This window comes from Ahaetulla prasina, chromosome 1 (assembly GCF_028640845.1).
Source record: "Ahaetulla prasina isolate Xishuangbanna chromosome 1, ASM2864084v1, whole genome shotgun sequence".
NCBI classification, from domain to species: Eukaryota; Metazoa; Chordata; class Lepidosauria; order Squamata; family Colubridae; genus Ahaetulla; species Ahaetulla prasina.
The window spans coordinates 190,006,872-190,583,587 of record NC_080539.1 but is presented as its reverse complement, the minus strand read 5'-3'; the positions used below and the strand labels follow the sequence as shown (position 1 = coordinate 190,583,587).

General features: G+C 42.0%; 2 protein-coding genes across 21 annotated transcripts; one reads left to right on the top strand and one right to left on the bottom strand.

The window, feature by feature from the left end:
- Positions 1-4,144: 4,144 nt before the first annotated feature.
- On the top strand, positions 4,145-199,396 carry UBE2F (ubiquitin conjugating enzyme E2 F (putative)). Of its 7 annotated transcripts, none has more exons than XM_058185880.1 (11): positions 4,145-4,383; positions 8,363-8,496; positions 29,002-29,031; positions 32,329-32,394; positions 39,444-39,511; positions 61,390-61,460; positions 112,577-112,634; positions 171,000-171,032; positions 186,940-187,002; positions 189,915-189,995; positions 197,413-199,396. In XM_058185880.1, the coding sequence occupies exons 2-11, from the start codon at positions 8,379-8,381 to the stop codon at positions 197,461-197,463; spliced, it is 639 nt and encodes a 212-aa protein (XP_058041863.1). In that variant the 5' UTR covers positions 4,145-4,383; positions 8,363-8,378; the 3' UTR covers positions 197,464-199,396. The 7 variants fall into 7 exon arrangements, with proteins under 7 accessions (XP_058041863.1, XP_058041845.1, XP_058041882.1 ...); XM_058185862.1 differs by having other exon boundaries at positions 4,147-4,383; positions 8,349-8,496; XM_058185890.1 differs by lacking the exon at positions 4,145-4,383 and adding an exon at positions 4,390-4,545.
- An 84,889-nt stretch (positions 199,397-284,285) lies between these two features.
- Positions 284,286-567,913, bottom strand: LRRFIP1 (LRR binding FLII interacting protein 1). Of its 14 annotated transcripts, XM_058185786.1 has the most exons (16): positions 567,754-567,913; positions 495,471-495,557; positions 442,381-442,458; positions 423,671-423,703; positions 380,553-380,678; positions 377,335-377,406; positions 373,876-374,046; positions 373,237-373,329; positions 370,613-370,705; positions 316,844-316,936; positions 316,178-316,319; positions 308,903-308,952; positions 306,836-306,950; positions 305,044-305,123; positions 296,213-296,317; positions 284,286-284,742 (listed from the first exon to the last, which is right to left on the bottom strand). In XM_058185786.1, exons 1-16 carry the CDS (start codon positions 567,859-567,861, stop codon positions 284,632-284,634), a joined length of 1,557 nt encoding a protein of 518 aa, XP_058041769.1. In that variant the 5' UTR covers positions 567,862-567,913; the 3' UTR covers positions 284,286-284,631. The 14 variants fall into 14 exon arrangements, with proteins under 14 accessions (XP_058041769.1, XP_058041778.1, XP_058041669.1 ...); XM_058185795.1 differs by lacking the exon at positions 296,213-296,317; XM_058185686.1 differs by lacking the exons at positions 284,286-284,742; positions 296,213-296,317; positions 305,044-305,123; positions 306,836-306,950; positions 308,903-308,952 and adding an exon at positions 312,481-315,048 and having other exon boundaries at positions 567,754-567,911.
- Positions 567,914-576,716: the final 8,803 nt, after the last annotated feature.

Sequence of the window (576,716 nt, the reverse complement as noted above, 5' to 3'; positions counted from 1 at the left end):
GGTTTTCCACACCGGGAGGCTGGAGAGAAGCGACCGGGACAAGTGCGTGAGCTGCGGAGGCCAACACCAACGACAGAATTGCAGGTTCAAAGACGCAATTTGTCAGCGGTGTGAAAAGAAAGGACACATAGCTCAGGCCTGCCGAGCCCCTCAACTTTCCCGCCAAAAATTCAAACCGGCCAATCAGCAGGGCGCCGGATCAGTGAGACGGCCAGGGATTGGTCCGTTCAAAAAAGGCGCGAAATTGAATCAGACCACTGTAAGAGTGGGCCACGCATCGACACGGCTGGAAAAGAAAATATTCACCAAGACATACATTGAAGGAGTGCCGTGTAAGATGGAGGTGGATACCGGCTCATCAATCACGATTATGTCTTGGGACACCATCGCGAGGGACCTGCCAAACGTCGCGAAACGCCAGCTGCAAACCCAAAAGCTGAGAGTGCAAGACTACCAGGGAAACCGAATCCTTGTTCGAGGAGTCACGTCCGTCAGAGTGAAATATGGACATTTCAAGAAAACCCTGCCGATCACCATCGTAGATGGAAGCCTACCCAGTTTGCTAGGTCTGGACTGGTTCAGAGCCTTGGGCATGGAAGTAACCGGGGTTTACAGAAACGGAGTCGACCTGAAGGATGAATTGCTGAACGAATTCAAGGACGTCTTCCAAGACTGCCTGGGCAAGTACGTGGGGACCCCCATCTCTTTCAATTTGGACCCCCAGGTGGCCCCTATTAGATTAAAAGCTAGGAGGGTCCCGTTTGCCCTAAAGCCAAAGATTGACAGGGAACTAGACAGACTAGTAAGCCAGGGAATACTAGTCCCCGTCGACCATGCAAAATGCGAGACACCAATAGTGACCCCAGTCAAACCGGACGGATCAGTCCGGATTTGCGCTGACTATAAGGCAACGCTTAACAAAGCATTGCAAAAGAGTGCATACCCCGTTCCCGTAGTGCAACATTTGTTGCACTCGTTAGGACAAGGACAGGTTTTCGCCAAACTCGATCTGGCTCAAGCCTACCAACAATTACCAGTATTCAACGACACAGCCGAAGCGCAGACGATTGTCACTCATCGAGGCGCTTTTAAATGCACTCGACTTCAGTTCAGAGTTAGCGTAGCCCCCAGGTTATTTCAAAACCTAATGGAACGACTCCTACAGGGTCTACCGGGAGTAGTTCCATATTTCGACGATGTATTGGTATCAGCCGAGACCTTAGAAGAGTTAGGGGTCAAACTATGGAAGGTCTTGAGCATTTTCAGGTCTGCGGGACTTAGGGTTAAACTCAACAAATGCCAGATAGGAGTTGAATCTATAGAATTCTTGGGTTACCGGATAGACAGAGAAGGCATCCATCCAACTGAGTGCAAAGTGCGAGCCATTAGAAAAGCTCCTGCTCCAAAAAACAAGACAGAATTACAAGCATTTTTGGGGCTTGTAAACTTCTATGCAGTATTTTTAAAAAATAAGGCAACAGTAGCCAAACCGCTACTTAAACTGCTAGCGAAAAAAGCTGTCTGGACTTGGGGCAGGGTTGAGGCTAGGGCATTTGAGGGCGTTAAGAATCTTTTGTCCAGCGATAGCCTCCTAATCCAGTACAATGGGATGCTGCCACCAGTGCTAGTTTGTGATGCATCACCCTACGGGGTAGGGGCTGTTCTCAGCCATAGGTTACCGAACGGCTCAGAAGCCCCTATAGCATATTTTTCCTGCACGATGTCCGCAGCGGAAAGGAACTACAGCCAACTAGACAGGGAGGCCCTGGCCATAGTTTCTGGGGTTAAAAAATTCCACGAGTACCTATTTGGGCGGCAATTCAAAATAGTCACAGACCACAGACCATTGTTGGGACTCTTGGTGGGAGACCGTCCGACACTGGTTGCACTATCACCCAGGCTGACCCGTTGGACTATTTTCCTGGCAGCATACTCGTACAAACTGTTTCACTGCCCGGGAAAGGAATTGGGGCATGCGGACGCTCTAAGTAGATGCCCCTTACAAGAGACTGTCAAAGACCCGCCTCCAGGGATGCCCATCTTATTAATTGACTCTTTGGACTCTGGCCCAGTCACATCTAAGGAAGTGACTAGGGCATCTTACAAAGACGTTGTCATAAGAACTGTGATCGGTTGGGTGCAGCGGGGATGGCCCACTGCACCGGGGGAGCGGTTCAAAGACTTTGCAAAAAAACGTTCGGAACTGTCGGTACAAGGGGGTTGTCTGTTATGGGGGGATAGAGTGGTTATTCCGGAAAAATTAAGAGGGTATGTGTTGGAACTGTTGCATGTGGGCCACCCGGGGATTGTAAGAATGAAAAGCCTACCGAGAAGTTATGTGTGGTGGCCACTAATGGATAAAGACATTAGCGACCAGGTGGGGAAATGCCAAGCATGCCAGGAGTCAAGGCCACTACCCCCAACAGCTCCCATAAGGGATTGGGAGAAACCCCAGGGTCCTTGGTCCAGGATCCATATAGATTTTGCCGGGCCGTTCCATGGGCAAACCTTTTTAATTGTGCCTACTCGAAGTGGTTAGAAATTTTGCTCATGAAAACCACAACAGCGGAAGCTGTAATCACAGTATTGAGGCATCTATTTGTAACACACGGGTTGCCCAACACTCTAGTGTCCGACAACGGCCCACAATTCACGGCCACCCAGTTTGAGGGGTACTTAGCTGAAGAGGGCATCCGACATGTCCTCTCAGCGCCTTTCCACCCGGCGACGAACGGACTTGCAGAACGTTTCGTTCGCAGTGCCAAGGAAGCGCTATCTAGGATAAGCCCAGGAGATTGGCAATCTAAAATTGATACCTTCTTGGCAGTACAACATAGAACGCCTTGTGTGACCAGCCGCAGCCCATCAGAGTTATTGATGGGTAGAAGACTCAGGAGCCCCCTAGATCGGTTAAACCCAAGGTACAAAGGAAAAAACCAGAGAAATGACAACAGGTGACCCAGTGTGGGCACATAACTATAGTGTAGGCCCAGCATGGCTAAAGGGAACAATTATAGGAGTAACAGGCCCAAAATCCTATGTAGTGGACATGGGGGATGGCCGAGTGTGGAGACGCCACATAGATCAGTTACGAAAGAGAGTACACAATAACCCAGAAACCAAACAGCCAGACCCTGACTACCAAACATTTGAACCAACAGCTAACTCAAACCTGAGGCGATCGGAAGACTTAGCTGAGTATGAAGAAGTCCAGCGACGCCAGCCGGCTCCTCCAGAAGACAGCAGGAACGACTCTGCCAATAATCCAGGGCCGGATGGCCCGGAGGAGGAGCTGGGAGGAACAAACAGTCCCTCCGACCAGCTCGACTCACTCCCAGAGAATGAATTGCGCAGGTCCGAAAGGATTAGGAGACACCCTGTCTACCTGCGTGACTACATGGAGAAATAACATGCAAATTCTATGTAAATAGTGGCTCAATGCGTTCTGGGAGGGGAAAAGTGTAATGTATTTGAACTTTAGGAGGGAAATTTGGGCGGGAACATGCACGTTGCTGATTGGCTGATGCCTCAGCCAAAATACTATTTAAAGAGGGGTTTTGCCTGTTGGGTTTTGCTGGGATCACAATAAACCAAAGAGCTGTTGTCACTTGTATCGTCTCCTGCCTCTTCATTGCCCGAACTTAACATACAGGTAGTCCTTGACTTACAATCATTTGTTTAGTGACCGTTTGAAGTTACAAAGGCACTGAGAAACGTGATTTATGACCATTTTTCACACTTATGACGATTTCAGCATTTCCATGGTCGCATGATCAAACTTTTTCCGCTTGGCAACATGACAGTTGCAGTGTCCTTACCATGTGATTACCTTTCGCAACTTCTGATAAGTCAATGGGAAGCCAGATTCACTTATTAAACGTGTTACTAATTTTACAACCGCTGTGATTCACTTCATAACTGTGGCAAGGCCGTAAGTGAGTTCTTCCGAAATGCCACTTTTCAGGCCCGAAATAACTCCATATACCAGCGAGCTATGCGGTGAGTCAACGCGAGCCGAGAACAAACTCTCGTTCCTTTTAAACATGGTCCCGGAGAGCAAGTGAGCGAAAATATAGGAAATAGATGATAAACTCGCTTTTCTCGCGGGATAGCTTACTCTCGCGGGATCCTTCCTAGCTCTTCTGTCAACAAGTCTCTCTGAGGGAACGCATGCGCAAGTCCGTTTTCCTCCTTGACCCTCTCCGGATCTCAATAAAGTTTGCGTTCTCGTGGTTTATTTTGTTTCTTCTCGTTTTTGTTTCCAAGAGCTCCGCCTGTTCCTTACACTTCCGGTTCAGTCGGTGTGTGGGGCCGTCTGGGATGGTCTTGGCGGCGGCAGCGGCTGTCCTTGGCGTGGGAGCGGCGACTTGATGGTCTTTCCAGGTGAGCGGTATTGGCAGTGGTCGGTCCCTCCCTGCGGTGCCCAAACGCCAGCTTATCCTTCTGCAGAACTGGTCGTCGTCCCCATCCCTGGCGCTCACCGGCCTTTGTCTAAAGGGCTCCGATTTTGACCGTCGGTGTCCGAGCTCCTACTGTGGGAGGCAGGTTGGTATTTATTAGGAGGCCCAATGGGAGGGATTGGGTGCTGAGCTAAGAGGGTTTGACCTTATCTGCAGGAATTCACTTGTCTAGCCTTTATTTTCTTCTTCCAAGAATCTTATTGGATCTGTTCAAGCAATTAGCTAACATGGTTTCAGTCTTTAAAACGCATAAGAATAACCCTGCTGGATCATGTCAACCCCATCTTAGAGTCCATTTTGTTTGTCACAGGCATCCAGATGCAGGGAGGAATAATAAAATACAAAAGTTAAGTTCGTTCATTTTGTTCATTTGGATTTCTGAGCAAAAGTTGATATTTTAAAATCACTGCAGCTTCTCTTCCCTTCCTATTCTTTTCATTTTGAACCAATTGTTTCCTTCAGTGGGATTTACTTCTAAATAGATTTACATAGGATTACACTTATATTCTGGTTTCTCCTCTCTCATTTTAAGTTATTAATTCCTCAGAAGCTAAACTACCTGTGAGGCTGTATGTCTAATATTCCATGTTAGATGGGGGGGGGGGGCTGACCCCAGAATGAGCTTATTGGTGGTATACAGGGATTATTTTGTGTGTTTATGAAGATTATTGAGTTCTGAAAACAGTTCTAAACGGCTTGCTATTTTGCACAATTCACCTTTTCAAAAACACAAAACAGCTATAGAATGCATGATTCTGGATGAAAAATGGAATGTTCTGAATTTGGATCTCACAGAGAAAAAAAATTATCCATCAGTAATATATATATATATATATATTTGTTTTCTGAGGTTTTCACGGGTGTTTGTATATAGGTCTTTGGTTGTTCGGGTTTTCTCCCGTGTAAAATTGGAAGTGTCTTGGCGACGTTTCGACGAAGTCTCATTCGTTATCTTCAGGCTTCAGCTTCGTGCTTCTGGGAGCAATGTGTGATCGCAGCTGTTTCTTCCTTTTAACTGCTAGTGGGGGTTTGAACTGATTGGGTGGGAGCTTGGCTGTGCTCTGATTGGATGGGTTTTTTTCTGTGCTCTGATTGGATGGGGGGGTGTCCTGTGTTGGTGGGGGCTTGGTTGTGCTCAGTCTAGTCTGTGCTGCAGGGGGATTTGAGCTGGCCTCCCCAAGATACACAAAGAAGGAACCCCACTCAGACCCATAGTCAGCTCCATAGGCTCACCTCTACAAAACCTAGCCAAATTTCTCGCCAAACAACTACAGCCCTATGCAGAATCCATCACCTCACACATAAAAAACTCATTCCAGTTCATAGAGATCATAAAGAAACAAAACTTACAGCCCAGCAAGCTACTCGTGAGCTTTGATGTCATATCCCTCTTCACCCAAGTGCCAATCAAAGAAGCCTTGACAGCTATCCAAAACAAATATAACCCCCCCAAGCACATCCTAGATCTGACCAACCACTGCCTATCCAACACATACTTCATCTATAATGGACAAAAATACAAACAAGTAGAAGGAGCACCCATGGGATCACCCCTCTCACCTGTCATTGCCAATCTCTACATGGAACACTTTGAAACCCAAGCTCTAGAAAAATCTGATCACAAACCCAAACTCTGGCTCAGACATGTAGATGACACCTTCATAATCTGGCCACACGGGAAAGAAAAACTTGACAACTTCCTCACACACCTCAATAGCCTACACCCCAAAATACAGTTCACCATGGAAACAGAAGTTAATAACCAACTTCCCTTCCTGGATGTCTTAGTCTACAGAAAACCCAATGGCTCGCTAGGACACACCATCTACCAGAAGAAAACACACACAAACCGCTATCTGCACGCACTCTCACACCACCACCCAGCACATCAACTCCGTAGCCAAGACACTCATCTCCAGAACAAAATGCTTAGCTGATGAACAACACCTAAAATGCTTAGCTGATGAACAACACCTAAAACCCGAACTAGACACTCTCACTAACGTACTAACATCCAATGGATTCCAAACAAATAAGATTACCAAGCTAATCCAAAAAGAACCCCCCACTAAAATCCAAGACAGAGAACAAGAAAACGGCACAGCCCTCCTCCCATATATAAAAGGCACCACAGACAGAATCAGCAAGATCCTCCACAAACACAACATCAAGACAGCATTCTGCACAAACAGAAAAATATCCACCATCCTAAGAAACCCCAAAGACAAAATTGAGTTAGAAAATCAAGGAGTATATGAAATCCCATGCACCGCCTGCCCCACCACATACATTGGACAAACCAACAGAAGAATAAGTGCACGCATTGAAGAACACAAGAACTCATTCAAAAAAGAGGAACCAACTTATTCCCTGGTCCAACACCTTAAAGTCACAGGACATGATATTGACTTTAAAAAGACCAGAACTATCGCCAAAACTGAACACTTTAACAACAGAATAATCAGAGAAGCCATTGAGATAGAAAAACGCCCACACAGCATGAACAAACGAGATGACACCTCCCGCCTACCAGCCATTTGGAAACTCGCCCTTATTGACAAACGAGTCCCTAACACAAGGAATGACACCAGACCCACACTCACAAGGTCCACACAGGATGTCACCACTGCACATCCACCCAGAAAGCAGACCCAAACCCACACTGATCATGAAGCACGACCAAGGACCAGAAGCCAGACCGCAGCTGCAACATTAGCCATTTCAAACCCCTCCAATCCATTCATGCAGCAGACTGACACCCACTATGAAGATGTAGCAAGACCACAAAGCCAAACAACAACTAAGCAGCTCACCAGCTCAAATCCCCCTGCAGCACAGACTAGACTGAGCACAACCAAGCCCCCACCAACACAGGACACACCCCCATCCAATCAGAGCACAGAAAAACCCCCATCCAATCAGAGCACAGCCAAGCTCCCACCCAATCAGTTCAAACCCCCACTAGCAGTTAAAAGGAAGAAACAGCTGCGATCACACATTGCTCCCAGAAGCACGAAGCTGAAGCCTGAAGATAATGAATGAGACTTCGTCGAAACATCATCGAAACACCGCCAAGACACTTCCAATTTTACACGGGAGAAAACCCGAATAACCAAAGACCTACATATATACATATATATATATATATATTTTTATATATATATATATATTTTTATTTATATATATATATATATATATATATTTATATTTATATTTATATTTATATTTATATTTATATTTATATTTATATTTATATTTATATTTATATTTATATATTTATTTATATTCTGATACTTAAATAAGATAAGATAATTAAATCTTGACCAATTCTTCTGTAAATTGCCCATGTAAATGTTGAAATACAGGACAGTGGTGAACTGGAAAATCTTACTTTTAATTTCAAAAGCTGTATTTTATACTTCTCGTTAAAATTAAGATTACTTTGCTTGCAGTGGTCATAGATTAATGCTGATTGTAGAAATTATGGAGCCTCGTTGGTAAGTAAAGCATTACTGGACTGAAAAAAACCTCAGGACTATAAATCCCTTCCATCTGATAATTCTAGCTTAATTATATATTGTTGGTCTAAATTATTGGTGTGCAAACTTTTGGTTTGCCTGGGCCGCATTATATATATAGTTAATGTATGTTAATCACATAATGTTAAAGGTTTGCAGTCTTGTGGGGCCACATGCAGTCCATGGGCCATGGGTTGGAGAAGCCTGGTCTAAATAGACCATTGGTTTGCCTTAATATAAAAGTGTGTATGTTTTAAAACATGAAAAAAATAATTCCCATGGACTGACCTGTTTCTGAATATGTTTATATAATAGAATATTGCCTTTGAAAAAAAAGTAAAATCTTTTAAAATAACTATTTTTATTTTAGTATTTGTATTTTAGATTGAAGCTAGCACTAATGCTAACATTGGCAAGCAAACTGAAACGGGATGATGGTGTCAAGGGCTCCCGTACTTCCAACTCCACTTCTGATTCTACTCGAAGAGTGTCAATTAGAGATAAATTGCTTGTTAAAGGTAATGCACTTTCCTATTTATGTTTTGTTCATTTTTTTTTGTTAATTCAACTTAATGTCACACAATTATCTAAGGGGTCCTTGATGCTCTCTGAGCTTGCTTGTTTTCTTGCAGATATTTTTTTATCCAAACTAGGTATCATCATCAGTAACGAGTGCAGTGTGCTGTCAATTGATATTCTAGCGAACTTATGGCATGCATTACCCTCTCTGATGGCACGTGAGCCATCACCCCAGTTTAGCTGCACATGCACGCGCGGCTCCTGCCATCCAGCTGGTCTTCGGGTCTGTTTTGTTATGATGTTTTTGATATTAGGTGTCTATTTTAAGTCTTGAGATATTATAGAACCTAGAAACTTGAAGGTCTCTACTGTTGATACTGTGTTGTCTAGTATTGTAAGAGATGGTAATATAGGAGGGTTTCTCCTAAAAATTACCATCATTTCTACAGTTCAGAGAGTGTTCAGTTCAAGATCGTTCCAGTCGCACCACAAGGCTAGTTCAACTTCCCATCTGTATGTAGATTCATCGTCATCTCGAATGACACCAAATCACTATTGTATCATCTGCAAACTTCAGTACTTTAACAGAGGGATCTTTTGAGATGCACTCATTAATTTGTAGAGAGAAGTGGAGACAGCATACAGCCCTTGCGGGCCACTGTGCTAATTGTACAGGTATCTGGTGTGATTTTGCCTAGCTTCTCCTGCTGCTTCCTGTCTGTTAGAAAGCTTATGATCCACATACAGTTGTGGTCAGGCACAGCTAACTGATTTAGTTTAGTAAGAAGAATATCTGGAATGATGGTATTGAAAGCTGAACTGAAGTCTACAAATAAAACCCTTGCATAAGTCTTTGAAGATTCAAGATGTTGTAGGATGTAGTGCAGAGCCATATTAACAGCATCATCTGCCAGTCTATTTGCTTGGTAGGCAAATTGCAAGGGGTCTAACAGCAGATCCATGATGGTTTTCAGGTAGGCTAGCATGATCCTTTCAAGGTTTTCATAACTATAGAGGTCAGAGCAACCAGTCTGAAGTCATTCAGTTGCTTGATGGAGGGTTTCTTAAACACTGGGATGATAGTAAAGCATTTGAAGCAAGAAGGAACATAGCACATCTCTAGTGATTTATTAAAGATGCGGGTGAAAATGGCCTCGCCCACCCGCCAGCCCCCATCCACCGGTTGATCCTGCAACCCCAAGCTGCAATCCCTCAACAGGTGCCAGTGAAATTAACCAGACTATTGGTCAATTTTGTTTACAAAAGTTAGATGAATGGTTGGAGGAAAAAGTATATGAGTGAAAACAAGATTCAAAGCCCTACACTCCTTCACAGAAAGTCCACCAACTCCCCAGTATAGGTATGTGGACGGTACTTGGGTCAAGATTAAAACACAGGAATTGGAAGCCTTCACCAAACACATCAACTCTTTGGACAGATATATTAAATACACTTAGGAAGACGTTAAGAAAAATAGTCTGGCCTTCCTGGACTGTGCAGTACATATTAAGGAAGATGGAAGTCTTAACACTGAAGTTTACAGAAATTCCACCCCCCCACACACACACATACAGATCAATATCTACATTTTGATTCTCATCACCACTGAAGCACAAAATGGGAGTGATCACGATCCTACACCACCTGACTGAAAGTTTGCCTAGCAACAAAGCTAGAAAAAAAAAAGAACTAAAACACATCAAGGAACTTGTGGCTATCCCAACTGGGCCTTCATCAAATCCCCCCAAAAAGACCCAGCAGGAGCTTTTCAGTAACAAAGAAGAGAACAATAAGCGAAGCAACATTCTGGACAAAGAGGACTGCTGGTTTGAAACAGGGGTCAAAGAGGCTATCTACATTAAGATTGAACAGCCTTTTCTTCACCCAGGGGGAGGGATACTACACTACATATCTCCTGTTTACAACAGTCCTTTCAGTCTCTCAGAAATGACCAGATAACTTGAAGAAATATAAATTCTTCCATCCTCCACAATTCAGTCAGAACTGAAGAGGCTTCTTAGATGAGAAGTGAAATATCTTCAAAGAAAAATAAAGTCCAGTTGTCTTTTGAAAAAAATGACTGAGAATCTCCATAGATTCTTAGCGAAACAGTTTATACTCCTCAGCTTCCTACTGTGACTAGTGTTAAAAATCAAACGATTGGTATTCTTTGGAAGAGAAAAAAGAAAAAATGCATAGACAGAAATGGAGATAATATGTATTATATATCTGATGTGAACATATAAACAAGTAATAAAAGTATCTTTCTATTCCTTATTCCTTTACTTCTTCCATTTTGCCTGCCTCATTGAATTCTCCTACCAATCTCAGCTTTAGGCTGCATCTCCCACTGTCCTTTGCCATTCCTTTTCTGTCTTCACATCATTTGTTTCCCCTTTCAATTTTTATTTCTTTCCTGAGCTTTTAAATTTTATTTTTTCTGTATTCTTCCTCATTCTCCATTCTGAACATATCCTGCTCACCAGTTTGCAGCCAGTTACTCTCTTGCCAGTTGCTCAGGTGGCCTCTTGCTCTCTCATATATATCTGCACATATAAACCATGGCTTAGATTTTGAACTAGTGATGGCACCTTAGTTTGGGATATTCAGGCACATTAGCAGAGATTGGAAGTGACTGGGACAACATCTTTCAAGTCATCTAGGGATAAGCTTGATCCTGTGGACTCTGAGAAAGTTATAAGAATCCCAGCAATGTGAACTTGGCCATCAGCAGATTGATCATGCCCGATTTAGTTCCTCCAAGTTCCAGGAATGGTTGGATTCAAGATGTGTTTGTTCTCCTAAATAACTTCTTTCTGGTCTCTAGTTTCCCTCTTAGGGAAAATTGTAATTAAGGTGATTAGATTTTAGTTTCATAGAACTTAGAATCATAAAGCTGGAAGGGAATTTGGAAATTTTCTAGTCTAGCTCCTTGCTCAAGGCGGGAATCCTTATACCATCCCAATCAAAGCTGTAGTGATGGACCACCCACAGCTCTGGGAAGCAAGCTGTTCCATTGATTAATTGCTCTCAGAAATTGTCTCCTTATTTCTAGGTTGTATCTCTAACAAACTTCCAACCGTTATTTCTTGCCCTCTCAGGTGCTTTGGAGAGTAAGTCAACCTCCTCTTTTCTGTGACAGTCCCTCAAGTATTGGAAGACAGTTAACATATCCCCCATTCTTTCTCTTCGATAGCCTAGACATACCTAGCTCTCTCAACCATTCATTATATGGTTTAGCCTCCAGACCCTTTATTATTTTTGTACATTTTCTAGGGTCTTAGAATATTTTTTGTATCATGGTGACCAGAAACTGGACATAATATTTCAGTACAGTCTTACCAGTTTGATATAAAGTAATATCATACTTTCTTGTAATCTTGATAGTATCCCTCCCTCTTTTTTTGTTGTTTTATTTACTTTATTTGAATAACATGTAAAAATTCCATTTCAATCAAACTGTCTTGTCTGGGTACAGTTGTTTTTAGGCCATTGTAATCAAAATATTTACAATAACATTCATCACAATAACATTGATACCAAAATAATATTTAGCTTGTCTATTTTATCAAATTTTCATTTTAACATTTATCCTTTTTACATCCCTGCATTTCTAACTTCTATTTTTATTGTCTAACCATTGGTAAAATAAGTCCCATGTCAAAAAGTATTCAGTTTCTTCTTTGCCCTTAATTAGTCTATTCATTTCTGCACATTCTAATATTTTCTTAATTACACTCTCATCTGTCGGGATCTCGTCACACTTACATTGTTGAGCATAAAAAATTCTAGCTGCAGTTAATACATGTAAAATCAAGTAGAATAGAATAGAATTTTTTATTGGCCAAGTGTGATTGGACACACAAGGAATATGCTCTCAGTGTAAATAAAAGAAATGTTCATCAAGAATCATAAGGTAGAACACTTAATGATTGTCATATATCATACAAATAAGCAATCGGGAAACAATATCAATATAAATCGTAAGGATAGAAGCAACAAAGCTACAGTCATAAGTGGAAGGAGATGGGTGATGGGAACGATGAGAGGATGAGAAGATTAATAGTAGTGCAGACTTAGTAAATAGTTTGACAGTGTTGAAGGAATTATTTGTTTAGCAGAGTGATGGCGTTCAGGAAAAAACTGTTCTTGTGTCTAGTTGTTCTGATGTGCAGTGCTCTATAGAGTCATTTTGAGAGTAGGAGTTGAAACAGTTTATGTCCAAGATGTGAGGGGTCTGTAAATATTTTCACGGCTCTCTTCCTGATTCATGCAGTATACAGGTCCTCAATGGAAGGCAGGTTGGTAGCAATTGTTTTTTCTGCAGTTCTAATTATCCTCTGAAGTCTGTGTCTGTCTGGTTGGGTTGCAAAACCAAACCAAACAGTTATAGAGGTGCAGATGACAGACTCAATAATTCCTCTGTAGAACTGGATCAGTAGCTCCTTGGGCAGTTTGAGCTTTCTGAGTTGGCGCAGAAAGAACATTCTTTGTTGTGCTTTTTTGATGACGTTTTTGATGTTAGCTGTCCATTTTAGATCTTGCGATATGGTAGAACCTAGAAATTTGAAGGTTTCTACTGTTGATACTGTGTTGCTAGTATTGTGAGAGGTGGAAGTATGGAAGGGTTTCTCCTAAAGTCTACCACCATTTCTACGGTTTTGAGTGGGTTCAGTTCCAGATTGTTCTCGTCGCACCGCAAGGCTTAGTTGTTCAACCTCCCGTCTGTATATATACGGGAGTATATAGTCCCTTTGTCATATTTTTCCGGCAGAATGCCCAATAAAAATATTTCTGGTTTCATGACTATATGCTGTTTTACTATTTTTTCCAACGAAGTATGCATTTCCGTCCAGTATTTTTTGGCTTTTGGATATGTCCACCACATATGAAACAGGTATTTGATTGCATTTCTAACATTTAGCAGATCTATCCTTATACATTTTTTGCCAGTCTTGTTGGTGCAAAATGCCAGTTGTGGAACATAGTATACAAATTTTCTTTATATGCAGTTGACATAGTCAATTTAACATTTCTATCCCACAATTTCTGCCATTTGTCTAGTTCTATTGCTTATCCAATTTTTTTAGCCCAAACAATCATTGTCTCCTTTACCTACTCACTTTCAAGTTTAATACCTAATAAGTAACAATATATTTTCTTTATCAGTTTTTCATCCATTCCAGTTAATATCTGGTCCAATTCTGTTAACTCTTTATTGGAACCATACATTTTAGCATCTTTCTCATATCGAAATAATATCTGCATTTATGGCCACCATGCAGTGTCCATCCCTTGACTGTTAAGTTCCTGCTTGGTTTTTAATTCCCCTTTTTCATTCAAAATATCTTTATATCTTACAATTTTTTCCATATTAATAACATTAGGAAGTATCAATGCTTCCATTGTGGAAAGCCAGACTGGTATTTTCAAGTAGTGTTGTTCTTTAATTTTAAGCCATACTGATAACAGTGCATTTCTAACATAATGTCTTTGAAAGTAACTATGTATCTTATTCTTCCCATACCATAAAAAAGCATGCCAACCTAGTTGAAAGTTGTGTCCTTCTAAAGTTAATAGACTTTTATGCCTCAAATTGATCCATTCTTTCACCCATGTAAGTATTTTTTTTTTGTTTACATTTATATCCCGCCCTTCTCCGAAGACTCAGGGCGGCTTACAGTGTATAAGGCAATAGTCTCATTCTATTTGTATATTTTTTTACAAAGTCAACTTATTGCCCCCCCAACAATCTGGGTCCTCATTTTACCTACCTTATAAAGGATGGAAGGCTGAGTCAACCTTGGGCCGGGCTTGAACCTGCAGTAATTGCAGGCTACTGTGTTCTAATAACAGGCTTCTTAACAGCCTGAGCTATTCCGGCCCAAGCCTATTGAGGCTTGGTAGTACAATTCCCAATCTGATGACGCAAAAACCCCTCTTTTTTTGGAGTCTTGCAACATTTTCAAACCTATTCTTGCTTTTTTCCCTAGCCAAATGTATCTTGTTAGTATTTTATTTAGTTCTTCAAAATATTTTCCCCCAATTTTATTGGAATTGTTTAGAATAAATATAATAGTCTTGGTAAAATATTCATTTTTATAGTAACTATTCTTCCCGTTAATGACAATTGCAGATTTTTCCATTTCTACAAATCTAGTTTAATTTGTTGCATCAGTTTCATATAATTGTCCTCTTTAATTGTTGCACATTTTGCTGTTAATTGTATTCCTAGGTACTTCACAACTAGACACAAGGACAGTTTTTTCCCAAATGCCATTACTCTGCTTAACAACTAATTCCCACAACACTGTCAAATAATTTACTAAGACTGTATTACTATTTTTTTCTCTTCCTTACTAGTATCTATCTCTTCCCACTTATTACTACAACCATGTTGCTTGTATCTTTCAATTATATTGTTTTTATTTGTTTCTTAGTACGATTTGATAGCTTATCTTGACTATCATTAAGTGTTATATACACCTAAGACAAATTCCTTGTGTATCCAATCACACTTGGCCAATAAAGAATTCTATTCTATTTACTTTTTTAACTATCTGTATATCAGTTCTTTCCATCAATATTCTTTTTTGTGTATCTGAAATTTTTAACTAAAATCTTTGTCTTGTCTTTATTTTCAGCCCTGCAACGTTCCCATATTCTTCTATCTTTCTGATTAACTTCAGTACTGTTTCTAATGGGTCTTCTAATATAAAAACCAAGTCATCTGCAAACGCCTGTAGCTTATATTTTTCTTTTTTTATTTCCATACTTTTTATTTCTTCATCTTGTTGAATATTTTTGGCTAAGACTACCAGAGTCAGTATCAGTAGTGAGTTCCACTTACCTTTGCTACTGGTTCAGAACCGGGAGCACACACGGGGTGCTTCTGTGCATGAGCAGAGCGTCCGTGATGATGTCTGAGTGGGTGAGCGGAGCCTCCCGCTGCCGCCACTACCGGTTCACCTGAACCAGAGCAAACCAGTGGAAACCCACAACTGGTCAGTATAAATAGCAAAGGGGAAAGTGGACATCTCTGTCTGGTGCCTTTTTTAATATCAAAGTTCTCCGTCATGTCCTCATTTACCATCAGATTGTTTGTAGTATATTGCTTTAATCATATTAATAAATCCCTCCCCAAAGTCCATATATTTTAATTGCAATAGCATAAATTGCCAATTAATGTTGTCAAATGCTTTCTGTGCATCTAGAAAAATCAAAACCATTTGTTTTCCAGGGTGTGTTTCATAGTACTCCAATGTATTTAAAATCATTCTCATGTTATTTTTAATCTATCTCTTTGGCAAGAATCCATTTTGATCTAAATGTATAATGTAGGCCTCCGGCTGATGTTGTGCAACGCACGGTCCGTGGTGAACAAGGCCCCACTAGTTCGTGATCTTATTCAGGGGGGTTCTGCGGACCTTATGGGCGTTACGGAAACCTGGTTGGGCACAGAAGGGGGCATGCCCCTTGTTGAAATGTGCCCACCGGGTTTCCGAGCATTCCATCAATCAAGGGCCCAAGGTAGGGGTGGGGGGGTGGCGGTTGTTATTAAGGAGAGTCTAGAGCCGAGGGAGACCACTGTACCTCAGATTGCCGGCTGTGAATCCCTCTTTGTGAGGTGGGGTCATAGGTGTCAGATGGGCTTGCTGGTCACGTACCTGGCTCCTTGCTGCGTGACAGCAGCCCTGCCCGAGCTCCTGGAGGTGCTTGCTGGAGTGGTGGTTGAGACCCCCAGACTTATGGTTATGGGGGACTTTAACCTGCCATCGACCGGCATGTCATCGACAGCAGCTTGGGAGTTTATGGCTTCCATGACGGCCTTGGACCTGACCCAAGTAGTCGATGGCCCCACTCACATTGGGGGTGGCATGCTGGACTTGATTTTTATCTCTGGACAGTGGTTGAAGGATCTGGATTTGAGAGATTTAGTCATTGAACCTTTGTCATGGTCAGATCACTCTCTCCTTCGCCTAGACTTTCTGACCGCCACTCAACACCGCAGGGAGACGGGACCAATACGTTGGTTCCGTCCCAGGCCTGATGGACCCGGAGAGGTTCCGGACGGAGCTTGGGCCGTTTCCTGAGGGTCTGGCCCACGGCACGGCTGGAGAACTAGTCGCGGCTTGGGAACTGGCCGCGGCTGGGGCTCTAGACCGTGTCGTGCCTTTGCGGCCTCTGACCCGGCGAAGGTCTCAATCAGATCCTTGGTTTTCCGAGGGGCTGAGGGAGATGAAACGCCGGAGAAGACACCTAGAGAGTTCCTGGAGATCCAGTCGTTCGGAGGCTGATCGGACACTTGTTAGGTCATATACCAGGACCTACCTAGTGGCATTGAAGGAAGCGAGACGTGGCTACGTCTCCTCCCTCATTGCGTCGGCAGATAACCGCCCGGCCGCCCTGTTTTGGGTGACTCGCGCTCTCCTTCAACAGGGAGAGCGGGATGACCCGTTGCAGGGACGTGCCGAGGAGTTTAGTTGTTATCTATACGATAAAATCGTTCAGCTTCGGGATGGTCTGGATCAAAATTGGGTGGATCCAGATGAGAGGTTAGAGAGCTGTCTTGTTGAGACTGTTTGGGATGAGTTTGACCCTGTGGCTCCCGAGGACGTGGACAGGTTATTGGGGAGGTTGAATGCCACCACATGTTTATTGGACCCGTGCCCCTCCTGGTTGGTACTGGCCACACAGGAGGTGACACGAGGCTGGCTCCAGGGGATTACTAATGCTTCTTTGTTGGAGGGGGTCTTCACTGCCGCCTTGAAAGAGGCAGTGGTGAGACCTCTCCTCAAGAAGCCTTCCCTGAACCCAGCTGTTTTAGGTAATTATCGTCCGGTCTCCAACCTTCGCTTTGTGGCTAAGGTTGTAGAGAGTGTGGTGGCACGTCAATTACCCCAGTACCTGGATGAAACTGTCTATCTAGACCTGTTCCAGTCCGGCTTTCGGCCCGGATACAGCACGGAGACGGCTTTGGTCGCGTTGGTTGATGATCTCTGGAGGGCCAGGGACAGGGGTTATTCCTCTGCCTTGGTCCTATTAGACCTCTCAGCGGCTTTTGATACCATCGACCATGGTATCCTGCTGCACCGGTTGGAGGGATTGGGAGTTCGAGGCACCGTTTATCGGTGGTTCTCCTCCTATCTCTCTGACCGGTCGCAGACGGTGTTGACGGAAGGGCAGAGGTTGACCTCGAGACACCTCACTTGTGGGGTGCCGCAGGGGTCGATTCTCTCGCCCCTCCTGTTCAACATCAATATGAAGCCACTGGGTGAGATCATCAGTGGCTTCGGTGTGAGGTATCAACTGTACGCTGATGATACTCAGCTGTACTTTTCCACACCGGGCCACCCCAACGAAGCTGTCGAAGTGCTGTCTGGAAGCCGTACGGGTCTGGATGGGGAGAAACAGGCTCAAGCTGAATCCCTCCAAGACGGAGTGGCTGTGGATGCCGGCACCCCGGTACAGTCAGCTGCAGCCACGGCTGACTGTTGGGGGCGAGTCACTGGCCCCGATGGAAAGGGTGCGTAACTTGGGTGTTCTCCTGGATGGATGGCTGTCTTTTGAAGACCATTTGATGACCGTCTCCAGGAGAGCTTTTTACCAGGTTCGCCTGGTTCGCCAGTTGCGCCCCTTCCTAGACCGGGATGCCCTATGCACAGTCACTCATGCTCTCGTGACATCTCGCCTGGATTACTGCAATGCTCTCTACATGGGGCTTCCCTTGAGGAGCACCCGGAGGCTCCAGTTAGTCCAGAATGCGGCTGCGCGGGTGATAGATGTGACACCACTCCTGCGCAGACTGCACTGGCTACCTGTGGCTTTCTGGGTGCACTTCAAGGTTTTGGTAACCATCTTCAAAGCGCTCCATGGCTTAGGGCCGGGCTACTTACGGGACCGTCTGCTGCCACCGACTGCCTCCCACCGACCCGTGCGCTCTCACAGGGAGGGACTCCTTGGGGTTCCGTCCGCCAGGCAGTGCCGACTGGCGACACCCAGGGGAAGGGCCTTCTCTGTGGGGGCCCCCACCCTCTGGAATGAACTTCCCCTGGGACTCTGTCAACTTCCCGACCTTCGAACCTTTCGCCGCAAGCTTAAGACACATCTATTTATTTGTGCAGGACTGGGCTAGGATTTTAATTTAATGTAGTTTTAATGGGGTTTTATTATTTTAATTATAAATTTTAATTCGGCCTTATTTAATAAGTTTTTTAATTAGTGTTTTATTTTGTATTTATATTTGTGTATTTGTGTTTTTAATAGGCTGTAAACCGCCCTGAGTCCCTTGGGAGATAGGGCGGTATAAAAATGTGATTAAATAAATAAATAAATAAATTCATTCAAAACCCTTTTTAATTTCTCTGCTATTATCAAAGCATATATTTTGTATATATATCATTCAGTAGAGATATTGGTCTGTAATTCTTTATCTGTGTTAAGTCTGAGTTGTCTTTCGGTATAGAAGTAATATTTGCTTCCATCCATGAATTTGGTATTTTCGCTTCTAGCAAAACTTCATTTTAATCTTTCAACATCACTGGGCCTAATATATCTTGTAATTGTTTATAAAATTCTGCCAGTAGTCCATCAGGCCCTGGTGTTTTATTATTCTTTTCTCTCTTAATTGCTTCTGTAATTCCATCATGGTTATTCGTTCATTCAGCATAGCTTTAACTCATTCAGGTACTTTAAAGAGTTCAAATTGTTCCAAATATATTTGTATTTTATTTTCTAAAATTTTCTCCTGATCATACAGTTTCCCATAATACTCTTTTATTATTATTTATTTTATTTTTTTATTCTGATAATAAAGAATCCATTTCTTGTCTATTAATCAATATATTGTTTTTCTTTTCCTCCTCAGTTTGTATGCCAGCCATCTTGATTTATTTGCATTTTCAAAAAAGTTTTATTTTGCAATCTTGATTTTTTTGTGCCAGTTCATCTTTTTCAAATAGATTCATTTTGTGTTTTAAGTCTATTTGATTTTTTAATTTCTTTTTTTATGGTTCTTTCTAAATTTCTGGTTCTAATCTTATTGTCAAGGTTCCAGAAAAACCTCTTCTGCATAAAAAAACTCAGAAGCCATTGTCTTTCAGAGTTCTTTACTAGCATAAGGAAACTGGCACACAATGAGTGAAATTCCAAAACTGAGCTTCCGGATTCTTTTCCCAGTTATACAAACCCCAAGAGTCCCACCCCCCTAACCCCTTTGCTGGTCACATGGTCCCACGTTCTCCCAGTTCATTCGAATATCTTCCCGCCACTCCTCCTGCAGATGTGAACACCATCTGACCTTGACCGCTTGAAGAATGTTACCATACCCCTCAACCCCCCTTCTTCCCCTCAGGGGAAAAATGTGGCAGCGTCTGGAACCCTAAGGCCTAGTATGGTTTCCAGGCCTGACACTTATGTTTTCTTCTAGCATTTTCTTATTTTGTTTCCATTTCTTTTTCCATATTTTGTATAAATTTTTTATCCTGCAATATCGCTTTATTCAATGTCCATCTCAATTTTCTTTTTTGTCCTTTCCATACAACTTTTATCGAATTGTGATCTGTCCAAACATTGGGTTCTATTTCTATCTCTTATACATATGTTTTCAGTTCTGATGACATCCATACCATATCTATTCTAGACCAGGATTTATGCCTATTTGAATAAAATGAATACTGATTTTTCTTGGGGTATGTTTCTCTCCATGAGAGAAACTTGAGTTCCTATTTCTTCCATCATTTAAAAAAATTTTAGGGAATGTTTTCCTGACTTTTTTACCTGTTTTACTCCTCTTGTAGTCAAGTTCTGTATCTACAATTGCATTAAAGTCTCCTATCACACATATATTCCAATTCTATAATTTTCTTACGAAGTTTTCCATAAAACTCATCTTGTTTATTATTAGGTGCATATATCACTATCAACATCTATTTTTGATTCGTTGTTACCTCCACCATCAGTATTCTCCCATCTTCATCTGCAAAGATTTGTCTAGCCTTTATTGTTTCTTTAATATGTCGAACCACTCCCCTTTTCTTTTGCTGTGCTAGTGAAAAATATAGTTTCCCAATTTTGGGGTAATCTAATAGTTTACTGTATTGTTTTTTTGTTTTTTTTTTTGCAAAATTTTTTTATTTTTCCATAATAATTCCCACAATTTGACCAGTGTACAATACAATCACTTATCCAACAATCAGTCCTATACTCAAATTATACTCAGTCAGGGCTGCTCGACTGCCACTCCCCCCTTTAATCCTTTCTTCCCTTCTCATCCTTCTTAAACTTCCCCCACCACCTTCTCCTCGCTTTCCTACTTCCCCTCCTCTTTCCCACTTCTCACTACCATCCTTTCTAACCCTCTATCTCCTTCTTCTCCTCCTCCTATCCTTTCTTCTCCCTTCCTTCTTTCCTCCCTACCCACCTACCTACCTACTTTCTTCCTTCTTTACTCCTCTTTCCTTACCCTTTCCTTCGGGAGTGTTTGCCGAGCAGTCCCGACATTACACCATTCCAACTTGTTTAATTCTACCATTATTCCTGTACAATGGCAACCAATCAATTTATAGTCTTCCCTTCCCGCCTCCTTCCCCGAGACTTCCCAGAACAGAATACAGGGTATTGTAACTAACAAACATAATCTAAAATATAACATAAAACATATTCCATTTCACACCATCACACTATCAATTCCTTCTTTCTTAAACTAATACATAATAATTCCTAACTTCACTCAAAAACTAATTGATATTTTAATCTGATACTTATTTTGAATATAATCAATCCACTTCCTCCATTCCAATATATATTTTTCTTGTGTACAGTCTTTCAAGTAGGCAGAAATTTTTGCCATTTCTGCTAAATTTGATACTTTACTAATCCATTCTCCAATTGTAGGTAAGTCTTCTTTCTTCCAATATTGTGCAATCAATAATCTTGCAGCAGTTATTAAATTCAGAATCAGTTTTGTCTCTATAACAGTGCAATCTGAGATTATTCCTAATAAAAGAACTGTGGAACAAACTTGATCTTCTTTTTCAAAATGTTCTGCATAATCCACCATATTTTAATCCAAAAGGCTTTAACTTTTTTGCAAGTCCACCATATATGATAATAGGTAGCATCCTCACAATCACATCTCCAACATTTTGCTTTCACATTTGGATACATACATGACAGTTTTTTAGGATCTAAATGCCATCTATAAAACATTTTATAAAATTTTCTCTTAAATTTTGTGCTTATGAATTTAACATTCCTCACCCAAATTTTTTCCCATGTTTCTAACATTATAGGTTGTTGAAAATTTTGTGCCCATTTTACCATACAATCTTTAACCAACTCCATTTCTGAATCAATTTCAACCAATACATTATATAATCTCTTTATATGCTGTTGACCTTGATCTTTTATTTGTTTTACCAGATTATCATCACTTTGCCTTATACCAATTTTCTGATCTATTTTCCATCTAGATTGCAATTGTCCATACTGGAACCATGTATAATTTCTTCCTTCATCCTCAATTTCTCCCTAGATTTCGACTGTAATTCCCCTTGTTCCATAGTCAAAAGCTCTTTGTAAGTGATAACTTCCATTTTTTGTAATATATTTATATTCTCTATCATATGTCTGGGGATGGTCCATATTGGTATCTTTCCATCTAACTTATATTGATATTTTTTCCAAATCCTCAACAACGCACTTCTGACCATATTATTCTTAAACATCTTATCAATTTTCTTGTCATATATTACATATGCGCCATCCATATAACAAACCATAACCTTCTATATTCAAAATCCTTTCCTCTGTTAAATTAATCCAATCAGAAATTAAAGTTAAAACAACTGCATCATAGTACAATTTCAAATTAGGCATTTTAAACCCCTCTTTCCCTAACGTCTTGCATTATTTTTAACTTTATCCTCGGTTTTTACCCTTCCATACAAATTTATTAATCCTTTTGCCATTCTTGTAAATTTGCATCTTTCTTCAAAATTGGAATCATTTGAAACAAAAATAAAAATCTAGGCAAAACATTCATTTTATAGCTGCCACTCTTCCCAACAATGATAATTGTAACTTCTTCCATTTCTCCATTTCTTTAATTACTTTTCCCCACAATACCTCATAATTGTTTTATATAATTTTACATTCGATGCTGTAATGTATACTCCTAAGTATTTAACCTTTTAACTACTTCATATCCAGTTATTCTTTCTAATTCTTCCTCTGATGTGTATTCATATTTTTAATTATCATTTTGTCTTCTGTTGATTCACTTTAAACCCAGATACCTTACTATACTGATCAATTGTCTCCATCAAATATACAGCTGAATGTATTGGTTGAGATAAAGAAACAACCAAATCATCTGCAAACGCTCTTAATTTATAATCTTGATTTTTAATTCTAATTCCTTTTATTCGATCTAAACCACGTATCTTACTCAATAATATTTCCAAAGTTAGAATGAATAATAATGGTGACAAGGGACATCCTTGTCTAGTCCCTTTCTCAATCTTGAAAGATTCTGTTAATCCACCATTTACTATTATTTGAGCTGTTTGCTTTTGATATATAGCCTTAATTGCTTGAATAAAATAATCCCCAAATTGCATTTTTTCTATTACTTTAAACAAAAACTGCCAATCCAATCTATCAAAAGCTTTTTCGGCATCCAAAAAGAGGAATGCTGCTGAAACCTGGCTGTTTCCTTCCAAATATTCAAGTAAATTTACAATTTGTCTCATATTATATCTCATCTGTCTCCCCTTAATAAATCCTGATTGGTCATTATGAATTAATTGATTCATCAGTGGCATCAATCTATTCGCTAGTATCTTAGCAAATATCTTATAATCAGTATTTAAAAGCGATATTGGCCTATAATTCTCTGGTTTAACACCATCTCGATCTTCTTTAGGTATTAATGAAATAAAAGCTGTCCTCCATGAAGGAGGAGCTTCTCCTCCCCTTTGTATTCTGTTAAATAACTCCTTAAGTGGTACAATCATCTCATTTTGTAAATTTTTATAATAAGTAGTTGTCAAGCCATCTGTACCTGGTGCTTTATTCGCTTTAAGCTGCTTAATTGCAAACACTATTTCCTCTGAAGAAATTAATTGATTCAACTCTTCCCTTTGATCTACTGTAATTTCTAAAATACCGTGGTCCTGTAAATATCTATCTATATCTTTATCACTAATCACATCTCTAGAATATAACTTAGTATAATATTCTAAAAAAGCTTTTTTAATCAAATTTTGCTGATATACTTCCTTACCTCTATATTCTATTTTATCAATTATACGTCGTTTCTGTTTCTTTCTTAATAAATATACTAACCACCTTCCAGGTTTATTAGAATTATTAAACAAATTATGTCTTACATATTGTAAATTAGTTGCCACCTGATCTGCCATTAACATATTAAATTGACCTCTTAATATATTTATTGACTCTTTTGTTTTACTATCTCCTGGATTGCCTACCAATAACTGCTCCTTCCTTTTAATTTCCTCTTCTAGTTCTTTTCGCCTTTTGTGCAGTCTATTTCTATATTTATTATTCATCTCTAATAAAATTCCCCTCATATAAGCTTTACTGGTGTCCCAAACTATCTCTATAGGTGTCCCTTTATCCATGTTCAAAGAAAAAAATTCCTTCATTAGAGTTTTACATTCATTTACATTTTGTTCATATTTAAACAAATTCTCATTCATCCTCCACGACCTCCTGGCCTCTTTTTCCCGATCTAACTCAATCCATACCGGGCTATGATCAGACAAGGTTCTAGAACAAATTTTGTCTTCTTCACTCTGAAAAACAAATCATTAGTAATTAAAATGAAATCAATCCTAGAAAAAGATTGATGTCTGTCAGAAAAAAATGTAAAATCTCTCTCTTTTTCATTGCGTTCTCGCCATACATCTCTCAATTCTAAATCTTCCATCAAATCAAAGAATGCCTTTGGCAGTTTTACACGATTGGAAATATTTCTAAGACTTCTTTTATCTTTCTGGGTATCCATCACTCCATTCCAATCACCCATTAATATATAAGTTTTATAATCCCAAGATGTTATTCTTTTATGTAAAAACTTATAAAATTTTTCTTGTTGTTGATTTGGTGCATAAACTCCTATTAAAAGTATTTTTAATAGGAGAAAAATACTGTATTGTTTTTTAATGTGAATCTCTTGGAGACAGATTAAATCTAGTTTTAATTTTTCTAGTTTATTAAAAATTATTTTTCTTTTCATAGATGAATTCAGTCCATTAATGTTGTAACAGTTTTGTTTCTTCTTCCATACTTTATTTATAAATAGGTTTTGTTGTTCTAGTTGATTTATTTGTCTCCCTTCTTTCTGTCTTGCTCCTTCTTGTTCCCTTCTCTCTTTTTGCTCTGTTTTGGTTTCTTCATGTTGTATGCTTCCCTCTGCTATCGCTTCCTCTTGTTTTTTGCCATCTATTTCCTCCCTTTTCTCTTCTTCCTCATATGCTGCAAAGTGCTGATAATAGAATTGTTCTGCTTTGTCTATTGTATCTATGTCTTTTTTCCATCCAGGTCACCAATATTCCCTCAGGTATTAGCCATCTAAAGTTTACATTATATTTTATTCGTTGTCTTGTCAGAAATTGCTACTGTTTCCTTGTATCTCTTACTCTTCTGGGTATTTGTTTCAAGACTCCTGTTTCTCTCCCTTTGTATTTCAATGATGCATCTCTTGCTCTTTGAAGTATTTCCTTTCTTATTGCCTTCTTTAAAAATTTCACATGTACTTCTCTGGGAAGTTTGTTCCTTCCACATAGCTTGTGTATATTCTAAATATTTCATCAATCCCAGAGAGGACTTACTGTTTGCCCTTTTCCAACGCATCTGCCAACAATTCTGCCATTTTTTTCAGCAAGATCTTCCCCTTTTTCCTCCTCAATATTCTAAAATCTCAGGAAGTATTCAGTTCTATCCATCTCCAGCATAATTATGGATTGCTCAAGCTCATTATCTACCTTAGTCAGTCTGTAATTCATCTCTTCTACTTTTTTTATCTGTTTGCTCTGTCTTCTCTTCCATTTTCTGAATCCATTGTTCATTTTTAGTGATTATTTGCTGGATGTTACCTGTTTTATTTTCCGTCTTTTGTTCCATCTTTTGCATCCTATCTGCCAAATCATCATGATTCTTGGCCATGGCTTCTTGCAGTAGTTGAAACATAGTTTTCATTTCTGATTGAAAAGTATTTAATCTTTTGTTCTGCAACATGGTGTCTATGAATAAATAAATAAATAAATAAATAGGCGTTGACTTGCTCGGCATTTCTCTTCTGCTCCTCTCCTTTAACTTCCTTTAACATACACCAAATCTTTTTCCTTTAGGAGTTTCCGAGTTTTATATTCCCCCCAAAAAAGTTTTAGTTCAATGAAATCCACTTAATCCAATTAATATTATCCTTAGAATAACCAGTCTGGATTTCCTCTTTTAACACTTATTTCTCTCTAAAACAGTTCAAACAATTCTTCTCCAGATCTGTTTCAGCTTTGTGTTTATTCATCGCTATTCTCAGGGGGTGGAAGATAAACAAATCCACCCCCTTCTTTTACAGTCCAACTGTCACTCAAACTAGTTTTAAAAGGGGCAAATTCCTCAACAGAAGTTGGAAAATTCTCAGCCAGTCGCCACTGGCTCACCCAGTCACCACTCAGTCTTCACTCATTCTTCTCCGGTCAGGCTGTCTCAGCCTGGGTAAGGCATGCAATGGCTGACTTTTTCTTCTTGCCAGTTTGAGAGCTTTCCTCTGGATCAAACAAGAAGTTCACAATCTCCTTGTGATCTACGGAGTGTCCTCTTTTCTTCACTAACCCTCCATAGTTGCTTAGGTCCCCCAAGACTCTCTGGCAGAAGGAATTTCGGTAAACTTCCATAGAGCCCTATGGAAAGTACACTGTATCGCCGTGACGTCAGCCCTGCCCTCGATCTCTATCCCTCCCTCTGTTGATGCAGCTTAGGACTGCTTTGACTTTTTTGGTAGCCACAGCGCACTGCTGGCTCATACTTAAGTAGTTGTCCACTAAGACACCTAGATACTTCTCATAGTCACTGCTGTTGAGCAAGGTACCACATTTCTATGCCTGTGAATTTGTTTTTTCTTGTCTAAGTGTGCAGTCTTGCTTTTCTCACCACTGAATGGCATTCATTTTGTTCAATATCCTGGAGCACCAAGGAACTACCAGAGGACTGGAAAAGAGCTGATGTGGTTCCCTTCTTCAAAAAAGGGGGAAAAACAGACCCAGGAAACTGCAGACCAATCAGCCTAACATCAATCCTGGGAAGATACTGGAAAAGATAATAAAAACACAGATCTGCCAACATCTGGAAATGAGTAAAGTAATAACTAGAAGTCAGCATGACTTCATTAAAAACAAATCATGCCAAACCAATATTATTTCATTCTTCAAAATAGTGACTAGATTAGTAGACCAACGAAAACATAATAGATTTCAGCAAGGCATTTTACAAAGTAGACCACAACCTACATCTTGGTAAGCTAAAAGAAAAGTGGGATAGATAGCATCACCATTAGATGGATTTGTAACTGGCTGAAAAACCGTACTCAATGAGTAGTCCTTAATGTATTATATCTACATATAGTGGAGTACCACAAGGTTCTATCTTAGGCCCAATACTCTTCAATATCTTCATAAACAACTTAGATGAGGGAATAGAAGGGGAACTTACCAAATTTGTGGATGATACTAAGCTGGTAGGAGTAGCTAACACCCTAGATCAGGGGTATCAAACACAAGGCCTGCAGGCTGCATGGGGCCATCCTAGGAAATGTAAGGGGCCGGCCTGTGTCTCTTTGGTCCTGTCTATCCAATGTAAAGATGAAACATTGGGCCAGTGTGACTTCAACCCAGTCTACCCAGTGCGAAGAGGTAACATCCTGGCAATTTGGGGAGTGGCGTCAAGCTGGACATGCCCATCCACCCAGTTGACCATGCCCACCCGCCCAGCCCCTTGAGGTCAACCACAGTCCTGATGCAGCCCTCAATGGAATTGAGTTTGACACACCTGCCCTAGATGATAGGCTTAAGATTCAGATGGATTTTAACAGACTTGAACACTGGGCCCTATCTAACAAAATGAAATTCAATGTAGAGAAAAGTAGTCTTAGGCAAGAAAAACCAAAAATACACATATAGACTGGGTGAAAGCAGGTTTAATAGCAGTAACTGAGAGGGATTTTGGAATCTTAATGGACAACCAATTAAATATGAGCTAACAGTTTGCAGCAGCAGCCAAAAAAGCCAATGCATTTGCATTAACAGAGGGATACAATCAAGATTAAGTGAGGTATTAATATCAGTGTATAAAGCCTTAGTAAGACCACACCTAGAATATTGCATCCAGTTTTGGTCACCACACTATAAAAAAGATGTTGAGACTCTAGAAAAAGTCCAGAAAAGAGCAACCAATATGATTAGGGGACTGGAGGCTAAAACATATGATGAACGGTTGCAGGAACTGGGCATGGGTAGTCTAATGAAGAGAAGGACCAGGGGAGACATGATAGCAGTGTTCCAATATTTGAGAGGATGTCACAGAGAGGAGGGGATCAAGCTATTTTCCAAAGCACCTATAGGCCAGACATGGAAGAATGGATGGAAACTGAACAAGGAGAGATTCAACCTGGAAATAAGGAGAAATTTTCTGACAGAGCAATCAATCAATGGAATAGCTTGCCTTCAGAAGTTGTGGGAGCTTCATCACTGGAAGCTTTTAAGAAGAAACTGGACTGTCATCTGTCAGAAATGATGTAGGGTCTCCTGCTTGAGCGGGTGTGTGGTTGGACTAGATAACCAACAAGGTTCCTTCCAACTCTGTTAATCTGTTAAAGTTGGATCTGTTAAATAGGGCACATATCCAAATTTGTTAAGATCATTCTGTACCTTGAGTCTTTATTAAAATGTTCTCCCAGTTTGATATTGTCTGCAAATTCCAATTGTACCCCCCTTATCTAAATAATTATGAATTTATGAATGAATTGATTTCTACTACTGTTTTTAGGCTGTGATAATTGAGAATTTTGATTTTTACTCTGTTCTGAAATTTTCTTTGGACTCTGATAATAGAAGCCATATATGCATATAATGTAGTAAATAAACTTTATATAGAAAATATATTCCATTCTCTCTCAAAATAAACAGTGGCAATTATATTTTACCTTGTATGATTTGCTGCTTTAATTATTTGAGTTAGTGTTTATTTTGTATAATGCAGTATGACTTACTATACTGATTTGCTGTTTGTTTAAAATTATTTTATTTCTTTTTAAATTAAATCTTTAATGGATTGTTTTATATTGTTTAGCAGTGCTATAGAAAAGGTTTCATTGGTTTTTGTTAATAGTTTACTACTTATTTTAATACAGCTGAAATATCTATCAAAATGGTAAATAAAATTGACATTGACTAATATTATTTTTATTTCATTTTTAATAGAAGTTGCAGAACTTGAAGTAAATTTACCTTGTAAGTATGGTTTTTAGCATATTTTAATCAGATCCTAATTTTTCATCCTTATGTCACACATAAGATAACTGAGGGGTATTTACATAAGCCCTTCTGGAATTGTCATTTGGTAATTAAGGGATGTTACCAGGTAGATATTACAATTCTTTTATTCTTAACTCTTTGGGGAAATTGTTGTGTTTAGCTTTTTGTATCTTCTTCCTTTTTTAAGGTATCTTGAAACAAAACAAAATAGACAGGATAGAAGCAATCTACCATACAGGGAAGTAAAACAACTTTAAGGCTTGTCAGTGTATTTAGTGTGAAACAGTTGTAGGAATTTAGGGGCCCAGACATCCTGAGCGTTCACCCACCCAGACTGTGAGGGAGGGAAATGATTCGAAGCCACCAAATATTGTACTTTCCCCCTAGGCTCAGTTTTCAACAAGCTAAAATGAAACACAGGGTGGATCTGTCTAAGGTTTTTGGGTAGTTCTAGCTATACCGTGACTGGATTTATGATCCTAACAATAGGGAAAGGGCCTACATATTTGGGTCCTAATTTCTTTGATTTCTGGATGGTCTGTAAGTAATTAGTACATAGGAAGACCCTGTCTCCTACTTGAAACCCTTTCAGTATAGCTTTTTTCTTGTCAGCCTATCTTTTATGGGGTTGATGTGCCTTGTCCAGCGCATTTCGGGTGACAGGCCAAATACATTGAAGTTGTTCAATCCATTCCACTAAAGAAGGGATCTGGCGTTTCTCCTGAGGCAGTTCTGGAATTGATACGAAATCCTGACCAGAAGCAACTTTAAACAGGGTCAAACTGGTGCTACTGCAGATCGAATTATTGTAAGAAACCTCTGCAAAAGGCAGCAAGTCAGCACAAATGTCCTACTGGTAGTTTATATAGCACCTGAGGTACTGTTCCAGAACTGAGTTCGTATGTTCACAGGCCCTGTTAGTTTGAGGGTGGTGGGTGGAGCTTAGACCCCGGGCGGAGCCTAACAACTTTAGGAACTCCCTCCACTCACATTCCTGAACCAGTAGTGAAGGTAAATGCATTTCACCGCTGGTTTATGATCTTCATCCTGGTCCTAGCCTTGCGTTCGGCTAGGAGGTCCTCGAACCGCACATGGCCCTCATAAACTGGTCGTAATCCCTCAGCTGGGGGGCATCATCGTTGTGAAGGGTAATCATCCAATCTGCTGCAGTCCCTTCCAGGGCTATGGTGACACATATCACTTTGGCTGCCTCTGAAGCAAAATCCTCCCCATATTCCTGCATGTGATTCCAGACTTGAGCTAAGAATCATCCCAGGGCTTTGGGATCCCCTCCATATTTTACTCCCAACTGAGGAACCTTTGGAATTTGGCACCTCAGGGGGATGCCCCACCGCTGGGGGCTCTGGGCTGCAGCAGCTTCTGGGATGCCTGCAGCTGGAGGTGACCTTTGCTGAGCTGCAGTAATCAATCACAGCTAGGGTTGTAGAGACACCGGCTCCCCCTGCTGCCTCTTCAGCTTCTTCGCACGCAGGCAGGGCATACTTCTCTGCAAGGGCTCCCTGAGCTCTCCGACTCTTGAGAGCTTCGTGCAGAAGTTGCAGGGCATGTGTCAGCAGGAGGTCCTCTTTGTTGGCTTCCTGCAAAGCATCTCCCCACCGGCTTCTGGTAACAGTTAACCCTGGCGGGTGCTCCTCTAGAATTTCCATACGTTCTACCCCCAACGACCATTTGGCTCGGTCAGGTTTCTCCTGGAGCTGCAGCTCCTCTAGCTACTCTGTCTTCTCTTGACAGTGATGTGGCTAGGGGGAGGTTGACCCGACGGCTCCCCAGTCTTCCTGGTTGTTTCCGTGGGTTGACATTTTGTGCTCAGCCCCCACGGTAGACTAGGTCTCCGGGTTGGCCGATAAAGAAGATCTTGCTTAATGTCAGGCCTGCCTCCATTCAAATCCCAAGAAAGAAATCCCCCGACTCCATTGAAATACAGAATAGATTCTTTTACTGAGTTTGAAATGATAGCAGCGAAAGAAAAGCAAGATCTGAGCCAAAAGGTGTGAAAGTTACATAGTAAAAGTTTCCCCAAATCCCTCCCCCCAGGGACCCAGGCTGAATGTCCAATCCCCGTCCCACATAGTGTCATGTGGAGCACATCCTCAGGTGTTTTCATCCATCTGGAGTTCCAGGACGGTTGGCCTTGACTGAAGGTAAACAACTCCATTCAGCAGCACAGTAATTCATGAGAGCAAACCCCTTGGGCCATCATCACACCAGCTCTCTTCCCAAACCCCAATGCCATGCCCCCCCTTCCCATTACTATGGCAGCCGATAGCAAGCAAGCATCAAAGGGAAAACCCATGCTGGAGATTAAATATTATTGAAATGAGTTATTGGCTTTAATAATGTCTAATGATTCAGGATGTGAAGCTTGCAACAATGTGTTGCATATTTTACTCTTTGAAATATCTGTGTATGTTCATACCTAAATAATATATGAAAGCAGTTCATGCCATTTATAAATAAATAAATAAAAGAGTAGTCAGGTTCCTAAAGGTGTCTTAAGGGGATTGTTTACATTTTAGCAGACTGAAAACTAATGCTATGATTACAGGTAGTAATTTTATGACCACAACTAGGACCAGAATTTCTGTTACTAAGCAAGGTTGTTAAGTGACTTATGCCTGATTTTACAACCTTTTTGTCATGGTTTTTAAGCAAATTGCTACAATTGTTAAACTGTCAGCTTCCCCCCATTGACTTTGCTTGTCTGAAGCTGGCTGGCAAGGTCACAAATGGCAATCATAACTCAAGGATTCTGCAACTGTCATGCCGGTTCCAAAATGCCCAAATTTTGATCATGTGGCCATGGAAATGCTGTGATGGTCATAAGTCACTTTTTTCAATGCTTTGCACTTTTGCTAAATGAATGTTTGTAAGTCAAGGTTCACCTCTACTGCAAAATTCTGGTAATAATTTTAAAAGCATAAATAATTTTATAAGCATAAAGCATTCAAGTTTTTCTGAGTCCCATAATGTACTCAAATGAATGCAGTATATAGAAACCTAAGTAATGATCTCTTTCTGGTTGAGCATTCCATTTTGCAGGACTCGCTACAGAAAAATGTAGAATTATTTGAGAATTATTGTAAGAGATGAACATTTTTTATTTGCATAGGCTTTTAAAATGTTACATTTAATGGTTATTAGTCCGTATTATTGCTTACAATCTTCACATTTTGTTTTGTTTCTATATTTTCTCATCCTGGTCATAAACATTAGAAATTGTCAATTATTTCAGATTTTTATATTTATTTTCAGGTACATGTGAAGTGAACTTTCCTGACCCAAATAAACTCCATTTCTTTCTCCTAATCATAAACCCAGGTAATTAAAATATATATATGTAGGTGTAATATATATTTTATATGTGTGTGTGCGTGTGTATGTATTAAAACTGTGATATTAATTTTAATTGGCCCTAAGCACAGAATATATTCAAATATTCACCTGCTAAATTGTTTGGCCAATTTTAGGACTTCATTCTGTGTGGCATGAGCAAACTCCACCTAAGAGTTGCGGTGGAGCAGTGGTTAGAATGCAGTACTGCAGGCTACTTCTGCTGACTGCCTACTGCGTGCAATTTGGCAGTTCAAATCTCACCAAGCTCAAGGTTGACTCAGCCTTACTGAGGTCAGTAAAATGAGGACCCAGGTTGTTGGGGGCAATATGCTAACTCTGTAAACCGCTTAGAGAGTGCTGTAAAGCACTGTGAAGTGGTATATAAGTGCTATTGCTATTCTACTGTGGAACTTACTTCCTACTGTCTTCCCCACCATGTATCAAATCTCTTTTAGAGGTTAGTTTCTCCTCTGAGCATATTTGATGGGTAAGCAGGGTGGGCTGGAACGGGAGAAAAATCTGTTCCACTAATGATATTCATCATTTATAAAGATAACAGTGGTGACACTGGTTGTAACTTCTAAGATAAAGGTATAACGCTGAAATAGTAAAATACATTTATGAGCTAGAATATATTCACAGTACACCCCATTGAAATATTTCATATTTTTAAAATATTTTAACATAAAGGTATTTGATCTATTCATTCAGTAAAGATATAATAAATATCATACAATTTACATTTTACAGTTTATTGTGTAGTTGAAATAAACATAAATGCAAATTTTTCATGTGGAAAAAGTACCGTATATATTCACATTGATTACTATCTCAAATATTAAAAATTACAATCATATATACCAGATTAGAACATTAGAGAGCTTCTGAGAAGAAATTGTCTTATTAAAACCTCAGACATTTAGTTTGCTTTTAATTGGAAGTGTATGCCTAGATCAAAAGACCTCTCTGAGGTCTTCAGAAAGAAGGATATAGATATCTAATTAATTAATTAATTTGCTGTCCAGCTCACCATAGGGCTACACTAGGCAGCTTACAACAATAAAATGGAGGAAAATGATAAAAAATGTAAATGTAACAATATCAAAGGAATAAGACAGTGGAAATAAACAATGGAAGTACAGTAATCAATTTATTCTCCATAGCACATGAAGGCAAGGCAAGCAATGGATGGAAGCTCATCAGAAATAAGAAATTTCTTAATAATAACAATAAATCAATTGAACAACTTGTCTCCCTGAATTGTGGGTGCTCCATTGCTGGAGGTTTTTGAGAAAATATTGGAAAACCTTTTGACTGGGATAGTATAAGGACACCTGCTTTGGGCAAGGGGCAGGACTAGAAGACCTCCAAGTTCCTTCCAGCCCTAGAATTCTATGATTCTAGTTTTGTTCTGGTCCTGAGTGTGCACTAGGCCGAAGGCTTAGTATGGCTTCCAAAGCTGACACAGTTATTATATTAGGGAATAACAATGGAGCTTTCTAGATGTTGTAGAAATGGTAGACCAAATAGTTACTAATCAAAAGTAATTTGAAAATACCTGAACTGTGATCTATGAAATTTGGCAAGCTGCATCCCCTTACAATATTATGCAGCCACCCAGCAAATGCTATCTTGTCTTGGTTAAAGAAAAAAATCCAAAAGTTATTGGTTACCAAAAAGGCCATAGGATGGTAGAATACCAATTTATCTTAAAAGTGAGTGAATTGAAAAGTGAAAAGATTTTAGTACTTTAAAATGGAAATGATAAAAGAGCACATTTTACTAGTAGTCCTTGACTTACAATCATTTGTTTAGCAATTGTTTGAAGTTACAACTGCACTGAAAAAAGTAACTTAAAGCAATTGCACTTGCATTTAGACTTATACACCATTTTATAGTGCTTTACAGCTCTCTCTAAGCAGTTTACAGCATATTGCCCCCAACAATCTGGGTCCACATTTTACTAACCTTGAAAGGATTGAAGGCTGAATCAACCTTGAGCCAGTGAGGATCGAACTGCTGGTAGTCAGCAGAATTAGCCTATAATATTGTATTCTAATCACTGTGCCACCATGGATCTTCCAACCATTTTTCACACAACTATTTCAGCATCCCCATGATCACATGTTCAAAATCTAGATGCTTGTCAAGTAGCTCATATTTATGACAGTTTCAGTATCATGGAGTCATGTGATCACCTTTTGCGACCTTTTGTCAAGCAAAGTCAGTGTGGAAACCAGATTATTCACTTAACTGTGTTACAAATTTAACTGCTGTGATTCACTTAACAACTGTGGCAAGAAAGATTGTAAAATGTGGGAAAGTTCACTTAACTGTCTTGGTTGGCAAAAATGTTGGGTTAATAGTGGTCATAAGTCGAGAACTACTTGTATTACGTTGGAATCAGGTGTGCAGGTAGCCTTGCAGGGAACAATCAGATATACAGTACTACCTCAGAACTTGACTACTTCAAAACTCTTCAAATTTGGTATTCAATGCATTTTGATGCCAGACCCACCTCCGTTTTAGTGAAGGGGGGAAAAGTCACGATATGTCACGTGATGACGTGATGAAATGAGTTTGATAGCCCTGTTCTAAAGCATTAGTATTGCCCTCCTACTTATTATCATCTGCAAATTTGAGGAGTTTACCTTCTATCCCCATATCTAAATCATTGTGAAGATGTTGAAGAATATTGAGTTTAAGATAGGACCTTGAGGTACCCCACTGCATTTGAATCTTAAGTACCGCAATTATTGTTGAATATCTTCCTATTGGATTTTACTCAGAATTCAAGTCTATTGAGTTAATATTGAATTGTACAATCCCTGTAAGATCATGTGCAAATTTGATAAGGATCTCTTCTCTTTCATTTAGGTCATTTATAATTGTTTTGGGCTAATGATTTTTCTTTTGGAGCTCTCCAAAAGAAAGAGACCACATAAAAAGAGTCATTGCTTATATAGTTCTCTCTGAACCCGCTTTTGTCCAAAAGGATACTCAGAAGCATATATAAGCATCAGATAGAAATTCAGAGCAGAATAAAAAGAATTTTAATGGCTATAAGCAGTGTCCAGAGTGGACAGTAGTGACTTTTCCATTTTCTATTTTTTAATTATACATCTCCCATTACTTTGCAATCTCTCCTTCCATCAACATGACTGGATCTTAACAAAGAATTTTCCTTTATGTATCTTCTCTTAGAATTCAAGTGAAAGTTAAGAATGCTCAATAAGTAGATGATCACTGAAGTGATAAATAGACAAGACACGGCTATGACCCTTTAGCCATCACATAACCTAGGCATCCAATGCGATTCCCCTTCCCCCCAAAATAACGCAGAGCCATTTACATCTACTGTTTTAGCTCAATCACTTGTAAATCAGTCAGATTACAATATCGTCCATATTACCCAGCTTGTCACAGCCCATTACCCAGCCCACATTACCCAGCTTGTCCATAAGCATCTTATGACATTGCCAAATGTTTTAAAGAGATAAACGAACTTGATCTATTAAGCTAGTCACTCTGTCATAAAGTAATAAGGCTTCAAACTGTAACTTTCTTTGATAACACAACCCTTGAAGCTTCAAAAATACAGTGTTTTTTTAAATAATTGACTGCTTAGAGCTTTCTATATACAGTGTTTTGTTACTGTACTTCCATCTTATTCCTACATTCCAAATTGAAAGAAATACTCTAACAATATGCTCAATAGTTGCAGAAGCTAACAAAATAAGCAGCTGCTTCTCATCTGACAAAGAATACATTTTAAATTTGGTGATTTTAAACTATTTATTGACTATTGTTATAATAACAGTAATAATTAGAGTAGTAATAGGAATTCACTATTCACATGCCTGTTATCTTTTAATAATGTCCAGTGTCTAATTATAGCAACATTAATGATAGTGTTTATAATAACTACATCTATGTAACTGTGTCTACATTTAAAAAGCAACTCTATATACTTCAAATAGATAAATAATAAACTAGCAGGGATAGTCAACACCCCAGAAGACAAACTCACGATACAAAAAGATCTCGACAAACTTGAAAATGAGCCCTATCTAACAATGAATTTCAGTGTGGAGAAAAGCAAAGTTTTAAATTTAGGCAGGAAAAATCAAAGGTATAAGTACACATTAGGTGAAACCTGGCTCAAAAACAGTAACTGTGAGAGGGACCTTGGAGTCAAAGTGGATGAACATTGAACATGAACCAGCAGCGTGCAGCAGCCGCCAAAAAAAGATAATACAATACTAGGTTGTATAAACAGAAGCATAGAATCAAGATCACATGAAGTATTAGTGCTGCTTTACAAAACCCTACCTAGTAAGACCACACCTGGAATACTGCAACTAATTTTAGTCACCATACTACAAAAAGATGTTGAGACTTTGGAAAAAGTTCAGAGAAGAGCAACTAAGAAGATCAAAGGTCTGAAGACTAAAACATATGAAGAATGGCTGCAGGATTTGAGTTTGGCTAGTCTAAAGAAAAGAAGAATTTGGGGGGATACGATAGCAGTATTCCAGTATTTGAGGGGCTGCCACAAAGAAGAGGGGGTCAAATTATTTTCCAAAGCACCAGCGGACAAGAAACAATGGTTGGAAACTAATCAAAGAGAGAAGCAACCTGGAATTAAGGAGAAGCTTCCTATTAACCAGTGGAACAGCTTGCCTCCAGAAATTGTGGGCACTCCATCACTGGAGGTTTTTAAGAAGAGACTGCATCATCACTTGTCTGACATAATATAGGTTCTCCTGCTTAAGTAGGGGGCTGGACTAGAAGACCTCCAAGGTCCCTTCCAGCTCATTCTATTCTATTCTAAATATAAAACAAGTTATAGTGACTAGTTATTGAAATATCCTGTTTCCCGGAAAATAAGACTTCCCTTGATAATAAGCCCAATTGGGCTCTTGAGTGGATGCATTAAAATAAGCCTCCCCACAAAAATAAGCCCTCCCCGAAAATATTTAAACGCAGAACTGGAAATCAGGTAAGACAGCAAAGGGAGCCCCATCTAGCATCACGTGCCCCAAAATAAGACCTCTCAAAAAATAAGGCCAAACACTTATTTCAGGGTTCAAAAAAATATAAGACAGGGTCTTATTTTCAGGGAAACACGGTAGTAGCTCATAAATTATGAGCTCATTTATCATTGTGTTTTAGTACTGGTGTTGCATAATAAAGCATTATGGTAGTATAGCTCCAAGTGCTTGATGACCTCAGCTTCTTTTCTTTCTGAACCAGTCTGCTTTTAATTATGCAGTTCCCAAAATGATTCACAAGGGATTTGATCTGAAAATGATTGGCCATCACTGCATTGTCATTATTTATGCTCTCCCTAGCATCCCTGGTCCTCCTCTCATTTGGTTTCATAAGGGTTCACCCTGACCATGAGCAGGGTTCTGTTTTCAGCCTTGAACCAATTCCCCACCACTTTCTTGCTAGTTTTAGCAACAAGACACTAGGGATCGCCAAGGAAGACTGCTCAAAATATCTTTAAAAAGAAGGGATTTAAACATGTGACAAAGTATTTACTGAGGCTGATTTGTTTGGCCATGATATTAAAAAGATAATAAAAGTTATGAGTATGTTTAAAGTTAGGAATAAACCTTTAACCTCTTTGTACTTAAGGATATTTCTTCCATAGTTTTTAAAGCATATTCCAATATATTTCTGCCTTATGTAAGATGAAAACATGGAATCCAATATTTCAATATGAATCCAATATTTCACACTGTCAGATCTGCCATCATTCCACTTCAGCTTCACTTTACATTGATGACATCCTGCAATAAAAAGGGGGAGGGAGAAATGGGGAGGAAACACTGAGAAGGGGATGACAACAACAGTGATCCAAGGACATAAGCGTGAGAATGGAATGCAAACACCTACTGAAGAGTCCGGCCGTTGCGACCAACCATTGCGACTTTCCAAAACATCTAATATGAATACTATTGGACACTGACCACATGATCAAGCGGGAGGGGGGATTTAGGAGAGGGGAAAGTCTCAGAGATCTGGCTTTGTAACCACTTGACTATAGTAAAAGCATACCCTTTCTCTACAAATTGAGTCAAGGGTTTTTCTTTCCTAAATGCCTAAACTGGGGCAGGCCTGACTCACACCTAGATTTTCCATTATTTTTTGTGATTTGTAGTGTCCAGCACTATAGGACCATGATATTGTAGTAATACTTATGTACGTTTGCACATAACAAAACTACTATGTTTTGTACCTGGGTCAAATTTTAAACTGGTAAATTATACAGATATGCTGGTAATACATAAGTAAAGTTTTTAAGGCAGAAATAATGTTTTAATTTGTTATTCTTAACATCTTTATTTTATTAAATATTTTGTCCCTCAAAGTTCATCTATTCAAAGTATTTACAACCTCTTTATTAATTTCCCTTTTAATTCCTTGCAATTTCCTGGAAACTGAAATGTACTATAGAAAATCTTACATTCACTATTTTGTACCTTTTATGACCCCAAAATAATTGATTTTTAATATGTCTCTCATATTAGACATGTTTTTTTTTTGTTTTTTTTTTTGTTTACATTTATACCCCGCCCTTCTCCGAAGACTCAGGGCGGCTTACAGTGTATAAGGCAATGTGAGACATGTCTAACATTTTCTAAACTCAGACAAGCTATCCTAGTTGCATAATCAAATTGAAGCTATATTGTATACAATAACTGCAGTTATTTTAGCTAGGCACTTCCAATTTTAATGTTATTGTATTGTTTCCTGTATTTCTTCCATAGGCCTAACAATAATATACATTTTTATATAGATATAGATATAGATAGATATAGATATAGATTTAGATATTATTCTGTGAGCTTCCCTAACCTTCATAGTCCATTATGATGTTCTACTTTGATAAAACAAAGCAGGTGTTTTCAATTTTTGTTGGCTAAACTTAACCCATGCTAGTTATCAAAATTAGAATTATTTCTGTTTATGAAATGCAAACTTATATTTCTATAGAATCTCATATAGTTTGTTTCTCTTAACAGATGAAGGCTATTATCGAAATGGAACATTTCAGTTTGAAATAGAGGTTCCTGATGCCTATAATATGGTTGTAAGTAATTAAGATTGTTTAATTTCTGCATGATTATTGATTTCAAAAAGGTAGTACTTCATTACTACATCTCAAATATATGCTCCATCACTGAAGGTTTTCAAGAAAAGATTGGATAGTTTTGTGTGGTGCTAGGTCTCCTGCCTTGGGCAAGGAGTTGAACTAGGAGATCTCCAAGGTTCCTTCTAGCCCTATAATTCTATGTTTCTATGTGACTCAGAGAGTTCATAGGAATGAGAAAGGTACTTAATATTAACATAAAGGAAGTTTTTCTGATGTATGTTCCAATCATTTTAAATGTCCTCAGTTTGTTTAATTGCTTTCTGCCATAGAAAATAAAATTTATAAAAGAAAAATCATGTTCTTAGACAAATTTCAGTGCATAGAGTGCTTTTTTAAATCAAATCTTGTAAGATTTCAATATAATTTTCTAACTATCAAGATAAAACTGCTTGGTGTTAAATGTGCATGTATTCTTTAAAGAGAATTCTATTACAAAATGTTCATAATAACATTTTATGTATCTGTATTATACGGAAATAGAATTCCCACTACATTATGATGAACTTGTCAATCAAAAGGTCGGCAGTTCAGTGGTTCAAATCCCTTGTACCGCGTAATGGGGTGAGCTCCCATTACTTGTCCCAGCTTCTGCCAACCTAGCAGTTCGAAAACACGTAAAAAATGCAAGTAGAAAAATAGGAACCACCTTTGGTGGGAAGGTAACAGAGTTTGTGCACTTTTGGCTTTTAGTCATGCCGGCCACATGACCATGGAGACGTCTACAGACAGCGCTGGCTCTTCAGCTTTGAAACAGAGATGAGCACTGCCCCCTAGAGTTGGGAATGACTAGCACATATGTGCGAGTTGAACCTTTACCTTTACTGTAGCATCACTATTTTTTAAACAGAAAAACAGTATTTCCATTTTTTTCACCAGTTTTTAATTATAAAGTCAGAGAACAGAAAATTAATATGTAAAAATACCTTAAAATAGAATGTGATTATAACAGCTAAGACGGATTTTGAGAGACTTGGATCCTTACACTAATTTTAGGGGAGGAAAGATAGTGCTGTTTCAGTGAGTTTGTCGCATATTTTAATTTTGCTTTTCTATGTTGTCATTTGTTTAATGCAAATTCTTTAAATGAGTTTATGTGAAACATGCAAAGACTAATTGGGTAAATATGCTTGAAATTGCAAACCTCTATTGAAATGTCACAATAAACATATTGTAACCAAATTTACACATCAGTCTTTTCTCATGTAAACTAGATTGAAAACTAGAAGGTGTAATAATTGATACCATAGAAGAAGATGGCTTACAAGATGGCTAAAAAACAAGAACATTCATGTAGTGAAACATTAACTAGGATTATTCATAGCTCAAGCCAACAATGAGAAATAAGTCACTGAAATGTAAGTGTGACTCATTTGAAGCCATATATGTTCTAGGATCTTTTAAAAAACGGTCCTTTTATCCAGGGGTCTCCAATCTTTTGGACCTCAGGGACCACCAAACTCATAATTTTAAATCCTGTGGACTATTGGGGTGGGTGGAGGCTCAGCCTCCTTTAGGGCCTACCTGTCTGCTTCTGTGAGGCCTTCAGGTGGGAGGCCTGAGAGAAAGTGCCTGGTCCAGGCACACAGCCTGGAAACCTCTTTTATACTCCTTCTCTCAAGAAGCTTGGTGAATTTGAGTGAAGGAAAACGAAGACAGGCAGACTGATGGTGGCTTGCTGACATTGGTGGAAAAGTCGGTCCCATATTCCAGAGCTGTGGTAGTCACAGGACTGGCCCTTCGGTCATCCCAGAGCAGCTCCTCCACCTGGGTACATTGGGCTGCCAGGGAGCAGGTAGCTTCCCTGCAGGCCGGTGCACCCAGGTGGAGGAGCTGCTCTGGGATGACCGAAGTGCCAGTCCTGTGACTCTGGAATATGGGACTGGCCATGGTGGACCTGGAAATCTCTGCTATGGGGGTGGCACGTGCAATGTGCAACTTTGCAGATGGTGCAACATGTAAAAAGGAGCGCAGCCCTTGTTGGTTGGAACAAGATAATGGTGCTGTTACAGAAGGGGGACGGTCCAATTAGGCCGAAGTGGCAGTGGTGATGGCTGGAAGGTGTGGGAGCAAAGTGCTACTTGCATTTGCATGGCATCAGCATTCTGCCTTCATATATATGCACCAGCTGGTGGCACCAAGTCAGCCCTTGTCTCCTGCCACTTGGGGCTCAGAGTGGTAAACCGCATCCAGGAAGCACTACAGCTTTTTTCCATTTTATCATTTCTTCCCTACATTACAGTACACTGTTCATAATTTCCTATTTTAAATTTAATCAGCATCAACCTAGAATCTTAACTGGTGTACCATTATTATTTTTTGCACAATATAATCAAGGCAGTGCAGCAAAGAAAGCAAAGTTAACAAATCTTAGTTTCCCCGCTTTATGCTAAATTTCTTTTAAGAATTTCTACTCATTCCTATTTTAAATGTATAGGCATATTCATGTCTGGGATTTATCCACCAATCCAATACAAAGAGAAGTCTTTAAAGCCCAGTGTTTCTAAATCTTTGTTTTTAAATCACACTGGCAAAAAAAGCAAATGGAGGATTTGGGAAAGTAATGGTTGAGGGGGGAAAAAATGAGAAAAATGGAGATGTACGGAAAGGGACGGCTGGTGTAAATAATAATAATTATGGGGCTTTGTGGGGTCTTCCTGATGGGGGATGGCTTGAAGTAGATGAAGGGCTTGGCTTGGCATACGAGAGCTGGCACTGGGCTTGACCTGCTGGCTGGAGGGGAACTGCTGCAGGGGACTGATGAGGAGGCGCTTGGGGCTTGGAGCCCTTGGGGCTTGAAGCAGTAAACCATGTTCAGGAAGCACTACAGCAGAGAGAAGCAGTTGGAGTCAGCACTGGCTTTGCTGTCCATTGCAGATGCTAGATCAGTCCCCTGCAAACTCTTGTCTCTCGAGAAGCCCCGCCAAAATTTCCTGTGTTGCTTCAACGAGCGCTCCTTGAGAGACGAGAGGTTGCATGGGGCCGACCTAGTGTCTGCAATGGACAGCAAAGCCAGGGATGACTCTGGCTGCTTCTCTCTGCTAACAGGCGGCGAAGCTAACTGCCTGAAGGACCCCAACCTGTCTCTGGGAGTCAAAGCGCTGAAGCGCAAGTGGCGCAGAAAACCATGGCTGGGCTTGAGAGAAATGCAACGATTTCTCTGCGGACCACCAGAATTTTCTTGCAGACCACCAGTGATCCGTGGATCACCGGTTGGTGACCACTGCTTTTATCCATAACTCTTGAAATACATTTTCCACCTTGGAATACGACATCCTAGAACAAGTAGACAAGCCGAATCTTGAATTATTTCACTATATTGTTCCCAGATTAACTTAATGAGCAGAGTGATTGGGTCTCAATGGAGCTTCTGAACGCCTAAACTTTGACCAATATGTCTTTTAAAAATTATAACAATATTCTTTTCTGTACCTCTGTACTGTTCTGCTTTTGTTGGCTTCATTCTTTCACAATTTTTCACAAATGCCCCCTAACTTAATAGGCTGTTAGTCTTGGAGCAGAATACTATCAACTTCAAATATAGCAAGACTTTCTTTTGATCTCCAACTGATCAGTTTAGCAACAGCTACTGAAGGGTCCCAAAGATCACACAGGAAGCTTGTTGGCAGGTCTTTATATCCTGGCTTCAATCCACAGGTAATCTGGTTGATGCTGTACCAGTAAACAAAGGGAATGTTGTTCCTGACCATCTACACAAAGCTTAACCAGGTCAGAAGACAAATGTGATCCAAAAGGCTGTATTTTAATCCTTCCTTACATAGGCTGGGAGCTATATGCTTCAGGATGCAAACAGAGGTAATAGACAGGAACACCAAGGAGATATCCCCATCACTTCCAGACAACAAAAGAACAAGTTGCCCAGCCAAAAATAGCTTCTACATTCCCAAATTACGATTTCCAATGAAGAGGACTCATTTCAAGCAGGAATTCTTGAGTCAAGTTTTTCTAAGTGTTCCTCAGAAACACAATCTTCTTCAAAAAAGAGAAGATTAAGGTAAAGATTTCCAGAAAGAAACTTAAAATAGAGCGCCACTTGATTCTTAATGGTTCAGAAACTTACAGTATATTCTGAGAGTTTGCAAGGAAGAGAAACAGAAGCTTCTGATGACAAGAAATTCCATTTCCAGCTCAGGGAGGTAGCAAGACATTTCTGTTGGCTGATTCACAGCAGCCAAGCAAAATTCTGTACCACTTTCATCTGGGTTAAAGCAGTCTTTCAAAAAATATTGTCTAAATCCTTGCTCTCCCAATTCTGGATACCTGTGCACAATCCTCAAAGAGGCAAGTCCAGTCAGATGCAAAGAGCAGATAAACTAACAATTTCTAATCTCTTCCAGTAATATAGTGGAAGAAAAATGCCTGGGCTGTCTTCGAACCTGAGCTGCCAGCTTCTAGTGTTGCTCTTGCCTTCTTAAGAACTTCAGGTGTTAAATTTAGTTTGGGCAGAATTGGATTGATAGCAACCGTGTTTCCCCAAAAATGTGACCTATCCCGAAAACAAGCCCTAGCCTGATTTTCATGCCTGTGCCTAATAAAAGCTCTACTCCAAAATAAGACCCAATTAGACCCTGCCCACTGTCTGGCTGTACAAGGTGGGGGGAGGCACAGGTGTAAAAATCAAGCTAGGGCGGGAGTGGTGGGTGAAGGTGCCCCATGCACCCCACACCCAATTACCTTGTCATGCTGGTGAGGCCACTTGCATCAGAATGCCACAAGGCTTGTCTTGCTAGTGGAGCCGCTTTCAACAGAACACTGTGAGGTTGATTGCACCAATGGAGGTACTCATGGCAGAACGCTGCAAAGCCTGTCTCGCTGCTGGAGCCTCTTGCACGCGTAACAGCACAACACACCACACCACACAGCATCCAACTATGAGCAGCTCCACTGGTGAAACGAGCTTCACAGCGTTCTGCCATGAGTGGCTCTACCAGCATGACAAGCCTCGCAGCTCCTTCCAACTTCGTCAGATCTTTTTTTTCTTTCATGAGATATTGGAAGGTTTGAACTTTTTATTTACCGTAGTCTCACAGACTACTTTTGTTGCCCTGCATGCAGCAGAGAACGGATATGGAAAGCAGAAGGGATATGGCTGCCTTGGGGTGGGGTGAGGGTTTGGCATGGGTGGCCTGGCTGAAGGGCCCTCAGATAATCTAGTGCAGGGTGCATGGGGCAGCTCTGCATCCCCTGCCTTTTGTCCTCCACCCTCTCACCTCCGCCTTGCATTGTTCTTCACAGCGTGCAGCCTCTCACAGTAATGAGAATTGCAATTCTGGGAGATTGTGGGAAGCCCGTGTTTACGGTAGAAGCAATGCACAACCTGTCTCTTTCAAGCGATCAAATCTGTGTGTGTGTGTGAGAGAGAGAGAGAGAGAGACAGACAGAGAAAGAGAGAGAGAGAGAAATGGCAGAGGGGAACTGGGTAAGAGACCGAGCCTCCTACACCCAGAAGCAATTTGCAGCCTCTCACAGTAACGAGGATTGCAATTCTGGAAGATTGTGGGAAGTGCGTGGTTATGGTAGAAGCAATGCGCAGCCTGTCCCTTTCTTTTTTTTTTTTTATTAATTTTTTTATTACTTTTTTATAACGTTACAAACAAAAAAGAAAATACATTTATTCCACCCTTGTGCTATACATAAAAAAAAAAAAAGGAAGATTTAGGTCTTCGGATATGTCCTCATAATTGTCAAAATCCACGTTTTCAAGGTACAGGTACCGAGGCGTCCAATTTTCCAAGCGCGTAGTCCACAAATGGTTTCCAAATTTTCCAGAAGATATCTTCTTTATACACACCGCTTTTAATTTTAATACCACATGTCGTTTTATCATTTAGAGCTAATTTCCACATTTCAGAATTCTACTCTTCTATTCTAAAAATCACATCTAATTTCCAATATCTAACTATTATAATTCTAATCAATTCTTTTTCATATTTTGTTAATTCTATTTCCTTAATTACCAACAATAATATAGTTTCCACTCTCAATGTTATTACTTTCCCCATCATTTCAAATATCATTTTCTTCATATCTCCAATAATTTCTTTTTTTCTCAAAATTAAAATCTAAATCCACCATAACTTCTACATAATCAGAATCTTTAAAGATTTCCACATCTACCTTATCCACATTATTCAGCAAATCTTTAGAGAGAAAAATATAATCAATTCTGAAATACCGTATATACTCGAGTATAAGCCGAGTTTTTCAGCACGTTTTTTGTGCTGAAAAACGTCCCCTCGGCTTATACTCGAGTATATACGGCTTATACTCAAGTGTTTTTTTTTCTTCTTTTTTTCACATTATACCGGATGGCGCAAACTTGGCGGGCTTTTGCATTAGCGCGGGGAAGCCCTGCCGGTGCAGTGAGAGGGCGGGGCGGGGGAGCCGCCAGCCTTCTCGGCTGAGGGAGGGAGGCTTTCCCTGACCGGTAGCTGCCTCATTTCCCTCCCTCGGCTTATACTCGAGTCCCCAGTTTACCCCAGTTTTTTGGGGTAAAATTGGGGACCTCGGCTTATACTCGGATCGGCTTATATTCGAGTATATACGGTATGTATTATATATCTTAGAGAAAAAAGTGTATACTCTTTCAATTCTTTTAACCTCTCTCCACACATCCACTACACCGTTTCGAAGCATCCACTTATTTAAAATCCCCATTTTATTTGCTCCTCCACAGCGAGTGGGGTTAATACTATCTATTTTATCTCTGATTAAGTTAAAATCCCCAGCCACAATTACTTTCCCTACACTTTCATTCTCCAAAATTTTTGTTATTTTTTCAAAAAATTCTCTTTGTTTCTCATTCGGTAAATATAAATTAACAAGTGTCACTTTTTCCTCATTAAGATTTCCCACAATTATTACATATCTTCCATCCTCATCCAAAATTACCTAATGTTTTTCGAAATACACCCTATCTGATATCAATGTTACAACTCCTCTGGCTTTTAAAGTTCCAAATGCTTTTTCATATATTTGCATACCTTTTATATACATTCTGTTTGAGTCTTCAGATTTCTGATGGGTTCCCTGTACCCTTCACATTCCATAACATTATTTTTATGACTCTTTAAACTGTAAATTTTTCAATCCTATCCCCACCTCTTCCTTTCTATACCCAAATCCCAACATTGAACTCCTAACAGACATTTAACATAAAAAAAACAATTAAAAAAAACAAAAAAAAAGACAAAAAGACAAAAAGACAAAACAAACAATAAAAAACAAACAATCTTCTTCCCCCACATCCTCATCGGATCCGCCTCTATAAAGAGAATGGGGGAGAGGGGACGTGCCAATGTCCGGGTCACTTCTTTCGGGCTGTCTATTTAAATTCATCACTCAAGAAAAAAGAAAGTGGTAACTCTCTCCCGCATTCAGCTTCGTATTTTCCAAGACTCCTATCTGCTTCTTCTCCTGCTGTATCCTCACGACTTTTCTTCTGTTCGACCAACACAGGTGAGATTTCTTTCCTCTTTAACCCTTTAGAGTCTTGCCCAATAGCCCCTTTTTCTTCTTCTGGAGTTGATGTTTCCACATGTATTCCACCCATCTTAAGCATTTAATCTTTTATCTCCATTAAATCCTCCTCCTTGATCAGTCCAAGCTCCTGTAAATATAATATTGCATCTATGTCTGGGGTAATTGTGCGCATCTTTCCTTTATAAAAAAATTTCAATTGTTGTGGTGGCCTCCAATTATATTTAATTCCATTATTTCTCAAAACCTTTGTAATTGGTTTAAAAAAAAAATCTCCATGCCCTTTCTTCTCTTGATATATCCGGGAAGACTTGAATAGTCTTCCCTTCAAACTTCAAAGCATCTCCCATCTCTCTCACCTTGGCCATAACTTTCAGCTTATCACTAAGATTTGCAAACCTGACAAGCACATTCCTGTTGGAACCATTTTGCCTTCTATATCCAATTCTAAAAACACTTGCCAGATCTGTTATTGTAAGTGTAATTTGCGTGTCAAGCCTGTCCCTTTCAAGTGATCAACTATCTATGTGTGTGTGCGTGTGTGTGCGTGAGAGAGAGGGAGAGAAAGAAAGAAAGAAAGAAAAACTGCAGAGGGGAGTAACGAGAATTGCAGGTTTCAAATGCTGTTTGAAAGGGTTTCCCATCTGCCATTTCTCTCCCTCTCTCTCTCCCTCCCTCTTTCTCTTTCACGTACACACACATACACGCACATTTGATCACTTGAACTGCCACACACCTTTTGCCCAGAGGGAGAGGAAGTGGGCGAAAGGTGTTTGGTCACCCAATAGATGCCAGCCTGCATTGTCAAGTATTTGGGCTGCTTTGCACCAGCCTACTCAGTGCTGCAGGTGGGGAAAACCGGAAGTGTTGCGGCGATACTGGTTGGGAAATAGCGAAGCTTTGATGAGCTTTGCGAAAACCAAACCAGACAAACCGCTGTTGGGGGGGTCTTCGAACCGGAACTGTCTTGGAGGGATGAGGGAGAAAGAAAGGCGCCTTGGAAGACCAAGAGGAACAGGCAAGTTCTTTGATAGGTTGGAGGCAATTCTTTGACCTGGTGGCGGGGGCAGCGGCTATTGAAATGACCACTACAAGCTGGGGCAACCGGGCTAAGATTTGAGTAGGAGCAGTGATTGAACAGATATTGTTACCAGGTGAGTGATTGGCCAACTCACAGGTAAGAAGGAAACATTTTTAAAGCTTGAAAGAAGTCCCAACCTGAAATTAGTGGCTAATTGGCACGCAGGAATTCAAAGTGAAGGAAAACAAAAAACAAAGAGGAACTTTAAGATTAAAGCCCTAAAACTTTCCATCTGGATTTAAAATTGGACTTGGAAGAAACTAAAAATAATAAAAGAAAAAGAAAACTGAGGAAAAGCATTCTTTAACAACGAAAGGATTTAATTGAAGAAGAGGAAGTAATTATCTTTAACGGATTAACAAATTTACATTTTGTTGCCGGGGGATTTGTGAATTGGAGAGAGACATCTGCTGGTGGAAAGGAAGCATTGCATAAGTCAGACCACTGTGGGAAACTACTGGAGGAGTATTTGTTTAAACAGCTGGAGCACAATTTCAAAAAGGAGTGGAAAGAATAAAGACAAACTGGAACGGTTTAAATGAACATTTGAATTGGACATTATTTGGAAAGAAAAAAGAGACATTATATGGACTTGAATTTGAATTATACATAAGCTAAAATAATAAATTCAAAAATCCTTTCTCTTTAAATTGATAGCATGGAGAGGTGGGAGCATGAGTACGAGGAACTAAGGGAGATGTTTCAAAAGGTGTGAGAAGCATTTAAGGGAAATAAAGAAGCGGAGGACTGGTTAGAATGCAAACAAAAAAAGGAAAAAAAATATGAGTGAGAAGCAAGAATACAATGTTGAAAAGGAAATAACTGAAGATTGACAGTGACAAAATAAAAATGGATAGGGGGAAGTATCTCTCAAAAAAGAAGAGAAGAGAAGGAAATGGGAAAAGATTGAGGGGAAAAATTAAAAGAGTAAAAATTAGAGAAAGGAGGCAGAAAGGAAGATACAAGAAAAAGAAGAAGATAAGAGAATGGGAGAAAGGGAGGAAAAATGTTGCAAACGGCCCGAAGGCTGAAGATGATTGATCAGACTTAAATAGCAAACAATGTCCAGAATCAACAGCACTTTATTGAACATCACATAAAGTTTATATAGTTTCTCAGTTTTTCATTTCTCACTTAACATACGTGTTACTTCATTATTGGTGAAGATTCATTATTGGTTAATGAATCTCCAAGGCACAATAATTGGTTAGTAATTACATCATTGGCTTTTTGTGTGAATATGTGTTTATGCTAGAAAGTAAATGCAACAATGTTTCAGGGTTACAGCTTCGTTTCATCCTGCATTTTGTATATGCTGAGAACGCTGCTTAACTGAGGTTTGCCATCCAAGATAAGAGCGCTACCCACATTCCAAAATGTATACATGATGAACAACAAAACGTTAACCCTTCCTAAACCCTTCATTTCCTCGCTTTTTGTTTTTAATGAAGAAAAGAGAGATTTTTCAATAGCACACAATTGAATTGGATGCAAAGTAATTTGGAGAAGGCTTACGAAAAAGAGCACAAAATGAAGGAATGCATTGCATAAAACAACCACAACTTATAAGAAAAACAAATATAATCACACCATAGAAAAACAATTGTTTTAACCAAGAAAAATCAGGTAACCAATTAGTTAACCAATCAAAAGGAGAAAAATTTTCATGAACATTATCTTTTATGGAAGCCTGTAAATTAGCCAGTTCATCCTTAATAGTCTTATTAAACGAATGAAAATGCACAGCGCAAGCATGCTGACCAACCAAGGGACAAAATCCACCTTGACGAGCTAACAAATAGTCTATAGCAAAACGTTGTTGAAGCATATCTTGATTTAATTCTTCAATTTCATTCTGCAAGTCTCGAATGATTGCAGCAGTAGCATTGATAGATTTTTCTAAGCGACATGTAAGTCCTAAAATAGATTGTCTTTTTTCTTGAACAATTATTTCTGGATATGATCCCAAGGTAATGACTCCAGTTATTGCTCCAGCAATTGCATGTCCATAGGTAGACAATGCAGAAAGTTGAGTGTCTATGATGATTTCATCAGAACATGACAGTCCCAAGGCTGCACGCTTTCTGTGAGATGATAATTGGCCAGGAACACCTATCTGTACTGGTAATGACAAATATCCAATTGCTGCACATTGATAGTTCTGAGGGTGTATATTTGTTGCATATTTGTCAAAGAAAAATCACATCGTAGGATCTTTTAACTGCCATCCAGCACAAATAGATCCAACATTAAAAGAATCTTTGGCTTCAAAAAGAGGAAAATTATCAGGATACATGTCAGGTACAATATAATGACCCTGTGATGTTTTATTAATAGTACCCCATAACCAATATTTTTGAGTACAATGACTATAATTTTCCAATTTATCTAAAATACGTTTTGCTTTTGGGTAATCAGACCAATTATTAAGCCAAGTTTGTCTAGCATAACAACAAAAACATAAAGGAGGAAAACAAAGAAAACAACATAAAAGAATAGTAACAGAATTAGCAGTTATAACAGCGAAAACTGCAGCTACAAGATTTTCTGGAGTTTGAGGTAAAGAAGCTTTCTTTAGTTGTTGTTAAGCTTCATAGGTAGTAGCTTTAACTTGACCCCAAGTCTGTTTGGAACCCTCACCACATCTCTGACATCAATACAATTGAACGTGTCCAGGAATATTTTACAAGAAGAGTTCTCCATTCCTCTGAAAACAACAAAATACCTTATCCCACCAGACTTGAAATCCTAGGCTTAGAAAACTTGGAACTCCGTCGCCTACGACAAGACCTAAGTTTAACTCACAGAATCATCTATTGTAATGTCCTTCCTGTTAAAGACTACTTTAGCTTCAATTGTAATAATACTAGAGCAACCAATAGATTTAAACTTAATGTCAACCGCTTTAATCTAGATTGCAGAAAATATGACTTCTGTAACAGAATCATCAGTGCTTGGAATACTTTACCTGACTCTGTGGTCTCTTCCCATAATCCTAAAATCTTCAACCAAAAACTTTCTACTATTGACCTCACCCCATTCCTAAGGGGACCATAAGGGGCGTGCATAAGCGCACAAAGCGTGCCTACCGTTCCTGTCCTATTGTTTTTCTTTCTTCTTCCTATATACATATATGCTTATACCTCCTTATATTTACCCATATATGTGTTTATATATTATATAATCTTTTTGTATGATACCTACATATATTGTTATGACAAAATAAATAAATAAAAATAAATAAGTCATGGCTGGAGGATGTGGCGATCTGGGAAGACGAGTCTCCGTTTTGAGATTCGGATTGAAGTTTGGAATGGGATTGTAATCAGAATCAATAACCCCTGGAACCACAAAACAGCCCAATTTATGAGCAGAAGAATGTGGTAAAGTAAGACCAACTAGTCCAGAGGGAATAGGACCAGAATACTGTGAAGGAACAAGTTTAACTTCTAATGGAAATTTAAAATCCAAATCTTCTTGAGTAATTAAATTGATCCCAGCGCTACCGGCTGGGGCTGGGGCGGCACAAGAGAGGGAGGAGGTAGGGTTATTGGAAAGGCACGCTTTGTTTTCTGGGTGGCTGCCACACACATTGGCAAGTTTCCCGAACGGAAACGGCACTGGTTTGCCCAGTGAAAACTCTTTTTGCATAAAGGACATTTCTTTGTAGGATGGTTAACACCAGTAGATGGCGCTGAACGACAATCTTTTTGAAAATGGCCAGATTTCCCACATCTAAAACAATTCCCTAAAGGCTTCTGCCCTTTTTGAATAGCAGCAGCTAATAAATGCATCTTGTGTGACTGAGATCCTATATCTTAACAAACACGTAACGTGTCTGCCAAGGTATAATGATCTGTAGCTTTTAAAGGTTGCAGAGCATGTTTACAATCTGCATTAGCATTTTCAATAGCCAATTGATGTAACAACTCTCCAGCTGCTTCCTGATGATCGAATTGTTGACGTATAGCTTTTGAAAGTCGTTCCACAAAATTAGCATAAGGCTCAGTTGCTCCCTGACATATGTTAGAAAAATTAGTTCTTGGCTCACCAATTTGTGGAACTTTCAAAAAAGCTCTAAAAGCACATTCAGAGACTACAGCTAAAGTAGCAAGAGGGAGAACAATCTCTGTAGGGATAGTTGCAAATTGACTAGATCCAAATAATTGTTCCACTGTGTAAGCACCCCCCGCCCTAAAGCAGCTGCCTGAGCATGACGAAGATATTCACTTTCCCAGACAACATATTGCATAGATGATAATATCATGAGAAAAATTTGTTTCCAATCTTCAGGTACCATAGTATATCCATTTTTAATTCCTTCTAGTAATCCCCTTGTAAAATTTCCACTAATTCCATAATCAATAATAGCTTTTTTCAACTTCCCATTCTTCTATCTGTTGTCCAGCTTGCGGTCCTGGATGATATTGCACTGGACATACTGATAACAATTCAGCTAACTCTTCCCCAGAAATAGCAGCATCCTTCTTACAAGTTTCCACCATCTTTTGAAAAGAAGTTTGTGGAGCAATGTCAGGAGGAGGTTTTTGTCCAGTATCAGGAGGTGCAGAAGGCAACAAAATTTTAGTTTCAGATACCGGAGGAAGCACTACAGTAGTAGAATGCTGAGGCAAAGGAGGTGATAAAAGAGAAACTTCCTCATGACCAAATGTTTCCACAGCATGTCTACACAAATGCCAAACATGCAAAATTTCTATCTCTGCTCTCGGCTCAGAATGCAAAACTTTACCAATTTTTTCCCAATCTGACAATTTTAAAGAACCCTTTTCAGGATACCATAAACATTTTAAAGCAATTTCTCGTACCAGTTGAAAAAGAGCTTTCTGTGAAACAGCTAAATCAGATTTTTTTAAGAAGATAACCCAATTCCTCTGCATGCTTTCTCTGTCCTTGTGAAAGTGAAGACCCCATTACTTACAGAAACCTTGAAAGGTTGAGAAGCCTGAAGGCTGACGATGCATCTGTCCTTGCCGGATGAAGTAAAGAGGGTCCCTGTTTCGGGGTGCCAAATGTTGCAAACGGCCCGAAGGCTGAAGATGATTGATCAGACTTAAACAGCAAACGATGTCCAGAATCAACAGCACTTTATTGAACATCACATAAAGTTTATATAAGTTCTCAGTTTCTCATTTCTCACCTAACATACGTGTTACTTCATTATTGGTTAATGAATCTGCAAGGCACAATAATTGGTTAGTAATTACATCATTGGCTTTTCGTGTGAATATGTATTTATGCTAGAAAGTAAATGCAACAATGTTTCAGGGTTACAACTTTTTTTCATCCTGTATTCTTGTATATGTTGAGAACGCTGCTTAACTGAGGTTTGCCATCCAAGATAAGAGCGCTACCCACACTCCAAAATGTATACATGATGAACAACAAAATGTTAATCCTTCATAAACCCTTCAGAAAACATTAAGAAATGGAATTTTGGAGAGACTGAAAGAAAATGGTTAAAAGGGGAAGGAAAATGGATAGCAGAAAGGAAATTAAAACATCAATAGGTTGATTTAAGGGAAGGATATTAGTAGTAGAAACTGTAAGAAGTAAATTAGAAGAAATATATAGATTATTGTAAAAGAGAAGCAAGGATGAAATGAAGTGTATGTAAGAAGCAAAAAAGAAGAAATATACTGTATAATGTAAAATGGAGAAGTAGATGAAATGTGAAAGATAAAATGAGTTATATGTTTTGTTGCCTAAGGATGTATGGATTGGAGAGAACAATAGTGGATGGTAAAGAAATATGTTTTAAATATTGAAAAGAACAAAGAAATTAATTGAAATTAAGATATAAAACTGAAAAGTTAGCAAATGATATAAGTAAGGATGAAATGAAATATATGCAAGAAGTAAAAAAGAAGAAGTATACTGTTTAAGAAAAATAGACCAGCAGATGACTTGTGAAAGATAGAGTGGTTTATAGGTGAAAATAATTGAAAGTGAGATATAAAATTGAACAAAATCAAAATGTTAGTAAATGATGTATGCTAATGAAAGGTAAAAACAATTATTGAACTGGGAATAAGAATTTAAAGAAATAATAGGTGGAAGGTTGAACTAACTAAAAGGTTATAAGGTAAAAATGGAATAAGTTGAAATACATTGTTAATAATTAAAAAGGGGAATTCTGAGAAATACATTCAATGGAGGAAATGGACACCATAGTGAAAAATACTGAACTGAAAATGAATACAGTAATAGAGAGAGATAAGGAGGAGTAGAGAGATGGGAAAAAAGGGAGAAGGAGAGAGAGAAAGAGAAGAAAGGGAAAAGGGGATAAAGAAAGGGAGGGGAAATAAGAGTAGCAGAGAAGGTTAGATAAGGAGGAAGAAAGGAGGAGGGGGAGAAAGGAAGGGGAAGTAGAAAAGGAGTAGAAGAGGAGGGAAGAAAGTAGGAAGGACGGGAGAGGAAAGAGAAAGAGAAGAAAGATTGCTGTAAAACAAAAAAGATGAAATGGAAGAAAGGCAACCCCGAACATGTTTGAACATATCAGGATAAAAACTGAATAATCTACAAAATAATAAAAGAGAATATATATCAGTAAAAATTGAGAAATTAGAACCTGAGGACAAAAGAAAATGTGGTTTATATAAACAAGCATAGAAATATTAAGATATGATTAAAAATATGGAAAAATAACATTTTGGCAGAAATTGTAACTAAGTAAAATGTATTTGGATATGATAAGTTGTATAAGATATGATATGGCCAATACTCTGTTGATAAAATATGTGGGTGTGGGTGTGAAGAAAAAAACAACAATAAAAATTGATTCAAAAAGGTGCTGCAGGTGCCGGGCTACAGCTACGCTGAGCTGGGGTACTTCAGGCCTTGGCCTGGCAGCCACTGCAGCTCTCATCAGGCTATGCGAGGCAAGTGTGGGGCGGCCCCTGGTCGCTTGCAGCAGCTCTACAGCCACCTCACCTCACCTTGCTACCCAGCAGCCTCCACTACCTCCCGCTGGAGCTACCCTACACACAGCTGGCATGAGAGCTGCAGCACCCACCAGGGCTAGCCCGGCACCTGCAGCACTGAGTAGGTGTGCAGGCCAGCGCTCAGCAGCCCAAAGGAGACTCCTGTCAGCCTGAGTTCCGTGTCCAGCCGGAGAGCGGTTCCCAGGACTGCCTGATTCTCAACCAGCCAGCTGCATGATGGGAGGGGGCTTCCCTCCCACATGAAAGAGAGGCTGGGTTGCATAAAGGGCCTTCCCCCCCACCCCGAGACCCTCGCAAGTGCTGGGCTCTACCCTAGGGAGCCTCAATCGGGACCAAGCTCTCAGAAAACCCTGGCCTCTACACATCCTGCTAGGAGGGTGAAGAGCCCCCACGAGGCCAGCAGCAGCATAGTGGCCCCTTTGTGGCTGTGGGCAAGCAGACAGTGGAATGGAGAGGGCGGGGCCAGCAGTAGCTGCACTCCCAATCCTGTCGGCTCCCATGCGCAATGCCTCCTGCATGTCAGAAATAACGACCTGCCTGAAAATAAGCCTGAGTACTTATTTTGGGGCCCAAAAGAAAATAAGAGCGGGTCTTATTTTTAGGGAAACATGGTAATACTAAATGCATAGTTAAAAGGGATCAGCCTGGTGCAGTCCTTCCAGAGATCATTTTTAGAATTTTAGCTCTTCAGCCAGGCTTGAATTGAAGATTGGCATTGGCAGTGGCATGATGTAGGTGCATCTGTTACTTTTCCTCCCATGGCAGCTGCTAATGAACTTTTCTTCCCAACACAGTTGCAAGGGAAGCAGGAGGAGGCAAAGAAGGAGAAAAAGAAAGATTGATGAATGATGGCAGCTATGGAGTCACCTGCTACTTTTGCTCCTATAGCAGCTGCTAACAAACTTTCAGCTGTTTAACTTTTCCTCCTGAGGCAGCTGCTAAAGTAGGAGAAAGAAGGAAGAAAAAGAAGGACTGAAGAATGGCAGCAGTGGCATAGTGTGGTGCAGGGGTGCCTGTTACTTTTACTTCCATGGCAAATGCTAATGAACTATTCCTCCTGCGGCAGCTGCTAAGATAGGAGAAGGAAGAGGAGGAGGAGAAAGAGAAGGAGGAGGAGGAAAAGAAAGAAGAGAGTGCTCATTGCTTCTTGACAAGGTTTCTAAATCAGATGCCCAGGTGGCCAAAAAGATTTGCATAACAATTTCTAGTCGTCTTATTCTCTTACTCAGAAACATAATGAGGAGGGTAATTCTAATAGAACCATTTGTGTCTCACTAAAGTGGGGTTTTCAATCTGCTAGAAAGGAAAACCTCCTTGTCAGTCCAATTGACAGCTTGGAAACGGAATAGTTGTGATTAAAGATCAAGTTCTTAAAACATTGCTTTATCTAGAATACTTCTTTCACAAGGTCAATTGGAAAATCTTTCTCATATGGTTTTAGGACTTCCTTTAAGAAAATCAGTGAAATTTTGGGATTTCTCCAGGAAATAGTCTGGAAGCTTCTGAGAACTCATAGGGACTGCTTTCAGTAGTATTTTGTCCTAGAAAGACAAAAAGTATTACATTGGTGCCTCGTGTTGAGAGATATTTTTGAAAGGGGTGGCTCTGATATTTCCAACCAATAATATGAACTAGTTATGATGACAGTCATGGGTATAACACTTGAACCATTTTTTAAGAAGAAGTTGAGGTTTAAGGCTTTTCATTTGGTAGTCAGGCTGGAATCTGGCTTTTTCAGTCATCAAGTTTTGAATTTTTCATTAGGACAATTAAATGCTCTGGCCTGGTTGCTCTTTTAATATCAATTATATAGCCAGCACAAGAGATACTTCTATTTTCTTTTTGCTCTAATTTTTCTCAACAGCATGTGCTTTGGCACTGAATATTCTGTCCAGTGCAGGAATCCTCTTACCAATGCAGAAAAATGGCTGTCCAGTCTTTTCTAGAAAACTTCCAATAATGGTATGGACATTTTGCATGACTTCAGTATGCAGGCTCCACTGATTGATTCTCATATTCAGAACGTTCTTTTTATCTAAAATTTGTATCTCTCACTGTTTCCATCCCATTGATTCTTGTCTTACACTTGGATGCTGTGGAAAATTAATCCATGTGCTCTTTCCTATGATAACCCTTTATGTATTGGAACAGTGCTATCATGTCTCTCCTAGGCCTTCTCTTCTTTAGGCTAAACATACTTATTTTCTTTAACTGTTCTTCATAGGAATCCAAGCCTTTTATTATCATTTCTGCTCTTCTATACGCTTCTTCCAGAATTGGTCACAATGTGATCTCATCACTGCAGCATAGAATAGTATATTACTTCTTCTGATCTTGACATAGTATCTCCCTTGTTGTAGTCCCAAACTACATTGACTGTTTTTGTACCTGCAGCATACTGCTGGCTCATGCTTAAATCTTTTTAGATCCTTCTTGCAAAGATTACTGTTGAACTAGTTATCACTGTCTTGTATCTGTGCATATAGCTTCTCCTATCTGCATGCAGAATCTTAGATCTCTTGCCATTAAACAATTTGTTGGATAGGACCCAATGTCCAAGTTTTGATCTTCAGATTCTACAAGAGTTCTTGTCTTCTTTCAAGTGAAATCTAAAAGAGAAGAGCTGTGTAAAAATCCTTTTAAAGCATACAGTAAAATCTCTGGTCACGAATGCTTCTGACCATGACCAAATTGGGTTCTGACCAAAAAATCCACATTTTTTTTCTGTAGCCGATTTTCCCTTCTGCGCCATTTTTTTTGTAAGCGTCAAATTTCCAAAATTAGGTTCGCGTCATGACCAAGTCATGATCAAAGTTATGGAACGAATTATGGTCATGACCAGAGGTTTTACTGTATTTTCTCTCTTTTTAATATAATTTTAATGAAAATGTTTACTTAAATAAAAAAAAGAAATATATAAAAGACAGAAAGAAGAGTAAAAGAATAAAAAAACTTAAGCAAAAGTAAAAAGGAACCAATCTGTTAAAGAAAAAAGTCTCTGACTTCTAACTTTCATTACAGCAATTACAATCAAAGTTATTATTTTCCCTCCCTTGTAAACATAACCATAATCCCTTTGTCATCTTCTTCAACACTTTTTCAATCATGTAGTCTAAAATTATTATTTCAGCTCTTTCCATTTTCATTAAATCATTAAATGTTCAGTATTCCACAAACGTACTTGTTATTTCATCTTCTGTGATGGGTGCTGTATATTTCTTCATTTTATACACATAAAATAATCTTGCTGGCTAATGAAATAGTATCCACTTTTGTAAATTCATCTGTCATAACCAAATAACTTTCCTTCCTCCTATAACTTTTGCTCCCTTTGTAGTAATAACTTTTTCTTTATTTCAAATTTGTAATAATAAACCGAGGAAAAAAATAAAAGGTTTTTTTTTAAATGTCCATAATATTTTAGTCCCTTTCAATTATTCCAATACTCCATATTTCTGTAACCACATGAAGTTCCTAGAACTTCTTGTTCCTATTTATTTATTTATTTATTTATTTATTTATTTATTTATTTATTTATTTATTTACCACAGTCAGCCAATTAGCTTCCTTGACAGGTTTAAACGTTCTTTCTCATGCAGAGATACATTATCCAGTGGTGGGATTCACCAGTTCTAACAACTGGTTCGCTGTGCATGCGCACCAAACTTGCATTTCCACGCATGCTCATTACGATCGAATGTTACCTTCTATTGAATCCAGAGTGAATAAAACAGCTGAGGCGCTCCTATTAGCTGGGCTTAAAACAAAAGAAATATAGGTAGGTTATAGCATACGGGCGGGCCCATCTGATCATCAGAGAGAACCGGTTCACTCTCAGCTGATTGTTGGAGCTACCGGTACGCCTGAACCGGTGAGAACCAGCTGAATCCCACCCCTTACATTATCTATTTATTTAATTAAAAAAAATACTTTAAATAAGACAGTATTCCAAATTTAACTGTCCCTTTAGTCCATCTTTTTAACTTTCTTATTCATGGTAATCATGGTAAGCATTTTGCTTTTAATTCTTTATCTTTTTATAAATTTCATTAAAAGTTTTACAAAGAATATAAAATTAACCTAAACTAATGAAAAATGCAGAAAAGAGAAAAAAAAGTTCAGAAAGAAGAAAAGAGACTTCCAATTTTCTTTGCAATAAATATACCATAAATACAATTATAAAATTATCCCTTACTCTAATTAGAAAACTTATTTTTTTATATTAGCAGATTTTTTTTCTAATCATTAAAACCACAAATGAAAGCACATTTTTTCCATGAAAAAAGTCTATAAGGAATTTGAATGCATTTTAACTTCAGGAGGAATTTTCCTATTTTCCCAGCACAGGTGGAAGTTAAACATGTTTGGGCGTTATTAGGCAAAACATTTAAAATCAAACCCTGGAGGCTAAACTATACGATGAATGATTGTGGGAACTAGATATGTCCAGTCTAACAAAGAGAAAGATTAGGGATGATATGATAGCAGTCTTCCAATGTCTTGAGGGTTTGTCACAGAGAAGGGATTGACCTATTCTTCAAAGGACCTGAGGACAGGGGAAAGAGTAACAGAAGTTTACTAAAGAGATCCAATCTAGAATTATGGAGAAATTTCCTGACAGTGAGAACAATTAATCCGTGGAATGGTTTGCCACCAGAAAGCCAAGGAAAAAGTTCCATTCAGATGTCTGTGATCATCTGAAAAGATACTCATTTTCTAAACCATTCTAAACCATTTCTAAACCATTTCTAAACCATGAAGGGCTTTAAACCAGCACATTGAATTGCACTTAGGAGTTAAAAAAGAGCCAGTGCAGTTTTCAAATTATAAAAGTGTTATATGGGTGTACTGAAGCATGCCTATAGCTAATTGGGTTGCTGCATTCTGAATCAGTAATAGCTTCCACATGTTATTCCGAGACACTTAAATGTAGAGTAAAAAGCAAGAGGTGACTAAGCCATGACTGACCGTGTTTAGTGCTCCCCATTCCAGGAAGGATTATAATTTTTGTACAAGATACTCTTAACCATAGTTGCCATTTGCTCATCAAGCAAGTGTTGTAGCTTGGGAGGATCCCCAAGTTACACAACAATTCTACATGAGGGAGTATTTCTTTGTTTAGAACTGAAGATGAGATCTGTTCTAAGTTGGATGGTTTATGAACTCTGAACCTTTGTGCCTTATTAGTATTAAGCCTCAACATGTACCTTTGTTATATCAACCTTAAGGTATCTTGGAGCACTTGGACACCATCACTTCATTCACTCAAAGTCAGAGTATAAAGTTGGATGTCAAGAGTGGACAGGTGATACCTGTCCCTGTGTTGATGGATGACTTCACCTGGTGACTTCATGTAGATGTTGAATATAAATAAAATAAATTTTGATCACTGGTATCCTATAACTGAGAGTTTAAAGTATTGCATTCTATAATGCAATACATTCATAGGCTTTCCTATACAAATCTGTTCAGCTTTATAAAAAAAAACCCATATCATGCTATGTTGGGTTACCTTTAAACTTTTTGTTAAAAAACAGAACTTCAGGGTAAAACTAAAATAAAGGTACAGTTTAAAAAGTAATAAAACAAGGCCAAAGGAAAAGTAAGTGAGAAAAGGAGAAAAATAATCACAGTGGTGGAGGAATGGATAGTGAAGAAGTCAAAATTTACAGAAATGGCAAAAAAACAATTTACAGAAATGGCAAAAAAACAATTTTCCCCCCTGAATGTCTGGAAACCTTGCTAAAAGAAAAATCAAATGATCTTCAAAAATATGAATTTCACAGAAAAGTAAGACCTCCAAGATTCCTTCTAACCCAATGTCCAATTCTATATTCTGTGATTTATGGATCTGAAGATTAAGAAAGATGTGGATTAAATGAGAGGTCGAAGAGACTTGTATTGCATCTCAGGGGGAATAGGGAAAATAAAATTATAATTATCTGATTATAATTGATTTGTATCCATCAAATATCATTTAGTTTCCTAATAATATGAGTTGGCTTAAGTGAAAGACATTAAAATGTTTCTAATTTGATATATGTAAACCTTTGTCATTCTTTTATTAATAATACATGGTTTGCCCAATACTTGATTTTTATAGCTAAGTAGAAAATTTTAAAAAAATGTTAGAAGGGACGGGAATAGGAATTGTCTGTCTGTTATGTATCTTCATGGAGCTGAGATACACACTGCATAGAAGGTAGGGAGATGAAGAATGAGCAATTTGCCTTTCATATATAACACCTTGTAATCTCTGTTTTATTCTTTGACAGCCTCCAAAGGTAAAATGTTTGACAAGAATCTGGCATCCAAATATAACTGAGACAGGGGAAATCTGTTTGAGGTAATTCATTATTTAAATAGTTCAGTTTTCTTTTATTACTGTTTTATCAAATATATACATAAAAGGGGTGGGTGGGTGAAGAGCATATATAAGTTTAAAAAGAAAATGGAATGCCTAATACTTCTAGATGATTTTTTTGGCTTGTCTGTTTGATCAATAGTTGAGCAGTTAATTAGTAGCTAATTCAGTGGACAAAAATTATGCAAAAGATATATTAAATATAGAGGTAACCATCTATCTGCTTCTACACTCTAGTAATTGTAATTTTTCTAAACTAAAGCATTGGCTTTATCTGATCTTCTTAAGACTATTAATTATTAAATATGCCCTTCTGAAATGGTAAATTACTTTCATCATTTTAGGGAAAGAACAACATTATTTGTGTACATTATAAAGAAAACAGGACAGAATTTATGAAAATTAGAAAGTGGTTGAAGAGAGCTGAATGACAGAAAGAAAGTTAAAGGGAAGAAAAGGAAAGGAGTAACTATATAGCTTTTAAAAGAGAAAGAACAGATATAAATTTAACATGGAAGGAAGGAAAGAGAGAGTGAAAGTGTAACACAGTATACTGTTATGTCTTCCTCTATGACTAGGAGAAGAATGTTTTAACTATCTTGTGCTTTCAAAAACAGAAATAAATGTGATAGTTTATAAAACAGACAACCAATATTTTCCATGAATGAAGGTGAATATACATGTCCCAGGATAATGTTGCAGGTTCTAATCTGGGTTGGCCACCAGGGCCAGAGGCTTAGTCTTCTGAGCTTTCAGACTTGTTTCTGGAGCCCATCTTTAGGGAACCTCTTTCTAGCAGAGTGTATATTTTGGGCTATTGTGTTTGGTGCCTGTTGTATGTGGCTTTTTAGATGTTGATTGGGCTGTTGATTATTGGTTATTAAATTATTCGCTGTTGCTTCCTTCTGCCTCTAAGGTGGTGATAAATCAACACTCTTGTTGACTAACGAGGTGCCCATTTCCCTGGCTTCAATCACTTCCCTGGCTGTTTTTGTGCCTGCTCATCCAACAATCTTAATAGCTGCAAAATTGAATGTATGTCGTTCACTGCAGTGTGAGGCTACTACTAATGAGTTTGGGTCTCCTCGATTGACTGCTCACTAGTGTTCTTGCAGTCTGGTTGTTAACTTCCTCCCCATCTGTCCTGCATGGAGACTTGCAATCCATGCAAGAGATCCAGTAGATTACATTGGAAGTATCATACCTCCAAGCGATCTTTACAATGCATAATTTGTCCTCGTATGGTAGCCTCTGGGTGGTGTGCAATGTCCACTTGCAGATCTCGAAGATTGTGTTCTACAGCTTCTGAAATGTTTTTGATGTATGACATGGTGTGCCATGTGGTTGGTCTTGTACCTTGTTTCTTCCTTTCTCTCCCCATCACATACATCTTGTAACAAATGATTGTGGGTACCCATTTTTCATGAATTGTTTGTGTAAGTACCTCCAGCTGTTCAGCTTGCTGTGTACTACAGTGGGTTCTCACCAGTGGTGGGTTTCTACTGGTTCGCACTGGTTTGCGTGAACCAGTAGCAGTAATTTGGCCTGGGTCGCCAAAACCAAAAACCAAAAAACCGTCGCCATTGTCTGCCCCAGTCCTGTTTGTGAAAAAGAAGACCGGAGACTTGTGACTTTGTTGCGATTACCGCAAGTTAAATGCCATCGTGGTGTGCAACCGGTATTTTCTGCCCCTTACTTCCAAACTCTTGGAATGGCTTCGGGAGGCTACCATGTTCACTTGCGAGGGGCCTATAATCTTTTTTGGCTCCATCCCAGGGATGAATGGAAGACAGCGTTCGGCACCCGTTATGGACATTTTGAGTATACGGTCATGCTGTTTGGGCTGACCAATGCTCCTGCCGTCTTCCAACATTTCCTGAATGATATTTTTAGGGACCTCTTAGACAAGTTTGTCGTCATTTATCTCGATGACATTCTGATCTACTCCCTCTCCCAGGAGAGCCATCAACAGCACCTCTGCCAGGTCCTGCAATGTCTTCGGGAACATCATCTGTACGCAAAACTGGAGAAATGCCAGTTTTTCCAGTCCACCATCGAGTTCCTGGGGTGTTGCATCTCTTCCAAGGGCATTGCTATGGAGCCGAGCAAGGTGGAGTGTCAGCATTCCAGAAAATCCCTCCTGTAGAAAAGACTCCGAAGCCAACATCTTTCAAAGTTCTTTTACTAGCATGGGTAAACTGGCACAGTTGGATGAAAACCAAAACTGGGGATTCGGGTTCCTCCCTCAGTAATACAAACTCCAAAATCTCCACCCTCATGACCCCTCTGCCGGTCACATGTTCCAATCCTCATGTCAAAGCATCACTCCGGCCACTCCTCCTCCAGATGTGAGCCCAGCCTGATCTTGACTGGCAGGAAAAATGTTGTCATGTCTAATAGCCGCTTGTACCCTCCCTCTCCTACTTTCCCACACCGGAGAAAGTGGCAGCGTGTGGAAGCCTTCGGCCTAGTATGGCTTCCAAAGCTGACATGGAGTCTGCATAGTTGGCAGCCTCCTCAAGCAAAGGATGCCCAGCGCCTTCTCGGGTTCACCAACTACTATCAGATCTTTATCCCCGGCTTTGGTGCCTTGACTGCGCCCCTCACTCGGCTTCTGCCAAAAAAGGTCCCATTCCGAGCAGCAGGCATTCCAGACCTTGAAACAGGCCTTCCTGAAGGAGCCTATCTTGAAGCATCCTGACCCCCATTGTCCATTTGTGGTGGAAGCAGATGCACCGGATGTTGCTGTTGGTGCGGTGTTGCTCCAGGCTCGCACATCTGGCGGTGCCCTTTCCCTCGCACATATTATTCCCGGAAGTTCAACCCTTCTGAGCGCAATTACACCATCTGGGAGAAGGAGTTACTGGCCATTAAGATGGTGTTTGAGGCCTGGAGACATCTTCTGGAGGGGGCCCGGCATCAAATTGAAGTCCGGACGGACCATAAAAACCTGGAGTTCCTACAGACCACCTGGAAACTAAATCAACAGCAGATTCGGTGGTCCCTCTTCTTTGCCCGGTTTCATTTCCACGTGACGTACATCCCCAGTGGTCGCAACCAAAGAGCAGATATGCTGTCGAGAAAACCGGAGTATTCCCACATCGAAGACCCGCTTCCGCTCCGGATAGTGTTGCCTTTAGAATCTTTCTCTGTGGTTTAGGAACCAGGGATTTACAGGCTCAAATACGGGAAGCACAGCAGCACAATGCTTACGTGGAGCAATGGAAGGAAGAGGTAGGGCCCGACTCTCCATGGACATTTCACAATGAACTTTTGCGATACCGAGACAGGCTCTATGTGCCGGTAGAGCCACTTCAGGGACTTATCTTGTCGCAGTACCATGATAATCCTGCGTCGGGGCACTTCAGCCTCTTTAAGACACTGAATCTAGTTTCTTGTACTTTTTGGTGGCCTCACTTGCAACACGAAGTCCAGGCTTACGTCACGTCCTGTGTTCGTTGCCGACTTGGTCTGTCCCTCCACGGCTACTCCAGCCATTGCTGACACCAGAGAGACCCTGGGGTGCCATTTCATGGACTTCTTGACGAATTTGCCTCCATCTTCTGGATTCACGACTGTGTTTGTGGTGGTGGACATGTTGACAAAGATGGCGCATTTCATTCCATGTCGTGGGTTACCGACGGCTCGCGCCACCGCCTGCATGTTTATCCAACACGTCTTCCGGCTCCAGGGCCTACCAGATAGAGTTGTATCTGACTGAGGGCCTCAATTTACTGCCCAATTTTGGAAAGGGCTGATGACGGCCTTGGATGTAAAGGTCTGTCTGTCGTCGGCACATCATCCAGACACTGACGGCAGGACTGAGAAAGTTATCGGCATTCTGGAGCAATACCTGCACTCCTTCGTGAATCAGCAACAAGACAATTGGTTGGAGTATTTGGCAGTAGCAGAGTTTGCGTTCAACAACTCGCAACACACCTCCACACAAACAACCCCTTTCCTGGCTAATGTCGGATATCACCCTTGGTTCTTTCCTCTCACACAACTCGACTCCCCGGTACTGGCGGCTAATGATTTTCTGTCCAAGTTGCAGGCCATCCATCAGTTGGGGCAATGGTATCTAGAGAAAGCCAAGGAGGACTATAGAAGAGTCACGGACAATCTTGACAGACGCCGCCGCCATTGGCTGTGGGGGATCGGGTCTGGTTGTCCACCAAGCATCTTCTGTCCAACCGGCCAGTCAGAAAGCTAGACCCCCGGTACCTTGGTCTGTTTCCTGTTGAGGCAGTTATTAACACGGTTGCCTACCACCTGATCTTGCCACACTCGATGCATGTCCACCCAGTGTTCCATAGATTCCTCCTTGTCCCAGAACGGCCCGCCTGTCCACTCCGCCAAACTGACTGTCCTCAACCGGCACCACATGAGGGAGACTTTGTTTTTGTGGCTTCTGGATGTTTGCCAGGAAGGGCCTTTGGCAGTTTTCCTAATTGGATTAAGGTTTGTGAGATAACTGAAGAATTTGTGTTTGGGAGGCAGTTGTTTTACTTTGAGTTGAACGATGAATAAAGTCCGAATAAAGTTTATTTTTCCACGGACTAAGTTTATTACTACCTACTTGGGTCTGAGTCACAACACTAGCTTGCCGTGGGCCCCTCACCGTCCCCACCAGGCTTGTGACCTTACCTTCCTCCCATGGCTGGTGGCAGAGGGGAAGGCATACCAGCGCCCATGAGGAATGTTGTTGTTAAGGAGGATTTTTTTTACTTTTAAAAGCATTTTTTTGGCCAAAGAAAAAATGCTTTTAAAAGTATAAAAATATATTTTTAAAAAATTCTGATGATCGCGTGGCTCAGCTGAGGGGGACAGGGATTTTTGCTACCGGTTCTCCAAACCACCCACTGCCATCACTACAGGATCGGGTGATCTGGTCCAAACTGGGACTATTTCACCCCTGGTTCTCACCCTGCCATATAGTGTTCTGAGGTAACTCTTTTTGCATGGCAATAAATGGTTGTTGTTGAAATTCAGAATGTGTGGAGTATTGGTGACCTGGTGATAAACTGTGTCTTCTAGACTTCCATCTTCTTGTCTGCTGACAAGCCCCTGAAAACTTGATTTTTTAAATCTTCTCTGTTTTAACTTGTTTTGGTGAGCTTGATAATCTAACTCACTGTATAATAACTCCTTCTCTCCGTTTTATTTTTATTTTATTTTCTCTAATTGTCATAGAATTTTGTAATATTAAACTAGCCCATTATCAAAAAGAAATATAAATTAAGGCAAGATTGAATTGGCAAGGAGAAGCTTGGGGACTGATGGATGGAATTGCCATCCCTGAGAAAGAGCAAGTTCACTCTTTGGGGATGCTCCTTGACCCAAAACTGCAGTTGGAATTGTAGATTGCAACTGTTCAAGGAGTAAGTTTGAATAACTATAGCTTTTATACCTGTTGTAACCCTTCTTGATTCAGGGAGCCTTGGAATAGTTATCCACACATTAATTAATTATTTAATTTTATTTATTTATTTGTCAAACATCTACAAGATAGCAGGTATAGGTATAAACATAAACAAAGGGAGTAAGTACAGATAAATGGGGAGAGTAGGACAGGGACAGTAGGCACGCTGGTACGCTTATGCATGCCCCCTTTATGGACCTCTTAGGAATGGGGTGAGGTCCATGGTAGACAGTTTGAAGTTGAAGCTATGAGGTTTTGAGGCTGTAACAGGGTAGAGCATTCCAGGCGTTGACCACTCTGTTGCTGAAGTCGTATTTTCTGCAATCGAATTTAGAGCGATTTACCTTGAGTTTGTATCGATTGCTTGCTCGTGTATTATTGTGGTTGAACATGAAGAAGTCATTGACAGGTAAGATGTAGCAGATAATTTTGTGTACTATGCTTAGATCGTACCACAGGCGGCGCTGTTCCAGATTGTCCAAGCCCAGAATTTCAAGTCTGGTGGCATAAGGGATTCTATTGTGAGTAGAGGAGTGGAGTACTCTTCTCGTGAAATACCTCTGGACCCGCTCAATTGTGTTAATGCCTGATATGCCGTGTGAATTTCAGGGAGATGAGCTGTATTCAAAAATTAGTCTGACAAAGGTTTTGTATGCCCTAGTTAGCAGCACAATGTTGTCTGGAGCCAAGGGAGACCACTGTACCACAGATAGCCGGATGTGAATCCCTCTTTGTGAAGTGGGGCCTGGGGAGGCAGGTGGGCTTGCTGATCACGTACCTGGCTCCTTGCTAAATGACAGCAGCCCTGCCCGAGCTGCTGGATGTAATCACCGGGATGGCGGTTGAGACCCCCAGACTTATGGTCATGGGGGATTTCAACCTGCCATCAGTGGGCGAGGAGTCCATGGCAGCTCGGGAGTTCATGGCTTCCATGACGGCCCTGGACCTGACCCAGTTAGTGACGGGTCCCACTCACATCGGGGGAAACATTCTGGACTTGGTTTTCGTCTCTGGACAGTGGTTGAATGATCTGGAACTAGGGCATATAGTTATTAAACCCTTGTCATGGTCGGATCATTCTCTCCTTAAACTCGACTTTCGAACTGCCGAACCTCACCGCAGGGAGACGGGACCGGTTCGCTGGTTCCGTCCCAGGCGCCTGATGGACCCAGAGAGGTTCCAGATGGAGCTTGGGCCGTTACCTGAGGACTTGGCCCGCGGCTCGACTGGGGACCTTATCGCTGCCTGGGAAGAGGCGGTGGCGGGAGCTCTGGATCGGGTCGTGCCTTTGCGGCCTCTGACTTGGCGCTGCTCTCGATTAGCTCCTTGGTATTCCGAGGAGCTGAGAGAGATGAAGTGCCGGAGAAGACGCCTGGAGAGTAATTGGAGGGCTACCCGCTCCGAATCTGACCGGACACTAGTGCAGTCTCAAATTCAGACCTATCTGGTGGCGATGAAGGCGGCAAAACGGGAGTATTTTTCCACCCTCATTGCATCTGCAGATAACCGCCCAGCTGCCCTGTTTCGGGTGACTCGCTCCCTTATTCATCAGGGAGCGTTGGAAGATTCCCTGCAGGGGCGAGCTGAGGAGTTTGTACAGTATCTGCAAGATAAAATCGCTCAGATTCGGGAAGGGTTGGACGCGGATTGGGTAGGGTCGGGCGAGATGGCGGAGGCTGGTCTTGATGTTTCCATCTGGGATAAGTTTGATTCTGTGACTCCTGAGGACATGGACAGGATACTGGAGGGGCTGAATGTGACTACATGTTTATTGGACCCGTGTCCCGCCTGGTGGGTGCTGGCCACCCGGGAGGTTACACATGGCTGGCTTCAGGGAATTGTTAATGCTTCTTTGATGGAGGGTGTTTTCCCTTCCGCCTTGAAAGAGGCGGTGGTGAGGCCCCTCCTCAAGAAGCCTTCCCTGGATCCAGCCATTTTATCTAATTATCGTCCTGTCTCCAACCTTCACTTCACGGCGAAGGTTGTTGAGAGTGTGGTTGCACGACAGTTCCCTCAGTACCTGGATGAAACTGTCTATCTAGACCCGTTCCAATCCAGCTTCCGGCCCGGTTACAGCACAGAGACGGCCTTGGTCGCTGATCTCTGGAGGGCTCGGGACAGGGGTTGTTCCTCTGTCCTAGTCCTCTTAGATCTCTCGGCGGCTTTCGATACCATCGACCATGGTATCCTGCTGCGACGGCTCGTGGGGATGGGAGTGGGTGGCACCGTTTATCGGTGGTTCTCCTCCTATCTCTCCGACCGGTCGCAGACGGTGTTGGCAGGAGGGCAGAGGTCAACGCCGAGGCGGCTCCTATGTGGGGTGCCACAGGGGTCGGTCCTCTCGCCTCTTCTGTTCAACTTCTGTTCAACATGAAGCCACCGGGTGAGATCATCCGTGGCTTTGGGGTGCGATGTCATCTGTACACTGACGACACCCAGCTGTACATATCTACCCCAGGCCACCCCAACGAGGCCGTTGACGTCATGTCCCGGTGTCTGGAAGCCGTACGGGTCTGGATGGGGAGGAACAGACTTCAACTCAATCCCTCAAAGACCGAGTGGCTGTGGATGCCGGCTTCCCAGTACAACCAGCTTACTCCATTGCTGACTGTTGGGGGTGAGTCGTTGGCCCCCACAGAGAGGGTACGCAACTTAGGCGTCCTCCTGGATGCACGGCTGTCTCTTGAAGATCATTTGACGGCCGTCGCCAGGGGGGCTTTTTATCAGGTTCGCCTGATCCGCCAGTTTCTGGACCGGGTTTCTCTGCGCACAGTCACCCATGCCCTCGTTACATCTCGCCTGGACTACTGCAATGCTCTCTACATGGGGCTCCCCCTGAAGAGCACCCGGAAGCTCCAACTGGTCCAGAATGCAGCCGCGCGGGTGATAGAGGGAGCACCTCATGGCTCCCATATAACACCTCTCCTGTGCGGGCTGCACTGGCTTCCGGTGGTCTTTCGGGTGCAATTCAAGGTGTTGGTTACCACCTTTAAAGCGCCCCATGGCTTAGGACCGGGCTATTTATGGGACCGCCTTCTGCCACAAACAGCCTCCCACCGACCTGTGCGCTCCCACAGGGAGGGCCTCCTTGGGGTGCCGTCGGCGAAACAATGTCAACTGGCAACCCCCAGGGGTAGGGCCTTCTCTGTGGGGGTTCCTGCCCTCTGGAACGAGCTACCTCCGGGGCTTCGCCAACTCCCCGACCTTTGGACTTTCCGCCGTGAGCTGAAGACTCTTTTATTCCATCGAGCTGGGCTAGCCTAATTAAGTAATTTTAAATGGGGTTTTAGTTTTTTGTATTAGTTAGTTTTTTAATATTTTTGGCCACTATTTATATAAATTTTTAGTCTGTTTTTAATGTGCATTTATTGTATCTTTTAAATTGGCTGTTAACCGCCCTGAGTCCTTCGGGAGAAGGGCGGTATACAAATGCAATAAATAAATAAATAAATAAATAAATAATCGGAGAAGAAGCCTTGCAAGATTAGGTTAACAATTCTTAATGCCTTTTTGGCAATGCTGTTACAGTGAGCTCTGGGACTTAAATTGTTTGAGATGAGTATTCCTAGGTCCTTGACAAAGTGAGGGTCATCTACGAGATAGTTTCCACCCAACTTGTATTTGGTGTTCTAATTTTTTTTGCCAATGTGCAGGATAGAGCATTTATTAGCTGAGATTTGGAGTTGCCAAATCCATGACTATTCTGACACATAATCAATGTCGCTTTGTAGGGCAGCAGCATTGTCAGTGGTGTTAAATAATTTTTTTTATTAAAAAAGTTTTACAAAAATTTTTACCACTTAATTCCCCCCTCCCCCCCACCCTCCTCCCTCTCCCTTTCCCCCTCCCCCCACCCTTCCCTCCACCACCACCCCGGACTTTCCAGAGCAGAATACAGGTTATTGCATCTATCAATCATAAACTAAATTACACCAATAAACCATAATCCATAATCTCTCCTCTCCCTTTAAAACCTTAACTCCCCTTTCCCTTATAAACAAGTACATTAATACGATACAATTCTTACAATCACTCTTAAAACTATTTAACACTTCAATCCAAAATTTGGCTTAAATGTAGTCGATCCAATTTTTCATTCCAGTATATATCTTCCTTGTAGATTCTTTGAGTACATTAAAGTTTCTGTTTTCTTTGTTAAGTCCATTAAAATCCAATCTTCAAATCCATTAAGTCCATTAAAATTAGTCCAATCTTCAAATATAAACAGTGCACCATCTTCCAATATATCAGAACAAAAGTCCAACTACCAATATTGGATTTAAAGTCAATTTAGTCCTTATTATTCTTCAAAATTATGTCTTATATGAACCACCAAATTTATAATTCTGTCACACTTGTTAACAAATAATATTTTTCAATCCTTAATACTCCATCTCTTATTCTATTTTTCTCATTACCTTATTTAATCAAGTTTTATCCTAAATAATTTTTATAAATTCAAACAATACCATTTAACTTTAATCCAAATTCTTCCCCATACTTCCATCACTTTATGTCAAACCTTAAAATTATTAATTCAAACAATACCATTTACATTTAATCCTAATTATTCCCCCTAATTCCATCACTATAAATTACCAGGTATTTTATAACCATTTTTCATACATTCCCTAATGAAATATTTCTTTCTATTTTTATCAAGACTCCCAAATCAAATAATACAATTATTAACAATGCAACCATATAAAACCAATAACCTCACATTACAAGTTCAAACAAATACATATAAATTTTTAACAATTATCCAATAATTATCCTTACAAAAACCATATATAACTTAACCTTTCTTCTTATATTATATTCAATTTCAGTTATAATTTACCATTTCCCATAAGAAAAAACTCTTTTGACATAGCGCCTTTTTTAATTTCCTCTTTGTACCTTTTTAGTAGTTACCCACCCCATTTGTTCCTCTACTTCGCCTATTTTTCCTACTATATCTTCTTCAGCAATTACAGGCCACTCTTTACCTTGTATTTCTTCTACTTCCTTCTCCCACCCTTTTGCCTTTTCGTCTCCTATTCTCATCTTAGCTTTTAACAATAAAGGATTTCCAGCCTCTAGTACATTAGTGTAAAAGTCTCTTGCTTTGAGAACTGTACTAAGACAAAACTTTCTTCCCTTATAATTTATTGTTAATCCAGCTGGAACAAATTAAGTTGATTATTCTGGGTTTCCTCTATTTTCGTTTCTGAATTCAAATTAGCTTGAGTAATTTCTTCTATTCTTTCTTCCAATTGAATCATATTTTCTCCAATACATCACACTGCTGCCAGCATACTTTCACTCATATTATTCCAAGGTTCCACCTTATTTTTAAGTTCCAAGATTGCTTTTTCAGTTTTCTCCTTTCTATTTCCTAGATTCAAATTAATTTGATTATTCTGAACCTCATCTATTTTCTTTTCCATATTCAAATTGACTTGATCAGTTTCTTCCATTCTTTCCTCCAAACAGATCATACTTTTAGAAAGACATTGAGCTACTACCCCCACTCTTTCAGTCATATCCTTATTCTGAACGTCCAATGTATTTTAAGTTCCAATATTTCCTTTTCAATTTTACTAAATTTTTGATCTATTAAACCCTTTAGATATTCTTTCATTTCTTCTTTTAGTTTATATATTTGAACTGGCAAAACTTCAACATCCTTAAAAGCACTTAACTTAGTTTGTTTAAAAGCCATTTTTGTTAAATTTTAAACTCTTCAAAAGGAGGAAAAAATCTTCAAATCTTCTCTTGATCACTGTAATTATATTAATCAAATCATTTAAAATCATTCCTTTGGCTTAGCCTCTTCACGTAACTCCGGCACTGACAGCTTTAACGAGCACTTCCTTAACTTTCGTTTTCATGCCTTGTTACACTGGAGACGCCATTTCCTTCCTTCTTAGATCATTCCAACCAAAGAAAAAAAATATAGTAAAATAACTGAGGAGTTAAAAATTGATACTTGCAACTGCCAGTACTCCTTATTTTGCTCTGTCTGCTTATTAATCCATTCCAGGTTAAAAATTGGTAGCAGATGTGGACATAGCGTTTTGCTCTGCCTTCTGCAGAGGCGTCCCGGATCCGGAGCTTTCCCGAGCTTGGGCGGGAGCCCTCACCCTCAAGCCTCCAGTATCATTCCTGGGGCTTTCCGGGAGGCTCTACCTCAGCTTGGTTGCTCACCTCTCCCTCTTTGCCCGGGGAAAAGGTTTCCGAGCCACCACACAGCTGATTTACGCTGTCTGAGCTGCTCTACAGATCGCAGGGCTGGCGGTCTAAAAAAGACCGCCATCAATGATGTGACGCCACAGGAAGTCCAGTGGTGTTAAATAATTTTACATCATCAGCAAAGAGGACACAGCTGCTTTTAATACGATCACATAGGTTATTGATGTAAAGCAGAAAGAGTATGGATCCTAAAACGCTGCCTTGGGGGATACTGCTGTTAATAGGTGCCAGATATGATTGGGCCCTCCCTATTTTGACTATTTGTTCCCTGTTGGACAGGAACATGTCTATCCACTTGTGCAGGGATCCAGAGATGCCCCTTTCCCTCCCCCTGAACTAAATGTGGTTTTGTTCATAAAAAAGATGTCAAATATTGGTTACGCTTTCGATCAAATAATTTAGGTACTTCAATTCTTTATTCCAAAATATCTCCTTTTTTCAATAATTAAAGTGCATTTACTTTCAGAAGTCTTTTCCAACACTCACATTGTTTCTAGAATTGCAGGGGCAAGGGCATTGAAGCCAAACAATGTACATATCAAGTATTTTTAATACCATTCAGCATTCTTCATAAATTATAAAATCTCAAAAGCTTTAAATATGTTATTATTTGATCATTAAGATTAATGATCCCAGTATGTCCCTTACAGAAAATGTATTGGTGGCCATTTTTAAATAAGTATTGCTCCAGTGTGTCAACTTCTCATGAGAGAGAAAAAATCAAACTTAGTTTCAACAGTAATTTGTCGTGCACCACTGAATCAAAGGCTTTACAGAAGTCTATGTAAATTGCATCTATTGCTTCACCCTGTTCAAGATGTGTGGTCCAAATTTTTCTACAGTGTAGGAATTGCAGATTACAGGACGAATGTTTTCTAAAACCAAACTGCTTGTTAGATAGCAGGTTGTTTGTCTCTAAGTGGAGGGTGATGGATTGGTTTATATTTGATTCCATAACTTTACAGGTGACACAACACAGCGAGATTGGTCTGTAATTATCTACTATACTAGGCTCCCCCTTTTTAAAGATTGGTATAACCGTGGCTAATGACCATAGGTCAGGCAATGAGCTGGTTCTGAAGGATATCTCATAGATTGTACATAGAGGTTCAGCTAAAGCAGTGGCAAGCTTTTTCAAAAAGTAGGCACATAATCCATCAGGGCCAGTAGATAGAGATGGCTTTAGGTTATGTAGTGCCGTTTCAACGTTATCTACTATAAAATTAATATGTAGTAAATTGTTACAATTTGTTATGGTACGACTAGGAAATGAGGGGCAGCAGTCATTGCTGTCAACAAAGACTGAACTGAATAATGTATTGAAGAGGTTGGCCTTAGCAGCTTTATCATTACAGTCTCCCCCATTAGGCCCTTTTAGGGGTGGGATAGTTTTCGAGTCTTTAAGTTTGGCATTTATGAAATTATAGGAGGCTCGGGAGGAGTTTGAGTTTAGCAGCTCTTTCTCCTGTTTACAATGGTGATTGGTACATTCAGCCTTTATCTGGCGGCATAAGACTTTCTAGTGGTTTTTAAAGTTGGCTACATAGCCAGTTTTTTTTTCTCGTCAAAGAGATTTTTTCTTGGATTGTAACTTTCTTATTGTTATGAGTAATTTGTTTTTTGTTTGTTTGTTTGTTTGTTTTGGCTTTGGGGCTTATTTTAGGTACGTATAGATTAATGACTCGATTGACTTCAAGCAAAAAGGTGTTACAATGGTCTTCTGCAATTATGCAACCTATGAACAGAAGGTACTAATCAAGAGATGTGAGGTTGGCAGTTATGAAATCAGTTGGCTTTTTTAAAGTTATAATTTGGAGTCCCATCATTATGACTCTCTTTGCAAGGACACAAATTGAGACAAAAATCAATCATCCTGTGATCATTGTTGGAAAAAGGAAACATCAATGATTTTATTGGGAGTGATGATTGATGCCTAGAAGTTGTTAATGATGTCGCGAACCTTTGTGATGTTGTTGGATTCGTTGGTGTCATCCAGTCCAAATAAGATAGCATTGGGACGCATCTGTTCATGTTCAATCGCGTCTTTGACAAGGATGGAGATGTTACTAGCAGGATTAGTGATTTCCTATGGCTTGGGTTATTGAGCTGTGTCATGATTCCAGGATACTGATGCTTTACTTTTCCGCATTTTGTCCTTTTCTTCAAGGGATGCTAGACGCACTTCCAAAGTGTCCACCCATTCAAGCAAAACAATTAATTTGTCAATTCTGGGCTTGCAGGATGGGCAGAATAGTTGAAATGCAAAGTGGGAAGTTTTTAGTAATGTCGATTGAAGAAACTGGGCTATACCTTTGGTTAACCCCAAACACTTGTAGTGGCCATATGAGTCACACAGGGAGCATTTCGTGGTATTCTCGTCCTCAAATGCTTTATCACAGACAAAGCATGTGCAGGAGTCATAAGACTCATTGGTAGTCCCCTTCATTTGGGGGCTTAGCAGTGGAGTGTTTGTCAGTCATGATTGTCTGTGGAGGCGTTGGTGGGTTAAAGTTGTGGGCTTTTAAAAAATTATTATTATTTTAATTTTATTTAGTTATTTTTATGTCACTGGGTTCTTCAGAGCAGCCAGTGGGAGCGTCACCCTCCATGTGGCTCGCCTCGTCAGCTCTTGGGAAGTTAGCCTCCCTTTGTAGGGGTAGCCCGGCTCACTTCCTGGCTCTCCCTGATTTCCCAGCTGTTTATTAACATTAGTTAGTATTATTGCTTACTTTTCGCTGGAGGGACTCCTCGGATCGCCTCGGCTTCCCTTCCTGTTAGCCTCTAGTAGGGAATTGTCTTGCCGTTTGTTTGGCATCAGGGGCCTCTAATCTTGGCACCTGCAACATGCTTTACTTGGAGTTATCCATGATAAATGTCTAGATCTGAATACAGATAATCCTCAACTTACAATCATTCTCTCACGATCACTCTAAGTTACAATGGCACTGAAATTCATAGAATCATAGACTAACAGATTTGGAAGGGACTTTGAAGCTCTTTAGTCCAACCGCCTATCGGAGCAAGAAACCCTATACTTTTCCAGACAAATGGTTATCCACTCTTTTCTTGAAAACCTTCAGGCACGAAACACCCTCAACATCTGGACACAAGTCACTCCACTAATTAATTAAAATGACTTATAACTAGTCCTTGCACATGCGACTGTTGAAGCATCCCCACAGTCACATGATCAAAATCTGATCACTTGACCACTGGCATGTATTTACAATGGAGATTTACCATTTGCAACTAGATGGCTTCCAATAAACAAAGTCGGGGTGGGTGGGCATCAGATGCATTTAATTACTTTGTGAATCACTTAACAACTGTAGCAAAACCCACTTAACTGCCTTGCTTAGTAACAGAAATTCTGATCCCAATTGTGTACATCAGGGACTATCTGATTGCTGAGGTTGAACTTTAAAGTCATAAATGACTTTATGACTGATTATTTGTGCGACTGCCTCCCCACAGAGGGCCAAATGTTTTGAGTAAGCCGTTTGTTGATCAAATTGATTGATAATTGAAATAATTGGTCCTAGAAATCCCTCATCAATAATGAGGAGCATTATTACTTTTCATACTGGATCACTTTATTTATGAAATAAGGGATGAATGACTGGAAAAACTGATGGAACTAGCAGATACGGCTAAATTAATTGCTCTAATCAAAGAAAATAATACATTCAAAAAAAATTTTCTACTTGGAAACCGCTTCTGGATTTTGTGCTTCAGATGGAAAAAAAATGAAACTTTGATTTTGGTTTTTGCTAATTTTAGATACGTTTATTGTTATAGAAATGGCTAGTACATATTAGGTATGCAAAAGTAAAAATCTGAGGCTGTAATGTTATTCTACTAAAAAGAATTAAATGCTTTTCTTTTTCTTTTTTCTTTTACCCTACACTTTTTTCTTTCCCTTCCCTCCCCCATTTTCCCATTACTTTCATTTTCATTTTCATTTGTATTTATATTTTAATATTATTAATAAAATTAGAATTAAAAAATGAAATGTCAAATGTTGATTTTATTTCTTTATTCAGATGCCACTTTCACATCAGTAGCACCCACATGAAACATAATTAAGATTTAGAGGCAAAAATAAGGAAAAATTCATAACATCTGTGAAGGGTTAAATACTACTGCACAAACTATAGGGTTATTCCATGACAAATAGCTCAAGCAAATGAACTATTAAGAGATGTTACTCCCCCAATTAAATCTGGACATCATGTAAATAGTTCCATAGTTTATGCACTCTTGTCAAATATTATACAGTATCCAATTCTGAGCATCACAGTTGCGAAATATTCAGATACATTGAAATGAGGTGGATAACAAAAAAAATCAGTTAGAAATTTGAATTGGAATGAACAGAAATAGAAATATAATTCTTTATTGGCCAAGTGGACACATAAAGAACGTCTCCAATGCACAAGTTCTCAATCAAACAAAGTAATAGTTCATAGATCATAAATCATATAATCATTAATCATAAGATACAAACAAGTGATAAAGTATGATACAAATAGAATATATTAGGAAAGATGAGAAAGAATGAGAAATGAGAATGTTGCTGTTGGTCTGCAACACTTATTTGTTGTCCTAGGTTCCCTGTTAATGTTGTCCTGGGTTCCCACAGGAACGGGTCTCAGCCCTCGCTGAGACAATTTAGTGGGTCCTCGCAAGGACGAAAGAAGCCAAATAAAAGACACCACACCAGGAGTTCTTCAAAATGAGAGAGCACGAAGAAAGGGGTTGTAAAAGGAATGTTGTAAAAAGATCCCCCTTAGATCGCAACAGTCTCTTTTATTATGCAGTTTTAGCAGGGAGGGGTAACTACAGCAAGGAGGGAATTAGCATATAGAAACTTAACATCACCAATCAGCAAGCGTTTAGAGTATACGTATTAGCAAAATACCACGTGTTTTTCAGGAAATCATGCATTTTACCTGAATAGAAACCCAACTCAGGAATGTAAAACTAACTCAGGGAAAGTTAGGGGCCCAATTCAGGGAGAGCAAAACTATGCATCTAACTCAGGGAAGGTTAGGCGGAATAGAAACCTAATTCAGGGAAATCAGAAATATGGGTACTATTAATCATGTCTGTCATGTAGCACTGAAAAAAGTCATGTCAAGTTCTCCCGGCTGTGAGGCCTAAGAAAACCTGAACCAATGATATATCCATATGTCCTCTGTTTTTATTTTTTAAGATGGGTAAATGATATATCCATATGTCCTCTGTTTTTATTTTTTATGATGGGTAATATTCTTCTAAAGCTATGACATCCCCAGTGGATCCCCCCTCCGGGAGACCCATGAGGAGTCAGTACACTTTTCCAAAGGAATGGTTCCCGATTCAGAGTCTTCATCAGCCTCAGAGGCTAATTCTAAAAGAGGTTGTTTATATTCATTTTCAACAGTGTTCCTTAGCAAGAGGACATCATCTCCAATACTGTTTAGTCGTTGTTTCAAGAATGCTAGAACTCTCCCCATGACACATGGGCCAATTGTACATGCAAGGAGCAACAAAATCAGAGGACCGGCTAGGGCAGAGAGGAGGGTGGTCAACCAGGGAGAGAGTCCACCCTCCAGTGTCAAGTCCTAGCCTTTCTTTGGACAAGTATATTGTGCAGGAAGTATAGGCATTGATACAATAGTGAGAAAAGTTAGAGGGTACATACCCAAGGCAACAACCTTGACCTTCAATTGAGGATACCGTTATAGAAGAGTTAGACCACCTGCAACCGGTATCTGAGGTGCTATTGGTAAAAGGTAGGGCGGAACCTATGGCCTCATAAAAAGGGGGTTGAGAAGACAGACACAGCCAACATCTACTATCATTGTTAGGAAAAGTACGGGCTGCCACAAGGGCATCATGCGCAGAGGAGACCAAGGACACCAATGGATTGTTGCTTTTAATCAAGGGCTGTAAAAAGGGCGAATTGACTTGTTTGTTTGGGCCCACAGGTGGGGATGTTTCTAAGGACATGGTAAGACGAATTATGAATATATTTCCTGGATGTCTGTATTCGGAATTATCGTTCGACCTTCCCCCCCATCTTTTCCCTTTAAGCCATTCAGTAATCGGAAGACTCCTTCCATGAGATGTAAAAGTAACAGTCATAGGATTGAGGCGAACGCCGCAGCAGGCCCAATTGGAGCAGGAATTCCAAGGCAAATTGTTATCAGGGCCTAGTATAGCTTTGATATAGTCAGTAGTATAGGGAGCAGTCCACCAAATCTTTCCGGTTGACACACATTGCCAGGACTTACAGTACCAATCAGAGATGGTCCCACATTCATCTAGGTGGGAGAGATCAGTAAGATGTCCTGGGCAGATATACAGGCCTGGACCAATTGCCCAGACGTCCCGAGGGGAAGGATCACATTTTGTTTTATGTTTAAATCCATGGGCGCCGACCAGCATTTCAGCAAAGTCAAAGTAGAGTGCAGGAAACCAAGGCCACAAAGTTCGATTAGAGATGGAATGAAGGACGCTTCCTTGGAAGTCCAAAATAGTCCAAGTATAATTCGCGGGACGATGCAGGTTCTGCTGTGCTCCGGATAAGGAGCGCTGCGAACGGAGAGCTGCAGGGGTAGAAACGTGGGAAGAGGGCAAGGAGCGAGATACACCAGAGGAGAAATGGGTAGCAGAGAGAAGGGAAATTTTCATGTACATTTAGGAAGAGAGGAAGAGGCATTAGAGACAGAAGAGGCAAGAGAGATCAGTGATAGGATCAGAAGGATCTTCATCTTTCTTTTTTGGTTGATTGAGATGACAGGGGCGGACACAGCGAGCCGGAACCCACAGGACTCGATCAGGCAATTGAACTGCAGCGTAGCCTTTTCCCCAGGTAATCAATTGAGCTGGACCTTTCCAAGCTGGATCCGGAAGATGCCTATAATATACCAGAGGACGAGAAGAGGGGAGGGGAGGAGCGGAAAAATGTCTCGAGGCAGCAGTGGAGGCAGGAGATCCAGTTAGATTAAGAAAATTCAATGAATACAAGCAAACATTTAATACATTTTGCAACGCCGGGAGTGTCGGGGGGCTGATGCCTTTTGACCCCAAGTGTCTGTCCAAGGCCTGTTTAAGAGTCAAATTCGCTCTCTCTATAATGGCCTGGCCCTGGCTATTGAAAGGAATGCCGAATTTGTGGATTATTGACCAGCGATGGCAAAATTGTGCAAAGGCAGAGCTCGTATAGGCTGGTCCATTGTCAGTTTTTAGAGTTTTTGGACATCCCAACGTTACGAAAGTCCGAATACAATGATTAATTACTTGTTTTGTGGTTTCACCCCTTTGCAAGGTTGCCATGATGAAACCTGAATATGTATCAATGCAAACATGAATGTATTTCCAAGGGTTAAAGGATGGGTATTGAGTTACATCCATTTGCCATGTCTCACAAGCACTAGTACCCCTGGGGTTGACCCCTTGTGGGACTGCAAATGACTGTAGACTACATGTTGGACATTGCTGAATTATGGCAGTGGCTTCTTGATGGGTAATACCAAACTGCTTGACAAGAGCTTTTTTATTCTGATGAAAATAGTCATGGCTTTCTCCTGCTGTTAAGGTATACAGACAGGAGGACGGGTTGGTTTTACATGCCTCATCTGCCATATGATTTCCTTCTGATAAAAATCCAGGAAGATGTTGATGACTTCTAATATGTGCTACAAACAGCGGATAAGCACGGAGATGTAACAATTCCTGGAGCTGTAAAAAAAATCTCATTAAAGGGACAGGGGTTGAGGGAGAAATGTAAGCATCGTATATATAGGAGATCAAATGTGAAACATACAAACTATCTGTGATAATATTAAGGGGCTGATTGGGAAACATTGAAAGAGCAAGATTGAAGGCAGACAATTCTGCTTGTTGGGCAGAAGACTGAGCTGAAGTAGTACGAGTCTGCCAATTGTCCTGTCCTCTTTCCTGCCATACACAGGCACCTATGGATTTTGAGCCATCTGTGAACACCGTGAGGGCATCTTTGATGGGAGAGGAACTTACAGGAGTTGAAAAAAGAATGGGAACAGTTTTTAATATTTGTAATCGAGGATCTGGAGGAAGATGGCATGAGAGAATACCATTCCAATCCTCCAAGGCATTTTGCAATGCATCTGATGTTTGAAACAAAGATTCCCATTGACTTAATTTAAAAGGTACATACAGAGTACTAAATTCTATACCCATGAGAGCCCGTGTACGTCTCCTCCCCTTGTCCAAGAGAAGAGCCATTTGTAAGGCTTTGGTGGTAATTGAGGCCTTAGGAGTGTGTGCCAAATGTATCCACTCCAAAATGTGCATTTTCTTTCCATCAGTCAATTGGAAAATGAGAGCAGTTAAGAGAGAAGGAGTAGGTAGGATAGCAAACAAAAGAGGCTCATTAGGCAAAGCTCTGTCGACCCATCTCCGGGTGAGAGCTATATTAACTAAAGACAAAGCAGTCTTTTGATCTTGTGTGAGAACAACAGCGTCTGATGGATGTTTAAGGCCAATCAGAGCAGAAAAAAGAGGAGATAGAACATGAGTTGAAATTGAAAGATAAGGTCTGGCCCAATTAAGAGTTCCCAGATACTGTTGGAGTTGAACAAGTGTGGTTTTTTCTGGGAGATGTAGTGTAGGGAGAACAGGCATGGCAGCAGATGCCATGAGCTTATGACCCAAATACTGCATAGGATACTGCGTTTGAATCTTGTCAGGAGCAACATGAAGACCAGATTGAGCCAAAATAGTATACAGAAAAGTAAGAGTTTGAGAAACAGTGCCTTTTGGACCATCTGCTGCAATTAATATATCATCCATGTAATGATAAACCAAAAAGGTAGGATGTGCATCACGATAAGGCTGTAGGGCCTTATCAACATAATTTTGGCAAATCGTGGGACTGTTGATCATTCCTTGTGGTAGGGTCTTCCATTGATATCTAGTAGTAGGCCTTGAATTGTTAAATTGAGGAATGGTGAATGCAAAAAGAATTCTGTCAGCAGGAGCCAAAGGAATAGAAAAGAAACAATCCTTTAAATCTATTACTACCAAGTCATAATTGTGAGGAATCAAGTTTGGGTTGGGAAGGCCACATTGTAGAGGTCCCATAGGCTGAATTATGGCGTTAATTTTTCTCAAATCCTGCAGGAGGCGGTGTTTCCCACTTTTCTTTTTGATTACAAAGACAGGAGTATTATAAGGGCTAGTTGAGAATTCGAGATGTCCTTCCTGTAGTTGCTGAGCCACTAAGTCCTGCAGGACTGTAACCTTTTCCTGTGACATAGGCCATTGATTCACCCACACAGGGATAGGAGATTTCAAAACAAGAGATAAAGGAAGAGAAGACATCATATGAAATTAAGGGATATTTAAAGTAGCATGCAGTTGAGACAAGAGATCCCGTCCCCACAGATTAGTATGTAGGGGCAGAATGAAAGGTCGAAGGAAAGCAGTGATAGAGGAGTGAGGGGTAGATGCAGTCAACCAAGATGTGCTAACCTTAGCAGCCTGAGCGCCTCCCACACCTTGAACAGTAGAAGCGTCAGAAAGAGGCCAGGAAGAGGGCCATTCAGCTGTGCGAATCACCGAAACATCCGCTCCAGTGTCAATAAGACCTGAGAAGGTGCGGCCGTTGAGGAGAATGGAAATTATTGGCTTGGCGTTTTGCACAGGCTGCTGGAGAGCAAAGAGAGAAGGATGATCAGGTGGAGGCAAGAGAATGAGAGTAGCAACAACAGTTTCAGCCTTCAGAGAAAAGCAGCGATCACCGATCGCAGCCAGAGAAATGTTTTTTAAGGAGTCTGAATTATGCAGAAAAGGTGCAGCTATGACTCCTTCAAGAGTAAGAGAGGAATTAGGAAATAAGAGAAGAGGTACATCAGGGGGAATGGGATTCTGAAGAAGAACTTTCAAGGGCATGGTGAACACAGAGCCAGGATCATCATATACAAAATCTACTGCTAGACGAACAGGAAAAGCAAGAGATGGATTAGAAGAAATAGCTTGCAAGTCAGCCTTTGAAGTGGGGCTGGCTGAACGCCCCAGAATTAGTTTCCCTGCGCAGCTTGAGAAGGATTCTGAGGACAATTGCGAGCCCAATGAAAGCCTTTACGGCAGCGCGGGCAAACAGTTTTTGGCTTGTCATTAGTAGGTTGGGGGGGAGGACCCCTAGCGCTCCCGCGCGGAGCTCCTCCACCTCCGGGGAAACGACATTGACTCTTAAAATGACCAGGCTTCCCACAATTAAAACAATTGCCATGCTGAACAACAGGAAAAGCTTGAGTATTAGAGGAAGGGATAGAAGGAGTTATAGCGGCTGCAAGAGCAGACATTTTATGAGAAGTGGTTCCCACCACACGGCAAGCCTGTAAAAACTCAGCAAGAGTAACACCTGGTTTTCCTGTCAAGGGCTGAAGTACTTTTTTGCAATCTTCATTAGCATTTTCAAAAGCCAATTTTATCAAAAGTTCGTCTCGGGCAGTGTGATTTTGAATTTGCCTCTCAAGAGCCGTTTGAAGGCGGTTTATAAACGTGGCATAAGGCTCAGAGGGTTCCTGAATAATTTTTAGGAAAGTTTGAGAAGCCTTGCCATCCGCATCATCTACCTGTTTCAAGGCACCCATAGCACAAAGGCGAATGATAGCAAAGGCACGGCGCGGGCAATTTTGCTGCTGGACCAAGGTTGTGAAAGGTCCAGTTCCTTTTATATGATCAGCCAAAACTGCTTGAGGCAAGCCTCGCATGATCTCAGCATCTACCAATTTATTATACTCAGAAGACCAGATAACAAATTGAGCAGGTGTTAATAACATGGAAAATAAGGACTTCCAATCATACAGTAACATTACAATATTGGTATCTATTAAGGAATCAAGCAATCCCATTACATACGGAGAGTGAATGCCGTAGGAAGTAACAGCTTCTTTTAAATTTTTAAGCACCCGTACATTGATGTTCTCATGTATCGGCTGTCCCCCTCCTGCTGGATTGAGGTTTAAAGGGTAAGCCGATATCGGGGGTTCAGTTCTTAGAGAAAGAGAAGAAAGAGCAACCAAGGCAGAAAGAGTGCCTGCAGCGATGTCTGTATCCTCCGGCGGGGGGGGGAGACGCTGCAGAAGGAGAAAGAGCTGTGTCTGCAGGGGGAGCAGAGGCAGCTACAGAGACAGAAGAAGATTCATACGGAGGTGGAGAGACCTTTTCATCTGTAGTAGAAGAGAGCGGAGCAGGCGAATCAGTAGAAGGAGAATTAGGATAGAGGGTGCCAAGAGCAGCCGTAATAGCCCGCCAAGTCACTAGAATATCAGGCGGAGCTCGAGGGTGGTCATGGAGGAATTTTCCCAAGCGCGTCCAGGTAGCCTTCTTAAGAGTACCTTCCTCCGGGTAGGCAGGGCACTTTTCATGAACATAGGATAGAAAAGAGGTAAGAGATTTCTTAGAAAGAGGATAGACAGTGGTGCCATTAACTTTTTGCAAACAATTAGCCTTCTTCACCAGAGAGTAAAGCTCATTCCTATGCAATGATGAGACTTTCGAGTTCGAGGAGCCCATTACTTACGTGTGCACGTGTCGCATCCCGGACGGGTAAGCAATGAGGGTGAAGGTGACGCACCGCTAGACAACGATCGCGCCTCTGGACAACACAACAGGTCCGGACGAGCCCCCAGATGTTGCTGTTGGTCTGCAACACTTATTTGTTGTCCTAGGTTCCCTGTTGATGTTGTCCTGGGTTCCCACAGGAACGGGTCTCAGCCCTCGCTGAGACAATTTAGTGGGTCCTCGCAAGGACGAAAGAAGCCAAATAAAAGACACCACACCAGGAGTTCTTCAAAATGAGAGAGCACGAAGAAAGGGGTTGTAAAAGGAATGTTGTAAAAAGATCCCCCTTAGATCGCAACAGTCTCTTTTATTATGCAGTTTTAGCAGGGAGGGGTAACTACAGCAAGGAGGGAATTAGCATATAGAAACTTAACATCACCAATCAGCAAGCGTTTAGAGTATACGTATTAGCAAAATACCACGTGTTTTTCAGGAAATCATGCATTTTACCTGAATAGAAACCCAACTCAGGAATGTAAAACTAACTCAGGGAAAGTTAGGGGCCCAATTCAGGGAGAGCAAAACTATGCATCTAACTCAGGGAAGGTTAGGCGGAATAGAAACCTAATTCAGGGAAATCAGAACTATGGGTACTATTAATCATGTCTGTCATGTAGCACTGAAAAAAGTCATGTCAAGTTCTCCCGGCTGTGAGGCCTAAGAAAACCTGAACCAATGATATATCCATATGTCCTCTGTTTTTATTTTTTAAGATGGGTAAATGATATATCCATATGAGAAGGATAATAGCAATACAGCCTACTACATGGGTAAATATCTTTAGGCCTAAGACAATGCTGTGAGAATTAGGTGTTCAGCAGAGATGTAAGGACCAACCTCTCCCCACCCTCAAGAAAGTATAGACACTTGAAAACTTTATTTCAAAAGGAACCTTTTATTGAAAAGGGATGAAAGCAAGTCAAAATTCAAAGCAGGCTCTGAGGTGCCTCAGGGCACACAATCCAGGATAAAGATGGGATCTAATGTGGATTCCCACCAATCCGCAGGTGTGAAGATGTTATTGTACCAGCCTCTCTGAGAAACAGATAAGGAGAGTTTATCAGGCCCATCTTCCAGGCATTGCAATCCACATGCCCCCCCCCCCCATTCCCCAAGAGATGAGAATTCTCCAGGCATTTTAGGTGCCAGGCAATTGTTATAAATCAGGTTAAAGGTTATATGAAAAAGACCAGGCAAGAAATACTTTTTTTAAAAATTTGAATTTATATCCCGCCCTTCTCCGAAGACTCAGGGCGGCTTACATTGTGTAAGGCAATAGTCTCATCCTATTTGTATATTTATATACAAAGTCAACTTGTATTGCCCCACCAACAATCTGGGTCCTCATTTTACCTACCTTATAAAGGATGGAAGTCTGAGTCAACCTTGGGCCTGGTGGGACTCAAGCCTGCAGTAATTGTAATTGCAGGCAGCTGTGTGTTAATAACAGACTGCATTAGCCTGTTGAGCCACTTCCCAGCCCATACTTAGGATACATAGGAAAGAGAATTAAATGTGACAAATCCAAGTCTCCCCCCCACCCTTCTTCCACCGAAGATGAGAGATGGTGTGGGGGGAAAACTGTCTTTGTGTCTAGTTTTGGCATGCAGTGTCCTGTAGGGATGTCCTGAGGGGAGAAGTTGAAACAGTTTATCCCCAGGATGTGAGGGAGTCTGTAGGTATTTTCTTATCTGACCTTTTTCTGGTTCATGCAGTATACAGATCCTCAATGGAAGGCAGGCTAGTTGCAATTGTTTTTCTGCAGATGTCAACTGTCCCATGCATTCACCCAGCAAAGAAAGACTTCTGGACCATTAAGAGTTGAGATCACTGGAGTTTAAATGGTTACAGAAGTTTAGCAAAGCTGGTTCTGGTGTTTCTGCATGCAGACAATGCAATTAACATTCCCTTTCCCCTGGCCACCCCCTCCCCTCTTTTCAGCAAATATCCAATTAAGTGCTGGTATTTTGACAGTAACGTGCCTTCGGTTTTGTGGGCTTTTCTTTTTTGCACTCTGTTGGGTGACCTTGGCTAGCAGATGCTTGTTTCTCATTTCTCAGCCGGCATGCTTAGGTTTCCCTTCTCCCTTCCTCCCCATCTCCTCTCTGCATTCTAACCATCTTCCCTCTCCTATTACTAATGTCAGGCTATTGGCTTTCCAAAGCTTAATGTCAACTCGCAAAGCATCCCTGACCTGCTCTCAAGTTGTCATAGGCAAAGGGGTTGGGAAAACAAACTTTGCAGCTGCACCAAGGAGCTGGTATCTCAGTCAAAACAAGGCACATTTCAACCGATACTCTGAGGTCATCTCCACGGAAACCCAGAGTGGCCAGAGGGGAGTGACTTTTACAAACCACGAAATTGCTTGGTTGGGGAATGTGACTGATGACACACCTTGGGGGGAGGGGGAAACAGGGTCAGAGGCAAAGCCCGAATTAACTAAGGTCAGAGTTGGCTCTACCTGGTCCATGCCGGAATGAAGCTCCTAATAAATAACTGGATTTCTTTTGAAGCTTGGCGTGAGGCTCATGATTTAATGAGGGCACCTGTTGGAAACCTGACAGCGAGTCAGCTCACCCAAAACTAATAAAAATGACCGGGATTCCTGAGCCCCGGACCTTCCATCCGCTCCCCAACACCTGGGGTGCGTGGAGAGAAACTCGGGCTACCATGGCAGAGGGCAGGCTATCCAAAGAGAGCCTGAGCAGGGTAGAACTTGCCCCCACCCAGGGAACTCCAGGAACCAGCAGCCTAACCGGAGCCAAACTGCAGCCTTTCCTGGACATCAAAGTCAAGAGGCTCATCGCAGCAACTGAAACAAGAAAAGATGAATATTGGTGGAAAAAATTCCTAAAACAGCTGAGGTTGAACTCCTCCACCCCAGAGCCCAGGGCCGGGGGGAAACCCTGAGCGAGCTAGGAAGAGTGGAATGGATGATGGACTGGGAATGTACCAACTTTCAGAAACTCTGATGGAACCCTTGGGGGGATCTGTAGAACAACTGAGGGAGAAATTTGAACTTCAAGATGAGGGGTTGCGTGCCACCCAAAAGAGAGGGGGTTTACAACTAAGCCCTTTGAAGCAAGGAGAAGCAGACAAGAATGCAGCTCCCCTTCTCTACTACCCAGTGGAAGAATGAGCCCAAGGCTGCTGCCGATGGCCCCTCCACTTAAGTAGCAGGCAAGCCTCCCAAGGGGGTAGGCCCCTCCCCTCCTTGCGAACCAGAGCCAAAAGAGACCACCAAACACACCAAATGCAGCATCATGGGGGCCAACTTGGCGAGGGAAGAACAGGGCTGAATGAACCACCACGATTCAGGGGGAAATTCGATGGGGACTCAGATCAGCTGGATCTATTTCTTGACTCTGCTAGAGTCCACCTACAGTGCTACCCATCACACAGAGCCATGGTGGATACCATCACCGGGGGGGGGGGGGTAGAGGGAGAAGCAAAGAAATGGCTAGCAGCCCTACATAAGAGGAGAGCCCCCCAACTGCAAGACATCGACAATTTCCTTCAAGAGCTAGAAGCCAGATTTGAGGAAGTGGAGGATGATCCATACGCAGAGGTCCAAAACCTAAAGCAGAGGGGGTGAGCCATTAAGGAACACATCCGTGAATTCAGAAGAATCGTAGGGAAGCTACCCCCTTTGCGGGAACAACTATTAGTTCACTTTTTCAGAACGAGCCTGGACAAGCAAATTGTCCAGGTAACTGCCTACTGGGACATTCCAAACCGACTCTCGAGTGGTTCCAAGTGGCCATAAAAGTTGACTGCAGATTGCACACAAACGACATGCGGAAGCAACTGGACACCAAGAGAGATCATAGCAGCACAGCCGGCCCTAAAATCAACCTTCCCATGAAGCCAGTTGAAATGCTACAGATGCGGAAGGATGGGCAAAATCACCTCAACATGTGCAATCCCAGCCCCAAAAACCAAACCAGAGCCACCATCCAGGGTGCAACCATAGCGAGGCCCCAGGCATGCTGCCGACACGATCTGAAAAGCCCTCTTAACCCAGTCGAAGAAAGGGGGACTCCAGCCAACAATGACCAATCGCCGGATCCCTATGACAGTGAGGACGATGGCGAAGATAATCAAATGGTGAGTGAATCGATCCACCCCTTCGTCCTCCCTATACACCTCACAGTCGCAAAGACAGGAACCCAGGGCCCTAATAGGCTGCACTAAGATGCCTGATTAACCTAGCCATGGTCCTGAAACTGGGGATTAGAGCAAAGAGACTGACCTACCCAATCAGATTCAAACAGGTCTATGTGTCACTATTGTGGGGATCCTAGGCCACCCATCTAACTGAGCCAGTGAAACTCAAGCTGGCGGATCACTGGGAAGCAATTCAGTTCATAATAGCCCCTAAAATGACAGACACAGTCATATTGGGCTCTCTTGGTTAGACAAGTGGTGCCTGATGATCTGGTGGGAAGTGGGTACCTGGAGGCTAAGAATAGCTAGAAGACCCAAACCCCTCCCACACCAGCAAATAGAAGCATTGCCCACACAATGGAGGACCACATACCCCTGGTCTGCCAGGTACTGGAAAAATGTCTGGTGGCAAACCTGTACATCAAGCTGTCAAAATGTGAATTTCACCACGAATGGCTAGACTACCTGGGCTACTGAGTGTCAAATGAGGGCATAGAGATGGACCCAGCCAAAGTACAAGCCGTCCTAGGCTGGCAGCTCCCTCACACCCACAGACAACTACAAGGTTTCCTAAGATTCACAAACTTTTACAAGCAATTCATCCCGTCCTTTGTGAGAATTGCCAAACACATGACAGACCTCCTCAACACAGGAAGCCCAGGAGCGAAGCCCCGCCCGAGACAACCACTACAGTGGGATCTAAACTGCCAAAAGGCATTCAAAACTCTAAAGGGACTTTTTGCAAAGAAAACCAGTGCTGAAGCATCTGGACCCTGAACAATCCTTTATCATCCAAGCAGACGCCAGCAACTACTCCGAAGTGCTACTCCAAAGAAATAGCCAAGGAAAATTACAGCCCTGCGCCTACACCTCCTGCAAACTCAGAGAGATGGGCTGCATGGGAAAAAGAAGCTTTTGCAGTAAGATGGGCACTCCTAACCTGGTGCCACCTACTGGAAGGGGGGGGGAGAAACAGTTTGAAGTCTGGACTGACTATAAAAATCTGGAGGCCCTTAGAACCCCATGGAAATTATTGCCCAAACAAGTCCACTGGGCCCAATATTTCAGCCGATACAACTTTGTGCTGAAACACATCCCCGGGGGAAGGAATTTCCTAGCTAACGCCCTCCTACATGCCCCAGTACAAATGCGAACAGGAGGAGGTCGTAGATGCCATCATCCCCCCATACCCAAACAACAGCCCAAGTGACCACCACACAACAACGCTGCGACTGGCAAGACCGACCCGCAAGCAACCTAACCATGAAACTCAAAACTGAACTGTTAGCAGACCCTTGGTTCTGTGACAACCAACACATCTTGACAAAAAGAGATGACCTAGCAGGAAGGGGGACGAAACTCTTAAGTTCCAGAGTTCCTACACACCTTAATCCTCCAACTAAGCCATGATGTCAAATTGGCGGGCCACTTTGGGTACAGGGATATCTTCAATGAAAACCTGATACACAGCACTCAGGACCTCAGACTAGGCTGAACGTTCATTTTCCAACATGACAACAATGATGAGTACACAGCCAAGATAACACAGGCTTAGGGACAACTCTGTGAATTCCTAGAGTGACCCAGCCAGAGCTCTGACTTGAATCCTACTGAACATTGTTGGAGGGATCTGAAAATGGCTGTCCAACCACAGTCGCCATCCAACCTGACTGAGTTTGAGAGGATTTGCAAGGAATTATGGCAGAAAATTCCCCAATCCAAGTGTGCAAAGCTTGTTGCATCATATGCAAAAAGACTCAAGGCTATAATTGCTGCCAAAGGTGCTTCAACAAATTACTGAGTGAAAGGCCTGAATACTTATGCCAATGAGATATTTCAGCTTTTTCTTTTTAATAAATTTAAAGATATTTCTAAATTGTTGTTTGTTATTATGGAGTACTGAGTGTAGATTAATGAGAAAAAAATGCATTTCAACAACTGTAGAATCAGGCTGCAGCAAAATTTGTCAATTTTGCAAAATTGACAAAAGTGAAGGGAGTCTGAATACTTTCTGAATGCACTTTAGGGGTTCAAGATGTTAAGATGTAGTGCAGTGCCTTATTGACATCATCATTTGCCATCAGTAGGCAAATTGCAAGGTGTCTAGCAGTGGATCTGTAGTGGCTTTCAGGTGGGCCAGCACTAACCTTTTGAAGGTTGTAACTATGGATATCAGAGCAACTGGTCTGTAATCATTCAACTCCTTGATGGAAGGTTTCTTGGGCACCAGAATGATAGTAGAGCGTTTGAAGCAAGAAGGGACATGACACATCTCCAGTGATTTATTAAAGATGCCGGTGAAGCTTGGGGCCAACTGATCAGCACAATAAGGAAGAAGGAGTTACCCTATGTGGGCCTGGTTCTTTTCCAGCCTGATTCTACAGCTGCCTATGAAACAGATCTCACACATCTTTTTTTGTGATCAACAGAAGTGGTGGGTCCAGAGGGATGGAGTTGGATGTAGAAGATTTGGCTGTTGTTGGTGTATCTGAGATGGAGAAGATAGTGACCATTGACAGAAGTCTCCTCTCAAATCTGCAACAGAAAACATTCAGGTCATTTGCCAGTTGCCAATTGTAAGCATCTTTTAAGGTAGAGTAGCAGTGGTTCTAAAATATTCTTGCCTCTTGTGAGACAGTTGACATGCTGAATGTATCTTGGCAGCTCTTGGCTTAGGTTAGCTCTGTTAAAATATCCTAATACAATGAGTAGGGAGTCTGGATATCTCTGTTCAGCGCATAGGATATGGTCAGTTAATGTTTGCATAAACAAACTTGGAGTGGTATGTAGATCTCAACTAGTGTCAGGCTGCCTCTGATTATAACTAGGAAAGAATACACCTTGACTTCATTTGGTAATAAAGAAAAGTACTTTTACTAATTACATCTGGATAGCAGCTGTGCTAAAGTTGAATCTGAGACAAAATATGGCTAACAATCTGTATCACCCTATTCCTCCCTCCTCTTTCACAAAAGGTCATCAGGTCTGGTCCAATGCCAGCTCCTTCCCGGGGTCCCGTGGTAATCTTCTTCCGCAGGTCTCTGGTTGTCAATCATATCAGGAATGCAATGTCCGTTAGAGTTTGCGGCCAAACATTCCTGTTGAATTCAAAACATTAATCTCCCCTCCCACCTTAATTATGTCAGACCGACACTCTTAAAGGCCCCTCTCTACTTAACTTGAATCCAATAGCTATTTACATTAGAAATACAATCCCATGCTATCTAACAACTGAATATAAGGAGTACAAAGAGATACGAAGTTTGGAGTGAAGGCCCTCCTGCAACAAGGACGTCAGTCCTAGAAAGAAAAGAGAAAGGTTAGGGTTTGTCAGGATATTTTTTATAGAATTGAGCTATCTTTTCTGAAGCACGAACATCTTCCTTGTTCACCCATTCGGCTTGGGACAAAGGGAAGTGCTTCCAAGCAATGAGATATTGAATTTTATTTCTATGTTTTCTTGAATCCAAGATTTCTTTTATTTCAAAATGTTGTTCGCCCTCTATGAGAATTGGTATAGGAGGGGGTGTATGGTCAGCACGGAAAGTAGATGTGTGTTCTGGTTTCAGCAAGCTGACATGGAAAACGGGATGAATTCTTCTAAGTGTTTTTGGTAATTCTAGCTGTACAGTTACAGGGTTGATGATTTTCACTATGGGGAAAGGTCCCACATACTTAGGTCCCAGTTTTTTAGACTTTTGAGTGGTTTGTAAATATTTGGTGGAGAGATAAACCCTGTCACCAACTTGGTATTTGTTCTCAGGGGATCTTTTTTTATCTGCTTGTTTTTTATGTGCATGGTGAGCGTCGATCGCTTTGCGAGTCATTTTCCATGTGCTTTGTATTTGATCTATCCATTCTGACAAGGAGGAAACCATGGTTTGCTCCTTTGGAAGTTCTGAAATGGGAACAAAATCTTGGCCCGAAGCTATTTTAAAGGGAGTAAATCCTGTGCTACTATGAATTGAGTTATTGTAGGCGACTTCAGCAAAAGGTAGTAGATCTGCCCAATTGTCTTGTTGATAGTTAATGTAACAACGTAAATATTGTTCTAGTACCGAGTTTGAGCGTTCACAACTTCCATTAGTCTGGAGATGATGGGAGGAGCTTAATCCTTGGGTGGAGCCAATCAGTCGCAAAAATTCTTTCCAAAATTGAGAAGTGAATTGAACTCCGCGATCTGAGATGATGCGTTCAGGAACTCCGTGTAGTCTATAAATGTGTTGTACAAATAACTTCGCCAGAGTCTTTGAGGAGGGTATTTTTGAACATGGAATAAAATGGACTTGTTTGGAGAAAAGGTCTGTGACTACCCAGATTACAGTATTGCCTGCACTTTCGGGTAGCTCCACTATGAAATCCATGGATATTTCTTTCCATGGAGCTCCTGGTCGGGCTACTGTTTGAAGTAGTCCAGGAGGTTTACCTGGAGGCTTTTTAGATGATGCGCAAACAGGGCAACTTGAGATATATGATTGAATGTCTTTTTTAAGACTTGGCCACCAAAATTGTCTTTTAAGAAGATGCAAGGTTTTTACAAATCCAAAATGTCCTGCCATTTTGGCATCATGGCATCGTTGTAGGATGGTTTCTCTGAGTGATAAAGGAACATATAGTTTCGCTCCAATCCAAGCTAGTCCATCACGGAGCGTGCATTCATGTGAATGCGCCAAGAACCAGTCATCAGAGTTCAAAGCTTCCTTAAACAACTTAGTTAGTTCATCTGGTAGTGATGATTCGGTTTTGGTATGGCTTCGAGTTATAGCTGGAGCTGCTAACTGTTGAATGGGAAGTATCGGGCAAACCACTTCGGAGCGTGTACCGTTGTATTGGGGCAAACGTGAAAGAGCATCTGCTAAAAAGTTTTTCCCTCCAGGAATGTAATGTAAGGAGAAATTAAAGCGGTTAAAATATTGAGCCCAACGGGCTTGTTTAGGCGAAAGTTTTCTAGGCGTTTTTAGCGCTTCTAAATTTTTGTGATCAGTCCAAACTTCAAAAGGATGATTAGAACCTTCTAAGAATTGTCTCCATGTGCGAAGAGCCCAGTGGACTGCAAATGCTTCTTTTTCCCAAATAGCCCAACGTCTTTCAGTTTCAGTTAATTTTCGAGAAGTGAAAGCACAGGGCTGTCGTTTACCATCGGAATTGTTTTAGAGTAAAACGGCTCCGACTGCTACATCACTAGCATCAGCTTGTATCACAAAAGGAACATCCATGTCAGGGTGTTTCAAAATAAGTTCAGCGGCAAACAGTCGTTTTAATTTCTCAAACGCTGCTTGACATTCCATTGTCCATTCAAGAGGTAATGATGGTTTGGGTTTTGTATCTCCTTTAGTTTTTAAGAGGTTGGTGATTGGCAAAGCAATTTGAGCAAAGGAGGGGATGAATTGACGATAAAAGTTCGCAAATCCCAAGAAACTTTGCAACTGTTTGCGGGTGCGCGGGGGGCCCCATTCCAAGACAGCTTTCACTTTCTCTGGGTCCATTTCTAGTCCATCCGCCGATATGCGGTAGCCTAAGTAGTCTATTTTAGTTTGATGGAAATCACATTTGGATAGCTTGCAGTAAAGTTCTGCAGATAATAATTTTTTAAGAACTGCTCTTACTAGTTTAATATGTTCTTCCATTGTTTCTGTATAGATAAGTATATCGTCAAGGTAGACAAGAACTCCTTTAAACAGATGTTGGTGGAGTATTTCATTTATTAGTTGCATGAAAACTGCGGGCGCCCCCTGCAGTCCAAACGGCAAAACTCGAAACTGGAAACACCCTAGAGGGCAATTGAAAGCGGTTTTCCATTCATCCCCCTCCTTTATACGAACTCTGTAGTAAGCCTCTCGTAGGTCTAATTTGGTGAAAAACTTCCCTTTCGCTAGGTGCGCTAACATATCTTTCATGAGCGGCATGGGGTATACGTTCTCGGCGCACACTGCGTTAAGGTTTCTATAGTCGACTATAAGACGAAAAGAGCCATCTTTCTTTTCTCGGAACATCACTGGTGCAGCCACACGAGGCCTAGCCGGTTGGATAAACCCCCGCTCTAAGTTTTTGTCTATGAATTTACGTAACTCCCCCAATTCCTTTTGGGTCATGGGATAAGCTTTTGGTTTTGGAAGCTTTACCCCTGGAAGGATGTCTATTGCACAGTCAGTAGGCCTATGAGGAGGTAGAACATCTGATGCTTTCTCACTAAAGACTTCTCGCAAGTCCCAGTATTCTTTAGGTATCCTCTCCTCCCCTTCTATCGGCTCGATCATAGCCCCCATCACGTCGTGGAATATAGCCACGGTAGATCCCTCCTTGGTTTCTCTTTTCTCCCCCTTAATTGTCCTAGAGCGAAAACATAAGACTCCTGTCTTCCAGTTAATATGGGGGTTCCACTTCCGTAGCCATGACAACCCTAACAACAGGGGTTGGTCCATCGCTGGGGCTACTATGAAGTTTAGGACCTCTTGATGGTCTCCCATTATCATTTCTATGGGTTCTGTTACAAAATGGGCGGGTCCTCCCCCTGCCACAGAGCCATCCAACTGGGCAAAGGCTATGGGCCTACGTAGGGTTCTCAGTTTTAGTTCCATTTTCTTTACTAGTTCGGGACTGATCATGCACCTAGTACATCCAGAGTCTAGTAGAGCTAGCATTTCTCCCTTATTACCCGAAGAGGGTACATGCAGTTTGACTGGAATGTCCAAGCGACCCCGTGTCCAACTCACCAGAAGATCTTCATTGGACTCTGACGTGGTTTTGCTGTCATCGGTTTCGGTCGACACTTCGCGCTCCTCCCTGTTTGGAGTGGCCTTCTTTGCGACGCCTTCTCCCACTTTTGCCGGCTTTCGCGCCTTAGCAGCTGGTTTCACTGGTTCCTTTTCACCACCAGGGGTCGTCTTTGGCACCAGCTTCACCCGACAGTCGGCTGCTTGGTGGCCTTCTTTTCCACATCTGTAGCACGCAGTTGAGTGTTGCCTCCCACCCTCCGATGTATGAGCGTCCCTAGAAGGGCCTCCAGGAGAATGGGTAGGGTACGGCCTTCCAGTGCGCTGTCTTCTGCCACGATCTTTCACTAGCTCGATTTCCATCTCCGCTGCCAGGGTGTACCAGCCGTACAATGTGGTTGGAGAGGCCCGTGCCCGGCACAGTTCATAGAGATCTCCATTCAGACCATCTTTGTAAATGTCCACAAGGGTCACCTCTGACCATCCTCTCATCAAGGGAACTAAATCACTGAACTCCTGGCTGTAATCAGTCACCGGTCTCCTCCCTTGCCTGATGGTTTTCATCCGGCCTTTGGCCTTCTGCTCTGCCAGGGGGTCCTCGAACCTCCTCCTCAGTGCAGTCATAAAATGCTCGTAGTTTTGCAGTAAGGGGGAGTGGTTGGTATATAGTGACACAAACCATGCAGCTGCTCTCCTTGTTAGGTTGTGGGTCACAGCTTTAACTTGTGCCGCCTGTGGCCAATAATCTTCCCCCCAGTCTATCATGTGGTCATTCACTATCACCAGGAACAGGCCTAGCTCCTTGGCATTTCCATCGAATTTCTCTGATATTGGGAGGATTTTTGGCTTTTTTTTTTTTTATTGAAAGACTTTTAAAAAACAAAAACATTTCCCCCCCTTTTTTCCCCCCTCCCTCCCAAAAAACCCCTTCCCCCCTCCCTCCCCCCCCCGGCTTCCCGGGTCAATCACAAGGTATTGTTATACATAAACCAAACATAGAATAAAATTTTCCTTCCAATCCAAATAACCACATCCAAAGCTTTTCATCTCCCAACCCCTCCCATTACATAAAATAACTTTCTAATTATTCAAAGGCAATCTGATATTTCTTAATCTGATATCTGTTTTGTAGATAATCAATCCATTTTTTCCATTCAATTAAATATCTTTCCTGCGTATTGTCTTTTAAAAACGCTGAGATTTTAGCCATCTCAGCCAGATTAATAACTTTCAGTATCCATTCTTCTATTGTAGGTATCTCTTCTTTCTTCCAGTATTGTCCAATCAACAGTCTTGCTGCTGTTATTAAATTCAGAATCAATTTAGTCTCAATCCCTGTACAATCTGTTATAATTCCCAAAAGGAAAAATTGTGGCAGGAACTTTATCTTCTTCTTCAGTACATTTTGAATAATCCACCAAATTCTTATCCAAAAGACCTTAATTTTCTTGCAAGTCCACCAAATATGAAAATATGTAGCGTCATCACAATCACACCTCCAACATTTCGCTTGGATATTAGGATACATACATGATAATTTTTTGGGATCTAAGTGGCTTTTTCCTTTCCCTGCGCAGCCTCACTTGGTCAGCAGGTGGCATGCGCCCTCCATCGAATTCAGCTGCCTCTGGGAAGGGGTTTTCTGGTTCTGGGCCTTCCGAAATCCCTCCGCCCTGGGAAACTCCTCCAGCGGGCCCCTTTGTAATTTCTTCCTCCTCTTCTCCCTCCCACCTGGAGGCCTGAATAGGGGATTCATACCTTTGGAGAGCAGCTTGCCTTACTTTCACTTCACGAAAAAGACGCAATGCCTCTTCCAACTGGAGCTTGTCTGTTATCTCCTGTTCTTCTTTCCAGTCTGAAAGTCTTTCTTTCCCCTTTTTTTTCCTTTTAGTTACTCCAGACGGAAACACTTCAGGGTCTGGTTTCCACCCTTTCTCTTCCAGCTGTAATTGCTCTATCCACCGAGCTCTGCAATCTTCCAGTTCAGGGTTAAAACTGTCTGCAGAAAATCCTCCGGACGCCTCCCCCAGCTCAGCAGCTGGCTGGCTTTCCATCAAATTTTTTCTGTCAACCCCCTCGGGAGTATTTTGGTTAAAATCCTGGTTGGTCGACATGCTGTGAGATTCAACTTACTGTCAGGCTGCCTCTGATTATAACTAGGAAAGACTACACCTTGACTTCATTTGGTAATAAAGAAAAGTACTTTTACTAATTACATCTGGATAGCAGCAGTGCTAAAGTTGAATCTGAGACAAAATATGGCTAACAATCTGTATCACCCTATTCCTCCCTCCTCTTTCACAAAAGGTCATCAGGTCTGGTCCAATGCCAGCTCCTTCCCGGGGTCCCGTGGTAATCTTCTTCCGCAGGTCTCTGGTTGTCAATCATATCAGGAATGCAATGTCCGTTAGAGTTTGCGGCCAAACATTCCTGTTGAATTCAAAACATTAATCTCCCCTCCCACCTTAATTATGTCAGACCGACACTCTTAAAGGCCCCTCTCTACTTAACTTGAATCCAATAGCTATTTACATTAGAAATACAATCCCATGCTATCTAACAACTGAATATAAGGAGTACAAAGAGATACAAAGTTTGGAGTGGAGGCTGACAACTAGGATGAATGAAGAAAACTCTTGGGGAACGTATTAGGGTATGCAAATAATGAATCCACACCACAAAATTTCTTTAGTACAGTGACATTTTATACCATCGGTTGTTAATATAAAAGCAGATACTTCCTCCCTTCTTTTTACCAGATGTTTCTGCAATTTTATTTATTTATTTAATTTATTTATTTATTTATTTGATTTTTATACCGCCCTTCTCCCGAAGGACTCAGGGCGGTGTACAGGCAAGATAAAACAATACAATATACAGATTAAAATACCATTTAAAAAACTTATTTAAATTAGCCTAAAAATTAAAAAATTTCCATACTAAAAACCCCGTTTAAAAATTGATAAAAGATAAAATTCAATTTAAGACAGCCCCGCGCAAATAAAAAGATGCGTCTTCAGTTCGCGACGGAATGTCCGAAGGTCAGGTATTTAGCGTAAACCCGGGGGAAGTTCGTTCCAGAGTGTGGGAGCCCCCACAGAGAAGGACCTTCCCCTGGGGGCCGCCAGCCGACATTGCTTGGCGGACGGCACCCTGAGAAGTCCCTCTCTGTGAGAGCGTACGGGTCGGTGGGAGGCATGTGGTAACAGCAGGCGGTCCCGTAAGTACCCAGGCCCTAAGCCATGGAGCGCTTTAAAGGCCGTAACCAGCACCTTAAAGCGCACTCGAAAGGCCACAGGCAGCCAGTGCAGTCTGCGCAGGAGCGGTGTTATATGGGAGCTACGCGGAGCTCCCTCTATCACTCTTGGCTGCATTCTGGACTAACTGAAGCCTCGAGTGCACTTCAAGGAGCCCCATGTAGAGAGCATTACAATAATCCAGGCAAGAGGTAGCAGCGCATGAGTGACCGTGCACAAGGCATCCCGATCAAGGAAGGCGCAACTGCGAACCAGGCGAACCTGGTGGAAGGCCCCTGAGACGGCCGTCAAATGATCTTCAAGCGACAGCCGTTCATCCAGGAGGACACCTAAGTTGCGCACCCTATCCTTTGGGGCCAATAACTGCGCCTCCAACAGTCAGCGCAGCTGCAGCTGACTGAATCGAGTGCCGGCATCCACAGCCACTCCGTCTTGGAGGATTAAGCTTGAGCCTGTTTCTCCCCATCCAGACCCGTCGGCTTCCACGCACCGGGACAGCACTTCAACAGCTTCATTGGAGTGGCCTGGGGTGGAGAAGTACAGCTGGGTGTCATCAGCGTACAGCTGGTATCTCACCCCAAAGCCACTGATGATCTCACCCAACGGCTTCATATAGATGTTGAACAGAAGGGGCGAGAGAATCGACCCCTGCGGCACCCCACAAGTGAGGTCCCTCGCGGTCGACCTCTGCCCTCCTGTCAACACCGTCTGCGGCCGGTCAGAGAGATAGGAGGAGAACCACCGATATACGGTGCCTCCCACTCCCAATCCCCCCAACCGGCGCAGCAGGATACCATGGTCGATGGTATCAAAAGCCGCTGAGAGGTCTAATAGGACCAGGGCAGAGGAATAACCCCTGTCTCTGGCCCTCCAGAGATCATCCACCAATGCGACCAAAGCTGTCTCCGTGCTGTACCCGGGTCGGAAGCCGGACTGGAACGGGTCTAGATAGACGGCTTCATCTACGGGACCGCCTACTGCCGGCTTCTATCTCCCATCGTCCGGTACGCTCCCACAGAGAGGGACTCCTCAGGGTGCCGTCAGCCAAACAGTGTCGACTGGCCCCCCAAGGGCCTTCTCTGTGAGCTCACCCTGTGGAACGAGAACTTCCCTCGGACTTTGACAATTACCTGACCTTAGGACCTTCGCATGAACTTAAAACCTATTTATTTCATATGGCTGGACTAGCCTGATTTTATTTTATTGGATGGGTTTTTAAATTTGTGTTATTTTACAGGGGAGTATGTTTTTTAACGTTTTGGGCATTTAAATTAGTTTTTTAAGGGTTGTTTTTAAATTATTGTGTGTATTTATATTTTATCTGCCTGTTCACCGCCCTGAGTCCTTCGGGAGAAGGGCGGTATACAAATTAAAATATTATTATTATTATTATTATCCAGGTATTGGGGTAGCTGTCGCGCCACAGCACTCTCTACAACCTTCGCAACAAAGCGAAGGTTGGAGACGGGACGATAATTACCCAAAATAGCTGGGTCCAGGGAGGGCTTCTTGAGGAGGGGTCTCACCACCGCCTCTTTCAAGGCGGCAGGGAAAACCCCTTCCAACAAAGAAGCGTTGATAATCTCCTGGAGCCAGCCTCGTGTCACCTCCTGAGTGGCCAGTACCAGCCAGGAAGGACACGGGTCCAGTAAACATGTCGTGGCGTGAAGCCTCCCCAACAGCCTGTCCACGTCCTCGGGAGCCACAGGGTCAAACTCATCCCAAATGGACTCAACAAGACGTGTCTCCTCTCCCTCGCCTGGATCATCCCAATTTCGGTCCAGACCGTCCCGGAGCTGAGCGATTTTATCGTATAGATAACCACTAAACTCCTCAGCACGTCCCTGCAATGGGTCATCCCGCACCTCCTGATGAAGGAGGGAGCGGGTCACTGGCTGGGGCGGCGGGCGGTTATCTGCCGGCGCAATGAGGGTGGAGGTATATGAGCGCCTCGCCTCCTCATTGCCACTAGGTAGGTCCTAGAATAGGACCTAACTAGTGTCCGATCAGCTTCGAACGGCTGGACCTCCAGGTGCTCTCTAGACGCCTTCTCCGGCGTTTCATCTCCCTCAGCCTCGGAGAACCAAGGGGCCAAACGAGATCTGCGCCGGGTCAGAGGTCGCAAAGGCACGACACGGTCCAAGGCCGCAACTAGTTCCTCAGTCGTGCCGTGGGCCAGATCCTCAAGGAATGGCCCAAGCTCCGTCAGGAACCTCTCGGGGTCCATCAGGCGCCTGGGACGGAACCACCGTATAGGTTCCGTCTCCCTGCGATGGTGGATGGCGGTTCGGAAGTCTAGTCGAAGGAGGAAATGATCGGACCATGACATCGGTTCGGTTACTAAGTCATCTAATTCCAAATCATTTAACCACTGTCCAGAGATATAAATCAGGTCCAGTATGCCTCCCCCCATGTGCGTGGGCCATCATTTACCCGAATCAGGTCCAAGGCCGTCATGGAAGCCTGGAACTCCCGAGCTGCAGTCGATAACAAGCCAGCCGATGGCAAGTTGAAATCCCCCATGACTATAAGTCTGGGGGTCTCAACCGCCACGGAGGCAAGCACCTCCAACAGCTCGGGCAGGGCTGTGGTCACGCAGCAAGGAGCCAGGTACGCGATCAACAAGCCCAACTGATTCCTATAGCCCCACCTCACATAGAGGGATTCACAACCGGCAATCTGAGGAACAGTGGCCTCCCTCGGCTCTAGATCTTCCTTAATGACAACCGCCACCCCGCCACCCCTACCTTGGGCCCTCGGCTGATGAAATGCTCGAAAACCTGGAGGGCACAGCTCAACGAGGGGAACCCCCCCCTCCGGACCCAACCAGGTCTCCGTAATGCCCATAAGGTCCGCGGACTCCCCCTGAATAAGATCACAAATCAGGGGGGCTTTATTAGCCACGGACCGGGCATTACATAACATCAACCGAAGATCCAGGCTCTGAGGATCATGGCCGCCTGAGGAACGGGTAGGGACTGAGGGGCCGGAGCACGTGATCGCCGTCAAACATCGAGCACGTGCTCCCAACACTCGATACGGCCCCCCCCTCCGCCATATCTGCCTCTCCCACTTACCATACAGATTGAACAACCCTTTAGTCCTGGAACAGAACCCTCCCCTGCCTTCAGACCAGATGTAATAGTGTCGCGAACAAGCACAGGGCTGGATCCCTCCCGACGGGTTCTCTCCCTACCCGTTGAATCCCTCCCCCTCCCAACCCTTAAAATCCCATTAAAACTCCCTTAAAAATCTCTTAAAACAGCTAATTAAAAGCCCCTAAGCCTCCTATTTTTAGCATGCCACCTCTCGGGCTCCAAAGCCTGCCTCAAGGTGGGCCCTCGATAGTATGGAGGGCCAAACCCGCGAGAGAGGCATCTCGAGGGCAAGAAGGTCAGCCGCAGAAACGTCGCATCACAAAGAAAGTCCGCAGGAGGCCCATCCTGGGCCGGTCAAGATGGTAACAGATGATACAGTGACCACAACCAGTCTGTCAGTCAGTCCTGATGGGAAACAGTCAATAGTGATCCTTGTGGGGTAGAGGACAAAACCGCTCACTCAGTCAGTTCACCACCCCCTATAAATAGTCAGGGGTGGACTAAGGAAGAAGGGGACTGATGGTAAAGATGTTAAACAGGCCGTCCGCGCCTTGAAACACCGAGGCAGGCCGCCGCCACCGCCACCTCCGCCCGGCCATCGCCCGCGGCGTCCATCGCCCGCGCATGGGGCCACCGACATCCCACCATCTAGGAAGGGCGCCAGTCGCCAAATCCTGCCAGCAATCCGGGGCTCCACCGGCGCCAGCGCCAAATGAAGAAAAGCCAGGCCGCCACCGCCAGAAAGCCAACAAGGCCGGCGGGGCCCGGTAGGCCCTCAGATCTCCACTGGGGCAACTCCTCCGGGCTCCTCCCTCGCCCCAGTCGCCGTCACCCATCTTCCTGAACGACTGAAGCCTCCTCCATCAGGGCGGGGATCTAAGGGGGCCTAAGGTGTCAGAGGCCGCCGCCGCCGCCGCCAGAACACCAAAAAAGGCCGGCGGCAGCTCGGCAAGCCGCAGGCCGCCCAGCAAGCCGCCCAGCAAGCTGCCAGGGCCGCCACTGCTTCCTCCCACAGGCGGGGTCCAAGGTGGGCCCTGAATATCAGAGACCCCCTGTCGCCGTCGCTGCCGCCGCCGCCGCTGCCAGAACGCCGAAAAGGCCGGCGGCAACTCGGCAAGTCGCGGCCGCCCGGCAAGCTGCCAGGATCACCGCTGCAGCAAGGACACTCCGGGGCTCCTCCCAACGCCCCCCGAAGTCGTCCTGCACCAAGTCACCCCTCCTCCGGGTGACTGGATGTTCTTCCATCAGGGCTGGGGCCTAAGATGTCACCAAGGCCCCCCCCAGAACCGGACAAGGCCCGAAAAGGCCCACCGCCGCTCCCCTGATCAGCAGGGCGGCGCCATCTTGGACATGCTCAGAAGGCTAAGAGGCTATTTGCTCAGAAGGCTATTTGCTCTTTGAATCTGAAATTCTGAGATTTGCAAGCAGCTATCATTAATTGAATCATTCAGCTGCATTTGATTGAAGCAGAAGGCTGCTGAATTGGAAAAGTCTGAGTTGTTCCTATTTAAAAGGAGCATTTCATCAGTCTTATTTACGAGTGAGCAAAGATTAGTTAAATACAGCAAGGGGGTGAGAGATTTTCTTGCCCCATGAGTCTGTATAAAATGCCTTCTTGCTTGCCCCTCCTTCTCTTGTTTCTCTTCTGCTTCTTTCTAACTGCAGTGCTGAAAGAGATAACAGTCATTCCCTCAGTCAGAATTTCCTCTGCATTGAAAGCTGCATGTTATTTGAAGTCCACTGTCTGATATTCAACATCTCATCTCTTGAGTATGAATTTCGCAGAGCCACAGAAAATAATAGAAAATATGGAACTACTTGAGAACAGTTCATTGAGGCTGTCATCAGGCTGCCATTTAAAGGAAGATAGATTAAATCTTATTAAAATAGATTAAGAAAAGTAGTTCTGTTCAGTTTTAAGAAGACTAGTGGTAGCTAGTGTTCAAATAACTGAAGCTGACATTAAAAAAGAGATTCTTTATCATGCCAGTGATAATAGATTAACAGTCTTGTTTAACAGAATAATAGTCAAGCAAGAAAGTAGATTATGAGGAATATGAAGAAAAAAAGCCCTAGCAATATTAATAATTTCAATAGTCCTTATTATCTGAAAAAATAACATCTTCAGAAATCAGGTATAATTCCATATCTTTTTAAAAATAAAGACATAATTATATATCTGTTCATACACGTTATTCTTGACTTATGACCACAATTCAGCCCAAAATTTCTGTTGCTAAGCAAGACAGTTAAGTGAGTTTTGCCCCATTTTATGACCTTTTTTGCCACAATTGTTCACATTGAATCATTACAGTTGTTAGTAACAGTTGTTAAAGGAATCCTGCTTCCTCATTAACTTTGCTTGTCAGAAGGTTGCAAAAAATGATCACATGAACCTAGGACCCTCTAAGTATCATAAAAATGAACTAGTTGTCAAGTATCTGAATTTTGATCACGTGACCATGGGGATGCTACAACAGACACACCTGTATTTTTCGGACTATAAGATGCTCCTGACTACAAGACTCACCTAGCTTTTGGGGAGGAAAACAAGAAAAAAAAATCTGCCTTTGCCTCCCAGCAATTTGCCTCCTTGCAGCAAACAGCCTGATCAACTTCACCACAGCCTGATTTAGCACATGCAGCTAATTGGCAGTTGGATCTACTTCCTGGAATACTGCCTATCAGCTGTTCCAGGCTGCAGAGATCGCCACCGCCCATCGATGCCATTGATGCCCATCAACGCTGCCGCCTATTGTGGCCCCTGAGTGCCCCATTTTCGGCCTCTGCATGCCCCATTTTTGGCCTGTTCCAGGCGGCAGGGATTGCTGCTGCCTATCCCCACCGCCTGGTACAGGCAGAAAATGGGGCGCGTGGAGGCTGAAAATGGGGTCCACAGAAACAGCGATAGGCGGCAGCGGTGATAGGCGGCAGCAGCAATGGATGGCTGCGGTGGTCGCCCGCAGCCTGGAACAGCTGATAAATATATTCAGGAGAAAGATCAACTGCTCATGCTAAATCAGGCTGTGAACCACTGTTTGCTGAAATTGCTGGTAAAATAAGCATATTACCATTGGGTGCACATTCACTCTATAAGATGCACAGACCTTTCCACCCACTTTTGGGAGGGGAGTGCATTTTATAGACTGAAAAATACTTTTGCCTCCAAAAAAATAAGTGCCGCTGAAGTATTCTTCTTTTCCAAATATTCCAATATATTAATAATCTGTCTAACATTATTCCTCATCTGCCTCCCTTTTATAAAACCAGATTGATCAGTATGAATTCTTTGTTGTAAAACTAACATTAATCTATTTGCTATTATTTTTACAAAAATCTTATAATCATTATTTAAAAGTGAAATCGGCCTGTAGTTACCAGGTTTAGAGCAGTCTTGCTCCTCTTTCGGTATCAGTGAAATAAAAGATGTTTTCCATGAAGTATTCACTCCTAATTGCATCTGATTAAATAATTCTTTAAGTGGGCCTAATATTTCATCCTGTGTTTTTATAATAAGTTGCTGTAAGACCATCTGTACCAGGGTTTTCCCATTTTAATTGTTTAATTGCCTCCACTATTTCTCCAGTAGCTATGATTCAGCTCCTCCTCTGTTCTAATGTTAGAATATTAACCTTATAATCTTTCAAATAATCATAAATGTCTCTATCCAATATTTTGTCTTTTGCATATAGTGCAGTATAAAATTCTGAGAATGCCTTTTAATTTTATCCTGTTGGTATATCTCTTTACCTTTATATTCTATTTTTGTATGACACGTGCTTTCTGTTTCTTCCTTAAATTATATGCCAACCATCTCCCAGGTTTATTTGCATTACAAAAGGTATTATGTATTGTATATTCGTTCAGTCTGCCATTAACATATTAAATTGACTCTGTATTTTTATAGCCTCTTTAAGTTTTGATCTTGGGTTTTGAATTAATAACTGTTGCTTCCTTTGAATTTCTTCTTCCAAATATCTCGCTGCCTTTGTTTATTATTCCTTTGCCTGTTGTCCAAATAAAATCAATATCCCTCTAATAAACGCTTTGCTCTTCCACACAGTTCCTATAGGTGTCCCTTTGTACATATTAAAATCAAAAATTCTTTTAACTGTTTCTTACAATAAGTTACATTATCCTCATATCTAAACAGATTTTCATTCAACCTCCATGTTCTACCACCTTTTTCCCTTGTAATAATTCCATCCATACTGGGCTATGGTCAGTTAAACACCTCGAAATATCTTCGTTTTCTTCACCCTAGAAAGCAAGTCATTAGAAATTAAAATAAAATCAATGCGTGAAAAGATTGATGCCTATCAGAAAAAAAGTAAAATCTCTCATCTGGATTCCGTAACCTCCATATATCTCTAAACTCAAAGTCTTCCATCATTTCAAAAAGATTTTGGTAATTTTGCATGTATAGGTATCTTCTTGGAGGTTCTCTTATCCTTCTTGTATCAATTACTCCATTCCAGTCTCCTAATAAAATAAACGAACTATAATCCCAGAGGTCAACCTCTCATGTAACATTTGTAAAACTTTTCTTGTTGCTGATTAGGTGCATAAATACCTATCAACAAAGTCTTTTGCATCTATCACCAGTTCAATAGCAATAAATCTTCCTTGAATATCTGCCTCAATTAGCTTAGCTGGTATATCCTTCCTGATATATACAACAATTCCATGCTTCTTTTCCAAAGCTGATGCAACAAAATGGTTACCCAATTTTGAATTAATTAAATATTTTTGGTCTGATAATTTTATATGTGTCTCTTGCAAACAAATCACATCATTTTAAATTGTTTCAAGTAGTGAAATATTTTCCTTCTTTTCTGAGCTGAATTCAAGCCATTAACATTCCATGACAAGATTCTATTTGCCATTACTGGCCTCCTGAAGCTTTGAAGCAGACAACGAAGCTCCTCCGGTATCTTCCGTCTAGCTCCTCCCACAGCTTCCATAATGGGATCCTGACTTTTACTTTGAGACTGTTGCTCTTCTTTACGCTTAAGGGCTCCTCTTGTCACCCTTTGCTCTTGTGGTTCCTCTAATACTGGCAGCAATAAAGGCTCTTGGATCACCATTCTTGAGTCTCTTGAAGTTTTCTATCACTTCTATTTCGACTTTCAAAACTGTAGAAAGAAAATCCTTTGCCTTTAAAACAGTGTCAATTCTATATCTCCTTCCTTGATAGAATAGTGTCAGTCCAACTGGCACCTCCCATCTGAATTGAATCTGATGTTTTTTAAGTTCTTGTGTAAAAAAAGCAAATTCCTTCCTGTCTCTTAACATCTTTGAAGGAATCTCTTTCAACACCTTCAACTCCTGTTCTCCAATTTTTAAAGTTGTCTGATATGAAACTTGCAGAATTTGATTTCTCATAGTCCTTTTCACAAAATAAACCACAATGTCCGAGGAAGCTTTCTCTGTCTTGCAATCCAGAATTAACTCTATATATTTTATCAATTTGGTAAGCTACCTCTTGGGGTCCTTCAATAAATTCAGCCAATGCTTCTGATATAATTTTCTTAAGTCTTCTCCTCTTCGCATACCACAATTCTAAGAGCTCCTTCCATAAATTTATATTGTAATATCACAACCTGATCTTCATTTTGATCCACTTTTTCTGAACACCTTTCATTTGTCTTCTAAATGCTTATTTGACTGAGAGATCTGTTGCATTTCACTTCCAATCCTTCAATTTTTTACTCAGTCCTTGAACTGCCATAAGAATATCTTCTCTTATTTTTGCATTAAAATTCTCCATCATCTCTTTTGCCTATCTTCAGAAAGTTTTAATTGTTCTTTCAATATTTTCCTCAAGACTTGGTTCAGATCCCTTCTTCCAGAAGGCTTTAAAGGTTTAGCTGCCATTCTGTCTTCAAAAGAATCAGAATTCAAACTTAATAACTCTCCTTCCCTCCTTTCAGTATAAAAAACTCCGTTTGTAACAATCCACAAATGCTGCTTCATTGCTAAAAATTTTACTTTCACTTTTAGGCGCCATTTTAAAGTCAATTAATCAAAGACAAAGAAAGGTTTCAATTTCAAAAAGGAGTCGGTCCGTGCTGATTCTACATCAAAGATCGAGCGCTTGTGAAATTCCGTCTGCTTGGAATATCAATCAATTTAATAAGTCCTCTAGAGCAGAAGCGACATTCTCTCCTTTTCCTGATAAAAACAGGAGCGTGCTGAAGTTGGAGGAGTGGGTGGGGTCATAAATCCAGGAAAATTCTCTTGAGCAAACCCCTGTCAGACCTGCCTCTTCCACAACTGATAACCTCTTTCACCCAGAGATTATGCTAAGCTCAGTGAACAGTGATTTATTTTCTGTTTCACTGACTTTTACAATCTTCTAACACGAGTGCTCTGTTGAGCACCCAGCAGGAGTGGCGTTTTGGATGAAAGCCTTTGATCGATTGCATTGGGATTTTTTTAAATTAATAGAAAATGCAATTTGGAGTTGTTTTATTAGAATAATTAAAGCGATTTATGGAGAAACAGCACAGATTATAGTAAATGGTAGTTTGACAGAAGTTATTAAGATTCGAAAGGAACAAGACAGGATGTCCTTATCACCATTATTGTTTGTTTTGACTCTGGAACCATTATTAGATAAAATAGAATTGAAAATAGAGGAATTAAGATTAGACAATATGAGTACAAAGTTAGAGCTTTTGCAGATGATGTAGTGGTTATGTAACAATCCTATAAATTCAAGTAGATTTTGTTGGAAGTAATTGATAAATATGGAAAGGTATCAGGATTTAAAATAAATCAGAATAAAACAAAAGTGATAATTAAAAATATGTCTATACAACAGAAACAAAAACTAGAGGAAATGACAGGATTTGAGGTAGTAAAAGGTTAAATATTTAGGGTCTATATTAGCTCATCGAACAAGAAACTTTATAAGAATAATTATGACTTGCTATGGCAAAAGTTCAGAATGATATGAGTGGCTGGAAGAAATTGCAGTTATCCCTATTGGGAAGGATTGCTATTAAAATGAATGTGTTACCTAGATTTTTGTTTCTGTTCCAGATGATACCTATAATTAAAAGGATAAAATTTGGAAGATTGGCAGAGTGGGATTAATAAATTTATATGGCAGGGTAAAAGGCGAGGGTTAAAATGAAAATAATACAGGACTCACGGAAAGAGGTGGTTTAAGAATGCCTAACTTTAAACTATATTATGAAGCAGTAACCCTTTCAGTAATAAGTGACTGGTTTAACTTAACAGAGGAAAGAATTTTGAATATAGAAGGTTATGACTTGTTATATGGATGGCATGTACTTATTTTATGGAAAAAGTGGATAGGGCTTTTAAGAATCATGTGTTGAGAAGTGCTCTTTTGGTCTGGAAAAAATATTCCTATAAATTAGATTACAAGATTCCTATATGGGCGAGCCCTAGACATGCAATAGAGAATATAAATATAGAACAGAAACAGGAAATGATTACATATAAAGAACTTTTGTATGCTGAAGGAGGTAGATTGCAATTAAAATCATTACAGGTATTAAAATGAAGAAGGAGGAATTATACTTGGTTTCAATATGGGCAAATAAGTGCTAGATGGAAAGAAGATCAAAAATTGGTATAATGCAAGGGAGGAAAATTTAATAATGCAAATTAGAAATCAGACCCAGGAGCATATAAAGAGATTGTATAATGTGTTACTTGAAATAGATTCGAAAAGGATTTGGTAAAGGATTGTATGATAAAATGGGCACAGAATATTCAGGAACCAATAATGTTGGAAACATGGGAGAAAATTTGTTAGAAATGTTAAGTTTACACAAGCACAGAATTTAAGGAAAATTTTTATAAGATGTTTTATAGATGGCATTTAGATCCCAAAAATTATCATGTATGTATCCTAATATCCAAGCGAAATGTTGAGGTGTGATTGTGATGATGCTACATATTTTCATATTTGGTGGACTTGCAAGAAAATTAACGTCTTTTGGATAAGAATTTGTTGGATTATTCAAAATGTACTGAAGAAGAAGATAAAGTTCCTGCCACAATTTTTCCTTTTGGGAATTATAATGGATTGTACAGGGATTGAGACTAAATTGATTTTGAACTTAATAACAGCAGCAAGACTGTTGATTGGACAATACTGGAAGAAGAAGAGATACCTACAATAGAAGAATGGATATTGAAAGTTATTAATTTGGCTGAGATGGCTAAAATCTCAGCGCTTTTAAAAGACAATACGAGGAAAGATATTTAATTGAATGGAAAAATGGATTGATTATCTACAAAACAGATATCAGATTAAGAAATATCAGATTGCCTTTGAATAATTAGAAAGTTATTTTATGTAATGGGGAGGGTTGGGAGAAAAGCTTTGGATGTGGTTATTTGGATTGGAAGGGAAAATTTTATTCTATGTTTGGTTTATGTATAACTTTACCTTGTGATTGACCCGGGAAGCCGGGGGGTGGGGGAGGGAGTGGGGTGTTTTGTTTTGTTTTTGGGAGGGAGGGGGAAAAAAGGGGGAAAAATGTTTTTGTTTTTTTAAAACTCTTTCAATAAAAAAAAAAAAATACTTTTGCCGAGCCATCGCTGCCCCTGCCACCGCCGCTGCCACCACCACTCCTGCTGCCGCTGCCCCCTCCAGGCATCTTCAAACTTGCCTCCTTTAAGACTTGTGGACCAATGAACTCCCAGACCAACCGTCCAACCTGAACACACATGGCCCTGAGCAACGCTGATGGCTACCAATCCAGACCCGGCAAAAGGAGAGTGTTGGGTGGGTGGGGAAAACGGAGCTTTCCAAACATGTCAAACGCGACTTTCCGAATCAGCCGAGCAGCCCCCTGGCCGAGATTGACGGCCTTGCTCGGCTAATCGCGTGAATCTGTGAGGTGGGTCAGCCTATCCAGAGGAGGCGGGGCGTGGCCTCCCCCGACCTTGCCGAAGAGACCTGGCACCTCCCTTGCTCTTTCTCTGCCTCACTCACTTGCTGTTCAGCCAGAGGTCACTTGCTGTGCCGGAGCCGCCAAGCTGTTGCTCTCCCACAAGCTCACCCTCGAGCCGTGGGTGAGTGTCATCATGAGGTGACAGTCGAGCAGTGACTGCCCTTCCGAAATGTCAGGGGGTTTCCAGGGAGGGGGGCCTGCGGGGACTGCACTGATCCAGGAGGTGCCCACAGTGCTGCTTATCGGCGCCAGCTTGAGGTGGGAACCTGAATGGCCTCCTGGCAAAGAGGCTCTTCACCCAGTCACGGGTGGAAAGAACTCCAAGGCAGGGGTCTCCAACCTCGGCCACATTGTGGACTTCAACTCCCAGAATTCCTCTGGGAGCAAAGCTGGCTGAGGAATTCTGGGAGTTAAAGTCCACAAGTCTTAAAGGAGCCAAGTTTGCAGACCCCTGTCCTAGACTTTGAAGGAGGGAGGGAGGGAGAGGGAGAGAGAGAGAGAGAGAGAGAGAGAGAGAGAAGGAAAAAAGAAAGAGAAAAAGAGAAAGAAAGAGAGAGACAAGAAAGAAAGAAAGAAAGAAAGAAAGAAAGAAAGAAAGAAAGAAAGAAAGAAAGAGAAAAAGATTGATTGATTCATGGATGGTTGATGGCACAAAATAATCCAGTTTGATTTGTGGCACAAAATAATGCAAAAGAGAAAGAAAGGAAGAGACAAGAAAGAAAGAGAGAAAGAAGGAAAGGGAGAGAGAGAGAGAAAAGAAAGAAAGAAAAAGAAAGGGAGAGAAGAAAGAAAGAGAGAAAGAAAGTAAAGGATAAAGAAAGGGAGAGACAAGAAAGAGATAAAGAAAGAAGAAAGAGAAAGGAAGAGGGAGAGAGAGAAAGAGAAAGGAAGAGGGAGAGAGAGAAAGAAGAGGAAGGAAGACCACAAACCCTGGCACTAGACGTGGCTTCAGAAGATGCTTTGAAACAGGACACCAATCTAGGGCTGGAAGGGACTTTAGAGGTTATCTAATGGCTCTAACAGTCATGTGCAAGTTAGGGAAGAACATCTGAAGTGTGTGTAATGTTCTAAATGTACAGAAGTTATAGGTAAATGTGTGGCAGAAAGTGGACTCTAGATGAGTTTTTCCAAATGTAGTGAGGGTGAATGTGTATAGTTTTAGAAGAGGTGTGTGTGTCTCTGTGTGTGTGTGTGTGTGTATGTACATACAGTATATATATAGTAGATAATGTTTTGTGTGCCTATACACGCTATGCTATGTAATATGTATGTACAGATATGGCATATATACATAGGATTTAATAGTATATTTTGGATGTTCAGTAGTAGTAAATAAATAGACAGGGAAATTGATGTCAGTGACATCAACCTTTGACATCAGTGACATCAAGTTGGCCACACCCACCCAGTCACATGATTATCCAGCTACTACGCCCACCCAGTCACATGACCACCAAACCATGCCTACCCAGTCACATGACCAAACCACGCCCACTGTCATATAACCATCAAGCCACACCCAGAAAACAAGCCACGCCCACAGAACCGGTAGTAAAAATTTTAGAACCCACCCCTGGAACGGGTATATTTTGATTGCATTTCTAAAACCTAGCATATTTAAAAATGTGAATTGTACTTGTAAGATAATATATTGTTATCTCTTTCAGTTTGTTAAGAGAACATTCTATTGATGGCACTGGCTGGGCTCCAACTAGAACCTTAAAGGTGAGTTATATATAAATATTTCTTTGCTTTTACTTTGGATATTAGAAACATTTCAGAAAACAAATGCATAAGGTACAACCAACCCAAGTAATACTGATTTCAGTGGGAGTTTAAGCTCTTGTCCTCTAAAATAGATGAGGCTTAATTTTTTTATTTAGAAATTTACATGGCTGCCTGTTTTGTAAAAGACAACTTTGGGCAGTTCACAATAAATATGAAAGATTTTCAGAGTACCCAATGAACTATGGGAAATCTGACTTTCAGTTCTACTTCAATCAGAATAGAGCTGGAAGGGACCTTGGAGATCTTCTAGTCCAACCCTCTGCTCAAGCAGGAGATCCTATACCATTTCAGACAGTTGGCTGTCCATTTTTTTCTTAAAAACCTTCAGTGATGAAGCACCTACAACTTCTGAAAGCAAACTGTTCCACTATTGTCCTCACTGTTAGGAAGTTACTCCTTAATTCCAGGTTGCTTCTCTCCTTGATTAGTTTTCATCCATTGTTGCCTTGCCTTCTGGTGTTTGGGAAAATAAGTTGACCTCCTCTTCTTTGTCGCATCCCCTCAAATACTGCAATACTGCTATCATGTCACCCCTAGTCCTTCTTTTCTATGGAGTGGCCGTACCCAATTCCTGCAATTGTTCTTTATATGTTTTTGTCTCCAGGCCTTCAATAATCTCAGTTGCTGTTCTTTACACTTTTTCCCAAAGTCTCAACACCTTTTTGTGATGTGATGACCAAAACTAGATGCAGTATTCCAGGTGTGGTCTTACTAAGGATTTTAAAGCGGTACAAATACTTCATGTGATTTATTTATTTATTTATTTATTTATTTATTATTTAAATTTGTATACCGCCCTTCTCCCGGAGGACTCAGGGCGGTTCACAGCCAAGTAAAAATACAATACTATAAATACAAATTAAAATACAATTAAAAAACTTATTAAAATTGGCCAGAATTAAAATTTAGAGCTAAAACCCATTAAAACCCATTAAAACACTAACCCAGTCCAGCGCAGATGAATAAGTAAGTTTTAAGCTCGCGGCGAAAGGTTCGGAGGTCCGGAAGTTGACGAAGTCCTGGGGGGAGTTCGTTCCAGAGGGCGGGAGCCCCCACAGAGAAGGCCCTTCCCCTGGGTGTCACCAGACGACACTGTCGCGCCGATGGCACCCTGAGGAGCCCCTCTCTGTGAGAGCGCACGGGTCGGTGAGAGGTATTCGGTAGCAGCAGGAATTTTGATTCTATGTCTCTATTTATACAACCAAAGATTGTATTAGCTTATTTGGCTGTTGCCATACATTGCTGGCTCGTGTTTAAGTGATCATCCACTAGAACTCCCTCTCACAGTTACTGTTTTTGAGGCAGGTTTCGCCTAATCTCTACATGTGTCTTTGGTTTTTCCTGCCAAGGTATAAAGTCTAACTTTTCTCTACATTAAATTTCATGTTGTTGGATAGGGCCCATTGTTCAAGTCTGTCAAGATCTTTTTTGATCCTGAGTTGTCTTGTGGTTGGCTATTCCTGCCAGCTTAGTGTCCTGCAAATTTGATGAGTTCCCCTTCTATTCCCTCATCTAAGTCATTTATGAAGATACTGAAGAGTACTGGGCCTAAGACAGAATCTTATGGTACCCTGCTGCTTACTTCCCTCCATGTAGATGTAGGGCTGCTTGTTGTGTACTCATTGAGTACAGTTTATCAGTCAGTTATGAATCCATCTAGTAGTGATGCTATCTATCCCACATTTTTCTAGTTTACCAAGAAGTAGGCTGTGATCTATTTTGTCAAATGCCTTGCTGAAGTCTAAGTATACTATGTCCACAGCATTTTGCTGGTCTTCCAGTTTAGTCATTTTGTCAAAGAATGAAATAAATTTGGTTTGGCATCATCTGTTTTTAACAAACCTATGCTGGCTTCATGCTGGAAATCTGGACTGACTGAGGAAGGATCACAAGCCACGGCAGAGGCTTCCCTTCAGGCAACTCTCCTCCTCTCTCTCTCTTTTCACGATCCCCTTGCCGGCTGTGGTAGGGCCAGGAGGGTGTGCATGAGCGGGGAGACCCTCAAGCAAGCGGCCACCCACCCCGTGTGAGCCTTTGCTGTGCTTTGGCTCGTTCCTCAGCCAGCCTGGATTTCCAAAAAGTTGCCAGGAAGAAAGAAAAGGAACAACGAATAACCCCAAGGAAAGCTCACCAGGTTGACCCAGTCTTGGCTTTCTAAGAGAAAGAGGAAAGAGGGAGAGAGAGAGAGATACAGAGATACACACACACACACACACACACACACACACACACACACAGATACACGGAGAGGGGGAGAGAGAGACATAGATACAGAGAGAGATACAAAGGGAGAGAGAGACATAGAGAGACACAGGGGAGATAGGGAGAGGGGAGAGAGACACACAAAGAGAGGGGAGATAGAAGGGGAGAGAGACATAGAGGGAGAGAAACAGAGAGAAGAGATAGGAGAGAAGGGGGAGAGAGAGGCAAAGAGAGACAGAGAGAGAGATGCAGAGAGAGGGGGGAAAGAGACAGAGAGATACAGAGAGGGGGGAGCCACGGAGATACAGAGAGGGGGGAGAAAGGGGAAGATAGGGGGAGGGGGAGAGAGACACACAAAGGGGGGAGATAGAGAGACAGAGAGGGAAGATAGAGGGGGAGAGAGATAAGAGGGGGAGAGAGGCACTGCTCTCTCTGATCCTATACCTGTAGAGACGATCTTGCTTCCCACAAGAGAGAGGAGTGTTGTGTCTGGCACTGCATTCCATCCTCCTTCCCTCCTTCCATACTGTGTGGCAACTGAGAACCAACAAAATGCTTCTGCCAGGGGACTTGCAGCGAGACAGCCGAGGAGAAGTGGGGCTCCACAAAACCCTGCTGAGTCTTCTCCGTTTGGAGGCCCTAAGGGGCCAACATCATCCTGGAGGGGTGATGAAGAAAGGAGGAACCCTGTCAGCTTTGAAAACCATACTAGGCCGAAGGATTCCACATGCTGCCACTTTCTCCTGTGTGGGAAAGTAGGGGAGGGGGGTGACAGACCCCTTGTCAATTGCGGGGATGTGGCAGTCTTCCCGCTTGATCCGAGGGCCCCCTCCCAACTAATGGAGGAAGAGAGGCCATTTCAGTCTGACAGAAGCTGTGACAACCAAAAGGGAATCACGAACTAGCAATTTGTGAGCAAACTTTAAGAACCTTAGGGTAGCAGGGTAGAACCTTAGGGTAGCAGGAAAAGGGGGCTGGCCCCACGAAACCTGGGGGTCAAGAAAGCCAAGGTTATGTCAAGCTGGCAAACTCTCCTTGGAGCTCTTTGCTACTGCTTTTCTTTCTTCTTTTTGGAAATCCGGGCTGGCTGAGGAACGAGCATGAAGCGCAGTGGAAGCTTTCCTTCGGGCGACCCTCCTTCTCTCACGACCCCTTGGCCAGATGTGGCAGGGCCAGGAGTGTGCGCACAAGCAAGGAGACCCTCCTCAAGGAGCCAGCGGGCTTGACCAAAGCACAGCAAAGGCGCACGCAGGTTGGGCAGCCCCTCGCATGAGGAATGTCTCCCCACTCATATACAGGGGGATCGTGAGAGGAGAAGGAGAGGAGGGTTGCCCAAAGGGAAGCCTCCACTCAGCTTTGTGCTTGTTCCTCAACCAGTCTGCATTTTCAAAAAGAAGAAAGAAAAGCAGTAGCGAAGAGCCCCAAGGAGAGCTTGCCAGCTTGGCATAACCTCAGCTTTCTTGACCCCCAGGATGGGCGTGCGAGGTTCGATGGGACCAGTCCCCTTTTCCCGCTGCCCTGAGCTTCTTAAAGCCGTGGATGGGCACTGCGGGCCCATCCCCCTTTCCATTGTCCCATCCTCCCAGATTCCATTCCCACCCTGCCAGCCCTCAATGTTAGCGAGACCGGCGTCAGTTGCAGTTGGGTTGGGCCAGTATCTCGGAATGGAGAGTAGGTTGAGCATCTCCCCAAGCAACCGAGGAAAGCCCAGCACCTACAAGGGCCGGAAGAAGCTCCAGCAAGAGTAAGGTGCCAGAGAATCAGCCCCAGCTGCTTTTCTACCCCCTGCTGTCACCCTTACCTTCTCAGGCCAGGCAAGGAGTGACTGGGAGGGGAGAGTGAGAGGCAGGACCAGCCAGTGATGGGACAGGGAGCCACAGCAGAGGGCCCAAAGAGCAACAAGCAGCTCCAGAGCTATGGGTTGCCAACACCCGGGCTAGGAAATAGAGCTGGGATGACACCTAGTGGTGGAAAAAAAGGCAATACACAGATGGAAGTGAACTTGGGAAATAAAAAAGAAGAAAAAATAGAATTGAAATAGATAAGAAGACAGGAGATAAGAAAATAGCTGCAAGGCTGTTTACTTGTTTGGTGACAGGCAGTGTGATCTTTGAAGCTCACTGAACTCTGGATTATAAACATTGCTGACTTTGTGAAATTGCTTTGAGACCGAGTGAATTGGTTTTTTGGTTCTTTGGCTTTTTTGGATTGCTGGGATATTGGGGAGTTTGGAGGGCCATTTTGTATTACAAACATTGTTTGACAAAACACTCTGAGGGGTGAAAGAAGAAAAGTGAAACAATATACACATATTTGAACAAGATACTGGGAGGAAAAGTTGGATTATAAAACTGATTTTAAAGTGTTTTTTCTTTTTCTATAGATTTAATATTCTAATACTGGAATTTATATAAAGTTGAAATTTAGAAATAGACTGTAATAGGATATTGATGGAGTAACTGTAGACAGTAAGGCATTATATGTTATTAACTGATCATTATGCAGATTTGTAAGATTAGATTTACAAAACTATAAGACTATAAAATAGATTGTAGATTGATTATAGAAGATAAAAAAAAATATGAGTGCTCCAAATTTAACAAAAATTGGAAAGAAACATTTTTCACACTGGCATCTGCAGCATCCCGCCCATCAAACCAAAGATCAATAGACACAATGTTACAATAAGAAAAAACAAATACATTCCAAAAAGAAATACAATCCATTGAAGAAGCAATTACTTCACAGAAAGAGGAAGCAAGGAAAATCATAATGAGGTGAAAGGTGATTTGGGAGAGATGAAGGAATAGATTCAGAAAATGGATGTGAGACTAGGAAACTTTCAGCAAATGATAAAAAATGAACAAAGGATCCAGAAAATAGAGGACAAATCGAGAAAAATACGGAGGAAATAAATCAAAAGTTGACATAAGCAAACAAGAATCTGGAAGAGATAGTCCTAATTTTAGAGTTGGAGAAAGCAGCTCGTTTCCTATGATTTCAGAACATAGAGGATGATAAAGAAGACCTCCAAGAAGTTTTGACAGAGTTATTGTAAGTGCCCTAGAGATAGGAAAAAGATAGACAAAATATTTAGAATAAACACAAGCTATGCAAGGAGACATAAGGTCCCAAGAAAGGTACATGTGAGATTTGTTAAATCAACAAGAGATGAAATACTAAAAAGGGCGATGATCCATCGCAGTACAGAGGGAAATAAATTGTGGTTCTGAAACAGATTACTAGGAGGGTAAGAGATTTACAGAAGCAGTATCAATTCTTTTTTTTTTTAGAAAATTTTTATTGGTTTTAAAAACAAACAAAAACAATAGACATTGCTCTACGTCTCTGGTTTCTAACATTTATGTCAAGTTCAAGTTACTAAATCATATATTCCTCAGTCTATATACAAATTTACATATCTCCTAATTCCTTATATATTACTACTATCCCTACAACTATATACATATTTAATAAAATTATTATACACTCACAATATACATTGATATATACATTTCCAGACATTCGTTATCTCTTGTTTTTGACATTCTGCCTCCTATCAAGCCTCATAATACCTTGATTCACTTTTGTCTTTGAGTTCTAAAGTCTGTCCATCTCTGCAGTTATAAATTTTGCCTATTATGTCTTCTTCTGAGGGTATTTCTTTATACTTCCATTTTTGAGCAAATGCTGATCTTGCCGCGGTTAATAAATGCAATGTTAAGTAGGTTATATTTTTATTGTATTTGCCATCCATCATGCCCAATAAGAAAAATTCTGGTTTGACCTCTATTTTGACCATTAGCATCTCTTCTAACCAGCTTATTTGCTGCCAATTTTTTTTAGCTTTTTGGCACTCCCACCACATGTGATAGTATGATCCTAACTCAATTTCACATTTCCAACAAATTGGAGAATATTTTTGACTAATTTTTGCCAATCTTATGGGTGGGAAGTGCCACTTGTAAAACATTTTGTACAGGTTTTCTTGTACAAAAGGATGCCAATGTGATTTTAATATTCTCCCCCCCCCCGCAAATTTTGCCAATTATCTAAATCAATACTGTACCCCAAACATCTACTCCAAATTATCATAGTCTCCTTGTTCTTCAAATATGTCTTGTTCTAATAAGTACCTATATAGTTTTCTTATGGCTTTTCCCTCTGTATTTAATAAAATTTTATCCAACTCTGATGATTCTAATTTTATGCCCTTTTCTTTTTTATCCTTCATAAATTTAGACTGTATTTGTAGATATATCCACCATTCTAATTCAACTCCTTCTTCCTTTTCCTTGATTTCAGTTCCCCTTTCACATTCAATAATTCTTTATATGTAACAGCCCCTCCTGTTTTGAGAAGATTAGGATGTGTGAACATTTCTACTGCCGATATCCAATTAGGAATCTCCTAATTGCTCCTTTTGGTTTTAAGCCAAATATCTAAAAGTGCCCTCCTGATCTAGTGCCTTTGTAAGTACTGGGCTTTAAAAAACAGGAAACAAGGAAACTGGGCTGGGAAGTGGCTCAACAGGCTAATGCAGCCTGTTATTAACACACAGCTGCCTGCAATTACAATTACTGCAGGCTCGAGTCCCACCAGGCCCAAGGTTGATTCAGCCTTCCATCCTTTATAAGGTAGGTAAAATGAGGACCCAGATTGTTGGGGGGGGGGCAATAAGTTGACTTTGTATATAAATATACAAATAGGATGAGACTATTGCCTTACACAATGTAAGCCGCCCTGAGTCTTCGGAGAAGGGCGGGATATAAATTCAAATAAATAAATAAATAAATAAAAAAGTTGGAATTCTTGTCTCACTTAAAACATCATTGTAGACGTCTAACAAGATGGGACTCAGTATTCCCTGGTGGTTCTTGTATATCTCTGGTGGCAGCCCATCAGGACCTGGTGCTTTATTTATCTTTTGCTTCTTGATTGTCTCCATTAATTCTAATAATGTTACCTCTTCGTTTAATATCTCCTTGTAGTCAGTCGGGACTTTGGGCAGTCCTGTTTTCCAAAAATATTGCCAAATTTTATCTTCCCCAATCTTTTCCTTATCTTTGTATAGTTTTTTTTTATATATATTTATTTTTATAAATTTTTAACATTACAAACAAAAAAAGAAAATACATTTTCCACCCTTGTGCTATACATAAAAAAAAGAGGAAGATTTGGGTCTTCGGATATATCCTCATGATTGCCAAAATCCACGTTCTCGAGGTACAGGTACCGAAGCGTCCAATGTTCCAAGTGCATAGTCCACAAATGGTTTCCAAGTCTTCCAGAAAATATCTTCTTTATACACACCACTTCTAATTTTAATATCACATGTCATTTTATCATTTAAAGCTAATTTCCACATTTCAGAATTCCACTCTTCTATTCTAAAAATCACATCTAGTTTCCAATATCTAGCTATTATAATTCTACCTATTATAATCATAATTCTAATCAATTTTTTCATATTTTGTTAATTCTATTTCCTTAATTACCAACAATAATATAGTTTCCACTCTCAATGTTATTACTTTCCCCATCATTTCAAATATCATTTTCTCCAATTGTTGCCAAAACTTTTAACCTTGTCACATTTATACCACATATGTTCATAAGTCCCCAATTCCATCTCACATCTCCAACATTTTTTACTAATTTTTTTATCCATTTGTGACAATCTTACTGGAGTCAAATACCATTTCCAAACAACTTTATAATTATGCTCTTTAATCCTTATAGATAAAGTTCTCATAATTCTACTATTCCAATTCACATTCCAATCTGACTCTGGTATTTCAATATTAAGATCTTTTTCCCAATTTGTCCTCATCACTCTTTGTAATTTTTCATCAGAATTTATAATCTTATAAACCCTACTAACGAGTCCCTTTAGCCCAATTTCATCTTTCATAATCCGAGATACTAAATATTCAAATTCAGTTTCACATCTATTTATCGAATAGTTTTCCCTTAATTTTTTGTCCATTTTCTATCTGTATTTTTCAAACCAACTTAACCCTAATTTTTCAATAATTTCTTTATTCCTCCTTTCATTTTCCATAACTTTTATCCAATCTCTAATAATTTCTATATTTTCATCTTTAATCACTTCATTCGTCTTATATTATTTTTAATCGGCCAATTTCCAATTGTCTTCCCCAAAAAGATTATATCCGGAATTAAAATTTTAACAAATTTATTCCACATTTTACTTAATCCCTTTAACCAATAACTTCTAATTACACATTTTAAATTTGCTTTATCTAAAAACCACCTTGATCCAAATTTCTATATCCCTTAACTCTAAGTCTCTCCAATAGTTATCTTCACCTTTAAGTATTTTTACCACTATCCGGATACCATATGCACAGTAATAATTAAATAATTTGGGGATTCCTAATCCACCTTCCTTTTGATTTTGATACCACATTTTCTTCACTAATCTAGGTCTTTTGCCACCATTGCAAAATTTATCTAATTTTTTCTGATATCCTTCAATATCTTTCTCTGTCAAATTTAACGGTAGCATCTCGAATAAAAAGTTAAACTTGGGCAGCAACATCATCTTACACATTGCAATTCTACCAAACCAAGACAACTTTAACATTTTATATTTATCTATCTTCTTCTCAATTTCGTTCATCACCACATCATAATTAAGTTTTTTCAATTCTTTAACCTTGAGCACTATACCCAAATATTTCAATGTATTTTTAATCCTTATCCCAAATTGCTCTTGCATATTCTCGCGCTCATTACCATTATTATCCATCAATAATTCTGATTTTGACCAGTTTACTTTCAGACCTGTCATTTCCTCAAATTCTTTCAAATGCTTATATATCTTTTTCAGGTCTTTCTCTATATTTTTCAAAATAATTAAAGTATCATCCGCATACAAATTTATCTTATATCCCTTATATCCTTCTAATTCTTCATCTTTTTCTATCATTCTTGTCAGGATTTCCATAGCCAATAAAAATAATGTTGGGGACAAGGGACATCCTTGTCTCATACCTGCTTCTAATTTTATCTCTTCCGTTAATATTCCATTCACCTTCACTCTTGCACTACTTTTTTGATACAATTTTAAAATAACATGTATAAACTTGTTACCAAAACCTAAAGCCTCCACAATTACTTTAATAGCTTCACATTGTATGGAATCAAAAGCTTTAAAAATGTCCAATGATACTATACCAATTTTATCACCATTATGTTCAGCTACATCTATAATATTTAATACTCTTCTAACAATATCACTCATATATCTGCCCTTCACGAAACCTACTTGGTTGTAACTTATATATCTATCTATAAATCTACTTAATCTATTACTTATAATAGCGGTAAATATCTTTGCATCCTGATTAATTAAAGAAATGGGCCGATAGGACTCAATCCTTTCTAAATCTTTATCTGGCTTAGGAATTAGGGATATCACCGTTCTATTCCATGACGAAGGTACTTCTCCACCATGTAATATTCCATTAAATAATTTTTGCAATCTTGGTATTATTAATTCTTTAAAATTCTTTATAAAACTCAGCAGGTAATCCATCCTCACCTGGAGCTTTCCCTAACTTTATTTTTTGTATAACTCCATTAATCTCATCTTGTGTTATATCTTCTTCCATCAATTCTTTATGTGTTTGATCAATTTTCATCACATATTTTCCTAAATAACTTTGCAATTTTCCCCGATTAACTGGTTTCTTTGAATATAAATTCTGAAAAAAATTTCTAACCACTTCACATTTCTCTAATTTTTTGTAACATCTTATACCTTTATCATCTATCAAAGCTCCAATTTCTCTCTTCTCTCTTTTATTTTTCGCCATCTTTGCCAATAACTTAGAGTTTCTGTTACTAAATTCAAAAAAATTCCTATTTAAATATCTCAAATTTCTTTTTACCAACTCTGTATCCTCTTCTATCATTTTATTTCTTAACATATTAAGCTCCTCAAGGATTTTTTTCTCTTTAGTAAGCAAAAATTGATTTTCCAATTCTTTAATCTGATTTTTATCCCTTTCCATTTTAATTTTATAATTTTTATATTTCCTACTTGATAATTTAATACTCTCCCCTCTAAACACAGCTTTCATCGCATCCCAAACAATTTCAAATTTAACCTCCCCATTATCATTTAGTCTCCAACTTTCCTCCAATTTTTTAAGTATCCATTTTTTATCCTTTTCATTTTTATACAGTTTCTCCTCATATCTCCAATAACTTCTTTTTTTCTCAAAACTAAAATCTAAATCCACCATAACTTCTGCATGATCAGAATCTTTAAAAATTCCCACATCTACCTTATCCACGTTATTCAGCAAATCTTTAGAAAGAAAAATATAATTAATTCTGGAATATGTATTATATATCTTAGAGAAAAAAGTATATACTCTTTCAATTCCTTTGACCTCTCTCCACACATCCACTACGCCGTTTCGGAGCATCCATGTATTTAAAATCCCCATTTTATTTGCTCCTCCAAAACGAGTGGGGTTAGTACTATCTATTTTATCTCTGATTAAATTAAAATTCCCAGCCACAATTACTTTCCCTACACTTTCATTCTCCAAAATTTTTGTTATTTTTTCAAGAAATTCTCTTTGTTTCTCATTCGGTAAATATAAATTAACAAGTGTCACTTTTTCCTCATTAAGATTTCCCACAATTATTACATATCTTCCATCCTCATCCAAAATTACCTGATGTTTTTCAAAATACACCCTATCTGATATCAATGTTGCAACTCCTCTGGCTTTTGAAGTTCCAAATGCTTTTTCATATATTTGCATACCTTTTATATACATTCTATTTGAATCTTCAGATTTCTGATGGTTTTTTTGTAAAAATAAAATATCTGGTAAATCTCTTTTAATCTTAAATTCCAATCTTCTTCTTTTAATCTGATTCCCTGTACCCTTCACATTCCATGACATTATTTTTATGACTCCCATTTAAACTGTAAATTTTTCAATCCTATCCCCGCCTCTTCCTTTCTGTGCCCAAAACCCAACATTAAACTCCCATATAACCAACATTTAGCATAAAGAAAACAATAAAAAAAACAGAAAAAGACAGAAAACAAAACAAACAATAGAAAACAAACAATCTTCTTCCCCCACATCCTCGTCGGTTTCGCCTCCATAAAGAGAATGGGGGAGAGGGGACGTGCCAATGTCCGGGTCACTTTTTTCGGGCTATCTATTTAAATTCGTCACTCAAGAAAAAAGAAAGTGATGGCTCTCTCCCGCATTCGGCTTTGCATTTTCCAAGACTCTTATCTGCTTCTTCTCCTGCTGTATCCTCACGACTTTTCTTCTGTTCAACCAACACAGGTGATATTTCTTTCCTCTTTAACCCTTTAGGGTCTTGCCCCCCAATAGCCCCTTTTTCTTCTTCTGGGGTTGATGTTTCCACGTGTATTTCACCCATCTTAAGCATTTGATCTTTTATCTCCTTCTTGATCAGTCCAAGCTCCCGTAAATATAATATTGCATCTATGTCTGGGGTAATTGTACGCATCCTTCCTTTATAAAAAAATTTCAATTGTTGTGGTGGCCTCCAGTTATATCTAATTCCATTATCTCTCAAAACCTTTGTAATTGGTTTTAAAAAAAATCTCCATGCCCTTTCTTCTCTTGATATATCCGGGAAGACTTGAATAGTCTTCCCTTCAAACTTCAAAGCATCTCCCATCTCTCTCACCTTGGCCATAACTTCCAGCTTATCACCAAGATTTGCAAACCTGACAAGCACATTCCTGTTGGAGCCATTTTGCCTCCTATAGCCAATTCTAAAAACACTTGCCAGATCTGCTATTGTAAACGTAATTTGCGTGTCGAGATCATTAATCCATTTTAAAACCCGCTGTTTCAAATTATCTACCTTTTCTTCTGGAATCCCTTGGATAACCAAATTATATTTCCTCATGTCTTCTTCCAGGAGACAAATTCTCTTGTCTTGCTGCTCATTTTTGTAAAATATTTCACCAATTTGCCGATCCACTTTTGCCTCATGTACATGAATCTGCTCAAGTTCATCTTTAATAATTGTCATTTCCACTGTTTGCTTTGCAAAATTTTCATTCATTTCTTGTTTCATTTTTTTTATTTCCAATGTCATTTCCAATGTCATATTATCCATACGCTCAGATAATCCTGCTATTTTTCCCCCAATTTTGTTTAAAGCTGCAGCAACTTGCTGCATTTCTGAAGGTTGTTGAGTCATTTTAAAAAGTTTTTAAAAAGTTTTCAAACTAGTATTTCAAACCACTTTTGCAGAGGGTCTTAATGAAGATCAAGGGACAGCAATTTTTAATTGGAGCCGAAGCGGCTTATTTTGCACTCGAAAGCTTATCTCTCAACAGCTTGTGACTCATAGTCACTCCACAGAAAGCACAGATAACTTCACAGCTTTTAAACAATAATCAGCACCATTTTTTCTCCATGTCAGCAAAGAAAAAAGAAAGAAAAATTTACTGCTTCATTCCAACTTAAACTTCGGAGAAAAATCCTCTCCTTTATTGTCTGTGATCATAAAAGCACATAAACAAGCTGTTACTTTCCTCTCAAAAAAAATTATCCATCAGAAGACAACGCCCAGTAAAATCCTGCTGCTCCGGTCAAGTTTCCCACACAAAAAATCAATTTAATCTTCAATTAAATTCTTCTTGACAAATTCAGTCTTTAATATTCACACCTTGACCTCAGCAGTAAAGCACAGAACACGATATTTATAATAACAAAAGCGAAATACAGCACTTTATTCCAGACTTAATCGTGTCTGCCAGCCGGCTGGTCAGCCCCACGCTGTAAAAACTCCATAATTCAAGCAGTTTCAGATGACCTACCGGTTTTAAATTCAGTCTGCTGGGCTGTTAACACTTTCACTTCACGATTTATTAACTTTCATCCGTATCGGTGCATTCCAAACACATAAATCCTCATAAATCTTCATTAATAAGCCCTGTGAAGTGAAGGAAAGGTCCTTACCCCACCACGGTCATGGCCACGCCCCTCCATCTTTGTATAGTTTTTTAAAGAACTCATATGCTACAGTTTTCTTCTCTTCATTTTGATAACTTAATTTGCCCTCATCATTATATAGTTTGTTAATCCATCTAGTATCCCTCTGTTTTTGCAATCTGTACACTAGCCACCGCCCTGGCTTGTTCATGTTTTAAAAAAAAAATTGTTTAATATAGGGGTGAAATGCTCCCGGTTTGCACCGGCTCGCCCAATTAGGTAGCGATGGCAGCTGCTGGTTCGGAGGACCGGTAGCAAAAATCCCTGGCCCCGCCCCCCCGCCTCTGCTGAGCCGCACCATCAGCAGAGGTTTTTTTTTTTAAGTTTTTCTTCAGCCGAAACATGCCTTTAAAAGTAAAAAAAAACACCATCTGATGATCGTGGGGCTGAGCAGAGATCATCAAAACCCTTTAAAAGTTTTTTTTAAAAAAACCCTCTTCAGCCAAAGGGGGAAAAAAAAGAAAAAACCCTGAGGTTTTAAAAGCCTCCTCTAGCAATCCCAGAGGAGTTTCCTGATCCTCACAGGCTTTTAAACTCACTTTTTAACAGCCCCACTTACAAGAGCCTCCACCCATGCCCAGCCAATTCTCCCTCCTCACTTACCTATAATGACTGCTCTTTTGGGCTGGCAACGCCATGCTTTCTTCAGCTACTGAAGAAGAAAAAAAAGCTTGCTTTGACTTCCTGGTTTGCTGGCTGAGGAACTCTGGGACTTGAAGTCCAAAATAAAATAAATAAATAAATAAATAATAAAATAAAATAAATGTAATGTAATGTAATGTAATGTAATAAAAAAATAAAAAATAAAATAAAATATTTGTGCAGCTTTCTGAGATTTGGTGTGTTTCTGTAGTGTTTCACTCTAACTACACAAACACACAAAATCTCAGAAAGCTGTATGTGGCATTGTGTGTGTATGTGTGTGTGTGTGTGAGTGAGTGAGTGAGTTGTGTTGTGTGTGTGTAAAGTGTGAAACTGTGAGGTTCCTGCTTGTTGCAGGGGCCATTTTGGGTGAAGTATTTTGGGTATTTTAATCTGTATATTGTATTGTTTTATCTTGCCTGTACACCGCCCTGAGTCCTTCGGGAGAAGGGCAGTATAAAAATCAAATAAATAAATAAATAAATAAATAAATAAATAAGTGCAACTGCTTTTACATTGTATGTGAGTCAGTTGTGTTGTGTTTTTGTAAAGTGTGAAAGTTGGTTTTTGGTACCTCTTACTGTTTTGTATACCTTATTTATTATTTTTATTATTTATTGTTATTGGCCACGCCCACCCAGTCATCTGACCACCAAGCCATGCCCACCAATTAAGCCACGCCCACAGAACCGGTAGGGAAAATTTTTAGATTTCACCCCTGGTTTAATATTTTATTTGCTGAGCTAGCTCCTCTTCTACTCTATTCTATTCTATATTGTATGACAGTATGCATAATAGTATTTTCCTAATTTCTGATTTCTATCTCTATTTTCTAGTCATTGATAAAAAAATCCTAGATTAAAAAGTATTATGTATCTATCCATCATCTCTTGCCCTTTTTTTTTAATTTGTTCTTTTTGGGGGGGGCAATTTTTTTTAATTTTCCATAATAATTCCCACAATTTGACCAGTGTACAGTACAATCACTTATCCAACAATCGATCCTATACTCAGATTATGCTCAATCAGGCCTGCTCGGCTGCCACTCCCTTCCTTAATCCTACCCTTCTCATTCTTCTTCTACTTTCCCCACCATTCTTCTCCTCGCTTTCCTACTTCCCCTCCTCTTTCCCACTTCTCACTTCCATCCTTTCTAACCCTCTATCTTCCCCTCCTTCTTCTCCTCCTATCCTTTCTTCTCCCTCCCTTCTTTCCTACCTACCTACCTGCCTACCTACTTTCTTCCTTCTTTACTCCTCTTTCCTTACCCTTTCCCTTCCGGAGTAGTTACCGAGCAGCCCCGACTTTACACCATTCCAACTTGTTTAATTCTACCATTATTCCTGTACAATGGCAATCAATCAATTTATAATCTTCCCCTTCCACCCCCATTTCCCCCCTCCCCCCTGAGACTTCCCAGAACAGAATACAGGGTATAGTAACTAACAAACACAATCTAAAATATAACATAAAACATATTCCATTTCACACCATCACACTATCAATTCCCTTCTTTCTTAAAGTCTAATACATAACAATTCCTAACTTCACTCAAAAACTAATTGGTATTTTATAATCTGATACTTATTTTGAATATAATCAGCCCACTTTCTCCATTCCAAAATATATTTTTCTTGTGTATAGTCTTTCAAGTAGGCAGAAATTTTTGCCATTTCTGCTAAATATGATACTTTACTAATCCATTCTCCAATTGTAGGTAAGTCTTCTTTCTTCCAATATTGTGCAATCAATAGTCTTGCAGCAGTTATTAAATTCAAAATCAGTTTTGTCTCTATAACAGTGCAATCTGGAATTATTCCTAATAAAAAGAACTGTGGAACAAACTTGATCTTCTTTTTCAAAATGTTCTGCATAATCCACCATATTTTAATCCAAAAAGCTTTAACTTTTTTGCAGGTCCACCATATATGATAATAAGTAGCATCCTCACAATCACATCTCCAACATTTTGCTTGCACATTTGGATACATACATGACAGTTTTTTCGGATCTAAATGCCATCTATAAAACATTTTATAAAAATTTTCTCTTAAATTTTGTGCTTGCGTAAATTTAACATTCCTCACCCAAATTTTTCCCCATGTTTCTAACATTATAGGTTGTTGAAAATTTTGTGCCCATCTTACCATACAATCTTTGACCAACTCCGTTTCTGAATCAATTTCTACCAATACATTATATAATCTCTTCATATGCTGTTGACCTTGATCTTTTATTTGTTTTACCAAGTTATCATCACTTTGCCTAATACCAATTTTCTGATCTATTTTCCATCTAGATTGCAATTGTCCATACTGGAACCACGTATAATTTCTCCCTTCATCCCTCAATTTCTCCCTAGATTTTAACTGTAATTCCCCTTTTTCCATAATCAAAAGCTCTTTGTAAGTGATAACCTCCATTTTTTGTAATATATTTATATTCTCTATCATATGTCTGGGGATAGTCCATATTGGTATCTTTCCATCTAACTTATATTGATATTTTTTCCAAACCCTCAACAAAGCACTTCTGACCATATTATTCTTAAATATCTTATCAATTTTCTTGTCATATAATACATATGCATGCCAACCATGTAACAAACCATAACCTTCTATATTCAAAACCCTTTCCTCTGTTAAATTAATCCAATCAGAAATGAAAGCTAAAGCAACTGCATCATAATACAATTTCAAATTAGGCATTTTTAAACCCCCTCTTTCCCTAACGTCTTGCATTATTTTTAACTTTATTCTCGGTTTTTTACCCTTCCATACAAAATTACTAATCCCTTTTTGCCATTCCTGTAAATTTGCATCTTTCTTCAATATTGGAATCATTTGAAACAAAAATAAAAATCTAGGCAAAACATTCATTTTTATAGCTGCCACTCTTCCCAACAATGATAATTGTAACTTCTTCCAATTCTCCATTTCTTTAATTACTTTTCCCCACAATACCTCATAATTATTTTTATATAATTTTACATTCGATGCTGTAATATATACTCCTAGGTATTTAACCTTTTTAACTACTTCATATCCAGTTATTCTTTCTAGTTCTTCCCTCTGATGTGTATTCATATTTTTAATTATCATTTTTGTCTTCTGTTGATTCACTTTAAACCCAGATACCTTACTATACTGATCTATTGTCTCCTTTAGATATACAGCTGAATGTATTTGTTGTGTCTTGCCCGCTCTCACCGCAGCCGGGGTCTGCTTATCTGCTTCCGAACGCTGAAGAATGTCCTCCCAGCCCCAGCCCTGGCTCCATGCCCAGACAGGCTAAGGAGGGGGCATCTCCCGGCCCCAGCCCTGGCTCCATGCCCATGCAGGCTGCAGAAGAGGGAGCACCCCCAGCCCCAGCCCTGGCTCCATGCCTAGGCAAACGGAGCAACTAGACCCCTCCCCCTCCTCTACAGCATGTGAGCCTGAGGAAAGTTTATTTCCAACAACTGCTGATTGGAGTGACCCTCGCATCAGAAGACTGGATAGGCGGAGGCAACAGAAGGAAGGGAGGGGCAGGCCTTAATGAGTGCTGAGTCATGGAGCCACACCCCATGGCCTATATAAAGGATCTGCTTTTTGGCAGTCTCTGAGTCAGGCAAAGTCGAACTTATCTTGCTGAAGTCACTTTCTGGTCTCCTGCCTGCTCTGAGGACTTTGCTAGGACTTTGGGCAGAGCTGCAGAGGCAAGCCTGATTCGGATTTCCCTGACCCGGCCGTCAGCGGAGGAGTGGGACACGACAGTATTGGTTGAGATAAAGAAACAACCAGATCATCTGCAAACGCTTTTAATTTATAATCTTGATTTTTAATTCTAATTCCTTTTATTCGATCTAAACCACGTATATTAATAATATTTCCAAAGTTAGAATGAATAATAATGGTGACAAGGGACATCCTTGTCTAGTCCCTTTCTCAATCTTAAAAGATTCTGTTAATCCACCATTTACTATTATTTGAGCTGTTTGCTTTTGATATATAGCCTTAATTGCTTGAATAAAATAATCCCCAAATTGCATTTTTTCGATTACTTTAAACAAAAACTGCCAATCCAATCTATCAAAAGCTTTTTCCGCATCCAAAAAGAGGAATGCTGCTGAGACCTGGCTGTTTCTTTCCAAATATTCAAGTAAATTTACAATTTGTCTCATATTATATCTCATCTGTCTCCCCTTAATAAATCCTGTTTGATCATTATGAATTAATTGAGTCATCAGTGGCATCAATCTATTCGCTAATATCTTAGCAAATATCTTATAATCAGTATTTAAAAGCGATATTGGCCTATAATTCTCTGGTTTAACACCATCTCGATCTTCTTTAGGTATTAATGAAATAAAAGCTGTCCTCCATGAGGGAGGAACTTCTCCTCCCCTTTGTATTCTGTTAAATAACTCCTTAAGTGGTACAATCATCTCATTTTGTAATTTTTTATAATAAGTAGTTGTCAAACCATCTGTACCTGGTGCTTTATTCGCTTTAAGCTGCTTAATTGCAAACACTATTTCCTCTGAAGAAGTTAATTGATTCAACTCTTCCCTTTGATCTACTGTAATTTCATATTTAAACAAATTCTCATTCATCCTCCACGACCTCCTGGCCTCCTTTTCCCGATCTAGCTCAATCCAAACCGGGCTATGATCAGACAAAGTTCTAGAACAAATTTTTGTCGTCTTCACTCTGAAAAACAAATCATTAGTAATTAAAATAAAATCGATCCTAGAAAATGATTGATGTCTATCAGAAAAAAATGTAAAATCTCTCTCTTTTTCATTGCGTTCTCGTCATACATCTCTCAGTTCTAAATCTTCCATCAAATCAAAGGCGGCCTTTGGCAGTTTTACACGATTGGAAATATTTCTAAGACTTCTTTTATCTTTCTGGATATTATTATTATTTTATTATTATTATTATTATTATTTATATTTGTATACCGCCCATCTCCCGAAGGACTCAGGGCGGTTCACAGTCAAAAACAACAGAAAAACATGTAATACATAAAAAGCTAAAAGAATAGACAGTTAAATTCAGTTGATGCTCAAACTTTTAAATACAAATTTAAAACCTCATTTAAACCATTTTTTTAAAATCCCAAATTTAAAACTACATTCAAGCTAGTCCTGCTCTTCGAAACAGCAGCGTCTTCAGCTCGCGGCGGAAGGACTTGAGATATCCATCACTCCATTCCAATCACCCATTAATATATGAGTTTTATAATCCCAAGATGTTATTCTTTAATGTAAAAACTTATAAAAATTTTCTTGTTGTTGATTTGGTGCATAAACTATTAAAAGTATCTTTCTCCCCTCCAATAAAAGTTCAATGGCAATATATCTTCCTTGATTATCCGCCTCAATTAATGTTGCAGATAAATTACTCTTTATATAAACAACTAGTCCATTCTTCTTTTCTGTAGCAGATGCAACAAAATGTATTCCCAATTTTGAATTTATCAAATATTTCTGGTCTAATGTTCTAATCTGTTTCTTGTAAACATACAATGTCATTTTTAAATTGCTTCAAATAATGAAATATCTTTCTTCTCTTTTGTGGTGAGTTTAATCCATTAACATTCCAAGATAAAAGTCTAATTGCCATTATCAGTGATCAGAATCTTTTGAAGCACCAGCCGCAAATCATATCATCTCTTGCCCTTTTTAGTATTTCAACTCTTGTTGACTTTTTGTTGATTTATCTCCTCTATTCTTACCTCTGCTCCTTCTGATTTCTATTCTATTCTCTGGGTTCTTTGTTCATTTTCTGTTATCATTTGCTGAGAGTTTCCTAATTGCACAACCATATTGTGTGTGTTTCTTTATCTCCCCCAAGTCCTTTTTCATCTTGTTGTAATTCTTTATCATAGCTTCCTGGATAGTTTGAAGCATCCATTTTATTTCTTTTTGAAATAAAAGAAATATTTGTTTTTCCCTGTTGTGACATTGTGTCTCTTAATCTTTGCTTTAATGGCCTGGAGGTTGCTAGTGTTGGTGTAAATCCAAATGGCCCATCAATTTAATCCAAAATCTAAATCAAGAGGCCATTTGCCATAGTCTCTAAACAGTTCCAAGTTATTCCACTGATCCATTCTTGTAAAAGAATTTTTTTAAAAAGACCCATTCTCTCAGACTCCAAGCCATTTCGCAATGCCAACAGTATCCATAATCTACCAGGTGCAGCAAGTTTCAAAAAGAAAACATTGCATATTCCCAGAGTAAGAAAACAATCTTCCAGGTGTTTCTTACTTTTCATTTTGGCTTGTTTTCAAGGTCTTTCCTAGCAATGTAATAGAATAATGTCTTTTTTCACCAGAGAGTGTCACCCCAGTTCTAACTTCCAACCTTGAAGCAAAAGATATAGGAGCTGATTGTCAAATAATAAAAATGTTCATTTTTCTTTATAAGGCTCTTCCAGTAGTCAAAAGATATTATTATATAGGTTTAGGTCACTTTCCACAGTATTATCAGTTCCACTCTGGTCTTTCTGTATTTTAAAGCTTAATAACCTCCCATTAAGGTTTCCTCTTTTCGGTCTGTAGTCGATCTCCGTGTATTAATTTACTGCTTTCTCTACGCTTTGGAGACTTTCTTTCAGAAGAAAAAAAACTTATTTAGTGATAGATCTCTAATGTAGAAGTTGAAAACAGTCTCACCCAGTTCCAATGCTCTGTTCACAAATAGCTCATTAGTGTTTCTTTGGTTCCTCCAGCTTCGATCCAGCCATAATGGCTGTCTTTTTTCTTCGTTAGTCAGAAGGGTGCCTTGGCTCCAGCAGGAGAGCTTTCGCTCTCCTTCGATCAACAAAGGATCCCTCCTTTCTTCATCACCCCTCCAGGGTGACTTTGGCTCCTTAGGGTCTCCTAAGTGAAGAAGAATTGGCCAGGATTTGCGGAGCCCTGCTATCACCGACCATCTCGCTGCAACATCAAACTGGAAGTCCGGCATTGATTTTCTTAGAAGCACAGAAAGCCTTTGACAATGTAAATTGGCAATTTACGGCACAACAGTTAGACTGTATGGATTTTGGCAAGAAGTTTATAAACATGATTAAGACAATATATCATAAATGGGAAAAGTAATAGTTAATGGGGACTTTATGGAGAATTTCAATATAAAAAAAGGCACAAGACAAGGATGTCCACTGTTCCCATTACTATTTATATTAACATTGGAAGTCTTAAACAGAAATATTAGACAAGATTCAGAATTAAAAGGCAAGGAAATAAAAAGGGAAAAATACAAACTACAAGGATTTGCAGATGATCTAGTATTTATTCTAGAAGAACCACTGGAAACTGGCTCTAAGTTAATCGAAAAAAATAGAAGAATATGAAAAAGTTGCAGCATTGAAAATAAAGGTAAAACTAAAATAATAGCTAAAAACCAGACAGACAGAAAGGTGAATTGACAAAAAAAAGATAGATCTTCAAATAGTTAAGAAAGTAAGATACTTGGGAATATATTTAACAGCAAGTTGTGTAATAATTAAAGAAGATAACTGTAAGACTACTACAACAAATTAAACTGGAAATGGAAAAATTGGCAACTATCAATGGTAGGGAGAATTGCAACCATAAAAATGAATATTTTACCAAAACTACTTTTTTATTCCAAATGATCCCTATAAAAGTAGAGAAAAAATACTTTGATGAGTTATACACAATTTTAAAATTTATTTGGCAAGGGAAAAAAGCAAGAATAAGACTGAAAATGTTGCAAAAATCTAAATATAATGGGGGCTTTGGGCTATTAGATTAGCCCTTTACTGTCAAACATGGGTGGAAGAATGGATAACTCTCAGACTTAGAAAATGATTGTTTTTGGAAGGTCATGATCTCCAATTAGGATGGCATGCCTTTCTATGGTATGATAAGAATAAAACTCAGAGATATTTTCAAAGACATTACCATGTTTCCCCAAAAATAAGATAGGGTCGTATTTTCTTTTGACCCCCCAAATCAAGGCTTGGTCTTATTTTTGGGGATATTATTTTTGAGGTGCAGGAGGCAGCAAGCCCATTGGTTCCATCCTCTCCATCCCAGCCTGCGGCCACAATGACCCACATTCTCTGCACGCCCTGGCCTCCGCCTTCCCTGCTTGCTGGCCTTGCTGCTGGATGGCCGCCAAACAGCTGACTGTGCTGTTCTGGCTTCGTGGGGGCTCTTTGCCCTCCTGGCAGCACTGTTTTTGGCCATCCTGCTGAGCTACTCCTGCCTGGTGTAGGGTGAGTTGTCCCAGAACTATGACCTCCGGAGCGCCCCTGCTGCCAGCCCACAACGCCTCACAGAGTCAGCAGGAGAGCTAGTGCCCACCGGGGCCTGAAGAGCATCGGGCTCAGCTCATAGCCTGGAGCCTGCAGCACCAAGTAGACCTGCAGGAAGGCACTTAGCAGCCCAAAAGCAGCAGGTGAAGCAGCTTGGCTCCAGTGGTGGCCGTTGGCAAAGGGTCCTGACAGGCCAGCAGCGGGGAGGGAGGGCACTCTGGAGGTTATAGATCTCGTCCGACTTATCGGCAGGAGCAGCCCAGCACGGTGGCCGAGAGCAGCACTGTCAAGAGGGTGAAGAGCTCCTGCAAACCTCTCTGTGTTTGTGTGTGTGTGAGACAGAGAGCACACCGGTGCCAGCCCTGGTATACGGTAACTCTGTGAGGTTAGATCAGATCTCTCTCTCTCTCACACACACACACAAATGCACAGATAGGTCCCTCACACAACCCCATCCCCTCCAAGGAAGCTACATCCCTTCACTAACCTGCTTTCCAGCTCTGTTCTCCGCTGCACGTGCAGGACAAGAAAAGTAGTCTGTGCGACTATGGTAAAAAAAATACCAGAAATTCAGACCTTTCAACTTCTCGCCAAAAAAAAAAAAAATGATCTCACGAAGTTGGAAGTAGTCCCATTTTCATAGAGAAAGGTACTTTTACTGAGTATGAACTGAATGCAACCAAAGAAAAGCAAGGTCTGAAGCAATAGGCACGAAAATCACATATAGGAAGCATCCCCAAAACCCTCCCCCTCAAGGGTCCAGTCAGGATTATCCAATCCACATTCCCCCAGGGGGTCATGTGGAGTGCAGCTTCAGATGGTCCCATCCTTCTGGTATGCCCGGACGGTTGACCTTGAGTGGTTATCAGCACGCCTCCCAACTGCAGAGAAAACGCTGAGGAAAAGATCCTCCAATTCACTCCCTGTTACAAGAAGTCTCCACCAGCTCATTTCCTCCTTCCCAACAACCAAGACAGCTCCCCCTCCCCCCATTTCAATGGCAGCCGTAGCAAGCAAGCAATATAGAAGTGGAGGCTAACAATCTGGCTCTCAACAGTGGAAGCATTTATACATCCAAATGTAGTAAATCTGGAAAAAACCTTAACATATAAAGCTATTTTGAATGCAGAAGGGGAACTTGAAACTAAACAAAAATTGCAGAAAGGTATTGACTTATCATGGTGGCCACACATGCAAATACAATCAAAATATGAGAAAGATATCAAGACATATGGCTTTTATAAAGAGCAAACAACATTTCTGTCAGATTTCCAAGAGATGAAACACATTCAAAAAAGAAATATGCAAAATCCATCTTCCAAAACAAATTTGTTTTATTTAGGTAGACATTAAATTGACAAAGTCTGTTGTAATTCCGGATCTGACACAAACCGGAATGACACCACATAATATTGTAAATGAGAAACACCCCATATTCTCCAATAAAAGCAAAAGCAACATTGCCTGGTATCTTCAAACTCCACATCCAGCTCTCAGCAAGGACAGCCTCTGTTCCCACAGGAAAGACTGTCACCTAGCCAAAACAATCCTCACTATCTATTCCCTCCTCCCAATCTTAAGAATGTGGTGAGCCTGAAAAAAACCCTTACATATGCACAGAGAGAGAGAGAGAAGGAATAAATGAGTATAATATAGAGCTAACTAAAATGGCTATACATGTCAATTTTCTATTTCAACAGGCTGCCCCCCGTCAGCTGAAAAGAAACTCCTGCAACAACACAAATACATAAAATGCAAATAGGTTACATATAAAACTAACTTCCTCTGCCACCTGCAAGATCCCCTTTGGGTTTGTGTGGATACTTTTCATGGAATTTCTGAACCAGTCGATCTTTCCAATTTTTTACCCATGTGGCTTCTGAAATAGGGTATCCCTTCCAATGAATTAAATATTGTAATTGTCCCCTGTAAATTCTAGAATCCGATATTTTTTTAACTTCATAATGCTCATGCTCAGTGATGATTAAAGGCTTTGGAGCTGTGCGGTCTTCTGGCTGCAGTGAGGAAGTAACAAATGGCTTTAATAAGCTACTGTGGAAAACTGGATGTACTTTCCCTAACAAGCGAGGAAGTCTAAGTTGCAATGTTACTGGATTTATTACTTTGATTATTTGAAAAGGTCCTAAGAATTTTGGACTCCATTTTCTAGAAGGCATAAGTATTTAGTTGACAGATAAACTTTATATCCTACTTTGAACTGAGGTTGCTGCGAACAATGTTTATCAGCTTGCTTCTTGTGAATTACTGTGGCTGTGCCCAAAGCCTTCTTAGTGTTTTCCCATGACTCCTTTAAGGAATCCATTCATTTACTGACATGGACAGAAGGGGGTCACTTGGCAACTTGAGCATTGGGACAAATTCCATTCCAGTATTAATCTGGAAAGAGGAACCCTGTGCTGCTGTGTACTGCATTATTATAAGCAACCTCAGCAAAAGGTAATAAATCAGCTCAGTTGGACTGTTGGTAATTTACATAACATCTTAAATATTGATCAGTCATTGTGTTCAAACATTCTGTCAATCCATTAGTGCTTGGATGAAAGCTGAGCTCAACCCTTGAGATGACCCAATAGCTTTAATAATTTCCCTCCAGAACTTTGTAGTGAACTGAACCCTTCTATTTGAAATTATCCTGCGAGGTACTCCATGTAATTGATAGATATTTTTAATAAACATCTTGGATAAATTCCTGGCTGATGGCAGTCCTAAATACTCGACAAAATGACTTGTTTGGAGAATAAATCCACTATGGTCCAAATGACTATATTTCCCCCAGTCTCCAGTAGGTCTACTATAAAATCCATTCCTATTTTCTCCCAGGGTCGGGAAGGGTCTGCCACACGTTGCAAAAGTCCTGGAGGTTTCCTGGTCTGGTCTTCATGGTAGCACAAGTGGCACAACTTTTTACCTAGTCCTCAATGTCGCAGTTTCATTTTTGGCCACCAAAACTGCCTTCTGGCCATGTCTAGGGTTTTTAAGTAACCAAAATGTACTCCCTGTTTTGAATCATGGCTTTTCAGAAGTACATGGAGGTGTAAGGTTTTGAGGACATATAGCTTGGACCCTTTCCATGCTATGCCATCCCTAACTGTTAACAGGGTTTTATTTTCCTTATACCAAGAGTCTATGGTCAACTCCTTTTGTAATTTTTGGGTGATTTCTGATTTGCCTTTGATCTCTGGTTGGTGAGCTTGTGCCCAAGTGATCACCTGAGCTACTTCCTGGGGGGAAGGTGGAATTATTAGGTGAATAACTTCTCGTTTGCTATTAAATTGGGGTTACCTTGACAGCGCATCTGCTAATAGATTTCCACCCCCTGGAAGGTACTTCAATTGGAAATTGAATCTTTTGAAGTATTGTACCCATCTAACTTGTTTTGGAGAGAGTTTCCTTGGAGTTTTTAAGGCTTCTAAATGTTTTTGGTCTGTCCAAACTTCAAAAGGGTTATTGCTGCCCCCTAAAAACATTCTCCAAGTTAGTGGAGCCCAACGGACTGCATATGGCTTCTTATCCCATACTGCCCACCTCCTTTCAGTCTCTGTAAGTTTTTTGGACATCCATGTGCAGGACTGCAAGCTTCCCTTCTCATTTTTCTGGAAGAGCACAGTTGCCACTACTACATCACTAGAATCGGCTTGCACTACGAAAGGCAGTTCTGGATCTGGGTGTTTTAGTATGGGTTCCTCTATGAAATGTCTTTTTAACGTTTCAAAGGCTTTTTGGCATTCTAGGGTCCATTTCAGGGTTTGGCCAGGTTTTGGCTTAGTTGGTCTCCATCCCACCCTGTTTTTAGTAATTCAGTTATTGGCAGTGCGATTTCAGCAAATTTTGCAAATCTTTGCAGCTGTTTGCAAGTCCGTGGGGGTAGCCAGTCTAGTGCTGCTTTCACTTTTGTCAGATCTATTTCTATCCCCTGGTTTGAAATGTGGGGGCCAAGATAATCTAATGTATCTTTATGGAAGTCACATTTAAACAATTTCAAATACAGCTTTGCGGCCAACAGTTTCTTTAATACTTTTTGCACTAATTTTATGTGTTCTTCTAGGGCCGTGATGGCGAACCTATGGCACACATGCAACAGGTGGCACATGTAGCCATATCAGTGGGCAGGCAAGAACAGCTCCGACGCACATGCGCGCACTGGCCAGCTGATTTTCGGGCCTTCTGGCCCCACTAAAAGTAGGGAAACAGGCTGTTTCCTGCCTCCGGAGGGCCTGTGGGGGTTGGAAAGGCCCATTTTTCTCTCTCACCTGGCTCCAGAGCCTCTCTACGAGTTTGGGGAGGATGAAAACAGCCTTTCCCACCCACCAGAGGCCCTCCGGAGGGGGTGGGAAAGCCCATTTACACCCTCCCCAGACTCATAGGGAGGCTCTGGAGCCAGGTGAGAGAGAAAAATGGGCCTACCAGCTATCGCGTGCCAGGGGGAGGGGGGGTCTCGCACAGATGCGTGGGTGAAGGACTCATAGAATTATGGGTGTGAGTACGCATGCATGCAACACCCCCCCCCGCCCCCAGACACGCGATGGCAAAAAGGCTAGCCATCACTGTTCTAGGGTTTCATTGTAAATAAGAATTTCAACCCCCGTTATACAGATGCTCATGCAGGTCCTCGTTTATCAGTTGCATGAAAACCCCTGGGCTCCTTGTAGTCTAAATGGCATTACTCTGAATTGAAAACTGTCTAAGGAACAGTTGAAAGGAGTTTTCCATTCATCTCCCTCTTTGATGCAGACTTGATAGTACGCTTCACAGAGATAAGAGAAATAAAACTCCTCTGCCTTCAATTTTCCTAACCAATGTACGGTCACTTGCTAACAAGATGGATGAAATACTCCTCTTAAACAAATAGAATTCTGATTTTCACAATTCAGCAGTCCTATGCTTCTCTGAAACCTGGTTAAATGAATCAATTAAAGATAGCAGCCTGCATGTCCCAGGTTTCAGATTGAACGATCAAACAGAATTGCAGAAACATCTGGTAAAAAGAAGGGAGGAGGCTTATGCCTATATATTAACAGCAGCTGGTATCAGGATTTAACTGTAATTTACAAATTCTCTGACGAAAATTTAGACTTTACTTATCAACTGCAAACTATACTATTTATTCGCCTTTTGAATTTTCCTCGTTTCTTCTAATTATTGTTTATGTCCCACCACAAGCCTGTGTAAACAAGGCATTACGAACTCTAGCTGACCAAATCATGAAGGCTGAAGCCAAATACCCCGATTCACTGGCCACTATTTTGGAAGATCTAAACAAGGCAAACTTAAGGAAAGAGCTACCAAAATACTTTCAGCATGTCAATTATCCCACTAGAGGCAAGAATACTTTAGACCATTGCTACACAACACTAAAAGATGCTTATCAGCAGAGGTGAAATCTAAAAATTCTCCCTACCAGTTCTGTGGGCGTGGCTTAATTGGTGGGCATGGCTTGGTGGTCAGATGACTGGGTGGGCGTGGCCAATAACAATAAATAATAAAAATAATAAACGAAGTATAAAAAACAATAAGAGGTACCAAAAAGCAACTTTCACACTTTACACGCACACGCAACACAACTCACACACACACACAAATACCACAAACAGCTTTCTGAGATTTTGTGTGTTTGTGTAGTTAGAGTGAAACACTACAGAAACACACCAAATCTCAGAAAGCTGCACAAATATTTTATTATTTTATTTTATTTTATTTTATTTTATTTTATTTTATTTTATTTTATTTTATTTATATTTTTTAGTAACTTTAAGGTTTGTGGACTTCAATTTCCAGAGTACCTCAGCCAGAAAAGCCAGCCAGCATTAGTTGCTCAATGATGAAATAGATTAGCTAAGCAACTGATTCTATCTGGTGCTGAAAGTGAAACTGGGGCTTTCGGGCTGGGAAAAAAGCCATGCGTTAGATCAGTAATCAGGTAAGTGCCTTAGAATCTCTTAAAAGGAGGTTTTATACATGTATTCTACAGAAAACATGTTTTTTAAGGTTCTGCTGATGAGGAACTCAGGTGAGATCCCCAGAGGAGCCTTTAAAAAAATTTTTTTTTAAAGTTTAAAGGCTCTGCCGATCTCAGCTGAGGCTTTTTTTTACTTTTAAAGGCATGTTTTGGCTGAAGAAAAACCTGCTTTTAAAAGTAAAAAAAAACCCTCTGCTGATGGTGGGGCTCAGCAGAGGCAGGGGGCGGGGCCAGGGATTTTTGCTACCGGTCCGTGGAACCAGCAGCCACCATCGCTACCAGATCGCGCAAGCTGGTCCGAACCTGGAGCATTTCACCCCTGCTTATCGGTCTTTACCACGAGCAGCTGTAGGACACTCTGACCATTACATGATTCACCTTGTACCTGCTTACAGCAAAGACTTAAAACCACAAAACCAATAATTAAATCAATGAAGACCTGGACGGAGGAGGCAAAATTAAAGCTACAGGCTTGCTTTGACTGCACTGATTGGAATATTTTTGAAGATACCTCTGCAGACCTGGATGAACTCACAGATACTGTAACATCATATGTCAGCTTCTGTGAAGACCTACGTGTACTGACAGGAACTTGCAAATATACAGTAACAACAAACCTTGGTTCATAGCTAAATTTAAGCAGCTACGTCGTTCCAAAGAGGAAGCCTATAGAAAAGGTGATAAAATGCTGTACAATCAGGCCAGAAATCTATTAACAAGGGAGATCAGAGCAGCAAAAAGAAGCTACTCTGAAAAGCTAAAGAATCTGTTCTCAACAAATGAACCAGCAAACATGTGGAAAACTCTTAAAAATATCACCGGCTACAGCAAACCTCCTTCCCAGGCTGAAGGAAATCAACAACTGGCAACAACCTGAACGTGTTTTACTGCAGGTTTGACAGGAAAGTACAACCACCTATCTCCACAAACCCGATTTCAGACACACCAACAACAGCTGCGCCTCCTACAACTGACCCCATCCCATTGGGTTCACAACCCCTAGTGACCACAGAAAAGGAAGTGCAAGACTTATTTCACAGAAAAAAGCCAGGAAAAGCTCCAGGCCAAGACAAGATAACTCCTTCTTGCTTAAAAGTTTGTGCTGACCAATTGGCCCCATCTTCACCCATATCTTCAATAAATCACTAGTGCAGATTTAGTAAATAGATTGACAGTGCTGAGGGAATTATTTGTTTAGCAAATAATTGTGATGGCGTTTGGGAAAAAACTGTTCTTGTGTCTAGTTGTTCTGGTGTGCAGTGCTCTATAGCGTCGTTTTGAGGGTAGGAGTTGAAACAGTTTATGTCCTGGATGTGAAGAATCTGTCAATATTTTCACGGCCCTCTTCTTGATTCGTGCAGTATACAGGTCCTCAAAGGAAGGCAGGTTGGTAGCAATTGTTTTTTCTGCAGTTCTAATTATTCTCTGAAGTCTGTGTCTGTCTTGTTGGGTTGCAGAAAGAAACCAGACAGTTATAGAGGTGTAAATGACAGACTCAATAATTCCTCTGTAGATCTGTATCAGCAGCTCCTTGAGCTGTTTGAGCTTTCTGAGTTGTCCTTGTTGGCCTCAACTGAAGCACTTTATGGAAGTCGGTACGGCAGCTGTTGGGAGTTCTTCGCTCTGGTATGGTGCAGAGTGATGTCTGAGTTGTCTTTTGGGTTGTCTTTTAATGTTGCTTTTGTGGTGCTGTCTAAGCTCATTGTCCATTGCAGTGCCCACTTGATACCAATCAAGAATTCTGTCATTGGACACTCCACGGCAAAGGCAGATTTTTAACAGCTCTTCATCCAGGCTTTTTTTGAAATAGTGCGCTAACATTCTCTCTGACCAGTGTCTTAGTTTAGTGGCCTGGTGTCTGAACTCAAGCACTAGTTCCTTGGTTCATCTCCCCTTCTGCCTGATGCTTTTGATTTCTGCTTCTGCCTCTTGTGCTCGGGAAGAATCCTCAAAACAGGCCCAGAGCTCTCTCTGGAAGTCATCCACATTGTCCAGTTCAGGTGTGGCTTCATCATGGAGCTGAGTGAACCATTCAGAGGCCTCGTCCTCCAGATTATCCCCCAGGATTTGGATGAGCTGTGTATTATCATGGAATTCATCCCCATGCCGATCACTGTAGGACCATGCTCGATTCAGGAAAAGTGTGAGTTTTCCTGCCGTACCATCGAACATGGCTTTGAAAGGTGTTGGGGCATTTGCATGTGGAGCTGGCTGCGGTGGTGGTGGTGGTGGGGCTGGAGCTGAGGATGGTATCAGTTGAGCATGGTCTTGAATCCATCCCCTACCTGGATAGAACGCCCATCCAGGAGGGATGTGGTCCACTGGAGCAAGATGTGGAGGTGGGGTAGGGCTGGTTCCTCGTTGGGTTCTTTGTGGGCTCCCCTTTCTTCTCGCTCCTCTATGATCCCCTCTTGGTGGTGAACGGTACAATGGTGGTAGATCTCCAGCAGTGATAGATTGCCCTCTTCTTGTGGGAGATAATTCTCCCAACAACTGGGTGAGACCAAAAGTTTACAGGCTGGAAGTGCATGTTACTCAGTCTTTCCTATTTACATCCCATGCAGACCTCTGGCTTCAAGTCTGATGATGAGTTGCTCTAACTGGTTAGTCAGTTCCTTGAAGGTCTGGCTACACATCACCATTTGGTACTGCCATTCAGCTGGCTCGTTGAGGTCTACGATGGTCTCTATGGGTTCAGCAGCTGCTGTCCACTCCAAAATCGTGGCTCAGGATTCCTAGGCCACAGTTAAGGGGAGATCGATGAGTGGGTCTGGAAGGGTTGCTTGACAAAGCAGGTCCCTCTCCATCCACTGGATCCCTGCCCTTGCGGACCATTTGACCGGGGCTTTTGGTCAGGCTCCCCTCTGGAGCGTAATATCCTCCACAATTGCGGTCACTCAGTTCATCTCCTGGGAGATCTGCTGGGGAGCCGGCTGCTGGACCAGCAAGTTCTAACAGGGGCACAAGTGGGATTCAGCCGGTTCTCACTGATTCACCCAAACCATTAGTTAATTGCTTAAGCAGTTCAGAGAATTGGTTAAAAATAAAATGGAAGAGGGTTTTTTTCCTTCTCCCTTCAGTTAATAGCGCCACTTAACAGTTGCAAAAGGGACGCGGTGGCTCAGGGGCTAGGAAGTTGAGCTTGTCGATTGAAAGGTCAGCAGCTCAGCAGTTCGAATCCCTAGTGCTGACATGTAACGGGGTGAGCTCCCATTACTTGTCCCAGCTTCTGCCAACCTAGCAGTTTCGAAAGCACGTAAAAATGCAAGTAGAAAAAATAGGGACCACCTTTGGTGGGAAGGTAACAGCGTTCCATGCACCTTTGGCATTGAGTCATGCCGGCCACATGACCACGGAGACGTCTTCGGACAGCGCTGGCTCTTCGGCTTTGAAACGGAGATGAGCACCGCCCCCTAGAATTGGCAACGACTAGCACGTATGTGCGAGGGGAACCTTTACCTTTACTAACAGTTGCAGCTGGAATGCAGCCAATACATGCTGAATCAAGTCATAACAGAAACCGACAGGATTAGGGCAGAGAAACCGATCAATCACTCATCTAGGGATGGGATTAACCTCTTCCCTTCAGGAAGAAGGACAAGATTACAAACATTTTCATTACAAAAAGGGTATTAAGTAACACTTCTGTAATCAGCTGATACTCCCTGGAGTTTCCCAAGACTTTTTATAGCTGCTGCAGTGTTGGCTACTTCTTTTCCTGGGGGAAAAGATACAGGAAGGGACAATGATGCAGCTTGATCATACAGGCTGTGAATTTAATGCATGTGTGGTCCAGCCAGCTGAATTGCTTCTGCTTTGAAGCACCCAATTTAGAACATAGAGAACATAGAATAATAGAGTTGGAAGGGTTAATGGCTTTTGGCAGCATGCCCAGGCTTTCAGTTAGCCTGAGGAGCTGCTCTTAGTTTTCCTCTCAGCTGCTGTGTTTGCTTTGTGGTTGACTTTTTTTTAAAAAAGGAATGGCTGTTTTAAGTTTTTTGCATTGTTTTTGTGGTTCCTGGCACTGTCCTTTTGGGGTGTATGTCCCTCTTTTTGAAAGCCTCTAGTGATGGAGCACCCTCAACTTCTGAAGGGAAGCTATTCCATTGGTTGATTGGTCTCACCCTTAGGAAATTTCTCCTTAGTCCTAGGTTGCTTCTCTCTTTGGTTAATTTTCATCCATTATTTCTTGTTGTGCCTTTTGGTGCTTTGGAAAATAGATTTGACTCCTTCATTTTTGTAGGAGCCCCTCAAACTTCCTGACAGAACAATTAATTAGTGGAACAACTTGCCTCCAGAAATTGTAAATGCTCCTACATTGGAGGCTTTCAAGAAGAGATTGGATTTGCTGAAGTGGTGTAGGGTTTCCTGCCAAAGCAGGGGGTTGGACTAGAAGACCTCCAAAATCCTTTCCAACTCTGTTATTCTATTCTATTCTAAATATTAGAACAGTGCTATTTTATTGTGAGTTGGACTAAGGAGAAATTTCCCAAGGGTGAGACCAATCAAGTTGCCCACACCCACCCAGTCACATGACCCATTTCCCACAGAAAATACTGGGAGCAACAAAACCTGGGTAAGTGTGGCTGGGTGCGTCATGTGACTGGGTGGGAGTGACATTGGACGCCCACCTACTCACAAGACCACCCAGCCATGCCCAGCCACTCACATGACCAAGCCATGCCCACCAAGCCACACCCACAGAACTGGTAGTAAAAAAATTTGAATCCCACCACTGGACAGGGGCCTCCGTAGAGTTTACACTCGCATTCCGGCACCCCTGGTTGTTGTCCTTCTGCCATCTTCCCTGAGTCTTTGCTGCTGCCCGGTTGGAATGCTCTGGGTAAGCAGCCAGGGCTCAGGACCCTGAATAGAGATGAAACCCATTCAAAAAAGAAATATACAAAGTCCATCTTCCAAAACAAATTTGTTTTATTTAGGTGGACATCAAATTGGCAAAGTCTGTTGTAATTCCAGATCTAACACAAACCGGAATGACACCATGTAATATTGTAAATTAGAAACACCCCACAAAAGTCACATTCTCCAATAAAAGCAACATTGCCCGGTGTCTTCAAACTCCACGTCCAGCTCTCAGCAAGGACAGCCTCTGTTCCCACGGGAAAGACTGTCACCTAGCCAATACCTATTCCCTCTTCCCAAGTTTAAGAATGTTGCGAGCCTGAAAAAAAACCTTACATACGCAGAGAGAGAGAGAGAGAAAAGGAATAAATGAGTATAATATAGAGCTAACTAAAATGGCTACACATATGTCAATTTTCGACAATTTGATTAAATAATATTAGCAATAGATGAAAACTTAATAAAGAAAATATACAACTTATTAAGCGTAAAAATGGAAGATGAACCAGTAAAAGAGACAATGATAGTATGGGCAAAAAATATTGGATGCACTATAGAATTGGACAAATGGCAAAAACTTTGGGAAAGAAACTATAAGTTGACAATGGCAACTTCTTATAAGGAAAGCCTGTATAAAATGTTCTGTAAGTGGCACTTACCACCAGCGAGATTAACAAACATGTTAAAAAACATGTCCACCAAATGTTGGAAATGTAAACAGATACTGGGCACGTATTATCACGTGGTGAACATGTGCAAAAGCAAAAATATTTTTGACAAAAATAAATGCATGGTTAGAAAAAATGTTAAAGCAGCATATAAATTATAAGGCAGAAATATTTTTGTTAGGTATAGTACCAGAAAAGTATGATAAAGGGAATATATATTTAATATTACATGTTTTGACAGCAGCAAAAATTGTATTTGCATAGCACTGGAAAAATGAAGAAACACCTACCGAAGAAGTTATAATTAGAAAAATACTAGACTGTGCAGAAATCGAGAGATTGACATTAAAGATAAAAGAAAAAGAAAATACAGAATATTTTCAAAGGTGGGATTTGTTTTCTCAGTGGTTGAATAATAGAGGTAGAAATTAGGAACTGAAAAAGTACTATTATGTAAGCAAATTGATCCAGACAATACGCTTCTTCACAAAGCACTTATGTATATAAAGAATGGGCCGTGGTGGGGCGCCGCCCCTCCCCATACTTCCCCACCCCCATGCATGCACGTGCAATCCCACACATGTACACACGTCTCCCACATGCGCCCTGCCCCCCGCATGCGCATCAGATACCATAAGTTTGCCATCACGGGAGTAGACTTACAAAGTCCCTTCCAACTCTGTCAATTTGTTTATCTATCAAAACAATTCCTGATATCGGCGGCCACACCCATCTTAACTAGGGTTTATTTTAGGGGAAGGCTTATTACTATGAGTATCCTGAAAAATCATGGGCCACAGGGAGGTCGCTGCACACACACAAATCCCATGGCCCATTTTGCACCTAGCAGGCCTCCCTGCAGCCTCCTGAGACCAAAAATGGACTGTGGGGGGATCGCCGCACACAACCCCCCCAACAGCCCGGTTTTGGTCTCAGGAGGCTGCAAGGAGGCCTACTAGGCCCAAAATGGGGCAGGGGGGTCATGCGCGCATGCACGGGGGGGAAGGGGGGGAGTCGTGTGTGAGGGGGCTGGGGGAGTGGGGGGGAGTGTACACATTAGTGGGGTACAGGGGCACACATACATTGCATCATGGGTGCAGTGCAGGCACGCGTGTGCACTATTGCACCCACGCACTTTCAGCACACAACAACATAAAGGTTAGTCATCACTGCTCTACACCATTTCTGACCGAAAGGCAAGCTGTTCCATTGGTTGATTGCTCTCACTGTCAGAAAATTTATCCTTATTTCCAGGTTGAATCTCTCCTTGTTCAGTTTCCATCCATTATTCCTTGTCTGGCCTTCAAGTGCTTTGGGAAATAGCTTGACCCCTCCTCTCTGTGGCAGCCCCTCAAATATTGGAACACTGCTATCATGTCTCCCTGGTCCTTCCCTTCATTAGACTAGCTATGTCCAGTTCCTGTAACATTCATCGTAAGGCTAATGCTTCATAGAGTTCTGTTAGTACCTCACACACACACCTTCAAAATCCATACTGAACAGTACATTGTCTGGGTCAATTTACTTTATACAAAATCTTGATAACAATGATGATATTATTTAAATATACATACTAATACTCTTTGAGCTTACATTGTAATGTATTCTATTTTGTGGCAGAATATAAGTGTTTTTCCAATTTCTACTTTCTATGTCTTATTACTGGCATCTGATACAACAATTCCCATATTAAGAGGTGTTATGCATATATCCATCATCCCTTATTTTTTATTTTTTAAGCCTCCATAATAGTAATCTTGACTTCTAACATTTATTTATACACATTAACTATAATAGCTTCTATCGTATAACAGTATGCATAATAACATTTTTAATTTTTAGCTCTATTTTTTAGTCTTTACTAAAACAAATCCCATATTAAGATGTATTCTATATCTGTTGTGCAGAGCTGGCGGCAGACTCAGACAATGAGGTGGTTGGGGAAGAACTTGGGCCAGTTCTGGAGCCTGGAGAAGGCTCTGATGGGTGCTCAGCGTCGGACACAGGGATAGAGCCAGAGCCATCCAGCATTTCCCAGCCAGAGAGGCAACTGCCTTTCGAGTTAGAATGAGTGAAGAGGAGGATCAGCTGGTGCCTGTTTCAGATGTGCGCAGAGCAGATAGGAGAGGTGAATAATGAAGGACAATGAGCTGGCTTGGGAAGCAAAACAAATGTGGACGCTGACTGGCCCCTCCCTGCTGGGGAATAAATAGGAGGAAAAGGGAGTGGTTTGGTTGTTGGAGACAACCGTTTGCATTTCTGAAAAGTTTGCTTCGTGTGTGTTTCGTGCGACAAAGACTGCCTTGCCAGAACTGAAGTTTGTGTTGTGACCCAGGCCCAAGTAGGTAGTAATAAACTCAGTCCATGAAAAAACAAACAAACTATTCGAATAGCTGGGAATTACTTCATTCCCAGCATCGTTCAACTCAAGTAAAACAAATGCCTCCCAACACAAATTCCTCAGTTATCTCGCAAACCTTGGTCCAATTAGGCAAACTGCCAAAGGCCCTTCCTGGCAAACATCCAGAAGCCATAAAAACAAAGATGTATGCGAAGCAGTGATGAAGCAGAAGACGCAGCTACAACGTTGTTTTCCGGCAAAGGCCAAACGCTGGTGCTGGTCTGTTTTAAGCCTTATGGGAGGGGACAATCATCTCTTGGCCCTACTCCCGAGTTGTCCTCTCTGCTTGAGCTGCTCTTACCTTCTGGCAGTTCTTCTCAAGCGTGCATTAGGAACAGGCTTCTCTTGTTCCTCTGCCTGACTACTATCAGAGTCTGGAGGCTCTGGAGTCTGCACCTCACTTCCCAATGGCCCTGGCCCAGGGGTGAAATCTAAAAATTTTCCCTACTGGTTCTATGGGCGTGGCTTAATTGGTGGGCGTGGCTTGATGGTCAGATGGCTTGGTGGGCGTGGCCAATAACAATAAATAATAAAAATAATAAACAAAGTATAAAAAAACAATAAGAGGTACCAAAAACCAACTTTCACACTTTACACACACACAACTAACACACACACACACACACAATATGCCACATACAGCTTTCTGAGATTTTGTGTGTTTGTGTAGTTAGAGTGAAACACTACAGAAATACACCAAATCTCAGAAAGCTGCACAAATATTTTATTTTATTATTTTATTTTATTTTATTTTATTGTGGACTTCAAATCCCAGAGTTCCTCAGCCAGCAAAACCAGCCAGTTGATCACCAAGGAAATAGATTAGCTGAGCGATTGATTCTTTCTGGATGAAACTGAAACTGCTTTCGGGCTGTGGCCATGCATTCATCAGTAATCAGGTAAGTGCCTTAGAATCTCTACTCTTGTAGAAAACATGTTTTCTACAAGAGTACAAGTAAGGTTCTGCTGATGAGGAACTCAGGTGAGATCTCCAGAGGAGACTTTAAAAAAATTTTTTTTTAAGTTTAAAGTCTCTGCCAATCTCAGCTGAGGGGCGGGATCCTCAAAGGCTTTTTTTTTTTACTTTTAAAGGCCTGTTTCGGCTGAAGCAAAACCAGCTTTTAAAAGTAAAAAAAAAAAAACCTCTGCAGATGGTGGGGCTCAGCAGAGACGGGGGGGTGGGGCCAGGGATTTTTGCTACCGGTCTTCCGAACCAGCAGCCACCATCGCTACCAGATCGTGCGATCCGGTCCGATCCGGGAGCATTTCACCCCTGCCCTGGCCTCACCTCAGCCTCATCGCTGTCCGACTCAATTGCCAGCTATGTAGGCTGCTGACGGACCACAACACTTTTGTCTATTTCTCTATTTGAACTGACTTAATTTGCAGCCTCCCGGCTGGAAGCTCACATCTTTGCATTTATCATAACGAACTGATAAGGACTATTGTTTCAGTTAATTTCAGTTAACAGGCAGGACTCTTGCCTGGACTTTCTGTTGGTGAATGCAGTTAATTCCCAATGTGTAAGTAAAGAGAGGGTTTTCTTTGTGGGGAGTCTGTTTCTTGCTTCTGCGAAAGCCAGTTCAGAACAATATCTATCCATCATCTCTTGCCCTTTTTAGTATTTTAACTTTTATTGACTTTTTGATCAGTCTCTCTTGCGCTTCCCTTGGGATCTTTTTTTTAATAAATATTTTTTATTATTTTTTCTTTAAAAACAAAAAGAAAAGAAAAATTTCCATTTTACAACAGTTCCATATCGGTGTATATCCACAGTTTATGTCCCCCCCACCTACATATTCACATGTTTATTTTTGTGGTTCCCTTATTACTCATATATTATATACATTACTCCTTACTTATTATACATACTATTATATCCATATGTTACTTTACATATATTATATATTTAATATTTTGTTGATGCTTCCTGGTTTCTAAATCATCTCTGTTATGTGTTTTCTTGTTTGTTATTCCTGTCCTCTAACCATTTGTACCATTTTTCCCATATTAAGTGATATTCTGTTTCATCTTTTCCTTTTATTTCTTTCGTCAATTTATCTATCTCCTCACAGTCCAAAATTTTTCTTATCACCTCTTCATCTTTTGGTATGACATTATTTTTCCAATTTTGTCCATATGTTATCCTAGCTGCAGTTATAATATGTAGAATGAGATATTGTATTTCTTTATTATAATTTCTTGTGGATATGCCCAATAAAAATAGTTTCGGTTTCCAGTCTATATGTTGTTCAGTTATCTCTTCAAACCACTTTTTAATTTTAGTCCAATACTTTTTTGCTGTCACACAAGTCCACCATAGATGATATGTCCCGTATGATTTCTTACATTTCCAGCAAATAGGGATGAGTTTGGTAACATCTTAGCAAGCCTTGCTGGTGGGAGGTACCATCTATAGAACATCTTGTACTGGTTTTCCTTGTAAGCCGCTGACATTGTCAATTTCAAATTTATTTCCAAGTTTTTCCCATTTCTCCAAATCTATGCTATATCCAAAATTTTTTGCCCAGCTTATCATTGTTTCTTTAAACATTTCTTCTTCCATTTTATATCTCAATAAATATTTATATATTTTCCTATTCAACTTTTTTTCCGTTCCTTGTAAAATCCTGTCTAGTTTCAGGCGTGCCTCCATTCAAAACCCAAGAAAGAAAAACCCCAACTCCATGTCTATAGAGAAAGGTATTTTTACTGAGTATAAACTGAATGCAACAAAAGAAAAGCAAGCTCTGAAGCAATATGTGTGAGAATTAAATATTGAAAGCAATCCCAAATCTCCCCCCCCCCAAGGAATCAGGTTCAGTGTCCAATCCACATCTCCCCAAGGTGTCATGTGGAGCTTTTCTTCAGACGGGCCCCATCTCTCTGGTATGCCGGAATGGTTGACCTTGACAGCTATCAGTTCCTTTCACAGCTGCTTGAAGCCTGTGAGACGTTTCCTCCCCTTTCTCGAGACGTCTCCACCACCTCGCTTCCCCCACATATACCAGCAAAACCTTCCCCCTCTCGTTACAATGGCAGGTGATAGCAAGAAAGCATCATAGGCAGAGGCTAACATCTAGTTCCTGCTGTTCTTTTTGGAATTTGTATAATTTTATATTTTTTCTATATCTGATCTGGATTTTCATATACGTATGTCCACCAATCTATATCTATACCGTGATCTTTTAATTCTTGTCTGGTTTTCAAATTCCCTTGTTAATTTATCATATCCTTATATCTTATTAATTTATCTATGTCTGTTAGGTTTAAGCATTTCAGCATTTCCATTGTGGATAACCAGTTTGGTGTTTTGGTATAGCGGTCTTTTTTTATTTTTTGCCAGACCTGTAATAAGGCATTCCTAATTAGGTGTCTTTGAAAATAACTGGGATTTATTTTTACCATCCCATATAAATGCATGCCATCCTAATTGTAGGTCATGCCCTTCTAGTGTTAGGATCCTCTTATTTTTTATTTCAATCCAATCTTTAACCCATGTTAAAGCAGTTGCCTGATAATACAGTTCCCAATCTGGGAGTGCAAAGCCTCCTTTCTCTTTGCTATCCTGAAATAATTTTAATTTAATCCTTTATTTTTTCCCTTGCCAAATGTATTTTGTGGTTAATTTATTTAAATCCTCAAAAAAAGATTTCCTTGGTTTTATTGGTGTAACTTGGAATAGAAACAGTACTCTCAGTAATATGTTCATTTTAATAGAGGCTATCCTTCCAGTGAGTGACAGTTGAAGATTTTTCCAATTTTCTAAGTCCTTTTTTTATTTGCAGTATTAATTTATCGTAATTATCTTCCTTGATTGAGGAGCATTTAGCCAACAGCCAAATTCCTAAATATTTTACTTTCGTAGCTATTTGCTATTTGTTTTTTCTTCCAATTCCCTATCTTGTTTTTTTGTAAGATTTTTTGTTATTATTTTTGTTTTACTTTTATTAATTTTGAGCCCTGCTGCCTCGCCAAATTCTTTTCGAATTAATTTAGGTCCTGATTCTAATGGTTCTTCTAAAATAAACACTAAATCATCCACGAATACTTGGACTTTGTACTCTTTTTTAATTTTTAAATCTTTTATATTCTGATCCTTTCTAATTTTTATTAAAAGTGTTTCTAAAGTTAGGATAACTAGAAGAGGAGAAAGCGAACATCCTTGTCCTTTTGTTGTGTCAAATTTTTCTGTGGTGTCAACCGTACATTATCACTTTTGCCATTTGAATTGAATAATTTTTTTCCACCATCTTTACGAATTTCCCCCCAAATTTCATATTTTTTAATTGTGTAATAATAAATTTCCAATTTAAATTATCAAATGCTTTCTGGACATCAAGGAAAACCAGTGCAGCTTGTTTTTCCGGATGTACCTCATAATACTCTAATGTATTTATATCGTTCTCATTTTATTTTTTATCCGTCATCTTGGTAAGAAACCATTTTGATCTGAATGGATACTTTCATTTAAGACTCTTTTGACTCTTTCTGATACAATCGAGGCAAATATTTTGTAATCCGTGTTTAATAATGAGATGGGTCTGTAATTTTTGATTTGCTGACGATCTGTATCTTCCTTTGGAATAAGGGTTCTTCTGTCCATGTTATTGGTAATTTGGCCTCTTCAAGTGCTTCATTAAATATTTCTAATATTAACCATTCTAACATTTCTTGTATATTTTTGTACAACTCAACAGGAATTCCATCTGGCCCTGGTGATTTGTGATTTTTTTGCTTTTTCAATGCTGCCCCTAGTTTCGTTTTGGTTATTGCTCCATTTAACATCTCTCTTTGCTCTTCTGTAATTTGGTTTATGCTCAATGTGTCTAAATATTGTTTGACCTTTTCCTCTGCAATATTATCTTGGGAATATAATTTTATAAAAAATTCTTCTATTATATTCTTTTTTTCTTCCCTTCTATGTTGAATCACTCCTTTCTCATCCTGTAGTTGGTATATTATTCTTTTCTCTTTTTCTTTTTTTATTTATATGCAACCATTCTCCTGGTTTATTTGCACGCTCGAAAATTTTTTGTTTTGCCATCTTAATTTTCTGTGCCATTTCTTCTTGCATGATCAAATTAAGTTTGTGTTTTATGTAATCTCTTTTTTCTTTTCTCTTATTATTATGGGGCTCTTTCTGTAGCTCGAGTTCCACTTTTCTTCCTGTAACATCTCTTGTTGATATTTTCTTATTTTTTCTTACAGTATACGCTATTGTTAGTCCACATATGTAAGCTTTTGTGGTCTCCCACAGGTTTTGTAGTAATGTGTCTTCTTTTTTGTTTACTGTAAAAAATAATCTCAGCTCTTTTTCTAACATTTGTCTGTAATCTTTGTCGTTTAATAAATGTTGGTTCATTGTCCATCTTTTTTTCTTTTTCTGTACTTTACATATTAATTTTATTGGATTATAATCCTCCCAGTTATTGGTCTCTATTTCTATTTCTTCTATCTCTTTTCGCAGTCCCAGTGTCACCAATGCCATGTCAATCCTTGACCAAGACTGGTGTGGATTTGAATAAAATGTATATTGACTATTTGTCCCGTGAAATTTACATTCTGTAAATTTAGTTCTGATGTCATTTCAAAGAACAATGTTGGTAGTATGTTTTTCTTCTTGTTTTTCTTATTACTTTTGTAATCTTTTTTAATGTCCACTATTGCATTATAATCTCCAATTATGCATATATTTTCATATTCCATTTCCATTAATTTGTTATGTTATTTGTTAACAGGAAAAACAGCTTTCCAGATGGTGTTTGCCTTTTATGTTTCTTCTTAGTTCGTCCTTTTTTCTTTCTATAATTTCTCCCAACAGTCAGACACTATTTCCATCAAATTTAAGTCATTTTCACAACATATCAAATTAAGATTTTCATTCAAGGAATCTTTCCCAAGTTCTCTCTGAGTTTCTTAAAAATCAGCTCTTCTAATATCTAGGACTCTGGTATCATTATGTTATATTGCTGTATTTGCATTATGTTGAATTCTAGTATGACATGATCACTCTCACCCAAAGTTCCTGTAAGGATCTGCCTCTCCTCCTTTCCCAAGAAAGTATAGACTCTTGAAATGTGGTATTTCAAAAGGAACTTTTTATTTTTATTTTTATTGAAAAAGTCTTTACAAAAATTTTCACACACACCCCTTTTCCCCCCCTTTTATTGAGAAGAAGTGATAGCAGAACAGGCAAAGCAGACTCTAAATTTCCTCCCAAACTGCAAAGAAATAGGGCTCTAGAATCCATCCCTCCAGTTCGAATTTCAGCAAATTCACAGTTGTGAAGATGTTTATTGTGATGGCTGTCCTGAGAGCCAGATAAGAATCCATTTACATGGTCTTCTTTCGCTTTCAACCAACTGACAAAATCCATATGGCTCTCCCTCCTTATTTCATTTCCAAAAACTGAGAATATTGCAGGGTGCTTAGGTGCCAGTAAAAAAGTTAAAAAATACAGCTTATCCCCCCTCCCTCCATAAGAATGGTAGTATCACATTAGGGATCTGACAGTTCCTGTGGTTTCAACTCCCTCTATCACTTTTTCTCTGTTTGCAAGAATTAAGTCCAACTGTCCCTCTAGTTCTCTCCTCTATCTTTTGGAGAACAAAGTTTTCAGCTAGATTGGTCAGGAACCTATTTGATTCGAACCAATTTATATCCAGGTAGTCCTCGTACAACCCTAATGGAGCCTGGAATTTCTGTTGTAAGTCATGACAATTGTAAATTGAGGCACCCATGTGACTGACCCAGTAGTGAAATCCAAAAATTTTCCCTACCGGTTCTGTGGGTGTGGCTTGGTGGTAATGTGACAAGGTGGGCATGGCCAACTTGACATCACTCACTCACATTAGAGCCAGGAGCTGCACATTCTGAAGCACATTCTGCCCTTCTGAAGCCCCCAATGCTTTTAGTTTCCCTCCGCTATCTGGCTTGCCTGCACAAGTGAACCTTGGAGCTTTCTCTTGCCCCGCTCTCCATCCCAGTGGGCCACGCATCCCCCCGGCCAATTCTCCATACAAACCGCCTGCCCCATTTCTACAAAGGCAGAGCCCCCCTGCAGGGCAAACCAAAGAGGGGAGGCGGATGCTGCAGAAAAGGGCACCTTCCACCCAGATCCATGTGCCTCCTGTGCCAGCTCCGCGGTGATTGGGGCTCCAAAGCAGCCCACTGCTTCCCACCCGGCCACTTGCCTGCTCTCTTTGCAGATTGGCCCGGCCGACAAGCAGTGCCACTCCAGGAACTTGGCCCACAGAGTCTGGCACTCCAGGGGAAAGAAGCTCAGCCGCAGCACCACTTCCCACCGGCAAAGAAGCGGAGTGAGAGGTGCAGAAGCTGCTGGTGGGCAGGCGGGTGGCAGCCCCCCATGCCAGAAGAGGGCCAGGCCTGGCCATGCCACCATGGAGCCCGCGGCGCTTTCCTTTTGGCCTGGGCAGTGGCGCTTACCCAGGCTGACCAGTGCAGGTAGCCCTTCATTTTGGTGAAGACCAGGTTGCTGCCCTTGTTGCTGCCCTTGTAGCTGCATGGCTGGTCAGAGTGGGACATGGTGCAGGCTGAGAGGCCAATGTAGTCCCACCAGGGCCGCCCTGGCCGAGGGATCACTGCGCCTTCCCAGCAACAGGCATGCCTGTGGGGAAGGGAGTAGGCTGCTAGCGCCCTTCCCCGCACCCTGCGGCCACAACATGCTTGCCTGCTTTCCACCTGGCCTTCCGCTTGCCTGCCTTTGTTTTTATCCAAAAAAGTTTTTATTTTCCATAATAATTCCAACAATTTGACCAGTGTACAATACAATCACTTATCCAACAATCGATCGTATACTCAAATTAAGCTCAATCAGGCCTGCTCAGTCGCCACTCCCTTCCTTAATCCTTTCTACCCTTCTCATCCTTCTTCTACTTTCCCCACCTTCCTCCTCCTCGCTTACCTACTTCCCCTCCTCCTTCCCACTTCTCACTTCCCTTTAACCCTCTATCTTCCCCTCCTTCTGCTCCTCCTATCCTTTCTTCCCCCTCCCTTCTCTCCTACCTACCTACCTACCTACCTACCTACTTTCTTCCTTCTTTACTCCTCTCTCCTTACCCTTTCCCTTCTGGAGTGGTTGCTGAGCAGCCCTGATTTTACACCATTCCAACTTATTTAATTCTACAATTATTCCTGTACAATGGCAATCAATCAATTTATAATCTTCCCCCTTCCCTCCCCCATTTCCCCGCCCCCGAGACTTCCCAGAACAGAATACAGGGTATAGTATCTAACAAACATAATCTAAAATATAACATAAAACATAATCCTCAGTCATTTCACACCATCACCCTATCAATTCCCTTCTTTCTTAAACTCTAATACATAGCAAATCCTAACTTCACTCAAAAACTAATTGTATTTTTTGATCTGGTACTTATTTTGAATATAATCAATCCACTTTCTCCATTCCAAAATAAATTTTTCTTGTGTATAGTCTTTCAAGTAGGCAGAAATTTTTGCCATTTCTGCTAAATATGATACTTTACTAATCCATTCTCCAATTGTAGGTAAGTCTTCTTTCTTCCAATATTGTGCAATCAAAATCTCGCAGCAGTTATTAAGTTCAAAATCAACTTTGTCTCTATAACAGTGCAATCTGGAATTATTCCTAATAAAAAGAACTGTGGAGCAAACTTGATTTTCTTCAAAATGTTCTGCATAATCCACCATATTTTAATCCAAAAAGCTTTAATTTTTTTGCAAGTCCACCATATATGATAATAAGTAGCATCCTCACAATCACATCTCCAACATTTTGCTTTCACATTTTTTTTTTAATTTTTTTTTTGCATTTATATCCCGCCCTTCTCCGAAGACTCAGGGCGGCTTACACTATGTCAAGCAATAGTCTTCATCCATTTGTATATTATATACAAAGTCAACTTATTGCCCCCCAACAATCTGGGTCCTCATTTTACCTACCTTATAAAGGATGGAAGGCTGAGTCAACCTTGGGCCTGGTGGGACTTGAACCTGCAATATTGCAAGCAGTTGCTGTTAATAATAGGCTGCATTAGCCTGTTACGCCACCAGAGGCCCTGCAAGCAGTTGCTGTTAATAATAGGCTGCATTAGCCTGTTACGCCACCAGAGGCCCTTGGATACATGCACAACAGTTTTTTCGGATCTAAATGCCATCTATAAAACATTTTATAAAAATTTTCTCTTAAATTTTGTGCTTGCGTAAATTTAACATTCCTCACCCAAATTTTTCCCCATGTTTCTAACATTATAGGTTGTTGAAAATTTTGTGCCCATCTTACCATACAATCTTTGACCAACTCCATTTCTGAATCAATTTCTACCAATACGTTACATAATCTCTTCATATGCTGTTGACCTTGATCTTTTATTTGTTTTACCAAGTTATCATCACTTTGCCTAATACCAATTTTCTGATCTATTTTCCATCTAGATTGCAATTGTCCATACTGGAACCACGTATAATTTCTCCCTTCATCCCTCAGTTTCTCCCTAGATTTTAATTGTAATTCCCCTTTTCCATAATCAAAAGCTCTTTGAAAGTAATAACCTCCATTTTTTGTAATATATTTATATTCTCTATCATATGTCTGGGGATAACCCATATTGGTATCTTTCCATCTAACTTATATTGATATTTTTTCCAAACCCTCAACAAAGCATTTCTAACCATATTATTCTTAAATATCTTATCAGTTTTCTTATCATATAATACATATGCATGCCAACCATGTAACAAACCATAACCTTCTATATTCAAAACCCTTTCCTCTGTTAAATTAATCCAATCAGAAATGAAAGCTAAAGCAACTGCATCATAATACAATTTCAAATTAGGCATTTTTAAACCCCCTCTTTCCCTAACGTCTTGCATTATTTTTAACTTTATTCTCGGTTTTTTACCCTTCCATACAAAATTACTAATCCCTTTTTGCCATTCCTGTAAAAGATGCCATTTGCATCTTTCTTCAATATTGGAATCATTTGAAACAAAAATAAAAATCTTGGCAAAACATTCATAGCTGCCACTCTTCCCAACAATGATAATTGTAACTTCTTCCAATTCTCCATTTCTTTAGTTACTTTTCCCCACAATACCTCGTAGTTATTTTTATATAATTTTACATTCGATGCTGTAATATATACACCTAGGTATTTGACCTTTTTAACTACTTCATATCCAATTATTCTTTCTAGTTCTTCCTTCTGATGTATATTCATGTTTTTAATTATCATTTTTGTCTTCTGTTGATTCACTTTAAACCCAGATACCTTACTATACTGATCTATTGTCTCCTTTAGATATTGGTTGAGATAAAGTAACAACCAGGTCATCTGCAAACGTTCTTAATTTATAATCTTGGTTTTTAATTCTAATTCCTTTTATTCGATCTAAACCACGTATATTGTTCAATAATATTTCCAAAGTTAAAATAAATAATAACGGTGACAAGGGACATCCTTGTCTAGTCCCTTTCTCAATCTTGAAAGATTCTGTTAATCCACCGTTTACTATTATTTGAGCTGTTTGCTTTCGATATATAGCCTTAATTGCTTGAGTAAAATAATCCCCAAATTGCATTTTTTTCTATTACTTTAAACAAAAACTGCCAATCCAATCTATCAAAAGCTTTTTCCGCATCCCCCCAAAAAAAGTGCTGCTGAGGCCTGGCTATTTCTTTCCAAATATTCAAGTAAATTTACAATTTGTCTCATATTATATCTCATCTGCCTCCCCTTAATAAATCCTGTTTGATCATTGTGTATTATTTGAGTCATCAGTGGCATCAATATATTCGCTAATATCTTAGCAAATATCTTATAATCAGTATTTAAAAGCGATATTGGCCTATAATTCTCTGGTTTAACACCATCTCGATCTTCTTTAGGTATTAATGAGATAAAAGCTGTCTTCCATGAGGGAGGACCTTCTCCTCCCCTTTGTATTCTATTAAATAACACCTTAAGTTGTTCCATCATCTCATTTTGTAAATTTTTATAATAAGTAGTTGTCAAACCATCTGTACCTGGTGCTTTATTCGCTTTAAGCTGCTTAATTGCAAACACTATTTCCTCTGAAGTAATTAGTTTGTTCAACTTTTACCTTTGATCTGCTGTAATTTCTAAGATACCATACTCTTGTAAATATCTATATCTTCATCATTAATCACATCTCTAGCATATAACTTAGTATAATATTTTAGAAAAGCTTTTTTAATCAAGTTTTGCTGGTATACTTCCTTACCTCTATTCTATTCTATCAATTATACGTTGTTTCTGTTTCTTTCTTAATAAATATGCTAACCACCTTCCAGGTTTATTATCATTATTAAACAAGTTATGCTTTGCATATTGTAAATTAGTTGCCACCTGATCTGCCATTAACATATTAAATTGACCTCTTAATATATTTATTGACTCTTTTATTTTACTGTCTCCTGGATTACATACCAATAACTGTTACTTCCTTTTAATTTCCTCTTCTAATTCCTTTCGCTTTTTCTGCAATCTGTTTCTATATTTATTACTCATATCCAATAAAATTCCCCTCATATAAGCCTTGCTAGCATCCCAAACTATCTCTATAGGTGTCCCCTTATCCATATTCAAAGAAAAAAAATTCCTTCATTTGAGTTTTACATTCATTTACATTTTGTTCATATTTAAACTAATTCTCATTCATCCTCCACGAACTCCTGCCCTCCTTTTCCCAATCAAGCTCAATCCAAACCGGACTGTGATCAGACAAAATTCTGAAACAAATTTTAGTTTTTTGCACTCTAAAAAACAAATTATTAGTAATTAAAATAAAATCAATTCTAGAAAATGATTGATGTCTATCAGGAAAAAAAGTAAAATCTCTCTCTTCTACATTACGTTCTCGCAATTCTAAATCTTCCATCAAATCAAAGAAGGCCTTTGGCAATTTAACATGACTGGAAATATTTCTTTTTTTTTTATTATTATTATTAAAAAAGTTTTACAACAATTAAATTTTTCCCCCTCCCCCCTCCCTCCTAAACCCCCCTCCCCCCCCCAGACTTCCCGGAGCAAACACAAGGTATAGTTCCTTAAACAAAACAGTCATACATTAAATTTTTAAAATCTAACACAATTATAATCTTTCTCTCTCACATAACCTGACTTCTTCCATTAAAATCAAAAATAACATCCTTCATTCAAAAGCAATCCGAAATTTCTTAATCTGATATCTATTTTGAATATAATCAATCCAGTTCTTCCATTCATTTAAATATTTTTCTTGAGTATTGTCTTTCAAGAAGGCTGAGATTTTAGCCATCTCAGCCAAATTGGAAACTTTCAATATCCATTCTTCTATTGTGGGTAATTCTTTTTTCTTCCAATATTGTCCAATCAACAGTCGTGCTGCTGTTATTAAGTTCAAAATCAACTTAGTCTCAATCACTGTACAGTCCGTTGTTATTCCCAAAAGGAAAAATTGCGGTAGGAACTTTATCTTCTTCTTCAGAACATTCTGCATAATCCACCAGATTCTTATCCAGAAAGACTTAATTTTCTTACAAGTCCACCATACATGAAAATATCATCATCACAATTACATCTCCAACATTTCGCTTGCATATCTGGATACATACATGATAATTTCTTAGGATCTAAATGCCATCTATAAAACATCTTATAAAAATTTTCCCTTAAATTCTGCGCTATGAATTTAACATTTCTAACCAAATTTTTCCCATGTTTCCAACATTATTGGTTCTTGAATATTCTGTGCCCATTTTATCATACAATCCTTTATTAAATCTCTTTCAGAATCTATTTCTATCAACACAGTATACAATCTCTTTATATGCCCCTGAGTTTGATTTCTAATTTGTTTAACCAGATTTTCTTCATTTTGAATGATACCAATTTTCTGATCTTCTTTCCATCTAGCCTTTAACTGTCCATATTGAAACCAAGTATAATTCCTCCCTTCTTCTTTTAATGTCTCCAAAGATTTTAGTTGTAAATTTCCTCTCATTGTATAAAAGATCTTTATAAGTAATCATTTCTTGTTCCTGTTCTATATTTATATTCTCTACTGCGTGCGAGGACATACCCATATAGGAATTTTGTAATTTAACTTATAATAATATTTTTTCCAGACACGCAGAAGAGAAATTCTCAACACATGATTCTTAAAAGCTTTATCTACTTTCTTATCATACAATAAATATGCATGCCAACCATATAATAAATCATAACCTTCTATATTCAAAATCCTTTCCTCCGTCAAATTAAACCAATCACTTATTACCGAAAGAACAACTGCTTCATAATACAGTTTTAAATTAGGCATTTTAATCCTCCTCTTTCCCGTGTATCTTGCATTATTTTCATTTTGACTCTCGCTTTTTCCTTCCCATATAAATTTATTAATTCCAATCTGCCATTCATCCAAATTTTATCTTTCTTAATTATTGGTATCATCTGAAACAAGAACAAGAATTTAGGCAAAACATTCATTTTTATAGCTGCTATTCTCCCTAACAAAGATAATTGTAATTTTTTCCAAGTATTCATTTCCTTCTGAATTTTTTTCCATAACACATCATAATTATTCTTATACAATTTTCCATTTGATGAAGTAAGAAAGACTCCTAAATATTTAACCTTTTTTACAATTTCAAATCCTGTTATTTCCTCTAGTTTTTCTTTCTGGTTCTTAATCATATTTTTGGTTAACACTTTTGTTTTATTTTGATTCACTTTAAACCCTGAGACCCTTCCATATTGATTAATTACTTCCAACAAATATACACTCAAATTTATAGGCTGAGTCAACATAACAACCAAATCATCTGCAAATGCTCTAACTTTATATTCATATCTTCTAATTCTAATACCTCTATCTCCTTAACTCTCTTATCTTATCCAATAAAGGTTCCAAAGATAAAATAAACAATAAAGGTGATAAAGGACACCCTGCCTTGTTCCTTTCGCAATTTTAAAACTATCTGTCAAACTACCATTAATTATTATCTGAGCTGTTTGCTCTCCATAAATTGCCCTAAGTATTCGTGTAAAACCATTTCCAAATTGCATTTTGTCTGTTAATTTAAATAAAATTCCCAATGCAAACGATCAAAAGCTTTCTGCATCCAAGAATATAAACGCTGCGGAATCTGATTTTCTTTTCCAAATATTCCAATAAATTCACTATCTGCCTAACATTATTCCTCATTTGTCTCCCTTTTATGAAACCAGACTGGTCAGTGTGAATCCTTTGTTGTACAATTTCCATTAACCTATTTGCCATTATTTTTGCAAAAATCTTATAATCATTATTCAAGAGTGAAATCGGTCTATAATTCCCAGGCTTAGTACAATCCTGATCCTCTTTTGGTATCAATGAAATAAAAGTAGTCCTCCATGATGATGGTACTCTTCCTCCCATCAATATCTGATTAAATAACTCCATAAGTGGACCAACTATCTCATCCTGTAACTTTTTATAATATATTGCTGTAAGTCCATCTGTGCCTGGGGATTTCCCTATTTTTAATTGCTTTATTACCAAAATAATTTCCTCAGAAGTTATAGGCCGATTCAACTCTTCCCTTTGTTCATTAGTTAAACCTTTAACCTTATATTCTTTCAAATATTTATCAATATCCATATTCAATATTGTATCTCTGGCATATAAATTTGTATAATATTCCAAGAAAGCTTTTTTAATTTTATCCTGTTGAAATCGCACTTTACCCTTGTATTCAATTCCTTCAATAGTACGTGCTTTCTGTCTTTTCCTTAACATATAAGCCAACCACCTCCCTGATTTATTGGCATTACAAAAAGTATTATGTTTAGCATATTGTATATTGGTTGCCACCTGATCTGCCATTAACATATTAAATTGACTCTGTAATATCTTTATCGCTTCAGTAGTTTTTAAATCATGTGGATTATATACCAATAATTGTTGTTTCCTCTGAATTTCCTCTTCTAAATCCCTACACTGTTTTTGTAGTTTTCTCTTCTGTCTACTATTAATATATATCAAATTTCCTCTCATAAAGGCCTTGCTCGCGTCCCACACCATTTCTATCGAAGTTCCCTTTCCCAAATTATAATCAAAAAATTCTTTCATTTGTTTTTTACATTGATTTACATTATCCTCATATCTAAACAAATTTTCATTTATTCTCCATGATCTTCTTCCACCTTCATATTGCAACTCCATCCATACCGGACTATGATCAGTTAAACACCTTGGAAATATCTTTGTTTTCCTAACCCTAGAAAGCAAGTCATTGGTAATTAATATAAAATCAATACGTGAAAAAGATTGATGCCTGTCCGAAAAATAAGTATAATCTCTATCATCAAAATTCTGCCTTCTCCATATATCTTTCAACTCAAAATCTTCCATCAAATCAAAAAAAGATTTAGGCAATTTTGCATGCATAGGAATTTTCTTAGAAAGAGTTCTTTTATCTCTTCTAGTGTCCATTACACCATTCCAATCCCCTAATATAATAAATGTTTTATAGTCCCAAAAAGTCAATTTTTCATGTAACAGTTTATAAAATTTTTCTTGTTGTTGATTAGGTGCATATATGCCAATCACAAGTGTCTTTTTTCCTTCTAAAATCAATTCAATAGCAATATATCTTCCTTGAATGTCCGTTTCAATTAATTTACTTGATATATTTTTCTTCAAATATATAACTATACCATTTTTCTTATTCGGAGCAGAAGAAACAAAATGTTTACCTAATTTCAAATTAATCAAATATTTCTGATCTGATAATTTTATATGTGTCTCTTACAAACTTATCACATCGTTTTTAAATTGTTTCAAATAATGAAATATTTTTCTTCTTTTCTGTGCTGAATTTAAACCATTAACATTCCATGTCAAAAATTTATTTGCCATCTCTGGCCTCTTGAAGCTTCTGAGCAATTAGCTGAAGACCCTCACTCTTCGGCTTGGCTCCTCCCACAGCTTCAGTAGTAGAATCCTGTTCCTGTCTTTGAAGTCGTTCCTCCATCTCCTTACGCCTAATAGCTCCCCTTGTCACTCTTTGTTCTTGAGATTGTTCTTGAGGTCCTTGATATCACAGGTGCAGTTTCAGCTTCCCCACTCTGTTTCTCTTGAAGACTTTTATCCACTGTTTCTACATCCACTTTCAATACATTAAAAAGAAAATCTTTTGCTTTCAATTCAGTATCAATTCGATATCTCCTGCCTTGAAAAAATACTGTTAAACCAATTGGAACCTCCCATCTATATTGAATCTGATGCTTCTTAAGCTCTTGTGTAAAAAACCTAAAATCCCTTCTATCCTTTAACATTTTAGCAGGGATCTCTTTCAAAACCAACACCTCCTGTTCTGCTATTTGCAATTTCTTTTGGTATGTAGCTTGCAAAATCTGATTTCTTATTGTAGAAGTTAAAAAATAAATTACAATATCTCTTGGGAGCTTTTTCTGCCTCGCTACCCAAGAATTAACCCTATATGCCTTATCAATTTGAAAATCAACTTCTCGAGGGTCCATGCCTAACATTTCAGCTAAGGCTTCTGATATAACTTTTTTAAGATCTTCTTCCTTCCGGTCTTGAAGACCCCTAATTCTCAAAGCCTTCTCCAACGCTCTATATTGCAATACCACCACATGATCCTCATTTTTATCCACTTTATTTTGAAGCTCTCCAACTTTATTATCCAAATACTGATTTGCTTGACTAATTACCTCCGGTGGTTTCGTTTTCCCCGAGAGGACGCCTGGAATGGCGTCCCGAACTGAGATTCTGTAAAAGCTGGTGAAACAGCGGGAGAACGGCTGTTAGCCAGCTTCAAAGCTTTTCTCTGGGTGAAAGATTAGCCAGAGCGGCTGGATAGCAGAAGATTGCCCCAGGGGCTCTGCTTTCTTATGCAGAGTCTCGGAGGGCTGCCTGCATAACCCAGCCTCACTCCAGACTCGGCTCGATCCTGTTAATTAAGCAGGACAAGAGGAAAACGCCCACCTCTGCTCAATTGATTCCGTTTTGAATAACTTAAAGCAGACGGGACAAATACAAGTGATCGATTACTGGGGAAGCAAGAAGAGAGCTGACTTTTACTCCTTTTTAAAAGGGGAAAACTTTTTCTCACTTGAACTTAGTGAAGGAAGAAATGGCGTCTGAGAGGAAGTGGATTGGAGGCTGCTTGTGAGAGAAAGTGAAGTTCGTCTTTGTGGATTTTAGCTGAATAGAAGCTTTCCAGAGGAGGCAAGGTGAAAGTTTTTATTTTACAACTTTAATTGGAGACTTTTTGAGACTTTGAGATTTTATAATTCTAATTAGAGACTTTACTTAAATTAAAATGGCTTCTAAGCCACCAAAAGTTCCCATGACGAGAAGGGGGTCTGAAACTAATTTAGAAGATATATTAAAGGAACAGAATAGAGTTTCTGAAGAGCGATTTAAAGAAATTATGAATAATATTCATGGTGTGAAGGATCAACTTAGGGAAGAAATTAAAGAGACTAATAAAAAAATTAGAGAAGATTTATTGATGGTTTTTCAAGGTTTGGCAAAAAATTTGGAAGTAATGGAGGATGACTGGAAATATTTCTAAGACTTCTTTTATCTTTCTGAATATCCATCACTCCATTCCAGTCACCCATTAATATATGAGTTTTATAGTCCCAAGATGTTATTCTTTTATGTAAAAACTTATAAAAATTTTCTTGTTGTTGATTTGGCGCATAAACTCCTATTAAAAGTATCTTTCTCCCCTCCAATAAAAGTTAAATGGCGATATATCTTCCTTGATTATCCCCCTCAATTAATGTTGCAGTTAAATTACTCTTAATATAAACAACTATTCCGTTCTTCTTTTCTGTAGCAGAGGCAACAAAATGTTTTCCTAACCGTGTGTTTATCAAATATTTCTGATCTAGTATTCTAGATAGTAAACAATTTTTAAATTGTTTCAAATAATGAAATATCTTTCTTCTCTTTTGTGGTGAGTTTAGACCATTAACATTCCATGATAAAAGTCTAATTGCCATTATCAGCAACCGGAAACTTTTGAAGCACCAGCCGCAAATCATATTTTTCTTTAGATCTTGCTCCTCCCACTATTTCCGTCTTAGTAATTGCAAGTTGAGCCTGTTGGGCCTTTTCTTCTTGTTCTTTACGTTTAATGGCCGCTCTTGTCAATCTCTGCTCTCTTGGAATCTCTGGTACAGTCTTAGAGGCATCCAACACTTGTAAAAGATATTCCATCACTATCACTTCTTTTTCCTTAATTTCACCTTCCTTTCTCCTACCATCCAAAGATGGTGGACTTCCAGCCTTAAGCACATAAGCATAAAATTCTCGTGCTTTGCCAACTGTATTAAGACGATGTGCTTTCCCTTCATAGTATACTATTATACCAGTTGGAATATCCCATCTGTACTCAATCTGACATTTTTTAAGTTCATTCACCAAAAAAGCAAATTCCTTCCTGCCTCTCAGCATTTTTGGAGGAATTTCCTTTAATATTAAAATTTCTTGACCAGCCGCTTGAACCTTCTCTCCTTTAAATGAAGCTTGCAAAATCTCATTTCTCACTGTTCTAGTAGTGAAGTAAATAACAATGTCTCTCGGAAGATTCCTGTGTCTTGCTATCCTCGAATTCACATGATAAATTTTATCAATGTAAAAAGCCACCTCTGCTGGGCGAACTGCCAAAATCTCCGCAAAGGCCTCAGAAAAAATTTCTTTTAAGTTTTCTTCTTTATTCTCTTTTAGACCACGGATTCTTAATGCAAATTCCATAGCTCTATATTGTACCAAAACAATTTCATCATCTACTTTGTCCATTTTACTTTGAGCTTCCTCCATCTTATTTTCCAAATTTGAATTAAATTTCTTTATTTCTTCTACTTCCTCCTCCAATAAAATCACATTTGATGCCAAACCCTGTACAGCTGACACCAAACCTTCCTTAACTTCTTTATTTCCAATTTGAATTTCTAACATCTGGTTTTTCATTTCTGTCATTTCATCTGTAATTAATTTAAGCTTTTCTTCTATCAAAGAGGTTTGCAAATTCATAGCATCATTAAGGGATTCTCTCATAAACTCTTTCAAATTATCGTGAAGTGCTTCCAAATTTAGTGATTTTGTATCTGCTGCATGTCCTGGAGAAACTCCCAGTGTAGATGTTCCTGGGATTTTTGTTACAGTTGTCTTTAATTGTTTTGCAGCCATCTTTAAAAAGTTACTCTTTACCTAAATGTTACTAATAAATCTTCTAGGTCTTTCAAAAAAACAGTCTCAGTATCTCTTTCCCCTTCTTGTTACAACGTTTTAAAAAGTCTCCAGCAATTCTTCAGCTATACATAGCACAAAGTGAAAGTTCTAACACTTTCATTTTCAGCTTGTTAGCTCGTTAAGAGCCCATCGCCATTTTCACTTTGAAATCAGCTTCCAACACTTAAAGTAAAATAACAGGGAATTGATTTTGGTTACTTGCTTTTATATTTAGAGTTCTCCCATATCTGTTCAGTCCAGTATTTTCTTCTATGAGCTAAAGTCGGTCCCGGCGTTGGTCGCGGCAATTAGATCTGCCTAAGCAGAAAAAAAACCTCGGAACTGGAGCGCTTCGGAGTTCTGAAGGGGCTTAACCCTTTGAACCCACTGATGTCTTCCAGGGGTTCTAGGGAAGCTCTACCTCTGCTCCTGCCACTCACCTCCTCTTCTTCACCCGAAGAGGGGGAATTACGAACCACTGGGCAGCTGATTGACGCTGTCCTAGCAGTTCAACACAATCCAGAGGTTGGCGATCAGAAAGATCACCTCCATTGCCAACGGAGTCAACCGGAAGTCCCCACTTGCCTGCCTTTGCAAGCTGACCACAGGGATGCTGGGAAGGCCGTGTGGAAGGCAGGGAAGCATGGGAGGGCTGCGAGCCATGGGGAAGGGAGTAGGGGAGGTAGATTGAGACAGGGGGGCAGGGGCGGCTAACTAGGCCGCGACTCACAGACTTACCTGGCAGGCAGGTCAGGGTCACTCAGTTGGGGCGCAGCAATTCAGGCAGGCAAGCTGCAGAGCAGAAACTGGGCAGGGCGAGTGAGTGGAGACTGGGGGACCGGTTCGGGGATGTGACCAGCCAGCGGTCACTACTGGTTCGGCAACCCAGTCCAAATGTCCGCTACCGGTTCACCCGAACCAGTCGGATTTCACCCTTGGACTGACTCGATTTTATGATATTTTTTGCAGCAGTTGTAAAACAAATGCCACAGTTGTTAAGTGAACTGATTGTCCATAATGGGTGTTTTTTGCCAGAAATTAAAAGTAATAGCCAATACAGGTAGTCCTCGTCTTATGACCATAAATGAGCTCAAAATTTAGATTGTTAAATCAGACATTTGCTAAGTGAAGAATACTTGCAGTCATTTTATAAGCTATCCAAAGTCACTGCAAAGGCAATAGGCAGCATATAAATTTAAATAAATTAAAACAAAGCAGGTAAAACTGCTCAAATTTGAGCAAAGCTTGATAGTACGTGGACAATGACAATGCAGATGACGAGCTAAATCTTGTGAAATAATCTGGGATCAGTGTGAATCTGTGAGACTTGAGGAAGTATATGCAACACATTTTAATGTTATCTTCCCTACTTCTAGGGATATCTTTTCTACTTGTAATAAATAATATTATCTGATAGGAACTAAGAAACAGCCATTTTCAATCACTAGACTAGATTTTAAAATGATTTTTTTAAAACTTATTTTTATGCGTTTTTAATGTACCTTACATTTATGACTAGAAGACCTCCAAGGTCCCTTCCAATTCTGTTATTCTGTTATTCCTAGTGGTTTTTTTCTTTTTCTTTAGAAAAATTGAATCTTATTAAGTGATAATGAATTTTATTTTTTTAATTTACAGTTTTATATACAGAAATGCCAGAGAATCATTATCAATCAATTTCATGGTTACATAGTCCATGTAACAATCTATATTACATCCTATATTACAACAAAATTACTTTTTGTGAGAAAATTTAGTATTTCTATTTTTAACCAGGAATGTCATGTCCAAAAAACCAACCAAAAAACCTTAAACTTGGAATTCTGACTCCCATATAATCCTGATCAATTCAGTCTGTTGAAGTATTTCTACTGTCAAGAGCAAAGAATAGTTCATTTAATGTGCTGATAAAGTATCCACTGATACTTTTTTCATTTTCAGAGAAAGACATATTTAGAATGGATTTTTGTATGTAGTGATATAATTATTAAAGCTAATGAAGTCAAATAATATTTTAAATGTGAGTGATACAGTATGTTTATATTTGCTATTTATTTCCATTGTTTGCTACTTTATGGAAACAAAACCAAGAGGCTACAAATAGCAAAAAATAAATTATATTTTTTGGCTAATTGACACTGGTTAAATCCACTTGGTGTAATTTCATTAACAGAATACTCTTTGATCCTTGGAAGATTTCTATCAGTGAGGCAGGAAGAAATTGTTAGCAGTTCCCAGCAGTGCTTATAAACAGTACCACACTGTTTCAAAAGAGTCCCTTCAACTCACTAGAATAAATTGAGAAATAGTAATAAAGGGAGTAGAATAGGCAAGAGGAAATTGCCAAAATCATTTCTTTAAACCGTTGTTAATCACTAAAGGCATATAATTAGTCAAACAGCCAGCTAACCAGCATATTTTATTCTCATAGCTTGGGTATCATTTAGCTTGGAAAGTCTGAGAATATGTCAGAATGTAATAGAGCAGGCATGTCCAACCTTTTGGTTGCCTGCACTACATTGAGTGAAGAGGAATTTTCTTGGGCTGCATATAAACTATATAATATAGTTAATGTATATAAATGCACACAATAATGTTAAAACCTTATGGTCTTGTGGGTCGAGAGCCGTGTGCACTCCACTGGACATGTCTGCTGTAGAGCTTTAAGATAAACATACCTGATAACAGGGATATAAAAATCAGGAACTAGGGAATTTAAATTTAAATGGTTGCATAGTTTCAAAGATTTGCATTTGTTTGCAAATTTGCAAATCAGGTTCTTGAAAAATTATGAAATTCATAAGGATGTTTCCAGTAGTTTCATGATCTTTCTGATTGTCTGCCTATCTATCTATCTATCTATCTATCTATCTATCTATCTATCTATCTATCTATCTATCTATCTATCTATCTGTTTTTATATATAATGCATTTGAGATATTTAATTTTGGTTGAATCCTTTTTTTCCCCTTTTCAGGATGTTGTTTGGGGATTAAACTCTTTATTTACTGTAAGTAACCTCACTGAATGAGTGTGTATTTTGATTAATCTGCTGATATAATAAACCAGCCTTAATAGAACAGATTAGTCCTTACAATTTCCAAAACCTATTGATTCAAAATCTACACGCTTCTTGTAACTTTTGAAAACTAACACATTTATTATGGTGTAAATATCTTTTGACTAGAGTCCTTTGTTAGATATATCTGATAAAGTGGGCTCTAGTAAAAAAAAACATGCTTCATTAGCCCCATGTTTGCTCCTTCCTAAGTGATGAAAATTGGTAAACTAACAAAAATGAAGGGATAATTTACCCTGTTTTCAATCACCCCCCACCCCCCAAGTAAATATAGACTTATTATCTTGGCACAAATACAAAGCAAAACACATCCCCCATATCTAATTGAAACCTGAGCTCTGGCCACTTATGCAATGTGCAGCAATATCAACAAGAGCCTCAGAGCTTTATCAGAAGACATTGACTTTGGCATTCCTCCTAGGTAGCTTACTTTCCACCATAGACTCATGATGATGGTTTTGCTCCAAGTTTCATCCTTCATGGAGTATTCCAAATCTTTGGGTTTGGCAAGAGCTCTGCCTGACCTCTTCTTATAGCATACCATGTAAAGGCAACTCCTACATTTCTCCCATATTGTTTTTAAATCACAGATCTGTGTAATTTCAATAATCTTAAAATTTCCTTTAAATTTTAAGTTGTTCCTTTTCTTTCCAGTCTTTCAGTTCGTGTTTTGGGTTCACTTGGGTTTATTTGATTTTTGCTGCTCTGCTTCTTTGCTGTTAAGCACTTTGATTTTAGTAACCTGTAAGGATCTCTTCTGCAAGTATGCTCAGTAAATCACATACAAGGTAAACTGATTACCCCTCACACCTACTCTAGGAATAAGCACAAGAATTCCAGAAGCCAACTTTTGCTTCATATTGCTAAAGGCATAAATGTGGTCAAGCTGCTCAGCAGGTCACTTTGAGCAGAAGACAGTTCATATCCATGCAAATAGGTCTATTTCTTACTGTTACTGCTGGCTAGGAGAATATAAAAAATGTTTTGTTCCTTATCATTCTTCTTCTTATACTTGTAAGTAGTAAGTGGCAGTGCAGGAATGATTGTGGTTCCAGTATAGTATGTACTTTTAGATCTTGATTGAATAATTAAATAATAATTGGATTGAATAATCCATCGTTGGTGATGTTATGGAGATTGACCTTTGTGATCTTTATCTAACCCACCTAACATAGTTTTTTTAAAGGCTTCTGAGTTAAATTATCTATTATGCCATTTCTAAGCATACTGAAAATACCGAGTTAATAAAAGGGACTATACAGGTAATCCTCAATTTGTGACCACAATACAGTCCAAAATATCTGTTGCTAAGCGAGACAATTGATAAGTGAGTTTTGCCAATCTGTTGCCAGTGAACCAGTTGCCAAGCATCCAAATTTTGATCACATGACCATAGGGATGTTAATAAAGGTAAGTGTGAAAAATGTTCATAGGTCACTTTTTTTGGTGCCATTATAACTTTAAACTGTCACTAAATGAATGGTTGTAAGCCAAGGGCCTTGACAAGTCCTACACCTTTTTTTAAACACTCCCTCTCTAACTCTACCATAATAGCCTTGTAATCACAAGAGTATTTGAAGCAACAATACTTAGAGGGAAAGAAAGGAGGTGTCAGGCCTGCCTCCATTCAGAAAGAAAGAAAACCTCCAACTCCATTGAGATAGAGACGGAGTACTTTTACTGAATTTGAAATGATAGCAAAAGCAAGACAAGATCTGATTCAAAGCATGCAAAAGTTACAGACTGAAACTTTCCCCAAATCCCTCCCCCCACAGGGTCCCTTGCTGAGTGTCCAATCAATGTCCAGTATGATGTTGTATGAAGCTCATATTCCGGTATTTTGCCCATCTGGAGCCCTAGGACAGTTGGCCTTGACAGGATGTAAACAAGTCCACTCCGTGGCGCAGTAATTCTAGAGAGCAAACCTCCCTTTTAGTTCACATGGAACTTTACCTCACCAGCTCACTTCCCTAACCCAAATGCCATGTGCCATGTCCCCATTACTATGGCAACCAATAGCAAACCAACTCAGAACGTTGAGCAGATGTCTGAATTGAAGTGTATTTAGAAAACCATTGATGACCATCTGTCCAAATCACTACACCTCGAGTAGGTGATCCATCTGTAAATACTGTCAAGGCTTCAGGAAGAGGAGAGCGAACAAAAACAGAAGAAAAAGAGAGATTTAATGTACTTGTAATAACTATTCAAGGATCTTTAGGCAAAGAATAGCTAATATCACCAAGATACTGAGAAAAAATAATTTGATATGAGTCAGAGACAGTCATTAAATGTTCATGTTCAAGTTCAAGTTTAGTACGAGTGAAAGCAATACCATCCAAGTCTCGACCTGTTAATTGTAGAGCTCGTCTCCATGCCTTAATAATTAGTTCCTCTAAAGCTGACTGATAAGGAAAAATATTTCGCGGAGGAGAAGCAGATAAATTTAACCATTCATGAATGTTTATTGCCTTTTCAGTAAAGAGAGAATAAAGACATCCAGTAGGTAATGGTGAAGTAGGAAGAATTGCTAACCATAGTCCCATAGCTGTGGAAGCTATTCTATCAACATATCACAGTCTAACTTAAGTTAGAATATCATGTGGACAATTCTTCTGCAAGGTGATGAGAGACACCAAGTCTCCAGGATGCTTGGAACCTTTTAACAAAGAGAAAAGAGGTAACATTTCTCCTGTAGAGATTTGAAAATATGGACGAGCCCAATTAATTATGCCTAACAATTTCTGCCATTGAACTAAAGTATATGAAGTTTGCACTTTCAGCCCAGGTAATATAGGAATAGAAGAAGATTGTAAAACTTTATGCCCCAAATATGTGTAAGGTGCAGTGCGTTGTATTTTTTTAGGAGCTATATAGAGCCCCCTTCTGGCCACAATGGCAGTCAGTTTTTGTAACACTTGTTCTTCATCAAAATCTTGGCCAGCAATTAAAATATCATCCATATAATGATAGACTAAATAAGAAGGAAATTGATCACGAAAAGGTTGCAAAGTTTGATCCACAACATGTTGGTATAAAGTAGGAGAATTTAACATACCCTGAGGTAAAACACACCAATGATAGCGTTTTGTAGGTTGACTATTATTTAACACAGGCATAGTAAAAGCAAATTTTTCTTTGTCCTGTGGCTGTAAAGGAATAGTAAAGAAGCAATCTTTCAAATCCACAAACAGTAATTTATGAGACTGTAGGATTAAATTAGGATTTGGAAGATCACATTGTAAAGGTCCCATAGGTTGAATACACTTATTTATCTGGCAAAGATCATGCAAAACTCTCCGTTTTCCACTTTTCTTTTTGATAACAAAAACAGGAGTATTCCACGGACTAGTGGAAGGCTCAATATGACCAGCAGCCAGTTGCTCCTGTACTAGAGAATGAAGAGCAATCAATTTTTCAGATGATAAAGGCCATTGCTCAATCCAAACAGGTTCGGAATAAATCCATTTAAGAGGAAGCGCCATCATCTAAAACCAGATGAGCATTGAGAAGAGAAAGAAGATCCCTGCCCCATATATTAGTATGAATATCTAAAATATAAGGTTGTAAAGAGACAGACTTACCTGCAGAAATTGTGATGATTATAGGACGAGTGCTTTGCCAGGCAGCTGTGGACCCACCAATGCCCCATAAGGAATTAACAGCACGTTTGGGCCATTGCACGAGCCACTGTAAAAGAGAGATGACAGTAACATCGGCACCTGTATCCAGCAATCCCTGAAAAGGTTGCTTATTAAGATACAATGTAAGAAGTGGCTGAAGAGAGGTGACTGGATGAAGAAGCCCTACAGAAAGAGAGGTAGAGCCAAATCCAGCTTCACCATGGTGCCCTGTGCCAGAAGCAGGAACCTCATTTGGAAGGAAAAGCAGTTGTGCCACAGAAGAGCCTTTAGAGAGAAGTTGTGGAATATTAACCCATATTTGCATAAGAATAACCCCAGTATAATCAGAATCAATAATCCCTGGAACCACAAAACAGCCCAATTTATGAGCAGAAGAATGTGGTAAAAGAAGACCAACTAGTCCAGAAGGAATAGAACCAGTGTACTGAGAAGGCACAAGTTTAACTTCTAAAGGAAACTTAAAATCCAAATCTTCTTGAGTAATTAAATCGACCCCAGTGCTACCGGCTGGGGCGGCACGGGAGAGGGAGGTAGTGTGACGGAAAAGGCATGCTTTGTTTTCTGGGTGGGTACCACACCCATTGGCAAGTTTCCCGAGCGAAAGCGACACTGATTAGCCCAATGAAACCCCTTTTTGCAAATAGGACATTTCTTGGAAGGACGGTTAACACCAGTAGATGGCGTAGAATGATAATCTTTTTGAAAATGACCAGATTTCCCACATCTGAAACAATTCCCTATGGGCTTCTGTCTTTTCTGAATAGCAGCAGCTAATAAATGCATCTTGTATGTCTAAGACCCTATATCCTGACAGACACATAACATATCTGCTAGAGTGTAGTGATCTGTGGCTTTCAAAGGTTGCAGAGCACATTTACAATCTGTTAGTATTTTCAATAGCTAACTGACGTAACAATTCTCCTGCAGCTTCCTGATGATCAAATTACTGACGAATAGCCTTTGAAAGTCGTTCTATAAAATCAGTGTAAGGCTCCGTTGCTCCCTGATGTATATTAGAAAAATTAGCTCGTGGCTCACCAGCTTGTGGAACTTTCAAAAAAGCCCTAAAAGCACACTCAGAAACTATAGCTAAGATAGCGGGAGGAAGAACAACTTGTGCAAGAATGGTTGCAAATTGACCTGACCCAAATAATTGTTCTACTGTGTAAGCACCACCCCCCTCCTAAAGCAGCAGCCTGGGCATGACGCATATATTCACTTTCCCAAACAACATATTGCATGGAAGACAGAATCATGTGAAATACCTGCTTCCAGTCTTCAGGAACCATAGTATAACCATTCTTAATTCCTTCTAGCAGACCCCTTGTAAAATTTCCACTAATTTTACAAGAGGCCTTATAATCACTAACCATAATCTGTGATAGCTTTCTTCAACTCCCGTAAGATTTGATATGGCAAGCCCTCCCATTCTGCTATCTGCTGATCAGCCTGAGGTCCTGGATGATATTGAATAGGACATACAGACAACAATTCAGCTAATTCTTCCCCAGAAATAGCAGCATCCTTCTTACAAGTGTCCACTCTCTTTTGAAAAGAAGATTGCGGAACGATGTCAGGAGGAGGCTTTTGTCCAGTATCATGAGGAGCAGGAGGCAACAAAAACTTATTTTCAGATACCGGAGGACACACCACAGCAGTAGATACTGAGGCGAAGGAGGTGTTAAAAGATAAACTTCCTTATGACCAAATGTTTCTATAGCATGGCAACATAAATGCCAAACATGCAAAATCTCTATCTCTGCCCTTAGCTCGGAATGCAAAATTGTTCCAATTTTCTCCCAGTCTGACAATTTTAAAGAGCCCTTTACGGGATACCATAAACATTGTGAAGCAATCTCACGGACCAGCCGAAAGAGAGCACGCTGCAACACTACTTTATCATTTTTCTTAAAAAGATAACCTAACTCATCTGCATTCTTTCTTTGTTCCTGAGAAAGCAAAGACCCCATACTTACAGAAACCAAAAAATGGTTGTAGAAACCCGAAGGCTGTCGGTGCACCTATCCTTGGCAGACGAAGTAAGAGGTCCCGGTTCCAGGCGCCAATTGTTGAAACGACCTGAGGGTTGATGATAATGAATCAGACTTTTTCCAGAATCAGCAGTAACCAGAATCAGCAGAATAATCCAATTTTTATTGAACATTACACAAAGTTTATATAGCTTTTCATAGCTCAGCTAACATATGTGTTACTTCATTATTGGATAATGAATTTCCAAGGCACAATAATTGGATAGTAATTACATCATTGGCTTTCAGGCGAATATGCGTGTATGCAAGGAAGATAAAGCAACAAATGTTTCAGGTTATACTTTGTTTCATCCTGTATCGTTGTATATGCTGGGAACACTGCTTAAATGAGGTGTGCCATCTGAGATAAGAGTGCTACCCGCATTCCAAAACATACATAAAATATTAACCCTTCATTATCAAAGTAGAATTCCATGCTGGAGATCCAGCTGACATTCGGCCCTCCTGCAGTAGAGGCGTTAGCACTAAAGGAAAAAAACAATAAAGGACATAGAATACAGAGAGTAGCCTACATACAGGAGCATAAAGGAACATTATGGTTTATCAGGGTATTTTTGGTGAAACAACTGAAGGAGTTTGGGAGCCCAAACCCATCCACCCATTCAGATTGTGAGTCAGGGGAATGTTTCCAGACCACCAAATAAACTATCAAATAAATAAATAAACCAAATAAACTTTCCCTCTATGTTTCCTGGAGTCCAGGGTTTCCTTGACTTCAAAGTGCTGTTCCCCTTCTATGAGTAGGGAAATTTGAGGGGGGCAGGCTGAAGACAAGACACAAGTTCAGGCTTGAGCAAGCTAACATGAAATCCTGGGTGGATCTGCCTAAGGGTTTGGGCAGTTCTAACTGTACTTTGACCGGGTTGATGATTCTGACTATGGGGAAGAGCTTACATAAATGGGCCCCAGTTACTTTGATTTTTGGGTGGTTTGTAAGTACTTTGTAGGGTGGTTTGTAAGTACTTTGTAGATAGGAAAACCTTGTCCCCCACTTGGAATTCTTTTGGTTTAACTCTTTTCTTGTCAGCCTGTTTCTTATAGGCCTGATGTGCCTCATCCCATGCCTTACGGGTGACTGGCCAAATGCATTGTAGCTGTTCAATCCACTCTATTAAGGAGGGGATCCTCAGGCAGTTCTGGTATAGGGATGTAATCCTGACTAGAATAAACTTTTAACGGGGTGAAGCCAGTGCTACTATCGATTGAGTTATTGTAAGCAACCTCTGTGAATGGCAGGAGGTTGGCCTAGTTTTCCTGCTGGTAATTTATGTAGCATCTAAGGTACTGTTCTAGAACCAAGTTAGTGCGTTCACAGTCCCCTTTAGTTTGGGGTGGGGTGGGTGGAGCTTAGACTCTCGGAAGAGTCTAACAACTTCAGGAATTCCCACAAGAAGTGGGAGGTAAATTGTACGCCCCTATCCAAAATAATATGATCAGGAACACCATGTAACCTATACACATGTTGAATAAATATTTTAGCGAGTGTTTTAACAGAGGATATTTTGGAGTTTGGAAAGTAAATCCGTAATCACCCAAATGACCGTATTCCCCCCACTCTCAGGTAATTCAGCAATAAAATCCATAGATACTTCCTTCCATGGGCACTAGGACTGGTGACACTGGAGGAGTCCAGCAGGATTTTCTGGGGGTCTCTTAGCAGCAGCACACATAGGACAGCTGGCCACATATGACTCTATGTCCTTTTTCAATGAAGGCCACCAAAACTGCCGTTTTACCAGGTGTAAAGTCTTCACAAAACCAAAGTGCCCAGCAGCTTTTGAATCATGGGCCAGTTGCAACACAGTCTCCCTAAGACTGGCAGGTACATAGTTTAGCACCAATGCACGCTAGGCCACCTCACATTGTGCACTCTTGTGTGGGACAGAAACCAACCATCATTTTTCAGCTCCCCTTTCAACTCTTCGCATAAGTCATTGGAGAGAGTGAAGTCCAACTTTTTCTGGACTCTGGTAACCCCCAGGGCAGCTAGTCGCTTAGAAGAGATGACTGGATGGATCACTTCTGGCCTAGCACTATTATTGTACTGGGGCCATCTAGATAAAGCATCTGCCATAAAGTTCTTTCCCAGAGGAATGTAGTGCAAGGAAAAGTTAAAATGGTTAAAGTATTGCACCCAACAAATTTTTTTGGGTGACAGTTTTCTGGGAGTTTTTAGGGCTTTCAGGTTTTTATGTCCACACCTCAAATGGGTGCTTTGCTCATTCAAGGAAATGTCTTCAAGTTAATAGGGCCCGTCGGACCACAAATGCTTCTTCCTTCTTCCAAATTGCCCATCTCCTCTCAGTTTCCGTTAATTTCCTGGAGGTGTAAGCATAGAGTTGTAAGGCCCCTTTGACGTTAGCCTGCAAGAGCACGCCCCCCACAGCTACATCGCTGGCGTCTGCCTGGACCACAATGGGGTCATCCGTGTCACAATGTTTAAGTACGGGTTCAACCACAAATAGCTGCTTGAGTTTCTCAAATGCTGCTTGGCATTCCATCATCCACTCAAAGTGGCGGCTAGGCTTGAGCTTGGCCTCTGTCTTCAGGAGGTTGGTAATGGGTAATGCAATATTAGCAAATGAGGTGATGAATTGAGGGGTGCCTACTCAAAGACCACCCACACTTTCTCAGAATCTATCTCTATTGCCTCATGATATACAGTAACCCAAACACTCAATTTTATCCTGTGAAACTCGCACTTCGACAATTTGGCATACAGTTCAGTGGCCCTGAGTTTTTTCAGGACTGCATGCACTAACTTCACATGTTCCTCCATAGTTTCAGCACCCTATTTATTTATTTATTTATTATTTAAATTTCTATACCGCCCTTCTCCCGAAGGACTCAGGGCGGTTCACAGCCAGATAAAAATACACAATAATATTACAATATAAATACAATTAAAATACAATTAAAAAACTTATTCAATTGGCCGAGATTAAAAATTTAGAATAAATAATAAAAAACCCATTAAAAACCCATAAATTTAAAAAACTAACCCAGTCCTGCACAGATGAATAAGTGAATAAGCACTCATAGCTTCACAGGGATGGTCATCGGAGCCACATGTTGACATACCAGGAGTTTGGCGTCGATCTTACTCTCCGGTGAGGTCGGAGTTCCCAGGTCCTGGGCAGGAGGGGCGAACTCAGTGACATCTGACACCTTCAGCACTGTTTCATGGTGCTTTGCTTATGACCATTTTTCACACTTAACAACTGTTGCAGCATCCTTGTGGTTACATGATCAAAATTCGTACACCTGGTAACTGGTGTGTGTTTATGACAGTGTTCTGACCCAGGCTTCCTTAGAAATTAAACAGCACAAACTTAGTCCCGGCAAACCTCTTTAATTCATATGGCTGTAAATTACCTTCATTTACAGTCTACAAGGCTTGATAAACAGTCAACACCCACCTATCTCACGTGGAATGCTGCCAAAGAGCTAATTTTCAGATGCAGGGCAAGGCCAAACTTGGCAGTCACAAACCGAAGTTTCAAATCTTGAATCGGCCATATGAATTAATTGCTTCCTGCAAAAGCTCACATCCCGTTCACTTCTCTTTTATGTCTTATGGAAGGGGCCAATCATCTCCAAGCCTTACTCCCAAGTCGACCCTATTTCCTTAATTGTTCCTGTCTCCTGACAGCTCTGCACATGCGCACCCTGGGAACAGGCTCATGTTGTTCTTCTGCCTCGCTGATGTCAGACTTCGGAGGCAGCAAAGAACTACCAGATGGCCTTGGTCCCCTCTCTGCCTCTGACTCAGAGCCATTGTCCAAACCTTCCCCAGACTCCAGAACTGGCCCATGTTCCTCCCCAACTTCTTCACTGTCGGAATCTGCTGCCAGCTCTACTGGCTGCTGGCGGACCACAGGAGACAGTTGCAGTGTCTTGGACCATGTGATCACCTTTTGTGACTTTCTGACAAGTAAAATCCATGGGGAAACAAGTTTTGTTTAACAACCATGATACTAACTTAACTGCACTGATTCATTTAACAATTGTGGCAAGAAAGATTGTAAACTGGGGCAAAACTTACTTAACTAGACTCTCTCAGGATGTTTCTATTAGGTTAGAATAGGGGTCCCCAAACTGGACCATGGCCCACTACCAGGTCATGGCCGAATCACCACCAGGGAACAAGCATTTGTACCTGCGCACGGCCCCAAATCCACGAGCATTGCAGGTGGTTACGGCCCCACTTGCGCGAGCCTCATTGCAGGCACTTGCAGTCCCATGCATGTAAGCCTCATGGGTCCTTGCAGTCCCACTCGTGTGAGTGTCGCAAAAAGTTGTGGCCCCACTTGCATGAGCCTCATTGCGGGTGCTTGCAATCCTACTCACACGAGCCTCATTGTGGGCAGTCGTGGCCCTACTTGCGCGAGCATCATTGTAGTGCTTGTGGTCCCACTCACATGAGCCTCGTTGCATGCAGTTTCAGCATCACTTGTGCAAGCATCGCCACAAATGTGGTCGCTTGTGCACGCGCATGCACCTGCCCCTCCCACAAAATCATCCCCTCTTTCCCTCCTCCCCCAGATCTGGGCAGCCAACCCAGAAAGGTTTGGGAACTTTGGGTTAGAATATTATAGCTTTAGTTTAGCAAGATTCTGTCCATCAGGTGTAAACAAATAAAGAATTGTACTTGATTGGGTCTTGCTGTCTCATTTCTGGGCTTGATTAATATCTTGATTAACGAAAGTTATAACTTTTTTACCTTCTAGATATATCCTGAGGGGTTCTAGGTTATTGCTAAAAGTATCTCACTGCTCCTGCAGGTGCTCATTCCATTATACCTGAGCACTACCTGTAGTTTCTTCACTAAGTAACAATTGCTTTACTATCATTTATCTGTTTTTCCAGGCAAATGTATCATTCCTTTATTTTGAGTACCATCTGGCATATTAAAACACCTAAAAGTCAAATTATGTAGTCAAGGTGTGTATTTCACCTTCAGATCAAATACATTGTCCTTCTGCATCTGAAATAAATAATATTGTACAGTAAAAATGCAGAAGAATCCTGTATGATAATTAAAGTCACAATCTACTGAGATCTGTAACATCCTGCACAGTTTGCTAACTTACATCACTTTATTCTATTTGTGTATCTGTGCTTTCTGCCATATAACAGCCCAAGAATATAAGACATGGAATATTGCCTTTGGGTCCCACGATGTTCTTACACGGAACATCCCATTCCTTCATCAGGATATACTGCTACCAGGAAAGCAGCTAAGGAAAAAAGAAATCACATAATTAGAAATTTCTGAGTTTGGTGGAATAAATAAAATAAATAAATATAGAAATATTATTCATGACAGAATATTAACATTCTGTAGCATTTCCAGACCGAACTAGTGCAAATATCTGAGAAACTCATCTAAACCTTGGACAGATAATATGTTTCTACCAAAGCTATATTTTCACCTTAGTGACATGAAAATCAACTATTTTTATCCTTCATAATTGCTTCTTTGCTCCGAGAATGTTAAGGATTTTTGACATTTTGGCATCTCTTTAGCTAAAATTAGTTTCAATTTAGTATGTTTCAAGTAAGCAAATGACCACACTGCTATGCTCTAGTTTAAACTGCCTACTTTCAAGAAGGATCGGGGTGGAATGCTACTGGTTTGCTCCAGTTCAGGCGAACCGGTAGTGATATAAATTCAGGTGAACCAGTAGTAAAAAAATGCTTTAAAAAGTAGAAAAAAATGCTCTGAAGATCACAGCTGTGCTGCACGATCGTTGGAACCTTTTTTTTACTTTTTTAAAGCATTTTTTTACTACCGGTTTGGGCGAATAGGTAGTAAAAAATGCTTAAAAAGTAAAAAAAAAGTTGGCCATGCGCACCCAGTCACATGACATCCCCCCCACCAAGCCATACCCACAGAACCGATAGCAAAAAGATTTGCATTTCACCACTGTGTTGGATGTGTTCAGTGTAATCAATTGGAGAGTTTAGCGGGTACTAAAGCCCGTCTCCATCTACAAATGTCCAAGGTTGATTGCTATGTTAGGCCCTGTGAGGCCTGTCTGGTAATACACACAAGCATGCGTAAATGAATACATGGTTTTCAAATGTAAGTATCCCAGGTAGGTGAAATACATGTATACGACCTCTTAATGTGTTCACAAACACATCCTCATACACAAATATACATCATCATGTCTGCCCAGTCACACATGCACACAACCTCCATAAACTTACATATACCATATAGTTGGATGAGTAATTTTGCAGCAGCACAGCTATTTTGAACATTTTCTTTGTGACTCTGGGCAGCATATAATAAAAATAAATAATAAAAAACTAAAAATGCAGCAATTTAAACCCAAAATTGCTAAGAATGGAATTACAGGTAATCCTTAAGTTACAAATGTATTGGAACCTGCCAATTACATTCATAACCCGAGGATTCATTGGCGTGAACCATATAAAGTGAACGTGAAAACTCCCTGCTTTCACACACGCATTCGCTAATCGAATGTGCAGGTCATTATGTGCACAAGGTATCTTGGGGTGAGGAAAGCCATAGGGGACGTAGTGATGAAACAGGCTACCCAAGAACTCTCCTGATGAAGTGAGATACCTCATGTTCCCCACAGTTGCTTCTCCCCACATCCTGCCACGCTGGCTCTCACTTACTTATGGAGATCCTATCTGCCACATTTTTAGCACCGAGGCTTTTTGCAAAGACGACCAGAGCCTAGAGGGAGATTGTGTTCCTCTAGGCCAGTGCTTCTCAAATAGTGGGGCGTGCCCCCCAGGGGGGGCGCGAGGCTCCGTAAAGGGGGGCGCGTTTGACACGAGCCTGTCGGAGCCATCTTTTAATAATGATACTATTTACAGTCGCACGGGGGGCGCGAAAAATGTTTTCTTCTTCCTAGGGGGGCATGACAGAAAATAATTGAGAAGCTCTAGGCTCTGATCATCTTTACAAAAACCTCTTCTGCTGAAAATGGAGTCCGGGAAGGACGCTTTTTGCAAAGACAACTGGATCCTCGAGGGACATAATCTCCCTCTAGGCTCCGATCATCTTTGTAAAATCATTTGCACTAAAAAAAGCCCTTGCTGCCACGTACCTCCCGAGCTCCATTTTCAGCATGAGTGCTTTTTGCAGAAATGACTGGAGCCTAGAGGGATGCAATTTCCTTCTAGGCTTTAGCAAGCCTTTGCAAAAAACCTTTGCTGGCAAAAACGCAGCCCTGGAGGGACATGCTGGCCCCTCCCGGGCTCCATTCTTGCCAGCAAAGGCTTTTTGCTAAGACAATTGGAGCTTACAGGGACACAATCTCTCGCTCCTGCAGGCTTCAGCAAGAAAATGGCAAATGGAGGAAAGGCCTGAAGCACCAAAGCCTTCCCTCCATTTTAAAGCCTTTGGCCGCGGATCTCGTCCAGGCTTCAATTCACAGAAAACAGAGGCCTAAAGTGTGAGATCTTGGATTACTGATCTTGTGTGATCTCGTGGTACTTTAGGCCTCTGTTCTCTGTGAATGCACCAAAAGCCTGAAGTAACAAAGGAGGCAAAGAAACCATGGCAGAGAGGCTTGCTAAATCTTTGCACGGTAAGTGAGTCTTCATAGGCCCAGTGCTAGGAGTGAAATTAAAAAATTCCCCCTACCAGTTCTGTGGGTGTGGCTTGTTGGGGGGAAGTTATGTGACTGGGTGGACACGGCCAACTCCACATCACTCACATCGAGGGGCTCCTCACCGGCCCCTCCCCTCCCAGCCACTCATTGTCACTAATGGAAGGAAAATGGAGAGGGGAATATTCCTGCCTACCATCCTTCCCTCAGTCTGTGCTGAGATTGAGGAATGGATGACAGGCAGGAAAATCCCCTTCCCCATTTTCCTGCCTTTCACAAAAACGGTTCCATTCCAGCTGCTCCCCTCCCCCGTCCCCCTCCCTCCTGGGGACTACTTTAAAAGGGACAGGCTGCAGCAGCTCCATTGTGAATGGAGGGAGAAAAGTTAGCATTCTCTCTGCTGCATTTAACATTGAATTCTGTGGCAGAGCGAATGCTAAGTTTTCTCCCTCCATTCACAACAGAGCTGCTGCTCCCCTCCTGGCCCCCTCCCTCCTGGGGACTACCTTAAAGAGACGAGCTGCAGCAGCTCCATTCTGAATGGAGAGAGAATTCTCTCTGCTGCATTTAACTTTGAATTCTGTAGAATATCAAGTGGCCAGAAGAGGTGATTGCCCGAGCATGGATGGGGTAATTACTACCGGTTCGGCAAACTGATGCCCATAATCCCTAGCGGTTCACCCGAACCAGTCTGAATCGGTAGGATTTCACCCCTGTCCAGTGCCCATGGAGACCGAGACTGGTGGGGGAGGGAATAGGCAGTGTGAATGTTGTAGTGCCTCTGATCATTCCTATGGGTGAACAACTGCCATGGTGCTACAATGTTCGTAACTTCAGGACTATGTCGTAAGTACTTTGGGGGAAGGGGGTGTTAATGTCATAACTGAATGGTCATTAAGTGAACTGTTGTAACTTGAGGACTAACTGTATTTCCATTATTGGAAGGGATAGAATAGCCATGAGATTTCCTGTGATGGGAGAGTCAGGGCCTGTCAGGTTACAAGGGAAGGTATGTCAGGAGGTTAGCAAACATATATTCCACAGGTACTACATTTGCAAACTCCCAATCTTAAATCACTTTTAGATCTCAATCATTTTAATTGTTAGATTTCTCCATTATTTTTCTGCTTATCCACTTACTGTAGAGCTTGTGAAGTTGAAATTGATTCAGTTTCCCTGCTTCCATTCACTCATCTTTATTAGCTAATAAAGAACTCTAGAGGTACATGTTTTGTTCTTTTTCTTTATACTAGCATCTTACTAGACAAATGAAGATGAATAATTATTACACTTTGTCCTTAACTTAATAGCCATTCATTTAATCACAGTTTATATTTACAATGGCTGTGAAAAAAGTGATTTAGAACCAGTTGTCACATTTACAACCATTGCAGTATCCCTACAGTCATATACTGTATTTTTGGGACTATAAGACGCACCGGACTATAAGACGCACCTAAATTTACAGGAGGAAAACAAGAAAAAAATAGTTTTCGCCCTCCCAGGCCCCCAGAAGTACTCTGCAGTGTGCCACACTGCCCATTTTTGCCAGAAATGGTCCCTTTTGGGGCTCCTGAACTCTCCATGCATCGCGTTTTTGCCCTCCCAGGCCCCCAGAAGCACTCTGCAGTGCTCTGTTTTTGGCCTGCAGAGGGCTTCTGGGGCCGGGGAGGGCTAAAATGCGACATGTGGAGGGCCTTGGAGCCCAAAAATGGGCCCGTTCTTGGTGAAAATGAGCCCATTTTTGGCAAAAATTGGTTATGTGAAGCACTGCAGAGTGCTTCTGGGGGCTGGGGCAGGCGAAAATGTGACGTGCTAAGTGTTCGGGAGGCCAAAAACATCCATATTCGGTCTATAAGACACATCTAAATTTTCACCCACTTTTAGGGGGGAGGAAGGTGCATCTTATACTCCGAAAAATACGGTAATCAAACTTCCGATGCTCAGCAACTGGCATGTATTTACGATGGTTGTAGCATCCCATAGTCCTTGACTGTAGTAATTCACTTAACAACCATGGCAAAAAGATTATAAAAATGGGGCATGATTCACGTAATAACTGTCTTGCTTAGCAATGGAAATTTTGGGCTCAATTGTGATACAAGGACTACCTATATTGAGTTCAAATAGCACACTAGAGGTCCTGGAGAAATAAAAACTGCGGTCTGATAACTTGATTGCAGAATGTGATACTGTTAAACTAAGCCTTATTTATCCATTCATTCATCCCATCTTTCCCAGGGGAGCTAAAAGGCAGCATACATTGTGCTCCATCTTCCCATTTTTCCACACTGGCAATTTATGAAGCAGCCCTATATTACTGTTAGTATTACTAAATACTAATTTATGAAGCAACCCTAAATTACTATTCTATAGCCCTTGAATGTATTTAGAGATTAAATATGAATTTAGTGTCATTTTATATATACATACATATTCATGTATTTTATCCATACATGGAATATTTAAACCCATCAAGAAATAGAGACCCAATAATCATAATTTACAGCAAGCCTCTAAAAAAAATCCCTTATTTTGTATTTTTTAGGATCTCTTGAATTTTGATGATCCTTTAAATATTGAAGCTGCAGAACATCATTTACGTGACAAGGTGAGTAGCAGTGTATTGAAAATTACAATTCTACTGCTCATTTCTTAAAGTTTAATTTGGTCATTTTCAAAAGGGAATATGTAAATTAATATTTCCAAAGTATCATGGATTTGAAATGGATCTGAGTTCTAAAGGACATATAGCAACCTGACAGGTTATTGTACACCAGAATATCAAGCCAACAGACAGCCATGATGTTACATGCTTATGCTTTTAAAGAAAATTATTGCTTAAAGGAATTTAAAAATTGTCTAATGGGAATTTCTATTTCTTGAGTTGGCTTGAGTAGCTATGTTGAAGGAGGTATGGCTATAAGACTTTGCAATTTTAGACTAATTTTCTGCAGAATTGTCAGAATGACAATTAAGTAGCAATGTGCAACAAAAACGCCAATATTTTTGGAGAACTAGAGCAAACTGTTTATCTGAAATGAGAATTAAAGCATTGTCTGAACTTAGGAGGGCCATGACAGTATTTTTTTACTTGTGTGAATCTAGATTGGAAACCCCAAAGTCAAATTCAAAGTTGCCAATTGGAACAAGAATATTTCTTGTTTATTTATTTATTATTTGTTTCTTTATTTATGAAAATGTATGTTGCTGCACACTCACACATGGCAACTCAACGCAGCTTACATGGATATAAAAACACCATATAAAAGAAAAAAAAACAATAAAAAGAAAAATAATAAAATAATAACAGCCCCCCACCCAGCAACAACACAGATTCATACAAGCCATTTAATGGGCTCCACTCTGGGTTCCCCAGCCCCCCTGGCAGAATCACATCTTCAGCGCCTTCCAAAAGAGTGCTAGAGTGGGGGCCAGTCTAATATCTGGGGTAATGATGCTCCAGAGGGGTGGAGCCACCACAGAGAAGGCCCTTCTTCTGTGTCCAGTCAGATGTATCCCCCTAGGGGATGGGACCCACAACATTCCTTGCCTCCCTGCTCTAATGGGTTGAGTAGATGTGATCAGCAAGAGATGGTCCCTCAGATAACCTGGTCCCAAGCCATGAAGGGCTTTAAAGGTGACAACCAGCACCTTGAATTGCATCCAGAAGCAAATCAGCAACCAATGCAGTTCCCACAGAAAAGGTGATACATGTGCACACCAAGGTCTACACAAAACCATGTGGGCCACTGCATTTTGCACCAACTTGAGCTTCAGGATGCTGTTCAGGGGCAGTCACATGTAGAGCATGTTGCAATAGTCAAGACAGGAGGTGACTAGGGATAAGTGACCATGAGAAGGGATTGTTGGTCCAGGAAAGGGTGTAACTGGCGCGCAACCCGCAGTTGTGCAAAGGTCCTCTTGGCCTTTTCAGGGTTTAGTTTCAACCCGTTACTCCCCATCTAGCCCCTAACAGCCTCCAGGCACTGCGAGAAGGAGTTCACAGCATTGCTTAACTCACTGCAGGCTGAGACATACAGCTATCATCAGCATATTGATGATATCTCAGTCCATGGTGATGAATGATTTCACCCAACGGCTTCATGTAGATGTTGAATAAGAACAGAGAGAGTACTGAGCTGTTATGACCCACAACAAGCAATACATGTTAGGCAAAAGCTTATCAGCCTTTATTCAACCACCATCCCCCAAAATCCCTACAATCCAGCAATTCCCAATCCATTCCCCAAAGTCTCTGCCCACAGGGTACACCTATAGTCCAAGAACAAGGCTCAAATCCATGAGCCTGCACACGAAAAGTGCGAACTACAACACTTGTTCCCAACAAAAGCCCCTCCCCACAGCATCTCCTTAAATGCTATTCTCCAGTTGATCCTCGTGAAAAGGGGCAGGGCATCCTCCTCCCTAGTAGTCGAGTCACCGGCGCTGACTCTGCCTCCTCTCCATTATCTGCACTCAGGGATCAGGTAGGGAAGCATTTGCTTGTCTCTGGAGCTCCACTGTTCCTCTGCTCCATTGCTTATCCTTTCCATCTACTCTCTCCTTCCTTGATCTGCCTGCACCCTTTCTTTCTTCCTGCCTGCTTGCTCTTCTGAAGCCTGAGGGGTCCAGGACCGCCTCGTCCTTGTCCCCAAGTCGTACCTCATAGTCCATATGAGGTACTCCCTCTGTTGGCTCCCACTCCCTCTGTTGGCTCCAGGTCCAGCTCCTCCTCCTCCTTGGACCCAGGGTCCAACAGGGCCATGACATGAGCCCTGCGGGACCCCTCAAAGGAGTCAGCAAGGATTGGATCTCTCACCTTCTACTAACACTGACTGAGGCCACAGAGGAAGGAAGTGAACCAGGGTAGTACAGGGTCCCCCATTCCCAACCCCCAAAGCCCCTCCAGAAGGATACCGTGGTCAATGATATCAAAAGTCGCTGAGAGGTCCAGTAGAGCAAGAATGGATGTATTACTCTCATCCCTCTCCCACCAGAGATCATCAAAAAATGTGACCAATGCCATTTCTGTCCAATATCCAGGCCTGAATCCTGGCTGGTACAGGGTTAGATAATCCATTTCATCCAGCAACCTATGGAGCTGCCACACAACCATCATCTCAACCACCTTCCCCAAAAAGGGAAGATTGGAGACAGGTTGGAAATTATCCAACAGGGTAGAATCCAATTATGGCTCTTTGAGAAGAGGGTAGACCACAGCCTCCTTAAAGTGCTGGGGCACTACCCACTCCTGTAGGGAAGCGTTAATCACTGCCAGAGTTCACCTGCCTTTCACCTCCCAGGAAGCTTTCACAAGCCAGGAGAGACATGGATCTAAAACACAAGTGCTTGCCCATGATCCTAGGGGTATACTCCCCTATGATCTTGTCCACTTCCCCAGGAGCAACAGGGTCAAACCGTTCCTAGATAATGGCAAGAACCTGCCCCAGGGCTGCCACTAGACTAGCAACCATGCCAGCCTCTTAACTCGGAACCAAGTTGTGTGATTTTGTCTTCCAGAAAATCTGCAAATTCCTCAGTGTGCCTCTTCAGATGGACCTCAGTCTCTTCCTTCCCCAAGAGGAGACAGCTCACTTTAAAGTGGGTCGCTGGTCGCAGACGCAATTAGTGTGGAGAATATGTATTTTTAAAAGCAAAAAATCCTCGGTATAAGCTTATTAAAGATATTGAAGAATACACAGGACTGATATTTGTGGCATGCTACTTGGTATCTGTCTCCAGTTTGTTGGGAAGCCATAAGTGGGCATTCAGAATATGATTGAGAAACAGCTACACTATATAGAGTGCATTCAGAAAATATTCAGACCCCCTTCACTTTTGTCAATTTTGTTATGCTACAGCCTGATTCTACAGTTGATGAAATTAGTTTTTTCTCATTAATCTACACTCAGTACCCCATAATGTGTTGAATATCAAGCTAAAGTTTATAAAAAGGACCCTTTCATATAGTGCATTCAGAAAGTATTCAACCTTCTGGTTGTGCTTCTGGTGGCATTGGAGGCAAGGACTGTGAGTTCTGCAGCCCTGCTCCAAGCTCTCCCTGTTGGAGGGCTCCTAAAGGAGCCATTGCCACCCTGTAGAGGTGATGAAGTAAAGGGGGGCGGCTTGCAGGTCGAGGAGTGCCGCATCTTTCCTACCTGACTTGAAAAATCCCCCTCAGCCGAAGACAAGGAGCAGCAACAGTCAACATGACTGCCATGAAGCTGGAGACAGCCAGAACAACTAAGAAAGTGCAGGAACGAAGAGAACAGTAAACAGAGATTGTTTCTGGGTGAGATGAATTTTCGTTTAAAAATTACCCCAAGGGAAGAAAAAAAAATCCTAGAGAAGAAATTTAAAAAATATAACTGACCAGTGAAAGAAAATATTTTTGATTAAGAGATCTATGCTGAAAAGTAAGTTGAGCGTGCCATCTACTGACGAAGGGGAAAGTGACTTCTAGACTCCTGGAAATTTACAAAAAGAGAATTCTGGGAAGCTAGAATAGAAGACCAAAATCACAGAGCAGACTTTAAAAACTTGGAAGATACCTGGGATTATCAAAATATTAAATGCTGGAACTGGCCCATTTAAATATTTGACTTTGTTTTGAAAGAAATGGATTTTGAGTGAAATAAATACCTGCTGGAAAAAAGGCAGCATGGAAATTTGAGAGGAGAGCCCCAATTTGGACTCTTTCTGAACTAGATTGTGGCTTTATTGTTTATTTCACCTTTATTGCTATTATGGAGTTGGAACAGCTGTGGAAATGAGAGGACTTTTTAATGAGATGACTTTGTTGTTCCAAAATATTATGTATTCAATTGATGGTATAGATGAGAAAATGGGAAACATTTTGCAAAGAACAATGAACGAAGATTTTGCACATGAACTGATGGAAGCAACAGAAAGTCTAGATGAAATGGATTACTCAAGCAAATTGAATACGAACAGGAGAAAAATATGGATCAAAAAAACAGCAAATGAAGCAACAGCTCAACGAAGAGGAAGACCGGCTAAATGGAAAGCAAAAGGAGTGGAGAGAACAGATGAATTGGCCACATCAACAAATAAATCAAGGACTGGAGCAAAAAATAGGACTGACATACCAGCTGATAAAAGGAGAAAGACCGAAGAAAATAAAACAGACAAATCAACAACTGGAGAGACAGGAAGATACCTTTGATAAGGAGATTAGGACATGGCCAGATATCTGGGAGAATTGGCAGTATAAGATTGCACTGGGAGAAAGGTTTAAATTGAACAAGAAAAATATAGAGAGAAGATAGAGAGATGAGTGTGGGAGGCGAATTAAAAAATGGATAAGAATTGAAACACTAAAGAGGAGAAGAGATGATGGATAGAAAGAATTGCCCTTTAAATATTTCTACCACTATTTTAATTTTTTTTCTACTATTCATTTTTCTCCTCCTTTTAACCATTTTCTTTCAGTCTCTCCCAAATCCCGTCTCTTAATATTTTTCTCCCTTTCTCCCATTCTTTTATCTTCTTCTTTCTCTTTTTCTTATATCCTCTTTTCCACCTCCTTTCTCTAACTTTTACTCTTTTAATTTTTCCCCTCAATTTTTCTCTATTTCCTCCTCTTCTCTGTTCTGTCACTGCTAATCCCAGTATAATCATCTATTTTTTTTCACTCTTTTAATTTTATTTTCTTTTTTCCCTTTTTTAAAAAAATATCTTTCCCCCTCTCCATTTTTATTCTTTCACTATCAATCCCAATATGATCATTTGTATTATCCTCATTCATTTCTTTTTCAACATTATATTTTTGTTCTTGTTTCTTCATAATTTCTTTTTTTATTTTTAAGCCACAGCTCTGCTTGTTTGTTCCCATTAAAGGATTCTCGCATCATTTGAAGCATCTCCCATAGTTCCTCATATTCATCCTCCCAACTCTCCATATTTTCAATATAAGGAGAAAGACTTTTTAAATTTATTTATCTTAACTTATGTATAGTCCAAATTCAAGTCCAAAATATCTTTTTTTCTTCCCTTTTTTTCTATTTCCAAATGCGAGCCAATTCAAATGTTTTTCCCCCTAGGTTGTCCTAATTCCAATCTTGATCTTTCCAGTTCTTTGAAGCTATGCCACAGCAGTTCAAACATGTACTCCTTCAATGTTCCTTTGTCTCTTAGTAACCCAAACAATGCAATATTATTTTTTTCCTTCTCCAGCGATGATTCTTTCCAATCCACAACTCCTAGCAACAAAATGTCACTCGTTAATCCACAAAAGCAGTTTCTTTTTCTTCCTCTATTAAATCCTTTTGTTAGCAAAAGATGCTTTCTCTCAGTCTTCTTCTCTTTTTAATATTTATATTTTCTTTATATTAAAACCAATTTTAAATCCAGATGGGGCATTGTTTCTTTTAGGGCTTTTGTTTTATAGATTCTCTTTACTGTTTGCTTCCTCTCACATTAAGTTTCCGCATGTCAATTAGCTGCTAACTTCAAGCTGGAAAATTTTTGAGCTTTAAAAGTTTTTTTTCTTCTTACCTGCGAGTTGGCCAATCGCTCGCCTGGTGACAATACTCTGTTCTGATCTCGCCTCCTGATCAATCTTCTTGTGTGGCCATCTCAAAGGCTTCTAATGGCTGCCTTTCCTGTCTTTGGGTCAAAGGCTGGATGCTGGTGCTGCAGGGAATTTGCAATTTCCCAATTTGCGTCAGCCAGTGTCTTCTTTCTTCACTGCCCCTCCAGGACAGCTATAGTCCATTGAGGACCCCCAAAACGGCAGGAATTTCGGCGCTCTCCCCCGGAGTTCCTGGGGTTTGCGTCGTCCCGTCGCAACGCTGGCCATGCCTCTTGAATTGCCTTGTAAATATTAAAGTAGTCTGATTATAAGCTGAAAGAGGTAAAAATAAAATTAGATAGGGGAAATATTAGAATATAAATTCTTATAGAATGAATAAAAATAATACATAGAAAGATTAGAAGTTTACAGATGTTTGGCATTTTTTAATGTATGTTTAAATAATATAATGAGGATTACTTAAATTTGATAAATGTGATAGGGATTGCTAACATTGTTAGCGTGAATTGGATTAATATGAATGATACCAGAACTAGATATAAGAGAGAAATGTTTAGTTTGAAGAAGAAAGATATAGACGAATATAGAGATAAAGATGAGGAGTTTGGCATTTTTTGTCAATGTATGTTTAAACAATATAATGAGATTAAATTTGATAAATGTGATAAAGAATACTAATATTGTTATTGTGAATTGGATTAATATGAATGATACCCAGAACCACCTCTGTCCACACACAATATGGATGTATATTTAAAAATAAAAAATATAATAATCATAGTATAAAAAAGTATTCAAACTTTTGTCAATTTTGTTATGCTGCATCCTGGTGGTTGTTGTGTTGAAATTCATTTTTTCCTTAAATTGAAAACAGAATTTTATAAATGTCTGTAAATTTGTTAAAAAGGAAACACTGAAATATCATTTGGCGTAAGTATTCAGACCCTTTGCAGCAACATGTGAAATTTAGCTCTGGTGCCTCTCATTTCTCTTGATCTCTGACATGTTTCTACACCTTGATTGGAGTCGACCTGTGGTAAATTAATTAATTGGATATGATTTGGAAAAGCACACACGTCTCTATAGAAGGTGTCACAGCTGACAATGCATATTGTAGCAGAGCAAATGCCACAAAGTCAAAGGAATTGCCTGCAGAGCTTAGAGACAGGATTATTGCAAGGCACAGATTTGGGGAAGGCTACAATAAAATTTCTGCTGCACTGAAGGTTCCCAAGACCATAGTGGCCTCCATAATTCTCAAATGGAAGATGTTTGCCACAACCAGGATTCTTCCAAGAACTGGTTGTCTGGTCAAACTGAGCAATCAGGGAGAAGGACCTTAATAAGAGAGGTGACCAAGAACCTGATTGACTGAGCTCCAGAGATTGTGTGTGGAACGAGAGGTCGAACAACTAGCCTTGTGGTGCAACCAAAACAATCTGGAACTGAACACACTCAAAACCGTAGAAATGGTGGTAGACTTTAGGAGAAACCCTTCCATACTTCCACCTCTCACAATACTAGACAACACAGTATCAACAGTAGAAACCTTTAAATTTCTAGGTTCTATCATATCGCAAGATCTAAAATGGACAGCTAACATCAAAAACATCATCAAAAAAGGACAACAAAGAATGTTCTTTCTGCGCCAACTCAGTAAGCTGCCCAAGGAGCTGCTGATTCAGTTCTACAGAGGAATTCTTGAGTCTGTCATTTGCACCTCTATAACTGTCTGGTTTGGTTCTGCAACCCAACAAGAAAGACACAGACTTCAGAGGATAATTAGAACTGCAGAAAAAATAATTGCTACCAACCTGCCTTCCATTGAGGACCTGTATACTGCACGAATCAAGAAAAGGGCCGTGAAAATATTTATAGATCCCTCACATCCAGGACATAAACTGTTTCAACTCCTACCCTCAAAACGACGCTATAGAGCACTGCACACCAGAACAACTAGACACAAGAACAGTTTTTTCCCGATGGCCATCACTCTGCTAAACAAGTAATTCCCTCAACACTGTCAAACTATTTACTAAATCTGCACTACTATTAATCTTGTCATAGTTCCCATCACCAATCTCTTTCCGCTTATGACTGTATGACTGTAACTTTGTTGCTGGCAATCCTTATGATTTATATTGATATATTGACCATCAATTGTGTTGTAAATGTTGTACCTTGATGAACATATCTTTTCTTTTATGTACACTGAGCATATGCACCAAGACAAATTCCTTGTGTGTCCAATCACACTTGGCCAATAAAAAATTCTATTCTATTCTATTCTAAATGGGACAGAGTTCCAGAAAGACAATCATCACTGCAGCCCTTCACTGATCTGGGCTTTATGGCAGATAGAAGCCTCTCCTCAGTGCAAAAAAAAACACCTGAAGGACTCTCAGAAGATGAGAAACAAAATTCTCTGGTCTGATGAAACCAAGATTGAACTGTTTGGCCTCAATTCTAAACATCATATCTGGAGGAAACCAGGCACTGCTCATTGCCTGCCCAATACTATCCCAACAGTGAAGTATGATGGTGGCAGCATCATGCTGTAGGGTTTTTTTTCAGTAGCAGGGACTTCGAGTCTGGTCAGAGTTGAAGAAAGCTGAATGGAGCAAAGTACAAAGATATCCTCAACGAAAACCTGTTCCACATTGCTCAGGATCTCAGACTGGGCTGAAGGTTCACTTTCCAACATGACAATGATCATATTGGGACATAGCCAAGACAACACAGAAGTGGCCTAGGGACAATTCTGTGAATGTCCTGGAGTGGCCAAACCAGAGATTTGACTTGAACCCTATTGAACATCTCTGGAGGGATCTGAAAATGGCTGTCAACCTGACTGAGCTTGAGAAGATTTGCAAGGATGAATGACAGAAAATCCCCCAATCCAGATGTGCAAAGCTTGTCGGGTCATACAGGTGCTTCAACAAAGTATTGAGTGAAGGATCTGAATTACTTATGCCAACGTGATATTTCAATTTTTTCTTTTCAATAAATTTACAGATATTTCTAAAATTTTGTTTGTCGTTCTGGGGTACTGAGTGTAGATTGATGAGGGAAAAAGAATTTCAACAATTGTGGAATCAGACTGCAGCATAACAAAATTGACAAAAGTGAAGAGGGATTTTCACATTACCTTATCAAGTTGTTTATCAGCAGACACTTCACGAAATATTTATTGAATTTCCTGAAATGCAAATTAACCACTATGCCCTTTCTGCAAACTGTTAAGGAAGCTATCCAAGCAAAAATGGGGTAATGTTAGTCTGAAAAGATTTCCGCATAACCAATTCACGATAAACTCTATTTTATTATTTTACAGTTTTCAAAGTTTTAACTAAATGTCAATCCCTCTAGAGTCTAGAGTATCAGAATCAGACTGACTGGTTTCTGCTTTGCACATTTCACAGAGATTGGTCTATATGGAACCTTTTGTTTAGATTTATTATATTAGTGAGTCACAACTATCTTGGCTATCTTTTTACATCTCCTCTCTTCTTTTGAATGCACATTCCAAGTTCCAGAGCCTGAAAATTGTTTCTGAGTTTCAGCAGTAAAAAAAAGGTGCTGGCCTTGAGAAGAGGGAATATTAGGCCTTTTTTTGCTTCCTTGAGTTACTTATAAAGGCAGGTTATTGTGGGACCGCCTCTCCCGAAGGACATCTATTCATCCTACCAGATCAGATAGGGCTGGGATTCTCCTAATCCCTTTCCTTAAACAATTCCACTCTATGGGAACTAGGAAGTGTGCCTTTCCTAAAGCATGTTTAGTCCTTTAGACATGGAGAATTATGTTCAATAGCAGATTCAAGCAGTTGGTATTAACTGGGCAGATTCTTCTCCAGCATCATCACTGAGGCCTCATAAATTCTATGGCACAATTTGTGTAAGGAGAAGAGAGAAAGGATTTAATAGCAAAAAAACTTTGAACTATCTCCGTAGAGGCTGGGGTCGAGACAGAGGTGCTATCATTAAACCCTTAAGATATCTTCCTGTGATGAATGTAAAATGAATCTTAGCCGAAAATAAAACGGTTACATTCTCTTGGCAAACATCTAGTACAAGTAGCAGCTAATTTCAAAGGCACTCCTTTTTGTGGTAGCAAGATCCATAGCTATTTCTATCTCATACAGCAGGCCTGTCAAACTGACAGCCTGTGGGCTGGATATGGCCCGTGTAGGCTACATCCAGTCTGGCTCCGCAAAGGAAAAAAAAACATCCCAATAAGTCACGATACAGCCCTTCATGCGACCGGGTTTGACACCCCTGCCCTACAGGTTCCTTTTCTTTCAACAGCTTTTCTCTTTAGGAAATATAAGGTCTCTCAGGGAGAAAATCATCATGCAGTTAGATTTACTCTGTCTAGAATGAAAGCTATGTATTGGAATTTTAATGGAGACACATAGGGCTATTATTGTTTCTGTAAACATATTTATTTTCCAACTGCATACAGGAGGACTTCCGAACTAAAGTTGAAGATTACATTAAGCGCTATGCAAGATGATGATGGGAGATGGATAGCAAGGCCATGAACACACCTTGATGTTTTCCTAAAACCACCACCACCAAAAAAGAGGGTTTTTTTGTCTTGTGTTCATGTTTTGATTAAGAAAACAATCCTCTTTGTTAAATGAAAAGATCATCCATACAGCAAGAAAATGATGCATGTTGGATACAAAAACTTGTGTTTAACTTTCAACAATCTCTTTTTGAAATTATATATTCAGAAGCGAGATCTTCTTGATACTAAAAAGAAAGCCCTATTAAGATCAATTATTCATTTTAAAATTTTCTTAATAGATAGTACGGAATATTTAAATATGGCAATAAATAAATGTGGGCCGAAATTGAACATGCATTATATTGAGTGCATATGTTAGCTCTGTCTACTGTTGCTGTTAAATTTGAAATTGCTGATACTGTTTAATTTTTTATCTACTGATTTAAATTTGCATTTACTGTGCAAAGCTCTTACTGAAATGAAGGCTGAGTCTGAACACATATAAATACAGTGTATTTCTTTTAAAACATAACTATTTTACATGCAAATGTAATGAAAGGTATGACAATTTTTAAATACCTTTAATTTTTGGTGTGGAGAATTGATATTTCAGATTATTATAAAACAAAGTAATTTTAATTTTCTGGTACCAAAGCTTTAGTAAAAAGCTAATCCTTGAGATCAAATTAAGGCTGACTGTAAGAAGCTAAATTTAACACTGTAAGAAGCCAAATTTTTCAGGATAAACATGGTATAAAGAACTTTAAATATAACTACAGTAGCTCTATCTCATGTAGTTCTGGTGAACTACAAAATTTGGGTTGAGTATACACTATGTAGGTATATTTAAAAACAGATGCTACATGCAATATGTACTTCATATTTTATCTTAACTCTTTTTTGACACAATAATCATTCAAAATAGTGAGAATCATACCCCTCAAATAATTTAAAATTAATTAAATTATTGCCAAACTAGAGACAAAAATGTTTGTTTAGTTTCATACACATTGTGTGCATAATATTTTTGCCTCAACCTTTTTCATATAGAAGAATCTAATTTATTAGGTCCTTCTGTAATTTCCCAATATAGTAAACCTTCAATTTAATGGTCTCATTGGGAGAAAGAGGTATAAATAAACCTCTTTAAAAGGAATAAAAGCAGGATGTCTGCTGATTCTGAATAGAATTTTATCTATGCATATTTTATGCATTTTTTAAAAAACATAAAATTGGAATGAGATTTTATGCATGTTTTGAATGGTGAATGGGATTTTATGCATGTACAGATTTTCATCATTGCATCTGAAGTCTGAAAATCTATTAAATCAAATGTTTACTACATCATACTTTAAACTTTGATAGTCAATTTATTATAATTACACCTCAGTAAATATTATCAGTCATGAATGAAGGAGTATACATGTCCTAGGATAATGTTGTAGGATCCAATCTGGGTTGGTCACTGGGACCAGAGATTTTGTCTTCTGAGCTTGTGCTGGAGCCCATCTTCAGGGAACTTCTTTCTAACAGAGTACTGTTGTTCTGTGTGTGGCATTTATATAGTGCCTGTTTTATGTGGCTTTTAAATGTTGATTGGGAAGTGTTGATGGCTGACTATCAACCATCAAGTCAGCGATCAACAGACCCCAATCAACATCTAAAAAGCCACATACAATACCACACACAGCACACATTCTGATAATAGGCACCAGCATGTGTTCGAAAACTCAGAAGACAAAACCTCTGCTCCTGATGATCAACCCAGTTTGGATCTATCATCAGTGTAACGATATTCAAAACAAGGCACTTTGAGGTTCATTTGGAATGAGAATAAATTAAATACATGGATTAAATGTTCATTGCAATTAATGGTCCTTAGAAAATGCTTAATTTGTTGAAATAGAAGTTTCAAAATAAAAATTATTTCTTTAAACTTTGAGTTACTCAGAGGTTCTGAGAAAAAAATTATATGTTGTCTATCTTTGGGAAATTATTTACAAATGTTCTGAATCAATAGTATAGTGGGCAGATAGAAAGAGCTTGTTTCCAGGAGGACAATTTTCACAAAAATATTGTTCGCATTAGGAAGAAGTATAACCAAAATTACAAACTGAGTATTGTAAGTTGGCACACAATTAAACAGTTTTTCTCCATGAACAGTGCAAAATTCTTAATACTCACATATAGTCAACTTTTCATTTTCTAATAAATGATTGAGCAATAAACTACTGTATACAGAAAACTGTATACAGAAAGAATAGCTGGGTAATGACAAGAATATTGAAAACAATTGGGATCGCTAACACAACTGAGAATTAGAAGTCATGGGTTTTCTGCTCACAATACTAAAGGTAGTAGAGATCCTTGGAAGACTGGAACTTCTGGGAGATGTTGGTTTCATGCAACATCTGCATGCAGCTGGGAGGGTTGACTGGAGCACAGGTGGCCTTTGGGAAACTGGTGGCCAATACAGCTCAGAGTTACTAATGGACACTGGAAGCGGGGTGAAATCTAAAAATTTTCCCTACCGGTTCTGTGGGTGTGGCTTGGTGGTCAGATGACTGAGTGGGCGTGGCTAATAACAATAAATAATAAACAAATAAAGTATACAAAACAATAAGTGGTACCAAAAACCATCTTTCACACTTTACACACACACAACACAACACAACTGACACACACACAATGTAAAAGCAGCTGCACTTCACACAAAATGGCCCTTGCAACAAGCAGGAACCTCACACAGCCACAAAAAGCTCAAAAACCAACTTTCACACTTTACACACACACAACACAACACAACTGACACACACACACAAAATGCCACATACAGCTTTGTGAGATTTTGTGTGTTTGTGTAGTTAGAATGAAACACTACAGAAACACACCAAATATCAGAAAGCTGCACAAATATTTTATTATTTTATTTTATTTTATTTTATTTTATTTATATTTTTTAGATCAGGGGTCTTCAACCTTAGTAACTTTAAGGTTTGTGGACTTAAATTCCCAGAGTTCCTCGCCAGCAAAGCCAGCCAGCATTAGTTGCTTGCTGAGGAAATAGATTAGCTAGCAACTGATCCTGTCCGGTGCTGAAAGTGAAACTGCTTCTTTCAGGCTGGGAAAGCCATGCATTAGATCAGTAATCAGGTAAGTGCCTTAGAATCTCTTAAAAGGAAGTTTTCTACTTGCAGAAAACATGTTTTTTAAGGTTCTGCTGATGAGGAACTCTGGTGAGATCGCCAGAGGAGCCTTTAAAAAACATTTTTTTTATAAAGTTTAAAGGCTCTGCCGATCTCAGCTGAGGGGCGGGATCCTCAAAGGCTTTTTTTTTACTTTTAAAGGCATGTTTTCAGCTGAAGAAAAACTGTTTTTAAAAGTAAAAAAAAACCTCTGCTGATGGTATAGCTCAGCAGAGGCAGGGGGGCCGGGCGAGGGATTTTTGCCACCGGTTCTCCGAACCAGCAGCTGTCATCGCTACCGGATCGGGCGAGCCGGTCCAAACCAGTAGCATTTCACCCCTGATTGGAAGGTACTAAAAGGGCATTGGAGACCTATAAAACTCAGAATCCGTGAAATAATAGAATATGCCAGTTTTCCAAACTTCTCAAAGTTCTGTGAAAGAATTGTTTGAATGTGGTTCTGTGTGGTTTTGCAAGCCCCTTTAAACATTAATTTTGCGTTCTTAATGAACTTTGTGATTCCAGCTCTGGACCAGCATTTGAATGCAGCCACTTTCATTAGAGCTATTGGGATCTCCCACTTGAGTGGCTATGACTATAGTTCCTGTTTCTGAATGGACTGTGGATTGTGCAGTAAGATTATCCTCTCTCCATCATACATATGGACCATTGTTTTGAAGCCAGAAGGGCAACTAAGCCATACTGAGGAAAACAGGAGAACTTGACAGGTTCAAAGTGACTAAAGACAAACTGGGTGGTCTTTCTCTGCACTAGTACCAAAAGATTGAGTAAACAAGATTGTAAGGTGAATGTTGAGTGATGCAATTGGGTGATGTGAATATGGTCTTAAGCAAACTGGGATCACTTCAGAGTTCTGAGCGATGCACCCCGATGAATTAGCACACTTATTGAGTGCAGAGCATCAGTACGTAGTAAAATGAAGCTGGCTGTACCAGACCAGCAGCATAAGAAGGCTTGTCCCTGTCCCCTCCAGGTGTTCTTGGGTATGTAGGGCTTCTCCATTGCTTCTCCCTTCATCTGTTCTCAGCAGCTGCTGGGTCCAGTCACTGTTACATCCAGCTATGTAGGGCATCACTCACCCATTTCGAACTACCTCCACCATCCCCCTTCATACTGGGGCCTTCCCCAACCATGTGGCAACTATGAAACAGCACAGGAACACCTGGCTTTGGACAACACCATTTTGGAAATTGACACATTCTTTCCTCCCTCCCAACATTCCAAATGTACATCAAATCAGAGAAAAGGAACAAACAAAAATCCCATGCAAGTGTAACCCAAATACCCCCTACTCCCAACAGAATGGCAAGGTCCCGATAGATATCTATGGGACCTAACATGCTCCCTCCCTAAGAAAAGGAGACATCTACCTGAAGACAAAATAATAAAGGATAATAATAAGAACAATTAGCTAGGTTTATCAGGGTAGAGTTGGTGGAAGTGCTTGATTAATCTACGGGCTCTAATGTGTTTTGTGAATCCACTCATTTTGTAATGTGGGTAGATCTTTCCAGGCCACTAAATACTGGGTGGACCCAGGTGTCATCTTGAATCAAGGATCTATTTAATCTTGAAGTGTTGTTCCCCTTCTACCATAATGGGCTGTGGGGGGGGGCATGGGTTGTAAGACAGAGGTCACTTCTGGTTTTAATAGGCTGCAATGAAAGATTGGGTTCACTTGCTGCAATGACTTGGTTAATTGCAGCTCCACTGTGACCAGGTTAATAATGCAGGTGATGGGGAATGGTCCTAAGAATTTTGATCCAAGTTTTTTAGAGGGTTGTGGGGCTGAAAGAACTGAGTGGAAAGGTAGATTCGATCTCCAACTTTAAATGGTTTAGGCTCCACTCTTTGTCTGCCTGAGCCTTGTAGGCTGCTTTTGCTTCGTCTAGGGCCATGATGGCGAACCTATGGCACGCATGCCAAAGGTGGCACACAGCACCCTCTCTGTAGGCATGCGAGCCATCACCCCAGTTCAGTTATGTCACTCATGCACGCAAGCCTCCCACTGGTCAGCTGATCTTTGGGTCTCACGGCATGTGCGTTGGCAGGGCACATACATGGGCTGTGTGCACATGCGAGGGGCAGCGGGGCACACATGGGGGCCCGCGTGTGTATGAATGGTGGCGGAGCATGCACACAAGGGGCGGTTGCATGCACGGGGGCTATGTGCATATTGCATTTTGGGAGTTTAAGCATGTGCGTTTTGGGCACTCAATCCGGAAAAGGTTAGCCATCACTGGTCCAGGACTTTGCGAACCACAGGCCAGGTGGTCTTTAGCTGATTGATCCACTCCTTTAGGAAGGGGATTGTTGGTTCAGTAGTGGGTAGTTCGGTCATTGGGTTAAATTCTTGGGCTGTGGCTACTTGGAATGTAAAAACCCATGCTGGTGTGCACTGAATTGTTGTATACTACCTTCTCAAATGGCAATAGGTTAGTCCAGTCATTCTGTTGGTAGTTAATAAGCATCAAAAGTATTGTTCCAGAACCAAGTTAATGTGTTCCATCACCCCATTTGTTTCAGGATGGTGAGTAGAACTGAGGCCTGGTTGGTTCCCCAAGGGTCCAAAAAGCTTTCCAGAATTTGGAGGTGAACTGGGCCCCCTGATCTGATACAGATGGAGCGTCATATAAGGGATATATGTGAAGTAAGAACAGTTTTGCTAGAGTTTTGGCTGCTGGGATTTTATGGCATGGAACAAAGTGGACCTGTTTTGAAAAAAGGTCCATCACCACGCAAATTACTGTGTTTCCGGAGCTCTCTGGGAGTTCTACGATAAAATCCGTAGAAATTACCAGTGTGGTGAAGGATCAGGTACTGGCTGTAAAAAGCCGGGGATTTTTTCCTGCCAAGCTTTGCTACCATGCAGGACGGGCAGCTGGCAATGTAACTTTCAATGTCCTTTTTAAGGGATGGCCACCAAAATTGTCATTTCAGGAGGTGCAGAGTTTTTACAAACACAAAATGCCCTGCCAATTTGGAGTCATGGCAGGCCTGCATGGTTTTTAGTCTTTTGCTAGCTGGGACACAAGAGCTTTCCTCCCACCCATGGTAGTCCATCTTGCATGGAGCAAGTGTTTTTGTGCTCAAGAAACCACTTGTCTTGCTCTAGGGCCTGCTTAAAGGCTACAGTGAGGGTGTTGTCCACAGGGTGGTCCTCCTTCGCTTGCAATCTTGTGACCCGTGCTGCTACCATGCTTCCCTGAAAATATTATCTACCCTGAAAATAAGTGCTAGCCTGATTTTTTGGGGTGGGCCTAATATAAGTCCTACCCCAAAAATAAGCCCTAGTCAAGGTGTGGGCATGGCCAGCACAGGAGGCAGCCCTTCCCTTCCCCTGTCACGTGTGGGATGGTATCCTCATGGGCCCGAATATTGGCCGATCCCCCCCCACCAGCTGACTTTCGGCCATGGCTTGCCTTTGCCGCAATCTCCAGCAGCGGCATCTTTTTCTGGTTGCGTTTTCCATCAGCGACATATAGGCGGCCTGGCCTTGAATTGTCAACAGCGGCACGCTGGTGCCTTGGGCCCAGCGGTATAAATGGCGGCTTTAGTGGTGGCGGCATGGACGGCACCGGTGGTATTAGCGTCGTTCCAACTGACCACCGTGCTGCATGAGCCCCTGTCCCGTGACGGTGCTATGCTGGGAATCCAAGGGAGACCTTTCCATCTTGGCAGCCGACCTTTCCATCTTGGCAGCCGAGGGAATAACCGAGGGAATATTACCATTCCAGCTTCCGAGAGGGAGGTCACTGGACTTGGCCGGACCTCTGGACCCCTTGGTTGTTGTGGACCCTCTGGACTTTGGGCTGGTCTTTTTGGTCCCACGGATTTCAACGGATTATGGGTTGGTACCCCGGCCTGCCTTTTCCAACTATGATGAGGACAGGGGTGAAGCAGACAATATGGATGGTCTATGATTTCAAGACCCGATGCTGTGCGGCACTGACCCGGGGACTATTATGAGATCTGTTGTCCTACGGGAGCTTGAACTTGCCCAAATGGATTACCATCTTATGTCGGGTCTTGGTGAACTATTGGAACGATTGCAACATCTACGCCGGTTAGGGACGGACACTCTTCTGCCGTTTTATCTGTTACTCTTCCATGAGATATTCGTCTGCCGAGCTATTACGACTGCGAGGTTCCCCCGCCTCACAGGAATGGCCCTCCAAGCTATCGAGGGCCTACCTTAACGAAGGGTCTTGGGACCCAGAGAGGTCCAAGAAGAACTTTTGGGGATTTTTAAATAGATTTTTAAATAAGGGTTTGTTTGTTTTTGTTTGTTTTTTAAGTTTTATTTTTACAATCATATCAAATAATTCATCCAATGTACAGTTATATACAATTAGTCGGGCTTGCCCAGTCACCACCCCCCTTTTTAACACTCTTCCCTCTTCTACCTTCTTTTACTTTCCAAACCTTCCTCTCCTTCTCTTATCTACATCCTCTCCTCCCTCCACCCTACACTCCTTCTCCCTCTTCTACCCCTCTTCCTTCCTCTTCTCCTCTTTCCTATCTCCTACTCTCTCTTCTCTCCCTCCCCACCGTTCTAAAATGGTAACTGGACAGACCCGACCCTACATTAATTATATTTATACATCTTCAATAATCCCTGTACATTAACCATCACTCCATCTCTACCCTCAAACCCCCAATTCCCTCTCCTTACCCCCCACCCCGACTTCCCAGAACAAAATGCAGGGTATCAAAACTAACAATCATAATCCAAAATAATTCCTAAATTATAATCTCTAGTCACTCCACACTTAATCACACTCTCAATTCCCCTCGCCTTCAGAAATATATCTAATACAAAATATTTCCTAAATTTACTCATATGCTATTCGATATTTTTTTATCTGATACTTATTTTGAATATAATCAATCCACATATCTCACCCCAAAGCCACTGATGATCTCACCCAGCGGCTTCATATAGATGTTGAACAGAAGGGGCGAGAGGATCGACCCCTGCGGCACCCCACAAGTGAGGCGCCTCGGAGCCGACCTCTGCCCCCCTGTCAACACCGTCTGCGACCGATCGGAGAGATAGGAGGAGAACCACCGATATACGGTGCCTCCCACTCCCAATCCCCCCAACCGGCGCAGCAGGATACCATGGTCGATGGTATCAAAAGCCGCTGAGAGGTCTAATAGGACCAGGGCAGAGGAACAACCCCTATCCCTGGCCCTCCAGAGATCATCCACCAATGCGACCAAAGCCGTCTCAGTGCTGTAACCGGGCCGGAAACCGGACTGGAACGGGTCTAGATAGACAGTTTCCTCCAGGTGTAAGGGAAACTGATATGCCACCATACTCTCTACAACCTTCGCCGCGAAGCGAAGGTTGGAGACCGGACGATAATTACCTAAAGCAGCCGGGTCCAGGGAAGGATCTAAATATATATCAAAAGATGGAGGTAGTTACCTATAAAGAACTTCTTTGTATGGAAAAGGGGGAATTACAATTAAAATCCAGAGAAAAGATGGGGGAAGAAGGGAAAAATTATAAACTGACCTCTTAATATATTTATTGATTCTTTTATTTTACTATTTCCTGGGCTATTTATCAGTAACTGTTCTTTCTTTTTAATTTCCTCTTCCAATTCCTTTTTCTTTTTCTGCAATTTATTTTTATATTTAATATTCATTTGTATAAGATTTCCTCTCATATAAGCCTTGCTAGCATCCCAAATCATCTCTATAGATGTTTCTTTTTTCATATTCATAATAAAAAATTCTTTCATTTGCTTTTTACATTCATTTACATTTTGTTCATATTTAAACAAATTCTCATTCAACCTCCATGATCTCCTAGCCTCCTTTTCCCGATCAAATTCAATCCAAACTGGACTATGATCAGATAGAGTTCTTGAACAAATCTTAGTCTTTTTCACTCTAGAGTACAAATCATTAGAAATCAAAATAAAATCAATCCTCGAAAATGATTGATGCCTGTCAGAAAAGAAGGTAAAATCCCTCTCTTCTGTATTATGTTCTCTCCAAATATCTCTTAATTCCAAGTCCTCCATCATTTCAAAAAAAGCCTTTGGTAATTTCGCCCGGCTTGACATTTTCCTTAAACTTTTTTTGTCTTTTTGAGTATCCAACACACCATTCCAATCACCCATTAATATATATGATTTATAATCCCAAAATACTATTCTTTTATGTAAAAACTTGAAAAAATTTTCTTGTTGTTGATTCGGAGCATAAACTCCTATTAATAATGTCTTCTTTCCCTCCAACAAAAGTTCAATAGCAATGTATCTTCCTTGCTTATCCACCTCAATTAATTTTGCTGATATATCCTTCTTTATATATATAACTAAACCGTTGTTTTTTTCCAAAGAGGAGGCAACAAAATGTACTCCCAGTTTTGAGTTTATCAAATATTTCTGGTCTAAAGATCTAATATGTGTTTCTTGTAAACAGGTAATGTCATTTTTAAATTGTTTCAAATAATGAAATACTTTCCTTCTCTTCTGCGGTGAATTCAAACCATTAACATTCCAAGATAATAGTTTAATTGCCATTATCGGCCAAAGGAAACTTTTGGAACACTAGCCGCAGATCACATTTTGCTTTAGGCCTTGCTCCTCCCACTGTTTCCGTTGTAGTAGTTGCCAGTTGTTGTTGTGCCTTCATCTCTTGTTCCTTGCGTTTAGCAGCAGCTCTTGTCAGCCTTTGTTCTTTTGAATCTGAACCCGTCGTAGGTATTTCCAACACTTGTAATAAATCTTCTTCCATCACAATCTGTTCTTGTACCTGCTTCACTTCTCTTTCCTTCACTTCAGCCTCCCTTCTTCTAGCTTCCAATGGGGGAAGACTTCCAACTTTTAATGCCTCAACATAAAATTCTCTTGCTTTTCCAACTGTATTGAGACGATGTACTTTCCCTGCATAATATACTATTATACCAGTTGGGATATCCCATCTATATTCAATCTGACGTTTTTTAAGTTCATTCACCAGGAAGGCAAATTCCTTCCTAGCCCTTAACATTTTTGGTGGAATTTCCTTTAATATTAAAATATCTTGACCAGCAACCTGAATCTTCTCCCCTTTATATGAGGCTTTCAAAATCTGATTTCTCACTGTTCTATTTGTAAAATAAATAACAACATCCCTTGGCAACTTTTTTTGCCTTGCTATCCAAGAATTCACACGATATATTTTATCAATTTGATAAGCCACATCTGCTGGACGAGCTGCTAATATCTCAGCAAATACTTCAGAAAAAAATTCCCTTAAATTTTCTTCTTTATTTTCATTCAAGCCCCGGATTCTTAGAGCAAATTCCATATTTCTATATTGTATCAAAATTATTTCATCATCTGTTTTTTCCATTTTACTTTGAAATTCATCCATTTTATTTTCTAATTTTGAATTATGTTGTTTAATTTCTTCAACTTCCTCTTCTAATAAAATCACATTTGTTGCCAAACTTTGTACTGCAATTACAAATCCTTCCTTAACTTCTTTATTTCCCACTTGCATTTCTAATATCTGCTCTTTTATTTCAGACATCTCATCAGTTATTACTTTAAATTTTTCTTGCATAAAGTCTTTTAAGTTCTCTTGTACCGCCTCTAAATTCAATGTTCTAGTCTCTGCTGTATGAGCTGGAGAGGGACCAGCTGATGAAATTCCAGAGCCCTTTGTTACAGTAGACTTTAATTGTTTGGCTGCCATCTTCTATAAAATTATTTATTTATTTCCAACTTAATATTCACTTTAAATCTTCTTAACCTCTGAGAAACACAGTCTTTTAAAGCAATATTTAAAAATCTCCCCTAGATTCTATCAGCAGGCAGCAAAGAGTTAAAGAGTTAAAGTAGCAAATAACATGCAATTTACCAGCAGCAGACGGCAAACGCTAAAAGTATCACTTTAGCTTTCCACTCGTTAGCTTGTTAACAATTCGCCTCCATTTTCTTGCTGTTTTCAAGCTTGTTACAAAGTAACGGGGAATTGGCTTGGCTACTTGCATAAAGTTCTCCCACTTTCGTTCTGTCCGGTATAATCCTTTATTGTCCAAAATAAATCTCGCCGTTTGGTCGTGGTGATTAGTTCCGCCAAAGCAGAAAAATCCTCGGATCTGGAGCACTTCGGGTTGCTGGAGGGAACTTAACCCTTCAAACCCCTTTTTTCTCAGGGGCTTTAGGGAAATTCTACCTCTGCCCTCAGCTCACCATCTCTTCTTCTCCCGAAGAGAGGGTTTTTCGAACCGCTGGGCAGCAGATTTAAGCTGTCCTAGCGATTCCACATAATCCAGAGGTTGGTGATCGTAAAGATCACCGCCATCACCTACGGTGCCAAACAGGAAGTCTAATAAGGGTTTTTTAAGGGGGGGGAGGGATATGACGGGTGGGGGGGGAAAAACGTTGGGGAGGGATCCAGTCCCTGTGCTAGTTCGCGGCACTATGGCATCTGGTCTGAAGGCAGAGGGGGAGGGGTTTGTTCCAGGATTAGAGGGTCGTTCAATCTGTACGGTAAGTGGGAGAGGCAGATATGGCAGAGGGGGGGGCGCATCGAGTGTTGGGAGAACATGCTCGCTGTTTGAAAGCGATCACGTGCTCCGGCCCCTCAGTCCCTACCCGTTCCTCGGGCGGCCATGATCCTCAGAGCTTGGGTCTTCGGTTGATGTTATGTAATGCTCGGTCCATGGTTAATAAAGCTCCCCTGATTTGTGATCTTATTCAGGGGGAGTCCGCGGACCTCATGGGCATTACAGAGACCTGGTTGGGCCCAGAGGGGGGGGTCCCCCTTGTTGAGCTATGTCCTCCGGGTTTCCGAGCATTTCATCAACCGAGGGCCCAAGGTAGGGGTGGGGGGGTGGCAGTTGTTATTAGGGAAGATCTAGAGCCGAGGGAGGCCACTGTTCCTCAGATTGCCGGTTGTGAATCCCTCTTTGTGAGGTGGGGCCATAGCAATCAGTTGGGTTTGTTGATCACGTACCTGGCTCCTTGCTGCATGACCACAGCTCTACCCGAGTTGTTGGAGGTACTTGCCGGGGTTGCGGTTGAGACCCCCAGACTTATAGTCATGGGGGATTTCAACTTGCCATCGACCGGCTTGTCATCGACTGCAGCTCAGGAGTTCCAGGCTTCCATGACAGCCTTGGACCTGATTCGAGTAAATGATGGCCCTATGCACATGGGAGGAGGCACGCTGGATCTAATTTATATCTCTGGACAGTGGCTAAATGATCTGGAATTAGATGATTTAGCAACAGAACCGGTGTCATGGTCAGATCATTTTCTCCTTCGCCTGGACTTTCGAACTGCCACCCACCATCACAGGGAGACAGAACCAATACGTTGGTTCCGTCCCAGGCACCTGATGGACCCTGAGAGGTTCCTGACAGAGCTTGGGCCATTTCCTGAGGATCTGGCCCACGGCACGGCTGAAGAACTAGTTGTGGCCTGGGAACAGGCCGCGGCTGGAGCTTTGGACCGTGTCGTGCCTTTGCGGCCTCTGACCCAGCGCAGATCTCAGCCGGCCCCTTGGTTCTCCGAGGGGCTGAGGGAGATGAAACGCCGGAGAAGACGCCTAGAGAGTACCTGGAGGTCCAGTCGTTCCGAAGCTGATCGGACACTAGTTAGGTCTTATTCTAAGACCTACCTAGTGGCAATGAGGGAGGCGAAGCGTTCTCATGCCTCCACCCTCATTGCATCAGCAGATAACCACCCGGCCGCCCTGTTTCGGGTGACCCGCTCTCTCCTTCATCAGGAGGTGTGGGATGACCCTTTGCAGGGACGTGCTGAGGAGTTTAGTGGTTATCTATACGATAAAATCGCTCAGCTCCGGGATGGTCTGGATCGAAATTGGGATGATCCAAGTGAGAGGGCGGAGTCACGTCTTGTCGAGATTGTTTGGGATGAGTTTGATCTTGTGACTCCCGAGGACATGGACAGGTTGTTGGGGAGGCTCCACGCCACTACATGTTTACTGGACCCGTGCCCTTCCTGGTTGGTGCTGGCCAAACAGGAGGTGACACGAGGCTGGCTCCAGGGGATTATCAACGCTTCTTTGTTGGAAGGGGTTTTCCCTGCCGCCTTGAAAGAGGCGGTGGTGAGACCCCTCCTCAAGAAGCCTTCCCTGGACCCAGCTGTTTTGGGTAATTATCGTCCGGTCTCCAACCTTCGCTTTGTTGCGAAGGTTGTAGAGAGTGCTGTGGTGCGGCAGCTACCCCAATACCTGGATGAAGCTGTCTATCTAGACCCGTTCCAGTCCGGCTTCCGACCCGGATACAGCACGGAGACAGCTTTGATCGCGTTGGTGGATGATCTCTGGAGGGCCAGGGACAGGGGTTATTCCTCTGCCCTGGTCCTGTTAGATCTCTCAGCGGCTTTTGATACCATCGACCATGGTATCTTGCTGCGCCGGTTGGGGGGATTGGGAGTGGGAGGCACCGTTTATCGGTGGTTCTCCTCCTATCTCTCTGACCGGTCGCAGACAGTGTTGACAGGGGGGCAGAGGTCGGCTGCGAGGCGCCTCACTTGTGGGGTGCCTCAGGGGTCGATTCTCTCGCCCCTCCTGTTCAACATCTATATGAAGCCGCTGGGTGAGATCATCAGTGGCTTTGGGGTGAGATACCAGCTGTATGCTGATGACACTCAGCTGTACTTCTCCACCCCGGGCCACCCCAACGAAGCTGTTGAAGTGCTGTCCCAGTGTTTGGAAGCCGTACGGGTCTGGATGGGGAGGAACAGGCTCAAGCTCAATCCCTCCAAGACGGAGTGGCTGTGGATGCCGGCACCCCGATTCAGTCAGCTGCAGCCACAGCTGACTGTTGGAGGCAAGTTATTGGCCCCAAAGGAAAGGGTGCGCAACTTGGGTGTTCTCCTGGATGAACGGCTGTCGTTTGAAGATCACTTGACGGCCGTCTCCAGGAGGGCTTTTCACCAGGTTCGTCTGATTTGCCAGTTGCGCCCCTTCCTTGATCGGGATGCCTTGTGCACAGTCACTCATGCTCTTGTCACCTCTCGCTTGGATTATTGCAATGCTCTCTACATGGGGCTCCCCTTGAAGTGCACCCGGAGGCTTCAGTTAGTCCAGAATGCAGCTGCACAGGTGATAGAGGGAGCTCCATGTAGCTCCCATGTAACACCACTCCTGCGCAGACTGCACTGGCTGCCTGTGGTCTTTCAGGTGCACTTTAAGGTTCTGGTTACTACCTTTAAAGCGCTCCATGGCTTAGGGCCTGGGTACTTACGGGACCGCCTACTTTTACCTCATGCCTCCCACCGACCCGTACGCTCACACAGAGAGGGGCTTCTCAGGGTGCCGTCCGCCAAACAATGTCGGCTGGCGGCCCCCAGGGGAAGATCCTTTTCATTGGGGGCTCCTACCCTCTGGAACGAACTTCCCCCTGGTTTACGCCAAATATCTGACCTTTGGACCTTTCGCCGCGAATTGAAAACGCATTTATTTACTTGCGCGGGCCTGGCTTAAATTTTGTTGTATTTTTAAATTTATATTCCATATTTCTAAATTTTATATGAATTTTAATGGGTTTTTAGAATTTTAAATGTTTTAAAGTTTTCGGCCAATTGTGTAATAAGTTTTTTAATTTTGTTTTAATTGGATATTGTATTGTTTGTTTTTACTCTGGCTGTACACCGCCCTGAGTCCTTCGGGAGAAGGGCGGTATAGAAATCTAATAAATAATAATAATAATAATAATGAGGTCTGGAACCTGCCTCTCATTCTGTCTGTCTCTAGGCACCTAAAGATGTTTCCTGTGCACTTTTGTCAGCCCCAGCTGCACCCATGGCACCAGGCAATCTCGCAGCCAAGATCTCCTGTCTTCTGCAGCTCACTTTACAGCTCTGGAGCAGACAATGACTTGGTTTGCACTCTGCCAGGCCTGGAGCTTGGGTCTTGCTCAGGATGCTGCTACAATGAGGCAGAAGGCTGTGTGGAGTGTAAGAATCAGGTCCCTCCACCTCTGCCCAGCTGCTGGGCCTGCTACACCTGCTATACCTGGTGCTGCTGGCCTGATGGGGCCTCACCGCATTCCTGGCTGCACTGCTCCAGACAGGAGCAGCCAACAGCTGGGCTGCTCCTGCCTGGTGTGTGCAATTTGGCCAAGATCTCGAGAGCATCTCCATCACTGGCCTGCCAGGGCCCCCTTTACCAACGGTCATGCTGCCCTGTGAGAGCTTTGTGGTGGCCTGCAGAAGGATGGAAGAGGGAGGGGGAAATCACCCCCCAAAACCCCATCTTCCTTGGCTGAGCCCCCAGCTTGCACCCCTCTCGCTGGAGCAAGAGGAACACAATGTTACCCACACTCTGCTGCAGCTTCAGAACAAACCTCCGCCTTCCCTGTGCAGGATTGCAAGTCTGAAGGCTTCAGATGGAACATTTTTGGATGTGTGTCTGTGCTAGTCTCAAGGAAAGAGCGATCGGCAGGAAAATCCCCCTCCCATTTTCGTGCCAATCTTCCTTTCCTTGAGCTCAGCATAGATGCACATCCTAAAAATGCTCCATCCAAAGCCTTCAACCTTGCAATCCTGGGATGTGCATCTGTGCAAGTGTCAGCCTCCACTCCAATCCTCACATATTTTTGTACAATTTATAATCAGTAGTTAGAATGTAATGGATTCTTTCTGTAATGTAAAATAGTTTAAGGATGTAAGATGTATCAATGCCCTGTTATACAGGGTAAGGGAAGAGGGCCCTTTAAGAGTAACTAAGGCAACCTGAGAAGTCCCTCTCTGTGAGAGCGTACGGGTCGGTGGGAGGCATGTGGTAACAGCAGGCGGTCCCGTAAGTACCCAGGTCCTAAGCCATGGAGCGCTTTAAAGGTCGTAACCAACACCTTAAAGTGCACTCGGAAGGCCACAGGTAGCCAGTGCAGTCTGCGCAGGAGCAGTGTTACGTGGGAGCTACGCGTAGCTCCCTCTATCACCCACGCTGCTGCATTCTGGACTAACTGAAGCCTCCGAGTGCACTTCAAGGGGAGCCCCATGTAGAGAGCATTACAATAATCCAAGCGAGAGGTAACGAGCGCATGAGTGACTGTGCATAAGGCATCCCGATCAAGGAAGGGGCGCAACTGCCGAACCAGGCGAACCTGGTGGAAGGCCCTCCTGGAGACGGCCGTCAAATGATCTTCAAACGACAGCCGATCATCCAGGAGGACACCTAAGTTGCGCACCCTATCCTTTGGGGCCAATAACTCGCCTCCAACAGCCAGCCGCGGCTGCAGCTGACTGAATCGGGATGAGGCACCTCGCAGTCGACCTCTGCCCCCCTGTCAACACTGTCTGCGACCGGTCGGAGAGATAGGAGGAGAACCACCGATATACGGTGCCTCCCACTCCCAATCCCCCCAACCGGCGCAGCAAGATACCATGGTCGATGGTATCGAGCGCTGAGAGGTCTAATAGGACCAGGGCAGAGGAATAACCCCTGTCCCTGGCCCTCCAGAGATCATCCACCAATGCGACCAAAGCTGTCTCCGTGCTGTATCCGGGTCGGAAGCCGGACTGGAACGGGTCTAGATAGACATCTTCATCCAGGTATTGGGGTAGCTGTCGTGCCACAGCACTCTCTACAACCTTCGCAACAAAGCAAAGGTTGGAGACTGGACGATAATTACCCAAAATAGCTGGGTCCAAAGAGGGCTTCTTAAGGAGGGGTCTCACCACCACCTCTTTCAAGGCGGCAGGGAAAACCCCTTCCAACAAAGAAGCGTTGATAATCCTCTGGAGCCAGCCTCGTGTCACCTCCTGAGTGGCCAGTACCAGCCAGGAAGGGCACGGGTCCAGTAAACATGTCGTGGCGTGAAGCCTCCCCAACAACCTGTCCACGTCCTCGGGAGCCACAGGGTCAAACTCATCCCAAATGGACTCAACAAGACGTGCCTCCTCTCCCTTGCTTGGATCATCCCAAATTCGATCCAGACTGTCCCTCAGCTGAGTGATTTTATCGTATAGATAACCACTAAACTCCTCGGCTTATCCCTGCAAAGGGTCATCCCGCACCTCCTGATGTAGGAGAGAGCGGGTCACCCGAAACAGGGCGGCCGGGCGGTTATCTGCCGACGCAATGAGGGTGGAGGCGTAAGAACGCCTCGCTTCCCTCATTGCCACTAGGTAGGTCCTAGAATAGGACCTAACTAGTGTCCGATCAGCTTCGGAGCGACTGGACCTCCAGGTGCTCTCTAGGCGTCTTTTCCGGCGTTTCATCTCCCTCAGCCCCTCGGAGAACCAAGGGGCCGGACGAGATCTGCGCCGGGTCAGAGGCTGCAAAGGCGCGACACGGTCCAAGGCCCCGGCCGCGGCCTGTTCCCAGGCCACAACCAGTTTCTCAGTCGTGCCGTGGGCCAGATCCTCAGGGAATGGCCCAAGCTCCGTCAGGAACCTCTCAGGGTCCATCAGGCGCCTGGGACGGAACCAACGTATAGGTTCCGTCTCCCTGCGATGGTGAATGGCGGTTCGGAAGTCTAGGCGAAGGAGAAAATGATCCAACCATGACAATGGTTCTGTTACTAAATCATCTAACACCAGATCATTTAACCACTGTCCAGAGATATAAATCAGATCCAGCGTGCCTCCCCCCATGTGCGTAGGGCCATCATTTACTCGAATCAGGTCCAAGGCCGTCATGGAAGCCTGGAACTCCCGAGCTGCCGTCGATGACAAGCCAACTGATGGCAGGTTGAAATCCCCCATGACTATAAGTCTGGGGGTCTCAACTGCCACAGCAGCAAGTACCTCCAACAGCTCAGGCAGAGCTGTGGTCACGCAGCAAGGAGCCAGATACGCGATCACCAAGCCCAGCTGATTCCTATGGCCCCACCGCACATAGAGGGATTCACAGCCAGCAATCTGAGGAACAGTGGTCTCCCTCGGCTCTAGATCTAAAAGGACATGGATGTTCCTTTTGTGGTACAAGCAGATGCTAGTGATGTAGTGGTCAGAGCAGTTTTGCTCCAAAACAATGCCGATGGTAAACTACAACCTTGTGCTTTCACTTCTCGAAAATTGACTGAAACTGAAAAAAGATGGGCTATTTGGGAGAAAGAAGCATTTGCAGTTCATTGGGCTCTTTGCACTTGGAGACAATTCTTAGAAGGTTCCAATCATCCTTTTGAAGTTTGGACTGATCACAAAAATCTGGAAGCACTAAAAACTCCTAGAAAACTTTCGCCTAAACAAGCCCGCTGGGCTCAATATTTTAACCGTTTTAATTTCACTTTACATTACATTCCCGGAGGAAATAACTTTTTGGCAGATGCTCTTTCATGTCTGCCCCAATACAATGGTACACGCTCCGAGGTGATTCGCCCAATACTCCCCATTCAGCAATTAGCAGCTCCGGCTATAACCCGAAGCCATACCAAAACCGAGACATCACTGCCAGATGAATTAACTAAGTTGTTTAAAGAAGCTTTGAACTCCGATGACTGGTTCTTGGCTCATTCGCATGAATGCATGCTCCGTGATGGACTAGCTTGGATTGGAGTAAAACTATATGTTCCTCTATCACTAAGAGAAACTATCCTACAACGATGCCATGATGCTAAAATGGCAGGACATTTTGGGTTTGTGAAAACCTTGCACCTTCTTAAAAGACAATTTTGGTGGCCAAGCCTTAAAAAGGACATTCAATCGTATATAGCAAGTTGCCCTGTTTGCGCATCATCTAAAAGGCCTCCAGGAAAACCTCCTGGATTACTTCAAACAGTAGCCTGGCCAGGAGCCCCATGGAAAGAAATATCCATGGATTTCATAGTGGAGCTACCCGAAAGTGCAGGCAATACTGTAATCTGGGTAGTCACAGACCTTTTCTCCAAACAAGTCCATTTTATTCCATGTTCCAAAATACCCTCTTCAAAAACTCTGGCAAAGTTGTTTGTGCAACACATTTATAGACTCCATGGAGTTCCTGAATGCATCATCTCAGATCGAGGAGTTCAATTCACTTCTCAATTTTGGAAAGAATTTTTGTGACTGATTGGCTCCGCTCAAGGATTAAGCTCCTCCCATCATCCCCAGACTAATGGAAGTTGTGAACGCTCGAACTCGGTACTAGAACAATATTTACGTTGTTACATTAACTATCAACAAGACAATTGGGCGGACCTACTACCTTTTGCAGAAGTAGCCTACAACAACTCAATTCATAGTAGCACGGGATTTACTCCTTTTAAAGTAGCTTCAGGCCAAGACTTTGTTCCTATCTTGGAACTGGAATGATAGATCAAACTGGAATGGATAGATCAAATACAAAGCACATGGAAAATGACTCGCAAGGCGATTGATGACACCCACCGTGCACATAAAAAACAAGCAGATAAAAAAAGATCCCCTGAGAACAAATACCAAGTTGGAGATAGAGTTTATCTCTCCACCAAATATTTGCAAACCACTCAAAAATCTAAAAAACTGGGACCTAAGTATGTGGGACCTTTCCCCATAGTGAAAATCATCAACCCCGTGACTGTACAGCTAGAATTACCAAAAACACTTAGAAGAATTCACCCCATTTTCCATGTGAGCTTACTGAAACCAGAACACATGTCTACTTTCCATGCGAACTATACACCCCCTCCTATACCAATTCTCATAGAGGGCGAACAACATTTTGAAGTAAAAGAAATCTTAGATTCAAGAAAACATAGAAATAAAATTCAATATCTTATTGCTTGGAAATACTTCCCTTTGTCCCAAGCTGAATGGGTGAACAAAGAAGATGTTCGTGCTTCTGAAAAGATAACACAATTCTATAAAAAATATCCTGACAAACCCTAACTTTTCTCTTTTCTTTTCTAGGATTAATGTCCTTGTTGCAGGAGGGCCGAATGTCAGCCTCTGTTGTGCCTCGTCCGCTTTCCCTGCAGCCGGGGCCTTCTTATCTGCTTCCGAATGCTGAGGAATGGCCTAGCATGCCTCCCGGCCCCAGCCCTGGCCCCATGCCCAGACAGGCTGAGGAAGAAGAAGCGCCTCCAGCCCCCAGCCCTGGCTCCATGCCCAGGCTAACGGAGCAACTAGACCCCTCCCCCTCCCCCACAGCATGTGAGCCTGAGGAAGGTCAATTACCAACAGCTGCAGACTGGAGGGACCCTCGCTTCAGGAGAATTGATAAGCGGCATCAACAGAAGGAAGGGAGGGGCAGGCCTGGATAAGTGCTGAGTCATGGAGCCACACCCCATGGCCTATATAAAGGATCTGCTTTCTGGCATTCTCTGAGTCAGGCAAAGTCTACCTTATCTTGCTGAAATAACTTTCTGGTCTCCTGCCTGCCTTGAGAACTTTGCTAGGACTTTGGCAGAGCTGCAGAGGCACGCCTGATTCGGATTTCCCTGACCCGGTCGTCAGCGGAGGAGTGGGACACGACAGCCTCCACTCCAATCCTCACATATTTTTGTACAATTTATAATCAGTAGTTAGAATGTAATGGATTCTTTCTGTAATGTAAAATAGTTTAAGGATGTAAGATCTTTCACTGCCCTATACAGGGTAAGGGAAGAGGGCCCTTTAAGAGTGTCATCTGACATAACAGAAGGGGAAGGGTGATTAACGGTTGAATGTTAGAGCACGGGCTTTTTCAACAGAGACTGCATTCCTGAGATGATTAACAGCTAGAGACCGGCGGAAGAAGATTACCACGGGGGCCAAGAAGGAGCTGGCATTGGACCAGACCAGTCTGACCTCCTGAGGAGAGGAGGGACTAATGGGGAGATATGGAATGTTAGCCATATTTTGTCTCAGATCCAACTTTATACTGCTGCAGTCCAGATGTATCTAGTAAAAGTACTTTTCTTTATTTGCAAATGAAGTCAAGGTGTATTCTTTCCTAGATATAATCAGAGGCAGCCTGACAGCAAGGCTCAAGGCTGCGCTTCTTGGAGCTGGCGGCAGCGCACCTGCAGATCAGCTGTTTCACAGAGGTGCGAGGTGCGTAGGGCCTCCTGCTGCTTTTGCAGCCTCAATTGGCTGCCAAAGCAGCCATGCTTCTTGTGCACCCGCAGATCAGCTGTTCGACAGACCAAGCTGCTGGTAAAACCGTTAGGCAAGGAGGCGCGAGGGGCAGTTCACCCCGCCCCCATATATGAGGGGAAAATAAGGCCTCCCCAAAAATAAGACGTGGTGCTATTTTGGGGCCTCAAATTGTGATGTGGGGAGCATGGGTTTAACTACTTGTCTTTGCACTATTATACTGGGGCAATCTGGACAAAGCATCTGCCAGGAAATTTTTCTTCCCCGGTAAATAGCGGAGGATAAAGTTAAATTGATGAAAGTATGGGCCCAATGGGCTTGCTTAGGGGACATTTTCCTTGTGGTCTTTAGAGCTTCCAGATTCTTGTGGTCGGTCCATACCTGGAAAGGGATTTTATTCCCTTCCAGGAAGTGCCACCAAGTGAGGAGAGCCCCATCTAATTGCAAATGCTTGCAAATTCTCCCATATTGCTCAATGCTGCTCGGTTTCGATTAGTTTTTTCAATGTGTATGCACAGGGCTATAGTTGACCCTCCTCTTTTTCCTGAAGCAGCACAGCCTCCACTGTCACATTGGTGGCATTTGCCTGAATCACAAAGGATTTTTCCAGGTCTGAGTGATTCAACACTGGCTTGGCTGAGGAGCTTTTTTAGCTTGAATGCTGCTTGGCATTCCATGTTCCACTTTAGTGGTTGGCTGGGTTTAAGCTTATCTACCCCCATGGTTCTCAACAAGTTAGTGATAGGGAGGGCGATTTGGGCAAATGATAGGATGAAATTTGTGAACCCTAGGAAGCTTTATAGCTTCGGGTCATCGGGTGCCTGTGGCTTCCCATTCTAACACTACTTACATTTTTTCCAGGTCCATTTCAAACCCCTGTTGTGAGATCCAGTACCTCAGGTAGTTATTTTGTCTTTGTGGAACTCGTATTTTGAGAGCTTAGCATAGTTTGGTAGCTCAAAGGTTTTTCAGGACTGCCCAGACCAGCTTTATGTGCTCAGCTTTTGTTTTGGTATATATCAGAATGGCATCAAGGTATACCAAAATATCCTTGTATAAGTTTTCATGCAGCACCTCATTTATCAGCTGCATGAACCCTGCAGGGGCCCTTTGGAGCCCAAACGGGAGCATGTTAAACTGGGCAGTGGGCAGTTAAAAGCCATCTTCCTCTCATCCCCCTTCCGAATCCTGACTTGGTAATAGGCTTCCCTCAAGTCCAGCTTTAAAAAAGTCTTGCCTTGACTTCCGGTGGCTCCGCGCGCGTTGGAGATGGCCCTTTCGGACCGCCGCCCCCGTGATTCTGTTAAAGCCGCTCAGACAGCGTAAATCAGCTGTCTGACGGCTTGAAAACCCTTCCCTCAGGAGAAGAGGGAAAGGTGAGCAGCCGGGTGGGGGTAGAGCTCTCCAAGAGCTCCAGGAATAACTCCTGGGGCTCGAAAGGTGAGAGCTCCCTCTTTAAACCTGGCAAATGCTCCAGATCTGGGAAGCTTCTGCATTTTTGCAGAACAAAGTGCTCGCGACCATCTCTGCTATCAAGATGAAGATATTCTAATTACTTTAAGCAGACAGAACAGAGGCAAGAGGCAGGGTGGATGTTTGTTTTAGACTTCATCTCGATCTTTGAATGGTATTTGAGAAGAAGGAAAATAGCGGATTTGGTTAATGCGTGAAAACGAAACTTAAGGAAGTCTTTGTTAACATCATCAGCGCCTTATTAACTTTGCTTAAATTTGATGGATTTTATATCTAAGTGAAGAAATCTTAAAGAGAAAAGCCGAAGGTCTATAGAACTGATTTACCCATTTCAAATAAGTGGTTTGAAAAGATTTGACTTTGTTGCAATTTATAAAGTTAAAGTAAGATGGCTTTTAAACAAATACAGCCTGCTGATTCTAAGGGAGCTACCTTGCTAGTTCAAATACACAAACTACAAGAGCAGTTGAAAGAATTTCTACAGGCTCAAATTTCTGCTTGAGTCAAAAAACTTAAGGAAATTGAGGAGAAATTATTCGAAATTAAAAATTCTGCTACAGCTGAGAATGAAGATTTACAAGAAGAAGTGAAGTCAGCCTTTATGACTATGATTGAATTTATAAAAAAAACTGGATGGAAAAGTGCATGAGATTGATCAATTAATTTGAATTTAAAAAGTCAAATAGAGGAGCTTCGAAACAAGGTGGCAAAAACAGATGAAGAATGGGTTTTATTACAATATAAAACAATGGAATCTGCATTGAGGGTGAGAGGTTTAAAAGAAAATAAACGAGAATCTAAAAAAGATATTTGCAGAAGCCTTTTCACAGGTGATTGGATTGAAAGTGGATCTTGAAAATCAAATTGAGAAAATTTACCGTGTCAACTCATGGGTGGCAAGGCAGAGACAGCTGCCAAGGTGTGATATAGTGATTTATTTTACATCTAGGAAGATTAGGAATGAAATCTCGCAAGCCTCCTATAAAAGTAAAATTCAAATATTGGGTCAAGAGATTTTGGTGTTGAAAGAAATTCCTTCCAAAATATTGAGGGACCGAAAAGAATATGCTTTTTTGGTAAAGGAGCTTAGAAACCGCCAGGTATGGTATAGATCAGTGGTTCTCAATCTTTATAGTGCTGCGACCCCTTTAATACAATTCCCCACGATGTGGCGACCCCCAACCATAAAATTATTTTCGTTTTGAATTTATCGCGCCTGAAGCCATATTGGCTAGCGATCTGAATTGCTTGCGATTGCCTTGAGGACAGAGGCATTAAAGCGGAGACTCCTCCCCTATTAAGTTTATCGCGCCTGAAGCCAGATTAGGCTAGCGATTGGGAGTGATTGCAGCTGGTTTGAGAGGGAGACATCAGAGCAAAGATTTCTCTCTTTTTTAATTCATTGCGCCGGAAGCCGAATTCGGATAGCGATTTGAAGAGCCTGCAGCTGGCTTGTGGAGTCAGCCATTGGTGTGCGATTCTTCAACTCGCAAATATACTTCCTATATTTCCGATGGTCTTAGGCAACCCCTGGCAAATCGTCATTCGACCCCCAGCAGGGTCCCGACCCACAGGTTGAGAACCGCTTGTATAGATGGAATGTGCTAGCCGGACTAACAGTAAAATATATGGGAGGGAAGTATTGTCTTAATGTAGTTACCAAAGCAAGAGTTTTTTATGCTGAGGTATTGAAGGCTGGAAGTTTACCAGATTTAGAAGTTAAGGTGGGAGGAGAAGTGGAAATGGTTAAAAAAAGGGAGAAGGAAGTAAAGTAAACACAATTTGAAATTGGGGCTGTAACTTTGGGAGAAGAAATACCGAAAATAGCAAGGGAGGAGCAAAGGATGGTAATTTTTAAAAAAGAACAAGGAGTAAAGAAGCAACATTGTGCTTCCTTTTATGGGAAAGGGTAAATTGTAAGTAAAAGTTTTTGAATATAAAAGAAATAGAAAGGATAATGTGCATTTGTTTGAATCTGTAAGTCAAATGTGGGTGTATTACATTTATGTTGTTATTTTTATATATGGTGGATTTATCTATTTTGGATAAAAATTGAAAGTAAGGAAGGATAATTTAAATTCTTTTTTTATATAAAATGTTTTATAGATGGTATTTGGAAATTAAGTTGGGTTGTATTTGTTTTAATTTGCAAGTAAAATGAGGGAGATATATTTTATTGAGGTTATTTTATTAATGTTGGACTTAGTTACTTTGGATAAAAACTGATATTGGGTCTAAAGTGTTGGAAAGGGAATTAAAATAAAAATTAAACAGAAAGGGAGTTGCTTAAGGTTAAAATGTTAAAATTATTATAAAATATTTGTAACTTATTGTGATGATGCTAGTGTAACATTGGAAGATGGATTATATGCTTGTTATCAAAGACCAGAGGTTGAAAATATTGAATTTGTTGGAAACTTCAATGTATCAGACTGAAAATCCACAAGAAAATATACCGGAATGAGGAAGATGGACTGACTATATTTAGAATAATTATTGGATGAAAAAACATCAAATATTTTATGAATGAACATTTCCTTCTTTTTTTGTTTTTCTTTATGGAGAAGGGGAGTTGAGGTTCTAGGGGAGGGATGGGAATTTATGGATAATTAGGGTATTCTAGCTTATGATTGTCAGATCGTATACCTTGTATACCTCTGGGAAGTCGGGGGGGAGGGGGGACGGGGTTGATGGTGGGTGGGGGAGGGGGTGGGATGTAATGGGGAAAATTTTTATTGTAAAACGTTTTCAATTAAAAAAAAAATCTTGCCTTTTAAAATGTGGGTCAGGAGGAGAGGCGGAGATGACATCATGGCAAAATGACAACTTTTCTGTTGGGCTTTATGGAAGTTCACTCCATTCCCCTTGCTAGAGGGTCCTAATGGAACTAAGCCACCTCGGAGGGGTGGTGAAGAAAAGAGGAGACCCCCGTAGATCTCAAAGAGATCGCTAACTCCTTGTCTGATACAGGGGAAGCTCTCAATCCGGCAAGGAGGAAAAGACAGCAGTTGCATGCTGTCCAAGCCTGTGACAGCCCGAACGGAGAAGAATGAGGAAAGATTGAAGAACGGTGTGGTGGATGGATGAAAATTTTCTAACTTCTGTCAAAATTGCCCCTTTTAAAACTGACTGAGTGATAGTGGGGCTGAAAAAGAAGTGGATGGTTTTATCAATCTCCTACCCCTGGAAATAATGGCGAATAAGCACAAAGCTGAACGAGATCTGAATAAGAACTTTGAACTGTTTGGATAATTGGAAGTTATAAATTCTAAAAGAGGAAAATTGGATTGGTTAACCTAAGGATTTTACTGAACTAAAACTTTATTTGGGACCCTAAAACCTGGTCTCCAGAACTTTAAAGGGAAAAAATGGCATATGCAAAACAAAGTTAAAGGAGAGGAGTATAAGAGAAATAGAGCAATAGCATCAGAAAAAACCCATAGGGAAAGTGAGAGAAAGTGAAGAAAAGAAAATGTGAATAATAACTTGACCTTGGGCAGCTAATGGAAAAACATTGTTACAAAACTGTCACAAGACTTAGATAAGCTGCCTGCACCTGGGAATTGTTTATAGAGAGAACTACAGAGAGAGAGAGTGGAAACAGTGTAAGCTGTAAACACTAGCTTCTTGACTGGATATAAATTCTAGAAACTGAACAACTGGAACTGGGAAATAATAGAGGTTGTTATAAACAACCAAGACCCCAGAATTTTATCCAACAAATTGTAAATCCCCAAGGAGAAGAGTTGAAGGTAAATCCCCAAGGAGAAGATAAATGAAAATTTTTTAAATTTCAGCCTTCAACTCTTCTCCTTGGGAATTTACAATTTGTTGGATATAATTCTGGGGTCTTGGTGAGCCTTTGTGGATTACAATTTGGTGAGTCCTCAAGGATTATAATTTATAACTTTGTGGAGTATAATATATATACTCTACTAAATATATAAACTACTAAAAAGAAAAAAGAAGAAAGAAAGCAACCCTTGATGAAGGGAACTTGGATTATGGGACATTTTGGACTTGTGAAATATAGCATCTAAAAGCAGGAAGTGATTTGAGGCTTGAAAATAAGAACTGGGAATAAGAAAGGAAATTATTCGACTAACATATACCAGGTATATGTTATAAGTTGGATATAGTGAAGTACAATTCTGTTTGACTTACAGTATTATTTATTTTATTTATTTATTTTATTTGATTTTTATACCGCCCTTCTCCCGAAGGACTCAGGGCGGTGTACAGGCATAATAAAACCGACAATACAATATACAAGTTTAAAATACGATTTAAAAAACTTATTTAAATTAGCCCAGTGATTAAAATTTACCATACTAAAACCCCGTTTAAAATTAATAAATTTAACATTAAAATCCCAATTTAAGCCAGCCCATGGATAAAAGATGAGTCTTGAGTTCATGACGAAATGTCCGAAGGTCAGGTATTTGGCGTAAACCCGGGGAAGCTCGTTCCAGAGTGTGGAGCCCCACAGAGAAGGCCCTTCCTGGGGCCGCCAGCCGAAATTGTTTGGCGGACGGCACCCTGAGAAGTCCCTCTCTGTGGGAGCGTACGGGTCGGTGGGAGGCGTGTGGTAACAGCAGGTGGTCCCGTAAGTACCCAGGTCCTAAGCCATGGAGCGCTTTAAAGGTCATAACCAACACCTTAAAGTGCACCCGGAAGGCCACAGGCAGCCAGTGCAGTCTGCGCAGGAGCGGTGTTACATGGGAACTACGCGTAGCTCCCTCTATAACCCGCGCAGCTGCATTCTGGACTAACTGAAGCCTCCGAGCGCACTTCAAGGGGAGCCCCATGTAGAGAGCATTACAGTAATCCAAGCTAGAGGTAACGAGCGCATGAGTGACTGTGCATAAGGCATCCCGATCAAGGAAGGGGCGCAACTGCCGAACCAGGCGAACCTGGTGGAAGGCCCTCCTGGAGACGGCCGTCAAATGGTCTTCAAACGACAGCCGATCATCCAGGAGGACACCCAAGTTGCGCACCCTATCCTTTGGGGCCAGTAACTCGCCTCCAACAGCCAGCCGCGGCTGCAGCTGACTGAATCGGGGTGCCGGCATCCACAGCCACTCCGTCTTGGAGGGATTAAGCTTGAGCCTGTTTCTCCCCATCCAGACCCGTACAGCTTCCAAACACCGGGACAGCACTTCAACAACTTCATTGGGGTGGTCCGGGGTAGAAAAGTACAGCTGGGTGTCGTCAGCGTACTGCTGGTATCTCACCCCGAAACCACTGATGATCTCACTCAACGGCTTCATGTAGATGTTGAACAGCAGGGGCGAGAGAATCGACCCCTGTGGGACCCCACAAGTGAGGCCCCTCGCGGTCGACCTCTGCCCCCCTGTCTCTCTCTCTCTTTGAGCCACTCTTTCCATCAGCGACGGAGAGGTGGTTGGCCTGGACAATTTTAACAGCAGCAGAGCGGCATGTGGGGCCATATTGGGCCCAGAGGTATAATCTGCCGACTTAGGGGTGGAGGCATGGACGGCGTAAGGGCACTGCAGCGTCGGTTCAACTATCACACCGCACGGGTCTTTCTCCCGTGATGGTGCGTTGCCGGGAACTTGAGGGAGATCTTTTTATTCTTGTGATCCCACGGACTCCTACGGACCACGACCCACATGGCTGATTATCTAATGTTGGGTCCTGGCGATCGATGGATACGACGGTAACATCTTGGCGGCTAAGGATGGACATTTTTCCGCGACTTTAGGGACTATCTCTCCATGAGATATTCATTTGCCGAACTACTACGACTGCGAGGTTCCCCCGCCTACTTGCAGAATGGCCTCAAGCTATCGAGGGCTTACCTTGAAGGGTCTCGGGACCCAGAGAGGTGGCATGCGGCCAAGAAGAATTTGTGGGGGTTTTTAAATAGTTTTTTAAATAAGGGTTTTTTAAGGGGGGGAGGGATTTGACAGGTGGGGGGGAGGACCCGTCAGGGAGGGATCCAGCCCCTGTGCTAGTTCGCGACATTACGCCATCTTGTCTGAAGGCAGGGGGGGAGGACGTTCCAGGTTTAGAGGGCTGTTCGATCTGTACGGTAAGTGGGAGAGGCAGATATGGCGGGGAAGGGGCCGTATCGAGTTGTGGGGGCACGTGTTCGATGTCTGAGAGCGATCACGTGCTCCGGCCCTCAGTCCCTACCCGTTCCTCGGGTGGCCATGATCCTCAGAGCTTGGATCTTCGGCTGATGTTATGTAATGCCCGGTCCGTGGTTAATAAGGCTCCCCTGATTTGTGATCTTATTCAGGGGGGGTCCGCGGACCTCATGGGCATTACGGAGACCTGGTTGGGCCCTGAGGGGAGGGTCCCCCTTGTTGAGATGTGCCCTCCAGGCTTCCGAGCATTTCATCAGCCGAGGGTCCAAGGTAGGGGTGGGGGGGTGGCAGTTGTTATTAAGAAGATCTAGAGCCGAGGGAGACCACTGTTCCTCAGATTGCCGGCTGCGAATCCCTCTGTGTGCGTTGGGGCTATAGGAATCAGTTGGGCTTGGTGATCGCATACCTGGCTCCTTGCTGCGTGACCACAGCCCTGCCCGAGCTGTTGGAGGTACTGGCTGCTATGGCGGTTGAGACCCCCAAACTTATAGTCATGGGGGATTTCAACTTGCCATCAGTTGGCTTGTCATCGACGGCAGCTCGGGAGTTCCAGGCTTCCATGACGGCCTTGAACCTGATTCGAGTAAATGATGGCCCTACGCACATGGGGGGAGGCATGCTGGATCTGATTTATATCTCTGGACAGTGGTTAAATGATCTGGTATTAGATGATTTAGTAACAGAACCAATGTCATGGTCGGATCATTTTCTCCTTCGCCTAGACTTCCGAACCGCCATTCACCACCGCAGGGAGACGGAACCTATACGGTGGTTCCGTCCCAGGCGCCTGATGGACCCTGAGAGGTTCCAGACGAAGCTTGGGCCATTCCCTGAGGATCTGGCCCACGGCACGACTGAGGAACTGGTCGTGGCCTGGGAGCAGGCCGCGGCCGGGGCCCTGGACCGTGTCGCGCTTTGCGGCCTCTGATCCGGCGAGATCTCGTCCGCCCTTGGTTCTCCGAGGGGCTGAGGAGATGAACGCCGGAAGAAGACGCCTAGAGAGCACCTGGAGGTCCAGTCGCTCTGAAGCTGATCGGACACTAGTTAGGACCTATTCTAGGACCTACCTAGTGGCAATGAGGAAGCGAGGCGCCCACGCCCACCCTCATTGCGTCGGCAGATAACCGCCCGGCCGCCCTGTTTCGGGTGACCCGCTCTCTCCTACATCAGGAGGTGCGGGATGACCCTTTGCAGGTACGAGCCGAGGAGTTTAGTGGTTATCTATACGATAAAATCGCTCAGCTGAGGGACGGTCTGGACCGAATTTGGGATGATCCAAGCGAGGGAGAGGAGGCACGTCTTGTTGAGCACATTTGGGATGAGTTTGACCCTGTGGCTCCCGAGGACGTGGACAGGTTGTTGGGGAGGCTTCACGCCACGACATGTTTACTGGACCCGTGCCCTTCCTGGCTGGTACTGGCCACTCAGGCAGTGACACGAGGCTGGCTCCAGAGGATTATCAACGCTTCTTTGTTGGACGGGGTTTTCCCTGCCGCCTTGAAAGAGGCGGTGGTGAGACCCCTCCTTAAGAAGCCCTCTTTGGACCCAGCTATTTTGGGTAATTATCGTCCAGTCTCCAACCTTCGCTTTGCTGCTAAGGTTGTAGAGAGTGCCGTGGCGCGACAGCTGCCCCAACACCTGGATGAAGATGTCTATCTAGACCCGTTCCAGTCCGGCTTCCGACCCAGATACAGCACGGAGACAGCTTTGGTCGCATTGGTGGATGATCTCTGGAGGGCCAGGGACAGGGGATATTCCTCTGCCCTGGTCCTATTAGACCTCTCAGCGGCGTTCGATACCATCGATCATGGTATCCTGCTGCGCCGGTTGGGGGGATTGGGAGTGGGAGGCACCGTATATCGGTGGTTCTCCTCCTATCTCTCCGACCGGTCGCATTGATTGTTGGGTTACTGGTTGGTTGTTTTGTTAAATAATAACTAAAATATTTACTATTCCAAACTATCAAAATAACAAGTAGCATCATCTGCACCATCATTAGCAGCATTATTGAGGCCGGCAAGTCAGTGCTCTATAGGCACCATGTTACACCAAGTTACAGAATGAAAAATTAAACACTTTTCAGTCAGAGATGAAAAATCATTCAATCGTTACAGGAATCACTACAAAGAGCCATGGCTAAGAACCATGAGGATATGGCAAATAGGATGCAAAAGATGGAACAAAAAATGGAAGATAAAATAGACAATATTCAGCAAATAATTACTAAAAATGAACAACTGATCTAGAAAGTGGAAGAAAAGACAGAGCAAACAGATAACAAAGTAGGAGAAAAGATTAACTGTCAGCCTCCGCTTTAATTAAGTGTATTTCTCTTACTAGACTGTTTTACTGTTTTATTACTTTGTTAAAGGTTTGCTTCTTATTGAATGTTTTACATGATTTATGGGAGAGGTGGGGAGGTTTCTACCCTAGCTAGCGTTTGGCTGACTTTGCATGTGTGGGGGAGGAAGATAGTCTTTCAAGCAGTTTTTCAATCAGACTTTTGAATTGATTTGGCGCGTGAATGTAACGGGAGTTGCCTGCTTCACATTCCATCCAGAAGATTGACAGAGGGAGAATATCAGAAGTGAAACTACACGTGGCCAAGGAGGAAGATGCCATTGGATTATAACTGTTTGAACTCTAGTGGGGGGGAGGGCTCAGCAGGGGATATGTCATCTGTGGTTTTAGTATACTTCCAGTTCTGGCTTTGCTTACATTGCTTTCAGACTTGTTTAGTAAAAATTACCAATTTCTTCAAAATGATAGAGTTGGGTATTTATTTTCTTAAACATTGATCTGAGGCATGCTAACATTAAGCCAGAACTAAAAAAAAATAAAAATCAGTCATCCAGGATCACAACCGAGGGGACTGAAAATTTTTTCTTAATGATGTCGGAGCATGAATGCGAAGCTGATGATGAGCAGCTGGCAGACATCTCATCCCAGGACTATCCCAGAGGAGCTGATAAGGAATCTTTTATGGGGAGAAATCCAACCCCAGAAGATGAGCTGGAGGAGAGGGGAGCAGTCTTGGCAGCCACATCAGGCCCTCCCGAATACTCAGAAATTTCTGCAGAGTGGCTGGAGAAACTACAAATAGAGGAGAGACGGTAGAAGGCCAAACTGGATTTTGGAAAGCTTCCAGACCCGAGGGAACTACAATCCGGAGTCACTAGACGTAAGCAGCAAAAGAAACTCTCTGCTTGGCAACATGAACAGCTAATTAAGGATGAATTACAAATCGCAGAAGCTGTCAGACTTTATCGTGAGGTGATAGAGCAACAGAGAGATCGTGAAAGGTATGAGGTCCCCATTCAAAAGCTCTGGAGGGAGGGGGAAGAAGTGGAAACAGAAATTTTGAAGGCCACCGGGGGAGCAGCATACAGCAGAGATATTCTGGAGGAACGAGAGCCTGAGCTGCATTCTCCAGGGGCTGCAGATTTTGATAGAGACCAGGGGACCCCTGCTGCACAAATGTTGCCTCGCAGAAGAAAAAAAACCTAAAATTCCCCCAATTCCCGGGAAGTTTGATGGAGACCCTAAAGAATTAGGGTTATTCCAGGCTATGGCAGACAGCCACATGCAGGAATGGGTGAAGATTATTTGTCAGAAGCCTCTAAAGTGAGAAGCGTGACCCAAGTCTTGACTGGAAGGGCGGCTTCCTGGTACGTGTCCTTGTACCAAGAGAATTCCCCTCTCTTGAGGAACTACCACCACTTTATGGCAGCCCTGAGAATGAGGTTTGAGGACCCCTTGGCAGAGCAGAAGGCCAAGATTCGCATGAGGTCCATCAGAAAAGGGAGGAGACCAGTGGCTGACTACAACCAAGAGTTCAGCGATCTGGTACCTCTCATGAGAGGGTGGTCAGAAGTGGCTCTTTTGGACATATACAAAGACGGCCTAAACGGGGATTTATATAAGTTGTGCAGAGCCCGAGCGTCCCCGACTACCCTGCGTGGCTGGTACACCCTGGCAGCAGAAATGGAGATCAACCTAGCCAAGGACCGCCTGCGAAATGATCGCATTTGGAGGCAAACCCCAACTCAGTTCCAGAGAGAACCAGCCAAAGATTCTGTTGCAGCGGAGGGTGGGAAGAAGAAACCCACGGGCTGTTTCAGATGTGGAAAGGAAGGCCACAGAGCGGCTGATTGTCGTGCAAAGCTGACGCCAAAGATGACCCCTAGTGGCAAAAAAGCAACGGCACGGACGGAACCAAAAATGCTAGAGGTCGCAAAGAGGGGAGCGGATGTTGCCAAGAACACTCCTCCCATTAAGGAGGAACTTGGGACTCCTTCCAGGTCAGATGACAGTGAGCCATCTTTGGAATCAGACGAGGATTTTCTTGTGAATTGGAAAGAGGGGCCCCTTACCATTCCAGTAAAACTGTCCCATTCTCGGGAATGCAAAGGAAATGCTAGCCCTCTTAGACTCTGGGTGTACCCGATGTATCATCAGCCCCGAGGTGGTAGAGAAAATGAAACTAAAGCTAAAAATGTTGAGCAGGCCCATAGACTTTTGCCAGCTAGATGGGTCGGTGGCGGGGGGAGGCCCAGCCCACTTTGTGACAGAACCCTTAGAGATGACCATAGAAGACCACCGAGAAATCATAAACTTCATAGTGGCCCCAGGGATGGACCAGCCTCTTTTACTCCGAAAATAGAACCCGAAAATAAACTGGAGAACAGGGGTGTTGCAACTCCGCACAAAGATGAAAAAGATTGAAAAGATAACTTTAAAAACCCCTGACCCCAATCCCCCTGAGATACTGGGGTCGATGTTTGAACGGCTGGAGGGGGAGGAAAAAATTTCTAAAGAATACTGGGACCTACGAGAGGTTTTAGTGAAAAGGCCTCGGACGTACTACCTCCCCATAGGCCCACAGACTGTGCAATTGACATTCTACCAGGGGTGAAACTCCCAAAACCAAAATCTTACCTCATGACCCAGAAGGAATTGGGAGAATTACGAAACTTTATAGATAAAAATTTGGAGCGAGGATTCATTAAACCTTACACCTCCTGAAAAGACAATTTTGGTGGCCAGGACTTTAAAAAGACATTGAATCCTATATAGCGAGTTGCCCTGTTTGTGCATCAACTAAAAGGCCACCAGGGAAGCCTCGTGGTTTGCTTCAAACAGTAGCCCGGCCAAAAGCCCCATGGAAAGAAATATCCATGGATTTCATAGTGGAGTTACCCGAAAGTGGAGGCAATACAGTGATCTGGGTAGTTACGGACCTATTCGCCAAACGAGTGCATTTCATCCCATGTTCCAAAATACCTTCTTCAAAAACTTTGGCGAAGCTGTTTGTGCAACACATCTACAGACTCCATGGAGTTCCAGAACGGATAATCTCAGACCCGGGGGTGCAATTTACTTATCAATTTTGGAAAGAATTTTTGCAGCTGATAGGCTCCGACCAAGGATTAAGCTCCTCCCATCATCCTCAAACTAATGGGGGTTGTGAATGCTCGAACTTGGTACTGGAACAATATCTACGATGTTACATTAATTATCAACAAGATAATTGGGCGGACCTATTACCTTTTGTGGAAGTGGCTTACAATAATTCCGTTCATAGCAGTACTGGTTTCACCCCATTCAAAGTAGCTTCAGGTCAGGAATTTGTCCCCATTCCTGAACTCCCTAAACAAAAACCATCAATTCCATCATTGGCTGAATGGATAAAGCAATTGCAAAGTACATGGGAAATTACATGCAAAGCAATTGACGATGCTCATCATGCACACAAGAAACAAGCAGATAAAAAGAGAGCTCTTGAGAAAAAATTCCAAGTAGGAGATAAAGTTTTCTTGTCCACTAAATATTTACACACTACACAGAAATCTAAAAAACCTGGACCCAAATATGTTGGGCGATAGAAGTTAGCAAAACCCAGGAAGCTTTTTAACTGTTTGCGGGTGTGAGGGGGTGCCCACTCCAATACTGCCTGGACTTTGGCAGGGTCCATCTCCAAACCGTCAGGGGAAATATGGTATCCCAGATAATAGATTTTCGTTTGATGGAATTCACATTTAGACAATTTTGCATAAAGCTCAGCGGCCAGTAATTTTTTGAGTACTGCCCTTACTAGCTTCACATGCTCGTCCATGGTCTCTGTGTAGATAAGTATGTCATCAAGATAAACAAGAACCCCTTTAAACAAATGTTCATGGAGAACTTCATTTATTAGCTGCATGAAGACTGCTGGAGCCCCTTGCAACCCAAATGGTAGGACTCGGAATTGGAAGCAACCAAGGGGGCAATTGAACGCCGTTTTCCATTCATCCCCTTCTTTTATGCGCCTCCCCTAAGTCCAGTTTGGTGAAAAACTTTCCTTTGGCCAAGTGGACGAGCATGTCTTTCATAAGAGGCATGGGGTATACATTTTCCACGCACACGCAGTTCAGGTTCCTATAATCAACTATTAAGCGATAAGTCCCAGCTTTCTTTTCCCGGAACATGACTGGGGCTGCAACCCGGGGCCTAGCTGGTTTTAGTTATTAACATTGTCTTCATCTTATTCCATTTGTATCTTACAATCAATTAATACAACCTTCCACCTCTTATTTTCTTAGAGTTTTTGTTCACAATTTCAATAATTATTATTCTCTTCCAATATTATACATCACTTACTAACATTTCAATTTCATTTCATTTTACATCTTAATAACAATCATTTTCACTTATAAACCATACTATCTTTCTCATTCCATCTGCTGGACTATTTATTATTATTGTTAAGACAATATATTTATTCTTTTTAACCTTCTTTACAATTTTATATCTTAACTTCAATTATTTTTTCCAATCTTTTATATATTCAAAGTTTATTTCCTTACCATCAAGTATAGTTTACTCTCTCATTCCATGCATTCTCAGACACAAAAAGAAAAAGAAAACATGTATCCCATTATATCTTCCACATTTCATTTACTTCTCCATTTTACATTAAACAATATATTCCTTCTTTTTTAATCCCTTCATTCACTTCATTTCACCCTTTTCACTACTCTTTTACAATAATCTATATATTTCTACATATTTCATCTAATTTCCATCATTCCAAAGAATTTCTACCACTATTTTAATTTCTTTTCTACTATTCATTTTTTTCTCCTTTTAACCAATATATTTCCATCTCTCCAAAATCCCATCTCTTAATATTTTTCTCCCTTTCTCCCATTCTTTTATCTTCTTTTTTCTCTCTTTCTTATATCGTCTTTTCCACCTCCTTTTTCTAACTTTTACTCTTTTAATTTTCCCCCTCAATTTTTCTCCATTTTCTCCTCTCCTCTTTATTCTGCAACTGCTAATCCCAGTGTAATCATCTATTTTTTTTCACTCTTTTAGTTTTTTCCTTCAATCTTTTGTATTTTTATCCTCATTCATTTCTTTTTCAACATTTATTTCCCCATAATTTCTTCATAATTTCTTTTTTTATTTTTGAGCCACAGCTCTGCTTGTTTATTCCCTTTAAAGGATTCTCGCACTATTGGAAGCATCTCCCATAATTCCTCCCAATTTTCCATGTTTTCAATATAAGGAGAACAACTTTTTAAATTTATTTATTTTAATTTATGTATAGTCCACATTGAAGTCCAAAATGTTGACTCTTCCCCCCCCCCTTTTCCTGTTTCCAAAAGCAAGCCAGTTCGTTTTGTATTTTTTCCTTTTTTTTTTCTGGGTCGTCCTAGTTCCAATCTAGATCTCTCCAGTCTTTTGAAGCTATGTCACAACTGTTTAAACAAGTACTCCTTCAGTGTTCCTTTTTCTCTTAATAGTCTAAAGAATGCAATGTTGTTTTTTCCCTCTCCAGGAATGTTTCTCTCCAATCCACAACTCCCAGCAACAAAATGTCACTTGTTAATCCACAAAACCAATTCCTTTGTCTTCCTATATTTATTTATTATTTTATTTATTATTTACATTTGTATACCGCCCTTCTCTCGAAGGACTCAGGGCGGTTCACAGCCAAATAAAAATACAATACTATAAATACAGATTAAAAATACAATTAAAAAAACTTATTAAAATTGGCCAGAATTAAAATTTGGAACTAAAAACCCATTAAAACACATTAAAACACATTAAAACACTACCCCAGTCCAGCGCAGATGAATAAATAGGTTTTAAGCTCGCGGCGAAAGGTTCGGAGGTCCGGAAGTTGACGAAGTCCTGGGGGGAGTTCGTTCCAGAGGGCGGGAGCCCCCACAGAGAAGGCCCTTCCCCTGGGTGTCGCCAGACGACACTGTCGCGCCGATGGCACCCTGAGGAGCCCCTCTCTGTGAGAGCGCACGGGTCGGTGAGAAGTATTCGGTAGCAGCAGGCGGTCCCGTAGGTATCCCGGCCCTATGCCATGGAGCGCTTTAAAGACATTCACCAACACCTTGAAGCGCACCCGGAAGGCCACAGGTAGCCAGTGCAGCCGGCGCAGGATAGGTGTCACTGGGAGCCACGAGGCTCCCTCAATCACCAGCCGCTGCATTCTGGACTAACTGTAGCCTCCAGATGCCCCTCAAGGGAGCCCCATGTAGAGAGCATTGCAGTAGTCCAGGCGAGGCGTCACAAGGCGTGAGTGACTGTGCACAAGGCATCCCGGTCTAGAAAGGGGCGCAATTGGCGCACCAGGCGAACCTGGTGGAAAGCTCTCCTGGAGACGGCCGTCAAGTGGTCTTCAAAAGACAGCCGTTCATCCAGGAGAACGCCCAAATTGCGCACCCTCTCCATCGGGGCCAATGACTTGCTCCCGACAGTCAGCCGCGGACTCAGCTGGCTGTACCGGGATGCCGGCATCCACAGCCACTCCGTCTTGGAGGGATTGAGCTTGAGCCTGTTCCTCCCCATCCAGACCCGTACGGCCTCCAGACACCGGGACAGCACTTCGACGGCTTCATTGGGGTGGCCCGGTGTGGAAAAGTCCAGCTGGGTGTCATCAGCGTACAGCTGGTACCTCACACCGAAGCCACTGATGATCTCACCCAGCGGCTTCATATAGATGTTGAACAGAAGGGGCGAGAGAATCGACCCCTGCGGCACCCCACAAGTGAGGCGCCGCGTGGTCGACCTCTGCCCGTCAACACCGTCTGCGGCCGGTCGGAGAGATAGGAGGAGAACCACCGATAAACGGTGCCTCCCACTCCCAATCCCCCCAACCGGCGCAGCAGGATACCATGGTCGATGGTATCAAAAGCCGCTGAGAGGTCTAATAGGACCAGGGCAGAGGAGTAACCCTTATCCCTGGCCCTCCAGAGATCATCCACCAACGCGACCAAAGCCGTCTCAGTGCTGTAACCGGGCCGGAAGCCGGACTGGAACGGGTCCAGATAGACAGTTTCCTCCAGGTGAAGGGGGAACTGATATGCCACCATACTCTCTACAACCTTCGCCGCGAAGCGAAGGTTGGAGACTGGACGATAATTACCTAAAACAGCTGGGTCCAGGGAAGGCTTCTTGAGGAGGGGCCTCACCACCGCCTCTTTCAAGGCGGCCGGAAAGACTCCCTCCAACAAGGAAGCACTCGTAATCCCCTGGAGCCAGCCTCGTGTCACCTCCTGAGTGGCCAGCACCAGCCAGGAGGGGCACGGGTCCAGTAAACACGTGGTGGCATTCAATCTACCCAGCAACCTGTCCATGTCCTCGGGAGTCACAGGGTCAAACTCATCCCATACAACATCACCAAGACCGCCCTCAGACGTCTCGTCCGAACCGCTGCAATCTTGGTCCAGACCGTCCTTCAGCTGAACGATTTTATCGTATAGATAACCGTTAAACTCCTCAGCACGTCCCTGTAACGGGTCATCCCGCTCCCCCTGGTGAAGGAGGGAGCGGGTCACTCGGAACAGGGCAGCTGGGCGGTTATCTGCCGACGCAATGAGGGAGGAGGCGAGCAACGCCGCATCCCTCAGTGCCACTAGGTAGGTCCTAGTATAGGATCTAACTAGTGTCCGATCAGCCTCTGAACGGCTGGACCTCCAGGAACTCTCTAGGCGTCTTCTCCGGCGTTTCATCCCCCTCAGCTCCTCGGAGAACCAAGGAGCCGGTTGGGACCTACGCCGGGTCAGAGGCCGCAAAGGCACGACACGGTCTAAAGCCCCGGCCGCGGCCCCCTCCCCGGCTGGAGCCCGGTCCTCTGCCCTGCCGTGTGCCAGATCCTCAGGAAATGCCCCAAGCTCCGTCCGGAACCTCTCTGGGTCCATCAGGCGCCTGGGACGGTACCAACGTAATGGTTCCGTCTCCCTGCGGTGTTGGGTAGCGGTCAGAAAGTCCAGGCGAAGGAGAGAGTGATCTGACCATGACAAAGGTTCAATGACTATTTCCTTTAAGTCCAGATCTCTCGACCACTGACCAGAGACAAAAATCAGGTCCAGTGTGCCACCCCCGATGTGAGTGGGGCCATCCACTACTTGAGTCAGGTCCAAGGCCGTCATGGAGGCCAAGAACTCCCGAGCTACCGTCGATGACGAGCCGGCAGATGGCAGGTTAAAGTCCCCCATGACTAAAAGTCTGGGGGTCTCCACCGCCACCCCGGCAAGCACCTCTAGGAGCTCGGGCAGGGCCGCTGTCACGCAGCAAGGGGCCAGGTACGCGACCAGCAAGCCCATCTGACATCTATGACCCCACCTCACAAAGAGGGATTCACACCCGGATATCTGAGGTACAGTGGTCTCCCTCGGCTCTAAACTCTCTTTAATCACAACCGCCACCCCTCCACCCCTACCCTGGGCCTCGGCTGATGGAATGCAGAAACCCGGTGGGCACATCTCAACCAGGGTACACCCTTCATTGCCCAACCAGGTCTCCGAACGCCTATAATATCCGCTGCACCCCTGAATTAGATCATGTATTAGGGGCCTTATTGGCCACGGACCGTGCGTTGCATAACATCAGACGGAGGCCCAGGTCCTGAGGGTCCTGACCATCCGGGAACGGGTAAAGTTAGATCGGGCACGCGATCGCCTGCATACATCGAACGCGTGACCCCTATATCGATCGATCCTTCCGCCATATCTGCCCCTCCCACTTACCGTGCCAATAGACTCACCCTCACACAAAGGAACACCTCCCCCATAACCTCCGAACCCATTTGATAATCGCCACGAGCATGCGCTGGAACTGGTTTCCTCCCGACGGGCTACCCCATCACCTGCCCTACCCTCCACCCCTTAAAATGCCCTGTCTAAAACCCCAAAGGCTCTTTCTTCTCGCATGCCACCTCTGTGGGTCCCAAGACCACATTGAGGCCGCCCTTGGTAGCGATACGGGCCATTCCTGCGAGGCGGGGGCACCTCGCAGGCGCAAGAGTTCACGTGCAGTGTAGCGCATAGGAAAGTGCGAATCGGCGAGGGATGCTAAGGTGGTAAAATCCCAAAGTAATAGAAATGGTGAGTCTTTAATCCTTTTGTTAGCAAAAGATGCTTTCTCTCAATTTTCTTCTCCTTTTAATATTTATTTTTTCTTCCAAAACCAATTTTAAGTCCAGATGGAACATTAGTTCTTTTAGGGCTTTTGTCTTACAAATCCTCTTTGCTGTTTGTTTCCTCTCACTTTAAATTTCCACCAATTAGCCGCTAAATTCAAACCGAAAAATCTCTTGAGCTTTTAAAAAAAAAATTTTTCTTCTTACCTGTGAGTTGGCCAATTGCTCGCCCAGTAACAATACTCTGCTCTGATCTTCCCTCCTGCTCAATCTTCTTGTGTGCCCATCCTGACTTTGGCAGCTCCTAATGGCTGCCTTTCCTTGTCATTGGGTCGAAGGCTGGGTGCCGGTGCTGCAGGGAATTCGCAACTTCCCTGTTTATGCTGGCCAGTGCCTCCTTTCTTCGCTGTCCCTCTTGGACAGCTATGGTCCATAAAGGACCCCAAAATTGACTGGAATTTCGGTGTTCACCTCAGAACATCGGGGCACACTGTCCCATCGTGACGCTGGCCACACCTCTCTCCAAGGATATGTTGAACGAACTACCAAATTGGGAATTGTACTACCAGGCCTCGGTACTCACATGGGTGAAAGAATGGATCAGTTTGAGACACATAAGATTATTAACATTAGAAGGGCATGACCTCCAACTAGGCTGGCATGCTTTCTCATGGTATGGAAAAGAATAAGGTACACAGTTATTTTCAGAGACATTAAGAATGCACTGCTAACAGTCTGGTTTAAAATAAAAATCCAACACTATTTGAAAATACCAATCTGGTTTTCCACTATGGAGGCATTGGTACATCCTAATGTTTTGTTTTTTTTAATTGAAAAAGTTTTTAAAAAACAAAAACATTCCCCCCCCCTTTTTTCTCCCCTCCCTCCCAGAAAACCCCTTCCCCTCCTCCCCCGGCTTCCCGGTCAATCACAAGGTATTGTTATACATAAACCAAACATACAATAAAGTTTTCCCTTCCAATCCAATTAACCTCATCCAAAGCTTTTCATCTCCCAACCCTCTCCCCATTACATAAAATAACTTCCTAATTATTCAAAGGCAATCTGATATTTCTTAATCTGATATCTGTTTTGTAGATAATCAATCCATTTTTTCCATTCAATTAAATATCTTTCCTGCGTATTGTCTTTTAAAACCTGAGATTTTAGCCATCTCAGCCAAATTAATGACTTTCAGTATCCATTCTTCTATTGTAGGTACCTCTTCTTTCTTCCAGTATTGTCCAATCAACAGTCTTGCTGCTGTTATTAAATTCAGAATCAGTTTAGTCTCAATCCCTGTACAATCCGTTATAATTCCCAAAAGGAAAAATTGTGGCAGGAACTTTATCTTCTTCTTCAGTACATTTTGAATAATCCACCAAATTCTTATCCAAAAGGCCTTAATTTTCTTGCAAGTCCACCAAATATGAAAATATGTAGCGTCATCACAATCACACCTCCAACATTTTGCTTGGATATTAGGATACATACGTAATAATTTTTTGGGATCTAAGTGCCATCTATAAAACATCTTATAAAAATTTTCCCTTAAGTTCTGTGCTTGTGTAAACTTAACATTTCTAACCCAGATTTTCTCCCATGTTTCCAACATTATTGGTTCCTGAATATTCTGTGCCCATTTTATCATACAGTCCTTTACCAAATCCTTTTCCGAATCTATTTCAAGCAACACATTATACAATCTCTTTATATGCTCCTGGGTCTGATTTCTAATTTGCTTCATTAAATTTTCCTCCCTTTGCATTATACCAATTTTTTGATCTTCCTTCCATCTAGCACTTATTTGCCCATATTGAAACCAAGTATAATTCCTCCCTTCTTCATTTAATACCTGTAATGGTTTTAATTGCAATCTACCTCCTTCAGCATACAAAAGTTCTTTATAAGTAATCATCTGTTTCTGTTTTATATTTATATTCTCTATTGCATGTCTGGGGCTCGCCCATATAGGAATCTTGTAGTCTAATTTATAAGAATATTTTTTCCAGACCCGCAAAAGAGCACTTCTCAACACATGATTCTTAAAAGCCCTATCCACTTTTTTTTCATAAAATAAATACGCATGCCATCCATATAACAAGTCATAACCTTCTATATTCAAAATTCTTTCCTCCGTTAAATTAAACCAGTCACTTATTACTGAAAGGGCTACTGCTTCATAATATAGTTTAAAGTTAGGCATTTTTAAGCCACCTCTTTCCCGTGAGTCCTGTATTATTTTCATTTTAACCCTCGCCTTTTTACCCTGCCATATAAATTTATTAATCCCAATCTGCCAATCCTCCAAATTTTTATCTTTTTTAATTATTGGTATCATCTGGAACAGAAACAAAAATCTAGGTAACACATTCATTTTAATAGCCGCAATCCTTCCCAATAGCGACAACTGCAATTTTTTCCAGACACTCATATCATTCTGAACTTTTTGCCATAGCAAGTCATAATTATTCTTATAAAGTTTCTTGTTCGATGAGCTAATATAAACCCCTAAGTATTTAACCTTTTTTACCACCTCAAATCCTGTCATTTCCTCTAGTTTTTGTTTCTGTTGTATAGACATATTTTTGATTATCACTTTTGTTTTATTCTGATTTATTTTAAATCCTGATACCTTTCCATATTTATCAATTACTTCCAACAAAAATCTACTTGAATTTATAGGATTTGTTAAAGTAACCACTACATCATCTGCAAAAGCTCTAACTTTGTACTTATATTGTCTAATCTTAATTCCCTCTATTTTCGTTAATTCTCGTATTTTATCTAATAATGGTTCCAGAGTCAAAACAAACAATAGTGGTGATAAGGGACATCCCTGTCTCGTTCCTTTCACAATCTTAATAACTTCTGTCAAACTACCATTTATTATAATCTGAGCTGTTTGCTCTCCATAAATTCTTTAAGTGGGCCTAATATTTCATCCTGTAATTTTTTATAATAACTTGCTGTAAGACCATCTGTACCAGGGGTTTTCCCCATTTTTAATTGTTTAATTGCCTCCACTATTTCTCCAGTAGCTATCGGCCGATTCAGCTCCTCCCTCTGTTCTAATGTTAAAGTATTAACCTTATAATCTTTCAAATAATCATAAATGTTATTAATATGGAAAAAAATTTACAATATAAAGATATGTTGAATGACAAAGGAGAACTAAAAACTAAACAGGAACTTAGTAACCAAGGAATAGACATTGCATGGTGGCCACATATGCAGATACAATCCCGTTACAAGAAAGATGCTAAAATGTATGGTTTTAATACAGAGTTAACAACTAGACCAGATATTAACTGGAACAGATGATAAACTGAAAAAGAAATTATATTGTTACTTATTAAGTATTAAACTTGAAAGTGAGCAGGTAAAGAAGACAATAATCGCCTGGGCTAAAAATTTTGGATATGCAATAGAATTGGATAAATGGCACAAATTATGGGATAGAAATATTAAACTGACTATGTCAACTGCATATAAAGAAAATCTGTATAAAATGTTTTATAGATGGCATTTTGCACTGGCAAGAACGGCAAAAATGTACATTTAGATCTACTAAATGTTGGAAGTGTGATCAATCATCTGGTTCATACTACCACATGTGGTAGACATGCCCAAAAGCTAAAAAATACTGGACGAAAATACATACTTGGCTGGAAAAAATGACAAAGCAACATATAAACTTGGAATATTTTTGTTGGGCATTCTACCGGAAAAATATGATTAAAAGGTTATGTATTTGGTCTTGCATATATTAACCGCAACTAGAATTGTATTTGCACTGCAATGGAAAAATGATGAGATTCCATCTGAGGGGAATGTAATTAAGAAAATATTAGAATGTGCAGAAATGGATAGAATAACGCTCACTATTAAGGATAAAGAAGAAACTGAATATTTTTTGATATGGGAAATATTCTATCAATGGCTAGACAATAGAAACAGAAGTTAGAAAGGAAGAGATATAAAAAGAGGAAATGTTAATGTGGAGAGTTGTTAAAGAAGATGATGTTAAGTACTATTGTTACTATATTATTATATTATTAATATTATGGTGATGAATACTAAAACAAATATGTGGATTATTTTTTTAAAAATAACTGTACCCAGATCACACACTGTGTGATGGAAATTGAATGTTATATAAATAAAAGAAAGAAAAAGAAAGAAAGAAAGAAAAAAATAAAAAAAGAAAGGTGGGCCAGAATGTCCTTCATGAGGGGCACATTGTCCATGCACGCTGCATTTAGACCCCCTATAATTGACACATAAATGAAGCGAGCCATCTTTCTTTTCCCGGAACAGTACTGGAACATCTACTTTAGGTCTGGCAGGCTGGATGAAGCCATGTTCCAAGTTTTTGTCTATGCAATTTCACAGCTAATCTAGCTCCCCGGCCATTATTGAGTAGAGTTTCAGCTTTGGTAGTTTAGCTCCCAGGATGATCTCGATGGCACAGTCAGTAGGCCGGTGAGGAGGAAGTTCGTTTGATCCCATCTTGCTAAATACCTCTGCTAGGTTGTGATATTCCCAGGAAATACCTTGCAGCGGCTCACTTTGGGTGGCAGCCACCACTTTGTTTCTGCAGCTGGGGTTTTCCTTGCGATGCCTTTCTCCTGGGGTTCCTCCCCCCATTTGAGAATGTCAGGGTCCCCTTCATCCAGTCTATCTGCGGGTTCCACTTTAAAAAAAAAAAGTTTTATTTTAACATTCATATCCAATAACATATTTAGTGTACCATCATATACAATTAATCGGACCTGCCCAGTCACCACCCCCTTCCTTTAGCTCTCTTCCCTTCTCTACCTTTTTCTACTTTCCACGACCATCCTCCCCTTCTCTTATCTACATCCTCTCCTCCTTCCTCCCTACTCCTTTCTTCTACCTCTTCTATCCCTCTTCCTTCCTTTCCTCTTCCTCCACTTCTCTTTCCTACCTCCTTCTCTCTTCTACTTCCTTCCTTACCATCATTCTGAAATGGTAGCCAGGCAGCTCCGATCTTTCATTACTTATACATCTTCAATCATCTCTGTACATTAACCATCAATCCAATTTCTACCTTCATCCCCCACCCCCCCTCCCTTCCCCCACCCCCCGGGACTTCCCAGAACCGAATACAGGGTATAAAACTAACAGTCAAAAATTGAAATATAACACAAATCATAATCCATAGTCACTCCTTAAAACCTCAACTCCCCTTCCAGAAACAAAGAAAATACATTTCTTCCAATCCATTATATATCAGACCATTCCACTCCTAGAGTTCTCAGAAATTTCCGATTGAATTGGTGTTTGTTCTTCAATAAAGTACATAGTTTTTAATATCCAACCTTCATCAATCAATACCAAAACAACGTTCCATCTTCCAATATTCACGAAGGATTCTTCTGAAATGTCTTTCTTCCTTAAGCAGTCTCTCAAGAATAGTTCATATTTCCAATTTAATTTCTTAAATTTTACTGTCCAACCTCCAAAGGTAAACAATAATCCATCTTTTCATATCTTTGATCTCATTTACATACATCAAATAATATTACAAATATTATTATTAATCCTATATTATCTCCACAATATATCAATTATAATAATTAAAATCTTCACTTTACCTTGCTTATATCAAATAACATTATTAAAATTACACCTATAACTTATCCAAAATATATCAGTTATAACAAATTAAATTCTAGTTAACCATATAACAACATTACATCCATCTCTCAAATATAATATTTAATCCAAATTCCTAAATTTTACTATCTATCCTCCAAAATTAAACAATATTCCATCTTCCTATTCCTATATACCTCAAATATATCAAATAGTACCCCTAAAATTACACATTTATATCCAAAATAAATCATTTACAAAAATTAACCATAATCATATATAATAGAATTAAAGATTCTCCCTCCCCTTATCTTCTGTCTTACACATTTTCCACCATCTATTCACCATTCAACTTAACATCTATCGATAAAGGATTCCCAATCTTTAATACATTAGTGTAGAAATCTCGTGCTTTAAAAACTGTATTGAGAAAGTATTCTTTGGGTCTTTCCAAAGTGGGTTCGCTGGGGTAGTGATGGGTTCATCAGTGTTCTTCATGTCACCTACTGAAGTCCCAGGGGCCGAGGAATTCACCGGTGGCCCCTCTCATCTCCAGTAGCGCAGGCCCCAGCATCTTGAACTCTCATGCCTTGGAGGCCTTCCCTCTTAATGTGCATCTGTCAGGCTACCTCCAACTATAGGAAAGAATTCACCTTGACTTCATTTGGAATAAAGACAAGTACTTTTACTTTTTACAGTCATGATAGCAGCCAAGCTAAGTTGGATCTGAGACAAAATATGGCTAACATATCATATCCCCCCAATTGTCCCTCCTCCTCCAGGAGGTCAGGCTGGTCTGGTCCAATGCCAGCTCCTTCTCGGCCCCTCGTGGTAATCTTCTTCCACAGGTCTCTAGATGTCAGTCATCTTAGGAATGCAGTGTCTGTTAGAAAAACCCGCGCTGATAACACTCAGTCGTTAATCATCCCTCCCCCACTGTTATGTCAGCCGACACTCTTAATAGGCTCCTTTCCCTTACCCTGTACGGTGGTATGATACATCTCATTTCCTTAATAGTTTTATAATACAGAAATAAACATTTCACATTCTATCTACTGATATAATCATTCAAAAGTATATGAAGATTGGAGTGGAGGCTGACATTCGGCCCTCCTGCAACAAGGACGTCAGTCCTAGAAAGAAAAAAGAGAAGTTAGGGTTTGTCAGGATATTTTTTATAGAATTGTGCTATCTTTTCCGATGCACGAACATCTTCTTTGTTCACCCATTCAGCTTGGGATAACGGGAAGTGTTTCCAAGCAATAAGATATTGAATTTTATTTCTATGTTTCCTTGAATCTAAAATTTCTTTTATTTCAAAGTGTTGTTCGCCCTCTATGAGAATTGGTATAGGAGGGGGTGTACGGTTAGGACGGAAAATAGACGTGTGTTCAGGTTTCAGCAAGCTCACATGGAAAACGGGGTGAATTCTCCTAAGTGTTTTTGGTAAATCTATTTGTACCGTCATGGGGTTGATGATTTTTACTATGGGGAAAGGTCCCACATATTTGGGTCCAAGTTTCTTAGATTTCTGAGTGGTTTGAAGATATTTGGTGGAAAGATAAACCTTATCGCCCACTTGATATTTGTTCTCAGGAGACCTTTTTTTATCTGCTTGTTTTTTATGCGCCCGGTGAGCGTCGTCGATTGCCTTGCGAGTCATTTTCCATGTGCTTTGTATTTGATCTATCCATTCCGACAAAGAGGAAACAGTAGTTTCTTCCTTTGGGAGTTCCGAGATAGGAACAAAATCTTGACCTGAAGCTATTTTAAAGGGAGTAAATCCCGTGCTACTATGAATTGAGTTGTTGTAGGCAACTTCAGCAAAAGGTAAGAGATCTGCCCAATTGTCTTGCTGGTAGTTAACATAACATCGCAGATATTGTTCTAGTACAGAGTTCGAACGTTCACAGCTTCCATTAGTTTGGGGATGATGGGAGGAGCTTAATCCTTGGGCGGAGCCAATGAGTCGTAAAAATTCTCTCCAAAATTGAGAAGTGAATTGAACTCCTCGATCTGAAATGATGCGATCAGGAACTCCGTGGAGTCTATAAATGTGTTGTACAAACAACCTTGCTAGAGTCTTTGAGGAGGGTATTTTTGAACATGGAATAAAATGGACTTGTTTGGAGAAAAGGTCAGTTACAACCCATATAACAGTATTGCCTGAACTTTCAGGTAATTCCACTATGAAATCCATGGATATTTCTTTCCATGGGGTTCCTGGTCTGGCTACCGTTTGAAGTAGTCCAGGAGGTTTTCCCGGAGGCCTTTTGGATGATGCGCAAATAGGACAACTTGCTACATATGCTTGAATGTCTTTTTTAAGACTTGGCCACCAAAATTGTCTCTTAAGAAGATGCAAAGTTTTCACAAATCCAAAATGTCCTGCCATTTTAGCATCATGGCATCGTTGTAGGATGGTTTCTCTGAGTGATAGAGGAACATATAGTTTTGTTCCAATCCAAGCTAGTCCATCACGGAGTGTGCATTCATGGGAATGCGCTAAGTACCAGTCATCGGTGTTTAAAGATTCTTTAAACGACTTGGTCAGTTCATCTGGGAGTGAGGGGTCAGCTTTGGAGTGGCTTCTAGTTATTGCTGGGGCTGCCAACTGTTGCACGGGAAGTATTGGTCGAACCACCGGAGCGAGTGCAATTGTATTGGGGCAACGTGAGAGAGCATCCAAGAAGTTTTTCCCCCCAGGAATGTAATGTAAAGTGAAATTAAAGCGGTTAAAATATTGAGCCCAGCGGGCTTGTTTAGGTGAAAGTTTTCTAGGAGTCTTTAGAGCTTCTAGATTTTTGTGATCAGTCCAAACTTCAAAAGGATGATTTGAACCCTCTAAGAATTGTCTCCATGTCCGTAGAGCCCAATGAACTGCAAATGCTTCCTTTTCCCAAATAGCCCATCGTCTTTCAGTTTCAGTCAATTTTCGAGAAGTGAAAGCACAAGGTTGTAGTTTACCATCAGCATTGTTTTGGAGCAAAACGGCTGCGACTGCTACATCACTTGCATCAGCTTGTATTACAAAAGGAACATCCATGTCAGGGTGCTTTAAAATAGGTTCGGCGGCAAAGAGTCGTTTCAATTTTTCAAATGCTGCCTGACATTCCATTGTCCATTCGAGAGGTAATGATGGTTTGGGTTTCGTGTCTCCTTTAGTTTTCAAGAGGTTGGTGATTGGTAAAGCAATTTGAGCAAAGGAGGGGATGAATTGACGATAGAAATTTGCGAATCCTAAAAAACTTTGGAGTTGCTTGCGTGTGCGTGGGGGGGCCCATTCCAAGACAGCTTTCACTTTTTCTGGATCCATTTCTAACCCATCAGCTGAAATGCGATACCCTAAGTAGTCTATTTTGGTTTGATGGAAATCACATTTGGATAGCTTGCAATATAGTTCTGCAGATAATAACTTTTTGAGAACAGCTCTTACTAGTTTAATATGTTCTTCCATTGTTTCTGTATAGATAAGTATGTCGTCAAGGTAGACAAGAACTCCTTTGAACAAATGCTGATGGAGTATTTCATTTATTAGTTGCATAAAAACTGGGCGCCCCTGCAGTCCAAAGGCAGTACTAAACTGGAAACATCCTAGTGGACAGTTGAAAGCGGTTTTCCATTCATCCCCTCTTTATACGAACTCTGTAGTAGGCTTCTCGCAGGTCCAGTTTGGTGAAGAATTTTCCCTTCGCTAAATGTGCTAACATATCTTTCATGAGTGGCATGGGGTATATGTTTTCGGCGCACACGGCGTTTAGGTTCCTATAGTCAACTATAAGATGAAACGAGCCATCTTTCTTTTCTCGGAACATCACTGGCGCAGCCACGCGAGGTCTAGCCGGTTGGATAAACCCCCGCTCTAGGTTTTTGTCTATGAATTTGCGTAGCTCCCCCAATTCCTTTTGGGTCATGGGATAAGCTTTTGGTTTTGGAAGCTTTACCCCCGGAAGGATGTCTATGGCACAGTCAATAGGCCTATGGGGAGGAAGTACGTCTGATGCTTTCTCACTAAAGACTTCTCGCAAGTCCCAGTATTCCTTGGGTATTCTCTCCTCCCCGTCTATCCGTTCGATCATTGCCCCCAACGTATCCTGGTGCATGGCCACAGTAGATCCCTTCTTGGGTTCCCCCTTTTCCCCTTTTAATGTTTTGGAACGGAAACGTAGGACTCCCGTTCTCCAGTTAATATGGGGGTTCCATTTCCGCAACCATGACAGGCCTAGCAACAGGGGTTGGTCCATTCCTGGGGCTACTATGAAGTTCAGAATTTCGCGCTGGTCTCCTATTATCATTTCTATGGGTTCTGTTACAAAATGGGCGGGTCCTCCCCCTGCCACAGAGCCATCCAACTGGGCAAACGCTATGGGCCTACTTAGGGTTCTCAATCTTAGTTCCATTTTTTCTACTAGTTCGGGACTGACCATACATCTAGTGCACCCAGAATCGAGTAGTGCTAGCAGTTCCCCCTCATTACCCAAAGAGGGTACATGTAAATTGACTGGAATGTCCAAGGGGCCCCGTGCCCAACTCACCAGAAGGTCTTCATCAGACTCTGATGTGGTTTTGCTGTCGTCAGTATCGGTCGACGCTTCGCCATCCTCCTTGATGGGCGTGCCCTTCTTGGCAACGCCCTCCCCCACTTTTGCCGGTTTACGCGCCTTAGCCACTGGTTTCACTGGTTCCTTTTCACCACCAGAGGTCGCGCTTGGTATCAACTTAACTCTACAGTCGGCTGCTCGGTGGCCTTCTTTTCCACATCTGTAGCACGCAAACGAACGTGGTCTTCCTCCCTCCAATCTAGGGACGTCCCTATAGGTGCCTTCTGGAGAACGGCCAAGGGATGGCCCTCCAGTGCGCTGTCTTCTGCCACGGTCCTTCACTAGCTCGATTTCCATCTCTGCTGCCAGGGTGTACCAGCCATACAGCGTAGTTGGAGAGGCTCATGCTCGACACAGTTCGTAGAGATCTCCATTCAGACCATCTTTGAAAATGTCCACAAGGGTCACCTCCGACCACCCTCTCATCAAGGGAACTAAATCACTGAACTCCTGGTTATAATCAGCCACCGGTCTCCTCCCTTGCCTGATGGTTTTCATTCGACCTTTGGCCTTTTGCTCTGCCAGGGGGTCCTCAAACCTCCTCCTCAGTGCAGTCATAAAATGCTCGTAGTTTTGCAGTAAGGGGGAGTGGTTGGTATATAACGACACATACCACGCAGCTGCTCTTCCGGTCAAATTGTGGGTCACAGCTCTCACTTGTGCTGCCTGTGACCAATAATCTTCCCCCCAGTCTATCATGTGGTCATTCACTTTCGCCAGGAACAGTCCCAACTCCTTCGCATTTCCATCAAATTTCTCTGATATGGGGAATTTTGGCTTTTTCCTTCCTCGCAGCCTTGCTTGATCAGCAGGTGGCGCACACCCCATCCAATTCAGCTTCCTCTGGGAGAGGGTTCCCGGCTCTGGCTTTTCAGAAATCTCACCGCCTGGGAATCACCTCTAGCTGGCCCCTTTGTAATTTCTTCTTCCTCCCCCCTGGAGGACTGAACAGGGGATTCATACCTTTGGCGAGCAGCTTGTCTTACTTTCACTTCACGAAATAGCCGTAGTGCCTCTTCCAACTGGAGGCTGTCTCTGACTTTCTGCTCTTCAGACCACTCGGAAAAAGTGCGTAGTTTCTCCTTTCTCCTTGTAGTTACTCCAGAGGGAGGTTCCTTGAAGTCGGGTAGCCTCCTCTCTTCTTCCAACTGCATTATCTCCAGCTCAGGGTTAAAACCGACAGAAGAAATACCTCCGGACGCCTCCCCCAGCTCAGCCGGCAGCTGGCCTTCCATCACATTTTTTCTCTCTCCCACCTCGGTATTGCGATTGCAATCCTGGTTGGTAGACATGATGTGGAGATCCAACTTAATGTATTGAGAAAGTATTCTTTGGGTCTTTCCAAAGTGGGTTCGCTGGGGTAGTGATGGGTTCATCAGTGTTCTTCATGTCACCTACTGAAGTCCCAGGGGCCGAGGAATTCACCGGTGGCCCCTCTCATCTCCAGTAGCGCAGGCCCCAGCATCTTGAACTCTCATGCCTTGGAGGCCTTCCCTCTTAATGTGCATCTGTCAGGCTACCTCCGACTATAATTAGGAAAGAATTCACCTTGACTTCATTTGGAATAAAGACAAGTACTTTTACTTTTTACAGTCATGATAGCAGCCAAGCTAAGTTGGATCTGAGACAAAATATGGCTAACATATCATATCCCCCCAATTGTCCCTCCTCCTCCAGGAGGTCAGGCTGGTCTGGTCCAATGCCAGCTCCTTCTCGGCCCCTCGTGGTAATCTTCTTCCACAGGTCTCTAGATGTCAGTCATCTTAGGAATGCAGTGTCTGTTAGAAAAACCCGCGCTGATAACACTCAGTCGTTAATCATCCCTCCCCCACTGTTATGTCAGCCGACACTCTTAATAGGCTCCTTTCCCTTACCCTGTACGGTGGTATGATACATCTCATTTCCTTAATAGTTTTATAATACAGAAATAAACATTTCACATTCTATCTACTGATATAATCATTCAAAAGTATATGAAGATTGGAGTGGAGGCTGACAGCATCACTTGCTTCAAGAATTGGTTGGATTGGCCCAATGCTTCCTCCATCTCTAGTTGTCATACAGGGTTTCCAGCTCGTGTTTCCACCCCGCTATCAGTTACCCTGGGTAAAGGTGACTCCTTGGGAATTCCCATCTCAGTCCTCCTTCCCTATGCCGATGAACCACCTCACTTTGGAGAATCAGTCAATCTCCACTCTAGGATCATGGCCAGTGGTGGGATTCAGCCAGTTCGCACCACTTCGGGAGAACCGATTGTTAACTTTCTGAGCAGTTTGGCAAACTGGTTGTTGGAAGAAATCATTCGGGCAGAGAACCGGTTGTTAAATTACTTGAATCCTATCACTGATCATGGCTCATGACTCCCAGAAAGCAATTAAGTAGTGATCGATCAGTGGGTTGGGAAGCCCCACTCCCTCTCCAGCAGGTGGATTCCTCCTCCAGCAGCCCAGTCGGCTTAGGACTTGGGACCAGTGTCCACCTGGTGCATGATGTCCTCTATCACAGCTGTCATTTGCAGGGTCTCTGTAGGGATTGGCAGCTTCTGGCAGGGCCCTCCACAGAGCTTGCATTCACAGTGGGTTCCTTGGTCTTCTGTTTCTTCTCCATTCTATTCTCCATTCTATTCTCCATTCTATTCCATTCTCCATTTCTTCTCCATTCTCTTCTCTTCTCTTCTCTTCTCTTCTATTTCCCTGAGTGCCTGCTGCTCGAGTAAGCAAGCCGGGTAAGCAGCCAGGGCTCAGCATAGTGATCTTCATTAGGGGCTCATGATTTGGTTTCTTTTAAGGGAAGAGCCGGAATAACGTCAAGCTTTCAAGTAATAAATCCCTGGAATGAATAATCCAAGGCAGTCATATTCAATCGAAGTTTGTTTATTAGGAAGATATCAAATTGGCAAGGTCTTGATGTAATTCCGGCTCTGACCAAACCCTGGAATTACACCCAGTAAGAAGAAAAATTTTAAACTTTCCCCCAGAGTCACATTCTCCAATCAGCTCACAGTCCAACTATTCGATGACTCCAAACTCCACCTTCAGCCATCTGCAGGCATTTCAGTTCCCACGGGAAAGAATGCTACCTAGCCATAACATCCCCCCTTATCTCTACAACCCCCCCTTCCTATTGCTAGAATGTGATGAGCCTGAAGCTTCATTAGATCACCTTACAGAATACCTAGAAAAAGCTTAGGAAAAAAATAGAAAATGATCACCCAGAAAAGCAAATTGCATTGATGTTTCTTGATGCACAGAAGGCCTTTGACCATGTGAATTCGCAATTTATGACAAAACAACTACAGACTATGGACTTTGGGGGAAGATTTATAAATATGATTGAGACAATTTATAGCAAACAATCGGCAAATAAATGGAGATATGATGGAGAAAGTTAATATTATTATGGAAGGAACAAGACAGAGATGTCCTCTATCCTCATTTCTATTTGTGTTGACATTGGAGGTGTTAAATAGAAATATAAGACAAAATGAAGAGATAAAAGGGATAAGAATTAAAAAAGAAGAGTATAAACTGCAAGCATTTGCAGATGATCTAGTGCTTATTTTAGAGGAGCCATTAGAAGTAGGACCCAAACTGATAGAACAAACAGAGGAATATGGAGAGGGGGCAGGATTAAAAATTAACAAAGATAAAACAAAGATATTGGTGAAGAATATCATAGAGAAACAGAAAAGAGACTTAATGGAGAAACTAGATATTCAGATTACCAAAAAAGTAATATATTTAGGAATACAATTAAACAGCAACGATCAAAGATGATAATTATTACAAATTGAAAGGACAAATTGAAACGGACCTGGAAAGATGGGGAAAATGCAATTATCATTAATGCGAAGAATAGCAGTAATTAAGCTGAACATATTACATATACTATTGTTTTTATTTCAAACAATACCAATAAAACTGGAAAAGAAATATTTTGAAAACTTGAATAGAATGATATTGAAATTTATATGGCAGGGAAAAAAGGTGTGAATATGAAAAGTTACAAGAAGCAAGACTAAGAGGAGGATTTGGCCTACCAAACTGGGAACTATACTACCAAGCAACACACTATCTTGGATAAAAGAATGGATTGTATTAAGAAATACAAGATTACTAACTTTGGAGGGGCATGATTTACAATTGGGTTGGCACGCTTTTCTATGGTATGGCAAAAATAAGATGCATAGTTATTTTGAAAGGCATTATGTAAGAAATGTGTTATTAGTATGAGAGAATTAGAGAAAAACATTATTTGAAAATACCAACATGGCTTTCAACAATGGAAGCATTAGTACATCCAAATATTATTAATATGGGAAACATTATAAGATATAAAGATATTTTATCAGCAACAGGGGAACTGAAAACGAAACAAGAACTAGATGAACAAGGGATTGAATGGAGTGATATACTCAGCTGCAAATAAAATTGAGATTTGAAAAAGACACAGAGTTATATGGTTTTTACCTGGAAATGACAGTATTGGATGAAATACTCACAGGAACAGATGAGAAAACGATTAGGAAATTGTATAGTTATTTATTTGGAGTAAAGTTGGAAGAAGAACAAGTTAAAGAAACAATGATAGTATGGGCAAAAAACTTACACAACTGAGTTAGATAAATGGCAGCAATTATGGGAAAGAAATTATAAATTAACAATGGCCACGGCATATAAAGAGAACTTGTATAAAATGTTTTATAGATGGCATATGCCACCAGAAAGATTGGCAAAAATGTTTAAAGATAAATCAGCTAAATGTTGGAAATGCCATCAGATACCGGGATCATATTATCATATGTAGTGGACAAGTCCAAAAGCGAGAAATTATTAGGTAAAAATTAGAATATGGTTAGAAAAAAATGATACAGCAACTTATCGATCTAAAACCAGAACTGTTTCTGTTGGGTATCCTATCAGAGAAGTATAGTAAAGAAAATATATATTTGATAATACATGTAATGTATTACATGTAATGTAATGTAATGTAATACATGTAATGGTGGCAAGAACAGTATTTGCACAAATTTGGAAAACAGAAAAAATTCCTACAAAGGGAAAGGTAATTAAGAAAATATTGGAATGTGCAGAAAGTGCATAGATAAAATGCATAGATTGACATTGGCAATTAAAGGGAAAGAAGAGTCGGAGTTTTAAAACATATGGGAGACATTTTATCAATGGATAGAAAGTGAATATAGATAATAAATAAGAATTTTGGGAAGAAAATGTTGTAGTAAGTTAAAATTAAATGAAAGAGGAAAGATAAATGTATGTATTAAGAAAATGATAAATGTTGAAGATGATGGCACAAAAATGTTGAACCCAGATGCTACACGGATTGATTAATAATGTACAGGAATGATAGAAGAGATGTAATTATAAAGCAAAAAATTCGAAATGACGATGTATGTAAATAGAAAATCGAGGCTGCTCGAATACCATCTTAGATTGAATTGAAAATGGAAACAACAAGGGAGTAGAAAAGGAGATAGGAGTAGAGAGAGGGAAGGAGGGGAGTAGGGAGGTAAGGAGAGAGAAGGAAAGAAGAGAGGGAAAAGGAGAGAAAGAAGGAAGTGGAAAGAGGAGTAGGAGAGAGGGTTAGAAAGGGAGGAAGAAGAGAGGAGTGAAGAAAGAGGAGAAAAAGTAGAAAAGGGAAGGAGAGGAGGAATGAGGAAAGTAGAAAGTCATAGAAGAATGAAGGGAAGGAAAGAGGAAGAGGAAAGGTTGTGGTAAAATAAAGGAGAGGAATTGGTAAAAGAGCAGGCCTGAACAATTAACAAATGAAAGTAAAAAGATAAGATGACTGAATAGTGATTAATGATGGATAAGAGACTGTACATTTAAATATTTTGATGAAAAATAAAACTTATATATATATATATATATATATATATATAAAGACAATGACTACAATAAAACATGGCTACACATATGTCAGCTTCAGGGTCGACAGGCAGCCCCCCCTTCAAGTGAAAAGAATCTCCTGCAAAAGAGATAAACCACAAACAGGTTAATCAGGGTCTTAACCCCCTCTGCCACCCCCAGGAACTCCCTTGGGTTTATGAGGGTATTTCTCATGAAATCTCTTTATCAACCTGTCAGCATTTATCTTCCAACTTTTTACCCAACTTTACTCCGAAATAGAGTATCCTTTCTAGTACTATAATTGGCCCCTATATATTCTAAAATCTAGAATTTGTTAAACCTCATAGTGCTCGTGGCCATCAGAGGTTGGGGTGCTGCCCAATCTACTGGTCTAAGGAAAAAACTGACAGCTAGCTTTAAGAAGCTGCTGTGAAAAACTGGATGCATTTTCCCTAGCAGGCGAGGGAGTCTAAGCTGCACTATGACTGGGCTAATTACCTTGACAATCTCAAAAGGGCCTAAGAACTTTAGACCCAACTTTCTCAAAGGCAACTTTAGGTATTTTGTGGACAGGTGTACTTTATCTCCCACTTTAAATTGCGGTTGCTGGGAGTGGTGTTTGTCTGCCTGCACTTTATAGGTTTTTGCAGCTTTCGCTAAAGTGTGCTTGGTGTTTTCCAATGATTCCTTCAAGGAATCCATCCATTCATTTACTGACATGGATGAACGAGGTTCTCTTGGTAATTCAGGCATGGGGACAAATTTGGAACGGAGTCAAACCCATGCTGCTATGTACCACATAGTTGCAAGCTACCTCAGCAAATGGCAACAATTCAACCCAATTTGACTGGATAATTTACATAACATCTTGAATATTGACCAATCATTGCGTTAGCTCTCTCCGCCGCCCCATTGCTACTTGGATGGAAAGCCAAACCTAACCCCTGTGATGACCCAATAGCTTTGAATTCAGGAATTCAGGAATGAATTCCTTCCAGACCCTTGCAGTGAATTGGACCCCTTATAGATATTATCCTGCTGGGAACCCCAGGGAGCCTATATATGTGTGTGACAAATAGTTTGGCCAGTCTCTTGGCTGAAGGAAGTCCTGAGCAAGCTATGAAATCAACCATGGTCCAAATGACTGTGTTCCCTCCACTCTCCAGAAGCTCCACTATAAAATCCATCCCTATCTCCTCCCAAGGGTGGGAGGGTTCTGCCACCAGCTGGAGGAGTCTTCAGGGCTTCCCAGGTCTTGTCTTCATTGTGACACAGGTAGCACAGCTCGTGACATAATCTTCAATGTCTTTTTTCATTCTTGGCCACCAGAACTGTATCCTGGTTAAATGCAATGTCTTTAGATAGCCAAAATGTCCTCCCTGCTTAGTCGTGGCTTTTCTGCAGCACTTGGATTTGCAGGGTTCTGGGGATGTATAGCGTAGACCCTTTCCAAGCCACTTTGTCTTTCAGGGTAGAGTGTCTTTGTGGTTCTGGTGCCAAGGATCAGCTTCTAACTTGGCTTTCAGTTTTCTGGCCATCCCTTCTGTCTCTGGGGCTCTGCTGCTTAGACTGTGCATGGGTGATGGCTTGTGACATGAGTTGGGAAGGAGGAATTATTGCATGAATTACCTCTTCCCATTTGCTGTTAAATTGGGTTTTCTTGACATGGCATCAGCGAGCAGGTTTTTCCCTCCTGGGAAGCTCAAAATGGAAGCTTAAGCTCAAAATTGAATTGCTTAAAGTACTGTGCCCAGCATACTTGTTTCAGAGAGAGTTTCCTGGAGGATTTTTCGGACCTCTAAATTTTTGTGATCAGTCCAGACTTCAAAAGGCAGCTCCAAAAACTGCCTCCAGGCAAGCAATGCCCAGCGCACAGCGTAAGCCTTTTTCTCGCACACTGCCCACCTCCTCTTGGTGTCGGTGAGTTTTTTAGAGGTGTATACGCATGACTGCAGGTCATTGGGGTTCCTTTGGAGGAGAACAGCAGCCACAACCACATCACTTGTATCTGCCTGCACTACAAAAGATTGCTCTGGATCTGGATGCCTTAGCACTGGTTTCTCAGCGAAGCATCTCTTAAGTGTTTCAAATGCATGTTGGCACTCCGAAGTCCAGTTTAGGGGTTTGCTGGCCGAGGTTTTGCTGGTCCTCCCCATCTTAAACAACTCCGTGATGGGCACAGCAATCCCTGCAAATGAAGAAAAGAACTGGCGATAGAAGTTGGAAAACCCTAGGAAGCTCTGTAGTTGCTTGCGACTGAGTGGGAGTTGCCAGTCTAAAACTGCTTTCACTTTCCCTGGGTCCATCCCTATTCCTTGGTTTGATATGCAGTAGCTGAGGTAATCAAACATGCTTTTGTGAAACTTGCATTTTGACAGTTTTACATATAGCTTGGTTGCAAGTAATTTCTTTAACACTTGTCACACCAGCTTTACATGTTCCTCTAGAGTTGTGATGGCAAATCTATGACATGTGTGCTGGAAATGACATGCAGAGCCATCTCTCCGGGCTGGTCGCATGCTTGGGAGCGCAGGAAACCAAAAGAGCAGCTCTTTCACTGAACACTACGGCCAGGTCCCTATACTCTCTGGGGATCACAGGAGTTCCAGGTTCTGATAGTGCTGCTGTTGCCTCGTTTTGGTCAGCGGTGGCTTGCTGTGGGCCAGCTGGTTCATCTGATAAATTTGGAGGGGGTTTGGACCTAGCACTAGTTTGAGTTTATAGTAGCCACCCTCCCAGGTAATGGAGGGACTCCATTTGTTCAGCCAGGTGAGGCCCAAGATGACTGACTCTATCATTTTTGGCAGTACTATAAAGCATATCAGCTCCCAATGTCTACCCATCTCCAGCTTTAACTCTTTGGTGACAAGTGTGGCAGGGCATCCCTCTATCATTGACCCATCAACTTCCTTGACCTGGATAGGACCTTTCAGGGATTTTGTTTTAATGCCCAGTGGCTGGGCATTTAATCCACAGTGGCTGGGCTGATGAGGCAGCATCTACAACCAGCATCTATAATGGTTTCTATCAGTGGCGGGTTTCAAAACCTGTCGCTTATGGGTGCGTGGGTGCTCTTGCACACATGCAATGCTTCTGTGCATGTACATCTGGGCGGGTGGGTGGACTCACTGACCCTAGTTAATAGGGTGTGTCAAAATTTTCAACTTTCAATTTCCAAACATTAGGGAGTGCTCAAAAGTTGTGACATGCCTTGGGGATTGTAAAGGTATTTTGGTTACTTTAATATAATTTAGATATGCTTGGTAAATAACTACATAAATATCATCACTTTTCAGACCAGCAATTTCCCAGCAAACAATTCAGACCAACAATTCCCCAGTACCATCAAAGAAGAACATTATTCTATGTGCAGTGAAACGGGTGGAAGATATCTTTATCATTTCAATTCAGAGAAAGGCTCAAAAACAAGAAAACCTGCTCAAGTGATTGTAAATAATCTGGTGTATTTCATGAAGAAGAAAGGCATTGACAAAAGCTTGAAGGCCATTGGAGGAGATTCTACAAATATTAATACTGGCTGTGAAGGTGGGTACCAAGGTAAGTAAAGATCAAGGCAGAGCATCCACTCTGCTGGAGCTGATTGACTGGTCTGAAGGTGTATATGAACCACCTTTGTCATGCAAACCGACTATAGCGGAACTAAAGAAGTTAATTGACAAACCAATGCAAGTACCACAGTGGCCCTGTCATGCCCAATCAAGAGAGATGTGTGAAACAGGTCACAGAGGCAACAAGCAGAGGGTATACATCAGGGATGGAATTCAACCGGTTTGTACCAGATCGTGGGTACCCGTAGCGGTGATTTGAAGTGGTTCGCCAAACCGGTAAAAACCACCCCTGGTTCGCCTCGCCCACCCCTGCCCGCTCGTTGTTCACCCCTTCCGCTCTGTGTGTATGCCCGAGAAGAAGGAAAAGACCTGGGCAAACTTTTCTTCCCCCCTTCACAGCAAAGGGAAGGGAACCTGCTTGGAAAGGAACTGCGGCAGCCCGCCTGTCCCTTTAAGGTACTTCAACCCCTGGGAAGGAGGGGGCCGGGGGGGACCCAGCAGAGAAAGTTTTGTGGTGAAGAACACAGCGCACACAAAGCAGGATTTGCGGCGGCATCTTCCCAGCTGGGGGAAATCTGTGCACCTGAGTGCATTGATCCCCCCACACACAAACACATTGCAGTTGTGGGCTAATTTGTTTTTTTCTTTTTCTGAGGGGCTGATAAAGTTTCAAGGGAGGGAGTGCCAAACCGAGACCTAGAATCAGCTTCACAATAACTCTACAACATTCCCTTAGATTGGCGGGGGGAGGGCAGCAAATGTAGGAGGAGAAATGTTCTCCCTATTTTCCCTGGGAAAAAATCGGGGTTCCCTTTAACTTCTCGCTGTCTCCCAAAAAAAGTGGAGGCCAAGCAAGCCTCTTCCAAGGGCAAACACCATAAAGGGAGCAGCTCCACTGTGAAGGGAAGGAGACAAGTTCAGCTTCTCTGTGCCACAGCATTCTACATGACTGCTTCTCTCCTTCTTCTCAGGCTCATAAACACAGAACAAACATGAGAAGGAGACAAGAAGCAGCCAGGTTGAATGCTAGAAGACTTAGCCAAACTTTTCTGTGGGTTCTGTGGGCGTGGCTTGATGGGTGTGGCTTGGTGGGGTGGTCCTGCCCCACCTTGCTTTGAGTGATGTCAAGTTGGCCTCGCCCACTCAGTCACATGACCACCAAGCCACAGAAACTGTAGGGAAAAAATTTGAATGTCACCCCTGGTATACACATGAGAAATGTGAGGGTATATCAGAGGCTAAGAAGCAGGTTGGTGGCTGATGTCAAAGAACAAATCAAAACTGGACTTGATAAAACTTGCTTAAACATTTTTGTAACTCAGATAGTTGCTTTCTCATGTTTATTTTATTTATTTATTTATTTGATTTTTATTCTCCCGAAGGACTCAGGGCAGTGTACAGGCAAGATAAAACAATACAATATACAGATTAAAATACCATTAAAAAAACTTATTTAAATTAGCCTAAAATTAAAAATTTCCATACTAAAAACCCCGTTTAAAAATTGATAAAAGATAAAATTCAATTTAAGACAGCCCCGCGCAAATAAAAAGATGCGTCTTCAGTTCGCGACGGAATGTCCGAAGGTCAGGTATTTGGCGTAAACCCGGGGAAAGTTCGTTCCAGAGTGTGAGCCCCACAGAGAAGGACCTTCCTGGGGCCGCCAGCCGACATTGCTTGGCGGACGGCACCCTGAGAAGTCCCTCTCTGTGAGAGCGTACGGGTCGGTGGGAGGCATGTGGTAACAGCAGGCGGTCCCGTAAGTACCCAGGCCCTAAGCCATGGAGCGCTTTAAAGGTCATAACCAGCACCTTAAAGCGCACTCGAAAGGCCACAGGCAGCCAGTGCAGTCTGCACAGGAGCGGTGTTATATGGGAGCTACGCGGAGCTCCCTCTATCACCCGCGCAGCTGCATTCTGGAATAACTGAAGCCTCCGAGTGCACTTCAAGGGGAGCCCCATGTAGAGAGCATTACAATAATCCAGGCGAGAGGTAACGAGCGCATGAGTGACCGAGCACAAGGTGTCATGTCCCACTCCTCCGCTGACGGCTGGGTCAGGGAAATCCGAATCAGGCTTGCCTCTGCAGCTCTGCCCAAAGTCCTAGCAAAGTCCTCAGAGCAGGCAGGAGACCATTAAGTGACTTCAGCAAGATAAGTTCGACTTTTGCCTGACTCAGAGACTGCCAGAAAGCAGATCCTTTATATAGGCCATGGGGTGTGGCTCCATGACTCAGCACTCATTAAGGCCTGCCCCTCCCTTCCTTCTGTTGCCTCCGCCTATCCAATCTTCTGATGCGAGGATTACTCCAATCAGCTGTTGTTGGGAGTAAACCCTCCTCAGGCTCACCTGCTGTGGAGGAGGGGGAGGGGTCTAGCTGCTCCGTTTGCCTGGGCATGGAGTCAGGGCTGGGGCAGGGAGATGCTCCTTCTTCTGCAGTTTGTGTGGGCATGGAGCCAGGACTTGGGCCGGGAGGTATACATTCCTCAGTGTTCGGGAGCAGGTAAGAAGGCTCCGGTTGCTCTGAGGGCGGGCAAGACACAACACTATCCCTCACTGCAGGGCCCTTCCCCCGGGGCTGACGATCGGGATGCGGTCGGGCCGGGTTCTGCTCGTGGAAGGCCCGCACCAGGTCCGGGGCGTGGACGTCGGAGGCGTTGACCCAGGTGAACTCGGTCCCGTACCCTTGCCACGCAACCAGGTATTGGAAGCGCCCCTTCAGCCAGTGGGAGTCGCGTATGCTGTGCACCTCGTACTCCTCCACCCCATCCTCGTCGACAGCGACGGGTGGCGCCAGGTGCCAGAGGGGAGATGGCGGGGCCTCAGGGACCAGCAAGGACCGATGGAAGACGGGATGGATCCGCATGGAACGCGGCAGGGTCAGTCGGTAGGCCACCGGATTGATGACCGCCTCGACGGGGAACGGACCGATGAACCGGTGGTCCAGTTTCTTCGCCGGCCGGTCGGACGGGAGATGCTTTGTGGAGAGCCACACGCGGTCTCCGACCACCAGCGGGGGTGTTGCCCGTCGGGAACGATCGGCGACCCGCTTGTAGTCCTCCTTCGCCCGATTCAGCTGCCGACGCACCATCTGCTGGACCGCGTGCAACTCGGAGAGAAAGGACTGTGTCTCGGGAACCGGGGAGTCCGGGGGCGCCAGAGGGAAGAGCCGCGGATGGTACCCCAAGTTGGCCAGGAACGTTGGTGGTCTGGGTGGAGGTGTGTTGGGAGTTGTTGAATGCGAACTCCGCCAGGGACAGGTAATCGGCCCAGTTGTCCTGCTGTTGGTTCACGAAGCACCGGAGGTACTGTTCCAAGACGCCGATGACCTTTTCCGTCCCGCCGTCGGTCTCCGGATGGTGCGCCGACGACAGGCACACTTGCACCTCCAATGCGGCCATCAGGCTCTTCCAAAAGCGGGCCGTGAACTGCACCCCATGGTCCGACACCACCCTGTCCGGCAGGCCGTGGAGGCGGAAGACGTGCTGCAAGAAGAGACGGGCTGTCTTGGTGGCGGTGGGCAGCCCGCGGCACGGGATGAAGTGTGCCATCTTGGTGAGCATGTCCACCACCACCAGCACCGTGGTGAACCCCGAGGACGGCGGCAGGTCCGTCAGGAAGTCCATGGAAATTGCCCCCCAAGGTCTGTCAGGAGTCGGCAAGGGCTGGAGGAGACCGGGAGGGGCCCCCGTGGCGGCCTTGGCTTGCCGGCACGGCACACAGGACGTCACATAGGCATGGACATCATGCCGCACCCGGGGCCACCAGAAGGTCCGCGTCACTAGGTTGAGAGTCTTGAAAACCCCGAAATGGCCCGCGGCAGGGTTGTCGTGGCACTGGGCTAGGACAAGGGACCGGAGCGGCCCCGTGGGCACATACAACCGCCCCCGGAACTTGAGTACGTCGTCTTCCAATGTCCACAGAGACGTGGGGCCCGCCTCTGCTCGCCGCTGCTGAGACCAGGCGTCTTGGCGCTGCGCCTCTCGCACCCGGGCCCGTAAGTCCACCGGTTCCCGGGTGGCGGCCAAGGCTTCCGCCGGCAGTACGGTCCGTGGAGGAAGAGGGTCTTGGGCGCTCAGGTACTCTGGCTTACGGGACAGGGCGTCCGCCCTCCGGTTGTGGCCGCTGGGGATATAGGTGACGCGGAAGTTGAACCGGGCGAAGAACAGCGACCACCGGATCTGCCGCTGGTTCAACTTCCGAGCCGTGGTGAGATGTTCGAGGTTCCGATGGTCCGCTCGACCTCCACCTGATGCCGGGCCCTCCAGGTGGTGCCGCCATGCCTCGAACGCGCCTTGATAGCCAGCAACCTTTTCCCAGATGGTATAGTTGCGCTCAGAAGGGTTGAGCTTCCGCGAGTAGTACGCGCAGGGAAAAGAGTGCCGCCATCCGCCGGGGCCTGTAGCAGCACCGCTCCGAGGCGACGTTGAGGCGTCCGTCTCCACCACGAAAGGCCGGTGCGGGTCGGGATGTCGCAGGATGGGCTCCGTGACGAAAGCCTTCCTGAGAGCCGTGAAGGCTTCCTCCTGCGGGGGACCCCACCGGAACGGGACTTTCTTCTGGAGGAGCTGGGTGAGCGGAGCCGTCAGCGTGGCGAAGCCCGGGATGAAGGTCCGATAGTAATTGGCGAAGCCCAGCAGCCGCTGGACATCCTTCACCCGACGCGGGGCTTCCCAGCTGCTCAGGGCCTCCACCTTGCGCGGGTCCATGGCGATCCCCTCGGGTGAGAGGATGTGCCTGAGGAACTCGATGGACGACCGGAGGAAAAAGCACTTCTCCAGCTTGGCGTAGAGCTGGTGCTCCCGCAGGCGCTGCAGGACCAAGCAGAGGTGCTGGAGGTGACTTTTCCTGGACTGGGAGTAGACCAGGTAGATCACCACGAACCAATCCAACATGTCCCGGAACACATCGTTCATAAAATGTTGGAAGACGGCGGGGGCGTTGGTCAGCCCGAACGGCATGACCGTGTACTCGTAGTGTCCGTACCGGGTGCCGAACGCTGTCTTCCACTTGTCCCCTTCATGCATCCGCACCAGGTTGTAGGCCCCCCCGGAGGTCGAGCTTGGTAAAGATGGAGGCCTCCCGCAGCCGGTCCATCAGCTCCGGGATGAGCGGCAGGGGGTAGCGATTCCGCACCGTGATGGCGTTCAGCCGGCGGTAGTCGCAACACAGGCGCAAATCCCCCGTCTTCTTCTTCACGAAGAGGACCGGGGCCGACAGAGGGGACTTGGAAGGCCGGATGAACCCTCGGGCCAGATTTTTGTCCAGAAAGTCCCTGAGGGCGGCCAACTCGGGCTCGGACATGGAATACAGGCGTCCCGTTGGCAGCGGGGCGCCGGGTTGCAGGTCCACGGGGCAGTCGTAGGGCCGGTGCGGGGGTAAGCGGTACGCCTCCTTTTCGCTGAAGACGTCAGCGAAGTCCTGCAGCTCAGGGGGCACGGCGACGGCCGGGGTGAAGACGTCTTGGCCGGCGCAGGTGTGGCGGATGTGGTCGACACACTGCAGGCCTGGAAACGAGATGGCGTTCCGCGACCAGGCCACCTGAGGGTCGTGAGTCCGCAGCCAGGCCAGTCCGAGGATCACTGGAAAGTGGAGGTCCGCCGTCACGTAGAAGCGAATCGCCTCCTCGTGGTCCCCGATAGCGAGGCGCAAGGGCTGCGTGGCGAAGTTAATGGGTCCAGCCACCAGCTCCCTCCCGTCGATGGTCTCGACGCTCATCGGAGGGTCTACCGGAACCAAGGGGACACCAAAATGGTCCACGAAGGCCCGGTCCATAAAGTTCGTGGTGGCCCCCGAATCCACCAGCGCGTGCGCCGGGATCCCTTTTGGCCGGTCACCCACCCACACCCGGGTGTCCAAAATCAGGTGCCGAGGGGGCCCGGGGTCCACGTCAGCCATGTCTGGCGGGGGCTTGGTCCGCGGTCCCTAGGGTTTCTGGCCGGGCCTGCCCTGCTTCCCGACTGGCCAGGCCGGGTTCTGGGACGGGCATCGTGTTCGCCGCGCTCCTGGGGCATGCGGCGGCAAATGGCCGGGCTCCCCACAGTACAAGCACAGCCCCTGGCGCCCGCCGCCGCCTCCTGGGCCGCCAGGCGAGGCCTGGCTGCCTTAACTCCATGGGCTCGGCGGCGGCCACGGCGCGGGTGGCCCGGGACGGGGTCGGCACGGGTTGAGGGAGGGCGACGGTCTTTGACGGTTGCTGGCAGCGACAGGACGGGCGTTGCTGGAGACGGGTGTCGAGGCGCAGGCAGAGGGGCACCAGGTCAACGAGGGTCAGCGGCGCCTCCACCCGAGCCAGCTCGTCCTGGAGCTCTTCCGAAAGGCCCCTCTTGAACGCGTCCGCTAGTGCCGTGTCGTTCCAGTCCGAATCATGGCACAGCAACCGGAATTCCGCGATGTACTCCCGGAGGGGGCGGGGCCCTTGTTGGATCTCTCCGAGGCGCCAGGCAGCCGTCTGGGCCCGCACAGGGTCTTCATACATCAGGCGTAGTTGCCCCCAGAACCCCTGGTAGTCCGCCAGCAAGGGGCTGTCCCTGAGCACCAAGGGCGTGGCCCACTGCGCAGCCTGGCCAGACAACAGGTTCATCACTAAGGCCACCCTGGCCCGGTCATCTGGAAAGTCCCCCGGCCGCATTGCCATGTAGGTCTGGCACTGGGCCATGAAGGCCGGGAACATCTCCATCCGTCCTGAAAACTTCTCTGGCACCGGTACTGGGCTGTGGCGCTGAGGAGGAAGAGGAGGAGGAGGTTGGACTGCTGGGGCATTCCCAGCAGCCAGTTGAGCAGTCAGCTGGGCGACTTGCTGTTGCAGTTGCTGGTTATCTGTTTGTAGCTGCTGCACAATCAGCGCCAGCTGTTGCTGATCCATCTTGTAGATGTGTGAGGAGTCAGGCAAGATGTCGTGTCCCACTCCTCCGCTGACGGCTGGGTCAGGGAAATCCGAATCAGGCTTGCCTCTGCAGCTCTGCCCAAAGTCCTAGCAAAGTCCTCAGAGCAGGCAGGAGACCAGTAAGTGACTTCAGCAAGATAAGTTCGACTTTTGCCTGACTCAGAGACTGCCAGAAAGTAGATCCTTTATATAGGCCATGGGGTGTGGCTCCATGACTCAGCACTCATTAAGGCCTGCCCCTCCCTTCCTTCTGTTGCCTCCGCCTATCCAATCTTCTGATGCGAGGGTCACTCCAATCAGCTGTTGGAAGTAAACCCTCCTCAGGCTCACCTGCTGTGGAGGAGGGGGAGGGGTCTAGCTGCTCCGTTTGCCTGGGCATGGAGTCAGGGCTGGGGCAGGGAGATGCTCCTTCTTCTGCAGTTTGTGTGGGCATGGAACCAGGACTTGGGCCGGGAGGAAAAGATTCCTCAGTGTTCGGGAGCAGGTAAGAAGGCCCCGGCTGCTCTGAGGGCGGGCAAGACACAACACAAGGCATCCCGATCAAGGAAGGGGCGCAACTGCCGAACCAGGCGAACCTGGTGGAAGGCCCCCCTGGAGACGGCCGTCAAATGATCTTCAAACGACAGCCGTTCATCCAGGAGGACACCTAAGTTGCGCACCCTATCCTTTGGGGCCAATAACTCGCCTCCAACAGTCAGCCGCGGCTGCAGCTGACTGAATCGGGGTGCCGGCATCCACAGCCACTCCGTCTTGGAGGGATTAAGCTTGAGCCTGTTTCTCCCCATCCAGACCCGTACGGCTTCCACGCACCGGGACAGCACTTCAACAGCTTCATTGGGGTGGCCTGGGGTGGAGAAGTACAGCTGGGTGTCATCAGCGTACAGCTGGTATCTCACCCCAAAGCCACTGATGATCTCTCCCAGCGGCTTCATATAGATGTTGAACAGAAGGGGCGAGAGAATCGACCCCTGCGGCACCCACAAGTGAGGTCCCTCGCGGTGCGACCTCTGCCCCCTGTCAACACCGTCTGCGACCGGTCAGAGAGATAGGAGGAGAACCACCGATGCGGTGCCTCCCACTCCCAATCCCCCAACGAGCAGCAGGATACCATAGTCGATGGTATCAAAAGCCGCTGAGAGGTCTAATAGGACCAGGGCAGAGGAATAACCCCTGTCCCTGGCCCTCCAGAGATCATCCACCAATGCGACCAAAGCTGTCTCCGTGCTGTACCCGGGTCGGAAGCCGGACTGGAACGGGTCTAGATAGACGGCTTCATCCAGGTATTGGGGTAGCTGTCGCGCCACAGCACTCTCTACAACCTTCGCAACAAAGCGAAGGTTGGAGACTGGACGATAATTACCCAAAATAGCTGGGTCCAGGGAGGGCTTCTTGAGGAGGGGTCTCACCACCGCCTCTTTCAAGGCGGCAGGAAAACCCCTTCCAACAAAGAAGCGTTGATAATCTCCTGGAGCCAGCCTCGTGTCACCACCTGAGTGGCCAGTACCAGCCAGGAAGGACACGGGTCCAGTAAACATGTCGTGGCGTGAAGCCTCCCCAACAGCCTGTCCACGTCCTTGGGAGCCACAGGGTCAAACTCATCCCAAATGGACTCAACAAGACGTGTCTCCTCTCCCTCGCCTGGATCATCCCAATTTCGGTCCAGACCGTCCCGGAGCTGAGCGATTTTATCGTATAGATAACTACTAAACTCCTCAGCACGTCCCTGCAACGGGTCATCCGTATATGAGCGCCTCGCCTCCCTCATTGCCACTAGGTAGGTCCTAGAATAGGACCTAACTAGTGTCCGATCAGCTTCGGAATGGCTGGACCTCCAGGTGCTCTCTAGACGTCTTCTCCGGCGTTTCATCTCCCTCAGCCCCTCGGAGAACCAAGGGGCCAAACGAGATCTGCGCCGGGTCAGAGGTCGCAAAAGCACGACACGGTCCAAGGCCCCAGCCACGGCCCGCTCCCAGGCCGCAACTAGTTCCTCAGTCATGCCGTGGGCCAGATCCTCAGGGAATGGCCCAAGCTCCGTCAGGAACCTCTCGGGGTCCATCAGGCGCCTGGGACGGAACCACCATATAGGTTCCGTCTCCCTGCGATGGTGGATGGCGGTTCGGAAGTCTAGTCGAAGGAGGAAATGATCGGACCATGACATCGGTTCGGTTACTAAGTCATCTAATTCCAAATCATTTAACCACTGTCCAGAGATATAAATCAGGTCCAGTATGCCTCCCCCCATGTGCGTGGGGCCATCATTTACCCGAATCAGGTCCAAGGCCGTCATGGAAGTTTGGAACTCCGAGCTGCAGTCGATAACAAGCCAGCCGATGGCAAGTTGAAATCCCCCATGACTATAAGTCTGGGGGTCTCAACCGCCACGGAGGCAAGCACCTCCAACAGCTCGGGAAGGGCTGGGGTCACGCAGCAAGGAGCCAGGTACGCGATCAACAAGCCCAACTGATTCCTATAGCCCCACCTCACATATAGGGATTCACAACCGGCAATCTGAGGAACAGTGGCCTCCCTCGGCTCTAGATCTTCCTTAATGACAACCGCCACCCCCACCCCTACCTTGGGCCTCGGCTGATGAAATGCTCGAAAACCTGGAGGGCACAGCTCAACGAGGGGAACCCCCCCTCCGGACCCAACCAGGTCTCCGTAATGCCCATAAGGTCCGCGGACTCCCCCTGAATAAGATCACAAATCAGGGGGGCTTTATTAGCCACGGACCGGGCATTACATAACATCAACCAAGATCCAGGCTCTGAGGATCATGGCCGCCTGAGGAACGGGTAGGGACTGAGGGGCGGAGCACGTGATCGCCGTCAAACATCGAGCACGTGCTCCCAACACTCGATCGCCCCCTCCGCCATATCTGCCTCTCCCACTTACCGTACAGATTGAACAACCCTTTAGTCCTGGAACAGAACCTCCCCTGCCTTCGGACCAGATGTAATAGTGTCGCGAACAAGCACAGGGGCTGGATCCTCCCGACGGGTTCTCTCCCCTACCCGTCAATCCTCCCTCCCAACCCTTAAAATCCCCATTAAAACTCCCTTAAAAATCTCTTAAAACAGCTAATTAAAAGCCCTAAGCCTCCTATTTTTAGCATGCCACCTCTCGGGCTCCAAAGCCGTCCTCAAGGTGGGCCTCGATAGTATGGAGGGCCAAACCCGCGAGAGGGGCATCTCGCAGGGCAAGAAGGTCAGCCGCCGTAAACGTTCGCATCACAAAGAAAGTCCGGCAGGAGGCCCATCCTGGGCCGGTCAAGATGGTAACAGATGATACAGTGACCACAACCAGTCTGTCAGTCAGTCCTGATGGGAAACAGTCAATAGTGATCCTTGTGGGGTAGAGGACAAAACCGCTCACTCAGTCAGTTCACCACCCCCTATAAATAGTCAGGGGTGGACTAAGGAAGAAGGGGGGGGACCGATGGTAAAGATGTTAAACAGGCCGTCCGCCGCCTTGAAACACCGAGGCAGGCCGCCGCCACCGGCCACCTCCGCCCGGCCATCGCCGCCGAAAGCGTCCCATCGCCGCCGCATGGGGCCACCGACATCCCCACCATCTAGGAAGGGACGCCAGTCGCCAAATCCTGCCAGCTATCCCGGGGCTCCACCGACGCCAGCGCCAAATGAAGAAAAGCCAGGCCGCCACCGCCGCCAGAAAGCCAACAAGGCCGACGGGGGCCCGGTAGGCCCTCCAGATCTCCACTGGGCGCAACTCCTCCGGGGCTCCTCCCCTCGCCCCCGAAGTCGCCCGTCACCCATCTTCCTGAACGACTGAAGCCTCCTCCATCAGGGCGGGGATCTAAGGGGGCCCAAGGTGTCAGAGGCCCCCACCGCCGCCGCCGCCGCCAGAATGCCAAAAAGGCTGGCGGCAGCTCGGCAAGCCGCAGGCCGCCCAGCAAGCCGCCCGGCAAGCTGCCAGGGCCGCCACTGCTTCCTCCCACAGGCGGGGTCCAAGGGGGGCCCTGAATATCAGAGACCCCCTGTCGCCGTTGCTGCCGCCGCCACCGCCACCAGAACGCCAAAAAGGCCGGCAGCAACTCGGCAAGCCGCGGCCGCCCGGCAAGCCGCCAGGATCACCGCTGCAGCAAGGACGCTCCGGGGCTCCTCCCAACGCCCCCCGAAGTCGTCCTGCACCAAGTCACCCCTCCTCCGGGTGACTGGATGTTCTTCCATCAGGGCGGGGGCCTAAGATGTCACCAAGCCCCCCCCAGAACCGGACAAGGCCCGAAAAGGCCCACCGCCGCTCCCCCGATCAGCAGGGCGGCGCCATCTTGGACATGCTCAGAAGCTTATGTTAATTTATGATTACATGGATTATATTTTGCTTAGCTAGATAAGATTCATGCAGAAAAAAAACTTTAATTTTTGTAGTTCAAGGTGTAATTTTGAGAAGATAAAGTTAACAGTATGTCATGCATAGAAGCCATATTACCTTTGTGCCTTCAAGATTCAGGCCTGCCACAGTCCTACCATGGGAAGTTGGGAGGGGGGATTGCATGAATGAAGTAGAATTAGCCATAACAAAACTTTATAGAGAAGTTCAAGGCCATGGTGTCTGACAGCTGTGCAGAAAAGAAAGTGGAGGTTGTCTTCTGTACGTGAAGGAACTGATTGGAGCAGTGGTGGGCATGTGGGAGAAGTGGGCAAGGTCTTGAACTTTCTTTTGGGTGAGGAAAACCCTGAAGCTCTCAGATTCGGGTTCTCCCAGATGTGCCAATATGACATCTCTAATAAAAGTTAGCTTAGAGGAATTACAAGCCTCCGAGTTTGATTTTGTTGAGGGTGTTACTTGGAACCCTGACATTAATCCAAATCTCTCTTCAATTTAAAACAGCTTCCTCGAAATTTGAGGAGCTGTCCAGGGTCCTGAGCCCAAGTGCCGACCCGATCCCGGGCGATGTGAAGACTCAGGGAAGATGCAGGAGAAGAAGAAACCTGTTGAGGGAGCAACAGGCATGGGCTCAGCAGCTGTTACTGAGACCCACTTCTCTCTCTCCCATGGGATGGAAGAAGCGATGAAGGCTGCAGAGGATGCCCGCCAGATGGGCGCCCGACCTAAGGAGCAGCTGCCAAAGTGGAGCTTGTGGCACTTTCTTTCTTTTTTTATTGAAAAAGTTTTACAAAAACAATTAACTTTTTCCCCTCCCCTCCCCCCTCCCCCCTCCCTCTCCCCTCCCTCCAAAACCCCCCTCCCCCCGACTTCCCGGAACAAACACAAGGTATAGTTCGACAAACAAACAGTCATACATTAAATTTTTAAAATCTAACACAATTATAATCCTTCTCTTTCACATAACCTGACTTCTTCCATTAAGATCAAAAACAACATCCTTCATTCAAAGGCAATCTGAAATTTCTTAATCTGATATCTATTTTGAATATAATCAATCCAATTCTTCCATTCATTTAGATATTTTTCTTGAGTACTGTCTTTCAAGAAGGCTGAGATTTTAGCCATCTCAGCCAAATTAGAAACTTTCAATATCCATTCTTCAATTGTGGGTACTTCTTTTGGACAATTAACAGTCTTGCTGCTGTTATTAAGTTCAAAATCAATTTCGTCTCAGTCACTGTACAGTCTGTTATTATTCCCAAAAGGAAAAATTGCGGCAGGAACTTTATCTTCTTCTTCAAAACATTTTGCATAATCCACCAGATTCTTATCCAGAAAGACTTAATTTTCTTACAAGTCCACCATACATGAAAATATGTAGCATCATCGTAATTACATCTCCAACATTTTGCTTGCATATCTGGATATATACATGATAATTTCTTAGGATCTAAATGCCATCTATAAAACATCTTATAAAAATTTTCCCTTAAATTCTGCACTTGCGTAAATTTAACATTTCTAACCCGAATTTTCTCCCATGTGTCCAACATTATTGGTTCCTGAATATTCTGTGCCCATTTTATCATACAATCCTTTATTAAATCTCTTTCAGAGTCTATTTCTATCAACACATTATACAATATCTTTATATGCCCCTGGGTTTGATTTCTAATTTGTTTAACCAAGTTTTCTTCATTTTGAATAATACCAATTTTCTGATCTTCTTTCCATCTAGCCTTTAACTGTCCATATTGAAACCAAGTATAATTCCTCCCTTCTTCTTTTAATGTATCCAAAGATTCTAATTGTAGATTTCCCCTCTCATTGTATAAAAGATCTTTATAACTAATCAATTCTTGTCCCTGTTCTATATTTATATTCTCTATTGCGTGTCGAGGACTTGTCCATATAGGAATTTTATAGTTTTATTTATTTATTTATTTATTTATTTATTTATTTATTTATTTATTTATTTATTTATTTATTATTTATTTATTATTTACATTTGTATACCGCCCTTCTCCCGAAGGACTCAGGGCGGTTCACAGCCAAATAAAAATACAATACTATAAAAACAGATTAAAAATACAATTAAAAAACTTATTAAAATTGGCCAGAATTAAAATTTGGAACTAAAAACCCATTAAAACCCATTAAAACACTAACCCAGTCCAGCGCAGATAAATAAATAGGTTTTAAGCTCGCGGCGAAAGGTTCGGAGGTCCGGAAGTTGACGAAGTCCTGGGGGGAGTTCGTTCCAGAGGGCGGGAGCCCCCACAGAGAAGGCCCTTCCCCTGGGTGTCGCCAGACGACACTGTCGCGCCGATGGCACCCTGAGGAGCCCCTCTCTGTGAGAGCGCACGGGTCGGTGAGAGGTATTCGGTAGCAGCAGGCGGTCCCGTAAGTATCCTGGCCTTTTCCAGACACGCAATAGATAAATTCTCAACACATGATTCTTAAAAGCTTTATCTATTTTCTTATCATACAATAAATATGCATGCCAAGAGCTTGTGGCACTTTCGATGGGACACAGGGGAAGATGGCATATTTCCCAAACTGCATCTGGGCCCACATAGATCAATATGGGAACCAGTACCCCGGGAGTTGATCTCAGCCATCGCAGAGGGCATGAACGAGGGGGAGGCATCAGAGTGAATAGCTGAACTCCACAATGAAGAGCTAGACGATGTGGATGAGTTCGTCCAGCTGATGAGAGTGGGGTTCAGCAACATTGCCCAGTAAGAGGAAGCAGAGTCCCAGATCACCACACTAAAGCAGGTTGGAAGGCCTGCCAAGGAGCTTTGTTGTTGTTGTTGTTAGTTGCAAAGTCGTGTCCGACCCATCGCGACCCCATGGACAACATTCCTCCAGGCCTTCCTGTCCTCTACCATCCTCTGGAGTCTATTTAAACTCATGCCTACTGCTTCAGTGACTTCATCCAGCCACCTCGTTCTCTGTTGTGCCCTTCTTCTTTTGCCCTCAATCTTTCCCAGCATTAGGCTCTTCTCCAGTGAGTCCTTCTTTCTCATTAGGTGGCCAAAGTATTTCAGTTTCATCTTCAGGATCTGGCCTTCTAAAGAGCAGTCAGGGTTGATCTCCTCTAGAACTAATTTGTTCGCCTTGCAGTCCAAGGGACTCGCAGGAGTCTTCTCCAGCACCAGAGTTCAAACGCCTCGATTCTTTGGCGCTCAGCCTTTCTTATGGTCCAACCTTCACAGCCATACATTGCAACTGGGAAAACCATAGCCTTGACTATACGCACTTTTGTTGGCAGGGTGATGTCTCTGCTTTTTAGTATGCTGTTTGCCATAGCTATTTGCCATAGCTTTCCTCCCCAGGAGCAAGCGTTTTTAATTTCTTGGCTGCAGTCCCCATCTGCGGTGATCTTGGAGCCCAGGAAAATAAAATCTGTCACTACCTCCATTTCTTCACCATCTATCTGCCAGGAATTGAAAGGGACGGATGCCATGATTTTAGTTTTCTTAATGTTGAGTTTCAAGCCAACATTTGCACTCTCCTCCTTCACCCGCATCGAGACTCTTTAGTTCCTCTTCGCTTTCTGCCATTAGAGTGGTATCATCTGCATATCTGAGGTTGTTGATATTTCTTCCGGCAATCTTAATTCCAATTTTTGATTCATTTAGCCCCATCTTTCTCATGATGTGTTCTGCATATAAGTTAAATAGGCAGGGTGATAGTATACAGCTTTGCCGGACTCCTTTCCCAATTTTGAACCAATCAGTGGTTCCGTGTCCAGTTCTCACTGTGGCTTCTTGACCCGCATACAGGTTTCTCAAGAGACAAATAAGATGGTCTGGTACTCCCATCTCTTTAAGAACTTGCCACAACTTGTTGTGATCCACACAATCAAAGGCTTTAGCATAGTCAATGAAGCAGAAGTAGATGTTTTTCTGGAACTCCCTAGCTTTCTCCATGATCCAGCGTATGTTGGCAATTTGATCTCTAGTTCCTCTGCCTCTTTGAAATCCTGCCTGTACTTCTGGTAGTTCTCGATCCACATACTGCTGGAGCCTAGCTTGTAGGATTTTAAGCATAACCTTACTAGCATGTGAAATGAGTGCAATGGTGCAATAGTTTGAACATTCTTTGGCATTGCCTTTCTTTGGAATTGGAATGTAAACTGACCTTTTCCAATCCTGTGGCCATTGTTGAGTTTTCCAAATTTGCTGGCAAATTGGATGTAGCACTTTTACTGCATCGTCTTTTAAGATTTTGAATAGCTCAGCTGGAATACTGTCTCCTCTACTAGCTTTGTTGTTGCTCAGATTTCCTATGGCCCATTTGACTTCACATTCTAGGATGTCTGGCTCAAGGTTAGTGACCACCCCATTGTGGTTATCAGGGATGTTAAGCTCATTCTTGTATAGTTCTTCTGTGTAATTTTGCCACCTTTTCTTAATCTCTTCTGCCTCTGTTAGGTCCCTGCCATTTTGGTCCTTTATCACGCCCATCTTTGCATGAAACGTTTTCGTCATATCTCCAATTTTCTTAAATAGATCTCTGGTCCTCCCTATTCTATTGTTTTCTTCTATTTCTTTGCACTGTTCATTTAAGAATGCATTCTTATCTCTTCTAGCTGTTCTCTGGAATTCTGCATTCAACTGGGTGTATCTCTCTTTCTCCCTTGCCTTTTGCTTCCCTTCTTTCCTCAGCTATTTGCAGAGCTTCCTCAGACAGCCATTTTGCTTTCTTGCATTTGTTTTTCTTTGGAATGGTTTTAGTTGCTACCTCTTGTACAATGTTGCGAACCTCCGTCCATAGTTCATCAGGCACTCTGTCTATCAGATCTAATTCTTTAAATCTATTTGTCACCTCTACTGTATATTCATCAGGGATATGATTTAGTTCATACCTGAGTGGCCTGGTGCTTTTCTTTAGTTTAAGCCTAAATTTTGCAAGAAGCTGCTCATGATCTGAGCCACAGTCAGCTCCTGGTCTTGTTTTTACTGACTGTATAGAGCTTCTCCATCTTTGGCTGCAAAGCACATAGTCAATCTGATTTCTGTGTTGACCATCTGGTGATGTCCATGTGTAGAATCGTCTCTTAGGTTGTTGGAAAAGAGTATTTGCTCTGACCATCGTATTGTCTTGACAGAATTCTATCAGCCTGTGCCCTGCTTTATTTTGTACTCCAAGGCCATACTTGCCTGTTATTCCGGTTATCTTTTGGCTTCCTACTTTAGCATTCCAATATCCCATGATGATAAGGACATCATTTTTTGGTGTTAATTCTTTCAGGTGCTGTAGGGCTTCGTAGAACTGGTCAATTTCATCTTCTTCAGCACCAGTGGTTGGGGCATAGACTTGAACTACTGTGATATTGAATGGTTTTCCTTGGATTCAGACTGAGATCATTCTGTCATTTTGGGGATTGTATCCCCAGTATTGCTTTTCCTACTTTTTTATTGATTATGAAGGCCACTCCATTTCTTCTGAGGGATTCTTGCCCACAGTAGTATACCTGATAGTCATCTGAATTAAATTCACCCATTCCTGTCCACTTTAGTTCGCTGATTCCTAAGATGTCGATGTTCAGTCTTGTTATCTCATGTTTGACCACATCCAGCTTGCCTTGATTCATGGATCTTACATTCCAGGTTCCTATGGAGAAAAAATATTTACAGCATCGGACTTTCCTTTCACCACCAGATACATCCACAGCTGAGCGTCTTTTCGGCTTTGGCCCAGTCGCTTCATTCTTTCTGGTGCTACTGGTATTAGCCCTCCGCTCTTCCCCAGTAGCATATTGGACACCTTTCGACCTGAGGGGCTCATCTTCCGGCATCATATCTTTTTTCCTTTTTGTACTGTCCATGGGTTTTCATGGCAAAGATACTGGAATGGGTTGCCATTTCCTTCTCCAGTGTTTTGTCAGAACATTTCCTTCTCCAATGTTTTGTCAGAATGCTCTGCTATGACCTGTCCGTCTTGGGTGTCCCTGCACGGCATAGCTCATAGCTTCATTGAGCTACGCAAGCCCATTCGCCATGACTAGGCAGTAATCCATGAAAGGGGCCAAGGAGCTTTCCTTGTGGGAATTTCGGAGACTGGCTGGGAAACTAAGAGACTGGCCAGAGAAACTGGTGGTCCACGCTTTCAAAAACGTGTTGGATCCAGACCTATGACAGGCCTGCAACATAAGAGGGACCAAACCGAATACAGGCATGATACGAGAACGCAGTAGCGCTGGATTTGGACCTCCAACCCCCAAAAAAGCCAATTGCAGAGAGACTGGCCAAATGGCCCCTCAGCTGCCACGTGCTGCCAAAGAAGCCTGAGGAGCTATCACCCGCGAAACCTGGGACTATCAAGTGCTATTGGTGCGGTCAACACACTTCAGCCATTGGGCATCCGAATGCTTGGTGCCAGTGTCTGTGCCCCAAGCAAAGTCCACACGAGCTGGACTAAAGAGAAGCCTGCAGAAGCCTCTGGACAGGGGACAGAGTGCTAAGCCAATGACAGAGAGCTCTGTCTAGCCTGCAGAATCAGAAAAGAGCCCAGCCGAAGAATCTTCCTCCCCTCCGAGAGGAAGCAGCAGCAAAGGTGATCACACTGCATCCCCTACACCAGCCTATCAGCTTCGAACAAGTGGATGGTTGGCTAATTGGCGGGGCCCAGGCCACCCGACTCATGGAGTTCATAGATTAGAACTGGGGCACCACAAAGAACTCCTCCGGTTCATAGTCGCCCCAAAAATGACAGACTTCATAATCCTGGGCCTCTCCTGGCTCGATAAATTTATTATTTTTATTTATTTATTATTTACATTTGTATACCGCCCTTCTCCCGAAGGACTCAGGGCGGTTCACAGCCAAATAAAAATACAATACTATAAATACAGATTAAAAATACAATTAAAAAACTTATTAAAATTGGCCAGAATTAAAATTTGGAACTAAAAACCCATTAAAACCCATTAAAACACTAACCCAGTCCAGCGCAGATGAATAAATAGGTTTTAAGCTCGCGGCGAAAGGTTCGGAGGTCCGGAAGTTGACGAAGTCCTGGGGGGAGTTCGTTCCAGAGGGCGGGAGCCCCCACAGAGAAGGCCCTTCCCCTGGGTGTCGCCAGACGACACTGTCGCGCCGATGGCACCCTGAGGAGCCCCTCTCTGTGAGAGCGCACGGGTCGGTGAGAGGTATTCGGTAGCAGCAGGCGGTCCCGTAAGTATCCCGGCCCTATGCCATGGAGCGCTTTAAAGACATTCACCAACACCTTGAAGCGCACCCGGAAGGCCACAGGTAGCCAGTGCAGCCGGCGCAGGATAGGTGTCACTCGGGAGCCACGAGGGGCTCCCTCAATCACCCGCGCCGCTGCATTCTGGACTAACTGTAGCCTCCGGATGCCCCTCAAGGGGAGCCCCATGTAGAGAGCATTGCAGTAGTCCAGACGAGACTATGATTTCCTGGGATGGCACCCACAGAAAGATAGTCATCGGACTGGGTCTATCACCACCAGTGAGGCATGGATACCCCACCCTGGAGATTGTGACCCCAAAAGGACAGAACCCTCTGGAGCCAGCTGCCCCAACCCGGGATGTCCCACCGGGCAGCCAGCAGGTGCTAAAGGATTTGGGGGTGGTGTTCAGTGAGGAGGACTGCAACTTCCTCCCCCCCCATTGCCCAACTGACTGTGTGATAGAATTTGAGCTGGGGGTGAACCTACCCAAGCCAAAAATGTACTCAATGACACCAGCCGAGATGAGGGACTTGAGAAAGTACATAGATGCAAATCTGCCGCAGGGGTTCATAGAGCCTGTCAAGTCCAAAGGGCAGCCCCAGTGCTTTTTAAAGAAAAAAAGGACAGTGAGATGAAACTCTGCGTGAATTTTTGTGGAATCAATACCGTATACATGGAGAACATCTACCCCCTCCCCCTTATGAAGGACATGCTCAACCACCTGTCAAAGAACAAGGTGTTCACCAAGCTGGACTTACAGGAAGCCTACTACTGCATAAGGATTGGGGAGGGGGATGAGTGGAAGACTGCATTCAACTGCCCACTTGGCAGCTTCCAGTTCAAGGTGATCCATCTGGACTGCAAGGGCCCCCCGCCATCTTCATGCAATTCATTAACGAGATTCTGCATGATCACCTATACAAGGGGGTTCTGGTCTACGTGGACGACATTCTTATATTCAGCGAAACGCTGGAGGAACACATAAAACTCATCCAACAAGTGCTGAAAAAACTGCTCGCCGCCAAGCTCTACGCAAAACTGTCAAAGTGCAAGTTTCACAAAACTTCGCTGGACTACTTAGGCTACTGAATTTCTAGTGAAGGCATAGAAACGGCAAAGTTAGCATGCACCCGAAGACAGCTTCAAAGCTTCCTGGGCTTTGCCAACTTCTATAGACAGTTCATCCCAGTGTTGGCTGAGGTGGCTCTACCCCTAACTGAACTGTTGAAAACAAGGTCCCCAAAAGTGAAGCTGAAGCCATTGCAGCCTATTGCCTGGACTATAGAGTGCCAAAGGGCGTTTGAGAACCTAAAGCGACTTTTCGCATAAGAGTTGATCTTGCAGCATCCAGACCTGGAGTGGCAGTTCATCATCCAAGCTGATGTCAGTGATGTGGACGTCACCGCCAGGCTCCTACAGAGGGACTCCAAGGGGCAATTGCCACCATGTGTTTACGTTTCCAAAAAACTCAATGACATGGAGAAGCGATGGGTCAGCTGGGAAAAAGAGGCATATGCTGTTCGATGAGCATTGCTGTCCTGGAGACACTTCCTGGAGGGTGGGAAAGTACCTTTTGAAGTCTCGATTTACCACAGAAACCTAGAGGCCCTAAAGGCCCCCAGGAAATTGTCCTCCAAACAAGTCCACTGGGCTCAATACTTCAGGTGCTTCAAATTTGAGCTGAAATATACACCGGCAGGAAAAAACGTGCTGGCGGACGCACTCTCCAGAAAACCTCAATTTGACAGCTGCCAGGAGGAAGTGGTCCATGCCATAATCCCCCCCCCAGTCGGCCACCCAAGTCACCACCAGGAGCCGGACCAGGTGACCACCTGACTCCAGCCATGAGGGATGGGCAGCAAAATTAAAGGCAGAGCTGCCCGCAGACCCTTGGCTCAATGACAACCAAGGTGTCCTCACCAGGAGGAAGGGACTGACGTAGAAAGGATCCAAACTGTATGTCTCAGCCAGCCTAAGACTCGAGATGCTCCAATGTAGTCACGAATCCAAACAAGCTGGTCACTTTGTATTCCCAAAACTTTACACCTCGCCAGAAGACAATTCTGGTGGCCAAAAATGAAAGTGGAGGTAGAGGACTATGTTAAGAGTTGTGCCACCTGCGCAGTGATGAAGAACAGACCCAGCAAGCCACCGGGATTTCTGCAACAGGTGGTAAATCCTAGCAGGCCCTGGGAGAAAATTGCAATGGACTTCATAGTAGAACTCCCAGAGAGTGGAGGAAGCAGAGTGATATGGATTGTCATCGATCTGTTTTCCAAACAAGCCCATTTCTCTGCTTGCTCCGGACTACCCTCTGCAAAGAAGCTAGCCAAACTCTTCATCAAGCACATCTATTGAATACATGGGGCTACCCGCCGCATAATCTCAGATAGAGGAGTCCAATTCACTGCCAAGTTCTGGAGAGAGTTCCTGAGGTCCTTCGGGTCCACCCAAGGACCTCTGCTCCATCTGAGCATGAACGGGGCCACTGAACATACGAATGCCATGGTGGAACAATATTTCAGATGCTATGTGGATTACCAACAGGAGAACTGGGCAGAATTATTGCCGTTTATAGAAGTGGCATACAACAATGCTGTACATTCCAGCACAGGACTCAGCCCTTTCCAAGTCACCAGTAGAATGGAATTTGTCCCCATGCCTGAACTGCCAAGAGAATCCCCCACATCCATGTCACTGGCAGAATGAAGTCATTAAAAAAGGGTTGGGAAAATATGAAAAAAGCCCTCTCCGAAGCAGCGGCGGAATATAAAAAACAGGGAAACACCACTCACTGCAGCCACCCTTTTGACTGGGGGATAAAGTTTTCCTTTCCACCATATACATAAAATTGAGGCTGCCAAGCAGAAAGTTAGGACCAAAGTTCCTAGGTCCTTTCCCTATCATAAAGATAATTAACCCTGTGACGGTGCAGCTAAGCCTCCCCCGCCTATTGGTGTTGATACGACCCAAAGGCTGAAGATGATGAATCAGACTTTTTCCAGAATCAGCAACAAAGTTTATTGAAGAATCAACAGCATAAAGAATCCATAGAATCAATAGCATAGAATCAACAGTAAACAGAGTCTAAAATCAACAGCATCTTATTGAATATTACACAAAGTTTATATAGCTTTTCATAACTAGCTCAGCTTAGCCAACATATGTGTTACTTCATTATTGGCTAATGAATCTCCAAGGCACAATAATTGGTTAGTAATTACATCATTGGCTTTTGTGTGAATATGCGTGTATGCGCATGTGTGCAAAAAAGGTAAAAGCAACAAAATGTTTCAGGGTTACAATTTGTTTCATCCTGTATCCTTGTATATGCTGGGAACGTTGCTTAAATGAGGTTTGAGATAAGAGCGTTGCCCTCATTCCAAAATATGTACATGATGATGAACAAAATGTTAACCCTTCATATTGGTGAAAATACACCCTGTATTTCATTGCAGTTTGCTCAAACAGGTGGTTGGGTCAAGCTTAAGACCCGAGATCCAACCACCTCCACTTCCCATTGTAGTACAAGAGGAAGCTCATTATGAAGAAAATATTGGACTCCAGATTACATAGAGGACAATGGCAATACCTTATACACTGGAAAGGGTACCCTTTGTCTAAAGCCACCTGGGTCAAGAGTTGGGATGTCAAGGCAGATAGGCTGATTAAGCAGTTCCATGATAAGTACCCAGACAAGCAAAGGGTCCTCCCGGGGGGGGGGAGGAGTGGTTAACTGTGGATTAACTCCCCTTACTATTACTCTCTTCGCAGGACACGCTACTTATCTGAGGGGCGGGGTTCCTGTCATGCCTGGAAGCTGTATTACCTTTGTGCCTTCAGGATCCAGGCCTGCCACAATCCTACCGTGGGAAGTTGGGGGGCGGTTTGCATGAGTGAAGTAGCCATAACAAAATTTTACAGAGGCCATGGTGTCCAACAGCTGTGCAGAAAAGAAAGTGGAGGTTGTCTTCTGAACGTGAAGGAACTTATTGGAGCAGTGGTGGACATGTGGGAGAAGTGGGCAAGGTTTTGAACTTTCTTTTGGGTGAGGAAAACCCTGAAGGTCTCAGATTCAGGTTTTCCCAGATGTGCCAATAAGACATCTCTAATAAAAGTTAGCTTTGAGGAATTGCAAGCCTCAGAGTTTGATTTCGTTGGGGGTGTTACTTGGAACCCTGACACAGTATTTGTGGGATATATGATCAGATGTAGATTTACAATACCAAGCTCAATGTTGTACAATTGCAAAAATAACAGTATGTTTGAATTCTTGGTGTAAAAACACATATTTTTAGAACCCCTCACTGAAAAAAATTACAAAAATTAATTTTCACCCCATTAGATGACACACTCTAATAGTTAAGATATTAAAAGATATAGTGGAAAATACTGTATAGCCAATTCTTCATTATGGATCATATTCTGTTAGTAGAATCACTACCCTAATTAATTTTTTAAAAGGTACTTCATGTTTTCATAAAAGATAAAGGAAATGTCTAAAGCAGGGGTTCCCAACCCCCAAGTCGCACACCACTACTGGGCCGTGCAAGTGGAAGGCGAGCATTTACAGATTAACAGAGTTGGCAGGTACCTTGTAGATCATCTAGTCCAACCCCCCACCCAAGCAGGAGACCCTCTGCTTGGACAATGGCAATACCTTATACACTGGAAAGGGTACCCTTTGTCTAAAGCCACCTGGGTCAAGAGTTGGGATGTCAAGGCAGATAGGCTGATTAAGCAGTTCCATGATAAGTACCCAGACAAGCAAAGGGTCCTCCCGGGGGGGGGGAGGAGTGGTTAACTGTGGATTAACTCCCCTTACTATTACTCTCTTCGCAGGACACGCTACTTATCTGAGGGGCGGGGTTCCTGTCATGCCTGGAAGCTGTATTACCTTTGTGCCTTCAGGATCCAGGCCTGCCACAATCCTACCGTGGGAAGTTGGGGGGCGGTTTGCATGAGTGAAGTAGCCATAACAAAATTTTACAGAGGCCATGGTGTCCAACAGCTGTGCAGAAAAGAAAGTGGAGGTTGTCTTCTGAACGTGAAGGAACTTATTGGAGCAGTGGTGGACATGTGGGAGAAGTGGGCAAGGTTTTGAACTTTCTTTTGGGTGAGGAAAACCCTGAAGGTCTCAGATTCAGGTTTTCCCAGATGTGCCAATAAGACATCTCTAATAAAAGTTAGCTTTGAGGAATTGCAAGCCTCAGAGTTTGATTTCGTTGGGGGTGTTACTTGGAACCCTGACACAGTATTTGTGGGATATATGATCAGATGTAGATTTACAATACCAAGCTCAATGTTGTACAATTGCAAAAATAACAGTATGTTTGAATTCTTGGTGTAAAAACACATATTTTTAGAACCCCTCACTGAAAAAAATTACAAAAATTAATTTTCACCCCATTAGATGACACACTCTAATAGTTAAGATATTAAAAGATATAGTGGAAAATACTGTATAGCCAATTCTTCATTATGGATCATATTCTGTTAGTAGAATCACTACCCTAATTAATTTTTTAAAAGGTACTTCATGTTTTCATAAAAGATAAAGGAAATGTCTAAAGCAGGGGTTCCCAACCCCCAAGTCGCACACCACTACTGGGCCGTGCAAGTGGAAGGCGAGCATTTACAGATTAACAGAGTTGGCAGGTACCTTGTAGATCATCTAGTCCAACCCCCCACCCAAGCAGGAGACCCTCTGCTTGGACAAATGGCAGTCCAATCTCTTCTTGAAAGTCTCAAGTAATGAAGCTCCCACAACTTCCAAAGGCAAGCTGTTCCATTGATTGATTGTCCTATCAGAAAATTTCTTATTTCTGGGTTGAATTTCTCCTTGTTCAGTTTCCATCCATTATTCCTTGTCTGGCCTTCAGGTGCTTTGGAAAATAGCTTGACCCCTTCCTCTCTGTGGCAGTCACTCAAATATTGGAACTGCTATCATGCCTCCCCGGTAAAGTCTAAAGTCTAGAGTCTCAACATCTTTTTTATAGTTTGGTGACCAAAACTGGATGCAGTACTCTAGGTTTGGTATCACTAAGGCTTTATGGAGTGGTATTAGAACCTCCCTTGATCTTGATTGTATCCCTCTCTTAATGCGATTTAGGATTGCATTGCCTTTTTTGGCTGCACCTGCACACTGCTGGCTCATATTTAGCTGGTTCTCCACTAAGACTCCAAGATCCCGCTCATAGTCACTGCTATTAAGCCTGGTTTCAACCAGTTTATATGTGTACTTTTGGTTTTTCTTGCCTAAATGTAAGAGTTTACTTTTCTCTACATTGAATTTCATTTTGTTAGATAGGGCCAATGTTCAAGTCTGTCAAGATCCATCTGGATCTTCAGCCTACCTTTAAGGGTGCTAGCTATTCCTGCCAGTTTAGTATCATCTGCAAATTTAGTAAATTCCCCTTCTATTCCCTCATTTAAGTCATTTATAAATATATTGAAGAGTACTGGGCCTAAGACGGAACCTTGTGGTATCCCACTGCTTACTTCCCTCCATGTAGACTTAGACCTATTAAGGACTACTCATTGAGTATGGTTTGTCAGCCAGTTGTGAATCCATCTGGTGGTGATGCTATCTATCCCACTGTTTTCTAGCTCACCAAGAAGTAGGTTGTGGTCTACTCTGTCAGATGCCTTGCCGAAGTCTAAGTATATTCTGTCCACAGTATTTCGCTGGTCTACTAATTTAGTCACTATGTTGAAGAATGAAATAAGATTCGTTTGGCATGATCTGTTTTTAACAAACCTGTGCCAACTGCTAGTTATTATTTTACTTGTTTCTAGATATTGGCAGATCCGTTTTATTATCTTTTCCAGTATTTTCCTGGGTATTGCTGTTAGGCTGATTAGTCTGTAGTTTCCTGGGTCTGGTTTTTTTCCTTTTTTGAAGATGGGAACCACATCAGCTATTTTTCAGTCCTCTGGTAGTTCCCTGGTGCTCCAGGATTTTTGAAAGATATGGTGCAGTGGTTACGAGATGAAATCTGCAGCTCCTTTAGAACTCTGGGATGTAATCTGTGAGGTCCCGGTGATTTGTATTCATCAAGATCTTACTATTTTTTTGCTTATTTTCACTTTTATTTCTAGTCTGTCATTACAGTTATGTTTTTGGTAGGTTGGGCTATAGTTTCTTTTTTTTAATGTTTTCTTTTTTTTATTTATAATACTTTTCATCTCCATTGAACATAGTTACTTATTTAGCATCAAATTAGAAAGTGAGCAGGTAAAGGAGACAATGATTGCTTGGGCTAAAAAATTCGGACATGCAATAGAATTAGTTAAATGGCAGAAACTATGGGATAGGAATGTAAAAATGACAATGTCAACTGCTTATAAGGAAAATCGGTATAAAATGTTTTACAGATGGCACTTTGCACTGGCAAGGTTGGCTAAAATGTATAAAGAACAGATCAGCAAAATGTTGGAAATGTAGCCAAACACCAGGGTCATACTACGATATGTGATGGACATGTCCCAAAACTAAAAAATACTGGTCGAAAATACATACCTGGTTGGAAAAAATGACAAAGAAGCATATTAAACTGAGACCAGAGGCATTTTTGTTGGGAATCCTACCGGAAAAACATGACAAAAAGAATACCTATTTGATTTTACATGTACTGACAGCGGCTAGGAATGTATTTGCGCAAAAATTGTAAGATACAATGACGTTTTGAATGATGAAAGGAAATTAAAAACTAAACAGGAACTCAGTAGGCAGGGAATAGAAATTGCATGGTGGCCACAAATGCAAATACAATTGCGTTATGAGAAAGATGCAAAAATGTACAGCTTTAATAAAGAACCAACAGAATTAGACCAGATATTAATTGGAACAGATGAGAAATTGATGCAAAGAATGAGTTAAGCAGCTCTGCTTTCTCTCTGTTGCCTATTACTTCCTTGCCATCTTCTAAGTAAAACTTCATTTGCGTATGCGCGGGAGTTAGCTTGTGCACACAAACCCCTTTCCTCCCTACCACTGCCACCACTGCTGCTGTCAGTCCTTGGAGCCAGAAAGGTTGGGGACCGCTGGCCTAAGAATTCTGCATGATAATCAGACTGTATTTAGTAATGACAAACATGTATAATCATTAAAATATGAAATAGTATACAATTTTTAAAACATTGGCTTGCCTTTATTTGCAGCCTCATATTCTTTATAAGAAGTCATCTAATTCCAAATACAGAGATTAAATAATAAGAAAACCTTTTCTTTTTTTAAAAGTGAAGCTATTGCCTACTGACCCTGAAATGAAGTAGTCATAAATGAATAGGAGAAAAATTGCTCATAAAGTTTTATTTGATGAAGTCCATTTATAAGGTCACTTTTGCTTCCAAGACCATTTTCATCTATGATTTCAAAATTGAACATTTGCTCTGCAATGGCTTGTGTTCTGTTTTTTGTTTTTTTTACATAAGAACTTGATAAGGATATACTATGGTTGCTATTCTTTCAGATACAGCCATTATAGGAAATCTGAAAATTAGTCTAAAAAAAAAAACTAATTTCCAGAAAGAAAGAAAATTCAAATTTCCAGTTTAATATTTTATTTTTTAAAAATTCTTTTCAGTATTGTTTTCAAAATGCCACATCAAATTGAGGACTTAAGAGAACATATAATGTGTTTCTTGAATTGCTTACAGCTACAGTATTAAATCTGAGACAGACAGACATTTGGAGCAGCTGTTCATAATCACAGCTATATCAGTTCAGAATCTGCATAACCAAAACTTCAAGATATTGGCATATGGTCAAATGGATTCATGCATGTGAACTGTGTTGTCTTCAGAAATATGAAAGCATCCCAAACAGGTACAGCCATAAGCCTGGGTGAATGGTTGCCAATCAGTCCAATAGCCCCAGCAAGAGCTGCCATCTATTGCTGAGAGAATAAAGCACTTCTATTGGCTTTCATCTTCTCTAGACGTTTAACTAGATGGCCATTACTTACTTCAAGTTCTTCCGTTTTGTCTAATGCTGAACGAAGCTGAAAAAAACATTTAAAAGAGACATTGTATTCAAATTAAGGTATAGAAAATAGCATGCCCCCTGACCTTCATCAACAACTGTAATATGCCAGATGGAAAAGAACACTTGCTTGAAATCTTTTTCAGCTTAAGAGGTAGTTATCTTCTGGGGTATCATTCAAATAGGATCTATGCCCACAAACATCTGGAAAACTTTTACAAATTCTTTTTAAGCTCTAAAAGTTTAAGATGTCTTTTTGTTTATATATTGTACAGGTCTACAGACTTAGTCTTTCAGCTTAGATCAAAAGGACACCAAGATTCCAGTTCATTTCTTCTATAGGAATAGTGACACAAATATTGTTAGTTTGTTTTTTATTACTAACTAAAGAATATCTCTCTGACAAGGTCTGAACAAAGAGTTCAATTGGAACTGATGTCAGAATAGTCAAGATTTTGTTTGATTATCTGTGGGAAAGTATGCATCAGCAATCAAGCATTGCTGATTTGAAGCTTACATATTTTTTTTCAGTATTATAACTACTATAGGACAGATTCTAAAAAATTAGGGGTAAATAAAAATTAGGTTTATTTTATGATACATTTTTTCATTGGCAAAGGGTATGGGAGCAAGAGACCTATTTCTGAAAATGTATAATAAACATGAATTTTAATGTACAGGTAATTTTCGATTTACAACCAGAATAGAGCCTGCCCATCATAGTGGCAACTTATGATGGTCGTTAAGCGAGGTGATCTGTGACCACTTAACAATCCCTACCCGTTTTCCCTCATGTGATCATTTACTAGTGCTCAGGGTACCTCAGGGGAGGTCCTGCGGAGCCTAGGGCAGACACAATTTTGGCTACCCCGGCTCTCCCAAGGCCTCCTCCAACTTGAGGCACCCCATGCTCTGTTCCCAGTATCGGAGTGCTCACAGGCCTTGGGCCTGCTTCCTAACCTGCTGGATCCCACACCGGCAACTCCTATTACTGATTTCTGATTTACCTTCCATAGATCTCCAAATGGTAAATGGCCTACACCAGTAATGGTGAAACTTTTTGGCACTGAGTGCCCAAACCAGAACATGTATGCATATGTGTGCATTCACGCGCCGGCCAACTGGTCTTCAGATTTTCAGCACGAAACCAGAGGAGCAACTGGCAATGGTGCGCATGCTCACAGAGGGCTCTGCATGCCACCTCTGGCATGCATGCCATAGGTTTGCCATCACGGGCCTACACCCACACTCTCCTGTCCACCTGTGACTGCTCACTTATGTGGAAGTGGGCACAAGTATGGCTGCTCTGAAAATGGCACTCCCGTCGCAGATGAAGCCATGCAATTTAGGGGTGTGTGTCAAGGAATGGAGTGGCCTGCTCCCCTTCCCCAATATATGTGCCTGACATCTATAGAAGACAAATGGCCTATACCCACACCCTCCTACCCATTCCCCAATTGCTCACATTTTGTAGATTTCTGGAGTTTATGTTTGGGAAGGAGGGCAGGCCACTCTGCCCTTTAATGTCTGTGTAGGTCACATGGCCCTATCCCAGAAATGGGCACCATTTTTTGGAACAGCCACAATTCATTGGGGATCCTGAGGAGTGGCCTGTTGTTCTTCGCTATGTAAGCTCTAGAACACTGACAATCTTCCAAAGGTAAGTATGTATAGGTGATGGGAAATGCGAAAGACTGTGGAATACAGTAGGGAAATAATCAGATCCAAAGCCTGGTAAGAAGGGGTGAGAGAAAGATTGGCTGTAGTATCCCTTTGATCAGGCATAAGGGCAAATCTGCCCAAATTTTATGCACATGACTCTGGGGGTAAGTTGTAAGTTGTAACACCTTTGACAACATCAAACAACATCTGCCTGCCTGGATACTTGGGAAGGGCTTGATAGAAGAATAAAAATGCCAAATCCAGTCTAAACACCTGGCTGACTGCAACCAAAAATAAAATTATTGGTTGGTTGCACAGCCAGAATGCTTAGATGCAAACAAACTAGAACAGATGAAAGAAAATAAGCCAAGGAAGAAGATGACTAAGGATTACTAGATTAAGAAATCATCTGGAGGCAAAGAAAATCAAGGAAGCACTGAAAATACTAAAGCAGCAAATAACTATCATAGCCAAGAAAAATTGCAGATACAAAGCTCAGGAAAATATGAACTGCATGGGTTTTGGTGAAGAGAAGGACCGGAAAGACATGATAGCAGTGTTCTAATATTTGAAGGGCTGTCACTGAGAGGAGTGGGTCAACTTATTTTCCAAAGCACCTGAACGCCAGTTAAGGAATAATGGATGGAAACTGATCAAGGAGAGATTCAATCTAGAAATAAGGAGAACTTTTCTGACAATGAGAACAATCAACCAATGGAATAGCTTGCCTTCAGAAGTTGTGGGAGCTTCACCACTGGAAGCTTTCTAGAAGATCCTGGACTGCCATTTGTCAGAAATGGTGCAGGGTCTCCTGGTTGGGCGAGTGTGTGTGTGTTGAACTAGATGATCTACAACAGGGGTCTCCAACCTTGGTCCCTTTAAGGCTTGTGGAATTCAACTCCCAGATTTCCTCAGCCAATTTTGGTGGCTGAGGGACTCTGGGAGTTGAAGTCCACAAGCCTTAAAGGGACCAAGGTTGGAGACCACTGATCTACAAGGTTCTTTCTAATTGTTATTCTGGTCTACACCCACTCATTGCCAAGCAATTTAAGAACATACTGCAAGGAAATGAAATTGAAGATTGGTTAATATATGGCAAAATCTACATGATAATAAAAGATTCAACAAAAGGGTTGTTGAACCAGGTAACTACAGGTCAATTACCTGCTTAACAACAACTTTCAAATTCTAATTAGTGTGGTAGCTGATGCAATTGAAAACAAGCTCTTTCCATCTGAGCAGAAAGGAAGGAGTCCAACAGCAAGGGATAAAAGTTCCTAACTAACAAAATGATTTTAAAGTCCAAAGTCAGTGGCAGAAATACCAAAAAGGGGATTAATATTTTGGTAATTCCAGTCATTAAATATCAGTTGGGATAGTGGACTGGACTCAAGATGAACTAGAAGCTATGGTCCTACATACTCACAATGATGTTGATAGACTCTATTTACCAAGGACCATAGGTGGGTTCGGACAGTTGCAAGTATACCAGACAGTCAATGAAGAAAAAAGGACATTAAAAAAATATCTGAAGGATAGTGAAGAAAATACACTGAAGCCAGTAAACCACAAAAACTTACTGAATATCAAAGTGATCTATAAGAAAGACCAAATGAAAAATAGAAGAGCTATGACAAGGCAAAAGATTACATGGCCGGTACATTAAAAAAATTATCAGGCACATAACAAGACCTGGCAATGGCTAAGAGCATGGAAGTTGAAGAGCAGAGGGGCTAATTATGTCTGCACAAGACCAAGCCTTAAGAACAAATACATATAAAGCCAGAATTGAGAAGGCAGCAACAGACAGCAAATGCCATCTCTGCAAAGAACTGAAGACATAGTGGACCACCTGGTTATATGCTGCAAGAAATTGGTACAGATTGATTATATGACAACAATAATGGTGTCTGCAGGACTTCCTGGTTGGCTCCGTTGGCAATGGAGGTGATCTTTCTGGTCACCAACCTCTGGATCATGTTGGACTGCTAAGACAGCGACAATCAGCTGTTCAGCAGTTCGGAAACCCCCCTCTTCGGGAGAAGAAGCGGTGGTGAGCAAAAGGAAGCAGAGGTAGAGCTTCCCTAGAGCTCCTGGAAGATACCAGGGGGCTCGAAGGGTTAAGCCCCCTCAGAACTTCAAAGTGCTCCAGATCTGAGGCTTTTTTCCTGCTCCGGCAGACCTAATTGCCGCGACCAACTTCCGGGACCAATTTTAACTTAAAGAAGATAATACCGGACTTAACAGAAGCAGGAGAGCTCTAATTATAAAAGCAAGTAATCAATCAATTCCCTGTTATTATTTTTTTTTTAAGTTTTGGATTTGACTTCAAAGTGAAAATGGCGATCGTTCTTTAATGAGCTACGCAGTTGAAAACGAAAGTGTTACAATTCTCTGTCTACTGTTTATTGCTGAAGGCCAGCTGGAAATTTTTTTAAAAACATTGTAATGAGAAGGGAGAAGAAATCGAGATATTGAGACTGATTTAAAAAAAAAAAAAGACTTAAAAGGTTTATACGTAATATTAGCCGGGACAAATTTTAACTTAAAGAAGATAATACCGGACTGAACAGAAACAGGAGAGCTCTAATTATAAAAGCAAGTAATCAATCAATTCCCTGTTATTTTTTTTTTTTAAGTTTTGGATCTGATTTCAAAGTGAAAATGCCGATCGTTCTTTAATGAGCTACACAGTTGAAAACGAAAGTGTTACAAGTCTCACTGTCTGTTGTTTATAGCTGAGGCCAGCTGGAAATTTTTTTTTTTTTTTAAACATTGTAATGAGAAGGGAGAAGAGATACTGAGACTGGGAAAAAAAAAAAAGACTTAAAAGGTTTATACGTAATATTAAGTTAAAGAGAAATTTTAAGAGATGGCAGCAAAACAATTAAAGTCAACTGTTACAAAAACCCCAGGAACATTAACACCGGGAGTCTCTCCAGCACATACAGCAGATACAAAATCATTAAATTTGGAAGCACTTCAGGATAACCTGAAAGAATTTATGAAAGAATCTCTTAAAGATGCTATGAATTGGCAAACTTCCCAGATAGAGGATAAGTTTAAATTAATTACAGAAGAAATGTCAGTTCAACAACCTATAATGTTAGAAACATGGGAAAAAATTTGGGTGAGGAATGTTAAATTCACGCAAGCACAAAATTTAAGAGAAAATTTTTATAAAATGTTTTATAGATGGCATTTAGATCCTAAAAAACTGTCATGTATGTATCCAAAGGTGAAAGCAAAATGTTGGAGATGTGATTGTGAGGATGCTACCTATTATCATATATGGTGGACTTGCAAAAAAGTTAAAGCCTTTTGGATTAAAATATGGTGGATTATGCAGAACATTTTGAAAAAGAAGATCAAGTTTGTTCCACAGTTCTTTTTATTAGGAATAATCTCAGATTGCACTGTTATAGAGACAAAACTGATTCTGAATTTAATAACTGCTGCAAGATTATTGATTGCACAATATTGGAAGAAAGAAGACTTACCCACAATTGGAGAATGGATTAGTAAAGTATCAAATTTAGCAGAAATGGCAAAAATTTCTGCCTACTTGAAAGACTGTACACAAGAAAAATATATATTGGAATGGAGGAAGTGGATTGATTATATTCAAAATAAGTATCAGATTAAAAAATATCAATTAGTTTTTGAGTGAAGTTAGGAATTATTATGTATTAGTTTAAGAAAGAAGGGAATTGATAGTGTGATGGTGTGAAATGGAATATGTTTTATGTTATATTTTAGATTATGTTTGTTAGTTACAATACCCTGTATTCTGTTCTGGGAAGTCTCGGGGAAGGAGGCGGGAAGGGAAGACTATAAATTGATTGGTTGCCATTGTACAGGAATAATGGTAGAATTAAACAAGTTGGAATGGTGTAATGTCGGGACTGCTCGGCAAACACTCCCGAAGGAAAGGGTAAGGAAAGAGGAGTAAAGAAGGAAGAAAGTAGGTAGGTAGGTGGGTAGGGAGGAAAGAAGGAGGAGAAGAAAGGATAGGAGGAGGAGAAGAAGGAGATAGAGGGTTAGAAAGGATGGTAGTGAGAAGTGGGAAAGAGGAGGGGAAGTAGGAAAGCGAGGAGAAGGTGGTGGGGGAAGTTTAAGAAGGATGAGAAGGGAAGAAAGGATTAAAGGGGGGAGTGGCAGTCGAGCAGCCCTGACTGAGTATAATTTGAGTATAGGACTGATTGTTGGATAAGTGATTGTATTGTACACTGGTCAAATTGTGGGAATTATTATGGAAAAATAAAATTTTTTTGCAAAAAATAAAATAAAATAATGGTGTCTGCAAAAAATGCTACCATGTTTCCCAGAAAATAAGACCCAGTCTTATGTTTTTGGGGTCTCCAAAATAAGCACTAGGGCTTATTTTCAGGGAAACACGATTTCAGGGCGATTAGCCTGGCTGGGAGACCCATCCCCTGGCGCATGCACAAGAGGCAGCCAGCAAGTGGGAACCGATGGTATCCGGAAGCAGCTGCAGCCTACCAGTCGCTTGGTCGATGCACTCTGAGGCTGCGGAGGCCGGACAGCACAGACGAGTTGATTCCCTGTCCAACCAGCAAATGGAGGCAAAGGCAGGGCGATGGGCAGGTGATCCGGATGTGCTGCACAGGCCACAGGAAACCTGAGAGTCTGTGGCCAGAATGGGCAGGTAGCCGTGGGAGGCTCATCTTTGTGCAGCAGCACTGGCAGCAGATGGAGACAGAGGTATGAGGCAGAAGGCAGGTGATCCTGCTGCACCACACAGGCCACAGGCAAGATGAGAGACACAAAAAGGAGCCTCTTGCAGCCATCTGCCCACTCCGGCCCACCGACTGAACTTTCCCGCGGCCAGTGTGGCATGTCCAGATCACCTGCCTCCCCTCCTCATGCCTCTGCCTCCATCTACTGCTTGGACAGGAAATTAACTCACCTGCGCTGCATGGGCTACGGTTGATGCCAGACACTGTTAGTCTCTGCGCACTTGCTGCCTCCTATACTGGCCATGCCCACCCCCCTTCCACTAGGCTTTATTTTTTGGGGTAGGATGCACTCTTAAAATCAGTCTAGGGCTTATTTTCGGGGAAATATGGTACCTGCTTTCAAACAAGAACTGGTGGGACCACAAAATAGGCAATAAAGAAAAATAAAGAAGCTAAATTGCTCTGGGACTTCGGTATTAAAACAGTGGAGCTGGCAGCAGACTTGGACGATGAGGAGGTTGGGGAGGAACTTGGGCCAGTTCTGGAGTCTGGGGAAGGCTCTGATGGATGCTTTGTGTCAGACACAGAGATAGAGCCAGGGCCATCCAACATTTCCCAGCCACTGGAGAGGCAGCTGCCTTTGGAGGCTGATATGAGTGAGGAGGAAAAACAGCTGGGACCTGTTCCAGATGCACATATGCGCAGAACAGTTAGGAGAGGTGAACAACCGAGGACAAGGAGTTGACTAAGGAAGTAAAGCACATGTGGATGCTGAATGGCCCCTCCCTAGCTGGGGAATAAATAGAAGGAAAGGGGAGGTGTTTTTTTAAAAAAATTTGCATTTATATCCCGCCCTTCTCCGAAGACTCAGGGCGGCTTACACTATGTTAGCAATAGTCTTCATTTTATTTGTATATTTATATACAAAGTCAACTTATTGCCCCCAACAATTTGGGTCCTCATTTTACCTACCTTATGGAAGGCTGAGTCAACCTTGGGCCTGGTGGGACTAGAACCTGCAGTAATTGCAGGCAGCTGCTGTTAATAACAGACTGCATTAGCAGTCTGAGCCACAGAGGCCCATAGTGGTTGTCATAGGAGGCCCAGAGTGGTTGTCATAGGAGACAAAGTTCATATTTCTGAAGATTTTGTTCATTGTGTTTCGTGCATCAAAGACTTCTTGCCAGAACTTAATTTGCAGCCTTTCGGCTGGGAGCTCATGGCCTTGCAATTATCGCAAGGAACTGATAAGTTCTGCTGCTGCATTTAACTCCTTGTAAGACTCTTGCTCAGACTTTTCTGTGGGTGAATGCCATTAATTCACAAGAGGTAAATAAAGAGGGTTTTTCTGTGACAAGGAGTCTGTTTCTTGCTTCTGCTAAGGCTGGATCAGAACAAAAACATACAAGCACTTGTAACATGCACCCTAGATTTAACAATTGCTGGTAAGAAAGTCAAACAGCTTTGGGTAGTGCACCTGGAGACACCAGAATAGAAGAAAAAGAACTTGAGAAAACCACAAAAAGAACTCCAAATAGAAGTAGAATGGCTGTAACATAAGAGGCAAGATAGTACCAATAGTAATAGGCACCTTCAGTGCAATTTCAAAACATTCAAAACATTTGGAGCATTACTTGAATCACCAATGGCAGAATCATCACCAATCAATTGCAAAAGGCAACTTTACTTTGAGCAGCTTACATCTGTGACAATACCTTTAACACCCTCCAACATTTTCTATCCCATGTCATGGGAAGGGCTCAACAGTGGACAAAAATGCCAAATCCAATCTAAAGATCTGACTGATTGTATGACTAATAATTTTATTCATATCTTTGAGTCAGTGCTGATTCCTACAATTACCTGGAGAAGCCCTGCAGTTTTTTGGCAAGGGTTTCCTTGCTTACTTCCTAGGGCTGAAATTCAGTGACTGACTCAAGGTCATCCAATTGGCTTCATGTCTAAGGCAGGACTAGTACAGGTAATCCTTGAGTTATGACCACAATTGAGCCCAAAATTTATTTTCTTAAGTGAGACATTTGTTAAGTGACCTTTGCCCCATTTTATGACTTTCTCGCCACAGTTGTTAAGTGAATCACTGCAGTTGTTAAATTAGTTGCACAGTTGATAAGTGAATCTGGTTTCCCCATTGACTTTGTCAGAAGGTTGCAAAAGGTGAGCATATAACCTCTAGACACAGCAACCATCATAAATATGAACCAGTTGCCAATCATCCGAATTTTGATCATTAACCATGGGGTTAATGCAATGCAATGGTCATAAGTGTGAAAAATGGTTATAAGTCACTTTTTTCAGTACTGTTATAACTTTGAATAATCACTAAATGAACTATTGTAAGTCAAGGACTACCTGTACTCACTGTCTCCCAGTTTCTAGCCTAGTGTCTTAATCACTACAGCAAACTGACTTTCTTCTCAAATTAGACAGCAAGAAACACTAATTTTCACTTTTAAAATTCATAAACATAAATAATTTCATATGCAGGATATTTTATGCCCAACTATTTTATGAATGTGTGAACTTTCAATACAAATATATATCACATCCAGTGGCTGGACCACTGGACGTAAAATGTGCAAAATATACTTAAAGAACTAATTATTTCCTGTGCTTTAAGAAGAAAAAATAGTCTCGCAAGAAGAAATCTTAAACTGGAATGTAATTTTATAATTTCTGAATAAATTACTTCCCACTAAGAAGTACTTAGGGACGCAGTGGCTCAGGAGCTAAGACACTGAGTTTGTCGATTGAAAGGTTGGCAGTTCAGCGGTTCGACTCCCTAGTGCTGCTGTGTAACGGGGTGAGCTCCCATTACTTGTCCCAGCTTCTGCCAACCTAGCAGTTTACATGAAAGCATGTAAAAAATGCAAGTAGAAAAAATAGGGACCACCTTTGGTGGCAAGGTAATAGCGTTCCGTGCGCCTTTGGCGTTGAGTCATGCCGGCCACATGACCACGGAGACGTCTTCGGACAGCACTGGCTCTTCGGCTTTGAAACGGAGATGAGCACTGCCCCCTAGAGTTGGGAACGACTAGTAAGTATGTGCGAGGGGAATCTTTACCTTTAAGAAGTACTTATTAGCATATAACATCAGCAGTTTCATATATCTGGAGAAGAATTGAGCAAAGTTGGAACATATTGATTAAACAAAACAACTGTTTTGGTTCAGCATGAACATAACTTACAAGGTGGTAAATTTAAACTTTCAATAATATTATTAAAAACTTTATTACAATATATATATAAAAACAAGACCTTTTTTCCTTTGTTAAAATCTATGTGCTGGTATAGTCACAAAAATATTTTTTGCACTATAAGACGCACTTCCCTCCCCAAAAGTGGGTGGAAATGTCTGTGTGTCTTATAGAGCAAATATTGTGGCTGGGGGAGCGGGGTTGGTGCGGTGGCACAACCTGTTGCCGCTCCCACCATTCCCCGCTGCCAGGAACACTGAAGCCTTCTCTGACAAGCAGCTGATTCAGCTGTTCTAGGTGGCAGGGACTGCCGACGCCAATTGCCACCTAATGGCAGAGGTAGCAATAGGCGGCGACGAACAACGGCAATAGGCATCAGTGATGGCGGTGAATGGTGGTGTTGGCAATCCCCACTGCCTAGAACAGTTGATTGGCAGTATTCCAGGAGGCTGATCCAACCGCCAATCATCTGCTCGGCAGTGAAGACTCCAGTGTTGCTGGCTGCAGCAGCAACTCAACTGGCCATTGGTGGGTGCAATGGAGTGGAGCCCTGACAAGCCACTGGGGCTGCGATAACATGCTGAAGCTGACCAGGCTGTTTGCTGTGTGCTGCAAGGAAACAGATGAATACCGGATGGATGCTGGGAGGCAGAGGTAGATTTTTTTTTCTTGTTTTCCTCTTCTAAAGCTAATGTGCATCTCATGGTCTGGTGTGTCTTATAGTGCGAAAAATACAGTACTTTCTGAACAAATTAAGATGGAGAAATTAGAAATATTACTTATAGGAAAGGCAAAATGTCAAGCTTAGATAAATCCTTTAAGGTGCACACAGATACATTGATTCCTAAACTTTAAGATTTTTTTCAGTTTTTGTTTGAACCTAGAGCTGGTTTTCTTTATGAATCATATTTCTTTAATTCTTAAATGAGCCAAAATTATACATATTAGACAAATTACAAAACTGTTTGATTAATGAATAAAACAAGGTAGATGAGTCCCTGTAGATTTTACTCCACTAGTTGTTGCCAACTATAAGGGGCAGTGCTCATCTCCGTTTCAAGGCCATTGAGCCAGTGCTATCCATAGACATTTCCATCATATGACCATTACGGAGTGCTGTTACCTTTCCACCAAAGTGGTGCCTATTTATCTACTCATATTTGCATGCTTTCAAATTGCTATGTTGGCAGGAGTTAAAGTGAGGACAGGAGCTCACCCTGTTGCATGGTGTATCTTGAATTTGGGCTGCCAGCTTTCCAGCCGACAAGCCCAGCGTCTTAACCGCTGAGCCACTGCACCATCCTGATTAATGAATGAAGGTGTTAATGATTAATGAATGCAGATGTTAAAATGGTTTTGTCTGTTATTTTAATTTATCATCTTGAAAATCAAGTTGTTAAAAGCTAATAGCTTTTCCTGAATAACCATCCTACACAGAAAAGGAACTAATTATCTAAGATTATTAGTAAATTGTGTAGCTGTGAATTCAACTGTAATTACAATATTTCATTCATTTTTTGGGTGCATATAAAACTTTGGGCAATACCCATTTATTTTTCATTCTCTGTTTTTTTTCTTCAATTTTGTTTTGTTTTCCAGAACCACAAGTGAGAACTAATGGATTCCACTCCCTTTTTTAGTAAGCAAGCTATAGCAATTTGGCTTATCTTCTTTATTTAGTTAGTGTCTGAAAAAGGCTTTCTTTTAGTGTTTTGGCACAAGCAGGACGGAAATATAAAATACTCCAATCTGCAGAAGGTAATTTTAGGGACGTTATTCATGGCTAGAGGCTGTAAAAGTTTTCATTTAACATAGAAATGATTAGCCTAGAGTCCTATTACTCATGTTAAATTTTTACTTTTTAAAAATCCAACCCTTTTTCTGAATTCAAAAGTACAGTAATAGAGATTACCTCTCTTTGGAGCTTACGTTTCTCTGCTTTCAATTCATCCTCTATTCTTTCAGCATTTTCTGCAGCTGTTTTATAGCGAACAACTTGACCTTCTAATCGTAACACCTAGCATGATATGATAGAATATTATTTATTTTAATAAAAATGTATGCTCCATCTTCATTTCAAAGGATTGTCTACGCAAAATAAACAAAAACTGAAATTTAATAAAACTCTAAATAAAATCATAGCTTCAAAATAAACAAACATTAACACATAATTGTAAAATTTTAAATATGCTACTTTTAAGATGCCTATGAAGTAACTGGCTTCCTAAAAATGACCATGTTGATATAAACATGGAATGATATAGGTTGTAAAACATGTTTTACTTCAAGCTTTGAAAAAAAAAATTGAAAGTATAAACTTAAGAACTTGAAATAAATTCCTTGCTCCATTTTTTATATCTCCAGGATATAAAAAAGGATATAAGATGGAACCCATGTCGGTCTGCTGCCAACGTTTCAGTTAATTTGAAAAAATAGTGCAAACAGGGATACATACATAATTTAAAAAACAAGACAAAAACTTGCCCAAAACATTTATTTATTTATTTATTTATTTATTTATTTATTTGATTTTTATACCGCCCTTCTCCCGAAGGACTCAGGGCGGTGTACAGGCAAGATAAAACAATCCAATATACAGATTAAAATACCGTTTAAAAAACTTATTTAAATTAGCCTGAAATTAAGAATTTCCATACTAAAAAACCCCGTTTAAAAAATTGATAAAATTTCACATTAAAACTAATTCAAGCCAGCCCTGCGCGAATAAAGAGATGTGTCTTCAGTTCGCGATGGAATGTCCGAAGGTCAGGTATTTGACGTAAACCCGGGGGAAGCTCGTTCCAGAGTGTGGGCGCCCCCACAGAGAAGGCCCTTCCCCTGGGGGCCGCCAGCCGGCATTGTTTGGCGGACGGCACCCTGAGAAGTCCCTCTCTATGGGAGCGTACGGGTCGGTGGGAGGCGTGTGGTAGCAGAAGGCGGTCCCGTAAGTACCCAGGTCCTAAGCCATGGAGCGCTTTAAAGGTCATAACCAACACCTTAAAGTGCACTCGGAAGGCCACAGGCAGCCAGTGCAGCCTGCGCAGGATCGGTGTTACATGGGAGCTACGTAGCTCCTCTATCACCCGCAGCCGCATCCTGGACTAACTGAAGCCCCCGAGTGCACTTCAAGGGGAGCCCCATGTAGAGAGCATTACAGTAATCCAAGCGAGAGGTAACGAGCGTATGAGTGACTGTGCATAAGGCATCCCGATCAAGGAAGGGGCGCAACTGCCGAACCAGGCGAACCTGGTGGAAGGCCCTCCTGGAGGCGGCGCGCAAATGATCTTCAAACGACAGCCGTTCATCCAGGAGGACACCTAAGTTGCGCACCCTATCCTTTGGGGCCAATAACTCGCCTCCAACAGTCAGCTGCGGCTGCAGCTGACTGAATTGGGGTGCCGGCATCCACAGCCACTCCGTCTTGGAGGGATTAAGCTTGAGCCTGTTTCTCCCCATCCAGACCCGTACGGCTTCTAAACACCGGGACAGCACTTCAACAACTTCATTGGGGTGGTCCGGGGTGGAAAAGTACAGCTGGGTGTCATCAGCGTACTGCTGGTATCTCACCCCGAAACCACTGATGATCTCACCCAACAGCTCCATGTAGATGTTGAACAGCAAGGGCGAGAGAATCGACCCCTGAGGGACCCCACAAGTGAGGCCCCTCGCGGTCGACCTCTGCCCCCCTGTCAACACCGTCTGCGACCGGTCGGAGAGATAGGAGGAGAACCACCGATATACGGTGCCTCCCACTCCCAATCCCCCCAACCGGCGCAGCAAGATACCATGGTCGATGGTATCGAACGCCGCTGAGAGGTCTAATAGGACCAGGGCAGAGGAATAACCCCTGTCCCTGTCCCTCCAGAGATCATCCACCAATGCGACCAAAGCTGTCTGTTGTCCGGGTCGGAAGCCGGACTGGAACGGGTCTAGATAGACATCTTCATCCAGGTATTGGGGTAGCTGTCGCGCCACGGCACTCTCTACAACCTTCGCAACAAAGCGAAGGTTGGAGACTGGACGATAATTACCCAAAATAGCTGGGTCCAGGGAGGGCTTCTTAAGGAGGGGTCTCACCACCGCCTCTTTCAAGGCGGCAGGGAAAACCCCTTCCAACAAAGAAGCGTTGATAATCCTCTGGAGCCAATCTCGTGTCACCGCCTGAGTGGCCAGTACCAGCCAGGAAGGGCACGGGTCCAGTAAACATGTCGTGCCGTGAAGCCTCCCCAACAACCTGTCCACGTCCTCGGGAGCCACAGGGTCAAACTCATCCCAAATGGGCTCAACAAGACGTGCCTCCTCTCCCTCGCTTGGATCATCCCAAATTCGGTCCAGACCGTCCCTCAGCTGGGTTGGTGGCAGAAAGAATATAATTTCGCAGGTGAATTGTGCAGTGCTTTGGATTTGGTCCACAAAAGTTGCTTTAGAACAGTGCCGGTGAACCTATGGCACGAAATCATCCCACGAAGAATGCGTGGCCTTGCTGGCCGCTATTCCATGTTCCTGTGATCACATGCACGCTGGTCAGCTGGTCGTGCGCACAGGAGTGGCAAAACCCAGAAGAGTGGCATTCCATTGCGCATGCGCAGGCTGGCACCCGAACTTCCAGGTTGACGTCGCACGCATGCGCGATGGCCAACTGTTCGTTGGGCGCACATCCATGCCGGTATCTGGGTGTTGGGTGCCAGCTCACACGTATGCAATGGACCATTGATCTTCCGGGTATCGGTGTTCCTGTGCGTGCAAAGGCTAGCGGGGCCGTGCATACGTTGCGGGATGGTTTCGCATGCCACTTCCAGCACTCAGGCCGGTACGCGGTGACATCAAAGGTTCGCCATCACTGCTTTACAGTCTAGATCTACAGACATGGCATCAAACTCCTTAAAGTAACTATGACTTTTCCCAAAATAAGTTGAGCCCCTGAGTTTTCTGAAATGCCTTTTGGAATTGCAACTGGGATAATACAGAGGCTCTAATTAACAGAATCTAATCAGACTACTGAACTGTTGAAACAAATGTAAATGCAAAGGATAATTTAAAAAAATCCTGTTAGGTGATGAGCTAACAATGCAACTAAAGCGATAGACAACTTTCAACCTGGATTTAGCAGTTGCTAATAAAATTCAACAAGGTAAAACTACAGCCAACATCATAAAGAAACCAAATTTACTGAAAATATTCCCATTCCTATTGGATTCATAAGTTTTTCAAGAAACATTTAAAAATATTTTTAAGTCAAGCATTGTCTGCTGTGTAATTTTGATTCTTGCATGAATAAATAAAACATCATTAACAGCATCAGTTCTGATCCAATCATCATATGCATAGAAAGATATACACATAAGCAAATGAGAATAGTCTGGAATCTGAATATGAGCAGCCAGCTATACTAAGCATCCTGCTCCTACCTCAAATTTGGCTGAGATGTTTAGAGAAGTCATTGTGTGACCCTTATTCACTCTGTCATTATGGATCCCCAGACAGACTGTGGCACTCTGAAATACTCAAGAGTTGAGATAATGACTAGAGATATTTTCTGTTGTTCAATTGTCCCAAATGGGTTTGTAATGAACTCAGCATGTAACCCTCAGCACATTTAGGCTAGGATTCCTTTATTAAAAATCTCTACAGCTTTTCCAGGGATGATGCAATGCCTCTCAGAATACTTTCTGCAAACCTGGACTTTTAGGAAAGAAGCTAGGGTTCATCCACTCAGGAGAAAAGAAACAAGATTTAACAAGATTTAAATAGGCATGTTTTTGCATGCAGGGATAACACTCTCAAAAGGGAGCATTTTAACGGTCTAGTAACGTGATGATTCATTCTGCCATCTAGTCTCCAAAGGATGACTATATCATCCATCTATGAAGCTGATAAATATCTTCTTCCCGCAGAAGAGGGCAATCTGGACTCAGTAGTTGACTGAAATTTAATACAACTAAGTATGGTAAGAGGTAATGCAGATGCTGATCACACCCCAATATCTTATCAATTTCAAGAACACTGCATCCTTCTGAAAGGCTTTTTAGAATTTTGGACTTTCCAGAGTCACTTTTTTGGCCAATTCTGAGGAAAAGAAGCTGCCTAATAATTATGCACACCTTGATATAGGGTGTTGATCTCCTTAGGCCACACCCTCCCTCATTACACAAATGCACATCACCTGATATAATTATATCCACTAAGTATTCAAGTTTATACAGCTTGGAGGTGGGAAATATGTATAAAAATGATGATATGGTCAAAATACTCATGGCTAATAACTGGGCATACAGATGAAAATTGGACAATGGTTTGAAATTCCAAAGGAAAAACAAATCAAAAAGTAATGGGTAATCCTAAAACATGAGAGTCTGAAAGAATTCCAAATTATTTTCCCAAGAAATAAAAAAATGAGAAAACCTTTTTAAGAATGGGTTAATGAATGGATGAATAACAAGCCCCTCAATCAGCTAAGATTTACTTCTTTGCCCTTATTTCTTCCAGGATTATTGTTGTACTTCCTAATTCTGGAAAAAATAAGGGCAAAGAAGTATTTCTGTATTGCTTTACACAGCTATAACTGAGTTTGACTTAAGTAAAAGATGAGGCCACATGCCACATAAATCTTCTGAATACTGTAACATAATCTCAAGGTCCTGGATATGGTTTGCAACTGAGGGGTTTGTTAGACAAGCTTCATGAGTTCTGCTCTACACCTCCTCTGTGAATTCTATAGGAAAATAATGTCCCTGATCAGCTATTGATCACCATATATACATTAATCCTTTTCAGTCATAGGGGCCCACATATAGCTACAAGGTTTATGGAGCTACAGCTCATGAAAATCCAACCAATTTCCCTATATGTTTCTAGGAAGCTCACTTTTGCTTTTACTTCAGACTACACATCCCCAGCCTCATTAGTTACCAAAGGAACAATTGTCTCCTATCACTGGGCCACTATGTCCAATCAAATTCAAACAAGATTGTTTTTAAAATGGTTACTTCAACCATAGGTTTGGAATGGAGCTGGATCCCCCCTTCCATCCATCCCCATCCTTGAATTCATGGCAGCTGATACTGAATAGTTGTGAAGCGCAAGCTTGAGGTGGCAACTGACATATATTTAGGTCAAAAAGTAATTGGACCATTGAAAATGCTCAGAGAAAAAAAGATTGTATATATCCATCATGGCGAACCTATGGCATGCGTGACGGAAGTAGCATGCAGAGCCATGTTGTCTGGCATGCGTGGCATCACCCATTTCTCTTCCGGGTTTCTGGCACATGCATGTGCACCGGCCAGCTAGTCTTCTGGTTACTGGTGTGCATGTGCGTGCAACAATCAGCTGGCCTTCACATATGTGGCAGTGTCAGAAACCAGAAGATCAGCCGGGAAGCTGATCGTCCATTTCCCGGCCCGTACATACCCACTGGGCAGCTCCTTTTAGCGTGCATGCACACCAGCCATGCCCTAAGACATGCACCCCCTTGCCAGCCAGGAGTGCTGCTGCGAGTTGCTTCCCTGCTCCCACCCACCTGCCTGGTCACCGCCACCAACGCTGCGAAGAAAGGCCCCAAAGCTGTGCTGCCCAAGATCCACGTGGGCTGCTGCAGGGGAAGGCCAGGCATGGCTGGCTGGACGCTACCCAGAGTGCAAGGCTGGTGGGAGGAGCCACTGCTGCCCCTTAGCTGGCATGAACGGTCTGTCGCTGCAGCCTGCCGCCGCCCTCTCTGCCCTGGTGCCTGTTCCTGCCACTGTCAGGGAAGTGGCAGTGAGACAACTGCCACTGCCAGAAGCGAGGCAGTTTAAAATAATCAACATGTGTCTGTATGTGGTTTCCTTAAATGCATAATTACATTCTCTTATCAATTCTATATCTGTGCAAGCTACATTCCAATCGGCCATGTTTGAGTTTTTAGAGTCAGGATCTTTATAAATCCTGATCAATTGTTCATGCCTGTCCTGTTTTCTCCCCTCACAATCTAGATCTTTGTTGATGTGTCTTTTAAAGTTTTTTTCTTACTGTCAAAGAATAGCATGTAGAAGAAGGAAAAAAAGGCCAGTTTGAAGCAGCTGTGTTTTATCTCCATCTTTGCTATTTATACAAATGTCCAGACAAAACAAGACACTGCATAGATCCAGACTGGTGAGAAACAAATACTTAAGATGGAAACTATAGAATAATTCTTAGGGTTTAAGGACTTGGGTAGTAGGTTAAGGCATGACCCCACCTGACCCAAAAACTGGGAATGCAGAACAGGTGCCTGCTCAAACCTTGCTAATACTCTCCTGATTCATTATGCATTTCAAAACCCACTTTTAAGTGTCCAGGCTTTTAGAATGCATAATTGAGGGTTATTAGGTGTCGTCCCCCCCCCCCGGCAACATTAGAAATACATCTAGAAAGTTCTCTTGGTTCATTACCATATCTAAGTTTTAATAGTAACCAGGGTGCCAATCCAAGAAGGAATCATGTCATTCTAATTGGTGACATTCGGTACTCATATTCCACCACTGCACACAAGGCTTCTGGGTGTAATTCAAGGTGCTGGCTATCACTTACAAACCTTTCCATGGCATAGGACTGAATTATTTGTGGGACTGACAGGAAAGAAATGCTGTGGTTCCTATAGATTAAAAAATGTTATCTTGTGAAAATGAAAAAGTGGATTTTTTACTATGTATAACATCCCCCTATTGATACTGATAAATTATACCTGTTCCATAGAAATGGATGTAAAGGTTTACTTCAAATTAAACAAACTGTTGGAAGATTAAAAGCTTGCATTGGCTAACTATACAAGCATTGAAGCAACTTAAAAAGTGGAATTTATTGAATGAACAGGAACAAAACAGGAACATTGAAATAATGTAAATACTGCCAAGGAAAAAGTATTATATGGTCAATTTATACAAAAGTTTGAGGGAAAGTGAAGGATAAAACCCTGATGATGGCTTACAACTGGAACATTAAAAAAAGAAACTGAAAGCTTGATTTTGGCTGCTCAAGAGCAAGTTATTCAAACTAATGCAATCAAAGCCAGAACTGAAAAATCATCTAACGATTCTAAGTACAGATTGTGGAAAAAAGCAGAAAAAACAGTAGATTATATACTTGGCTCATGCAAGAAGATTGTACATACTCATTATAAGCAATGACATCAGTTACCAAAATAATTCAATAATAATTCAAAATAATGTAAAAATTATCATATGCCAATAATGAAAAATTGGTGGGAACACCAACTGTGTTGGTGTTGGGAAAAAATGAGTTGGAAAAATAGTAAAAAATGATAGGTTAAAATACTGTGGGATTTCTGATTACACACTGATAAAGTCTTGCCTTGTAACACACTAGATTTAATTCTGGTTGAAAAGAGGAAAGTGCGGATAAATGATGTGGTAATACCAGAAGATAGCTGAATAGAAGACAAATTGGAGAAGATAAAAAACTATCAAAATCTGAAAAATGAAGTTGAAAGATTATGGCATAAACCAGCTGCAATGGTCCCAGTGCTTATCGGCATACTGGATGCCATATCAAAAATATCTTGGACAGCTTAGAAAATCATTGCATTGCATTGATTCACATGCTGGACTCCAGGCAGCCTGGATGTATCTCCCCACCCCACTCTACAAACTCCCCAGAGACCCCCACTCCTGGTCCTGCTGTCTGATCCCAGGCAACGGAAGTTGAGCCCCCAAGGAACCCTCACCCTCCACTCCCAAGGGGGACCTCCACCACTCCTTCCTCCTACACCCACACCCCATTCACGCACATTGCTTGTGCAATTTCACACAGCCTGCACCCTCCAAGGAGCAGAGGTGAAAGAAAAGCATGGGGGGGGGAACTTTGCAAATCTTTTTGAATTTTTAATATTTGTACGCAAACCTGGGCCTAAAATGTGATCTGTCTCCAAACAACTCCTAAAACTAGATAAAGAGACTCAGATCCAACAAAATTATACATTTATTCATTGAGCAAAATGATCCAGGATCTTCGAAGATTTCCAGATTGTTCCTAACAGCTAACAACGGTTCTTTGAGTAACTGTTTGAAGTTACAATGGCACTGAAAAAACAAAATTTCCATCTGTTAATTGCAAAAGGCTAGATGGCTTCAATTCGCACATATAGTATGCTGATATATTACAATATTTTAGGTTCTTGGAAGAACTTAATATGAATGAAGGCCAATATCAAATAAATATGCCAGAGTTTTATCCCATCTCCTGAGGGTTACAGAACTCCACAATAGCTGCCCAAAACTACTTCAAGAAAGGGGTAATAGTGGGGTTCAGCTTTTAGGAAGTTTCCCTGAACACTCCAGTCCTCAGTAAATTTTGTTAAGGTTACCTACCAAAAACACTGGATGGCTATCTATAAGGGATATAGTAGATTTCTGTACCTGGCCAGGGTTTGGTCTAGACAGGTTTCTTCCAAACTTTCATTCTATGAACAAGCATTTGTATCCAGAAACCAGAATATGGCAACTCATCATAAATTACTTCATAATATTAATAAAATACTACAAAATCAAACAAATCAAATTATCATATATTAGCATTTAGTTAATATATTTAGAATTAAAAATTAAACAATTAAAATTAAATAATATGGACTAAATTCATGGAAAATGGTTTTGAAGTAAATGAGCTGAGATAATCTAATTTCTCCTCTAACACTTTTAGATAAAAAATACAAATGACTGCATCAAACCAGGCAATTCAAGAATACTACGAAGACTATTGTAAACTTACATTCTGTTCCAGTGCTGTAATCTCTTGCTCAGATTTTGCAAGCTTAAATTTCAGGTCACTGATTTGTCTATTTGCATCTCCTAAATAAATAACAATATAAAGTCATGTCTGATATCAAAATAATTTTCAAATACTGTAACTCCTTAAGCATCCATTAGCATTAATCACACAGCTAAGGATGTTACCCACCAGCAGATGGTTCTCCCTCCCTCTTCAGATTTCAGTAATACAGGTAGTCCTCGAGTTATGAATTTATTTATTTATTTATTATTTATTTATTATTTAGATTTTTATACCGCCCTTCTCCCGAAGGACAGCCAGATTAAAACAGTGCAATATACGAATTAAAACAACAGTTAAAATAACATATTATATAATTGGCCGAAAATTAAAACTGTCAAATTTGACCCCAAAAATAAAATACCCCAATTAAAATTATTAAAATTCAAAAAATTTAAAAAGTTAAAAAGTTAAGCCAGTCCCGCTTGAATAAACAAGTACGTTTTCAATTCACGGCGAAAGGTCCTGCCCATTCCATTCATAACCCGACAATTTGCGGGAGTGAATCTCGTACCTTGAAGGGGATCACTCCTTCCTTTCGCCCACACATTACTAATCGAATGCAAAGCTTGTTAAGTGCACATGAGGTATTTCAGGGTGGGGAAGGCCATGGGGGCTGGGCAAGACCTCTGGATGTCGGAACAGGGCTTCTGAGAGGTGGATCTGCCTCTCAGAAGCTCCATTTCGGCCACCAACGTGCCAGGCGAGACCTCTAGATGCCCGAACAGGGCTTCTGAGGGGCAGATCTATCCCACAGAAGCTCCATTTTGTGTGCAGGACAAATGTTGCAGAGTGAACAACTGCCATGGTGCTGCAAGATTCATAGTTGTGTACCTTGTTTGCAAATACTAGGGCGTGCTTATTGCGTAATTTCGAACGTTCGTGAAGGGAACACTCCTAACCCAGGGATTACCTTTGCCATATTTCTTCAGTGCTTTCAAGCAGATTTTCATGTGAGGGAGAAAATGAGGAATTAAAGTGAACAGAAATGAACCAAGATCACCTCTTTCTCCAGTTCCCCAGAAAAAAATATCAGCTAGATAGAGGCTCTTTTGGAATAGAAAGAACACTTTTTGATGTTTGGGACACACTGGTGGCCATAGCTGAAATTCTGAGATTGTGTATTAAGTTGATTCTTGATCAAATAATTACCACTATCAGTGTGGACAGTCAGAAAGTACTAAATTACTCGAAGTAAAATAAGAATGATTGCCACCATTCACTTTAATTGCCCAACTGTTATTAGCCTTAATCCCTATGTTGCTGCCAAATCCTGCCCCTATAGCATCTGAATTATTAGGATGCAACCATATATCATATTTATTTTCTGAAAGGCCAAATATGATGAACTTGGTACTGGGCATCATTGCAACTTTTCTAATAGCTTATGTAACTCTTCCCATCAAAATCACAATTGCTCTTCCCTATTACAAATGCCAACTGTGGGTATACAGGTGATTAGTCTTCCGAAAAAGCTTTTTAAAATTACTTTGTTTAACAATGTAAAAGAAAAATGCCACTGATTTGAAATCATGTTACAATAGGTATTCCCAGTAAGTTTGACTTAGTATACAGCTAACTCCAGCAGTTCAGAATGACAGCTCAGAAAAAAGCTATTGTATCTCTGCATGAATAACTGAGAGGCCTATTTCATCTGATATATTTATTCATTCTGTAAGTAGAAAAAAATAACTACTAAATTTAAAAATTTTAAATTGGGGATTAACCTTACTTTGAGGATCAATGACATGCATGTCTGGGCCATTTTCTAGGACTCCATCTTCCAAATGTAACTTCTCAATTTTACTATTTTGTTTTTCTTCCAGTTGTCCCTTTAATATTTTAATCTGAAAGCCATAAAAAAAATCAATCCAAGGAGAAATGATCCAAGTTACACATGAATAGAATCATTAGAACTTTCAGAAGATTGCCTGGTGCCTCTGTTTTGATTTATGAAGGAGTACTTATAAAAGAGGAAAATGTGGCAAATGGCAAGAGAATTTTCAGCTTATGCTGAAATACATACATTTGTAACATAACATTTGAGAAATAACGATGGTTACCAATCCTGCCCTTTCAAAAAATACAGAAAAGATTTTGGAGAGGCCAAAGTCAGTTATCAAGATAGTAGTAATACATTGCACATCTTTTTAAATGAAAAACTGTTATAGCCAGTTTAGTCTAGTGGTTAAGGATGTTGTGAGTTCTAGTTCCACCTTAAGCGTGAACGCCAACTGGGTGCCTTTGGGCCAGTCATCCACTCTCAGCCCAACCCTACTCATTAATCGTTGTTGTGAAGAAAAAAGGAAGGTGCTATTAGGTATGTTTGCTGTGTTGGGTTATTTATAAAAATAAAGATTGGATAAATAAAAGAATTATCCTGATCCAATAGATAGTTTCATATTCTGCCATTTGTCCCCTACAGATGAATTAATAGTATGTTATACTATAAAGAACAATATCTGGAAATTAATTTTTAAAAAATCTAGAACTAATATCTATATTATGTCAACCAAAGTTTTCAGTAATTCCAAAATCTCCTAACTTCTTAAAAGTGTTACTTGGGAAGAATACCTAAAAGCCATGAAGCAAAAGATGGAAAGGGTAAGAATCATGGCTGATGCTACAAGCCATTTCTATATCTATTTAATTCTTAAATGGATAGACAGAGAGCTTCCAGCAAGACAATTCGAACGTTGTTTGGTGGAGAGTGGCACAAAGTAATGATAAAAGCTGATGGGGAGGAGCTAGAACAAAGACACAAAAGCTTCTGATTTTTTTAAAGAACCTTTTTTTAGCATTCAAATTCCAGTTGTTATTCAGTCCAAATTAGAGAATTTTAATTGCCTTGTATTACCTTTTTCACTTTTCATTACATTGTAAGCCACCCAGAATTGCTATATCGGTGAGATGGGTGGCATAAAAATTTAATAATAAATAATTATAACTAAAATATATATTTAATTTATAAATGTATTTTAATCGATATATTTAATTTATAGTTAATTATATTTAACTTATAAAATAAATAAAATACTTGATGCATGCTAAGATACAGGTAATCCTTGATTTACAACCACAATTGAGCCCAAAATTTCTGTTGCTGAGATATTTGTTAAGTGAGTTTTGCCCTATTTTACCACTTTTCTTATCACAGTTAAGTAAATCACTGCCGTTGATGTTAGTAACCTTAGTTATGTGAATTTGACTTTCCCCATTGATTTTGCTGGTCAGAAGGTTGCAAAAGGTGATCATATGACCTTGGGACACAGCAACATTCATAAATATAAACTACTTGCCAAGCATCCAAATTTTGATCACATAATCTAAGGAGGCTGCAAAGATCATAACTGTAAAAAACGGTCATGTCACTTTTTTTAATGCCATTGTAACTTTGAATGGTCACTAAATGAACTGTTGTAAATTGAGGACTACCTGTACTAAAGCTCAGCAGGATACAGAAATATATTTACTGAAATTTCCCATAGCTTAAAAAATTCAGCAGAGCTGTTTCATGCAACTCTTTTCACTCCATAATAGAATAGAATAGAATAGAATAGAATTTTATTGGCCAAGTGTGATTGGACACACAAGGAATTTGTCTTGGTGCATATGCTCTCAGTGTACATAAAAGAAAAGATACGTTCATCAAGATACAACATTTACAACACAATTGATGATCAATATATCAATATAAATCATAAGGAAAAAATATAGCATCTAAATCAGCAGTAGTTTTATGAGCCAACAATCAGTATATTCAAATAGACTAAATACAAAGTATGCAGCTCTTACTTACCTGTTGAAATAAAAATTGTCGCTCATCCAGAAGTCTTTTTAATCTAATGTCTATAAGAGAATAAAAAAGATACAAAACACTTGATATTTTAAACATTTTTAAAGAAAGGTAATGATGGTTAGTGGGGCAAATGATGAATGAAATTATGCACGTACCACAGTAAATGATGTCACAGACAGGACTGGGAAGGGATTTTCAACGAAGGGAGGTTATGCCAATCTCACAAAGCATGCTTGTCACTTCAGTAGAAGCACCCAGCAGCATGCAAAGCGCTATCTTCTACTGTTAGCATGCAGGTATTCTATGGTCAAACACTGGAATACAAAAATCTCACAAATCTTTTATTGTTCAAGTATATATAATTGTACAACATAAATTTTAAAACGTAATAATCAAACTGAATAGTTGAAATGTTATGAAAGGGACCTCAGTATGTGGGAATATGAATCTAGCACCTATCTACAATAGCTTTTTTGTGAAATTGTTCAGTATTGCAGAGGCCACAACATAATCTAGGAAAGGGTATATTTGTTTTAAGATGCCGCAGACAAGTGCATTCATTCATTCTCCTGCATACTTAGAGGCACTTTCTGGCACCAGAATTCAAAGCATTGCACAGCCCTACATACTGATACATTCAGACACAACTCTTCATGTTTTTCATAAACTTGAATCTAACACTTGCATATGATGGTTTTAGATTTTTCCACATTAAAAAATTTGTCAAATATAAAGAGTCCCAAAAATTTGCTACTGCTTTCAATTGCACAAAAATAAATCTAGATTTCAAAACATCCATTTTACTTCAAAATGTGAAATGTTACCCATTTTATACAAAATAATTACAAAGTGTTCCAAACACCTAAATTAAAGAGTCTCTCACAAGCCACATATAGAAATCGCTTCTATATGTGGTCTCTCATAAGCCACATATAGAAACCGCTTCTTTAAAATCTCTTTTAAGGTAAGGGCAATACCACAGTCATGACGCTCTCTGCTGCCTAACTTAATTTTTCTTTTAGATTATTTGTATAAATGGGAAATTAGCAGCCACAAAGTACCCGTGTACACTATTATTTACATTTACCGCACAACAATGCCTTTAGATCCATATATGCCAAACATTCTTAAAAGATAAAAATGATAGCTGGCTGAAGGTCAGGTTTGGAATTATATCCTTTTTTAAATTAAAATGTTTAAAAACTAAGTATCATATTACCGGTTGGAAATGTCTTCTCTTCACCTAACCTTTTCTCCTTTTCAAATAATTTATACTGGGTGGTTCCCTAACAATTTGGAACAATTTGTTTTATCATCAGATAAACACAATGGGATATAAGTGAACAATTCTATTCTGACAGTGATTAAGCAACCAAATGATTCACTTCATGGAGTTGAATACAGAACATCCAACCTTTTTATATTATAAGCTTGGAAGGCCAAGTGATTTTCACATTTATTTTGGAGATCATTAACTGGCTTTCCCCTAATTTAATATTTTTGTGGCAAATAGTAAATTGTTCAATATTTTAGAGGGCTCTAACTAATAACATAATACAATTATGAAAAAATACAATTTGTTTGCAAAAAAAGGACACTTCTGTAATAATTCCACATAAATTAATCCAGCAGCATGGAGCATACTCAAAAACTAAAAATGAACTATTAAAATGAAGTTAATAAATTTAGTAAAGAATTTACATATTTACTGAAAGCAAAAATATTTGAATTTAGTGGAAATCATGTAAGAATGCATGCAATGTGACTTCTTAGTCACAATGTAATGATACACTGAGCACTGAGTGAGAATTCTTTAATATAAAGAAAATTATTTTCTAATGAATGGCTACTACATTAAGAGTAAACTGAAAATAAAATTTTAAGATTAAGATACAAAAGAAAATTATATATCATGAAACTAAGGAATAAATAAGAATTCCTTATAAATGATGTTGCCAGGTATAAAACTTTTACACAAGACTAGAATTATTCAATCTCACCTTTATTATTTTTATAAAGAATTCAAGTGAATATACCTAATACACCTTCATCCTATTTCCATACAATTACAAGAATTGCTACCTAATGCATATTAATACTTTGTGCAGTATACACATATCCAGTGAAACAACTGAGCAGTATAACTGTATCAGATAAAATAGTAATCCTTGTCAATGAGTTTCTTCTTTCCTCTTGTCTTGTCTCATCATCCTTCATCTTTTTTCCCTCCCAAAAGGTAGAATGTTTATTTTACAGATACATTTCTCAGCATAGGGAATGAGCAATAATTATCAATTTCTTTAAAACTATTAATATGTCTGTCAGCCTCCGCATGCTATCTTGATTGTTTTATTTACTTAGCTAAGTGTCTAATTGTTTTATTACCTGTTTATTGCTTAGTTAAATGTTTTATTGCTACTTTAGTGCTAAGTATTAGAAATGGGATAATGTTCCTTTAAGACTGCTTCGGCTGCCATACAGAGAGGGGGAGGAGGCTCATCTCGAAACCCAGGAATTCAAACTCCAAGACACGGGCTGACACTAATAAACTCTGCATACCAGACAAACAGAAGTCATTGGAAGAAGAACGCCAGGTGAAGCCTAAGAAGAAATGAATTGGACTAGATTGTTTGACCTTTGGATGGAGGAGGGATTTATGAGGGATATGTATGTGTAAGTCACTCCTACTATTCAGATCTTGCTTTTCTTTTGTTGCATTCAGTCATACTCAGTAAAACTACCTTTCTCTATAAACAATGGAGTTGGGGTTTTCCTTTCTTGGGTATTGAACGGAGGCACGCCTGACAATGTCTTTTAAAATATGTGTATGTTTTGCTGAAATGGCAGTTGCACAAAATATTAGAGCTATTAGTTAAATCTATTTTACAAACAAATGAGAAGAGACATTTTAAAATATAAACCTTTATTTCCATTATATACATTTTTAATGTTTTTCTATTTTTATGTAATACACTGTTACACTGCTACATAGCTATACAAATTTTAGAGTTTGCACTGTCTTAATTTTAGTATGGTAAAGCAAATGTTAAAATTACTTTATTCATTAAAAGTGTTCCAAGTTTTTATATGCTCATAAATGTTTTATTTTTAAAAAGTTTTATATGCTCATAAATGAAAAACTTTCAGATTTATTTTAGCCATTATTAACTCTCTTTTAGAAAAAGAAGACAGAGTGTTAAATAGTTTTATCATAAAACTGCAGTAGCTATTATTTTTCATTCTGTGATTTAAATAGAGACAATTATTACAGAGACAATCAAGACTTATATTCCAGCAAAAATTAAAGGGATAGATTTCCCAATAAAAGAAAATATTGGTTTCCATTCAACATTCAATATCTATTTCTTGCAAGGCAATGCAGAGAACAAATGATAGTTTCTTTTAAGTAAATAATTACAATTTGCAGTAAATATTATTTAATACAAAGGCTAAATATAAAGCAAACTGAAAGTTTTTATCATACATGAACCTACATAGATTACAATGAAAGAGACAGAGGAAGAGAGACAAAACTATAAATACTAAATTGGATCAAGAGCATGTCATTTATGTATGAATTGCAGAGATATTAAGTTTAATCCACTGATTTAAACCAACAAGAGCTTGGTTAGAAATGATTGAATTGGATGTGACTGAACTCTATATGATTCTTAGTAAATGATTTTTACTGTAAGTAGTAGTGCTTTATGTATAGATCTTTGCAATCGAAATGGTATTAATTTGAAATGAGTGAAACATACACAGCGAAAACTTGCTACTTCTCTAAAATTTGTCATAATTTCATTGTTATTCATTCAGCGTGACCTTGTCTTTTTGTTCAGAAAGTGTAACAGTCTTGAAGCTAAAATTCTATATAATAATTTGAAATTAAATATAAATGTATCGGACTAGTGGCATTTTATCAAAAAGCTAGCATGCATCCTAATCATTCCCAAGAATTTTCCAATCCTATCATTCATTAAAATTCTTAGAGAACAAATACTATATTTGATGGAATATTAAAAAGCAGCTAATTGGGAATTAGTATAATAGCTTTGATTAGACTGTAATTAAACTTGACAAGAAACTTGACAAAAAAGGTAGCCTTCACATTCATACATTATTAACTACTTTGCATTATTTAGAGTATGACATTAATTCAATGGTAGAACTTCTTTCAAATTTTGACTTTTTAAAAAGATGTATTTTGTTCTTTATCAGATGCCAGGTGAATGATGTGGAACAATGATCCAGTTCCTGAGTTTATGATATAATGCAGTCTTCCCGAGATTTACCTTTACCTTTCTTATATCTTTGTGTTTCCTCTTGACTTTCATCCATAGCACTCTCCAGGTTTTCTAGCTGTTCTGGTGTATAATCATCAATTTGTACTGAGCTGATTTCATCCAACAATTTACATTCCTGTTCCAGCTGTCCACATTGTGACTTTGTTGTTTCAGAAACAGATAAATCAATCTGCACAAATTTGACTTCTTCAAATTTATGTTCTTTCAGCTGCTGAATACTGTCACTTTCTTCTACAAAAGCTTCAGATTCAACTTCATCTGATGAGATTAAGCTGGCTTTGACCTTTTCATTATCTTTATTAGTCTGATCATCTCTCTTTTCAGACGTTTTCAATTCTCCAAAAGAAGCCGCATAAATATCTAACGCTTCATGATATTCTTCTACAATTATTTCTTCACTCTCAGGCTTGTTTTGTTCAATGAATTCAGTCTTCTGTGTTTCAAGATAAACAACCTCCTCAATATTTGGCACAATACTGTGAATTTCTTCATGCAGCTCTCTGCAATTTTTACCTTCTTTATTCCTAGTGCATGCTTCTTCAGTACCCTCTTTCATTGTAGTTGTAGTTACAGCAGACTCAATAGTATTGTCTTCTTTATCTACACTCAGTTTTCCTGCAGATAAAACTTCTTTATGACTGCCAGCAACTTCTTTATTTATCATATCAATATCTGCCAGAGCTCTATCTAGGCAAGCTGATTTGATATTATAGTTGGAATCATTCTCCATGTTTGCATTTGTTTCTTCATGGGTCTGGCATTTGCTTTGATTTATATAATCTACAACAGCTTGTTCTGCATGCACATCTTTCACAGTATATTCATTGTTCTTTTCCTCAAAAACTAAATAAGCATTTAATGCCTTCATATCTTCAACATTTTCTTTATTTGCTCCTAACTCTTGCTCATTTTGTTTCTCAACAACTGCATCATGTTTTGAAGTTGGTGACTGGATTTCTTCAATTTTAACTAGTTCTTGTTCCTCTCCAAACTCATTCAAAGTAACTTTTGTAATACACAATGTACTTTTTTGTTCTTCTGCAGAATCTACTATTTGGTCCTCCTGCTGCAGTATCATACTTTGTGACTCATTCTCTTCATTTGTTTCACACATTTCTATTTTTGGCCCTTTTGTTACGGCATTTATGGTAGGATTTTGTTCATCTTTAAGAAATTCTCTGTTTAAATCTCCCTCAACAATCCCATTTTTTGATTGTTCACTATTCAGATCAATACTAGAGGCTTTCATAAGGATAACGTCTACCAATTCTGGTGAAGTAGAAATTGCCATGTGGCCATTATTTATAAAATCTAAAGCTTCCCAAAATACTTCACTATTCCCTTCTGACTCATCAACTACAATATCTATTTGTTTTTCTTTATTTTGCTGTTGTGGAACTATTTCTAAATTGGCATGTATTTCCTGATTGATCTCAATACTTGGATCTACCATATTATTTTGATTATGAGTTACATTTATATTTCTATCAGACACTTTCTTTTCTAAAATATGATCTGGTGAAGCCCCTTCAAGTTTTAATTCACCTGAATATATTTTATCAACAGAATAAACAATTTCTGGGATACATTCTGAGTAACTTTTTAAAGGATCCTCAAGTCCACTATTTAATTTCAGTGTTGATGTAATTTTGGCTTCAGTGACTTTCTTAGTCTCTACATTTTCATCATCAGGTAATGTCTTTATTTCCAAACATTGGAGAATGATTTCCTGATCCTTAGTGTCCTCTGTGTTTTCCTCATGCTCAGTATTCTGCAAGATTTCTCTTTTCCCCATATTCTCCAAAATCTCATTTTCCATCTCCACTTCATTTGCTCTACCTAAAAGATCATTATAAGAAAGTTCAAGGGATCACAATATAGATACATCATTTAAGTATGCTATTACTTACCTTTCCACTTAAAACCCCAAAAGAGAATTAGTAACATGTTAAAAAGTATCCACTTTTGCAAATTATATGAAGGCAAAGGAAGAATGTAACTTAAAATATCTGAACAGAAAAGTGTATCACTGTCAACTATATTGAATTTGTATTACTTCAGTCAATTGTACAAATTAAAATTCCTTGTTTTTAACTTTTTTAATATAATAGACCCAATAATTTAAATAGACAAAGTTTTGTTAACTATGTTAATGGAATATATGGCTGGGATAAATCTCACTATAGTTAATAACTATTATGAACAGCAATGTAATTAATTTTACAGGCAGGCCTCAACTTATGACCATTTGTTTAGCAACTATTAAAAGGTTATGATGGTGCTGAAAAAAAGGACTTATGACTGGTCCTCAGATGACTATCAGAGTGTGTCTGTGGGTCATGAATCCAATTCAGGTAATTAGCAACCAGCATTTAAAATGGTTGCCAACATTCCAAGATCATGTGATTACCATTTGCAAACTTCCCTGATGGCTCATGATATTTATGACAAGCAAAATCAATGGGGTAAACCGGATTTGCTTAACCATGGCAAAAAAGGTTGTAAAATCAGGGATAGTTTTGGGATGACTCATTTAATGACCACATTGTTTAGTGAGGAAGGTTTTGGTCCCAATTGTGGTCATAAGTTAAGCACTATCTGTAATTAATACCCAAAACAACATTTTCAAGTGCTTTTCATATACGCTGCTGGGAACCAAAGCAAAGTTAATGTCTACAAATAATACATATACAATATATTATGCTTAATATATTGAAATGAAATTTACAATAGGTATACAGGTAAGCTAGCTTTTAATTATGGTTTTCCTGAAATTGGGAATTAAACAACACCCAATTAAACTCTTCTCACCAAAAAACCTCACACTTTAAAAAAAAATTAATGGCCTTAAGTGATTGTTGTATTAAGGAAAAGTTAACACAAACCATGCAGAATTTTATTAAGATTATAAACATTTTCAAGCAAAAAGTGATCATATATAGTATCTTAATACAATACAATTGCTTACCTTCTATACAATCCTCAGATACTTTAAAGGCATGACTTGTCTCTGAAACAACCTTGGAAGAATTTGATAGTCCATCCTTAGCAACACAATCAGAGATTTCTCCATTGGTAGCCACTCCTAAATTGGTGATGATTCCATATTGCTGTGAATGCAAAACAAAATATATTTATAACATTCAGTTCCATGTAAAGTATGTTTGAAAAAACTGAAATCCTGCATAATAAAATCACATGAATGCAGAGTATCACACTAGTATGAATATAATAACTAGATAACAGTACTAAAACTTTTGCAGCAGGAGTGATCTTCACAGATTATACTACTATCCTAAGTGAAAACAATTCATGATACAGCTTCGGGCTACAGAAGTGGCATGATCAACAGTCCCACTCCAGTAGCTTGACATTTTTACATATATGCTATTATCTAATACTAATTCTTCCTAATTTCCAAAAATAGCTAAATGCACTTCAAGAGCAGCATAATTAGAGAATATAATTAGTTAAGAAAATAATGATGTGCCACTGCTAGTTTAAGCTTATCAAATAATGGAATACTCAAAGAAGGTTCTTTCTGGTATTCTGAAATAAAATGCTATTATTTAATACCACTGCCTTTTATACTTTATATTTTTTTGCTTGTGTTTGTTTGTTTGCTTTATCATACCTTTAATTGTTCCTTCAGCAAAATCACCTCCTCTCTAAGATCATCTAGCTCACCTCTTAGGGAATCAAAGAAAACTTTCTGCCTTTCTAATGCCTAAGTATTTAACGAAGAAGCAGAAGATAAAGAGAGTCAAATCAAAAAAGGGGATATAAAGATTAAGAAATTTAGCAATAAGAATCAGCAATTTTAGATCCACAAGATAAAAGATTTGCATAAAAGAAGAAGGAATGCTTGTTTAACTAACATTAAGGGAGCCCTGATGCACAGCCATTAGAATGCAATATTGGAGGCTAACTCTACCCACAACTTGGAATTCAATCCTGAACAGCTCAAGGTAGATTCAGCCTTCCATCCTTCCAAGGTCGATAAAATGTGGACCCAGATTTGGTGGGGGAGTGGGGGAGGTGGCAATATGCTGACATTTGTAAAATGCTCAAAGAGTGCTGCAAAGCAGAGCAGTATATAACTCTAAGCGCTATTGTTAATAGCTGGCTTCATGTTTCAATTTCCATTGAAAATGGTTTCCCTAAACACTGTCACTAACTTATCAAGGCAAGCCTAGTTCTATTTGAATTTCTTCACAATCTCTTTTTATGGCTATGGCTTTATATACAACTCAGAATTGCAAGAAGCTCCTCCTTCCATTCTGATAACCAATGAATTCTACTATCGCTACAGTTGGCATACTCATTACTGTAATGAAAGAGAAATAATATGTGTAATGCAAATGTAATGTGTTGCATATTGATGAAAAATAATATTTAGTTCTGCTCTAAAGACTTTATGAGCAAAGGTTTTTAAATTTGCAGTTCTGCTGTTTGTGCTAAGAAATATTCTAAATCTAGAATTCACTTTTAAGGACAAGTATTAACCATATTATAATAAAAGGAAACCATTCAACCCTCTTTCTTCTGAAGGCTAAATAACAGAGAATGATCCAATGAGAGATGATGTTGAAGTGTTAGTTGCTAAGAATAAATGTTCTAAAGAATGATAAAAACAAATTTGAGGAAGACCAGTCTGCAACTTAATGGTCCTAACTTGCTTGTCTATCCTTTTGTTAATAAAACACTAATAGAAGGGGTTATTTTTATCACATTGTTGGAGTTAAATATTAAAATCATTTTTAAAAAAAACCCTGCCCCCCATTTTTTAAACAAAAAGTGCTTGGGAATGTAATAGCCAACCAATTTCAGACACTTTTAAAAGATACTTTGCTACAATTCATTTTATTTAATTATTTTCAAGATTTTTATTTTTTTATTTTATACATCTCATTGTGTGAATGGTGTGATATCTGGGTATCATACATTTCAATATGAATAAACATAACATTATTATTCCTAATAATTACATTTCACTTTCATTTTCCATTCTGTTGACACATACCGTATATACTCGAATATAAGCCGATCCGAGTATAAGCCGAGGTCCCCAATTTTACCCCAAAAAACTGGGGTAAACTGGGGACTCGAGTATAAGCCGAGGGTGGGAAATGAGGCAGCTACCGGTCGGGGAAACCCTCCCTCCCTCAGCCAAGAAGGCTGGCGGCTCCCCCGCCCCGCCCTCTCACTGCACCGGCAGGGCTTCCCCGCGCTAATGCAAAAGCCCGCCAAGTTTGCGCCATCCGGTATAATGTGAAAAAAAGAAGAAAAAAAAAAACTCGAGTATAAGCCGTATATACTCGAGTATAAGCCGAGGGGACGTTTTTCAGCACAAAAAACGTGCTGAAAAACTCGGCTTATACTCGAGTATATACGGTAATCTTTACTATTGTCCTTCAGTTCTAAACCTTCTCATAGTTCTTCCATACATTGTAACATTTTCCTGTTCATTTTTTCTATTATTCCCCTTATTTCTACCTCTATTTTAACTTTTTCCCCCCTCCAACGCTCTAATATTCAAAGACGTGATCCTTCCTTTTTTCATTATTCAGTATTTCAGTATACACTTCTAGTTCGTCACAATCATTCAAGCATTTAATGTACATCTATTAATATTCTTTCCAATTCTTTAATCCTTATAACTCTACTATCTATACATATGTTTTCATTAAAATATATTCTTTCATTGTTTGATTTCAAATTATTTAATTTTAGCTTTTCACTGCTAATCACATTTTTATACATATTTAATAATACCCACATACAAATTCTAGTTATCTAATTTACTAATTTTCCCACATATATAATTCTAATAGTGTACATTATTAATAGATATTCAACAATAATTTTTAACTCTTTTTACCTCCTTATCCATCCTCTCTTGGCTGCTTCCAAATTTTTAGTCTTTTTTTTTTTTCTAACTTGTTTCCGGTGTTCTTCTTTTAAGCCTTCCCCCCCCCCCATTTAAAAATCTATGTTCTGACGATATAATCTAGGTTTTTTCCTCCCTCTACCTTTTCCCTCTGTCTAAATTTAAAACTACCTATTTCGTACCTCTTCTCTTTTCCACAGTTCTCTTCCTGTTTCTCCCATTCCCTCTTTAAAAAACTTTTTCGTTATTTCCCTCCTGTTTTAATTTCTTAATCATTATTCATTTTAGTGGTATCTCTTTCTTGTTATCTTTATCTTGTTTGCTTCTCACTTCTGCTTTCTCTCCCATTTCTTCTGATAACTCAATTTTTCCCTTATTGTCCAAATTTTTGCTCATTTTCTCTTGCATTATATTTTCCAATATTTGAGCTATGCAATCAAACATTTGGTCCATGTGATCAAGTATTTCCTTAGTCCTTTAAGATGACTCCATTCTGTTTAGCTTACAAAATTTCAAAATCACAGTTTCCTCAATACAGTCTGTTCAATTTTGGTGCACCAGGGAGTTTTCCGCCCTCTTCAAGTCACTTTTATATGTTCAGTAATATTCAGGAGTCTTTTATTTAAATCTCCAGAGATCTTAAGATAGAAGCCTATCCAGCAAATATTTTCAGTCTTTTTAAGTATTTATTTCCAAAGTTGCTTAGTTCATCTCTTATCAGCAGATGGCGCTCTCATTTCAGTCTGCTCCAACCTCTCTGCTATATTGTTAAAAGATCCAATTTCAGCTGCTAGGATGGCCTTCCCTCAATGTTGGAAACAGCCATGTGTGCCCACAGAGAGACTTATTGTACAAAAGATTATGAATTGCGCAGAAATGGACAAACTAACTTTGAGTCTGAAGGATAAAGAGATATCAGTATTTTATGGTATATGGGAACGGTGGTATGGATGGATGGAAAGGAGATAGGAATATTTAGTTACTAAGCATAATCAATAGATAAAATAAGAACACAAATATGTATAATTTAATGTTTGTCATTATTGCACGGATTACTGTTAGATGAAAAACACCACAAATAAGCTGTTAAATGATATAAGCTTTCCCCCCCTTTTTTTAATGCTTTTAATGTAAAAAAGTTCAATAAAGTATATATATACAAAAAAGATCCAATTTCAATTATTTTTAGTTGTAAATCCAATAAATGATCAATAATAATGAAACGAAAGTTTGGGGTTGTAATTCCAGAATTTACCACATCCTTCTCCAGCCTTCTCCACATCACGTCTTTTATCTTTGAAAATCCAAATTTCTATCTGTATTGAAATATATATCTATACAGGTCTTTGGTTATTTGGGTTTTCTCCCGCGTAAAATTGGAAGTGTCTTGGCGATGTTTCGACGAAGTCTCATTCGTCATCTTCAGGCTTCAGCTTCGAGCTTCTGGGAGAAATGTGTGATCGCAGCTGTTTCTTCCTTTTAACTGCTAGTGGGGGTTTGAACTGATTGGGTGGGAGCTTGGCTGTGCTCTGATTGGATGGGGATGCAGGGGGATTTGAGCTGGTGAGCTGCATTGCTGTTGTTTGGCTTCGTGTTCGTGGTTGTGCTATATCTTCATAGTAGGTGTCAGTCTGCTGCATGTATGGATTGGAGGGGTTTGAAATGGCTAATGTTGCAGCTGCAGTCTGGCTTCTGGTCCTTGGTCGTGCTTCATCATCAGTGTGGGTTTGGGTCTGCTTTCTGGATGGATGTGTGGTGGTGACATCCTGTGTGAACCTCGTGAGTGTGGGTTTGGTGTCATTCCTCGTGTTAGGGACTCGTTTGACCAGAAGAAAACACACACAAACCGCTATCTGCACGCACTCTCACACCACCACCCAGCACAGATCAACTCCGTAGCCAAGACACTCATCTCCAGAACAAAACGCTTAGTTGATGAACAACACCTAAAAACCGAACTACACACTCTCACTAATATACTAACATCCAATGGATTCCAAAGAAATAAGATTACCACTCTAATCCAAAAAGAAACCCCCACTAAAATCCAAGACAGAGAACAAGAAAACGGCACAGCCCTCCTCCCCTATATAAAAGGCACCACAGACAGAATCAGCAAGATCCTCCACAAACACATCAAGACAGCATTCTGCACAAACCGAAAAATATCCACCATCCTAAGAAACCCCAAAGACAAAATTGAGTTAGAAAATCAAGGAGTATATGAAATCCCATGCCCCACCTGCCCCACCACATACATCGGACAAACCAACAGAAGAATAAGTGCATGCATTGAAGAACATAAGAACTCAGTCAAAAAAGAGGAACCAACTTCTTCCCTGGTCCAACACCTTAAAGGCACAGGACATGATATTGACTTTAAAAAGACCAGAACTATCGCCAAAACTGAACACTTTAACAACAGAATAATCAGAGAAGCCATCGAGATAGAAAAACACCCACACAGCATGAACAAACGAGATACCTCCCGCCTACCAGCCATTTGGAAACCCGCCCTTATCGAGGAATGACACCAGACCCACACTCACGAGGTCCACAAGGATGTCACCACCACACATCCACCCAGAAAGCAGACCCAAACCCACACTGATGATGAAGCACGACCAAGGACCAGAAGCCAGACCGCAGCTGCAACATTAGCCATTTCAAACCTCTCCAATCCATACATGCAGCAGACTGACACCTACTATGAAGATGTAGCACGACCACGAACACGAAGCCAAACAACAGCAATGCAGCTCACCAGCTCAAATCCCCCTGCAACTCAGACTAATCTGAGCACAACCAAGCCCCCACCCAAACAGGACACACCCCTATCCAATCAGAGCACAAAAAAACCCCATCCAATCAGAGCACAGCCAAGCTCCCACCCAATCAGTTCAAACCCCAACTAGCAGTTAAAAGGAAGAAACAGCTGCGATCACACATTGCTCCCAGAAGCTCGAAGCTGAAGCCTAAAGATGACGAATGAGACTTCGTCGAAACGTCGCCAAGACACTTCCAATTTTACGCAGGAGAAAACCCGAATAACCAAAGACCTACATACAAACACCCGTGAAAACCTCAGAAAACATATATATATATGTATGTATGTATGTATGTATTTATATGTGTGTGTGTGTGTGTGTGTGTGTGTGTGTGTGTGTATCTTTATCTATATATCTTCAGTGTGTGGGTATTTTTCTAGATGCCTGGTAGCTGCTTTAACAAATATCTATAAATATATATTCCCCTTGGTTTTTTTGAGGTCAGATTGCAATTAAAAATATTTTCTCACCCAGTTCACTCACCATTAACTTTCTCCACTCCAACACAGTCTTAGGTATTCTGACTGTCCCCAGCTTTGTGGCTGCTGCTCTTCGTCTTCGGATAGGGGGCTTTCCTGATCAGGGAGGAGAGATGTGGCTTTCCTCAACCTGCCAGGCAGTCCCCCTTTACTTCACCACTCCTCCAGAGTGGCTAAGGCTCAGATTTGAGCCCTTTGACGGAGAGAGCTTGGAATGGGATTGCGGGGCTCACGGTTCCTGCTTCCGAAGGCCCCGGAAGTACAGTCAGAAGTTCGCTACAATTCATTTTAGTATGCTTTGCTTATTGATAATATGCATTAAACGAATTTCTGAACTCTAGTTTTCAGATGGTCTTGAGAAGCAAGGTTAAGATTCTTGGCTAAAGGATAGATTTCTAAACATGCTGTTAGGAAATGGAAAGTCATGGATTGGAAAGGCTTCCTTTGATATTATTCAGTTTACTGTGGAATGAAGAAGAAGGCAAAGGCAACCAAATTTGGTCCTTCTGTGAAGAAAGTAACACAACCTTTCAGTCAGAGAAATTGATTTCAAATATAACAAAATTAACTAAATGCATGATACAATAAATGCATGAAAGAAACAGAGGAAGTCAATTAATACATCTCCTAACTGTCCAAAGGATTATGAAAACATGAAATACACACTACCACCTCTGAGAACAGAGAAGCTTCAAAGCAGCATTTGTATCCTCAGGTGGACAGTAAAAACTCTCACAATACACATTGTACCAGTTGATGCATGGTCATTTAAATTACAGCAGTGGATTCAGATGATTCATTCAACTTTTCAAATAAGGCAGTGACACGTACTGCTAATAATATTGCTATCATTCACATTGAGTAAGAGAAGATACAGGAAGCTCCACATCACCTCTTGACTTATAGGCCAAGACAACATACCTACCACCCAGAGAAATTTACATCCAGATGTCACCTTGGTTCCAGATGATATTTTAAACCTTGAGAGGTACCTCCCAAGAAGGAACACCCACAAGTTCACAAACCAAAGATATACACTGTGTGCACAATTATTAGGCGAGTATTTTGACCATATCATTTTTATGCATATTTTCAACCTCCAAGCTGTATAAATTTCAATACTTGGTATCAGGGTTCCAAGTAACATGAATAATGAATAATGAATAATGAATAATTTAATTTCTATACCGCCCTTCTCCCGAAGGACTCAGGGCGGTTTACAGCCAAGTAAAACACAATGAAAATGTACAATATACAATTAAAAACCAATTTAAAAAACCTATTCAATTTGGCCCATTGATTAAAATACATATTAAAACCATAAATAACCCCATTAAAATTACTTGTAAATTTCAATTTTATGCCAGTCCTGCACGGAAGAATAAGTACGTCTTCAGCTCGCGGCGGAAGGTCCGAAGATCAGGAAGCTGTCAAAGTCCTGGGGGAAGCTCATTCCAGAGGGTAGGTGCCCCCACAGAGAAGGATCTCTCCCTGGGGGTCACCAGCCGACATTGTTTGGCTGACGGCACCCTGAGGAGGCCCTCCCTATGGGAGCGCACAGGTCGATAGGAGGCAAATGGTGGCAGTAGGTGGTCCCGTAAATACCCCGGTCGTAAGCCATGGAGTGCTTTAAAGGTGATGACCAACACCTTGAATTGCACCCGAAAGACCACAGGCAGCCGGTGCAGCTTGCGCAGGAGAGGTGTTATATGGGAGCCACAAGTAGCTCCCTCTATCACCCGCGCAGCCACATTCTGGACCAACTGGAGCCTCTGGGTGCTCTTCAAGTGGAGCCCCATGTAGAGAGCGTTACAGTAGTCCAGGCGAGAAGTGACGAGGGCGTGAGTGACTGTGCATAAGGAATCCCGGTCTAGAAAGGGGCGCAACTGGCAGATCAGGCATACCTGATAAAAAGCTCTCCTGGAGATGGTCGTCAGATGTTCTTCAAAAGACAACCGTCCATCCAGGAGAACGCCTAAGTTGTGGACTCTCTCCATTGGGGCCAATGACTCGCCCCCAACAGTCAGCAGCGGCTGCAGCTGACTGTACCCGGAGGCCGGCATCCACAGCCACTCGGTCTTGGAGGCGTTGAGTTTAAGCCTGTTCCTCCCCATCCAGACCCGCACGGCCTCTAGACACCGGGCCAACACTTTGACAGCTTCGTTGGGGTGGTTAGGGGTGGAAATGTACAGCTGGGTATCATCAGCGTACAGCTGGTACCTCACCCCAAAACCACGGATGATCTCACCCAGCGGCTTCATATAGATGTTGAACAGGAGAGGCGAGAGAACCGACCCCTGCGGCACCCCACAAGTGAGTTGCCTCGCGGTCGATCTCTGCCCCCCTGCCAACACCGTCTGCGACCGGTCTGAGAGATAGGAGGAGAACCACCAAAAAACGGCGCCCCCACTCCTAAACTCCCCAACGGTTGCAGCAAGATACCATGGTCGATGGTATCAAAAGCTGCTGAGAGATCTAAAAGGACCAGGGCAGAGGAATAACCCCTGTCCTGGGCCCTCCAGAGATCATCAACCAACGCGACCAAAGCCGTTTCCGTGCTGTACCCAGGCCGGAAGCTGGACTGGAACGGGTCTAGACAGACAGTTTCATCCAGGTACTAGGGTAACTGTCGTGCCACCACACTCTCAACAACCTTCGCCACCAATCGAAGGTTGGAGACAGGACGGTAGTTTCCCAAAACAGCTGGGTCCAGGGAGGGCTTCTTGAGGAGGGGCCTCACCACCGCCTCTTTTAGGGCAGTAGGAACAACACCCTCCATCAAAGAAGTGTTGACAATTCCCTGGAGCCAGCCTCGTGTAACCTCCTCTATGGCCAGCACCAACCACGAGGGACATGGGTCCAGTAAACATGTGGTGGCATTCAGCTTTCCCAGCATCCTGTCCATGTCCCCAACGAAAGAAGACTTCGAGGCTTGAAGTTCCTCAAAGTTCCATTTTATCAAAGATGTCATATTGGCACATCTGGGAAAATCCAAATCTGAAAGCTTCCAGGTTTTCCCCATCCAAAGGAAAGTCCAAGTCCCTGCATAGCACCCATAAGTCCATCACATGGTCCAAACAAAGCACTGTCCCAACTGGAGAGGCCTCCCAGCTCCAACCCTCCAGGTGCAGGGTAAGATGTCCTTGACTCTCTGAGAAAATAATATTATCATGACTATATATCACCCAAGTTCCATACAATTCCCCCTTCTCAGTTTAACACAGTAGGAATGTGGCAGGCCTGAAGGCCCAATGCAGGAGATGGCTTTCAGGCCTGACAGGCTGCCCTCCCACATCAGAAGACCATGTCCTGCAACGAGAGTAATACAGGGGGTTAATTCAAAAGACTAACCACCTCTTCCTGCCCCCCCCCCAAGGGGGAACCTTTGGCTTATCAGGATATTTATCATGGAATTGTTTTACTAGTCAGTTTGCTTTCCCATCCCAGCTTTTAACCCAAGTAGCTTCAGACAAAGGGTACCCCTTCCAAATGTACTGGATGTTGCAAGCAACCGCTATATAATCTGGAGTCTAAAATCTTTTTTACTTCGTAATGGGTTTCCCCTTGCACCACCATAGGCTTGTGGGATGGTTGACCCTCCAGTCTTAATCTGGACCCTATGGCTGGCTTCAGCAGACTTCAGTGAAAAACGGGATGCACTTTCCCTAGAATGCGGGGGAGGTTAAATTGAACTGTTACTGGGTTAATTACTTTCACTATTGGGAATGGACCTAAAAATTTAGGTCCCAGCTTCTTACTAGGCAGCTTCAGTCTTATGTATTTGATTGATAGATAAACCCGATCTCCCACACGGAAGGGAGGTTGAAGAGATCAGTGTTTATCTATCTGTTTTTTATGTCTCAGCAGCTTCCGTTAGCACTTTTTTAGTGTTCTCCCAGCCCTTCCTCAGCGACTTCATCCACTCAGTCAGTGCCATGGAGGAGGGGAGGGGTTCTCTTGGCAGTTCGGGCATGGTTACAAAGTCCATGCTGCTGGTGACTTGGAAAGGGGTTAATCTGGTGGTGCTGTGCATGGCACTGGTTTTTTGTTTTTTTTAAAAAACAAGTTTTATTACAATTTTTCTTTCATCATACATATTTTATGAACGAGTGTTGACCGGGTCTCATCTTATACATCTTATAATTTTAATATATTCTACTAATCTTCCTATTTTTTCCAATATTCATCTCTTTTATATAATCCTTTATTCCAAATTAATTATTTTTCGCCATATCTTATTGTTTCAGCTTCTGCCATATTATTCTCTTTCCATAATTATTTATCATTTTCAGTTTTTACACATAAATAACATCACTTTATGCCCTATATTTTTCCTTTCTTACAATTACACCAGTTATTTACCATATTTCTTCATTTCCGGAAGCATCTCTCAAATTCCCCCTTCCCAATCATTAGCATTTTGAATTTTCATCCTAATTTGCATTGTTATCAAAATTACCATGAGCAGCTGTCGGACATTCTGATCATTGCATGATTCACCTTATACCTGCTTATATGCTGTACTATCAGGCCAGAAATGTACTAACAAGGGAGATCAGAGCAGCAAAAAGAAGCTACTCTGAAAAGCTAAAGAATCAATTCTCAACAAATGAACCAGCAAACACGTGGAAAACTCTTAAAAATATCACCGGTTATGGCAAACGTCTTTCCCAGGCTGAAGGAAATTAACAACTAGCAGATGATGTGAACGTGTTTACTACAGGTTTGAAAGGAAACTACAGCCACCTACCTCCACAATCCCAATCTCAGACACACCAACAACAGCCAAACCTGCTACAACTGACCCCATTTCAGACACACCAACAGCCAAACCTGCTACAACTGACCCCATCCCATTGGGTTCACAATCTCTAGTGATCACAGAAAAGGAAGTGGAGGAACTATTTCACAGACAAAAGCCAGGAAAAGCTCCAGGCCAGACAAGATAACTTCTTGCTTAATAGTCTGTGCTGACCAATTGGCCCCCATCCTCACCCGTATTGTCAATAAATCCTAGAGATGTGTTATGTTCTTTCTTGCTTCAAACGCTTTACTATCATCCCAGTGCTGAAGAAGCCCACCATCAAGGAACTGAACGACTACAGATCAGTTGCTGTAACATCTGTAGTCATGAAAACCTTTGAAAGGCTAGTGCTGTCCCACTTGAAAACCATCACGGATCCGCTGTTAGATCCCTTGCAATTTGCATACCAAACAAATAGATCAACAGATCCTACAACACATCCTACAACATCTTGAATCTCCAAAGACCTATGCAAGGGTCCTCTCTGTAGACTTTAGTGCAGCATTCAACACCATCATTCCAGACATTCTTCTAACTAAGCTAAACAATGCTAGCAGTACGTGAACACACTTGTAAATGGATCATAAGCTTCCTAACAAACAGGAAGCAGCAGGTGAAGCTAAGCAGAATCACATCAGATACCTATACAATTATCACAGGCTGTGTGCTCTGTTAAACTATTGAAGTTCGCAGATGACACAACAGTGATCGGGCTCATTCGAGACAATGATGAATCCGTGTACAGATGGGAGGTTGAACAACTAGCTTCGTGGTGTGACCAGAACAATCTGGTAACACAGTGTAAGTCTTCGGAGAAGGGCGGGATATAAATTCAAAAATAAAAATAAAAATCTGGAACTGAACATACTCAAAACTGTAGAAATGGTGGTGGACTTTAGGAGAAACCCTCCCATACGATCACCTCTTACAATACTAAACAACACAGTATCAACAGTAGAGACCTTCAAATTTCTAGGCTCTATCATATCTCACGACCTAAAATGGACACCCAACATCAAAAACTTCATCAAAAAAGCACAACAAAGAATGTTCTTTCTGTGCCAACTCAGAAAGCTCAAACTGCCCAAGGAGCTGCTGATCCAGTTCTACAGAGAAATTACTGAATCTGTCATCTGCACCTCTATAACTGTCTGGTTTGGTTCTGCAACCCAACAAGACAGACACAGACTTCAGAGGATAATTAGAACTGCAGAAAAAAACAATTGCTACCAACCTGCCTTCCACTGAGGACCTGTATACTGCACAAGTCAAAAAGAGGGCTGTGAAAATATTTACAGACCCCTCACATCCTGGACATAAACTGTTTCAACTCTTACCGTCAAAACGACACTATAGAACACTGCATACCAGAACAACTAGACACAAGAACAGGTTTTTCCTCAACGCCATCACTCTGCTAAACAAATAATTCCCTCAACACTGTCAAACTAGTTACTAAGTCTACATTACTATTAATCTTCTCATCGTTCCTATCACCCATCTCCTCCAACTTATGACAGCAAAACATGTTGCTGGTATCCTTAAGATTTATATTGACTGTTCCCTATGACTATCATTAAGTATTGTACCTTATGATTCTTGACGAATGTATCTTTTATGTACACTGAGAATGTATGCACCAAGACAAATTCTTTGTGTGTCCAATCATACTTGGCCAATAAAGAATTCTATTTTATTCTATTAGTAATGTTATTAAATTACTTGTTTTCACATTCCCATCTACTGTTGTATCTTAAACAAGTTTAATTTATTCATCTTTGCAAAATAATCACTTTCATGACTTTGTTATTCCAGTTTCAACATTATTATTCTCTTTACATATTTATCACTTGATGTTCAATTCTTTCACATAAACAACATCACAGTGCACCCTATAATCTTCTCTTCTACAAGTACAATAACATTTTAAATTCAACTCTAATTTAAAAGACTATCAAAATTACTAATATTATTATATTATCTACTTTCCCATTCTTATCATTTCTCTCTTCTTAGCATTATTCACCTTTATCCATCATCTCTCAATCTTTTTAGAATCCTGTTTTTAATGATTTTTTTGCTCAGCCTTCTATCTTGCTCTAACTTTTCAATCTCTTTTTTATTTTTATATGTGTTACATTTTATCTTCTGAGTTCCTTTTATCTCTTTTTGTTGTACTTTGATCATCCCTCATCAAGACTTTGTCTTGTCTCTTCCAAATATTTCCTTTTTTTCCATTTTTAGGGGGGATTTTTCCCCTTTCCTCTCTACTCTTTCTACATTACAAAAAAATCTGTAATATTGTCTACCTGATTCTTATTTTTTAATACTTTCTCTTCTATGTTCTTAACTTATTACATCTCATTTAAATTTCCCTCTTCCAAATCCTCTTCACTTTCCTTTTCTATATATTTCAACAAATTTTGTTTCTTTGTTGCCTATTAAAGATTCACACATATTTGTCAACATCAGAAGTAACTCTTCATACATCTGCAACTCCACTTTGTAACAATTAAAAAATTATTAAAACCTCCCCAATTATATCTCTTTACAATTAGCCAAAGTTTAGTCTATTTAATTTTCTTGTTTGTCCTCTTTTTTTCCTTTCTTCTTCAATTATTCCTCTTGTCTTCAGAAGCAAAATGTTCTCCTAAATTATTAATAATCCAACTCCAGAAATAATCAAATCCAATTAAAAGGCTGTCTTCCAAGAGAGAACAAGAAAAAAACCAAAAACCAAATGCCAAACACAATCACTATTTAATTGTTCTCACAGTGTCCAAATTATCTTCTTTTATATGGCCAAGATCGGGGCTTCGAGCTGCTACTTCTTCTGTTTTGTCTATTTGAGTAAATTACAGTACTTTTTCTTTCCTCCAGTAGATGGCACTCTCCATTTCTATTCCATACAAAATAGTCTATTAAAACCAGCTAATTGTTGAAGTAAACCACGTTTACTGGACCCATGTCCCTCCTGGCTGGTACTGGCCACTCAGGAGGTTACACGAGGCTGGCTCCAGGGAATTACCAGTGCTTCTTTGATGGAGGGAGTCTTCCCAGCCGCCTTGAAAGAGGCGGTGGTGAGGCCCCTCCTTAAGAAGCTTTCCCTGGACCCAGCTATTTTGGCTAATTATCGTCCCATCTCCAACCTCCGCTTTTTAGCGAAGGTTGTTGAGAGTGTGGTGGCATGGCAGCTTCCCCGGTACCTGGATGAAACTGTTTATCTAGACCCGTGCCAGTCCGGCTTCAGGCCTGGGTACAGCACGGAGACGGCTTTGGTCGCATTGGTTGATGATCTCTGGAGGGCCCAGGACAGAGGCTGTTCCTCTGTTCTTGTCCTGTTGGATTTGTCAACGGCATTTGATACCATCAACCATGGTATCTTGCTGCGATGGTTGGGGGGTTTGGGGGTGGGAGGCACCATTTTGCGGTGGTTCTCCTGCTACCTCTCTGACCGTTCGCAGATGGTGTTGACAGGGGGGCAGAGATCAACCGCTAGGCAACTCACTTGTGGGGTGCCGCAGGGGTCGATTCTCTCGCCTCTCCTGTTCAACATCTATATGAAGCTGCTGGGGGAGATCATTTGTGGTTTCGGGGTGAGTTGTCAGCTGTACTCTGACGATACTCAGCTGTACATTTCCACCCCTAACCACCCCAACGAAGCCGTTGATGTGATGGCTCGGTGTCTTGAGGCCGTTCGGATCTGGATGGGGATGAACAGACTCCGACTCAACCCATCCAAGACGGAGTGGCTGTGGATACCAGCGTCCCGGCACAGTCAGCTGTGACTGTGGGGGGCGAATCATTAGCCCCCAGGGAATCGCATGCGCAAGATGGCGGCGCTCTGAGGATCGGCGTCGGCGGTGTTCCTGGCCTTGACGAGATGGCAGCGCCCCTGGCCGTCTGCTTAGCCGCCCATGCCCCTGATCGGAAGAACTGAAGTCTCCGGCAGCCGTGGGAGAGGTTTTCGGACCTTTTAAGCCCCACGGTTGCCAGGAACGGACTCGGGAAGGTGAGCGGCTGATGGCGGCGGCCATGTTTGTGGCGCCGGTAGGGTGGTGAGCCGGCCTGCTTTTTAACTCGGTCGTGTGTCGTTGGGCCCTTTTCCCTCGGCTGTGAATACGAACTGCAGCGGAGGGGGAAGTGGTGAACTGGAACAGCAGCGGTTTTCTGGCGTTTGAACAGCTTTTGCCATTTTCATCTTCCGCTTTTTGGCGTTTCCACTGTGTGGCTTTGGCCATGAAGGCTCTCGGACTTATTCTCTTGCGGCCTTTCTTCATTCTGGCGGCCTTTTGCGGCCTATTGCGGCCTCGATGGCCTGTTGCGCCTCTATTTCCAGCTGGGCGGCCTGTTTCCTCCGTCCTTGGCCCCTCGGGAGGCCTTGCCTTTCATGAGGCCTCTTGGAGGTTTCTGGAGAGACCTGGAGACCTGGTCTCTGGAGCAGGCGGACCCGGACATTCCAGGGGTGTTGGTGGCGAGATGGAGTGACCCCTGGTGAATGTGGGCTGGACGAATCTGGAGCCGGTTATTGGAGGACTGCCTGAGGCCGGCAGAGAGTAAGACAATGGAGGTACCTTGGGTGGACACGAAACACCAACCCCACCCTTTTTTTCTCATGTTCAGGACTTGGCTTTGGACTATTTATCCTGGACTTAAGACCTCATATTTATTGGACCAAACTAAGATCTGGGTCTGGATATTGAACAGGAGATACCATCATGATAGTCCATTGACCGGATTATTATACGTCCGTCCTAACTGAGGACTAACCTTATATTATCATCTCAGCCAATTTCGAGATGGAGCCAATTTTTTCGCCGATTTTATTATGCGATATTCCTCAATTGAACTCTTGCGCCTGCGAGGTGCACCCGTCTCGCAGGAATGGCCCCCTACATTACCAAGGGCCGGCCTCAATGACGGGTCTTGGGATCCACAGAGGTGGCATGCGTAGAAAGAACCTGTGGGGATTTTTAGATAGGGAATTTTTAAGGGGGGGGAGGGTAAGGGCGGGTATTGGGGGTAGCTCGCCGAGGGAGGGGCCAGTCACTGCGCGTGTTTGCGGCGGGGTTTTAAAAGGTCCGAAGGTTTTGGGGGAGAGTGACGTTCCTGAAGATGAGTGTGGCTCCATCTGTGTGGTTAGTGGGAGAGGCAGATATGGCGGAGGGGGGGGGGCGTACCGAGAGCTGGGAGCACGTGTTCGATGCCTGAAAGCGATCACGTGCTCCGGCCCCTCAGTTCCTACCCGTTCCTCGGGAGGCCATGATCCTCAGAGCTTGGATCTTCGGCTGATGTTATGTAATGCGGTCCGTGGCTAACAAAGCTCCCCTGATTTGCGATCTTATTCAGGGGAGTCCGGACCTTATGGGCATTACGGAAACCTGGTTGGGTCCAGAGGGGGGGGTTCCCCTTGTTGAGCTGTGCCCTCCAGGTTTCCGAGCATTTCATCAGCCGAGGGCCCAAGGTAGGGGTGGAGGGGTGGCGGTTGTCATTAAGGAAGATCTAGAGCCGAGGGAGGCCACTGTTCCTCAGATTGCCGGCTGTGAATCCCTCTATGTGAGGTGGGGCCATAGGAATCAGTTGGGCTTGTTGATCGCGTACCTGGCTCCTTGCTGCGTGACCACAGCCCTGCCCGAGCTGTTGGAGGTACTCGCCGCTGTGGCGGTTGAGACCCCCAGACTTATAGTCATGGGGGATTTCAACCTGCCATCAGCTGGCCTGTTATCGACTGCAGCTCGGGAGTTCCAGGCTCCATGACGTCCTTGGACCTGATTCGAGTAAATGATGGCCCTTCGCACATGGGGGGAGGCACGCTGGATTTGATTTATATCTCTGGACAGTGGTTAAATGATCTGGTATTAGATGATATAGTAACAGAACCAATGTCATGGACCGATCATTTCCTCCTTCGTCTAGACTTCGAACCGCCACCCACCATCGCAGGGAGACGGAACCTATTCGTTGGTTCCGTCCCAGGCGCCTGATGGACCCGAGAGGTTCCTGACGGAGCTTGGGCCATTTCCTGAGGATCTGGCCCACGGCACGACTGAGGAACTAGTTGTGGCCTGGGAACAGGCGCGGCTGGGGCCTTGGACCGTGTCGTGCCTTTGCGACCTCTGACCCGGCGCAGATCTCGTCCGGCCCCTTGGTTCTCCGAGGCTGAGGGAGATGAAACGCCGGAGAAGACGCCTAGAGAGCACCTGGAGGTCCAGCCGTTCGAAGCTGATCGGACACTAGTTAGGACCTATTCTAGGACCTACCTAGTGGCAATGAGGAGGCGGCGTTCTTCGCCTCCACCCTCATTGCGTCGGCAGATAACCGCCCGGCCGCCCTGTTTCGGGTGACCCGCTCCCTCCTTCATCAGGAGGTGCGGGATGACCCGTTGCAGGGACGTGCCGAGGAGTTTAGTGGTTATCTATACGATAAAATCGCTCAGCTCCGGGATGGTCTGGACCGAAATTGGGATGATCCAAGCGAGGGAGAGGAGGCACGTCTTGTTGAGTCTGTTTGGGATGAGTTTGACCCTGTGGCTCCCGAGGACGTGGACAGGTTGTTGGGGAGGCTTCACGCCACTACATGTTTACTGGACCCGTGTCCTTCCTGGCTGGTACTGGCCACTCAGGAGGTGACACGAGGCTGGCTCCAGAGGATTATCAATGCTTCCTTGATGGAAGGGGTCTTCATTGCCGCCTTGAAAGAGGCGGTGGTGAGACCCCTCCTCAAGAAGCCCTCTTTGGACCCAGCTATTTTGGGTAATTATCGTCCAGTCTCCAACCTTCGCTTTGTTGCGAAGGTTGTAGAGAGTGCTGTGGCGCGACAGCTACCCCAATACCTGGATGAATCCGTCTATCTAGACCCGTTCCAGTCCGGCTTCCGACCCGGATACAGCACGGAGACAGCTTTGGTCGCATTGGTGGATGATCTCTGGAGGGCCAGGGACAGGGGTTATTCCTCTGCCCTGGTCCTATTAGACCTCTCAGCGGCTTTTGATACCATCGACCATGGTATCTTGCTGCGCCGGTTGGGGGGATTGGGAGTGGGAGGCACCGTGTATCGGTGGTTCTCCTCCTATCTCTCTGACCGGTCGCAGACGGTGTTGACAGGGGGGCAGAGGTCGACCGCGAGGTGCCTCACTTGTGGGGTGCCGCAGGGGTCGATTCTCTCGCCCCTTCTGTTCAACATCTATATGAAGCCGTTGGGTGAGATCATCAGTGGCTTCGGGGTGAGATACCAGCAGTACGCTGACGACACCCAGCTGTACTTTTCCACCCCGGGCCACCCCAATGAAGTTGTTGAAGTGCTGTCCCGGTGTTTGGAGGCCGTGCGGGTCTGGATGGGGAGAAACAGGCTCAAGCTTAATCCTCCAAGACGGAGTGGCTGTGGATGCCGGCATCCCGATTCAGTCAGCTGCAGCCGCAGCTGACTGTTGGCGGCAGTTATTGGCCCCAAAGGATAGGGTGCGCAACTTAGGTGTCCCCCTGGATGAACGGCTGTCATTTGAAGATCATTTGACGGCCGTCTCCAGGAGGGCCTTCCACCAGGTTCGCCTGGTTCGGCAGTTGCGCCCCTTCCTTGATCGGGATGCCTTGTGCACAGTCACTCACGCGCTCGTTACCTCTCGCTTGGATTATTGTAATGCTCTCTACATGGGGCTCCCCTTGAGGTGCACTCGGAGGCTTCAGTTAGTCAGAATGCAGCTGCGCTGGTGATAGAGGAGCTACTGTAGCTCCCACGTAACACCGCCCCTGCGCAGACTGCACTGGCTGCCTGTGGCCTTTCGAGTGCACTTTAAGGTGTTGGTTACGACCTTTAAAGCGCTCCATGGCTTAGGGCCTGGGTACTTACGGGACCGCCTGCTGTTACCTCATGCCTCCCACCGACCCGTACGCTCTCACAGAGAGGGACTTCTCAGGGTGCCGTCCGCCAAGCAATGCCGGCTGGCGGCCCCCAGGGGAAGGTCCTTCTCTGTGGGGGCTCCCACACTCTGGAACGAGCTTCCCCCGGGTTTACGCCAAATACCTGACCTTCGGACCTTCCGCCGCGAACTGAAGACACATCTTTTCATTCGCGCGGGGCTGGCTTGAATTTTATTGAATTTTTATTGGTTTTTTAAATTTTTAAAATTTTTAATATTAATCTTAAATGGGACTTTAGTTTTTTATATATTTTAAAGTTTCGGGCTAATTATAATAAGTTTTTTAATTCACATTTTAAACTGTACATTGTATTGTCTTTTTTACTTCTGCCTGTACACCGCCCTGAGTCCTTCGGGAGAAGGGCGGTATAAAAATCAAATAAAATAAAAATAAATAAATAAATAAATAATTTAGGCGTTCTCCTGGATGCACGGCTGTCTTTAGAAGACCATCTGACGGCCATCGCCAGGGGAGCTTTTCATCAGGTTCGCCTGATTCGCCAATTGCGCCTGTCAGCCTCCACTCTAATCATCTAATCCTCACATCCTTTTGTACTCTTTATATTCAGTAGTTAGATTGCATGGGGTTTTTATGTGTAATGTAAATAGCTCATGAATTCAGTTTAAGTAGAGAGGACCCTTTAAGAGTGTCGTCTGACATAGTTTGAATTCAACAGGAATGTTAAGAGCACGCGCTTTCAATGGACATTGCATTCCTGAGATGATTTACAGCCAGAGACCTGCGGAAGAAGATTACCACGGGGGGCCGAGAAGGAGCTGGCATTGGACCAAACCTGCTGACCTCTTGGGGAGAGGAGGGACTAATAATGGGATATGGAATGTTAGCCATATTTTGTCTCAGATTCAACTTTATACTGCTGCAGTCCAGATGTATCTAGTAAAAGTACTTTTCTTTATTTACAAATGAAGTCAAGGTGTATTCTTTCCTAGATATAATCAGAGGCAGCCTGACAGCGCCCTTTCCTGGATCGGGACTCGTTATGCAATCACTCATGCCCTCGTTACTTCCCAGCTGGATTACTGCAATGCTCTCTACATGGGGCTCTCCTTGAAGAGCACCCGGAGGCTCCAACTGGTACAGAATGCGGCCGCGCGGGGGATTGAGGGAACACCTCGTAGCTCCCATGTAACACCTCTCCTGGGCAGGCTGCACTGGTTGCCGGTGGTCTTCCGGGTGCGCTTCAAGGTGCTGGTTATCACCTTTAAAGCGCTCCATGGCATGGGACCGGGATACTTACGGGACCGCCTGCTGCTGCCAGTTACCTCCCATCGTCCAGTGCGTCCAGTCCGCTCTCACAGGGAGGGCCTCCTTAGGGTGCCGTCGGCCAACCAATGTCGGCTGGCGGCCCCCAGGGGAAGAGCGTTCTCTGTGGGGGCTCCGGCCTTGTGGAACGATCTGCCAGTGGGACTCCGTCTTCTCCCTGATCTTCGGACCTTTAAGCACGAGCTCAAGACCTTCTTTTTTCACCAAGCGGGGCTGGCCTGATTGATTTTAATACTGTGGGTTTTTAGTGGGCTTTAACAGGGGTTTTATTCTATTTTGTAATTTTCTTACTTAATATTTTTAACATACAGCGATCGAATTAGATTTTTAAACTGGATATTGTATTTTAAAACTTTTTGGATTATTAGTGTTTTATTTGCTGTACACCGCCCTGAGTCTTCGGAGAAGGGCGTATAAAAATTTGAAAAATAAATAAATAAATAAATAAGTATCCAGGGATTTTAAGGTGCTATTTTCCCCCAAAAATCACTTTTTTCCCCTTTTAAAATGTTTTGCTTTCCCCAATTTTCCAAGTATAGGACTTCTTCTTGGGCTTGTTGTATTACAGTCCCCGCTTCCCCCCCCTCCCTGTGTGTTTTTTTCTCCAAGTGCCAGGTAGCCACTAATCCAAGCTCAGGAATTGCTTTTAAAACTCCGATTTCAATTTTTTCCATTAAGTATAGATTGGCAACTATCTCACCCAATTCCAGCACTTTGTCCAAACACCGCTCCAGCTTACTTCTTGGGTCTGATTGTCCCAGCTTCAAGGTGGCCACAAGAAGATGGCTGCCGCCCCCATTGCCAATTGGAAGAGCTGTTTCTGTTCCAGCGAGGAAACTGCCAATTCCTCGCAGTCCATGAAATACATCTCTTTTCTTCACCATCCCTACAAGACGAATATGGCCCGAAAGCCTCCCGGGAGCAGTTTGTCTGGCTGGATTTTGCTGGGCTCATCAGAGACCACTATTTTCCAGTCTGTTCCCTCCACAACGTCAAACCAGAAGTCCTGTGCACGGCATTGTTATAAGCCGCTTCTGCAAATGGCAGCAGGTCCGCCCAGTTCTCTTGTTGGTAATCCACATAGCATCTTATATATTATTCCACCATTGCGTTTGCTCATTCCACAGCTCTGTTTGTACTCGGATGGAAAGCTGAGCTAAGTCCTTGTTGGATCCGACTGCTCTCCGGAACCCTTTACAAAACTTAGCCACGAATTGGAGTCCTCAGTCTGAGATGACCCGTGCAGCCAGTAAATCTGTTTGATGAACATCTTGGCCAGTTTTTTCGCTGATGGCAATCCAGAACAGGCTAAGTGGGCTTGCTTTGAAAATAAGTCAATTACTGTCCAAATGACTGTATTTCCCCTATTCTCTGGGAGTTTCACTATAACATCCATTGCAATCTCCTCCCAGAGTTGGCTAGGGCTGGCTACTTGCTGGAGGAGCCCAGCAGGTTTCCGTGGTTTCATTTTCATGGCAGGACAAGTGGCACAGCTTTTCACATAGTCCTCTACATCAGCTTTTAATTTTGGCCACCAAAACTGCCTCCTGGCCAAATGCATAGTTTTTAAGAATCCAAAATGGCCGGCCAGTCTGGAATCACGGCTGCACTGTAGTACTTCCAGTCTCAAACTGGTGGGGACATATAGTTTCAAACCCTTCCAAGCCAGTCCATCTCTCATGGTCAAAATATCCCTATTACCTATGAACTATGGATTGGCTGGGAGCACTGCTTTCAGTGCCGCCATCAGCTTCTCCCGGCTGGGATTGGGTTGTCATCGGGTTTGACTCCTAGTGGTCACTTGTGCGGCTGATTGCAAGGGGAGGGATGATGGTGTGGACATCTTCCCTACAGCTATCGAATTGGGGTTTTCTCGATAGGGCATCAGCTAGTAAATTCTTTCCCGCTGGGATGTAGTTTGAATGTAAACAGCCTGAAGTACTGTGCCCAGCAGATTTGTTTGGGAGATAATTTCCTGTTTTTTTTTTAGAGCTTCAAGGTTTTTATGATCAGTCTGTCTAGACTTCGAAAGGCACTTTACCCACTTCTAGAAAATTCCTCCAGGAGAGGATAGCCTAGCAGACTGCATAGGCTTCTTTCTCCCAAATGGCCCACTTCCTTTCGGTCTCGGTGAGCTTCTTGGACACGTAGGCCCAAGGTAGGAGCTGTCCTTGTGGGTCCTTCTGTAGAAGCATGGCTGCCATGGCTATGTTGCTGGCATCCACTTGGATGATGAACTGTCATTCTGGGTCTGGGTGTTGGAGGACTGGCTCCTTGGCAAACAGCCATTTTAATTTTTCAAAGACTCTTTGATAGTCTATTGACTAGGCAAGAGGATTGTTCGGCTGTGGTGTTGTGGGAGGAGGCCCTGTTTTTAACAGTTCTGTTAGGGGCAGGGCGATTTATGCAAAGGCTTGGATGAATTCTCTGTAGAAATTTATGAACCCCAGGAAGCTTTGAAGCTATTTGCAGCTGTATGGGGGCTGCCAGTCTAGCACGGCTTTCACTTTTTCTTGGTCCATTTCCACCCCTCTGCTGAATATTCGGTAGCCTAGGTAATCTAGGGAGGTTTGATGGAATTCACATTTTGACAGCTTTGTGTAGAGTTTTGCAGTGAGTTTTTTCAGCACTTGCCGCACTAGCTTTACATGCTCCTCGAGAGTTTTGCTGAATATGAGAATGTCAACCAGGTAAACTAGGACCCCTTTGTACAAGTGCTCATTAATTAACTTCTTTAATTGCATGAAGACTGCTCGGCTCCCTGCAGGGCAAACGGCATGACTTTGAATTGGAAGCTGCCAAGTGGCCAGTTAAAGGCTGTCTTCCACTCATCTCCTCTGATTCTTATGTGATAGAAGGCTTCTCTCCAGTTTGGTGAACACCCTGCCCTTGGCTAAGTGGCTTACTATGTCAATAATAATAATAATAATAATAATAATAATAATAATAATAATAATAATAATAATAATAATAATAATAATAATTATTATTATTATTATTATTATTATTATTATTTAATTTTTATACTGCCCTTCTCCCGAAGGACTCAGGGCAGTGAACAGTGAAATAAAATACAGTACAATACAATACAATAAAAATCACTATTTAAAAAACTTATTCGATATGGCCTATAAATTAAATTATAAAAATAGATAATATAATATAAAACCCCATTTAAAATCCAATTTAAAAGCCCCTTTTATGCCAGTCCTGCTCGGAAGAATAAATACGTCTTCAGCTCGCAGCGAAAGGTCCGGAGGTCAGGAAGTCGTCGAAGTCCTGGGGGAAGCTCATTCCAGAGGGTAGGTGCCCCCACAGAGAAGGCTCTCTCCCTGGGGGTCGCCAGCCGACACTGTTTGGCTGACGGCACCCTGAGGAGACCCTCTCTATGGGAGCGTACCGGTCGGTGGGAGGCATGTGGTAACAGAACGCGATCCCGAAGATATCCCGGTCCTAAGCCATGGAGCGCTTTAAAGGTGGTAATCAGCACCTTGAAGTGCACCCGGAAGACCACAGGCAGCCAGTGCAGCCTGCATATAATAGGTGTTATATGAGAGCCACGAGTGGCTCCCTCTATCACCCGCGCAGCTGTATTCTGGACCAATTGGAGCCTCCGGGTGCTCCTCAAGGGGAGCCCCATGTAGAGAGCATTGCAGTAGTCCAGGCGAGAAGTGACGAGGGCATGAGTGACCGTGCATAGGAAATCCCGGTCTAGAAAAGGGCGCAACTGGCGAACCAGGCGCACCTGGTGGATGAAGCCTGAGGGGGAGGGAATAGATGTTCTCCAGGCACATGGCATTAATTCCATGAAAATCAATGCAAAGCCTCATCCCCCCATCTTTTTTTCCCTTAAATAGTACTGGGGATGTGACTCTAGATTTTGTGGGTTGGATGAAGCCCCACGCTAGGTCTCTTTGGGAGTCATGGAGTACATCTTTGGCTTGGGCAGCTTGGTTCCTGCCATGAATTCGACTGTGCAATCTGTCACATAGTGAGGGGGGAGGAAGTTGCAATCTTCCTCACTAAAGACTCCAGATAGGTCTCGGTACTCTTTTGGCACCTACGGCTGCCGGGCAATCCATCTGTGGTGGGGGCTATGGCTTCAGGTTTGCTGGTGTCATTGGGGTTTATGGCATTTTGGCACTGATCTGGTTTTATGGGCAGTAATGGCCCAATGTCTATGTTTAGCTTTCTATAGCCGTCCTCCCATGTGATGGTCGGTCCCCATTTGTCTAGCCGCGTGAGCCCTAATATGATTGATTCAGTCATTTTTGGAGCTATGATAATTCGGCTAAGTTCTTGATGATGGCCCATTTCTAGTCTGACAAGTTCTGTGACTAGTGTGGCTGGGGATCCACCAATTACTGTCCCATCAACTTACTCAAAAAGGATGGGGCCCGCTAGGAATTTTCTGCATATGCCTAGCTGTTAAACTATAGGGAGGCTGATTAGGCATCTGGTACAGCCAGTGTCTATGATGGCTTCCACTACCACTTGGGCCCCCATTTCTGGCTCTACTATCCTGGTTTTGATAGTGAAGGGGTGGATGGCTTCACTTACCATCAGGTCATCATCGCTGCTTTTCTCTTCGGCAGAGTTTGGAAGGGCTTCCCTGGCTGGAGTTCCCTCAACTTCATTGGGAAGGAGTGGAACCTCCACAGCCTGCTTGGTGATTCTCGTCTTATTGGGCGGTTTCCGCAGGGTCCTCCTTGACTGGAGTGTGGCTGGAGTCCAGGCTTGGGGGACCGGGGCTGGAACCAAGCATCTGGAAGCCCACACTGGTAGTATTTGATAGTCCCGGATGGGGTGGGCTGTGGTGCTTCGGGCAGCTTAGCCTGATCTACGGGTCTTCTTGTTGGTTTCTATGGGGGTGGATTTCCAGATCCATGGCCATGGCTGTGCTGTACCATGCCTGTATGTGTTCTGGCACCCCTCTGATGCCACAACCTTGCCTAAGGGCTGGGTCGAGGGCCTCCTTGAAGTGATGGACAAAGAGGCGCTCTGGCGAGTCACTCAGTTTCCCAGGCAGTCTTTGAAACTCCCAAATTAGCTCCTTGGGAGGCTGGCTGGCTTGCTTCAGCGCTTTACTTTGGGCCTCAACTTCTACTGTGGGCCATGTCCTTTTGGTATTGGTCTAATTTTATAGGAGTCCACAGGTTTCAGCAAGCCACTGTGAAATATGGGATGTATGCAACCCAGAAAGGATATAAGTTTCAATTCTACAGTTACTGGGTTAATTACCCGGATGATCAAGAACAGCCCCAAGTATTTTGGTCCCAGCTTTTTGCAGGGCACCCTTAATTTTATATATTTTGTTGATAGGTATACCAGATCTCTGACTTTAAAGGGCTTTGGCATTGCCCGTTTCTTGTCAGCTTGTTTTTTGTACTTCTCAGCTTTTCTGTAATGCTTTTTTGACTGAGGTCTAGACATCCAGTATTGTATCTGCCCACTCCTTTTGGAGTTTTGGGTTCTTGGGGGTCGTGGTTGCACTCTGGTATAGCTATGAACTCAATCCTATTAACCACCCTAAAGGGGTTGAATCCGGTGCTCCCATGTATTGGATTATATGCCACCTCTGTAAAGGGGAGAAAGCTAGCCCAGGTTTTCTGCTGGTAGTCAATGTAGCATCTCGGATACCGTTCAATCATGGCATCAGCCCATCCGGTGGCTCCATTGGTGCTTGGATGAAATGCGGAGCTTAGTCCCTGGATTTCATCCAATTAACTGGATGAAATCACGCCAAAATTTGGCAGTGAATTGAACCCCCCTATCTGAGATGATATGTTGAGGTACCCCATGGAGGCAGTATATATATGTTCGATGAATAACTTAGCTAATCTCTGTGCTGACGGGATTCCCCCACCCGGTATAAAATGGCCTGCTTCGAGAATAGATCTATTAAAGTTCATATGACTGTGTGTCCGTTACTCTCAGGCAGTTCTATCACAAAATCCATGGTGATCTCCTCCCATGGATGGACAGAATCAGCCATGGTCTGCAATAGGCCAAGTGGTTTTTTCGGGCCTTACTTTCATCATCGCACAAATTGGGACAGCTCTAGACATATTCCTCAATCTCTGCATGCATATGAGGCCACCAGAACTTCTGTTTGGTGAGATGTAAGGTCTTAAAAAAACCGAAGTGTCCAGCCGGTTTGATATCGTGGCACCACTGCAGGACCATAACCCGAAGGGCAGCTGGGATATATAGTTTGTCCCCCTTCCATGCCACTGCGTTTCGCATGGTGCACAGTGCCTGATTCCTCTTTACCCATTGGTCACAAGGCCATTTTTAGCTCCTTAGTGAGGGATTCCCCTATGTCAGTCCCAGTCACCTGGGCCACCTGTTGGTATGGTGGGATGATGGCCTGTACCACATTCTCCTGCGGCTATGGTACTGTGGCATACATGAGAGCGCGTCAGTTATGAAGTTCCTCCCAGATGGGACTTATTTGAGGGTGAAATGGAACCGTTGAAAATAGTGTGCCCACCGGACATGTTTTGATGATAGATGTCTTGGTGTTTGTAAAGCCTCAAGATTTTTATGATCCATCCACACCTCAAATGTTTTTTTGGTCCCTTTCAGCAAATGCCACCATGTTAGGAGTGTCCACCATAACGCAAAGGCTTCTTTTTCCCAAATGGCCCAACCCCTTTCCGTTGGGGTCAGCTTCCGGGACGTATAGGTGCAGGGCTGTAAATGGCAATCGGTGTTCAATTGTAACAGTACCGTGCTTACTGCAATGTCACTGGTGTTGGCCTGAACAATGAATGGCTGTTCGAGATCAGGGAGTTTTAGTATCGGCTCCCGTGCAAAGGGGGTCTTCAATGCCTCAAACGCCCATTGATAATACAACGTCCAGGAAAGGGGTTGGTCTGGCCAGGGTTTGGTATTGGAGTGTTTTGTTTGTAACAAGTCAATTAATGGCAACATTACATGTGCAAAAGATGGGACAAATTGCTGATAAAAATTGGCAAAACCCAGAAAAGTCTGTAATTGCTTCCTCATCCGAGGAGCTTGCCATTCTAGAATGGTCTGAACCTTATGCGGATCCATCTCTACCCCTTGGCTAGAAATACGGTAGCCTAGATAATCCAATGGAACTCACATTTGGAAATTTAGCCTAGATAATCCAATGGAACTTTAATGGAACTCACATTTGGAAAGCTTAGCTGCTAGGAGCATTTGTAGTACCTGCCTCATGAGAATAGTGTATTCCTCCATGGTGGTGATCTAGATCAATATGTCAAGGTCAAGGACCCTCTGGTGGTCTAGATCAATATGTCAAGGTCAAGGACCCTCTGGTACAGGTGTTTGTGCAGCTCCTCGTTGATTAGCTGCATGAACACAGCTGGGGGCCCCCTGTAAACCAGGGCCCCCCCAGCATTACCTGAAACTGGTAGCTCCCCAACAGACATTAAACATGGTTTTCCACTCATCACCCGGTCGGATTCTGACCTGATAATACGTCTCCCGTAAGTCTAACTTGGCAAAAAATCGACCCTTCGCTAGGGTCACTAACATGTCTTTCATCAGTGGTAAGGGGTAGAGATGCTCCACACAGACGCCGTTGAGACCCCGGAAGTCAACACAAAGACGTAACCTTCCATCTTTTTTCTCCCGGAATAGCTCAGGTGCAGCTAAATGGGACCTACTGGGCTTAATGAAACCCCTCACCAGGTTGTTATCTATATACCTTCTTAACTCGGCCATCTCTTATGGCGTCATTGAATACATCCAGGGTTTGGGCAGTCTTGCCCCTAGTATCAACTTGATACGCAGTCTGTGGGATTATGAGGGGGCAAGATCTTGCACTCTGCCTCACTGAATACGTCCGCCAGGTCAGCACAGACCTGAGGGAACATAGGGTTCTGGCTAAACTAACACTACTGCTTGTCTTTGGTCGCAACCCCTCTGCCAAATTCCATTTGTGTGGTGGCGGATTTGGGCCAGTAACTATCCATAGCTTCTGAAATCTCCCCTCCCACCATATTGTGGGTCCCGTTTGTCAAACCATGCTACACCTAATATTAGTGATTCATTCATTGTGGTTACTACAATGAATTTGATGAGTTCCCAATGTTCCCCCATCTCTAGTCAAACCGGCTCTATAATATGGGTAGCTGGCGCCCCCCCCAAACTGAACCGTCTAGCTGCTTGAATCTAATGGGCTTAGCCAATCTGCGTACACCTATACCCAACTCATTTACTACTTTGTGATTGATGAGATAACAAGTACATCGGAGTCAATTAACGCCTTGTATTGGGCCCCTTTTTCTATGTGTAGCTCCCTTATCATAACCGGGATGGTAAAGGGCTGAATGGGTTCAGTTACCATTGGGTCCTTGGCTCCATTATCATCACTGTCATACGCCACCAGTGGTATCTTCATGGCCACGGGAGAACTATCCTCCTGAGCCATCGGGGTGGTGTTTATCGGCATCATGTGGACTACTCCTCTGGTTCATTTGGGAGTTTGCCGGATGCGACCCAAAGTTTTCCCAGGTGTACTGACTGGCGAAGGAGGTTTTATTGACTGCTGTGGACCTGGCATTGTACATTCCGCCGCCCTGTGACCCAAGAGGTTGCAATGGAAGCAGCGGAGTGACTGCTGGCTGGGTTGTGCCGTAAAGGCCGAGGGGCCAGAACTTGGATGGGCTGTGCTCAGTGCCAGCCAGGCAGCAGGCTTCCGGGGTCCGGGACCCGACTCCACTCGGGGCCTAAACTCCTACAACCCGGTGTCCAAGACCACGGCCACCTGAAACCAGTCTTGTAGTCAATGCAGAAGGCCCCGGTAGACACAAGCCTGGCGAATCTCACGGTCCAGGCCACATCGAAATTGGTGCACAAGCTGGCGCTCTGGCCAAGTCTACAGTCTACCTGTGAGTTGATGAAATTCACAAACATATTCCCTCACCAGGCGGCCTCGTTACCTCTCTGCCATTAGCTCCCCCTCTACTTGTTGAATACGGGACCCATCCTCGAAAAGGGCCCTCAGTGCCTCCAAGAATAGGCCCGCATCTGCTAACACTCTGGCATGTTCCGAGAGGAGGTTGGCTACCCACTCCGCAGCCTCGCCCTCCAGCACGGCTGTCACTGCAATCACCATCGCCTATAGCCTGGCATACAGGTCTAGATGGCTAATGGCCTGGCTGATGAACAATGCCACCCGGTACGGGTCACCATCGCAAGAGGCCTGCAGAGGTGGGGGCCCCCATGCCTGTGGAGAGGCCCAACTGGGACCCTAAGCAGGCCCAGGAGCTGCAGGTCTCTGACCGATGCCTGCAGTAGGGGAATCTGGTTGTTGGAATCCCAGGCAAGGCCCCTGTCCCTGTGACCTGGTAGTCCCAGCTGTGGTAGCTACATGTTCAGGGGCACCCATAAGGCCACCAAGGAGGACCCCAGTGCTCACAGTCCTGACTAAGCTGGCCTGTGGGAGCATCTCGCAGCGTGGTCCAGCCACAGCTTTGGGCTCGCCAAATAGAAGAGTGTCTCAAAATGTGCTCCCGGCTTCTGGGTTGGCCATGATTGTACCTGCTCTTGTCCAGCCTCCCAGGGTTGCCATGATGAGACATCTCTGAAGCTGGCCTCCCTGAACCGCTCAGGCAACACATCCATGGTAGTGCTGCCTGGGGCAGTGGAATAATTCCACTCGTCATCTTCATCCCCTGTGAAGTCCATTCCTGCAAGGGGCCCCTTGGACATGGGAGTGTCGGAGGTCTCATCCCAGACACCTTGGTAACTGCCGAACTGTGCCACCATCCCCCCTGTCCAGACCCAGCCCCTGCCTGGGCCTCCACTGGCTGCACTCCAGCATGTTCTTCCCTTACTTTTGGCTGCAACACAGACTGCACACGCTCCCCTGGTATCTCAGATGTTGGTTTCACAGCCTCTTCCTCCGGTACATACAGCACAGGTCCCTCCACCATTACAGACTCCAACTGCCCCTCCAAAAAAGGGAAAAAGAGCAACAAGCAGTGAACAGAGGGAACTGATGGAAAGAAAAGCAGCACTAACTTCCTCTCAGTCTGTCAGGACCAGCCTGGCTGGAACAATAATAAAGCTGACACAAAATGACCACAAAGCAAAAGTGTCTTTATTTTCTTCTGTAAACAGGCAAGCCACAGAACGCAGTGAAATGCAATAAGCCATGTGAAGTCAGCACTGGGAGCATCCACCTTGGTGTCTCTGCCACTGTGACTGCCGGTACCCTCACCGTATTGTCCCCCCAGCTATGGCGATCCCAGGAGCTGGGCTCGACACCCTCATTCATACCATCTGCGATAGCTGAAATCAATTCCTGATCCGACGGATTTTGATTTCCATATTGGTCGATGTAAGCTGAGATTTGATTGAGGAAGTAGGATAGCCTTCCTGGGGTCCTGTCAAACGTCGCCCTGAACCACAGAGAGGGAGCAGCTGGCGGAACTGGTTGCTCAGCCTGCATGGGCTTGCACTGGGCCAGAATCTTCTGTGGGGCCACAACTGGTTGTTGGAGCTGCAGTGGTGGCTGGGCTGGTACCGGCTGTGGGCCCATGACTGGTGGCTGGAAGTGCACTGGTTGATGGATGGGCACTGGCTGCAGGACCAGGGCAGGCATCCACTGATAAAATGTAAAATGCCCACCCGGGAGGGATCTGGTCTGCTGGAGGCAGCCTGAAGACTGGTTGCTGGGGTGGAGTACTTGATCCCAAAAGCCCCAGTTGCGGCCCGGGCTGGTTCAGTGAGCTTTGTTGTTGCGCCATTCCCATTCCTGCTGTGGCTGTCATCCCGGTAGAATGGGCCCAATTCGTGAGACTATGGAACAAACCATTCTGTGCTGAGTGAAAGAAGGTTGGCACCCCGCTCAATGGTGCTGTGGCTTCCTGGCCCGAGAAGATGAATGTAGGTTGAGCCAGAGCCCATGTGGGCTGCTCGGTCCCAAGGGGTTGAATGGCGCTGTCAATGCTGAGTTGGCCAAACTGCTCCGGGAGGCTGGCTAGCGACTGGCTGCGTGATGGCAGCGGGAATCCCCATTCCTGGGAATGCTTGCAGCGCACTTGCCCCAGTATTCTCCACTCAAGGGTTGGGATCTGTTTCGCTCTGCTTCCACCCATCTGCGGTTCTGACAACATCGCTCCGGTATTATCTCCTGAAGTGGCGCAGCTCCCGCAGCTTCGCCCCACAGGGTTAGATCCGGTTGCTCAGCTTGCTCAGGTGCCAGCTCTTTGGGCCGGACAACCAACTGGCATTCTCTTTCTGCGATCTCCTCCACTTCCACCATGGCTTGGGAAGGGGAGTAGATGGTCTCAACATAACTTGCTGAACCATCCCCTGTGGCTCCCTCCGTGGCCTTGTTTTCCTTCATCTTCCCTGAGTCTTCACAACGCCTGGTTCCAGGTTGATCTTTGGGACTCAGAACTCTGGACAGGACTCCAGAGTTCAGGAAGCTGGTTAAATTTTTAAAGGAGATTTGGGTCAATGTCAGGGTTCCATTTTATTGGAGATGTCCCGAAACTGAAAGCTCCCAGGTTTTCCCCACCCAAAGGAAAATCCAAGTCCCTGCATAGCACCCATAAGTCCATCACATGGCCCAATCAAAACACCATCCCAACTGGAGAGGCCTCCCAGCTCCAACCCTCCAGGTGCAGGGTAAGATGTCCTTGACTCTGAGAAAAGAATATTATGCCTATTATATATCACCCATGCTCCACACAATCCCCCCTCCCAGTTTCCCACAGTAGGAAATGTGGCAGGCCTGAGGTCCATTGCAAAAGATGGCTTCCAGGCCTGACACTTGGTGGATATAAGCATATCAGGTGATGTGTATTTGTGTAATGAGGGAAGGCGGCCTACTAGACTCTGGGTGCATCAGATGCCTTGTTAGCCGTTGTGTGGTAGAAAAGTTGGGGATGCAGTTGAGGGAACTGAAAAACCCCTTAGGTTTCTCTCAGCGGGACGGAACAGTGTGATGGGGGCACTCCAGCCACATTTCTAACTGAACTAGTGGAGCTGAACATAGGAACTCATGTAGAGACTATCCAATTCCATTGTGGTTCAGGGAATGACTGAAACCTGGGGCTTAAATGGGTGAAGAAGTGGAATCCCTCCACAGACTGGAAGCAAAACCAGTTGAAAGTGTGGAGGAAAGTTTCCGGCCAGTAAGTGGTAATAAAAGTGATAAGGAGCTGTCACAAGCCGTTGATTAGAAAAGTGAAAGAAGGTGGCACGGGGCAGGGGGAGGAGCTGGATCCATCATTCCCCAAGGAATAGTGGGACCTAGCTGAAGTGTTAAGAGAAAAATAGTCTAAAGTGCTTTCCCCACATCACCCCACAGACAGTGCTATTGATATCATCCCTAGGGCCAAGGTGCCAAAATCCAAACTATACTTGATGATGCCCTGTGTTCTGTCCCCCTCCTCAGTCCGGGAGACATGAGTGATGACTTAATTAGCCGGCAACTATCAGCTCTGACAGCAAACTAGCGAGCGTCTGCCAAGTCTCTCTGTTATCTCTCTTGATGCCGATAAGTCAACCAGGAAACCAGGAACAAACAGTACTTCAGCTCTAGTTCTCTCCCTCTAAGCAGCTGATTTGCTCGCCACGAAGTGGTATAGTAGCCCTTGCTGCTTTTATATCCTGTGAGGTGTGGCTCCATGACTCAGCACTTCCTAGGCCTGCCCCACCCCTGCTTCTGTTGTTCCCGCCTCTCCTACCTAAGAAACCTAGGGTCCAGCCACGTCTGATTGCCATCAGCCGGGTCTGGAAGCGTGGCCTGGGGGGGGAAAGAGTCAGGGGACACCTGGCCTGCCTCTGGCTCCTGGAGCTGAGCCAGGGAAGCCGGTGCTCCAGAGAAGTCCTGATGGCCCTTTCCCCTCACTTTCCAAGTCACTTTCCGGCAGGGGGCCCGGCTCGGGGGGCACAGACACAACACCCTGGGAACTGGAAGAATCCACTCTTTCATTGACAAGAATTTGGCCAGGGGTTTCATTCAGCCAGCAAAGTCATGCATGGGCACACCCATGCTCTTCCAAGAAAACAAAAAGGGTCCGCTTAGATTATGTGTAGATTACCATGGGTTTAATGCTATTGGTGTGCAGAATCAAGGACATGCAAGGTCACCTGGCCAAGCAAAACTTTTTCAACAAACTGGACTTAAGGGAGGCTTTTAATGGTGCAGATTAAGAAGCAAGATGAGGAGAAAACAGCATTTAACTTCCTTTGGGCTACTTCCAATACAAAACTCCCTTTGGGCTACAGGGAGCCCCCACAGAGTTTGTGGAGTTGATCAATGAGGTGCTACTTGATCATTTATACAAAGGGATGTTGGTGTACTTGAACATTATTTTAAATTTACATTGAGACAATGAAAGAGCATGTCCAAGTATGAACTTCACAAGACTAAACGGGACTATTTGGGCTACCAGATTTTCCAGGAAAAATGGAGCTGGTAAAGGTGAGTGTCATCCTACAGTGGGAAGCCCCTCATACAAGGAAGTAGTTGCAGAGCTTCCTTGGCTTCACTTTTACTAATAGTTTATCCCAGCCTTTGCCAAAGAGAATTGCCAATGACAAATATCTTAAAAACCAAAGGAACCACTAAACCAACCACTAAAATGGACAATGGAATGCCAAGCTGCTTTCGAGAAACTAAAATGCCTTTTTGCAGCTGAGCCAGTGTTGAAATACCCTGATTTGGACAAACCGTTTGTCATTCAGGCAGATGTCAGCAATGTGGCAGGAGGGGAATGGTCCTCCAAAAGAACTGATAACGGGGGCTACAACCCTGTGCCTACACCTTGTGCAAACTCTTCAAAGCAGAAAGACACTGGGCAGTCTGGGAGAAGGAAGTTTACGAAATTCTCTGGGCTCTCCTTGCCTGGAGGCAATTCCTAGAGAGCAACAATGTCCTTTTTGAAGTTTGGACTGACCACAAGAACTTAGAAGTGCTAAAAAAACCCCAGAAAGCTATCTCCCAAATAAAGTCAGATGGGTTCAATACTTCAACTGGTTCAACTTCACCCTTTGCTACCTCCCCAGAGGGAAGAATTTCTTGTCGAATGCCCTATTCAGGATGTTCCAGTACAACGGTGCCAAAGAGAGGGTTGTCAATTCCATCATCCCTTCCAAACAAATAGCTGCAGCAGCCCTTAAAAGACAATATAAAGCCTCAACAGAGCAGATAGCTGGCAACATAGCTCAGGTGCCAAAAGGAGCTCTAGTGAAGGGCAAGTGGTTCCAACTACGTAAGAAAGAACTTTCAAGGGATGACCTGGTGTGGATGGGGAGTAAATTGTATGTGCCTACGAGCCAGCGAACCCTGATTTTGCAATGCAGCCATGACACTAAGACCGTGGGGCATTTGGATTTTTTAAAACTCTCCACTTTGTGAAATGCAGGTTCTGGTGGCATGCATGAAAAAGGACATTGAGAATTATGTGGCCAGCTGCCCAATTGATGCCTCAGCCAAAAGACTCACTGGTAGGACCCCAGGATTGCTACAACTCGTTACCAACCCTATAGCTCATGAAAGAAAATATCAATGGACCTTACTGTGGAATTATCAGAAAGCACAGGAAACACAGTGATTTTGGTTATCATGAACCTGTTCTCCAAACAGGACCACTATGTGCTTGTCCCAAGATTCCATCTGCAAACTCTAGCAAAAGTATTTGTGCAACACAAGTATCAGTTTCAGCATGTGAGCACATAATTTCAGATTGTGGTGTCCAATTTACTTCAAGCTTTCGGCAGGAGTTGAAATTATTAGGCACCTCCCAGGGCCTAAGCTCCTTCCATCACCCCCCAGATGAATGGGGGCTGTGAACATACAAATGGCATCTTGAAGCAATACCTCTGCTGTTATGTGACCTATCAGCAAGATAATTGGGCTGAGCTCTTACCCTTCACTGAGGTTGCCTACAATAATTCAGTACACGGTAATACTGGATTTGCAGCATTCCAAGTAGCCAACCGCCTGGACCTTGTGCCTATGCCAGAACTCCCTCAACATACTCAACTGGTATCATTGGCCAATTGGATCCAAACCCTGCAGAACACCTGGCCTGTGGTCTGCAAAGTGCTGGATGAGGTGAGGCAACATATAAGAGTCAAGCCAATAAGAAAAGGGGTCCACAGAAGGATTTTAAAGTAGGAGATAAAGTCTGCCTTTCTATCAAATTTCTGCAGTCATGACAGCAATTGTAAATACACCAATGGAGAGAGACAAGAAGGAAAGAGATGGAAAGGGAGGAGGGAGAAAGAAAAAAGAAAGGGAAGAGGAGAAGAGAAGAGAAGAGAAGAGGAAAGGTAGGGGAAATAAGAGTAGGACAGGAAGGAAATAGGGAGGAGGGGGAGGAAGGAAGGGGAAGTAGTGAAGGAGTAGGAGAGGAGAGAAGAAAGTAGGGAGGATAAAAGAAGGGAGAAAGAGGAGTGAGAAGGAGAAGAAAGGATTGCTGTAAAAAGGAAAAGATGAAATGGAAGAAAGGCAACCCCGAATATATTTGAATATATTAGGATAAAAATTGAAACAGTTAAAAAAAGAATGAAAGAGAATAAATATTAATAAAAATGGAGAAACTTGAGGGCGAAAGAAGATGTGACTTAGGGAAATGAGCAAGGAAATATTAGGATATGGATAAAAATTATGAAAAAAGAATATTTTGGCAAAAATTGTAATTAAGTAAAATATATTTGAATATGTTAAATTGTATAAGATATGGTATGGCCAATACTCTGTTCATAAACTATGTATGTGTGTAGGGGGAAATTAAAAAAATCAATAAAAACTTGTTTTTTTTTAAAAAAAGAACAGGAGCTGACTGTGGCTCAGATCATAAGCTTCTCGTTGCAAAATTTAGAGTTAAATTGAAGAAAGGAGAGAAAAGCACTAGGCCACTCAGGTATGAACAAAATCATATCCCTGATGAATATACAGTAGAGGTGACAAATAGATTTAAGGAATTAAATCTGATACACAGAGTGCCTGAAGAACTATGGACGGAGGTTTGCAATATTGTACAAGAGGTAGCAACTAAAACCATCCCAAAGAAAAAGAAATGCAAGAAAACAAAATGGCTGTCTGAGGAAGCCTTACAAATAGCTGAGGAAAGAAGAGAAGTGAAAGGAAAGGGAGAAAGAGAAAGATACACCCAATTAAATGCAGAATTCCAGAGAATAGCTGTAAGAGATAAGATTAAATGAACAGTGCAAAGGAATAGAAGAAAACAATAGAATAGGGAGGACCAGAGATCTCTTCAAGAAAATTGGAGATATCAAGGAAACGTTTTATGCAAAGATGGGCATGATAAAGGACCAAAACAGCAGGAACGTAACAGAGGCAGAAGAGATTAAGAAGAGGTGGCAAAATTACACAGAAGAACTATACAAGAAGGAGCTTAACATCCCTAATAACCACGATGGGGTGGTCACTGACCTCGAGCCAGAATGTGAAGTCAAATGGGACTTAGAAAATCTGAGCAACAACATATCTAGCAGAGACAGTATTCCAGCTAAGCTATTCAAAATCTTAAAAAATGATGCAGTAAAAGTGCTACACTCAATATGACAGCAAATTTGGAAAACTCAACAGTGGCCACAGGATTGGAAAAGGTCAGTTTACATTCCAATTACAAAGAAAGGCAATGCCAAAGAATATTCAAACTCTTGCACCATTGCACTCATTTCACATTCTATTAAGGTTATGCTTAAAATCCTGCAAGCTAGGCTCCAGCAGTATGTGGATCGAGAACTACAGAAATACAGGCAGGATTTCGAAGAGGCAGAGGAACTAGAGATCAAATTGCCAACATATGCTGGATCATGGAGAAAGCTAGGGAGTTCCAGAAAAACATCTACTTCTGCTTCATTGACTATGCTAAAGTCTTTGATTGTGTGGATCACAACAAACTGTGGCAAGTTCTTAAAGAGATGGGGATATCAGACCATCTTATTTGTCTCTTGCGGGTCAAGAAGCAATGAGAACTGGACACGGAATCACTGATTGGTTCAAAATTGGGAAAGGAGTCCGGCAAGGCTATATACTGTCACCCTGACTATTTAACTTATATGCAGAGCACTTCATGAGAAAGGCGGGGCTAGATAAATCAAAAGTTGGAATTAAGATTGCTGGGAGAAATATCAACAACCTCAGATATGCAGATGATACCACTCTAATGGCAGAAAGTGAAGAGGAACTAAAGAGTCTTTGATGCGGGTGAAGGAGGAGAGTGCAAAAGTTGGCTTGAAACTCAACTTTAAGAAAACTAAGATCATGGCATCCGGCCCTCTCAATTCCTGGGAAATAGATGGAGATGAAATGGAAGTAGTGACAGATTTTATTTTCCTGGGCTTCAAGAGAAGCAACAGTGAGAACTGGACATGGAACCATTGATTGGTTCAAAATTGGGAAAGGAGTCTGGCAAGGCTGTATACTGTCCCCCTGCCTATTTAACTTATATGCAGAAAGGTGGGGCTATATGAATCAAAAGTTGGAATATAAATTGCCAGGAGAAATATCAACAACCACAACTTCAGATATGCGGATAATATGCAGAAAGTGAAGAGGAACTAAAGACCCTCTTGATGCAGGAGAAGAGTACAAAAGTTGCTTGAAACATTAAGAAAAATAAGATCTGGCCCTCTCAATTCCTGGCAAATAGATGGGGAAGAAATGGAGGTAATGACAGATTTTATTTTCCTGGGCTTCAAGATCACCGCAGATGGGGACTGCAGCCAAGAAATTAAAAGACGCTTGCTCCTGGGGAGGAAAGCTATGGCAAATCTAGACAGCATTCTAAAAAGCAGAGACATCACCCTGCCAACAAAAGTGCGTATAGTCAAGGCTATGGTTTTCCCAGTTGCAATGTATGGCTGTGAAAATTAGACCATTAGAAAGGCTGAGCACCAAAGAATTGAGGCCTTTGAACTATGGTGCTGGAGAAGACTCCTGTGAGTCTCTTAGACTGCAAGACAATCAAACCAGTCAGTCCTAGAGGAGATCAACTGCTCTTTAGAAGGCCAGATCCTCAATATGACATTCAAATATTTTGGCAACCTAATGAGAAGGAAGGACTCACTGGAGAAGAGCCTAATGCTGGGAAAGATTGAGGGCAAAAGAAGAATGGGACGACAGAGCATGAGGTGGCTAAATGGAGTCACTGAAGCAGTAGGCGTGAGCTTAAATGGACTCCAGAAGATGGTAAAGGACAGGAAGGCCTGGAGGAACGTTGTCCATGACATCGTGGTAGGTTGGAATTAACAACAAAACTACTCCTGAAAGTTTGAGCTCAGTCTGAATATTGAAATCCTCAAAAACAAATGTTTCAGAGTCTTCCAAGATCAGCTCAGACAGGGAAACTGCTCAGCAGTGTGGTGTATAGTACACCAACAAGGTCTTTGATCTATTCAACCAAATGTTGGGCCTCTCACATTTTAGAACTGGGTAGGAAAATGGAGTCTCCAGAAAGAGTAGCAATACCACTCATTCTACCTCTGTCTCAGGCACAGAAATCTCAAACTTTAATGGAATGAATCCAGATGACATTACTCATCTCCCCAACTATTCCAGACTTCAACCAATTTCCAAATAAGCAATAGATCTCATAATCCAAGCTCATCAAGCTACAAAAATATTAAAAAAGAGCTATCCATTTCTGTTTCTCCTACAAGATTACCATATTTTTCGGTCTATAAGATGCACTCTCCACCAAAAAAGTGGGGTGGAAATATCTGTGCATCTTATAGAGCAAATGTTGCCAAAGCCCTGCCCATCTGCTGGCCTCGGAATACCGCCAATCAGCTGTTCTAGACTGCGGGGATCGCTGCCGCCCATCACTGCCATCGCTGTGAGCTCCATTTTTGGTCTCCGTGAGTCCCATTTTCGGCCTCCGCATGCCCTGTTTTTGGCCTGGGCATTTCTGGCTGAGGCCAAAAACGGGGCGTGCTGAAGCCAAAAACAGGGTGCATGGAGGCAAAAATGGGGTGAGTGGAGGCCAAAAATAGGGTGCACGGAAGCAGTGATGGCGATGGGTGGCGACGGCAGCAATGGGCAGCAGTGATTGCCTCAGCCTGGAACAGCTAAATGGTGGTATTCCAGGAGGCAGATTCAACTGCCAATCAGCTGTTCGTGCTAAATCAGGCTGTGCTGAAGCTGACCAGGCTGTCTGCTGCAAGGAGGCAAATTGCTGGGAGGTAGAGGCATATTTTTTTCCCTTGTTTTCCTCCTCTGTAGCTTCTTATAGTCCGAAAAATACGGTATATTCTGCAATCAACAATAGCAAAGACTAAACAAAACTTCCCCATCCCCTGGATTCAGAACCATGAGACAACTGTAGTAATTTTCCAACTTACCTAGGACTTCTTTAAACTGACCAATGACCCTCACAAACTATGCATTTCTTCATCATATATATTCCAATAATAGCATAACCCATAATTAAGCCCTGCCTATTAAAATTAAGCACAATAAATGGTTACAACTGTGATCCAAATGCCACTTCCTAGAAACATGTGCAACTCTGCCCTTACCTACATGTCTAGCCACAAATCAGTCTCGCTTTTTATCCTTGCTCTGCATACTTGGCACAATACTCTCCCACTCCCTTAATGTCTGACTCTTCTCTCTCTGACACATCTGTATACTGTACCCACATCATTGTAAGGGTATCTTCAGAAATCACACCAAGTTAAAAACAGTCTGCTTTTTCATGGGAGAGGGCAGCATCTCACCAAATATCCAGCAACAGTTTTTTAAAAGTTTTTTTTATAAAGCATTTTCTAACTCTTTAGCTCCAAAGCTACATTTGAAAGAGTTACCAAGCATCAGTATTACTTGAAGTCTTTAAAAAAATAGAAAGAAAAAGAAAGAAAGAAAGAAAGAAAGAAAGAAAGAAAGAAAGAAAGAAAGAAAGAAAGAAAGAAAGGAAGGAAGGAAGGAAGGTGACTTCCGGTTGGTGCCACCTTTCTCACTGGGTGCCTAATTAAGGCACTCCGCACTGGATATCGTAAAAGCCGGTGGAAACAGCGTAGAACAGCTGTTCCCGGCTTCAATTTCCCTCTCTGGGTGAAAGAGAGAGAATAGAGCAGCGGGGGGAGTGGTAGATTCCCCTAGGGGCTTTGTTTTTGTTATGCAGAGTCCCGAAGGGTCGAATCCCATTGAATCCTGCTAATCTCCGGACTTCAGAGCGCTCCTGCAAAAGCAGGAAAAGAGGAAGGTGTCCACCTCTGCTCAATTGATTTCTTTTTGTGGATTTCTACATGCAGACGGAAGAAGCACAAGTGAACAATTATTGGATTGCAAGTATTTTTGATTTTGTCGTGTCCCACTCCTCCGCTGACGGCCAGGTCAGGGAAATCCGAATCAGGCTTGCCTCTGCAGCTCTGCCCAAAGTCCTAGCAAAGTCCTCAGAGCAGGCAGGAGACCAGTAAGTGACTTCAGCAAGATAAGTTCGACTTTGCCTGACTCAGAGACTGCCAGAAAGCAGATCCTTTATATAGGCCATGGGGTGTGGCTCCATGACTCAGCACTCATTAAGGCCTGCCTCCTTCCTTCTGTTGCCTCCGCCTATCCAATCTTCTGATGCGAGGGTCACTCCAATCAGCTGTTGGTAATAAACCCTCCTCAGGCTCACATGCTGTGGAGGAGGGGGAGGGGTCTAGCTGCTCCGTTTGCCTGGGCATGGAGTCAGGGCTGGGGCCGGGAGGTGCTCCTTCTTCTGCAGTTTGTCTGGGCATGGAGCCAGGACTGGGGCCGGGAGGCATACATTCCTCCGTGTTCGGGAGCAGATAAGAAGGCCCCGGCTGCTCTGAGGGCGGGCAAGACACAACAGATTTCCTGACTTCTACCTTTTAAAAAGAGAAACTTTTTTCCCTTGCTTTAACTGACTGTTTAAAATGGTGTCTGAGGGGAAGTGAAAGTAAAGTGAAGTAAAGTGAAAAGGAGCAGGCTGCGTAACTAAGAAGCTAAGAAACACTATTTGTGGATTGTAACGAATTGAGCTCTCCTATACTTAAAGGAGAAAGAAGTTTTTAAACTTAAATTCTCTGACTTTTAAAAGTTGAAATGTCTACTAAACCACCTAAGACTGCTGGTAGAAGGGGCTCTGAAATAGCTTTGAAAGATTTGATTAAAGAACAAGGGAAAGTCTTTGAGAAGAAGTTTAAGGAGATGATGGAGGACATAAAAGAAATAAAAGAAGATAATAAAAAGATAAGAGAAGATATTTTGATTGCTTTTCAAGGTTTGGCAAAAAGATTGGAGGGGGTGGAGGAGGAGGTGCAAGAAATTGTTCAGTCAAACCAGCAACTAGATAATCGAATGGGAGGAATGCAAATAAAATTGGATAAAAATGAAGATCAAGTGGTGGTGATGCAGTATAGAATGATGGAAGGAGCTTTGAGAATTAGGGGGTTTAAGGAAGAAAAGGGGGAAGACTTAAAAAAATTTTTTATCAGAAGCCCTGGCTGAATTTATTGAACTTGATCCACAAGAGGTTGCTTATCAAATTGATAAAATTTACAGAGTTAATTCTTGGATTGCCAGGCAGAAGAAACTTCCTAGAGATATTGTGGTTTATTTTTTGAAACGGACAGTGAGAAATCAGATTTTACAAGTTGCATATCAGAAAAACCTGATATGGTTTTGAAAGAGATTCCTCCCAAAATGTTAAGGGATAGGAAAGACTTATTTTTCACACAAGAACTTAAGAAGAACCAGATTCAATTTAGATGGGAAGTTCCAGTTGGTTTGACAGTGTATTATCAAGGAAGAAGATATTGTATTGAAACTGTGCTTAAGGCCAAAGATTTTCTTTCTACTGTGCTGAAAGTTGAAATAGAAGTAATAGAAAAAATAATTCAAGAGACTCAAATTGGTGTGGAAGCTGAGGTGATCCCAGTGATGTTACCATCTGAGGACCAACCACAAGAACAAAGAGTGACAAGGGGAGCCCTCAAGCGTAAGGAAAAGGAGCAACAAACTCAAAGTAAGCTCAGAATTCTGCTACAGAAGCGGTGGGAGGAGCAAGGCCGAAGATACGGGAGGATGATATTCAGCTGATTGCTCAAAGGCTTCAGCAGGCCAGTGATGGCAAATAAAATTTTTGTCAGGCCTGGAAACCATACTAGGCCTTAGGGTTCCAGACGCTGCCACGTTTTTCCCTGAGGGGAAGAAGGGGGGTTGAGGGGTATGGTAACATTCTTCAAGCGGTCAAGGTCGGATGGTGTTCACATCTGCAGGAGGAGTGGCGGGAAGATATTCGAATGAACTGGGAGAACGTGGGACCATGTGACCATCAAAGGGGTCAGGGGGGTGGGACTCTTGGGGTTTGTATAACTGGGAAAAGAATCCGGAAGTTCAGTTTTGGAATTTCACTCATCGTGTGCCAGTTTCCTTATGCTAGTAAAGAACTCTGAAAGACAATGGCTTCTGAGGTTTTTTTTATGCAGAAGAGGTTTTTCTGGAACCTTGACAATTTTGACTTGGAATGTTAATAGTTTGAATTCAGCTCAGAAGAGAAGAAAAGTATTTCATTATTTGAAACAATTTAGAAATGATGTGATTTGCTTACAAGAAACACATATTAAATTATTATCAGATCAAAAATACTTAATAAATTCAAAGTTAGGTAAACATTTTGCTGCCTCTGCTTTGGACAAAAAACATAGTATAGTTGTATATTTGAGAAAAGATATACCAGCCAAGTTAATAGAGGCAGATATTCACGGAAGATATATTGCCATCGAACTTATATTAGAAACAAAAAAGATTCTTTTGCTTGGTAGTTATGCACCCAATCAGCAACAAGAAAAATTTTACAGAATGTTGTATGACAAGTTGATTTTATGGGATTATAAATCGTGTATTATATTAGGAGATTGGAATGGAGTAATAGATACACGAAAGGACAAGAGAATTTCTTCTAAGAAGATACCTGCACATGCAAAGCTGCCTAAATCTTTTTTTGAGATGACAGAAGATTTTGAGTTGAGAGATGTATGGAGACTGCGGAACTTGGAGGAAAGAGATTATACTTTTTTCTCTGATAGGCATCAATCCTTCTCACGTATTGACTTTATTTTAACCTCTAATGATTTGCTTTCTAGGGTGAAGAAAATTAAGATATTTCCAAGATGTTTGTCTGATCATAGTCCTGTCTGGATGGAATTGCAATATGGAAAAGAAGGCAGAAGAACATGGAGATTAAATGAAAATTTGTTTAGATATCAGGAAAATGTAAATCAATGTAAAAAGCAGATGAAAGAATTTTTTGTTCATAATTTGAATAAGGAAACTTTGATAGAAATGGTTTGGGACGCCAGTAAGGCCTTTATGAGAGGTGTATTAATATATATTAACAATAGACAGAGAAATAAGCAACAAAGACAGCGTAGGTACTTAGAAGAGGAGATTTATAAGAAACAACAATTATTAATACATAATCCGCAGGACCAAAAGATTAAGGATGCAATAAAGATATTACAGAGTCAATTTAATATGATAATGGCTGACCAAATGGCAACAAATATACAATATGCCAAACATAATACCTTTTGTAATGCAAATAGACCTGGTAGGTTATTAGCATACATTTTAAGGAAAAAACAGAAACAATGTATTATGGAAAAAATAGAATATAAAGGTAATTAAACAATTAAAAATGGGGAAAACTCCTGGTACAGATGGGCTTACAGTAAGTTATTATAGGAACTTACAGGATGAGATGTTAGGTCCACTTAAGGAATTATTTAATCAAATACAATTAGGAGGGGGAATTCCCCCTTCATGGAGAACTTCTTTTATTTCATTGATACCAAAAGATCAACAGGATTGTTCTAAATCTGCGAATTATAGGCCAATTTCACTTTTAAATGATTATAAGATTTTTGTTAAAATAATAGCAAATAGATTAATGTTAATTTTACAACGTAGAATTCATACTGATCAATCTGGATTTATAAAAGGGAGACAGATGAGGAATAATGTTAGGCAGATTGTTAACTTATTGGAATATTTAGAAAAGAAAAATTTTATATCAGCAGCATTTATTTTTTTGGATGCAGAGAAAGCTTTTGATCGATTGCATTGGGACTTTTTATTTAAATTAATAGAAAAAATGCAATTTGGAGATGGTTTTGTAAGAATAATTAGAGCAATTTATGGAGAGCAAACAGTCCAGATAATAATTAATGGTAACTTAACAGAAGCTTTTAAGATTGCAAAAGGAACAAGACAGGGATGTCCTTTATCACCATTATTGTTCATTTTAACTCTGGAGCCACTATTGGATAAAATACGAGAATCAAAGGAGATAGAGGGAATTAAAGTTAGACAACATGAATATAAAGTGAGAGCCTTTGCAGATGATTTGGTGATTACTTTAACAAACCCTATAAATTCAAGTGTATCTCTGTTGGACATAATTTTTTTAAAAAATTTGCATTTATATCCCGCCCTTCTCCGAAGACTCAGGGCGGCTTACACTATGTTAGCAATAGTCTTCATCCTATTTGTATATTTATATACAAAGTCAACTTATTGCCCCCAACAATCTGGGTCCTCATTTTACCTACCTTATAAAGGATGGAAGGCTGAGTCAACCTTGGGCCTGGTGGGACTAGAACCTGCAGTAATTGCAAGCAGCTGTGTTAATAACAGACTGTCTTACCAGTCTGAGCCACCAGAGGCCCTTTAATTGATCGATTAATTAATTGATCGATATGGAAAGGTTTCAGGGTTTAAGGTAAACCAGGATAAAACAAAAGTGATAATAAAAATATGACCAAACAACAGAAAGAAAAATTAGAGGAAATAACAGGATTTGAAATTGTAAAAAAGGTTAAATATTTAGGGGTTTATATTACACCATCAAATGTGAAATTGTATAAGAATAATTATGAGGTCTTACGGCAAAAAGTTCAGAAGGACTTGATGGTTTGGAAAAAATTGCAGTTATCGTTGCTGCGGAGAATAGCTGCTATTAAAATGAACGTTTTACCTAGATTTTTATTCCTCTTTCAGATGATACCAATAATTAAGAAAGACAAAAATTTGGAGGAATGGTAGACTGGAATTAATAAATTTATGTGGGAAGGTAAAAAAGCCAGTGTTAAAATGAAAATAATTCAAGATTCACGGGAAAGGGGAGGCTTAAAAATGCCTAATTTTAAATTATATTATGAAGCAGCTGTTCTCTCTGTGATAAGTGATTGGTTTAATCTAACGGAGGAGAAAATTTTGAATATAGAAGGTTATGATTTATTATATGGATGGCATGCATATTTAATTTATGATAAAAAAGTGGATAAGGCTTTTAAAAACCATGTGTTAAGAATTGCTCTCTTGCGTGTATGGAAGAAATATTTTTATAAATTAAATTATAAGGTTCCCATGTGGGTAAGTCCTAGACATACAATAGAAAACATAAATTTAGAACAGATTCAGGAAATGACTACATCTTTTGTATACTGAAAGTGGTAGTTTGCAATTAAAATCTTTGCACGTATTAAAAGAAGAAGGGAAAAATTATCCTTGGTTCCAATACGGGCAATTACGTGCTAGATAGAAGGAAGATCAGAAAATTGGTATAGTCCAGAATGAGGAAAATTTGGTAAAGCAAATTAGAAATCAATCTCAGGAACATATAAAGAGATTTTATTTATTTTATTTATTTTATTCAATTTTTATACCGCCCTTCTCCCGAAGGACCCAGCCAAATAAAAATCACAGTATCAATATTAAAAGAAATTAAAACAACATATTATAAAGTGGCCAAATTTAAAACGAATTAAAATATTAAAATATAAATAACCCAATAAAATTTTAACCCAATAAAATTTTAAGCCAGTCCCGCTTGAATGAGTGCGTTTTCAGCTCACGGCGAAAGGTCCGAAGATCAGGCACTTGACGTAAACCAGGGGGAAACTCATTCCAGAGTGTGGGAGCTCCCACAGAGAAGGCCCTGCCCCTGGGGGCCGCCAGCCGACATTGTTTGGCGGACGGCACCCTGAGAAGGCCCTCTCTGTGAGAGCGTACGGGTTGGTGGGAGGCAAACGGTAACAGCAGGCGGTCCCGTAAGTACCCGGGTCCTAAGCCATGGAACGCTTTAAAGGTGGTGACCAAAATCTTAAAGCGCACCCGGAAGACCACAGGAAGCCAGTGCAGACTGTGCAGGAGTGGTGTTACATGGGAGCAACGAGTGTATACAAGATTGTATAATGTGTTACTTGAAATAGATTCTGAAAGGGATTTGGTAAAGGACTGTGTCAGCCTCCACTCCAATCTTCGTATACTTTTGAATGATTATATCAGTAGATAGATTGTGAAATGTTTATTTCTGTATTATAAAACTATTAAGGAAATGAGATGTATCATACCACCGTACAGGGTAAGGGAAAGGAGCCTATTAAGAGTGTCGGCTGACATAACAGTGGGGGAAGGGTGATTAACGACTGAGTGTTATCAGCGCGGGCTTTTCTAACAGACACTGCATTCCTAAGATGACTGACAACTAGAGACCTGTGGAAGAAGATTACCATGAGGGGCCGAGAAGGAGCTGGCATTGGCCCAGACCAGCCTGACCTCCTGGAGGAGGAGGGACAATTGGGGGGATATGATATGTTAGCCATATTTTGTCTCAGATCCAACTTAGCTTGGCTGCTATCAAGACTGTAAATAGTAAAAGTACTTTTCTTTATTCCAAATGAAGTCAAGGTGAATTCTTTCCTAATTATAGTCGGAGGTAGCCTGACATTAAGTTGGATCTCACACATCATGTCTACCAACCAGGATTGCAATCGCAATACCGAGGTGGGAGAGAGAAAAAATGTGATGGAAGGCCAGCTGCCGGCTGAGCTGGGGGAGGCGTCCGGAGGTATTTCTTCTGTCGGTTTTAACCTGAGCTGGAGATAATGCAGTTGGAAGAGAGGAGGCTACCCGACTTCAAGGAACCTCCCTCTGGAGTAACTACAAGGAGAAAGGAGAAACTACGCACTTTTTCCGAGTGGTCTGAGGAGCAGAAAGTCAGAGACAGCCTCCAGTTGGAAGAGGCACTACGGCTATTTCGTGAAGTGAAAGTAAGGCAAGCTGCTCGCCAAAGGTATGAATCCCCTGTTCAGTCCTCCAGGGGGGGGGGAGAAGAGGAAGAAGAAATTACAAAGGGGCCAGCTAGAGGTGATTCCCAGGGCGGTGAGATTTCTGAAGAGCCAGAGCCGGGAACCCTCTCCCCAGAGGAAGCTGAATTGGATGGGGGTCGCCACCTGCTGATCAAGCAAGGCTGCGAGGGAAGGAAAAGCCAAAATTCCCCATATCAGAGAAATTTGATGGAAATGCGAAGGAGTTGGGACTGTTCCTGGCGAAAGTGAATGACCACATGATAGACTGGGGGGAAGATTATTGGTCACAGGCAGCACAAGTGAGAGCTGTGACCCACAATTTGACCGGAAGAGCAGCTGCGTGGTATGTGTCGTTATATACCAACCACTCCCCCTTACTGCAAAACTATGAGCATTTTATGACTGCACTGAGGAGGAGGTTTGAGGACCCCTGGCAGAGCAAAAGGCCAAAGGTCGAATGAAAACCATCAGGCAAGGGAGGAGACCGGTGGCTGATTATAACCAGGAGTTCAGTGATTTAGTTCCCTTGATGAGAGGGTGGTCGGAGGTGACCCTTGTGGACATTTTCAAAGATGGTCTGAATGGAGATCTCTACGAACTGTGTCGAGCACGAGCCTCTCCAACTACGCTGTATGGCTGGTACACCCTGGCAGCAGAGATGGAAATCGAACTAGTGAAGGACCGTGGCAGAAGACAGCGCACTGGAGGGCCATCCCTTGGCCGTTCTCCAGGAGGCACCTATAGGGACGTCCCTAGATTGGAGGGAGGAAGACCACGCTCAGTCTGCTACAGATGTGGAAAAGAAGGCCACCGAGCAGCCGACTGTAGGGTTAAGTTGATACCAAGCGCGACCTCTGGTGGTGAAAAGGAACCAGTGAAACCAGCGGCTAAGGCGCGTAAACCGGCAAAAGTGGGGGAGGGCGAGTCTGATGAAGACCTTCTGGTGAGTTGGGCACGGGGCCCCTTGGACATTCCAGTCAATCTACATGTACCCTCTTCGGGTAATAAGGGGGAACTGCTAGCACTACTCGATTCTGGATGCACTAGATGTATGGTCAGTCCCGAACTAGTAGAAAAAATGGAACTAAGATTGAGAACCCTAAGTAGGCCCATAGCGTTTGCCCAGTTGGATGGCTCTGTGGCAGGGGGAGGACCCGCCCATTTCGTAACAGAACCCATAGAAATGATAATAGGAGACCACCGCGAAATTCTGAACTTCATAGTAGCCCCAGGAATGGACCAACCTGTTGCTAGGCCTGTCATGGTTATGAAATGGAACCCCATATTAACTGGAGAACGGGAGTCCCTCGTTTCCGTTCCAAAACATTAAAAGGGAAAAGGGGAACCAAGGGATCTACCGTGGCCATGCACCAGGATGTTAGGGGCAATGATCGAACGGATAGACGGGAGGAGAGAATACCCAAGGAATACTGGGACTTGCGAGAAGTCTTTAGTGAGAAAGCATCAGATGTTCTTCCTCCCCATAGGCCTATTGACTGTGCCATAGACATCCTTCCGGGGTAAAGCTTCCAAAACCAAAAGCTTATCCCATGACCCAAAAGGAATTGGGGAGCTACGTAAATTCATAGACAAAAACCTAGAGCGGGTTTTATCCAACCGGCTAGATCTCGTGGCTGCGCCAGTGATGTTCGGGAAAAGAAAGATGGCTCCTTTCGCCTTATAGTTGACTATAGGAATTTAAACGCAGTGTGCGCCAAAACATATACCCCATGCATGAAAGATATGTTAGCACATTTAGCGAAGGAAAGTTCTTCACCAAACTGGACCTCGAAGCCTACTACAGAGTTCGTATAAAGGAGGGGATGAATGGAAAACCGCTTTCAACTGTCCACTAGGATGTTTCCAGTTTGAGTACTACCTTTTGGACTGCAGGGGTGCCCGCAGTTTTATGCAACTAATAAATGAAATACTCCATCAGCATTTGTTCAAAGGAGTTCTTGTCTACCTTGACATACTTATCTATACCGAAACAATGGAAGAACATATTAAACTAGTAAGAGCTGTTCTCAAAAAGTTATTATCTGCAGAACTGTATTGTAAGCTATCCAAATGTGATTTCCATCAAACTAAAATAGACTACTTAGGGTATCCATTTCAGCGGATGGGTTAGAAATGGATCCAGAAAAGTGAAAGCTGTCTTGGAATGGGCCCCCACGCACCATAAAGCAACTGCAAAGTTTTTTAGCATCCGCAAATTTCTACCGTCACTTCATCCCCTCCTTTGCTCAAATTGCTTTACCAATCACCAACCTCTTGAAAACTAAAGGAGACACGAAACCCAAACCATCATTACCTCTCGAATGGACAATGGAATGTCAGGCAGCTTTTGAAAAATTGAAACGACTCTTTGCCGCCGAACCTATTTTAAAACACCCTGATATGGATGTTCCTTTTGTAATACAAGCTGATGCCAGTGATGTAGCAGTCGGAGCCGTTTTACTCCAAAACAATGCTGATGGTAAACTACAACCCTGTGCTTTCACTTCTCGAAAATTGACTGAAACTGAAAGACGATGGGCTATTTGGGAAAAGGAAGCATTTGCAGTTCATTGGGCTCTTGACTGGAGACAATTCTTAGAGGGTTCAAATCATCCTTTTGAAGTTTGGACTGATCACAAAAATCTGGAAGCCCTAAAGACTCCTAGAAAACTTTCACCTAAACAAGCCCACTGGGCTCAATATTTTAACCGCTTTAATTTCACTTTACATTACATTCCTGGGGGGAAAAACTTTTTAGCGGATGCTCTCTCACGTTTGCCCCAATACAATTGCACTTGCTCTGAGGTGGTTCGACCAATACTTCCCGTGCAACAGTTGGCAGCCCCGGCTATAACTAGAAGCCACTCAAAAGCTGAACCCTCACTCCCAGATGAACTGACCAAGTCGTTTAAAGAAGCTTTAAACACTGATGACTGGTACTTAGCGCATTCTCATGAATGCACACTCCGTGATGGACTAGCTTGGATTGGAACAAAACTATATGTTCCTCTATCACTCAGAGAAACCATCCTACAACGATGCCATGATGCCAAAATGGCAGGGCATTTTGGATTTGTGAAAACTTTGCATCTTCTTAAAAGACAATTTTAGTGGCCAAGTCTTAAAAAAGACATTCAAGCATATGTAGCAAGTTGCCCTATTTGCGCATCATCCAAAAGGCCTCCAGGAAAACCTCCTGGACTACTTCAAACAGTAGCCAGGCCAGGAACCCCATGGAAAGAAATATCCATGGATTTCATAGTGGAATTACCTGAAAGTTCAGGCAATACTGTTATATGGGTTGTGACTGACCTTTTCTCCAAACAAGTCCATTTTATTCCATGTTCAAAAATACCCTCCTCAAAAACTCTAGCAAGGTTGTTTGTACAACACATTTATAGACTCCACGGAGTTCCTGAGCGCATCATTTCAGATCGAGGAGTTCAATTCACTTCTCAATTTTGGAAAGAATTTTTACGACTCATTGGCTCCGCCCAAGGATTAAGCTCCTCCCATCATCCCCAAACTAATGGAAGCTGTGAACGTTCGAACTCTGTACTAGAACAATATCTACGATGTTATGTTAACTACCAGCAAGACAATTGGGCAGACCTCTTACCTTTTGCTGAAGTTGCCTACAACAACTCAATTCATAGTAGCACGGATTTACTCCCTTTAAAATAGCTTCAGGTCAAGATTTTGTTCCTATCTCGAACTCCCAAAGGAAGAAACTACTGTTTCCTCTTTGTCAGAATGGATAGATCAAATACAAAGCACATGGAAAATGACTGCAAGCGATCGACGCTCACCGTGCGCATAAAAAACAAGCAGATAAAAAAAGGTCCCCTGAGAACAAATATCAAGTGGGCGATAAGGTTTATCTTTCCACCAAATATCTTCAAACCACTCAGAAATCTAAGAAACTTGGACCCAAATATGTGGGACCTTTCCCCATAGTAAAAATCATCAACCCCGTGACAGTACAACTAGATTTACCAAAAACACTTAGGAGAATTCACCCCGTTTTCCATGTGAGCTTGCTGAAACCTGAACACACATCTACTTTCCGTCCTAACCGTACACCCCCTCCTATACCAATTCTCATAGAGGGCGAACAACACTTTGAAATAAAAGAAATTTTAGATTCAAGAAAACATAGAAATAAAATTCAATATCTTATTGCTTGGAAACACTTCCCGTTATCCCAAGCTGAATGGGTGAACAAAGAAGATGTTCGTGCGTCGGAAAAGATAGCACAATTCTATAAAAAATATCCTGACAAACCCTAACTTCTCTTTTTTCTTTCTAGGACTGACGTCCTTGTTGCAGGAGGGCCGAATGTCAGCCTCCACTCCAATCTTCGTATACTTTTGAATGATTATATCAGTAGATAGATTGTGAAATGTTTATTTCTGTATTATAAAACTATTAAGGAAATGAGATGTATCATACCACCGTACAGGGTAAGGGAAAGGAGCCTATTAAGAGTGTCGGCTGACATAACAGTGGGGGAGGGGTGATTAACGACTGAGTGTTATCAGCGCGGGCTTTTCTAACAGACACTGCATTCCTAAGATGACTGACAACTAGAGACCTGTGGAAGAAGATTACCATGAGGGGCCGAGAAGGAGCTGGCATTGGCCCAGACCAGCCTGACCTCCTGGAGGAGGAGGGACAATTGGGGGGATATGATATGTTAGCTATATTTTGTCTCAGATCCAACTTAGCTTGGCTGCTATCAAGACTGTAAATAGTAAAAGTACTTTTCTTTATTCCAAATGAAGTCAAGGTGAATTCTTTCCTAATTATAGTCGGAGGTAGCCTGACAGACTGTATGATAAAGTGGACACAAAATTTTCAGGAGCCAATATTATTGGAAACTTGGGAAAAAATTTGGGTTAGAAATGTTAAATTTACACAGGCACAGAATTTAAGGGAAAATTTTTATAAAATGTTTTACAGATGGCATTTAGATCCTAAGAAATTATCATGTATATATCCAGATATGCAAGCAAAATGTTGGAGATGTAATTGTGATGATGCTACATATTTTCATATTTGGTGGACTTGTAAAAATATTAAGGCTTTTTGGATAAGAATTTAGTGGATTCTACAAAATGTTCTGAAAAAGAAGATAAAGTTCCTGCCGCAAGTTTTTTTTGCTGGGAATTATCACAGACTGTACAGTAATTGAGACTAAGTTGATTTTAAATTTAATAACAGCGGCAAGATTACTAATAGGACAGTATTGGAAGAAAAAAGAAGTACCTACAATAGGAGAATGGATATTGAAAGTTGCCAATTTGGCTGAGATGGCAAAAATCTCAGCCTTTTTGAAAGACAATACGCAAGAAAGATATTTAAGTGAATGGAAAAAATGGATTGACTATATTCAAAACAGATATCAGACTAAGAGTTATCAGACTGCCTATGAATGATTAGGATGTATTATTTTTGATTGTTTTGGGGGAAGTTAGGAATTGATGAGAATTGAAGGATTATAATTTAGTTAGGAAGGAAAAAAATTTAGTATATGTTTGTTTTATTTTTACTATACCTTGTGTTTGTTCCGGGAAGTCGGGGGGGGGGTTTGGGAAGGGAGGGGGGAGGGAGGAAAGGGGGGAGGGAGGAAAGGGGGAAAAATTTGTAAAACTTTTTCAATAAAAAAAAGAAAGAAAGAAAGAAAGAAGGAATGAAGCTCTGTTCAATTTTTGTCTGGAAAACAATATTGTATTATGAAGCATCTTATGTTTTTTTCCAAATCGACATATGTAGGCTATTTAAAACTTCAGAAATTATAGAATGATTTTCAATACATTTTGTTTTTAATTTCGCCAGAGTTTCTGAAATTTTTAGACAATATGTATCTTTTATTTAGACTAAAAAATAAAGTTAGTATCGATCTACACAAAATACTTGTCTGATTCTTGGACACTGCCAGTTTCCCTTGGCAAGAAGGTTTGCCATTGCCTTCTTCCTAAGGCTGAGAGAAAGTAACTGGCCCAAGGTTACCCAGGTAGCTCTGTGCTCAAGTTTCACTTTAGCCTGTTTCTAGACTTATCTCTGACCCTAGCTCAGTTTCTAGCCTTATCTTTTAACCGCTAAACTGGTTTTTATACTGGCTATTTCCTATATTATATAAAGATGCAAATATCACTGCATTTCTTTTCAAAGGCATTTTGTAACTACAACTGCACAACTCATATCTTACTCTACCATTTTCCCTTAATTTATTTACCACAATTTTAGACCACCAAAGTCCCAAATTCTTATCAGTTTAAAAATAGAAATAATAAACAATAAAAATATCCAAATAGAAAGATCTATAAATAATTTAAAAATATAGAAGTAAATTAAATAACAAAGCCAAATTATGGAATTGTGCCAAAAAATCCTCTGGAAGAGCTCCGTTTTCAGCTGTTTCCAAAAGGCATCTGGATGTCCATTGGGAAACCAAACCAAAGAACTGGTGTGGCCATAGAAAAGCAGTGCAGCCAAGCCCTTGCCCCATCCCCTAAAATGGGAAGCCACTTAGCATTTATTTTTTGACTCCTGGCAAGTGCAATTTGGTTAGAAGTGGTTTACCCTTAACTGCTTCCTAGGACAGAGAAAGAGAGATTGGCCTAAGATCAGCCAGCTGACCTTGTGCCTAAGGTGGGACTAAAATTCACCATATTCTGGTTTTTAGTCTGGTGCCTAAAAACTGGCTCTCAAATAAAATTGGCCAACCCAGTTACACTGTGCCTATATGAAGCACTATGCTTTTCTTCTGAAATCTGTTTTTGGGTGAGAATTCTCATCACCAAATTTACCTTGGTACCTATTTGCTTAGTAGTATAAAACTGCAGGAATAGTTTCATTCTCAACTAATCCTTGGATTTATTCAAATGGATTTTGGAATCAAACCTAGTTGAAAATTCGGGAGGACCTGACAGTTCACTTTGAGTAAAAATACAGATTGTAACCTAACTATCCTGCAAGCTTGATGTTCTGTAGAAGGCCAATAAATTTTTCTGATCCTGATCCATTTTATTTCAGAATGTATAACTTTTTTCCTTTAAAACATTGAAAATTTGGGGGAAAAAATAACAATGCTACAAAAATCCTACCCCTATTTTTTTTTCTTTCCATTCTATTGTCTCCTGAAGATAAGTTATTTCCCTGACAAAACCCTCTTGTTTTTGTTGCAGTTGTCGGATTTCCTGAGATGTAAAAGAAGAAGATAGAAAGCAGAGAAGATAGTTATTGAGAAGGTGAACGTTCAAGGTTGCAACATTCACAAAGAACAATTACATAAAAGGATGCATGAAATAAGGCCAAATGTCTACCCGTACATTCAAATGCATGGATTTACACTGAAATCTCAAAATATTTCAAGATAATATATAGTCTACAGACTTTCCAATTTCCCAGTATCTACAGTATCCCCAACAGATGGCCAAAAACAATACATTAGAGATAAAGCACATATAAAAGTGCTAACAATAATTAAATTACCTATTGAAGAGCTCTTTCTCTTTGCAACCCAGTTTTGTCATGGAACATAACTGAACAATTCTATCCTTCTTCTATATGACTGCTCTTCATGTAACTTGAAGACAGCTGCATATCTCTCATTACTCTTTTCTTTTTGGGCTAAATGTACCAACATCTCAAAGTATTCCCCATAAGCTAAATTTTTGTCTTTCAGGCCTCTTGACCTTGCTTGATCTCCTCTGAATATGTACTATAGTTTGTTAATATCCACCAAAAATGCCATGTTTTATACAGAACACAATATTCTAAGAAATTAATATATAGTAGAGTTGCGGTGGCTCAGGGGCTAAGACAGCTGAGCTTGTCAATCGAAAGGTCGGCAGTTCGAATCCCTAGTGCTGCCATGTAACGGGGTGAGCTCCCGTTACTAGTCCCAGCTTCTGCCAACCTAGCAGTTTTGAAAGCACGTAAAAAATGCAAGTAGAAAAAATAGGGACCACCTTTGGTGGGAAGGTAACAGCGTTCTGTGTACTTTTGGCGTTGAGTCATGCCAACCACATGACCACGGAGACATCTTCGGACAGCGCTGGCTCTTCGGCTTTGAAACGGAGATGAGCACCGCCCCCTAGAGTCGGCAACGACTAGCACGTATGTGCGAGGGGAACCTTTACCTTTAGAGTCTAATTAAGAAGAAACAGGAGGATCCACCAGGAACAAAGTATTTTAGCATTGTGATATACCTACACTACAAAGATAAAACTATGTCCAAGATATTGTAGAGTAGCAAAGAAATTGGAATATGCAGTCAAATTAGTAATCATTGAATTAGTTACATTTATGAAATGAACCACACAGTCTATTCAGCAAGAGGTGAAAAGTCTGCTGAAGAGTCTGGACCTGAGTCTTGTGTTGAGCTCTGGACACCACTGTTTAAAAAAAAATCAAAGGAATTAGAAAAGATGTAAAGATGTTTAGAGGACTAGTAAATAAATTATATGAAGAGAGTTTAAAGAAACCAGGTGTGATTAACCTTGAGAAAGGCCAACAGAGGGGCATATGAGAGCATTTCTCAAATATCTACAAGGATGTAACTCAGAAGAAATGTAGATTTACTTTTCATTGCTCCAGAATAACATAAAAAAATAAATTACAAGAAGAGCAGTCCTGACTGAATGTTAGGAAAAAAAATATTCGCAGAAAGACATTTCAAACGTGGAACCAATTATTCAGAAAAGTAGTGGTTTCAATTTTAAATTCAAATATAAATTTGAATATAAATATTAAAAAGTACCATTGGGTGAAAGATTTTGCCCTGTGATTCTGGGAAGGTGGAAAATGTGGAACATGTTCTTCTTTGTTGCTCCTTTTATAAACACCTGAATCAGATTCATTCTAACCTTTGATTAGTAGATCCTGATTGTTCAAATTCAGTCTATACCAGATAAACTGCCTTTTGTTTCACCACATGTAGATAGGTTTTGTGCAGAAGCATGGAGGATCTCTCAGACCCTGATGGGCCAAATTTTTACTAGCTAAATGCATTTTATGCAACTGTAATGCTTTAAATTATAAATATTACCACTTTTTTTGTAATTTTAGATATTATAAATATAATTTTAATGTCTAGATTATAATTCCATGTAGGCTGCGTTTTAGACTTCACTCATAGATGTTAGTTTGTTGTATATTTTAACTTTGTCTTAAACTTTATTTTGATATGTGTGTGTAGCTTTAATTTATCTGATTTTTGCCTACAACTAGTCAAGGCAAGGCAAGATGATCTTTTCCTTAGGAGCATTTCTTTCCTTCCCCTCATTCAGCCTTTTTCTAACCCCAACTTTTCACTGCACTTTCTAGTTTGCACCTATTGTCATTTTTTTCCTACAGCCAGGAGGGTTTCCTTCCTTGTTTGGGCAGTTCCCTTGCCTGCCTTTTCTGGGCTGGGTCTTTCTTTCTTTCTTTCTTTCTTTCTTTCTTTCTTTCTTTCTTTCTTTCTTTCTTTCTTTCTTTCTTTCTTTCCTTTCTCACTCTCTCTCTCTCCCTCCCTTCCTCTCTCTCTTTCTTCCTCTCTCTCTCTCTCTCTCTCCTCAGAGCATCCATTTTGATTTTTAAAGTACTAACAAAGTTGAAGAATTTCACAAGGAATATCACTTTTGTCAGTGAATTTTATTCATGCAGTCTCAATATTGTTACTCGTGGGTTGTGGGTTCTGATATAATGACAAAAGTCTGTTATTTACATGCAGTTGTGTACTTACAGCAAGCAGTTCTTCTTTTTGTTTCAGAGCCTCTTTGAGTTCCATGAATTGGAATTGTAATATAGCATGAGCATGTTTTTCCCTCTCAAAATCCTACAAAATGAGCATTTTATAATTAGCATCTGTATTCAAAATGCTTTTAATCAGGCATGCTTTCTTTTTATTCAATCTATATGCTAAGTCATGTATTTTATTAGATTTCTATTCTAAGCCACTCAAGAATTTATGTCACTATATGTTCTAGTCACTATCATGGCCTACACATAATCTATTATGTAGTGAGGTCATACTCACAGGATTTACCTGGATAAACAAACAGATAAGGGAATGGAAATGAATCACCTTTAGTCAACAGTTCCAGCAATATTACCACAAATATAATATTCATTTAGGAAAAGAGTGTTTTAACAATTGTGGCCTAAAATCTAGACCAGGGGTGTCCAAACTTGGTCCCTTTAAGACTTTTGGACTTCAACTCCCAGAGTTCCTCAGCCAGCTTTGCTGGCTGAGGAACTCTGGGAGTTGAAGTCCAAAAGTCTTAAAGGGACCAAGTTTGGACACCCCTGATCTAGACCTTTCAGAGTGTTTTCTTCAACCATACAGCTGATAAAGACACTACGAAGACTTATTACTACTTACTTTGCTTTTCTCTTCAAATTGCCTCTTAGATTCTGCAAGCTGCTCTTCTAGTTCCAATAATGCATCCTGTAGGGTTTCTACTTGGTATATAAAATTCGTTTTCTCATTATCCAATTGAGCATTTGAAACCATAGCTTTCTTATATTTTTCTTCAACTTCAGCCGAAGAGTCCTAAAGATAAAGGAAAATTCAAAGGAATATTTTGAATTCATTTATCGGGTGTAAATCTTATAGGTGTAGTATCACAGGCAAGATGGATAAACTTTCTTGCAAAGTATGCTATTTGTTTGAGTTTGCCACAGAAGTATCAGAATTAACTAAACTAGAATCAGCATTTGTACACTCACAAACTAATCATGCCAACTGAATTTCAAGGATATCTTAGCATATTAGACATTTAAAATACAACATAATTGAATTGAGTGATTGAACTTAGTGAAGTATTCTTGACGTTCACTTACGTTTACAAATGCACTTTTTTTTAAAGAAAAAAACCCTAAATCCTCTGAACTATATATTTTCAAAATATATTTGTCAGCGTTCCAGAAAACCCCCTCCTGCAGAAAATACTCCGAAGCAAACATCTTTCAAAGTTCTTTTACTAGCATAGGTAAACTGGCACAACTGGATAAACTCTGAATCTGGGGATATGGGTTTTTCCTCAGTAAGACAAACTCCAAAATCACCACCCCCTTGACCCCTCTGCCGATCACATGCTCCAATTGCCAACCGTCCCATCTCGAGACATCACTACAACCACTCCTTCTCCAGATGTAGGCTCGGCCTGACCTTGACCAGCAGGAAGAATGTTATGTCTAATGGCCTCTTCTACCAAATCCCCCCTCCTACTTTCCCACACATGGGAAAGTGGCAGCGTGGAAGCCTCCGGCCTAATATGGCTTCCAAAGCTAACAATATTCATATTAAATATATACTCCAAAGTAGCAAATATGCAAAACAAAAAATCTAATAATTTGTTATGTTTTTGACACTGTTAGATACATGGTACAATATACAAAATGTATATTGCCCAAAATCGAACAATTAGAGTTTATTCAGACACTGCAAAGTATGCAAAATTCTCAAAACAAGGCATGCAGATTAAATTCAACCCAGATCTTTTTTCATAACTGGAAGCTAAATCATAGGGGTGTCAAATTCAAGGCCTGCGACGTGGTCAGATCCAGCTAACGTGGCCGTCCTGGAAATAGTAAGAGTCTGGCCCGCATCACTTCAGCCTGGCCCAACCTAGCCCAGTGGGTGCGCATGAGTGCAGGAGGTGGCAGGTGCATGCGCGCAAAGGCCCATCCCATGCCATCCTGGAGGCATGTGTGCGCACAGAAGGCAGTGGCCACACACATTCACAGGCTAGCCCATGCCATCCCGGCAGGTGCACTTGAGCACCGAAGGCAGGCACCCACGCACCCACCAGATGGAGTGGGCCAGGATCTGTGCGGGCGCACGCTTGCCTGCCAGGATGACATGGGCTGGGCCAAAGTGACACACGCTCCCACCAGGATAGGATGGGCAGGACTGAAGCAACGCTGGCCAGCCCCTTACCATTTCCAGGACAGCCGCCCTTTCAGGTGTGTGTGTGTGTGTGTGTGTGTGTGTGTGTGTGTGTGTGTGCATGCGGCGGGGGTGGGGGGAGAGAAGGGGAGGTGTCCAGCAGCATAGACTCCGCAGCTAGCCCTCCAAGAAACAGGCATGTTGGCGGCAGCACTAGCAGTAGGTAGAGTGGAGGAGAGGCACGTCATGCGGACCATCGGATGCGCCTGTTCCATCCCATGTGGCTGGGGCAGGGCAGGTGGCTGCCTGGCACATCCAGCAGGCCTGACCACTTGCCTCTACCCTGTGTCTCTGCCTTCAGCTACTGCTGCTGCTGCGGGTGAAGACAAGGTGAGGAGGGTTTGGGGCGGTGGCTGCCTACTCTGTCCCATCTCTTTTGGTTTGCAGTTGGAGAGAAGGTCGCCACTGGTCATCTCCTTTGCCCCCTTGAGGGTCTTGCCCTTGGCCATAGGTGGAGTGCGTTCCCTTCGCACATCCAATGCACTTTGGCACTACTGAGGCCGCTAGCAGCTCACGCAGGTCCATTAGGCTCCTGCTGTTGCCGCCCGGAGCACCAGGTCCATCCAGCCCGAAGGAGGCAAAGCGGCCAGCTAGAAAGGCCGAGTAGAAGTGATAAAAGCATGTCCATTCCCAGCAGGCAAAAGGCGGCCACCGTGAGTGGGAAAAGCTCGATCCGCATCTGCGCTATGGCTGCCCAAGCCCAGCCGGGATGGCGTGCCTACCCCCCATCTCTGCTGGGCCTGGGCAGCCATGGCTTCTTTCTAGCTGGCCACTTTGCTGCCTTCTGCTGGTCTGCTGAGCAGAGGGGTAGAGATCCCCAATGACGCACCTCTTCCCCGGGGCTGCTTGGCAACAAAAACTGAGCTCCGCCCTGCCCTGCGAGGCATCAGATCCAGAGCGCTTTCAGAGACGGAGCCCCTGAAGCTGTAGTCCTTCCCTGGACTGAAGGCAGCCTTCTGTCTTGCAGCCCACCCCTGCTGCATCTCCATTCCGAGCTGAGGATTGCAGCCAAATTCCTTGGAAGGTGCAGCTCGGGGGTAGCGGGACTTCCCTCCGAAGGGAAGCTGGCAAGTTGGCAGGGTGCTGCCTGAACCAGTGCCTGGGGCTCAAAGGCCCTCTTCCTCCAGGCTTGGGATGGGCGCTGCTTCCTATCCCGTCCCACAACCCACTTTGGGGAAGCCTGGCCGGGCTCCGCATGTAGTGTCTCGTAGCGGACGGGGAAATGCTGTGCCCTCCCCCGCTTTCTGCAGTGACTGCTGCTGAAGTGCCCCTCTCATGCATCCGCCACTGCAGTCGGGTGTACGAGGGGAACATACTCCACGCACAGGCCCAGGGCAAGACCTGCAAGCGGGTTGAGGAGTAGGTTGAGAAGATGACTACATCACGTATCTTCCCACTGCCTCTTCTTGGACAGCCAGCCTGGTGTTGTGCTGGCAGTAGGCTGTGGAGCCATAGCGTGTGTCAACTGAGGGGCTGGCAGGCTGCGTCTACAGCCGGAAACCATCCCCTCCCCCTGCTGACAAAGGGCAGTGAGCGCATGGTAGCTGATGGGTTTCTGGCTGTAGCTGCTCTGCCCCTTGCCATGCCTCGCCTCATCTTATCCTGCAGAACAGCGCCCTATCCATCGGAGATCCCTGGATTCCCTCCCCAGCCTTGTCCAAACCCACAGGCACCACCCACCCACCCAAGTGACATCAAGTGGGCCATGTCCTCTGGCCATGCTCAGTCGGTTGCGACCACTCTGGCCATGCCCCTTCCCTTGGCCACACACACACCCCCAGTCCACGGAGGACAACCACATTGCTGATCTAGCCCTCAATAAAATTGAGTTTGACACCCGTGCTAAATCAGCTAGATCTGCACATCTATTTTTTTTTAATAAACTTGTACCTTCATTTGTTTCAACCTCTGCATGTATTTTGCTTCTACAGTCCCAATTTCATCCTTTAACTCACTGATATCCTGAAGAAAATTGTAAAACATCATGAAAAATAAAACAATGGAAAACTCTGTAATAAAGAGGACTTTACAAAAACATTCAATGCTTTATTATTTTATTAGTAATTTATGCCTCTGCTCCACAAGCTGCACTCGTCTGCTTCCGGGTGCAATTTAAGGTGTTGATTTAAAACTTTTCATAGCATGGGTCCAGGAAATCTGAGGAACCATCTCATCTCACCAGGAGTGGTCTGCACCATCCACACTGCGAGAGGAAGCATGCTGTGGGGCCCATCAGTCAAGGAATTCCAGCTGGCGGGATTCAGGAGAAGGAACTTCTCTAATTTGGTTCCTGCCCTTTGCAACATCTTACTGCCTGATTGGCTGCCACCGTTCTTCTGCAAGAGCATCAAATCCAAGTTCTAGGAGATACTTGGGGCCCCAATAGGGAAGCATCATACTGGAGATGGTTGATGAATAAAAAGGCAACCCACCTTTTCCCCCAGACATCCTGTTCCCTCCCTCCACATCTTTTAACTATAACTTTATTTTGAATGTGATTTCCATTTGTATTGTTGTTCTGTCCCCCTTCGCCTCCGTCCGAGCAATGGCTTAATTAGCCGGCACTATCAGCTCTGGAGTACACTAGCGAGTGTCTGCCAAGTGTCTCTGTTATCTCCCTCGATGCCGATGAGTCACCCAGGAACAAACTTCAGCTCTTAGTTAAGCAGTTAATTTGCCTGCTACGAAGAGCACAGCAGCTCTTGCTGCCTTTATATCCTGTGGGGTGTGGCTCCATGACTCAGCACTTCCTAGGTCTGCCCCACCCCTGCTTCTGTTGTTTCCGCCTCTCCTGCCTACGAAAGCTAGGGTCCAGCCAGGCCAGATTGCCATCAGCTGGGTCTGGAGGTGTGGCCTGGGGGGGGAAAGAGTCAAGGGATGGAGGCCTCATTATCTCTTCCACCTGGCCTGCCTCTGGCTCCTGGAGCTGAGCCATGGAAGCCGGTGCTCCCGAGGTAAGTCCTGACGGCCCTTCCCCCTCACTTTCCAAGTCACTTTCTGGCAGGAGGCCCGGCTCGGGGGGCACAGACACAACAATTGTTTTAGAAATATTTAATGTTTTAACCCACCCAAAGTTCTTCTGATACTAGGGTGGCAAAGAAATTTAATAAATATATAAATTACTCCTAGAGGGAAAACAGTTCAAGATGCTTGAAAAACTCTGAAAAATGAAATAATAATGGCCTGAACAGAAATAATACCATAGAGAAAAAAAACCTAGTGTGGTTGCACAAAGAGCTCTCTGAGAAAAAGGGACAAAAAAGACCATCAGGAAATAGCCCAAATGTACAAATATGGAGTCAGGAAAGCTTCCTAGAATGAGCTAAGATTGGCAACTAGTGGTAAAATAACAACAACAAAAAGTTCTTGTTGTTTGTAAGGGAGGAGAAGAAAGTCAAGGTAACAATAGGTCTACTAATGGGAGCAAGTGGCAAGAAGATGACAAGCAGCAGAGAGATAACAGAACTGCTTAATTCCTTCTCTGAATCTGTCTTCATGCAAAAGGAAGCAATAGCCCAACCTATCAAAAGCAATACCAAATAGAACAGGAATGCAAAGTCGAGTACAAATCACTTGGACCCAATGGTTTTGGACCCCATCCCAGGGTTCTGAAGGAACTGGCACATGTCATTTCAGAACCAATGATTGTAATTCTTTCAAAGCACAGGGGAACTATGAGAAGACTGAAAAAGAGCTGATCTCCAAGAAATTATAAGCCAGTCAGTGGACATCAATATCTGGGAAAACACTGGAAAAGAAAATCAAGTGGTGGATCCATGAGGACCTAGAAATGAATGAGGCAATTACTAGAAGCCAGCATGGGTTTGTTAAAACAGATCATGCAAGACAAATCTTACTGCTTATTTTGATAGTGACTAAATTAATGGATCAGGGAAAGGCTTGTGGACATAACATACATGGATTTCAGTAAGGCTTTGACAAAGTAGACAACAGTCTACCTCTAGATTAGATAGAATAAGGTGGGATAGGAAGTACCACACTAGATGGATTCAAGGTTGACCAACTGCACCCAGCATGTAGTCCTCAGTGGAATGTCTACATGAAGGGAAGCATGCAGTGAGGCACCAAAAGGTTCTGCCTAAGTCACAGTGCTCTTCAGCATCTTAATAAATGATCTAGATGAGGGGACAGAAGGGGAACTCATCAAATTTGCAAATGACATCAAGCTAGAAAGAATTGATAGAAGGTAGACTCAAGATTCAGAAGGATCTTGACAGACTTGAGCACTGGGCCCTATCCAACAAATTGCAGTTCAGTGATGATGAGAAAAATAATTTCCTGCACTTAGGCAGAAAAACCAAATATATAGATGTAGAATTGGCAGCATCTGGCTCAACCAATAGTATCTGTGAGAGGGATCTAGGTGTCCTGCTGGACCACCATATAAATCAAGAGTGTGCTGCAGCTATAAAAAAACCAATGGGTCAACAGAGGAATAGTATCAAGATAACGAGAAATGATAGTACCATTTTATACCGCACTAACAAGGCCACACTTTGAATATTGCAGTCAGTTCTAGTTTCCACAATCCAACAAATATGTTGAGCCCATAGAAAGTATGCAGAGAAGAGCAACAAATACAATAAGGGGTCTGGAGGCTAAAGCTTATGATGAACAGCTAAGGGAGTTAGGTAAATCTAGCTATCAAACAGAAGGATTAATGGTGACCTGATAACTGTTTTTCTGTACTTGAGGGACTACACAGAGAAAGAGGGTGGTCAACTTATTCTCCAAAACACCAAGGGCAGGACAAGAAGCAATGGGTAGAATTAAAGAGAAATTTCCTGACAGTGAGAACAATTAATTAATGGAACAGCTTGCATCCCAGAGTTGTGAGTGCTCCATTGCTGCAGGTTTTTAAGTATTGACTGGACAATTCAGGATTCTATAAGGTCCTGCCTTGAGCTGGGGTTGCACCAGAAGACCCTTCCAGCTTTATGATTCTATGTTTCTAAGCTAGGGAAAGTATGATATGACTCTTCTTTACTGTGTTTAGACCTCACTTTTATATGGGACAGACCCCAAATTGTGATCAGATCCTGCATTGGGAAACCAAACAAAGCTTTTCAGCATTAACCTTACCTTACCTTCATTTCTCTAATAGATGCTTCCATATCAATTGAGATAGAAGTATCCCCACTGCCTCGGCGAGAAGAGGTTCCACCTAGGGAGGCTAGGGTAGCTGCTGACAAGCTTGATGTAGTTCGGATTCCCTGCAATTATACACACACACATTATATAAGTGATGTTTACGAGACAGTTTATTATAAATTTTTGCAGATAGTCCTTGAGTTATAACCATAATTATGCCTTCCCATTGAAAGTTGGAACAATGTTAAATAAATTTGCCTCACGTAACTACCAGCCATCCCTGCTCTCCCCAGTATATTAGTTAAACAAATGTACAGGTCATTAAGTAAAGTTCAGAGGTGGGGGAGATCCTGGGAAGTGGAGGTGAGGCATAGGCCCATCTGTCCCAGGCCTCCCAAGGTCTCCCCAACCCCAAGATACCCCAGGCTCTGCTTCCCCTCTCTTCTGTGCCTTGCATGCTGACCCACTGCACAACTGACTTGCCAGCAAGAAACAATGGGGAAGGAAAACTGTGCATGCATGCCTTTCCTAAATCTGTCCTCCTGTGAAGGTGGAGGTGAAGGTGAAGCCTTTCTGGGACAAAAAAGGACCTTTTCCCTAGTTTTTCATAGCTTTCTGCATAAAAAAAATCAGCTCCCAAACTTTAGCCAGCTACAGCACATGTGTGACAAATGAGAGATGCTGGTCCTTGAAAAACTGTTTTGTTGTTTGTTGGCTGCCTGAATGTCCCAGCTAGGACTTAAAGGAAAGCCCTAAATAGCTCCCAGAGGCAGTCAACGAACAGATCTGTCATCAAGCCACTTCAGCCCTACTTTGCTTTGATAGCAACAGGCTATAAAGAATGGGGAGCAGATTATAAGGTTCTTATGTGGGCAAGTCCCAGACATACAATAGAGAATATAAATATAGAACATAAACAGGAAATGATTACATATAAAGATCTTTTGTATACTGAAAGAGGTAGTTTGCAATTAAAATCTCTGCACTTATTAAAAGAAGAAGGGAAAAATTATACTTGGTTTCAATATGGGCAATTACGTGCTAGATGGAAGGAAGATCAGAAAATTGGTATAGTGCAGAATGAGGAAAATTTGGTAAAGCAAATTAGAAATCTGTCAGGCTGCCTCTGATTATATCTAGGAAAGAAATACACCTTGACTTCATTTGCAAATAAAGAAAAGTACTTTTACTAGATACATCGGGATAGCAGCTGCGTTTAGCGGTGGAAAGTTGAATCTGAGACAAAATATGGCTAACAATCTGCATCACCCTATTCCTCCCTCCCCTTTCCCAAAAGGTCATCAGGTCTGGTCCAATGCCAGCTCCTTCCTGGGGTCCCGTGGTAATCTTCTTCCGCAGGCCTCTGGTTGTCAATCATATCAGGAATGCAATGTCCGTTACAGTTCGCGCCAAACATTCCTGTTGAATTCAAAATAGCAATCTCCCCTCCCACCTTTAATTATGTCAGACCGACACTCTTAAAGGGCTCTCTCTAACTTAACTTGAATCCAATAGCTATGTACATTAGAAATACAATCCCATACTATCTACCACTAGATATAAGGAGTACAAAGAGATATGTAGATTGGAGTGGAGGCTCTCAGGAGCATATAAAGAGATTGTATTATGTGTTACTTGAAATAGACTCTGAAAGGGATTTGGTAAAGGACTGTATGATAAAGTGGGCACAAAATTTTCAGGAGCCAATATTATTGGAAACTTGGGAAAAAATTTGGATTAGAAATGTTAAATTTACGCAGGCACAGAATTTAAGGGAAAATTTTTATAAAATGTTTTATAGATGCATTTAGATCCTAAGAAACTATTGTGTATGTATCCAGATATGCAAGCAAAATGTTGGAGATGTAATTGTGATGATGCTACATATTTTCATATTTGGGAGACTTGCAAGAACATTAAGGCTTTTTGGATAAGAATTTGGTGGATTATACAAAATGTTTTGAAAAAGAAGATAAAAGTTCCTGCCGCAATTTTTTTTACTGGGAATTATTATGGACTGTACAGTAATTGAGACTAAATTGATTTTAAATTTAGTAACAGAGGCAAGACTACTGATAGGACAGTATTGGAAGAAAAAAGAACTACCTACAATAGAAGAATGGATATTGAAAGTTGCTAATTTGGCTGAGATAGCAAAAATCTCAGCCTTTCTGAAAGACAATACACAAGAAAGATATTTGAATGAATGGAAAAAATGGATTGATTATATTCAAAATAGATATCAGACTAAGAGATATCAGACTGCCTTTGAATGACTAGGATGTATTATTTCTGATTGTTATGGGGAGGTTAAGATTTGATGAGAATTGCAGGAGTATAACTGAGTTAGGAGGAAAAAATTTTAGCATATGCTTGTTTTATTTTTAACTATACCTTGTGTTTGTTCTGGAAAGTTGTGGGGGAGGGCTTTTTGAAGGGAGGGTGGAGGGTGGAGGGGGAAAAGGGGGGGGGCGAAAAAGCTTTTTTTTGTAAAAACTTTTTCAATTAAAAAAAAAAGAATGGGGAGCAGAGATAGGATGATATAAGGAGGGGCAGTGGTGGGATTCAGCCAGTTCGCCCGAACCAGTAGCTAACTTTTTCTGTTCGGCGAACTGGTTAATCCCACCATTGACTGGCCCCACCTTGCCCCTCTCCTCCCAGCCATTCCTCATGTTTGTCTGGCTGTCGCGGTGGTGGTGGTGGTGGAAACGAACAGGGACCTGGGGAGGAGGTGCCTCATCTGTCGTGGCTGCCAGCAGGCAGCAGGCAGGGGAGTGGCCAGGGACCACAAGGCTGTGCCACCCTCATCACCCCTCTGCCAGCTGGCCTTTCCCTGGCTGCCCTTATCCTTTGGCCAAGCGTGACGGGCCTGGAGTGGATCTCCCTCCCCCGCCACTCGACTAAAGGCTGTGGGCTGGCAGATGGGCAGGGCTGCCTGGCGGAGGAGTGATGCAGCCGGCACAGCCATGCGGTCCCTGGCTTCCCTCTGCCTGTTGACAGCTGTGGCAGGTGAGGCCCAGCAGTTGTGGAGAGTCCAGGCGGAGGGTGAGATGTGGGCTGGGGGAGAGGGTCAATTGGCGGTGGCTCAGCCCTGGCTCGCCTTTCTCTCTGCCACCAGCCGCATGAGGAAGGGAAGGGAAGGGCAGGTGGGGATTGGAGGTTGTGGCAAAGCAAGGAAGCCAAACCATTGTCCAACCCAGAGCTGCTGGCGGGGGCGGGCGAGGCGGGGGCTGTGGGGGTGGGGGTGCCTGGCTTGAAGTTCCCAGCCCACCTGTCTCTCTCTGACACACATCTGTCTGCCTGCCTGCCTACCTACCTACCTACCTATTTACTCTCACTCGAAATGACTGGGTAGCACACAAATAAAACCAATTACACAAATGATTTATTCTTTAGTATAAACAAGAAAACAGAAAATAAAAATAACAGTCAAAGCTTAAGAATGCTATAAAAGTAAAAATCCTGAGAAAATAAAAAGAATTTGCTCTCAAAGGACAATTACAAAAGCAGTTCAGTTACTCTGAGGGCAGGAACACCATAACTGAAAAGGCCCTTTTTCCTGCCTTGCCATCACTTTTGGAAGCTCTTTTTCAGTTATAGATAAACTGTTCAGCCTGTGACTCTTTGCTCCTAAAATCAATGCTATGAGATCCTGTGCACTTCAACTCAGATATAAGTCTTGGCTTGTGTTGGTACAACATGGTTATTTTTTAAAAGTTTGGTTTTCACACTTAAAACTAATGTTCTGGCTATCTATGTATCTTTGTGTATGTGTGTATGTCGGTGTTTCCACAAATGTAACAAGTGCTGGGGGACAATTGTTTGAAAAACAGAATAAAACTACAGCAAGTAGAGGAATAATAAATAAAATAGTATTAAACAATAAATGTAGTCTTATTCCAAGACATTGTGAGAGGAAATACATGAATAAAATGGCTCAAAAATTAGGGGAGTCATCTTTATCACTTAAAGTAACTACAGCATTTAAGATATATTTTATTAAAATATTATATTTAATTTGTATAATGCTTGATTCATAATGACTTTAAAATATGGTGATCTTTAGTCAAAAAGACCTGATGTTCTGAAGGTGGAAATGTGATTTAAATGATAAAACTGAATGGTTAAAATTTTTGTTTTCCTTCATTTGTACAATGTTAAATTTGTTTTATTTTCTAACTTCTTGTTATACTGTTTTTATGCTATTTATGGTTGTACTTCTAGCAAATTTAAAACAGCAATAGAATACGTAATAAAATAAATGTACAGAAAAGTAGGAATGGTTGTATAATAATAGGAGATAGTCTCATCACATTGTTGATATTGTTGGTTGACTAAGTCAGCTGCACCCTTGGAATAACATGATCATAAGTATCCCTGTCACCTGGAGAAAAACCATGTTAAAAGAGTTCCCATAAAAGTCACTGTAGCACTATCATCCCATGCCCTCCCCCTTAAAAATATATGTCCAAGGGTGACCATGGAGGAAATCAATAAGATAAAGTCATGCTTAACTGAGCAATCCAAACCTGTCCTTTTGAATGTGTCACTTACATCATATACTCCTAAGAACTCACAAAACTTTGATGTCCCTGGTGGCATCCACAATTTTGATACTCTTGACCCAACTGCACAGATGTCACTCTGGATATGTACTGGATATACGCAATCTGTAATGTTTAAATTTACTGCTACAGTATTTTTTTAAAAAAATTCATTCTAGGGAATGGGGATCAACAGTGTCAAAATGTACTAGGCATATATGGGACATATACATAGGATTAAATAGTGCATTTTGGATGTTCAGTAGTAGTAAATAAATAGAGAGATCTTTGAGGCGAGGGGCCAAGTGAGGCAAGCCATCCCGCAATGCGAGGCTGGGTGGGACAAGGAGTGCCGGGGAGAGATGGGGACAGACATGGAGACAAGAGGCCAGGCAAGGTGCCCCTCATCATAAGTGACGTCAAGTTGGCCCTGCCTACCCAGTCACATGACCACCCAGCCACACCTACCCAGCCAGTCATTAGAGCAGAGAACCAGTTGTTAAATTATTTGAATCTCACCACTGGGGAGGGGGGTATGACAGGAAACAGAAGTGCCCACCAGAGACAATGGTTGAAAAATCGAAGGACACTGGCCTGGAAGGGAATGCGAACACCCACCAAAGAGGAACCAAACCTTAGAACTGTTAACCAAAACACCTAATTTGAACCTTATTGAACACTAGCAAGATGACCAAGGAAGAAGGCCTGAGAGAAGGGAAAATCATCAGGTTTACACGGGAAAACTCAGATCTGGCTTTGCTTACGCTGTTACCACTTAGTTTTAGTAAAAATATACATTTCACTACAAATTGAGCCGAGGCTCTTTCTTTCTTAAATGCCCAAGCTGGGGCAGGCTTGACATTAAGAACTGCAATAATGAGCTACCCGGAGATCTTCATCTATCATGGGACTATGTACAGAATGTCAACTCATGAGAACAAGGAGAGGGAGAAACCTGGAAAGAAGCCACTTCAAGACCTAGAACCATGATGGCGAACCTATGGCACGTGTGCCAAAGGTGGCACAGGAAGCCATATCATGGGCACATGAGCTCAGCTCCGGTGCACATGTGCACGCCGGCCAGCTGATTTTTGGGCCTTCTGGGCCCACCGGAAGTCGCCAAACGGGTCATTTCCATTCTCCGGAGGGCCTCCTGGGGGTGGGAAAGGCTGTTTTTTTTAAATTTGAATTTATATCCCGCCCTTCTCCGAAGACTCAGGGTGGCTTACATTGTGTTAAGCAATAGTCTTCATCCATTTGTATATTATATACAAAGTCAACTTTATTGCCCCCAACAATCTTTGTCCTCATTTTACCTACCTTATAAAGGATGGAAGGCTAAGTCAACCTTAGGCCTGGTGGGACTTGAACTTGCAGTAATTGCAAGCAGCTGTGTTAATAACAGACTGCTTTAGTCTGTTGAGCCATCAGAGGCCCCTGAAAGGCTCTGGGCCCTAGAAAGGCTCTGGAGCCTGCAGAGAGCAAAAAATGGGCCTATCGGGCCCACCGTGCCATCGTGTGCCAAAAGTGGGGGGAGCACGGAGGGGTCGCGCCCACATGCCTGGGGGATGGGGGGCATAGAACTATGGGTGTGAGCACGCACACGTGCGACTCCTCCCCGCGTGACCCCCATTTTTGGCACATGATAGCAAAAAAGTTAGCCATTACTGACCTAAAAGCAATGTGTTCTGTCTCCTTCCCCACTTCGGAGCAATGAGCTGGCCTTCAGCCAGTGGATTCACGGCTCTTATCAGTCCTGGCAGAGAAATCACAGCTGCCTGCCAAAGTTCAAACAAATGACTCACAGAGTAAGACTTTCAGCTCTCTCTGAAATGGTTCAGCTAATTTTTGCTTCCCGTGGAATGAGAGCAGTCCCAAAGCTCCTTATATATTCTGTGGGGTGGGGCTCCTGCCCCATCCTTCCCTTTGATGACACCGCCTCTCTAATCTTCTGAAGCACAGGTCGATCCAAGCTTGATTATTATTATTATCAGCTGGGCCTGAAGGCGTAGCTGGGGGAAGGGCGGAATCAGGGGATGACGGCCTCATTACGTCCTCCGACTGGTCTGGTTCTGGCTCCTGGAGCCGGGCCAAAGGCATCAGTGCTCCCAAGGTAAGCCTTACCGGCCCTTCCCCCTCACTCTCAGAGTCATTTTCGGGCATGGGGCCAGGTTCGGGGGCTGGAGTCACAACACAATGGGGGATTCAACTGGTTGGTGTTGCAGTGGGACAAATATGGGATAGCAGAGTTCCACAAAACCCAGCCTATACCTGCTTGCCAGGAGACCATACAGAGTCAAAGTTACCCTGGAGGGGTGGTGAAGAAAGGAGGGACGCTTTAGATCGCGAGGAAACAGCAATTTTCTCGGTTGATCCAAATAAGCCCCCCTGATTAGCAACAGAGACGACAGCCACTTTGGCAAGACCAAAGCTGTGACAACTGGGACAAGAAGATTATGAGCTGGAGTGGTTTGTGGACAGAGGATTGGAACTGGGTGAGATAACTTTCAACTTCTATATTAGAGATTTAAATGCAAATAAAAGAGTTCTTTTAAAAAAGACTCTCTAAACAGTAAGGAAGCGGCAAGCGGCAAGACACAAAGAAAGATTATAGACCCAAAAATGAAACAAACTTTTAATGTAAGACTATGAAGCTTTAAAATATAGAAAGCCTGGACTGGAACTTGTAGTAGTATGAAAACTGACTTAATTTGTGGGTAACACTTTCTGATTACTGGAAATTGTATAAGGAAATTTTTTTTTTCTTCTTTTTTTCTCTTTGATCTTTTTGATAGCTGTTCTATCTTTGCTTTGTTTAATGGTGAAACATAGAATGGGAGTGCCACCTACTGGTGAAAGAAGATATTATACCAGTACACGGTGGGAAAAGACCTTGGCAAGTGAGGATTGATTGATAACAGAAGAAAAACAAGTAGGAGAAGACTGGAAATAGTGAAAGGCAAACAACACCTAGAAGGCCTCTTTATTTTGGTTCCATATCTACTGGCATTTTGGCTTCTTGAAAGTATTTAGTGAGCTTTTTGAAGATTTGTTCTTGAAACTGAACACTTGATTCTGTGGATTAAAGAGATTTGGGGAAATCTGGTGGGTGAATCTGGATTATTAATACTATTTGATAGAACACTCTACGCAATGAAAGAAGAAAAATTAAACAAGACTTAAAAATTTGGATAATTTTATTTTGAGGGTGCAAATTGGAAAATTTTAAGGACTATAAATTTGGGGGATTTGGAGGACAGTCTTGGGACTAAGTAAACTTTACTAATACTGGTGTTTCTGGGCAATTGGGATATTGAAATCTCGGTGGAATATTGAGTAACTTTCATAAATACAGTTCATAAAGAAATATTATTGATGTTTCAATGTATTCAGGAATATATGACAAGGAATCATAGGGAGATGATGGAACTGATGCAGGATACAGATGTAAGACTAGAAAACCCCCAGCAAATGATAATAAAAACTGAACAAAAAACTCAGAAAATAGAGAAGAAATCAGAAGGAGCTGAGGAAAGAATAGAGGAGATAAATAAAAAATGATACAAGCGGATAAAGATATAGAAGAGATAGTAATAATTCTTAAAATGATATAGATAGATTACTTTTTAAGAGCTCAAAATATAGAAGAGAATAAAGAGAAAGATCTCCCAAAAGTCATGAAAAAATTACGAATGGATGCTATAAAGATCCAACAGCAAGAAATAGGTGTTGAGGCAGATGAAATACTTATATTAAATAAATGTGATGTAAGGAAATACAAGATCACAAGAGAGAAACATGAAAGATTTACCAAAAAGTCAATAAGATTTGAAATTCTAAAAAGGGCAAGAGATAATGGATAGATATAGAATACTTCTTAATATTGTGGCTAAGTTATTAAGAGATAGAAAGTAGAAATTGGGAAAATAGTATTATGCATACTGATATATAATAGAATATATTATAACTACAATGTTTACACAAATGTTAGAAGTTGAAAGATTATGATTATGTATATTTAGAATAGAATAGAATAGAATAGAATAGAATTTTTATTGGCCAAGTGTGATTGGACACACAAGGAATTTGTCTTGGTGCATATCCTCTCAGTGTACATAAAAGAAAAGATACGTTCATCAAGGTACAACATGTACAATACAATTGATGGTCAATATATCAATATAAATCATAAGGATTGCCAGCAACAAGTTATAGTCATACAGTCATAAATGGAAAGAGATTGGTGATGGAAACTATGAGAAGATTAATAGTAGTGCAGATTCAGTAAATAGTTTGAAAGTGTTGAAGGAATTATTTGTTTAGCAGAGTGATGGCCTTTGGGAAAAAACTGTTCTTGTGTCTAGTTGTTCTGGTGTGCAGTGCTCTATAGCGTCGTTTTGAGGGTAGGAGTTGAAACAGTTTATGTCCAGGATGCGAGGGGTCTGTAAATATTTTCACGGCCCTCTTCTTGATTCGTGCAGTATACAGGTCCTCAGTGGAAGGCAGGTTAGTAGCAATTATTTTTTCTGCAGTTCTAATTATCCTCTGAAGTCTGTGTTTTTCTTGTTGGGTTGCAGAACCGAACCAGACAGTTATAGAGGTGCAAATGACAGACTCAATAATTCCTCTGTAGAACTGAATCAGCAGCTCCTTGGGCAGTTTGAGCTTACTGAGTTGGTGCAGAAAGAACATTCTTTGTTGTGTTTTTTTGATGACGTTTTTGATGTTAGCTGTCCATTTTAGATCTTGCGATATGGTAGAACCTAGAAATTTGAAGGTCTCTACGATTGATACTGTGTTGTCTAGTACTGTAAGAGGTGGAAGTATGGAAGGGTTTCTCCTAAAGTCCACCACCATTTCTACGGTTTTGAGTGTGTTCAGTTCCAGATTGTTCCAGTTGCACCATGAGGCTAGTTGTTCAACTTCCCATCTGTATGCGAATTCATCATTGTCTCGAATGAGACTGACCGCTGTTGTGTCATCTGCGAACTTCAGTAGTTTAACAGATGGATCCTTAGAGATGCAGTCATTGCTATATAGAAAGAAGAGAAGTGGGGAGAGCACACAGCCTTGGGGGGTCCCTGTGCTAATTGTATAGGTATCTGATGTGATTCTGCTTAGCTTCACCTGCTGCTTCCTGTTTGTTAGGAAGCTTGTGATCCACGTACAAGTCTGTTCAGGTACCTGTAGCTGGTTTAGCTTAGTTAGAAGAGTGTCTGGAATGATGGTATTGAATGCTGAGCTAAAGTCTACAAAGGGGACCTTTGCATAGGTCTTTGGAGATTCAAGATGTTGTAGGATGTAGTGCAGAGCCATATTAATAACATCATCTGATCTATTTGCTCGGTATGCAAATTGCAAGGGGTCTAACAGTGGATCCGTAACGGTTTTCAAGTGGGAGAGCACTAGCCTTTCAAAGATTTTCATGACTACAGATGTTAGAGCAACTGATCTGTAGTCATTCAGTTCCTTGATGGTGGCTTCTTTGGCACTGGGATGATAGTAGAGCTTTGGAAGCAAGAAGGAACATAGCACATGTCTAGTGATTTATTGAAGATATGAGTGAAGATGGGGGCAATTGGTCAGCACAGGCTTTTAAGCAAGAAGGAGTTATCTTGTCTGGGCCTGGAGCTTTTCCTGGCTTTTGTCTGTGAAATAGGTCTTGCACTTCCTTTTCTGTGGTCACTAGGGGTTGTGAACCCAATGGGATGGGGTCAGTTGTAGAAGGCTTGGCTGTTGCTGGTGTGTCTGAGATGGGAGTTGTGGAGATAGGTGGCTGTAGTTTCCTTTCAAATCTGCAGTAAAATATGTTCAGGTCATCTGCCAGTTGCTGATTTCCTTCAGCCTGGGAAGGTTTGCCATAGCCGGTGATACTTTTAAGAGTTTTCCACATGTTTGCTGGTTCATTTGTTGAGAACTGATTCTTTAGGTTTTAGAGTAGCTTCTTTTTGCTGCTTTGATCTTCCTTGTTAATACATTTCTAGCCTGATTGTACAGCATTTTATCACTTTTCTGTAGGCTTCCTCTTTGGAATGACGTAGCTGCTTAAGTTCAGGTGTGAACCAAGGTTTGTTATACACATAGGTCTTCACAGAAGCTGACATATGATGTTACAGTATCTGTGAGTTCATCTAAATCTGCAGAGGTACTTTCAAAAACATTCCGATCAGTTTAGTCAGGGCAGGCCTGGAGCTTTAACTTTGCCTCCTCTGTCCAGGTCTTCACTGATTTAATTGTTGGTTTTGTGGTTTTAAGACTTTGCCTGTAAGCAGGTACAAGGTGAATCATGCAATGATCAGAGTGTCCCACAGCTGTTCGTGGTAAAGACCGATAAGCATCTTTTAGTGTTGTGTAGCAATGGTCTAAAGTATTCTTGCCTCTAGTGGGACAACTGACATGCTGAAAGTATTTTGATAGCTCTTTCCTTAAGTTTGCCTTGTTTAGATCTCCCAAAATAATGGCCAGTGAATCGGGGTATTTGGCTTCAGCCTCCATAATTTGGTCAGCTAGAGTTCGTAATGCCTTGTTTACACAGGCTTGTGGTGGGACATAAACAGCAATTAGAAGAAATGAGGAAAATTCACGAGGCAAATAGTATGGTTTGCAGTTGATAATTAATGTTGCTAAGTTTTTGTCACAGAATTTATATATTATAGTTATATCCTGAGACCAGCTGTTGTTGATATATAAGCATAAGCCTCCTCCTTTCTTTTTACCAGATGTTTCCGCAAGTCTGTCTGATCGTTGAATCTGAAACCATGGGATATGCAGGCTGCTATCCTCAATTGATTCATTTAACCAGGTTTCAGAAAAGTATAGGACTGCTGAATTGTAAAAGTCAGAATTGTATCTGTTTAAAACGAGTATTTCATCCATTTTATTAACAAGTGAATGTATGTTTTTCTATGCGTTACTCAGCACATGAACTCTTGCGCCTGCGAGGTGCCCCCGCCTCGCAGGAATGGCCCGTTTTGTTACCAAGGGCCGGCCTCCATGACGGGTTTTGGGACCCACAGAGGTGGCATGCGAAGAGAAAGAGCCTGTGGGGATTTTTAGAGAGGGAATTTTTAAAGGGGGGGAGGGCAAGGGCGGGTGTTGGGGGAAACCCGTCGGGGAGGGTATGTCCAGTCCTAGCGCGTGCTCACGACACTATTTTAGCTGGTCCGAAGACAGGGGGGGAGGGGTCTGAACAGAGCAAAGAACATTATTCCATCTGTACGGTAAGTGGGAGGGGCAGACATGGCGGAGGCAGGGGGCCGTATCGTTCGTTGGGAGCACGTGGTCGATGTTTAAAGGCGATCACGTGCTCCGGCCCCCCAGTCCTTACTCGTTCCCTGGATGGTCAGGATCCTCAGAGCCTGGGTCTACGGCTGATGCTCTGCAATGCCCGGTCCGTGGTTAATAAGGCTCCCCTGATTTGTGACCTGATTCAGAGGGAGTCCGCGGACTTTATGGGCATTACGGAGACCTGGCTGGGCACAGAAGGGGGTGTACCCCTGGTTGAACTGTGCCCACCGGGTTTCTGTGCATTTCATCAGCCGAGGACCCAGGGTAGGGGTGGGGGGGTGGCGGTTGTGATTAGGGAAAGTCTGGAGCCGAGGGAGTCCACTGTTCCTCAGATAGCTGGCTGTGAATCCCTCCTTGTGAAGTGGGGCCATCGAAATCAGATGGGGTTGTTGATCACGTACCTGGCTCCTTGCTGCGTGGCCACAGCCCTACCTGAACTACTGGAGGTGCTTGCTGGCGTGGCGGTTGAGATTCCCAGACTTCTGGTCTTGGGAGATTTCAACTTGCCATCGGCCGGCTTGTCATCAACAGTGGTTCAGGAGTTCCAGGCCTCCATGACGGCCTTGGACCTGATTCAAGTAACTGATGGCCCTACACACATCGGGGGAGGCGCTAGATTTGATTTTTATCTCTGGTCAGTGGGTAAATGATCTGGATTTAGGAGATATAGTGAAAGAACCGTTGTCATGGTCAGATCATTTTCTCCTTCGCCTAGACTTTCGAACCGCTGCTCACCACCGCAGGGAGACGGAGCCGATGCGTTGGTTCCGTCCCAGGCGCCTGATGGACCCGGAGAGGTTCCTGACGGAGCTTGGGCCGTTTCCTGAGGATCTTACCCACGGCACGACTGAAGAACTAGTTGCGGCTTGGGAACGGGCCGCGGCTGGGGCTTTGGACCGTGTCGCGCCTTTGCGGCCTCTGACTCGGCGCAGATCTCAATTGGCTCCCTGGTTCTCCGGGGAGCTGAGAGAGATGAAACGCCGGAGAAGACGCCTAGAGAGTGTTTGGAGGTCCAGCCGTTCCGAGGCTGATCGGACACTAGTGAGGTCCTTTACTAGGACCTACCTAGTGGCAATGAGGAGGCGAAACGTTCCTACGTTTCCACCCTCATTGCATCGGCAGATAACCGCCCGGCCGCCCTGTTTCGGGTGACCCGTTCCCTCCTTCAACAGGAGGGACGGGATGACCCCCTGCAGGGACGAGCTGAGGAGTTTAACGGTTATCTATACGATAAAATCGTTCAGCTTCGTGATGGTTTGGATCATGATTGCGATGATTCAGCCGAGGCGGCAGAGACTCGTCTTGTTGAGGTTATTTGGGATGAGTTTGAGTCTGTGGCTCTCGAGGACGTGGACAGGTTGCTGGGGAGGTTGAATGCAACTACGTGTTTACTGGACCCGTGCCCTTCCTGGTTAGTACTGGCTGCTCAGGAAGTGACACGAGGCTGGCTCCAGGGGATTATAAATGCTTCTTTGGTTGAAGGGGTTTTCCCCACCGCCTTGAAGGAGGCGGTGGTGAGACCTCTCCTGAAGAAGCCTTCCCTGGACCCAGCTATTTTGGGTAATTATCGTCCAGTCTCCAACCTTCGCTTTTTAGCGAAGGTTGTAGAGAGTGGTTGCATGGCAGCTTCCCGGCACCTGGAGTAAGCTGTCTATCTAGAGCCGTCCCAGTCCGGCTTCCGACCCGGTTACAGCACGGAGACGGCTTTGGTCGCGTTGGTAGATGACCTCTGGAGGGCCAGGGACAGGGGTTGTTCCTCTGCCTTGGTCCTATTAGACCTCTCAGCGGCTTTTGATACCATCGACCATGGTATCTTGCTGCGCCCGTTGGAGGGGTTGGGAGTGGGAGGCACCGTTTATCGGTGGGTCTCCTCCTTACCCTCCGACCGGTCGCAGACGGTGTTGACAGGGGGCAGAGGTCGCCTCGAGGTGCCTCACTTGTGGGGTACCGCAGGGGTCGATTCTCTCGCCTACCCTGTTCAACATCTATATGAAGCCGCTGGGTGAGGTCATCAGTGGTTTCGGGGTGAGTTATCATCTGTACGCTGATGATACTCAGCTGTACTTTTCCACCCCGGACCACCCCAATGAAGCGGTCGAAGTGCTGTCCCGGTGCCTGGAAGCCGTACGGGTCTGGATGGGGAGAAACAGACTCAAGCTCAATCCCTCCAAGACGGAGTGGCTGTGGATGCCGGCACCCCGGTACAGTCAGCTGCACCCGCACCTGACTGTTGAAGCAGTTAGTGGCCCCAAAGGAGGTGGTTCGCAACTTGGGTGTCCTCCTGGATGGTCGGCTGTCCTTTGATGAACATCTGGCGGCCGTCACCAGGAGGGCCTTTTACCAAGTTTGCTTGGTTCGCCAGTTGCGTCCCTTCCTTGACCGGGATGCCTTATGCACGGTCACTCACGCCTGGTTACGCCTCGGCTGGATTATTGCAATGCTCTCTACATGGGGCTGCCCTTGAGGTGCACCCGAGGCTACAGTTAGTCCAGAATGCAGCTGCTGAGTGGTAACGGGAGCCGTTCGTGGCTCCCATGTAACACCACTGCTCCGTAGTCTGCACTGGCTTCCTGTGGTCTTCGGTGCGCTTCAAGATTCTGGTTACCACCTTTAAAGCGCCCATGGCTTAGGACCCGGTACTTACGAGACCGCCTGCTGCTACCTTATGCCTCCCACCGACCCGTACGCTCTCACAGAGAGGGCCTTCTCAGGGTGCCGTCCGCCAAACAATGTCGGCTGGCGGCCCCCAGGAGTAGGGCCTTCTCTGTGGGAGCACCAACACTCTGGAACGAACTCCCCCCTGGCTTACGTCAAGTGCCTGATCTTCGGACCTTTCGTCGTGAGCTTAAAACATATTTATTCATTCAAGCAGGACTGGCATAAATAGCTGTTTTAAATTGGGGTTTTAATAATATTTTAAATTTTTAAATGTTTTAATAATCGGCCACATAGTAATAGTTCTTTTTAAATTCTTTTAATTGTATATATTCCGTGTTTTATTTTGGCTGTACACCGCCCTGAGTCCTTCGGGAGAAGGGCGGTATAGAAATTTAATAAAATAAAATAAATAAAATAAATGTTGGTTAGGAAAATTGAAGGGAGAGAATTATTTCTTCTATTCCTTAATCTGTTTAAAATCCCTGCCCTTTTACCTCTTTTTTTTCGCTTCTTCCATTTGGTTTTTTGGTAATCCATGGCTCCGGGGAAATTGCTTCTTCCTGTGTCAGGGTTTGTAAAGACAGGGGTGTGTGAGATCACAGAAAGCTGCTCCTTAAAGAAACGTTGCTTAATTTTTAGCAGATGATCTGATGAGTAAGAAGTCCATAGTGAATCGCAGAGAATAATTAAAAATAAAGAAACCATTAAAGAACATTTCACCGAGGCAGCCTTTGGCGATGCCATCCTGGAATTATGGAGCCTTGGTGGTCCGTAGAGATCAGAAAGTTGTAAGAGTGAGAAGAAAGACCTTCCAGGATAACTTTCGCCCAGGAGAGTCGAGGAAGCTGCCACAAAACACCACGCATCCAAGAGGAGTGCAAAGCCAAACCAACATGAGGTCATATTCAAATAGACCATCAACTTCCTGAGGGATGCCGGACTTCCCGTTGATGTTGTGGAGATTTCAGATACAGTGAACGGGTCTCTGTGTTCACTGTGCTGACCTCTCTCTGTAACTAGTATTTAGTTCTCAGTTTCTCAAAGTAAAAAGTTTAAAGTCTGAAATCTAATGTTCAAAAGGTATCCCGGATTACTATCTTCTCTTATTTTGTTCGTTAAACTGTCCTGCCTTTTTCAGGCTATCAATCGTTCCTCAGTCACTTTCTGCTCGTTCTCACCAGCTTCTTAGCTGCCTCCTCGGGTTACAATCAATCAATCTTCACAATGAAGTGCGAACCTTTTTCTTGTTAATCTTCTGTTACACAGATTCTTTAGCACTGACCTTTCCTTGCTCCACACCACAAGCTGTCAATGATCTTGCTTCCCACTTTGTTGGCTGTCAGGACTTTGGGGCCAGCATTAAAAAATGCTAGCCTTTTGATTGCTGGGCTCAGTGAGGTTTCTCTCCGTTGCGTTGGCGATCGCTTGTCACCAAACTGCTCAAGTATCCCCACTCCAACATGCTTCCCTTCAGGCTTCATGTATCCTTTTAGGATCACTCCAGCACCAGAAAAGAGGGACGAAGAGCAGAGCTAGCTCCTCAAGCCTCTCTTTGTCCAAAGCTCACCAACCGGAAGTCAATAGTAGTCCTCGGGGTGAAATTTAATGGCAACCTGAAAACAGCTGGCATTCTTCCTTGCCGAAGTGTGGAACTACATGCAAAAATACTATACTATGGCCTGGAGGGAGAAGCAGCTGAGTGGATGGTAGCCTTCCAGGACAATGATTTTTTTAAAATTTGAATTTATATCCCGCCCTTCTCCGATGCGGTGTAGCTATGCAACTTCAACAGGTTCATGGCTGCCCTGAGGAAGCAGTTTGAGGATCCACTCTCCAATACAAAGATATTAAGATAAGATATTTTATTTAATGATTGGATCAATACTCTTCAAAGCACCTGTCCGGTGGTGTGCACAGTACTAGCAGTAGCAATAGCACTTAGACTTATACACCACTTCACAGTGCTTTGCAGCCCTCTCTAAGCAGTTTAGAGAATCAGCATATTGCCCCCAACAATCTGGCTCCTCATTTTACCTACCTCGGAAGAATGGAAGGATGAGTCAATCTTGAGCCGGTAAGGATTGAACCCCTGGCAGTCAGCAGAATTAGCCTGCAGTACTATATTCTAACCACACCACCACAGCTCTTAAAGAAGTGCAAGATGTTTACAACAAACGGACTGTACCCAAGGATTTCAGTATGGGCGATGAAGTATACCTACAGTATTCACCAAATACCTTCAGTCCAGCAATCCTTGAAGGGAAAAAAAGTTTGCAAAGAACTAGCTTCTCTCGTTTTGGTTTTGCTGTACATACGTGCGCAAACACACTTAGCCTGTGACAGATAGGGGGTTGGGGTTGGGGAGAAAGACCAAGAAATCTGTCCCTCTTAGCTTTTTTGGTTTTCTTTATTGAAGAACTGTGACTTTCTGAGGGAGAGAGGGATTTAAAGTAAGGGAAAGGTTTTGGGAAGTTTGTCCTGAAGCTGCTGTTTTTGTATGCAGGGGCTGGCTTCCTAAAGTCTAGCAAGTATCAGGAGAAATTTGCAGCCTCCCAAGAACAAGTTGACTGGAGCAGAAAGCTCAAAAACCACCCACCATTTCTGCAAGACATTGTTGGGGCACTGAAAATGGCAGCTGCTTCCAGGAGCCCAAGTGCTGCAAAGTCTAACTGGGGCGGTATGGGGAAGAGGTGAGGTATGTAGCATCCCTTATAAAGGCAAATGACTATGGAGGCACTGCAGCTGTCATAATTTTGAAACATGGTTTTATGTACTTTGAGGCTATCAGTCCTAACTTTGGACAGTCATTAAATGGCCTGATATTTCGTGAGGACTATCTGTAGCATTCCTTTTGAGCAGGGGTGAAATCTACTTACCTTCCCTACTGGTTCAGAAGTGCATGTGCTGTGTGCGCGTGCGAGCGGATCAAGTGCACGTGCATCATGTGCGTGTTTGGGCCCTCTGTGCATGCGCAAACCAGTGGTGGGTTGCTACCGGTTCTCCCCGGTTCAGGAGAGCTGGTAGTGGAAATCTTGATATGAGAGCGAACTGGTTTGCTTCTAATGTCAGCTGGGCCCTCTCGCCCACCCCAGCGCTATACCTACCTTTATTCCTTTGTTTTTAGTTCAGCTGTAAAGCGCAGCAGAGTGAATTGCCATACCTCAGCTATTTTTTTACAAAACGCAAGTTTGACATGTGTGTGAGCGAAGCAAGCAAGCACGTGGCAATCGCACGCAAACTACCGATTCGCAATGCGTGCGCAATGCGAATCGGTGGTAAATTGGTTAGAACCGACCACTGGCGCAAACCCTTCTCCACATGCACAGAGGGTGAAAAACAGGTACTTCCTGGTTAAAACCTGGAAGTAATGACTGGGCGGGTGGGCGGAGCCTTGCGCTGCCACCACTACCGGTTCTCCGAAACACCCACTGTCATCGCTACTGGTTCAGCCGAACCTGTCTGAACCAGTAGCGTTTCACCCCTGCTTTTGAGTCACAATATAGATGGGAATACTTATGGTTTTTTTTTTTTAAAGTATTTTTTTATTATTTATTTATTATTTCAATTTCTATACCGCCCTTCTCCCAAAGGACTCAGGGCGGTTTATAGCCAACTAAGAACAACAAATACAAAAATTAAAAACAGATTTAAAAGATTAATTTAGATGGGCTGAATATACTAAAAACTATTAAAATCCCCATTAAAACTATTAGGCCAGTCCTGCACGATGGAATAAAAGAGTTTTCAACTCACGCCGGAAGGCCCGGAGGTCAGGGAGTTGGCGTATCCCTGGGGGTAGCTCATTCCAGAGGGCTGGAACCCCCACAGAGAAGGGTTTCCCCCTGGAGGTTGCCAGTCGACATTGTCTGGCCGATGGCACCCTGAGGAGACCCTCTCTGTGGGAGCGCACTGGCCAATGGGAGGCCACCAGTAGCAGAAGGCGGTCCCGTAAGTAACCATGGAGCGCTTTAAAGGTGAGAACCAACACCTTGAATTGCACCCGGAAGGCAACCGGAAGCCAGTGCAGCCTGCGCAGGATAGGTATTCGGTTTCCTGTTTTCTCCTCATAGACATTTAGTTTGAGATGACAGTACTTGACTGGTTACATTAATTTCCCAACAGATGTGAATTAGAAAACTATGGTTTACACACTTTGTTGAAAACCACATTGTAAAACATTCCACGTATAAGCTATTCTTCTAATGGCTCTGTACCTTCGGGTACTACTTCTTTTACTTTAGGGGCATGCTAAACATATATATGCTTCATACCAGCAACAAATGAAATATTCTTATCTAAAGTATGCCAAAATATATTGTCAGGCTTACTCTCTCAAACAAATAAATGGGAACAGACATCAAAACATTGTCATTGTTGAATCAAGCAAAACTGACTATGTTATAAATTGTAACAAAAAGCCACAAAATACCACAGCATAATATCAATAGTATTATTAACAAATTCACTAAATCACATTTCTAAATATTAGGTGACATGTTTAGACATTATAATAAGCCAGGCTCACAGCCACTGGCTCTGAGTAAAGTAAAGTAAAGCTGCTTAGTGTCATCTCATATACAAGGTGATGATTTCTTGGACTGTGTCCTCTTTAATGTAATATATGCCTCGGACCATGATTTGGTAATTTGGCTTCTGCCAGGGCTTCATTATATAATTCCAACATTAGCATCTCAAATGATTCTTGTATAGTTTTGTATAATTCCACGGGGAGTCCATCAGGTCCCGGTGTTCTATTGTTTTTTTGTTTTCTGACTGCCTCTTTTATTTCCATCAAGGTTATTTTTTCATTCAACATTTTCCTTTTAGTTTCCGATATTGTGGTTAGGCCCTTCTCCATTAAGTACTGTTTTATACTCTCTTCCGATATACCTTCTTGAATATACAGGCCCTCATAAAATGTTTGTGTAATATTTTTTTTCCTTTTCCATAGAAAGTGTATATTCCCGTTCTCGTCTAATTGTTGTATTAGTTTTTTCTCTTTCTCTTTTTTAAAATTTATATGACAGCTATCTCCCTGGTTTATTTGCGTGTTCGAAAAAATTTTGTTTTGTCATTTTACGATTTTGTGCCCTTTCTTCTTTTTTAAAAAAAGTTTTTTATTTTATAAACGAACAAACATTTAGTACATCAGTCATTCCTTCTGTGTGACATCTCAGTGTTTTCTTCATGGCTCCAGCTTTTTATTGTTTCTTTTTTCTTCACTTCAATTTAAACTATTACCATTTCCCACAAATACACTATTCTAATTATACCATTTTCTTACATAATTAGCCATTGCTTATCTATACCTTTTTTCTAACCAATGGTAGAATTTATCCCAGATCTTAAAATATTCTGAATCCTCTCTTTCTTTAATCATCAAAGTTAATCTATTCATTTCTGCACAATCTAAATTTTCTCTAATAATTTCTCCTTCCAGGGGTATTTTCTCTGCTTTCCAATTTTGAGCAAAAACAATTCTTGCTGCTGTTATTACATGTATAATCAAATATATATTTTCTTTACTGATTTTCTCTGGTAGAATCCCCAATAAGAACAGCTCCAGTTTTGAGTCAAGGTGTTGTTGAATCATTTCTTCTAACCAACCCTTTATTTTCTCCCAATAATTTTTGGCTTCTGGGCATGTCTACCACATATGATAATAAGATCCTGGTAACTGATGACATTTCCAGCATTTAGCTGATTTATCTGACTGCCAGTTTTTGCCAGTTTCTCAGGTGGCATATGCCATTTATAAAACATTTTATATTGATTTTCTTTATATGCAGTGGACATTGTTAATTTATAGTTCCTCTCCCATAACTATTGCCATTTGTCTAGATCTATTGAATATCCAAAATTTTTGGCCCAAGCTATTATTTTTTCCTTTACTTGTTCCTCTTTTAATTCAATACCCAACAAAAAATTATAATTTTTTAAAATTTATTTTAATAAACTCCTTTCTCCTTTGATTTTGTCATTCTGAGGTTCTTTTTGTAGTATTAATTCTAATTTTTAAAGTTCTTCCTAAAGCAAAGTTTGTTGATTCCTCTTTTTCTGGTTTCAAAGAATGTGTTTTGCAATGTTCTTCTTTTCTCCTTATTTTTTTTATTGCTTGTGTAATCTTTTTTAATATCCACCATTGTGTTGAAATCACCCACAAGACAAATGTTTTCATACCCTTTCTCTATTATCTTTCCATGCGGTTTGCGACAGATTTCCTCATGATTATTGTTTGGCACATAGATTACTGCGAGCAATGTTTGTTTCTGGTTTCTTACTATTTCAACATTAATATTCTTCCATCTTCATCAGAGTAAATTTGCTTCAGTTTTAATCACTCTTTGATGTATACCTCTATTCCTCTCTTCTTTTGGTGAGCAAGAGATAGATGGAGTTTCCCGATTTTAGAATATTCTAAATACTACCATGTTGCCTCTTAATATGTACTTCTTATAGACAAACAATGTCCATACTCTGTTTTGGTAGATTTACTAGTGTTTGTTTCTTTTTTGCTTGTTCATTGCTCCAATGAACAATGGAGTTCATTCCATTGATGTTAATTGATATCATCTTAATCTCCTCCTCCATCTTATTGTTTACATGTGGCTCTCAGTTTTCTATTTGTCCTTGTTTCTCTCTATGCTCTTGTTCTCGCACCTTCTCTTTCAAAAGATTTCGTTTCCACCCGTCCTCTTTCGTCTTGGTCTATCTCTTTCTCTTCTACTTGCTGTTCTTCCTGACTCTTACTCTCTATCTCTTTTCTACTATCTTGGTCTTCATCTGTCACTAAATGACTAATTGTGCTGTGTGCTCTCCCCACTTCTCTCTGTATACCAATGACTGCATCTCCAACGATCCATCTGTCAAGCTACTGAAGTTCGCAGATGACAAAACAGTGATTGGTCTCATTCGAGACAATGATGAATCCGCATAAACATGAGAGGTCAAACTACTAGCCTTGTGGTGCAACCAAAACAATCTGGAACTGAACACGCTCAAAAACGTAGAAATGGTGGTAGACTTTAGGAGAAACCCTTCCATACTTCCACCTCTCACAATACTAGACAACACAGTATCAACAGTAGAAACCTTTAAATTTCTAGGCTCTATCATATCGCAAGATCTAAAATGGACAACTAACATCAAAAACATCATCAAAAAAGGACAACAAAGAATGTTCTTTCTGCGCCAACTCAATAAACTCAAACTGCCCAAGGAGCTGCTGATTCAGTTCTACAGAGGAATTATTGAGTCTGTCATTTGTACCTCTATAACTGTCTGGTTTGGTTCTGCAACCCAACAAGAAACACACAGACTTCAGAGGATAATTAGAACTGCAGAAAAAATAATTGCTACCAACCTGCCTTCCATTGAGGACCTGTATACTGCATGAATCAAGAAGAGGGCCGTGAAAATATTTACAGACCCCTCGCATCCTGGACATAAACTGTTTCAACTCCTACCCTCAAAACAACGCTATAGAGCACTGCACACCAGAACAACTAGACACATGAACAGTTTGTTCCCGAATGCCATCACTCTGCTAAACAAATAATTCCCTCAACACTGTCAAACTATTTACTAAATCTGCACTACTATTAATCTTCTCATCGTTCCCATCACCAATCTCTTTCCACTTATGACTATATGACTGTAATTTTGTTGCTGGCAATCCTTATGATTTATATTGATACATTGACCATCATTTGTGTTGTAAATGTTGTACCTTGATGAACGTATCTTTTCTTTTATGTACACTGAGAGCATATGCACCAAGACAAATTCCTTGTGTGTCCAATCACACTTGGCCAATAAAATTCTATTCTATTCTATTCTATTCTATTCTATTCTATTCTATTCTATTCTATTCTATTCTATTCTATTCTATTCTATTCTATTCTATTCTATTCTATTCTATTCTATGGTGGTTGTAAAATTCCTGTGCTTTGTCCAAAGTATCAATTTTAAATTTCTTATCTTGCCACGAAATCAACATTCCTTCTGGTATAAGCCTTGTAAATACAAGGTGTACAACAATTGCAAGGACAGGAAATGATAATCTCTTCTTTGTTCCCTAACCCTTCTTGGGGATTTGTGTTAGGGTTTGTATTTCTTTTCTTTTATAGATCAGTGGTTCATCCCTTGTCGTCTTGTATATTTCATCTCTCCTTGTTTTCCTAAACAATCTCACATGGACCTCCCTTGGTAATTTGTGCCATCTTGCATAGTTGGTACGTATTCTGTAGCCCTCGTTTGAATCTCCTGCTTACTTTTCTGTAGGGCATCTGCTAGTAATTCTGTCATGATCTTTAACAGATCTTCCTTATTTTCTACTACGTTTGGAAATCTCAAAAAGAAGGCTGCTTTTTCCATTTCTAGATGGATGATTGCCTCTTCCAGATCTGTTTGCTGCCATCAGTTTTTGTTCTATTGTTTCTAATTTCTTTTCAGTTTGTTCTGTCTTAGTTTCCACCATATGTATTTTCTGTTCATTCTTAGCTATTGCCTGTTGTATCGTCCCTATTTTTTATCATCCAGTTTACAAATATCTGCCTTCATCTCTCCCATCTCATTTTTTATTTCATGGTTTTTCGCTATAGCCTCCTATGTTCTTGTTGTTTCCTGGATCATAAGGAGAGTTGTCTGCATGGTCTGCATACTCAGTGTAGAGCCTGTTTTCTTGCCACTTAGCATACTCTCTATTGAGCATTGACCCGACGGGGATACTGTTATCGATGGTGGGTCTGACATTTTCTTCCCTATTTTCATGATAGTCATTGTACTTGTCATTTTCAGAATCCTGAAAATATTCTTCCACAGTACCATCAATTGACTACCATCTATCCATATAATTTCCTGCTTATCCACTTCTCCTATACAGAGTTCTTCCACTCTGTACACAGGTTACCATTCAATATTAAGTATTATAATATGGTACTAATCCAATGTTACTATAGACATTCTCAAATTTATGGTCATATATTCCTACAATATAATATAATACAATAATCAGTAATATACATTTTCCTCTAGATAGGTCGATGGACAGTAATATAATAAAGATAATATAAATAATATATAAATATATATAAATTACAATCTAAATCAGGTTCAAATATATAGAAATAGCTAGGAGTAGGAACAGATAGAAAATTAATTTCTAATTATTTAGTCAGATGTAAGTTCATGTATACATGTGTTTTGCTTAGGGTTAGGGTTAAGGTTTGTTACATATATATGTAACAAATATACTATATACTAATCTCCTCTAATTATTTATAATATGAGTAGGGATATAAATACTATAAATAGAGGTCTAAGTCTAGTTAATCTATGCACCTATAAATATAAATATATAAATATAAAATTATATATAACATAGAATGTACTGTGAGTATTTCTACACTTTTGTGTAGAATGTTGTGAAATCTTCTCTACTCAGATGGATATTTAAAGTCATTCGGTCCAAGACTTCTGGCAGTGATATCATCACGAAGCGGGAGGGGGAACAAAGCCCCGTACCCAAAATCCCAAAAATTCTTCATCAGGAGCCCTTTATGGGCAATTCCAATCCTGTAGAGATTGGGAAATTAAAGAGGAAGCTCTGAAGGACGAAAGGCAGACAAGAGCAATCCTCTTAAATCTGGTAGAGAACAAGCTGGCCTGTAAAGCAGATCGAGAGCGATGGCGGCTGCATAAGAAGGAAGAAGAAAGTTGAAAAAGACAGTTTCATTTGGTGGACAAAGAAACCCCAGAAGGAGGTGAGGAAAGATTTTGCGAATTGGAGTTATGGAAGGAGTGTGGTGCTAAGGAGAAGGACAAAGCATGTCTGGACAAGCAGCAACTAAAATGGAGTAGAGCGCAGAGCAGTGAGATGGATCGGAAAGAGGTTAGTGGAAACAAGGAAGAGCCCAAAAAGTGGATTTATTAAAACGAGAGGAAAAACATTAATTGCGATAGGACTATAAGGACGGAGAGAAGCGGAGAGTGGAGAAGTGAGAACAGAAAATACGAGAACAGTCAGTAGGAGATTTGACAACTTTAAAAGATCCCTAAGTTTAAAAAACTGTAACTGTGAACTGTGACTTTAATTATAATTGTGAAAACTGGAATATTGAAGATATAGAGGCAAAGAAAGAAAGAAAGAAAGAAAGAAAGAAAGAAAGAAAGAAAGAAAGAAAGAAAGAAAGAAAGAAAGAAAGAAAGAAAGAAAGAAGAAGCGATATTGTGTGGATTAGAGGACTGAATTAAAGGACTGAGTAAGACTGATGAAACATTGCTTCATATAGACATAAGCAAAGACTGAGTGACAAGAAGAAACGGCTTGGAGAAGGAAATAAGAAATAAGAACAAGTATAATTGTAGAAGTGATAAAAGGCAATGAATTGATATTTGAATATTAATAATAATTATAAAAGCAAGTCATAGAATTTAGAGAGTTAATTATAATAGATTGTAACAGATTAATTAATGAATTATAGATTAAGTGAATAAACTAAAGATTTATAAATGTATATAAGGATAAATATTAAGATTCAATGAGATAAGAATTGTATATTGATAACACCTCTGGATAGATTATATAATTTAAGAATACTAATAACTATACTACATAGTATATAATCTCAGAATAAGTTTATATATAGAATCTACAGATTGATATAGTGTTGGGTAATTAGATATATATAGAATAAAGCTTTCCTGAGAGTACGGATAGAATTAACAACAAGCATACAAAAACATGTATATAAAAATACTTGGAGAATATTTGTTGTATGATACTGTGGAAGAATTTTACCCAAATGTTAAAAATGTCAAGCCACGTCAACTATAACTAAAACAGGGAAAAAGCTAGCCATAAATGCTCCCCCTATAATAGCATCACATTCAAGTCAGACAATGATTGAGAATATGCTAGATAAAGAAAAATCAGAATCGACACTGAACATTCAGAGTATGCTGCAAATAATCCAAGAAACAATGCTGAAGACACAAGAAAAAATAGCTGACAGAATCAATTGTGTTCTTGCAGATCAAGAAAGCTTCGTATTTTCTAAGGTTCCAAAATATTTTGGAAGAAAAAGACGAAGATTTGGGAGAGAAGATGGCGGAGATTTTGGCGGAGGTATTGCAAAAAGATAATGCAGAACTAAAAGGACATATAGACAAAATCTATTGTGTGTACACAAATTATGCATGAAGACATCAGCTGGCGAGGGAGGTACATGTAAGATTCACCAAATGAAGAGTTAGGGATGAAATATATTAAAAATCAAGAGAATAATCAATAATATATAAGGGTAAAGAGATTATAATTCTGAAGCAAATACCATGCAGGATACAGGATCAATGACGGCAATATCAATTCTTGATGACTCAATTAACAAGATATAAAGTCATGTTTAGATGGTTGATATCAGAAGGCATACTTATATCTTAGCAAGAGAAGAAATACAAGGTGGATACATTAGAGAAAGCGCAAGAATTTTTTGAACATCACTTTGCACAGGAGGAAGAACAAGAAAGCAGGAAAGTCAAGATGAAGATCAAATAGAGGATATAGAACGAGAAAGAGAAATAAAAAAGACACAAGAAAAAAATGAGAAGAAAGAGAGGGCGCGAAAGGGAGAGTACAAAGAGAGACAAGAAACTCAAAAAAACAACTCCAGTAAGAAATGGAAGAGGCAATTAAATTCTTCTCTGTAAATATAAACGGTTTAAATTCACCAAGAAAAAACACACAAACATTTACCAAATTGCGGAAGCTAGAAGCAGATGTGATATGTCTGCAGGAAGTACATATTAAAAAGGAGTCCAAAAAGTTGTTAAAGAATGTAAAATAAGGAATACTGTATACATCATTAATACAAAAAAAGAAAAGAGGAATTGCTGTATTCATAAAAGAAAGAATAAAGTCAAAATTAATTTATTCAGATGAAGAGGGTAGAATTTTAATGGTAGAACTAGAAGTTGAACAAAAACAAACATTACTTACGGCAATATATGCATCTAACAAAAACCAACACGAATCTTTAAAAAGGTACATAACAAAATAATAGTATTAGAATATGAAAATATTTGCCTAATCAGGGATTATAACACAATAGTGAATGTCAAATTTTTTTTATAAAAGTAACAAGAAAAACAAAAAGAAGACACATTACCAAAAGCGTTTTTTGATACGGCAATAGAATTAAAATTTCGAGATGTATGGAGGGAAATAAATAGCGTAGACAGTCAATATACATTTTATTCACACCCACATCAATCCTAGTCCAGGATCGATATGGCCTGGGTGACAACAGAACAGGGATAGAAGAAGTAGAAATAGGAGTCAACGACTGTGCAGATCATAACCCAGTAATTATAAAATGGAAAGGAAAAAAACAGTTTAAGAAAAACAAGCTTAAGACACATCTATTTATTTGTGCAGGACTGGACTAGAATTTTAAATTTTAAATTTGGTTTTAATGGGGTTTTATTATTTTTATCGTCATTTTAATATTCAGCCTTATTTAATAAATAATATTATTTAATAAGTTTTTTAATCGGTATTTTATCTTGTATTTATATTTGTGTTTTTTATCAGGCTGTAAACCGCCCTGAGTCCCTCGGGAGATAGGGCGGTATAATGCTAGAAAAAGAGCAGGTATTATTTTTCGCAGTGAACAAAAAAGAGGATACCTCAACACAAAAGTTATGGGACACCGTAAAAGCGTATATCCGTGGATTGACGATAGTGTACTAAGTGAGGAAAAATAAGGAAAGGAAATGCCAACAAGGAAAATTACAAGAAGAACTTAACAAGGCAGAATGCAAATTACAGGAGGACCCTCAAAATAAAAAATTAAAAAGAGGAATGGAATATTATAAAACAGAAAATCAATCTGATAACCCAAAAGAAAATAAAGATGACAAAACAAAATTATTTTGAACATGTGAACAAAACTGGCAGATGGTTGGCCTATAAATTAAAAAAGGAAAATGATAAAAGAATGATATATCAATTACAAGACGAGAATGGGAAAATGCAATATATGTTATACAAATATAAATAATAATAATAATAATAATAATAATAATAATAATAATAATAATAATAATAATAATAATAATAATAATAATATATAAGGGGAAAAAAATAATTCATTTTTTTTCAAACCTGTATCGTCAGGAGGATATAATAGAAGAAAAAGTTAAACAATACACAGAGGCAACAAATTTGAGTAAAATTACTGAAGACCAAAAATAAATGTTAAACAGACCAATAACCGCGACAGAACTTGAAATGGCATTAAAACAACAACAACAACAACAACAAATCATCTGGCCCAGATGGGCTCCCTGTAGAGATATATAAAAAAAAACCCAAGATAAACTAGGATAGATAATGCTTGAGATATTCAATGAGGCCCTCGAGGAGGCAAAAATACCGGCAACTTGGACAGAAGCAATCATCACTCTTATTCCTAAAGAAGACACAGATCATCAACAAATTCAAAATTATAGGCCTATTTCATTATTAAATACAGATCACAAAATATTTTCATCAATAGTAGCTGAGAGAATTAAAAAAATCTTGAATAAATATGTCCACCTGGACCAAAATGGATTTTTGACAGGCCAACAAACAAAAAACAATGAGGACTACAATGAACACTCTGGAATTTTATGAAACACACCCTGAAAAACAAGCTTCACTGGTTTTCCCTGATACCCAAAAGGCATTCGATAATTTGAATTGGAAATTTATTATAACACAATTGTAATTTATGGAATTTGGGACAAAATTTGAAAAGATGATTAAAAAATTTATACCAAACAAATAGCAAGGGTAATTATGAATGAAGACACTAGAGAACAATTCGATATAACCAAAGGAGTAAGACAAGGATGCCCACTCTCTCCACTTCTATTTATTTTAACATTAGAAGTGCTTTTGATGAAAATTAGGGAAGATCAAGAAATAAAAGGTCTAAAAATTAAGAAAGAAGAATATAAGGTCCAGGCTTTTGCCAATGATTTGGTGTTTATACTGGAGGAACCAATAGAATCTGGACCAAAACTGATACAAAAAATAGAAGAATTTGGTGAGGTAGTTGGACTTAAGATCAACAAAAATAAATCTAAATTAATAACTAAAAATCTTACAAAGAAACAAGAAAAAGAATTGGAAGGTAGTATAAAAATACAAACAAACAAGAAGATAAAATATTTAGGGATTTGGCTTACATCTAAATGTTCCTCAATCAAGGAAGACAATAATGATAAAATTCTTCAGCAAACAAAAAAAGACCTAGAAAATTGGAAAAATTTACAATATTTTTGGGGAGGATCACCACCAAAATGAATATACTGCCAAAAATACTAATTTTGTTTCAGGTTATCCCAATAAAATTAGAGAAACTTTTTTTTAAGCCCTAAATAAAATAATTACTAATTTATATGGCAGGGGAAAAGGCCGAGAATTAGACTCAAACTTTCACAAGACACGAAAGACAAAGGGGGATTAGCATTTCCAGAATACTACCAATATACTACCAAGTGCCTAGCTTAACCTGGTTAAAAGATTGGATAGAACTAAGAAATAAAAGAGTTTTAACAATAAAGGGACATGACCTGCAAGCAGGATGGGATGCATTCCTTTGGGATGAAAAACACAAAACACAGATATTTTAGAAGGTACATATTTGTATTGCTACAAATTTGGATAAAAATTAAAAAAAATGGATGTGGATATCCTCAACGGAAGCACTAAAACACCCAAATTTAATCGAGATGGATAAGATGGATAAGATGGGTAAGATAATAAGGTATAGGGATGTACTAAAAGAACAAGGAAATTTGAAAACAAAACAGGAATTGGAATAGGATTTAGATATGGAAACTGATTGGTGGACATATACACAAATTCAGTCCAAATATAAAGAAGACATAAAATTATATGAAATACAAAATGAGCAACATGACCTGGACAAAATTATACAAGGGACAGAGGAGAAATTAATTAGCAAGATATACAAGTTTTTATTGCCGAACAAGATGGAAGACGAGGTACCGTATTTTCAGAGTATAAGATGCACGTTAGTTTTTGGGGAGGAAAATAAGAAAAAAGCTGATTGGCAGGTGGATTGGCCTCCCAGAATAACCCCAATCAGCTGTTCCCAGAGGTGAATTTTAGCAACAAGTTCCTTGGTTGTGAGATCTGTGCCTTGCTTTTTTTTTTTGCTTTTTTTTCTGCCTCTGAAACTGTTTCAGAAAAAAAAAAATTTCTGCCTCTCAAAGCCTCCAAAACAGAGCTTCAGAAAAAAAGGAAATAAAAAAGAAAGAACAATTACTTATACTTAATCCAGAAGATAAAAAAGTTAAAGAGACAATAAACATATTACAAGGGCAGTTTAATATGCTGATAACAGATCAGGTAGCAATTAATTTACAATATGTTAAGCATAATACATTTTGTAATGCTAGCAAACCAGGTAGGTGGCTAGCATATGCAATAAGGAAAAAACAGAAATCATGTATTATTGGAAAGATAGAATATAAAGGTAAAGAAGTATATCAACAGAATTTGATTAAAAAAGCTTTTTTAGAATTTTATACAAAATTATATGCTAGTGACCCAATTCAAGATATAGATATAGATAAATATTTACAGGAAGAGAATATCTCTGAACTTACGCCAGAACAAAGGGAAGGATTGAATCAATCTATAACCTCTGAAGAAATTATTTTAGCTATTAACCAGTTAAAAACAGGTAAAGCTCCAGGAACAGATGGACTAACTGCTGTTTATTATAAAAATCTACAGCTTGAAATGGTGGATCCGCTTAAGGCATTATTTAATAAAATTCAACTTGGAGGAGATGTACTTCCATCCTGGAGATCCACTTTTATTTCATTGATACCAAAGGAAGATCAAGACTGCACTAAACCAGAAAATTATAGGCCAATATCACTTTTGAATACTGATTACAAGATTTTTGCTAAAATACTAGCAAATAGATTAATGTTAGTTATACAACGAAAGATTCACAATGATCAATTAGGTTTTATAAAAGGGAGACAAATGAGAAATAATGTTAGACAAATTGTGAACTTATTGGAATATCTGGAGAGAAACAACCAGGTCCCTGCAGCACTCTTCTTCTTGGATGCAGAGAAGGCATTTGATAGATTAAATTGGAAATTCTTACTTAAATTAATAGAAAATATGAAGTTTGGGGAATGTTTTGCACAAACAATTAGGGCAATATATCAGGGACAAACAGCACAATTAATAGTTAATGGTAGTTTAACAGAAGTTTTTAGAATTGAAAAAGGGACAAGGCAGGGATGCCCTTTGCCGCCACTATTGTTTATTCTAATGTTAGAACCTTTACTGAATAAAATATGTGGATCAAATAAAATAAAGGGAATTAAAATTAGACATCAAGATTATAGATTAAGGGCTTCCAGTGACGTCACCGCTCCTATTGGGTGCTCAAACAGGGCGCTCCGCGTTAGAAGATCGTAAAAGTCAGTGAAACAGCATAAATCAGCTGTTCACTGGCCTTAGCATACCCCTTGGGCAAAAAGGGGTGTGCAGAGCTGCGGGGGAGTGGTAGATCTCCCCAGGGGGTTTGCTCTTAAGAGTGAATTCCTGGGTTTGAGGTCCCGCCGAGCCTTGCTGTACTCCGACTTCAAACGCTCTCCTGTTTTGTCAGAAAAAGGGAGTAGGGGTCACTTCTGCTCAAAAGGACTTGTCAAATGGATTGTTTTTCTAAGCAGACGGGGGATTTCACAAGCGCTCAATCTTTGAAGTAGAAACAGCACGCAAGTATCCTGACTTCCCCTTTTGAAATTGGAAACCCTTCTTTATCTCTGCTTAATTGACTTTTTTAAATGGCGGCTGAAAGCGAAAGTGTGAATTTTTCAATACAACAAAGTAGCGCTATTTGTGGATTGTTATAAACGGAGCTCTCCTATACTGAAAAGAGCAAAGGAAAGTTTTTAAGTTTAAATTCTTGACTCTATTGAAGATAGAAATGACTGCTAAGCCATCAAAGCCCTCTGGAAGAAGGGGATCTGAAGCAAATCTTGAGGATATACTTAAAGAAAAATTAAAACTCTCTGAAGAGAGGCAAAAGAAGATGATGGAAAAATTTAATGGAGAAATAAGGGAACAGATGAAGGAAAATAATGAAAAAATAAGAGAAGATATTAAGCTGGCTTTTCAAGGTTTGTCTAAAAAAGTTGAGGGACTGGAAGAAGAGATGCAACAGATTTCTCAGTCAAATAAGCACTTAGAAGATAAAATGGAAGGTATTCAGACAAAAGTGGATGAAAATAAAGATCAGGTTGTGATATTGCAGTACAAGCTTATGGAAGGAGCTCTTAGAATCCGCGGCTTGCAGGAACAGAGAGGAGAGGACCTAAGAAAAATCGTATCAGAAGCACTGGCTGAATTTATTGAAGTGGAACCCCAAGAGGTAGCTTATCAAATTGATAAAATATATAGAGTTAATTCTTGGATCCCAAGACAGAGAAAGCTTCCTCAGGACATTGTGGTTTATTTTGTGAAAAGAACTATGAGAAATCAGATTTTGCAAGTTGCATATCAGAAAACTTTGAAAATTGGAGAACAGGAGTTGAAGGTCCTGAAAGAGATTCCTTCCAAGATGTTAAGAGACAGGAAGGAGTTTGTCTTTTTTACACAAGAACTTAAAAAACACCAGATTCAATTTAGATGTGAGGTGTTAGTTGGTCTGACAGTATTTTATCAAGGAAGGAGATACAGAATTGACACTGTCTTAAAGGCAAAGGATTTTCTCTACAGTCTTGAAAGTTGAAATAGAAATGATAGAAAAACTTCAAGAGATCCAAGAGGGCGTGGTGACCCAAGAGGCTTCATTGCTGCCAGCACCAGAGGAGCCACAAGAGCAAAGGGTGACAAGAGGAGCTCTTAAGCGTAAAGAAAAGCAACAGCTTCAAAGTAAAAGTCAGGACCCCAGAATGGAAGCTGTGGGAGGAGCTAGACGGAAGATACCGGAGGAGGATCTTCTGTTGTCTGCTTCACAGCTTCAGGAGGCCAGTAATGGCAAATAAAATTTTGTCATGGAATGTTAATGGCTTGAATTCAGCTCAGAAAAAGAAGGAAAATATTTCACTATTTGAAACAATTTAAAAATGATGTGATTTGCCTGCAAGAGACACACATTAAATTATCAGACCAAAAATACTTAATAAACTCAAAATTAGGTAAACATTTTGTTGCATCAGCTTTGGATAAGAAGCAAAATGATATAGTTGTATATATCAGGAATGATATACCAGCTAAGTTAATTGAGGCAAATATTCAAGGAAGATTTATTGCTATTGAACTGGTGATAGATGCAAAAAAGATTTTACTGATAGGTATTTATGCACCTAATCAGCAACAAGAAAAGTTTTATAAAATGTTACACGAGAGGTTGACCTTCTGGGATTATAGTTCATTTATTTTATTAGGAGACTGGAATGGAGTAATTGATACAAGAAATGATAGGAAAACCTCTTCTAAGAAGATACCTATACATGCAAAACTACCAAAATCCTTTTTTGAAATGATGGAAGACTTTGAGTTTAGAGATATATGGAAGTTGCGGAATCCAGATCAGAGAGATTTTACTTTTTTCCCCGATAGGCATCAATCTTTTTCACGTATTGATTTTATCTTAATTTCTAATGACTTGCTTTCTAGGGTGAAGAAAATGAAGATATTTCCGAGGTGTTTAACTGACCATAGCCCAGTTTGGATGGAATTATTACAAGGGGAAAAAGGTGGTAGAACATGGAGGCTAAATGAAAATTTGTTTAGATATGAGGATAATGTAAATCAATGTAAGAAACAGATGAAAGAATTTTTTGATTTTAATATGCACAAGGGGACACCGATAGGAACTGTGTGGGAGGCGAGTAAAGCTTTTATTAGAGGAATATTGATATATTTGGACAATAGGCAGAGGAATAATAAACAAAGGCAGCGTAGGTACTTGGAAGAAGAAATTCAAAAGAAACAACAATTATTAATACAAAACCCACAAGACCACAAACTTAAAGAGGCTATAAGGATATTACAGAGTCAATTTAATATGTTAATGGCAGACCAGGTGGCAACAAATATACAATATGCTAAACATAATACCTTTTGTAATGCAAATAAACCTGGGAGGTGGCTGGCATATAACTTAGGGAAAAAACAGAAAGCACGTGTCATAGAAAAAATAGAATATAAGGGTAAAGAGATATATCAACAGGACAAAATTAAAAAGGCCTTCTCAGAATTTTATACTACTTTATATGCAAAAGATAAAATACCGAATAGGGACATTTATGATTATTTGAAAGATTATAAGGTTAATACTCTAACATTAGAACAAAGGGAAGAGTTGAATCGGCCGATAGCTACTGGAGAAATAGTGGAGGCAATTAAACAATTAAAAATAGGGAAAACCCCCGGTACAGATGGACTTAGAGCAAGTTATTATAATAGAATAGAATAGAATAGAATTTTTTATTGGCCAAGTGTGATTGGACACACAAGGAATTTGTCTTGGTGCATATGCTCTCAGTGTACATAAAAGAAAAGATACTTTCATCAAGGTACAACATTTACAACACAATTGATGGTCAATATATCAATATTAAAAAATTACAGGTTGAAATACTAGGCCCACTTAAAGAATTATTTAATCAGATACAACTAGGAGTGGGAATACCCCCATCATGGAAAACATCTTTTATTTCACAGATACCAAAAGAGGAACAAGATTGTTCTAAACCCAGGAATTATAGGCCGATCTCACTTTTAAATAATGATTATAAGATTTTTGTTAAAATAATAGCAAATAGATTAATGTTAGTTTTACAACAAAGAATTCATACTGATCAATCTGGTTTTATAAAAGGGAGACAGATGAGGAATAATGTTAGACAGATTATTAATATATTGGAATATTTGGAAAAGAAGAATACTTCAGCAGCACTTATTTTTTTGGATGCGGAGAAGGCCTTTGATCGATTGCATTGGGATTTTTTTATTTAAATTAATAGAGAAAATGCAATTTGGAGATTGCTTTGTTAGAATAATTAAAGCGATTTATGGAGAGCAAACAGCTCAGATTATAATAAATGGTAGTTCGACAGAAGTTATTAAGATTGCGAAAGGAACGAGACAGGGATGTCCTTTATCACCACTATTGTTTGTTTTAACTCTGGAACCATTATTGGATACAATACGAGAGTTAACGAAAATAGAGGGAATTAAAATTAGACAATACGAGTACAAAGTTAGAGCTTTTGCAGACGACTTAGTGGTTACTTTAACAAATCCTATAAATTCAAGTTGATCTTTGTTGGAAACAATTGATAAATATGGAAAGGTATCAGGATTTAAAATAAATCAAAATAAAACAAAAGTGATAATCAAAAATATGTCTAAACAACAGAAACAAAAACTAGAGGAAATAACAGGATTTGAGGTGGTAAAAAAGGTTAAATACTTAGGGGTTTATATTAGCTCATCGAACAAGAAACTTTATAAGAATAATTATGACTTGCTATGGCAAAAAGTTCAGAATGACATGAGTGTCTGGAAAAAACTGCAGCTATCGCTATTGAGGAGGATAGCGGCTATCAAAATGAATGTGTTACCTAGATTTTTGTTTCTGTTCCAGATGATACCAATAATTAAGAAAGATAAAAATTTGGAGGAATGGCAGATTGGGACTAATAAATTTATATGGCAAGGTAAAAAGGTGAGGGTTAAAATGAAAATAATTCAGGAAGCAGTAGCCCTTTCAGTAATAAGTGACTGGTTTAATTTAACGGAGGAAAGAATTTTGAATATAGAAGGTTATGACTTACTATATGGATGGCATGCGTATTTATTTTATGAAAAAAAAGTGGATAGGGCTTTTAAGAGTCATGTGTTGAGAAGTGCTCTTTTGCGGGTCTGGAAAAAATATTCCTATAAACTATAAGATTCCTATATGGGCGAGCCCCAGACATGCAACAGAGAATATAAATATAGAACAGAAACAGGAAATGATTACTTATAAAGAACTTTTGTATGCTGAAGGAGGTAGCTTGCAATTAAAATCATTACAGGTATAAAATGAAGAAGGGAGGAATTATACTTGGTTTCAATATGGGCAACTAAACGCTAAATGGAAAGAAGATCAAAAAATTGGTATAATGCAAAGGGAGGAAAATTTAATAAAGCAAATTAGAAATCAGACCCAGGAGCATATAAAGAGATTGTACAATGTGTTGCTTGAAATAGATTCGGAAAAGGATTTGGTAAAGGACTGTATGATAAAATGGGCACAGAATATTCAAGAACCAATAATGTTGGTAACATGGGAGAAAATCTGGGTTAGAAATGTTAAGTTTACACAAGCATAGAATCTAAGGGAAAAAATTTTTAAGATGTTTTATAGATGGCACTTAGATCCCAAAAAATTATCATGTATGTATCCTGATATCCAAGCGAAATGTTGGAGATGTGACTGTGATGACGCTACATATTTTCATATTTGGTGGACTTGCAAGAAAATTAAGGCCTTTTGGATAAGAATTTGGTGGATTATTCAAAATGTCCTGAAGAAGAAGATAAAGTTCCTGCCGCAATTTTTCCTTTTGGGAATTATAACGGATTGTACAGTGACTGAGATTAAATTGATTTTGAACTTAATAACAGCAGCAAGGCTGCTGATTGGACAATATTGGAAGAAAAAAGAGTTACGTACAATAGAAGAATGGATATTGAAAGTTACTAACTTGGCTGAGATGGCTAAAATCTCAGCCTTTTTGAAAAACAATACGCAGGAAAGATATTTAATTGAATGGAAAAAATGGATTGATTATTTACAAAACAGATATCAGTTTAAGAGATATCAGATTGCCTTTGAATAATTAGGATGTATTATTTTATGTAATGGGGGTTAGGAAATGAAAAGACTTGGATGAGGTTAATTGGATTAGAAGGGAAAATTTATTCTATGTTTGGTTTATGTATAACAATACCTTGTGATTGACCCGGGAAGCTGGGGTGGTGGTGAAGGGAGGGGTGAAGGGGGTTTTGAGGGGGGAGGGGGGGGAAAGGGGGAAAATGTTTTTGTTTGTTAAAACTTTTTCAATTAAAAAAAAAAGATTACAGATTAAGGGCATTTGCAGATGACCTGGTTGTTATTTTATCCCAACCGATACAATCGGTTGTACACTTGATGAATATAATTAGTCAATATGGAAAGGTATCTGAATTTAAAATAAATCAACAAAAGACAAAAATAATAACTAAAAATATGACTATACAGCAAAAAATAGAATTAGAGAGAATAATGGGATTTGAAATACTAAAAAAAGGTTAAATACTTAGGAGTGTATATTGCAGCTTCAAGTGTGAAATTATATAAAAATAATTATGAAGTTTTATGGCAAAAAGTGCAGAAGGAAATGGAGAATTGGAAAAAGTTGCAGTTATCTTTATTGGGAAGAATAGCAGTAATAAAAATGAATGTTTTGCCCAGGTTTTTATTTTTGTTTCAAATAATTCCAATACTTAAAAAAGATGCAAACTTGAAGGAATGGCAAAATGGAATTAATAAATTTATATGGGTTGGTAAAAGACCTAGAATAAAATTGAAAATAATACAGGATACATGTGAAAGAGGGGGTCTTAAAATGCCTAATTTAAGATTATATTATGAAGCAGCTGCCTTATCACTAATTAGTGATTGGTTCAACTTAACAGAAGAAAAAATATTGAATATAGAGGGTTATGATTTGTTATATGGATGGCATGCTTACTTATTGTATGATAAAAAAGTGGATAACGTTTTTAAAGCTCATATACTTAGAAATGCTTTGTTGAGGGTTTGGGAAAAGTATCAATATAAGTTAAACTATAAAATACCTACATGGGCAAGTCCCAGGCTTGCCCATGTAGAGAATATAAATATAGAACAGAAACAGGAAATGATTACTTATAAAGAACTTTTGTATGCTGAAGGAGGTAGATTGCAATTAAAATCGTTACAGGTATTAAATGAAGAAGGGAGGAATTATACTTGGTTTCAATATGGGCAAATAAGTGCTAGATGGAAAGAAGATCAAAAAATTGGTATAATGCAAAGGGAGGAAAATTTAATAAAGCAAATTAGAAATCAGACCCAGGAGCATATAAAGAGATTGTATAATGTGTTGCTTGAAATAGATTCGGAAAAGGATTTGGTAAAGGACTGTATGATAAAATGGGCACAGAATATTCAGGAACCAACAATGTTGGTAACATGGAAGAAAATCTGGGTTAGAAATGTTAAGTTTACACAAGCACAGAATCTAAGGGAAAATTTTTATAAGATCCCTTAGATCCCCAAAAATTTTCATGTATGTATCCTGATATCCAAGCGAAATGTTGGAGATGTGACTGTGATGACGCTACATATTTTCATATTTGGTGGACTTGCAAGAAAATTAAGGCCTTTTGGATAAGAATTTGGTGGATTATTCAAAATGTCCTGAAGAAGAAGATAAAGTTCCTGCCGCAATTTTTCCTTTTGGGAATTATAACGGATTGTACAGTGACTGAGATTAAATTGATTTTGAACTTAATAACAGCAGCAAGGCTGCTGATTGGACAATATTGGAAGAAAAAAGAGTTACGTACAATAGAAGAATGGATATTGAAAGTTACTAACTTGGCTGAGATGGCTAAAATCTCAGCCTTTTTGAAAAACAATACGCAGGAAAGATATTTAATTGAATGGAAAAAATGGATTGATTATTTACAAAACAGATATCAGTTTAAGATATCAGATTGCCTTTGAATAATTAGGATGTATTATTTTATGTAATGGGGTTAGGAAATGAAAAGACTTGGATGAGGTTAATTGGATTAGAAGGAAAATTTATTCTATGTTTGGTTTATGTATAACAATACCTTGTGATTGACCCGGGAAGCTGGGGTGGTGGTGAAGGGAGGGTGAAGGGGGTTTTGAGGGGGGAGGGGGGGGAAAGGGGGAAAATGTTTTTGTTTGTTAAAACTTTTTCAATTAAAAAAAAAAGATTACAGATTAAGGGCATTTGCAGATGACCTGGTTGTTATTTTATCCCAACCGATACAATCGGTTGTACACTTGATGAATATAATTAGTCAATATGGAAAGGTATCTGAATTTAAAATAAATCAACAAAAGACAAAAATAATAACTAAAAATATGACTATACAGCAAAAAATAGAATTAGAGAGAATAATGGGATTTGAAATACTAAAAAAAGGTTAAATACTTAGGAGTGTATATTGCAGCTTCAAGTGTGAAATTATATAAAAATAATTATGAAGTTTTATGGCAAAAAGTGCAGAAGGAAATGGAGAATTGGAAAAAGTTGCAGTTATCTTTATTGGGAAGAATAGCAGTAATAAAAATGAATGTTTTGCCCAGGTTTTTATTTTTGTTTCAAATAATTCCAATACTTAAAAAAGATGCAAACTTGAAGGAATGGCAAAATGGAATTAATAAATTTATATGGGTTGGTAAAAGACCTAGAATAAAATTGAAAATAATACAGGATACATGTGAAAGAGGGGGTCTTAAAATGCCTAATTTAAGATTATATTATGAAGCAGCTGCCTTATCACTAATTAGTGATTGGTTCAACTTAACAGAAGAAAAAATATTGAATATAGAGGGTTATGATTTGTTATATGGATGGCATGCTTACTTATTGTATGATAAAAAAGTGGATAACGTTTTTAAAGCTCATATACTTAGAAATGCTTTGTTGAGGGTTTGGGAAAAGTATCAATATAAGTTAAACTATAAAATACCTACATGGGCAAGTCCCAGGCTTGCCCATGTAGAGAACATAAGTACAGAACAAAAACAGGAGGTGATTACTTATAAAGAGCTTCTCTCAATGGAGAAAGGTAAATTACAATTGAAATTACACTATGTAAGCCGCCCTGAGTCTTCGGAGAAGGGCGGGATATAAATTCAAATAAATAAAAAAAATCTCTAAACATAATGAAAGAAGAAAGGATAATTCATACTTGGTTTCAGTATGGATAGCTGCAAGCTAGATGGAAAGAGGACCAGAAAATTGGTATCATGCAAAACGAGGAAAATTTGGTAAAACAGATTAGAGACCAAGTCAATCGCATGTTAAAAGGTTGTATAATGCATTGTTAGAAATAGATTCAGAAACGGAACTAGTTAAGGACTGTATGATAAAATGGGCAGGAACCTATAATGATGGAAACTTGGGAGAAAATTTGGGTTAGAAATGTTAAATTTACACAAGCACAAAATTTAACAGAAATTTTTTACAAAATGTTTTATAGATGGCATTTAGATCCTAAAAAATTAGCCTGTATGTATCTGAATTTGCAAGCTAAATGTTGGAGATGTGACTGTGATGATGCTACTTATTATCATATATGGTGGACTTGTAAAAAAATTAAACCATTTTGGATAAGAATTTGGTGGGTCATGCAAAGTATTTTGAAAAAGAAGATAAAGTTTACTCCACAATTGTTTTACTGGGTATAATTTCAGATTGTATGATAATAGAGAATAAATTGATTTTAAATTTAATATCAGCAGCCAGACTATTGGTAGCGCAATATTGGAAGAAGGAACATTTGCCTATGATTGAAGAATGGATATTAAAAGTTGCAAATTTAGCAGAGATGGCAAAAATTTCAGCATATTTGAAAGACTGTTCACAAGAAAGATACATAGTGGAATGGAGAAGATGGATTGACTATATTCAAAATAGATACCAGACCAAGAAATATCAAATAGCTTTTGAATGAACAAATTGCAAGAATTATATTTATATTTCTCTGTATGTAAAAGGAGAGTTAAGGTCCTAGGGGAGGATGAGAGTTTATGGATAGTTAGCTTATGTTTAGCTTATGATTGTTAGATGTTTGTTATACCCTGTATTTTGCTCTGGGAAGTCGGGGCGGTTGGGGAAAGGGGAGGGAGAAGGGGGGAGTTTGGGGGAGGGAAAGGAGGGGAGATATTTGTTAAAATTTTGTAAAACTTTTTCAATAAAAAAAAAGAATATCATATGCCCAAAATTGGAAAAAAGACAATATACCTACAGAGGAAGAACTGATAAAGAAAATTTTAGATTGTGCCGAGATGGAAAAATTAACAAAAGAAATTAAAGAAAAGGAAGATACAGAAATACTATGCAGTATGGAATAAATGGTACAACTGACTGGAGATTAGATATAGTGAACAATAAAGAAAGGGAAGAAATCATAAAGTGTAAGATAATGTATAAAATGTACAAAATCAATATTATGAGTGAAATTATGGAAGAAATTATAGTGTAATAAGGGGTAATAGGACAAAAAGTATATATATATTATAAGGGGAGTTAGGGAAAAATGTAAATATTAGAAGACTACTGTTACGAAACAGTTGTAAAAAGAAAATATATGTTATGTGTTTTGTGTTTGTTATATTGTGTTGTTTTAAAAATAAATAAATAAATAAATCAGTAAGTACACAAATATTTACAACTATTTTCTGTCTGATCTCCAGCTATTACATCAGCCACTATTCGTCTTCTTGCTACTAGATGGCTCTTTCCACCGATTTAGCACAGTCCCTTCTCCACTCAAATATAAATTCTTCTCACAAAACTCTAGACAGTTCGAAGTACTCTATTCCAGCACAGTCAATCCGAATAGCTAATACGTCTTAAGGATTGATTAGCTCTATCCAGAGCTTCCCCACGTTCTCTCAGTCTGACATTCTCGATCTTCTAAAAGTCTCCGCTCCCACCACCAAATTGCCGCTGTATCCAGGAGCCGCTTCTCCCCTCATCTTGGAGATGCACTCTCACTGTAAACATTATTTTCAGGTCCCATTTTCCTTGGACAGAAACTCCTTGAATGCTAGATCCATCAAACCTCCACCGATGCCTTCATGCTGCTTTTCCCTTTCTTTCTTCCTAATCCACAGTTGGGAGTCATGGCTCTGGATCTGCCATGATGGCTGACCTCCTCCTTGTCAGGTTTGAGGGGGTTCCCTTCTTCGTAACGGGAAGTCGCTTTCCTCCTTGTTACCCCCCAGGCTTTCCCTCTATTCTGTAGATCCCTCCAGAATTAACAGTGCCTCAGTAGGCCTCCAGACAAGAAAAATCGTGCAAGGGGAATGGAGCTCCATCCTTCTTGATCCGCACTACCGTGATGTCACCACTGAAAGTCCCAAGAACTATGTTTCATCCTACTCCCTTGCTTTGATCCAAATTGGAATTATGGTCTTTTGAGGACTGTTGCTTCATGTATTGTGCAAGGTTTGAGCCCTTTGACTAATCTGCTTTATGATTAAGCCTTTTTTTGGGGGGATGGGGGTGCAACATGAGTAAAACAGCACCAACTATTTTCTTCTTTGATACTACTAGCTGGGACTAGGTAAGACGAGAAAAGAATAAGATTTGAGAAGGAGCTGAAATCATTTAAGCATATATCAGAGGCAGCTGCTGCTGGGTCTAAGTTAACTGAGACAGTAAGCTTTTTTCAAATTTCCATTATTCCCTACAATGGAACATTCAAAACATTTCACATTTGGTTATGTTCTGAATTCTTGCCGAAGAGTTGTAATGCAACATGCAACATAGCCAGCTTGGAATTATCACACCAACTATTTGATGAAGCAAGGAATTTATTTCAAGGTCCCACAGCTTTACTTCTTTCCTTATAGAGAACAATTATGATTCAGTATATTGCTATTTTCCTCAATATGAAATTCAAATATTTTGGCAACTTAATGAGAAGGAAGGACTCACTGGAGAAGAGCCTAATGCTGGGAAACATTGAGGGCAAAAGAAGACAGGGATGACAGAGAATGAGGTGGCTGGATGGAGTCACTGAAGCAGTAGGAAAGAGCTTAAATCAGCGGTTCTCAACCTGTGGGTCGGGACCCCGTTGGGGGTCGAATGATGATTTGCCAGGGGTCGCCTAAGACCATCGGAAATATGGGAAGTATACTTGCGAGTCGAAGAATCGCGCTCCAATGGTTGACTCCACAAGCCAGCTGCAGGCTCTTCAAATCGCTAGCCAAATTCGGCTTCAGGCCGATGAATTAAAAAAGAGGGAAATCTTTGCTCTGATGTCTCCCTCTCAAACCAGCTGCAATCACTCCCAATTGCTAGCCTAATCTGGCTTCAGGCGCGATAAACTTAATAGGGGAGGAGTCTCCGCTTTAATGCCTCCGTCCTCAAGGCAATCGCAAGCAGTTCAGATCGCTAGCCAATATGGCTTCAGGCGCAATAAATTCAAAACGAAAATAATTTTATGGTTGGGGTCGGCACATCGTGGGGAATTGTATTAAAGGGGTCGCAGCACTATAAAGATTGAGAACCACTGGCTTAAATGGACTCCAGAGGATGGTATATTGCTATTTGTACTTTTCCATTGGCAGTCTTAGCAGAAAAATACTTTATGGCATATTAGATCAAAGAAAGACAGGTTTTTAGCACATGAGATCATTCAGTTGAATTGGTGTTATCAGGATACTGAGAATTTGTAATATAAAATAGAACATGTTAATATACACTCAATCTTATCACATATTGCTTACCTTCTCAAAGTCTTTTTCAGGTGTTTCTTCAACCTAGAGTAAATAAGAAAAAAGAAAACTTAGTTTGACAGTAAGTCCATGAACTGCTTCATTTGAAAATATATTCAGTACAGGTAGTCCTTGACTTACAACCATTCAGTTAGTGACCATTCAAAATTCCAATGCACTGGACATTCAAGTGACATGCAGCCAATTCTTACATTTATGACTGTCATAGTATTCCCACCATCACTTGATTAAAATTTGAGTACTTAGCATGTATTTATGGCAGTTGCAGCATCCCAGTGTGATAGACATTTGTGACTTCCCCACAGGCTTCTGGCTAGCAAAGTCAATGGGGAAAGCCAGATTCCCTTCATAACTGCGTGCCTTACTTAACAACTGCACTGATTTGCTTAACAACTGTGGTAAAAAAGTCAGGTCATAAGTCATGTTGACTTATGACCAATTGTGGTCATAAGTCAACATGATATAACACCATTTATTTCTCAGCTTAAAATAAAATCTACATAACCAACACAATAAATAGATTTATTTATTTACACAATCAATAAAATAAGTGGGTATAGACTTGAATATTAACAAGATACTTCTCTTATCATATCCAGGAAGGCCAACATAGGATATCGTATTTTTCAATACTATTGCAAGAATAGTAGAAAAAAACCCTGCTAATTAAACTAACTTTTAAAAAGCTCCAAAAGCTGCAGCCAACATTTATAGAAACTAAACCTAAAATTTCCAGGAGGCCCAGTTTTGACATATTTAGATATCAGAATAGTTGAAATAAAAGGTTATTATAAGAGTTTATTACAAACCATAACTTTTCTTTTTCTCCCTTTTTGTTCTCGCCCAAACACATCTCCAGGTGCTTTCCATGTTTTAATTCGTAAGTTTCCAAACAGGCAAATACTCTTCAATATATATACTCAATCTCAATCTCTGTCTTCCCACTCCTCCCTCCCTCCCTCTCCCCCCCCCCTCATACACACACACACACACACACACACAACCAGCTTTAAGTAGTGCTAAGTTATGGAATCACATTTGTCCTCTTATGTTAGAATTTCAAATTCTCTAATTCCCATGCCTTGTGTATTGGTGCAGCAATTTCTGGGATCATAATTGGTATACACCTACTTATGCAGAGACCATGGCTGAGGAACCCAAATTCAGTGGTGTGATCTATCTAGTCAGTAATTCTTTTCAAGATCCTTTATTTTTCTTCTTAGAATATTGTCAGACCTGCCCCAACTTGGTCCTTTAGAAAAGAAAACTAAGGTTGACTCCATTTGTAGTGAAAGATATACTTTTATTAAAAGCGAAGTGGATTACAGTATAGCAAAAGCCAGAACTGAAGTTCGCATGCCAAAATTCCATTATTTATTTCAACCCCCTCCCATTCAGCTCCTTCTGCCCATAGTCCATGGCAAACTGACAGCTAGTGAAGGTGAAGCTCAAGTGAATGATGGCAGTCCCGACACTGATCCTCAATTTGAAAGGCCTAAAGAAAAAACTACTTGTTTTGAGGATCTTCTTTTAGTTTGTTCCTGTGATTATTGGAAGTTACAATGGCACTAAAAAAAATTATGACCAATCCTTGCCCTGACCATTGCAGGATTTTCATGGACATGTCATCATAATTTGGGTGTGTATTTACAACAGCTGCAGTGTTCTAGGATCATGTGATCACCATTTGAGACCTTCTCAGCTGGCTTCCACCAAAAAAAATCAATGGGTGAAGTGTATTCACTTAATGACCGCAGTGACTCACTTACCAATTGCACTGATTCACTTAACAACTATGGCAAGTTGAGGACTGCATGAATTGCCTTTAGGTTGACATTGCAATACATTCAATATTGTAATGTATAATGTTTAAAAACAGCATTTATTTTCAGTTTTCCTTTACAAGAATTGTTTACAGTTGAATAACCGCATTCCATTTTCTGTGTCAGGTCCCTTAGATCCTATCAGGACACTGCCATTTTGGCAGGGAGGGGGGCCTGTATGCCCTTTTACAACCTCTTTCCTGTTTCTGATCTTCCTGTCACTTTTATGTACCTGCTTGGGAAAGGGAGGGGGGTTGTTATCACCTTCTCAGCTTGAGTTCTCACAACAATTTTGCACCTGTGGATTGGCTCACCTCCGACTGGACAAAGGGGAGGGGGTTTCTGCAATGTTTAACCTAACAGTTCCAAGTGAGAACTTCAGATCCTGCCTTGCTTTACTTGCTATCACTTTCTCTCAATAAAAGTTTCCTTTTGAAATAATGCCTGTTTCAAGAGTTTTGCTTTCTTGAAGAGAGAGGAGAGGCAAGTCCTTACATTCTGCTTCCTCCTTCCTTTGCCCAGTTGACTGAGAAATATAGCAGCCTGAGTGGAAACTTTTTTTCTACTAAGTTTGCAAACTGTAATGTTGGCACAATATATGCACATATCTCTATTTTTAAATATTCTACCTACTTTTTATTTAGAGATAAATACAGGCAAAACTATTGGTCAGCTTTACCTCTTTAAAACTAATAGTGGTTTTCTTTCTGGGACTCGAAGAAGGTTGTTTTCTCTGATAACCTGGTCCACTTCAAAAAGAGACTTCAGACTGTCGAGGTTCGGAGTAACGAACCCAACCAATTCAGCAATTTTCGGCTTTCTCAAAGAACTGCTTTATTGAGTACATCATTTCAACACATTTGAAATGCAAACCAGCTCTGGCTATTTCCCACGCTTTCATGATAATTAAAGATTAGACAGCTTCTTCCCTCCTTGTCACAGGTCACGTTGTCCATTTAAGTGTTCTGGCATCTCCTTAATAACCTCTTCCAGTCTCTGCCCATCACCTGTTGGGATGACCATGGTTCCCACGAGATAGTAAGTTATTGATGTCTGGTCTGACATTCCAAAGCTCCCTCCTCCCCCAATGTGTGTCACCTGTGAAATGGAGAAAATGTCTGTGACAGGCCGATTCGTTTCAAAGTTGACACAGACTTTTTATATCCCTCTTAATTTGCCATCCACTCCCCTCCTTCTCCAATTCCGCTTCCCTCCAATGACATTTTGTATTGAGTCTGTTTTCCTTGCCAGCTTCACAGACACACCTTTTTCCATCAGCGATAAACTCTATATACCCTACTCTCAGCTTATCAGTTAACTACAACAAATTATCTGTTTAGGTGTCAACAAAAATCAGAGAGAGGGATGGCTTCCCAGTAGGTTATCACAACATAACATAATTTTGCCTATTTTGAAAAATATAGGCAGAAGTTTATAATATTCCCCAAGCAAGAGAAGCTCAAAGAGTGCCCTTCATGGCATAAAGTTTCAACCCTAACTATAAACCAATGACAATTTACATGCGAAAGAATAGCATGATTTTCTTCTTCTGCTAGACAAAGTTTAGATAATAAGTAAATATAATGGTGGTCCCACTACCTAACAGACCAATCCAGGGGCGGGTTTCAAAACCTGTCGCTACCGGTTCGCTCGTGGGCACTTGCGCACTTGTTCAGGCAGGTGGGCAGAGCCTCCCGCCACAGGTTCTTCCGATCCAGGACAAACCAGTAGCAACCCACCACTGGACCAATCCCCAAATGATCAAAGCCCACTGTGTGCTGAATCCAATGCCCAACCAACTCAGAGAGAAAATTACTTAGCACTACTCTCAGCTTACATCTTTCCTATGTTAGCATAGCTAGCTACAGGAAGCAAATTTGAAAAAAGCAATAGATGATGTCAGAGTAGTTCAAAACACAGCAATGCAGGATATTCATAGATAAGACCTGAGTTTCTGATAAACACTGCCAAAGGAAATGAAAGTAATAAAGAATGCATGCCCTGCTTCCACCCAGTGTGTAGCTCAGATTTATCAATCAAGCTGCAGAATCTACTCTTCCATTCACACGATGCCCTTTGGCTTAGTGTCTCAAATTTGCAAAGTTCCTGGATCTTCCTAAAATGCCTCTACCTAGATTGATTTTATGAATGCAAGTAATTATTAGTAAATATGAATGTAGGGTCCTATAAATTTGCTTTTGTCAAACACTGGCTCCAATACTAATGAAATCTCAATTCAAGCAATAGGAGCTCTGGGTCATCTACATCCTCCTCATCTGAATGCATGAGCATAGCTATAACATTCAACAGTGGAAACATCTTCTTAATTTGGCTGTGACATTTGTGTGTTATTACTCTGTCGGGGCTTTTTTCTTCTTCAATCTTTTGATTATGTATCTCATTATTTCATTATAGCAGACATTTCTTTTGACAAAGTATATTTTGAACACAGCCTCAGCTTAACCTCATCTTACTATAGTAATATATATAAACCTATACTATATATATATACATACATACATACATACATACATACATACATACATACATATATATATATATATATAGGTCTTTGGTTGTTCGGGTTTTCTCCCATGTAAAATTGGAAGTGTATATATATATATATTTTCTGAGGTTTTCGCGTGTGTTTGTATGTAGGTCTTTGGTTATTCGGGTTTTCTCCCGTGTAAAATTGGAAGTGTCTTGGCGACGTTTCGACAAAGTCTCATTCGTCATCTTCAGGCTTCAGCTTCGTGCTTCTGGAAGCAATGTGTGATTGCAGCTGTTTCTTCCTTTTTAACTGCTAGTGGAGGTTTGAACTGATTGGGTGGGAGCTTGGCTGTGCTCTGATTGGATGGGGGTTTTTTGTGCTGTGATTGACAGCCCAGCGACCTACTCGTGAGCTTTGATGTCATATCCCTCTTCACCCAAGTGCCAATCAAAGAAGCCTTGACAGCTATCCAAAACAAATATAACCCCCCCAAGCACATCCTAGATCTGACCAACCACTGCCTATCCAACACATACTTCATCTATAACGGGCAAAAATACAAACAAATAGAAGGAGCACCATGGGATCACCCCTCTCACCTGTGATTGCCAACCTCTACATGGAACACTTTGAAACCCAAGCACTAGAAAAATCTGATCACAAACCCAAACTCTGGCTCAGATACGTAGACGACACCTTCATAACCTGGCCACACGGGAAAGAAAAACTTGACAACTTCCTCACACACCTCAATAGCCTACACCCCAAAATACAGTTCACCATGGAAACAGAAGTTAACAACCAACTTCCCTTCCTAGATGTCTTAGTCTACAGGAAACCCAATGGCTCCCTAGGACACACCATCTACCAGAAGAAAACACACACAAACCGCTATCTGCACGCACTCTCACACGACCACCCAGCACAGATCAACTCCGTAGCCAAGACACTCATCTCCAGAACAAAACGCTTAGCTGACAAACAACACCTAAAAACCGAACTACACACTCTCACTAACATACTAACATCCAATGGATTCCAGAGAAATAAGATTACCAAACTAATCCAAAAAGAACCCCACACTAAAATCCAAGACAGAGAACAAGAAAACGGCACAGCCCTCCTCCCATATATAAAAGGCACCACAGACAGAATCAGCAAGATCCTCCACAAACACAACATCAAGACAGCATTCTGCACAAACCGAAAAATATCCACCATCCTAAGAAACCCCAAAGACAAAATTGAGTTAGAAAATCAAGGAGTATATGAAATCCCATGCACCGCCTGCCCCACCACATACATTGGACAAACCAACAGAAGAATAAGTGCACGCATTGAAGAACACAAGAACTCAGTCAAAAAAGAGGAACCAACTTATTCCCTGGTCCAACACCTTAAAGCCACAGGACATGATATTGACTTTAAAAAAACCAGAACTATCGCCAAAACTGAACACTTTAACAACAGAATAATCAGAGAAGCCATTGAGATAGAAAAACACCCACACAGCATGAACAAACGAGATGATACCTCCCGCCTACCAGCCATTTGGAAACCCGCCCTTATTGACAAACGAGTCCCTAACACGAGGAATGACACCAGACCCACACTCACAAGGTCCACACAGGATGTCACCACCACACATCCACCCAGAAAGCAGACCCAAACCCACACTGATCATGAAGCACGACCAAGGACCAGAAGCCAGACCGCAGCTGCAACATTAGCCATTTCAAACCCCTCCAATCCATACATGCAGCAGATAGATACCCACTATGAAGAGGTAGCACGACCACAAACACGAAGCCAAACAACAGCAATGCAGCTCACCAGTTCAAATCCCCCTGCAACTCAGACTAATCTGAGCACAACCAAGCCCCCACCCAAACAGGACACACCCACAGCCAATCAGAGCACAAAAAAACCCCCATCCAATCAGAGCACAGCCAAGCTCCCACCCAATCAGATCTTGAAGCTTCATGCACTGAGCCATTTGATCTTTCCTGGGTTCAGCCAAAGTCTTTTGCATCCCATCAAGAACCCCACAGTCTGCAGGCACTGTGAAAGGGCAGCAACAGCATCACTTGGGTCACTAGAAGTGGAGATATAACATTGAGTATCATCTGCATACTGATACCTCAACTTGTGGTTGTTAAAAAGGAGTGGAGAAAGTACCAAGCCCTGCAGCACACTACAGAAGAGTGACCATGGGCTGGATATCTCACTCCCTTTCAATACTGATTGGGATCAAATTTGGAAAAAGGAGCTGAACCAGTGCAAGACTCTGCTACCCAGTCCTAGAACTGTAGCTGCCCAAAAGAATACCATGGTTAAAATTATAAATTTTTCACTGCAAGAGGGGACATTCTGGGGGCTTTTTAATAAGGCCTCACTTTGCCCTTTCCTCAAAAAAAGTTACTTGATCCCACCTATTTGGACAATTTTTGCCATCTTCCTTTTTTAGGGAACATGCTAGAAAAGGTGGCTGCTTGGCAGCTTCCACAGAGTCCTGGATGAAACTGATTATTTGGACTCCTTTCAGTCAGGATTCAGGCCCGGTTATGGGATAGAAACAGCATTGGTCACATTTGTGGATGATCTCTGGCAAGAGCAGGATGGGGTAGTACAGCTATCCTTATTCTCCTTCAAATCTCAGCAGCCTCCTATAGCAGGGGTCCCCAACCTTTTGGACCTCAGGGACCATCTAGTTCATAATTTTAAATCCCGCTGACTACTAATACGAATCCAGTGTGCCGCTTGAAGTGCCTGGACTCCCAGGGACGGGATGCGGTCCTTCAGGCACTCTCCCTCCTCTCTCTTTCTCACCCCCTCTCACTCACTTTTTCCCTCTCATTCTCTCTCTCCCCCCTCTCTTTCTTTCTTTCTCTCCCTCTCTCTCATTCTTTCTCTTGCTTTCTCTCCCCCTCTTTCTCTCTCATTCTCTCTTTCTCACTTCCCCTCTCTTTCTCATTCTCTCTCTCCTTCCTCTCCCACTAATTTTCTCATTCTCTCTCTCCCCTCTCTTTCTTTCTTTCTCTCCCCTCTTTCTCTCATTCTCTCTTTCTCACTTCCCCTCTCTTTCTCATTCTCTCTCTCCTTCCTCTCCCACTAATTTTCTCATTCTCTCTCTCTCTCTCTCTCTCTCTCTCTCTCTCTCTGATTCTCTCTCTTTCGTTCTGTCTCTTTTTCTCTATTTCATTTTGCACGGCATCAGCATTCCACCTCGGTATCTTTACACCAGCCCTTGTCTCCTACCGCTTGGGACTCGGAGCTGTAAACGGCGTCTGGTCAGGGGAAAAGCCGGATTTTGCTATCCATTGCGGATGCCAGACCGGCCCCCTGTAAGCTCTCGTCTCTCAAGAAGCCCAGCAGAAGTTTCCCATGCCACTTCAGCAAGTGCTCCTCAAGAGACGAGAGCTTGCAGGGGGCCAATCTGGCGTCTGCAATAGAAAGCAAACTCTGGGTGCTCCCTGGATCAGTTGCCATTTACAGCTCCGAGTCCCAAACGGCAGGAGATGAGGGCTGCTTTGCACCACCGGCTGGGCAAATATGCTGATATTGTGCAAGTGCAAGTAGTGCTTTGCTCCCACAGCTTCCAGCCATCGCAATCGCTGCTTCGGCCCACTTGCGCCTCAGTTCCTCCAATGGGGTGCACCAGCAAAAATATGAAGATTTCTCCACGGACCACCAAAATTTTCTCACAGACCACTGGTTGGTGACTGCTGTTCTATAGCACTACTTAAAGTCTCTGTTTTTGAAGCTGTTGCTGTGGAGTCTTTCTTTCTTTTAAAAATCTGTTTCATGCTTATTCTCAGAGGAAACTTTGGAATAGTGACTAAAATACATTCTTTCTTGCTAGAGATTATGCCATATGTGCTTTTGTTTTGAGAGGTTGATCAGGCTCTTCAAAGCTTGGAAAGTCTCAGAACTGCATATTACAGAGGATGTTTTCTATCACCTTGTACTCCCACATAGCAACGAAGCAGTAGGAGTGAATGGCTACTGAGCATGCAAACTCTTCAATACTGGAAGGAAGTCTTTTCTGAGAGGGTGTTGTTCTCTTGCAAACAGCATATTAACACCAGGGGCTGGCTTGAATCTGGACCTCCACATTTCTGGCATAAAATGAGAGGACTGTCAAGGTAATTTTATATAGCTAATAAATGAGAGGAAGAAAAAGGGAGAAAAAGAATGAGAAAATAGAAAATAGTAAAAGAAATGGAAAGTTGGCTCAGGGGTGGGTTCCAAAACCCGTCGCTACCGGTTCACATGTGGGCGCGTACACACTCACACACTTCTGTGCATGCCCCCACTACTGATTCGCCCAATCTGGGGCAAACCGGTAGCAACCAACCACTGAGTTGGCTCCATTGACAGCGATAATGGTTGGCATTCTCTTAAACATCAAGAAATCACCAAACATACTTTGAAAAATAACACAAAATGTTAGCTTTCCTGAGGCAACATCTAATTGTTGCTCAAGCCAAGAAGTCCACTTGAAATTGACCAGTCCTCAAAATTACCCTCTGACGGTTTTATTGGGGGGGGGTTCAACACTTTTAAAAGTGAGAAAGTTGTCAACAAATGGGATATTCTTTCTGTGGCAACACCTTTATAGCAAGCCTTGTATCATCGTATCTTACATCTTTTCAAACCCAAATATCAAGCCAGGATGATGCATCAACTTTCCTTTTTTTGTATATGTTTTATTTAGTTTTCTTTAACACCCAACATTTTTTTGTGGACAGTGTAATGACTGTATTTTTCACACAGTGCTCACAGTAATAATACAATTACATATAAATAATTTTTATCTACCAACTTCTAGCTTTAACGTGCTCATTATAATTATAACATATTATTTTATGTATCGATATAGATATACCTAATCCTTGTCTTCCAACTCCTAATCTTAATGTATCTGTATTTATAATAAATTCCATTCTCTCTCTCTATATATATATATATACTACTATTTTCCCAATTTAAACTTTCCACTTATTTCTTTGTTGTTGTTAGTTGCAAAGTAGTGTCTGACCCATCACGACCACATGGACAACTTTTCTCCAAGCCTTCCTGTCTTCTTATTTAACATCATTTAAGCTCACTCCGACTGCTTCAGTGACTCCATCCAGCCACCTCATTCTCTGCCATTCCATTCTTCTTTTGCCCTCAATTGTTCCCAGCATTAGGCTCTTCTCCAGTGAGTCCTTCCTTCTCGTTAAGTGGCCAAAGTATTTCAGTTTCATCTTCAGAATCTAGCCTTCTAAAGAGAAGTCAGGGTTGATCTCTAGGACTGACCAGTTTGATTGCCTTGCAGTCCAAGGGACTCACAGGAGTCTTCTCCAGCACCATATTTCAAAGGCCTCAATTCTTTGATGCTCAGCCTTCCTTATGGTCCAACTTTCACAACCATACATTGCAACTGAAAAAACCATAGCCTTGATTATACACACTTTTGTTGGCAGGGTGATATCTCTGCTTTTTAGTATGCTATCTAGATTTGCCATAGCTTTCCTCCCCAGGAGCGTGTTTTAATTTCTTGGCAGTAGACCCCATGAGCGGTGACCTTGGAGCCCAGGAAAATAAAATCTGTCACTACCTCCATTTCTTCCCCATCTATTTGCCAGGAATTGAGAGGGCCGGATGCCATGATCTTAGTTTACTTAATGTTGAGTTTCAAGCCAACTTTTGCACTCTCCTCCTTCACCTGCATCAAGAGGCTCTTTAGTTCCTCTTCACTTTCTGCGATTAGAGTGGTATCATCTGCATATCTGAGGTTGTTGATATCTCTCCTGGCATTCTTAATTCCAACTTTTGATTCATCTAGCCCTGCTTTTCTCATGATGTGCTCTGCATATAAGTTAAATAGGCAGGGTGACAGTATACAGCCTTGCCGAACTCCTTTCTCAATTTTGAACCAATCAGTTCCATGTCCAGTACTCACTGTTGCTTCTTGACCCGCATATAGGTTTCTCAAGAAACAAATAAGATGATTTGGTACTCCCATCTCTTTAAGAGCTTGCCAAAATTTGTTATGATCCACACAATCAAAAGCTTTAGCATAAAGCAGAAAAAAAGGTTTTCTGGAACTTCCTAGCTTTCTCCATGATCCAGGGTATGTTGGCAATTTGATCTCTAGTTCCTTTGCCTCTTTGAAATCATGCCTTTACTTCTGGTAATTCTTGGTCCACATACTGCTGGAGGCTACCTTGCAGGATTTTAAGCATAACCTTAATAGCATGTGAAATGAGTGCAATGGTGCGGTAGTTTGAGCATTATTTGGCATTGCCCTTCTTTGGAATTGGAATGTAAACTGACCTTTTCCAATCCTGTGGCCACTATTGAGTTTTCCAAATTTGCTGGCATATTGACTGCACTTTTACTGCATCGTCTTTTAAGATTTTGAACAGCTCAACTGGAATACTGTCACCTCCATTAGCTTTGTTGTTGCTCAGACTTCCTAAGGCCATTTGACTTCACATTCCAGGATTTCTGGCTCAAGGTTAGTGGCCACCCCATCGTGGTTATCAGGGATGTTAAGCTCCTTCTTGTATAGTTCTTCTGTGTAATTTTGCCACCTCTTCTTAATCTTTTCTGCCTCTGTTATGTCCCTGCCATTTTGGCCCTTTATCATGCCCATCTTTGCATGAAACGTTCACTTGATATCTCCAATTTTCTTGAGGGGATCTCTGGTCCTCCCTATTCTATTGTTTTCTTCTATTTCTTTGCACTGTTCATTTAAGAATGCATTCTTATCTCTTATAGCTATTCTCTGGAATTCTGCATTTAATAGGGTGTATCTTTCTCTTTCTCCCTTCCCTTTTGCTTCCCTTCTTTCCTCAGCTATTTGTAAGGCTTCCTCAGACAGCCATTTTGCTTTCTTGCATTTCTTTTTCTTTGGGATAGTTTTAGTTGTACAATGTTGTGAACCTCCGTCCATAGTTCTTCAGGCACTCTGTGTATCAGATTTAATTCCTTAAATCTATTTGTCATCTCTACTGTATATTCATCAGGAATATGATTTAGTTCATATCTTAATGCCTAGTGCTTTTCCCTACTTTCTTCAATTTAAGCCTAAATTTTGCTATGAGAAGCTCATGATCTGAGCCAAAGTCAGCTCCTGATCTTGTTTCTACTGACTGCAGAGAGCTTCTACATCTTTGGCTGCAGAGCACAGTCAATCTGATTTCTGTATTGACCGTTTGGTGAGGTCTATATGTAGAGACGTCTGTTGGGTTGTTGGAAAAGAGTGTTTGCTACGACCATCGTATTCTCTTGGCAGAATTCTACCAGCCTGTGCCCTGCCTCATTTTGTACTCCAAGGCCAAACTTTCCTGTTATTCCAGTTATCTTTGCTTCCCTTCTTTCCTCAGCTATTTGTAAGGCTTCCTCAGACAGCCATTTTGCTTTCTTGCATTTCTTTTTCTTTGGGATAGTTTTAGTTGTACAATGTTGTGAACCTCCGTCCATAGTTCTTCAGGCACTCTGTGTATCAGATTTAATTCCTTAAATCTATTTGTCATCTCTACTGTATATTCATCAGGAATATGATTTAGTTCATATCTTAATGCCTAGTGCTTTTCCCTACTTTCTTCAATTTAAGCCTAAATTTTGCTATGAGAAGCTCATGATCTGAGCCAAAGTCAGCTCCTGATCTTGTTTCTACTGACTGCAGAGAGCTTCTACATCTTTGGCTGCAGAGCACAGTCAATCTGATTTCTGTATTGACCGTTTGGTGAGGTCTATATGTAGAGACGTCTGTTGGGTTGTTGGAAAAGAGTGTTTGCTACGACCATCGTATTCTCTTGGCAGAATTCTACCAGCCTGTGCCCTGCCTCATTTTGTACTCCAAGGCCAAACTTTCCTGTTATTCCAGTTATCTTTTGACTTCCTACTTTTAGCGTTCCAATCCCCCATGATGATAAGAACATCATTTTTTGGTGTTAATTCTAGAATGTGTCATAGGGCTCCACAGAACCGGTCAACTTCATCCTCTTCAGCACCAATGGTTGGGGCATAGACTTGGACTACTGTGATGTTGAATGAGACGGAGACTGGATTCGAACTAAGATCATTCTGTCATTTTCGGGATTGTATCCCAGTACTGCTTTCCTATTCTTTTATTGACTATGATCGCTACTCAATTTCTTCTGAGGGATTCTTGCCCGCAGTAGTATACCTGATGTTCACCTGAATTAAATTCACTGATTCCTGTCCATTTTAGTTCGCTGATTCCTAAGATGTGGATGTTCAATTTTGTCATCTCTTGTTTGACCACATCCAGCTTGCTTTGATTCATGGATCTTACATTCCAGGTTCCTATAGAGAAAAAATATTTACAGCATCAGACTTTCCTTTCACCACCAGATGCATCCACAGCTGAGCATCCTTTCAGCTTTGGTCCAGTTGCTTCAAGCTTTCTGGCGCTACTAGTACTAGCCCCAGTAGCATATTGGACACCTTCCGACCTGATGGGTTCATTTTTCAGCGTATTATCTTTTTGCCTTTTAGTAGTGTCCATGGGGTTTTCATGGCAGATACTGGAGTGGATTGCCATTTCCTTTCTCCAGTGAATCATGTTTTGTCACAGTTCTCTGCTATGACCTATCCGTCTTGGGTGGCCCTGCACAGCATAGCTCATAGCTTCATTGTGCTGCACAAGCCTTTTTGTCACGACAAGGCAGTGATCCATGAAAGGATCAATTATTTCTACTGTTACTGTCAGAATATTCATGATTGGGAAGACATAGTAACAAGGTCAGCCAATGAATAGGCATAGCAACTAAATCAGCCAATTGGGAGCCGAGACAGACTAGAGCCAGGGCGTGTTTTAATCTGCAGCTTTTGAGTCTGCAAAGAGAAACTGAAACCAGTGTGTGTGAACTTTGCTTATCTGAGCTGAAACGAAACTGTGAATCTGCTGTTGGTATTGTAAACTTACTTCATGTATTATTTTGTATATAAAGAAGTTTATATAAAGAATCTTGCTGCATCAGTTTATCTGTGTGTGCTTCTGGATTTGTTTTTTTGCAAGAAACTCTGACAGGTTTTGGGCCCAGAGCACAGAAGACTGAATTGTAATTTGAGCTGAAAGACTGCCTGTGGAAAAAGACAAAGATTGCAGGATGGCTGCTGTTGAATTTAAGGAGAGCTCTGTGCCTCGTTTGGGACAGAAGAACTATATTATTTGGGCTGCAAAGATGGAATGTTTGCTGAAGGCAAAGGAGCTGTGGGATATTGTTGTTAATCCACCATAGGCTTTTGCTGCTGCAGATCACAGGCAGCATAATAAAGCAATGGCTTATATCATCTTAAATTTGGAAGATGTACAGTTTTTGAATGTAGCTGATTTAAAGACTGCAAAGGAGGTCTGGCTGAAATTAAGAAATGTTCATGTGAGTGTGTCAGCATGCAATATTGTAAAATTATCAAGAAAATTATACAGAGCCAGTTTGCAACCAGGAGAATCTGTGGAACAGCCTTTTATACGAATGCAAACTTTATGGAGTTAGAAGAGCATGGGATACAGATCCCTGAGTCCCAGAAGGTGCTGTTAAACAGTCTGGATGAAACTTGGGACATTGTTGCTGCAGTGTTTGAGAGCATTTGGAGGTTTTAAAAGCTTGTTTGATTGCTGAGGAGAACAAACACCATTATAGAAAAACCCATGAGGAAAAATTCCGAGGTGGGGATCCAAGAAGCAGAGTGAGAAGAATGGAAAATTCCACTGACTCTGTAGAGACCCTAGCAACAGCCAAGGTGTCTGCAAAGATATAAGTAGCAGCAGAAAATATCAGATTACAGCCCAGCAAAGACTTTGCAAGCAGAAAGAAAGCAACAACGGATGTGTTTCATTTGTGGTGAAAATACACATTTAAAGAAGGACTGTTTGCAAAAGGAAAGCTGTTTAAGGAAGAAATTATTTGCAACACAGTTCCTGTTTGCAAGGAAAATTGCAAGATGGACAAGTTGCTGTTGCAAACGTTGGCTATTGTAATAGCAGAGACAAATGGTTGATTGACAGTGAGGCAAGTTAAACAATTGTTTACAATTCTAAATTGTTTTACAGGTTGGATTCAACTGCTGGAAATGCAGTAGCTTTGGCAAATGGCCAGAAGGCTAAAGTCATTGGAAGAGGCAGTGTGCAAATTCCATATTTGGAAACAAGGTTTAATGATATATTACGTGTGCCTGAAATGGAGCATAATTTGCTGAATGTCTCTTAATTTAGACAAACCAGGATTTGAGACCATTTGCAAATGGGAGGTGTCTCATAAAGCAAAATGGGAATGTATGTGCACAGGGCATAAAAGAGGATAATCTTTATGTGTTGCAGGGACAAAAGGTTCAATGTGCACAAACATTTGGAAATGTGCCACAACATGATTCATGTTATGAATGTGCACAGGAAGCTTGGCCAAGCCAGCTTCAGAGTTTTGCAACAAATGCAAAAGTTTGCAGAAGGGTTGAATTTAAAAGGATGTAAGGCATACTTGGGCTGTGCAGTATGCAAGTGATCATACTGCACTGTCCACATACAAAGTCCAAAGTGTTTCCAGTAAGCAAGAGTAGCACAAGGCAGACAACAAGAGCTCTAGAGCTGGTACATGCAGTTTTGGTTGGGCCAATGCAAGCCAGTTTGCGAGGAGCTAAGTATGTGCTGGTCATTATAGATGACTATAGCAGGTTTGGATTCTGCTATTAACAAAAGAGTAAAACAGAGGTGCTTTGTAGAAAAAAGATAGAAACAACAGTTATGTCAGCTGCAGACTGACAGAGGTACAGAATTCATGTCAAGTTTTCAACAATAGTTTGGACAGTTAGGAATAAAATAAAACACAGACACACAAATCTGTACACAGCTGCTGAAAATGTTGTAGCTGAGAGGCGGAATGGTGTTTTACAAACGATGAAGGACTCACTGCTGAAGGATTCTGGTCTGAGCAGGTCATATTGGGGTGAAGCCATGTTGACTACTAATTATTTCATTAATAGGCTGTAGAGTTCATCCATTAATGATACTCCATATGCAGTGCTATATGGGAGGAAGCTATCTCTGGCATATTTAAGAGTTTTTGGAAGTAATGCGTGGGTGCATATTCCAAAAGCAGTTAGAGGAAAGGGACAAGAAAAGGCTAGAAAACTCAGGCTATGAGCCAGGCTCAAAAAGCTATCACTTTAGTGATGGGAACAAGAGAATAGTCATTTCCTGGTCTGCTAGTTTTGCAGAGCAAAATTGGAACAGAATTGATGCAAATTTTTGGAATGATCCACTTAGTGACAGTAACTAACTTAGTGATGGTGTCAGCATTCAGGGAGGAGAAGCTGAACAAGATATGAAGCAAGAGAGGGCTGAAACACAGGTGCAATCAATGCCACACAGGTCAGAGCAATGGAACAAGGGGATGCCACCTGACAGGTATTCTGCTAGTAAAGTAAAGATGTGTAATGTATGCTATGAGCCAAGACAGTATAAGGAAGTATTGGCATTACCTAAAATTGAACAAATAAAATGGAAAGAAGCCATGGACATAGAAATGAAATCCATGGATGAACATAAAGTGTTCACATCTATGACTTTGCCACAGAGATGATGGATAGAGATATATTTGTTACTGTATTACAAAATATATCTCTATCCATCATCTCTCAGCCTTTTTAGAATTTCATCATTTATTTATATTTTAACGATTCTTTTATGTTTCTCTCTTGGAATCCTATATATCTTTCTAGCATTTTTGCACAGATTGATTGTTCCCTTTATCTCCTTCTGCTGCATCTTTTGAATATCCATCCACGACCCTTTCATTATTTTTGAAAGATCTTCCTTTTTTTCCTTCTCTATTCTGTTATAAGCTCTTAGGCTATTGTCTATGTCGTTTTTAGTATTTATTATTGCTATCTTTTCAGTATTTTTATCTGCTTTTAACTTTTTTTGTATTTTATATTGCTTTGTCCCTTCCACCATACCTTCTAATTTCTCAGCTCATTTTTGTATATTATATTCATCTTTTCCCACCATTTGTTGAGAGCCTTCTACTTTCACATTTTTATCTTTAAATATTCCCATCAACTTCTTATAATTCTTTGTCGCTATTTCTAGCATTTCTTCATAGAACTTTATTGTCTCCTGCTGGGTCATTTTGTAACAAATTAATATACCTTGAATATACCTCGAATATCCCAATATCTGAAAACTCCAGAAAAAATCACTTCAAATAAGATTTGGTCAATCCCAAAATTATTCTTCCAAGTCTCCAGATTTTCTAATAGTTTGTGTTTTTCAGTTTTTATAGTTTACAATTTACACCTTCCCAATTGTCCATGTTTTAAAGTCTTATTTATTTTTTCTTCTTTTGTTCCTTCAAGTCTTTCAAATCTGCATTTCAGTGTACAGTTCCAATAGAGTTTTAGTGTTTAATTTAATTTGCGTTCTGAATCTTCAAAAAGCTCAGTAAATATTTCTCAGTATCCAAATCACCTACCAAGATAAAATCAAGGTCAACTAGCTTTCCAGATGTTGTTTACTTCTCTCACCAGTTTCTTTTGAATTTTAAACCTTGCAGTAATCTTCTTCCTCGAGTAGATGGCTCCCCTGCTCCCAATTCCAGCATTCCACAGAATGTAAAAATCAGAAATAACTGATTGTCATCCAGTCAGGGGAGTAAGAAATAGAACGCAGAGAAACAATTTCTCCCATTAGTCACTTCACAACATTGTTTCCAGGCTTTCTATGTTTTAAACCATCCTTTAGGTTTTTTCTTTTTTCTTCCTCTTTCGTTTTCAGTCTTTAATCTTTCTCCATAAATCCAATTGCTGCTTTTTAACATTTGGAGATCATTTTTTGGAACTTTTAACTTAGGTAACTTTCTAAGATAACAGTTGGAAATTTTCTCACCCAGTTTCACTGCTCTATCTACATACAGCTCCAGTACAAGATCTTAGTGTCCTGGTTGTCCCAGCTTGTGTCTGACCAAAAATGGCCATCATCCCTGCTGCCATTCACAAGAGCTTTCTTCGGATCAGCAAGGAAATTGCAGTTTCCTCGTGATCAATGAAGTGCCTCTCCTTTCTTCACCTCCCCTTCAGGGAGGCTTAACCCCATAGGGTCTCCCAGCAAGCAGCTGCCAGCTGCATTTCAGAGTCTGGCAGAGATCCGCTATTTTCCATCCGTTATTGCCACGACATCAACTGGAAGTCCCGATGTAACAGCTTTCCTGAGTGCCATGTTAGGCCCTTATAAATACTGCATCCGAAGTGGCTGCTTTACTTTGGATGCTCAAATGGTGTGTATTTCCAGAAAATATTACATATATTTATCCCCTACCTGGAAAGTACTTATGAACATATTGTATAAAAAGTTCTGACACTCAGGCGGCCCCTATGGACATGACCACACTTTGGGCATTCAGCAACTGGGCCATATTTATGGCCGTCTGCAGCATCCCATTGGCCTGTGACTGTGTTTTATGATGGTTTGCTGAAAACTGGCATTTACCTTTGGTTTTCATCAAAATTGTGCAGGTAACAAATTATGAGTTTGCTTAATGACAGTGGTGATTTGTTTAATGACCACCACATAAAATTGGGTTAGTCACAACCATCATGATGCTTGATTACAGTGCACCATGACAGTTGTAACCCAAGGACTATCTATATTAACAGGCTGGGAAGAATGTCAATACTTTTGGAGAAAAACTAAAACAAAACAAAGCAAACAAACAAAATGCCAAAGCATTAATTGCAACCCAGTGAGGACTGAGCATGCTGAGGGACCAAAGAAGGTGCAGATGAAAGAAACCAGGGTAAGGAGAATGGAATGAAAAACATTGAATGGCAGCATTACTGGCTGAACAGGTTCATTCTATGTTGCAAGACTATTGTTTTTGTTTTGATCCTGAACAGAGTTAGTACTTTATACTAATATAATTACTAAAATGCTTTCTAGTCATATGTAATGTTGTAGAATAATCATATCTGACTCTTAATTTCTTAATAACAATTTGGAAAATACCAGGTGTTTGGGGCCAAGCTGAGTGAAACAAAGATATCTATTAATCTCTTATTATCACATCATATATAAAACCTCCTATTAAATTAAAAAAAAGAACCCCAAGTTGTAGTACTAGCCACCTAACTATCCAAGACTGCCAGTCATACATTACAATTTAATCTGAATTCATTTAATAATTATATACTTCAATGTTCTTTAATGCAGGGGAAGAGCTTTAATAAGGTCCCTCTCTCTCAGCCCAGCTCACAGAGTAGTTGTTGTGTAGAAAATAGGAGAAAGAAGGTATTCACCACCTTTTTATAAACAAAGATGATACATAAATAAACAGATCATAACACAGAAAGGAAAAGTGTGAAAAGATGCTCACCATGGGACTTGCATGAGCAGAACTAGTTCTAGAAGATGCTCGAGATCCTGAGCCAAGATAGTAAATGTATTCTGTAGGCTGTGCACATATATACAAAAGAATGCACCAAGGAGATGTAAGAAAGAATAATTAGAATAGCAAAGGACTGAAAGTTATAAGCAGTTCTCATAATGCAAATCAACAAGAAAGAACAATATATAAGCAACAATATAACAACAATATGTAACAACAATAAATTATTTCTTTAAATAGTTTCATTAGACTTCTGTTGAATCATGATTCAGTATTTCTATTCATTCTAAGTATTATGTCAGATTGCCTCCGATCAATAAAGAAAGGAAAAACTCTGACTCCATTTGATTATAGAGAAAGGTACTTTTACTGAGCACGTCTGATTGCAATAGAAATAAAGCTAGAACTGAATAGGTGTGGCTTACAGATATATTTCCCCTCACTCATCCCTTCTCCCTCCAAAAGTCAGACAGATTTAGGCCAATGCCTTTCCCCTCATGGGTCACATGGGGTTCTTCTTCCGGTGTTATCTTCCGTCTGGTATGCAAAATCTGTTGCTGGGTTTCGCGCGTCTGACAGTTTGAATGTTATGACTCATGGCAGCCGAAGCTTAAAGAGCCACAACCCCCATTAATCTAGCATGACAACAAACTAGCAATGAAACACTTAACAAAGTAATAAAACAGTTAAACATCCTACTAAGCAACTAAACACTTAAAGTAATAATCTTATGACTCCCTCCTCTTGTCAAATGAAGCCTATGCTCTTAGAGAGCCCCAACCCCATTAATCATAATGACAGCAAAGTAGCAATAAACATTGAAATAGGTCATAAACACTCTACAAAGTAGTAAAACAGCTAAGCACTCTACTAGGTAATAAAACACTTAGAATCACAGTGAAGATAGGTGAGCGGAGGCTGACATATTTATCAGCTATGGAAACTAAGCTATGTGTTCTGTCCCCCTCGCCTCCGTCCGAGTGATGACTTAATTAGCCGGCACTATCAGCTCTGGAAGCAAGCTAGCGAGCATCTGCCAAGTGTGTTATCTCTCTTGATGCCGATGAGTCAACAAACAGTACTTCAGCTCTAGTCAAGCAGTTGATTTGCCTGCTACAAAGAGGAATAGCAGCCCTTGCTGCTTTTATATCCTGTGGGGTGTGGCTCCATGACTCAGCACTTCCTAGGCCTGTCCCACCCCTGCTTCTGTTGTTCCTGCCTCTCCTGCCTACGAAACCTAGGGTCCAGCGAGGCCTGATTGCCATCAGCTGGGTCTGGAGCTGTGGCCTGGGGGGAGAAAGAGTCAGGGGACGAAGGCCTCATTATCTCCTCCACCTGACCTGCTTCTGGCTCCTGGAGCTTAGGCAGGGAAGCCGGTGCTCCCAAGGTAAGTCCTGATGGCCCTTCCCCCTCACTTTCCAAGTCACTTTCTGGCAACGGGTCCAGCTCAGGGGGCGCAGACACAACACTATGATTCCTATATGGTATGGTTCTGTCTATATTCTTCCGAATGTTCTGGCTTTTCAGAAGTATTCATTCTGGATTTAGTCCTTCTGTCAGTGCAGTAGCCAAACAGCCTAGGAAATTATTATCACTGAGATTACTTTTTCCCCTTTAATATTAACAAAATTATATCACATAAAATTAGGACTGCAAACTATCAGTCATGCAACAGGAATTTGACAAACTGTACTTAATACTTAAAACAATATGAATTATACTATTATGGAGAAGTAAAAAATTGAGGTTCTATGTTAATGCCTTATTCCACTTTTTTATTTTTATTTATTTGTCACAACAGTATATATAAGCATAAGCATGAAATAACTATACGATATATAAGCATATATATAAGCATAAGCATGAAATAACTATACGAATTGGATACAATCAAAGGAAACATTAGGACAGGAATGGTAGGCACGCTGGTGCTCTTATGCACGCTCCTTACAGACCTCTTAGGAATGGGGTGAGGTCAATAGTAGATAGTCTTTGGTTAAAGCTTTGGGGATTTTGGGAAGAGACTACAGAGTCAGGTAGTTTATTCCAGGCATTAACAACTCTGTTACTGAAGTCATATTTTCTGCAATCAAGATTGGAACGGTTCACATTAAGATTAAATCTATTGTGTGCTCGTGTATTGTTGCGATTGAAGCTGAAGTAGTCTTCAACAGGAAGGACATTGTAACAGATGATTCTATGAGTTAAACTCAGGTCATGTCGAAGGCGGCGGAGTTCTAAATTTTCTAAACCCAGGATTTTACGTCTGGTGGCATAAGGTATTTTGTTGTAATCAGAGGAGTGGAGAACTCTTCTTGTAAAATATTTCTGGACATGCTCAATTGTATTTATGTCAGAAATGAGGTGTGGGTTCCAGGCAGGCAAGCTGTATTCAAGAATTGGTCTAGCAAATGTTTTATATGCTCTGGTTAGTAGTGTAATCTTTCTGGATAAGAAGCTACGCATGTTTAAGTTTACAACTCTTAAAGCCTTTTTTGCAATGTAGTTGCAGTGGGCTTTGGCACTGAGATCATTTGATATGAAAACTCCAAGGGGTGAGTGGGGTGAGGGTCATCAACAAGGTAATGTCCATCGAGCTTGTATTTAGTGTTCTCATTCTTTTTTTCCAATGTGTAAGACAGAAGTCTTACACATGTCTCTCCTGCAAGAGAGAGAGACAGAAGACACTTTTTTCTCCCCCCCCCTTCTATACTTCTCTTTTCCCCTTCCCCTCCTCTTTGTGTGCTATTATTTGCTTTTGTATTTCATACTATAAACTAATAAAATAAATATAAAGAAAAAAATACTTAATAGAATAGAATTTTTTTTTATATAGAATTTTTATTGGCCAAGTATGATTGGACACACAAGGAATTTGTCTTGGTGCATATGCTCTCAGTGTACATAAAAGAAAAGATACATTCATCAAGGTACAACATTTACAACACAATTGATGGTCAATATATCAATATAAATCATAAGGATTGCCAGCAACAAGTTATAGTCATACAGTCATAAATGGAAAGAGATTGGTGATGGGAACTATGAGAAGATTAATAGTAGTGCAGATTCAGTAAATAGTTTGACAATGTTGATGGAATTATTTGTTTAGCAGAGTGATGGCCTTCGGGAAAAAACTGTTCTTTTGTCTAGTTGTTCTGGTGTGCAGTGCTCTATAGCATCGTTTTGAGGGTAGGAGTTGAAACAGTTTATGTCCAGGATGCGAGGGGTCTGTAAATATTTTCACGGCCCTCTTCTTGATTCGTGCAGTATACAGGTCCTCAATGGAAGGCAGGTTGGTAGCAATTATTTTTTCTGCCCTTCTAATTATCCTATGAAGTCTGTGTTTTTCTTGTTGGGTTGCAGAACCGAACCAGACAGTTATAGAGGTGCAAATGACAGACTCAATAATTCCTCTGTAGAACTGAATCAGCAGCTCCTTGGGCAGTTTGAGCTTACTGAGTTGGCGCAGAAAGAACATTCTTTGTTGTCCTTTTTTGATGATGTTTTTGATGTTAGCTGTCCATTTGAGATCTTGCGATATGATAGAACCTAGAAATCTGAAGGTTTCTACTGTTGATACTGTGTTGTCTAGTATTGTGAGAGGTGGAAGTATGGAAGGGTTTCTCCTAAAGTCTACCACCATTTCTACGGTTTTGAGTGTGTTCAGTTCCAGATTGTTTTGGTTGCACCACAAGGCTAGTCGTTCGACCTCTCGTCTATATGCGGATTCATCATTGTCTCGAATGAGACCAATCACTGTTGTGTCATCTGCGAACTTCAGTAGCTTAACAGATGGATCATTGGAGATGCAGTCATTGGTATACAGAGAGAAGAGAAGTGGGGAGAGCACACAGCCTTGGGGGCCCCTGTGCTAATTGTACAGGTATTTGATGTGATCTTGCTTAGCTTCACCTGCTGCTTCCTGTTTGTTAGGAAGCTTGTGATCCACTTACAAGTCTGTTCCGGTACCTGTAGCTGGTTTAGCTTAGTTAGAAGAATGTCTGGAATGATGGTATTGAATGCTGAACTAAAGTCTACAAAAAGGACCCTTGCATAGGTCTTTGGAGACTCAAGATGTTGTAGGATGTAGTGCAGAGCCATATTAACAGCATCATCTGTTGATCTATTTGCTCGGTATGCAAATTGCAAGGGGTCTAACAGCGGATCCGTGATGGTTTTCAGGTAGGAAAGCACTAGCCTTTCAAAGGTTTTCATGACTACAGATGTTAAAGCAACTGGTCTGTAGTCATTCAGTTCCTTGATGGTGGGCTTCTTCGGCACTGGGATGATGGTAGGGCGTTTGAAGCAAGAAGGAACATAACACATCTCTAGTGATTTATTGAAAATATGGGTGAAGATGGGGGCCAATTGGTCAGCACAGACTTTTAAGCAAGAAGGAGTTATCTTGTCTGGGCCTGGAGCTTTTCCTGGCTTTTGTCTGTGAAATAGGTCCTGCACTTCCTTTTCTGTGATCACTAGGGGTTGTGAACCCAATGAAATGGGGTCAGTTGTAGGAGGCTTGGCTGTTGTTGGTGTGTCTGAGATGGGGGTTGTGGAGATAGGTGGCTGTAGTTTCCTTTCAAAACTGCAGTAAAACTCATTCAGGTCATCTGCCAGTTGTTGATTACCTTCAGCCTGGGAAGGAGGTTTGCCATAGCCGGTGATATTTTTAAAGAGTTTTCCACATGTTTGCTGGTTCATTTGCTGAAAACTGATTCTTTAGCTTTTCAGAGTAGCTTCTTTTTGCTGCTCTGATCTCCCTTGTTAGTGCATTTCTGGCCTGATTGTACAGCATTTTATCACCTTTTCTGTAGGCTTCCTCTTTGGAATGCCGTAGCTGCTCAAGTTTAGGTGTGAACCAAGGTTTGTTGTTACTGTATATTCGCAAGTTCCTTGTAGGTACACATAGGTCTTCACAGAAGCTGACATATGATGTTACAGTATCTGTGGGTTCATCCAGGTCTGCAGAGGTATCTTTAAAAATATTCCAATCAGTACAGTCAAAACATGCCTGTAGCTTTAATTTTGATTCCTCCGTCCAGGTCTTCACTGATTTAATTATTGGTTTTGTGGCTTTAAGTCTTTGCCTGTAAGCAGGTACAAGGTGAATCATGCAATGATCAGAGTGTCCTACAGCTGCACGTGGTAAAGACCGATAAGCATCTTTTAGTGTTGTGTAGCAATGGTCTAGAGTATTCTTGCCTCTGGTGGGACAATTGACATGCTGAAAGTATTTTGGTAGTTCTTTCCTTAAGTTTGCCTTGTTTAGATCTCCCAAAACAATGGCCAGTGAATCAGGGTGTTTGGCTTCAGCCTCCATGATCTGGTCAGCTAGAGTTCGTAATGCCTTGTTTACACAGGCTTGTGGTGGGACATAAACAGCAATTAGAAGAAATGAGGAAAATTCACGAGGCGAATAGTAAGGTTTGCAGTTGATAATTAGAGTCTCTAAATTATTGTCACAGAATTTGTAAATTATTTTAAAATCTTGACACCAGTTTCTGTTAATATATAGGCATAAGCCTCCTCCTTTCTTTTTGCCAGATGTTTCTGGAATCCTGTCTGATTGTTCAATCTGAAACCCTGGAATGTTCAGATTGCTATTTTCAATTGATTCATTTAACCAGGTTTCAGAGAAGCATAGGGCTGCTGAATTGCAAAAATCAGAGTAGTATTTGTTTAAGAGGAGTATTTCATCTATCTTATTTGCAAGTGAGCGTATATTTGTTAGGAAAATTGAAGGCAGAGGAGTTTTAATGCGATTTCTTAATCTATTTAAGATCCCAGCTCGTTTACCTCTCTTCCGTCGCTTTCGTTGTTTGTTTTTTTTGGTAATCCATGGCTCCGTGGGAATTGCCTCCTCCTGTATTAGAATCTCCTCCGTGTTTGTAAAGACAGGCGGGGGTGAGAGCAAAGAAAGCTGCTCCTTAAAGAAATGTTCCTTAATTTTTAGCAGATGGTCTCGTGAGTAGGAAATCCGTAGTGAGTCACAGAGAACAATTAGAAATAAAGAAACAATTAGAGAGCATTTCACCGAGGCAGCCTTCGTCGGCGCCATCTTGGAAACGAAAAGGATATGAATAAAGGATAAAAGGATATGAATACAAAATGCCTTTTTAATCCAAATCTTGCTCATCTTTAAAAGCTTTTAATATAACCAACAAATGTATTATCCGTATTGTATTATGTATTATTCATAAACCGCTGAAGAACAAATCAAATCAGACTGAATGAAACCATTTTACAATGCTGCTATTAATTGGACAGTTTTCCATAAAACGTCAAATTAAAATGAGAGAAAGCTAAAATTTTATTTTAAATTACAATAACAAACAAAAGGAAGTTAGCAATAAAATCTCCATTTTATCCCTTTAATCATGAGCTGGAGGGATGGATATTTTACATTTCATCAAGTAACTAAAAAAAATCTTCCAAGTATTAAATGCAATTGTTTTACTGAATGTGATGGAAAGACTATCTTTTACTAACAAAAGGACTTGATTGAGGAAGAGGAAGTAATTATCTTTGTGGATTATCAAGTGACATTTTGTTGCTGGGGATTTGTGAACTGGAGAGAGACATCTGCTGGAGAAAAGAAAATAGCACATTGCTTAGACTACCGTGGGAATCGACTGAAGGAGTGTTTGTTTAAACAGTTGCAGTGACTTCAAAAAAGGAGTGGGAAGAACAAAGATTTAAATTGGAACGGCTTAAAAAAACATCTGAACTGGATATTATTTGGAAATAAAAAAGGGGGGAAAAAGACATTATATGGACTTGAATCTGAACTATATATGTTAAAATAATAAATTTAAAAACCCTTTCTCCTTAAATTTGACCCAGATTGTTGGGGGCAATAAGTTGACTTTGTATATAATATACAAATGGATGAAGACTATTGCTTGACGTAGTGTAAGCCGCCCTGAGTCTTCGGAGAAGGGTGGGATATAAATGCAAATTTAAAAAAAATTGAGAATATGGAAAGTTGGGAGGATGAGTATGAGGAATTAAGGGAGATGCTTCAAATGGTGCGAGAATCGTTTAAGGGAAATAAAGAAACGGAGGTGTGGCTAAAAAGTAAAAAAGAAGAGGATGAAGATATGAGGGAGAAGCAAGAGGAACAAGAATACAATGCTGAAAAGGAAATAATTGAAGATAAAAACATAGATGCCTATGTTGGGATTGACAGTGATAGAATAGAAATGGATAGGGGGAAGTATATTTAAAAAAAGAAGAGAAAAGAAGAAGATGGGAAAAGATTGAGGGGGGAAATTAAAAGAGTAAAAAAAATAGATGATTACACTGGGATTGACAGTGACAGACTAAGAATATATAGGGGAAATTATTTCCCAAAAAAGAAGAGAAGAGGAGGAAATGAGGAAAGATTGAGGGGGAAAATCAAAAGAGTAAAAATTAGAGAAAAGGAGGTGGAAAGGAAGATACAAGAAAGAGAAGAAGAAGAAGATAAGAGAAAGGAAGAAAGACAGGAAAACATTAAGAAATGGAATTTTGGAGATACCAAAAGAAAATGATTAAAAAGGGAAGAAAAATGAATAGCAGAAAAGAAATTAAAATAGTTGTAGAAATTTTATGTAAGAAGTAAATTAGAAGAAATGTATAGATTATTGTAAAGGGGAAGTAAGAAAGGATGAAATGAAGTCTATGTAAAAAGCAAAAAAGAAGACATATGCTGTTGAATGTAAAATGGATGAAATGTGAAAGATATAATGGGATATATGTTTTACTGTCTGAGGATGCATGGAATTGGAGAGAATTATAGTGGATGGTAAAGAAATATATTTTAAATATAGAAAAGAATAAAGAAATTAACTGAAATCAAGATATAAAACTGTAAAAAAGGAAGAAGTATATGTTTAAGAAAAATAGTCCAGCAGATGAAATGTGAAAGATAGAATGGTTTATAGATGAAAACAATTGAAAGTGAGATGTAAAATGGAACAAAACTGAAATGTAAGTAAATGATGTATCCTAATGTGAAAGAGAAAAATAATTATTGAGCTGAGAACAAGAATTTAAAGAAAATAAGAGGTGGAAGGCTGTATTAATTAAAAGGTTGTAAGGTAAAAATGGAATAAGAGGAAAGACAATGCTAATAATTAAAACATATGAGGGGGATTCTGAGAAATATACTCAATAAATGGGAAAATCGGGGTTGCCTGAACACCATAGTTAAAAATAGTGAAATGAAAATGAATACAGCAATAGAGAGAGATAAGAAGAAGGAGAGAGATGGAAGAAAGGGAGAAGGAGAGAGAGGGAAAGAAGAAAGGGAAGAGGAGAGGTAGAAAGGGGGGGGGAAATAAAAGTAGAGAAGGTCAGATAGGGAGGAAGGATAAAGGAGGGGGAGAAAGAAAGGGAGGTAGAGAAGGAGTAGGAGAAGAGAGAAGAGAGAAGAAAGTAGGAAGGATAAAAGAAGGGAGGGAGAAGAATGAGAAAGAGAAGAAAGATTGCTATAAAATGGAAAAGATGAAATGGAAGAAAGACAACCCCGAACGTGTTTGATTATATCTGGATAAAAATTGAATTAGCTAAAAAATAATAAAGGAGAATATACATTAATAAAAATGGAGAAATTAGAACTTGAGGGTGAAAGAAGATGTGGTTTATATAAATGAGCATGGAAATATTAAGACATGATTAAAATATAGAAAAAGAATATTTTGGCAGAAATTGTAACTAAGTAAAATGTATTTGAATATGTTAAGTTGTATAAGATATGATATGGCCAATACTCTGTTCATAAACTATGTGTGTATGTGGGGGAGGAATAAAAAAATCAATAAAAAATTGATTAAAAAAAAGTGGCCTCATAGGCCTGCACCTGCATCCCACCTGGGTGGTGTGGCCTACCCCCATCTGATTGCCACAAATGGGAGCACGGCCTAACCCCATTTGATTGCCATAGCCTCAAGTTGTAGGCCTGCGCCTGCCTCCTGCCCGGCTGACCAACCGCCTCAACTTACCAGTAGATCCGCCTATGCCTCCTGCTCATCTCAGTCACTTCAGCAGCAGATAAGCGCAGCCAACTGCCCCCTCGGGGAAGCAGGGCTGGGAAGGGTGATCCACCTGCACTTGTCCTGCAGCCGACAGCCCTGTAGGCCTGTGGCCACTGGCCTTCTTAGTGTTATGCACATTGGGGAGACATGCTACTTTTCTCCACGCTGAGACACTGGCCGGGCCACCTGGCTGCAGCTGATGCTCCGTGTTGTAATGGCCTCCAGGAGGAGGACAGGACACCTCCTCCCCCATTGTGAAGTGCGCTAAGTTTAAGGGAGGCACTGCAAGAGCAGCAAGCAGCCATGGAGGTGGCAAGAGGAATATGGGGAGATGCGCAACTTTCCCTCTGCCCCGAGACACCCACTAGGTCGGCTGTTGTTTATGCTGCTGCTCTCACTGCCTCCGTGGCTGCTCGAAGCTCGCCAACTTAGCGCACTTCACAATGGGGAAGTCGGCATTCACTCCCCCTCCTTCTCGAGGCCATTACAATGCGGAGTATTGGGTGCAGCCGGGTGGCCTAGCCAGTTTCTCAGCACAGAGAGAAGTCACACATCTCCCTGGTGTGCACAGCACCAACAAGGGCAGGAAGCAGAGGGGTGGTTTGCTCCCACCCTGAAATATGGAGCAAGTCTCCATCGGCAGGCAAGGAGTGAGTGGGAGGGGTGGGATCGTCTGACAGGGAGCCACAGCGGGGGGACAAAAGAACTTAATTTATCTGGGAACCTGAAATGACTATAGATTTAAAATCATATGGTAAAAAGTACCCAAAGAAGAAGAAAGAATATCAGCAAAATAAAAAAAAAACCCAAAAACCAACCTTCGCGTGTTTTTAGAAATGTTTCTAGAGCGAACACATAAACACGATTTTTTCAGTAGGAAACCAAGATCGCAACCAGTTGTATCAGAATTGGCCTTGGATGATACAGAACTGTCTCAAGCAAAATCACTCCAACTTGGAGAAAGCAGCATGTCAACTGAACTAGATAGTTCCAAAATTGAAAATAGTCTTCCTGAATGCTGGACAGTGCTACAATACAACTATTTTAAAGAAAAATATGATGGACTGATAGTTTATAACAAAAAGTTAGGATGCGAGTATTGTGCAAAACATGACTTCGCAAAAGAGAAAGATGTTCATGTGTCTAAAGAATAGAAACATTTCCAGATTGAAGCAGGAGGAAAAAAGAAAAAAGTACAAAAAGAAAAAAGAAAAGAAATGAAAGAACGTTTTTCATCAAAAGTTCATACCATTTGCAGAGACAACTTAAAACAAGGGGAGCAGATTGCTATAACAAAAGCAGTAGATGACTGAAAAATATTTATCTCCTACATGTAGAGTATTTAATACAGTTTACAATCTGGTACAAAGATGTAAACCATTTTCTGACTTAGAAGATGAGATAGAATTGCAAATTAAAAATGGATTAGATATGGGAATAGGATTACATTCACGTAAAACTGCAGTGAAAATAGTAGATTTCATTGCAAAACAAAATAAAAGAGAAATATTTACTAACATTATTGAAAAGAATCTGAAAATATGTTTGATTATTGATGAAGCCTCAATGATATCTTGCAAATCAGTTGTGATAGTTTTCTTAAAAGGTGAGGATTCAGTTACCTCACCAACAATTTTTGTTGAGCTAGTTGAATTAGAAAAACAAGATGCAGAGACAATATTTTCTTCAGTTATGGAAAGTTGGTTATGAGTAAATCACAGAGCTGATGATGCTCAAATAAAACTGAAGAAAAGTGAAAGTGAGGAGGATGCCAATCAAACAGCAATTTGGAGATACTTAACATAAGTTTTTTTTGTCAGGTATTCTCTAAGTTTTTAATTCATATTGTCGAAACTCTTGTGTAGTTGCGTATAGATAGCTTTTATTCATATTGTAAAACTTGTAGTTTTTAATTCATATTGTCAAACTCTTGTGTAGTTTATAAATTTTTTCATTCATATTGTCAAACTCTTGTAACAAAATCTAGTTTTGTGTACCTCTTATTCTTATTTAAGTATTAAATGCATACAATAAACTATTTATTTATTTATTTTATTAGATTTTTATACCGCCCTTCTCCCGAAGGACTCAGGGCGGTGTACAGCCAAAAGATAAAAACCCAATATATATATACACAATTAAAACAAAAAAATTTAAAACAAAGCATATTACAAAATGGCCAACATTAAAATTTAAAATTTAAAACCCTAGAATAATAAAACCCCAATTAAAATTTAATAAAACTGTTAAGCCAGTCCCGCTTGAATAAATAAGTGTGTTTTTAGCTCACGGCGAAAGGTCCGAAGGTCGGGCACTTGGCATAAGCCAGGGGGAAGTTCGTTCCAGAGCGTAGGAGCTCCAACAGAGAAGGCCCTGCCCCTGGGGGCCGCCAGCCGACATTGTTTGGCGGACGGCACCCTGAGAAGACCCTCTCTGTGTGAGCGTATGGGTCGGTGGGAGGCATAAGGTAACAGCAGGCGGTCCCGTAAGTACCTGGGTCCTAAGCCATGGAGCACTTTAAAGGTGGTAACCAAAATCTTAAAGCGCACCCGAAAGACCACAGGAAGCCAGTGCAGACTGCGTAGCAGTGGTGTTACATGGGAGCAACGAGTGGCTCCCGTTACTACTCGCGCAGCTGCATTCTGGACTAGCTGCAGCCTCCGGGTGCACTTCAAGGGCAGCCCCATGTAGAGAGCATTGCAATAATCCAAACGAGAAGCGACCAGAGCGTGAGTGACCGTGCATAAGGCATCCCAGTCAAGGAAGGGACGCAACTGGCGAACCAAGCGTACTTGGTAAAAGGCCCTCCTGGAGACGGCCGCCAGGTGATCATCAAAAGACAGCCGTCCACCCAGGAGGACGCCCAAGTTGCGTACCCCTCCCTTGGGGCCAATAACTCACAACTTGCAGCTGACTCTACCGGGGTGCCAGCATCCACAGCCACTCCATCTTGGAGGGATTGAGCTTGAGTCTGTTTCTCCCCATCCAGACCCGTACGGCTTCCAGGCACCAGGACAGCACTTCGACAGCTTCGTTGGGATGGTCCAGGGTGGAAAAGTACAGCTGAGTATCATCAGCGTACAGATGGTAACTCACCCCGAAACCACTGATGACCTCACCCAACGGCTTCATATAGATGTTGAACAGGAGAGGCGAGAGAATCGACCCCTGAGGCACCCCACAAGTAAGGCGCCTCGCGGATGACCTCTGACCCCCTGTCAACACCGTCTGTGATCAGTCAGAGAGATAGGAGGAGAACCACCGATAAACTGTGCCTCCCACTCTCAAACTCTCCAACCAGTGCAGCAGGATACCATGGTCGATGGTATCAAAAGCCGCTGAGAGATCTAATAGGACCAAGGCAGAGGAACAACCCCTATTCCTGGCCCTCCAGAGGTCATCCACCAACGCGACCAAAGCCGTCTCCGTACTATAACCGGATCAGAAGCCGGACTGGAACGGGTCTAGATAGACGGCTTCATCCAGGTACCGGGGAAGCTGCCATGCAACTACACTCTCTACAACCTTCGCCACAAAGCGAAGGTTGGAGACTGGACGATAATTTCCCAAAATAGCTGGGTCCAGGGAAGGCTTCTTGGGGAGGGGTCTCACCACCGCCTCTTTCAAGGCAGCGGGGAAAACCCCTTCCACCAAAGAAGCATTTATAATCCCCCGGAGCCAGCCTCGTGTCATTTCCTGAGTAGCCAGTACTAACCAGGAGGGACACGGGTCCAGTAAACATGTAGTTGCATGCAACCTCCCCAGCAACCTGTCCACGTCCTCGAGAGCCACAGAATCAAACTCATCCCAAACAACCTCAACAAGACGCGTCTCCGTCATCTCGGCTGGATCATCGCAATTTTGGTCCAAACTATCCCGAAGCTGAACGATTTTATCGTATAGATAACCGTTAAACTCCTCAGCACGTCCCTGTAGAGGGTCATCCCGTCCCCCCTGATGAAGGAGGGAACGGGTCACCCAAAACAGGGCGGCCAGGCGGTTATCTGCCGATGCAATGGGGGTGGAAACGTAGGAATGTTTCGCCTCCCTCATTGCCACTAGGTAGGTCTTTGAAAAAGACCTCACTAGTGTCCGATCAGCCTCGGAACGGCTAGACCTCCAGGTGCTCTCTAGGTGTCTTCTCCGGCGTTTCATCTCCCTCAGCTCCTCGGAAAACCAGGGAGCCAATTGAGATCTACGCCGGGTCAGAGGCCGCAAAGGCACGACACGGTCCAAAGCCCCAGCCATGGGCCGTTCCCAGGCCGCAACTAGTTCTTCAGTCGTGCCGTGGGCAAGATCCTCAGGAAACGGCCCAAGCTCCGTCCGAACCTCTCCGGGTCCATCAGGCGCCTGGGACGGAACCAACGCATTGGCTCCGTCTCCCTGCGGTGGTGGGCAGCGGTCCGAAAGTCTAGGCGGAGGAGAAAATGATCTGACCATGACACCGGTTCCATCACTAAATCTCCTAATTCCAGATCATTAACCCACTGTCCAGACATAAAAATCAAGTCTAGTGCGCCTCCCCCAATGTGTGTAGGGCCATCAGTTACTTGAATCAGGTCCAAGGCCGTCATGGAGGCCTGGAACTCCTGAACCACCGTTGATGACAAGCTGGCCGATGGCAAGTTGAAATCCCCCAAGACCAGAAGTCTGGGAATCTCAACCGCCACCCCGGCAAGCACCTCTAGTAGCTCAGGTAGGGCTGTAGTCACGCAGCAAGGAGCCAGGTACGCGATCAATAGACCCATCTGATTCCGATGGCCCCACTTCACAAGGAGGGATTCACAACCAGCTATTTGAGGTACAGTGGACTCCCTTGGCTCCAGACTCTCTTTAATCACAACTGCCACCCCCCCACCCCTACCTTGGGCCCTCGGCTGATGGAATGCGCGGAAACCTGGAGGACACAATTCAACCAGGGGTACACCCCCCTCTGTGCCCAACCAGGTCTCCGTAATGCCCATAAAGTCTGCGGACTCCCTCTGAATAAGATCACAAATCAGGTGAGCCTTATTAACCACGGACCGGGCATTGCAAAGCATCAGCCGAAGACCCAAGTTCTGAGGGTCCTGACCATCCGGGGAACGAGTAAGGACTGAGGGGCCGGAGCACGTGATCGCTTTTAAACATCGAACACGTGCTCCCGAAGAACGATACGGCCCCTTGCCTCCACCATATCTGCCTCTCCCACTTACCGTACAGATGGAATGACACTCTCTGCTCTGAACATTCCCCTCCCCCCTGTCTTCGGACCAACTAAAGTAATGCCGTGAGCGCGTGCTGGGACTGGACATACCCCCCCGACGGGTTTCCCCCAACACCCGCCCTAACCCTCCCTCCCCTTAAAAATTCCCTATTTAAAAATCCCCAAAGGCTCTTTCTCGACGCATGCCACCTCTGTGGGTCCCAAGACACGTCATTGAGGCCGGCCCTAGGTAATGAAGCGGGCCACTCCTGCGAGGCGGGGGCACCTTGCAGGCGCAAGAGTTCATGTGCAGAGTATCGCATGAAGGAATAAGAGTCGGCGAAAGATGGTCATATCCTCAGATAGGCAAAGCATATTAAATGATGGTCCGTCCAGTGGAAGCCCATTGGTCCGATGGTAAGTCAAATGGGGGCTAACAAATGATGGAAAGATGATATAACGAAGTAGGCATATAACATTTATGGCAATCAGCCATAAGCAAGTCCTCGTAGCAGATCTTACAACCAGGAAAATAATGCTCATCTGTTTATAATCTGGTCCAAACACTCCCATTGGAGACAAGGTGAATGGCATTATCGTCCCCGCCATCGATGTCCACCGTTGATTCCCGGATAAGTCCCCCGGTCGATCTCAAACCAGTTTAAGGCGTCTTCCACAGTAGTCCCAGGGACTACACATGGCCTAAGAGTCTCAAAAGGCCATGCGAGTGCAGATGACATTGCACTAGATGGGAAGAGGCAAGCCATAGTACGCTAGGACTCCTCCGACATCTGCCTGATCAGCTATTCTCCGCCTAAACGCTCCAAGGCAAACTGCTCCAGGCCAAAAGCCTGTCCACAGAAGACACTCACTCGAGAGGGCCGGACCCTGCCCAAGGCCTGACCACTCCACCAAGCCAGGCCAGTCCATGGGCCAGGTCAGGCTAAATGTCCCCACAAGGGGCCAGCAAGTTGTAGAATGCTGTAGAAGCCGCAGGTCACAACGCGGCAGGGAGTGGTATCGAAGCATCGTGATGGAAGTTAAAAAGGCAGGGAAAGTATCTGCAGAGCCGGGTAACAGCCCCTCACCCCTTCCTCTTCCAAAAGGCATGGGGGAGGGCCAAAATGCCGTAGAAGGCAACGATGGATCAGCGATGGAAGAAAATAAGCGAGACGATAATAAAAACGGCAGTATCAAAGCTCACCACGCCGCGGCCTCGTCACCCGCCGCTGCCTCGCCTTAATCCAAACGCCAATGATAAGGGGCGGACGCCGATGGTAGAGAAGCGGACCAGACGCCGATGGTCAAATACGGGCTTGGGCCATGGCTTTCCACGTGGCCTCCCAACCACCCGAACAATGGCCGCCGTTCGCCGCCTCCCCTCCGGTCCGTTCTCAGTGGCCACAAACCTCAGCAGTGGTCACAAACCTCAGCAGCCCCAAAACCTCCAAAAACCACTCCTGGGCTGCTGGGACGATGGTAGGCAGTCAGATGGCAAAAGACGCCGAAGAACGCCGGAGGCCGAAGGCAAAAAGCGGACCAGGCGCCGATGAAAATGGCTGCCACTCGCCGCATCGCCGCCTTCCCCCTGCCCGTTCTCAGCAGCCGCTGACCCGAGAAGGTCCAAAGACCTCTCCTGCGGCTGCTGCAACGATAGTCCACCAGGCCAGGGGGTATAGGCAGCCCGGCAGGTCGTCAGGATAGTGCCATCATCTGAAAACCCTCCATCACTGACTCCCGTTTCAACTGCGAGCCTCCATTCTCGCGCATGCGCAAAAGCCTTTTGGAATATCTTTTTTTATACTTAAAACAGTAATTAGGGCAAAGAAATGTCGAATTGGCCACGTCCTCTCAGTCACATGGTCACCTAGCCATGCCCACCCAGTCAAATGGTCACCTAGCCATGCCCACAGAACCGGTAGTAAAAAATTTTGAATCCCACCATTGGAGAAGATGGCAAGGAAGTAACAGCCAGTAGGGTGAAAGCAGAGCCGTTTAACTCATTCTTTGCATCAGTATTCATGCAAAAGAAACTACTGTATAGTTAAACCTACAAAAACCAGACTAGAAATAAAAATTAAAATAAGCAAGAAAATTGTCAGAGAATACCTGTCTGATCTCGATGAATATAAATCACTGGGACCTGATGGATTACATTCCAAAGTTCTGAAGGAGCTAGCAGATGTTATCTCAGAACCATTGTACCACATCTTTAAAAAATCCTGGAGCACTGGCCAACTACCAGAGAATTGGAAAACAGCTGATGTGGCTCATATCTTTAAAAAAAGGGTGAGGGGAAACAGGTCCAGGAAACTAATCAGCCTAACACCAATAATTGAAAAAATAACCAAAAAACAGATCTTTGAACATCTAGAAACAAATAAAGTTATAAGGTAACTAGTAGCCAGCACAGATATTTTAAAAACAAATCATGCCAAACCAATCTTTTTTCATTCTTTAACAAAGTGACTAAATTAGTAGACCAGCGAAAGTCTGTGAACATAGTATACTTAGACTTCAGCAAGGCATTCAACAAAGTAAACTTCCCACAACCTATTTCTTGGTAAACTAGAAAAATGTGAGATAGACAGCATCATCACCAGATGGATTTGTAACTTGTAACAAGTAGTCTTATGGACTACTTGGTACTACATCTACATGGAGGGAAGTAAGCAGTAGGGTACCACAAGGTTCCATCTCAGGCCCAATAATCTTCAATATCTTCATAAATGACTTAAATGTGGGAATAGAAGGGGAACTCATCAAATTTACAGATGACACTAAGCTGCAAAAATAGCCAGCACCCCAGAAAAAAGCTCAGGATCCAAAAAGATCTTGACAAGACTTGAACAATGGGCCCCCTCCAACAACATGGAATTTAATGTAGAGAAAAGCAAGGTTTTACACTTAGGCAGGAAAATGTACAGATTAGGCCAGGGGTAGTCAACCTTTTTATACCTACCTCCCACTTTTGTATCTCTGTTAATAGTAAAATTTTCTAACCGCCCACCGGTTCCACAGTAATGCGTCGTGTATCGTCATCTCTGCATGCCTCTCGCGCATCGTGGATTGGGTTTGGGGGGGCGCCAGCTACCAGCTCTGTCTGTTACAGCTGGGTGGTGTGGGGGGAGATGTGCGAGCTATTCTGGGACAAGGCTCTTTTGTTTGCAGTCGCACTATAGCGCCATTTAGTTTTACTTACGTAATATGAACTAAACTTATGCGAGGGCGATACAAATAGTATATTTTCAGAAATTTATATTGTCACGGGGAATTTTATGAAAACCTAATGAAAATGTTTTTAAATAATGCTATGAATTTTTTTTTGAAGGAAACTGCTTCAGTATCGGGCAAAACCCCTACCGCCCACCATGAAAGCTGGAACGCCCACTAATTGGCGGTAGGGACCAGGTTGACTAGGTTGACCAGGTTGATTAGACAAAATTTGGCTCAAAAACTATAACTGAGAGGAATCTTGGAGTCCTAGAGGACAATCACTTAAACATGAGCCAGCAGTGTGCAGCAGCAGCCAAAATAGCCAATACAATCCTTGATTGTATAAACAGAGGCATAGAATCAAAATCACATATTAGTGGCACTTTATAAATCTTTAGTAAGACCATATCTGGAATACTGCATCCAGTTTTGGTCACCACATTAGAAAAAAAAGATGCTTTGTGGAAAAGTGCAAAGAAGAGCAACTAAGATGGATTAAGTGTCTGGAGATGAAAACATGTGAAGAATGGTTGCAAGAATTGGGTATGGCCAGTCTAGAGAAAAGAAGGACTAGAGGTGACACGATAGAAGTATTCCAGTATTTGAGGTGCTGCCACAAAGAAAAGGGAGTCAACTTATTTTTCAAAGCACCAGAAGGCAAGACAAGAAATAATGGATGGAAACTACTCAAGCAGAGAAGCAACCTGGAATTAAGGAGAAACTTCCTAACAATGAGGACAATTAACCTGTGGAACAGCTTGCCTTCAGAAATTGTAGGTGCTTCATCACTGGAGGTTTTTAAGAAAAGACTGGATAGCAACCTGTCTGAAGTGGTATAGGCTCTCCTGCTTTGCAGAGGGTTGGACTAGAAGATCTCCAATGTCCCTTCCAGCTCTATTCTGATTAAAGTTGATTAATTTTTTTAAGCCTCAAACCCTTGGACATCTCTTAAGCACCATCACTTCTACTGAGGTAGTTCTTGATTTATGATGGTTGTTTAAAAACTGTTTGAATTTACAGTGTTGTGTTTTTTTTGTTTACATTTATACCCCGCCCTTCTCCGAAGACTCAGGGCGGCTTACAGTGTATAAGGCAATAGTCTCATTCTATTTGTATATTTTTACAAAGTCAACTTATTGCCCCCCCAACAATCTGGATCCTCATTTTACCTACCTTATAAAGGATGGAAGGCTGAGTCAACCTTGGGCCGGGCTCGAACCTGCAGTAATTGCAGGCTACTGTGTTCTTAATAACAGGCTTTACCGGCCTGAGCTAAACCGGCCCTGCCTGAGCTAAACCGGCCCAGTTGCTCTGAAAGGATGCTTTATGGCAGGTGTGTCAAACTTGATTTCACTGAGGGCAGCATCAGGGTTGTGTTTGACCTCAGGGGGCCAGGATGGGCGTGGCTGGGTGGGCGTGGCCAGCTCATCACTCGTGTCAGGAGGCCCTGTGGTGGCCAAAGCACTTTGCCAGCAAAAACGGGCTCCCGAGTTCTGTTTTCAGCTGTGACAGCTTCCTGCAACCCTCTGCCAGCAAAAATGGAGCTAGGGAGAGCTGCATGTGGCGCTCCTGAACTCCATTTTCGCTGGCAGAGGCACTGCAGGCTGATCCTTTGCTGTTTCCAGGGCATCCCCACGGGCCAGATCTAAGCACCCCATGGGTGAGATCCAGCCCCCAGGCCTTGAGTTTGACACCCCTGTTTTATGGTCTGTAGAGCACTTCTAGCCATCATAAAACATTGTGCTGCCCCTCCTATGGTCACATGATTGTGATCTGGGTGCTTGGCAACCTTTTTGCACTTATAACTATTTGCCACGCACCCCGCGATCATGGATCACTATTTGAAATCTTCTCTGCCAGCTTTCCCAGAAAGTCAATGGGAAGCCAGCAGGGAATTTGCAAGCTACTGCTTGGGTGAGTGAAAGTATCCTTTGTCAGGCTGCAGAAACAAAGCTTGTATCTTTGGGATCTGAGCTTTGTTTTTCCAGCCCAGTGCAGAAGTAACCCTAACCCTTCAATACACAGAGAAGTATTTCTATATCACACTGGAGAAACAAAGCTTGGGTCCTAAAGATCCATATTCTATTCGTGCACCCTTTCCATGGATAAAGAACTGCTTGTCCCCCTTTGGCAAGCAGCATTTCCACTCTGTCCACTTAATTACCACAACTGGGAGGGCCAGAATGATGGTTTTAGAATGAAGCAGTCATGTGGACATCTTGCTTAACAACTGATAATCTAGCTCCAACTCTAGTTTTCATAGAGGACTATCTGTACTTGTTAGGACATTTCAGTATTTGTTAAATCAGTAGTCTCCATTAGAATTTACATCATCAACTCTGATCTATTGTCTCATCATAGATAAGGAACAAGATACAATATTAGAGTTAGAAAATGCTCATGATTTGGCATTGTGTTTATTTATTTAAAGACTCCATTATCTTGGCGCTTGTCATTTTACTAGGAATTCCATTGTCAAAGGCAGTGTGAGGTCAAAGAAAGACACAGATCAATAACTTGCTAAACAATTGTCTTGGTAAACAATGTAACTGAAAGAGTTAACTGTATTATAAAGAACAGTGTCCAAATTCCAAATAAGAACATATTATTGGCAACTACAATTATATCAAACTGATATTCTTACTAAGGAACATAACACTGTCCCAAAGCCAATTTAAGCCAGGAAGCACTGCAGGAAGATTCCAACTATTAAAGATTTTATCATGTAGATATAGATACACATTTTGTAAACTAGAAAAAAATTTGTAGATTTATCTGAAGATTCAAAATTAGCAACAAAAATAATTTTGGAAAAAAATAATTTAAAAAAAATGGGAACAGATTTCCTACTGTAGTATAAGGCAAAGATGAAAACCACCATCTTTAATACACCATGAAGCTCTCTGTTTTTCTAAATTGTCAGAAAGCCTACAAAATTAAAATGAGATTAAATTCCTTCTTCATTATGGTTGTGTTCCTTAGTACCTTGGATTTATTATACAATCCTGTTGAAAAAATGCAAATATTTTCACACGTTTGCAAATTCTGATAGCATCTGAATGGGCTTAGCACATGGAATCAGAAGACAGGATCAAATTTTGGGCAGAATATAAATATAAATACACCAAAAAGGAGGGGGAGGGGGATGAGAACCATGACCCTTAATTGAAATACAAGTCAAAACCCTGAATCAAACAGTAGATAGTTTATTTGGTCTAATTTAATAATTTGCCATCCGGCCCTTCTCATTAATGAACACTATTGCATCAAGGAAAAAATATTTATTTCTATTAATTTTAAGCCTGATCCAGCATATATATAGCCAAAATTCCCCAAACAGTAAGATGACTGTAGATCAAACTCTAGAAGACAGTCACCCAAACTAAGCACAATCATAATGGGATACACCAAACTATATTCCAAAAACTGAGATATAAGATAAAATTTGAAGATGTTCTCATCATTTTATAATAAAAAGCTATTTATCTATCCTATATAGCCACCCAGCTCACAAAAACTGAGATATGCATCTCTATGTCTATCTTGGAATGAAAATTGTTTCCCCATAAAAATGCTTCTAGACTTTAAGGTACGCCTTAGGCCAGTGATGGCTAAACTTCTTGCCGTCATGTGCCAAAAGCTGGTGGAACACGGGGAGGGGGGGGGTTGCGTGCACATGCCACATCCATAATTCATTTTTTTAATAAAGTTTTTTATTTTATACACATTAAAGACAAAAGACAAGACATACAACATTAACATATACATATCACTATTTATCAGCTATTTCAAGGCAGTCCATTCCTATTATTTATACATATTTTAATTCTATCTTATTTTACTCTTATTCATCTATTGTTCTTTATTTCATCTACATTTTACTTTGTTGTTCAGTTTTCTTATCTTGCCTATTTTCATACCAATTCATACCAATTGCAACAAATCTTATAGTAATCTGTTTCTTCTTTCTCCTGAATTTCTTTTGTAAGTTTGTCCATCTCAGCACACTCTAGTATTTTTTTGATTAATTCTTCCTCTGTTGGTGGGTTTTCTTTTTTCCAGTTTTGAGCGTAAGCTATGCATGCTGCTGTAAGTATATGGAGTATTAAGTATTGCGTATCTTTTGTATGATTTTCTGTCGAGATCCCTAATAAAAATTGTTCTGGCTTTCCTTTTATTGGTTCCTGTATTATTTCCTGTAACCACTTTTTGATTTTGGCCCAGAATTGTTTCGCCACTGGGCAGGTCCACCAGAGATAATATGTTCCGTAGTTGCTCTTACATTTCCAACACTTTGGTGAGTTGTTGGGGAACATCTTTGCTATTCTAGCTGGTGGAAGGTGCCATCTATGGAACATTTTCATCTGGTTTTCCTTATATGCTGTCGATATTGTTAATTTCATGTTTGTTTTCTACATCTTTTCCCACTTCTCTAATTCTATTGTACGGTTAAAATTTCTCGCCCATTTAATCATGGTATCTTTCACTATTTCCTCTTCCATTTTATACCGTAACAAGAAATTATATGTTTTACTAATTAGTTTTTGGTCCTTCTCATATATTATTTTATCCAATTCGTTTTGTTCCAATTGTATCTGCTTAGTCTTAGAGTCTTTTAAATATTTTGATCTAATGTGGAGATACGTCCACCATTCGACTTGTCTATTCAAATCCTGCTCCAATTCTTGTTTCGTTTTTAATTTTCCCAATTCATTTAGCATATCCTTATATCTAACCTACATCCATAATTCAATGCGCCCCTACCCACACATGTGTGCGTGCCCCCCCCGCACTCTTTCCATTTTTGGCACACAATAGCCCAGTGGGCCCAATAGGCCTGTTTTTTGCCCTCCCCCACTTCCAGAGGCCCTCTGGAGGCTGGAAATGGCCTGTTTCCTGACTTCCGGTATGACCGAAAGGCCCAAATATCAGCATGGCTGGTGCGTGCATGTACGCTGGAGCTGAGCTAGGGCAATGCTCACATGCCCACAAATATGGCTCCGTGAGCCACCTGTGGTACGTGTGCCATAAGTTCGCCATCATGGCCTTAGGCAAACACCGAGTTAACAGAATGAGGTTTAGATAGTTGCTGTCAGCCTCGGCATATGATGCTTGCTTGCTATCACCTGCCATTGTAACGGGAGGGGGGAGGTTTTGCTGGTATACGGGTGGGGGGGGGAAGCAAACTGATGGAGATGTCTCGAGAAAAGGAAGGAAACTTCTCACAGGCTTCAAGCAGCTGTAAAAGGAACTGATAGCTGTCAAGGTCAGCTGTTTCAGCATGCCAGAGGGATGGGGTTTATGTGAAGAAAAGCCCCACATGACACCTTGGGAAGATGTGGACTGGACACTGAACCGGGTTCCTTGGGGGGAGGAATTTGGGATTGCTTTCAATATGTAATTTTTGTGCCTATTGCCTCAGACCTTGCTTTTCTTTCATTGCATTTAGTTCATATTCAATAAAAGTACCTTTCTCTATAAGCATGGAGTTGGGGGTTTTCTTTCTTGGGTTTCAAAACTCAGGTCTGCTTTACCAACCATCCCGGAGAAAGCTCTACCATGGGGGCTGAACCAAGAATGTCCGACCAAGGAAGTGACCAGGAAGATATGGGGGCTGTTGGATCTATTCCCCTTCAATCCAAACGCTGCAAAGAGGTTTCGGAGTGGATGTCAGAGTTTCAGATTGAAGAGAAGCCAGCCAGAGCTAAGTGGTCGCTGGGCGTCGGTAGAATGGACTCTCTGGAGGAAATCCCCTCAGGGGTGACAGTTACCAGATGCCCGCTTTGAGAGGGGGCTTGGCAGGAGGCGAACAAAGACCTCCTGCTGACTCAAGCTCTGCAGCTCCTGAAAGAGGCCCTGGAGAGTCATAAAGCCCGAGAAAGGTATGAAGGGCCGGCCAGGGAAGTGATTGAAAGCCCAAGAGGGGGAGCAGGGGTTTCGGCGAGCATAGAAGAAATGCCCAAAAGCAGAGCAGAGGGAGAGCAGGCTGCTGGGGCTCAGGAAGATGCTGTAGCCCAGCACCCCCGGCATCAAATTCTAAAGCTTCCACCACTGATAGTAAAATATGGGGGAGATCCCAAGGCATTGGGATTTTTTCTATCTCAAGTGTGGAATTACATGGAAAAGTATGGAGAGGATTTCCCATCGGAAGCGGCCTCTGTGCGATGCATCACCATGGCCCTTGTGGAAATCGCTGCTCAATGGTGGGTGGGCCTCCATGATGACAACTCCCCCCTGCTGAGAAATTATGACCAATTTATGGCGGCCCTTAGAGAATGGTTCAAGGACCCCCTAGCCAAGCGAAGAGTCAGAATCAAGATAAAGTCTATCACTCAAGGCTGGAGATCAGTGGCAGAGTACACCCAAGAGTTCCACGGATTGGTGCACCATGAAGGTGTGGTCCCAGGTGGCGTTAATGGAGTGCTATAAGTATGGCCTCAATGAGGAAATCTATACGTTTTGCTGCTCCAGGACGGTCCCTTGAGATTTGCAGCATTGGTATGTGATGGCTGGCAATGTGGAGATTGACCTGGCCAGGGATCACTACCGTGGAGGTAGAGTTGGAACAAGCCTTCCCTCGCCCCCCCCCAAAAGAGAGCTCCAGAGTGTCGAAAGGGGGTGCAACCATGAAGCCTAAATCCACCACCTGCTTCAGATGTGGGAAAGAAGGGCACCGGGCAGCTGACTGCTTCTCCAAAACTGGCTCCTGGCCGACCTCTGCTGGAGGAAAGAAAGCTGACAAGCCCCCAGCCAAGTGTCACGAGACAGTCCTGAAAGAGGTGGAAGTCGTCGAGTTCGCTTCCCCAGGCCTGAGGGAGTTGGGAACTCTGACCATTGCAGAGGACAGCAACACCAAAACGACACTGACGATGACCCCTTGATAAGTCAACGGGGGGGCCCCATGACTCTCCCAATAGAACTAAGAATGCCATCGCCAGGTGCCCAGGGGAAGATGCTAGCCTTCCTAGACTCTGGATGCACGAGGTGTGTCATCAGCCCTGAGGTGGTAGACAAGTTGGGACTGAGACTAAAAACGATGCAAGTACCCATCGCTTTCTGCCAGTTGGATAGGTCAGTAGCTGTAGCTGGGGCAGACCCGCCCACTTTGTGACTGAACCTGTTGAGATGCAGATGGGGGATCACTGAGACTTTGAGTGTCATCATAGCCCCTGGGATGGAAAGGCATCTCTTGTTGGAACTGCCTTGACTACGGAAATGGAACACCCAGGTGAATTGGAGGAAGGAATGGTTGTGCATTCGCTGCACCCACCCCCCAGGAGAGGGAGGGGATGGATCTTCTTGCACAGCTAAAACTTCAAAGGATTTGGCAGTGGTGGTGTGTGAATGCAGCCCTGGGGAGAAGAACATACTGAAGGAATATTGGGACCTCAGAGGTGTTCAGTGAAAAAGCATCAGTTGTACTGCCACCCCACTGACCCATGGACTGTGGTATCAAGTTTTGTCTGGGGGTGAAGCTCCCTAAACCAAAAATCTACTCGATGACCCTTCACGAGTTGGGGGAGCTGTGGAACTTTATCGACAAAAACCTGAGAAGGGGTTTTATCCAGTCAGCGAGGCCCCGAGTCGCGGCTCCAGTTTTGTACCGGGAGAAGAAAGATGGCTCTCTTCGTTTGTGGGTTGATTACCAGAACCTGAACACCATTTGCGTAGAAAATGTATACCCGCTGCCCCTAATGAAAGACATGTTAGCTCATCTGGCCATGGGGAAGGTTTTTATTAAACTGGATTTACGGGAGGCATACTATAGAATCCGGATAAAGGAAGGTGATAAATGGAAAACTGCTTTCAATTGCCCCCTGGGTTGCTTCCAGTGTAGGTTGCTCCCTTTTGGATTGCAAGGAGCCCCAGCAGTGTTCATGCAATTAATTAATGAGCTACTGCATGAGCACCTCTACAAGGGGGTCCTGGTTTACTCAGATGACATTCTCATTTACACCGAAACCATGGAGGAACACGTGAAATTGGTGCGGTCAGTTTTGAAAAAACTCAGAGTGGCCAACTGTATGCTAAACCAGAAGTCTCCAACCTTGGTCCCTTCAAGACTTGTGGACTTCAACTCCCAGAGTTCCTCAGCCAGCTTTGCTGGCTGAGGGACTCTGGGAGTTGAAGTCCACAAGTCTTAAAGGGACCAAGGTTGGAGACCCCTGTGCTAAACTATCAAAGTGCGAGTTCCATCAAAGCAAGATTGACTATTTGGGATACCGCATCTCAAACGAGGGGATAGAAATGGACCCAGAAAAGGTCAGGGCAGTCTTAGAGTGGGCACCCCCACGCACCCATAAGCAGCTACAGAGTTTGCACAAATCACCTTACCTATTACCAACCTCCTGAAAACTAAGGAGGAGGGCAAGCCAAAACCTAGTAGACCCCTCGAATGGAATATGGAGTGTCAGGCAGCTTTTGAGAAGCTGAAACGGCTGTTCGCTGCTGAGCTAGTTTTGAAACACCCTGACATGGAGGCTCCTTTTGTTGTCCAGGCTGATTCTAGTGATGTGACAGTTGGGGCAGTGCTACTTCAAGCTAATGCTGACGGGTCCCTACAATCCTGTGCTTATACCTCCCGTAAATCATCCCGAGATCGAACAGAGAGGCAATTTGGGAGAAAGCAGCTTTTGTGGTCCGTTGGGCATTGTTAACTTGGAGGCATTTCCTTGAAGGGGCAAAGCACCGTTTTGAGGTGTGGACAGATCATAAGAATTTAGAAGCCTTAAAAACCCCGCGAAAGTTGTCACCCAAACAAGTCCGGTGGGCCCAACATTTCAATTGTTTTAATTTTACCCTGCGTTACCTCCCGGGAGGAAAAAAAATTATGGCTGATGCCCTCTCGAGGTTGCCTCAATACAATAGTGCATGACTGAAAATAATCCGGCCGGTTATCCCTTCAAGACAACTGGTGGCTCCGATAGTCAGCAGGGCCCAAACGAGGGGAGAACCAATCATACCCACTGGGTTGAGTGAACAATTAAAGGATGCAGTAAAAATGGATGAGAGCTTCACCTCCCACGGAAATGAATGTACTATTCAGGATGGCCTCACATGGGTTGGAGCAAAGCTGTATGTCCCTGCAAGCCTAAGGAGAGAGGTGTTACAACAATCCCATGATGCAAAAGTTGTGGGGCATTTTGGATTTGTGAAGACTTTACATTTAGTTAAGCGACAATTCTGGTGGCCCTCCCTAAAGAAAGACATAGAGGCATATGTCGCCAGTTGTCCTATATACACTTTGGCAAAAAGGCCACCTGGGAAGCCACCTGGGTTACTCCAGACCTGGAGCCCCTTGGAAGGAGATGTCCATGGATTTTATTGTGGAATTACCAGAAAGTAATGGAAATACAGTCAATTGGGTGGTTACAGACTTGTTCTCGAAACAGGTGCACTTTGTACCCTGTCCCAAGATTCCCTCAGCAAAAATGCTTGCTAAACTATTCATGTCTATCGTTTGCATGGTGTCCCAGAACGAATTTTATCTGATAGGGGAGTTCAGTTCACCTCCCACTTTTGGAGGGAGTTCCTAAGCTCCGCCCACTATCCTCAGACAAATGGGGCCTGTGAGAGGACTAATTCAGTATTAGAACTATACCTTAGATGTTATGTAAATTATCAACAAGGTAACTGGCCAGACCTACTGCCATTTGCAGAGATAGCATATAATAATTCGATACGCAGCAGTACTGGGTTTACACCATTCAAAGTAGTATCTGGCCAGGAATTTGTGCCTATCCTGGAATTACCACAGGAGAAACCCCTAATACCTTTCATGGTGGAATGGATCGAACAAGTTCAACTTACCTGGCCAGTAGCATATAAGGCATTGGATGAAGCCCACAAAGCTCATAAAAAGCAAGCTGATAAAAAACGGGCCATCCCAAAAGAGTACCAGGTGGGGGATAAGGTTTTCCTATCTACTAAGTACTTGTAAACTACCCAGAAATCTAAAAAACTGGGACCCAAATATGTAGGCCCTTTCCATTGTGTGGATAGTAAACCCCGTCAAGGTACAATTAGAGTTACCAAAAACCCATCAGAGAATTCACCCGGTGTTCCAAGTCAGCTTGTTGAAACCTGTAAAAACATTCCCAATTCGTCTGAATCCAAAAAACCCTCCAGTACCTCTCCTCATTGAAGGAGAACATCATTTTGAGGTCAAAGAAATCCTCGACTCTCGAAGGTGTAGAGGTAAAGTGCAGTACCTGGTGGCATGGAAACACTTTCCCCCCTCTTATTCTGAATGGGTAAATGAGCAGGATGTTAGAGCCCCACGTCATATATAATTGTTTCACAGGAAATATCCAAAGAAGCCTTAAAATCGGGTAATTGTTTATGTATGTTTATATCTGCTTGGGGGGTGCTATTATATTTCTAAGCTATTTTATTCTATTTTCTTTTATAGGACTAACATCTTTTCTCCAGGAGGGCCGAATGTCAGCCTCTGCATATGATGATTGCTTGCTATTGGCTGCCATTGTAATGGGAGGGGGGAGATTTTGCTGGTATATGGGTGAGGCGGAAGCAAGCTGGTGGAGATGTTTCGAGAAAAGGGAGGAAACTTCTCACAGGCTTCAAGCAGCTGTGAAAGGAAGTGATAGCTGTCAAGGTCAACCGTTCCGGCATACGAGAGAGATGGGGCCCATCTGAAGAAGAGCCCCACATGACACCTTGGGGAGATGTGGATTGGATATTGAACCGAGTTCCTTGGGGGGAGGGATTTGGGATTGCTTTCAATATCTAATTTTCGTGCCTATTGCCTCAGACCTTCCTTTTCTTTCGTTGCATTCAGTTCATACTCAGTAAAAGTACCTTTCTCTATAAACATAGGGGTTTTCTTTCTTGGGTTTTGAACGGAGGCATGCCTGACAGTTGCTTAGAAAAAAATAATGCTTAAAAAAAACCTAAAAACTCTTCAATTTTGCCATGGGAGGAATAAGATTATTCTTCCAATGAATAATCCAATACTTAATCAGGAAAATAATTACAATTTGAAAAGTATGCTTGCAAACTAGCAAGCTATTCATTTGCTTTGAAACTATATTATGTTTACTATACTTTTCATTATCAATATCAATAACCTCTCATGAAAAGCATCATGCTTTTGTTTTTCAGTAATAGTAAGTGAATCATTTAGTCTTCCCAAGACAAAAAAAAATCCCTAAATGCTACAAAATATAAGGTTACATATGCATAAATCATATCTACAAAATCACAGACTTTTATCAAATCAATGGTTATCTTAAATATCATGTTTGAAAACAATGCTCAAACTGCCTACAATTTCCAAAGGGCAGAAACCTTTGACAATGATACAAATGTCTCATTTAGTCTTATTACTATCCCTTAAGCTTCCCTAGCTATATGCTGGAACATGATCATCTTTGCCTGAAACCTAAGAAAAAGTAAGTAAAAAAGTCACCAAAGATGACTTTAAGAGACATTTTTCACATATAGGTATTCGTCAACTTACAATCACAATTTCCATTGCTAAGCTAGGCTGTTGTTAAATGAGTTGCACCTGGTTTTATGACCTTTTTGTCATGGTTGTTAAGCGAATCACTGCAGTTGTTGAGTGAATCACAGGTCATTAAGAAAATCCATCCTTCCCCATTGACTTTACTTTTTGGAATACAGAAAAATAAAAAATGGCAATCACATGACCCCAGGACAATGCAATGCAAATACAAGCTGGTTGCCAAGTACTCAAATTTTGATCAATTGACAGGGGGGATGCTTCAAGTCATAAATGCAAGGACCAGTCATAAGCCACTTTTTCAGTACTGCTATAACTGAACAATTGCTAAATAAATGATTGTAAGTCAAGGATTATTTGTACTGAGTCAGTATGATGCAAAAAGACCTTAAATAATTACATAATTTGAGTTCTGAACATCCTGTCTCCATTTAAAGTAAAACAGACTTTAGAAAACTATTTAAAGAATCATTAACTCACCATGTTTTTACAAAAAACTAAAAAACCTCCAGCTAAAGCTAAAAGAAATGTATATTACCTACCAAAGTTCTGGTTAATTCTTAATAACGTGTTTCCCCGAAAATAAGACAGGGTCTTATATTCTTTTGACCCCCCCCCCAATAAGCACTTGGCCTTATTTTGGGGGGTGTCTTACTTCCCCCCATGTACCAGTAGGAGTCTGGGGGTGAGGCAACCAGATCCTCACACCTCCTTGCCTAACAGTACTACCAGCAGCTTGGTTCATGAAACAGTTGATCTGTGGGTGCATTCCTGCTGCCGTCTCCAAGAAGCACGGCGATTGTGGCTGCAAAAGCAGCAGGAGTCCCCACGTGCCTCCACAAAACAGCTGAGCTGCTGGGTGCTTCTGCAGCCAGCTCCAAGGAGTGTGCAGGTGCCCTCCTTCCCTTGGATCCTGCCCTTCATCTATTGTAACACAACACGGGGGAGGATGGGCTGTGTGAGCACTAAGTTGGAAGCTGGTCGTCGCTCCTCTCTTGCTCTTTGCCAAACCTTCCTCACCTTCTCCCCAACCGCAAACACCTTTCGTTGTGGCTGCCTTGCGGGTGGGGAGAAGAGAGACCTGTGTGTGTGTCTGTATGTGAGAGTGAGAAAGAGAGAGAGAGAGAACTGATCACATACAGGATAGTTATTCAGGGCTGGTGGCTCTCTCTCTCTCTCTCTCTCTCTCTCTCTCTCTCTCTCTCACACACACACACACACACACACACACACACACACAGAGGTCCCTAACCCACCACCCCTCCCAAGGCAGCCACATCCCTCCACTAACCTGCTTTCTAGCTCCGTTCTCCGCTGCACGTGCAAGACAAGAAAAGTAGTCTGTACGACTATGGTAAAAAAAAATACCAAAAATTCAAACCTTCCAACTTCTTGCAAAAAAAAAGATCTCGCGGAGTTGGAAGGTTTTTTTACTGTAGTCCCACAGACTACTTCCCTTGCATGTGGCAATGGAGAATGGGGCTGGAAAGCAGGTTAGTGGAGGAATGTGGCTGCCTTGGGAGTGGCGGGGAGGGTTAAGGATCTCTCTCTCTCTCTCTCACACACACACACACACACACACACACACACACACACACACACACACATCGTCCTTTCCTTGGGAGCTCTGCACAGATGCCCAGGATTACAAAGCTGAAGGCTTTGGATAGAGCATTTTGGGGAAGTGTGTCTGAACTGTGATCCCAAGGAAAAGGTGGGGGGGATTTTGCCTGTATTGAGCTTCAGAATAGGATAAGAGGCAAAATCCCCCCTCCCCATTTTCAAGCTGTTTGCAAAAATGTCCCATTCTTAGTCTTCAGCATATTCCAGGATTGCAACATTGAAGGCTCAGAATGGGGCGTTTTTGCAAATGGCTTGAAAATGGGGAGGGGGATTTTTCTGCCTCTTACACTGTTCTGAAGCTCAGCACAGACTGAGAATAGGATAAGAGGCAAAATCCCCACCCCCTTTTCCTGGCAATCCTTCTTTCCTTGGGGATGATTTATGCGGAAACCATGGATGTGTGTGTGGCTGGCAGGGCTTATGAGCATGGGGAGGGGGGGATCTGGTTTAGATGAGTAGGATGGGGCAGGAAGGCAGAATTGGATTGGGTGAGCTACCGTTTCGCCCTGCAGTGGGACAGACAGATGAAGGAGGGAGGGGAGATCGCCCCTTCCTTCTTTTGCACTCCAAAAAAGTGGCCCACACTAGGCAGGAGCAGATGGATGGAGGAAGGGGCAATCTCCCCCTCCCTCCTTCAACCCACTGCAGGGCTACCACGGAGCTCCTGCCCGCCAAAGCTGCAGGATGGCCAAGAGCAGCATGCCCAGGATGGCAAAGAGCCCTCGCAAGACCAACAGCAGCAGGTGCAGCCGGGCAGAAGCAGGGAAAGAAGCAGGCAATTCCAACACGCCACACAGCTTTCTGCCTTGTAGCAGCAGCCTACACAAGTGCACAGCGAGCACAAGAGCTAGCGCCCACCAGGGCCAAGGCCCAAAGCATGTTTTAGAAGGGAGATTAAAAAAAATCCTGCAGTCTCTCGCTGCTGCCGTGCAAACCCTAGCATGGACAATAGCAGCTGTGCCTTCTCTCTTCCATAACATGCCGGAACGGCACCTGCAGGCAGCGATCTGATCAAAACACTTTGTGTGTGTTTGTGTGAGACAGAGAGAGTCAGAGAGAGCACACTGCCATCAGGAGGTAACTCTCTGAGGTTGGATCGGATCTCTCTCTCTTACACGCATGTACACAAAGAAAGCAGCAGCTGCACCTTCTCCCTTCCAAAACATGCCAGGATGGCACCAGCCACAGGCAAAGGTAGCAATCCGATCAAGAGCCCTCGCAAGGCCAGCAGCAGTAGGTGTAGAAGGGGGAGGTAGGAGCAGGCAATCCCAACGCGCTGCAGGCAGGGCTGAGGCTAGCAACACCTCTAGGTGTCCAGAGAGACAGAATGAGAGGCAGCTCCCAGCCCTCGCTGGCTCAGCTGATCCGCAGGCCGTGATTAAGGGGCCGAGTGGGCCCTTAATCGTGGAGTTTGGAGGTGCCTGAAACACCTCCAGGCACCCTGAGAGGCAAAATGAGAGGCAGCTACCAGCCTTTGCTGGCTCAGCTGATCCACGGGCTGCAATTAAGGGGACAAGTGGCCATGAGGTGACCAGGGAAGGGAAGGGCTGCCTCCCATGCTGGCCATGAACACTCCTCCTTAGGTCTTATTTTTGGGGGAGGTCTTATTTTAGCGCATACGTTCAAAAGCCTGATTGGGCTTATTATCCTGAGAGATCTTAGTTTTGGGGACACGATATTAATAAGCATGTGCAACAATTTTAGCCATACCTGAGTGTGTACATCCAAATTGTATATACTTTCTTTTGCACAATCCATTCACCATATTAGCATTATATGTAGTGCTTTCAACAACTATGCTCGCTGCTGACTAGAATTTAAGCTTGGATTCATAGCACTTTTTTCATAATGGTAAAATATCATTCAATGATAGGCTGTAATGTTCCACAATGCAAATTTAACCATGAAAATTAGAAGAAATTTGTGCAAGATCCTAAGTGGTCCCATCTTCCTCCCCATTTTCTTAAATTCAAAAGAAGTAATTGCTTTGATTAATTATTTTTCAAAGAGAACAAATATGGCTTAATATTATTCATTTTAAAATAATATTTCTTATACAAAACAAATAATACTAACCGAGGCATTTCTTTTGGATTTATGGGAATAATGCTCATTGTCTTCCTACCAAATGCGAGAAAAGGGAAAAGAGGTTGTTTGAGAAGATGTTTGAGATTCTACTACAGAACAGCATGGCAAGACAGCACAGAATCTTTTATGAAATTAATTAATTCTCACATATAGAAAACATTGCAATCTTTTATATTACAGGTTATGGAAACTTAAATCCTTCATAGCAAGAATATAATTTTTGTTTTAGTTCCATATTAGATTTGCTCCTTCCTGAATTACTTTCTGTTGTTCAAATTGTAATTGAATTATTTAAATAAATGTCAATATAGTTGCATCACATCATGCTCTAGGAACATGGAGATTTGCCTTTGAGTCAATGTTGACTCTCAAGCACTGGCTGGACAAGTACCTGCAGTTTTCTTTACAAACCTTTCAGAAGTCATTTGCCCTTGCCTGCTTCCTAGGGCTGAGAGAAAGTGACTAGCCCAAGGGCACCAACTGGTTTTATGGCTAAGGCGGGTCCAGAACTCACAGTCTTCTGGATCCTAGTCTGATGCCTTAACTGCTACACCAAACTGATTCTCTAAGAACAGGATCAGAAATGAACTGTCTATTTTTAACTTATCTAGAAATCTCCCCTGCAGCAATGAATATATTTCATACCAAGGTAACATGTACCTTTTTTGATTGATTAACTAATTTAGTTGAGCAGGAAAATATGATGGACATAGCAAGTGTTGGTTAAAGAAAAGCATTTGAGAAATACTCCCATGAGATCCTAGCAGAGAAAATGGCAAAATGTGGGCACTATCTGCGACTGCAAGATGATTATGGATCTGGTTTAAAAAACCAACAAATAGCAATAGCAATATCACTTAGACTTACACTGTATGCACAATTATTAGGCAAGTGAATATTTGACCATATCATCATTTTTATGGACTGATGAGATGAGAGTGACTCTTGATGGACCCGACTGGTGGGCCTATAACTGGATCAGTAATGGACATAGAGGTCCACTTTGACTCAGAAGCCAGCAAGGTGGAGGTAGGGTATTGGTATAAACTGGTATTATTAAAGATGAATTAATTGGATTTTTTCGGATTAAAAATCAACTCTGACATGACCCCCTTCCTCACCTAACCTAAACCCTATTGATAACCTTTGGGCCATTCATAAAAGGGAGATTTATGGTAAAGGAAAACAGTACATCTCTCTGAGCAGTGTCTAGGAGGCTGTGGTTGCTGCTGCACAAAAAGTTGATCATCAACAGATCAAGCAACTGACAGACTCTGTGAATGGAAGACTTTCAGGCTGCCCGGGGGGGTGGGGGGGTCTTCACTTGTTACTAAGGTGTAAATGTGTGTGTGTGTGTGGTGGGGAGTGGAACTCTTCCTGAGTCTTCTCACTTCTCGGGGATTACATGGAGTTATTTAGCCATAGCAACATTCTTTTCTCTAAGAGGCAAGGACATTCAGCCTGCACCCGAAGTCGTGTGACTGGGAGGCATCTCCAGTTGGGATGGTGGATTGATTGGACCATGTGATGGACATGTAGGTGCAGGGGAAGGGACTTTTGACTTTCCTTTAGGTGGGGAAAACCTGGAAGCTTTCAGATTCGGGTTTTCCCAGATGTGCCAATATGACATCTCTAATAAAATGGATCTTTGAGGAACTGCCTGCCTGCGAGTCTCATTTGGTTGGGGGGGGGGTGTTACTTGGATCCCTGACACTCCAAAATAAAACTTGCCAAATAATTGTGAACACAGTGTATATACCGCTTCACAATGCTTTACAGCCCTCTCCAAGTAGTTTACAGAGTCAGCATATTGCCTCCAACAATCTGGGTCCTCATTTTACCGACCTCAGAAGGATGGAAGGTTGAGTCAACCTTGAGCTAGTGAAACTCAAACTGCCAAACTAATCAAAATGTCTTTCAATTGAGGGGTTAGAAAATAGCCTGTTTGGCACGGCCCATTTGCCACCGCTGTGGCCCATTTGCCGTGGCCTGTTCGCCACAGCCCATTTGCTGCCGCAGCTCATTTGCTACCACCACCTGTTTGCTGCAGCCCATTTGCCACCGCCCATTCGCTGCCAATCAGCAGCAAACGGGTGGCGGCAGTGATCCCAACCACCTATAACAGTTGATCGGTGCCACAACAACCCTCCTCTCCCCCCATCGCAATATTCACTCTATAAGACACACAGACATTTCCACCCACTTTTGGGGGAGGGGAAATGCGTCCTATAGTATGAAAAATACAGTATTTAAACATTTCCCAATGTTTAAAGGTTGTTAGAGTCAGGATTGGAAATAACAATCTTAGGGTCAATCTAAGCAGAACAGAGCAGCTTTGGTGAGGAAGCGATCTATTTCCAGAGATATTCCATCTTTAAATCTGGATGAGGTCATTTATTTATCTATGAAACTTATGAATTGGCTGTTCCAATTTATCACAATTCTGGGCATGCTGTTCCATGACAAATTGTTTTATAACTGGTAGGTTAAAATGAAGCATCAGCTGAGGTTTGGTTTGGTTTATCTCAATATCCAATGCTTCACACAGAGATGAATAACTGTGCTAAGAGAGACACTGAATGGCTCTTCTGAGATCTAAGGTCATGATGTAAATGGGGTGCGAATAATGCTTTCATAAGTCCTTCCAGTTACAGGCTTATCTGAATCCTCAGAGTCAAAAGTTGAAGAGGCAATTTGACAAACCAGCAGCTTGAATATTCTCAAACACATCTGCGGTCACTCCAGGAGACACTGAGGCTGAGCACATGAAATCCAATTCAGATAATAAGGAAGTAGATTTCAGTAGAGGGCTCAAGTCAAAAGCATGCTGGCGGTTACAAAGTGCTGAAGAAAGGGGATAATAAGCGGGAGGGAGCTGATGTCGTTACGAGACAACATGCAAGTTTGAATCGCCAGGCTTGAAGTCGAAGAATTCCTGCCAGGATGGTCCACTTTGGATCTCACTGTCCCGAAGAGACAGTGATTGTTTTGGGCACTTCCTGAGGATCTCAGGGACATCGCAAATCCCTGATTGATCCAGGAGAAGCCCTTTTTCTCAGCAGGAAATTCTAGCCATAAAATGGCTACTGAAGTTGGGACAGCTCCTGACCAGAAGAACGGAAAGAACGGTGCTGGTGTGGTGAGACTTTCTTTTCAAAATTGTTTTTAAATCATCCTGACTCTAGGCAAGAGATTAGATTTGGGGAAAAAGAAACTGAGTGGCGGTTTAAAGCTATTTTAAAAGAAATTAAGTTCCTTCTAATTTTTAAAAGACAAACGTTTTCTTTTTGGGGGGAGTGACTCTCTGTTGGATTAATTAGCAAGATTGGTCTGGATTGAACAGCTACTTTCCCCTTTCGGATTTCTCTGTCTCTTCTTTTTTCTTGCTTTTCTTTTGGGATTTTTTCTTTTCTTTTCTTTTTTATTAATTGGCAATGGACGTTTTTCTTTTTTTAAAATGAACTTTTTTCTTTTCTTTTTTTAAAAAAAGAACTTCTTCCTTCCGCTATTTTTTTGTTTAAACAAAGAACAATAAGGAAAAGCTTAAAAACACTGCCATCTAGTGGACTTTGAATTCTTTTTTTTTCTTTTCAACGGTGTAATCTCCCTGATGCAAGAAAACTCCTATACTATAGCCAAGGGCTCTATGTTTTTACTTTGTCGTCTTGGAGATAGTGGGTGAGAGCATTAAAGAGACTTTGTATCTCTACAGCTTTGTTTATGCAGGTGCTCTGCTGGATACTATCAATTAAAGGAGCCTGAAAAAAGCCTGAAAGGAGGGGAGGGGGAAAAAAAGATTTTTTATTTTTCTTGGAGATTACTACAGCGACTCTGACAAAGCTGTTGATAATTATTGGAGAGCGAATGAGAGAAGAACTTTTTTTCCCCTTGGTTCTCTACATGTGGATTAAAAATAAGAGAGATTAATATTTTCTCATTTTTTATCTATTTTTTTCTTTTCTTTTCTTTTTCTTTCTTTTTCTTGGGATTATTTGGAATAATAAGAAACCTTTTGTGTAACTTTTGTGGCCTTGGACTACTATTTGGATTTTTGTTGTTTGCATTTTATATTAAAAAATGAGTAGGAAAGCAACAACATATGCGCCTTCCTCCTCACCATCAGGACCTCAAACGACAATACTATCGATGCTTCTACAGGAGAAAGAAAGAGAAAAAGAGAAAGATAAAGAAGCCTCCCTTCAGTTCGTTTTACAGGGGATTCAGAAATTGGAAGTGGAAGTAGAACAGATCAAGCAAAGAACAGAGAAAACGGATGAAAAACTAGAAGATATTCAACAAATGCTGAAAAAAAATATGAGGATAGACTCGGAAAAGTTGAGGAGAGAGAGGAGCAAAGAGACAAAAAAATTCAAAACATTGATAGTAGACTGGAAGAGATTGAAAGAGATAAAGGTGGATCTTTAGGCTGGGAGATTGATAGAGCAGAATTTTTTCTTAGATTTCAGAATATAGAGGAAGAGAAGGGTGAGAATTTGGATGATAAAATGATGGAAATTTTGGCTGAAGTGTTAGAAATTAGCAAGGAAAAGGCACTTGATGGTATTGATGAGATTTTCAGAGTACATACAAGATAATAATAATAATAATAATAATAATAATAATAATAATAATGATGATGATGATGATGATGATGATGATGATGATGATGGTGGTGGTGATGATGATGATGTTTTAATTTGTATACCGCCCTTCTCCCGAAGGACTCAGGGCGGTGAACAGGCAAATAAAATACAAACAGAAACATACACCATAATAAAACAATCCTTAAAAAACTGATTCAAATTTGCCAGAAAATTTAAAATAACATTACACCCCATAAAATTACAGAAATTTAAAACCCATCAAAATTCAATTAAAATTTAAAATTTAGAATTTAAAATCAGGCCAGTCCAGCCATACGAAATAAATAGGTTTTAAGTTCGCGGCGAAAGGTCCTAAGGTCAGGTAGTTGTCGAAGCCCGAGGGGAAGCTCGTTCCACAGGGTAGGAGCCCCCACAGAGAAGGCCCTCCCTCTGGGGGCCGCCAGTCAACACTGTTTGGCTGACGGCACCCTGAGGAGTCCCTCTCTGTGGGAACGCACCAGACGCTGGGAGATAGAGGCCGGCAGTAGACGGTCCCGTAAGTAGCCCGGTCCTAAGCCATGCTATGATATGTCCTAAGATATGCAACAAGGAATAACCTTCCTAGAGAAGTTCATATAAGATTCACCAAAAAATCAATCAAAGCACAAATTCTACAAATAGCAAGAGACAAAACGTTGAAATATAAAGGCAAAGAAATCATTATATTGAAACAAGTTCCAAGAAGAGTAAGAGAGTTGAGAAGAGAATACCAATTTTTGACCAAAATTTTATTGCAGAAAGGCGTTAATTATAGATGGCTGGCACCAGAGGGCCTGGGGTTTACATGGCAACAACAAAAATATAGAATAGATACTACAGACAAAGCCAAGGATTTTTATGCAGAATTCTTTAAAGAGAAAGAAATGGATACAAGTGCTGAAGTTACATTGATTGAATTACAGGAGTCAGAGCTATTGGCGTTGCTTGAGAAAGAAGAAGGTGATATGGGTGGTAAGGTAGAAGTTAAGCCACGACGTGAACCCAGATTGACAAGAGCAATAAACCCTAATTATAAAGTATAGAAATGGAAGAGAGAATTTGGATATCAATAAATGTAAATGGATTAAATTCGGCTATTAAGAGGAGAAAAACGTTTCACAAATTAGACAAACTGAAATTGGATATAATTTGTTTGCAAGCAGTACATATTAAAAAGCAACATGAACAAGTATTAATACAACCAAAGTTAGGCAAAATATTTACCTCACTACCACAATGTAAGAAAAGAGGAATAGCTTTATACACTGCTCAAAAAAATAAAGGGAACACAAAAATAAGACATCCTAGAAATATTCTTATTAAATACTTTGTTCATTACGTACAGTTGCAAGAAAAAGTATGTGAACCCCTTTGGGATAAAGTGGAGTTTTGCATGAATTGGTCATAAAATGTGCTCTGAACGTCATCCAAGTCACAACAATAGAAGAACACCATCTGCTGAACATAATACTACACAAACATTAGATGTTGCCATGGTTTAATTGCACATAACATGTAAACATTCACAGTGCAGGGAGGAAAAAGTACGTGAACCTTTGGACTTAATAACTGATTGACCCTCCTTTGGCAGCAATAACCTCAATCAAACGTTTCCTGTAGTTGCAGATCAGACCTGCACAACGATCTGGAGTAATTTTGGACTACTCCTCTTCACAAAACTGTTTCAGTGTAGCAATATTCTTGGGATGTCTGGTGTGAATCGCTCTCTTAAGGTCATGCCACAGCATTTCAATCGGGTTGAGGTCAGGACTCTGACTGGGCCACTCCAGAAGGCGTATTCTGTGCTGTTGAAGCCACTGTTTTGTTGAATTACTTGTATGCTTTTGTCATTGTCCTGTTGCATCACCCATCCTCTGCGGAGCTTCAGTTGGCGGACAGATGGTCGTACGTTTTCCTGCAAAATGTCTTGATAAACTCTGGAATTCATTTTCCCATCAATGACAACAATCCGTCCAGGCCCTGAGGCAGCAAAGCAGCCCCAAACCATGATGCTCCCTCCGCCATGTTTTACAGTGGGGATGAGGTTTTGATGTTGGTGTGCTGTGCCTTTTTTTCTCCACACAATGTTGTGTGTTCTTCCCAAACAACTCAATTTTGGTTTCATCTGTCCACAGTATATTTTGCCAGTAGTGCTGTGGAACATCCAGGTGCTCTTTTGCAAACTTCAAACGTGCTGTAATATTCTTTTCGGACAGCAATGGCTTCCTCTGTGGTGTCCTCCCATGTACTCCATTCTTGTTTAATGTTTTCCTTATTGTAGATGTGTCAAAAAAAATGTTAGCTTGTGCCAGAGATTTCTGTAGGTCTTTAGCTGACACTCTAGGATTCTTCTTTACCTCATGCAGCATTCTGCGCTGTGCTCTTGCAGTCATTTTTACAGGACGACCACGCCTAGGGAGAGTAGCAACAATGCTAAACTTTCTCCATTTGTAGACAGTCTGTCTTACTGTGGACACATGAACATCAAGGCTTTGGGAGATACTTTTGTAACCCTTTCCAGCTTCATGCAAGTCAACAATACTTGATTGTAGGTCTTCTGAGAGCTCTTTTCTGCGTGGCATGGTTCACATCAGACAGTGCTTCTTGAAACCAGTAAACCCACAACAGATGTGTGTGTTTAAAGGGCAGGACAGCTGTCAGCAACACATCCAATATCATCACACTGATTGGAGTCAAGGTTGGCTCACTCCTGGCTCCAATTAGCTCTGGGAGAAGTCATTAGGCTAGGGTCTCACATACTTTTTCCTCCCTGCACTGTGAATGTTTACATGTTATGTGCAATTAAAACATGGCAACATCTAATGTTTGTGTAGTATTATGTTCAGCAGACTGTTCTTCTATTGTTGTGACTTAGATGACATTCAGAGCACATTTTATGACCAATTCATGCAAAACTCCACGTAATCCCAAGGGGTTCACATACTTTTTCTTGCAACTGTAGTTGAATGTGCTGACAACACAATCACACAAAAATTATCAATGGAAATCAAATTGAGCAACCCATGGAGGTCTGGATTTGGAGTTACACTCAAAATTAAAGTGAAAACAACACTACAGCTGATCCAACTTTGATGTAATGTCCTTAAAACAAATCAGAATGAGGCTCAGTAGTGCGCATGGCCTCCACGTGCCTGTATGACCTCCCTACAATGCCTGGGCATGCTCCTGATGAGGTGGCGTATGGTCTCCTGAGGGATCTCCTCCCACACCTGGACTAAAGTATCCCCCAACTCCTGGACAGTCTGTGGTTCAACGTGGCGTTGGTGGATGGAGCGAGACATGATGTCCCAGATGTGCTCAATTGGATTTAAGTCTGGGGAACGGGGTCCATAGCATCAATGCCTTTGTCTTGCAGGAACTGCTGACACACTCCAGCCAAATGAGGTCTAGCATTGTCTTGCATTAGGAGGAACCCAGGGCCAACCGCACCAGCATATGGTCTCACAAGGGGTCTGAGGATCTCATCCCAGTACCTAATGGCAGTCAGGCTACCTCTGGAGAGCACATGGAGGGCTGTGCAGCCCCCTAAAGAAATGACACCCCACACCATTACTGACCCATTGCCAAACCGATCATGCTGGAGGATGTTGCAGGCAGCAGAACGTTCTCCACGGCGTCTCCAGACCCTGTCACGTCTGTCACATGTGCTCACACCTGCTTTCATCTGTGAAGAGCAAAGGGCACCAGTGGCGAAGCTGCCAATCTTGGTGTTCTCTGGCAAATGCCAAACGTCCTGCACAGTGTTGGACTGTAAGCACAACCCCCACCTGTGGACGTCGGGCCTCATACCACCCTCATGGAGTCTGTTTCTGACCATTTGAGCAGCCACATGCACATTTGTGGCCTGCTGGAGGTCATTTTGCAGGACTCTGGCAGTGCTCCTCCTATCCCTCCTTGCACAAAGGCGGAGGTAGCGGTCCTGCTGCTGGGTTGTTGCCCTCCTACGGCCTCCTCCACATCTCCTGATGTACCGGCCTTTCTCCTGGTAATGCCTTCATGCTCTGGACACTACGCTGACAGACACATCAAACCTTCTTGCCATAGCTCGCATTGATGTGCCATCCTGGATGAGCTGCCCTACCTGAGCCACTTATGTGGGTTGTAGACTCCATCTCATGCTACCACTAGAGTGACAGCACCACCAGAATTCAAAAGTGACCAAACCATCAGCCAGAAGGCATAGGAACTGAGAAGTGGTCTGTGGTCACCACCTGCAGAACCACTCCTTTATTGGGGATGTCTTGCTAACTGCCTATGCTTTCACAGAAGTGTGATTGACTTGGAGTTACATTGTGTTGTTTAAGTGTTCCCTTTATTTTTTTGAGCAGCTTATATAAAAGAGACATTCAGGGCAAATTTAATATATTCAGATGAGAATGGTAGAATTTTGATGTTGGAAATAATAGATGATAATACAAAAATACTTTTAATAGCATTATATGTCCCCAATGAAAATCAAGAAGATTTCTACAGGAAATTGCATATGAAGATTGTTGAATTGGACTATGAAAACACTTGTATCCTTGGGTAGACGCAAAGTTGGACTATAAAATACAAAAAGCAATGAGGCAAAATAGAAAGACCCTTCCAAAATCCTCTTTTAAAATGGTAGAGGAAATGAATCTAAAGGATGTGTGGAGAGAAAGGAATCAAGAGAATAGACAATACACTTTTTACTCAAATAGACATTTGTCCTGGTCTAGAATAGATATGATATGGATGACAACAGAAATGAGTTTTAATATAGAAAAAAATGACATAGAAGCTAATACCTGGGCGGATCATAACCTCATGATGTTGATATGGAAAGGCCAAAGGAAAAGATCCAGATGGACTTTAAATACTACAATCTTAAAAGATAAAGAGCTTGTACAAAAAATGGAGAAGGAATTGACCTTTTTCTTTAAGGAAAATAAAAAGGAAGATACTTCAATTCAAAATAATTGGGATACAATGAAGGCATATGTAAGAGGCTTGATGATAGATTATGTAAGGAGAAGAAACCTTAAGAAAAAGCAAACCTTCAAAATACTAGAAAATGACTATAGGAAATGGGAGCAAAGATTTACAAAGTTTGGAAAAAATACTCTTATAAACTAAATTATAAGGTTCCTATATGGGCAAGTCCTAGACATACAATAGAAAATATAAACATAGAACAGAATCAGGAAATGATTACATATAAAGATCTTTTGTATACTGAAAGAGGTAATTTGCAGTTAAAATCTCTGCAAGTATTAAGAGAGGAAGGGAAAAATTATACTTGGTTTCAATATGAGCAACTACGTGCTAGATGGAAGGGAGATCAGAAAATTGGTATAGAGCAGAACGAGGGAAATTTGGTAAAGCAAATTAGAAATCAGTCTCAGGAGCATATAAAGAGATTGTATAATGTGTTACTTGAAATAGATTCTGAAAGGGACTTGGTAAAGGACTGTATGATAAAGTGGGCACAAAATTTTCAGGAGCCAATATTATTGGAAACGTGGGAAAAAATTGGGTTAGAAATGTTAAATTCACATGAGCACAGAATCTGAGGAAAATTTTTATAAAATGTTTTATAGATGGCATCTAGATCCTAAAAAATTATCGTGTATGTATCCAGATATGCAAGCAAAATGTTGGAGATGTAATTGTGATGACGCTACATATTTTCACATTTGGTGGACTTGTAAGGACATAAAGGCCTTTTGGATAAAAATTTGGTGGATTTTACAAAATGTTTTGAAAAAGAAGATAAAGTTCCTGCCGCAATTTTTCTTGTTGGGAATTATTACGGATTGTACAGTAATTGAGACTAAATTGATTTTAAATCTAATAACTGCAGCAAGATTACTAATAGGACAATATTGGAAGAAAAAAGAAGTACCAACAATAGAAGAATGGATATTGAAAGTTGCCAATTTGGCTGAGATGGCGAAGATATCAGCCTTTTTGAAAGACAATACATGAAAGATACTTAAAGGAATGGAAAAATGGATTGACTATATTCAACGTAGATATCAGACTAAGAGTTATCAGACTGTTTTTGAATGATTATGATGTATTATTTTTGATTGCTTTTGGGGGAAGTTAGGAATTGATGATTGTAGGGGTATAATTAAGTTGGGACGAAAATTTTTTAGCATGTTTGTTTTATTTTTAACTATACCTTGTGCTCGTTCCGGGAAGTCGCGGGGGGGAGGGGGGTTGCGAAGGGAGGGGGGAGGAGGGGGGGAAAGGGGGAAAAAAATTTTTGTAAAACTTTTTGAATTAAAAAAAAAAAGATTTACAAAGATTTCCAGAGAGAAAAGATATTAAAATGAGAATGGACCTAATTAAACATAAAATGGCTCTAACTGAAAAAGAAGAACTAGCACGAAAAATCAAAGGGGCAAAACAGAATTATTTTGAAAATGCTAATAAGCCAGGTAGATGGCTAGCTTATAAACTCAAAAAAGAGAAAGAAAATAGTAGAATATCACAACTAGTGGATAATAAAGGCCAGATCCAATACATGAATGAAGAGAAGAAAAAAGTTGTTCAAAATTTCTATAGGCAATTATATGGAAAAGAGGAAATTGATGAGGAAAATGTGAAACATTATTTACATAAAGCAAATCTACCCCAGATTCCTAAAGACATGGAAATGATGTTGGAGGGGAACATAACAATGATGGAATTAATGCAAGCGCTTAAAAAACAGAAAAGTGGAAAAGCACCAGGCCCAGACAGATTGCCAGGTGAATATTATGTGACTTTTCAAGAACAGTTGGGCCTTCTGCTATTAGAGGTCATGAATGAACTGATGGAAAAAGAAAAATACCTGAGACCGGACAGAGACCTATACTACACTTATTCCGAAAGAGGATACTGATTTAAAACAAGTTAAAAACTATAGACCAATATCTCTGTTAAACTCGGATTATAAAATGTTTGCTTTAATATTGGCAGAAAGACTTAAATGATACTTGAATGAGTTTATACATCCTGATCAAAATGGATTTCTGCCTAAAAGACATATTAAAAACAATATGAGAATAATATTGGACACTTTAGAATATTATGAGGCTCATCCCAAAAGGCAGATGGGGTTGATTTTTTTGGAGGCACAAAAAGCCTTTGATAACATTTATTGGCATTTTATTCTTCTACAACTGGAACAAATGGGTTTTCGTGAAATGTTTATTAAAGCAAAAGAAGCTATATACCACAAACATTTATCAAAATTATGATAAATGGTGAATTGACTGAAATGATTCAAATTAAAAAAGACACAAGACAAGGTTGCCCTCTGTCACCGCTGCTGTTTGTGCTGACACTGGAACTTTTAAATAGAAGTGTCAGAAAGAGAGATAAAAGGCATGAAAATTCAAAAGAATATAAACTCCAAGCTTTTGCTGATGATCTGGTTTTTACTATTGAGGATCCATTAGAATCTATAACTTGCTTGATAGATAAAATAGGAGAATTTGGGAAAGCTGCAGGCTTGAAAATTAATAAGGATAAGACGAAGATTTTGACAAAAAATGTTAATGAAGCAAAAAACTGAACTGGCAGAACACTTAGAGATACAAGTTACAAACAAAGTTAAATATTTGGGGATATATTTGACTGCAAGGTGTAGCTCGTTAAAAGAGAATAATTATAGTAGACTCAAACAGCAGATTGTGACAGATCTGGCAAAATGAGAACATTTGCAATTGTCACTGCTTGGAAGAATATCTACGATTAAGATGAATATACTATCTAGAATTTTGTGTTTGTTCCAGACAATTCCAATTAAATTGGGGAGAGGATACTTTGAGGAATTGAATAAAATGATATTGAAATATATTTAGCAAGGCAAAAAAGTGAGGATAAAATTAAAATTATTACAAGATGTGAGAATGAGAGGGGGCTACCTAATTGGGAATTGTACTATCAAGCATCAAACCTGATGTGGATTAAAGAATGGGTAACTCTAAGAAATAATAGCCAACGCAACTTCTCTGTATTGGTGTAGACAGCAGCCAGGCATGGGATATACCAAAGCTTACTATCCCTAACTACGGGCGGGCACAGTCTGGTCAGATGGCTCCCCTCTGTCATAAACCCTCTACAACACTCAACGGCCAAATGCCGCCTCAGCGAAGACAAATTTGTCTAAGTTATAGTGCTTAATAAACGGTGAAGGGGAAGTCCAAGTCGCCGCCCTGCAGGTTTCAGTCAATGACACCTGCATGGCCCACGCCGCCAACGTGGCCGCACTGCAGGTAGAATGCACTGTCAAACACGAGGAACAGAGTTCATATGCCTTGGCAAACATTTGATTAATCCATCTGCCGATAGTAGAAGGGTTCACCCTGGCACCTAAGGAGACTGGGATAAAGCAGATAAACAACGATTCTGTACATCGTAAGTCAGCAGTTCTTTTAAGATAAATACAGAGAGCCCTCCAAACGTCCAAGGTATGCCAACTGTGTTCTAAAGGGTGGGTCAGGTTAGGGCAAAAATCTGGCAGAATCAATTCTTGCATCTGGTAAAAAGGAGTGTTAATCTTATGAATGTAGGAGGGATCAAGCCAAAGGACCACACAATCAGCGTGAAACACACAAAGGTCAATACCCATGGAGAGAGCAGCAATCTTCGAATTACGCCTGGCAGAGGAAATTGGCACTAGAAAGGTGACCTTCATGACAAAAGGTGAAGGCTGGTAGTCCGCAGGGGCTCATACGGAGCTCCCGTGAGGCAGTTCAGGACAATGGACAGATCCCAGGTGGGGTATCTGTGTAAGACGGGTGAACACAAATTAGTGGCACCCCTCAGGAATCTCCGTATGGTGGGGTGCTGGGATAAGGAAGTAAGCAACCCACAACCATCAAAAGAGCCGCCACTTGCCTCCTAATGGTATTTGGTGATAGTCCACTATCCAGTCCGTCCTGTAGAAATTCCAGGATCTGAGCTATCAATGCCTGGAGGGGAGAAACACCTACACAGTCACACCAAATACAAAGTGCCCGCCAAGTGGCAGAATAAATGCGCTCCGTAGAAGGCCTTCGAGAAGCCTAAATAATCCTGATGACCCTGGAGGAGAAGTTGTCCCCACTCAGAGCACGCCACTCAAGCACCAGGTGGTCAGTTGGAGCCACTGAGAGTCCAGGTGGACCAATGCACCCTGGCTGAGCGCACCCTGAGGGATCCTCCAGGGTGGGGTCACCGACAAGGCCTGAGGTCAGCAAACCAAGGTCGCTGAGGCACTAGAAGGACCACCTCAGCCCGCACCACTCTTGAAAGGAGTGAAAAAGGTGGAAAGGCATATAGGAGCCCTCGTGGCCATGGGCTGCGAAGAGCGTCTACTTCCTTAACTTGAGGAGCTGGAAATCGGCATAAAAATGAGGAAGCTGAGCATTCTGTGGGGATAGCAAACAAATCCACCTCTGGGAGGCCAAAGCAGTCTGCCAGGTCCCTGAAGAGGGAGAGGTGCAGGCGCCACTCCACGTGGTCAATGATTGTCCCGCTCAGGCAGTCCGCCTGTACGCTGGACACCCCGGATATGTGCTCTGCTGTCAATAAGCGCAGATGGCGCTCGGCCCAGAGTCCTAGTCTCTTGGCCTCCAACATCAGACCAGCCAATTTGGTGCCTCCTTGACGGTTGATGTGTGCTTTCGTGGCCACATTGTTAGTAAGTACCAACACATGGTTGTCTGTGACCAACTGTCAGAAATGCAAATAAAGAGCCAAATAAACCACTCGCAGTTCTAGCCAGTTGATGTTTTGTTGCAGATCGCGGCCCAACCATCTGCCTTGAGCCATCTGAGATTGAATATGCGCTCCCCAACCGAACAGGCTGGCGTCCGTCGTCAACGCCAGACATTGAGGCTCGTGAAACAGCTGCCCCTTGGAGATTGCCGGAGATCTCTACCAGGTGAGGGATCTGCTGATGCTGGAGGTTACCTGGACCTTGATTGGAGAATTGCCCTTGCCCGCCTTCTGAAAAGACAAAAAAAAACCATTGAAGATCTCTGGTATGCAGCCGTGCCCATGGGGTGACATGAATGGCTGAAATCATTTTGCCTAGGAGCGTAGACAACAGTGCCAAGGGTACCTTGCGTTCACTTTGAACTAATTTTCAAAGGCTGGCCTGCTGTTCCTGAGACAAGTAAACTTTTCCCTCTATTGAATCTATTACGGCCCCAAGATGGAGTAGACTGGTCGAAGGATTGAATTGGCTTTTCTCCATGTTAATGGAGAAGCTGTGCTCCATAAGACAAGAAATAGTTACTTGGAAATCCCTGATGGAAAGTTGCCTTGAACAGGACTAAATTAAAATGTCATCCAAGTAACATTGGACACGGACAGGGATGGCTCTAAGGTGGGCCGCCAAGGTGGCTAGCACTTTAGTAAAGATGCGGGGTGCAGAGACAAGGCCAAAGGGTAATGCATGGTACTGATAGTGGGTACTTGCATAGAAAATCTAACAAACCTACGATGGGGAGGAAATATGGGAATATGCAAGTATGCCTCAGTAAGATCAGTAGAGGTGAGGAACTCGTCCCTTCTGACGCCAGCCAAAATAGATTGCAAGGACTGCATCTTGAACCATTTATACACAATGTATCGGTTCAGCCTTTTAAGGTCAAGAATCGGTCTCCACCCTCAGGAGGACTTTGGAACGAGAAATAAGAGAGAATAGAACCCCTGCCCTGCCTGATCCTCAGATACCTTTTGGATAGCTCTAATATCCAGAAGGTGTTGCACGGCCAAATCCATGAGGACCTTTTTGCGGCTATCTTTAGAGACACAGCAGTGAATAAAGAACCTCGGAGGTGGGTGGAAAGAAATTCAAGGGGTAGACCAGATCTTACCGTATCCCTGACCCAAGTGTCTGACGTAATCGTGTCAGCAAATCGGTCAGCAAAAAGAGCTAATCTGTCCCCAATGGGAGGATCGGACATGCATTTCATGTTGGCGGCAGAATGAACAACTTCCTCCCCCTTGAAAGGGCCATCTGCCTGGGCAGATTCTACCTCGCGACGGCCTGTCCTGGTATCCCCTCTGCCTAGGCCCAAAAGACCCTTGGGAACAGGAAGGTCCAGCACCCCAATCAGATCTCCAAAAAGGCGGTCTGAGGAGAAGGGGAGAAAATCGGTATTGTGCCTTGTGTTGAGATGAAGGCAGTATCTTCCACTTGTCCTTTGTTTCCACCAACAAGGGATCCAATGCGGGCCCAAACAACTTTTCCCCCGCAAAGGAAGCCAAGGCCAAGTGCCACGTGTGACGGGCGTCTGCCTGCCAATGCCTGAGCCAGACCATGCGATGTGCCACCACCACCAAAGCCATTGATTTGGAGGCAAAGCAAGCCGAGTTCAGAGTGGCGTCTGCCAAAAATTGGACTGCCGCTATGATCTTATTAAGATCCTGCTGTATCCTGGTATCATAGGCAATAATTTGTCCTGAAGTTGCCTCAACCAAAGCAAGGTCGCTCTATTGAAAAATGATGCCGTAGTGGCCGATCGAATTGCCCAGGCCGCTCCCTGATGCACCTGTTGAAGGGCTGGTTGGACCGTAGTTTTTCCGGACGTAACCCTTCCTCTGGTTCACCCGGGATGGCAGAGTTCAGTAACAAGGCAGCTATTGGAGCATCCACCAATGCAGCCAGCTCTGTGCTACGTTAAAGAAACGCCTGTCAGAAGGCGTTTCTGCCAGGGCCATACCCGGTGAAGCCCACTGACACTGGACCACATCAAGAAATAAGTGAGGCGCTGGAATAGCATCCACCGGCTTAGTCAGTTCCAAAAATAGAGGATTCCGCACCTCACGAGAAGAAGCAGAAGGATCATCCCCTGCAGTAGAGGAGCCAAGCTGCACTGCATTAGATGCCTTAAAGAGCAATGACTTAAATGTTCTGTTTCCCTCCCCCCAATACTCCCAGCAAAGAGTCAGTCAGAGGCCTTCTTTTCTCCTTTTATTTACATAGATATATGTCCTGGCCACGTCTACCCACGGGCCTGCCAAGTTTCTGGAGATAACGAGGAAATTATAGATAAGGCCAGAATTACTCACGAATATATTCTTCCCTCCATTGAGACAGTTTGCCCGCGCAAATTCATTGCTTTGCCCAAGACAAAAAACCAGGAAGTCCCGCCTCCTATTTATAGTCTCTGCAGATGTCACTGCATGACAATTATGACTTGGCTTTCCCCCAACACTGCTTCTGCTGCGCACGCCGGTCACGCCTGCGCAGCCTTGCATCACTCCAAAACTGTTCTTGGGGCGTTGCCAAATCAGAAGAAGGCTCCAGGGAATCAGGTCTTGCCGGCCCCTCCTCCTCCCTTTGAGTGGGTGCCAGGGAGGGAAAGGGCTTAAGAGAAGCAGGGCTTGCCAGGTCTTCTCCCTCACTTTCTGAATCATCCGAGTCCAGGAGTCCGGGTCCAGGAACCTGGGTCACAACATTAAATATGGCCAGTGGAAAAAGGCCAGTGAATGCAGGTTGGTCTTGGGAGAGACCTTCGTCATCAGAAAGATCAGAATCCTGGCGTTCAACCTCCTCCAGGAGCGATGATCGGCTCCCGAGGGAAGGGGCTGGGGACTCGGGATCCTGAAGGGACAGTAGATCATCCTGGAGATCGTGACCAGTAGACACAGATGCGATGGACATCACCGAAGAATCTCTGTAGATCTGATGGTACCCCGCAACTAGCGATTGTTGCACAACTCTGGAAATAATCTGTTGTATGTTGTCAGGAAGGAAAAATGTGTGATGTTGTCCAAGCAAGGTATCAGCGGCCTCTGGTAGGTGGGTAGGAGGCAGACCTGGACCTGATCAGAAGGCTCAGCACTGACAAAAGGAAGGGAAGGTGCAATAGGTGGCCCTCACAAGGTGGCCGTAGAAATTGACAAAGGACAGTCTCGTAAGGAGACTTGGTCTGGAGTCACACCAGGAGGTTGCTCCTGAGAAGTTGTTCTGGCCGGTGTGAAAGACGTTCCCATAAGCCCCAAATCAGAAGCTGTGGGCTTGCTGGCCTTGTCGCAGATCTTCTGCAATGCCTGATGTCTACGCTGATCATCGCAAAGAGAGGCTTTGTTGAGACTGTGGGACTTGTGCTGGGAACGTGAGCCTTTACTGGCCGTGGCCTTGTGCCAAGGAACAGAAGCCTGAGGAATCCCTGAATCGACATCCACTTCTCAGCCAGCTTGGATGCTTCGGCCTTACGGCCATGCTTTAGGCATTATGATGCACCGAAATACCAGAGTAATCTCTAACAAGGGATATTTACAACTCAATTAGTGAGAGGGCCAAAACTCTCCCCTTCCGTTTTTTTTCCCCTGAATAAAATCCAGCCGCAGCACATATGTTGTTATCAGGCTCTTGCTATGACCGCCTGCTGAGACGATTACTAGGAAACCTGGCAAGTCAAACAAGTATAAACACAAGGCCCGGTCAAATGGCCGTTGTCCTCCACAGTCGTTTGCCAGACAACAGAAAAAAATGGAGCATGAAGCTTCTGCCAATATCGCAGCCACCTGCTGAATCAGGAAGGCTAGAAATGGCCACCAAACTTCAGAGCCCCTACTGTTCAGCAAATGGGACTGAAGATGGTGTCACACAAGGCCCTTGCAGGGCCGATAGACGAAAATTCAGTGCCTTGTGGAGTCAGGAAGCACAACGCTCCGGAAGATTCTGCCACCGACAAAATGGCACCCATCAGAACGTGGAACGCAAGACTCCTAGTAGTATCCACAAAGATGGCAGTTTGGCCATCTTATAGAGCGCGAAGCTCCTGTCCAATTTGGCTGAAATTCAGGCTGGAAAGACCCCTGGTCACCGCCGCAGACTCGGGGGAGCGCTGGGCTGTCGCCTCTACTACAGGCAGGCAAATTGGAGTGCAAAGTTCCTTTGACTGATATCGCCGAACAGCTTCCTCAATGAAACAAAATGGCCACCCGACCAGCCCTCTCTAGTGCGCAATGCTCCACCAAAGCGCTTAAAACAAAAGAATGGTGCTTGAAGCACCCCAACTGCCAGTCCCAGCCTCCAATGGAGCGTGAAGCTCCTCCATGACTCCAAAATGCCTGCTATCAACGGAGCAACAATAAATTAGATGATACAGAATGGAGAGCTGGGACACCCTGTGTAAGGGCAGACCAAAAGGTCCGGATTTGCAGCTGCAATTACCAGCTGGTAAAGCAGCTATTCACTCATAAATACAGTTCAAGAAGACAGGATGAGGAAAGGAATCCAAAAGATGAACATCAGTCAGGAAAATTGAAGAGAGTTGCTCCCACATGTCTGTCCAGTCTGAAGGACCAAGTCAAAAGCTGGAAGCCCTAGCAACAAGGGCGGGACTTAACAATTCTGACAGATTCAGTCCTCCAATCTGAACAGACGAGAACAACCCATGCCTGGCTGCTGTCTCCATTAATACGGAGAATTTGCTCTTTCTGCTCGCACAACTTGCAAGACACATTTTCACTGATGATACCTGCTTTGGATAATAAAATGTCTGCAAGAAAACAACCAAGCTCAAAGAGCACCAAGGATTCCACATTCTCACTAGCTAATTCTTTTGCTGATTTCCACTTATTACAAGACTTTTATGTCTGATTCTTGGAGACTCCCTGGACAAATGCCTGTAGGTTTTTGGCAAGGTTTTTCACAAATGGTTTTGCCATTGCTTCCTTCCTATGCCTGGCTTTGTGACCAAGGCTGAACTTGAACTCACAGTCTCTTGGTTTCTATTCTGATTCTTTAATTACTACTTCAAACTGGTTCTCTATCAGGAAATTTACAAAGCCAAAAAAAGCCCCACCTTTCAACCCTTTAATTACCTGTCTTGTTTGATATGGACTGGCACAGGATACAACATAGAAAGACAGGATCCCATAAGTAAATAAGTTACTAAACAGATAACACTACCAAGAAGATTTGAGTTCTATGAACTGTACTCACATGAATATGATCTAACGAGATCCTTCACCTTGCCCAAAGACTAAAAAGGACATGTTTGGCACACACCTTAATCATCTCAGCAGCAGTAGCAGCAGCACACTGAACTAGAAGTTTTCTTGCAGTGAAAATGACAAAACATTTTCAAAACACTCAGCTGCCCTGAGTCTTCGGAGAAGGGCGGGATATAAATGTAAATTAAAAAAAAAAAGCCTAGGACCAAATATGCTGAGAATGGTATGACATCAAAGCAGGAGTTGAAGGGGCAAACAGGTGAGCAGTTGGAAGACTTTTGGTTTTGGCAGAAAATTGCAATAGAGAAGGAAGGAAATACTGCTCACAGATTCAAATATTAACATATGAATGAACAAAATATAGGGGAAAAGTCAAGGAGAACTTTTATGTTTATGTGTGTGCATATCTGTGTATGGATATATATCTTCTTTTGAGAGTGACTATCAGAATTTCATTTCTAATGTGTGCCAGTGTGTTCACTGAAAAAAATGACAATAAAGGTTATCTTATCTTATCTTAAGTAGACATTATCTTCATTGACTGTATCCCTGTATCAATTTTGTGCACATAATCAACCTTTTCATCTAAGTTGCATTCCTTAATAGGACGTTAAGTAAAGTCCTCAAGTAGGAAGAATTAGATGCATTTTGCTTCTAAATATGCATGCTGTTATTTTTATTTTTTATTTTTTTCAAAAAAGCAATCACATGTATTTTACAAATAAGTGTGAACATATATTTACATAGACAATGATGAAGAGGTAATTTCATAACATTCTTGTAATAGGCACCAAGTATGACTCTTACAAAAATTATTTCTCTATTTTATCCCAAATAGCAAGAAATTCTTGTACTTCAGAAGTCAAGATAATGGAGACAATTAAGAAGCTGTCACATACCTCCTTTTGTTGCTTCTCAAGTTCTTTCATCCTAATTTCCCGTGCTTCAGCTCGTGCTGCACGCTTTGCCGCAAGTCTTGCTTCACCCTACCAAAGGAAAAAAGTGTCACAAGATTGCAGCAATATCTAAATGAACTAGTTTGAAGGTCCAGGCTCTTATTATCATATTGACTTTACAATTATAAACCCGTATAATATCTTTAGATGATAGCCAGTGTGGTGTAATGGCTAAGTTATCAGGCTAGAATCCTGAAGACTATGAGTTCTAGTCCCACCTTAGACAGGAAGCCATCTAGGTGATCTTGAACCAGTCACTCTTTCTCAGTTCTAGGAAGGGTAAAGCATTTCTGAAAATCTTGCCAAGCAAACTGGAGCCAACGCTGACTTGATGACACACAAACATACACAAACTATTTTTAGACATACATTTGCAATTCCTGAATATTGCTGTGATGGAGATTTCGTCTGAAAATGTTAATACAATAGGGGAAGAGCATCTATCCCCATTAATTCAAGAGAAGGTGAAGAAATTGGAAAATTGAAAGTATGGTAAAATCCTTGAGCTCCTGCCTTAAGTCACTTTCCTCTAGATCCCTGGAACCCTCGCCCCTTTCCAGGCCAGATGTTTACTCAGGTATTCAAGAAATATCTCATTGAGCAAATAAACCTGGGAGATGGTTGGCATATAACTTAAGGAAAAAACAGAAAGCACGTGTCATACAAAAAATAGAATATAAAGGCAAAGAGATATATCAACAGGATAAAATTAAAAAGGCATTCTCAGAATTTTATACTGCACTATATGCAGAAGACAAAATATTGAATAGGGACATTTATGATTATTTGAAAGATTATAAGGTTAATACTCTAACATTAGAACAGAGGGAGGAGCTGAATTGGCCGATAGCTACTGGAGAAATAGTGGAGGCAATTAAACAATTAAAAATGGGGAAAACCCCTGCTACAGATGGTCTTACAGCAACTTATTATAAAAAAACACAGGATGAAATATTAGGCCCACTTAAAGAATTATTTAATCAGATACAATTAGGAGTGGGAATACCCCCGTCATGGAAAACATCTTTTATTTCACTGATACCAAAAGAGGAGCAAGATAGCTCTAAACCCGGTAACTACAGGCCGATTTCACTTTTAAATAATGATTATAAGATTTTTGTAAAAATAATAGCAAATAGATTAATGTTAGTTTTACAACAAAGAATTCATACCGATCAATCTGGTTTTATAAAAGGGAGGCAGATGAGGAATAATGTTAGACAGATTATTAATATATTGGAACATTTGGAAAAGAAGAATACTCCAGCAGCACTTATTTTTTTGGACGCAGAGAAAGCCTTTGATCGATTGCATTGGGATTTTTTATTTAAATTAATAGAGAAAATGCAATTTGGAGATTGTTTTGTTAGAATAATTAAAGCGATTTATGGAGAGCAAACAGCACAGATTATAATAAATGGTAGCTTGACAGAAGTTATTAAGATTGCGAAAGGAACGAGACAGGGATGTCCCTTATCACCACTATTGTTTGTTTTGACTCTGGAACCATTATTAGATAAAATACGAGAATTAACGAAAATAGAAGGAATTAAGATTAGACAATATGAGTATAAAGTTAGAGCTTTTGCAGATGATGTAGTGGTTACTTTAACAAATCCTATAAATTCAAGTAGATTTTTGTTGGAAGTAATTGATAAATATGGAAAGGTATCAGGATTTAAAATAAATCAGAATAAAACAAAAGTGATAATTAAAAATATGTCTATACAACAGAAACAAAAACTAGAGGAAATGACAGGATTTGAGGTAGTAAAAAAGGTTAAATACTTAGGGGTCTATATTAGCTCATCGAACAAGAAACTTTATAAGAATAATTATGACTTGCTATGGCAAAAAGTTCAGAATGATATGAGTGTCTGGAAGAAATTGCAGTTATCCCTATTGGGAAGGATTGCGGCTATTAAAATGAATGTGTTACCTAGATTTTTGTTTCTGTTCCAGATGATACCAATAATTAAAAAGGATAAAAATTTGGAAGATTGGCAGATTGGGATTAACAAATTTATATGGCAGGGTAAAAAGGCGAGGGTTAAAATGAAAATAATACAGGACTCACGGGAAAGAGGTGGTTTAAGAATGCCTAACTTTAAACTATATTATGAAGCAGTAGCCCTTTCAGTAATAAGTGACTGGTTTAACTTAACAGAGGAAAGAATTTTGAATATAGAAGGTTATGACTTGTTATATGGATGGCATGCGTATTTATTTTATGAAAAAAAAGTGGATAGGGCTTTTAAGAATCATGTGTTGAGAAGTGCTATTTAGCGGGTCTGGAAAAAATATTCCTATAAATTAGATTATAAGATTCCTATATGGGCGAGCCCCAGACATGCAATAGAGAATATAAATATAGAACAGAAACAGGAAATGATTACTTATAAAGAACTTTTGTATGCTGAAGGAGGTAGATTGCAATTAAAATCATTACAGGTATTAAATGAAGAAGGGAGGAATTATACTTGGTTTCAATATGGGCAAATAAGTGCTAGATGGAAAGAAGATCAAAAAATTGGTATAATGCAAAGGGAGGAAAATTTAATAAAGCAAATTAGAAATCAGACCCAGGAGCATATAAAGAGATTGTATAATGTGTTGCTTGAAATAGATTCGGAAAAGGATTTGGTAAAGGACTGTATGATAAAATGGGCACAGAATATTCAGAAACCAATAAACATGGGAGAAAATCTGGTTTAGAAATGTTAAGTTTACACAAGCACAGAATTTAAGGGAAAATTTTTATAAGATGTTTTATAGATGGCACTTAGATAAAAAATTATCACGTATGTATTCTAATATCCAAGCGAAATGTTGGAGGTGTGATTGTGATGACGCTACATATTTTCATATTTGGTGGACTTGCAAGAAAATTAAGGTTTTTTGGATAAGAATTTGGTGGATTATTCAAAATGTACTGAAGAAGAAGATAAAGTTCCTGCCACAATTTTTCCTTTTGGGAATTATAACGGATTGTACAGGGATTGAGACTAAACTGATTCTGAATTTAATAACAGCAGCAAGACTGTTGATTGGACAATACTGGAAGAAAGAAGAGATACCTACAATAGAACAATGGATACTGAAAGTCATTAATTTGGCTGAGATGGCTAAAATCTCAGCTTTTTTAAAAGACAATACGCAGGAAAGATATTTAATTGAATGGAAAAAATGGATTGATTATCTACAAAATAGATATCAGATTAAGAAATATCAGATTGCCTTCGAATAATTAGAAAGTTATTTTATGTAATGGGGAGGGGTTGGGAGATGAAAAGCTTTGGATGTGGTTATTTGGATTGGAAGGAAAATTTTATTCTATGTTTGGTTTGTGTATAACAATACCTTGTGATTGACCCGGGAAGCCGGGGGAGGGGAAGGGAGGGGGGAAGGGGGGTTTTTTAGGAGGGAGGGGGGGAAAAAGGGGAAAAATGTTTTTGTTTTTTTTAAAACTCTTTCAATAAAAAAAAAAAGAAATATCTCATTGAGATAGAAGGGTAGTATTGTTTTGTTTTTTTAGATAAACAACCACCTACCTTGGGATGAGAAAGCAGTTCTCCCTTTTTACAGTATAATAAGAAACTCTTTTATTAATAGTTTGTTTATTAATTGTTTATTATTGTTTGTTGAATGTGGACAAACTTGATAGTGAGTGGCTGTTAAAGAGGCTAATTCTCAGTAAGCAGTTTTGAAAACTTTTATAAAATAGGACTTTATTAGGACACTGACATAAAAAAGCCGTGAAAAATATATAGGCTTATATATTAACAACAGCCGGTGTCAGCATTTAACTGTAATTTACAAATTCTGTGACGAAAACTTAGAGACATTAATTATCAACTGCAAACCATACTATTTGCCATGTGAATTTTCCTCATTTCTTCTAATTGCTGTTTATGTCCCACCACAAGTCTGTGCATTACGAACTCTAGCTGACCAAATTATGGAGGCTGAAGCCAAATACCCAGATTCACTGGCCATTATTTTGGCAGATCTAAACAAGGCAAACTTAAGGAAAGAGCTACCGAAATACTTTCAGCATGTCAGTTGTCCTACTAGAGGCAAGAATACTTTAGACCATTGCTACACAATACTAAAAGATGCTTATCGATCTTTACCACGAGCAGCTGTAGGACACTCTGATCATTGCACGATTCACCTTGCACCTGCTTACAGGCAAAGACTTAAAACCACAAAACCAACAATTAAATCAATGAAGACCTGGACTGAGGAGGCAAAATTAAAGCTACAGGCTTGCTTTGACTTCACTGATTGGAATATTTTTGAAGATACCTCTGCAGACCTGGATGAATTCACAGATACTGTAACATATGTCAGCTTCTGTGAAGACTAATGTGTACCGACAAGGAATTTGCGAATATACAGTAACAACAAACCTTGGTTCACACCTAAACTTAAGCAGCTACGACATTCCAAAGAGGAAGCCTACAGAAAAGGTGATAAAATGCTGTACAATCAGGCCAGAAATGGGAGATCAGAGCAGCAAAAAGAAGCTACTCTGAAAAGCTAAAGAATCAACAAATGAACCAGCAAACATGTGGAAAACTCTTTAAAAATATCACCGGCTACAGCAAACCTCTTTCCCAGGCTGAAGAAAATCAACAACTGGCAGATGACCTGAACAACTTTTACTGCAGATTTGAAAGGAAACTACAGCCACCTATCTCCACAACCCCCATCTCAGACACACTAACAACAGCCAAACCTCCTACAACTGACCCCTTCCCACTGGGTTCACAACCCCTAGTGATCACAGAGAAGGAAGTGCAAGACTATTTCACACACAAAAGCCAGGAAAAGTTCCAGACAAGATAACTCCTTCTTGCTTAAAAGTCTGTGCTGACCAATTGGCCCCCATCTTCACCCATATCTTCAATAAATCATTAGAGATGTGCTATGTTCCTTCTTGCTTCAAACACTCTATCATCATCCCAGTGCCGAAGAAGCCCACCATCAAGGAACTGAATGACTACAGACCAGTTGCTTTAACATCTGTAGTCATGAAAACCTTTGAAAGGCTAGTGCTTTCCTACTTGAAAACCATCATGGATCTGCTGTTAGACCCCTTGCAATTTGCATACCGAGCAAATAGATCAACAGATGATGCTGTTAATATGGCTCTGCACTACATCCTACAACATCTTGAATCTCCAAAGACCTATGTAAGGGTCCTCTTTGTAGATTTTAGTTCAGCATTCAATACCATCATTCCAGACACTCTTCTAACTAAGCTAAACCAGTTACAGATACCTGAACAGACTTGTAAGTGGATCACAAGCTACCTAACAAACAGGAAGCAGCAGGTGAAGTTAAGCAAGATCACATCAGATACCTGTACAATTAGCACAGGGGGCCCCCAAAGTTGTGTGCTCTCCCCACTTCTCTCTGTATACCAATGACTGCATCGCCAACGATCCATCTGTCAAACTACTGAAGTTCGCAGATGAACAATGATTGGTCTCATTCGAGACAATGATGAATTCGCATACAGACGGGAGTTTGAATGACTAATTTTGTGGTGCGACTGGAACAATCTGAAACTGAACACACTCAAAACCGTAGAAATTGTGGTAGACTTTAGGAAAAATCCTTCCATACTTCCACCTCCCACAATACTAGACAACACAATATCAACAGTAGAAACCTTCAAATTTTTAGCTTCTACCATATCGCAAGATCTAAAATGGACAGTTAACATCAAAAACATCATCAAAAAAGCACAACAAAGAATGTTATTTCTGTGCCAACTCAGAAAGCTCAAACTGCCCAAGGAGCTGCTGATACAGTTCTACAGAGGAATTATTGAGTCTGTCATTTGCACCTCTATAACTGTCTGGTTTGGTTCTGCACCCTAACAAGACAGATACAGACTTCAGAGGATAATTAGAACTGCAGAAGAAGCAATGGTTACCAACCTGCCTTCCATTGAGGTCCTGTATACTGCACGAATCAAAAAACAGCTGTGAAAATATTTACAGTCCCCTCACATTCTGGACATAAACTGTTTCAACTCCTACCCTCAAAACGACGCTATAGAGCACTACACGCCAGAACAACTAGACACAAGAACAGTTTTTTCCCGAACGCCATCACTCTGCTAAACAAATAATTCCTCCAACACTGTCAAACTATTTACTAAATCTGCACTACTATTAATCTTCTCATCATTCCCATTAACCATCTCCTTCCACTTACGACTGTAACTGTGTTGCTTGTATCCTTATGATTTATACTGATATTGTTTCCTGATTGCTTATTTGTAGCCTATGACTATCATTAAGTGTTGTATCATTAAGTATTAAATTTGTACCTTATGACTATCTTTAAGTGTTGTAAGTGTTGTACCTTGATGAAAGTATCTTTTCTTTTATGTACACTGAGAGTATATGCACTAAGACAAATTTCTTGTGTGTCCAATCACACTTGGACAATAAAAAATTCTATTCTATTCTATTCTATTCTAAAAAAGCAGTCAAAGTGTCAGGCCTGGAAACCATACTAGACTTTAGGTTTCCAGACACTGCCACATTTTTCCCGAGGGGAAGAAGGGGGGCTGAGGGGTATGGTAACATTCTTCAGACGGTCAAAGTCGGGCAGTTTCCAATACCGTGTCATGCCTTTTGGCCGCCAAGGAGCTCTAGCTGTTTTTATGCAACTAATTAATGAAACCCTGCACCCCCACCTCTACAATAGAGTTCTTGTCTACTTAGATGATATTCTTATCTACACAAACAATATCGAAGAACACATCAAATTGGTCAGACAAGTCCTTAAAAAGCTCCTAGCGGCCAAACTATATGTCAAACTTTCCAAATGCGAATTCCATAAGGAATCCCTAGACTACCTAGGTTACCGGATATCAAACAAAGGTATCGAAATGGACCCAGGAAAAGTAAAAGCAGTGTTGGATTGGCAACCGCCACGCACACGTAAGCAACTTCAAAGCTTCTTGGGATTCGCGAATTTTTACCGCAAATTCATTCCTTCTTTCGCAGAAGTAGCTCTACCATTAACAGAATTGTTAAAAACTGGACCATTACCCGCCAAACCCAAACCTACCCAACCCCTACCTTGGACAATGGACTGCCAACGTTCCTTTGAACACCTGAAACGCCTATTCTCCATGGAACCAATTCTTCAACACCCAGACCCAAATAAACCTTTTGTGGTCCAAGCTGATGCAAGTGATGTAGTAGTAGCCGCTGTCTTATTACAACGAAATACCGACAACAATCTAATGCCCTGCGCATACGTGTCTAAAAAACTGACGGACACTGAACGCAGATGGGCAGTTTGGGAAAAGGAAGCCTTTGCAGTGCGCTGGGCACTCCTCTCCTGGAGACACTTCCTTGAAGGGGGAAAAGAACCATTTGAGGTGTGGACCGACCACAAAAACCTCGAATACTTAAAAACCCCTCGAAAGCTTTCTCCCAAACAAGTTCAATGGGCTCAGTTTTTCAACCGGTTCCATTTCACCCTCAAATACATCCCCGGCAACCAAAATCTCCTGGCTGACGCCCTATCTAGGAAACCACAATTTGACAGCCAACGCGAAGAGGTAATACATGCGATGATTCCCGATAGCAAACCGGCCAGCCAAGCAACTATTCGACCGCATTCACGCCGTAGTACTAACATCCCACCAAATAAACTACTAGCGGAATTAAAATCAGCACTCACTGACGATGCTTGGTTTAAAGAAAACTTGCCACACCTCACCTTAAAGGATGGGATACCCTGGAAGGGAACCAAGATTTATGTACCCGTTTCTATGCGGCTGCCTATACTACAAAGAAGCCACGACTCTCGCCTAGGAGGTCACTTTGGATTTTTAAAGACTCTCCATTTAGCTAGAAGACAATTCTGGTGGCCAAAAATGAAATCAGATGTCGAAGACTATGTCAGGAGCTGTGCTACCTGCGCCACCATGAAGTCCAGACCAGGGAAACCCCCTGGACTCCTACAACCCGTAGCCGAACCCACCAGACCCTGGGAAGAGATTGCCATGGATTTTATTGTTGAACTCCCATCTAGTGGGGGAAATACAGTGATATGGACCGTAGTGGACTTGTTCTCTAAACAGGCCCATTTCACTGCGTGCAACAGGTTGCCGTCGGCAAGAAAATTAGCAAAGCTCTTCGTCAAACACATCTACAGACTGCATGGAGTTCCTAAAAGGATAATATCCGACAGGGGTGTTCAATTCACAGCCAAGTTCTGGAGGGAGTTCCTACGGTCCATTGGGTCGTCTCAAGGACTTAGTTCTGGGTTCCATCCGCAGACCAATGGAGCGGCTGAAAAATTGAACTCGATGGTGGAACAATACATACGGTGTTATGTAAATTACCAACAAGAAAACTGGTCAGATTTGTTACCATTTGCAGAGGTCGCATATAATAATGCTGTACACAGCAGCACGGGGTTAACCCCTTTTCAAGTAACCTCTGGCATGGACTTCGTTCCAATGCCTGAACTCCCTGTGCAACCCCCCACTTCCGTTTCCCTAACGGACTGGATAAATTCGTTAAAAAAGGTTGGGAAAATACAAAAAAGGCCTTAGCTGTAACAGCTCGGAATTACAAAGCCCAAACTGACAGACACCGTTCCCTTCAACCCCCTTTTCGCATTGGAGATAAAGTCTTTTTATCTACGAAGTATCTGAGGTTGAGAATACCCAGAAGGAAATTCGGTCCAAAATTTTTGGGTCCTTTCCCCATTGTAAAAATTATTAATCCCGTTACCGTCCAACTCAAGCTCCCTCGAATGTTGGGGAAAGTACACCCGGTATTCCATACCAGCTTATTAAAACCTGCTAGACAGTCTGGTCTGAGACCTCAACCTGCCGCTCCCCCACCACCCTTGATAATCGAAGGTGAAACCCACTATGAAATCAAGAAAATCTTTGACTCTAGACTATACAGATGTCAATTACAATATTTAGTCCACTGGAAGGGATATCCATTATCTGAATCTACTTGGGTCAAAAGTTGGAAAGTAAATGCGGACAATTTGATTAAACAATTTCACGACACTTTCCCTGACAAACCTAAAAAACCTCTTGGAGAGGGGAGGGGGGGTAAAAGGGAAGTGTAGACCATTGACACTCTTCTTTATCAACTCTTTTGTTTTCTTTCCTAGGATATAGCTTCTTTTCCAAGGGGGGGACGCCTGTCAGGCCTGGAAACCATACTAGACTTTAGGTTTCCAGACGCTGACCCATTTTTCCCCTGAGGGGAAGAAGGGGGGCTGAGGGGTATGGTAACATTCTTCAGACGGTCAAAGTCGGATGGTGTTCACATCTGCAGGAAGAGTGGCGAGAGGATATTCGAATGAACTGGGAGAACGTGGGACCATGTGACCATCAAAGGGGTCAGGGGGGTGGGACTCTTGGGGGTTGTATAACTGGGAAAAGAATCCGGAAGTTCAGTTTTGGAATTTCACTCATCGTGTGCCAGTTTCCTCATGCTAGTAAAGAACTCTTAAAGACAATGGCTTCTGAGTTTTCTTTATGCAGAAGAGGTTTTTCTGGAACCTTGACACAAAGATAGTGACAGCTTACTCCCTCTGACTATAGCACGAAATTTATTTTAATTTTTTAAACATATTTATTTAACTGTGCAGGACTGAGCTAGATTTTAAATTACTGGTTTTAAATTGGGTTTTATTTTATATTTTTAATTCTAAATTAACGGGCTTTTTTAGAATAAGTTTTTTAATTGTTTTTATATTGTATTTATATGTTTTTAAATGCCTGTACACCGCCCTGAGTCCTTCGGGAGATAGGGCGGTATATAAATTTGATCAATAAATAATAAATAAATAAATATTTCATTTATTGATTTTTACCCCCCATTTATCATTTTTATAAATAAATCAAGGTTAAAAACATATCTAATGGTCCTTCTTCAACCTATTTACCCACAACAACAATTCAGTGAGGTAAGCAGGCTGAAAGTCTAGTTGCCTGTGGAAGAAAAACCTTTGGGATAAGCTGGTGAAGAGAGAATAACTGATTGAAAGTCATCCAGCTAGCTTACATGCCTAAAGTGGGACTAGAACTTACAGTGTCCCAGATTTCTAGCCTAGTGTTTTCTTCATATTTCAATTTATTCTTGTTTTTCCTTCAATAACACCCATCAATCTATTTTTCACAACCAACAATGCAATCTCTTAACTCCCAATTTTATACTAGATTCTTCCCTTCTCCCTGTTGAAAAAAAAAACAAATCTTAATTCTTTAAGGACAAACACCATAATATGCAATACTTATTTTAGCACCTTTTACAGATATAAATAAATCTACGGAATTTAAATGAAGTTTTGATTCCACTGAAACTTACACTATTAAGGAATACCGAAGGACTGGATAGTTTGTCAAGGAGTCCAATATGCTACTGGGGAAGAGCAGAGGGCTAGTACTAGTAGCGCCAAAAGGAGTGAAGCGATTGGGCCAAAGCCAGAAGGACACTCAGCTGTGGATGCACCTGGTGGTGAAAAGAAAATCCTATGCTATAAAGATTTTTTCTCCATAGGAACCTGGAATGTAAGATCCAAGAATCAAGACAAGCTGGACATGGTCAAACAAAAGAAGACAAGATTGAACATCCACATCTTAGGAATCAGTGAACTAAAATGGACAGGAATGTGTGAATTTAATTCAGATGACCATCAGGTATACTACTGCAGGCAAGAATCTCTGAGAAGAAATGGAGTAGCCTTCCTAATCAATAACAGACATGGTTGTCTGAGAAAGCTTTGCAAAATACCTGAGGAAAAAGGGAAGTGAAAGGCAAGGGAGAAAGATACACCCAATTGAATTCCAGAGAATAGCTAGAAGAGATAATAAAAATACCTTCTTAAATGAACAGTGCAAAGAAATAGAAGAAAACAATAGAATAGGGAGGACCAGAGATCTCTTCAAGAAAATTGGAGATATCAAGGGAACGTTTCATGCAAAGATAGGCATATAAAGGACCAAAATGCCAGGGACCTAACAGAGGCAGAAGAGATTAAGAAGAGGTGGCCAAATTATACAGAAGAACTATACAAGAACAAGCTTAACATCCCTGATAACCACGATGGGGTGGTCACTGACCTCGAGCCAGAAATCCTAGAATGTAAAGTCAATGGGCCTAAGGAAATCTGAGCAGCAACAAAGCTAGTGGAGGAGACAGTATTCCAGCTGAGCTATTCAAAATTTTAAAAGACAATGCAGTAAAAGTGCTACACTTAATTTGCCAGCAAATTTGGAAAGCTCAACAGTGGCCACAGGATTGGAATGGACATTGGTCCTACCTGAATGTCCTTTCTCTGTTGGCGGGACCAGCAGCCAGGCATGGGGAGTGACTCGGTCTGTATCCAATGGGATCGAGTCTGCTAGTTGAAAAGCACCTCCTCCTCCTGGTGCCTTCCAGCTTTCGGACGAGGATGATGCGGCAGACCGACGCACTGAGCTGTAAATTAGGAACTGCAAGAATATGTTATTATGCCCTCCCCCCCGGCATATGACCATGAGAGCCCGTATGACCTCCATAGAATACAGGAACCGGGCGTTCAGGGAGGGGCTGGCTGCTGGTCCCGCCAACAGAGAAAGGACATTCAGGTAGGACCAATGTCCATTCTCCAGCAGGGCGGGACCAGCAGCCAGGCATGGGACATACCAAAGCAAGTCCTATCGGGAGGGATCCGCCCGGTCCGGGTTAGAACCCCTTTCTAGGACCCTTTGGAGAACCCTGCGGCCGAACGCCGCATCAGCAGATGCATAGGAATCGATCTTGTAATGGCGTATGAATGGATTCGGAGAAGACCATGTGGCTGCTTTGCAGATTTCTTCTAATGGAGCCTGGGTGGCCCACGCAGCTGAAGTAGCCGCGCTTCTAGTTGAATGCGCAGTGATGCGACTTGGAATAGGAATTCCCTGAATCTGATATGCTCTGGCAATGCATGCCTTAAGCCATCTACCAATGGTAGAGGAAGATACCTTAAGGCCGATAGTGGTAGGTTGAAAGGACACAAAGAGAGCCTCCGTCCTCCTGAGACAGGCGGTACGCTTGATATATATACGGAGGGCTCTCCGGACATCTAGGGTATGCCAGGACCTTTCCAGCCGGTGTACCGGATCTGGAGAAAAGTCGGGAAGAATGAGCTCTTGTGATCTATGGAACAGTGAGTTAACTTTAGGTAGGAAGGTAGGATCTAGCCGGAGGACCACCCTATCTGAGTGAAACACGCAGAGATCCGCCCTGATGGAAAGGGCAGCAAGTTCAGAAATTCTGCGAGCTGAAGTAATGGCTACTAGAAAGGCCACCTTGTATGTCAAATATTGCAGGCCACACTCCCTCAAAGGTTCGAAGGGGCCCTTGGTGAGGGAAGTTAGAACCTTTGTGAGGTCCCAAGATGGGTACCTGTGAACTACTGGAGGACAAGGTTGGTTGCTCCCCTCAGAAATTGACGGATGAGGGGTTGGTGGGCTAGGGAGCGTTTGGCACCGCAAGTTAAAATAGAAGAGAGAGCAGCTACCTGTCGTCGAAGCGTGTTCGCTGCCAGACCTTGTTCCAATCCGTGTTGAAGGAAGATCAGGATAGTGACCGTAGAAGCGGTGGTAGGGTCTATGTTCTTGCTTGAACACCAGGTGTAGAAGGTGCGCCACGTCGAGCCGTAGATGCGAATGGTGGAACTACGACGAGACGCCTGGATGGTGTTGGTGACGTTGGCAGGTACATGTCTCTTCCTCAGGAGACTCCGCTCAAGCGCCAGGCGGTCAGCTTGAACCACTGAGGGTCCGGATGAGTCAGCTGCCCTTGGCTGAGCGAGATCTTGGTCTGAGGAAGTCTCCGCGGGGGAGCCACTGAGAGAGCCACCAGGTCCGCAAACCATGGGCGCCGAGGCCAGTGTGGAACCAGCAAGATGAGTTCCGCCTGTTCCCTCAGCATCTTCCTGATAACCCTGGGTATTGTTGGAATGGGAGGGAAGGCATAAAGGAGGCCGGGGGGCCAAGGGCTGCGCAGGGTGTCTATGCCCTCCACCCCCTGGACTGGGTACCTGGAGAAGAATCGATCCAGTTGACGATTGTCTCGAGTGGCAAAGAGGTCTACCAGCGGGTTCCCGAAGCGGCGCGTGATCTCGAGGAACATATCCGGATTCAGCCGCCACTCCCCCTGGTCGACTGAGACTCGGCTGAGCCAGTCGGCCTGTGTGTTTGCCACCCCTGATATATGAGAGGCCCGTATGGACCTCAGGTGAGCCTCCGCCCAGAGACCCAGTTGCACCGCCTCTTGCAAGAGAGGCTGAGAGTGGGTTCCCCCTAGGCAGTTCACATGAGCCTTTGTGGCCACCTTGTCCATTAAAATTAGAATGTCTTGATTGAGAACAATGTTCTGGAACGATAGTAAGGCCAGATGAATGGCCCTGAGTTCTAACCAGTTTATGTTGTGGGTCAGGTCCCCTGGGGACCACTGACCCTGAGCCATGTTTGATCCCAGATGGGCGCCCCAGCCATGAAGACTGGCATCTGTTGTCAAGATTAGGCGTTGGGGTTCCCTGAACTCTCTGCCCTTTGACAGGGCTGGGGAGATCCACCATAGAAGGGAGTACCTGACTTGTTCTGGAAGTTGGACAAGTATTGGTGACGTAGCTGTGTGTGCCTTTTGATAGGGGAGTAGGAATCACTGCAGAGTCCTGCAGTGGAGACGAGCCCAAGGTACAATGCCGATGCAGGAGACCAGTTTCCCCAGGAGTTGGGAAAGGGTCTTTAAAGGAGTAAGACGTCTCTTGGTTACCCCCCTGACTAGGTTCTGTAATTTGGTGAGACGCTCCTGTGACAGATAGACCCAGCCCTTGATCGTGTCTATGATGGCCCCTAAGTGTTGGATTCGATTCATAGGATGTAAGTGACTTTTGGCCCTGAACGGTTGTGGACAAATCCGCTGCCACCAGGGTCTATGTCCGAGATTGGATAAGGAGATTGTCCAGATAAGCTTGGATTCTGATTGGAATGGCCTGGAGATGAGCTGTGAGGGCGGCCATTAGTTTTGGGAAGACCCTGGGGGCCGAGGAGAGCCCAAATGGAAGGGCACAATGTTGGTAATGGAGACCCCCGTGGCAGAGGCGGAGGAATCGTCTGTGAGCCGTAAGGACAGGGGCGTGTAAGTATGCTTCCGTCAGGTCTACTGACGTGAGGAAGTCCCCCTCCCTGATGCTCTCCAAGATGGACTGGAGTGCCTGCATCTTGAACCGCCTGTAGATTATGTGGCGGTTCAGAGCCTTCAGGTCGAGGATTGCTCTCCATCCCCCCGAGGGCTTTGGGACTATGAACAGTCGGGAGTAAAACCCCTGACCGTGCTGGACTCGTGGCACTGTTTGGATGGTCTGAATTGAGAGAAGATGTTTTATGGCCGATGCCACGAGCAGCTGTTTCGTCGGGTCGCAAGATAACGGGCACCTGACGAGAAGACCCGGAGGGATGGAGAGAAATTCCAGGGAGAGACCGAACCTGATTGTCTCCCTGACCCAGGAGTCCGTGGTGGACTCCTCCCATTGGCTGGCGAAGAGCGCCAGTCTGCCCCCAATGGGAGGGACGGGCAAGCAGTCAATGTGAGCGTCTGAATGGCCGACCTCTCCCCCCCCCGAAAGGGCCGCTTGAAGGAACCCCTCTGACCTTGACCTCCCTGTCTATCCTGCCTATCCTGTCTACCCTGTCTGGGGGAGAAGGGTCTTTGGGTTCTGAAGCTTCCAAAGTTAGAATCAGTCGCCCTGAAGGGATGAAAATATGGGGTTGGCCTGGAGTCTGAACGGCGGGACATGCTTGGAAGGATCTTGCGCTTGTCCTTGGTCTCTATAAGTAATGGATCCAAGGCTGCTCCAAAGAGTGAAGTCCCCGAATAAGGGGCTGAGGCCAACCTCCATTTGTTTTTGGCGTCGGCTTGCCAACACCTAAGCCAGAGAAGGCGGCGTGAGGATACTGTGGAACCAATCGATTTGGCAGCAAATCGAGAAGCATTTAGGGTGGCATCGGCTGAGTATTCGATGGCAGCTATAATCTTGTTTAGGTCCTGATGTGACCGGGAGTCAGTGACTGGTAAACGGTCACGCAATTGTTTTAACCATAAAAGGGCAGCCCGATTAAAGAAAGAGGCCGAGGAAGAGGCCCTAACGGCCCAGGCTGCCGCCTGATGACTTCTAATCAGGGTTTGTTCGGCCCGTTTATCTTCCGGGCGAAGGGTTTCCTCTGGAGGTCCTGTGACCACAGATGGTCCTGCTAATGCAACTACTGGGGCATCAACTGTGGGGATTTGCAGTAATTTAAGGAAGTTAGGTTCCAAATTATACAAGCGACGGTCCAAGGCATTAGGATTAGGACCAGTTATAGGAGAGTTCCATTGCCTATCAACTACTTCCACAAAGAGTTTAGGGGCAGGCACCTCTTCTGACTCGACCACCGGAACTGAAAACAAGTCCATGGGTGGATCAGTGGTCTCCGAGGTGGGAATTGGGGCTGGTCGGGCCACTCCCAGTCGGGTAGTGACCTTGGCCTTGTGTACCGAAATAGTTGTGGGTTGAAGAGACCCACAAAGGAGGGTTGGTCTGGGACCAAATCCTCATCCTCAGAGAGGTTCTCATCCCTAAGGTCCCCTTCATCCACCAGTGAGGCCCTAGATGGAGAATGAGCCTGGAAATCTTCGGCTTGAGCTGTGGAGCAGTCCTGCACCAAATCGTGACTAGTTTGGGATGCTACATATTCTGAAACCCATGAATGGGTTCTTGCCTGCCTGGAAGCAGAAATACCCCTCTGAACAGCAGCTGCAATCATTTCTGCCATAACTGCAGGGTCATTAGCCGCTGGGGCAGCTGCCTGGAGACTTACAGGCCCCATAGGAATAGTGGCTCTAGAAGAAACCTCTGCTGACTCAAGTACAGGCGGGGCTGCAGGTAAAACATCCATTTCAGATACAGAAATAGGACAGAATAAATCAGAAGTGGGCAGAGGTTGGGATGAGTCTACAGATATATCAGGAGATAAAGTTAATGGAGCCCCAGGAGTCTGCACAGGAGGTTGAACTGGTAAGGAGGTGGATAGCTGTTCCTGTATAGTATCAGCAGATTCCTTCACTGCCCTAGCAATGGCCCGATCTATAGCCTTCTGGCGTTATAGGGCCTTCCTTTCAGAAGTCTTAGAAATAGCCTTTTGGGGCTTGGAAATGGGGGATTGAAGTGTCTCTGACCTTGTGGGTGCATGAGAGCTTGAAGCACTAGGCCCTGGGATTGGACTGGTCTGATGTTGCTTCCTTTTACTAGGCCGGACTGGAGGAACGGCGGCCACCTTGAAAGGCCTAACCGACAGTTAGGCCTCAAACCCCACATGGACAAGGCCTGGATGCGAGGCCTATGAGCCTCTAGAGGCCCAAGCCAAGGCCTATTACAAAAATGACCTAGGACAAATTATAATTAAATTACCATTTAAATAAAAATACAGTGGGGGAATTTTTCCATTCTCTAGGGCCTACAAGATGATAGAGTCTTTTGCCATGTGGCTAGTAAAAACCGGAGGTGGCTAAGAAGGTAATCATACTCACAGACTGAAGGCCTCAGTGGGTAGCCGGAGAGCCCGTCAAAGATCGATGCAGAGGCTCTGCTGAGTCACCCGAGCGATCGGGAATGAAGCCCGGGAGCGCCCACAAAGATCCGGTGACTGGAAATTAGGCCCATCAATGGCCTGATTAAAGACGCCCCAGAGCTCAGGCAGGGGCAGGCTGGCCGGCCTAGACCCTTTTATGGGTAGGCCAGGGCGATCGGGAAGCACCCGGGAGCGCCCAAACGTAATTTTAATTAAAGCCGCCACGCGGCTGTGTGTTAAATTCGGCAGCCGCCGAATTTGCCAGCCATGGGGAGGCGAAATTGAGTCCTATCAGCCTCCCCGTTCTTCCAGCAGCTTCTTATGCTGTCCCCAGCGGTATCGGGCTGAATCGCCCTTCTCGCTGGGGAGGGGGAGAGCTCACCTATAATGGGAGCCTCAACCCCGACACCAGCAGCTGGGAAGGAATAAATAGGGCTGAATCGCCCTCCTAATTACTAAAAAATAAAATAAAAAATGCTTACTTCCCGATGAACTCAAAGGGAAGCAGCTCCGAAGTGCGTCTGTTCCCAATCAGATCGAGTCTGAAAGCTGGAAGGCACCAGGAGGAGGAGGTGCTTTTCAACTAGCAGACTTGATCCCATTGGATACAGACCGAGTCACTCCCCATGCCTGGCTGCTGGTCCCGCCCTGCTGGAGAAAAGGTCAGTTTACATTCCAATTCCAAAGAAGGACAATGCCAAAGAATGTTTATTTATTTATTTATTTATTATTTATATTTATATACCGCCCTATCTCCCGAAGGACTCAGGGCGGTTCACAGGCGCTTAAAAACACATAAATACAGAATAAAAACAATTAAAAAACTTATTTTAAAGCCCGTTAATTAAAATATACCAATAAAACCCAATTAAAACCCATAAATTTAAAATCTAGCTCAGTCCTGCACAATTAAATAAGTATGTTTTAAATAAGTATGTTCAAACTATCGCACCATTACACTCATTTCACATGCTAGTAAGGTTACGCTTAAAATCCTACAAGCTAGGCTCCAGCAGTATGTGGATCGAGAACTACCAGAAGTACAGGCAGGATTTCGAAGAGACAGAGGAACTAGAGATTAAACTGCCAACATACGCTGGATCATGGAGAAAGCTAGGGAGTTCCAGAAAAACATCTACTTCTGCTTCATTGACTATGCTAAAGCCTTTGATTATGTGGATCACAACAAATTGTGGCAAGTTCTTAAAGAGATAGGAATACCAGACCATCTTATTTGTCTCTTGAGAAACCTACAGTATATGCGGGTCAAGAAGCCACAGTGAGAAGTGGACATGGAACAACTGATTGGTTCAAAATTGGGAAAGGAGTCTGGCAAGGCTCTATATTGTCGCCCTGTCTATTTAACTTATATGCAGAGCACATCATGAGAAAAGCAGGGCTAGATGAATCAAAAGTTCGAATTAAGATTGCTGGGAGAAATATCAACAACCTCAGATATGCAGATGATACCACTCTATTGGCAGAAAGCGAAGAGGAACTAAAGAGTCTCCTGATGTGGGTGAAGAAGGATAGTGCAAAAGTTGGCTTGAAACTCAACATTAAGAAAACTAAGATCATGGCATCCGGCCCTCTCAATTCCTGGCAAATAGATGGGGAAGAAATGGAGGTAATGACAGATTTTATTTTCCTGGGCTTCAAGATCACCGCAGATGGGGACTGCAGCCAAGAAATTAAAAGACGCTTGCTCCTGGGGAGGAAAGCTATGGCAAATCTAGACAGCATTCTAAAAAGCAGAGACATCACCCTGCCAACAAAAGTGCGTATAGTCAAGGCTATGGTTTTCCCAGTTGCAATGTATGGCTGTGAAAATTAGACCATTAGAAAGGCTGAGCACCAAAGAATTGAGGCCTTTGAACTATGGTGCTGGAGAAGACTCCTGCAAGTCTCTTAGACTGCAAGACAATCAAACCAGTCAGTCCTAGAGATCAACTGCTCTTTAGAAGGCCAGATCCTCAATATGAAATTCAAATATTTTGGCAACCTAATGAGAAGGAAGGACTCACTGGAGAAGAGCCTAATGCTGGGAAACATTGAAGACAAAAGAAGAAGGGGATGGCAGAGAATGAGATGACTGGATGGAATCACTGAAGCAGTTAGGCATGAGTTTAAATGAACTCCAGAAGATGGTAGAGGACAAGAAGGTCTGGAGGACCGTTGTCCATGGGGTCACGATGGGTCGGACACAACTTCACAACTAACAACAACCACCAACCGGAATGATTACTACCTAGATATTGCTTTTTCCAAAAATAATTTAATGTTAATTGACAATAAGCTAGAGTTTCTTTTCATATTCTCATTCAGCATACTTAAAAATTGAAGCAAATGACTCTGTATTGTTGTTGGAACATCAGGCTGATTTTAGGTGACTGATAAAGTAGCCATTAAAAGAAATATTCTAATTATATAGAAAATTCCAATGTTGAAATGGTGGTGGTGTCCAATCTTTCTTTGCATTTATTTCTGTTTATGTAAGGAAATAACTAAATATCCAAGCATCCAGGAACTTCCATGTTATGAATGGAAGATTACTACCTTCAATCGCCCTATAGCTTCTACTGACATTGTATATATGCAGCTCTTCATTCTCATGAATGGTTAATGTAGATTTTATTTTCCTTCTGGTTTCTGCTTTATGTTATTTAAACTACCCAGTTTGCTAGCATTTAAGTATTCAGAAAAATATTTATTTTTTCTTTATTCTGTGTTGAAGCAGTTTGACAGATTTTTCACCTAGAAAAAGCTAAATCAAATTTTAGTAACATCCTCCCCTAACAACTGTGTAATAAAGGCTTTTTCATGTGATTAAAATATTTTTATCTCCTTTCAATAACTCCATGAGAACAATTCTAGAGAATAGAAAATGCTTGCTCACTGCTTTTACTCTGCTGGATTTCTTTTAACTGACTTTAATGGCACTGCAATTTCATGTAGGAGATAATTGACGAAGTTATTTTTTCAGAACAAAAGTGATGCATTTGTTAACTAAAACTCATTTATAAAGTGTTTCCATAATAATAAAATACCAATACAAAGAACAATTTTCCATCAGTGCCAAATCTATAAAGGTACTTATTCCACTTCATTAATACTTAAGTATTAAAAAACACATTACAAACACATTACATATTTGTACTCAAGCTCTTGTAGACTGAGTATTCATCAACTGTTGGAATGGAAATTTTTAGTAACATTTGTTTTGAAAATTGTACTGCTTCACCTTCCTAGAGTTAGTATTGATTCATAGGTTACGTATAACTTTCCCCTCTAAATAGTTTAATGAAATGACATTATAGTACATTATTTGTACAAAATACATCATTTATCATTTATCGTTATATGAAGAGCAGCAGCTAATCATAACTTGAATTGATCTCTAAGACAAGTAGGCAATTAATCAGAGACTTAAATGAAGAACGAAACTGGGGAATCAAAAAACTTTGTTCAGTTTTAATATTAGTTTTCTGGTACATTATTCAAATGAAGAGACAAGATAAGCAGCATTTGAGCATCTTACCAGTATTTGAAATCTAGTCTTAAGAATTCAAAAATGAATTGCAGAAACTATTAATCTTCTAAACAAAACAAAACCGGGAAATAGAAGCTTTATAATTCTATATAAAGATTTTTAAAACTATCATTTCATTTTTATATTTTATCTGTTTATTTGAGTTTTAAAGTTTCTCTATCTAAAAATCATTCTACTTCTGTTGTAGGAGCAGCCAAAGTAATAAGAAGAAATTAACTGTGTTGCTTCTAGAGGTTTCTCTCTCTTTTTCCTCTCCAAATCTTCTGAAGAAGATCGAGAATTATCCAAAATGTTCAGTTCTCAAGTTTATGAAAAATATTTCCTTTTGTCTCCCACTCTTACCTTCAAAATCCTTAACATGAAGTATATTAGGCTTCCCAGAATGTACACTGGAAATATATGCTTCCATTTCCCAGAGTGTATACTGGGAAGAAAGGGAAGCAATCATTTAGAACACTACTCCACCCCACCATTAGCTGCAAATCCTGATGCAGCAATTATTAGGCTTAGAACAATGCAGAAACAAGCACAACCTGATTTTCCTCCTTTCAGAGACACAAATTACAAATATAATTGCAACATGTCAGAATTTCTACCAGCCCAACAGGAAGGAGGAAAAATGCTGCCGTCAACGCCCTCAGACAAGCTTCATAAGGAAGTCAGGAAAAGGTGAAGGTAAAGTTTCTCCGTCCATTTGTGTCTGACTCTAGGGTGCAGTGTTCATCTCCATTTCTTGGCCGAGGGAGTCAGCATTGTCCAAAGACAATGGTCAGGTGGCCAGCAAGGGTATATGCCAAAGGTGCACAGAACACTGTTATCTTTCCACCCAGGTGATACCTATTTATTTTGCATGCTTTCAAAACTGCTAGATTTTGCAAGAGTTGGAGCAAGAAATGAAAGCTCCCACATTGTGTGGTGCTTGGGTTTTGAACCCAGGCTGTCAACTTTCCAGCTGACAAGCTCAGCGTCTTTAACAGCATACCTTGGGAGTCAGCAAGTTTTTTAGAAACATTGTAAGATAGCAATTCTCAGTGCTAATACAGAACTTTGCTCATAAAGTCTCATTTGTACACAGAAAGTCTCAATTTCCGCGGACCTTATGGGTATTACGGAAACCTGGTTGGGCCCAGAGGGGGAGGTCCCCCTTGTTGAGATGTGCCCTCCAGGTTTCCGAGCATTTCATCAGCCGAGGGTCCAAGGTAGGGGTGGGGGGGGTGGCGGTTGTTATTAAGGAGGATCTAGAGCCGAGGGAGACCACTGTTCCTCAGATTGCCGGCTGTGAATCCCTCTATGTGCGGTGGGGCCATAGGAATCAGTTGGGCTTGGTGATCGCGTACCTGGCTCCTTGCTGCGTGACCACAGCCCTGCCCGAGCTGTTGGAGGTACTTGCTGCTGTGGCGGTTGAGACCCCCAGACTTATAGTCATGGGGGATTTTAACCTGCCATCAGTCGGCTTGTCATCGACGGCAGCTCGGGAGTTCCTGGCTTCCATGATGGCCTTGGACCTGATTCGAGTAAATGATGGCCCTACGCACACGGGGGGAGGCTCTCTGGATCTGATTTATATCTCTGGACAGTGGTTAAATGATCTGGTGTTAGATGATTTAGTAACAGAACCAATGTCATGGTCGGATCATTTTCTCCTTCGCCTAGACTTCCGAACCGCCATTCACCACCGCAGGGAGACGGAACCTATACGGTGGTTCCGTCCCAGGCGCCTGATGGACCCTGAGAGGTTCCTGACGGAGCTTGGGCCATTCCCTGAGGAACTGGCCCACGGCACGACTGAGGAACTGGTCGTGGCCTGGGAACAGGGCGCGGCCGGGGCCTTGGACCGTGTCGCGCCTTTGCGGCCTCTGACCCGGCGTAGATCTCGTCCGGCCCCTTGGTTCTCCGAGGGGCTGAGGGAGATGAAACGCCGGAGAAGACGCCTGGAGAGCACCTGGAGGTCCAGTCGCTCCGAAGCTGATCGGACACTAGTTAGGTCCTATTCTAGGACCTACCTAGTGGCAATGAGGGAAGCGAGGCGTTTACGCCCACCCTCATTGCGTCGGCAGATAATCGCCCGGCCGCCCAGCCTGGGTGACCCGCCTCCTACATCAGGAGGTGGGATGACCCTTGCAGGACGAGCCGAGGAGTTTAGCGGTTATCTATACAATAAAATCGCTCAGCTGAGGGACGGTCTGGACCGAATTTGGGATGATCCAAGCGAGGGAGAGGAGGCACGTATTGTTGAGCACATTTGGGATGAGTTTGACCCTGTGGCTCCCGAGGACGTGGACAGGTTGTTGGGGAGGCTTCACGGCACGACATGTTTACTGGACCCGTGCCCTTCCTGGCTGGTACTAGCCACTCAGGCGGTGACACGAGGCTGGCTCCAGAGGATTATCAACGCTTCTTTGTTGGAAGGGGTTTTCCCTGCCGCCTTGAAAGAGGCGGTGGTGAGACCCCTCCTTAAGAAGCCCTCCCTGGACCCAGCTATTTTGGGTAATTATCGTCCAGTCTCCAACCTTCGCTTTGTTGCGAAGGTTTTAGAGAGTGCCGCGGCGCGACAGCTACCCCAGTACCTGGATGAAGATGTCTATCTAGACCCGTTCCAGTCTGGCTTCCGACCCGGATACAGCACGGAGACAGCTTTGGTCGCATTGGTGGATGATCTCTGGAGGGCTAGGGACAGGGGTTATTCCTCTGCCCTGGTCCTATTAGACCTCTCAGCGGCGTTCGATACCATCGACCATGGTATCTTGCTACGCCGGTTGGGGGGATTGGGAGTGGGAGGCACCGTATATCAGTGGTTCTCCTCCTATCTCTCCGACCGGTCGCAGACGGTGTTGACAGGGGGGCAGAGGTCGACCGCGAGGTGCCTCACTTGTGGGGTCCCTCAGGGGTCGATTCTCTCGCCCCTTCTGTTCAACATCTACATGAAGCTGTTGGGTGAGATCATCAGTGGTTTCGGGGTAAGATACCAGCAGTACGCTGATGACACCCAGCTGTACTTTTCCACCCCGGGCCACCCCAATGAAGTTGTTGAAGTGCTGTCCCGGTGTTTGGAAGCCGTACGGGTCTGGATGGGGAGAAACAGGCTCAAGCTTAATCCCTCCAAGACGGAGTGGCTGTGGATGCCGGCATCCCGATTCAGTCAGCTGCAGCCGCAGCTGGCTGTTGGAGGCGAGTTATTGGCCCCAAAGGATAGGGTGCGCAACTTAGGTGTCCTCCTGGATGATCAGCTGTCGTTTGAAGACCATTTGACGGCCGTCTCCAGGAGGGCCTTCCACCAGGTTCGCCTGGTTCGGCAGTTGCGCCCCTTCCTTGATCGGGATGCCTTATGCACAGTCACTCATGCGCCTGCTACCTCTCGCTTGGATTACTGTAATGCTCTACATGGGGCTCCCCTTGAAGTGCGCTCGGAGGCTTCAGTTAGTCCAGAATGCAGCTGCGCGGGTGATAGAGGGAGCTACACGTAGCTCCCATGTAACACCGCTCCTGCGCAGACTGCACTGGCTGCCTGTGGCCTTCCGAGTGCACTTTAAGGTGTTGGTTATGACCTTTAAAGCGCTCCATGGCTTAGGACCTGGGTACTTACGGGACCGCCTGCTGCTACCACACGCCTCCCACCGACCCGTACGCTCCCATAGAGAGGGACTTCTCAGGGTGCCGTCCGCCAAACAATGCCGGCTGGCGGCCCCCAGGGGAAGGGCCTTCTCTGTGGGGGCGCCCACACTCTGGAACGAGCTTCCCCCGGGTTTACGTCAAATACCTGACCTTCGGACATTCCGTTGCGAACTGAAGACATATCTCTTTATCCGCGCGGGGCTGGCTTAAATTGGATTTTTAATGTGAAATTTTATTAATTTTTAAACGGGGTTTTTAGTTTACGGTAATTTTAATTTCAGGCTAATTAAATAAGTTTTTTAAAATGGTATTTTAATCTGTATATTGTATTGTTGGTTTTATCTTGCCTGTACACCGCCCTGAGTCCTTCGGGAGAAGGGCGGTATAAAAATCAAATAAATAAATAAATAAATAAATAAAATAAAATTTCCAACACATTAAATTGTTAAGACATGTTCCTCTATTGTTTTAAGTTTTAAAATTAAAGGTCTGTAGTTTAAGACTCCACACACTGGCAGGTGTTACTGTGCTCCAATTCCAGTTATGAGGTGCATCTACAATGATATTTGCCCAAACTCTACTTATTATTAATTGGGTACATGAAAATTAGGCTGTCATTTTTCTACCCAAGCATCTATATATATAAAAGCGAAATACCACTCACACATCATCACAAAATCTCCAGAACCATAAAGCCTACGAACTTGAAATTTGTCACTTATGCTTCTCTTGGCTTCTAGGTATTAAGAAAGGATTTTTTGAAATGACCATCAGAGCATTAGTATTTCCTATATTATTATTAACATGCTCTGATGCTAAGGAATTCTACTCCCCCTCCCAACCTGCCTCTTTTTTTCTGGTTGTTGTTCTTCTTGACTCTTACTCTCTATTTCTTCCCTACTTTCTTGTTCCTCGTCTGTAGTAAAATGATGCTCAAAAAATTCATAGGCTTTATCAAGAGTATCAATCCTAATCTTCTTGTCCTGCCACTTAATCAAAATTCCTTCTGGGATGAGCCACCTAAACATCACATTATACTTGATCAGTTGAGTAGTTAAGAATTGGTAGTGTCTTCTCTGTTCCCTGATTCTTCTAGGGATCTGCTTTAGCGTTTGGATTTCTCTTCCTATATAAATCATTGGTTCATCCCTTGTTTTCTTGTATATTTCATCTCTTATTGTCTTCCTAATAAACCTCATGTGTATCTCTGTTGGTAATTTATGCTTATCATCGTTTCCTGAATCATGAGGAGAGTTGACTGCATAGACTGTATGTTCAGTGTGGAGCTTGTTTTCTCCACACCGAGCATGCTGTCTATTGAGCATTGACTTGAAGGGATGATGTTGTTGATGCTGGATTTCATGAAGTTTTCTTTCCTATTTTAGTAATAGTCATTGTGTTTGTCATTTTTACAACCCGAAAAATACTCTTCCAAAATAACATATATAAATTTCTATCCCTCTTTGAATCTTTCCCCTTTTTCTACAGTAATTTCTCCAAGCCCATACAAAACTCTAATATTCCATATAATATTAAATACTGATATAGTGCTATTATAGAGGTGTAAATATCAATTAATATGTTTATACATTAATATGACTATATTAATAAATATATAAGCATATATATATACATTTATACATTCAAGATTATATAATATAAATATACCTTAAATTTTAACAGTGATTGATATTCCTTTATATGTTATAACTTTATCAACCTCTTAGTCAAATCTTGGAATTATATACACTTTTCTCTTTTTTTAATCCACAAATTTTCCACAACCAAAATAGAGGAAAAAAGGAAAAGAGCCCTCCTTTAATTGATGTTATTGAGGATAATGCATCAGTCACTTTACATCTTTTCTTCTTCTTGCCTCTAGATGGCAGTCTTGTTCTATTTGGTGCAGTCTCTTGTCCAACCACTTTTAAAATTTTCTTACAAAGTTCTATATTCCATCGCAGGCACAATCGCAGTTCTACTCCATAAGCATATAATGTATCCTAAAAATGTTCTTAAATATTATTCCAAAGTTTCTCCTCTCTCCCTTATCTTTCTCAGTCTGCCAACGTCTATCCAATAGTATCAAATGCTCCCACTGCTAATTTGCTGCTGCATCTTGGAGGGGGAAAGTCCTACCCCTCTCTTTGGAGTCCCACTTTTGCTGCTAAATCTGTTTGTAGGCAAATCTTTTTATTGATCCTTAAATTGTCTTAATCCTCACTGATACTGTCACTCCTTTCATCTTCTCTTTTCCCGATCCACATCTGGCTGTCATGGCTCTGGATCCACCATGTTGGCAGATCTTTTCCCTGCTGGCTTTGAGGAGTCCTCTCTCGTCCCAACGGGAGCTCGCCTGTTCTGTTTCCCCCTCCCAACACTTCCAACAAAAAGTCAGTCAAAGGCCTCCTTAAAGTTTATTTACACTTGGCTGGATTCCTTCTGGCACAGAGATGTTCTGGCCACGTCTCCCTACGCGCCTGCCAAAATCTCTGGAGATAACCAGAAAATTATAGACAAAGCACGAGCCACTCACGAACAGATTCTTACATCCAGGAAACAGTTTGCCCGTGCAAATTCACTGCTTGTCCAACACAAAAAGCCAGGAAGCTCCGCCTCCTGCTTTATAGCCCCTGTGGGTGTCACTCCGTGACTCATCATTCCCTGAGCCAGTCCCAAAGCCTCCTCTGCTGCGCGCGCCGGTCATGTCTGCGCAGTCTCGCATTGAGCCAAGATTGTTCTTGGGGCGTTGCCAAATCAGAAGAAGGCCCGGGGTAATCAGGCTTTGCCAGCCCCTCCTCCTCCTCCTGGGTTGGTGCCAGGGAGGGAGAGGGCCTAGGGGAAGCAGGCCTTGCCAGTTCCTCCTCCTCACTCTCTGAATCATACTTCTCCAGGAGTCCGAGTCTGGGAACCTGGGTCACAACATCGCCCTTCTCCTCGTTGGCTCCCGAGTTTCCCCTCTATCCCATCAATCCCTCCAGGATAACCCTTTAAGGCCACCAAGCAAGGAAAATCGGGCAATAACAATTCTCTCATTTGCTCTGCTTTGCCATGACGTCATCACCCGAAGCCTGAGGGAGAGAAGGGGATAGGATAGGGGAGGCTTCTGTGGGGCAAGGCTGAGGGAGAGAAGGGGAGAGAGGCCAATTGTAACTACTCATTAATTTTCAAGCTGTGTCGATCAAGCCCGATCACATATTTTTGTAGTGGAGCATGGGCATTCAGCTAGTAGGCTATATACTTAATGCATTCTTTGTCCTAACTGCTTCAATATTTTTGCTTTAGTCTTTTCCAGTGCACTGCTCCGACATTCCATGTAAGGGTTAATCTCTCAACTATTTGCTCAAGACTGAGTGTAATTTTTTTCTTTTCCATGACTACGCCTCCTGTTTCCTGTTGTCTTCAGTCTTTTTCACTCAGTCTATCGATCAAGATTTGAGTTCAATTCACTGGCAAATAAATGGCAGATTAACTATTTTTACTTTTCTTTATTTGGATTTTTTACCTATTTTGGATTTCTTACTGTTGAAAAAATTACTGAATATCTGGAGCTGCGCATCTGGAGGAGGTAGGAGATAATGATCTCCTTGGCTGATGCTGGTGGGTTAGACATCCCTGGGAAATCCCCCATCCTGGTTGTTTTCTGAAGCAGTGTCCCGTTTGGGTGCCTCCGATGTTCAAATTGCCGCTGGTGGGGGTGTGAGTTGCTGGTTTGCCAGCTGAGCCCTGCTACCATCGCAGCTCCAGCTTTATGTAGAGCGGCTCCGGAGTCACTGACCGGGCCACCAGTGCAAATTCCGAGGACCAGGGAAAGCTTTGCGGTGTTTATTTATTATTTATTTATTAATTAAATTTCTAGACCGCCCTTCTCCCGAAGGACTCAGGGCGGTGTACAGCCTTATTAAAATACATAGATAGACAATAAATTTAAAATAATTTTAAAATGAAATATTTAACCAGCCAATTTAACTAAAAATAACAAAACCAATTAAAATCAGTACAAAATTTAAAATTTAAAATTTAAAAAACTAAAAAATCTAATCCAGTCCTGCGCACCTGAATAAGTGTGTTTTAAGTTCACGACGGAAGGTTCTAAGGTCCGAGAGTTGGCGAAGTCCTGGGGGGAGCTCGTTCCAGAGGGCGGGAGCCCCCGCAGAGAAGGCCCTTCCCCTGGGTGTCGCCAGACAACACTGCCTAGCTGACGGCACCCTGAGGAGTCCCTCTCTGTGAGAGCGCACGAGTCGGTGAGAGGTATTCGGTAGCAGAAGGCGGTCCCGTAAATAGCCCGGCCCTATGCCATGGAGCGCTTTAAAGGTGATCACCAACACCTTGAAGAGCACCCGGAAGGCCACAGGTAGCCAGTGCAGTCTGCGCAGGATAGGTGTCACCCGGGAGCCACGAGGGGCTCCTTCTATCACCCGCGCAGCCGCATTCTGGACTAACTGCAGTCTCCGGATGCCCTTCAAGGGGAGCCCCATGTAGAGAGCATTGCAGTAGTCTAGGCGAGACGTCACGAGGGTGTGAGTGACCGTGCATAGGGCATCCCGGTCTAGAAAGGGGCGCAACTGGCGCACCAGGCGAACCTGGTAAAAAGCTCTCCTGGAGACGGCCGTCAAATGATCTTCAAAGGACAGCCGTTCATCCAGGAGGACGCCCAAGTTGCGCACCCTCTCCATCGGGGCCAATGACTTGCGCCCAACAGTCAGCCGCGGCTGCAGCTGACTGTACCGGGATGCCGGCATCCACAGCCACTCTGTCTTGGAGGGATTGAGCTTGAGCCTGTTTCTCCCCATCCAGACCCGTACGACCTCCAGACACCGGGACAGCACTTCGATAGCTTCATTGGGGTGGCCCGGTGTGGAAAAGTACAGCTGGGTGTCATCAGCGTACAGCTGGTACCTCACACCGAAGCCACTGATGATCTCACCCAGCGGCTTCATATAGATGTTGAACAAGAGGCGAGAGAATCCCCGCGGCACCCACAGGTGACGCGCCCCGGAGCCGACCCCTGCCCCCCCGCCACCACCGTCTGCGACCGATCGGAGAGATAGGAGGAGAACCACCGATAAACGGTGCCTCCCACTCCCAATCCCTCCAACCGGCGCAGCAGGATACCATGGTCGATGGTATCGAAAGCCGCTGAGACGTCTAATAGGACCAGGGCAGAGGAACAACCTCATCCCTGGCCCTCCAGAGATCATCCACCAACGCGACCAAAGCCGTCTCAGTGCTGTAACCGGGCCGGAAACCGGACTGGAACGGGTCTAGATAGACAGTTTCATCCAGGTGTAAGGAAACTGATATGCCACCATATTTCTCTACAACCTTCGCCGTAGCGAAGGTTGGAGACCGGACGATAATTGCCTAAAACAGCCGGGTCCAGGAAGGCTTCTTGAGGAGGGTCTCACCACCGCCTCTTTCAAGGCGGCCGGAAGACTCCTCCACCAAGGAAGCACTGTAATTGCCTGGAGCCAGCTCGTGTCACCTCCTGGGTGGCCAGCACCAACCAGGAGGGCACGGGTCCAGTAAACATGTGGTGGCATTCAACCTACCCAACAACCTGTCCATGTCCTCGGAGCCACAGGGTCAAACTCATCCCATAAAATATCACCAAGACCACCCTCGGACGCCTCCTGAGTCACTGCAATTTTGGTCCAGACCGTCCAAGCTGAACGATTTTATCGTATAGATAACCATTAAACTCCTCAGCACGCCCTGCAACGGGTCATCCCGCCCCCTGGTGAAGGAGGGAACGAGTCACCGAAACAGGGCGGCTGGGCGGTTATCTGCCGACGCAATGAGGGAGGAGGCGAGCAACGCCGCATCCCTCAATGCCACTAGGTAAGTCCTAGTATAGGACTTCACTAGTGTCCGATCAGCCTCGAACGGCTAGACCTCCAAGAACTCTCCAGGCGTCTTCTCCGCGCTTCATCCCCTCAGCCTCGGAGAACCAAGGAGCCGTTTGGGACCTGCGCCGGGTCAGAGGCCGCAAAGGCACGACACGATCTAAGGCCCCCGCCGCGGCCCGTTCCCAGGCCGCAACCAGTTCCTCAGCCGTGTCGTGGGCCAGACCTTCAGGAAATGGCCCAAGCTCCGTCCGGAACCTCTCCGGGTGCATCAGGCGCCTGGGACGGAACCAACGTAATGGCTCCGTCTCCCTGCGGTGTTGAATGGCGGTCAGAAAGTCCAGGCGAAGAAGAGAGTGATCTGACCATGACAAAGGTTCAATAGCTAATTCCTTCAAATCCAGATCTCTCAACCACTGACCAGAGATAAAAATCAGATCCAGAGTGCCACCCCCAATGTGAGTAGGGCCATCAACTACTTGAGTCAGGTCCAAGGCCGTCATGGAAGCCATGAACTCCCGAGCAACTGTCGATGGCGAGCCGGAAGATGGCAAGTTAAAGTCCCCCATGACTAAAAGTCTGGGGGTCTCAACTGCCACCCCAGCAAGCACCTCCAGGAGCTCGGGCAGGGCAGCTGTCACGTAGCAAGGAGCCAGGTACGCGACCAGCAAGCCCATCTGACATCTATGACCCCATCTCACAAAGAGGGATTCGCACCCGGCAATCTGAGGTACAGTGGTCTCCCTCGGCTCTAGACTCTCTCTAATCACAACCGCCACCCCACCACCCCTACCCTGGCCCCTCGGCTGATGAAATGCTCGGAAACCCGGTGGGCACATCTGAACAAGGGGCACGCCCCCTTCTGGGCCCAACCAGGTCTCCGTAACGCCCATAAGGTCCGCGGCACCCCCCTGAATAAGATCGTGAATTAGGGGGGCCTTATTGGCCACGGACCGTGCGTTGCATAACATCAGCCGAAGGCCAGGGCCCTGAGGATCCTGACCATCCGGGGAACGGGAGAAGTTTGAGGGCTCGGGGCGCGCGATCGCCTGTAAACATCGAGCGCGCACCCCCCTAACACAATATGAGCCCCCACTTCCGCCATATCTGCCCCTCCCCCTTACCGTGGAAATAGCACCACCCTCAGCCAATGGAACACCGACTCCCCCCATGACCCTCGGACCCACCAACCCCCCGCCACGAGCATGCGCAGGAACTGGACTCCCCCCCGACGGGTTACCCCCAACACCCACCCATTCCCTCCCACCCCCCAACCCAAGCCCGTCGGTTTCCCTCCCCCCCTTAAAATCCCCTTTAAAACTCCCCTTAAAAAGTCTATTAAAACAGCCAATTAAAAAACCCCTAAGCCTCCTATTTTATGCCACCTCTCGGGACTCCAAAGCCCGTCCTCAAGGTGGGCCTCGATAATCTGAGGCCAGACCCGAGAGGGGCATCTCGCAGGGCAAGTAGGTCAGCCACGGTAAATGTTCGCATCACTGAGACGGTCCGGCCAAGGCCCATCCTGGGCTGGTCAAGTTGGCAGCAAAAGTCAAAACAGATGGTAAAGTGACCATGACCAGTCTGTCCTGATGGGAAACAATTCGAGGTAATCCATGTGCGGTAGATGACCAAAACCGCTGACTCAGTCAGTTCACCACCCCATACAAATGACCTGGGGTGGGCTAAGGAAGAAGGGGAGAGGAACGATGGTAGAGATGTTATAAAGATGGTAAATAGTGGAGGGGTGTCCGCTGGGCCCGCGGGCCTTCCTCCGGCGCTGCCAAATATCCGCGCCACTAGGGCAAGGTCACAGCCACCCTGGGCCTATCGGGCCATCCGCCACTTCAAAACACCGGGGTAGGCCGCCGCCGCCCACCGCCTCCGCCAGGCCATCGCCACCGGGAACGCCCCATCGCCACCGTGAGCAGGCCACTGGAGTTCCCCCAGTTGAGAGGGGACACCAGTCGCCAAACCCGCCAGCAGACCCAGGGCTCACCGGCGCCAACGCCCGACGGAGAGGGAAGGGCCAGGCCGCCGCCCTCGCCACCGCAAGTTCAAAGAGGCCGATGGAGCCCGGGCGGCCCTCCAGATCTTCATTGGGGCGCAGCCCCTCCGGGGCTCCTCCCATCGCCACCGGAGACGCCCAAACTCCAAACCCATCTTCGAAACTGGCCAAGTCTTCCAGGCAGGAGTCCAGGGGGCGCTGCCAACGCCCCCCCACCCCCCGCCGCCGCCGCCGCCAAACCGCCGAAGAAGGCTGGCGGCGGCTCGGCAGGCCGCCAGGCCGCCAGGATTACCTCTGAGGTGCCGTGACTCCGCCGTGATTCCGGGGCTCCTCCCAATGCCCCTTGGAGTCGCACAGCGCCCAGCCACCCTGTTTTCGGGTGGCTGGATCTTCCTCCATCAGGGCGGGGGCCTATGATGGTATTAAGGCCCCCCCAGACCCAAAAAGAGCCCGGAAAGGCCCGTCGCCACACCCCCGATCAGCAGGGCGGCGCCATCTTGGACATGCGCAGAAGGATAATAGGCTTTGTTTGCCTCAGCGCTTGTTTGCTTGTCTGGAGGACTGCAGCGGTGCTTCAAAGCGGCTTTGCTGATTGCACCCACCATTTTGGGAGTGTGATTAGGTTTGGCACCAAAAATCAGTTGTTTCCTGTCATTTTTTCACCATAATCTGGGCGTTGTTGGCGCTGAGAGAGCTGGAGGTTCCAGCAGTTATTTGGGACAGCTGGCATAGTGTTGGGTCCTGTGAAGCGGCAGTTTAAGAGTCATTTGACACTCTGTCTATTTATCTGGTCATTGTCTGGCTTGGATCTTTCTGCTAGTTGTGGAGTTTGCAGTCTGCATCCGGTGATTGCAGCAGCTTCTTGGAGGACAGGTTTACCTGGGAGCAACGTGGTTCTTATTTACTGAGATAATTAAGCCCAGCCATCTGATTGACCTGGCATTATCTCTTTGGTGACTGGGAATTTCCCTTGCCACAATTCTTTCTGATTGCAGACATATTCCTTGAAGGAGTTTTTTTCTGGACTTATTGAGAAGGAATTTTTCTTCTATATCCCTCTCAATTTCTGATTATCATGTCTGATTCTGATTTATCTTCTGACTTGGTGCATCTGCACGGTAAGTGGGAGGGGCAGATATGGCGGAAGGGGGGGATCGCATCGGTTTAGGGGGTCACGCGTTCGATGTATACAGGCGATCGCGTGCCCCGATCCCCCTGACTTCTCCCGTTCCCCGGATGGTCAAGACCCTCAGAGCCTGGGCCTTCGTCTGATGTTATGCAACACACGGTCCGTGGCCAATAAGGCCCCCCTAATACATGATCTGATTCAGGGGGGTGCCACGGATATTATAGGCGTTACGGAGACCTGGTTGGGCACTGAAGGGGGCGTGCCCCTGGTTGAGATGTGCCCACCGGGTTTCCGTGCATTCCATCAGCCGAGGGCCCAGGGTAGGGGTGGGGGGGTGGCGGTTGTTATTAAAGAGAGTCTAGAGCCGAAGGAGACCACTGTACCTCAGATTGCCGGGTGTGAATCCCTCTTTGTGAGGTGGGGTCATAGATGTCAGATGGGCTTGCTGGTCGCGTACCTGGCTCCTTGCTGCGTGACAGCCGCCCTGCCCGAGCTTCTGGAGGTGCTTGCCGGGGTGGCAATGGAGACCCCCCGACTTTTAGTCATGGGGGACTTTAACTTGCCATCTGCTGGCTCGTCATCGACAGTAGCTCGGGAGGTCATGGCCTCCATGACGGCCCTGGACCTGACTCAAGTAGTGGATGGCCCTACTCACATCGGGGGAGGCACACTGGACCTGATTTTCATCTCTGGTCAGTGGTTGAAGGATCTGGACTTGAGAGATATAGTCACAGAACCTTTGTCATGGTCAGATCACTCTCTCCTTCGCCTGGACTTTCTGACCGCTACCCAACACCGCAGGGAGACGGAACCACTACGTTGGTACCGTCCCAGGCGCCTGATGGACCCAGAGAGGTTTCGGACGGAGCTTGGGCCATTCCCTGAGGATCTGGCTCACGGCACGGCAGAGGAACTAGCCGCAGCCTGGGAACGGGCTGCGGCTGGGGCTTTAGACCGTGTCGTGCCTCTGCGGCCTCTGACCCGGCGCAGATCCCAACCGGCTCCTTGGTTCTCCGAGGAGCTGAGGGGGATGAAACGCCAGAGAAGACGCCTAGAGAGTTCTTGGAGGTCCAGCCGTTCAGAGGCTGATCGGACACTAGTTAGATCCTATACTAGGACCTACCTAGTGGCACTGAGGGAAGCGAGGCGTTGCTACGCCTCCTCCCTCATTGCGTCGGCAGATAACCGCCCAGCTGCCCTGTTTCGGGTGACCCGCACCCTCCTTCACCAGGGGGAGCGGGATGACCCGTTGCAGGGACGTGCTGAGGAGTTTAACGGTTATCTATACGATAAAATCATTCAGCTTCGGGACGGTCTGGACCAAAATTGTGGCGATTCGGACGGGGCGTCTGAGGGCGGTCTTGGTGATATTGTCTGGGATGAGTTTGACCCTGTGGCTCCCGAGGACATGGACAGGTTGCTGGGTAGATTGAATGCCACCACGTGTTTACTGGACCCGTGCCCCTCCTGGCTGGTGCTGGCCACTCAGGAGGTGACACGAGGCTGGCTCCAGGGGATTACGAGCGCTTCCTTGTTGGAGGGAGTCTTTCCGGCCGCCTTGAAAGAGGCGGTGGTGAGGCCCCTCCTCAAGAAGCCTTCCCTGGACCCGGCTGTTTTAGGTAATTATCGTCCGGTCTCCAACCCGCCGCGAAGGTTGTAGAGAGTATGGTGGCATATCAGTTTCCCCTGCACCTGGAGGAAACTGTCTATCTAGACCCGTTCCAGTCCGGCTTCCGGCCCGGTTACAGCACTGAGACGGCTTTGGTCACGTTGGTGGATGATCTCTGGAGGGCCAGGGATAGGGGTTGTTCCTCTGCCCTGGTCCTATTAGACCTCTCAGCGGCTTTCGATACCATCGACCATGGTATCCTGCTGCGCCGGTTGGAGGGAGTGGGAGTGGGAGGCACCGTTTATCGGTGGTTCTCCTCCTATCTCTCCGACCGGTCGCAGACGGTGTTGACGGGGGCAGAGGTCACCCCGCGCCTCACTTGTGGGTGCCGCAGGGTCGATTCTCTCGCCTTCTGTTCAACATCTATATGAAGCCGCTGGGTGAGATCATCAGTGGCTTTGGTGTGAGGTACCAGCTGTACGCTGATGACATCCAGCTGTACTTTTCCACACCGGGCCACCCCAATGAAGCTATCGAAGTGCTGTCCCGGTGTTTGGAAGCCGTCTGGTCTGGATGGGGAGAAACAGGCTCAAGCTCAATCCTCCAAGGCGGAGTGGCTGTGGATGCGGCATCCCGGTACAGTCAGCTGAGTCCACGGCTGACTGTTGGGAGCGAGTCATTGGCCCCGATGGAGAGGGTGCGCAACTTGGGCGTTCTCCTGGATGAACGGCTGTCTTTTGAGGACCACCTGACGGCCGTCTCCAGAAGAGCTTTCCACCAGGTTCGCCTGGTGCGCCAGTTGCGCCTTTCTAGACCGGGATGCCTTGTGCACAGTCACTCACGCCTTGTGACGTCTCGTCTGGATTACTGCAATGCTCTCTACATGGGGCTCCCTTGAGGGGCATCCGGAGGCTTCAGTTAGTCCAGAATGCAGCTGCGCGGGTGATAGAGGAGCCCTCGTGGCTCCCTGTGACACCTATCCTGCGCAGGCTGCACTGGCTACCTGTGGCCTTCTGGGTGCGCTTCAAGGTGTTGGTGAACGTCTTCAAAGCGCTCCATGGCATAGGGCCGGGCTATTTACGGGACCGCCTGCTGCTACCGAATACCTCTCACCGACCCGTGCGCTCTCACAGAGAGGGACTCCTCAGGGTGCCGTCGGCGCGACAATGTCGTCTGGCGACGCCCAGGGGAAGGGCCTTCTCTGTGGGGGCTCCCGCCCTCTGGAACGAACTCCCCCCAGGACTCCGTCAACTTCCGGACCTCTGAACCTTTCGTCGCGAGCTTAAAACTCACTTATTCATCTGCGCTGGACTGGGTTAGTTTTAAATTTATGGGTTTTTAATGGGTTTTTATCCTAAATTTTTAATCTTGGCCAATTTAATAAGTTTTTTAATTGTATTTTAATCGTATTTATACTGTATCATTGTGTATTTTTTTATCTGGCTGTGAACCGCCCTGAGTCCTTCGGGAGAAGGGCGGTATAAAAATTTAAATAATAAATAAATAAATAAATAAATACTGTCAGTCCTCCAAAACTCCATAGGTGCACACATGCTGGATCTAAGCGTTCTGCTATATCTACCAGAAGTAAGTCAGCAAAACCTAGATCTTCATCAGGAGGATCTACAAAACTTTCTGCTGTGGCAGATAAAGATGCTAGCAGGTGTCACAAGGCCTTGGAGAAACAATTTGATAAGGCACAGCGCACTGCTTTGATTGCAGACCACCTGCGTGCTTCTACATCTGTAGCCATATCAGCTGCCCCAGCTGTTTTCCTTCCACTGCAACCTGTTGCTGCTGCTGGAAGCCAAGGTTGGGCTACATCTGAGGCTGGTGTTATTCTCAGCCATTACCTGAGGTTGCACAGCTGATCCTGTTGTAACCCAGAGTGCACCACCTGTGGGGTTTACTGGACACTTGGTGCCAGGGCATCAGGCTCCTGAGGCCATGTTTACTCCAACTGCAATGGGGTTACGTGCAGAATAAGGGTCTTCCTCCCTTGGACGTTCAGGCTTTGATTTCTGACACCCTGTCCAGAATGCTGGCAGCGGGGATTCAGCAAACCAGTCAGGTACCTTTGATGGTGACCAGACCTCATCAGCAATTGCAACCTGCCTTGGCAGGAAGACCTGCATTCCCTTCACAGCACGATTTATCCAGCAGTGAGGCATCATCATGGGGGGATGATTGCCTGGATGATCTGGAATTTTCTGAAGACGAAGAGTTGTGGCCAGTTGGGCCAGCATTTATAGGACTTTTTTGCCCATCGCTTTTAATGTCATTACTTCATAAGGCAAAAGTGGCAACCAATATGGGGGTGATTGAAGACCCTCAGGACCAACATCCAGAGGTATCTTCCCCTAATGACCACTTGTTTCTCATACCAAAGAAAGAACAAGACTTCATTCCTTGTCCTAACTATTTTCTGAGGTCATTCAACGGCTGTGGAGTCAGCCTGGTTCGCTTGCGGCTCCTAGTAGGCATGACAAGGAAGTTTATTATTTGGCGCCCGAACTTGAGGAGTCACTTGTTTTACCTTCTGTTGATGCACCGGGGGCTACTCTTACTTCTTGCACTATTCTTTTCAACAATATGGTGGAAGGTCTTAAGCCTGAGGATAGGAAAGAAGAACTGACCTTTCAAAAGTCTCACGAGGTGGATGCTTGGGCCATCAAGGCCACTACATCGGCCTCCTTTTTTAACCGGGCCTCCTTGGTTTGGCTTCACCAATTACAGGAACAGCTTCCACAGGATGACATTGGGCTGCATCAGAAAGTCAATAAACTCATTGCAGCCACAGAATATTCGGCAGATGCATCTTTGGGCTTCGCTGCCTCCTCTTTTCCGCACAGGAGCTGCCTTCAAGTCCTTGCAAAGGGACACACACTCACATACACATGCCCCTGTCACCTCCACTGCCACTTCTTGCCATCCTTAAAGTCTATCGTTAAGAGCTGGAAGACATTTTCTTAGATCACTTGACGCTCCAACAATGACTTGGGGGAGATCTAAGGAAACGTCTTCCAGCTCTTAATGATAGACTTTTAAGAGTGGTGAAAAGCAGCAGCAGAGGTGACATGTGTGTGTGTGTGTGTGTGTGTGTGTGTGTGTGTGTGTGTGTGTGTTTCCCTCCGCAATCTTCTCCCGGGGGACAGCCAGGGCTTCGCCGCCTCTTTTCCTCAGAGGAGCTACCTTTAAGTCCTTGCGAAGGGGGACACACACACAGTCAGCTTCTTGATGCTTGCTTCTTTCAGTTGCCATTGTAATGGGAGGGGGGAGGCATTGTAGGTATTTGGGAGGGGGGAAGCAAGCTGGTGGAGATGTCTCAGAAAAGGGAGGAAAATTCTCATTGTCTTTCTAGCAGCTGCAAAGAGACCTGATAACCACCAAGGTCAACCGTTCCAGCATACCAGATAGATGGGGCCACCTAAAGAAGGCCTGATGACACATGACACCTTGGGGAGATGTGGATTGGACATTTGCCTTGGGACTGTGGGGGGAGGGATTTGGGGAATGCTTTCAATTTGAAATTTTCGCACCTATTACCTCAGGCATTGCCTTTCTTTCGCTGCATTCAGTTCATGCTCAGTAAAAGTACCTTTCTGTACAAACATCGAGTTGGGGTTTTTCTTACTTGAATTTTGAACGGAGGCAAGTCTGACATTAAGCAAAGTCTGTTTTAACAGCCATCCCAGAAAAAACTCTACCATGGGAGCTGAGCCAAGAATGGCTGATCAAGACAGCGACCAAGAGGACATGGGAGCCGCTGGGTCCACCCCTCCCTTATCCAAGTGAGGTGGGGAGGTTTCGGACTGGATGTTGGAATTACAGCTGGAAGAAAAACCAGCCAGAGCCAAATGGTCGCTGGGTATGGGGAGGATGGATCCTTCGGAGGGAATCCCCTCAAGGGTGACAGTTACCAGACACTGGCAGGGAGAGGCAGCTTGGCCGGAAGAGGACAGAGAAGACCTCCTGTTGATTCAAGCCATGCAACTCCTGAGAGAGGCTTTTGAGAGTCAGAAAGACTGTGAAAGGTATGCACTGCCGGCCCGGAGGGAGACTGAATGCCAAGGGGGGGAAGAGGAGGCTGCAGCAAGCGCAGAAGAGGCCCCCAGGGCGCAGCCAGAAAAAGAGCAAGCTGCGGGGGCTCAAGCTGCCGCTGCAGCCAAGGGCCCCCCGCTGAGGGGGCCAGGGACCAGGAGTTGTCAATTCCAAAAGTCCCTCCACTCAACTTAAAATACGGAGGGGACCCCAAGGGTTTGGCATTCTTCCTATCCCAAGCGTGGAACCACATGGAGGAGTATGGGGAAGATTTCCCACCGGATGCCACCCATGTGAGATGCGCAACTATGGCCCTGGAGAAGATGGCTGCTGACTGGTAGGTGGGCCTCCATGATGAGAATTCCCCCCTGCTGAGGAATTATGACCAGTTCATGATGAAACTCAGAGGGTGTTTCGAGGACCCCCTAGCTGAGCGAAAGACCTGAATCAGGATGAAGTCAATAAATCAAAGGCGGAGATCGGTGGCTGAATACACCCAGTAGTTTTGCAAGTTGGTGCACCACATGAGGGGGCGGTCCCAGGAAGCCCTGATGGAATGCTATAAGGATGGCCTCAATGAGGATGTCTATAAGGCGTGCTGCTCCCATGGGGGCCCTCGAGATCTGGAATGCTGGTACATGCTGGCAGCCGATGTGGAAATTGACCTGATCAGGGATCGCTACCAAGAGTGTTGGGTCTGGAACAAGCCATCCCCTGCCCCACAGAGAGAAGGCCCTAGAACGTCGAAAGGGGGGTCAGCAGTTAAGCCAAAATCCACAGCATGCTTCCAATGTGGGAAAGAAGGTCACCAGGCTGCTGATTGTTTCTCCAAACCTGGTTCCAAGCCGACCCCTACTGGTGGAAAGAAAGCTGACAAGCCTCCAGCAAGGAATCGTGAGACGGTCTTGAAGGGGGTGGAAGTCGTTGAGTTCACTTCCCCAGGCCTGGGGGAGTTGGGAACTCCGACCACCACAGATGACAGTGATACCGAAACTGATTCCAATGTGACCCCCTGGTAAATCAGCGGGGGAGGGGGGATGACCATCCCAGTCGAACTAAGAGTGCTTTCATCCAGGGCCCAGGGGAAGATGCTAGCCCTCTTAGACTCTGGATGCACCAGGTGTGTCATCAGCCCAGAGGTGGTGGACAAACGGGCTGAGGCTAAAGACCATGAAAGTGCCCATCGCATTTTGCCAGTTGGACAGTTCAGTAGCGGGGGGGAGCACACTTTGTTGACAGAACTGATTGAAATGTGGATGGGGGACCACCGAGAGGTCCTGAGTTTTATCGTGGCCCCGGGCATAGAACAACCCCTTTTGCTTGGACTGCCTTGGCTACGGAAATGGAACCCCCAAGTGAACTGGAGGACGGGGTGTATATGCATCACTTTTGTCCCCCCGGGGGATGAAGGGGGCAAACCTTTAGGCTCAGCCAAAGCTGTGAAGGAGTGGGCAGTGGTGGCAAGTGAACATATTGTGGGGGAGGAGAAAATCCCTAAGGAATATTGGAGCCTCAGGAAGGCTTTCAGTGAGAAGGCGTCAGATGTGTTCCCACCCCACCAATCCACTGACTGTGGCATAGACATCCTCCCGGGGGTGAAACTTCCTAAGCCAAAGATCTATTCCATGACCCCACATGAGCTGGAGGAGCTGAGGAACTTTATTGATAAAAACCTAAAACAGGGCTTCATCCAACTGGCAAGGCCACGGGTAGCGGCCCCGGTTTTGCTTCAGAAGAAAAAAGATGGGTCTCTTCACTTGTGTGTTGACTATAAGAATTTGAACGCTATGCTCGCTCACCTGGCAAAGAGTGAAAATCTTCACTAAACTGGATTTGAGAGAGGCTTACTACAGGGTCCGGATTAAGGAGGGATATAAATTGAAAACTGCTTTCAATTGCCCCTTGGGTTGCTTTCAATTTAGGGTGCTTCCCTTTGGGCTACAGGGGCCCCCAGCAGTGTTCATGCAATTAATTAATGAGGTGTTACATGAGCATTCTTATCTATATGGAGACCATGGATGAGCATGTGAAACTGGTGTGGTCTGTTCTGAAAAAACTCAGAGCAGCTGAATTGTATGCTAAATTGTCGAAATGTGAATTTCATCAGAGCAAGATTGACTATTTGGGTTGCCGAATATCTCATGAGGGGATAGAAATGGATCCAGAGAAAGTCCGGACAGTCCTGGAGTTGCCCCCCCCCCCCGACCCGCAAGCAGCTACAAAGCTTCTTGGGCTTTGCCAACTTTTATCGGCAGTTTATTCCAACATTTGCCCAAATTGCCTTGCCTATTACCAACCTCCTGAAAATGAAAGGGGAAGCCAGGCCAAAGCCCAGTAGGCCACTTGAATGGACCATGGAATGTCAGGCAGCTTTTGAGAAACTAAAGTGATGGTTTGCTGCTGAGCTGATCTTAAAACACCCTGACATGGAGGCTCCGTTGTCGTCCAGGCTGATGCAAGTGATGTAGCTGTCGGAGCACTATTGCTTCAAGCAAATGCTGATGGGTCTCTACAACCCTGTGCTTACACCTCCAGCAAATTGTCAGAGACTGAATGGAGGTGGACGATTTGGGAAAAGGAGGCTTTTGCTGTCCACTGGGCTTTGCTAACCTGGAGGCATTTCCTTGAAGGGGCGAAACACCCTTTTGAAGTGTGGACAGACCATAAAAATTTAGAAGACTTAAAAACCCCTCAGAAATTGTCACCAAAACAGGTTCGGTGGGCACAGTACTTCAATCGCTTCAATTTCTCCTTGCACTACCTACCGGGAGGAAAGAATTTTATGGCCGATGCTCTCTCATGTCTGCCTCAATACAATGGCACACGTCTGGACGTGGCCATCCCGATTATCCCTTCGAAGCAGCTGGCAGATCCTGTTGTTACCAGAGCCAAGGTGAGAGGAGAACTGGACCTACCAGCTAGCTTAAGGGAGCCATTAAAAGCAGCACTAAAGGACTTCCGCTTGGCTCCACCTTTCTCGCTGGGTGCTAATTTCTGGCATTCCGCGCTGGATATTGTAAAAGCCGGTGTAAATAGCTTTCAAACAGCTGTTCCCGACTTAATTTTCCCTCTCTGGTTGAGAGAGCAGGGGAACGAGCAGGGGGGAGAGAGGTAGATTCCCTTAGGGGCTTTGTTTTTGTTATGCAAAGTCCTGGAAGGTGAGTCCCTTCGAATCCCTCCTATCTCCATTATCCACCGCGTCTCTTGCAACAGCAGGAAAAGAGGAAGGTGTCCAAGTTCTGCTAACAATTGATTTCTTTTTATGGATTTATAAGCAGGCGGAAGAAGCATAAGTGAATAATTATTGGTTTGCAAGTATTGTTTATTTCCTGACTTCCTCCTCTTTTTAAAGAGAGAAAAATTATTCTTTTTTTTCCTTCTCTTAAAATGGCGTTTTAACTAACTGCAAATAGCTTGCTGTGAAATCGAAACTGAATGGAGACATCATCTTATTGTGTTGGATTCTGGTTTGTTGGATCATATTACGTTGTTTAAGTATTTCATAAGGGGATTTTCAGCAAGAGCTTTGTTATGAAGGTTCTTTCAGAAGAATGGATTCGTGACTTTATACAGGATTACACAGAAAGAATGTATTTAATTACTCAAAAATACGAACTGAAACAGGACTTAAATGCAATGGATGAAGATATGATCGTGAATAAACAAGCTGATGTAAAGAAGCTTCCTTCAAATAGTTTGGATGAAATGTCAGAATTAGTGCTACAGGAGGCTGTCTCTCGAACTGGAAAAACTTATAGACTTAATGTTTATCAAGAATTCTCGCTTTGGACTGAGGGAATATATGGTAGTATTTTGTGGATTTTTGAACGTAAGGATTTACTAGGTAATATTGTGACTGACTTTTCAAAAGGAGAAATGAAGGAAAGACAGAGATTAATGCATCAAAAAAAATGGCAAGAGACAAAAGTATTATTCTTTGAATTATTAATAGACAAAAATATTATTGTCCCGAAGACAATGACCAGGACCACTTGAATAGCTACTGTAACGCTTGGTATTGAAATTTTATAATGTGTTGTATTGTATCTTGAATAGAATATTTTTGAAAGAGTTTATGTAAGGAAGACCTGGAGGGAAAACTTATATGGTTATAGAAGCTATAAGGGAGATATTTTATGAACTGGATTGCATTTTATGTTTTAGTTGATTTATATACTTTAGGATTAATTTGTTTTATTGATTTATATATTTTGTTATTCTTAATTCTTAATTTTCTTATTTTTATATATATATTTTTCTTCTTGAAGGATTTTGGATGTGTTAGGAGGAAGTCAGAGTTAGAAAGGAAAATTGGTATAATAGTTTTGGGGAAAATTTTCTTAGCATATGTTTGTTTTATTTTTAACTATACCTTGTGCTTCATCCGGGAAGTCAGGGGGGAGGGGGGAGGGTTTAGTGAAGGGAGGGGGGTTGGGGGAAAAGGGGGGGGGATTTTTTTTTTGTAAAACGTTTTGAATAAAAAAAAAAAAAGCAGCACTAAAAACTGATGATTGGTTCACCTCTCACAGCAACGAGTGTACTGTTCGTGATGGCCTTGCATGGGTGGGGGCTAAGTTGTATGTCCCAGCCAGTCTGAGGGGAGCAGTATTACAACAGTCCCATGATGCAAAGGTGGCCAGACATTTTGGGTTTGTTAAGACTCTACATCTGGTCAAAAGACAATTTTGGTGGCCTTCCCTAAAGAAGGATATCAAGGCTTATGTCGCTAGCTGTCCAGTTTGTGCTTTGGCAAAAAGGCCGCCAAAAAACATTTCCCTTTCTCTCAATTGGGATGGGTGAATGAGTGAGATGTTAGAGCTCCGAAACTTTTACAACGATTTCATAGTAAATACCCTGATAAGCTTTAAGTAATTTGGGATTTAAGCATATTATATGTATATTGTATTTCTATTGTTTGATTATATCTATTTCCATGTGTTATTTTTTTAGGACTTTAGGACTTTGGGTATTTGGGAGGGGAGAAGCGAGCTGGTGGAGATGTCTCAGAAAAGGGAGGAAAATTCTCACTGTCTTTCTAGCAGCTGCAAAGAGAGCTGATAACCACCAAGGTCAACCATTCCGGCATACCAGACAGATGGGGCCGCCTAAAGAAGTACCCCACATGACACCTTGGGGAGATGTGGATTGGGCATTTGCCTTGGGACTGTGGGGGGAGAGATTTGGGGAATGCTTTCAATGTGTAATTTTCACGCCTATTGCCTCAGACTTTGCTTTTCTTTTGCTGCATTCAGTTCATACTCAGTAAAAGTACCTTTCTCTACAAACATCGAGTTGGGGATTTTCTTTCTTGAGTTTTGAACAGAGGCAAGCCTGACACACACACACACACACAAGCCCCTATAGTCTCTGGTGCCGCTTCTCGCCATTCTTAAAGTATATTGTGAAGAGCTGGAAGACATTTTCTTAGATCTCTGATGCTCCAACAATGACTTGGGGGAGATCTAAGGAAACATATTCCAGCTCTTCACAATATACTTTAAGAATGGCGAGAACCTGACAGCAAAAGAAGCAGCAGTGGAGGCACACAAACACAGGGGGTTGTGTGTGTGTGTGTGTGTGTGTGTGAGAGAGAGAGAGAGAGAGAGAGAGAGAGAGAGAGAGAGAGAGAGACAACTGGCCACCCTCCCCCAGCACCGCCGCTGCCGCTATCCCTCTCATTTCCAGCACAGCAGCTCCGTCTCCCCTAAGGGCCAGCCGCCCATCCACTGGCCAGGTCAGAAGGCAGGCAAGCATGGCAAGGCCATGGGGAAGGGACCTAGCTAGCCGGGCGGCCCCGACATGCTTGTCTGGCTTCCTGGTGGCCCCCGTGACCAGGCCCGCTTGCCTGCCTTCCTCCCCCATCACCACCTCTTTTTTTGGCTGCTTACATTCCACGGCGGCTGGTCCAGTCGGGAAGGCAAGCTGACCCAAGTTTTCAGAGGCCCCTAGCCAGCCACCACTGCTGGAAAGCGGCTGGCCAGGAAGCCTCGGAAAAGGCTTTTTAGCCAGCCGCTTTCTCCACAGACTGCCAAAAAGTATCGGCATGGTCCCCATGTTCTTTGCACATGCGTATCCCATTGGACTTGCAGGGCAATGGGATGCACATGTGCAAAGAATATGGCGGTGACGAACATGGCAGCCAGGGGATTGGTTCGGGGGCATGGCCATCGATCCATTACTACTGGTTCTCCAAACACCGACAGATTTTTATTACCAGTTCTCCTGAACTGGTGTGAACCGGGAGCAACCCACCACAGATCCCTAAGCATGTCTAAATATATCTAAGCATGTTCAGTATATTTTTGTCTATTTTGCATAACTGTAACACATTTATAATGTGCTTATAACATACATTGATAACACCTAGGAATCAGCATGGGAAAAGATATTTATACTTCATGTTTAAAAATAAAATAAGTATGAACTTTTTACTGCAAAGCATAGACTACTACTTGGTGTCAGGTACTTAAATGCTGCCCATATCACCATTACAGCCACTCTGAGCGACTTACAATACTATAAAAAGATAAAACAGATAACACAAAATGATTAAAATTAAGAGGATTGGATAAGAAGTCAGAAATCAAGAAGAGGGTGACATAGAGTGAGGAATCTTCTCTTTACCCCATCAGCTATCCCAATTTATCATGCCTTTATCAAGGCCCCAGATTAACTGGCAGAACCCAGTTTTAATGCTCTCCCAGAAGTGTGAGGGCAGCCTCACATCTGACAGAATATTCCAGAGGGTGGGGTATACAGCATAAAAGTACCTTCTCCTGGATCTTGCCAGCTGAGATTCTTTGGAGCAAGAGATCCAAAGTAGGCTTGTACCACTGGAGTGATTTGGAGGGACTAGTCCCATTGGGTTGACAGCTTCTCAGATAAATTATTCCATTTGTATGGCTGCCCAACTCAACAAATGACTCTGGGCAGTTAATCTAGCCAACATTCTGCCATCTTCTCTGTTAGAATTTCACTGTCAGGTTTTTTTAGATGCTTTGCTGAAGCCTAGATATATAGATAATCAACATATAACCATTCATTTAGTGACTGATCAAGGTTACAATAGCACTGAAAAAAATGACATGATTATTTTTCACATTAAACACCATTGCAGCATGGACATATAATCAAAATTTGGATGCTTGGCAACTGATTTGTATTTTTGACGGTTGCAATATCATGTGATCACTTTTTGCACCTTTTGACAAGCAAAGTCCACGGGGAAGCCAAATTCATTTAACAACATGTTATTAATTTGAACTGCGGCAAGAAAGGTCATAAAATGGGGCAAAACTCACCTGTCTTGCTTAGCCATGGAAATTTTGGGTTCAATTGTGGTGTTAACTTGAAGACTATTTATTTTATTTTTATTTATTTTTATTTTTCACATTTATATACCGCCCTATCTCCCTAGGGACTCAGGGCGGTTCACAGGCAATTAAAAATACATATAAATACAAACTAAAATGACACGTAAAAAACTTATTCCATAGCCGAATTGTTAAAAACAGTATAAATAATAAAAACCCATTTAAAACCAGTAAATTTAAAATCTAATCCAGTCCCGCGCAGATGAATAAGTGTGTTTTAAGCTCGCGACGGAAGGTTCGGAGGTCCGGAAGTTGACGAAGTCCTGGAGGGAGTTCGTTCCAGAGGGTGGGAGCCCCCACAGAGAAGGCCCTTCCCCTGGGTGTCGCCAGACGGCACTGCCTAGCTGATAGCACCCTGAGGAGTCCCTCTCTGTGAGAGCGCACGGGTCGGTGAGAGGTATTCGGTAGCAGTAGGCGGTCCCGTAAATAGCCCAGCCCTATGCCAAGACTATCTATACTCTTATTTAGCAATTTCTGTGGTCAGCCAAGCTCATCATATATTTTTAAAAAATGAAGTCAGGCTGGACTCTGATTATTTTTTCTTATGAATCCATACTGCCTCCTTCTAAGACATGGTGTCAAGGTTCAGACTGATGAACCCAATCAATCAAGCACTGTTGAGATGATCCAAGCTCTTAATGCAAAACTTTACTGAGTACATCATTTCGGTACAGAAGGAAAGCAAAACCAGCTCCAGCTAATTCCCGGGCAACTCATTATAATTAAAATATAGAATCCTTCCTCACTCCATTAGTTCAGTTCACATTGTCCAATTAGGTATCCAGGTGTTGTTATGGGAACATCTCCATGCCTCTGGCAAACACCTGAGGAAACATCCTTGGTTCACACAGGACAGTTTTTTGTTATTGTCTGGAACGAACATTCCAACCTCTCCCTCCCTTACCCCCGGGTTTGTTGGCAAGCTATGAAGTAGTAAAAGTGAAAGCAACCTGAATGCACTTTGAAGCCTGACAGGTGCCTCCCCCCAAAAAACATGGACAGTACCTGCAAAACAGTAAGCACGTATTAGTACATAAGAGCTCTCCAACCACAATACGAAGGGGACACTGGCTTGCAGAGATACTTCTCATGGAATCTCTTAATTGATCTACCTTTATATTTTGAACTTTGACCCATCTCGCTTCCAACATTGGACAATCCCTTCATTATACTAGGTACTGAAGTTTCCCCTTATATAGTTTAGAATCCAAGATCCACTTAACTTTATAATGTTTTTCACCCCCTCTTATTGGTCCTGGACTCTCTCTCTCAAGTAGTCTTAATCTAGATCCCACTGTTGACTTGGACAGGTGGCCAAGGATACCTATTGGGGTGGCCTGCAGAGCTCTGATGCTGATGGGGTGCAGCGGGAGGAGTTCCAGCCACTGCCATGGCAACCGACAGTGGAATGATAGTGGTGGCAGGAGGTGTCCCACTGGTTGCCACCACAGTGTAAGACAGGGAAGGGGCTTCTCCAACTGCTACTACCTCACTCCGCCAGTATCAGGGCTCTGCAGACTGGGTGGCCAACGATAATGTTGGAGCAGTAAGACCTCTAGAGTCCTGATGCTGGCAGGGTGAGGCAGCGGTGGCAGCCAGAGCAGCCCCTTTCACATCTCACTCAGCAGGGGTGGCCAGCAGAGCGGCTCCTTCCACTGCTCTCGTCCCACAGTGTGGCTGCTCACAGCCGCAGCAGGGCATGCACCACGAGGTGAACCAAGGGAGGTGAAGGGGAGCTGCCCCATGCCCCTCACATACACACCTCAGGGCCCCCGCAGCCAGGCCACCCACACTCCATCATCTGCTTCGCCTCGCAGCAACAGCAGCCCCATCTAGCAGGAGTCTGTGTGCCGCCCCCCCCCTCCCCCGCTCACTATGTTCCATCATCTGGTTGCTTGCAGCTGCAACAGGACAGGCAGCTGCATGGTGCACCAGTGCCTCTGCCATAAGGTCAAGCAAAGCATGTGGAGGGACTGAACTGACCCATGCACCCGACACACATGTACTTCAGAACCCCCACAGCCCTGCCACCTACTTACCTGCTGCCACTGCTGAAGAAGTCAGGCATCAGCGCAACAGGTGCTGGGGCATGGGAGGCCTGGCAGTGACAGTCATAAGGTAAGATGGTAAGACATCCCCCGAAAATAAGACCTGCTGCTTATTTTGGGGCCCAAAAGAAAATACGACCAGGTCTTATTTTTGGGGAAACACAGGTAGATTCATGCCATCTCTTGCAAGAGATGGCTTCATTTTAATTATAACAATATTCTAATCACTTAGACTTCATTGTAAAGAATCCAATTTGAAATGTCATCTAATTCAAAGATAAACTAAAATTGAATGTTTAATATGTTTGCAACAAATTTGAGCAACATTATGGTAGTGTTTTTAAGAACAATACTACCCAAAAAAAGAACATTTGCAAAAACAATTTAAGGACGTACTCTTGATCTGGCTAATATAAAGGTAATTCCAACTAAATGCACTAATAAGTTTTTTTTTCCCCCTAGGAAACAGAATACATGTAATCCTTGACTTACAACCATCATTGGAACCAGAACTTCCATTGCTAAGTGATAGTCATTAAATTAGTACTGCCCGATTTTGCAACCTTCCTTGCTGCAGCTATTAAATGAATAACATGATTGTTAAGTGAATCCAGCTTCCTCAATTGACTTTGCTTGTCAGAAGTGCCCTAGAAAAGTTGCAAATGGTGATCACATGACCCTGGGACACTGAAACAGTCAAATACCTCCAGGTCACCAAGGACTCATATTTTAATCACATGACTGTGATGTATATTGTGATGGTCACAAGTAATTTTCAATGTAATTTCAAATTTGAATGGTTGTTAAACAAATTGTCCTAAGTCAAAGGTTACCTGTATTCAACTACCGTAATTTTTCCATTTCACTGAATAATTCAACTTATTAAAATAATGAATGTAGTCTTTAACATTACCAACCTCCTGTATATGTATTGTGTTTTATCTTTGGCTGTACACCGCCCTGAGTCCTTCGGGAGAAGGGCGGTATAAAAATTTAATAAATAAATAATAAATAAATAACATAGTCATCAACATATGAAATCATTTAAAGTGTTCAAAATACAAAGTTTAGCACAAAGTCTTAACAACACTTTATACTTTTTATCACTTTTACTTCCTAAGAATTATAGAATATTGTAGAAATCTGGTAATGTGAGAAAAAGGAACCAAAAGTTTAGTGCTGTTCAAATACATTTTTTAACATCCTGTTGCAACTAACCACTGTTCTCTCAAAAATACTTTGTGAAATTAGATAGCAGATGTTATTTCAGCTGAGCTATTTTAAGGTTCTGTTATCACATTCAATTTAGAAAAGATTATATATGTCAGACAGCCTGTTGCATTATTTCAAGCAAACAGAAGTGCTTCAGAGGTATGTGTAAGTGAGGTACATTGGCAAAATGGAGCAAAGTTATGAACAATTAAGATTCCATTTCAAAATCATTTTGCATATTACATAAGGATATGAACATAACATTAAAGATTTGTTTTTTCTGGAATTCTGCATTGCCTTCTTTCCATGTTTTGAAGTATCATTTCAAAACTGAATCCAAAGCATTACATATCCTTACCAAATATATGGTTTACAGTATATTCTAGGACCAGGTGTTATCGTGTAAAAAGTGCACAATGATTTAGATTGAGGTTCCTTCCCATGAAGTTTCAATACCCACATATTTTGAAGAAAGTTGACAAAAAACAAAGATTTCCAATGCATGAACTATAGTTAGCTAACTGTACAGGTTTTGATTACCATGACTAATAAGAAACTGCCGTCCAATATATCAGTGACCATCATTGCAGCTAGCCTATTGCAGCTCTCAACCTATTGTCTGCCACACTAAAAGTTACCGTATTTTTCGGTGTATAAGACACACCGGAGTATAAGATGCACCTTAATTTTGGGAGAGGAAAACAAGAAAAAAAGAATTCTGCCTAGCAGAGCCATACTTGCCTTTTTTTTGAGCGCACCAGTCTACCTTCTTTGAAAATAGAGGCACCGGTCTACTCATTGCCTTTTTTGGGAGCGCACCGGTCTACCTTCTTTGAAAATAGAGGCACAAGTCTACTAGCCGCCTACAGCGCTGATCAGCTTTGGAGTGCCGCGGCAGATGCAAGAATGTTTTCATGAGGACACGCGGCTGTGCAACGCACAGAGGCCGACAACCTCCGAAGGGTGGGGCTACATTTGGTGTACAAGATGCACCCAGATTTTCACCCTCTTTTTGGGGGTAAAAAGGTGTGTCTTATACACTGAAAAATACGGTACTCAATGTTCCACTAGTGGAATATTTTCAGAGCTGTATGGAAAAGGGGAATGAGCAATATTGTTCTCTAAATGAAATCTCTCTTTCATGTAGAGATTAGGATCAAACTCAGCTTTTAAATTTGCTGCATGATTGAAAGAAAATGAGGAGAGCTACTCCTACTGACAGCTGGTTTGAAATTATCTACAACTGTGTGCCCAATTAGTAGGCAAGTGAGAATTTTGACCATATCATCGTTTTTATACATATTTTTTCACCTCCAAGCTGTATAAACTTGAACCCTTAGTGGATTTAAGCATATCAGCTGATGTGTATTTGGGTAATGAGGGAGGGTGTGCTCTAAGGAGATCAACACCCTATATCAAGGTGTGCACAATTAGACAACTTCTTTTCCTCAGGCAGAATTGGCCAAAAAACTGACTCTGAAAAGTCCAAAATTGTAAAAGGTCTTTCAGAGGGATGTAGCAGTCTTGATAGGCTATTGGGCTATAGGCTATTGATCACAGAACCATCAAACAGTCAACAGGGTCACAAGAAACATGTTGAGAAAAAAAGATGCACATTAAGTGCCAAAAATTGGAGAAGAATCAAACGTGAAGCTACCAGGAACCCATTATTCTGTCATATTCCAGAACTGAAACCTACCTGCCCAGAACTACAAGGTATTCAGTGCTCAGAGACATGGCCAAGGTAAGGAAGGCTAAAACCCGACCACCACTGAACAAGACACATAAGCTGAAATAGCAAGAGTGGACCAAGAAATATCTGAAGACAGATTTTTCAAAGGTTTTCTGGACTGATGAGATGAGAGTGACTCTTGACGGGCCCGACTGGTGGGCCTGTAACTGGATCTGTAACAGACACAGAGCTTCGACTCAGAAGCCAGCAAGGTGGAGGTAGGGTACTGGTATGAACTGGTATTATTAAAGATGAATTAGTTGGACCTTTTCAGATTGAAGATGGACTCAAAATCAACTCTGACATGACCTCACCTAACTTAAACCCTATTGATAACCTTTTGGCCATTCTTAAAAGGGAGATTTATGGTAAAGGAAAACAGTACATCTCTCTGAGCAGTGTCTGGGAGGCTGTGGTTGTTGCTGCACAAAAAGTTGATCATCAACAGATCAAGCAACTGACAGACTCTGTGAATGGAAAACTTATGACTAGTATTGAAAAGAAGGGTGGCTATATTGGTCACTTTTTTTTAAAAATGTCAGAAATATTTATTTGTACATTTTGAGTTGTTTATTTGTCATGGCCCCATCAGAGCCTGAGTCCAAGGAGGATGACGAGATGGAGCTAGGGCAGATGGAACGACTGGAGGAGCAGGATGCAGCAGTCCCAGCAGTATATTTTGAGTTGTTTATTATTCTCACTTTAACAGATGCAAATAAATGAGTTGGGAAAATTTTTCATTTAATTGCATTGTAATTCTGCACACTAATAGTTGCCCAATAATTGTGCACACATAGATATTCCCCTAAAACAGCCAAAACTTAACTTTTATTATCTTAAATATTCAGGTTTGAGGTTTATTAACATTTTGGATTGACCGAGAGAACTGTAGCTGTTCAATAATAACATTAATCCTCCACAATACAACTTGCCTAATAATTATGCACACAGTGTATACAACTATACTATGTACTGAGTTCCACTGAATGGGATGAAGGTAAAGATGTGCACAAAGTAGTTACAATTGGTATTCTAAGCAAAGAAAACTGTCCCTCCAGCCAAGTTTTTTCTTTAGCTTTTTATGGGGAAGAATATTTTTAATGGTGATCTGCACAAAAGAAAAAAATATATGGCTTCAACATCGTTTTAGAAAACTGCAAAATCTGGACAAAACCAGAAGGCGGTCAATACCAGTACTTTTCTCAAGCCAATCTTTAGTTTGGAACAGCAATTCATAAGTATTTTTGAACTGAAGGTCTTCTATGAATTAAAACTGCTAGTTGGCTAATGTAGTGCAAATACTGTGTTTCCCTGAAAATGGGGAATTACTACCGTATATACTCGAGTATAAGCCGACCCGAATATAAGCCGAGGTACCTAATTTTACCACAAAAAACTGGGAAAAACTATTGACTCGAGTATAAGCCTAGGGTGGGAAATGAGGCAGCTACTGGTCAATGTAAAAAATAAAGATAGAGCCAAGTAAAATAACATGAATATTTATTTGAACGAAAAACAATAAAAGTGCAAAAGGGGGTCCCCAAAAAGAATATGGTATCAAAAATACAGTATCTTTAAAAGTAACAGCAACCAAGCTAACGAGAGCTAAAATCCCTCAAAACTGGAGTTCTCCTCATCATCATCTGTTTGTCCAAACAGAGCTTCAGCTACTTCAGCTTCTGTGATGTTATCCGCATATACGTTGTCATCATCACTGAGTTCACAGTCGTCATCATCACTGCTGTCACTCTCATACAATGCGCTGTCTTCACTGCCATCCATAGCATTACTAATGCCACATTTCTTGAAGGCACGTTGCACCATGTCCTCTGGAATATCTTCCCATGCATCACGAACCCACTGTGCTATTAGTTCTATGTCTGGCTTTCTCAGATTTCCAACTTTTGTCAGACGAGCTTGACCAGATGTCATCCATTCATGCCACATCCTTCGCACACGGTCCTTGAAAGGTTTATTTAAACTGACATCTAGGGGCTGCAATACAGATGTAAGCCCACCTGGAATAACGGCCAAAGTGACTTGAGATGACTTTGCCAATTTTTTTATGTCATCAGATGTGTGTCCTCAATTTAAGACTGCAATTGAGCCCAAAACGTTGTTTTGTTATTTTTCCCTAACCGTGTATGTATCCCCCTGCCCCCCATTTTACGTCAGGCTGCCATCAAAGCGAAGCACGGCTGAATATTATTATTATTATTATTATTATTATTATTATTATTATTATTATTATTATTATTATTATTATCATTATCATCATCATCATCATTATTATTATCATTATCATTATCATTATTATCATTATCATCATCATCATTATTATCATTATCATCATCATCATCATCATCATCATCATCATCATCATCATCATCATTATTATTATTATTATTATTATTATTATTATTATACCACCCTTCTCCCGAAGGACTCAGTGCGGTGAAGTAAGATTCAACAGCGGCAGGGAGGAGCTGGCTCTGTGTTTGTGTGTGTGTAGTATGCGCGCGTTGGCCGCCCTGTTTCCTGGTGCTCTGCTCCCTGATCCCAGTGGCAGTCCTTACTCTCTCTCTCCCTCTTTCTTTCCTTCTCGTTCCCCAGTTCAGAGCTCGGACTGCTCTTATTTTCACCCCTTTCTTTCTTTCCTTCCTTACACCAGTCGCCCACCCATGCCAAGATCTCCTGGCTTTTTCGCCTCTGTAAGCAGCGGCCGGCAGCGCCGCCCGCCTCAATTGGTTTGGAGAAGGAAAGCTACCGTAATTTGCTGATCTGCGCGAGGGTCGGTTTCTTTGCCTCCTTCTTCTTCCTCACTCGGGAGTGAAACGCAGCATAGTTAGACTGAAAAAAAACTGAACCGTGTGACTGGCGGGAGAGAAGGACGGCGCCGGGAGGGGCGGGGGGAGAAATCGTTTGTTCTTGCCGTATTTCTCCGCTTTCCAAGAGGCTTTTTCTTTTTCACCTCTTTCTCCCCACCTCCCCAATTTCCATAGGGGGAAAAAAAAAACCTGGGGAAAACTTGGCAAAAAATAAAATAAAATAAAAAGTACTGAGTGCAAATGTTTTTTTTTTATACTGTAGTTGGAGTTTTCCACGTTTCTTTCACATTCCGAGGGCGAGAGGAGGACGAGTAAGAGGAGGGCGAGGGTGACAAACGCCCCCTCCGCCCCCTCTGAGGGCGAGAGGAGGACGAGTGAGAGGGGGGCGAAAATGTCGAACGCCCCCTCCGCCCCCCGCCCCCTCCGCCGACCACCGCCGCCGCCATCAAAAAGCGGCGGAAGAAAACGCCGGAGGCCAGCCGCCGCCCCAAAACGAGCCGGCCGAGCTGGCAAAGCATGCCGGCAGCATTTGGGCTCGTCCTGCCGGCCCAGCTGCAAGGGTAGACTCGAGTATAAGCCGAGGGGGCGCTTTTCAGCACAAAAAACGTGCTGAAAAACTCGGCTTATACTTGAGTATATACGGTATATATATTTTTGGGCTACCAAAAAAAGGCACCAAGTCTTATTTTTGGCACGCTCGCATTTGCGATTCTGGGTGAACCGGTTGTTACAGTATGTGATGCCCACCTCTGGTTCAAATCTTCCAACTTTTCATGAATTTTTTTTTTATTTTTTTTTGGTGAGAAGTTGGAAGGTCTGAACTATTTTTTTTACCATAGTCCCACAGACTACTTTTCTTGCCCTGCACGCAGCGGCAGACAATGGAGCTGGAAAGCAGGTTAGTGAAGGGATGTGGCTGCCCTGGGAGGGGTGTCTTTTCACTTTTCTCTAAGTGTAAGTGTGTGCGTGTAGTGGGGAGCGGAACTCTTCCCAAGTCTTCTCGCTCCCCTGAAAATATGCAGCGATCATTGTATGTTTCATCGGTTGTATGTGTAGGCTGACAACCTTCACATTGCACTCTTCTCTCTCGGGAAGAGCTCCGCTCCGCTCCCTATCACACAGACACACACACAGTTTACACCGAGTGAAAAGTGAAAAGACCTGGAAAAGCACAGGAATCCAGAGGCTTTCTCTCTCTCTTTGGTATTAATGGTATTTGCGCTGCACCAGGGGGTGGGGGGCTGCGACTGGATACCATCAGCCCCGTGCGCGCTCATCACCTCTTGTTCTGGCCACGCTCATCCTCCTGGGCTTATTCTTGCAGTAGGGCTTATATTAGGCCCACCCCAAATCAGGGCAAGGCTTATTTTTGCGGTGGGTCTTATTTTCAGGGAAACATGGTACTAGATGTGCAATGGAACTCAATATAAACCTCATGTGAAGAGTGAAATTATTGATACAAATACAATCACGTATATGATGCACAAATTTGAAGAACTATACATGGAGTTGTAAATAATTAGGAATGTTAAAAACTTACTGTGCTGCTATTCAAGGACATAGAAGAATTTTTCATCAAATTAAGCTGAAATTATTCTTTTTTAGCATTAAACATTCAGTAACACTGTATCATCAGAGGAAGCATTTCACTGTATTACCCCCTCTTCTGAAATTGCTTGCTCCCTTAACCCATACGAGTTTCTCCCCACCTCCATGACCTATTTAAAGCAGATGGAAGCACAGCTCTTCTGGAGGGCCTTGAAAATTAACTGTACCAAACAACACCATTTTAACAACCATGTTAACCAATGTTAACATTGTAAGTATTGAACTAAGGATTTAACTGAATCTATTTTAATTAACTCTTACATAATAAAAACAATACAAAAGTAAGTTCTGTAAGCCACTTTCAGTCTGGTTAATTAATGTCAGATGGGAGACACGTTTTAAAAATAAATAAATAAAAGTTAAACATTGTGTTTTATTTCAGCTATATAATTAGGACTTTTTGTGTGCATGAATGTGTGTGCCTTTAAATCAATCTTCAGCAACTATATGGACAAATCAAGGTAATTTTCTAGGCAAAGTGATGTGCCATTGTCCTAGGACTAAAAAAAGGGGACTGGCCCACAAACTCAAGTCCCCCATATCCAGTTCAGTGTCTTACCCACTAATTTTCATAATAAACAGAAGCACTATTTAATTAAGAAACTGAAAGAAGTTAAAATTGCAATGATGCAAAAATACAAACACAAATATTTGATTTTTTTAAATTATAACTGCAAGTATTAGAAATATTACATGAGAGAATTGTTACAATTACTTCTAATTCTCCATAAAAGTCCATCCATGCATGAATTCAATTATATTTACCTTATAGTTTACAAACTATAGAAAGAATGGAAACCATAAATCACTTCACATTCCACTCTGCCCAAATAAAAATGTAAGCAACATACATTGGAACTTAATGCAGGAGATTTTATGCAATTTGACTTGTTTGTACAGTTTCCTTTTATTGGTTCATAGCCATTTCCCTTTTAAAATATACATCCTGTAGATGTCAAGAACCAAAAACAACTCAACCATCTGAAATTTCCTGTCACAAAATTTTTAACAAGTCTATGAATGTGTAACACTTAAATGAAATAATTAAATACAAGGCTCAGTTTTACAGTATTTATGACTTAAATGCTTACTTTAAATTGTTAAGCATTCAGTATTTCTTCTTCTATTTTGGATTTGGATCAATACTATTATATCTGCCAAAGTCAACAGCTTTCTCTAAATAAAGTCATTCCTGTGTTTCTTGGAATTTAAAATTCTGATATCTGTGATATTCTACAATGTTGTTTAAAATGGTCATTTATTAGTAATGTTAGTAATATCATTACAAATTATAATTGCAAAGGTAAAAATGAATACATATGATAACAATAAAGATAGAATATAAAAAAATAAAACCAGTAATAAATAACAAATAGTTAAATCCAACTTTGGCTCAAAACCCTATGCAAAAATGTTTTCCCAGACAACTGTGAAGACAGAAAAATTGTCAGCCTCCACTCTAATCTTCATATCTTTTTGTACTTCTTATATTCAGTTGTTAGATAGCATGGGATTTATTTCTAATGTAAATAGCTCTTGGATTCAAGTTAAGTAGAGAGGGCCCTTTAAGAGTGTCGGTCTGACATAATTAAGGGGGGAGGGGAGATTAATGTTTTGAATTCAACAGGAATGTGTGAGCGCGAACTCTAACGGACATTGCATTCCTGATATGATTGACAGCCAGAGACCTGCGGAAGAAGATTACCCCGGGACCCCGGGAAGGAGCTGGCATTGGACCAGACCTGATGACCTCTTGGGAAAGAGGAGGGAGAAATAGGGGGGATATAGATTGTTAGCCATATTTTGTCTCAGATTCAACTTTATACTGCTGCAATCAAGATGTACCTAGTAAGACTTCCTGGTTGGCTCCGTTGGCAATGGAGGTGATCTTTCTGGTCACCAACCTCTGGATCATGTTGGACTGCTAAAACAGCGACAATCAGCTGTCCAGCAGTTCGGAAACCCCCCTCTTCGGGAGAAGAAGCGGTGGTGAGCAAAAAGAAGCAGAGGTAGAGCTTCCCTAGAGCTCCTGGAAGATACCAGGGGGCTCGAAGGGTTAAGCCCCCTCAGAACTTCAAAGTGCTCCAGATCTGAGGCTTTTTTCCTGCTCCGGCAGACCTAATTGCCGCGACCAACTTCCGGGACCAATTTTAACTTAAAGAAGATAATACCGGACTGAACAGAAACAGGAGAGCTCTAATTATAAAAGCAAGTAATCAATCAATTCCCTGTTATTTTTTTTTTTAAGTTTTGGATTTGACTTCAAAGTGAAAATGGCGATCGTTCTTTAATGAGCTACGCAGTTGAAAACGAAAGTGTTACAATTCTCTGTTTGCTGTTTATTGCTGAAGGCCAGCTGGAAATTTTTTTTAAACATTGTAATGAGAAGGGAGAAGAGATCGAGATATTGAGACTGATTTAAAAAAAAAAAGACTTAAAAGGTTTATACGTAATATTAGCCGGGACCAATTTTAACTTAAAGAAGATAATACCGGACTGAACAGAAACAGGAGAGCTCTAATTATAAAAGCAAGTAATCAATCAATTCCCTGTTATTTTTTTTTTAAAGTTTTGGATCTGACTTCAAAGTGAAAATGGCGATCGTTCTTTAATGAGCTACACAGTTGAAAACGAAAGTGTTATAAGTCTCACTGTCTGTTGTTTATTGCTGAGGCCAGCTGGAAATTTTTTTTTTAAACATTGTAATGAGAAGGGAGAAGAGATACTGAGACTGGAAAAAAAAAAAAGACTTAAAAGGTTTATACGTAATATTAAGTTAAAGAGAAATTTTAAGAGATGGCAGCAAAACAATTAAAGTCAACTGCTACAAAAACTCCAGGAACATTAACACCGGGAGTCTCTCCAGCACATACAGCAGATACAAAATCACTAAATTTGGAAGCACTTCAGGATAACCTGAAAGAATTTATGAAAGAATCTCTTAACGATGCTATGAATTGGCAAACTTCCCAGATAGAGGATAAGTTTAAATTAATTACAGAAGAAATGTCAGAGATGAAAAAACAGATGTTAGAAATTCAGACTGGAAATAAAGAAGTTAAAGAAGGTTTGGTGTCAGCAGTACAGGGTCTGGCATCAAATGTGATTTTATTGGAGCAGGAAGTAGAAGAAATAAAGAAAGTTAATTTAAAATTGGAAAATGAGATTGAGGCAGTTCAAAGTAAAATGGATAAAGTTGATGATGAAATTGTTTTGGTACAATATAGAGCAATGGAACTTGCTTTACGAATCCGTGGACTAAAAGAATGTAAAATGAGAATTTGAAGCAAATTTTTCGGAGGCCTTTGCAGAGATTTTGGCAGTTCGCCAGTAGATGTGGCATTTTATATTGATAAAATTTATCGTGTGAATTCCTGGATAGCAAGACAAAGAAATCTTCCCAGAGACATTGTTATTTATTTTACTACTAGAACAGTGAGAAATGAGATTTTACAAGCTTTTTTTAAAGGAGACAAGATTCAAGCAGCCGGCCAAGATATTTTAATACTAAAGGAAATTCCCCCCAAAATGTTGAGAGGTAGGAAGGAGTTTGCTTTTTTGGTGAACGAACTTAAAAAACGTCAGATTGAGTATAGATGGGACATCCCAATTGGTATAATAGTTTACTATGAAGGGAAAGCACATCGTCTTAATACAGTCAGTAAAGCACAAGAGTTTTATGCTTATGTGCTTAAGGCTGGAAGTCCACCATCTCCGGATGGTAGGAGAAAGGAAGGTGAAATTAAAGAAAAAGAAGTGATAATAATGGAAGAAGACCGTTTACAAGCGTTGGATGTGTCTAAGATGGGATCAGAGATTCCAAAAGAGCCAAGGATGACAAGAGCAGCTGTCAAACGCAAGGAACAAGAAGAAAAGGCTCAACAGGCTCAATCTGCTATTACCAAGACGGAAACAGTGGGAGGAGCAAGGCCCAAAGAAAGATATGATTTGTGCTTCAAAAGGCTGGTGCTTCAAAAGTTTCCGATTGCTGATAATGGCAATTAGACTTTTATCTTGGAATGTCAATGGATTAAACTCACCACAAAAGAGAAGAAAGATATTTCATTATTTGAAGCAATTTAAAAATGACATTGTATGTTTACAAGAAACACATATTAGAACATTAGACCAGAAATATTTGATAAATTCGAAATTGGGAATACATTTTGTTGCATCTGCTACAGAAAAGAAGAATGGACTAGTTGTTTATATAAAGAGTAATTTATCTGCAACATTAATTGAAGCGGATAATCAAGGAAGATATATTGCTATTGAACTTTTATTGGAAGGGAGAAAAATACTTTTAATAGGAGTTTATGCGCCAAATCAACAACAAGAAAAATTTTATAAGTTTTTACATAAAAGAATAACATCTTGGGATTATAAAACTTATATATTAATGGGTGATTGGAATGGAGTGATGGATACCCAGAAAGATAAAAGAAGTCTTAGAAATATTTCCAATCATGTAAAACTGCCAAAGGCATTCTTTGATTTGATGGAAGATTTAGAATTGAGAGATGTATGGCGAGAACGCAATGAAAAAGAGAGAGATTTTACATTTTTTTCTGACAGACATCAATCTTTTTCTAGGATTGATTTCATTTTAATTACTAATGATTTGTTTTTCAGAGTGAAGAAGACAAAAATTTGTTCTAGAACTTTGTCTGATCATAGGTATGGATTGAGTTAGATCGGGAAAAAGAGGCCAGGAGGTCGTGGAGGATGAATGAGAACTTGTTTAAATATGAACAAAAAGTAAATGAATGTAAAACTCTAATGAAGGAATTTTTTTCTTTGAACATGGATAAAGGGACACCTATAGAGATAGTTTGGGACACCAGCAAAGCTTATATGAGGGGAATTTTATTAGAGATGAATAATAAATATAGAAATAGACTGCACAAAAGGCGAAAAGAACTAGAAGAGGAAATTAAAAGGAAGGAGCAGTTATTGGTATGTAATCCAGGAGATAGTAAAATAAAAGAGTCAATAAATATATTAAGAGGTCAATTTAATATGTTAATGGCAGATCAGGTGGCAACTAATTTACAATATGCAAAACATAATTTGTTTAATAATTCTAATAAACCTGGAAGGTGGTTAGCATATTTATTAAGAAAGAAACAGAAACGACGTATAATTGATAAAATAGAATATAGAGGTAAGGAAGTATATCAGCAAAATTTGATTAAAAAAGCTTTTTTAGAATATTATACTAAGTTATATTCTAGAGATGTGATTAATGATAAAGATATAGATAGATATTTACAGGACCACGGTATTTTAGAAATTACAGTAGATCAAAGGGAAGAGTTGAATCAATTAATTTCTTCAGAGGAAATAGTGTTTGCAATTAAGCAGCTTAAAGCGAATAAAGCACCAGGTACAGATGGTTTGACAACTACTTATAAAAATTTACAAAATGAGATGATTGTACCACTTAAGGAGTTATTTAACAGAATACAAAGGGGAGGAGAAGCTCCTCCTTCATGGAGGACAGCTTTTATCTCATTAATACCTAAAGAAGATCGAGATGGTGTTAAACCAGAGAATTATAGGCCAATATCGCTTTTAAATACTGATTATAAGATATTTGCTAAGATACTAGCGAATAGATTGATGCCACTGATGAATCAATTAATTCATAATGACCAATCAGGATTTATTAAGGGGAGACAGATGAGATATAATATGAGACAAATTGTAAATTTACTTGAATATTTGGAAGGAAACAGCCAGGTTTCAGCAGCATTCCTCTTTTTGGATGCGGAAAAAGCTTTTGATAGATTGGATTGGCAGTTTTTGTTTAAAGTAATAGAAAAAATGCAATTTGGGGATTATTTTATTCAAGCAATTAAGGCTATATATCAAAAGCAAACAGCTCAAATAATAGTAAATGGTGGATTAACAGAATCTTTCAAGATTGAGAAAGGGACTAGACAAGGATGTCCCTTGTCACCATTATTATTCATTCTAACTTTGGAAATATTATTGAGTAAGATACGTGGTTTAGATCAAATAAAAGGAATTAGAATTAAAAATCAAGATTATAAATTAAGAGCGTTTGCAGATGATTTGGTTGTTTCTTTATCTCAACCAATACATTCAGCTGTATATTTGATGGAGACAATTGATCAGTATAGTAAGGTATCTGGGTTTAAAGTGAATCAACAGAAGACAAAAATGATAATTAAAAATATGAATACACATCAGAGGGAAGAATTAGAAAGAATAACTGGATATGAAGTAGTTAAAAAGGTTAAATACTTAGGAGTATACATTACAGCATCGAATGTAAAATTATATAAAAATAATTATGAGGTATTGTGGGGAAAAGTAATTAAAGAAATGGAGAAATGGAAGAAGTTACAATTATCATTGTTGGGAAGAGTGGCAGCTATAAAAATGAATGTTTTGCCTAGATTTTTATTTTTGTTTCAAATGATTCCAATTTTGAAGAAAGATGCAAATTTACAAGAATGGCAAAAAGGGATTAATAAATTTGTATGGAAGGGTAAAAAACCGAGGATAAAGTTAAAAATAATGCAAGACGTTAGGAAAGAGGGGTTTAAAATGCCTAATTTGAAATTGTACTATGATGCAGTTGTTTTAACTTTAATTTCTGATTGGATTAATTTAACAGAGGAAAGGATTTTGAATATAGAAGGTTATGGTTTGTTATATGGATGGCATGCATATGTAATATATGACAAGAAAATTGATAAGACATTTAAGAATAATATGGTCAGAAGTGCGTTGTTGAGGATTTGGAAAAAATATCAATATAAGTTAGATGGAAAGATACCAATATGGACCATCCCCAGACATATGATAGAGAATATAAATATATTACAAAAAATGGAAGTTATCACTTACAAAGAGCTTTTGACTATGGAAAAGGGGAATTACAGTTGAAATCTAGGAGAAATTGAGGATGAAGGAAGAAATTATACATGGTTCCAGTATGGACAATTGCAATCTAGATGGAAAATAGATCAGAAAATTGGTATAAGGCAAAGTGATGATAATCTGGTAAAACAAATAAAAGATCAAGGTCAACAGCATATAAAGAGATTATATAATGTATTGGTTGAAATTGATTCAGAAATGGAGTTGGTTAAAGATTGTATGGTAAAATGGGCACAAAATTTTCAACAACCTATAATGTTAGAAACATGGGAAAAAATTTGGGTGAGGAATGTTAAATTCATAAGCACAAAATTTAAGAGAAAATTTTATAAAATGTTTCATAGATGGCATTTAGATCCTAAAAAACTGTCATGTATGTATCCAAATGTGAAAGCAAAATGTTGGAGATGTGATTGTGAGGATGCTACCTATTATCATATATGGTGGACTTGCAAAAAAGTTAAAGCCTTTTGGATTAAAATATGGTGGATTATGCAGAACATTTTGAAAAAGAAGATCAAGTTTGTTCCACAGTTCTTTTTATTAGGAATAATTTCAGATTGCACTGTTATAGAGACAAAACTGATTCTGAATTTAATAACTGCTGCAAGATTATTGATTGCACAATATTGGAAGAAAGAAGACTTACCTACAATTGGAGAATGGATTAGTAAAGTATCAAATTTAGCAGAAATGGCAAAAATTTCTGCCTACTTGAAAGACTGTACACAAGAAAAATATATTTTGGAATGGAGGAAGTGGATTGATTATATTCAAAATAAGTATCAGATTAAAAAATATCAATTAGTTTTTGAGTGAAGTTAGGAATTACTATGTATTAGTTTAAGAAAGAAGGGAATTGATAGTGTGATGGTGTGAAATGGAATATGTTTTATGTTATATTTTAGATTATGTTTGTTAGTTACAATACCCTGTATTCTGTTCTGGGAAGTCTCGGGGAATGAGGGGAAGGGAAGACTATAAATTGATTGGTTGCCATTGTACAGGAATAATGGTAGAATTAAACAAGTTGGAATGGTGTAATGTCGGGACTGCTCGCAAACACTCCCGAAGGGAAAGGGTAAGGAAAGAGGAGTAAAGAAGGAAGAAAGTAGGTAGGCAGGTGGGTAGGGAGGAAAGAAGGGAGGGAGAAGAAAGGATAGGAGGAGGAGAAGAAGGAGAAGATAGAGGGTTAGAAAGGATGGTAGTGAGAAGTGGGAAAGAGGAGGGGAAGTAGGAAAGCGAGGAGAAGGTGGTGGGGGAAGTTTAAGAAGGATGAGAAGGGAAGAAAGGATTAAAGGGGGGAGTGGCAGTCGAGCAGCCCTGATTGAGTATAATTTGAGTATAGGACTGATTGTTGGATAAGTGATTGTATTGTACACTGGTCAAATTGTGGGAATTATTATGGAAAAATAAAAATTTTGCAATTAAAAGAGTTTAGCATAAAGTGTGGCAGAGCAGAGTTTGTTTAAAACAGCCCTGACTAGTTTTACATGTTCCGCTTTGGTCTCTGTGTATATTAAAATGTTGTTCAAGTAAACCAGGACTCACTTATACAAATGCTCATGTAGCACTTCATTTATTAATTGCATAAACACTATGCGGGGCCCTTGTAAACCAAAGGGGAGCACTTCGAATTGGTAGCACCCAAGGGGATGTTTTTCACTTGTCCTCCTCCTTAATTCTGATTCGGTAGTAAGCCTCCCTTAAGTCCACCTTTGAAAAAAAATTTCCCATTACCGAGTTGTGCTAGTGTATCTTTCATAATGGGGAGAGGGTACATGTTCTCCACACTGATTGTATTTAAATTTCTAAAATCTACACAGACGTTTTGAGCTTTTTTCTCTCTAAATAAAACTCGGGCTGCAATTTTTGGTTGGGCTGGCTCGATGAAACTCCTTGCTAGGTTTTTCTCAATAAATGCTCTCACTTCTTCCAGCTCCTTCGGGGATATGCTGTACATCTTGGGTTTAGGGAGTTTGGAGTCAGGGACGATTTCTATTGCATAGTCAGTGGCGCAGTGAGGGGGATCTCGTCCAAGGCTTTTTTCCTAAAAAGTTCAGCCAAATCTTTGTACTCTATGGGTATGCCCTTGGTTGGGATGGTGTGACCATGGTGTTTCTTGGTGCTCTGCCTCCTCATTTCTTTATGTGGATTCTCGACAAAAGTCAAGTGCATCTAAATTTTATGATGCCTTGCTTCCAATTAATTTTGGGGTTCCATTTTTTCAGCCATGTAAGGCCCAAGACTAACGGCCATTCCATGCTAGGTGCCGCTATAAATGTAAGTATTTCTTCATGGCTCCAGATGCCTATTTGTAGAGGCTGGGTGACAAAAGAAGCTGGCCCGCCCGCTATTGACCCATCTAATTGGCAAAAAGCGGTGGGGTTTTTCTGCTTTCTTACATTAATCCTCAACTTCCCTACTAGGGTTGGGCTGATAAAGCAGTGGTTGCAACCTTTCTGAGATGTATAGGTACAAGGCTGCAGTTGTTCCATTTCATTTCTCTGCAATAATTCTGCCCCCACGGCCACCTCACTAGCGTCTACTTGGATCATGAATTGCTTCTCTGGGTTCAGTGTTTCAAACATGGCTCAGCGGCAAAAAGTCTCTTTAGCTTTTCAAAAGCCGCTTGGCATTCGACAGTCCAATTCAAGGGTTGACTCAATCTCAGCATTACCCCACCCCCACCCCTTTTTAACAGGTTTGTGATAGGCTGTGCTATCTGTGCAAATGTGGGAATGAATTACCTATAAAAGTTGTCTACATTCAAAACACCTGCATAGCGTGATCTTGAGGATAGTAGCAGGGTCACGATTTGCAGACTGAGTCTTGGCATTCCATTCCTGATTGATTGTTGGATAAGTGATTGTATTGTACACTGGTCAAATTGTGGGAATTATTATGGAAAAATAAAAAATTTTTGCAAAAAAAAAAAGATGTACCTAGTAAAAGTACTTTTCTTTATTTTCAAATGAAGTCAAGGTATATTCTTTCCTAGATATAATCAGAGGCAGCCTGACATTAAGTTGAATCTCACAGCATGTCGACCAACCAGGATTTTAACCAAAATACCGAGGGGGTTGACAGAAAACCTTTGATGGGAAGCCAGCCAGCTGCTGAACTGGGGGAGGCAACCGGAGGTATTTCTTCTGTCAGTTTTAACCCTGAGCTGGAGAAATTGCAGCTGGAAGAAGAGAGGAGGCTACCAGACTTCAAAGAACCTCCCTCTGGAGTAACTACAAGGAGAAAGGGGAAACCACGCAGTTTTTCCGAGTGGATAGAGGAGCAGAAAATCAGAGACAGCCTCCAGTTGGAAGAGGCATTGCGTCTTTTTCGTGAAGTGAAAGTAAGGCAAGCTGCTCGCCAAAGGTATGAATCCCCTATTCAGTCCTCCAGGTGGGAGGGAGAAGAGGAGGAAGAAATTACAAAGGGGCCCGCTGGAGGAGTTTCCCAGGGTGTAGAGATTTCGGAAGGCCCAGAGCCAGAAAACCCCTTCCCAGAGGCAGCTGAATTGGATGGAGGGCATATGCCACCTGCTGACCAAGTGAGGCTGCGCAGGGGAAGGAAAAAGCCAAAAATCCCCCCCATATCAGAGAAATTCGATGGAAATGCCAAGGAGCTAGGACTGTTCCTGGCGATAGTGAATAACCACATGATAGACTGGGGGGAAGATTATTGGTCACAGGCAGCACAAGTTAGAGCTGTGACCCAAAACCTAACAGGAAGAGCAGCTGCATGGTTTGTGTCACTATATACCGTATATACACTATATACTGTATATACACTATATACACTATATACAGTGGATATAGAAAGTCTACACACCTGGGGTGAAATGCTCCCGGTTCGGACCGGACTGGCCGATCCGGTAGCGATGGTGGCGGGTGGTTCAGAGAACCGGTAGCAAAAATCCCTGCCCACCCCCATGCCCAATAGAGCTGCGCAATCATCAGAGGTTGTTGTTTTTTAAGCATTTTTTCTTCGGCCGAAGAGATTGTAAAAAAAATGCTTTTAAAAGTTTTTTTTTTAAAGTTGGCCACGCCTACCCAGTCACATTACCCCCCACCAAGCCACACCCACAGAACAAATTTTACATTTCACCACTGCTACAAACCCGTGAAAATGCATTTTTGAGATGTAAAAAAAAAATTAAACCAAGACCACTTAAGAATGATTTCCATCTTTAATATAACATATAAGCTATCCAATTCAATTGAAAAACAAACTAAAAAATTTAGGAGGAAAAAATAAACACTAAAATAAAATGGTGGCATAAAGGCTTTGTGCCAAAATTGACTGATATATAGAACTGTTCATAATTTCGTCCACCTTGACTAACGACCCAATTCCAGCTGAAGAAAAACAGACCCAAAGCATAATGCTGCCACGTTTCACTGTGGATATGGTGTATTTTTGGTGATATTGTTTTTGCACCATACTTTTTGGAATTATGGCTAAAAAGTTCAACCTTAAGACTCAGACAATAACATTTTCCTGCGTGCTTTTGTCAGACTTGATGTAGGTTTTTGCAGAAAACAAGTTTTTATTTATAAGAAAAAGCTTATACCACTCTACCCCACAGCCCAGACATATCAACAATATGGTAGATTGTTGTCATATATAGTAGACAACTAGTACTTGCCAGAAATTTCTTCAACTCTTTAATATTGCTATAAGCCTCTTGGAAGCCATATGAAGACTTGTTATATCCACTGTAGTTAAAAACAAGACAAATCTCCAAGGCAAATCTCCAAGGCAAAATAAGTTCACTCTAGCTGGAGTATCAAACTCAATTTCACTGAGGGTCGGATCAGCATTATGGTTGCCCTCAAAGGCCATGTGGATGTGGTTGGGTGGTCATGTGACTGGATGGGCACGGAAAACTCAACCTCACTCACATTGAGGGGCCAAACAAGGCTGGGAGGGGTGATCCAGGGTAAGTGCCATATCTGGGGGGGGGGCAGTGGAGCATCGGTGCTTGCGTGCAGCTGGGAAAGGCGCCTGGGGGAGGGTCAAATTGTGCTGATGTGCAATGGGAGGCAGCCAAACTTGCCCATTTGGTTTTAGGCTGGAATCTAGTTGCAAAGGCAACTGCAGTGGGGAGATGTCAAAATGGAAAGTCCGCCCCAGAGAGGCGTGGCTAGCATCGTGGGCGAGACGGTCGGAAACCCCAGTGTCTCCGGGGTATGCACCAATATCCCTCCCGACTTGGGGTCCGTCCAATTTTAGGATCGAACCGTAACTGTCTCGAAGGGGCAGCGAAGAATGGGGGAGCCACCAGAGCGAACGAGGAGATTGCACACTCCCCACAGCTCCGGATCTCTTTCCCCTGACCCAGCAGGGAGGAATGCAGCCACCATCAGCTGCACCAAAGCCGCTGCGACTACAAGATTGAGCAGGAGGAAGAAGCACTAAGGAAACAAATTGTTGAAGTCGGGTGAGTCATTATCTCAAAAGAAATTTTACTTTAAACCTGGCATAAGCCTTGGGGAAAAAAATTTAGACTGGTGGCTAAATTGAATAAGAAGTGAAAGTGGAAGGAACCAATTTAAAGAATACACATTCTGGAAGTGAATGAGTTCTGATGGGGCTTGGAACGGAAGTAGAGCCCTAATTAAATAAGGAAAGAAAAAAAATACATTTTTTAATTAAGCAATGGTTCTGAGATCCCTGGAAGTCTTAATGGATTATACAGGAAATAAAAGAAATAAAAGAGTTAAAGAAAATATTGGATTGATTTTAAGCGAATATCTCAAATCCCTCTATCCTAAACTTATGGAAATTTAAAGAAACTATCAGGAGACAAGAACTTGGACAAAGACAAATAAGACAGAAATAAAATGGACACTGTGCTAAATTGAGATTGTAACTTAAAAAGAAGACAATTAAAGATAGAAGAAAAATGAAAGAAAGAAACTGTTTCTCCAGATTTAAAACATCTACAATGTAACTTTATAATATAGTTAAAGAAAAAATCTTGGAAAATTGACCTCCACGTACTAAAACATCTGAGAACAAAGCAACTTTGTCACCAAAATGGCTACTTATTATTCGTGATTTGCAATTGTTTTAAAGAGAGATATCTAGAAGCAGAGGAAGATTGTAAGAGTCGAATAGCTTTCTAATGACTATTCCCATGAGGATTGGTGTTGGTGGGATTACACAACCGTTTTAAAAGAGGACTTTAGATGGCTTGTCTCTTTGGATTATAGAATTAAGTGGAGAACTGTTTATTTAAGCAAGAATCCAGAGGCAGAGGAAGAATGCAAGAATGGAATAGTGGACTATTCCCACGGAGAAGGCTCTGTTGATGTGGTCACACGACATTTTTAAGAAAGGATCTAATGGCTGCTCTTAGATTTATGGTAAGAATTTAATTAGAAAATGTTAATATCTATGTTAAAATACAAGTGACAACTATAATTAAAATAATAATGATGCTTTGGGAAATGGAGGGAAAGATTCTAGAATAAACTGGGACAAGAGGGAAATGAGTGTTATTATGTAGAGGAAGAATTTTTTTTCTTCTTGCTTTTAAGAATAAGCAAGGTAATAAAATTATTTGATAAAAACTTCTAAGAAAACAGTTAAACATAATGGAGGAATAACTGAGGGAAATAATTAGCAATTACCCTTTTAAAAATGTTAAACTTTTGTTTGGTATTAAAACTGATTAGATGGAAAAAATTTAAATATATGTTATTGATTTAGAGGCAGAGGAAGGTGATAAGGGGGAATAGTCTTTGTGAGTTCAGGACTATTCCTATGCAAGAAAGAAATTGTCTATGTGATCGCTGGGCAGTTTTATGAAAGAGTTTTTAGATGGTCTGACCTCTGATAAGTAATTTTTTTTTTTTTTGCATTTATATCCCGCCCTTCTCTGAAGACTCAGGGCGGCTTACACTATGTTAGCAATAATCTTCATCCTATTTGTATATTTATATACAAAGTCAACTTATTGCCCCCAACAATCTGGGTCCTCATTTTACCTACCTTATAAAGGATGGAAGGCTGAGTCAACCTTGGGTCTGGTGGGACTAGAACCTGCAGTAATTGCAAGCAGCTGTGTTAATAACAGACTGTCTTAACAGTCTGAGCCACAAGAGGCCCAAGTAATGTAGTTATAAAGTTCAGATTGGTGGAATTTAAGAAGTTAAATAGAAGATTTATTAATGATGTTTTGGGGAATTAAACATGGGGACTAGACTTCATTTAAATACCTTTCAAAATGGGCTGAATTTGAATTTCTTTTTTTTATTAGATTTGTGCAAATAAATAATTAAATTTAAGGAGGAGAAGAAAATATACTGTATTGGACTATAATGTGGCTGAAATTTAATATGTTTAAAGATGTACCTGACCAATAATTTGTTCACAATGATTTTTTTTATTATGTTTATAAAAAATAAAAAATTGGCAAAAAAAAATGGGAAGCCCCTTTTCACTGCTGCCTGCCTATTGCATGCAGCAGCTTCCCATTTTCACCCACACTCCCCGTTGCAGTCGATGCAGTACTGTTCGACCCTCCATCGCACTCCTCAGCTGCATACAAGCACCGAAGCCCTGCAGTTCATGCAGTACTGTAGTGCAAGATCACACGAGATCAATAGCGCAAGCAGTTTGGGCCTCTGTTGTCTGTGAACTGAGGCTTGTATCAGTTCCAGCCAAAGAGCATTTGCAAGACAATGAGATTTTGAGGCAGTGAAATTGCTTCACTTGAAGCCTCCCATCAGCAAGAAAACACCTTTCACACCAGTCTTGGCACAAAGAGTGCTTACAAGTTGATGAGAGGTTTCAAGCAAGGCGATTTCACTGCCCCAAAGTCTTGACAGCTTGCAAATGCTTTTCATGCCATCCCAATCTTCCTCCCAGCTCAGGAAGGAATGAGGGCAGGGGGAGAGATTGGCAGCACTGCCACTGGCCATGGCTTTCTCAGGTGGGAGCAGAGCGGTCCCAATGAAATGGGGCTGTGAGGCCAGGCCAGCAAGTGGGGAATGGAGGCACTGGTGCGGGCACAGCACTGATCTACAACTTGGTGTGACCATCCAGGCCTGAACGCGGTCAGCCTTAGATCTGACCCATGCAGATGCCCTGGAGCCAGTGAGAGACCACCCCACTGCCTCAGTCCCACCCCCTGGGTGTACACACAGGAGATGGCGAGCATTGGCATCCTGGGTGAAAGGAAGTACTCAGAACATAGTCAGCCTGCAGGGCAAGATGGTCCCCAGGGACGCCAGGCCCCGCATGTGCACATGCCTAGGGGCTAGGTGGGGGCAGGGCAGGGTGGGGATGGCCCCTTGCTGCTCCAGGCTGGTCTCGCAGAACTAAGGCTGACCATATTCTGGCCCAGATGGCCGCTGCCAGGTTGTAGATTAGCGTCCATTAGCCTGGGCTGGGCTGATGCGCTGCAGGTCGGTCCTTTGCTGTTTCAGGGCCGCTCCAAAGGCCAGATCTAACCACATCTTCAGTTTGACACCCATGCTCTAGGAATTAAAATAACATGCTAATGGTATTCCAAACCTTCATGTCCCTATTGAGTCTATACATCTTATGAATACATAAGTCTTTGAGAATTTTTTAAAAATGGGTAAAATGCAAGATATCAAGGGTGCATTTACTTTAATTCCTGCACTAAGCAGAAAGTTGGATTTACTGATACCATGTGACCACTTCCAACTCTATTGTTTTTAGCTATGTTAGAATCAGTGATAAAACTGTGTGTTGACCATAGAATATGAACAAATGCTTTCCTTTTCAGACAAATTATTCAGGTAGTCCTCAACTGAGCCCAAAATTTCTGTTACTAAGTGAGATATTTGTTAAGTGAGTTTTGCCCCATTTTAGCTTTCTTGCCACAGTTAAATGAATCATTGCAGTTGTTAAATTAGTAACTCAGTTGTTCAGTGAATCTGGTTTCCCCATTGACTTTGCTTGTCAGAAGGTGATCACATGACCCCAGGACACTGCGTCATAAAAGTGAGTCAGTTGTCAAGCATCCAAATGTAAACTACGTAACCATGGGAATGCTGCAACGGTCATGTGAAAAATGGTCATAAGTCCCTTTTTTCAGTGCTGTTTTAACTTCGAACAGTCACTAAACAAACTGTTATAAGTCGAGGACTACCTGTATAACAAATATAGGCTCTATACATATTTATGCTGCTTTATTCAGAATATATAAATTATATATTACCAATTATTTTATGGTATTATACCTGTTATCCTTTCATGTTAAATGAATTAGTTCAAATCCACAATTTCACCCTAATTTCTTAATTTCATAAATGTAAATGTAACACTATAACACAGAAAATTAGTATGCATATAAAAGTTATGAAATTTAAAGAGTAACAAGTTTATCAGCCACTTTGGTGGTAGTGGTGAATGTGCCGGCCTAAAGACAAGGATATGGTGGTTTCTAGTCCACTCTCTAATCAGCGCAACTCACAGGGTTTTTGTTGTGGAGAAAATGGGAATAGGAAAGAATTATTATATATGTTTAACACCTTGAGTTTCTGATAAAATAATAAAAGTAGGATTTAAAAAATCAAATAATCTAACATATCAGCATGTACTGTATACAAAATATAAAAATATATTACAAATGGAAAAAAATCTTGAACTGCAAAAAGTATATACAAGGACAACTCACAATGGAAGAAACCAAATGTAACTCGGATATATGGGTATAAAAATACATTCTCTCATTCGCACCAATTTGGTCATGTTAACATTACTTCCCGTTAATTTCCAGTTAAACACGCGTACAAGTCTCTGCTGATAAAACTAACAGAAGGCGAAGTGGCTGCCTGCCCCGTCCACTCCCTACCCCATGCCGCCCGGAAGCCCAGAGAGACGACGCAAAAATCTACGAGAAGGGGCGTGACGGGAGAAGCGGCGACCGGACCCCCTGGATAGGGACAACACCGTCCAGTTCCCCCTGCCACAGGCGCCCTCGGCGGAGGGAAGGCCCTCCAGCAAACTAAGGAGAGGCGGCCAAGGCGGAGAAGTTCTCAAGACCGAGAGAGGAAGGGAAACGACGAAACCGCCCAGCCCTGGTGTTGCCATACCTCGCGAGCGATCATGTTGAGGGCCTCATCCTCGACCGCGGGCCTCTCCCGGTTGGGGATCCGCTTACGCCCCGCAGTTCCTTGTGGCGTTGTCCCAGCGTTCTCCATCGCAGCTGATTTAGTCCTCGGGCGTAAGGAATCGGATACGCCGCGCAAGCGCGCAAATGGTGTAAGCGGCAGGGGGCGTGGCACAGCCGATGAACCTCTGCAAAAGGCGGTGCAAACTAAAACGAAAGCTTCGCTTTCTAGGCAGGGAAAGGAGTACTGATGTGAAAGAATCCTAGTTTAGCAGTGTCATCCTTTTAGGGGTGTTTTTTAACCCTTTCTAAATTAAGACCAAGCGCATCCTAAGAGTTTCGCACCCATAATTTGGACTCAGGTTAGGTATCTATGGAGATTCTCAGTCATCCAGATCATAGTTGTCCCAAAGATGCTTTCCAAAAGGCAAACCAGTCTTTGTTTTTTCCTTGAAGATGTTTCACTTCTCGTCCAAGAAGCATCTTCAATTCTGACTGAATGGTGGGGAATGGTTTACATTCTTTGCAGTTATATGGTCGTTAGCACTGAAGGTCTGTGGTTAGTACTCTTAGAGAGGTTGAGGCCAGGAACTCTACAAATACTCACAACTCAAAGGAGAATGGGAGCTACCCTTGTTTCGGGGCCAGCTATTTCAAGTAATGGAGCTCTGATCTGCCCCCCACTCCATCGCACCTTTCTGAAGTGGGGAGGGACCTTCATCTGTAATTTTCTTCATCCTTCAACTGAGTGGAGAATCTGTACAGGATGGAATAGAATTTTATTGGCCAAGTGTGATTGGACACACAAGGAATTTGTCTTGGTGCATATGCTCTCAGTGTACATAGAAGAAAAGATACCTTCATCAAGGTTCAACATTTACAACACTTAATGATAGTCATAGGGTACAAATTTAACACTTAATGATACAACACTTAAAAATAATCATAGGGTACGAATAAGCAATCAGGAAACAATCAATATCAATATAAATCATAAGGATTACCGGCAACAAAGTTACAGTCATACAGTCATAATTGGAAGGAGATGGGTGATGGGAAGATTAATAGTAGTGCAGATTTAGTAAATAGTTTGACAGTGTTGAAGGAATTATTTGTTTAGCAGAGTGATGGCGTTCGGGAAAAAACTGTTCTTGTGTCTACTGTTCTGATGTGCAGTGCTCTATAGCGTCGTTTTGAGGATAGGAGTTGAAACAGTTTATGTCCAGGATGTGAGGGATCTGTAAATATTTTCACGGCCCTCTTCCTGATTCGTGCAGTATACAGGTCCTCAGTGGAAGGCAGGTTGGTAGCAATTCCTTTTTCTGCAGTTCTAATTATCCTCTGAAGTCTGTATCTTTCTTGTTGGGTTGCAGAACCAAACCAGACAGTTATAGAGGTGCAAATGACAGACTCAATAATTCCTCTGTAGAACTGGATCAGCAGCTCCTTGGGCAGTTTGAGCTTTCTGAGTTGGCGCAAAAAGAATATTCTTTGTTGTGCTTTTTTGATGATGTTTTTGATGTTAGCTGTCCATTTTAGATCTTGCGATATGGTAGAACCTAGAAATTTGAAGGTTTCTACTGTTGATACTGTGTTGTCTAGTATTGTGAGAGATGGAAGTATGGAAGGGTTTCTCCTAAAGTCTACCACAATTTCTACTGTTTTGAGTGTGTTCAGTTCCAGATTGTTTCAGTTGCACCATGAGGCTAGTTGTTCAACCTCCCATCTGTATGCGGATTCATCATTGTCTCAAATGAGACTGATGGCTGTTGTGTCATCTGCGAACTTCAGTAGTTTAAGAGATGGATCGTTGGAGATGCAGTCATTGGTATACAGAGAGAAGAGAAGGGGGGAGTGCACACAGCCTTGGGGGGCCACTGTGCTAATTGTACAGGTATCTGATGATCCTGCTTAGCTTCACCTGCTGCTTCCTGTTTGTTAGGAAGCTTGTGGTCCACTTACAAGTCTGTTCAGGTACCTGTAGCTGCTCTAGCTTAGTTAGAAGAGTGTCTGGAATCATGGTATTGAATGCTGAACTAAAGTCTACAAAGAGGACCGTTGCATAGGTCTTTGGAGATTCAAGATGTTGTAGGATGTAGTGCAGAGCCATATTAACAGCATCATCTGTTGATCTATTTGCTCGGTATGCAAATTGCAAGGGGTCTAACAGCGGATCTGTGATGGTTTTCAAGTAGGAAAGCACTAGCCTTTCAAAGGTTTTCATGACTACAGATGTTAAAGTAACTGGTCTGTAGTCATTCAGTTCCTTGATGGTGGGCTTTTTCGGCGGTGGAGCTTTTGAAGCAAGAAGGAACAAAGCACATCTCTAGTGATTTATTGAAGATATGGGTGAAGATGGGGGCCAATGGGTCAGCACAGACTTTTAAGCAAGAAGGAGTTATTTTGTCTGGGCCTGGAGCTTTTCCTGGCTTTTGTCTGTGAAATAGGTCCTGCACTTCCTTTTCTGTGATCACTAGGGGTTATGAACCCAATGGGATGGGATTAGTTGTAGGAGGCTTGGCTGTTGTTGGTGTGTCTGAGATGGGGGTTGTGGAGATAGGTGGCTGTAGTTTCTTTTCAAACCTGCAGTAAAACTCATTCAGGTCATCTGCCAGTTACTGATTTTCTTCAGCCTGGGAAGGAGGTTTGCCATAACCGGTGATATTTTTAAGAGTTTTCCACATGTTTTCTGGTTCATTTGCTGAAAACTGATTCTTTAGCTTTTCAGAGGAGCTTCTTTTTGCTGCTCTGATCTCCCTTGTTAGTGCATTTCTGGCCTGATTGTACAGCATTTTATCACCTTTTCTGTAGGCTTCCTCTTTGGAATGTCATAGCTGCTTAAGTTTAGGTGTGAATCAAGGTTTGTTGTTACTGTATATTCGCAAGTTCCTTGTAGGTACACATAGGTCTTCACAGAAGCTGACATATGATGTTACAGTATCTGTGAGTTCATCCAGGTCTGCAGAGGTATCTTCAAAAATATTCCAATCAGTGCAGTCAAAGCATACCTGTAGCTTTAATTTTGCCTCCTCCGTCCAGGTCTTCACTGATTTAATTGTTGGTTTTTTGGTTTTAAGTCTTTCCCTTTAAGCAGGTACAAGGTGAATCATGCAATGATCAGAGTGTCCTACAGCTGCTCGTGGTAAAGACCGATAAGCATCTTTTAGTGTTGTGTAGCAATGGTCTAAAGTATTCTTGCCTCTAGTGGGACAATTGACATGCTGAAAGTATTTCGGTAGCTCTTTCCTTAAGTTTGCCTTGTTTAGATCTCCCAAAATAATGGCCAGTGAATCGGGGTATTTGCCTTCATCCTCCACGATTGGTCAGCTAGAGTTCATAATGCCTTGTTTACACAGGCTTTTGGTGGGACATAAACAGCAATTAGAAGAAATGAGGAAAATTCACGAGGCAAATAGTATGGTTTGCAGTTGATAATTAAAGTCTCTACATTTTCGTCACAGAATTTGTAAATTACAGTTCAATCCTGACACCAGCTGCTATTAATATATAGGCATAAGCCTCCTCCCTTTTTACCAGATGTTTCTGTAATTCTGTCTAATTGTTCAATCTGAAACCCTGGAATATGCAGGCTGCTATCTTCAATTGATCATTTAACCAGGTTTCAGAGAAGCACAGGACTGCTGAATTGTGAAAATCAGAATTGTATTTGTTTAAGAAGAGTATTTCATCCATCTTATTAGCAAGTGAACGTACATTGGTTAGGAAACTTGAAGACAGAGGAGTTTTATTTCTTCTATTCCTTAATCTGTTTAAAATCCCAGCCCATTTACCTCTCCTTTGCCGCTTCCATCGTTTGGATTTTTGGTAATCCATGGCTCCAGGGGAATTGCCTCTTCCTGTGTTAGAATCTCCTCCGTGTTTGTAAAGACGGGGGGGGGCGAGATCACAGAAAGCTGCACCTTAAAGAAATGTTGCTTAATTTTTAGCAGATGGTCTCATGAGTAGGAAATCCGTAGTGAATCGCAGAGAACAATTAGAAATAAAAAAACCGTTAGAGAGCATTTCACCAAAGCAGCCTTCATCAGCGCCATCTCGGGGTGTATAGGTGTTATAAGATTCCCTGTTCAGCAGGCCTTATGAAACTTTAGAAATTTTCTTCCCCATTTTTGAGCAATTTACCTAGCAATAGCACTTAGACTTATATATTGCTTCATAGTGCTTCACAGCCCTCTCTAAGCGGTTTACAGAATCAGCATATTACCTACAACAAACTGGATCCTCATTTTACCGACCTTGGAAGGATGGAAGGCTGAGTCAACCTTGAGCAGGTGAGAATTGAACTGCTGGCAGTCAACAGAATTAGCCTGAAATACTGCATTCTAACCACTGCGCCACCACAACTGTTCAGAACCTAACCAAAACATTTCCTGCCTTTGGCAAATTATAGTGGTACGTTGGTACTCAACTGCTTTGAAACTCATTAAATTTAGTACTCAAAGCATTTTGACATGAAAATTTTGTCCTGGTACTCATCATTTGTTTGATACTCAATGCACAAGCTAGAATTTGTCGGTGTCAACTGCCTTATAATTCACTATATTTTTCCTTATGGGAAAAATGTGGTTCTCATTGATTTTGCTACTCAGTTCTGCTACTCAGAACTAATTAACATTGAGTATTGAGGTACCCTATATATTAGTTACAACTACCTACCCATGAAACTTAAAAAATAACAAGTATCCTCATTTCTGCTAACAGTCACATATGTAAGTAAGAACCAGGAAAAAGCTATTTTTTGTGGGAGGTCTTTAGTGCTCTTTCAGCTTGGTTATTCTTTTTTTCAGATGTTTCATTACCCAAATTAGTAATATCACCAGTACTATTTTTTTGTTGGACATAATCATCAAACACACTCTTAAACACACCTCTAGAAAAGTGATAACTTTTCGTATGTTTTAAGAATAACAGCATTGGAAGTGATCATGAAGGTCTATTCAAATCCCTGGCCCAATCAGGAGACCAAATAAAATTAGTCCTCAACTTACAACAAGAATTGAGCCCAAAATTTCCATTGTTAAGTGAGACATTTGTTAAATGAGTGTTGCCCGATTTTATGACCTTCCTTGCCACAGTTGTTACATGAATCAGTGCAGTTGTTAATTTAGTAACCCAATTGTTAATGTGGCTTCCCCATTGACTTTGCTTGTCAGAAGGTAGCAAAATGTGGTCACATGACTTCAGGACACTGCAACTGTTGTAGGTATGAATCAGTTGCCAAACATCTGAATTTGGATCAGGTGACCATGAGGATGCTGCAATGGTCATGAGTGTGAAAATTGATCAAAAGTCACTTTTTTCAAAACTTCGAATTGACACTAAACAACATTACTGTTGTAAGTCAACAAGTATCTGTACCCGTGATGGCGAACCTATGGCACATGTGATGGAAGTGAAATGCAAAGCCATTTCTCTGGGCATGCAGACCTGTCGCCAGTTCTGGTGCACTAGCCAGCTGGTTTTCATGTGCATGAGTGCAGTGGAAACCGAAAGAGCAGCTGCCCATTGCACATTCATGCTCCAGGAAGATAATCTTCCTGTTTCCAGAGTGCACATCCACACCGGCCAGCTGGTCTGGTTTCTGGTGCACGTGCATGCATGAAGACGAGCAACAGGCACAGGTGCCAAAAGACATGGAGAGGGGATCCCGGCGGTCGTTTCCTAAGGGAGCAGAACAAGGTAAGCTGGGGCTTCTCTCCTTCATTGCCCGCGTGGGCTTCTTGTGCGGTTCCAGGCAGTCCGGAGCACCAGTGGACCAGAAGCCAGTGAGGGTTTGGTGGTAGTGATGGGCTGCCTGCACAGATGACCCCATGGCCTGGGCTCCTCTCCACTGGGAGCTTTCACTCCCCAGCCAGTGGCAGCGCTCTCGGCCCTGCCACGTCAGCAGCTCCAGCCAGGGAAGCTCTGATCACGTGGCCTTGCCTGGGCTCCTCCCCCTAGGAGCCGCCACTCCCCAGCTGATGGCAGTGCTTTCAGCCCCATCACCTTGGCAGTGCCATGCACTGGCCAGGGAAGCTGTGAACTTGCACCCTTGCCTGGGCTCCTCACTGCTGGGAGCCGCCGTTCTCCGGAAGGTGGCAGAGCTCTCGGCCCTGCCACCTCGGAAGGGCCGTGCGCCAGCCAGCAAAGCTCCAAACGTGGCCTTGCCTGGGCTCCTCCCTGCTGGAAGCCTCAGGGGGAAAGGCAAGAGCAATTGGCCAGCTCAGGCCAATCTCCCCCTACAGTAGCTGGAGAGCTCGGCTCGGCCAGCGGTGCAGCAGCAGGGCTCAGGTGGGGGTGCTCCGCTGCCTGTGGTTGGGCCCATCCCCCGACAACCCCCCCCCCATGCCTGCTGCTATGCCACCAGCCGAGCCAACGCTGGGGAAGGAGCAGTGGGCGGGGCAGCCGGCCACCCAGCTAGCAAATGCTGCTCCATGCGCCTGAGCTAGCTGGTCGCTCTTGCCCTTCCACCTGCAGCTGCTGTTGCTGCTGCTCTTTTGGGGCAGTGGGGCTGCGCAGGAGGAACGCCAGAGATAGTGCAGCGATGCACACAGCCCAGGGGACCCGCACGGCTGGTGGAGCGAGCCAAGAGGTGTGTCTATGGCCCGCTTAGATGGTGGCCACAGAGTGATCTGTGTAGGCAGCCTACCACCACCCCGCCTTCACTGGCTGCTGGTCCGCCAAAGCCCTGCCAGCCATACCTGCTCAGCCTCTGGCTCCCAGCAGGGAGGAGCCCAGGCGAGACTGTGTGTTCGGAGTCTCCCCGGCTAGCATATGGTACTGCCAAGGTGGCAGGGCCAAGAGTGCTGCCACTGGCCAGGGAACGGTTGCCTCGCCAGGGAATAGGCCAGTACCTGGTTGTCCTCTGGTAACAGCGGTAAGAGGTGCGCCGGCCCTCTTGGAAAAAGTGGGAGGCGCATGCATGGGAGCGCATGCATACGCAGTGTGAGGTTGCACATGTGCACGGTGGGGTGCGCATGCACAGGGCAGGGTGCGCATGCGCAGGGCGGGGCACATGCGCATGAGGAATGTCAGGTCGTGTGCGCATGCACAAATGGGGGCATGCATTACATCATGGGTGCCAGCATGCATGAGTGCGATAGCGTTCACGCACTCGGACCTTTGCCATGCAATGCCAAAAAGGTTCGCCATCACTGATCTATACTATTCTGGACAAATAGCTATTCAATTTCCTCTTATAAGCCTCCAGTGGTTGGAGCACCAACAACTTCTGGAGGCAAGCTGTTCCACTGATTAATTTTTTTCAATGACAGGAAATTCCTTTTTAATTCTGAGTTGGTTCTCTTTTTGATAAGCTTCCATCCATTATTTCTGCTCTCAGACACTCAGGAGAATAGGTCAGCCACCTCTTCTCTGTGACAGCCACCCCAAATATTGGAAAATTGTTATCATGTCACCCTCTAGTCCTTTTCTTTGTTAGACTAAACATACTCAGTTCCTGCAACTGTTCATCATATGCTTTAACCTCTGTCCCCTAATCATCTTTGTTGTTCTTCTCTGTACTCTTTCTAAACGAGTCTCAACATCTTAGTGACCAAAACTGGATGCAGTATTCAAAGCGTTTTACCAGTGCAGTATAAAGTAGTATTATCACTTCATGCGATCTTTATTCTCTGTTTGTTAAAAGAATAACAGAATCTTTGAAAGATATAGTTCAGTTGTTTAGAGATCATGTTTGCCAATTCCTGTAGTAACTTGGGGTGTTATCCATCTGGTCCTGGTGATTTGAACTCATAGAACTCATATTTGGTGCACTGTATTGCTTTTTTTTTTGCAGCTGCAGCATATTGCTAGATCATACATAATTGGCTGTCCACTAGGACACCTAGATTCCTCTCACAGTTACTGCTATTGAACCACCTATTCTATATCTGTGCATTTGTTTTTTCTTGCCTAAGTATAAAACCTTACTTTTTTCACCAGTGAATTGCATTTTGTTGGATAGGGACCAGTGTTCAAGTCTCTCAAATCCTTCTGAATCTTGAGCCTATCTTGTAAGATGTTGGCTATTCTCCCAGCTTAGTGTTGCCTGCAAATGTGATGAGTTCCCCTTTTTTTATTATATTTTATTGATTTTTAAACAAAAAAAAACCCCCAAAACATAAATACAAAAAAAAATTGTGCAAGACTGTGACCATTTACAAGACATATCACTACGAAATTCTTATACTCCATACATTTTACTTCATCTAATTCTACTATGTCTGATTCTGTTATATTTTTCTGTTTTCAATCCATTTGTACCATTTCTCCCATGATACATAATACTCCAAGTCTGTCATTCCTTTCAATTCCAATGTCAGTTTGTCCATTTCAGAGCAGTCAAAGATTTTTTTAATTATTAAGTCATTGGAGGGCGTCTTTGCATTCTTCCAACATTGTGCAAATGCCAATCTTGCCACAGTTGTTATATGGAGAATGATATGTCTTGTCTTTTTATCATAAGTCTTTTTCATTATCCCCAGAAGGGACAGTTCTGGTGTATATTCCAGTTGAACACTGGTTATTTCCTGTAACCAATTTTTTATTCTTTTCCAATATTTTTTTGATTCTGAACATAGCCACCATGAGTGATAGAAGGTACCCTGCTTCTGTCCGTATTTCCAACAATTTGGGGTTAAATTTAGATATACTTTTGCCAATCTTCAGGGAGCCTGATACCAGTGGTAGAACATTTTGTATTGGTTCTCTTTATATTTTGCCGATCTTGTTATTTTTGTTCCAAATTGTTTCCCAATCCTATAATTCAATATTTTTGCCCAAGCTATCATCACTCCCTTCACTATTTCTTCTGCTTTATCAAATTCCAAAAAATACTTATACAATTTAGTTATTAATTTTTCATCCAAACCAATCAGTAATTTGTCTAGGTGTTGTTGAACTAGTTCAATTCCATATTCCTCTTTCTCCTTTAAATACCATGATTTT

Coding starts and splice junctions, on each gene's coding strand:
- UBE2F (XM_058185880.1), top strand. CDS start 8,379: ATGCTAACATTGGCAAGCAAACTGAAACGGGATGATGGTGTCAAGGGC. Junction 112,635..170,999: donor CTCCAACTAGAACCTTAAAG/GTGAGTTATATA, acceptor TCCCCTTTTCAG/GATGTTGTTTGGGGATTAAA. Junction 187,003..189,914: donor AACATCATTTACGTGACAAG/GTGAGTAGCAGT, acceptor TTTGTCTTCCAG/AAAATCTGCAAATTCCTCAG.
- LRRFIP1 (XM_058185686.1), bottom strand. CDS start 567,861: ATGGAGAACGCTGGGACAACGCCACAAGGAACTGCGGGGCGTAAGCGG. Junction 495,558..567,753: donor TCAACATGATCGCTCGCGAG/GTATGGCAACAC, acceptor TTCCTTTGGTAG/GGTGAAGCAAGACTTGCGGC. Junction 315,049..316,177: donor ATCTGAGGATTGTATAGAAG/GTAAGCAATTGT, acceptor ATGATCTTTTAG/GTAGAGCAAATGAAGTGGAG.